Here is a 488,837-nt window from a genome sequence, read left to right on the forward strand (position 1 = left end):
CACTCTATTTCCAAATACTGTGACATTTTGAGGGACTGGGGCTTCAGGCTTCAACATACAGATTTGGGGGTGGACAGCTGCCTTTGGTTACTGAGCTGTCCCAGTGAGTGGATATCAGGAGATTGACCATGACCTAGTTTTCACAAGAGCAGATTATGGAGACTACAGCACAGTGAGGTTGACTCTGATCCCCAGAAAAATTATGGGGTGCATTCTTAGACACTGGCTTTGAGGTACTTTGGAAAAGAAGCCGCAATTCCCAGAAACAACACACCTTCACAGGATCATCCCAAAGCTCCCTCATTACCTTCTTTTTCAGTGAAATTCTCAAGTTAGTAGGCATTTGCTGAGCACCTACTATGTACCAAAGATTATGCTCCGTCACAAGTGACACTCTCATAAGGAAATCAGGCAGCTGAGCCAATAAGGGAATCCACAGTGCCAAAACTACGAAAAAGAAGGAAGCGCATGTCACCGAGATTACACTGAGTATGAATAATTAATTTTATCTAAGAGATTGCAGGGGAGGGGTTGGTCAATGGAAGCCTCCTAAAGAAGATAACTAGCCTGGGATTTGAAGGAAAAAAAAAACTATTCCAAGAGAGGAAAGGGCCTGGAGTTCCCCAGCAGCTGGCGGGGGTGGTGTGCAGGAAGGGGCCCCATCAGCCGGGGAGGAAGTATTTCCAAATGTGCAGATACGTTCAGAAAACCATCACATGCTTGTTTTCCTTCCTGGAATATAAAGTATAAGGAGGTGGTGTGGAAGGACAAAAGAGCAAAAGGGAAGTCAGAGGTCTTTGCTGTGCCGACAAGCCTGAACTTTCTCCCCTGGTCACGGGGAATGAGAGGATGTTCAGAAACGGAGAAAAGCCCAAAGCACATCTTAAGCCATGGTAGGGAAATGGTGACTGTATCCACTCATACAGAAAGGAAGAGTAAGAACACATAGAGATACTAGGACCTGGAAGTCCATGCCTGATGATTGCTCTGAGCTCTCTGGCCTCTGTTTCTCCCTGTGTGTTGGTTCCAATTCGTTTTCTTACCATCTCCCACCCCCTTGATCCCATTCCATGGGCTCCCATCACAAGCCCTGTCACTCAACAAGAAGCTGCTCACTCATCCATACAAATACCACGAGTGCCAGGGAACTGCCCTCACTATCCCGGTGGGTTACAGGCCATCCGCATGGCCAGAGTAGGGGGTGACTGATCACCTCCACTGGAACCAGGAATAGGAGTGGACAGGAAGGAGCAGCTGCAAGGCATGGATGGAGGATCCTGGCGCAGACCAACTGATGGACACTCACCCAGCAGTTACGTGTCTACAGCAGTTCTCCGGGCAACAAATTATAGAGAAATCAATAAGGCAGTGGCAATGAGAAAGGAGGTCAAAATTGACAGATATTTAAGAACAAGAATGAGCTGTACTTGGGAGCCAACTTTTTAAAGTACATGTAACAGGAAATAGAGGTAGAACTCAGGTTTCTGACTTGGGAGCTTCTGTGAATGGAGACATCACTAATTAAGGAATCAGGAATAAAGAAAGAGCAGGCTTGAGGGTGAGATAAAGAGTGCAGGTTTGGCATCTTAAACCTGAATTCATCCTCCAGTCTCCAGATGGAGATTCACAGGTCATTTAGGTCAGAAAGAGAGCTTGGACCAAAGCTAGCAGTGAGAGTCATAAGCCTGGTTGGGGTGACTGCAAGCCAGGAGGAAACAAGGTGGTGAAGGGTGAGGAGAAGAGCAAAGGCATCTTGAGGAATGAGGCTTCCATTCACCTTATTAATTCACGTGTTTTCATTAGGCATACATTTGGCTATAGTCCTGGGAATAGATTAGGACAATACCTAGGAAAGCCAAGACAGGAAAGTTTGCAGAAAACACCATTCATGAAGTGATAAAACATCAGCAAGATGCACCAGAAGCCCAAATCCTGGAGTGTGCCTTTGAGAAGCCACCCGCTGTCTTCTGGATCCTAACCTAATAGTCATTATCAAAATCACATGATCGTCTATTCTCCAGAGCCAAAATCAAAGAATTCTTGCTTATTTTCTAGGAGACGTTCAAAACTCTTGGACCAGAGCATCTGTTGTGGACAGAGGAGAAGCTGGACAAAAGTCCAAATATTTCAAGAGTTTGAGATCAATGGTCCAGCCACTTCGTTTTTGATACTGAGTATTGTTTTCTAAGGTGGGAACCAAGGCCTGGCTACACAGGGTTGTTTATTCTGAAATTCAGTTGGCTTTGAGGTGTCCCACCCATTTCCACTACTGCACTGTACAAAGACACCTCACTTTGTGCAGAGTGAATTTTGAACTCTTTTGCCTGGGATTTACCATGTCCCATAATACAGCAGCACACAGCCTCATTTTTCACCGTAACAATTCTGTCCCAACCTTGTCTATTTGTAGATAACAATGCACAATACATTTCCCCCATCTCAACATCCCCGAATGTCTCAACACATTACCAAAGCAGCTCAAAGTATAAAATTTTATCTAAATCTCATTCCCTCAAAAGTCTTAAATTTTACCATCTAAATCAGATGTGGGTGAGGCTCTGGGTACAATCCATCCAGGGGCAAAATTCCTTTCCATCTGTAGATCTGTTCAAGTAGAAAATAGGGCATCTGCTCCCAAAATACAATGGGGGTACAAACATAGGATACCAGTTATATACATTCAGTTCAAAAAAGAAGAAAATAGAAAAAAAATGAGTCACACATACCAAGCAATTTTAAGGTCCATCTGTGCAAACTGCATTAGGTATTAATGCCTGGGGATAATTCTTTGTGGCTCTTAACTCCACCCCCTGAGCTTGAGGCTAGGCCCTCAGGAATCAAGGCTCCATCCTCTGGGCTTGTAGCTCTGCCCTCTGATTAGCCTTCACTTTTCATATAAAGTAGCCTATGCTTGCAGCTGAGTAATTTTATCAGTGTGCTCCTTGCCAGGAGACTGTCGCAGAACCAACAGCCCTCTTTTGTTTTATACTGTGTCTCCCTTGTAATCCAAACTGTCAGTGTTTCTGCTGTATAAAACTCTCAGGAAGCTTATAGGTCTCCTGTGTATGTCATGAGGATTCACTCCATCAGACAAGAGCTCCTCCATAGGTTTATCCTAGGTATTCCTGTCTCTATTTTTGGCATTTGCCGAGATGGCTATGGTGCAATGCTCCCAAGCTTCCTAGGTATCCTCCAGTTTGATTTAGGGAATCTGTGAGCCACAACCTTAATCTCTTCCAGGAGACGGTTGTGTAACTGAATACTCTTAACTTTTGATTTTTTTTCAGAGCTATTAGGAAAAGGTTGCACAACCATGCCTTCAGCTTTTTCTCTAGAGCAGGCTTTCCTGACAGTGGATCTCTTAATTTTAGCATTTTCTGCTATCTGGATGGGTTATTTTTAAAATCAAGTCTTGTTTATTTAATTTAACATTTATTCCATCAGTCTGTCTTATTCCTCTTGCATTTTACTATAAGCAGCTGGAAGAAACCAGGCTGCACCTTCTCAAAACTTTGCTTATAAACTTCCTCTGCTGAATATCCAAGTTCATTTCTTATAAGTCTGCTTTCCACACAACTTCAGGACACAATTCCACCAAGCTTTCATCCACAATATAACAAGGGTCTCCTTTCCTCCAGGTTCCGATAACAAGATCCTCATTTCTTTCTAAGCCTTCACCAACAGCAGCTGTAACATCCATTTTTCTATTAAGTCTATTCATGATGATTTGGGTGTTCTCTAAGGCAATTTATGTTTTCTCCTATCATGTTCTTACTCTTTTCTGAGCCCTCATGGGCAGAGTCTTTTACAACCAGATTTATATGAGCAGTCTATCATGCTCCTCAAAGTTCTTTCAACCTCTGCCCATTGCCAATTTCTTTTTTCTTTCTTTCTCTTTTTTTTTTTTTTTTTTTTTTTTGAGACAGAGTTTCAGTCTTGTTACCCAGGCAGGAGTGCAATGGTGCGATCTCGGGTCACCGCAACCTCCACCTCCCGGGTTCAAGCAATTCTCCTGCCTTAGGCTCCCAAGTAGCTGGGATTACAGGCATGTGCCACCATGCCCGGCTAATTTTGTATTTTTAGTAGGGACGGGGTTTCTCCATGTTGGTCAGGCTGGTCTCAAACTCCTGACCTCAGATGATCCACCCGCCTCGGCCTCCCTAAGTGCTGGGATTACAGGCGTGAGCCACTATGCCCGGCCTCCATTGCCAATTTCAAAGCCCTTTATAGTTTTAAAAGCTATGTATAGTTTTTTACATCTGCATCTCATTCCTGCTATCAAAGTCTGTCTTAGTTTTATATGGCTACTGTAACAAATGACCACAAATTGAGTGGCTTAAAATGACACATTTATTATCTTACAGTTCTCAGAGACAAAGAGTTGGAAATTAGTTTTCATGAACTAAAATCAGGGTGTCAGCAGGGCTGGTTCCTTCTGGAGGCTCCATAAGAAAATGATTCCTGCCTTTTCCAGCTTCTAGAAGTCACCTGTATTCCTTGGTTGGTGGCCCCTTCCTCCATTTTCAAAGGCAGCAATCACCATCACTCTGGCCTTCTGCCAGTTATCACATCTCTTTTCCTGACTCTGACTCTCTCTCTTTCACTCTAAATCCCCTTATAATTGCACTTGACTCACCCAAGTAATCCAGGATACTTTCCCTATATCAAGGTCGGCTGATTAGCAAACTTAATTCTATCTGCAAACTGAATTTCTCTTTACCATGCAAGATAACATATTCTTGTCATCTGGAGATTAGGATAGAGACATGTTTGGAGAGCCATCATCTGTGATATGGTTTGGATCTGTGTCCCCATCAAACCTCATGTTGAATTGTGATCCCCAATGCTGGAGGTGGGACCTGGTGAGAGGTGATTTTTGTCATGGAGGTTGATCCTTCGTGAATAGTTTAGCACTATCCCCACGTTGTACTATCCTTGTGTTAGTGAGTTCTCATGAGATCTGGTCCTTTAACAGTGTGTGGCACCTCCTCCCTCACTCTCCCTTCCTCTTGCTCTGGCCATGTGAAGTGCTGGCTCTCGCTTCACCTTCCGCCATGACTGTAAGTTTCCTGAGGCCTAACCAGAAGCCAGCAGATGCCAGCATCATGCTTCCTGTATAGGCTGCAGAACCATGAGTCAAATAAACCTCTTTTCTTTATAAATTACCCAGCCTCGGGCATTTTTTATAGCAATGTGAGAACAGACTAATACATCCTGCCTACCTCAACCTCAAAGGTGAGTTTGAGCTGCCACCGTCGATTCTGAATAACTGGTTGGACAGAAGGGAAGATCACATGCAAAACAAACAGTTTTCATCTCAAAGTTTTAGTGTTCATTTTTTTAGAACTTGAGATAGTACATAGGTTCATAGCAAACAATTACTCGTTTAGAATTCCCTCTTCCGGCCCTTGGGAATCAGAGAGTTTAGAAGAATGAGAACTGTTTGGCATACTAGGGAGACATGTCTTTGAGTCCTCAAACATTGATATTTCCGTTTAAATACTATGTGACCATCTTGTGATTATGTAATTTTAAAAACCTACATACTCATTCTTTGACAGTCACCTAGCTGAGACTTCCTGCTGTACTAGTTCTGCAGGTGAGTTGGAGCTCCTTGTCAGCCCTGTGGACTTTATGGGAAAATAAAGTTCAAGGAATCTAGGCAAAGGTAAAGTTAGAAATTCAAGTGTATATATTCAAATTTGAAAACATTGATATATTCATAACTTTTCCTTAACTTATACAATTTTCAAACAATGTCTAATTTTCTTTTCTTAACCACAGAAAATAAAGCCAGCCTTCACAGTGAGGTAACCTACACTCTAGTGATAACAATATCTGCACCAAAACACTCAGCATTTGTTGAACACATGCAGGCTCTGGGCTAAGCTACCTGCATGCATTCTCTCATCTGGGGCAGATCAGAGATGTCTCTGAATGATAATGTTAAGTAAGAAAGAAGAGGCCCTATGAGAAACAGAAACTTATGAGAAACAGAAACGAGCATACTAGGTGCCTTGTGCCTTATGTGTTATCTTATTTAATGCTTTCAACAACACTTAAAATAATAACATTTTGTAGATGAATGTATAAGGTGAATGAAGGAAAGTAACTCTTCTAAGTTCCCACAGCAAGATAGTGGTGGAAAATTGTGTTATTAAACACGACTATTTTAGAGTCAGCTGATTACTAACTTTAATAGTTTTTTAAATTTAATTTTTTCTTTTTTTTGAGACAGAGTTTTGAAGATCCCAACGTCTTTTCTCTACACTCTGCTGTCTTCTAAGAAGTACAAGGCAAGTCCTTCGGAAAACCCACGAGCAAGACACCACTGCATGGCATAACTGGAGAGAGATTTATAGGAGGAAAGGATAGAATTGGTAGGGGGAGAGTCAGAGAAAGGACATTCATGCTAAGCTAACAGAGGAGTGAGGACAACAGCATGGCTGGAGAGAGCTTGAGACGTATCAGGGAAAACAAGGAGTTTGTTCAGCTGGACACAGACACAGGGAGAAAGTAACGGAGCAGCAGCCTGGGTTTGTCATCGGGTTCCAATCTAGGGGACCCTGAGTGGAAGCCTATGAAATGCGGCCACTTTTAATAGGCAAAGGGGAGCTGCTAAAAATACATGAGCAAGGAGCCGATATCATCACAGCTGCACTACGGAAAGATTCTCCTGACTGCAGGGCATAGGTCACAGGAGAAGGAGAAACTGGGTGTGTGGGATCAATGCAAAGGAGGCTGCTTGGGTCTCCGTGAACGGTGATGAGGGTCTGAATTATAGGGATGGGGATGAGAAGAGAAAAGAGCAGCCAGACGCCCAGCAGGTGAGGGGCTGCAGGACTGCAGGACAAGGCTTGGTAGGCTGTGACAGCTGCTGGAAGGTGGGAAACGTGAGAGGGAGCGCCTGAGAATGTCTGACCAAGCAGGGGTGGGGGAGGGAGGTTGCGGGGCTTCCCCTGGGGAAGCAGGACGAAGCTGGTGCCCCACTGCAGGAACTGAGAGGCCCCAGAGGAAAAGGGAAGTGAGGGCCTGGATCTGAGGGAAAGATCAGGCCTGCAGATACCAAATCATGCATCCTGCATACAACGCAGAGCTGAGCACAATGGAGAGGGGACACTGGTGAGGGAAGGGGGAGGACCTGGCAGACTCTTTGATGAAGCCTGGGTTCGGAGGGCTAGAGGGACAGCAGAGCCAATAAAAGGCCTGGGAGAAGGAGCTGTGGGTCAGGAGGGGAGGGAAGCTAGTGCCTGGATGTTGTGCTCAGTCCCAAGTAGGGTGCTGAGTGCACCCACAACGCTCCACGCTACAGACTCCAGCATCCACCCTACGACGGACAGATCCCTGCAGGTGGGAAAACAGAGGCTCAAGGCCCTCATGAGATTCCGTGGTCCATGCACATGGATCCCACAGCATGGATGCCTATGTCAGTGGCCCATGCCGGCCCCCCTCTTCTGACTCCTATTATGCCATGTCCCTCTCTATGTCTGCACCCCACTTAATCGTTTTTTTTTAAATTGTGGTAGAACATGTAACATGAGATCTACCCCTCTTAATAGATTTTTAAGTGTACAATATAGTGTCGTCATCTATAGACACAATGTTTACAACAGGTATCTAGAACGTACTTGTCTGGCTTAACTGAATTTTTTTTTTTTTTTTTTTTTGAGACGGAGTTCCACTCTTGTTGCCCAGGCTGGAGTGCAGTGGCGCGATCTCGGCTCACTGCAACCTCTGCCTTCCGGCTTCAAGTGATTCTCCTGACTCAGCCTCCCGAGTAGCAAACTGAAATTTTATACTCATGGATTAGCAACTCCCCTCTTCCCCCTCCCCCAGGCCCCAGCAACCACTATTCTTTTCTTCTAGGAGTTTGACTATTTTAGATAACTTATAGAAGTGAGTCTGTGCCATGTTTTTCCTTATGTACCTGGCTTATTTCACTTAGCATTATGTCCTTCAGTTTCATTCATCATTCATGTTGTCACATAAGGGAAGAGTTTCCTTCTTCTTTAAGGCTGAATAATATTCCCGGGTGTGTGTGTGTGTGTGTGTGTGTGTGTGTGTGTGTGTGTGTTTGCAGAGTGCTAACATCTTTTCAAGATCATAATTCCAGTCCTTTTGAGTAAATGCCCAGAAGTGAGATTGCTGGATTTGCTGGTGGTTCTATTTATAATTTTTTTAGAAACCTCCATACTGTCTTCTGCAGGAGCTCCACCATTTTGCATTCCCACCAACAGATTACAAGGGCTCCATTTTTTTTCACATCTTCACCAACATTCATTTGCTTTTTTTTAATATAAAATAATCTTAGTAGGTATGAGATGGCATCTCATTGTGATTGATTTGCATTTTCTTGATGATTAGTGATGTTGGGCATCTTGTTGTACACCCACTGACATTTTTATGTCTTCTTTGGAGAAATGCATATTTAAGTCCTGAGATCATTTTTAAAATTGGGTTGTTAGTTTACTTTCAAGTTGCAAGAGTTCCTTACAAATTTTGGAAATTAACCTCTTATCAGATATGTGGTTTGTAAATATTTTCTACCATTCTACAGATTGTCGTTCACTCTATTTATTGTTTATTTTGCTATGCAGAAGCTTTGTAATTTGATGTGGCCCCACTTAGCTGTGCTTGCTTTTGTTGAGTACAGTTTTGGTGTCATATCCATGAAATTATCACCAAAGACAATGTCATGAAGCTTTCCCTCATGTTTTCTTCTAGGAGTTATACAGTTTTAAGTCTTATGTATACTGAGATTTACTCTTGTCTTTATAACACTGCAGAGCCTTTGAGCCCTAAATAAGGGCACCATTAGCTATTGTGTTACACATGCAGGATCACAGCAGTTACAGAGACTCCTAGTGGAGCACACGCAATGCCTGGAACATGGGTTTGTGTTGAATGAATGCTGAGTTCCCTCCTCATTAGCTTTCCTGCTATGACAAGGCAGGGACTACACTGGGATAAGTTTCTCTTTCCCAATGACGCATGCCTGGGAAAAGCAGGCACCAACACCTCACATGGCAGTAATCTATGGCTTTCAACACTGTCCAGCACCAAGACAAACTGAGATGAGCTGGAAACATGTAGCTCAAAATGAAGTGAATGAGGGTAAAAGAGCTGAGTCCTCAGTTCTCCCTCACTTCCTGCAATGGCACTGATGCCAGAGCTAAGGGGTACATTTTCTTATCTGTTGATATGGTTGGCTGTGTCCCCACCCAAATCTCATCTTGAATTCCCATGTAAGTCTCACGAGATCTCATGGTTTTATAAAGAGGAGTTCCCCTGCACAAGTTCTCTCTCTTTGCCTTCTGCCATCCATGTAAAATGCGACTTGCTTCTCCTTGCCTTTCACCATGATTGTGAGGCATTCCCAACCACGTGGAACTGTCAGTCTATTAAACTTCTTTCTTTTGTAAATTGCCCAGTCTCGAGTGTATCTTCATCAGCAGCGTGAAAACAGACTTATACATCAGTGTTGTCCCTCTCCATGTCTGTGAAATCCCACTAGGAGGTGAAGCTCAGATACACTTGTCTCCCCCAGGTTTCCAACTCTTCCTTCATACACTATTCCTTTTCTAAGTCTGCCTTCTGTTTCTTTCTCTATCATTTTCCCCTTCATGTCAAGAATAAAAGATGTCTACCAAGAAAACTCAATATTTTCCAAATAGTGGAAATCTTACAGAAGTATGATTTCTGATCATGATGCCAAAACACTGTAAATTAAGACCTCCAAAGAGTAAAGCCAACTAGAAATCTTAAAAACAGTATGCTAAATAGGTCCTATGTTAAAGAGGAAATTTCATGTGAACACTACATATCACCACCTATGAGGTACGGCAACTTAATAATTCAAGGAACAGTTATGGTTTTATTGGAAAATGATAGAAATTAAAAATTAATGAACTAAGCATTCAACTCAAGAAGTCTGAAGTTCTTAGGCAAGGTAGTATGAGGAAAAAAGAAAATAATAAATAAAAAAGGAAGTCTACAGCAGTCAGCCACTAAAGCAATCCTAAAGAAAATAGAAGAAAAGAATGAAGATAATTGGAAAAAAGTTAAAAAAAAATAGAAACACCTCAAAAGTTAGCAGATTTATAAATAAAATCGAGAGCCAATTCTTTGCAAACAACTCTAAAATACATGAATGTCTAACAAGTATGATACATATATATGTCGCATTAAGAGTGATAAAGGCACCATCCTTTCTGGCAATATGGAGGACTGTGGTGTAGTTCCACTATATGCTATACAAAAATAAAAAAGAAAGAAAGAGAAATACTGGATAAAAGAGAACAAAAAATTGTTTCTTTTTCGTTTTAAATACATAGCAGCCTCAAAATAAGGAGAAATCACCAGATGGCAGAAATGAAGAGGGAATTCAACGCTGATCCTGCAATAGCCAATGAGAGCATTGGACACAGGTCCCAGTTTGGAACTGAAGCGCAGGGACTAAACCTGAGCTGGAACAAGACGTGCAGCCAGTGACAGTGCAGGGCAGGGAACTGGAATTGAGATTCCTATGCAGCGTTGGAACCCTCAAGAGCCACTCTGCCAGGGAAAACGGGATGAGAAGTTCTCTGTCCACTGTCCCTGAGGAGCAGCGAGGAAGTGGCATTGAGCCAGTGCTGTCTGGTCCTCAGAGAAGTCAAAACTCATGCCTGTGTATCATATGGTTGTGGGATCCAAATGTGCACCATGTACATGACACAGAAACATAGAATAAACATAGTGAAATCCAGGAGGAGATTTTAAGTTTAATTAACATTAAATAAAATTTAAAAATCCAATCCTAGAGAAGCGTTAACCACATTTCAAGTGCTCAGAAGCCACATGTGGCCGGTGTGTCACATGTTGGACAGTACAGGTGCAGAATGTCATGAAAGCAGAAATTTCCAAGGTCTTCATCGATGCCATAAAACAGGGGGATGAATAAAAGATTTAAATATTGAAACAAAAGAAATAAAAGTATAGTTGTTTCCATGTAACAGCTACCCAAAGAATCCAAGTCAATCCACTTAATAAGTATAAGAAATGAATGGCAGAGTTCAGTGTGGGAGGATGATACAAATAGATATACAAAGATAAAGATATATATTTAAGGAATTACTACTTGCAGAAGGTGACTAAATGAAGCAGCCACACATAACAGCAACCTCACATGTAAAGTACATAAAGAATAACCTGTGACTGTCTTACAAGAGAGAGAAAGGGAAAAACTTGCTAAACCATAGTATATGGTGTCAATGCCCAGAAATGATAACTGTTTAATTTTTTACAGGTTCTGACTTAATTAAAGATATTTTTAGTATCGAAGATCTCATACTTTAAAAAAAAAAGAAGAACCTGAATGACAATATGCCAGGCATGTGAAGGAAACCACAGGCTCTCTTGAGAGACACAAAAGAAGTTCTCAAGAATTGGTGAGAAATTTACTCCTCCTTGGGAAGACTTCAGAACCACAGTGATAAGAAGAGATATCTGTAATCCCAGCACTTTGGGAAGCCAAGGTGGGTGGATCACAAGGTCAGGAGTTCAAGACTAGCCTGGCCAACATGGTGAAACCTCGTCTCTACTAAAAATACAAAAATTAACCCGGCACAGTGGCACACACCTGTAATCTCAGCTACTCGGGAGGCTGAGGCAGGAGAATTGCTTGAACCCAGGAGGCAGAGGTTGCAGTGAGCCGAGATCATGCCACCGCACTTCAGCCTGGGCAACTGAGCAAGACTCCATCTCGAAAAAAAAAAAAAAAAAAAGATGCCCTTAGCTGAGAACTTAAGGAGAGGCATCTTTTACTGAGAATCTAGTGTGTAGTCGGTGCTTTCCATGAATCAGCTTATTTAATTCCCATTCCTCTGTGAAGGTCCAGTAATAGCCCCCAATCCACAGATGCAAACACCAAGGCCTGAGATGAGATGGCTAAGCAATGAGAGAACTGCATAGTGAGAGGCAGGGCCGGGTGTGAACCAAAGCTGCAAGGCACATCATCAGAGAAAGCGCAGGCTATTCACCGAGTGGTGTTGGGATAACGACCACTCATGCAGGGAAGGCACAGTTAATCCTCTACCTCACTTCACAGACAAGATGCTATCTGCACTAAAGATTCATAGATTTTCACAGATGATGAATGTTGATACAGTCCCGAGCATGCAGTATTTCAGCCCCGCTTGACGGCATCGGAACGGTCCTTGAGCCTGGAATGCTTCCTTATCCCAAGGTAAAGGCTCCTGGAAGGCCGGGCTGGACTTGCCACCTTGTGTGGCACTATCTTTCCCTGTTTTGAGCACTAGGGGTGCGGCTTTGCTCTGCATGAGTGTGTGTGTCATGGCACAACCTAAACAACACTCCCTACTCCCTATACTTAGTCTGTGCCCTGCAAGGAGAGGAGAGAGGAGTCCTGCTGCTGCAGCACAGAGAGGTGCATTCACTGCCTCGGCTTCCAGGAGGGACTCCTGGCCTGGGGGAACCACCACTGAAGCTGACCTCCCCCATCCCTTCTCCAACTGAGCGAGGCGTTGCTCCAGCTCGTGCCTGCCTGTGTGTGCTTTCCTTGGCTACTTCAATACCAAGATGCAGGGGACCCGGCTGCTTGGACCTCTGCTCATGATAACAGGCAACAGATGTCACTTGCTTGACAATGAAAGTACTAGAAAAAAATAGGAAGATACCTTGTTTTAGCAATCTTAGAGCCTAGAAGGTCTTCTGAAGCTAGACACATGCCAGAAGTCATAAGGAAAGTGGAAAAACCGAGTACTTAAAAATGCAAAATTCGGCCGGGTGTGGTGGCTCACGCCTGCAATCCCAGCGCTTTGGAAGGCTGAGGTGGGCGAATCACCTGAGGTCAGGAGATTGAGACCAGCCTGGCCAACATGGCGAAACCCCATCTCTACGAAAAATACGAAAAAAAAAAAAAATTAGCTGGGCATGGTGGCGGGCGCCTATAATCCCAGCTACTCGGGAGGCTGAGGCAGGAGAATCACTAGGACCCTGGGGGTGGAGGTTGCAATGAGCTGAGATCGCGCCACTGCACTCCAGCTGGGCGATAGAGTAAGACTCAATCTCAAAAAAAAAAAAAAAGGAAGAAAAACAAACAAACAAAAGCAAAATTCGACTTGCAGAAGACCTATGAACAGACTTGAAAGATGGGTGCAGGCAGAGTTGCTTGTGTGTGTTTGGGGGTCAGGAGTTTATTGTGAGATTTAGACACCTCATGGCTGGAGGGAAGCTGGGAGGGGGGCAGAGGAGGGAGAGGAGAGAGGTGGAGGGTCAGGGGAGCCCCTACCAACCCGTCTGAGCAGCCATGCACCCCCAGCACCCCCAGGCTGCCACAGGAAGTCTCAGAGCAAGACTGTGTTGCTCTGCCAAGCCAGAGACGGGGATGCCAGGGATGAGGCGTGGAGGAGAGTGAGGCCCCACCGCAATCTCACCCTGTGTGCCCTCCTGTCTCAGAAACACGGCCTTCAGAGAGCAGCGACTGCTGCTTCCTGCCACCTCCCACATCTCAGGCCAGCGCCTCTTTGCCTCATTCATATCATACAAGGACAGATTTGGGGAAATAGAATTCCAACTTAACCAAGTTGACAAATGGCAGGCTGGAGGCAAAATATTTGCATGTCTTAAAAAGCAAAGAAGTACACGATTAAAGCAGTAACAAAGATGGCATTTTTGCCCACAAGATTGACATAAAATTTAAAGATTGAGGACATTTGTGTTGCTGATGCTGTGAGGAAATTGTAATTTTCGCATGCTCTTGGTGGAAGCGTAAACAGACACCAACATTTGAGAGGGGGAAGAGTGTGTCAGTTCCACCATGTTCCATGTGCACACCCTTTGTCAGAGCAAGGGCATTTCTGTCCTGGAAAGGGCAGCACACGTACGCACAGGCAGGATGACAGGACGGGCGAGGCAATTCATGTCAGCTATGATTGTAACGGCTGACAGCAACACTAACAATAGCAATAGCCTGCCTTTGTGCCATGAACCACGATGCAATGGTGTTCAAAAGGATGTGGATGAAATGACGTAAAGAGAGGCTTGTGAATATGATTAAATTAACAAAAGGAATTGTCAAGACAGATACATAGGTGGATAGGAGGGAGGAGAAGGAGGAAGAGGAGTGAGAGAGACAAGGGGCTGTGGCAGTGGGGAAGTGAAGGCCCCTGAGGGAAGCTGCAGATCAGAGAAAAAATGGTTTAGAATTTGATGGGAGAAGGGTCACATTTGGCTTAAATGTGAATTGGCTTGAATTTGTGAGAACGATTATGTATTTAATGTTATGTACCTAAATTTAATTTTTAAATTATGCATCTAATAAATAACTTAAAAATAACTAACTTTCAAAATAATTTAAAATTCGTTTATATTAGAGTAAAAGAATGAAGCAAAATGAACATGAAAGCAAATAAAAGAAGGTAGGAGGAGCTAAAAGGAAGAAGGGAGACTGAGCAAAGAGCGGGAGAGGAAAATATTTCTCTAAAACCAGGATACAAATGATGGCTTCCAAGCAAAAACCGAAACAACCTTTTCATATTTGGGGGCATCCTTCTGAGATGAGCCTCAACTTTCCCTACTTTACAAATGAGGAAAGTGAGAGGGAGAAAGTGTAAGAAATCTAAGACCAAAGAGAGTGCTATCTACACCTCAACCAAACAGAATTGTGGGGCACCTTTAAACAAGATCCTAAAAATGCTTAGATGTGTTTTATAGTTCCCCCTAAGTGAATTTCAACCTTCATCCTCCTCGTTCTCTGGAGCTATATGGCCACAGCTCCCCCGCCTCCCACAGGCCATAGCATCAACTCAAGGTGAAAATGTAGGTCGTTCCCTGGGCCCAGGATGCATCTTCTCTGAAAACGGGAGCCCCTCCCAGCACGTGTGTCTCCCTGAGCAGGGCCTGGTGCACGCTTTGATCTAAACCAATGTGACATTTCCCATGAGGAAGGGGAAACCTCATTCAGCTACAACTTGAACTATTTCTTTAGGGCAACCGAGTTATTGATGGCCCCATCTATCTTTTTTAAGAGCAGTGGAACTCTCAGGCACTTTGGAACTGTCCTGCCAGCCAGCAACTTTCCTGTACCCCCTAGATGCAGTAGCCCGGGAGGTGGTGACCCTATGCTGCGGGCTGAGCATCTTTGCTGTTAATAGTAATGATCTCGTCTATCTATTTTGAATGAGCCAGCTATGGGCCCTATGCAATATCTCATTTAACTCCTACAAACCTCCATTTGTTTATTCGCTGAATAAATATTTACTGAACACCTGTGATGTTCTAATTACCTGGATTAGAGCAGTGAACAAAACAGGGCTGTGCCCTCCAGGAGCTAACAGATTAGAGGGCAGTCCGACAAATCACAAGGCATTGGCCAGGCAGCGTTCACGTGTTACAAGGAAGTAAGAAGGGAGCTGATTTTATGTGTGGGGCTAGGGGCCATGTCCTAGGAGGAAGTCTGTCCAGACAAATGGATGATCAGAGTCAGTTGGTCAACAAAGCATAAAGGCAGAGGGAGAGCTGGGTTGCCAGGCATGGAAAAATCTAAGAACATAGGCTTAGCTTTGCAGTAAGAGACAACAAGGGGACGGAGAGAAGGAGAATGAGAACAGGGTGGAGCGCCACACCCATAAACTGCATTCAAGCAGTCCGCCATGACAGGGCTGAGTTCGAGGCAAGAGTGGTACCAGAGAGGAAGGTCCCAGGGTACCCTATGAAGATGTAACGAGAGCGTGGGGGACTTTTGGAGGGTTTAAGCAGAGGGAGGCAGGATCACATTCGCATTTTGGAAGGCTGCTCTGGCTGTAGTGCAGAGGGTGCGTTGGGAGGGTTCCTGTCTGGAGCAGCAGCTGAGAGCTGTTGCAGTCACCCAGGCCCATCACAGCAGGAGAGGGTTGCTGTGGGAATGGAGAGACCTGGATGCCTGCAAGAGACACTTCTAGTAACAGCACAATAAGGTGAAAGTTTGGATGTTCAATGTGGGGAAACAGAACAGTCAAGTAAAACACCCAGGTTTCTGGCTGAGGAAACTTGGTCGATGTTGCCCTATTCCCTGAGACAGAAATTCTAGGAGGAAAGACATGTTTAGGGAGCAGATAATTGATTTTTATTTTGAACACATTTGAGTTAGAGAAATCCATGGGACAACCAAATGTAGTCGTCTCATGGACAAGGGTGGCTTATTTGACCCATAGCTCAAGAGAAAGATCTAGGCTGTAAACATAGTTTGGGAGATTATCAGAACAGGTTATAATTGAAATGGCAGATGTGCCTTAGATGGTTCAAGAGTGTGTGCAAGTTGCAAAGAAGTCCTCGGACAGCACCCGAGGAGCTCTGAGGTTCAGCGTCCAGGGACAGGAGGATGAAGTGACAGACGCGTGGTGTGGGAGCAGCAGAGGTGTAGCACGGGCACGGAGCAGGCGTGGGCACCGAGGACCTGGGACAAGCCCATTTTAGGGGGAGTGTGGTGCATGATGGGAAAGGCTCCAGGGAAGGTAAGGACCAACAGGGGTGCACCGGAGTTAGCAGCTGTTTCATGGTAGGGCAAAATGGAACCCCAAGGACAGACAGCAGGGGACAGAGTGGGTGGAGAAGTGAAAGCCGTGGGTGGAAACAATGATCCCCAAGACTGGATGTAAAACATGGGGAATCAATTGTTCTGGGAAAGAACAAGCTCTGAGAGTGAAAAATTAAAGGGGAATGAGAAGAAAATCATTTGGGAAGGAGAAGGTTAGAAAATGGGGCATTTGCCGGGCATAGTGGCTCGTGCCTGCAATCCCAGCATTTTGGGAGGTCAAGGCAGGCAGACCACCTGAGGTCAGGAGTTCAAGACCTGCCTGGCCAACATGGCAAAACCCTATCTCTACTAAAAATACAAAAGAATAGCTGGGTGTGGTGGTGTGTGCCTGTAGTCTCAGCCACTCAGGAGGCTGAGGCACAAGAATCACTTGAACCCGGGAGGCAGAGGTTGTAGTGAGCCTAGATCACACCAGTGCACTCCAGCCTGGGTGACAGAGTGAGAGTCTGAAAAAAAAAAAAAGAAGGAGAAAGAAGGAGAAAGAAAGAAAGAAAGAAGAAAGAAAGAAAGAAAGAAAGAAAGAAGAAAGAGAGAGAGAGAAAGAAAGAAAGAAAGAAAGAAAGAAAGAAAGAGAGAGAGAGAGAAAGAAAGAAAGAAAGAGAAAAAGAAAGAGAAAAGAAAGGAAGAGAAAAGAAAGAAAGAGAAAGAAGGAAGGAAGGGAAGAAAAGAAGGGAGGGAGGGAGGGAAGGAAGAAAGGAAACAAATGGGGCATTAATTGAGGGCCACTGGGTGCCAGACTTGGGGGTACAGAGGGAAACCATGCACCAGGTTCCAAGGATTTCCATGATGAGGGGTATGGCCAGGTAAAAAGGGGAGGACAACCAGGAGAGGCAATGAAGGATACAAAGCAGGAAAGCACGCACCTCTTGCAAATCGAGGAACGAGAGAATGGGTTGCTAGTGAGAACAGGCATGGTGGGACCTTGCCTCAGTGCCCTTCATCCAATAATGCAGAACAAAACACCTCCTGAGAAGCACTTTGTGAGAAGTCTGCAGGAAGCTTGGCCTCATGGTGGAAGCAGGTTTCAGTTACGAGTCAAGCAGAGAGACTGAAGATGGGGTGTGCTTGTTTGCATATCAGGAACTTGGCTCCTGAGAGGTTGGTGGAGAGGTGTGTGGGGGGAGGGCATCGTGAGGCAGTGGGAAGCCCAGAGCAATGAGCCCTAGGGAGCATTCTGAATCCCCTTTTTGGGGGGCACAAGGATTTCCACAATGCCGTGGAGAAATCTCCATAGCTAGAGAATAAAACAATTACTTCCGGCCCTCAACACAAATGCCTTAAGTACAAACTTGCTTTGAGGACTTAGACTGTGTCATAAAATCACGTGAGAATTCCACATCCTGCTTGCATTAGATTCCTGTGGCTGCTGCAAAAAAAGAAAAATCCCACAAATTGGGTGTCTTAAGACAACGGAACTGGATTCTCTCGCAGTTCAGGAGGCAGCAGTCTGAGATCAAGGCGTCAGCAGGGTGGGTTCCTTCTGGTGGCTCTAGGGAAGAATCCATCCCCAGCTCTTGGTGGCTGCCGGCAGTCCTTGGTGTTTCTGTCAGACCCAGATAAGATCCACTCTGTCTAATGCAGGAGTTGGTCACAGCACTGGCATCGTAATGGCTGGGGGCACTGCTAGTGGGGAGCATTCCATGTGAACTTGCAAGACGAGCCTAATTAGGGAGTCGATTCACGGTGAGCTGCCAGGTGAAAGACACTCCTTGTATAGACACCACATGATTTCCAAGCTGTTCGCCGGAGACAGTACTTTGGCATTTCTCTGCCAGTTTCATTATTGCCCCAAGATGTGTCCTCTCCGGAGCACTGTGCTTTTTGGATGCAATTTTCTCATTGGTAAAATGGGAAAGTAGCATCTCACACTAACTTTGGGCCTCACTGTCAAGGATGTTAGTGCTTTAATCACTGGAATTTGGGTCATCACAAGGAGGCTTCAAAGCAAAGGCTTTGTGTCCTGAGAGATGGCAGACACTGGCATGTAGGAGGTAGCCCAGCTCACGCTGTTGAGAGCAGACATTTACTCAGCACACAACATTCTGGAAGCAGCTACCAAACCTGTGGGGGTGACCCAAGGGTCTCTGCAGAGAGAGAGCAGAAAGTGGGCTACTGGCTGGGACACAGCCTTCTTGTTTGACTAGCAATGCCACTGTTGCTTGTCAGCAACAGAATAAAACAAGACCCCCAAGTCTCCTAATTACTAGTAAGGGTGGTTTGGCTCCCCAGGCTGTCCTGCCATCACCCTAACTAGTGTCATAGCTTCCACTTCCTCCTCACCAATTCATCCTGCTTGCAGATGCCTGATTAATTATCTAAAAATGTACCTTTAGGCTGGGCACGGTGGCTCATGCCTGCAATCCCAGCACTTTGGGAGGCCGAGGGGGGCGGATCATGAGGTCAAGAGATCGAGACCATCCTGGCCAACATGGTGAAAACCCATCTCTACTAAAAATACAAAAATTAGCCGGGCGTGGTGGCATGCACCTGTAGTCCCAGCTACTTGGGAGGCTGAGGCAGAATTGCTTGAACCCGGAAGGCGGAGGTTGCAGTGAGCCAAGATTGCGCCACTGCACTCCAGCCTGGTGACAAGCGAGACTCTGTCTCAAAAATAATAATAATGGTAATAATAATAATAAATAAATAAAAATGTACCTTTAGACCAAGTCATTCATCCACTCAAAAATCATCAGCATCTTGACATGGTGTTCACAACTCTATAAGCCAACGACAAACTAATGTTTCAACTGTATCTCTATAATGCCAAGAATCTTTTGCTGCAGCCAACTCTCCAATGCAGGGGGTCCAGTACGGCTACAGCTGTGCAGGTTTCACACTACACATGTGGGATTGCAGTTCACATGTGGTAGACTGTGCAAGGTACCCACTGGCAAGTACTCACTATCCACTCTCCTCCCGCCAACCTCAAGCATGTCTTATGCCTTCCTTGATCCATGCTTTTGTTATTATTACATTGTTTATTGTTTTGTTGTTCTGGGATATGTTTTAATTTACAGAGGAAAAGTGTAATATAGGAAATTCCTCCATACGTTCTTACCTAGAATTAAACAATATTTATCATATTTAATATCTATAATATTTGTTTTGATTTTTTTTTTGAGATGGATTCTCACTCTGTCACCCAGGCTGGTGTGCAGTGGCACAATCTTGGCTCACTGTAACCTCCGTTTCCCTGGTTCAAGCAATTCTCCTGCCTCAGCCTCCTGAGTAGCTGGGATAACAGGCGTGCACCACCACATCCAGCTAATTTTTGTATTTTTAGTAGAGATGGGTTTTCACCATGTTGTCCAGGCTGGTCTCAAACTCCTGACCTCAAATGATCCACCTGCCTTGGTCTCCCAAAGTGCTGGGATTACAGGCGTGAGCCACCGCACCTGGCATGTTTTGGATTTCTAATAGAGCAATTAAAATATTACAGACGGAGCGGAAGTCCATTTCTTTTTCTTTTCTTTCTTTTTTTTTTTTTTTTTTTTTTTTTTTTTGAGACGGAGTCTCTCTCTGTCGCCCAGGCTGGAGTGCAGTGGCACAATCTCAGCTCACTGCAAGCTCTGCCTCCCGGGTTCACGCCATTCTCCTGCCTCAGCCTCCCGAGTAGCTGGGACTGCAGGTGCCCGCCACCACCCCCAGCTAATTTGTTTTTTTGTATTTTTAGTGGAGACAGGGTTTCACTGTGTTAGCCAGGATGGTGAAGTCCATTTCTTACCTATCTTTACCTCCATTCTTTTGCTCTCTCCTCCTCCAGAGTTGCCTCTGTTGTGAATTTGGCAAGCATTTTTCCAACCAACTTTTTAATCTTTCAAATATACACCTCATGCACAAAATTGGATCAGTCAAGAATCATTTGCACACAGCAAAAAACTCTCTGGCTAGTTTAAACAGAAGAATAAATGCATTAGGGCATTATGTCGTTCCCACTAGACTAGAGAAACATGCTGGGAGGGCATTCAGCCAGGAACAAGACCCCACATCACACCACCAGCTGCTCTGGTGAAAGAGCGAGGTTCCAGCTGGGTGCAGTGGCTCACTCCTGTGGTCTCAGCACTTTAGGAGGCTGAGGCAGATGGATCACTTGAAGCCAGGAGTTCAAGACCAGCCTGGCCAATATGGAAAAACCCCATCTCTACTAAAAATACAAAAATTGACCAGGCGTGGTGGCACATGCCTGTACTCCCAGCTACTCGGGAGGCTGAGGTAGGAGGGTCACTTGAACCCGGGAGGTGGAGGTTGCAGTGAGCGAGATCATGCCACTGCACTCCAGCCTGGGCGACAGAGCAAGACTCCATCTCAAAAAAAAAAAATAAATAAATAAAAGGTGAGGCTCCACTGCAGCCACAGCTGAACCCTGCCACTGGCTAGACCTTCTGAATGCTGCCCCGGAACCTGGACCCACGTGTAGGCACCCACCACAGCCAGCGGCACGATGCAGGCCAGCATCCCTGAGTCATCAGCTGCTGAGGAAGCCTCTGTGGCAGGTGGACCCAACAATCTAACTGACCAAACCAAGGGCTGGCTCCAAGCCTGACCAGAATGTACTGGAAGGAAGAGCTATGGTTTCAGGATTGTTTCATTTTATAAATTCTTTTTTTTTCTACTTTTCTTTTTATTATTATACTTTAAGTTTTAGGGCACATGTGCACAATGGGCAGGTTAGTTACATATGTATACATGTGCCATGCTGGTGAGCTGCACCCACTAACTCGTCATCTAGCATTAGGTATATCTCCCAATGCTATCCCTCCCCCCTCCCCCCACCCCACAACAGTCCCCAGAGTGTGATGTTCCCCTTCCTGTGTCCATGTGTTCTCATTGTTCAATTCCCACCTATGGGTGAGAATATGCGGTGTTTGGTTTTTTGCTCTTGCGATAGTTTACTGAGAATGATGATTTCCAGTTTCATCCATGTCCCTACAAAGGACATGAACTCATCCTTTTTTATGGCTGCATAGTATTCCATGGTGTATATGTGCCACATTTTCTTAATCCAGTCTATCATTGTTGGACATTTGGGTTGGTTCCAAGTTTTTGCTATTGCGAATAGTGCTGCAATAAACATACGTGTGCATGTGTCTTTATAGCAGCATGATTTATAGTCCTTTGGGTATATACCCAGTAATGGGATGGCTGGGTCAAATGGTATTTCTAGTTCTAGATACCTGAGGAATCGCCACACTGACTTCCAGAATGGTTGAACTAGTTTACAGTCCCACACCACACCTATTCCAAAATTGACCACATAGTTGGAAGTAAAGCTCTCCTCAGCAAATGTAAAAGAACAGAAATTATAACAAACTATCTCTCAGACCACAGTGCAATCAAACTAGAACTCAGGATTAAGAAACTCACTGAAAACCGCCCAACTACATGGAAACTGAACAACCTGCTCCTGAATGACTACTGGGTACATAACGAAATGAAGGCAGAAATAAAGACGTTCTTTGAAACCAACGAGAACAAAGACACAACATACCAGAATCTCTGGGACACATTCAAAGCGGTGTGTAGAGGGAAATTTATAGCACTAAATGCCCACAACAGAAAGCAGGAAAGATCCAAAATTGACGCCCTAACATCACAATTAAAAGAACTAGAAAAGCAAGAGCAAACACATTCAAAAGCTAGCAGAAGGCAAGAAATAACTAAAATCAGAGCAGAACTGAAGGAAATAGAGACACAAAAAACCCTTCAAAAAGTAATGAATCCAGGAGCTGGTTTTTTGAAAGGATCAACAAAATTGATAGACCGCTAGCAAGACTAATATAGAAAAAAAGAGAGAAGAATCAAATAGACGCAATAAAAAATGATAAAGGGGATATCATCACCGATCCCACAGAAATACAAACTACCATCAGAGAATACTACAAACACCTCTACACAAATAAACTAGAAAATCTAGAAGAAATGGATAAATTCCTCGAACATACACTCTCCCAAGACTAAACCAGGAAGAATTTGAATCTCTGAATAGATCATTTTATAAATTCTATTAAAACAAAGAAGAGCAGGTAGAAAGGATGCGTGATGCCCTATGGGCAAATTATAGTAACACAGTTGCTCGTTCCAAGTACATATGCTCTCAAATCAGAGTGAATTGTAACTAATGAAATGCACTAGTTCAGCACCTAATTTTCTGAAGCATAGACACACCATGTTGAGGCGTATGCAACTGTTATTTTTAATGTGAGGCCAGAGTTATTCCTGACATTTTTACCTTTGTTGGACTTCTTGAAACACCATAGCCTCGTGCCAACCAACATCAAGGATTTTTGACTTCTGGCTCTTCCTCCTTCCAGACGTTCTAGGATTCCAAATCTTAGTTACTTTACACCCTCTAGGAGCACACAGATTTCTGAATAAACAAATGTCTGTATAGAATGAATATGAAATTAATCTATCATACCAGATATAATGGTAATCAATGACCTAATGAAACCTGATCTTTGAAATGGTGTCAATCAACCAGACACTTGAGAGTTGGCCACTCGTTTCTAGCTTGCTAATTGGTAAATAGGTGTTTTTGTTTTTGTTTGAGACGGAGTCGCCCAGGCTGGAGTGCGGTGGCTGGATCTCGGCTCACTGCAAGCTCCGCCTCCTGGATTCACGCCATTCTCCTGCCTCAGCCCCCCAAGTAGCTAGAACTACAGGCTCCTACCACCACGCCCAGCTAATTTTGTTTTTGTATTTTTAGTAGAGATGGGGTTTCACAGTGTTAGCCAGGATGGTCTCCATCTCCTGACCTCGTGATCCGCCCGCCTTGGCCTCCCAAAGTGCTGGGATTACAGGCGTCAGCCACCACAGCCAGCCAAATGTGTGTTTTATACATGTCAGAGAGGGAAGCAATCACAGGGAGTAGCCCTCTCCTTACCTACATTCTGGGAAATGGTGGAAAGCCAGGGGAGGCTTTTGAGGGGAGGCGTGTTGCAATGTGCTCGGGACTTAGCCAAATCTGAGTAGAGAGGCACATTCAGTGAGAGCTCCAACCTGTCAGAAATGGCCATCTGTGTTTGCAAAAGGTTCTTCAGATGCTCGAATAATGAGGGAAGTAACCCATGCATGCTCCACTCACTGGGGTGGGGTTTGTTTATTGTTGTTTCTCAACAACAATAAACCACGTGACAGGTGTGAGGATCCTGCAGCATTTATTTCCGCCTGTAGTTCCTTCCCTTTCTAGTGCCTAGCTCCTCAGCTCTGCAAAACTTCTGGCTGGGAGGATTTTCAAAGCCACAGCCTTTTCCCAGCAGAGAAGTCACTCCATGCTCAGACCATGTTAGAAAACAAAACAGCACTGGCCAGAAGTCACCCAGATAGAAACGGTGCCCCCAGAGAGCCTTGAGGTCACACTAATGAAGTGTCAGCCTTAGAGGATATATATGCATGTTCCTCCTGCCTTCTTCTTTCTAATGAAGCTGGCATCCAGACCTCAAAGCCTCAGGACACGTCCTTCCTATCTTATCTTTATGGCCGTGGTAAAATATACATAACATAAAATTTACCATCTTAACCATTTTTAAGTGCACAGTTCATTGGCATTGAGTTCATTCACTTTGTTGTATCAACCATCATCACCTTTCACCTCCAGAACTTTGCATCTTCCCAAACTGTACTCTGTCTTCATTAAACACTAACTCCCCATGTTCCTCCTCCGCAGCCTCTGGAAGCCACCATTCTACTTTTTGTCTTTATGAATCAGACTATTCTAGGGACCTCATAGAAGTGGACTCATTCAGCATTTGTCCTTTCCCTTCTGGCACACTTCACAGAGCATACTGTCTTCAAGGTTCATCCATGTTATGCCCTGTGTCAGGAAGTCTTCCTTTTCATGGCTGAATAATATTCCATTGCATATAATACATTTGTTTATGCCTTTATCCATTCCTATTTATTTTTGTGTCAACAAGAAAGTCCAAAGAAAACAAAAAAATAAATAAAATGAGATAATTTGATCACACATACATAAGAAGAAAAAAATGGGATTGTTCTGCCCTATTTCATACCATCCTTGAGCATTCATGGAAGAGTAAGTCCCCGGCACTGACTCACACATCTCCATTCCATCTGCCTGTGGCTAATGCCAAGAGCATCATAGTAAAAACAAACAAACAAAAATTACCTTTTGTTTCCTGATACTCTGGGAATTAAATAACACATGAAAGTCTGTTCTCCACTAATAGGTGAGTGCAGAACAGCCCATCAGCTCCAGCTTTCCCTGTGATGGCTGTCTGAGAAGTGGTAATTGATTAGAGACTTGATAGGGAAGAAGAGACAGAGCTTTAAATCATGGGGCTTTTCTTAGGACAAATGTACCTTAATAGAGACTTTTGGCAGTGGAGCAAAAGGACATGGGTTACCTCCAGGACTGAGGTCCCCACAGGAAGGCAGAAAATGAAGGTGATAGAGAAACTCAGTGAAGGGCTGGGTGCAGTGCCTCACTCCTGTAATCCCAGCACTTTGGGAGGCCGAGGCAGGAGGATCACTTAAGCCCAGGAGTTCCAAACCAACCTGGGCAACATGGCGAAACCCCGTCTCTACTAAAAAAATATAAAAATTAGCCGGGCATGGTGGTGCATGCCTGTAGTCCCAGCTACTCGGGAGGCTGAGGTGGGAGAATCACCTGAGCCCAGGAAGTTGAGGCTGCAGTGAGCTATGATCACACCACTGCACTCCAGCCTGGGCAATAGGGCGAGACCCTGTCTCAAAAAAAAAAAAAGAAACTAAATGATCTCTGAGGAGCATGCGGGGAGAAGGGATGTGGACTAAAGGGTGTGCTCCACTTCTTGCTCTGGAACTTTGAAAGATGAGCAGGCCTGGCACTTGAGGCACAAACGAATTTTCACCCAGAAAATCTAAGAATCCATAAGGAAATAGAGCAACCCAGTTCACTAAGTTTTAAAAAAATGCATATCACAATAAAATATAAATATATTGGATGTATCTATAACGGATTCAATTATCAACTCATACACATAATTTTCTTATCTGTAAGGTAGGAAGAGTTGATAGATTTAAAATCTTTGGAATTGTAGGGATGCATTTGAGAATTTCATGCCAAGCTCCTGCTCTTGCAAAGACCCTCCTTCAGGTCTTCACACAGCCAGTCCCTTCCTGAGGCTCAGCTTCAGCTTCAAGGTCGCCCCTCAGAGGGCACCTCATGGCCGGCCCAGGATCTCTACCCCCCTCCCCCGCACCACCCGCATTCTGTTATATGCAATACAGTGTCCTGATCATTTCCTGATATTTTCTTGTATATTTGGTTATTTATCTAACTTCTCCCCCCAGAATATGAGCCTCATGAGCTCAAGGAGCTTCAAAGGAGCCTGCCCACCTTTATCACTTACCCCCCAGCACATGGAACAATGCACTCAGTAGGCACTCAGTGAATATTGAACAGTTAAGGAATTTTCCTGAAGGGCCGCGTATCCAAAGCAGATGGATGATTTCTTGATTTCTTTCTTTCTTTTTTTTTTCCTTTCTTTGAGGCAGTCTCACTCTGTCGCCAAGCTGGAGTGCAGTGGTGCAATCTCACCTCACTGCAACCTCTGCTTCCTGGGTTCAAGCGATTCTCCTGCCTCAGCCTCCCAAGTAGCTGGGACTACAGGCATGCGCCACCACCCCCAGCTAATTTTTGTATTTTTAGTAGAGACGGGGTTTCACCATGTTGGCCAGGATGGTCTCGATCTCTTGACCTCATGATCCACCCTCCTCGGCCTCCCAAAGTGCTAGGATTGTAGGAGTGAGCCACCGCGCCAGGCCCAGACGGGTGATTTCTTCAGTGACTTCCTTGGCAATGCTTTCTGTAACGAGGCGGAGTGTGCAGTGGACTTGAGTGTCAGTCTCCATGTACTGCCTCTCAGCAATGCCCACATCCTTCTGAACATGCTCTGTGATAAGCCACGGAATTGTTCTCAGTATTTCTCTCCTTCAAAGTGCGAGGCGAAGCTTTCCCAGTAGAGGGCGCTGGAGGGACACGCAGGAGAACAAGGCCGTCTGTTACTTCCAGCCGGACATAGGTGTGAGGACCACAGTGGCTCTGATATCTCAGCCTGGTGACATCCTGGCCTCAGCCCTCTCGACAGGGAAACCAAGCACCTGCGCAGCCCCCTGTGCTCTGCAGGGCCACAAGCCCCCCAACACCGCAGGGCCTGTGCTCATGAAGGTGCCCCGGTGGCTCCAGACCCGCCTTGTCGTGGCCAAGCCGGGGCACCTCCTGCCTCCCCTGGCTGACCACACCCTCTCCAGAAGGTCTGGAGACATTCCCAGCCCCTCCTTCCTTGGGCATCTCCCTGAGCCCTAGGACAGTGGTCCCCAGCCTTTTTGGCACCAAGGACCAATTTTGTGGAAGGCAATTTTTCCACAGACCCAGGGTTGGGGAGATGGTTTCAGGATGGTTCAAGCACCTTACGTTTATTGTGCACTTTATTTTTATTAAATAAAAATACATTGTAATATATAATGAAATATTTATTGTAATTGTAATATACGTTGTAATATAAAATGAAATAGTTATACAACTCACCATCATATAGAACCAGTGGGAGCCCTGAGCTTGTTTTCCTGCAAGTAGATGGTCCCATCTGGGGGAGATGGGAGACAGTAACAGATCATCAGGCATTAGATTCTCGTAAGGAGCGTGCAACCTAGATCCCTCGCATGCCCAGGTCACAATAGGGTTCTCACTCCTGTGAGATTTTAATGCCGCTGATCTGACAGGAAGTGGAGCTCTGGCAGTAATGCGAATGATGGGGAGCGGCTGTGAATACAGATGAAGCTTCGCTTGCTCACCTGCAGCTCACCTGCCGCTGTGCAGCCCAGTTCCTAACAGGCCACAGACTGATGCTGGTCCATGGCCAGGGGGTTGGGGACCACTGCCCTAGGGTACCCTATTGCATTTCCTTATGTCTTGTAGTTATTCTTTTATTGTGGTTAGTAGTTCTTTATATGAAACTTCCCCTGTTTTACCGACCCTTTGACCTCTCTCTCCTCACTGAGTTCTAACTGCTGCAACACGACCACTGTCTCCTTCTAACCACTGCAGCCCTGCCCTGAAGCATGTCAGCTGGAGAGAGAAAATTAGGGGACTGGTTTTCAGGACAAACGTTAATCAGCTAAACTTGCCAGTGTCTCTTTCTGTAAAATATGGTGGGGAAGGTGAAGATAACCTGCATGTAAAGATGAACTAGCAGCACTAGTTGCCAACCCTTATGGAGGGATGACCACCTACCAGACCCTCTTCTAAGCACCTCACCATATTAACTAATTTAATCCATGAAACAGTTAAGCCAAGTAGGTTACTAGTCTCAGCTCCGTCTTACAGATGATGAAACGAAGATGCAGAGAGATTGTGTAGTAAGGCCAAGGCCACCCAGACTACAGCAGAACTCGGACTGGAACCCAAGCTGGCTGAGTCAAGAACCCAAGCTCTTTATCCTTCACATAACAATTTAAACAAGTGCACACAAAACTGGAGACACCTTCTTTTAAAACTACCTTAAAATTAAGAGATATGCGTTAAACACATCAACCTGATTGCCAACGGAAAAGGGGAGAATGGGAGTGGGAGATGAGGGCAAAAAGAAATGACAAATTAATGAACGAATAAACAAAAATAAGAATGGGGACTTGCAAACGTGTGCATAGCTGTGATGCAGGGAGTGACGAGTGCAGCTAAGCCAGCCTCTGTGTGGGGCAGGTGGACAGGTGCATGGGGTTCCTAATGGCAGTGACAATGACAGTGTCCTCTGCATCAGAAGGACACAGGGACACAAAACCCCGATCAGATGTGGCAGGAAGGATTCTGGCCCTGATGAAGAGTCACTGAACCTGCTTGAGAACAACTCTCTGCTGGCTCCGTAGATTTACAAAAACAGAACTGCAAGAAGGTAAGCTCTATAAGGGCAGGGCATTTTGTTCAGTGTCTAGAACACAGCCTCAGATGCTCAATTTTTGCTGAATAAATGTGCAAATGGATGGACTAGGGGTCAGTGTCTCCCTGGGAGGTCACAGGCTACGTGAAAAAGCTGAGAGCTTGTAGCCAGGAGCATTCTCTAAACCCAGAGTGGAGGCAGAGGTCGAAATGGATGAAGGCAAAATACAATCCAGCCAACCGTCTACAGCAAGTCTCCTGCTTTTTTTCCGATTTAGAATGTAAAACTTTTAAAGAGCACATGTATTATCAATCATATTTTTACATTAAATCTGGGGATAAGCCCCCATTGGGTGTCCAAATAAGCTCTTTCCCACTTATCTTTTTACCCCTTGGAGGGGGCAGGGTACCTGAATTTTAATACTAAATTAAAGCAAGGAACTGATTTTAAATGTTAACAAGAAATTAGCATAAATCAAGCAAAGATGTTATCTTAGAAATAGTTCTGTTTGCTTTTCACTCTAGTCAGAAATAGGTCTTAGAACCTGCCCGGCATCTGGTTGCTAGAGCAAGCACTAAATTGATATGTGCCCCCACAAGGATGCCCTTAATAAAATTTTTAGAGAGACATTTAAAAGTTGAGCACACAGGAGTACTAAAATTGCCATCCACAATCCAAGCACATGACACGTTTTCTAAAGCTAGTGCTTCTTCTAGCACTAATTTTGTCTGTGTGACTTAACCAAGAAAAACTCCACACTCTCCCTTCTTTCTCTCCTATTTTCAGTTACGCCAGAAAAGATCAACTTGCAGCATGCCAGAAGGTCTTCCCTAGCTTTTCCAAGCAGCAGTTTGAATCTTATATAGAACATTCCATAACCACGGAACATTTGGTTCGCGACGCCAATTTCTTGAGGATGAGGAGAAACACAACTGCCTCTGCCAAGGTACCACCCTCTAGAGTCAGTAAGCCAATACTTACCACTTCATTTTAAAACCCATGCAGTGCTCACAGATGTGATTATATAATTACGATCAAATGGCAACCTGTGTGTGAGTCCTGAATCACTTGTCCTGGAATGGATAGGGCTATTTATAATCACAGCGAGGCTGGGGAACAGAGTAACTGCGGACAAAGGCAACTAATTTCTAGCCCAGAGGCTGAGGCCGAAAGGAAGCCTCATGATGGGGCGGCTGCCAGTTGTGAGCAGAACAGTTCACACCGGCCAGTGGCCACCGGTGAGTGACCTCGCAGAGCTGCAGCTTGAGAGCAATGGACAAGCCTTCCCAGGGAATTGTGAGGGAGCGGCTCTTAGCAATAAACCACCAGCTAGCCCTGGCACAGAGAGGTGAGGCTGAAAAGAGCCCTAAGGCATCTTTTCTTGTATTCACTTGCTGGGTTCAGTATTTTGGCTCCTTACAAAAGCACAGATTCCAAACGAGGAGTTTTGGAGGGGGCAGAGGCTCAGTGATAGGAATAAAATAGTTATTTTCATATTCACAGAGCTGAGTTTTATTTCCAAGGAGGGAAAATTGGGAACTAAAGCAGGCAAGCAGTTTATTCCCCAGAAGGATTACTGCAAGGACTTACCTGCATTCAGTGGCCAGTTGAGCACGCGGGCCAAGCTGGGCTACAGTAAAGCAACGTCAGCAGAGGCGTCTATCATATAGAATGCATTGGACAATGGTTTCCATTACAATTAACAGAGTTAATTACTCTAGAATTTCTGCTTTAAAGATCTCTGACTTTCGGCCAGGCGTGGTGGCTCACACCTGTAATCCCAGCACTTTGGGAGGCCGAGGCGGACTGATCACCTGAGGTCGAGAGTTTGAGACCAGCCTGACTAACATGGAGAAACCCCGTCTCTACAAAAATACAAAATTAGCCAGGTGTGGTGGTGCATGCCTGTAATCCCAGCTACTCAGAAGGCTAAGGCAGGAGAATTGCTTGAACCCAGGAGGCGGAGGTTGCAGTAAGCCGAGATCACGCCATTGCACTCCAGCCTGGGTAAGAAGAGCAAAACTCCGTCTCAAAAAAAAAAATCTCTGACTTTCTGACTCCACGGAATGGAGCTAATATTTGAAAGACAGATGTTGGAGAAGAATTATCTTAGCAGACATGAGGAAAGACCTGACTCTCCTGTCAACGTAATGAGCTCATAAATACCTCCACCCCTTCACCGTGTGTCAAGAGAATGAGACGGCTCCTTCCAGACCCTGTGCCCAACTAATATTGACACTCCAGATCCCTTCCTCGCCTTTTTTTTTTTTTTTGGTTATGATATTCAGCTTTTTTTTTTAACCTTTTATTTTTTTTAATTGACAAATAATAACTGTACATGTTCATGGGGGTACATAGTGATGTTTCTGGTTTTTTGGGTTTTTTTTTTGAGACAGAATCTCACTCTGTCGCCCAGGCTGGAGTGTAGTGACGCGATCTTGTCTCACTGCAGTCTCCGCCTCCCAGGTTCAAGTGATTCTCCTGCCTCAGCCTCCTGAGTAGCTGAGATTACAGGCACCCACCACCATGCCCGGCTAATTTTTGTATTTTTAGTAGAGACAGGGTTTCACCACATTGGCCAGGCTGGTCTTGAACTCCTGACCTCAAGTGATCTGCCTGCCTTGGCCTCCCAAAGTGCTGGGATTACAGGCGTGAGCCACCACACCCGGCATGATATTTCAGTATGTAAAAGGTACAGTGATCAGATCAGGGTAATTAGCGTAACCATCATCTCAAATATGTATCATTTATTTGTGTTGGGAACATTCAATGTCTTCCTTCTAGCTATTTGAAACTGTATTATTGTGAACTAGAGTCATCCTACAGTCCTGTAGAATACTAGAAAGTATTCCTCTCCTCTAGCTGTAATTTTGTAACCTTCCACAAATCTCTCCCTCCCCCTCCCTTCCCCCTACCCTTCTCAGCCTCTAGCATCCTCTGTCCTACTTTTTACTTCTATGAGATCAACTGCTTTTTTGCTTAAAGGGTTCTCATTTCATTCCATATATAACTAGCCAAAAATCATTTCAAAGAATTGTTAGCTAATTATCACTAGGCCATTAATATTGAGCAACCCCAATTTCCTTGGGATTTATAAGGCACTATAAATTAGTTTCCTGTGGCTGCTGTAACAAATTGACACAAACTTAGTGGCTTCGAATAACAGAATGTGTCCTCTTACAGTACGGAAACTCAGAAGTGTAAAATCAAGGTGTTGGCAAGGCTGCACTGCTTCTGGAGGTTTTACAGAGGGATCCATTCCTTGTCTTTCTGGGGCCTGGGGGCTCTGCACTCCTTGGCTCCTGCTCCCTTCCTGCATCTTCCAAGTGCATCCCTGCAACCTCTGGTTCCATCCTTACAGCTCCTTTTTCTGCTGGTGTCACTATTGTCTGCCGTTTCTAAGGAGGTTGTGATCACACGGAGCCAACCCAAATCATCCAGAATCACCTTCCCCATCTCAAGATCCTTAATTTATCATATCTGCAAAGTCCCTTTTGCCATAGAAGGTAACATCCCCACAGGTTCTGGGGACTAAAATGTCGGCATCTTGGGGGACCCATTCTTGAAACTGCCACAGGCATCTACCGTGAACCTGTGTCTACTGTGGAGAGCTGAGGATACACAGACTAAAACCCCACCTTCTGTCTCCCGTGTTCTCCCCTCAACATCCAGAAGAACCAAGTGGAGTAACTGGTGCCAGGCTAGCCCTCCTACCATCAACAATGGAAAATGGGAAAATTATGTGAAACAACTGCTTGAAGATGTAAGACATCAGACATGGCAGTACTGTGAGCTGTTGGAGAGAAAAATAAGATAAGCACTATGATTTACCCTGTTTTCTGACTTAAAGTACTTTCCGTATCATAGCATAGGGAAGGCAAGCCCATGCCTGTTTTCATTTTGCCTGGGATGTCCCCATCCCCCACCCCTCCTTCCCCGGGTCCTCCATCTTCTGCTCCTCCTTCCAGGGTTGGAGTTTGCCACTTTCTTTCCCTGTAAAAGACTTTCACGACTGGGTGCGGTGGCTCACTCCTGTAATCCCAGTACTTTGGGAGGCCGAGGTGGGCAGATCAGGAGGTCAGGAGTTCGAGACCAGCCTGGCCAACATGGCGAAACTCCATCTCTACTAAAAATACAAAAAATTAGCCGGGCATGGTGGCGTGTGCCTATAATCCCAGCTACTTGAGAGGCTGAGGCAGGAGAATTGCTAGAACCCAGGAGGCAGAGGTTGCGGTGAGCAGAGATCGTGCCACTGCGCTCCAGCCTGGGCGACAGAGCAAGACTCCATCTCAAAAAAAATAAAAAAAATAAAAAAATAAAAAAACTTTCTTCATCCACTGCGTAGCAGTGCATAGTAGTGCATAGTAATCCTGCTGAGCAGAGAAGACAAAGCTCAGAGTTTGGTTGCTAAGACTATGGGAGTGGGTGGCACAGAGTACATAAAGCATGGTTGGAGGAGCTTCATGGAGGAGCTGCAGAAACTTATACAGGGGTCTCCTTGAGTCTCTGAATGAATCGTAAGTTGGGGATATATAGGATGAGATTTCACAAGGCCAGGCAAAGCTTTTAGCAATAAACCACCAGCTATCCTTGGCACAGGGAGGTGAGGCTGAAAAGAGCTACGTAGAGATTCCAGAACTTGCAAAGAGCCAAGTGACGTAGGAGTACCAACTCGCCAGAATTCATAGGTCTGAGGAATACCCTAGGAGCTCAATTGAGGCCTCAGAAATGCCATGCCTCAGAAACTGTGGTTCTCTAGCCTCATAGTAAAAGCTACTTTATACTCACCCTAACATGCTTAAAAATAAGACTGAAAGAATCATGCTGAACTACATACAAGGAAATTAGCTACTTGCCAGAACAAAACTCAGGCCAAGTGTGGTGGCTCATACCTGTAATCCCAACACTTTGGGATGCTGAGACAGGTGAATTTCTTGAGTTCAGGAGTTCAAGGCCAGCCTGGGCAACATGGCAGGACCCCATCTCTACAAAAATATATATAAAAATTAGCCAGGTGTGGTGGCATGTGCCTATAGTCCCAGCCACTTGGGAGGCTGAGGCAGGAGGATCATTTGAGGTGGGGTGTTCAAGGCTTCAGTGAGCTGTGTTCACACCACTGCACTTCACCCTGGGTGACAGAATGAGACCCTATCTCAAAACAAAACAAAACAACAAAAAAAAAACACACACACAAAAAAACAAAACAACAACAACAACAAAAACCTCAATGCTCTTCAAGGAAGACAATATAATCCAGACACTTTACAAGCCAGCATTCACAATGTCCAGCATAAAATAAAAACTTACTAGACATGCAGACAGACAGGATAATTGACCTGATACCTGGAGGAAAATGTCATTAGAAAAAGACCCAGACACAATAAGAAGTATAAAATTATCACACCAGAATCTTGAAGCAGCTATTAGAAATATGATCATAGACTTACAGGAAAACACAAGCATAATGATGAAATATAGGGGATCTCAATCAAGATACGGGATCTATAAAGAAGAGTGGAAATTCTAGAGTAGAAAAACAAAACATCTGAAATAAAATATTCACTGGTTGAGTCTAACAGCAATATTTACACTATAGAAGAAAAGATCATTGAACTTGAAGACTGGGAAACAGAAACTATCCAAACTTAAAAACAGAGAGGAAAAAGGGGAGAAAAATGAACAGGGCCTCAGCAACTGTGAGACCAAATGGAGTGGTCCAGTAGACAAGCAAATGGAGTCCCAGAAGAAGAGGAAAGAGAGATTAGAGCAAAAAAAATTTTTTTAAATAATGGCCAAAATATTTTCAGATTTGATAAAAGATAGAAACCCACTATCTCAGTTCATTTGGGCTGCTATAACAAAATATTATCAACTGAGTGGCTTCAATGCAACAGAAATTTATTTTGCACAATTCTGGAGGCAGAGAAGTCCGAGATCAAGGCATCAGTATCTGGGATTATAAGGACTCTAATCCCATTCATGGGGGCTCTGCTCTCACGATCTAACCACTTCCCAGAGGTACCACCTAATACCATCATATTGGTAATTAAGTTTTCAACGTAATAATTTTGGGGAGGACACAAACATTAGCACCCACAAACCCTCAGGCAGAATATCACCAAAAAACCCACACTGAGATGTATCATAATCACACTTCTGAGAACTAGTGATGAAGGTCATCTTAAAAGCATCCAGAAAAAAAGAGACGTTACACACTGGAGAACAGTGATAAGAACGTTCTTTTTATCCTAATCAAACCAAAAAGAAGGTCATATGTCAGTGCAATGAAACATCTTTAAATAACACAAAGAATAAAACAAATGGACAACTTAGAATTTTACATTCAGCAAAAAAAGCTTTCAAAAATAGATATGCAAAAGGGGCATTTTCAGACCCCCTCCTCCCCCCAAAAAAGTCAGAGAACATTTCATCAGCACACCTGAACAACCAGAGTAAAGGAAGTTTTACACACAGAATGAAATGATACTGGGTGGAAACTCAGAAAGGTATAGAGGAACAAAGAATTCCAGAAATGGCAAAAATGAGTTCAAAATGAGGGTAGGTATAAAAGAATTTCTTTTTCTGTGATGCCTTTAAAAGTTAATGGGCTGTTAAAAGCAAAAATAACAATTGTGGGGTTTATAACATTTTGTAGAAGTAAAATGTATGCCATAAATAGCAGAAGGGACAGTGGAGGGATGGAATTATACTGCCATATGGTTATTACATTATACACATACATTATACACAAAATTATATAATATACTTGAAGGCAGAATATAAGTTTAGAGTGTCTACAGTCATCCTCAATATCCATAGGGGATTGGATCCAAGACCCTCTGCAGATACTGAAATCCAAGGATGCTCAAATCCCTTATATAATGTGGCGTAGTTGGCATGTGAGGTTTGCATACAGCCTCACACATCCTCCTGTATGCATTGCATCATCTCTAGATTACTTATGATACCTAATACAATGTAAATGTAAATAGTCATTATACTGAATTTCGAAGTGTGTATTATATTGTATTAATGTTTTAACTATTTATGATCTGTGGTTGGTTGAATCTGTGCATGTGGAACCTGTGGTTACGGGGGGCCCACTGCATTGTAAACCCTGAGCCATCACCACAAGGAAAAGTGAAACAGTCTGGAGGGAAAGAGAGAGGAGGAAATCAACAACTACAGCAAAGTGTTACTCTCAATGTCAACAGCACAGACAGGCACAGGGTGTGGTGAACACAGCGAGGTCAGCCAGCTTTTGCAGACCTTGGTATTAATGAAGTATTTCCAGAGAAGGTACCAGACCCAGGGAATGGGACCTGGAGGAGAAAGCCTCAGGGGGCAGCTCCAAGAAGAAGGAAAAGCATGTGTGACAGAACCAGGCTGTGAGGGAGCCAGCCTTCTACAGGAAGAAGACCCCTCTGAGCCTACTGTGAAATCACCAGCCCACCAGCAGGAGCAAAGAGTATAGGGAAAAAACACCCAAGTGAAAGTATTTGCATATTTCAACAGAGAATGTGTGTGTGCACGTGTGTGTGTGTGTGTGTTTGCACAAGCACATTTCACTTCTTGGTCAAGACATTCCACTTCATGGAGTTAAATCTCTTATCGCCACTCTTTCCAATCCCTGGCCCCCAGAATTACTGATTCTTAATTACAAAGATAAGCTGACAAAGTCCTTACATTAAAGAGGGCTTGCTACAGAAACACACCCCTGGGCCTAGGAAGGTTCAGTAATCTACCCCAGTCAAACAGGTGGTGGGAGATGGAGCTGAGATTAGGACTCAAAGGGCTGGACTCCAGGGTCTGCACTGTTAGACTCTGTGCTCTCCTTCCCCAGTCATAAACACGGAGGAGACTTCTGCTCCTCCTTCTGGGCTTGGAGTGTGTCCCTTTCCCTGGAAGAGACTTTCTTCATCCATGGCTTTGTCCCCGTGAGTTGGCTGCCTTGGTTGCAGCATTGGCAACAAAGTCTCTTCCAGGGAAAGGGGCACACTCCAAGCCTGGAAGGAGGAGCAGAAGTCAGAGGACCCAGGGAAGGAGGGGTTTAGGGAAAGGGGATATCCCAAGCAAAATGAACAGCGGTTGCACTGACACAGTGGTGTGAACGCACCTGGCTCCTTCAGGATGATATATGGGGGAATGGATACCTGAAGCCAGGAGAGAGAGGATGTTGGATGGAATGAATAATGAACAAGGAAAACTGTTCTGAGAGGTCACAGATTAAAATAAACCTAGAATGTGTTGGCCACCTCTTCTCAGAAGTGGATAATGAACAAAACTCTTCTTCAATCGGTTAAGCCAAAGGCAAAAGCCTGGGACATGCAAACGCCCCTCCTTTTATGCAGCTAATTATACCCGGAGTCCAGGTGAGACTCGATGAGTTAATGAGGATCCACTCAAAGTCTATCACGGTCCAGAGACAGAGCTAGACCCAGACATGTCCCCTGTCCTCACCAAGCTCGTAGGCTAAAGGAACACAGACAAAGCAAGCAAGCAAGCAAGTATAATGCGGCCTGGTAAGTGCCAGATCGGGATGGTTCCCTTTTCCAGGCTTGATTCCGCAGAGGCAAACCTGGACACAAGGAGTTGAGCACAGCAGTTAATTTGGGATGTGAGCCAAGAAACACTCATGGAGGAGCAGGGAAATGAGACAGAGAAAGGAAGGAACCCATGCACAGTGCACAGTGGGCACCTGGGCCCAACCCCACTGGGGACGTCTAGGAGGCTGCATACGTGGTACATGCCCCCAGGCTGTACTGGCAAGCAGGGAGGAGCTGGGTGTTTAGCCACTACCTCCCATCCACCGCTGAGGAAGGGCTGTTCTTGACACACAAATTTGCTGACATTTAGTGAGCCCCTGTTCTAACATGCAATCCTGTGGCAGGAGGAGGTGGCCCTGGGGAAGAAAATCAGGGGCAAGGGTCAATGCAGCCATCAGGCAATATGGGGGTTCAGGAGGCTTCCTGGATGTGCTGGTGCTTAAGCTAAGAGCCAGTTGCAAAGCTGGAGTCAGTTGGGCAAGGAGAATGAAGGAGTAGCGTATCCCTGGTAGGAACGGCACTAACCATATTCACCAAAACTGCTTATGTGTGTATTTTGTTCCCCGCGGGGAGTAAATTCCAATGATTAGGTCTTATTCATCTTTTTATAAACCTTCCTCAAGTGTTTGTTCCCTTTGGGCTGGGCCAGAAAAATCTAAGATAAAGAAGTGTGGGGCTAGGTACGGTGGCTCAAGCCTATAATCCCAGCACTTTGGGAGGCTGAGGCAGGTGGATCACCTGAAGTCAGGACTTTGAGACCAGCCTGATCAAGAACATGGTGAAAACCCATCTCTACTAAAAAAAAAATACAAAAATTAGCCAGGCATGGTGGTAGATGCCTGTAATCCCAGCTACTCGAGAGGCTGAGGCAGAAGAATTGCTTGAACCCAGAAGGCAGATGTTGCAGTGAGCTGAGATCTCACCACTGCACTCCAGCCTGTACAGAGCTAGATTCCATCTCAAAATAATAATAATAATAATAAAACAAAGAAATGTAGGACAAGATGTAAAGGCAACAACTGGTCTACCACCTGTCTAGCTTCAGGAAGAGATGGCCACCAAAAAAGAATGATCAAGATGAAACTCTTACCACCACAAAGAAAGTGTAAAAATTGCTGGGGGGTTACACAACTTTGAGTGGAAGAGGCCATGCAATTTGTTTTGAAAAAAAAAAGTACTATTATTTTACAAAACCAAATATATTGTTTAATTAAAATGTATAGAATGCATAACATTCTATAAGTGGAATCACATTATACATGCCAAATTTAAAAAAAAAATATCCACAATATGCTGTGGGAGCTATTTATACTCATAAACATAGCTCTAGAACGTTCTAGAATATCATATTGTATCAGATTTCTATGCATTCTTTTTAGCCTATCTATACCTTATGGTCTTTAAAGAAGGCTAATGCAAGTAAATACCTGCTTTCTTTTTTCTTCACTTCCTTGAATGTTTCTTGCGTTTTCTTTGAAATAAGAAGCCATTTTCCTCGAGCATTTATTCACACCATAGCCTATGCAACAATGCAAGACACCATGGTTTTGTGGGTCCAGGCCATTCCTTTATTTGGGGGGCCTTTGATGTCCCAGAGCAAGTTCTCACCAGAGCTGACCTCATTGTTTGGACACAGGATCCTGCCAGACCTACCTTATACTGACATCTGCTGGTCATCTCGAGGTCATCTTCAGTAATAGTTAAAATGGAGAAAGACTTTGAGTTGTTTCCCAGAGTATGCTGAAATTTTTCCCTCAGTTTTCAAGGCTTTAACCAAGACATGCAACAATTTTTCTGGGCAGCTATGTCTGTAATAGAATACATATCTGTTGGGTCTTGTTTTTCTCCATCTTATGTCATCTATTGCTGCTACTTGCAATTGGTTAGACCAGCTATCCTCACTCAACACTATCCCGGGAGCATTTGTGATGGAAAAAAAAAATGGGAAACTTACATAAACTGTTCCCCATTTTTTTGTTTGTTTTCACAAATTATCCTCAGATCCTGAGCTTAGGTCTTCCACAGAATGAATATAAGGGGGATGGGAGGACAGGGAGCATGGAGAAGCGACTTTGAGAAGAGCTTGTGTCCAATGCCAGCTCCTCACTCTCCATAACACTGTGTCACAGTGGCTCCAGCCACTCGTAAGAGCCAGTCCCATCACAGGAATTTCAGTGGCAGAAAACTAAAATGGTTATCCATCATTCTGGAAAATAGCTTAAAACTGAAAGGCAACCTTCCAGAACCCGAGTTCCTACAAAAAGAAACTCCTCCTAGAGAGTGAGCTTCTACTCCCCTTCCATCCGTGCCTGCCACTCCCCACTGGTGCACCCCTGCCCTTGCCCCTCACATGACACTGTGGTCCCAGAAAGCAATTAGACTCCCAGGTCCCGTGGAACTGGGTTCAAATCCCCTCTCCAAGCCTCATTTGTGTGAACATGAGTTAGTAATAAAACTTTTCTAAGACTCTCTTTCCTCAACTGTAAAATACATAAATTACGATAACAACACGGAATGGAAATGTGGTCGTGAGGACTGAGATGGAATCACTTTCCCCCTCAGCCTCGCAGCAGATGTCCAGCCTCTGCTCTCTCCCTTTTTTGGCTTAGTTTCCAAGTTTTATTCAAGAACTCATACAAAATATTCCGGATAAATGATGTCTAATCCTCATCTTCCTCCTCTTCTTTTTTTTTTTTGGTTAATTTGGAAGTAACATAATTTGTAAGTCTCTGTGCTGTTAGTAACGAGACACAATCAAACACAGAGATTGTTGCTCAAATATTTTTTGGTGAGATATTGCAAATACCATTTGGAAAAAAAGCACCTCCTCCTTCCTGCCTCGTTGGCCTGCTCCCTGTGAGAGCCTGGATCTTAAAAGCAATCTCCACCTTCTCCCACACCTGCAGTCAAGATGTTCCCCACTATGGCACTGAAGCCACTCTCAGCAAGCCCATCTGTGACCTATTGATGATTTTTACGTCCTCTTCTGGCTTGCCTTCTGAGGATTTCATCGCACCCACTTCCCTAGTTTTCCTTCTGCTCCACTCCAGGTCAGACCCCTTTACTAGATCTTCCTCCTCAACCCCTTTCAGAAGGGGCAGCTCAGAGGTCACCCTTAGATGCCCATCTTTGACTTTCCCCTAGTTGAGGTCCCACAGCTGTATTACCTCTATGCTGATGATGCCTATACCAGTAGTTCAGCCCTACCTCTCCCTGAGCTCCAGGCTCATATATCCAACTATTTCCAGGACATCTCTTTTGGATGCTGTGCGGGACATTTTTACACACCACCTCACATCCTCTCAGCCCACCCTTTTGCTCCAGCTGTTGCTGTGGTAACCAGCTGCACACAGGAGGGGCTGATTCCACCTGCAGCCTGAGGCCACGCACACCTCTCGGTTCTCCCCCAGGACAGCTTGGCTGCTGTAACTGTGGCACCTGCAGGAGCCCACTCAGTCAGTCACAGGGGGAGCCATCGTACACCTGGAAGAGTAAGAGAGTTGACACGCCCAGGCAGCCCTTGGTAGGGAGTGGAAACTGGTGGTGATCCTGTCCCCTCCCACTTCCCAGCAAGACCCAGCCCAGATGTCCACAGCAGGGATCAGCTCCAGAACATACTCAGCGTTGGGCTTCCCTCCTCGGTCTCACTTCTTCCCAGTCCCTGAGATCGCTTTCCCACACAAATAATATGCAGCTCTGCTCTTCTCAAAGGATCTGCTTGTGGGGGGAATCCAAACTAAGGCCCCTCAAACATAACAGAAAATGTTACTCTTCCAGCTTCGTTTCTCCCCTGCCCCATCTTCACATCTCAACAAATGGAACTGATAGCAGTGGTAGCCTGTCTGGAGCAGCCACTGGGAAGACGGCTGCAGTGGCGGAGGTATAGCCAGGGTTGCACACTCTGCAGGGCTGGTGGGAGCCAGGAACAGGCGGGAGCCCAGCCACAGCTCCAGACCCAGGCATCCCAGTGCTCTTGGAGGCCCGGGAAGTCCCTGCCCCTGCAGGCTCAGAAGTGCTTGTTCTGCTCCAGCCATCTGGCCGTTCCCCTCTACGGGTGCCTGTTCCAGTGAGGAGCAAAGTTGTGGCAGAGCCTGGGTGCTGTCACAACCCAGCTGGGTGTGTGCATGCTCAGGGTGGTGCTGACCTGCCAGCCCCATGCAGCTTCATTCCTTTCAGAACTTTGAGCATCAACAAGCATTGGAGGGAGGTGAGGGGGGGATGAGGGCACCTTGGCGTAGGCCTGCAGGCACCCCTCAGCATGAACAGCCTGGGGGCCGTGGATGGTATGTTGATGGCAGAAAGGAGAGAGGTTCCTGGGTAGAATGGGGTGGCCCCTGGTAAAACCCCACCTTTAAGCCAGGGACACCCTAAAGCCTGGGGGGCTGGGCTGCCAGTTCTGGGTGGAGTCTGCAGCTCTGAGTGAGAAGTTATGGTGTTTTTTCCAGGCCTGCCCATGGCCACTCATGGACCAATCAGCACGTACTTCCTCCCTTCTGAGCCCATAAAAACCCCTGGACTTACCCAGACTCACATAGATGTCGAGACTACCAGCTGCAGAAAGGAGCTACCCATTTTGGGTCTCCTCGACTCATTTGAATGACCTCCCTGTGAAAAGGAGCTATCCACTTTGGGTCTCCTGAGAGCTTGTTCTGTCACTCAGTGAAGCTCCTCTCCACCTTGCTCACCCTCCAGTTGTCTGCATGCCTCATTCTTTCTGCACACTGGACAAGAACTCAAGACCCACTGAATGGCAGGACAGAAAGAGCTGTAATTCAAACAGGGCTGAAACACCTGCCCCTGCTCACCACTGTGCGTGATGAGAAGGAGAAAAGAGCTGTGGCCCTTCGGGGAGCCCAGATCTAGGAGCTCCCCAAGCCAGGGCTGTGACACCCTCTTTGGGGATCTGCAGTTCCTGGTGTCTCCAAGCTTCCAGGTGCCACTGTGTTCCCCTCGTCCAGTTGTGGGTGCCCACAGCAGAAGCCACATGCAGTACATCTGGTCCAGCCACAGCTTCGCACAGAGCTAGCACCTGTGCTGGCACCTGGAGCTGCCTGCCCCACTGTAGCAGCTGGCATGCCTGGCCATGCACAGTGGCTGGATGCCCCCACCACACACCCCTTGCTGCTCCACACCTGGCTGACCCGTGGTAGGTGTGGGATCTGGGCTGATAGCGTGAGCCAAGCACAGGCTGCCGGGCTGAGTGGGTGGGACAAGCCCACTGGGTGCAAGCAATACTCAGGCAGAAAGTGCCACCGACCACAGAGGTTTCCAGCTGGCGAAGTGACAGCCCAAGGATCCCGTGACAGAACCACATCTGCCCCATGTCTCATGTCAATCTTAACTCCTCATGCTTTACCTTGTCCTGCAGGGTCCATCTATCAGCAAGATCTACCAGCTCTGGCTTCAAAATAGTCCCCAGATCTGTCCACCTTTCTCCGTTCTTCTTTCTCCGTCAGGATAACATAGTCCAAGCCACGACCATAGCAACAGACTCCTAACTTGTTCCCCCCTCTTCCATTCTCAGCCCCAACAATCCTTCCTCCACCAGGCAGCCAGAGTGGCCTGTTAGTCTTGGAGAGGTAAACAGTAGCATATCTTTGCCCCACTCAGTGCCCTCCAACGGTGAGCCATCGAAAGCCTGCTCAGCTCTGAGACTGTTGCACCCTCTCATGGAAAGTTCAACAAGAGTGAGCACAGGTTGGACATGTTGAGTTTACTGTTTATTTTATGACATACTTCCAAAACCCTCTTAAAGAGAATATCCCGAATATATTGTGCTGCAGAAAACATGCAGCTTCATTCCCTGCCTTTACTCACTTTTTTACAGTGTTTTCTGTTTCTGCTATATATTATTACTCTCTGGTCTTTTTATCAATAATCACTTACACAGAATATGGGCTGGGAGGATTTCTCAAAGGGAGGTCCTGACCATCTGCAGAGCGGATGTAGTTTGGATGTGTGTCCCCTCTAAATCTCATGCTGATTGTAATCTCCAGTGTTGGAGGTGGGGCCTGGTGGGAGGTAGGAGGTGTTTGGGCCATGGAGACGGATCCCTCCTGGCTTGGTGACGTCCATGTGACAGTGAGTGAGTGCTTGTGAGATCTGGTTGAGATCTTGCTTGCCCTCTGTCTCTCACCATGTGACACGCCTACTCCCACTTCACCTTCTACCATGAGTAAAAGCTCCCTGAGGCCTCCCCAGAAGCTGAGCAGATGCCGGCACCATGTCTGTACAGTCCGCAGAACCACGAGCCAATTAAATCTCTTTTCTTCATAAATTGCCCAGTCTTAGGTATTCCTTTATAGCAATGCAAGAACAGCCTAACACAAGGTCCAATGCTGTCCCCTGCACCACATCCTTCCCGAGTCCCCTACTACCTCCACTGCCCCTTTGAGGGCTACACGGCTGCATTTGGCATCTGCACATGGGATCCCCTGCATAAGAAGGAGCTGCCACTCATCTGAACAGCACAAACAGGCCACGGCAGGATTCCTCACATCTTCTGAACCTTCACACTGCCTTAGCGGCAGTGGCTCTCCAAGGCACCCGCTCATGGAAAGGGGCCCTGTGTGATCCTCAAGCACCCGGGGTCACCCAGTCCTTTCTCCTCAGTTTATGGGTACACCAGCCTGTCTGAAGCCCAGACAGTCCACAGGCATCCAGAGCTTAGCAGGTCACTACTCAAACTCGTCATGATGATGCCCATTCTGTAAATGAGAAAATGGAGGGAGAGGATAAAGAACTGGCCTAAGGTCTCAACCGTTGTTCATTGTTGAGTGCAAGACTGAATGCCATAGCCCTTGACACCACAGCTGCTTTCTCCTGCTCTGTGCTAGGAGGCCACAGCTGTCCATACCCCAGGACACTGACCTACACCAGTGCATGTGACCACCGCCACATGAGATACTGCCTGCCTCAGGAGTCACTGTGCTTCAGAGGACACCTACACTTGCACACACCACAAAAGCTCACACATGCATTCACAACACACGCAACACACATGCACACACAACACATGCACTCACAACACACATGCAACACAATACACACACGTGCACAACACACATGCACACTTCTGCACACACCACACATCATACATGCACATACACAACACAACCATGACCCCAATACACAGCACATATGCACACATGCGCATACATACATGCACTCAGCACATACACATACACACACGGCCCCCACAGAGGTTTTGTGCTTATGCTTATGACCCAGAGACTATTCAAGTGCATGTGGGGTCCATGCAATTTCTCCTGGCCACCTGCCCTCCCTCCCGCTCCCACGGCTTCCTCTCTACTCTCTGGAAAGCAGCTGTGGTGTCAAGGGCTATAGCATTCAGTCCTGCACTCAACAGTGAACAACGGTTGAGACCTTAGGCCAGTTCTTTATCCTCTCCCTACATTTTCTCATTTACAGAATGGGCATCATCATGATGAGCCTGCAATAAAAAATTCACGCGATGTTGCTGAGACCCTCAGTGCACTTCCACACGGGCGCGCTTGCTCCTTCAACGATTGCCGCCTCTGTAGCGCATCAGATCCCACTTCACAGGGCAGGTCTCAGGAGATGGGTGCTGCGGGCACCCCGGGTTGGAGCCAGTTTCCCAAGGCAGAGTGCTCCTGGGCTACTGCTTGACTGATGAGCACAAACCCCGGGACAGGAGGGAGGGACAGGGGCAGAGCGAGGCTGCAGAGAGGCCGATTGTCAGTGTGGACTCTGCAACAGCCTGTGCGATCCCAGGACAGCACCCTGGAAGGCTTATAAACCTCTCAGGAGCATCCCTTGGGGAGTACACCCCCCTTACCCCACCCAGTCCTCAAAGAAGGCCACACTGCATGGGAGTGGCTCTGAAGAGGGCCCTGTGTGGTGACAGCAGGGAAGCCCTGGGTGGGAGGCAAGAGGGGCAGGCGTGAGCAGGTGGCGCACTGTCGGGTGCACACGTGCGAAGCTGGTCAGATTCACCCCAAAAGAACACAAGGTACAGAAGTGCCTCGAGGACCTGAACTGGGGCAGAAGAGGCTCTGCTACACCCTTGTTTCCAAATCAAATCATCATCCCTGCGGAGCCCTCTGGCTGTCCGTCCTTTGTTTTCTTTCTTCTCTTGACTCCTGTTACCTCCGCATTTCTCAACTCTTATGGGGAAAGTTTGGACTTTTGAGGATACTGTTAGCCCAAAAAGCATCCTTTCATTCTGCCAGAGAAATTGACCATGCTCAGCATGCTGGGTTCCATCTGCAGAGCCACTCACGCTCCCGGCCTGGTTCCACGCCCAGCAGTGTCGCTGCTGCCGCCATGTATTCTGTTGCTATCGTTCCTGTAGTTGTCAGCACTGTGTTGTGTTGCTGTTTGTGGTGGTGGTGGTGGTGGTGTTTGAGTCCTGGGATCACTGCAAACCCCAGAATTCTTCAGATCCAGAGCTTGCTAGAATTTGGAACAACTGAGTCTGCCATATCCCCTTGTTCCCACAGTATCTAGCATGTGCCTGACACATTGTGAATGAGGATTCATTGAGCAATGTCCCTGGGGGATAAATATCATTAAATTGGAAGCAAATAAAAAATGGTAGCAGACATCCAACTCACCTATTTATGGGTGACTCCCAGGCATGGAACTGGAAAGCCCCAAATTCCCATGGCATGCAGAGTATGCACCATGAGGAACTGGACAGAGCAGGAAGTTTAATGTGTTGGATGCTGCCCAGCAGGCTGCATCCTGCTTGGTGTGGGTGAGTGACACTTGCCACTGGAACTTTTCTTGACCCAGAATTCTTCAAACATTCCATTGTGGGAATGGCTGCTTTTGATTTCCCTTATGGCTTCAGCCTGGATTAAACCCGGGTGGGGGTTGTTATCTGCACAGGGAGCCAAGAGTGTGGGGCCACAGGCAGAGGCTGTGCAAGGAATTGGAAGTTCCTTGGCCATCATCTGTCGGTTGTGGCTTGCATGGATGGGCTGGCCAGGATGTGGCCCCCCTTGTGCCACAGCTCCCCACCCTCTGCCAAAGAAAGTCAGGTTCACAGAGGCATTTTTTTGGTCTTGTTTCATTTATTGCTGAATTCCTGGGCCCTAGACCAGTGTCTGGCTAGCGCATGTTGAATAAGTCATTCAATCAATCAATCAGTCAACTGGAGACTTAGATGAGCTAAGAATTAAGCAGACCAAAATTTTTGGCTGCCTACTTAATATTGCAGAATTAATCAAAACTGGTTTTTACTGTGTTCATTTTGGACACCTCTATGTAATCTCTCTCTGTCTCTCTCTCTTTCTCTCTCTACCCTCCGCCACCCCTCTCACAAAAACAAAAACACTACCCATTCACTCCTTGAATTATAGGAGGATATGGGAATTGGGATGAAAAATTCCCCAATACTTATAAATTCCTTCCTGTTCTAGTACCACCATCTCCAAACATCTCATTGGGGGCAAAAAAAATAAAATTTAAAATTGTGTCTGCATATGAAACCTCTCAAAACCGAAAAGAGAAAACAAGGATTTTTCCCTCTCTCTATTTTGAAATTGGCTTAAAAAGGAGTTTGAGAAAATCTTGTCCATCTGCTGCCCAGCCTTCACTCTGCTGAGCATTGCTCAGTCAGGGTTACATGAAGCTGAAGAAATAATGGAAAGGCACAGAAAACCTCATCCCAACCCACACCGCTAAGCATTTTCCAAAACAGCACTCTTGCCAAATGGGCTTTTGGCTTCATCCACTCGAACAACTTTCTTGCTCACTGCTAAGAGGAGGCGTTTTGGCAGGGAAAGGAATGCATGGTGCGAGTCTGACATTCCATTCCAGTGGAGACACAGGGTAAGAGACAGGTGACGCTACCTAGTGTCCTCTGTGCAGAGCGTTCCTCCTGCCACACACTCATCCTCCTGTCAGCCAGTTCCAGCAGGCAGCTGCCTCTCTGCCCCACACTGCCCCTAGCAGCTGCTTGCTGATGGATTCATTTCACGGATTGTGTGTTTAGGGCATGCGGTCCGCCAGGCACTGTGGTAAGTGCTTGATGTATATGAACTCTATACAACCTACAAGGTCGGTATTACTGTTCTGCCTGTTTTACAGATGAGGAGGCTGAGGTCCAAGTCAGGGACCTTGCCCAAGGCCACACGGCTGGGAGATGTCAGAGCCAGGATCCCTCCTGGGGCCTTTTGGTTCCAGCTGTGGGCTTCCCCCGCACATGGTGCTCTCCCTCCTGTGGCCGCACCTGCCCGTATCTCGCCCCTCCAGAGCCCAGGTGGCCACAGAGCTGATCTGACCAACCCTCCTCCTGAACAGGAGTTGGAAGATGGTCTCCAGAACCCACCCCAGCCCACCTGGGGCCTTCCAGAACCCATTCCCTTCCATTTGCCATTTAAACTGGAGGGCAAGGGCTCTCAGAGGAGATGCTTCTGGCTACTTGAGACCAATACACATGCATCAAAGAGCCAGTACGTGCCAGGCTCCACCATGGTAAGTGTTCTCAGCATGCTGGAAAACCTTGGACAATTCCTTCCCTGTCTCTTGCTTCAGTCCGAGGACCGTTGAAAGACTAAGCTGGGGCTGGGAGCCACGGAGGATTTTCTGAGCACACTGGAAAGCCCGAAGGTCGGCCCAGGGTCTCATGGGGAATATTCAAGAAGGTTCAGGGTCCCATGTACCCAGTTTTACCGCTGTTGGTTACCACTAACATTTGCTTTGTGGGCCATTTCAATATTTATTTGGTTATAAATGCCCACATAAGTAGCTCTCGGCCCCAGGGCACCATGACCTTTGAAGCACTTGGTGCTCGGTGTTGGAAAGCAAACCAGAGAAGATGGTCAGTGACGTCTTCATGTGGAGAAAAGAGAAGGGGAGGATGCATCTGAGGCACTTCTGGAAAGAAAGCAGGACGGGAAAAAGAGAGCTCCACGTCTTGAATATAATCAGGGACTCGGGACTCCGCAGCATGACCTCTACAGGTGACCTCACCTGGGAAAGAAAGGACGTGGCTTGAATCAGTTGTTTGCAACCCTGTCTCTCCCCCATAAAACTTCTCCATCCAAAGAAATCTTACTCAGAAGACTGTCTCAGACCTGCCTGTGGGAGGATTCTCTCGCTAGCCAGAAAGTATAGGACCAATGCCCGCTGGAGATTTTACCATTTGTTTTCTCCCTCTCACCTGTGCCCAGACACCCATAGGGTGACCGACCTCTGCCCTACGGGGATCCTGGCAGTCCCAGCAGCCCAGAAACCCCCATCCAGGTGCCAGGGTCAGAGGCGCAGGAATGTGTCACAGACTCCTGGCATGACAACAAGTGTCGTGGCCGAGACAATGGCCAGGCTGCCTCTGCTATGAGGCAGTGCGTGTTCTTGCATCATTATGTGTTCCCCCAGAACAGAAACGAGGGGCTGGGGCTGGCCCTCAGACACAATTCTCCTATTTACTTCCTGGGGCAGCCATAACAAAGCACCACAAGCTGGGGGTGCTTAAATGACAGGAAGGTACTCTCTCAGCTGGGGATCCAGCATCTAGATGTGGGCAGAGCTGCTCCTCCTGAGGCTCCTCCTAACTCTGGTGGTTGCTGGTGATCAAAGGGCCTCACTGAGTTCCCTCAGGGGTGGAAGGTGCTCCTCAACAGGCAGCAGGACCTGCCTCCCAGGGCTCCCCAACTCTCCTTAGCAGGAAGAGGCATCATGAAAGTGGGCTCCCATAAGTGGCCCAAGTGCCAAGCCCTGGGCGCCATGCTTGTGCAGGACAGTGCATTTCCTCTTGTTGATCTGTGAGGGAAGGATGACACGCCCAGTGTACAGAGGAGGAAACTGAGGTCCCAAGAAGCCGAGAAATGTTACTCAAAGTCCCACAGTTAGACAGGATTGCTCAAGGCTTATTTGACTTCCAAGTCCTTGTTCTTCCTACAGCACCAACCTGCCATTTATAATATGATGCTGAATGCATTTCCTCCTCTAGAGGTTGATCAAAACTAAATCAGGAAATCAGTGGTGCCTACAGAAACCAGTGTTTATGATTCACATCTTTCAAGGCAGGAATGGGAAGCAAATGCTTCTGGGGGATCGCGATGACATGGAGGTGAATTCCTCCAGCAAATGTGATTGTGGAGTTACCGCGTGGTGAGATAAGTAGGGGAGGGCATCTGGGTTAAAAATAGACATTAAAAAATGCTCCCGAACACAGTTTGGAGATTGAAGGTGTACAGGAAACTGGGACACTGATCAAGCCCCAGTGGGACAGACTATTCCGAAGGAAGCCCGGAGGAGAACCATGACTCCACCTGCCCCCTTCTGCTGGAGGAGTAGAGGCGTCCTGGCAGCTTCACTCGCTCAGGCAGGATGGAGGTGACATAAATGTTTCCTGCACCAAAGCATTCAGAGCTAGGTTAGGAAAGTACAGACAAGAAGAAAGGACAGCAGTCACAAAACTGGCCTTTCTAGTTCTTCCTTAGATCTCATAGTGAGCTCAGTAGCAACTGGGGTAAAGTAGGTGCTCCTACTTCAGCAAGGACGAATCATAAGATGACCCCATCCCATCACCGAGTCCCCTCATTTTCCACCTTTCTCTCACTGGCTCCCCAATCCCAAGTGTACCTCTGCTCCAACATCCACCCCTCCTCACTTCCACCTTTAGCGCCTACCTGAGTGGATCTCGCTGGGCCTGTGAACCCCTCAGCCACAGGTGCTGTTTCTCCAGGGCCCTCCATGGGGTCCTGGGCTTTCCAGGGCTCCTCATGCCCTAAGCCTACTGAGGACAAGCCTCCAGGAGCTAACTGCACACAGTGCTCCCACACTCTGGATAGACAAGGTGTTGTGGTCTCTGTCTAGTACCACAGGTCATGAGGCTGAGACAGTTTCATCAAGTTCAAAGACAGGCACTGATGATTTGCTTCTGTTACCCTGTGAGATTTAAATGACAGAATCATGTGGCTACTCTCATTTTTTCCCTTCCCTTCCCTTTCCTTTCCTTTTCTTTCCTTTCATTTCCTTTCTGACACAGGGATTTGCTGTGTCACCCAGGCTGGAGTACAGCAGTACCTTCTCTGCTTATTGAAGCCTTGATCTCCTAGGCTCAGGTGATCCTCCCACCACAGCCCCCCAGGCAGCTGGGATTACAAGTACGTACCATCACACCTGGCTAAGTTTTTGTATTTTTCATAGAGCCAGGGCCTCACTATGTTGTCCAGTACGGTCTCGAACTCCTGGACTCAAGCAATCCTCTCACCTCAGCCTCACAAATTGCTGGGATTACAAGCGTGAGCCACTGTGCCCAGCTTTTTTCTTTTCTTTTTTTTCTTTTTTTTTTTTGGACAGAGTCTCATTCTGTTGCTCAGGCTGAGTGCATTGGTGTAATCATGGCTCACTGTAGCCTTGACCTCCGGGCTCAAGTGACCCTCCTGCCTCAGCCTTCTGAGTAGATGGGATTACAGGTGTGTGCCACCATGCCTGGCTTTTTAAATTATTCTTATTATTTGTATAGGTCTTGAACTCCTGGGCTCAAGCAATCTACCCACCTCAGCCTCCCAAAGTGCTGGGATTACAGGTGTGAACCACCATGCCCAGCCCTCATTCTCATTTATTCTGAGAACGTGAGAAATTGTCCAGGAAGCCCTCCCTTCCTACTCATTAGGTGAGGTCACATTCTGCCACCTGCCAGACCCACTCAGCTCTGTGCGCAGTGCCACGCCAGGCCCACTGGAGCTGCCCAAGACTGTGGTCAGCCTCTCTGCTCCCATGGAAGCAACTGGAGAGAAGAGTGAGAAATATGAGTCAAAAAGTTGTGTGGCGACGTGGGGTGGGGGATCCTTTCCTGCAGGACATGAGAAAAATGGATGGTGAATGGCAGAGTTTGAGGAGGACCATATGTAGGCACTTGTCTTTCTGTATCTATGTCAAAAAAGCATAATTTTAAGAAAGAAATTGAGTTCTGTCATTTTAAAAGTCGGAAACTTTAATCAAACTCTACCTCTGCTATCTACCAGGTATTTGCAACTCTGAACAAATTATTTTGCTTATATAAGCCTTTATTTCCTCAACCTGTAAACTTGAGATAATAAGTCTTGTTTCCCTCACCTCAAAAGGTTGCTGGATGAGCCTATTATATTGGGAATTAAATGTAGGTTTGGTTTTTTCTGGCCAAGTATAAAGCACTGTAAAAATGCAGGGTATTTACTCTTGCCCTATGGTAAAGAGAAAATTAAAGTAATTGGTGCTATTATATTCTACTCCTAGCTTTTGTGAAAGATTTAGTGTAGATTATATAAACTCTTAAAAAGCTTTATTGTATGTTGATCAACAAAAACGTCTGTTTGAAAGACGTGATGCCTGAAAAAGTAATATGTTTATTAAACCTAATAAATGCATCTGTATAAAAGCATCCAGATTCTACCATTTTCAAGGGACTGTTGCAAAGATCCAAGGGCACCGTGAGGCTGCAAACCTCCTTGAACTCTGAAAAGCAATTCACGTATTAGTTGTGGCTGATATTATGATGAGTGCAAGCTGCAGGCAGCAGCGTGGCCAGCCCTGAGTCCACCAGAGGGAGACGAATCACACCACTGGAGGCTCAGGGGAGACATCAGCTGTGAGGGGGCAGCAGGATGATTGCCATGAAAGGGAGGACAATGGAAGAGAAGGGAGGAGATGGACATGGGGTTGGGAGAGCCACAGGGACAGAGAGCATGGAGAGCCCCAAGCAGAGAGTGGCAGAGGGGCACTCAGAGACACCCTCACCGCCCCTGGTGGATACCGTTTAGCTCCCTCAAAAGACGAGGAGCGCTTGAGCAGGGAAGGGGAGCCCCCAGAAGCATCCAGCCCAGCACTGGTCGGGAACTGGAACCAGCCGCTGAGGCTCCCGTTCTACCCCAGGGCACTGACAAGTCACGAGGCTGCAAATCCTAGGTATTTACCCACCTCACTTCCTGGTCTTTAAGATTGCAGCTGCCAAAACCTTGTCATCGTCCTACGATTGTTTTCAGGGGTTTCAGCTCGACTACTTTAATGCAATGACAGTGTCACATTTATATCCTGGAACCCATCCAGATGCTCTGGAGGCCAGAACACCCTGCCAGGAGAGGATAATGAAGCAGATGACACCTAAGAGGGTTGCAGGCCCAGCTGACAACCCCCTACCCCAGCCTGAGTTGGCAACCTTTGGACATAGTCCTCAGCTTGGGGGCAGAAGAGGCTGCTGGGGCCCCCTGAGGTGCTGTTGTCTTCTGAAAGCTTCCTCATTCTGGTTGTGCTGAGCAGGGAGGTCAAAGCCTCTTACTCCAAAAAGTCAGCAGATCATTAGTCTAATTAGCATAATAAAGCTGGCATTTTCGCTTGGCTCTGAGCCTGGAGTTAAGTAGCTTACAGTTGTGCAGGGTGTGGACTGCACAACCCAACGGTTCTCATTCCCATGGACTTGCTAGACATGGCACCCCCCAGAGGCTGTTCAGTGTCCAGCTTGTTTAACCCTGAGCAGGGTCTGGAAGTTAGGGACCTACAGGCTATGGTGGTGTAGGGAGGAAAATGGGCTTACCTGCTAGTGAAGACTGCGGGAGGTCAGTGTTTAGGGAGGAAAGAAAATCAACAGGAAATGTGGAATACGCGTTTCTTCCACTCTGTTCTCCAGGATTTTCATTCCTTGGCCAGTTGCTTCCGGGAATTTATTCCCTTGTCTGGAAATACCATCTCTCTGTTGTTCCTTGAAAACAAAGAACAGAAACATAAGAGAAATCCTTTCATTACCTGGTACAGGGCTACCCATGGACACAATGAGGGGCCTGTAGGAGCAAACAATGGGGGATTCATTGACCCCACTGAAAGAAATACGCACAAGCAGGCGAACCAACCCACATCTTTTTTGTTGTTGTTGTTTATTTGTTTGTTTTGCTTTCACAATATTCTAACCGGGAAAAAAGCAAGTTTGATTCACAGGAGGAAAAAGCGGTTGGAGACTTATGCAAACTGTTGTGATATTTGCACCCATATTCTAAAAAGGAACCCCGTGCATGCCGACCCCTGCCCACACAAGCAAGGGGGTCTGGAGAAAGTGAGCATTTGCCATGAAAGCGGCAAGGAGGGTTTCTAAGATGCGACCTGCTTGCAAACCAGCCCAAGCTTCACTGCAATGTTCTTTTCAACTGTTTCCACCATTCTGAAGGTGGATGGCAGATGAGACCCTGGCCAGTCTCTGCAGCCGTGGAGACAAAAACTACAGGCTCAAGAACAAGGACTGGTGCTCAGTGAGAACTGCCCAACTCTCCCCAGCTCCCCCAAACCCGCTTTGTCCATTAAACAATCGGGAAACGGAGAAAAATATTTGCAGACACAATGTGGTCTGAGGTTGATACATTCTTATCTAGAGTAGATTCATCTTGGATAAACAGACACTGTTCATTTTCCTAAGACACAGGGCATTTCGTGCAGGTTCAGTGACAGAGCGGCTGGCTGTTTCTGCAAGTGGGGGTGCGTGGAGAGGGAGATGCAGAACAGTCGCGTCCCCACTTCTGCAAGCTAACTGGTTGTGCTTCTCGAAAAGGCTACCATCCCCGGGAGACACTGCAGCTTCCCCTGTGAAAAGGAACCTCACTATCCCAAAATGGCACCAAATGCTCAAAGACAGTGTAGGTGGGTCAGGGCAGCCCCACCCTGCCGCTGCTGCGGAGCGGAACGAGCTTCCTCTTCCTTCTAAGATTCAACAACTACTCATTGAGCATTTAACCAGTTTCTGCCACTTGCCAGTTGTGCCTCAGTTTCCTCATCTGTAAACAAGGGTGACAATTGTTAGATCTGCCATGCATGATGTTGCGAAGATTCAATGAGCTGATACTGTAGCTGCTTAGAAGAAGCCCCGGTCAACACAGGGCTGTGGTGAAGATTCAATGAACTGATACTGTAGCTGCTTAGAAGAAGCCAGGTCAACATGGGGCTGTCACGGAGATTCAATGAGCTGATACTGTAGCTGCTTAGAGGAAGCCCAGGTCAACATGGGGCTGTGGTGAAGATTCAATGAGCTGATACTGTAACGGCTTAGAAGAAGCCAGGTCAACATGGGGCTGTCATGGAGACTCAATAAGCTGATACTGTAGCTGCTTAGAAGAAGTCCAGCTCAACATGGGGCACATGCGCTGTCAGCCTCTATGACCACTTGCGGCATCCAAAGGCCCTGTGCCACAAGGTCAGAGCATGGGATGTCATGGGACAGAATTCCAAGCATTAATCTGTGAGTCTCCTTTGCCCTCCATATGCTTTCCTTCATAGCATCCCAGGGGCTCCTCTTAGGAGGAAATGAGAAGCAAAGGCTGCAGATGCTCACATCGAGTGTTCTTGGAAAGGCTGTTGACCTGAGCGCCAGGGAGATAATTCCAGATGCGGGCACCATTGGGGTTGGTTTTCTCCTCCCTCCTGGTGGGGATGGAGGGCACAGGATGCAGGTGAGGTGAGGACCGGGAGGACAGGGAGTTGTTTGAGAAAAACCTGCCAGGGTTGATGAGCCCTCCCTCAGTCAAGTAGTCTTGGGGAAACTGAGTCAGTGTCCAGGGGTTCTGCTTGTGGCTGGCTTCATGGGACCACCAACCAAAAGCAGCCAGCCATAGTCTGTGTCTCAGAAAATGTCCAGCCCCTCTGGCCATTCCACATGGAAGCCCCATCCAATGGTACTGGAGAGTCACCAGTCCTCCAGAGCACAGGTCGAGGCAGGGGGACTTGACGAGCAGTCTAGGACAGCCGGGGACCAGCCATATGCCTCAGGGGCAGCAGCGTGACACAGCACCTGTCCTGAAGGTGCTTGGGGCAGGACCAAGTGAAAGCCTGCGTGAGCACAGGGGGGCTGGTGTGAGAGCAGATGCAATGCGGTTTATGGCTAACGAGCCATCAAGAGATACTGATGTGTATGGGTGTGCTGTGTATGTGTCTGTATGTGGTAGTATGTGATGTGTTTGTGTGGTATGTAGTATGTATTGTGTGTGTGTAGCATTGCATGCGCAATGTGTGTGCCGCGTGTGGTGTGCAATGTGTGTGCCATATGTGTGGCGTGTGTGATGTGTGTGTGCTATGTGTGTGGTGTATAGCGTGTGTGTCCTGTGTGCTGTTTGCTTGTGTGATGTGTGGTATGTAGTGTTGTGTGGTGAGGGAGTATATATGATGTCTGTGTGGTGTGCAATGTGTGTGTCTGGGTGTGTGATATGTGGTGTGGTGGGGGAGTATATATGATGTGTGTGTGGTGTGCGATGTGTGTGTCTGAGTGTGTGATGTGTGGTGTGTAGTGTGGTGTGGTAAGGGAGTGTATATGATGTGTGTGCGGTATGCAATGTGTGTGTCTGAGTATGTGATGTCTGGTGTGTAGTGTTGTGTGGTGAGGGAGTGTATATGATGTGTGTGTGGTGTGTGATGTATGTGTCTGGGTGTGTGATGTGAGGTGTGTAGTGTGGTGTGGCGAGACAGTGTGTAAGTGTGATGTGTGCTTGTGTGTGTGGAGGTTGAGTGTCTCCATGTGTGTGTGTGTGATGGGGGAGAATGGGGTCTCTGAGCTTGGGGTGGTCAGGGAAACCTTCCTGTGTGCACCAGGACCTGGTGAGGCTTCTCCAGCAGGAGGAGAAATGGAACCCGATATGAGCAGCTGTTGGGGAAAAAAGCCCAAGATCACTTTCAACAATGCAGTTGTGGAGCACAGGTCAAGGCTTGGAAGAATGGAGGATGCCACTACCTGAGTAACTAAGGAATGTTTCCTCATTTGTGGGGTGGTCACGGTGAAAGTACCTTTGGGTTGTTGTGGGTTAGGAGAACCTAACTGCTGCAGCTGTCACATCTGCTACCCAGAAAGGGCTCTGAAGAGTTGCTACTGAAGCCCCTGATGATACTGTTCATCCATCATACCCTGCAACGTCGTTATTTTAATATTGTAAGCTATTAATGCAGTAAAATACTTTATTCAAGTATTGAAATCATCTAAGCTTCCTATTCCCTAGAGATGCATGAATAACAGAGCTCTGATGCTTATTTAAGTTTGTATAGGATTTTACATTTTGCAAAATATTCTCAAATACAAAATCATCTCATATCAGTTACCTTCCCCCACCACTGCCAATTAGTCTCTGGCTAGTGATGTAACCCTTATGTACCCCAGATTCCTCATCTGTTAAAATCAGGTTGATGGGAGGATTAAATGACTTAGTAAAGGTAAAGCGTTGGCATTTGTATACAGTAAGTGCTCAATAAATGTTAGCCAGCAACAATAAGTGTTGCTTCTCCGGGTAAGTTCTCTGCTTTACCTGAGATGCTTGGTCCTGGGGTTCCAGAGTCAGTCACCCTCATTGATAGAAGACAGACATGAAAGTGGGCCTGAGAACATGCAAAGGACATAAAAAGGAAGAAAGGAGAGAGAAAGTGAGAGAGGGAAAGAGTGAGAGAAAGAGAGGGAGAGAGAAGGGAGAGAGAGAGAGATTGAGATTGAAGGCCAGTGAGGTCATGTGCAGAAAAGATAGCCAAGATCACCAAACCACGGATGGCCCCATATACATGCAATTTCCATTTTCCTCTTCTGTTTTCTTTCCCAGCAGAATTTGCAAGCATATGGAAGTCAAGACCTAAGCCCAGTATCTTCCTGTGTTGTCTCTGGCTGGAGGGACAATAGAAGATCATTTAACCTGAATGTCCACATTGAGATCTGTTCATACTAACAGCACTTTCAGAATTGTATATATTAACAGCCCCATTTTTTATAGATATGGTAGCACAAAATATTAAATATGGAAAGTGGGTGTATTAGTCTGTTCTCATGCTGCTATAAGGACATACCTGAGACTGGGTAATTTATAAAGGAAGGAAGTTTAATTGACTCACAGTTATGCAGGACTAGGGAGGCCTCAGGAAACTTAGAAGGGGAAGCTAACACTTCCTTCTTCACATGGCGGCAGCAAGGAGAAGAATGGGTGCTCAGAGAAGGGGGAAGTCCCTGATAAAACCATCAGCTCTCATGAGAACTCACTCACAAGAGTGAGAACAGGATGGGGGAAACTGCCCCCATGATTCAGTTTTCTCTACCTGGTCCTTCCCAGGACACATGGGGATTATGGGAACTATAATTCAAGATGAAATTTTGGGTGGGGACACAGCCAAACCTTATCAGTAGGCATAGGAAGAAATAAGTGGACTTAAAAGAATTATGCCTTAAAAAAACAAAATACCCTGTAAATCAACTGGGTTTACATGAACAAATAAAAGAGGAGTTACACAAAATCCTATGTATTTAGTGACAAAAGACAATGAAAAAATTGTGTTTTCAGTCTTCTGTCCCAGATCAGAAGTTTGAGGGCCTGCTCATTTGAAAATGACTTTTTAAAACCCATGAAGTTATTTTTAATGGAAGTCTTACTTATTAAAGATTCTTGTTGCTATCTGCAGATCCCAAACAAGATTCTTTGGCGTCCTCAGCTTGCTCTTCTCCCTTTCCTTGGTAGACTTTTCTCTTTGTCTGTACTTCAAGTGCCTCCTGCCAAGTAGAAAATGAAGAGTCAGTCCGTGTGCTGGGCTCAGAGCCCTGCCGTTTTAGTGGCTTCATGGATGGCTTGGCACAACTAGGGAGCAATGGTGTCTCCCACACCTGAGATGGACCCTGTTGGACTCAGAGTGGCCAGCAGGATGTGGGTTGACCCCAGTAGCACATTAAGCTCAGCCCAGAGTGGCAGGAACTGAGGCGGCCAGGAGAATGTGCAAGGGCCACCCAGACTGTAGGACAAGCTAGGAATCCAGTAAAGAAGAGGGCCCTGGCAGTTCCTTTGGAATCCCTGTGATTCCTTCTTTCATTCATGGCTTCATTCATTCAACAAATATGTATTGAGCACTTGTGACATGCCACCTTCTGTTTTGGGTATTCAGGATACATCAGTCAACAGAATAGGCAAAGATTGATTGCTACCCTCGTGGAGCTTATGTGCTGGGGAGGGAGGTATGCAGGGAGACAGGGCACAGTGAGATGGTGAAAGTCCACAGCAAACACAATGAGCCATCCATTTGTGTGGTCTGTTATAAAATGATTAGAGCTGTGGAAGGACAGAAGAAAGGAAAGAGGAAGAGAGGGAGGGAGGAAGGGAGGGAGGGACAAATGGAGAGAAGGAAGGAAAGAAAGACAGGGAGGGAAGAAAGGAAAGAGAAAGAAAAAGAAAGAGAGAGAGAAAAGAAAAGAAAGAGAAAGAAAGGAAGGAAGGAAGAGAAAAGGAAAGGAAAGAAAGAAAAGAGGGAGGGGGAAAGGAAGAGAAGAAGGAAGGGAAAGAAAGGAAAGGAAAAAAGAAAGGAAGGCAGGCAAACAGGCAGGTAGAAAGAAGGAAGAAAAAAAGGAAAGAGGAAAATGAAAACCATAGGGAGTCAGGGAGTGCCTGGGCCAAGGCAGGGAGGAAGGGGCCTGGCTGTGACTGGAAATGGGAGGTGCCCTCTGGGCAAGGACTTGAGGAATTGTAGGAGTGTTCGTCCTGGAGCCATCCAGCAGGTAGCCTTCCAGGTAGAAGTAAGGGGCTGCAAGGAGGCCTTAAGGGTACAGCCCACCTGATCATTCCCCAGAGTCGCAATGAGGCTGGAGGCCTGAGGGGCTGGAGCAGAACAGATTGCAGTGGGAGAGCAAGGGGGCTTATGGACCACAGAGGGCCTCAAGGACCACTGTAAGATGCAGTCCCATGGGAACCATTGCAGGCTTTTAAACAGAGGAGGGACACTCTGTGCCATATTTTAACAAGATCACTGGGGCCGCTGGGCAGAGAACAGACCATGGGGACAAGGGTGGAGGCCAGAGACCTGCTGGAGGCTGTGGCAGGTGAGGGAGGATGGGAGCTGGGGCCAGGTGGCTGTGGAGAGGTGAGAAGCGGTTGGTCAGTTTCTGGTAAAGGTCGAAGGTAGATCCAGCATGACTCCTGACGGCTGGATGTGTGGTGTGAGAAAAAGAAGAGTCAAGGGTGTCTCCAAACTGTGGTCTGAACAGCAAGAGGGACAGATGGGACCTGTGGCTGAGGTGAGGAGGATGGCAGGTAGGGAAGAGAGGGGATGACAGAGCAGAAATTCCATGTGGATGCTGTAGAATCTGAGATGGATGTGAGGAAAGCCCAGTGGACTATCAAAGAGGCAGAGGGTATAAGAGTAGTGGGCATTCAGGAGAGGTCTGAGCTGGAACTAAAACAGATGAGATATTTTGAGTCATGATTGAAATGTGGGTGAGATCCCCAGAGATCAACAATGGACGGGGCGCAGGAAAGAACCAGGGACTGCACCCTGGCATCTCCAGCACTAAGAAGTGGAGGAGAAGAGGAGGAACCCACAAAAGAACCTGCGAAGGAGGGACTCAGAGGAAAGAGAAAAACCAAGAGAAAGACATTGCAGAAATCAAGAGAATGGAGTTAGAGTGGTCAGCACTGCATCAAATATTGCCAAGGGTTCAGGTCAGATGGGGACTGGGGTTTGAAGATGATTCCAAGTTTTATTCAAGAACTAATATAAAATACTCCATTCTGGAGTTTGCAGCCAAAGATTTTTTTTTTTTTTTTTTGAGACAGTCTTGCTCTGTCGCCCAGGCTGGAGCGCAGTGGTACAATCTCGGCTCACTATAACCTCCGCCTCCTGGGTTCAAGTGATTCTCCTGCCTCAGCCTCCCAAGTAGCTGGGACTATAGGCACGTGCCACCATGCACAGCTAATTTTTGTATTTTTAGTAGAGACAGAATTTCACCATGTTGGCCAGGATGGTCTTGGTATCTTGACCTCGTGATCCTCTGCCTCAGCCCCTCAAAGTGCTGGGATTACAGGCCTGAGTCACCGTGTCCAGCCCAAAGTCCTTCCTTGGGTTATGGAAGCTTATTCCCAGCTTGGTTTCCATCAAGTTCAATGTCCAATGAGGTGGCAGCTGAGACTTGAGGATATGACGTGTTTACCTTTGAACTTTGCGTACAAAATACCCCAGCTGAAGGTCCCTCACAGAGAGTTTGGAAAATAAAAACACTACGACCATCACATTCCCAAGCAGAAGGAAAGACAAATTCATGAGCAAATCACCACATTCATAAACAGAAAGCCACCAGCCTTCAAGAAGAGATAAGGCAAGGCTGTTCTCATTTCATGGGACGTTGTTACTGTTCTACTGTTCATCTCTATAAAGTATAGATACATGAAAGTATTTTTTTTCAAACGCAAATAAAAGTTCTTCTCTTAAATGAAAATAACCTAAAAACAGCAATAAAGCCTAAAAGAAATGTGCTGCCCTCAAATTCTTCCTGACGTTATACCACGGATCTGATTCTCCAGGGCTGGAATCCAGTGTTTCCACCCAGGAGGGGCAAGTTCCTTCACTTCCCTGGGTGTTGATGGTCTCACTTATAGGTTGGGGATAGCACCCACAATCCACAGTTCCTTAAGAATTTTTTGAGACTGAGTGATTTGTGGCTGGTAAACAGTAATGAGGATGATAGTGATTACCTAGCTTTAAACAGATTTCCCAAGGAGATAAGTTTCTACCAAGGTTCTTTGCCTTGTCAGAAAGCTCCAAAGGCTGAATGGCGGGCGTCCCAGCTCCCAGATCCCCATCCTGATAAAACCCTGGTGTGCCCACCCCGAGTTTCCCAAGTGACTCCAAAGAGAATGTTACCCAGAGGAGAGCAACTGGCTCCCAGATCTGTAGGAGAACTTTTGACATTTTCTCATCATCATGCAAGGGACTGAGGCTCTTTGCAGGATATGGATGGCTCAAGGGAACTAATAGGAACAGTGGCGTGTGGTTCCAATCCCACGTCTGCAGTTTAAAAACAAATGGCTGCAATTGCATTGTGTACACAGGCCTACATCCTCCTCTCTGCTCCGGGGAGAAGAATAAAGGTGTGACTTTCTTTGTTAAGTGCTTTCTTCCCTACCCTGGAATCAGCCTCCACCCACCTGAAAGGGAGGGAAGAGGAGGAGCCCCAACCTTCCAGAAGAAAAAGCAAACAAATTCCACCCTCCAAACCCAACCCAACCCAACCCAACGCTAGGAAGCCAGGTTCCATTTGTGTGGCTTAGCACAGAGGGACACCACCCCAGCTTCCGGTTTAAGTTTATGTAAAAAGAGTTTAAAAATATGTCTGAACCTATATTATCCCATCACCATCAGGAATAGTAATTAGTATTAATTAAAATAATACCCAGTGACTAGGGCTTAAAACGTACCAGCTTTATGTGAGGTGATTGACATGTATTCCTACCTAATTTCACAAATATTTGATGAACTGGGCCCTATCTCCCATTTAACAGAGGAGGAAGCCAAGGTGTGAAGAGTGGATATGGTGTGCTGGGGAGCACACAGCTGGTGGATCCTGAGTAACAATGCAGTCCTTGGGGTGACCTCCCTTCCCCCTCCCTGTTAAGCTCTCTCCCACTCTCCACCCCCAACCTCTGCTCTCATCACACGCCAGCCCCACCCACACCCCGGCCAGACTCTTTTTCTTTTTTCCTTCCCTTTTCCCTCTCATTCTTACCCTACTCCTCCAACTCAAAGAGTTAGTTGACGGCTGGATGTGGTGGCTCACGCCTGTAATCCCAGCACTTTGGGAAGTCAAGGCGGGTGGACTGCCTAAGCTCTGGAGTTTGAGACCAGCCTGGACAACATGGTGAAACCCTGTCTCTACTAAAAAAAAAAAAAAAAAAAAAAAAATTGGCTGAGCGCGGATGTGGGCACCTGTAATTCCAGCTACTTAGGAGGCTGAGGCAGGAGAATCGCTTAAACCCGGGAGGCGGAATTTGCAGTGAGCCGAGATCATGTCACTGCACTCCAGACTGGGTGACAAAGTGAAACTCCATCTTAAAAAAGAAAAAAAATAAAAATAAAATTAAAGTATAGCACGTACAATTATATACAGCATGTAATACTTGGTAATAATAATAAACAACTATTTTACTGATTTATCAATTTGCTATACTTCTAATCATTATTTTAGAGGGTACTCCTTCCAATTATAAAAATAAGTTAACTGTAAACAGCCTCATGCAGGTCCTCCAGGAGGTATCCAGAAGCAGGCGTTGTTATCACAGGAGACATTATCGCCCCTGAAGACCTTCCAGTGGGACAAGATGTGTAGGCAGAAGACCGTGACACTGAGAATCCTGACCCCATGTAGGCCTAGGCTAATGTGTGTATGTGTCTTGGTTTTTAATGAAACAGTTTACAAAGTAAATAAACAAAATAAAAAATTTTTTAAATGGAGAAAAGTTTATAGAATTAGGATGTAAAGAAAATATTTCTGTACAGCTGTATAATGTGTTTGTATTTTAAGTTATGATTATAAAAGTCAAAAAGTTAAAAATAATAAAGTGTATAAAGTACAAGTTATAGTCAGCTAAAATTAATTTATTATTGAAGGAAGAAAAAATTTTTTTTTGAAGGAAGAAAAATTTTTAAATAAATTTAGTGTAACCTGAGTGTGTAGTGCTTATAATGTCTACAGTAGTGGACGGTAAAGTCCCTGGCCTTCACATTCACACACAACTTAGTCACTCTCCCAGAGCAACATCCAGTCCTGCAAGCTCCATCCACAGTAAGTGCCCTACACGGGTGTCCCATTTTTTACCTTCTATAGTGTATTTTTACTCTATCTTTTCTATGTTTAGATATGTTTAGATACACAAGTATTTACCATTATTTTGCAATTGTCTACAGTATTCAGTACAATCACATGTTTTACAGATTTGTAGTGTAGCAGCAGCAGTCCATACCATATGGCCTAGGTGCGTAGTAGGCTATGACATCTAGGCATGTGTGAGTATATTGCATGTTGTTCACACAATGATGAAATCTCCTGATGACATATTTCTTAGAGTGTATTCCATTATTAAGCAATGCCTGACTGTACTTTTTTTCTGGTCATGTTATCCACAATTGTTCAGATTCATTCGTTTCACTTATATGACTGTTTCTCAGATACTTCACCTTCTTTTTCTTGAATTCCTCCTTCTGATTCATTTTGTCCATTGGGTTGATGTATTTTGTGAGTAAAAATACAGTGATGGCACATGGAAGGTAAACCATACTTTTTCTGCTTCCTCCCACAAGACAGATAGTTGGGCTGGATATAGAATTCTGGAGTGTGTCACTTTCCCTGGGATCTGTTGCTCTAGTGTTTGCTACCATCTAGTCTTCCAGAGAGTCTCATGCCAGCCGGACACACATTTAAACAATTTCTCTTTATCTTTTGAATTCTTAAGTGTCTTTTAAAATAACCCCCCAAGCATTTGGCAAACATTGTTGATCTGATGTCTTCAGCTCAAGGAAAACTTCTTGTTCCTTTGATCTTTGTTTTACCTCCACCATTTCTGTTCTCTTTTCTTGGACTCCTGTGACATGGAAGGAAAAGTCTCCTGGATCTCTTTTTGTTCCTTTCTTCATTTCCATCTCTTTGCTTTTTTGTTCAGAGGCTGTGATAATGCCTTAAATTACACTAAACCGATACTTCACGACATCAGATTTTAGCTTAGTCCCTTCTGCCATTTACTACGTCCACTCAGCTTTTCTTTTACTCTCAAAAATTATACTTTTATCTCCAGTGATTATTTTTTAGCTCCTATTGCTCTTTTATTTTTTTTAAGTAAAAGCTCTTATTTCCTTGATAGAATAGCTTCTAAAATCTACCTGAGAGGGGGAAATGTAGAATGATTTCTTAGGTTCTCCAGGGCCCTCTCAGCTCAGTGGCCCTCCCTCAGCTGCGGATCCCATGTGCTGGGGTCTTTTTACCATCTACACATATTGATATGTGCCAGCTAAGGTGGATGAATTTGGGCAGCTAGTGTGGGCTCTCTCTGTCAGTAGTTTAATAGGAGTCTTTGGGAGACAGTGAAGGGAATGGAATTGTGGGCAAGGGTAGCGGGCACACTCCCCTTTGGGTGTGGTGCAGAGGTAGGATGGAGGCAGGCGGGATAAAGGCTGAGCTCCAATGCGGGTAGGATGGAGGCAGGCAGGATAAAGGCTGAGCTCCAATGTGCCGGGTGGCAGCTGGCACTTGAGCCAGCTAAGTGGCTGTGGAAGGTCAATCTGCAGGCCAAGGCTGGATAGTCACCTTCTGTGGGGGACACTGTGGTGGAATTATTGAGGTTCTCTAATTAATTCTCCCACAACTGCCCCAGGTTTACCTTTCCTGACCCCCAACCCCACTTCTGGCCTCTGCACTGGTGAGATCTTAGGGCTTTCTCTGAGAGGGCGCTGGAAAGTCCAGAGAAGCACATGCAAAGCCGAGCCTAAGAGCATTTCACGGCTGCCGGGGGTCTCTTCTCCCACCTTTTACATCACAGCATCAGCATCGTAAGGTGAACTGCAGCACCGCCCTCTTCTCTTGGGGTTCCTGTTGTCGGCTAAGGGCCCTGCCAGGCCAGATGCCCCGAAGCACTTGATCTCATTAAACTGATCGAATTTAAACAGGACCAGCCAGGGGTTCCGAAACTCTGCTGAGCACAAGAATCTCCCGGGGAGGGTGTGAACATGCAGATGCCCAGCTGCGCCCTGCAGTCTGACTTGCATTTTCTCTTGCCCTTTCTTCCTTATTTTCCCCCTTCCCTCCCTCCTTCACTGTTTTACTTTTTTCCTCTGATCAACTCATAAATCTGCCCAAAGGACAATCTCCAAATGGTCCCTGTGAAAACAGACACTTTTGCAGGCTCTAGCTTCCATTGGTCTTCCTCCAGATTTTTACCAGGGAAGGGGAGAGATGAAGACTTTCAGAAAATGACCACATAAATACAATACATTCTTGAAACACTTGTGTTGCCAAAGGAGTCAGTCTGCTGTGGCCAGCAACCCACTTCAGATTTTGCCACTCCAGGATTCCTCATTCCTGCTTGCGTTGGCATTAATACCAATTAGTCACGATGATCTGAAAGCCCCCGCGAATTCCAGAAGGATGCTGCATGTTCTAAAGACAATTCCATTCCCTCACCTAGGCTTCACCACTGCACAATTCATCCACGTTACCCAAAACCACTGGTACCCCCCAAAAGTACAGAGGGGATACTTTAATATATATAGAAATATATATTACATATATATATATATATATATATATATATATATATATATATAAAATTAAACACTCAAAGAACTACATACCTAAAAAGGTGAAATTTGCTTTATGTAAACCATGTCTCAATAAACGTAATATAAAAGAAAGAAAAGGGGCTGGGCGCTGTGGCTCATGCCTGTAATCCTAGCACTTTGGGAGGCCAAGGCGGGCAGACCATGAGGTCAGGAGATCGAGACCATCCTGGCTAACACGGTGAAACCCCGTCTCTACCAAAAATACAACAAATTAGCCGGGCATGGTGGCAGGCACCTGTAGTCCCAGCTACTCAGGAGGCTGAGGCAGGAGAATGGCGTGAATCTGGGAGCGGAGGTTGCAGTGAGCCGAGATCGCGCCACTGCACTCCAGCCTGGGAGACACAGCGAGACTGCCTCTCAAAAAAAAAAAAAGAAAGAAAGAAAAGAAATGGACAGTGTTCTTGGTGCGCTGGGAAAGGTGGAACAGTGCAGTTACAGAGTGGGAAACAGAGGGCATTCAGACCAAGCCCAAGAAATAAGGAGGTCAGGCAGTCGACATAGGCACCCCAAAAGTCACAGATACACATAGCCAAGGGGGTCACAGGCTTAAAACCCTAGATGACACTCTCAGGAAAGGAAAACCAGTGTCTGCTGAGCGACTGCTATGTTCCAAGTGTTGCCCAGTTTCACCAGCTCTAATGATACTAGGATACATGCCTCGACCAAAAGAACCATCCTTTCATGTACTACTAAAAGCATGCTACCATTAAACCATGATACTTTATTATTATTATTTAGGATTTCTGTTTTGTATGTATGAAGAAGGCTGGGCCCTATTTAGACATTCTTATATAAACATTATATATAGGTGAAATCAATTGTTAAATCATTCCTAACATTTTCCACACTCAGGCTAACTCTTCTGAATCACATTTGGACTTGGAGTCATCAATATCCATGTTTTTCCATGCGCTGTCATCTTCTTTGCCATTAAGATGTCAGGTGGTAGAGAATTTCATAAGAGTAGCATATGAGTTTCCTATACACTGCAGTCACAAATTATCACAACTTTTGTGGCTTAAAACAAAGCAAACCTTGTCTTCTACTTCTCCGGGTCAGAGGTCTGCCACAGGCCTCACTGGGCTGTCAAGGGGTCACAGGATTGCTTTGCTTTCTGGAGTCCACTTCCTTGCTGTTGCCAGTTTCTCCAGCAGCCTGTGTTCCCTGGCTCATGGCCTCTACCGCTGCTACAAAGCCAGCAACGTTGCATCTCTCTGACCCACCATTCTTCCACAGTCATGGCACCCTCTGAGCACAGCTGGAAAGGTTCTCTGATTTTAAGGATGCACTTGATTAGCTTGGGCTAGCATCTGGATTAACCAAAATAACCTCCCCATCTCAAAGATCTTCCTTGAATCACATCTTCACAGTTCTTTTTGCCATGTAAGGCAACTGATTTCTTGGTTCTGGGGATTAGGGCAAAGACATCCTTGGGGGACACTGTCCTCCTCACTACAAGCAGTTTCCTATGGTCTCCAGAACACCCCCAGCCCCTGACACCTTCCTGAAAATGTTTATGCTGGGGCTCTCTTGACACTGTCAGAAGCTGTCAACAGGAAGGTGTTAGACACCTTCTCCAATGATCCTTAGTCATTTGGTAACTAAAATGTCAGGAGAGTGGTTTCCCATCATGACACCAGGAATTACAACAATATGCCTACCCTCACCATGCCATGGCTGTGGCATGGAGAACATAAGACGCTACAGTGGCGTCTGCATCCTGGCTTTGGAGTGGTTAAACTAGGAACAAACAGAACTGAGAGACTGTAGAATATGATTTCATCCTCAGGAAGCCCACTACAGTGAGTCAACTGAGACTTACTGACACACAACTTCAGGAGGGGCCATTCATGTTGAGTCTATGAGAATATGCCCTCGGAGGTGGCCGGTAGACATGGAAATAAGGAAACCAGAGCTCAGGGGGCAGAAAATTGCCTGGAACATGCCAACGGTCTAAGCAGAATCAGAAGTTGATCCCAGGTCTTGAGGCTCAGAGCCTCTGAGCCTTCCATGGAGTATCTCCACGCTCATTAATACAGGAGGGCTGATGGTAAACAGACATTTGGAAACCTCTATCATTTTAGCCACCCACCTCTCTAGGTAGAACCTCGCCTAGCTGGGACCTTGCTGATGTAATATCATAGTAATGGGCCTTATTTATCCAACTGATATGCTCCTGAAAGCATGCACGGCTTTCTGTAAATGGGAATCCATTTTAAATACATGAGGAAAAATTGTTCTTTAAAGGAAGTCCGAGGTGAATCCCTACTTCCCTCTGGTCCCAAAGGTACCTAATTAGTCATTTGAAGAAGGCGACATGGGTTAGGTAAAAGAATATTTAGGCTTCTGAAGCTGACTGGGTTCAAATCCGGGATCGTCATTTCCTCACTGTGATGTCAGACGAGTCATCAACTCTCTCCCTCCGCGTCGTCCTCTGTGATGCAGGTGCATGTGCCTACCTGGGAGTGTTGGAGGATAAGAGTCCCAGGACATGGTGGGAGCTCAGCGTTCCTGTCCCTCAATTTCTTTTTATAAGGAAAATTATCATCCCTACCATCCCTGCCTCCCACTGCTTGAGGAGCAAAATGAGGCAGGATTTGTGATATTGCTCTGAAAATTGAACAGCACCAGCACCAGGCAAACAGGAGAGATTATGATGCAGATGGCTGTGTGTTGAGTGCTCCCATCACATGAGAGTCCTATGATGCTTCTTCCCTGTGCTGCGAGGGCTTCATCTCCTAAGCACTAAATGCTAAATTCCCCCTCCCACGCCCATCGCCACTGTCCTCACGGATCCTCGCAGCAGCTTCCCAATCGGTCTCCCTGTCTCCAGCCTCACCACCCCCAACTCTCCTCCACCTAGAAGCTAGAGTGGTGTTCCCAAAAAGGAAACATATTTACAGTCAGTCTGTCTCCTGCCAAATTGTAATTTCTGATGGAAGGGGCTTTCTGGGTGTTATTCGCCCATGTGAGCCCGCCTCTAGCGTGGAGCTTGGCACAGGGAGGGTTCAGCATATGTCTGTTAAGTGCCCGGTTATGGATGCAGCCTGTAGGGTTCCACTGGCCTATTGCACTTTCTGTGTCCTGCCAGGATGCGGGTGGCATTCTGGAGGCCTCTCCAGCTGGGGCAGTCCATGAGCTCCAGAAAGTTCACATCAAAGGGGTGGCCCTGGCTCCATGAGGAAGAGTACAGGCTCTGAAATCAGACCCAGGGTTCTGAATACCATTCCCACCTCTCACCAATCAACTATCAATTCTGTGCCTCAGTTTCTCGTCTGTAAAATGAGAATGATAATAATGCCTGCTAATAGGGTCATTTTTGTATTAAATAACTGAGAATATTGCCTGAAATCCTTGCCAACCCACATTATTTTGAAACAAGTCTCATTTCATCCATAAATATGGCAGCATGTGTCTCCACTAGATAAGAGCTCTCACACACACAATACCACTATCACACCTAAAGTATTAACAATAATTCCATAATATCATCCAACCAGTGTTCAAATTTCTCTAATTGTCTCATAAACAATTTTGTCATTTTGTTCAAATCAGGACTGAATAAGGTCCATCTATTGCAAGAGACTGATAGGGGTACTGGGATTCTTTTGATCTATAGCAGGGGTTGGCAGACTTTCACTGAAAAGGGTTAGACAGCAAGTATTTTGGTCTTTGTGGGCCCTTCTGTCTTTGTTGCTATGACTTAAACGAATGGCTATGGCTGTGTTTCAATAAAACTTTATTTATAAAAACAGGCAGTTGGCCAGATTTGGTCCCAAGAAGGCAGATTGCTAACCTGTGATGTACAGGCTTGTTCAGATTCAGGGTTTTTTTGTTTTGTTTTGTTTGGCGATAACATGTCATAGATGGGTAGCATTGCGGATTTCCATCCGAAGGCTTAGAATGTCAGGGTGTTTCTCTTTCCCTCTCCCTCTAATATTATCAGCCATGTACATTCGGTGTCCAGATTCATTAACTCATTAAGGGAAGTAAAATGGCAACATTCTAATTCTATCGTCCCTTCATTTATTAGCTGCAATACTTTTACAAAGAGAAACTCGCCTTTATCTACTATTTGCTTATACTGACGTATAGTTTGTACAGGAAAGTTAAGATAATACATGCTTGATCCCTTTCCTTTCTTTACCAGCTTTTAAAAATAATGAGTTGGGCTTCTTAGCATTCTTCAAAGATAATCAATGTACTTTTAAAAAGAACATTATGAGCAAATAGATTTCAACATAATTGAAGTGTTTTGAGGCATTGCAGTTACTGCCTTTAATGATGTTTAAATTGTCTCCGTTTTGCCCCAGCTTATGACAAGACCTCAGAAGTCTTTGATAACATCCTTGCTTTCTGGTGTGATGAGATATTCTAGGGTTATCTTATTCAGTTTATAAAATCAGCCTTCTCCAAAAAGCCCTGGTTCTCTCTGGAGGGAAGTGATATTTAGTAACCCTAATATGATACTAAGGATACTTATTGTTTCCAGAACTTTTCAGTAGATATATCAAAGGATCATTTTTTTAAAGGCCTCAGAAATACAGAATTCAGAATACTGAAATTTCTGAATCAGTTCAGGACCACAGCTGGCGCCTCTATGGGTAAGGTAAGTATGTGGGAGGTAAGATCCCCCATGATCAAAGCTGTTTGCGTCCCTCGGCCCAGCCCGATCAAACTTCTGGATGCCATCAAAGAGATCTGCCTAACCTAAAGATCATTGTTCTTTAAAAGAAAAACAAGTTCATTAATCATGTGAGGAGGCTTGGGGCCAGGATATAAAGTTAATGACAAGGGACTCCCTTCTATTAAAAGGACTATGTGCAAACAGGCATGCCTGGAGGAAGCCAAGGACCACGATAAAGGAAAACAAACACCTTATGATTCATCTAACATAGGCCCGGTTACAATCGCAGGTGTAAAAGGAACTGGGAGCTGGCAGTGAGAGACAACAAACATCAGTGGAACATGGGATGGTGACTCTTTCTGGCTGAGCGCCACACGTTCCTACCAGGAATCTTCTATTAGTCATTTGGGCTGGAGAGTGAGATCCTTCCTCGCTCTCCACCGTCCAGGGTCATGTTTAATGGTGATGTTTGTTCTTTCCAAGGAGAGAAGGCCCATCTAATTGCAGGGCTTTTGTTTTCCTGAATGGACTCAGGAAGGCCATGGCTGAAAACGAGGGTGCTGAGAGGCTGTAAGGAGAAGGGAAGGAGTTGGAGGCTCTGGTGGAGTGAGGAAGAGCAGGGCAGTATCCCATGTCCTCTGATGTTAGGGGTGAGGTCAGGAGGGTGGGTCTCACCTTCTCCTTTCTCTGCCCTGCATCGGTCACCATGGTTTAAAAATCAATGCTATTCCATGAGAGGGCTGCCACTTATCATTTCAGTTCCAACACCTGGAAAGTAAAATTATTGTCTCCCAAATCCACCCAGCACCATAGGCTTGAATAGGGATCATATGCTCTAAGACCATTCATGAAAACAGAGACAACCAAGGAGACAGTCACCCAATGCTGTCCCTTCAGCTTGCATTATTTTCTGACAAGACAGCTCTGCCATCCATGGAAGCCTGTGTGCTCCTCCATCCCTGGATCTTTATGCATCCTTTTCCCCACAAACCCAAACCATCCCTCTTAAAATGAAAAGCTTAGGAATACTCACCCTAGACTGAGTCACGCGTTTCTTGTACAAACTTTAATTAGACTTGATTTTTTAAAAATTTCCCTTGTGGCTTTTAATTATTAGACAGAGCAAATGTCTCTAGTATTAAACTTATATGTCACATAGCCTCTTTATCAATGGCCCTAATACATTTCATGTGCTTTTCAGAAAGATTATATTCTTCCCAGAGCTGTCTGAATGTCTTTTTGAACCCCTCAAGACTGGACACCAAGGAGTATAAATAATCATTTTAAAAAAAATCACATTCCCTCCACAACCTTGAATCTGAAACGTGAATATATGAATAGAAGGGCTCTGGAATAACTATGCAGATTTATGGAGAATATCAACTTAAGTTATATCACGGGATCCAGCTATGCCTTTCTTCATGGAGTTGGGGATTTGTTAAAGTTGAGATATAGTTTGGGGGAAGTGTGATTTATGGTTAAAGTCATCTGAAAATCAATACATTTGAAGATCTCTGACATAAAGGTCCCTTGCAGAGCTAGACGTGATTCTAAAATTGGGAACACAGGAATAAAAATCAAATCTTGAGTAGAAGTAGCTGAAAATTGCAGTGATTCGGGGAAGCTTGGCTTCTAACTCCCCACTGTTTGAAGATGGGCTTGTTTGTTTTTTAAAACAGCCAACATAATTCAGCTGGAGGAGGTACAAAGAATTTTCTATTCCTTGTTTCTGTAGAAATCGATGGACTTTAGCTTGTCTAATTGTCCCCCCTGCCTTTAGTATCTAAAATAAAATAACCCTCGTTGCTTGCATTACTCAACGCATTTCTGCGTCTTGGCGTCTATGGCTAAACGAGTATTAATTAGACAGTCCGCAGAGAGCTGGCTGGGGATAGAAGGGGAGGTGGGGGAGAAGGGCAGGGATCACAGCAGGGTGGACTCGTGGCCCTGATTTGGGATCCTGACAGCAACTTACTAGGTGGCCTGAGGGCTGGGTGCCAGGGGAGGCAGCGGGTTCCAGTAGCATCTGACCTGCATTAGGGACAGGGGCGCGGCGGAGGGGGCGAAGGGGGCGGGGGTGGGGGGAAGGTGGCTGGGGTGAAGCCCAGCTTCGCAGCTAGCTGTGGGCAACAGAGGGAGTAAGGGGGGGCAATGAGGCTGGGGCCAGGCGCCAGCAGCAGCCACGCCCCCCACCTCCCCCGATTTTTAGGGAAAATTCTCCAAAGCTCTCGCATCCTCCTCTGCCTCCTTCCACCCTCCACCCTCCCAGCCTCCACTGAGACCTCTTTAAAACCACCCAGGGGCCGCCGGGGGATGAGGCCGGGGAACGGGCTGGACTGAGGGCGGGGGCTCGGGGGCAGCGGACGGGAAACGCCTCGAAAGCAGCCAGACCCGGCGACTGAAATGAGGCGGAGGAGCTTGGCGAGGGGAGGCGCAGGCTCGGAAAGGCGCGCGAGGCTCCAGGCTCCTTCCCGATCCACCGCTCTCCTCGCTGACCTCCGAGTCACCCCCGGAAGCTCCCGCCACTGCCGGGCGAATAGACCCCCGCGGACCCCCAAGCGCGCGGGGCCGGGGCCCTAGTTCAGGCCCTCGCTGCCCCTTTAAGGGTTCTCGAAACTTTCCCCCCGGTATCAGATGAGCCTCGTCACATCCGTTGGCCGTGGCCGCTGGGGCGCTTTCCGAGGAAATTCGGGACTCGAGTTTCCCGGGGAAGAGGCGCGGCCTGAGCCCGGCGAGGGTGGGGAGGGCAGGCGCAGGTGGACCCCGGCGCCCCCCGAGCCCCGCTGTGACCTTGGCCGCGGGGGAGGGGCTGGGCCGCTGCGGGGCAGTCGCGGCCGCCAGAGGGGGCAGCGGAGAAGAACTTGCCCAACTTGGCGGCGCGGGCTGGGGCGGCTCTGCGCCTCCGCGCCCGCCTCCCCGGCCTCCGCCTTCTCCCCTCCCGCGAGCCTCCTCCCCTCCCGCGAGCCTCCTCCCCTGGGCCCTCCTCCCGTCCTCCCCGCCGCCGCCGGTCCCGGTGCGCGCCCATCCCTGCCCGCAGCCCCGCGCGCCGGCCGAGTCGCTGAGCCGCGGCTGCCGGACGGGACGGGACCGGCTAGGCTGGGCGCGCCCCCCGGGCCCCGCCGTGGGCATGGGCGCACTGGCCCGGGCGCTGCTGCTGCCTCTGCTGGCCCAGTGGCTCCTGCGCGCCGCCCCGGAGCTGGCCCCCGCGCCCTTCACGCTGCCCCTCCGGGTGGCCGCGGCCACGAACCGCGTAGTTGCGCCCACCCCGGGACCCGGGACCCCTGCCGAGCGCCACGCCGACGGCTTGGCGCTCGCCCTGGAGCCTGCCCTGGCGTCCCCCGCGGGCGCCGCCAACTTCTTGGCCATGGTAGACAACCTGCAGGGGGACTCTGGCCGCGGCTACTACCTGGAGATGCTGATCGGGACCCCCCCGCAGAAGGTAGGGACCCCCGGCTGCTGCCGCGGGCTTTTCGGGCTCGTTGGAGGGAGGGGGCTGTCCAGAGACGCCTCCACGCGGCTTAGCGTCGCCCCCAAAGCAGCAGCTGTCCCCGCACAGAAGAGCGGGGAACGCAGAGGGGCTCGGGTGGGCCGGGGAGCGGGGGCGCTCGCTCTTGAGTCGCGGAGGACGGCAGCCCCCGCCCGGGGCGCACTGAGGGGTGTGCGCGAGTGTTTCAGAACTTGTGAGCTCCCCCTCCGCGGGGCTGGGCGGGAGAGGAGACCTGGAACTTGCCGCCTCCAATAACGTGATTTCCTTCTTGCGGGCGACACCTACTTCCAGCGGGAGACGGAGCGGTGGGCCTTGGGCGACGGGCTATTATGGGGAAAATCACCTCGTGTTCATACCCTCCCTCCCCCCCGCCCCCCCCCCACCCCACCACCATGCTGTCTCATTGCTAAAGAGGCTCGTGGCCGGCTTCCAAAGGCGCAGTACCCTTTAAAAAGGATTTATGCATGAGCTCAGCTAAAAGCAACCCGGTTAAGAAGTGGCTCGCTTGCTGCTCTGAGGAAGGAGCAGCGTCTCCCCTGCGCCCGCTTTCCTTTCTCGGAGTTGGTTTGTCAGCTGTGTCCTCGCTCATCCGGCGGCCCTGCCCCTCTGCACGGAGCGATGCATCTACACGCGGGTGTGCAGAGTGTGAAAAGCATTCCAGCTACCGGGAAAAAAACAGGGGCTGAGTGAGGTGTCCGGGGACCAAGTGGTATCCCGATTACAACACAAAAATAAAATCAAACAGCTTTCCTTTTCTCTTACTCTGATGTTCATTTACTAACACTTTTTGTAGCAAGAAACAAATGTTCCCAAGCACAGTGATCTGAAAAAAAAAAAAAAAAAATCCCAATTGATCTGCCCCCTCCTACTTTCAAACTGTCTAATCCAAGTGGGATTTGAAGTCCTTTGCTCAATTGAATGCACTATTTGAAGATAGTTTATTTTTATTTTTAACATTGTCATTTGGGTTTTGATTCAGCTATGATTCCCCCATAAATAGAACATACTCATGACTTTTGTATAATTCTCATTAAATTATTCAAGACTTTAAGAGGAAAGACATGCCATGCTAATTCTTTTAAAAAAGGAAACTGCCGAATAACTTCTGTAGTTGTTTAATTAGTTTAGGGGGAAAAAAAAACCTTCAAAAGCGTATATTCAAACTTTGATTCTAGTTGCCTTTCGTCTAAGTCATGGGAAGCCACGTGAGTGATCTTTGCCATCTCCAGGAGTGGATGGTTAGAGGGAGGGAATAGGAATCCCCATCAGCTGAGGGAGCTTAACTTGGCTGTAAGATGTGGTCTTGGTGCAGCCAACACGTGGGAACATGTGCCTGGTGCTGAGAACCTTGGAAATATGACAAGATATTGAGGAAGAACCTCTTCTGTGACCTGCAGAGAATCTTTTGGAACAGGCCTTGAATGAATCCCCATTGGACATGTGTGCTTTGATGCGAGGGAATTCTCTCTACTAAAAGTAAATGTGGGTGGTCTGAGGGCTATGATAAAAGAAGCCCTGAAACCCTCCCTCCAGAGCAAAGGGGAAAGGGAGAAGCCTGAAGAAGGACTAAAAAATACTTAACTTTGGCAATCAAAAAAAAAAAGCTTTTATAAATAATAACTTGCCTGTTAATTAATTCAATGACCTTTATTTTAAAATGATGAGGTTTAATTAATTTAATTAACAGAAATGTATTGAGTACCTAGGCTCCTGTCTTTACCGTAGCCAAGGCAGTAGTTGGTTCAAGATTACTTCTCAACCATTAGCATGTTTCCAGGGAGCGCTGCTTCTACAGAGACAGATTTAATTTTTACATGTGATGGGGAATGAAATATCCTGTACCTCCCTCCTGGCTTGATTTAGCGATAAGCTGCTTTATAACCAAATCTTTCCAAATGCCTACTGTAAAGTCAGGCTTTCCTGACTACTGCATTAGGATTCACTACCTGCCTGTGTTGCCCTGAAATGTCTCTGACCACCAGCAGGGTGTCAGCAGCCGGCTAGAGGGGGCAGCAGTGAGGTGACTTCTGAACCTGGAGTGAGCTTTCCTGCTCTATTAATGGCCAGGAGTCATGCATTTATTCTCTGCTGATTCTCTGAAGCCTAAAATAAAAATTGCTTAGGTGGAGAGAAAAATGGAATTGTAAATTCAAGCAATAAATAACCAAGAATTTTTCAAGAATTAAGTAATAGTCATAGACAATGTCTGAAAGCTCAGTACGTGACAAGCACTGCGCTCTGTGCTTTAGGTGTGCTTTCCCAGGAATCCCCACCCACCACCCACCACCCCTCGGGGGTCTTATACGCATTTGGGGGTGGGAAAACTGAAGCTCGGAGAGACTGAATGACTTTCCAGGGCAACAGGGCAAGAAAGAGGGAGGGCCAAAAATGGAAGCCAGGGAGCTGAACTTCAGAAGCCAAGTTCTGAACCACCAGACAGATAACGACTTCCTTCCCTTCATGCCTCCTGATCTCTTTGGTTTTGGCCTCAAACTACCCTTTCTAGCCAGAGAACCCTGAACGTACACCCCAAGGTGTTAGGGACTTATTGTATGACTGCAACTGGACCCTCCGGAACTCCGTGCTGTTCCCCCATCTCCTCTTTCCTTCAGCACTGCTGAATGAGCAACAGAATGAAGGGCTGGATCCAGGTGTGCACGGGAGAGGCCTTGAGAGGAGAGGTTCAACAGGAACCAGAGCCCTCCAGCTCCCCTTCTTTTATGGGAAAGTCAACTGTTGGAAGTGTGCTTGTTCCCCGAAGGCTTTAATCAGGAACTAGAGGTCCATTGTTTAAAGCCCAGTGACTCTGTGAGGAGTCACAGGCATGTGCCCGGAAGCCCGCCTGAGAGCTGCAAGGCGTGTGTGCTGGCAGGCAGGGCCACGTTGGCATGGAGATGACTGCCAGGTTTGCGGCTGATCCCATTATGTGGGTTCTTTCGAACTGTAGAACTTTTGAACAGTTCTTTCAACCAGCACCTGCTTGAACCGTGCAATTTGGTCTTATTAATAATAACACTCTTCTAAAGTAATTATAATTACAGCAATTTCTATTATGAAAAAAGAGACTTTCATGTTAACACAATAACTCCAGCTGAAGACAGGAGAAGGTGTGCAGCCATATACCTTGTAGTAGCTTCAAAAAAAGCCTTTGGGATTCTTTTTCTGAAAGATTTTCTGTCATCTCCACTAACATAGGTAAAGCAGACAGCAAAACTATTCTCATACCTGAACACTTGAATGTAAAGGGCCACCTAATTATTTTGGCGAATCCTATTTTAATCATGGTGCATTCACTTGATTATCAGCCTCTTAGTACACAATTATTTGGAAGACTTGTATTGAAAATATGGATCCAGCATATGCAATAAGAGTTTGTGTTCTTCAGAAGAAGCCATCCAGGCTCCCCAAATGAAGCTGACTGTAGGTGAGGCTGAAAACAAGAAGGCAATCCCAGCAAGAAGAAATCTGATGGAGCCACTTGAAATGGTAAACTATTAAAGACAATGAGAAAAAACAATTACTGAGGTTGAAAGAACAAGAAAGTCAAAGCCAGTTTGCCACCAGCTCCTTCGAGTGAGAAGTGGCAGCTTCTGGGCTTTAGAGAAAGAATTCATCAAAGACTGTATTACAGAGGACTGGGAAAGGTGAGCCAAGAAATCAGCTTGAAACAACAAGGAGGGACAGGAGTCTGAGAAATAGTTTATAAGATCAAGAGCTGACCTTGATTTCTTGCTGATGGAGTGTTGGACACTCAAAGGGCACGTGAAGCCCTGTGCGTGGCTCACCTCATTGTATCCTTGCAACGTCCTGGAAAATGTGCACAACAATGTGACTTAATTTTCAGACAGGGTAACCGAGGCTTGGAGAGGCAGAGTAGTTTGTCCAGGGCCACACTAGTGAAGGCAAAGCAGGGTGGAGCTGTCAATCTGGGTCAGCCCAGCTCAGTCTTTGCACGTCACTGCCGTTCCTCCTTAGGTGCAGTGTTTTAGTTACAGTAACTTTTTAAGAAGAACCATCTTCATGCTTCTGGAGATGATGTGGTTTGACAGGAAGCATCCTGATGTGATTACAGGTCCTGAGCACTGTAGTGTCACACCTGTGACCAGGAGCAAGTGTGTAACCTCCCTCATCTTCCCTTTCCTCAGCTGTGGAGAATCAAATTTCTGCATTAATGTCCTGGTCTCAAAACAATAGAAACTTGTTCTCATAATTCTGCAGGCCAGAGTTCAAAAAGCAAGGCGACAGCAGAAACACTGTCCCTCCGGAGGCTCTGGGGGAGGATCCTTCCTTCCCTCTTCTTAGTGTCTGATGGCTGCTGGCATTTCTTGACCCTTGGCCGCATGACTCCAATCTCTCCCCTCCATGTAAGTTTCTGTGGCCAAATTCCTCTCTTCTTATAAGGAGACCAGTCATTAGATTAGGGCCTGCCCTCCTCTAACCTGACCTCATCTTTACTTCATCACATCTGCATAGACCCACTTTCTGAATAAGGTTAAGTTCACAGGTACCGGAGTTACGTCTTCAGCATATCTTTTGGGGAACATGATTTAATCCACAACAAGTTCATTCTAAGTTTTTCATTCTATGGATTTTTTTTCTTTGATTCTACCTCACCTTTTAATTGTTAATAATTTCAATTTGGGATTCAAGTGTAATTGTTATCACAGGCAATACACAAATGACGATTTTAGTGCTGTATTGATATGAAGCCTGCGGCAAGAGAGTGCCCTGGGGCTTAGGGTGGGAGAAGGAAGAGAGGAGTGTTTCTGCTTCCCTTCTGTACTTCTGTATTGTTTTTCCTGCTGGAGAGTAACTGCTTGAAAATTTAAAATGTCAGGCGGGGCGCGGTGGCTCATGCCTGTAATCCCAGCACTTTGGGAGGCTGAGGCGGGCGGGTCACCTGAGGTCAGGAGTTTGACCTGACCCAGCCTGGTCAACATGGTGAAACCCCATCTCTACTAAAAATATGAAAATTAGCCAGGCATGGTGGCTTATGTCTGTAGTCCCAGCTACTCAGGAGGCTGAGGCAGGAGAATTGCTTGAACCTGGGAGGCAAAGGTTGCAGTGAGCCGAGATCGTGTCACTGCACTCCAGCCTGGGCAACAGAACGAGACTCTGTCTCGAAAAAAAGAATTTAAAATGTCCCATGTCATGTTGCACTAATTCTAGAATTGCTGAAATTAATGTATAATATGAGAGAAATCCAATGTGTACAAGATTAGATCAATGATATTTAAATACCTATGAGTAATAAACACTTATGTTGGGATGGATGTAGAAAGCTTCAGTATTTCATGTTTTAAAGACATTATAAGGCAACCCCCTTATCAATCAGGATATATTTAATATGAAACAGGTGCTTCCCCCCATACTTCCCGCCATACTCATCCCTGATCTCCTTGTGTGATCTCCTTGTTGTAGGTAAGTTGGCTTCACCTCCCCTTGCCTGCCCATTTTTCCTTTTTCCTCCTGGAATGATCCCAAAATGATAAGGATAGCTGTTGTGATCAGTGGCCTTTTTTTTTTTTTTTTTTTTTTTTTAAACAGTCTCGCTCTGTTGCCAGGCTGGAGTACAGTGGCCTGATCTTGGCTCACTGCAACCTCCACCTCCCAGGTTCAAGCGATTCTTCTGCCTCAGCCTCCTGAGTAGCTGCGACTACAGGTGTGTGCCACGACAACCAGCTAATTTTTGTGCTTTTAGTAGAGACGGGGTTTCACCATGTTGTCCAGGATGGTCTTGATCTCTTGACCTAGTGATCTGCCCACCTCGGCCTCCCAAAGTGCTAGGATTACAGGCGTGAGCCACCGCGCGGCCAAGTGGCTATTCTTTTGTGGTGGTGGTACGTAGCTGCATTGCTCCCAGGGGTGGAGAGGGAGGAATTTAAAGGTGGTGTTTCTCTCCTTCTCCCTAGTATCTGACAGCATGCCTTGGGATTTATGTAACATCTCATTCATAGACTAGAGCAGGTCAAGCATTGGCCCCTGAATTCAGGGTCTACCTGTGCTGGAGAAGAGGTGGGGGGTTAGTGGGCACTGACTCTTGCCCCAACCCCACACTGGGTACAGCAGGAACGGGGTGGTGGTCCTCCTTGCTGGTGAGTGAGGTCCCTCTCCAGGTGACCTGAGGCTCCTATGACTGACTGTGAGCCTCTGCCTGTCCTTGAGTCCCTTGCTGTGTGTCATGGATCCCTCCTCTGGGTCACCCTGTTTGCCCAGCCTTGGTGAGACACTGGGGTTCATTGTATGTTAAGGTAACAGATACTACCCGGACAATAGGGCATACCTGTGAGGCAGGTGGGCAGCCTGGCACCCCTTCTGTAATTTCCCTGGGTATAAACATGTTTCTGGTGGAACCTGAGGAAGAGAGTGTCACCTCTTCTGGGTGACTTTCCTGGCCTGGCTCCCCTTCATCCTCTCTTGGCCTAGATGTACTAATTTGATATTTGACTATTGCTACTCAATACAAAAAAAAGTGGTCACTTTTTTGCTCTTAGAATTCTCAAAAGAAGAGAGAATACTCTGGGAGTGCTGACATTAACCACATAAAGGAAATGAAATGAGTGTGTTTGTTTTGTGCTAATGCTTGCTGTCCAGCCCAGGCCCCGGGTGGGATGTTTTCAGATTTTTATTATATGGCAATCATATACCTGCACCTAGAAATATACAACCTCGGCGCTGCCATTGCAGGAAGACAAAGAGACTGTCTAGAGAGTAACGTGGCGATGCCCTGGGCAGCTCCATCATTCCAGGGTACCATAAAGGGAAGTGGGAATGCACACTCCATCTGTTTCACGCTAGGCTGAAAGTGGCAGGGGGAGAATTTACACCTGGCCTGCAAAAGGCAGCCTTGTGTTCCCACTTCAGAGCCCCAACTTCTCCAAAGCCAGTGCTTGGGAAATGGCCTTGTTGGCAGCAGGCAGGAGACTGGTGCAGTGTGCCAGCTGTGCAAACCCCCACCAGACTGGTGCAGTGTGCCAGCTGTGCAAACCCCCACCAGCAGCACCCCCACCAGCAGCCAAAGAAAACAATTTCTAAAGCAGCCCCCAGGATTTCATGCCACGGGGGTGGTGAGGGGTAGGAGGAGGTGGAAAGCATTGAATCAGAAAGTCTTCCAGGTACCAGCAATGCCAGGGTTAATATGGTCTGGCTTGCTTTTCAGGTGAGCACCTGTAGCTGGCAGGAAAGTGGCTTCTTGGTGGAGGTGGGCATGAATTCCAGAAGCCTTGGAGAGACATCCAGAGCCCTTCCCACTACATCGTGCTGCCTCCTGGGGAAATTCCTAAGCTTTTTTTGAATCAGAAAAGCCACTGACAAGCAGACAGAATTGTGTGGCTTGCGCAGTGATTGGAGAGCTAGGTGCTTTGGGTACTAGTCCCAGAGCTGCTACTTGTCGAATGTTGGGTATTGGAGAGAAGTCATTTGAGCTGTCTGAGCCTCTGTTTCCTCATCTGTAAATCAGGGAATTTGAACAAGTGACCTCAGATTCCTTCTAGAAGCTCTAACAGTCAATGATATCATCTATTTCATTTGAGAGAATCTCCATAGCTCTAATTTTTTGCCCCCAGACCAATCTGCTTCAGCTTTGTGTGGGTGCAACACCTGGGGTCCTGTTAAAATGCAGAATCGGATTCAGTGACCGAGAGCAGAGCTGAGGGTGGCTGCTGCCAGCTCACAGGTCACACTTGGAGTCGTTGCTTCTTTCCCCAAACCAGCTGCCGATGGTTCCTGGAAAGAGCAGGAATACCTTGCAGAAGGGCCTAGAAATAGAGATTCCCATATGCAGTCCAGACTTATTGGGTGAGCCTGTCTGCACTAGGACCTGAGAATCTGCATTTTATTATATCCCTTGAGTCCCCTTTAAGCAGCCACGCTGGCCCCAGCCATTGGACTCTATTTGGAGGCCACTGCAGAGGCCAGATGCCCCTCTGCTCGGCGGTTTCCTGTGCAGAAAGGCTGTGTTCTTTCTTCTTCCTAAATACTCTTCCTAGGTTAAGTGTTTCCTTCTCTTTGCCCATCTAGAAAATCTCCACCTCAAGCAGGTCGTGTTCCAAAAACTCCTCGTGTTGGGCAAGTGGAAAACACGCAGTTTTTTCTAGGGGTCTCATTCTGAGGCGGTGCTGCTGAAAATCTTGGTGCTGAACGTGTGTTTTTGAGATTTCCAGTCTATCACAGGGCCACAAGGTGTAAATATCAAGAAAAATGAATTACTAGAAAGGCAAAGTGAAAAAGACATACAAAATACAAGTGTCATTCTTTTTATTCTTAGTTTGGACAGATAGTCCATTCTTCTACACTGGTCCCACGGTTTCTGAAGCTTCCTGTAATGATCAGTGGTTACCTTGTTGCCCAAGTAACTGCAAATCCCTCCTCTACAAAGTGTGCTTGCTCCAAGGCAGTGCAAACTAGAAGTTGTTACAAATGGTTCCAGTAACAAATTTGTTTGGCGGCCTTTTCCCATGAATGAGACAGTGGTTATTTTTGCTAAAGCAGAAAGGAAATGTGATACTATTGGGCTGTGTTTTGCCCTCTGGAGTAATCCTGCTTGGGGAAAATGGAGGCTTGTTCCAGAATGCAGAAATCCCTGTTAAATTAGGCAGTCTTGGGCTGGAGGACGTGTGCCTGCCTCCCCAGTGCCTCACAACTCACATCTCTAAAGGCCACTCAGGTGGGACACCATCAAGACATTGAAAATCGACAGAAGGAAGGCAGGAAGGGGAGAGGATCGAACCTGTCAAAATAGATATTCAGAAAATCTGTGCTCTAAAATAAGGCAGCCCTTCCCTCACAGCACACTTATTCCTAATTTCAACAGGACTCCTAGTCTTGCCCCACAGCGTCACAGCCTACAGCAAATTAGAAACTGGGGTGGGGGGCGGATATTATTCCACCAGTAATACCCTTGGGACGGGGCACACAAGATGTTTGCCCTCCTACCTCTCTGTCACCTTCCCAAGAAAGGGTCAAGATGAAACAGTGTGCGTTTATGGTATTGCGAGAGTTAAGTGAGCTGCGGTGTATTAGAACCTTAGCCTCGCGCAGCGTCAGCCGTGTGGTAAGTGTTCCATAAATCTTCGTTTAGAAAAAGTGGCAAATTCCAGGCTGCTAGTAAACAAAGGAGGGAAGACAGACAAAACGGAACAGCAACAACAGAAAACCCAAGAACTAGATGCCCAACAATCTGGGTCTGTATCTTGAAGGAATGTGCATCCTGTCCTCTGACTGCAAACCCAGGCCTTCTGTGGCCCCACGATGCTGCCTCCTAGCCCTCCTAAGGTGGGAATGGAGCTTTACCCCTTGGTGGCAAACAGACCTGGCTCCATGGATCTCAACCTGGGGTGATTGTGTCCCCACCCCAGGGGACATCTGGCATCCTCTGGGGACATTTTGAGTTCTCACAACTTAGAGGGTGCTACTGGCGTCCTGTGGGTGGAGACTGGAAGTGCTGCTCGGCATTCTTTGCCGTACAGGGCAGCCCCCACAACAAAGAACGATCTGGTCCAAAATGGCAACCATGCCAAGATTGAGAAATCCTGGTTACTCGACACAGCAGGTCGGCTGGCCTAGGAGTTGCTGCCCAGAGAGGCAAAGGGAGAATGTCCAGTGGAAACAGCTGCCCTGAGCATACAGGGCACGCTGACACCTGCTGATTCCCCCATCCTTAAGGTCCTGTATTGTTCCTAACACCACGTGGATCTTCTTGCCAGATGCATTAAAGTGTGAGAAGAGTTAAAAATCACTTATAACTGGAGTGACTGGGGGTTAAAGAGGAGAAAAAATTTGAACCTGACTCAAAGGATGAGCATGTTTTTCTTTCTTTCTTCGGCACATTGGCTGGGTGTGGCGGCTCCATGCCTATTATCCCAGCACTTTGGAAGGCCGAGGTGGGAGGATTGCTTGAGGTTAGGAGTTCAAGATCAGCCTAGGCAACATAGCAAGTCCCTATCTATATAATTTTTTTTTTAAATTAGCCAAGCTTGGTGGTGCATGCCTGTAGTCCCAGCTACTCAGGAGGCTGAGGCAGGAGGATCACTTGAGCTCAGGAGTTCAAGGCTGCAATGAATTACGATTGTGCCACTGCACTCCAGCATGTGCAACAGAGCAAGACCTTGCCTCAAAACATATTAAGCACCTACTGCATGTCAGGGCCTTGGTCTAAGCCCTGGTATGCAACAGTCAACTAGACAGAGAGAGTCTTGGCTTTTACAGAACCTCCCCTTATAAGGAAGACAGATTGTCAAGGAAGTAAACAGACTTTTAGAGGAGTGCTGTGAGACAGTGCCATGTGGGAAGGGGTATTGGTGAAAGAATCCTGCTTTATAAGGGCGGTTATGGAAGACCTCTCTGAGGAGGTGCAATTTGAGATGAGATTGGCTTGAGGAGGACTGAGCCTTCAGAAGTTAGGGAAAGCGTGTCCCAGGCTGCAGCCAGGGAGGTGAAGACTTGAGGGTGTCAGGGTGAGGAGTGAGGGTGTCAGGGTGACTGAGGGTGCCAGGGTGAGGAGTGAGGGTGTCAGGGTGAGGAGTGAGGGTGTCCAGGGTGAGGAGTGAGGGTGTCAGGGTGAGGAGTGAGGGTGTCCAGGTTGAGTGAGGGTGTCCAGGATGAGGAGTGAGGGTGTCCAGGGTGAGGAGTGAGGGAGTCCAGGGTGAGGAGTGAGGGAGTCCAGGGTGAGGATTGAGGGTGTCAGGGTGAGTGAGAGTGTCCAGGGTGAGGAGTGAGGGTATCCAGGGTGAGTGAGGGTGTCCAGGGTGAGGAGTGAGGGTATCCAGGGTGAGTGAGGGTGTCCAGGGTGAGTGAGGGTGTCAGGGTGAGTGAACGTGTCCAGGGTGAGTGAGGGTGTCCAGGGTGCAGAGTGAGGTGTCCAGGGTGAGGAGTGACGGTGTCTGGGGTGAGTGAGGGTGTCCAGGGTGAGGAGTGAGGGTGTCAGGGTGAGTGAGGGTGTCCAGGGTGAGTGCACATGTGTGGTGAGGAGGTGTTTGCAGTGCTTCAGGCGCAGCAACTCTTTCATCTAGTTTAAAATTGTGCTCTGAGGTTAGATTTTAGTAGAACAAAGGCCTTACAAAGAATGTGAAAACATTGTGCTTCCCTGCTTACAGGCAATTAAAAAGGAGAATCAAGCTGAGGGTGCCTGGTGTGGGGTGGGGTGGAGAAGACCACAGAGACTATTGTGTGTTTTATTCAACAGTGTCCTGGGCTGCTTTCTCCAGAAATGTCCCTGACACATGGATGTAAGTGTGGCTAGTTTACTGGGAGATGATCCCAGTGATGCAGGACAGGCGAGCCCTAAGATTGAAGCATAGCCCGGGAGGGTTCTTAGCTTTGCCCAGGAAGGAACTCAAGGGCAAGCCAGTGGTGTTAGCAACTTTTATTGAAGCGGCCGGCTGTGCACAGCAGCAGCAGAGGCGCTGCTCCTTGCAAAGCAGGGCTGCCCTACAGGCTGTGCGCCCACAGTAGCAGCTCAGAGGCAGTTCTGCAGTGGTATTTGTATCCACTTTTAATTATATGCAAATGAAGGGGCAGTTTATGCAGACATTTCCAGGGTGAGGGTGGTAACTTCTGGGTGCTGCCAGAGCCATGGTGAACTGACTTGACACAGGTCGGTGTGTCCTATGGAAACTAGCATCTGCCCTGGACCTATTTTAGCTAGTGCTCAGTTTGGTCTGAGTGCCTGAGCCCCACTTCCAGAGTTGAGTCCCACCTCCTACCTCATTCCCCCTTCAGAGATTAGATACTCCTCCTTAATCTTAAGGGGGCTGCAGAAGGGCGGAGATCTGTTTTCCGTAACTACTTCCTGCTGAGTTTATGGACGTAGGCCCTGCCTGGCACTGGAGGAGTAAAAATCTCTGGATACCTGATCTAAGGAGCCCAGAGGCAGGACGATTTCATTCTCCGTGTCAGTGGACAGGATGGGCTGGAAGCCTTGTGCCAGCATTGTCTCTGGAACTGTGGTAATCTAGAATACACAAACTTTACTAAGAGGTTAAAGAAGCAAGGACCAAACATTTGTAACAAGACAGTTGTCAAAGGTCCTAGAAGAGGTGAAAAACAGGTGAGACTTGGGAAGGCACTTTTGATGGTTGACCAGATATAGTTGGGGGCAGTGCCCTGGTTATATCTATGTAACTAGGTAGCTTGCTCATAGATCTTTTGAATGTTAACCTCAACCTGTCCAGAGTTAATATATGTGCAGCAGGTTTTATTAATAACTGCACAAGACCCCACCTTGTTCAGCTAGTAAATAATCCAATGCTAGTCTGTTATCAACAACTACATTTTCCAGAGTCTGGGGAACTCTTGAATTCTCTTTAATGCCTGATCTCCGTTGGTGGCTAAGGATTCTAGGATTTGAGCCAAGTTCTTTAGCGTTAACTCATGGTAGGCAAAGCCACCCCAGGGTGCTGCTAGTCCTATTGCCACCCTGATTCCTGCCAGAATTAGTTTTATTGCTTACTTATTTCTGATATTCTTGGGTCCTAGGCGTTATAGATTGTGACCCCTGGAGGGGTAAGAGTGGCCAACGTTCATTCATGTCAGTTCCAAGTTTTTTAGATACAAGGGAAAGCTATTCCTTAAAGAAGAGGTGACTCCTTAGGGAGTTGGAGTGGTTACAGGGTGTGACTTCTTCCCATTCATAGTCACAAACAAAAATGAACCCAACTAGGGCACCAAGAGAAGCCCTGCGGGGTGCGATGTTTATACTTCATTGCCAGGTTGGGTCTATAGAGATATTTTCCACCTGTTCTCATGGTGGTGGTTGAACAATCTTTGTTTTCTAGAAGAAGGTAGTACTGTCACCTTCCCAGATCAGGCAGTTGTTTTTCCTTTGTATGTTCCCATCCGGGAGAAGGTACCATATATGGTCTTTTCACTCACAAATGGAATCTCATTTACCTCCCCGTGGTCTTGGAAACTTGGCAACTAGAGTTGGACCAGAGCATCGCAGGGAAGCTTCCACTTTTGTGTCATTAATGCAAGAGTGGATGCAAATGTTAGAGTTATGAGTGCACTGGAGATATAGATGCCCAACTTCCCAGATTCCGATAATAGTGGTCAGGGCAGGGGGACAGCAGGGTCCAGGGGGGATCCACTAAGTGGGGAAGAGTTCCACTTCACAATAGGGGTTTGGGTATTTTGGGGTGCTATGGTTAGTTAGGAGGTCTGGGGACATGGTCCTGAGATTTTCCAGATAGGTCGGAAGATGAAACTGTCTATCCTGGGGGTGTTGATGACAAATCTGGCAGCCATAAAGATGATTCTATGATGCTATAATTTTTGAAATATTTACTGTAGAATTTTGTCCACCCTCCCTGTCCACATACACACTAGCTTAGGTTAATTAGAAGAGCAAACAGAATTAACAGTGGCATCATGGTATCTGGTTGGGTCTTAGAGTAGCTTCTATACCCAACAAGCCCACAGGAGATGTTTCCCAGGAGGAGGTGGCTGGTTAAAGCCATAGAAAGGAAGTACTACAGTCAGGAAGAAGAGCAAGATCAATGCTCCTATTCCCATCTACAGCATTACATTACCTCTTCTGGCTGAGTGTTGATTATTTTAAATAGGTAGCAGAGGTCTTCCAAAGCTTTACTGATATTGGTTGTGGTTGTAGTGCCCTTCCTTTGTGCCTGTGACTCATAAGAAACAGGTTTAGTCCTGGATCTGTGTGCCCAAGTAGGTGTTCCCTGAAGTTTAACAGCAGTGGGGGTACTTAACAATACCTGATAAGGCCCCTTCCATTTCATTGTAATTGATTCTTGGGGTATCCCTGTCTTTACCCTGTCTTTAAGGTTTTAGCAAGACTAAGTCTCCTGGTTGAACCGGGGAGCTATTTTTTCCTTTGTGGGGAAGGACAGTATTTTATTTTTATATTGGAGGGCCTTTTGAACCTGTCCTAAATTCTAAAGGGGAGGGGGGAAGGTTCATATAGGTAATTACTACAAGCCAAGACCACAGCAGCTCAACACATAAAATCCATAGACAAATCAGTTTTACAACCCCATTTCCTGGCTTCTAGTTCTTGGCTTCCATACTGCTCAAAAGGAGTTCAAGGGCCAATGAGTGCCCGCCCACCTCCACACTCATGCACTGTGCAGATGACTTACACAGACCATCTACAACATAGCTGAATTTCCTGACATGTTCTATACTACCTCTTTCTTAAAGTTATTTTACTCTAGGATAGGGAATTTACTATACAGGATTCCTCCACATATAAAATTACTCTTTCTTTATATCCTTCCTTGCAAAACAAACAAAAAATACATTTTCTATTCATAATATTCTTTACATCTCTCTTTTCTACTCACTGGTTCACTCATGTTTTGAACCTCCCATTTAGTAACTTCCGGATTAGACAAAAAATTTTTTCTCAATAAAGAATACATTTCTTTAGCACATTTTATGGAAACCTAGGAAGGAAGAAGTCATGAACTTCACACTAGACATTGTCATTCTATAACTGAGAACCATTCTACCATTTTATGATTTTAAACCACACATTAAGCATATCCCATTTACGTGTATTTAATTATTTCACTTTTAACTTTATCTAGATCACCGAGAACCAAGGTACCATGCAAAGCTGGTCACCATTTAAAGCCATTTTAACCATTTTAAAGCCTATGAACATCAGTGACTTACCTAGGTAAAAATCCTAAAGTTAAATTTTAGAAGATACAAGATTCTCTTCAAACTAATAAGCTTTCAGTAGTCTTATTTGTTGAATGTATGAGTGTTCTTTTATCTATAAGCCAGTTTGACAGCACGCTAGATGTAACACACATCACAATACATGTACATATACCCAAAAACATATTAAATAAAATGACCTATACAAGACAACTGGATTCAAGTTATTTACAGAACTGGGACCCATCTACCTGGCCAAATTTTGTTTGCCCCGATAGGTATGGAAAACAGGAAAAGGCAGGACAGGGAATCCCATAGCATCAACTAAAAAGGGGAGGAAGCAAACTGCATTGCTCAAAAGGAGATTCTGGAGTCCCCACGCCACTGGAGAGCACACTCAGTGGTGGAAATACCAAAGAAAAATGTTCAGGCGGCTGCTTATCTGCCACTGTGGAAAGCTGTCCTCTGGGACAGTAAACTTACTTGAGCTAAGCAGCTCACTGGGGCTAGTAGGAGAAGGTTAGCTCTAGTATTGATGGAAGCTTTTTGTTGTTATTGTTCTCTCTCACCAGAGCAGTTAGGACATTTGCATTGCCAGGGGCCCTTTTGCGTATAGTAGGCGCAGTGATTCTGGCCCAGGGGTCAGCAAGTCAGGCATCAAGTCTTGTCTAGGCATCCCAGATGCTAATTTTGTAACATTTTCTCAAGATGAGTAATCCTGAGGGGCAAGGAGGCTTAAAGTCACTGTTAACAATTGTACTTTTTGGCTATTTCTTTTTACTCCCCTCTTTTGCCCTGTCCCTGTTGTTGTAAACTTTAAAGGCTATGTTTAAGCGTCGTTTCATAGGACTTGAAGGTCCCATTGCTGCTTTTTGTAGATTCCTCCTAATGTCAGGAGAAGATTGAATGAGAAAATGTATACCCAGGAGAGCTTGCCCTTCTGGGGTGTCTGGGCCTGCATTAGTATATTTCCTGAGTGCTTCAACTAAAAGACCCTGAAACAGAGCGGGATTTTCATCTTTTCCCCGAGTTACTTCTTTAACCTTGTCATAATTGACTGGCTTAACCACACACTTTTTCCTCTACTTTTTTTTCCCCACAGCACAGCAAGCGGATGACAATATTTGTAAATCGTGGCAATTTGAAGAACATAGTCAACGTAACAAACTCTTGTATAAGCTTTTCTGGTTTATCTGAAAACTGGCCAATTCTTTCCTTTTATAAGGTCTAATTAGACATGGAAAGTGGCATATGTACTCTTTGAGTGTTCCCTCATTTCCATCAACTACTTTCCACAGTGGACACAGGCTTGACCTTAGGGGCTGATATGGAGCCCCACTCCTGGTGTACTGGTTGGGCTCATTTTCTTGGGCAGCAGAGGGTATAGGCTAGGGCTAGTTGGATAAGGGGGAAAGGTGCCTGATGATATTGGGGTGGAATCTCATTAGGGAATTGGCGAGAACCCCCACTCAGGACTGGGGGACTGAAGAGACTCTGGGGAGGCTTATGAACTTTCTATGGGGAGCAGCTAGGTGGGGATCCCTTATGCATGGCATTCTAATGCCTGGAAGTAACGTGATCCAGTATAGAGCCATAAAAGCCTGTACATAAGGGATCTCTTCCCATTTTCCTTCTCTTTTACAAAATAAGCCTAATCGTAAAATATCACTATAGTATATAGAACCATGTTTAGGCCAGATATATTCGTCATCTAACTTGTATTTAACCCAAATGGTGTTGCAATACAAAATGAGTTTCTTTTTCTTTAAGCCAAATTTGAATTTGCTCCAATAGCTTAAAAGACACCCTAGCGGCGAGTCCCTTGGGATACTCCTTGTTGTCCCCATGCCTATATTAAGGATCTCTCTACAGAGGGTTTTATTAGCCCAAGTTTAGCAAAAGCCTAGTTACTCTTCCCTCTTAAATTCCCGTGTTCTTTAAAGGTGTAAATATAGATAGCAAGGTGTTATAAAAATGGATTATGAGCTACGAATGGGCAGTCGAATGTGGAGCCTAAATTCCATAGAGATCTAGAGTTGGGTGGAGAGGGGGCTAAACAAATGGAGGAAGGGAAAGGGGTAAACAGCGTTGCCCAAGGGGAGACCTCAGAGGCTCTGACTTGCTGAAGAACCTACCCAGTAGTGGAGATACTGAAAAAAATATTGGGCTGGCCACTTGTCTACCACTGTAGGTGGCTGACTGCCAGGCCAGGAGCCTGGGAGCTCCCAATTCCTTTGACCAAGAGCAGCTTAGGCAAGGGAGTTATAAGACAGTACACAGGAAGGAGCTTGCAATTGGCTATTAGGAAAATAATACTCCTAACTTCAGGGTGGAAAAAGACAAGACCAATATTCGCCTAGCGAAAGGGGTATAACCCACAATCCTAGAGGAAATGTCAGTGCTAAAAACCCCAGAGCATCTGGAGGGTGGCCTATAATACCGATGCTGAGAACCCAAAATGCCTGCGTTTCAGCCAACAAGGATGCCCTCGCCAAAGCAGCTGTGCACAGCAGTGCCAAAAACCCTGGGGTACCCAGTGGGCGGCCAACCCCGTGAACCCAAGACCAGGTTACAGAACATAGAACAACGTGACAACGTGACTCTGGTATCCCAGAGTCAACACAACAGGGGACCTCTCACAACCAAGTGTCCTGCCTTAAACAATTGCCCAAATACAATTAACAGAAAGTCGAAAGCAAACATAAGACTCCAAACAAGACATACATGTTAGGACTGAAAATGAAACCAAAGTGGAGCAATAAAATGGAGTCAGAGGAGAAAGAACCAGGTGAAGGGGTGGCAAGAATGTGCTTCAAGGCACCTAAACCGTGGGGAACTGACCGCTTAGCCAAAGGCTTTTATTTCCTAGCTTACCTGATATTACTGGGGGAGGGTGCAAAGGGGACTCTCACCCATCCACAGAAGACAAAATGGCACCAGCCAGTCTTCCACGTGGGACCCGGGTGCAGGTCTCTCTAGGTTCCCCAGCTTGGGGGTGCTCAGCTTCTGTGTCGGGGGCTGGCTCGTTAGAGCAGTGGGTCCCACACGAGGCAGCTGTACTATGGACACTTGGCTGTCCACTCAGTTTCACCACCTGCCAGGGAAAGATGATGGCTGTGAAAAGAGGCACTGGTTAGGGTTAGAGCTCGGTAGTGTTAGCAGCTCTTTATTGGTACTTCCTCAGTGTTACAGATCTTACATCCTCAATCACAGACTGCTTCACCGTCTCTTGCTGTCTTGCCAACTGCTGTCTCTTGTCTCTCACCAATTGCTGCCTCTCTGTCTCTGCTGTCTTGCCTCTCTGCCAATTGCCACCATCTCCGCTGTCCTTGTCCCTTTGCTGGTTGCCAGATGATGCAGGACAGGCAAGCCCCAAGACTGGGGCTTAGCCTGGGAGAGTTCTTGGATTTGCCCAAAGATTCAAGGGTGAGCTGGTGGTGTTAGGCAGCAGCTTTCATGGAAGCAGCTGTGCACAGCAGCGCCAGAGATGCCGCTCCTTGCAGATCAGGGCTGCTCCATAGGCTGTGTGCCCTGAGTAGCAGCTCAGAGGCAGTTCTGCAGTCATATTTATACCTACCTTTAACTATATGCAAATTAATGGGCGGTGTATGCAGATACTTCTAGGATGAGGGTGGTAACCTTAGGGCCATTGGGTCATTGCCATGGAAAGGGGTGGTAACTTCTGGGTGTTGCCATGGAAACGGTAAACCGACATGGCATGCTGGTGGGTGTGTCCTATGGAAAACTGCATCTGCCCTGACCTGTTTTAGCTAGTGCTCAGTTTGGTCCTATGTCCAAGCCTTGCCTCTGGAATCAAGTCCCGCCTCCTGCCTCACCAGGAGTCGCAGGTAAGAGTGTGTGTCATGGAGGAGGTTATAAATGTGGGCCACTGAGACCCACTCCCCACTGGGGAACTCTGAGAGGTGACATCAGATAGATTCAGCTGTGCTGACTAGGGGGCAAGGCAGCTGGGCCTTATCACTCCCTCCTGCCAACCGTGGGTGGAGGGCAGCTCACAGGGGGTTCACTCTTCAGCGTTTCTGGCTCAATAGCTGGCCAAAGAAGCCATCTGCAGAGAGTCACAGGTGCTTGCATTAGAGGCTGTAGAGTCAAGTGCCCAGGAAGGGTGTGGCTGGCAGTTTGCTGTGGCTACTGTGTGCCTAGAACAACCACTGTGTGCTAGAACCATGGCTGGCACAAGTTAGGATGATATTTGAGGAATGAAAGATCGAATATGTTCTACCACTGCACGTATTTGAGAGCATTATTTTGGCCCAGGAATCACAAAACAGAGTTTTAAAACTGTTCTTTAAAATCCTAACCTGCTAGCAGGCTCTAGACTCTAACTCATGAAAGCCTCTGTGAGTTTGGAGTGTGCCTGTCATTGCTGTGTAGTTCCTTGAACTTTTATTGGAAGGTGAAGATGTGATGTGTAGATACTGAGCAAGAGAAAATGGTTGGGGGGCAAAGGGTGATCGTGTTTGAGGTTATAAACAACCACAAAACCGCCTTTGAGAGTTGAGTGCTCTGAACGTTAAGAGCTTGCAAACCCTTTAGAATGGCTGGGCTTTGTATGGTTGACTGGCAGCACAACAAAGTTGCAAGCAAGTGTTAAATTCCTGACCCACTACCACTTCCATGTAATCCATCAGGAAGTTTACCAAAGTATAGCTCCCACAGCTTTTGTATATATAAGAATTTACTACGTAGTAGTTCCTTTATATTCTGTATAACGTCAGTTCTTAAGTACACACACATTTTAAAAGTACGTAATATTGTTATCATCCTTCCATTAGTCAATATACGTACATTTTGGTTTAACCCTGTAGTCCAGGGGCAACTTCTATGATCCCTCCTTCTTGCTTTTTGCACCCAAATAGGAGAGAAGGCAGTGTCATTCAGAATGGTCGGGCTGCAGGCACCTGTGGGCCGTGTTTATAGAGAGTGGAATCACTCTGTGCCCAGCAGAACCCACGTCTTCCCCTCCATGTCAGAGCTGGTGCTTCACTTGGGGCCTGCTCATCTCTGTATCCATGGACATATGCCTCATTGCCTGGGTTTATGAATCATGAGGCTAAGTAGAGAATTGAAAACAACTCCCAATATTTGTGTTCAGGCCTAGGGAGAGGCAGGGTGTTCCATGGTTGGCAGGCCTATGCAAACCACCCCAGAGTCCAAGGAAGCTGAGAGGCCGAAGAAGAGGCTGCCAAATCCAGTTTCTCAGAAAGAAATATTTAATAGGGACTTATGAATGGAAGTCATGCCTGTGTCTAGAGTGGTGGCAAGACGAGATGGTGGATTCCTACCCATCACCCCCCCAGACCCAGGGCTTACATACCATAGGGAAGGAATGTCTAGGGCAGTCGAAAAGGCAAGAATCCTATGTGAATCTGCCTAAGGGCAGGATTGCCTGAGCTAAGGGCAGGATTTACCAATAAGTACTTTCTCTTACATAAGGAACAATAGATAAGAGAAACCTTAGAAGCCTTCCAGGAACTGGGGTCAATCAGAAGTCAACATGGTGGTGGGAATCCAAGGATGGAGTTGCTTTAGCCTCTCCACAGGGTCCTGCTCAACTTCAACCTTAAGCCTCATGTTCCAAGCCAGTGTCAACAGGATTCTTCCTGGGGCCACTGGGTTTTAGCACAGCCAATGGCACATTGGTTACCGTGGTTCCTTAGCCCTGTAATTGCATCAGAGGCCTGCCCAGAAGACTGATTGGAGGCCAGCAGTCTCGCTCCTGTGGCCAGGCAGCATCTTCTTGTGTCCCTCGAGAGTTTTGAAGGTATTTTCACATTATCTTCCCGATGCTGTTGATAAGTCTGATGCAATTGTAATTCCTGATTCACTGTATATGAACTGTTTTCTTTCCCTCCAGAAACATGTGAAGTATTCTTGACCTGGTATTTGGAAATTTCTTGTTGATGTGTCTTAGTCTGGATCTTTAAAAAAAAAAAAAATGCTGGGCACTTGGTGAATCTTTTCAGTCTAGAAACTCATAACGTTCATGTCTGAGAAATTGTCTAGTAATTGCCTGTTCTCTCTTCTTGGACCTCCCATTATTCAGAAGTTGCACCTTCTAGTCTGGTCTCTCTGCTTCCCTTGTCTGTCTTTTTGGTTCTTCTCTCCATTTTCATTTCTGCCACCCACATTTTAGTTTTCAGGATCACTTTCTTTTTCTCTGAATGCTTCTGTTTTTGTTTGTTTTTCACCTTATTCCTGTTTCAAAGTTGCACATCTTCTTATATTTCTCTGAGAAAATTATGATTTTGCTTAACACTTGATTTCTGCTTCCTGCTTTTTATCTGTCTCCTCCAAGTTCCTTGTTTCAGTGTGTTTGTCATGGTCTTTGTGTCTCATGCTAGAGGCTTTCCTCACTATCTCATGATTATTGGCTGTCTGTTCATATTTAAAAGAGAAGCATTCAAATTTGATTGGAAGTTAAGGACTGTATGGAGACAAGGTATAGAAAATATTTTCATTGTTTTATTAGTCAGGGTTCTGTAGGGGAACAGAATAGGAGATAGATATAGATAATAGAGATAGAGACATAGACATATAGATAAAGGGGAGTTTATTAAGTATTAACTTACACAATCACAAGATCCCACAGTAGGCTGTCTGCAAGTTTGAGGGGCAAGGAGAGCCAGTCTGAGTCTCAAAACTGAAGAATTTGGAGTCCAGTGTTCAAGGGCAGGAAGCGTCCAGTACGGGAGAAAGATGTAGGCTGGGAAGCTAGGCCAGTCTCTCCTTTTCACATTTTTCTTCTGCTTTATATTCACTGGCAGCTGATTAGATGGTGCCCTCCAGATTAAGGGTGGGTCTGCCTTCCCCAGCCCACTGCCTCAAACGTTAATCTCTTTTGACAACACCCTCACAGACACACCCAGGATCAATACTTTGTATCCTTCAATCCAATCAAGTTGACACTCAGTATGAACCATCACAAGTCCACCCCTCGTCAACTTGAACCCATACACATCTGAGATCATACATAATCTTCAAATAAAGACAATAATAAGGTCATAATTATGCCTAACATATTACAACTATTCTTTGTACAACCTGAAACACACCAGTCTCCAACCCAAATACTATTACATAAAGTTAACAATACTTAAATGCTGATTTGAAGTCAGTAAATCTTATGTCACATGCTAAAGGAAAAAGGAAATAAAATCAAGATATTTTCTTAGTACAAGTATAAACATGCACAAACATGTTTTTAACAAAACAAGGAAAAAATACTCATGACAATTACAGTCCTCGTTTCTGCAGCTGGTCACGTGGTTGTAGCCGGTATTGATGACTGCCTTCTTCTACTACCCATTCTGTATTCCCTTTGCCTTCAGCAAACACCTTGGCAGGTTGTGATTTTTTTTTCCTGGTGGAGTGACCCAAACCTTCATTCCTGAAGGGTCTGGGCCATTTCTAGTCCTGCCTGGATTGGGCTGTTGTAGTTTCCCATTGATCTTAATCACAGGGCATGGTAATACTAAGAGATGCCCTAATGGATCTCCTGTATTCCATGAGTACTCTTCCTTACCTCCATTGTGGAGTAGTAGACTGATTTCATCTTGATAGTCTGGGTCAATCACCCCGGCCAACTGTAACTCCCATCTTAGCCTGTTGACTTAAAGGTAGGAGGAGCCCAAAGTGTCCAGGTGGCAATCTGAACTTACAGTTTAATGGGATTGTTGTTGTGTCTCCTGGTGGCAGTGTTCCTCCCTCTGGAACTAAGACCTCTAGACCAACAGAACTTAATGTCATGGGAACAGGCAGCAAAAATTTTGCTACTTAATCACTAGGGGTGATGGTGAGTGATGCCACTTCCACTTCCAACCCTTGATTCCTGGACCCGTGAATCCTGGCTATGGGAGAAACAGTACCATATATGGGACGCTGATTCAGAGCATACACGGCCTTCTGGAGAACTTTGTCCCAGGCATGCAAAGTATTGTCACCTAGTTGGCATTGTAATTGTGACTTTAAAAGGCCATTCCAACATTCTGTCAATCCAGCTGCTTCAGGATGATGGGGAGAACATGGTGAGACCAGTGCATTCCATGAGAATGAGCCCACTGTCACACTTCTTTAGCCATAAAGTGAGTGTCTTGGTCAGAGGCAATGCTGTGTGGAATACCATGACGGTGGATAATGTATTCCGTGAACCCACGGATGGTAGTCTTGGCAGAAGCATTGTGTGCAGGATAGGCAAACCCATATCCAGAGTAAGTGTCTATTCCAGTGGGAACAAACCTCTGCCCTTTCCATGATGGAAGAGTTCCAATATAATCAACCTGCTACCAGGTAGCTGGCTGATCACCCCTAGAAATGGTGCCATATTGAGGACTCGGTGTTGGTCTCTGTTGCTGGCAAACTGGGCACTCAGCAGTGGCCATAGCCAGGTCAGCCTTGGTGAGTGGAAGTCCATGTTGCTGAGCCCATGTGTAACCTCCATCCCTGCTACCATGGCCACTTTGTTCATGGACCCACTGGGTGATGACGGGGGTGGCTGGGGAAAGAGGCTGAGTGGTGTCCACAGAAAGGGTCATCCTATTCACTTGATTATTAAAATTCTCCTCTGGTGAGGTCCCCCGTTGGTGAGCACTCACATGGGATACAAATATCTTCACAATTTTTGACCACTCAGAGAGGTCCATCCACATCCCTCTTCCCCAAATTTCTTTGTCACCAATTTTCCAATCATGCTTCTTCCAATTCCCTGATGATCCAGCCAAACCATTGGCTACGGCCCATGAATCAGTGTATAATCACACAGCTGGCCATTTCTCCTTCCATGCAAAGTGCACAACCAGGTGCACTGCTCGAAGTTCTGCCCACTGGGAAGATTTCCCTTCACTGCTGTCCTTCATGGATGCCCTAGAAAGGGGCTGTAGTGCTGCAGCTGTCCACTTTCGGGTGGTGCCTGCATATCATGCAGAACCATCTGTGAACCAAGTCCTAGTCTTCTCTTCCTCTGTCAGCTGATCATAGGGAACTCCCCACGAAGCCATCAGTGCAGGCTAAGGGAGAGAAGGCAGGGTGGCAGGAGTGGAGACCAGGGCATTTGAACCACTTCCTCATGTAACTTACTTGTGCCTTCAGGATCTGCTCGAGCCCAATCACGTATATACCACTTCCATTTGATGATGGAATGCTGCTGTGCATGACCCACTTTATGGCTAGATGGGTCAGAAAGTACCCAGTTCATGATAGTTCAGGTCGCATGGTGACTTGAAACATTCAGTTTCCACCAAAGCCCAGTAACAGGCCAAGAGCTCTCTCTCAGAAGGAGAGTAGTTATCTGAAGAAGATGGCAGGGCCTTGCTCCAATATTCTAGAGGCCTCCACTGTGATTCACCTATGGAGGCCTGCCAACAGCTCCAATCAGCATCCCTATCTGCCACTGACACCTCAAGCACCATTGGATCTGCTGGGTCGTATGGCCCAAGTGGCCAAGCAGCTTGCACAGCAGCCTGGACCTGTTGCAGAGCCTTCTCCTGTTCTGGACTCCACTCAAAATTGGCAGCCTTTCGGCTCACTCGATAAATGGGCTGGAGTAACACACCCAAATGAGGAATGTGTTCCCTCCGAAATCCAGATAGGCATTGTGCTCTTTCTTGGTTGTAGGAGGGACTAAATGCAGCAACTTATCCTTCACCTTAGAAGGAATATCTTGACAAGCCCCACACCACTGGACCCCTAGAAATTTTACTGAGGTAGAAGGTCCCTGAATTTTAGTCATATTTATTTCCCATCTCCTGGCACATAAATGTCTCACCAATAAGTCCAGTGTGTTTGCTACTTCTTGCTCACTGGATCCAATCAGCATAATGTCATCAAACTAATGGACCAGTGTGATATCTCGTGGAAACGAAAAGCGATCAAGGTCTCTCCAAATAAGATTATGACATAAAGCCGGAGAGTTTACTGTCCTACCCCTGAGGTAGGACAGTAAAGGTGTATTGCCGGCCTTGCCAGCGGAAGGCAAATTGCTTCTGGTGGGCCTTATGGACAGGAATGGGGAAAAAGTCATTTGCCAAGTCAATGGCTGCATACCAGGTACCAGGAGGTGTGTTAATTTGCTCAAGCAATGAAACCACATCTGGTACAGCAGCTGCAATTGGAGTCACCACTTGGTTAAGCTTACAGTAACCCACTGTCATTCTCCAAGATCCGTCTGTCTTCTGCACAGGCCAGATGGGAGAGTTGAATGGGGATGTGGTGGGAATCACCACCCCTGCATCCTTCAAGTCCTTGATGGTGGCACTAATCTCCACAATCCCTTCAGGGATGTGATACTGTTTTTGATTTACTATTTTTCTAGGTAGAGGCAGCTCTAATGGCTTCCATTTGGCCTTTCTCACCATAATAGTCCACACCCTACCAGTCAGGGAGCCAGTGTGGGGGTTCTGCCTGCTACTAAGCATATCTATGCCAATTATGCATTCTGGCACTGGGAAAATGACCACAGGATGAGTCCGAGGACCCACTGGACCCACTGTAAGTTGGACCTGAGCTAAAACTCCTTTAAGTACCTGACTTCCGTAAGCCTCTACTTTACTGGAGGACCACAGTGACATTTTGGGTCCTCTGGAATTAACGTCAGCTCAGAGCCAGTGTCCAGTAGTCCCTGAAATGTCTGATCATCTCCCTTTCCCCAGTGCACAGTTACCCTGATAAAAGGCCAGAGGTCTCTTTGGGGAAGGATGGGAGAAAGATTCACTGCATACATTGTCGGTAATGTAGTGGGGTCCTTCCTCAAGGGGACCCGACCTCCCCTTCATTCAAGGGGTTCTGGGTCTGTAAACTAGCTCAAGTCTGGAAATTGATTGAAGAGCCATGATTCTCTGTTTTTATAATTCAAATTAGTGTTTTGGCCATTTGACCTAGAAGTTTTCTGCTTGTATAAATTAAGTAGGAATGCAGTGGGCTTCCTATCAATTTCACTTCTAGGAACACCATGATTAATTAACCAATGCCGGAGCTCTACACGAGCCAGACTGTTCTGATTGCTGCTTTGCCTCTGCTGTCCATTAGGGTAGCTGTGCCCACCTGACCTTATCATATCTAGTTTTTGAAACATGGCAGGGAAAATGATTCCACGTAACCTGACCATATCAGCTGGGTGACTGAATAAAACACCTTCTCAGCTCGCTTTCCTCTGGCCTGAAGCTTTTTGCTGTAGCTGCTTTTGCAACAAAGGACACAGTTGTAGGCAGTGGATCCTAAATGGAGGTTTCCTGGGGGACTTTAGGGAAAGCTTATATTTTCCTGATAAAACTGTCAAGTGTGGCCAAGATAATACTTCCCCGTTTTCTGACTTTAATGAAAATACAAGGCCCTCAACAGAGATAGCTGACTTCTGACTTTGGGAGAGAGGTCAGGGAACAGCAGTGATGCTGTCGCTGATGTTTTTGAGCTATTGGTCTGATATCACTAGAGGCTTCCTTTACATATTTGAGCCATCCTAAATCTATAATTTTCTGTTTACTTGTAGCCAAAAATATTCTAAATGTTTCACCCTCATACTTTTTGAGAAAAAAAAATAGCTTAATAATAATAAAGTACCTTAAGGCAATTTGCCATTCTTTTCCTTTCTTCAAAATCAGCAAAGCATGGCAGGACACATCTGAAAGTCTGTTTACTGTTGTTTTTGTTGATGTTATTGGCAGGCAGGGCACTTATTTCCAGCAGGGAAGAAGCGGACCCAGTTAAAGGGATCTAGACTCTGGTCGTCAGGAACGGGTCAAGGCCTTCACCATGAGAAGAGCACCAAAGGGAGTTAATATGGGGTTGACCAGAGGTAGGCAAAGGAAGGCCTGTGGGCCAAATCTGGCCAGCTACCTGTTTTTATAAATAAAGTTTTATTGGAACACAACCATGCTGGGGTTTGTTTCATATTTCCTGAGGCTGTTTTCACACTGCAATGGCAGAGGTGAGTGGTTGACACAGATGCCGTCTCACCAAAGCCTATGATATTTACTGTCTGGCCCTATACAGAAAAAGCTTGCTGACCTCTGGGTTAGACTGTCAGGTGGTAGAGACTAAGGAGGGAGTGATAAGTCCCTGTTGGCCACCTGAGGTTTTGTCTGTGTCAGGAAGCTGCAGATGGGAGATGTCCAGGCAGTGGCTCAGAAGAACCCATGGAGGACCCATTAGGGGAAGGGTTGGTATGTGGACACCAGCCACGCCCAGGGTGAACCAGCTGTGCAGTCAAATACAGAACTTCCCGTCCCTTACACCTCCATTCTCTGTGTTTCAATTTTAGTGAAGTCAGCCACACCCAGAGTGAACCAACCGTGCAGTCAAATACAAAACTTCCTGCCCCTCACACCTCCATTCTCCCTGTTTCAATCCTGGTGAGGTCAGAGGCACAGTCATGAGCAAGGTGGGGAAACAGCAGTAAATCCAACCACAACACCTCTCCTCCCCGACTATAGACCGCCAAGCCTAAAGCAGGCCCGTCACGTTGGATGCCAGATAGAAACTTTGATATGAGATAGGACTGGACTCAAAATGCCTAAAATCAAATGTATGACCACAAAGCTTTTCGAAAAATGTAGACTTTGTCCAAGATAGCATTCAAGGGTTGAGAAGTATAACTTACATGGCTTGTTAGAAAGCAGTTGTATGGCAAGAGAGGGTTCTATTAAAATGTTATTCCATCATATAATTTCTATGGAGAGGAATTTGGAAATGGCTAGCAAAATTACATACATTTATCCTTTGACTCAGAAATCCACTTCTGGGCTGGGCACAGTGGCTCATGCCTGTAATCCCAGTACTTTGGGTGGCTGAGGCAGGCAGATCACTTGAGGTCAGGAGTTTGAGACCAGCCTGGCCAACATGGTGAAACCCCGTCTTTACTAAAAAAAATAAAAATAAAAATAAAAATTAGCCAGGCATGGTGGTCCATGCCTGTAGTCCCAGCTGCTTGGGAGGCTGAGGCATGAGAATTGCTTGAACCTGGGAGGCAGAGGTTTCAGTGAGCCGAGATTGCACCAATGCACTCCAGCCTGGGTGACAGAATGAGACTCTATCTCAAAACAAAAAACAAAACCAAAAAAAAAAAAAGAGAGAGAGAGAGAAATCCAATTCTGGAAGTCTATACAAACATTACACTGGGGAAAAATATGAAAAGCAATTCACAAGGCTATTCACCGTGGCACGACTGTCATAGCAAATGATTAGAAATAACCCACGTGTGCCTCAAAAGGGGACTGGTTGATTAAACTATGGTAAATCTACACCATCGAACATGATATAAATGATTGAGAATATCTTTAGATACTGCAAGTGAGAATAGCAAGGTAGAGAAAAGAGGATAGATGTGTACCACTGTTCACCTAAGAAGGTAGCATATGGCACATGGAGGTGTCTTTCCCAAGAAACTTCCCAGGACAAAGGTCTCCAAAGTTAGAGGATGCAGGAAGAAATTAGAATGTCTGAATTTGTTTTGCCTAAAGCAATAAAGAATTTGGCTTTGGTAAGTTGTGATAAACACAGGTAACCTCGTTTGGTTCACCTGCCGGGTGTCCTGGTCTTCGTTGACGGTGACACACTGCAGAGGTCTGGGGTCTAGGGATCGCTGATTCTGCAGCTCAGTGAGCACAACTGGTGCTTCCTCGAATGTTCTTTTGCTTGCACCCTGCTGGTGGCTTCGGTTTCCAGGATTTTGTATGGCATCAGTCTGGTTTGTCTTTTATTTTATTTTATCTTATTTTTTGAGACAGGGTCTCACTCTGTCACTCAGGCTGAGTGCCATGGCACAGTTACTGCTCACCGCAGGTTCAGCCTCTCAGACCCAAGGCATCCTCCCACCTCAGCCTCCCGAGTAGCTGGGACCACAGGTGCATGCCACCACACCCAACTCGTTTTTAGTTTTTTGTAGGGATGGGGTCTCACTATGTTGCCCAGGCTGGTCTCAAACTTCAGAGCTTAAGGATCCTCCCACCTTCGCCTCCCGAAGTGCTGTGATTACAGGGATGAGTCACTGCACCCAGCCAGCCAGGTTTTTTTTGTTTTTTTTTTTTTTTAAAGAAATACAGTCTCTAAAGATGAGTTACATGATTTTATTTCTCAGAAAGTCACAGTTCCAGATTTGCTGACATTTATGGTGTTAGCAAGTGACTGGCAGTGGTATGGTACTTAGTAGATATTGAAAAAAATAAACACAAAACAGGTCCCTTTAAGATGATATTTTAATGCTAAGTGAGAAGCGTAACATCTCCTGCTGTGGAGAGGTCTTCTGAGGATGATAGCTGTACATGTTTACATCATTAGTTGATTTCTACTACCAAAATGGAGTAAGTTGGCTACCTATAAAACACTTTTGAACCCTTAACTTGGAGACAGAATTTCCTACCTATGTAAAAATCTTCCAAATAATTTTGCTTGTGTTAAAAAAAAAAAATGGAAATAAGCCGTACCTTCCGGTTAGTTTGCTAGTTACTGATTGACATTAGGAAATATGCAAGTTGACTATTCCTAATCTCCATTTTACAAATGAGGAAACTGAAGCACAGATCAGCTATATGGCTGAGGTAACATCATTCATGAGGGCAGAGCCAGGATTTGAAAGCAGGTTGGCTGGTCCCCCACTGTGTGCCCTGAACCAGTGTACTAAGCTGCCTCTTGTGTGTTTTATAAATTTCAAAATGTATGTGATGTACAAAGGGAGGATATGCATAAGGGGTAGATATATACACACATAGAAGTTAAATACTCAAAAATATTTATTTTTATTTTTATTTTTGAGACAGAGTCTTACTCTGTGGCCCAGGCTGGAGTGCAGTGGTGCAATCTCGGCTCACTGCAGCCTCTGCCTCCTGGGTTCAAGCAATTCTCGTGCCTCAGCCCCCCAAGTAGCTGGAAATACAGGCACGCCCCACCACACCCAGCTGATGTTTGTATTTTTAGTAGAGGAGGGTTTTGTCATGTTGGCCAGGCTGGTCTTGAGCTCTTGGCCTCAAGTGATCTGCCCACCTCGGCCTCTCAAAGTGCTGGGATTACAGGTGTAAACCACTGTGCCCAGCCCCCAAAATATATATTTTTTGATGGGCTAGTTTATCCCCAAATTTTCAAAGTCACTTGTCACTGAGAATTCTGAAGCCTTGCGGGGAATGATGGGCCTCGTCTGATTCAAGAGAAATTGCCTGTTTCTGAGTTGAGTCGTAGTGTATCTGGGTACTCAGGCTAGATCCTAGAATATCACAGATGCTCAGGAGCGATGCATTCACCTGTCTGTTCCTGCCAGGGCTTTCCAGCTGCCTTCTTTAATAAGCTCCTCTACCAAAGCAGTTCCAGATAGAATTGAACAATCTTTTTAAAGCATAAATATCAGCTTCCAACAGGGGTCTCCATGCAGTCTCTACTCTACGGGTGGCGTATTTGACTCCTCTTTCCAGCTGGCTGGTGTGAACACACCCACTCGAGTTTCAGCACCACTGCCCTTTTTTTTGTTTTGTTTTGTTTTTTGTTTTTAATTTTAGTATGAGTACTGCTAGCAAAAACAGACTGCTTCTGGAGCTTCAACCGAATAACCATCACCCTTCTAGGCAACTTGGGTGATGTGTTGGTGGATCTCTGTACGCTTTTTATTTATTTATTTATTTATTTATTTATTTATTTATTATACTTTAAGTTCTAGGGTACATGTGTACAATGTGCAGGTTTGTTACATATGTATACATGTGACATGCTGGTGTGCTGCACCCATTAACTCGTCATTTACATTAGGTATATCTCCTAAAGCTATCCCTCCCCCCTCCCCCCACCCCACGACAGGCCCCCATGTGTGATGTTCCCCTTCCTGTGTCCAAGTGTTCTCATTGCTCACTTCCCACCTATGAGTGAGAACGTGCGGTGTTTGGTTTTCTGTCCTTGCGACAGTTTGCTCAGAATGATGGTTCACCGCCTTCTTTTTTAACAGGAACCCTCTCAGAGGTCAAGGTGCTGCCCAGCGTCTGCTCCTCTTTCCCCTTTCCTCCTTGTGGTGCCGGGGAGGAGCTGGCTGCCGGAGTCCCTTCCTCATCTTCCTCCACCTGCGCCTTCCTACCCTCCCTCCCTGCCTCCTTCTGGAGGGAGCCCCAGGGAGGAGGGGAAGGCTGGCGAGGAGGAAGAACTGAGCTCTGCTGGCAGCTGCTCGGGGGTCTGCAAGATGCTGAGGATGCTGCAGGGGGTGGCAGTGGGGCTCTGCCCAGCACCTGGACGGAAGTGTCTTGTCTGGGTGCCCCGGGGAAAGTAGTACCACCCAGTGTCCAAGGAGTGGTTGGTTGCCCAAGGAGTAGGGCATTTTCCTGAGACAGCTTCCTTCTGTCCTGTGCTAGGGAGGCGAGCTTCCTAGAGTGGTTCAGGCTTCCTTTTCTTAATTCAGCTCAGAAGGGCAAGAGAAAAGCCAGTGCATGGATCCCACTCACGCTTCCTACTTGTTCTAGCCGGGCTTCGATTCCCTCCGCACTTCTAGCTTCTGAAAGCAGAGCCTCTCCCAGCCCCAGCTCTCACTGGCAGGCAAGGTGGTGTGTGCCCTGCCCCTCAGGCCAGGGGCGGGGATGGCTGCCGTTGTTGTAGGTCCCTTGTGCCCCGCTCACACCTCCAAAAATAGCCCTTCCATCATAACCTCTTCTTCCCACCTATGAGTGAGAACATGCGGTGTTTGGTTTTTTGTCCTTGCGACAGTTTGCTGAGAATGATGGTTTCCAGTTTTATCCATGTCCCTACAAAGGACATGAACAATGAGAACACATGGGCACAGGAAGGGGAACATCACACACCAGGGCCTGTTGTGGGGTGGGGGGAGGGGGGAGGAATAGCATTAGGAGATATAACTAATGTCAAATGATGAGTTGATGGGTGCAGCACACCAACATGGCACATGTATACATATGTAACAAACCTGCACATTGTGCACATGTACCCTAAAACTTCAAGTATAATTAAAAAAAAAAACAAAAAAAAAACCCAAAACCTCTTCTTGGGAGCTCTGGAGTAGAATTCTCTTTCTGGCTGGACTCTGATAAATACAGCTGGTGACCATTATTTCAGAATGAAATTTCGTTTAGTTTATGAGTCTGTCCAAATATTTCGATCATTTAAATTCAGATGTTAGTTTACCTCGGTTTGTGGAGAATGGACTGGGCTGTAGAAACTTAGAAGCCAAGCGAATGTGGACTCCGCTGTCTTCATTGCTGTCTTGTTACTATGGATGTCGGATTAGGTGCACCCGTGAGGTCTTGGATTGTAACCCCATGTTCTGCAGGTCTCAGGACCTCTTCCCTGCACTGTGCTAGCCCGGCCCCCTGTGATGGACTGAATTGTGTCCCTCAAATTTATACGTTGAAGTCCAAACCTCCAGTACTTCAAAATATGACTATCTTTGGAGATGGGGCCTTAAAAGAGGTCATGAAGTTAAAATGTGGCCATGAGGGTGGGCCCTGATCCAGTCTGACAAGTGTCCTTATATAGGACATGCAGAGAGACACCAGGGATGTGCGCAGAGGGACCGCCATGTGAAGAAGCAGCAAGAGGAGCAAGAGGACGGCCATCTGCAAGCCAAGGGGGAAGCCACCTGCCCACACCTTGATCTGAGACTTCCGGCCTCCACAACCGTGAGAAGATACGTGTCCGTTGTTTAAGCTGCCCAGTCTGCGGTGCTTTGTTCTGGCAGCCTGCACTGACTCACAAACCCACTTCTGACCTAGGCCCTGACTGGGTTCAAGCATACACAGCCTGGCCAGCTCAGCCACTGTCCGCATTCACAGCCTCCTGCAGCTTCCACTGCTCAGGCATCCTGATCCTAGCCTTCTTAGTTGGCCATTGCTCACCAGACCATTTTATATGGGCAGGAATGAGGAGACAAGGAGGCCCTCAGGGACACAGTTGCCCCTCTGCTGTCTTACCCTACCTGTCTTATCCTCTGGACCATGCAAAATGTTTATCTTACGCAGTCTTTTGTTCTTTGGTAAATGCATATAACAGACACATACTTAGTATCCATGATGTCCCAGCAGCCCCGCAGCTCTGATCGTAGTAGAGGTGGTTTAAAGAGAAATGCATTAAGTAGAGTTGAGTTTGTTTTTCACAAATCAAGACACATCCCACTTGGGGCAAAGTCGTGACATTCAGGTGAACCTGAAAGTTATAGCTTCTTTTATAGCCAGTTATCCAAGGGCTGAAGCCATCGAGCTGCCTGCCTTCTGAGCACTTGAAACAAAAAGGATTGGAATGTTTGGTACAAAACCCAGCACTTAAAACCTATGAGGCTTTCAGCTGTGACTCTTACTGTCTCGCCTCCATCTGGGAAGTTCATTGATCTTCAAAACCTGGCAGGCTCCTCAGGGGAGAGAAGGTTTAAGATGGAGCAGCCAGCTCAAATCCCTATTAGGTCCAAGAGCCAAGAGGCGCAACGCACAGCTAGTTGGGAACATATGAACACCCTCCCAAAAAGCTGCAAGACTGTTGTGCGTGTAAATCTAAGTGAGGAAATTATGTGGTGAAATGGGTTTTTTCAAAGTTTGCACTTAGGCCCTTTTCCGAAGAAAATCTGTGTTGACAGTGGAGGGAGATAATGTTTGAGTTAATTGATGAGGGTTTTAAGCAGTAATCAATATTTCCCAAACTAGCAAACCCAGCATGTTTTAGGGTCATTTTCAATGATTAAAATTAAAATTTGGTTGTTTCAAAACTTTGGTTGAATGCTAACCACTGGAGGCCTGGTGTTGGATGAACAGAGCATACTGGGATGCTAAAAAATATTAAGTGCAAATCCCATCTTTGTCTGAAATTGGTTTTTGTATAATTCCTGTTTTAGGAAATTGTGAAATCATGTAAGACAGTTTTCACTATAAATTATTTTCAAAAGTCTTTGTGCTAAATGATCAGGCATGACCGTAGTGAGCTGTTTGTTATTTGTTATGGTTAATGCTTAGTTGCCATGTGCGGAAACTGACGGTTAGATGTTTGATTAGGGGATTGTTGAAGGTGGTGTGAGGGCTGGATATTGACCCCAGATGAGTTTTTGAGATGCTACCATGATGAGGAAGGAGCAGGAAATCATATCACACGACCAATGCTTGGAGGATTTCGAGGGGGTATGCAGCCCACCCACCTCCACCCCAGAGGGATGCCATGGGTCCTAGGCAGGAAACATTCTACACTCAACAAGCTGCCAGCCAGGTGGAAGAGGGCATTATTGCAGAGGACAGGCTTGAGTCTGCTGGAAAGCAGTAGGGGATGGGAAGTATTCAGCCAACTGGACGTTTCCTGGGGACAGGCACCAAGTCCCTTTCACTAGCTGTTTATTTCTGGATAGGCCATCGCTCCTGGCACTGGTCAGACCCTCAACAAATGCTATGGAATTAAACTGGAAAAGGGAGAACGTGGTGAAAAATATGCCCTAACATTGTAACAAGTCATAAGGTAATGCACTTCCCATCACTGAAAAACCCAGCAGAAACACTGTCACCTCTGCATGCTGATAGACAGCAGTGCGGTCACTGAGAGACGGGACCAATCGGTGCTCCCCAGACCTGGCTGATCAGCAGTTACATGGGGACCTGGTTAAACATATGGATTCCAGGCACCATTCTCTGGGCTGGAGATGTATATATTTTTTAAGTGTCTGAGGTGATTCCAGTGATCAGGCAGGACAAAATGATGACCCCCCAAGATTTTCATGTTTCTTCATAAAATCTAGTGCAGTGACTGAGTCTGGTTATTGTTTTGGTGGAGAAGTTACTGTAATCCACATGTGACTGCAAACGTTTGGCAAATCGATATTTCATGGACACGTGATACTTGTCTGGTCCTGTCCTAGGCACTGAGCATCCAGTAGGTGCAACAGTCACCAAAAATCCTGCCTTCTTGGAGCTTACTCTTTCATGAAAGGGACAGGCAGGACAACATGTTGTAGGCATGGTGATAGAGACTATGAAAGGATGGTGACAGATGCTATGAAGAACATTACCACACGGGCAAAGGAATATCAGCGGTAGGGAAGTGTCACAAGTTCATAATTATCATGGCCAGGGAAGGCATCTTCAATGAGGGAGCTCTGGAGCAGAGACCTGAAAAAGGAGGGGTGGGAGAGCAAGGTGCTTGGGGAAGGGTGTCCAGGCAGAAGGAAGAGCCAGTACGACGGCCTTGAGGAGGAGCTGTGCTTGTGTGCTGGAGGAACCCAAGGCGGCCTGTGGTGGAGCCTGGTAGGTGAGCTGTGGGGAGGAAGGCTTGAGGAAGGTGGGGGAGTGCTATTGTTGAGAGTTGCCTGGCTGCGAGGGTGAATGAGGAGTGTGGTTTTGGAAACGCCAAATGGAGATGCCATTCCTAATACCCATGGGGAGAGCACCTGCAGCAGCTGATCATGCCTCTGGGCCCAGAGACACCTGAATTTTGAGAGTGTGCTACACAGAGGTAGCATTCATGTGCTCCCATGGACTGAGCCTGGGGAGAGGAGGTGAGGTCCCAGCACAGGCGCTGGGACACCCCAAAACTTAGAGGTGGGGAAGGTGAGGAAGGGTCAGTAAAGGGCCCCAAGGAGGAGGAGCCTGGTGAGGCAAGATACCTGAAGACGGGGATGGGTCAGGGAGGAAAGGAGTTTTGAAAGACGTCAAACCCCTCAGCAGGTCAGCCGTGGCTGGAGAGGACATTGCTACAGAGAGAAGAGCTGTTTTTGGGGGGTGGTGGCCCCAAGCGAGAAAGGGAGGAGAGGACCTGGAGCCTGTGAGCTCACTCAGCTATTTCAAGGGGATTTACTGTGGAGGAGAACAGAGAGATAGGGCTGTGGTTGGAGGACAATGTGGGGTGAAGCCCAGGCTGGAGTGCAGTGGTGCAGTCTTGGCTCACTGTAGCCTCCGCCTCCCGGGTTCAAGCAATTCTCCTGCTTCAGCCTCCCGAGTAGCTGGAATTACAGGCACTCACCATCATGCCCGGCTAATTTTTGTTTTTGTTTTTGTTTTGTTTTTTGTTTTTTTAGTAGAGACAGGGTTTCAACATGTTGGCCAGGCTAGCCTTGAACTCCTGACCTCAGGTGATCTGGCCACCTCGGCCCCCCAAAATGCAGGGATTACAGGCATGAGCCACTGCGCCCGGCCAAGAGTTGGCATTTTCTTTCTCAAGATGGGAGATATGATGTCCCATGTATAATAAGCGGGAGTGATCCTGGGAGAGGGGGAAAAACTGATGATGCAGAAGAAAGGGAATTAGGGGCATGCTGTCCTGAGTGGGCACTGAGTGGGGTGGTCCAGTGCCCACGGAGAGGGGCTGGAGCTAGGACCATGGGTGGTACCTGTCTCCACTGCTGCTCCAGCAAACATATTTAACACTCACGTTCAAGGGCTGTCACACGTATGTTGAAGACTTTGCCAAGGTTAATATGTTGCAATTTTTTTCTCCAAGTCTTCTTCATTTTTCCTGTCTCTAGAATGTTCTGAAAGATTTCTTTATGACTTTTCTATACCATAATTAAAGCAAACGTCTGTATTTTGCTGGCCATAGAAGCCAAAGAGGGATGCATCTGTCATTTCTCTTCTGGGTTAGCATTCTTTCAAAATATCTGGACACCATAAAAATGTAGAGGTCAGTCAATAGAGATTTAATGCTTTCTTGTGAGAAATTCCCTTGGAAGGGCTTTAAGAAAGTCTTTTTAGAAGAGAATAATATCTTTGATCACTATATGCCTATTAAAATACTTTTTTTTTCTTGTGGGTTTACCATGGAAAAAAACATCAAAGCCTTATATGAGCCACATAGAAATAGCCTGTTTCTTAAATGGCTGGCCTGAAATTAGCGAAGGGTAGCAAATTGAACACAATGGTTTTTCTGTGTTGCGCATTCAGTTTGGGCTGATCAGATCCCATGCAAAAAGATTACTGTAAAACGAAGATGAAATTTTAGATTTTAAGAAGATTTCATTGTAAAGCTAGGTCACAGCATTCCACATTCAGGTGAGTACTAGGATTTGTAGATTATCAGTCATTATCATTAACATACTCACATACAATTGTCATTGTTGCTAAGAAGTGTTTGCACCTTTTCAACACTTAGAAATTAAGTCACATTTTCTGCTTTCAAAGCCCTTAACCTTAATCAATATTTTATAATGTGTTTTCATAGATGAGATACATTTGAGTTACCCCAGTTATAAGATGGTTACTCCTTGCAATTATTCTAGATATGAAGATTCATTTGGCTAAAATGTGGTAAAATTGCAAGGCCATTCAGCAGGTCAGTTTTAAATACAATATGATTATTATTCCGTCATCTTTGTGCGTGATTGAAAATAACAGATTGTGTGGTTGGCAATTCGCTTCCCCATTAGAAAATTTACCTTCCTACTTCTGTTGTGTCTTACATAGTATAATTATTCTGTTGCCTTGAAAAATATTATAATAAACAGAAGGGCTAATTTTTTTAAGCGTGTTGGGTGGCCGAGGAGAAATGAAATTTTGAGTGGAAAACCTCACATGAATTGTCTGTAGTTGCTTGTACTTCATCCCTCACCAGTGCAAAAGCCAATTCCACAGGAATTGAAAACTGTTATGAAAGAGAAGCCTGGTCTTCCGTCTTAACATCGGGTCATGAATTCAATGGGGAACACTGTATCTTCTTCATCTCTATGACTCAGGCACATAGTAGCTGCTCACTTAATATTTATTAGAAATAAATATTTACTGAAAAAATGAATCTCCCCCAAAGAACTGAAAGCAGGGTCTTGAAGAGATAGTCACACACCTGTGTTCACAGCAGCATCATTCACAATAGCAAAAGGTGGAAACAACACAAGTGTCTGTGGACAGTTGAATGGATAAACAAAATTCTGGTCTATACTTATGTTTTAGTTTGGGCTGCCCTAACAAAGTACCCTAGACTGAGTGGCTTATAAATAATGTCAATGTATTTCTCTTAGTTCTGGAGACTGGAAACCCAAGGTCCAGGTGCCAGCATGGTCAGGGTCCAACGAGGGCCACCTTCTGGGCTGCAGACTGCCTGCTCTTCATTGCATCTTCAGATGGCAGAAAGAGGGTGAGAGCTCCTCCGTCCTTTTTATAAGGGCACTAATCCCATCCATGAGGCTCCATCCTCATGACCTAATCACCTCCCAAAGGCCCTGCCTCCTAATAGCACCACCTTGGGGATTAGGATTGCAACAAAAGGCAGGGGATACAAACAATCAGGTCATAACAGCATATAATGGAATATTATTCAGCCTTAAAAAGGAAGACGGTTCTGGCACATGCTATAACATGGATGAACCTTGAAGACCTTATGCTATGTGATAGAAGACTGTTACAAAAGGACAAGCACTGGATGATTCCATTTATGTGAGGTTCCTGGAGAAGGCAAATTCATAGAGACAGAAACATTAAGGGTGGTGTCCGCAGGAATGGAGAGTGAGGAGTTGTTTAATGGGTAACGGGTTTCAGTTTTGTAAAATGAAGTGAGTTCCTCAGGTGGGTGATGATGATGGTTACACAACAATGTGAATGTACTTAACGCCATTGAACTTCACCTTTAGAAAGAACTAAGATGGTAAATTTTAAGTTATGTGTATTTACCACATTTTAGAAAAAATGAATGTTAATATCTAGAATAATTGCAAGGAGTAATCATCTTATAAATTGCAGTAACTTAAAAGTCTTGCCTGATGCTGCAGCAGGCGTATATGCCTTATCTCTTTCTTTTTTTATGTTTATTTAAAATTGTGACAAAATTTGAATGTTGGTAACTAGGGTAAAGTTAACGATGTTCTTTTTCTGTAAGTTCAGGTTTGGAGTGGGTCTTCAATTGCTGTCATCAACTCTTGAGCAAAAGAGAACATTTAGTGAAACTCCAGAAACATCTTGAGAACTAAGACATTACACCTTTGATAAGAATTTATTCACACTTCTTTAGAAAATGTGCAGGAAGAACTAATTTGTAGGTAAAATGACATGTCCTAAAATTTTGGGAAATGCATAATGGGTTCTTAGGGGTTCTTTCGGAGTGGCTTTAGTTGTCGCTTGGGAAAGGAAGAAGCTAATTAGCCCTGTTAATAGAAATGTTATTCTACTTATCCCCCTCCCCAACTATCATCAAAGTATGAAGGTCAGAGCTCTTTTGTCCTTTTTAATAGTTTGTTTTCTTAAAAGTGGTTGAGTGTGAATTTTCTCTTGCATGGGAAAAGGATCATTGTTTTCACTGGCATCAGTGAATGCGCTCACACATGACTGTTTAAATATGTCTTCATTCGTTAGTCAGTAGGATCGCATCCTGCTGGAAGACAGATTGTGTAACCTCAGAGGCTTCCAGGGAAACTCCAGTCCCAGGGAGAGAGTGGGACAGTGGCATGCTCTATAGAGAAAGCACTCCTTGTTCTCTCTCTCTGCCTCCCCAACCCCGCCCCACTGATCTCCCTCCTGGTGCAGGAGGGACTGTTGGAGCAGAAGAAAACATCCAGCTCACCTGTCACTGAATAGCCCCTGTTGCAAAGGAACACAGGCTCTCTGGCCTCCAGCCCACATCTGCGGAAGCTTGGTTGGAGTGAGGCTGCTTACGGCTGCTCCCCTTTCAGTCCATGTTTGGTTTCTGCATCCAAGAGGCAGAGTGAGAATCAGACCCTGGTCGGGGGTGATCCCTGAAGGCAACGCAGTCATATGCAGTCTCTTGGCAAGCAGCCAGTGCTCTCAGCTGGGACACCCTGTCTTCAGGCATGCTGCTCTGTGGCCCCGCTTACAATGGTGACGTTGCCTGATTCTGGCCCTGGTTCTGCCTATCACTGGCCAGACAGCCCTAAACCAAGCTCATACCGCTAGGGCCTTAGGAAGGGAGAGGAATGCAGGCAAAAGTCGTCTCCCATACACAGCCACCTAAGGAGGAACAGAGCCTTAGGATGTTAAGTGGAACAAACCAAGTCACGACCCACATGTAAGAATGTGACCAAGAGCGAGAAAACCCACAGACACACCTTTCTAAGGGTGGTGGCCTACAGGATTAGTTTCTCTTTCTCTTCCAAGTGACTGCTCTCCCCACACCTTGGCCTCCACCAGAGGGGAATGTGGGCAGTGCACGCAGGACCGCACGGTGTCTTCTGCAGGGGTGAAAACAGTATTTGAAGCCCCTGTGACTGCAGGTGCCTGCACCTTCTGGGGGTGGGAGAGGGCATGAAATCCTATCAGCAGGAAAGTCCATCCTTGCTGCTCTGCTCCACTCGCCCAAGCCGGGCTGGGAAGAGAGGAGAGAGGACTTCAGAGGTACCCAGGCTATTCCCAGGGGGAGGCCTGTGTGGTCCCCGTTTGTTCGGAGATGATAAGGAGTCCATTCGAGGGAGGAGCTGCCTTCTGAACATGGGAGTGGCTGACACTACCTCTGAGGGTTTCAGTGCCTCTCCCGTGTCCAGAATTCTTCTGATTCTGATGCAGGGGGCAGGATGGCAGGGGTACAGGGTAAGGGTATGAGGGCTCAGGGGCTGCTGAGGATGGGGGTGTTTGTTTTGTTTTAGTTCCTGCCACCCCACCCTGCCCTCTGCTCCCCATCTCTGCCTGGGTCACCCATCACTGAAAGATGTCAGTTGCACACCAAGGTGGCTACCAGAGGGAGAAAAACAGCCCCTAGGGGTAGGGAAGGTGGGAGTTCCGTGGAGGCAGCACCTGGATCAGGAGAGCTGGGCAGCCAGGGGCAGAACAACCACCTGCCAGGGTGGGATTAAAAAGCAGGCATCCTCACCATAGCCTAGGATACCTTTGGATTGGAGCATTCCCAGCTGGAACGTTGCCCTCTTGCAGCCACGTACAGGTGGTGCTGACACTCAGGCCGCTCCCAAACGTTCTGTCGTGCGGTTATGTCCACCCTGGGTTGCAGCCCATGTGCACCCTGGGAGGACTGCTGAACACACCGCCAGGCCATGGAGATTGTGCACACCACTGCCGGTCTGTGTCCAGACTAGCAGCAATAAGGATTCTGATTCTGATTAAAGCCCCTGTGACTGCAGGTGCCTGCGCCTTCTGGGGGTGGGAGAGGGCGTGAAATCCTATCAGCAGGAAAGTCCATCCTTGCTGCTTCCCTCCACTCGCCCGAGCCGGGCTGGGAAGAGAGGGAACAGAGGTGCCCAGGCTGTTCCCAGGGGGAGGCCTGTGTGGTCCCCGTTTGTTCGGAGATGATAAGGAGTCCATCTGAGGGAGGAGCTGCCTTCTGGACATGGGAGTGTGGCTGACACTACCTCTGCGGGTTTCAGTGCAGAGATAAGGAATGCCAGTCTGGTGGATAATTTGATGCGTGCCTTTTTCTGCAGAGTGATGTATTTGAGAAACAGCCCTGTAACGAGAAAAAGCCGCACTACCCCTCTTTAAGTTCAAACACCACTGTGCCAGGTGCTTTTATAGAGGCAGGACAAGGCACGATGCTCAGAGCAACACTCTTTATTAACCCAGGGTACAGACAAGGGGGCTGAGGCTCAGAGAGGGTGGCAACCCTCAGATTCTGCAGCGAACAAGAGGTTGAGCTGGGGTTAGAATCTCGGTCCAGCACACCCTGAAGTCACTATCCTTTCCTGCATGGAGAAGACACAGGTGTATCCTGGGACCATGGCTAGGAAATGAATGTGAAACTCGCATCCTGTGAATGTTATGAAAGGACATAGTTCCCAATATGTTTAAGGGCGTTGGCTATGGGTTTGGGATGAAACCTCTCCCCGTTGTAGAAATGTGTCCTTTCTACTCTTCATAAGGGATGTGTGTTATTTGGAAAGTTTCAAAACTCAGTCAGGGAGGTCCCCCTTCCCCCTAACCAACCTATCACCCCAGGAACGAGGTTTCAGCTGCAGAGGTAGTGACAGCTCCCAGGTCCAGAAGAATTAGGATTTGGGGACTTGGATTTGAGTGATCTCTTAGGTTCTTAAAACGGGCCTCCTACACCCTAAATACTGCTCCCTCAACTTCAACCTCCACAGTTGGTATCAACCTGCTGTCAACTAAAAGTAAGCTCCTAAGCCCCCCACCAACTGAACAGACCCTTCTTTTTGCCAAGGAGACCCCCCAAAAAAACCTTAAAAACTTAGTTCTCAGCCATGATGGGACAGGAGATCAGACACACCTTGTTACACTTTCTCCCTTTTATGGTTTAGGCACAACGGCTGACCAGTACTAATGTTAAAATAGAGAATAGAACAGACTGTTTGTGGCAACAAGATACCAACTTATAAGCAGCAACCTCAGGTCACGCCAGGCAAGGGTTGAGCCGCGTACTCTACACTTAGAGAACGGATTCTGTTCTCATGGCACAGCGTCTTCTTTTTCTCCAGCAGCTAAAACACTCACCGGCCCGGAGATCAGCCAGATTCAAATGACTGCAGCTCATCCGCCCACAGACGCAGACTGACCCCGTTCCACAGCCATGACTGCAGCTCGGATTGGGCAGGAGACTGACTTCAGGAACCTCCTCCAGATAAGAGACCCCTGACAGTGGACTGGCTCTGGTTGCTTTACAGAGGCTGCTCACTTGAGTGCCTTCAAGTCCTGAAAAGACCTTTTTGACATTTAGGGCCTAACTGTGATACACTTAAATGTTAAGACTCCAGCCCAGAGTGAACACAGGAGGCATGTCACATGGATGTTCAATATGCGTGCATCAGGACCACCTTCATGAATATTCATAGTTCCTCCTGTAAACTGCTGAATATGTATGTTTAGCCAACCCATTCAGCGTAAAGCTCCTTCCCCAACCCCTCCTCCTTCAAAGTGCCTGTCTCTGTTCTTGCACAAAGGCACACTTCCCAGACTGCAGGATGGCCGCCTTGCACCTTTATAAGAAGGTATTCTTTTCACCTTCCCAAATGTATAAATATTGTGTTGATTTTTTTTTTAAGTGAACACTGCTAAATGCTAAGCATTTGGTGGAAAACCACCACATTCCAGAATCAGGCAGCCAAGCCCATCCCCATTCCCCCCTCCCCATCCCTCTCCCCCCTTCACTGCCACCGTCCACTTGGCAGCTGTGGTTTTCCCAAGAGGAGCCCAGGTATCCATGTGTCTCTCAACATGTGTCTTTCTAGTAGGAGCCTGTACAGCAATAGTGAAATGGCTCACACTCTCACACATGCACACACAGCCAGAATAAATTGTATAATCAAGCTCCTCTTAGCTAAGTTCTGTAACATCTGTTTGTGTTAAGTGGTGCTCTTTGAAAATGATTCCCCCCTCCCTTTATAAAAACAACCTTAATTTTAGATTGTGGAGAAATGGCGCATGACAATTATTTTTGCTTTCTTCAACAAGATGTGTTTAAGTAAATGAGATTCATTTCTAGAACTGAAGCGCTGAAAGAGCCTGATTAACAGAATCAGTGCCTACAATCATATGTAATAACTGTGGGCAAACAGCCCCGCGTGGCTGGGCTGCAGAGGCCACTGCTGCTGTGGGTTCGGCTTGCCGGCAGACTTCAGCAGATGGGCTGCTAATATAATTAGGAATCGTTGTGTTAAATGAGCCATTATTTAAATTATCTGCTAATTTTCCTATCTATTAACCTGCTGAAATAGAGAGAGTAATATCTGAGAAATCTCAGGCTGCTAATCACTAACTAGATGAATCGCCCAGTTTTTCCCTTTAATGCAACATTTTACCTTATTGCAGCAATTAGCAAATGGCTTTCTGTAGGGTTATTGCCCAGTGCATCAACCAGAGATTAAGAAGGGACAGTGGGAGACGTCCACAGTCTGTTTAGGTTTCATCCAGGTGGCAGATTGGTGGCTAGACCATGGCTTCTAGCCGAGGAGGCTCTTAGCTTTCTCGACCACTGTTTTCTTGTTTATTTCATAGTCTCTGCATTAAAGGATATTTGGCCTTCAGAAAGCTTCTCTTAGTCCATTTGGGCTGCTATAACAAAATACCTTAGACTGGGTGGCTTATTGATGGCAGACATGTATTTCTTACAGTTTTGGGAGCTGGAAGTCCAAGACCCAGGCACTGGCAGATTGAGGTCTAGTGAGGGCTTTGTGCTTCATAGAGTCAGTGCCTTCTCTCTGTCTCCTTACATGGCAAAAGGGATGAGCGAGCGCTCTCACGTACTTTTGTAAGGGCACTAATCCTATCTCTTAGGGCCCCACACTCATGATCTAATTGCCTCCCAAAGGCCTTGCCTCCTAATATCAGTACGTTGGGAATAAGGGTTCATCATACAAAGTTAGGGGTCAGGGCACAGACATTCAGAGCACAGCAGAGCATAAGGTGAGGACTGTGTGAGTATAACTTCTCTCACTCTCCCTACCCTGAGACACTGGTAGGGGGCAGGAAAGTGAGGTAGGCGGGAGGAGGAGGTCAATACAGGGTGCACTCAGAGTGGGCTATTGCAGTGCACATCTGGGGCTCAACCCCACCAAGGACTTCTGGGGGATGACACAGAGACCACTCCAAACTGTTTGCCTGGGGAGTAAGGGAGCAACGGTTTGGACCCACCAGCTGTTTATTTTTGGTCAAGGGCTGCTCCCAGGAGCATTCACTCCCTGGTACGTCAGACCTGACTTGGACACTAGATAATCTCACTCCTGAGGTTACAGAAGCTGAAGTGAGTGCCCAAGGAATATGGGTAGGCCACCAGCAATCTCTGCTGTCTTCTCGCTTCTAGCTTTGCTTATACTTGGACATTTAAGAGACAAGTTTGTGGTTATTTATATAGCAGCTGGGAAGTTGACTAAGTTTAGCCTACCCTTGCCATGTCTAGAAAATCTAAATTAATTCTTTGCACACATGATTTAGGAGTTTGGCCTGTTGAACTTTCTCCGGCTACTTCCAACTTCTTGGCAGGTTTGTTGACCTAATTGGCATTCTCTCTGCTCCCAGGTGGGGGCTCATGGACATGCTTCCCCATCTGAAGGAACAAGTGATTAGTGAATTCCTATTAGTTGCAGGCACTGTGGGGACCATCAAAAAGAGACTAAGAAGAAGAGCTTTGTCCTTAAGGAATTTACAAGCTCATTGAGAGGAAAGAAAGGAAACCGGGAAACATTAGAGGACAATAAAAGACACGAGACAACCCTAGACACCAAAAATCAGGGCATGAGCTGTCAGAGAGGAGTAAATCAGAGCTGCAGCTGGGAGGCCTTCTGGGGAACGCAGGACTTAGCATGGGTCTCAAAGGCAACAGCCTTTGTACGGTTTATCGTTTACTCTCAGCCAGCAGGCAGAAGGGGTGAGAGGTGGTTTCTACTTGCATCAAAACAAAATAAGGAATATCAAACCCCACAAATCATGCTGTTGAAAAAAATGAGTAAGCTGGCTGGGCACGGTGGCTCACGCCTGTAATCGCAGCACTTTGGGAGGCCAAGGCGGGCGGATCACCAGGTCAGGAGTTTGAGACCAGCCTGAACAACATGGTGAAACCCCGTCTCTACTAAAATACAAAAAAATTAGCCAGGCTTGGTGGTGGGTGCCTGTAGTCCCAGCTACTCAGAAAGCTGAGGCAGGAGAGTCGCTTGAACCCGGGAGGTAGAGGTTGCAGTGAGCCAAGATCGCGCCACTGCATGCCAGCCTGGGTGACAGAGCGATACTCCGTCTCAAAAAAAAAAAGAGTAAGCTTTGTCTGGGCAGGGCCCGGCATGGGGAGAAAGTTTTGACTGTTTCCAAGAACAGTTCTAAAGGATTCTTCCTGAAAAATCCTTTAGAATCAAATTGCTCCAGAATCAGCCATTTTCCTTGTCCAGAGGTTTTAGTGCCATGGGATGCTGTGGACTGTGTGTCCCTGGTCACCAGGAGGCAAACTCAGTTTACTCAGTTTTCACACCTTGCTGGCTAAAATTGCACGTGGAACCGGCGCTAGTGTTTATTTGCTCACTCACCGTGAGCCAGCACCATGAGGAGCACGTGTCACAGCATTTACTTCTCACAAGCACCCCATGAGAATGGTCATCACCCCCTTTCCTAGAAGAGGGAGGGTGCAGAGAGATCTGGGGAGAGGAACCCACCTCTTCCAGGTGCCAGGCACTGGTACATGAATGGTGGAGGGAGATTGGACCCCAAGCCCTGCGTGCATTCAGTCATTCTGCTCAGTGAAGTGTGGACAGAATTTGTTTGATGGGAGGGTAGAATTGTTCTCAAAGGGCTTGTGACACAGGAGGAAGACGTCCACGTTCAGGACATGTCTAGTTCCTACCCATCCGTGATGTGTGCATAATGGTCATCCCTCTTTTATAATTATTTTGTAAAATCTGATGATGCGGTTTTGGGCAGGGCTGCTGGAACTGGGGCATATTGTCAAGGAAGTCTATGCCAAAGACGAACAGTTTTCATCGTGGGGGCATAGAATTTTCACACATCTTCTGGAATAGATCATCTAAACTCTTTTACTCTCAGATTTTCTGTATAATTGGTAGGTGCTCAAGAGATTTGCTTTAGAAATGAACAAGCCACCTTCCTTTTGCCTGGAATGTGCATTTCTGCCACTTGCCCTTCACTGCATGAACGTCTCTCTAACCTTGACTTTCATTTATTCATTCAACAACTGTTTAGTGAGCACCTACTAGGCTCCCAGGCACTGTCTGAGGTACTGGTGACAAAGAGATGAGCCACATGTGGCCCTACTGTCAGCTGTCATGGAGGGCGCACTGTGCTGGGGACATTATCTGGAGAAGACAGGCTCCTGTGTGACGGTGATGCACCCAGGACAGGGGCACAGAAGCCTTGGGAACACCATGTAAAGTTAGAGGAAGAGGTATGGGGGGAGGGCAGAGATCAGAAGGAAGGACTGTGGGGGGCAAACCAGGAGGGCGCATTTCCAAAGCTTCACTGAGGCCTGGTCACTTGCGGCCAGCACTGCCTGCAGGCTGGACAGGTCAGGGGAGAGCTCAGAGATGACCGTGGGCCTGGAGCACGGGAGGTCACTGGTGAGCTTGGCCGGCCATGGAGAGCTGAGGCAGAAGCTCCATCTCTGCAGGTGGAGGAGAGAAAGAGAGAAAGGAATTGAGACGGGAGGTGGCCCACTGCTGGATGCTTGACCGCAAAGGGGGAAGGAACAGTAGCTGGAGGGAGTGTGTTTTGGGTTTTGCCATTTTTAGGAAGGCGAGAAGAAATTAGCCACTGAGTTCCTGCAGTTCCACCTCCTTAGGTCTCTGGCAGCTTGGATCACAGATGGTTTTCAAGGGCAGGTCCTGGTGGACAGGCCATTCTCCCTACTAGATGCTGCACTCTGCAGGGGCCAGGACACAGGCACCATCATCTTTGCTGCTCTCACCCCATGCCCCAGGTTCAGCACAGCAAAGACCCACATCTGCCCTGCAAAGGCCCTCGAGGCCGCTGATGTTGGCGGCAGGGTTGGAGTAGTTAAAAGCCAGTGATTTTCAAGGTAGAAGACTCCATCCAGCTTCTGCTGGAAAACCGGTTTTTGTTAGTTGTGATTGTGTTCTGGAAAAATGGAATGTGACTTCTATGGGAGGCTCCCTAGTATCAGGAAGGAAGCAGGGAACAGGGGCGGGGACGTCGGGACCTCCATGGGCTGTTTCACATCTCCAAGGCGTTTCTGTTTTCCTCAGATGTAAAGTGGGGATCTGTCTATCGTATGAGCTTTTGAGTCATTTTAAGTTATGCTTTGCTTGGAAGTTAAGAACATTCCCTGAATTTGAGAATATATATTTTCAATGACCTTTTATGTAGCTGGAGGGACATGGCCCAGGGCTAGGCTGGTGTGTGTGTGTGTGAATACATGCATACATGCACGTGAGGTTGAACCCAAAGAGGCAGGAAATAATTTTGGAAATTCCTAGAATAAAGGAAGGGGCAGATTAAATTGCTAGCATGTGGCATGAGGTGAGGAACCTGGAAGGAGCCCACAGCCGGGGTGTTTGAGTTTTCCGTTGTTTGAGAGCGCGTCGTGTGAAATTTATAGAGCAGGTGGCATTACTATTTTTATCTCTGTGGTTGAGGCTACTTGTGAAAGTGGGTGATGGTCCTGGCTAGAATTCAACACGAGAAAGGTCCATTTCCAGTGTCACCACACAGAAAATGGTGGTGGCTCCTGCGGGCCGCTCAGACACATGATGTGATGTACAGCCCAGAGCGTTTACTGTGCCCTGGAGACTCAGCCCTTGCCTGACTCTGTGGCTGCCTTATTTATTTGGGGCCATTTCTCTCAGATCATATGCTCCAGGAACGACCATCGTGGTGACTGGCTTTGCCAAGCTGTGACTCTGAGTTGAACCTTCTTGAAAACTAGCTTTTGCTGGAACTGCCACGGAAGATAAGGTTGTGCTGAATGCCTGGGCAATGAGAAGAAATCACCTGTGTAAAAGAATGCAGTCCACACTTTGGTCTGACTTTCTCTGCATTTGTGTTCCCTGCCTCTGCGGAGGAGTGACACCCCCTGAGAGGCAGGACCGGGTCTGGGCGTGTGAGAACGAGCTCCGGTCATGAGGCAATGCAGAGGCTGCGGTGGAGCTTCAGAGGGAGGGAAGCAGGGTGAAGCGTCTCTGGAGAGAGTCCCCCTGTCACTGGGGCTGCTGTGTGGAGGGCAAGTCTTGTTCCTGCCTTGGCCCTGTCTAGTTACGCAGTCGCAGTCAGCGCGGACGTGCGTTGCCAGCCTGACCGGCCGGGTGTGGGATCTCCTGAGCTACTGAGTGCAGAGTTGCCAGCGAGACCCAGAAATGGTTGTGAAACAGCTTCCACGATGGACAGTGGGCACAGGGAGGAAGGCTGGTCTTGTTCAGAAATCTGTAGCTGTTCTTTTTTTGTTTTTTTTTCTCTGAGATGGAGTCTCGCTCTGTCACCCAGGCTGGAGCGCAGTGGTGCGATCTTGGCTTACTGCAACTTCTGCCTCTTGGGTTCAAGCAATTCTCCTGCCTCAGTCTCCTGAGTAGCTGGGATTACAGGTGTGTGCCACCACGCCAGGCTAATTTTTGTATTTTTAGTAGAGACGGGGTTTCACCATGTTGGTCAGGCTGGTCTTGAACTCTGACCTCGTGATCTGCCCGCCTCGGCCTCCCAAAGTGCCGGGATTACAGGCGTGAGCCACTGCGCCCGGCCCAATCTAGAGCTGTTCTTATCTGTGACTTTCAATGGCCAAGAAAACGTATTTCCTACTGTTGTGCAATTAGTTATTTTTTTAGGGCGATTGATGTTTCTTGCCTAACATCCACACTGTCCTCTTCTCAAGCCCTAGTATTCTCTGATTTGCCTTGTAAAGGAATTTTTGTGTGTTTGTTTTCTGTCTCTCCTTTACCTCTTTACCCCCCTCCTTTCCCTCTTTACCCCGTTTTAGCCAAGCAACTTCCAAATTCATCTTGCCTCCAGAAAGCATTTAAATCCCCAACACAGAGACAGTGGTGAACACTCAGGGCCCTGTGCCTTCCCTGTGGCAGCTCATGGCAGCTTTGGCGAGGTATCTGCTGGTTGAGCCTCGGTGCTTTCCAGCCTGGGTGCTGGACACGTTGTACTTTGGAGCCCCCTCCCAGTGATGGTTTAGGTCCCGGCCCTTGCTCTTTTCACATCAGCCATAGAAGTGGCTTTTGCTCTTGTGATAATCCTAAGCTGGATGCAAAGAAGGTGTCACAGAGCCAGCTCGGCAGGCAGCAAGGAGGCCTGGAGGCCGGCAAGCCTTGAAGATGGACGGAGCAAGTAAAGGCGGCGGCCAGCAGCAAGTGAGTGGGAGGCCTGGGGACACGCCTCCATGACACAGCCTGAGGGCTGCCAGCCCCTACCAGAAACTGGGAGAGACAAGAAGGGCCCTCCCCTGGAGCTTCTGTGGGAAGCGCAGCCCCGCCCACACCTAGATTTTGGACTTCTGACCTCCAGAACTGCCAGAAAATAAATGTATATTATCTCATGCCAACCAGTTTGTGGCTGTTTGTTAAGGCAGCCATAAGAAATTAATGTAAAAAGTGAGTCCCGTTTTCCAGGAAACTTGAATCAGACCAACCAATGTTAAGATATGTCAGTAAAACTACAGAACGATGGTTCTAATATAAACAATACAACTATAGAACTTTGTGGCTATGGAAAGAATTCTTCAGTAACCAAGGAGAAAAAGTCACGTGTAATGAGGAAAAATAAGACATGCTTTAGATTTCTCCACAAATACTCACTGTTGAAATACACTGGAGAAACATATATATAAAGTGTTAAGAAAAAAAATATGACCCAAATGCACAAAACCCAGGCAGATCATTCTTCAAGTGTAAAGGCCATGGATAGGTGCTCGCAAGCATGAAAGCCCTTGGGGAAGATGGTGTCCAACTTTGGGTGGGGCCCGTGGGAGGCTGAACAAAACCTAGCCATTGGGGAGCTGGGTGAAGTCAGAGACAGGAGGACTGGTAGGAAGGAGAGAACCTCTTTCCTTATAGAATGACTAAGCAACTGTGGGAAATATGGGTATCAAAAACAAATCTTGAAAATATATAAACAACAGTGTAACCTATGGAGAGGTTGGTGGGACTCAGATTCCTGGTGACATAGGTACATTCACCACCTCATCTTCCTTAATGGAAGGAAATTCTGACAGATGATAAATAAAAAATATTGGCAGGTAGGTAAAAAAGAAAGATGTTCATGCATTATGTAAAATTACAAAAAGGCATATCATGAAAGTAAAAATAATGTTATAATCCAGCACTTCTTCCCATCACTCCCTATCCTGGAGCACCCCCTGTCCCTTCCAAACATCTTGACTTTTTTTTTTTTGTGACAGAGTCTCGCTCTGTCACCAGGCTGGAGTGCAGTGGTGTGATCTCAGCTCACTGCAACCTCCGCCTCCCGGGTTCAAGCGATTTTCCTGCCTCAGCCTCCCGAGTAGCTGGGACTACAGGTGTGCGCCACCACACCCGGCTAATTTTTGTATTTTTAGTAGAGACGGGGTTTCACTGTGTTAGCCAGGATGGTCTGGATCTCCTAACCTCATGATCTGCCTGCCTCGGCCTCCCAAAGTGCTGGGATTACAGGCGTGAGCCACCGCGCCCAGCCAATTCTTGATTTTTTTAGAAGTGTGCAGAGTGGGGATCCCAAAAATATCATTCTAAGTTGCTAAATCAAGAGAAGAGGTTAAGATATATCACATAAAATTGTAAAGAAAATGACTAGAATAATTTAAAAATAGATGTAAAGCTTGCAGTTCACCAGAACAATTATTAAACACCAGAAATCTGTATAGTAAAGATGAAAAGAATAAAAGAAGAAACATTATAGCAGACAGTGTCACATAGGAAGAGATAGGATGAGGAAAAATGTGTATAATTGGATGCAAATTGATAAATTCATCTCTTAAAATAATTCAGTTTGGGGGAATGTTTAAAAATGGTGCAGGGATTCTGATATGCCTGCCCCCTTTGAGAATCAGGTTGTGGTGAGTTACTGATAACTTAGTGTTTATTATTTAAGAGCAGAAAAAGAGAGAACCCTGTCCTTCAGGAATATCTGGTTCAACCAGACTGACCTAGGGACGGATCTCCTTCACTTACTTTGACCTGTTACTGACTATTTGATACATGCAAGAATTACTCAGCCTCCAACAATTTCTCTCCTGTGAAATCCATGTAAATGCAGATTTGCTTGGTGTCCTCTAAGTGGAAAAACCACACACTGATTTCCCTCTGCTCTCACACCACAACGATCAACACAGAAGACTTCCGGGACCAAATGTGCGGGGATTTCTCCTCACCAACAAACAATCGATCGGTTCTGCGACAGACACCAGCTGCGTATCCTCTAATTTAGTTCAGTTCCTACACTGTCTGCCTGGGGATGGCGTGGGACCCCAGAGTGAGGGCCCAGTCCCCCAAGACTGCCCCCAGCTTCCATGCCAGTTGCGAGCTCCGGGTCATTGCCTGTGCTTCTGATCGATCGGCTACAAATGGAAGATTTCCAGGATCCTATCCTTGGTTTGATTAATTTGCTAGATTTACTCACAGAACTCAGGAAGACATGTACACTGGTTTATTATAAAGGGCGTTACAGAAGATACAGATGAAGAGATGTGTAGGTTGAGGTATAGGGGGACAGGTACAGAACTTCCGTGCCCCCCCTGTACACGCCACCCTCCGGGAACCTCAGCTGTCTGGAAATTTAATGAACCCTGTTCTTTTGGGGTTTTGTGGAAGCTTCGTTATGTAGACATGATTGATTAAGCCATTGGCCATTGGTGATCAGCTTAACCTTCAGCTCCTCCCCACTCCCCAAGGTTGGGGGTGGGGCTGAAAGTCCCAGTCCTCTAATCCCGCCTTGCTCTTTCTGGTGACCAGCCCCCATCCCGAAGCTACCTAGGGGCTGCCAGCCATCAGTCAACTCACAGCATACAAAAACACATCACTTTGGAGATTCCAGAGATTTTAGGAGTTGTATGCCAGGAAATGGGGATGAAATCACATACGTATTTCACAATCTTTCATGCCCTTTTGTACGTTTATGAGAAATTAGGATTAAATCTAACCCAAACTGTGGCTTTGAAACTTGGGGCTGTTGAGCATCTAATATTTGGATGAAGAACCAGATAATAAATTATTATATATAATACATTATATATATGTAAATATATTTTTATATATGTGAGATTACATTCTATCTGAAATCAACCCAAACACCTCTGTAAAGGAGCAAGCTCTTACACATTTTCTAGGAGCTGTGTATTTGTAAATCGAAATTAAGAATAGAGCATTCATTTACTAAAACGAAGAGGTTTAAAGTAACATTTATAGTCTCATTATTTAGAGTGCCTTTGCTGGCCAGGTGTGGTGACTCATGCCTGTAATCCCAGCACTTTGGGAGGCTGAGGCGGGTGGATCACTTGAAGTCAGGAGTTCAAGACCAGCCTGGGCAACACAGTGAGACCCCATCTCAAAAAAAAAGTATATTAAAAAAAAAAAAAAAAAACAGTAGAGTGCCTTTGCCATTGTTTTAGATTCACTTCAAACCTTCATCCCCCAAATCTGTTTCCCTACCATTCCTACAAAGTTTTTGTGAACATGATCTTCATTGGTCGGGAGGGAATTCTCTGAAGTCACAAAGTAGCTTTTCGTTTGAGAAAACACAGGGGTGTGACCACAGGTTACAGCACTGCCCCTGGCAGATGCCCAGGACTGTCGTTCATTCCTCTCCACTATTTCCATGGCCTCCTGCAGGGGAAGGGGCAATGGCACTTAGTACATTAGGGAAGTAGGAGTCTGACAGTTTCTGCCAACAGCTCGAAAACTGTGTGTGCAGAACCTACACACAGCTGGTTTGTGTGCACAGACTGCATTATTCTTGCTTATTATTTTGGAATCTGTTATCTTTGTACCAAGGGCAAAACGAGTGTCTTTGATTTTACCTTTGCAAATAATTTTGTTGTCGATTCCACAAATGTGTGAGTGTCGGCCGGGCGCGGTGGCTCACGCCTGTAATCCCAGCACTTTGGGAGGCCGCAGAGGGTGGATCACGAGGTCAGGAGATCGAGACCATCCTGGCTAACACGGTGAAACCCCGTCTCTACTAAAAAAATACAAAAAAATTAGCTGGGCGTGGTGGCGGGAGCCTGTAGTCCCAGCTACTCGGGAGGCTGAGGCAGGAGAATGGCGTGAGCCCAGGAGGAGGAGCTTGCAGTGAGCTGAGATAGAGCCACTGCACTCCAGCCTGGGTGACTGAGCGAGACTCTGTCTCAAAAAAAAAAAAAAAAAAAAAAAAGTGTCAGTGTCTACTGTGTGCCTGGCCCTGTTACAGGCATGCACGGCAGACAGAGCAGCAAACAGCAAAAATCCCTGTCAGAGGGAGGCTTCACGCTGGTGGGGCGGAGGCAGCAGGAGCTGTCGGGACCCCGTGAATGGCATGATTGCGCACGGGGCCCAGGCAGTGGCTGAGTTGGTTACAAGAATGCGCTCGGAGTCTGACTCTGGGTTCCAGCCTCAGCTCTGCCACTTACCCTTGTAGAGTTGAGCAAGTCAGACTCTCTGCACCTCAGTGTTTGCATCTGTGACGTGGAGTGAGGACTGTGCTGCCCTCAGAGCTCTGTTATGAGGTTGAAATAAGCTAATGGATATAGGAAGCACGTACAGCAGTGCCCAGCCCACTGCAGGCGGTGTTCAGTGTCTGCTGTCACTGTTATGTGAAAGGTGTGGTGTTATGGGAGGGAAAGGGATGCACAGGCCGGCAGGAGACTGGGAACAGCAGTTCTCCCAAAGGGCCAGCCAGGGTCAGCTTCGTGGAGAAGGTGGCGTTGAAGGAAGCCTGGAAGGGAGCGATGGGCCGTGCCACATGGACCTGGACCTGGGTATCCTGGGGAAGAGCCCCCACCCCAGCAAGGTGGCCAGGGGAAAGGCCCTGCCCCTGGGGGATGTCTGGGGCTTTCACGGAGTGGCCTGGTGGTCAGCGTGGCTGGGAGGAGTGATGTCAGGGCATGGCGAGTGACTCAGCAGGCCATGTGAGGACTTCGCCAGTTACTCTGGGTGACGTGAGAGCCATGGGAGGTGGAGGGCTGACTCCCTCTGACTTAACTGTAATAGGACTGTGGTGGCTGCTGGTTGGAAGTAGGCCTAGGAAGGAAGCAGGGACACCAGTGAGGACGAGGAGGGGATGACAGTGGTGTGGACCCCCACAGACTCCTTGGAGGAGGTGAGGGGTGGGCCGGTGTGGGCCAGAACCTGAAGGTGGAGCCCTCGGGACCTCCTGGTGGCTGGATGTGGGCCATGAGGGGAAGGAAGCCCTAGGGATCACCTCCGGCATGGCCTGGCCTGACCTGATGGAGCTGCTGTCGACCGAGATGGTCAAGTCCACCAGGAGAGCAGGGGTGGGGGCAGCTGGAGCTCAATTCGGGACACGCCAGGCGTGAGATGATGTCCCATCTCAAGATGTTTCCTGGACCTGCTGTAACTAAGTACACAAACTGAGAGCTGAAAACAACAGGAATGGGCCAGGTGCAGTGGCTCATGCCTGTAATCCCAGCACTTTAGGAGGCCAAGACGAGAGGATCACTTGAGCCCGGGAGTTCAAGACCAGCCTGGGCAACATAGTGAGACCCCATCTCTACAAAAAATAAAAATAAATTAGCCAGGCATGGTGGTGCACGCCTGTGGTCCCAGCTACTTTGGAGGCTGAGGTGAGAGGATCCCTTGAGCCCAGGAGTTTGAGGCTACAGCAAGTGATGATTGTGCTGCTGTACTCCAGCCTGGGTGACAGAGTGAGACACTGTCAAAAAAAAAAAAAACCCCAGGAATGTATTCTTTCACAGTTCTAGAGGCAAGAAGTCTGAAATCAAGGTGTTGGTGGGGCCATGCATCCTCTGAGACTCCAGGTGGAGCCGTCCTTTCCTCTTCCAGCCCCTGGCCATGGTTGTCAGTCCTTTGGCATTCTTGTGACTCCGTCACTCCCATCCCTGTCTCTGCTGTTACTTGGCACCCCCCGTGTGTCTGCTTTCCGTGCATTTTCGTCTCCCTGGAAGGACGCCTGTGATACTGGATTAGAGCTCACCTCTGTGGTCCTCACCTTCACTTGATTATCTCTGTAAAGACCTTTTTTCCAAATAAGGGCACATTCACAGGTGCAGGGGTTAGGAACTTCAGCATCTCTTTTTGGAAAACACATCTCAACCCATAAAAGATGACTATTAGCCAGCCAGGGAAAGGTGTTGAATAGGTAGAGCCCAGAGTGCATGCGCAGCCCGGGGCCGAGAGGTACACTTGGGGTTCGTCAACATGCGGATGGCATTTAAAGCCTTGAGACTCAGTGGGGACCCCAAGGGTGTGAGTGGATGGATCCCAGAAGTGATTCCTGAGCTGAGCCCCGGGAAAGTTCAGCAGGGTGGGGAGATGAGAAGCACCTGTCCGTGAGACTAAAGTGAGGAGTCAGAGAAGGAGGAAATCAGGAAAGTGTGGGGCCCCGGGATCCAGAGTGAAGAATATTTCCAGGAAGAGGGAGCGAGACTGAGTCAGATCCTGCTGATGGGTCAGCTCAGAGACAAACACTGGTCCCAGCTAAACTGAGGTCCTTGGCAAAATTATTTTATAATTGTTGGTAAGATAATCCTAGGCAAAAACTTGCCTATTTTGATTTTTTTTTTTTTTTTTTTTTTTGAGATGGAGTATCGTTCTGTCACCCAGGCTGGAATGCAGTGGTGCGATCTCGGCTCACTGCAACCTCTGCCTCCTGGGTTCAAGCAATTCTCCTGCCTCAGCCTCCCAAGTAGCTGGGACTGCAGGCGTGTGCCACCACGTCCGGCTAATTTTTTGTATTTTTAGTAGAGATGGGGTTTCACCGTGTTAGCCAGGATCCACTCACCTCGGCCTCCCAAAGTGCTGGGATTACAGGCGTGAGCCACTGTGCCCATCCGATTTTGATTTCTTTAGTCTATAGCTTTTTAAACCTGTTTTTCAACCTTTTGGGCTATATCTACGTGGTCTGTGTTTATTTCTAAAAGAAGTGTTCATTCTGTAAACAACTGGGCATGTGTCTGGACTTGGGATAGATGCTGGGCATAAAATGATAAGTAACATACACACCTGCCCTGAGACATCGTTCACTGGGGAAGATGAGTGAAACAGTGGGATACAGGGCAACAGCCCAATAGCATTGGTCCCTAGGGGACTGCAGATTAAAACCACAGTGAAATACCGTTCCACACCCGTTAGCATGGTTCACATTGAAAAGACCAACACCACCAAATTTGGGGGAGGATACAGAGCACATAAACCAAATGGCCCATGGACCCATTGCTCATGGGAATATAACTTGGTGGACCCACATAGCAGACGTGTTCAGCAATTTTCTTTAAAACAGTAAAAATGTATCTAGTCGGCTGGGTGCGGTGGCTCACGCCTGTAATCCCAGCACCTTGGGAGGCCGAGGCGGGCAGATCACGACTTCAGGAGATCAAGACCATCCTGGCTAACACGGTGAAACCCCGTCTCTACTAAAATTACAAAAAACTATCCGGGCTCGGTGGCGGGCACCTGTAGTCCTAGCTACTGAGGAGGCTGAGGCAGGAGAATGACGTGAACCTGGGAGGCAGAGTTTGCACTGAGCCGAGATCGTGCCACTGCACTCCAGCCTGAACGATAGAGCGAGACTCCATCTCAAAAAAAAAAAAAAAATATCTAGTCTATGATCCAAAAAGTTTCACTCCTAGGTATTTACCCAAGAGAAATGAGAATATATGTCTGCAAAAAGACCTGTACAGTGTGTCCATAGCTGTCTTATTCATAGTAGCCTCAAAATGGACACAACTCAAGGGCCCGTCGAAAGCAGAGGCAAATCATGGTGTGTCCCTGCATCGTGAAGAGAAACAAAGGGCTGATGCAACATGAGGACGTCTCAAAGACAAGTTGCACTTAAGAAGCTATGCTAAGAAAACAAACACACAGAAGCCTACATCATTACATGTATAGAATGTTCAAGAACTGATGAAACCAGTCCGTGGTCACAAAAGCCAGAAAGTGGTTGCTTCTGGGGACCAGAAGGGAAAGGGGCATAAAGGAACCTTTTGAGGTGAATAGAAGTTTCTGCATCTTGGTTTGGCACACATGCCAAAACTCACCAGGTGAGCATTTAAGATCTTGCGTTTTTATTATATGCAAATTATATCTCAAATAACCTAAAAAACAATGCTTGTGACAGGTGTGCCCAGGTGCCATGCATGGAGGTGAGGGGCCACCACATGCCAGGAGGAGGCTGGGAGGCATCCTGGGGAGGGGAGGTCACGTTGGATCGGGGTTTCCAGGCGAGATTTGGAAAAGCAAGGGGAGGGTGAGCCCAGTGGAGGGCTAAACCTGGCCGAAAGCCCAGAGATAAGAAAGAGCTCAGCCTTGGTTTCAAGCACCAACGGCCTAAAAAGGAAACCCAGTTATTTAACAGAATCCATTCTCTTTTAAGGCTCAGTGTGTATCTGAGACAGGACCATTTCCCCTCTCCAGTGCAAGCTTCTTCATGGACTTTGTTCAGATTTCAATTTTATAATAGCTTTTTCTATTCTCCTCGTCAGTATACTTTTTTTTTGTTCCAACTGATAAATTATTCTTGCTACTTAGTTTTAAAAACATTATTCAAGAGTATTGCCTTATTAAAATAACTTGATGCTTTCTATTTTTTTTTTCTCCTTAAAACATAAAAGCTACAGATTCTCGTTGACACTGGAAGCAGTAACTTTGCCGTGGCAGGAACCCCGCACTCCTACATAGACACGTACTTTGACACAGAGAGGTAAGCGCTGGCCCCTTGGCTGGTGTGCTGGGCCGGGGCACTGCATGATCAACATGCTTCAAAATGCACCAGAGCATGACAGCCAGAAAGCTGTTTCATTTTAAGGGGGATACCAATATGTATGTGTATGTATACACACATGTGGACATGTGTATGCATATGTACATGTTCATTCCATCCACAAATCCACAGCAGGAGTCTCCTCATGGCCTTCACGCATTTACATGAGATTCATTTTCTAAAAATCCAAGTCAAACACAACTCCTTTAGTTATCCCAAGTCGCAGGGAGCTTGTGGCCCTTTGGTGTTTATTGCAGCAGCTTTAGTTCTGCAGTGGAGGTGGGCTGGAGCAGGGGACGAGGTCTTGGGAGTCTGTGAGGCCACTCTGGCCGAGGGTGTGGGTTTGCTTCCTCAGCTGAAGGGATACATGGAAACCCACCTTTGCATAGTTCAGTAGGGGTTACGGTGTGGTTCATGGAAGCCATTTCTGTGGGTTGGTTTGCAACACTCATTTGGAAGAGTGAGTTTTGTGAGCACAAAGTATTAAGGGCCAAGACTGGGGCTGCACATGAGCAATTATGGGGTGGAGTTGAGAAAAAAAAGTGTAGCCTGATGGAGGTCTCTGGAATAGAACAAGCCTTGCCCATGCAGGCTTCCGAGCAGCCCTGGGTGGGGTTGTGGGGAGGCCCCCAGCGGCTTGTGGCAGCCTTCAGCTCTGCAGGAGCCCGTGGGGTCTAGAGTCACCGCCCTCTGTGAACTGGAAGCTGCTCTAATGCTGTGCACGTTTTGATGTCACAACTATTTTTACGATTCTGAAATTTAAATTCAACAGACAGCCAGGTAAATTTAAATTCAACGGACAGAACAGGTAAATTTAAATTCAACGGACAGAACAGGTAAGCTGACATGCTGGTTTGTTTTTTAGGGTCATGAACCTTCTAGAGGCTCGGAACTGTCACATTAGGTTTCCCTACTGTAAATTCTTTTCCTGACTTCCCTTTCTCGCTTTCCTTATCCTCAGTGTTTTGTTCCGGGAAATAAAGGCCAGCTCTAGTTGGGGACAAAAGGAGGGGGAAAGAATAACTGAAGTCTTCTGAAAATGCCAGGCAATTTAATAAAGCCAGATGATTTGCTGTGTATGAAAGAAAGCATAGAGGAAACCCTGTATATCTATGCTACCTACACCACATCCTGGGCTCCACTTTGGTGCCATAAATGATGGGGCCTCCTGCACGTATGGCTGCAGGTGCTTGCTGGGGAGAGGGCTGTGGTGGCCAGTGCTCTATGAGGCTTCAGAAAAATATGGCTGGCCCCTCCCTCAAGGAACCTATAGCTTGGTTTATGGCTTCATGTGTTGGTAAGCTTTCTTCATTGATATTCCCGGATACAACTCCTGCCTATGATCACTATGTGCCCAGCTGTTGCTATAACCACAAACGTGTGTAGAAGTCGTGGTGGTGTTTCTCTCTGTGTGTGCAGCAGAGGTTTGGTTTACGATGGCTTATGCTGCCCCGTCCCACTCAGATCTGTGATTCATCCAAGTCCTCAGTCCCCAAACAGCCCTCACCTCCAACTGTTCACTCTGGACTGCTCATCATGGAACAGGACTTGGAGTTGGTCCAAACCCCTCATTTTGATTCCTGCGGCACAGGAGTTCAGAGAGACAGGGGACTTGCCCAAGTTCAAGCTTTGAGGCCAGCAGTCCCCAAACCTTCAGCCAACACCTGCTTTTTATAACAAGTGCTTTGTCATTCCCTGAAGTAAATGCAAAGGTCATATGACTTATCTACATACACAGCTCAAAGTGCCCTGACGTCATATGGGGGGAATACAAGGGAAGTAATGTATAACCGGCTAATCAGTACCTCAGTACGTGAACACTCTGGCTCCGTGGTGCTGGTAGACCACGCAGTAGGCAGATGCTGGAGGTGAGTTAACATCACCATGGACATGTACACCCAGTGTAGACTGATCAAGGCAAGCTGACTTACACTCACACACCCCAAGCAGCTCAGCTTGCTGTCTTAGACTGTTGTGCTGCTATAAGAGAATACCCAAGGCTGGGGAGTTTATAAAGAAAAGAGGTTTATTTGGCTCATGGTTCTGCAGGCTGTACAAGAAGCATGGTGCCAGGCTCTCAGGCTGCTTCCAGTCATGGTGGAAGGTGAAGCAGAGCCAGTGTGCAGAGATCACATGGGAGAGAGGAAGCAAGGGTAGGGGAAGGACGTGCCAGACTTTTTTTCAACAATCGATCAGCCCTCCCTGGAGCTAACAGAGTGAGATCTCAGTCATTATTATGGGCAAGGCACAAAGCCATTCTTGAGAGATCCGACCTCACTACGCAAACACTTTCCACCAGGCCCCACTTCCTACACTGGGGATCAAATTTCAACATGAGAATTGGAGGGGACAGATATCCAAACTCTATCAGTTGCTGATGTGATTTTCCAGAATGGACAAGAATCTTAGGAAAGTTCCAAGAAAAACAGAAAGAGAATCAGCTTCCCTGGATTTCCATAGTAGCGAATATGCAATGTATACTAAACCTGTGTAGAAAAGATGGTATGCATATGTGAATGGGAGGTGCATTCTGTGCTCATATGATCCAGCAGATTTCACCCATGTTGATGCCCAGAGCGACTTTGGAAAGTGGTGTGGGATGGGAACAATACTTCATTTTGCATGACTGCCCTTCACATTCCAGGATAACCAGCATGCTTATCAAACACACCCCCAAAGTTTCCAAAACTTCCCCTAGGGGACAGGACCTTCCCCATTGAGAACCGCTTATCTGAATAGTCCCTGATAGTCCCAGCCCTGTGTTGTTTCCACTGCTGGGCTCTAGTCTGTACGACACGTTTTCCACGTTTCCCCCTCACTGGGGCTCAGCACACAGGGGCAGAACCAACACACGTGGAGCTTGCATTTCCTCGTTTAGCAATTCTTTCCCACTTAGAATAGGTTTTTCTCTCATCATCTGTAGATGCAAGATACAACAGAAAGAAGCAGTAAAGCACAGTAAAGTCAAGGTTAGGGTGATGTGGATGGTGACTTTCCAGATTTAAAGGGAACCATGCAAGTCAAGCCCTGTGGATGGCTACTTTTTTCATGGCAGATAAATAGCAGTTCTGTGGCAGCCGCTCATCGCCAGAGTCCATCAAGGTCAAAGTATGCTTCTCAATCCACACATCCTTTCGCTATGCAGAGGCAATTGTTGAAACCTTCAAGGGTAAATAATACTCTGCATTATCAAGACTATGTGCAATATTTCATCAACCGTAGACAACCCACCGCATCTTTCTCAGCTCCCTTCAACTGTGTTCAGTGTTTGGTTGAGCTGTGGTTCTCTTTCAGGCTACCGTGGGACACATCTCTCTTACTTACCTGCTAGCCCTGTTTTGCATTCAAGTGGCAGATGGTTCCTGTTTTCCATCCTTTGGGCTTCTCTAGTCCATATGCATTTGATGAATATGAAAACTGGGATCATCCAGAACTCATTTGATGACTAAGCCTTCCCTCCTGCTAATCTCACAAGATAATTCAGGATTTCTTGCCACCATTCTGACCACTCAAGGTTCTGATCTGTTTCTTCTTTTGTGGGTAAATAAAAAGAGAAAGAACACACCAGTGTCTGGGGAAAGCCCCTCAATGGTTGGTTTCACCCCATTGCCACTTCCACCATTCAAATTCAGTGTACCTTCCTTATTTGCGAGTACTGCAGAGACTGACTTATTACATATAACACATCACGCACCTTTTGGGTGTCTACCCTGGTACCGCCTTTCTTTTCAAGAGACCATTCTTCAACAGAACTGTAAGGTTTCTTCTTGGCTGAATCAGATGTGACGCATCCCACTTCTGCGTTTGAGGCGAGTTCTATTCCTTCAGCTGCATCCCTGCTACCATGCTTGCTTTGCAGATTAAATTCTTAGATTGATATTAACTTGTTTCCTTTTATCTGCTTTTTACATGCTTTATTATGGTTGATATGCTTTATGATTGAAAGATATGAATATTTTCTTTCAATGTCAATTATGTATAATTAATTTGTCTAATGCTTTCGTGTAACTTTAGAGCTGGCCTAAGTTATACTTTCAACCATTGTATTTGATGGGAGCCAAGAGACTGTCCTTTTGCCTTCTCAATTTTTGACAAAGGTTTCTTTTCTGAGCTGCAGCTCTCTGCCCTGTGATGTGTCTGTATTTGCTTGTGCTTCTGATCTCTCTTAGTTATAATAAGGTTCTGGTTGGGTTTGTCCGCCTCTGATTCACGTCCTCAGTCTTTGGATATTCAGGTCTAATGCTTCCTGAAACATGTTACAGTAATTGGAGATTTGGCGTGGGGTTCTTTGACAAGATCTCTTTGATTTATGGAATGAGATGTCAGGCTACCATTAGTCATTTGTGAGCTCGTCTTTATCAGAATCCATCTTTTCATGGTGGTGAATGTTCCAATGAGTTACTATAGAGCAAAAAAAGAAAAAAAGAAAAGAAAAGATCATGTATTTTTTAAATGTACATCTTTTTTAGCCAATAAAATCTCACCTCCAGCTAGTTGGCTTGAAGAGAGATCCAGTATACTCATCCCTTGACCCTCCACGAATCTATTCAGGAGATTAAGTATATTTCCATTAAAATGTCTCCTTACTTCTGTACTATATCCGGGTTGAAGCTCACAGAGCAAGAGACCAATTTATTTTCCTCAACTAATGTTTGTAAGGGACTTCTTTAAGGAGGCTAAACTGGATACAGATCAAATGGCTTTCCATTCAATGAGGACAGATATTTTTACCTGATTATTGAGATCATTTCTCAAGCATGTCCATCATTTGCCTAGTAGAAGGGGACTTGCTGTTTTGGAGCCTGTGAGCATTTAACGTTATTGAGGATGTTGATGAACCGCCAGGCTGGGCAGGCTGAGCTGACCCTGAACCTCAGGGGGTCTCATGCATTCAGGTCTGGTGACTTCGAGAATCACAGAAGATTAAGAGGGGCATCCGGTCACCTGGGCCAGGACAGTAAGCCCACGGGTAGATTTCAGACCCTGAGAGCCCCAGGGAAGTCCTGAGCAGAATTCTTTAGGAGACTCAGCATTCCCTGGGTCGAATGGCTTAGGAGAACCAGAGCTGACCCAAGGATTGAACTCTAGAATTCTGCACATCCACCTTCTCTTTTCGTGTTCTCTGCAACCAACAGCAGGTTTCTTTTGAAATAATAAAACGTTCTGTAGCTCTTTTCCCCTCAGTTCAATTGATTTCACTTTTTAATCCTGCATTCCCTGAGCACTCTTATCAGAGGCAGAACATCTTCTGAATTTGGTTCAAAGTGTTTTTATTACTGTGAGCAGGCTTTTTCCTGGCCACCCACATCCCTGATTGATTGCTGTTTCTGAGCACCCAGAATGGACATTGCCAAGGAGAAGCCCATCCAGGTTTCTTGCTCCATGTATTTAATTATTGTGCAGAGCAATTGAGAGCCAAAGCATTTTAGTCGCAAGAGGTGGGACGTTAGAAAATGAAGATGAAGGCATGTTTTTCATTTAAAGTGCTGGAAACTCTACGCTAATAATAACCCCTAGAGTCACTTATGAATGATTCTTCTCTGGGGTTTTACTCAGAGGTTTAGTTCAAGGAACCCAGAGAATATGAATATGAACTGAGAATTACCTTTTTTTTTTTTTTTTTAACATTATCTAGGACTGTGCTTTCTACAAGGCTAGCCACAAGTCACATGTGGCTATTTAAATTTAAATGAATGTTAAATAGAAGTTCGGTCTTTCAGTTGCACTATAATCGCATTTCAAGTGTTCATTAGTCACAAGCGGCCAGCGTATTGGGCAGGATATTTCTGTCGTCACAGGAGGTTCTGTTGGACAGCGCTGGTGCAGGGCAGAGAGGAACTCTGCCGTTTAGACACCGGTTGCACAAGAGCTTGAAGCGTCACCACCTCGCCTTGACCTCCTTAGCTGAGACACCCCACACACACTTGCTCCTTTCATGGGGTGGTTGGACTTTAGAATGAGACAGCTTTAGATTCAGTAAGAGTAGCTCTATAGGAGCATTTTCCAGAAAACAAACAAACAAACAAAAACATCCTGATGATATGCTTTGGGTGCAAATCTCATGTTGAAATGTGATTCCCAGTGTTGGACCTGGGGCCTCAGTGGAGGCATTTGGGTCATGGGGACAGATCCCTCATGAATGGCTTGTTGCTCTCATCAAGGTGATGAGTGAGTTCTTGCTCCGTTAGTTCACATGAGAGCTGGTTGTTTAAAGGAGCCAGGCACCTCCTCCTCTCTCTCTTGCCCCAGCTCTCACCATGTAATGTACTGTGTCCCCCTTCGCCCTCCACCTTGAGTGGAAGCTTCCTGAGGCCTCACCAGAAGCAGATGCCAGCAACATGCTTCATGCACAGCCTACAGAACCATGAGCCAAAATCATACCTCTTTTCCTTATGAATTATTCACCCTTGGGTATTCCTTTATAGCAATGCAAACATGGCCTAACAGACTTGAATTTTTTTTTTTTTTTTTTGAGACAGAGTCTCGCTCTGTTGCCCAGGCTGGAGTGCAGTGGCACGATATCGGCTCACTGCAAGCTCCACCTCCCGGGTTCATGCCATTCTCCTGCCTCAGCCTCCCGAGTAGCTGGGACTACAGGCGCCCGCCACCACACTTGGCTAATTTTTTGTATTTTCAGTAGAGACGGGGTTTCACCGTGTTAGCCAGGATAGTCTCGATCTCCTGACCTCATGATCCACCTGCCTCGCCTCCCAAAGTGCTGGGATTACCAGACTTGAATTTTCTAATAATAACTCATAGCCTGAAAAAAGGCAGCAAATGATTAATTATAATAATAGCAGCTATTTTGTGGCATATCTCCTGTGTTCCAAGCTTTTGTTCTACATGCTTTACAATATTAACTCTTTTAATCTGCATAATTAACTTCACGAGGGATGGTATTATATTATCACCATTTTTTAGTTGAGGAAACCGAGGCATAGAGAAATAAATAACTTGGCCCTGGGTCACACAGCTAATAAGGGATTGAACTCATATTTGAACCCAGGCAGTATAACTCCAGCTGCCTCTGCTGTCTCTGGAAATGACACCAAAATATCCAGAGTGCTCCCTCTGTAAGGAGACCAGCAACCTGAGCAGGAAACTAGAGAAGACATGCTAAATAGATATGCAGGCTGGTTCAGGTTCTTACTAACACTACAAATTCTACAGAGTTTTCTATAGCCTGGACAGAGTGAAACTAAACTTTTCAAAAGGAAGTCATAGCATTTTAGACTGTTTAGGAAAGATACAATTACTCTACCAGGGCTGGGCAAGGTGGCTCACGCCTGTAATCCCAGCACTTTGGGAGGCTGAAGCAGGTGGATCACCTGAGTTCAGGAGTTTGAGACCAGCCTGACCAACATAGTGAAACCCCATCTCTACTAAAAATACAAAAATTAGCTGGGCATGGTGGCATGCGCCTGTAATCCCAGCTATTAGGGAGGCTGAGGCAGCAGAATCGCTTGAACCCAGGAGGCGGAGGTTGCAGTGAGCTGAGATGGCAGCATTGCACTCCAGCCTTGGTGACATAGCGAGACTCCATCTCAGCAACAACAAACGATTACTCTACCAGACCAGGTAGTATGGTTTGGCTGTGACCCCACTCAAATCTCATCTTGAATTGTAGCTCCCATAATTACCATGTATTGTGGGAGGGACCCAGTGGGAGATAATTGAATCAAGGGGGCGGTTTTTCCCCATACACTGTCTTCGTGGCAGTGAATAAGTTTTACGAGATCTGATGGTTTTATAAGGGGAAATCCCTTTCACTGGCTTTCATTTCTCTCTTCCCTTCCCCATGTAAGACATGCCTTTCACCTTCCACCATGATTGTGAGGCCTCCCCAGCCACGTAGAATTGTGAGCCCATTAAACTTCTTTCTCTTTATAAATTACCCAGTCTTAGGTATGCCTTTATCACAGTGTAAAAACAGACTAATACACCAGGAGTTGGCAAACTCTAGCCCATGAGCCAAATCTGACCTGCTGCCTGTTTTAGTAAATAAAGTTCTATCAGAACACAGCCATGCAGCTATGCAAGTTTACTTACACATTGTCTGTGGCTGCTTCCACATTACGTTTGAGAGCTGAGTAGTTATCACAGAGATCCCATGGCCTACAAACCTAAAACGTCTATTATTTGTTTCTTTATGGAAAGAAATTGCCAACCTCTGTTCTAGATCCTATTCTCCAAGCATTTCAAGATAATTAGTCTTTGTATATTTCTGAACTTGAGGAATGAACCCAAATTGTCAAAATGGACTGAATAATTCAGTATTTTTATTGCTATTCAACATAAGCGTGTTCATCTCCTCCCATGTGGCAGGCACATCTGAATTTATATTGGCACTAACACTTGGCATTCCGCCAATCTTCAAATACCCCATTTCAAAGACCTGACTGCATGTTACCTGGGTAATTTCTGGTGGATCCCTTAGTGCTCTAAGGACCCTCTGTGGTCACTTTTCTGTTTTTGTACCTGCCCATTGTCGGGAGATCTGCGCACAGAAAACATTCACTGAATGCCTCTCTTACTTTATGATCACGGTGGAGTGAACCAAGATAGTAGGCAAATATTAAAAGCCAACCATCTTTATATTCTGTACCCCATTATGAAGTTAGAATCAGCTGTTTCCCCCAAATCCGTTTGCCAGACCTTCGTAAAATAACATATTTCTCCTGATTATAAAAATAATGCATGCAAACATGGAGGGACCTAACCACAAGAATAGGAGTCCTCCCACCTCCAATCCTGCCACCCCAGCTGGCCACTGTTAATATTTGAGTGTAATAAATAGTTTTGAAGGAGAGTCTGTCTCATTGACGTATTTTTCTTTTAACTTTTTCTCTGCATCATTTAAAATTTCTTAGAAAAAGAAACATTTTTCCCTTGGCACATAATAGCGCATCATATGGATATGCTGTAATTTACTGAACTGTTTCCTTGTTACTGAGCATTTGGATGGTTTCCAGCTGTTTGCTGTTATACATAAAACATCACGACCATCCTGGCACATGAACCTCTGTCTGCTTCCTGGTGTCTCCTTAGGGTCAGATTCTCAGAAGTGCAGTTACTGAATTAAAGATAGTTAACATTTTTGATGCTTATGAGATATACCAAGAATGAGTTAATGAATAAAAGGCCAGATAGGGTGGCTCATGCCTGTAATCCCAGCATTTTGGGAGGCTAAGGTAGGAGGATTACTTGAGCCCAGGAGTTTGAGACTAGCTCGGGCAATATAATGAGACCCTGTCTCGGCAAAAAAAGAAAGAAAAATATTAGTTGGGCTTGATGGTGTGCACCTGTAGTCCCAGTTACTCAGTAGGCAGAGGTGGGAGGATCTCCTGAGCCCAGGAGTTCAAGCTACTGTGAGCCATGATTGCGCTATGGCACTCCAGCCTGGATGACAGAGCAAGACCTTTTCTTTAAAAGAAATAATAAATGAATGAATGAATGAATGAATGAACAAATGATCATGTCATCTCCAAACTTCTTTACTGACCTTAAGCAAGACTGCACTAGTTCATGTAATCCCACAACAAAGACTTATTAACACGTGTTAATGTTCACAGACTGATTATTAAAACAGAGTGAAATCAAGCCTGCAGGTGAGCAGGATCGCTTTAGTATGATCTACTGGGTGATTTGATATTTAGCTTAGAATTGTGATTATTTTCTTAGGAGGAGCATGGTTTGAGTTCATAGACATTTGCCTAGAGATGTTTCTTAGGTTCCTTCCTATATTCCAGCAGTTTTCAAACTCAAATGGGCATAGGAATGACCTTATAGGGTGGGACTCCCCAGGGCCATGACACCTGCTGTCCTCTCTCCACAGTGCTCTACCCCTAGAGAGCCCCAGGTCTCACTGTCTTCATTCAGGTCTCATGCAAACATGGTTGGATCCAAGAGTTCTCTCCAACCACTGGGTCACTTGAGGTCCCCTTGCCTGCTTTGTTCCCTGGGTGGCTCTCGTCCCGTAACCACCATTCCCGCATTCATTATCTCTCCTCACTGCAGCATAAACTGAGGGGGCAGGACTTTCGTCTGATCTTGTGAATGTCGTTCTGCGTCAGTAGCTCTTACCTCCAGGGCCACGTGAGTGTCAGGCTCTCGGTCATGTCACAGTGATTCATGTTCTGGCATGCCATTAGCGTCACTGCCCATATTTTGGTGAGAGTATAATCACCTTTGGGGCATTGGGGGAGAACCTTGAGAAGGACCTGTGACATGAAGGACCTGGGCTTCAGCAGGTAGGGCTTGGTCATTATTTGTCACATGAGTTGTATGTGTGAACCTGAACTCCAGCTGCTGCGGGCACAGGCTGGTGGAGCCTCCCTCTGGGATGCCGGCACCTACCCGTGTCACACAGCAGCAGCACAGCAGCCCTGCAAAGCCGGAGGGCCAGGCAGGTGCCAGATTGGGTTGTGTCCTTCAAAGGGTCGTGTCCTACGGTGGCCAAACAAAGCACCTGACTTATAGGGTTTAACTTGGGTATAGTGAAAAATTAAACTCCAGCCACATGTTTACACCAGTGCGTCCCTTCCACATGACATGGAAAACACTGTTACCAAAACATTAGCGATTATGTTTTTGGGGGAAGCTGTCACTTTGTTAACATTGATGCTGTTCATGATAAAGAATGGCTTACAGGCTTACAGTAGACTTTCTGTGTTTAGGATAGCTGCCTTGGACACGGCAACCTTATCTTCATGGTTCGGGAACATGGATACATAAGAGAATGCAAGGGGCTTAGCCGGGCGCAGTGGCTCACGCCTGTAATCCTAGCACTTTGGGAGGCCGAGGCAGGCAGATCACAAGGTCAAGAGATCGAGACCATCCTGGCCAACATGGTGAAACCCCGTCTCTACTAAAATTACAAAAATTAGCTGGGCGTGGTGATGTGTGCCTGTATTCCCAGCTACTCAGGAGGCTGAGGCAGGAGAATCGCTTGAACCCGGGAGGCGGAGGTTGCAGTGAGCCAAGATCCCGCCACTGCACTCCAGCCTGGGTGACAGAGCAAGACTCCGTCTCAAAAATAAATAAATAAAAATAAAATAAAATAAAATGAATACAATATGCTTTTCTTTTCTTTCTCCAGGTCTAGCACATACCGCTCCAAGGGCTTTGACGTCACAGTGAAGTACACACAAGGAAGCTGGACGGGCTTCGTTGGGGAAGACCTCGTCACCATCCCCAAAGGCTTCAATACTTCTTTTCTTGTCAACATTGCCACTATTTTTGAATCAGAGAATTTCTTTTTGCCTGGGATTAAATGGAATGGAATACTTGGCCTAGCTTATGCCACACTTGCCAAGGTAAGGCTAATCCATGGATTTAAGGAAATCAAATAACAGGATGAGATTCTGAAAATCAGTCATTAAAGGGCTGACACATGAGTCTTGGGCTGTTCTTGGAGACAGTGAGAACCACGTGGTGGAAACAGACCAGCATTCACACAATTATATTTCCAAGCATTTTTTAAATTGAAGGTAAACAGCATGATTCTTGGAACCTTCCTGTAAGACAGGCAATAGCATTAACTTTTTGTTTTATTTTCGTTTTATAGTTTAAAATGTTAACAGAATTTGAATCATGTAGATTGTGGTGTGTGTTTAGGAGTTTTTACTAAGGTGGGATTAAAAGAAAACACATTTATTAAATTCATACGTTTGCGTGAAGATGGAGCCTGCAGACGGCCCTGGAATGCAGGCAGGGGGTGGTGCCCTCCGCCAGGCTGGGACGTGGCCTGTTTTCCTGGCTCTGCAGGGGACACCTCCGAGGAGACACCCAGCATGGGAATATGGGCAGCCTGAAGGCATGCCCTGGGGAGAGCCAGCCCTTCCCAGTGGTGGTGAGCCCCAGAGGAATTGTGGAACCCTGCTCTTGCCATCACCAGAGCCTCCCCACATGGGGAAAGACAGAATTGGATGTTCACCAAATATTTGTACTTGGGGCCTACCCAAAGGAAATATGTCTGTATGCAGGAGGAGGGAGGCAGGCAGGGGAATTTCCACCTGGAGGCATTGCCAAAGGCAGGCGGGAGTAGACGCTAGGGGTGTGTGCAGGGCTCCTGGAGTCCACATGGGTTTGTATGTTTATTGCGGCATTATTCACAATAGCAAAGACTTGGAACCAACCCAAATGTCCAACAATGATAGACTGGATTAAGAAAATGTGGCACCTATACACCATGGAATACTATGCAGCCATAAAAAATGATGAGTTCATGTCCTTTGTAGGGACATGGATGAAATTGGAAATCATCATTCTCAGTAAACTATCACAAGAACAACAAACCAAACACCGCATATTCTCACTCATAGGTGGGAATTGAACAATGAGATCACATGGACACAGGAAGGGGAATATCACACTCTGGGGACTGTGGTGGGGTGGGGGGAGGGGGGAGGGATAGCCTTGGGAGATATACCTAATGCTAGATGACGAGTTAGTGGGCGCAGCGCACCAGCATGGCACATGTATACATATGTAACTAACCTGCACAATGTGCACATGTACCCTAAAACTTAAAGTATAATTAAAAAAAAAAAAAAAAAAAAAAAAAGAACTGCAGAAGGAGACCAGCTCTCCTGGCCCTGTACCTGGGTACCACGCCCTGGCCTCACCTTGCTCAGCGTTAGGCTTGGAACCAGAGCTATGTGTGGAAGGGAACAGAAGTGATTGCTGGAGCAATAGGCCCCCACTGTCCCATGAGGATAATCTTCCCATCGTGGAAGAACATTTGTTCCAGCTCAAGTTTATGAGCAGATGGGGGTGGGGTGGGGAGGGCAAGAGGAAGTTTACAGCCCTTGGCCCCTCCAAGGAGACAGAATCACAATTACTGAGAGCCTATTAGGCCCTAGGCTGAGAAGATACAAGATAAGATGTGGGTCACTCAGTGCTCAGGACTCCCCTGTGAGGCATACTTTGTAAGGTCATATTCTCCCCATTTTCTTTTTCTTTTTACTTTTTTATTTTTTTGAGAGAGAGTCTCACTCTATTTCCCAGGCTGGAGTGCAGCAGTGTAATCTCAGCTCACTGCAACCTCTAGCTCCCGGGTTCAAGTGATTCTCGCACCTCAGCCTCCCAAGTAGCTGGGACCACAGGCACATGCCACAACGCCTGGCTAAGTTTTGTAGTTTTGGTAGAGATGAGGTTTCACTATGTTGGCCAGGCTGGTCTCAAACTCCTGAGCTCAAGTGATCCATTCACATCAGCCTCTCAAAGTGTTGGGATTGTGGCATGAGCCACCGTGCCTGGCCTTATTCCCCCCATTTTCAAGATGTGGGGATTGAGGATCAGTGAGCTGTTGCCCCTTTGAAATCAGGCATGGAGCTTCTCACTGTCTGCAGAGCCAGGGCTGGCTCATGAACCTTTTGTCCTCTGTATCATAGATAATTGCAGACGCATGAAAACTTCCGTTCCTAAATACATTTTCAAAATGCTTTATCTGTATGTGACTGGAAATGAAAGATGTATATGACTGGTTTTATGCAAATTGTTCCGAAGATGATAGAGTAAACCTAAATTGCCTGGAATTAATAATATGTAAAGATTCTGTGAGAACAGACCCCTTCGGGGTTTGCTCAGACCTCCTGACTCTCCGTGCGACATTTTATCTTTTCATTTATGAAATTCCAAGATTACTGACAATTGGCTTCCCATTTCCAGGGTTTGAGGAGACAGCAGTAGGACTCATAGGAAGCAGAATGTGGCTGGGAACAGGGCCTGCAGGGTGAGCTGGGCAGACTGCCCACAGGGGTCTCTGAGACAGGTGGGCTGAGCGCTCTGCAGTGGTCAGGTTGTGTGGTGGCCCCTGGTCCATTCCAGGGGCTTCCTGTCAAGGCTGTGTCAGGAACACCTACTGGGCTTCTAACACTATAGCTGCCTGGGCCCCACTGCTGCTGAATCAGGTTCTCTCAGGGTTGGTTGTGGGCACCTGGATGCTTTTAATCCCTAGAGGGATCCCGAGGCACAGCCCTAGTGAAGGACTTGACAGAATGATTGCAGCTCCTTCGCTGTGTGCGTGTGCCAGGTACTGCTCCAAGTGCTTTACAGGTATTGGCCCATTTAAGCCCCAGAGCGGCTCCAGGCAGCTGCCCTTATCCCTGTTTCACAGGGAAGGAAGCAAAGGAACAAGTCACTCGGCTGGCAAGTGGCAGAGCCTGTCTCCCATCGTGTTTGCTTTGCTTTACCGCCTCTCAAGAAGGTGGGTAGAACACCAGCTGGGGGCACCCCCAGGCCCACCCTATAATCCCAAGAGGTGATTTTGTCTCACTGGTTGACCCAAACGCCCACAAGTGTTCTGACAGAGATTGCATATGGAAATCGTGCTAGATTCTGCCTCGGAATTCTGCAGAAGCTGAGATGAAACAAGTAGGAGGTCAAACACAAATGGACTACACCAATGGGAAGATCTGTATCTATTCCATGGTGGAGTTCCCCTCTCACTCCCTCTGGAATCACAGTTTTAGTTCTCACGGATAGTAAATAATCATTCCTGTGAATGACCATGGGCACCCAGGGGATGCCTATAGCGTCTGTGCTACTATAGTTAATTACATTTTCATCAAAAACTAACAACTCATGGTCACCAACTCCAGTGTCTCCCAGTTGTCAAAGCCAAAATCTAAACTCAGGTCTATCACTGACTTCCTACATGACCACCGGCACCCCTGGCACACCGGCACCTCACAGCTGTTTACGGACCTTCCCGCTTCCCTTTGAGTCTCTCTGGAGAAATGAGGGCATCCTCTGTATGTCTTGCTGGATGTGAGGGAGACACAGAGCACACGAGGGCTTCTGAAATCTGGCCTTGGGGGAATAAGAAGCCTTTTATGCTTCTGGAGTATAGATTTGTGCCTTTCCTGCTTCTTTCCTGCCAGAGTTCATCTGGCAGAGCTAAGCCTCACCCCAGGCTCTGGGGTCCGGGGGATACTGTCCTCCCAGGTCAGCCACCTCTCATTTGCATGGTGGACAGCTGCGGCTGACAGGCAAACAAAGATGTCTGCGGCCATGGCAGCTCCTAGAGAAACTCTTCTCTCCTTACTCTCAAATGCCTAAGATTAGGATCCACCACCTGCCACGGTAACCTACTTCCACGGCTTCTCACACCCCCTCACAAGGCAGTCATGATGATAGATGTGACTGCGTCGAATGGCTTCCAGAAATATGATCTTATTTGTACAACAGAGCCGTGCCCAAAGGAAGAATGCCAACCAGTGGGAAGCTCTGCTGGGGCTTTCTGAATTCCTAGACCCAATCACAAGCTGGTGTACTGTTGAACCATGAAAAAATTGAGTATAAACACCAGGAATGTCTGTGGCGCGTGGCGTCTACACTGGGTGACCCATGTCTACACTGTGAGTCCTAAGCGGGTGCCCCTCTCTGTCGCCCTCCCGCAGCCATCAAGTTCTCTGGAGACCTTCTTCGACTCCCTGGTGACACAAGCAAACATCCCCAACGTTTTCTCCATGCAGATGTGTGGAGCCGGCTTGCCCGTTGCTGGATCTGGGACCAACGGAGGTAGTCTTGTGGGTATCTTTTAGTCTTAAAGGGGCGAAAAATCACAGATGGATGGGCTGTTTTTTTCTGTTTTATTAAACACCTGAGCAGAAATATTAGGCATGTAGGTGTGCGTAGGTACTGTAAAACTTTCATCCTCCTTGTAGTAGATCTTTTTAGAAATGGCTAAAATTAGGCAATCCTTTATGTCATCCTGCCATCTGGAAGGATGATTCTCATCGCTTCTCCGAATTCCATTAAAACTTTTCTTTACCGCCCTTGGAAGGGCACTGCTTTCTGTGGGTGGGGGAGGGACAAGTGAGGAGCGGTGGGGGGCGTGGTGAGTGGACCTGACTGTGGGTAGGGGGCCAAAGGAGAGTTCATAAATTTGGCAGGGAAACAGGGGCCCTTGTAGATCCTTTCTCTCTCTCTCTCTCTCAACACACACAGGCACACACGCACCACAGCACAAGTGTTTGCTGCTGAAACAGAATCAAGGCCGTCAGCACTACGGAGGTGCTGGAGCCTGAGCTTCCCTCCAGGGGCCGGCACCCAGACGTCAAAAGTAGTAGGGGACAGGAAGAATGCACTAGAAGGGGGTGCTGCCAGTCCCTTTGCTGTCTGACTATGAGAGGCAGGATCTGCACCCCGGTCCTCAGCTACTTTCATTTGCTACCATTTCCAGGCAGAGGACAGCATAGGATTTATGAGGAAATGTTTTATGATTTTGCACAATGAAGCTTTGATCAGGGAAGTGCTTGATCTTCTGTTCTCTGACCTCCAAGGAACTAAATAATTGTCAGTCAGTGTGGTTAACTGTTTTATTGCATTTCTTTGAAGGAAAAATCTCAATATTGTAAAGCTAAACTTGTATGTACTTTCTTTGGATAAGAGAAACCTCCAAAGCATCTTGATTAGATGAGGGCCTAATACCATCTGACCTTTGCAGACGTGGACCCATAAAATTCCTTGTTTTATTTTATTTTATTTTATTTCATTTATTATTATTTTTTTTAGATGGAGTCTCGCTCTGTCGCCCAGGCTGGAGTGCAGTGACGCGATCTCAGCTCACTGCAGCCTCCGCCTCCCTGTTCAAGCGATTCTCCTGCCTCAGCCTCCTGAGAAGCTGGGACTACAGGTGCGCGCCACCTTGCCCGGCTAATTTTTGTATTTTTAGTAGAGATGGGGTTTCACCATGCTAGCCAGGCCGTTCTCGAACTCCTGACTTCATGATCCGCCCACCTCAGCCTCCCAAAGTGCTGGGATTACAAGCGTGAGCCACCGCGCCTGGCTCCTTGTTTATTTTTTAAGCATTGATATTTGTTTCATGACATTGTCACGAAGTAGAAGCCCTGATTGCAGTGAAGTTTCTCTTTACAAGTGCATGCTTCTCTGTGTAACCTGTTGATATGTCTGTGTATTTTTTCTCTTATACCTGTAAATATTTCCTGTCCCAGGTCTTGGGTGGAATTGAACCAAGTTTGTATAAAGGAGACATCTGGTATACCCCTATTAAGGAAGAGTGGTACTACCAGATAGAAATTCTGAAATTGGAAATTGGAGGCCAAAGCCTTAATCTGGACTGCAGAGAGGTATTTATGCTATGGTCTCTGTTGTGTCTTTCTGTGTATGTCTGGGTCCCTTAAATATGCCAGCTGGAACCCGTAGATGCCAATAGAAGGTACATTACCTCGTAAGATAAAGGCTCATTACATGAAAAGATGCAGGGCCTTGCTGTACAGTAAGTTGAAATCAATTAATTGTCCTCCCTCCCCACCCCAAATATTGCATCCTCCCAACCACTTATCTTCATAGGGCAAAATTACCATTAAATGGTGAGTGAAGAGGACTATCTGAGCTACACCTTTCACCATTCATTCATCTTGGATTGATGGTCCCTAAGCTCAGTTTAAGAGGTTGAAATAAACAGATTTTTAATCAGTGTAGGACAGAGAAGGACGAAAATTAAGCAAAATGAAACCGAAAAGATCATCAGCTTTTATCCTCCATTCACAGCTAGCCTGGCCCCCAGAGTACCCAATTCTCCCTAAAAAACGGTCATGCTGTATAGATGTGTGTGGCTTGGTAGTGCTAAAGTGGCCACATACAGAGCTCTGACACCAAACCTCAGGACCATGTTCATGCCTTCTCACTGAGTTCTGGCTTGTTCGTGACACATTATGACATTATGATTATGATGACTTGTGAGAGCCTCAGTCTTCTATAGCACTTTTAGAATGCTTTATAAAAACCATGGGGATGTCATTATATTCTAACCTGTTAGCACTTCTGTTCGTATTACCCATCACATCCCAACATCAATTCTCATATATGCAGGTACCTCTTGTCACGCGCGTCCATGTAAGGAGACCACAAAACAGGCTTTGTTTGAGCAACAAGGTTTTTATTTCACCTGGGTGCAGGTGGGCTGAGTCTGAAAAGAGAGTCAGTGAAGGGAGACAGGGGTGGGTCCACTTTATAAGATTTGGGTAGGTAGTGGAAAATTACAATCAAAGGGGGTTGTTCTCTGGCTGGCCAGGGTGGGGGTCACAAGGTGCTCAGTGGGAGAGCCTTTGAGCCAGGATGAGCCAGAAGGAATTTCACAAGGTAATGTCATCAGTTAAGGCAGGGACTGGCCATTTTCACTTCTTTTGTGGTGGAATGTCATCAGTTAAGGCAGGAACCGGCCATTTTCACTTCTTTTGTGATTCTTCACTTGCTTCAGGCCATCTGGACGTATAGGTGCAGGTCACAGTCACAGGGGATAAGATGGCAATGGCATAGCTTGGGCTCAGAGGCCTGACACCTCTGAGAAACTAAAGATTATAAAAATGATGGTCGCTTCTATTGCAAATCTGTGTTTATTGTCAAGAGGCACTTATTTGTCAATTAAGAACCCAGTGGTAGAATCGAATGTCCGAATGTAAAACAAAATACAAAACCTCTGTGTGTGTGTGTGTGTGAGTGTGTGTGTATGTGTGTGTGTGTGTATTAGAGAGGAAAAGCCTGTATTTGGAGGTGTGATTCTTAGATTCTAGGTTCTTTCCTGCCCACCCCATATGCACCCACCCCACAAAAGAACAAACAACAAATCCCAGGACATCTTAGCGCAACATTTCAGTTTGCATATTTTACATATTTACTTTTCTTACATATTAAAAAACTGAAAATTTTATGAACACGCTAAGTTAGATTTTAAATTAAGTTTGTTTTTACACTGAAAATAATTTAATATTTGTGAAGAATACTAATACATTGGTATATTTCATTTTCTTAAAATTCTGAACCCCTCTTCCCTTATTTCCTTTTGACCCGATTGGTGTATTGGTCATGTGACTCATGGATTTGCCTTAAGGCAGGAGGATCAGGTCACCCAGGACTCATTCCATCCCTGGGTAGACTTGCCTATGCAGCTGTGCCCGTAGTGGTTGGGGTGGCTCATCTGGTGTTGGCCACTGGTGTCCATTCTCCTCCCTCTGCCACATGAAGAACATTGCAGGTGAGGACAGGGCTGGCAGCGCCTGTGTGTGTCTCAGTCTATGATGCACTGTGGCCCTGGTTCTGTTCCCAGTGCAAATATGGGATGTCTGTTGAAAAATTGTCCATCCTTCTCTTCGTTAGTGAGGTCATAGAGAATTGATTTGTGTACAGTTTGTACAAATGGCTTTTAATATATTTCAGCCTCAAAAGACAAATAGGTCTTCCCTCTGCCCTGGGGCAGGAGTGCAGGTCCTCAATGAAGGAACTTGGGCACCTCTGAGTAAGGAAAGAGCTGTGCCTTGGGAGGGCTATTGATTTGCTAATTTGGGCCGTGTCCCCTCCCTTTCCTGGGTCCATTTCCTTGTCTCTGAAGTGAGCGTGTTGGGTTGGAAGACCCCTGGTTCCCCAGTTCTGAGAACATGAATGAACTACACAGTCCATGATGACTGGTGTGGCTGCCTGGATTTGTGTGTAACAGACAGATGGTGATGGCGGCTAGAGCCACGTGGGGCGGGGAGCGCCACTGTCACTCACGCACCTTTCCCTTTCTCTCCCGGTTCAAGTATAACGCAGACAAGGCCATCGTGGACAGTGGCACCACGCTGCTGCGCCTGCCCCAGAAGGTGTTTGATGCGGTGGTGGAAGCTGTGGCCCGCGCATCTCTGGTGAGTCCTCGGGACACTCACGGGTCCCCGAGTTGCTGAGTTACAGTCACCTGCTGAGGAGCAGCACTGCGTGTTCTGAGCATCTCTGAACTATTGCGCCATGTATTTCCAATTTTCATATTGTGTATTTGTATATTTTATATGTAATAGTATAGGTGTAATATGTAAATATATTTTATATGTATTTAAAATCTTTATATTTTGAAGGGTTTTGTTTCAACTATTACTTGTTAATTTCACAGTCCCTTTCTTTGATGTTAGCAAATAGTACCTTCATGAACCTCAGAGGACTTGGATCTGAATGTGCAATGCCCTCTAGTATTTCAAATAATAGTTCAGTTGGTATAGTATTTTTTTAATCTGCAAAAAACAATACTTGCTAATATAGCTATGTTAGAGTAAACAATAAATCGAGAATAAATTTATAGCCTTTGAAACAAAACAAACCAAAAATTTTACTCCTTTTTGGCTTTCATCCCTGCACTGGTATCTTAACTTCTGTTTGTATAAAAGAATACCATTTTTTCACAGAAGACAAAGAACAATCAGCCAATCTAATAATTATTTTATGGCCATGCTCTGAAATACAATTAAAATTATGATTGTGGACAATATGCCTTTTCGGGACCTGGCTGATGGTATTTCTGGTGTGACCCCAACTTTCCAGTCAGTTCAGGGCAATAAACATTGGATACAGGACAGCTTTGGGGATGAAATAGAATTAAATTTAGTGTAGTTTTTGCCACTTTTAGCTGGATGCCTGGCGAGGGGTTTTGTGCCCTCTGAGAGCCTCCGTCTTCTCAACTGAGGGGTGGTTGTGAGTTTTGGGTCAAATGCTTGGTGTTTAGTAGATGCTTGGAGCTTCCATGAAACATGCAACCACGGCGTTGCTGCTATTTGTTCAGATGCGAGAGGAACATGACTTTTGGCTGCCTGAGTGTTCTCATAGCATCTGGGCCTTCCTTGTGAGATCGTCAGAAAGTGTTTCCTGCACAAAGCCTGTACTGCGGCCCTGGCGTGGGGCTGATTGTCCCGCTACTCTGCTGTGATGGCTGAATTCAAAGAGTGGCCGATAGGAGCACGTATGGTGGGTGCCTTGTTAACAGCTCATAGCAGAAACGTGACAAGCGGGAGAGGGCTTTGGGTTGTCCTGAACTTCAAACACCTGTAACTGCTGCGGGAAGAGCGGCACGTGGATGAAACGGACACAGAGGGGGAATAGGCAGGAAAGGACGCGGGCTCTTTTCGAAGCAGCAGGTCTCAAGGCGGCCAGCCACTGGCGCAGCTGCAGCTGAAGCCACGGCAGAGTCTCCATCCTTCCCACTATCTGCTGAATCAGAGAAAGTGGCAGGCAACATTTTTAGTGCCTTAAATTTAGAACGCTTGCTCAAAATCAGACCCTACTTAAAATAAGGAGCGATACCCTCATTTCTTAAATAGTAAAAATGCCCTCAGCAGAATTAACGGGAGTATCTTCCAACTTCATATCCTGAATGGAAAAGTCTGTCCACCATCCCGAGGACGTGTTTGAAGCGCAGTGTGAAAATCCAGCACGTCGTGGACCGGCCAGACCCCTGTGCCGTGAGAGGCGGGGCGGCGGGGCCGTGGGGCGCTCGCACTCCCGAGCTCATCGTGGCATGCGCTGAGCCGAAAACCACGAGGTAGAGGGAATGAGATCACAACATTTGTTTGCGTTGTCTAAAATTATCCTCTGATTTCATTCGGTGCCTGCGTCAGGAGGGAGAAACATGGGAAGGTTGTTTGTCTTGGGCAGGGAAAGCATCACAAGGGCGCGTTGTGTGTCTGGCTTACCGTCTCTGGACCAAAGCTGTGTTTGTTTTTCTTATCTACCAGTTCCAGTAAGCCAAACCTCTTGGCGTGGGTTTCCTTCTGGTTAAGGGGAGGGCTGGCTTCAGAGAGTGAAAGACAATAAAAACGTGGAGCTCTGTCCCCTGGCATGGATTGTTCAGATGGGATTCTAGAAATTAAGGGTTTGGAGTTCTGTATTTAGAAATGAACCTGGAGCGGGGAGTGTTGTACAAGGTGCAGCCCATGCAGAGGCACCGAGACCTGGGCTCGTTCCGACCCTGCCGCAGTGCCCGCTTGGCTCAGGCCCAGCGCCTCTCTACGGAGGAAATCCAGACGCAAAATAATACCCGCTTGAAAATGGCTTCTAACTTTAACACTCTGTGATCTGAGGGTCGAAACTGGCTCCCAAGGACACGTGGCTTCACCCCCAGGGAGGCTGCCAGACTTTTGGTTAAGGACCATGGCTCTGGGGACAGTAAGTCCCACATCCGAATCTGAGGTGAGCTCCCCAGGCCAGTCACTTGGCCCCTTGGAACCTCCTTGTCCACCTGCCGTTGGAGCTGGTCATGGCACTATCATCTGAGCTCTGTACCCCGTGTCCCGCTGCAGACCTGGCCACCGAAACTCTTCCCCGAATCCAGCAAAATGACCATCCCACCTCTTCTGAGCATGTCTGAGAAGGGGCTCTCCCTGTGATGCACATCTTCAGTAGACTTCGCTTTTTCACAAAGCAAAGATGCATTAATGCCAGCATTAGAAATTTCACAAATCAATCACAAATGGTCTGAGTGGAGAACATGGGATGGATGAACCAACCACAGGGTGCTTTCTCCCCAGCTGCACGCCCTGGTGAGGAGGGCAGGTGTCTGCAGTGCGCGTGGTTACGTGGCACGTACCACCCCTGATATTCAGTGCGTGGACATCGGCAGATGCATACAGGGGCACCCGCATGTTTTTTCAGTTGTGGTCTTGGCAGCGTTCTGTCCCATTTTCCTGTCTTCTGTTCTAACTATCCTTTTGGTTTCTATAAGACTCTTCTCCCTCCTCCTTGGACTCTCCCTGTCCCTGTGCCCCTCCTCGTGGAGCCTCTTCTTCTGGCCTGAGCCACCTGTTCTTGCTGCACACCCTCCTACGTGATCCCATCCTTAGCCTCATCGATACCTCCTGCTCACCTGTCAGTGCCTCTGGAGTGTGTGTCTAGCCCAGGCCCATCCCCTGGAACTCAGGGGACTCAGGACTAGTGGGCATGTACACTTGGCCTCAGGGGACTCAGGATTAGTGAGCCCCACATGTACACTTGGCCTCAGTGGACTCAGGACTAGTGAGCCCCACATGTACACTTGGCCTCAGGGGACTCAGGATTAGTGAGCCCCCACATGTACACTTGGCCTCAGGGGACTCAGGATTAGTGAGCCCCACATGTACACTTGGCCTCAGGGGACTCAGGACTAGTGAGCCCCACATGTACACTTGGCCTCAGGGGACTCAGAACTAGTGAGCCCCACATGTACACTTGGCTTCAGGGGACTCAGGATTAGTGAGCCCCACATGTACACTTGGACACGTGAACCACATCGATGTGCTGCAGAGCTCAGCCCTCTGCAGATGAAATGTGGTCATGGCATTCCTTCACAGTGGCACCCCTCGTTCCCTCCCCACCTCATCTCCCATTCTTGTCTGTCTTCAGCACCTGCCATGTCCAGCCGGCAGATTCCACCGCAGCATCTTCTGCAGCACCCCCGACCACACACCTCCCCAGCGCCTGCTTGGCCCTCCAGCCCAGCTCCCGCCTTTCTTCCTTGGGGAAGCTCCCTGGACAGACACCCCCTCCTCCCAGCCATGGCTTTTTCCTGCTCTGCCCCACGCGGGACCCTGCCCTGGATGTGCTACAATAGACACATCAGATACAGTCCTTCCTCAGCAGCCGGCAGACCCAGGGTGGACTGCTCGGGGCCTGCCTGTGAGGTCACACAGGTGTCGTTAACTTGCCATCTCAGCAACTAGTGAATATGGGCAGATGCTACCTTCCTTCCGGTTCCCTGGTGAGAGGTACTGGTGGATGTCCTGTGTTGCCGGCCACCTTTTGTCCCTGGATGCCATTTATTTTTTTCCACAAATATTTCCCAGGTCTCTTCTGTGTGCAAGGTATTAGGGCTGCAGCGGGGGCCAGGCCACAGATCTCTGTCCTGAGAAGACTTGGATTCTAGTGCAGGAGACTGAAGTGTATCACACCAATCAGTGTAAATTGTTAACTGCCACAAGGAGAAAGGCCAGGAAGGAGTGGGGCATGGTGGTGTTCTAGTGTTACAAGAAGAAGCCAGGGAGGGCTTCCTGGATGAAGTGGCATCTGACCTGGGATCTGGAGGAGGAGAAAAATGTCCCAAAAGAGCAGAGAGCCCACCCTAGGCTCTGCACCAGGAGGCAACTTGCTGGGCTTATGGAATTCAGAGGGCAAGTGATAAGCAGAAAGTCCTTGGGGGCCACAATTAGGATTTCTGTCTTCTAAAGGGCCTCTGCCCTCTGCTGTGTGACCTTGGGCAAGTTACTTCACCTCTAGTGCTTTGGTTGCCTCATCTGTAAAGTGGTGAGGATAATGCTATCACACTGGTTGAGAATTGAAGTAATTATTGCTGCAAAGGGCTTATAAGGGTGTCTAATACTAGTACTAGTAGGTACTTCATGTGTCTTGACAATTTTAATCATTATTATTTTGTCATCACCGTCACTCTTCCAGGGGACTAATGTCCCTGCTGTTCTGTCCAAATTAAACATTGTTTATCCCTGTGGGCATCTGGCGAGGTGGCTAGGAAAGCCTGGAGCTGTTTCCTGTTGACGTGCCAGACTAGTCATGGTTTCTGATGTGATCTTGTTTTGTCTAGATTCCAGAATTCTCTGATGGTTTCTGGACTGGGTCCCAGCTGGCGTGCTGGACGAATTCGGAAACACCTTGGTCTTACTTCCCTAAAATCTCCATCTACCTGAGAGACGAGAACTCCAGCAGGTCATTCCGTATCACAATCCTGCCTCAGGTATGAACTTGGATTTGTGCTTTGCTCTTTTTATCATGCAAAAGAGAAAGCACTCCATGCATGACACGTGTATTAGATGTCACACCTGCATTAGATCTCTATCACCACAATAATGCTGCAAAAGACAGCCACACATATTACTGCTCCTGAGTCCAGGCAGGGCGGTGTCCCTTGGCCGGGCTCACTCACGTGTCTCTACTCAGCTGGTGGTTGGCTGGGTCCCGGTTGGCCTCCACCCAGGCTGGTGTAGGATGGTCTCACTCACATATCTGGTGGCGAGGTGGATGGAGGAACAGAGCCATGCGTTTCTCTCCATTCAGTGTCTGAGTCACATGTGGTAACAGGGACCTGGGAGAGAGAAAAGAACCACACAGGGGCTCCTGAAGTGTCAGCCCAGAACTAGCCACTATCTCTTCCATGATGCTGCCCAAACAAGCCCAAGGCTAGCCCAGATTCCGAGGATGAGGGAAAAGATGCCCCTCGCACTGGGAGGAGCCATGGAGCCGCATTGCCAAGGGTGTGGCTACAAGGAAAAGGGAAGACCTGGAGACATTTTTGTCACACCTACCACATCACCCTTATACATTTTTCCTGTTTACGTATAAAGAATAAAAGTGGGCTGGGTGCGGTGGCTCACGCCTGTAATCCCAGCACTTTGGGAGGCCAAGGCAGGCAAATCACCTGAGGTCAGGAGTTTGAGACCAGCCTGGCCAACATGGCAAAACCCCGTCTCTGCTAAAAATACAAAAATTAGCCGGGCGTGATGGTGCATGCCTGTAATCCCAGCTACCCCGGAGGCTGAGGCAGGAGAATTGCTTGAACCTGGGAGGCGGAGGTTGCAGTGAGCCGAGATCACACCACTGCACTGCAGCCTGGCGACAGAGTGAGACTCTGTCTCAGAAAAAAAACAAAAAACAAAAAAGAAAAGAAAAAGAAAGAAAAAGAAAAACTAGATTGCCCAAGGTGAAGACATCATTTTTTTCCTATACTCCCAGTACCCACTGACTCCCTCTTTATCCTACACGTCTAATGAAATGGACCACGTCTGTCTTCCTCAGTCCCATTTCTCACCTCTTCCTCCTCCCCTCCGTTACTGAGCCCTTGCGCGTGTGGCTCTCACCAGCACTTCTGTAACCTGCAGAGTGCTGCTGTGCTCCTGAGCCCCCACCCTCTCTTCTTTTTGAAACTGTTGTCAGATCAGTCTTCCTAAACCACCACTTTCACCCGAGCCTCCCCTGCTATGAGTAAGCAGTGCGTCCCCATGATTTAAATGCTCAGGGCTCGCTCCTGGCATCGCTGTCCATGGCCTCCCACCAGACCCCTCCTAGTTCCTCAGTGTTTTCACTGAACCCCAACCCTCTGCTGGGTGGCCACTGACCCTCAAGGCCTCTTGCCTGCAACTGTCTCCTAACCTTTGTTCCACCAACCCCCCTGCCTGAAATGCCCTCCCTTCCTTACTCCGCCCATATATCCAGATTCTTCCCATCCTTTAAGACTCAACTCAAACAACCCAGCTTTTGTTGAAACCATGCCGAGCAGAATAACCCATTTGTGAGGTTGCACCTCCCACTCAGCACGCATATTTTCTGGTCTGCTCATCTGGCATGGAATCTTATCTTTAGGGTACGTTTTATGCTGTTGCCTTTTTCATTTGACTTCTGTTTTCTTAACTTCTATTTCGTTTTCAATTAATTATAAATTCCTTGAAGGTGAGAGCTGTGGGGGTAAAAGATTGTCCTTCCTTCCCCAACGCCACCAGGCCGTGGAGGGAAAGTACATCAGAACTGTTTGTGGAATGGACACATCAATATGTCTTTGTTGCAATTGATGAATTTGAGATAAAGGGAATTGGACTGCAGGGACAAGGAAGGAGGCGTAATTTCAGGAGAAAAAAAGTAAATGGTACTACTGCCTTTTCCCATTTTCATCTTTACGTTGTGGGGATGTGCTTTCCAGAAAAGGAGAGATCTTGGGGAAAGGATTGAAAGCTCCAGGAGAAATTCAGGCCGACAGGAGATACCACGCTCTCAGGAGAGGCTTGAGTAACACGCTCAGCACTGCCCTTCCCTCACACCGTAACTTTGAGCAAAGCATTTAGCCCTGCCTGTGTCTCTTTAACTATAAAGGAGAAACAATAATACCTACCAAAGACATTTTCAGAAGAATGCAGTATCCTTGGATGAATGGCACTGCACTGAATGATATTACAATGCTATGTTTTCAGCATCTTTAAATCATCTTTAAAATCATGTGCTCTTGGCCGGGCGCAGTGGCTCATGCCTGTAATCCCAGCACTTTGGGAGGCTGAGGAGGGTGAATCACGAGGTCAGGAGTTCGAGACCAGCCTGGACAACACAGTGAAACCCAGTCTCTACTAAAAATATAAAAATATTAGCTGGGCTTGGTGGCGGGCACCTGTAATCCCAGCTACCTGGGAGGCTAAGGCAGGAGAGTCGCTTGAACCTGGGAGGCAGAGGTTGCAGTGAGCTGAGATCGTGGCACTGCACTCCAGCCTGGACGACAGTGTGAGACTCCATCTCAAAAAAAAAAAAAAAAAATCACGTGCTCTTGATGATTACATTTTGGCTAGTAGAGCGGCAAAATGTGGACATTATTTCATCAGTGTGGTGTGTAATAATGTCAAAACCCAGCTTGAGGACCCAGGTGTGCACTGCTGAATAAATGTCAGGCACCAAGGACTCGTAAGAAGCAGGAGGAGAAGGCAGGCATTAGGGGGAAACCTCAGTCCAGGTGGGTCACAGCCGGGAAGGCTTGCTTGGCTTCCTCAATAGCTTTTAGGACCCAGCACTGGGCAAGCTCAGGAGCAGAATGAGAGGGGTTTGGGAGCATTTCATCTCATTTGCACATCTCTGCATAAGAATTCATTATTGCTTTCACTTATAATGGTAGATATTTTTTGGTTGTCTTTGACATGTTCAGATTTTTTATTTTTAAAAATCCACTTTGCCTGCTGTTTTCCTGATTTCTTACTCAGCATCACATTCCACTTGCTTTCCATTCCCTTTCTGGGAGGGGACTCCAGTAGGAAGCTGGGAAAGATCACCTGGTGAGACCCCACACGCTCCATGTTTCCCAGCAGAAAGGCTCTGCCCAGCAGCCTTTCTAACACCAGGGGAAACCGCCAGGGTTCTTGTCCTCAGAGTTTTAGGATGGGGCCCTACCTGGGACCTCTCAAACATGAGCCCTAATAAGTGGGCAAACGATTGCTCCTGCAGAAAAGAGTCAATTCGAAAGCAATTACTTTAAACTTTGTCTATACCCAACACTATTTTCCAAAAGCCCATGGGCTGAATCCTATGTGGCCTGTTAAAAAACAGCAGCTGGCAGCCCACAGGGGAGCTCTAAGGTTTCTTCACAGCTTCTACTTTATCCCTACTTGACCTGCTCTTCAGTGTGGTCACATGGCAGCCCCTCCCTGCTGGTCTCCTCTCAGTCTTTTCTGCTCCCTCCAAAATCACCCCTCACAGTCCCTCAAACCCCCTACAGCCAGAAGGCCCAGGACTCTGTGTATTCGTGTGTCTGCCTGTTTCATCCAAGTCTTTCTTCCTGTCTCTGCCCTTTAAGGCTAATCATTACTCACAGGAAGGTTCGTTTTCTTACTCATTTTGCACTCTTGCTTTTCTCCAAACAGGGGCATTTTGTCATACTCAGCTGCTGTACTCTCTAATTGCCTGCATTTGAATTATTTGCTATCCAAAAGCCAAGAAATTGTTACTGCTGGTAGGATATTGATTTGCTCACTGATTGTGTTCAGGTTTGACCCATTTCCCCACATACTCTTGGCTCCAGGGATATCAATGGCCGACTCATCTTCATTTAACACTGCACAGCACCTGTGGGAACTGGCCCTCCTGAATAGCAGAACTGCTGACCCACAGATGCTGTCTTCTCTCTGATGTTGATTACTTCTTCCTCTTTTCACTGAGGAAATTGTCCTGCCTCCGTCAGGCTGCCTACTTTTAAAACTCTGTCTGCCCGAGGGGCGCATGATGAGCTCTGGGCCAGCTAGGAGCCATTGCAGTGGATCCCAAGAGACGAGGACAGTGAGGACTTGGCCTGAGTTGGGCGAGGGAGTGATTTGATTCCGCTTCGGTTTCACAGGAAGGCTCACAAGGGTCTGGTTACAGTCTCCATGCAGGCTAAGAGAGAAAAGGACTGGCCCAGCACTATAGGGCCTGAGTAACTGGGTGAATCATGAATTTACTGAGACAGAGAACTGTGGGAGAGGTCTGATTTGGGGGGAACAGCCAGCATTCAGGTTTTACAGGTTACACGGGAAATGCCGATTGAGAGGTGGGCAGGCAGGCGGACACAAGCATGTGGCAATGGTGGCCCAGGTCTGGGCTGGAGAGGAGGAGTTGGGAGTCTCAGGCTAGATCACGGGGTGACCTAGGGCCATGGGGTGGGGCCAGATGGGTCACCCAAGGAGGGAAGATTGAGAGGAGGCCAGAGCCTGAGAGTGCTCCGATGCTTGCAGGGGAGGAAGATGAAGGAAATCCAATACAGTGCCTGAGAAGGAGCAGCCAGGGAGTTAGGGAGAAGAATGCAGCCCTCTTAGAGTCCAAGTGAAGAAAGCGTCCACACGGACGAAGTGATTAGTGGTCAGCAGTACCCATAGAGGGTGTCTGTGGGGGCACTTCCCGCCCTATGGTTACTGCCTGGTTCCCCCTAGATTGGAAGCCTCGAGGGAGCAGGGACTGTGTGTCATTCACCGTTGTAGTGCTGGTGCAGAGAGCAGCACCTGAGCCATGTGAAGTCCTCAGCAGATAACTGCTGGGCAGATAGCCAGATGGACATGAGGACTAAACTCTGACTTTTTTTTTAATTCTCTTGCCCAAAATTCCTACCTAAGGGGCCTGGGGAGTCCGCTCTACACACCATAAAGTTTCACCAGAAGGGTTTTATTTAACCTTGTATAACATGGCCTGCTTTCCAGCCTAGCTCTGGCATAACATCACATAACAAATAAGGAAAGAAATCAAAATATTTTAACCCCAAATATATTTCCTTTTCATATTTTGAAATTGCCCTGCAGAGTTGTCTCTTGTGAGAAAAATCTACATTGTATAGAGAATCCCCTTTTCCCTTTTTTTATTCTTTCCAGATCTAGAAGATAATCGACTAAGAGTCAGGCAACCTTTTTTTTTTGTTTGTTTGTTTTGTTTTTTTTTGTTTAATACATATATACTTTAAGTTCTGGGGTACATGTGCAGAATGTGCAGGTTTGTTACATAGTTATACAGGTGGCATGGTGATTTGTTGCGCCCATCAACCCGTCACCTGCATTAGGTATTTCTCCTAATGTTATCCCTCCCCTAGCCCTCTACCCCCTGACAGGTCCTGGTGTGTGATGTTCCTCTCCGTATGTCCATGTGTTCTTATTGTTCAACTCCCACTTATGAGTGAGAACATGTGGTGTTTGGTTTTCTGTTCTTGTGATAGTTTGCTGAGAATGATGGTTTTCAGCTTTATCCATGTCCCTGCAAAGGACATAAACTCATCCTTTTTTATGGCTGCATAGTATTCCATGGTATATATGAAGGCACCCTTTTAAATTCTGTAAGACACATTTCACAACCTCTTTTCTTCACAGCCTGCTAACTAAAAGCTTCCTCTGCACAATAAAACTTTGGTCTCTTAATCCAAACATTTCCTTTCCATTGATCCCAGGTTAGATAAACTTAACCAATTATCAACCAGAAAATTTTTAATTTACCTCTAGCCTGGAAGCCCCACTTTGACTTGTCCTGCCTTTCTGAACCAAACCAATGGACATCTTAAAAGTATTTGATTGATGTCTCATGTCTCTCAAAATTGTATAAAACCAGGCTGTGCCCTAACCACCTTGGGCACATGTTCTCCGGACCTCCTGAGGCTGTCTCATGGGCCATGGTCACTCATACTTGGCTCAGAATAAATCTCTTCAAAATATTTTACAGAGTTTGACTCTTTTCATCAGCAAACAGTTGGACAGACGTCTTCTGGGTGTGTGCACCTGTGTGTAACTCCAGGTGGTGCATGTGGGTCACCTGTGCTGTCACTGATCAATAATATTGATCACCATGCTTTTGATCTTCTCTCCTCCTGGATGGCAGGGTGAGATCATCTTTCTTCTCCCGTGACTCCCCCCAGCGCCTGGGAGGGTCCTGAGCATGCGTGTGACCTCAGCAATTTTGTGATACTGCCTGATTTGTGCTTTTTCTTGTTTGTTTGCTCTCTCCTCTCCGACAAACAGCTTTACATTCAGCCCATGATGGGGGCCGGCCTGAATTATGAATGTTACCGATTCGGCATTTCCCCATCCACAAATGCGCTGGTGATCGGTGCCACGGTGATGGAGGGCTTCTACGTCATCTTCGACAGAGCCCAGAAGAGGGTGGGCTTCGCAGCGAGCCCCTGTGCAGGTGAGCGATTCTGGCATCGAACAGGGATCCCCGACAAGAGTCCTTTATGTAAATGTGCTGACTTGGAAGCAATTCTTGATGGCAACTCAATTACCATTGAATTGTTTCACTCATTCCTATCACCAGTGATCAAAATCTTCTCAATAAAATGGGTCATGGGGTTGCTGAGAGAATTAAATGACATCATCCATGTGAAACTTCAGTGCTTGGCACATGGGAAATGCTTACTGAGTGTGAGTCCTGATAGTCACTAGGAGTAAAAATATGCCGTGAAACCTTGGAGTTGAATTGCAATTTTTCGACAGTTTAAGCAAAATGAGTAAGGAAGAAATTTCACACATAAGCCGTGTACATTTATTTGTCCATAAAGCTGTCCTCATTTTGAAATAGGAAATGAACACCTATCGTTGCGATTTCTTGAAATCCTAATATAATGAGACCAAGGAGCCCCTGTTTCTCGTGGGATTCCTTTGAAAGATGTGTGAGGGCAGCCCGCAGCATGACTCTGCAGTCTAGCTGGAGGGTTGGCAGGTCTTCAGAGAAACCAGGATAGCATGAGAAAGTCAAGAGGATAGATAAACCCCATAAGCTTGAAAATGTCTTCAGACTTCACGGTTTGCTTGAAACGGAGTGCTCACACCACACACGGCTTAATGGGAGGATTAGGTATTTCTGACTGAGAGTCCAAGCCTGCAAGGCAGAGGCAAATCACAGAAGTGGGCATGAGATTGAATTGCCGGAGACAAGTGGAGGAAGAGCCTGAATCAGAAAAGTGGTCAGGAGAACGGCAGCCTTTCAAAACAAGATGTCAAGAGACTGAAAAAAAAATGGTACATTGGGTTTGAAGTCAGGAGCAGAATGGAATTCCAAAGTTGTGCTGGTGATATGTGAAAGGAGAGAAAAATTAAGTGTGAGGTCAAAAAAGAATCGATGACAATGAGGTAGAATAGAACAAAATTTGGGAATCGATAGGGAAATACAAGATCACCATGTGGTTGAAGGAAAGGGGGTTTTGTAGGAATTTGATGGATATGAGACGCTGTTGGAGGACAGGTGAGATTGCTGGGCCATCCTGGAAGCCTCAACTCAGACCTTCACTCTGATCTCAACCCAGGTGAAGAGCTGCCAGGATGAGGTACACAGGCAAAATGCCAAGTGATCACAGCTGAATTATTCCAGGAGGGAGAGATTTCAGTTACTATTTTTTAATACCTAAAACATGGTCTTAAAACAGGACTCCTGGTAAATAAAGCAGATAAAGGATGCTTCATTAGCTGACTTTAGCAGAGTGGCCTTTCAGAAAAGTAAAGTAACAATTTAGAGAACAGAAATATTAAAAGGAAAGATTGCAGTGGACTATTAGGCCAATTCATATTCTGTATAAATAAAATCATCCAACCCAGTGTATGTATATGACACATCATGACATGTCTTCATAAATATCTGTGCCGACGTATTTCGCTTTGCATTTGTGAGCAGACTTGGAACCCTTCCCATTGTCATGTTTTTTATCTTTGCTATGTGTAAATGTTTACCTTATGTATGTGCAATAACTCTTTTAGCCTGTTCAGTTATCATTGAGTGAGACCTTTCTCTGTGGCAGCAGGTGGGACTGAAATATCACTGAATTTCCTAACTGTGACTGTTTTACTTCTTTTTAACCAAGAGAATCTAAGAACTTAGGCAATTTTGTCCACAATTTCTGTTCTCTCATTAAATATCATTAAAGTAGAGGCTACTATGGCAACAGCTGTTAGAGGGTCCACTTAATACTGCAGAATCTAATAACCATTTGTTTTCTCAGTGAATTACTGTTGGAAATGGTGTAATATTAGGCGTCTCTAGGCAGGGCAACTTTTTTTTCCCTGAATTTCACTGTGAGTTATTTGCTAGATGCTCTTATATACAGCTTTTGTTCCTTTTTTAAAAATGTACTTGAGCTTTTGGTATTTAAATGTTAGATTTTACCAGCCATGGGAAAATACACTGATATATGTCCCCTCTTCCATGTGGATTGTTTCGCCATTAAAGTAATTACTTTCCTCAGGGCTGCAATTAACGGCCCAGACAGTGCTCGATAGAACCCTAATAAATGGAATAGCTATGCTGCCTTTCTTTTTTTTTTTTAAGTATTTATTTTTCATTATAAAATGTTTAAGTAACAAAAAAACCTTAAGTTACAGAAAATCATATACTATGTGTGCATTTATGGACTATCTAGATTTAATATTTTGTCATATTTTCTTTAAAAATTTGTCTTAGAAATAAAAAACCAAGTATAGCTAAAGTTTCACCCCACCCCCTCCCCCAGCACTACTCATTATCCTGAGATTAGTGTATATTCTTATCTGAATTACTATACATTTATAATTTTACTAGATGGGCATGTGCACCTTCTATTAATTATCTATTGCTATGTAACAACTTACCCCCAAATGTCACAACTCTCTATCACCTTCTGCAGTTTCTTTCTTTCTTTTGTTTTCTTTTTTTTCTTTTTTTATTTTATTTTTTATTTTTAGACAGGGTCTTGCTCTGTCACTCAGGCTAGAGTAGAGTGCAGTGGCATGATCAGGGCTCACTTTAGCCCAACCTCCCTGGTTCAGGTGATCCTCTGACCTCAACCTCCTGAGTAGCTGGGACTACAGGTGTGCACCACTGCCCTAGATAATTTTTTGTATTTTCTCTAGAGGGGGTTTTGCCATGTTGCCCAGGCTGGTCTCCACCTCCCAGGCTCAAGTGATTGACCCCCCGGCCCCGCCGTGGCCTCCCAAAGTGCTAGGTTTACAAGCATATGCCACCACACCCAGCCTGTCTTTGTTTTGTTTTGTTTTTAAAAGACAGGGTCTCACTCTCTTACCAGGCTTGAGTGCAGTGGCATGATGTTGGCTCAGTGCAGCCTTCACCTCCCAGGCTCAAGCAATCCTCCCACCTCAGCCTCCCAAGTACCTGGGACTATAGCATGTGTCACCATGCCCAGAAAATTTTTGGTATTTTGTGTAGAGATGGGGTTTTGCTGCGTTGCCCAGGCTGGTCTTGAACCCCTGGGCTCAAGCGATCCTCCCACCTTGGTGTTCCAAAGTGCTGGGATTACAGGCTTGAGCCACCATGTCTGGCCATCTTGTGGAGTTTCTTAGGGCCAGGAGTTGATGAGGCACTTAGCCGGGTGTCTCTGGCCCACCATTGCTCATGAGGCTGCAGCTGTCTGAAGTCCATTGTAGGAGCTGGTTCCAAGCTCACTGTTGTGGTGGCAGGAGCCCTGCTTCCCTCACCATTTGGACCTCACTCCAGGACTGCCTGATGTCCTCTGGTCAGCCCTGAACATGTGATCCGAGAGAGCATGACGGGGCACCCAGGATAGAAACCCCAGGTTTTCATCACCTAATCTTGGAAGCAGCATGTTCTCACTGCTGCCCCACTCCGTTGGTCGCACAGAATGACCCTGATATGATGTGGGAGGGGACGACGCAGGTAAATGCCAGGAGTCATCCGCAGTCATCTTGGAAACATCCTACCGTATACTTATCACAAAACCTAGGTTGGTTGATTTGTTTGTTTGGTTTATTTTTTTTTATTTTTAAATTTATAGGAATGCTGTGGTAGTGTGTATCCTTTGTCAACTCGACTTTATTGTTTGACATTACATTTTATAGATTTTCCATATTGATATGAGTCCTAGGTTATTTGTTTTGACTGCATACTATCTCACTTTATGAATGTACCCAGATTACCCATTTTTATCTTAATTAACATTTGGATTATTTCTGTATTGGCAATTATAAACCGTACTGCAGTGAACGTCTTTGTGTAGATGAATGAGATCACCTAGGAATGGAATTTCTAAATGATTTATTATGCAACTCTTCAGTGTTATTGGCTACAGTCAAATTTGTCTTTAAAGTAGCTGAAACATCAGCATTATATGAGAATTTCCATTCCCTAAAAGCATGACTGTATTTGTTTTGTCTTTGTGTTTTGCTAATCCATGTATGTGCAATAGTGTCACATTTTAGTTGATTACTTTCAAGATCATACAACTTTGGATATGTTTTTGGGATGTTTGAGCTTCTTCTCTGAGGGTGAATTTTTCTACTAATATAGTGTGCACATTTTTCTACCCATACTTTTTACTGATAGACATGAGTTCCTTATATTTCTGAGGTATTAGTTTTTCTGAGTTATACTATCTAGTCTCCCTGACTTTTTACTTTGTTTTGGTGCCTTATATTTATATATATCTTTAATTTAGTGAAATCAAATTTACCAGTATTTCTCTCATGAACTATGCCCTGTGCCTTATTTAAGAAATACTTCTTTAATCCAAGAAAATAGGGATTTTTTTCTTCTAAAGATACTGTATACTTTTTTCTTATTTTCTTCCAAAATGTGAATTAGGAAATTAATTTATATAAGGACGTTCCATTTTCTCAGCATCCTTATTGAATATATAATGTTTTCCCCTCTGATTTTTCCAATTTTTTTATTTAAAAAATTTATATACAGAAAAGACTAAAAATAATACCATGCTGTTCTGCATGTCAACCATCTAGATTTAGTAACTTTTAACATTTTGCCATATACCAGTATGTGTATATAGGTGAGTATGTAGTTTTTGCTGAGCCATTTGCAAATAAGTTGCAGATATCATGACTTTCACCCCTAAATATTTCATTATGCATTCTAAAAGTAAGGACATTCTCCTATATAACCACAATACCATAATCACACCTAAAAAATTAATAATATTTGCTAAATATCATGACTATGTAGACCACATGCATATTTCCCCAGGTGTCCCCAGAATGTTTTCATTAGCTGTTTTGCTTTTTATTTTGTTTTGGAAGGCCAGTTCTCTTGTAGAATGTATCATATTCAGTTTTATCTATTCCCTAATGATATACCGCATTGATTTTGCATCATATTTCCTTGAACTTAAGTCTAGAGGCTTAATTAGACTTGAGTTAAATGTTTTTTTGCAAGGTATCTAATGAATTTTAATAGCATCTTTGTCATGTACCAAGTCCCCATTTATGCCTGAGCCTACTTCTGAGCATTCTGTTCCATTCCACTGGTCAAGTTGTCTATCCCTCGGCTAAGCTATATAGTTTTATTTATTTTTTTTTAGTTATAGGACAATATCTGGCAGGGACTTGACCCTTCTTATTCTTCCTCAGAGTTCTCTTGGCTACTTTTGCCCTTTTATTCAACTTGTCGAGATCCCTGAAAAACCCTGTTGGGATTTCTATTAGAACTGCATTGAACTTACAGAATTAACTTGAGAAGAAACCAAATCTTTACCATATCAAGTTTCCCCTATGAATGTACCAGATCTTTTCATTTATTTAGGTCTTCTTTTATGTCCTACTCCAGTATTTTGTAATTTTGTCCAAAAAGATTCACACATAGACTTATTCCTATGTACCTCTTAGTTCTTACCACAAATGAGATTATTTTACATTGCATTTCTTGTGAGTTGTTGGGAATATGGGTATGCAATTTTTATATATTATATATTAATCTTCTATCCAGCCACATTGCTAAGTTCTCCTTTCTAGAAATGGTTTTTAGAGTCGTTTGAATTTTCTATCAAAACAGCCATATAATCTGCAAATCATATATTTTAAATCACTTGTAGTTGTTATATCTTTTATTTATATTTTTTGTGATGCCCTCTGAGACAATATTGAATACAAATGGTGATAATGGACTTTTTTGTCTTTTTTCTTACTTTAAAGAAAATATTTCTCATTTCGTACCATGGAGCATTATGCATAGGATAGGTTTGTGGAATTTCCTTCTCAGTCCTAAATTTAGGGATTTCCAGTTTCTGAAAAGTATTCAGTATGAATGGAAAAGCTTTTTGACAATTTCCACATTAAACATATGCCTACTCTATAATCAACATTCAACATTAAGCATATGCCTACTCTAGAATCCAGCAGTTGTCACTCTTAGGTGTATGCAAAGGAGAAATGAGTATGTAAGTGTGCTGAGACTTAACCAGAAGGTTCATAACAGCTTTACACATAAAATAACTTAAGTAATACATACTTTAGTAGTTACATAAATACATAAAACCATCACTTTTATCAAAATAGAAACATCCCAAAAGTCAACCAAAGGAAAACAGATGAACAATTGTTGACTTGCCATTCAGTGGAACACTGCCAGCAATTTTCTTTCTGCTGAAGAGTGTGCTTTTGGATGTCTTTTATAAAAGACTGTGAAAGGTAAATTTTATTTTGCCTCAATTCCGAATCACAATTTAGCTATACATGGAATTCTAGATTGCCTGTGTTCCCTTAGTGTTTTGAAGATTCAGTTTCATTGTCCTCTGGCTGTGATGATTGCTGAAGAAAAGACCCTAGTTGGTCTTAACTGTTGTACCTTTAAGGGTAATCTGTTGCTTCTCCTTAGTTACCGGTAAGACTGCTTTTATTTTAAATTTCCAGTGTTCTGAATAGTGTTCTGAAGTTTCACCATGATGTGTCTAGGTATAGGGTATTTTCCCATCGTGCTATACCCTTTACACTCTCTGAATCTGACAACTCATGACTTTTGTCATCAATCTTAGAGAATTCCTAGCTGTTAACTCTTCCACTATTGCCTCATGCACATTCTTTCTAGTCTCTTCTTCTGGATCTCTCATTTCAAGTAATGAGATTTCTCATTATTTATTTCAGGTCCCTTGACCCTTCATTTATGTTTTCCTTTCTATCTTTGCTGCATTCTGTGTAATTTCTTCAGATACATTTTATATTGGCCTAATTCTCTGTTCAGCTATGTTCAATCTACTATTTAACATATTCATTGAGTCTTTTAAAATACTTTTACTTTTTATTATTTTTATTGTTTTTGGATTCTTTAATTGTCTTTGGTTTGGGGGTCTTTTTTTTTTCTTTTGAGTTTTTCATTTCGATGACTATATTTTTCATTTCTAGAAATTGTATCTCATACTTTTCCAAATATACCATAGCCGGGCACAGTGGCTCATACCTGTAATCCCAGAACTTTAGGAGGCCAAGGCAGGAGGATCGCTTGAGTCCAGAAGTTCAAGACCAGCCTGGGCAACTGTGTTAGTTCATTCCCATGCTGCTATAAAGACATACTGGGACTGGGTAATTGATTAAGAAAAGAGGTTTAATTGGCTCATGGTTCTGCAGGTTATACAGACTTCTGCTTCTCGGGAGGCCTCAGGAAACTTACAATTGTGGTAGAAGAAGAAAGGGAAGCAGGCACAGTCTTCACGTGGCCAGAGCAAGGGAGAGAGAGAGAGAGGGGAAGGTGCTCCACACTTTCAGACAACCATATCTTGTGAGAACTCTATCATGAGACAATACTGGGGGGTGGTAGTAAACCATTAGAAACCACCCCCATGATCCAGTCACCTCCCACCAGGCCCCATCTCCAACACTTGGGATCCCAATTCAACATGAGATTTGGATGGGGACACAGTGCCAAACCATATCAACAACAAAGTAATACCCTGTCCACAAAAAATCAAAAGGTTAGCCAAGCATGGTGGAGCATACCTATGGTTCCAGCTACACAAGAGGCTGAGGCAGGAAGATCACTTGAGGCCAGGAGGTCAAGGCTGCAGAGAGCCATGATCATGTCACTGCACTCCAGCCTGGGAGACAGAGCAAGACTCTGACTCTAAATAAATAAATAAATATGCCAGTTAACTTTTCTATAGTGTTGTGTAAAATTTTATTGTGACTTGGATTTTCTTTATCTTCTTTTTAGTTTTTATTTAATTTAAAAGGCTAGGTAATATTTAGAAGGTACGATATAGCACATAGTCCCACTCCCTCAGAGGTAATCATACTAATGCCTAAAGTCCTTCCTTTTTTTTTTTTTTCAAGCCTCATAGTTTATTATATGGGTGCACCTAATTTATTTAACCAGTTCATTATTGATAGGCATTTAGGTTGTTTTAAGTCTTTTGTTGTTACAAATAACACTGCAGTGAACATCATTTATATATATCATTTGCATATATGAAAGTATACATCTAGGTTAAATTATTAGAATTGCTGAGTTAAAAGGTATACATATTTGTAATTTTAATGAATATCACTTCGTTACCTTCCATAGAGCTTATATTCATCGATACCTGGCCATACCATCTCTTGTAATGTAGATGATAACCTACTTGGAAATTTTGGTCATCTGACAGGTGAAAAATGATGATCTCGGTGTAGTTTTAATTTGTGTCACTTTCTATGAGTGAGATTGAGTTTCTTTTCAATGACTAAGGTCACTGTTTGTCCTTTTCTATGAACTACCCACTCATATCTTTGCCCATTGTTTTCTGTTGGATTCTTTTTTTGTATTAATTTGTAGGAACTCTTTATGTAATGGAGTAATTAACCATATGCTTGGAGGAAAAAGAACCTATAATTTCTGTCTCAATTGTACATTTTTAAAACTTTGCTTATGACATGTTTTAGTGTAAAAAATGTTTACTTTGTATATTTAAATAGTTTGATATTTTGCTTTAAGGGTCTTGGGACTACTGTTACCTTTTAAATGGCTTTCCTCACTAAAAGTGTTTTGTGACTTATTCAAGTACTTTCATGTTTGATTTAACTTGGCATAGAATGTGTGGATTAAACTTCTTTCCTCTAGGATAACTACCCCCATTGTTATAACATTTATCAAATAACTTACTTTTTTTTACTTTAAATCCTAAAATTACTGCATACCAAATTCTAGTAAATATTTGGGAGATGTATATCTGTTTCTGGATTTTCTGTACTATTCCATTGATATATCTTATAGTATTAGTTCCTTTTCATTATTCTTTTTTCAGAATTTCCAACTCTTCTTTCTTAATTTTTCTTTTCTTTTATGAACTTTTGAGCCAGCTTGTTTAGTTTTAAAAAAATTGTACTTTAATGGGTTTTTAGTCACTTTAAACACAGCTATGGTATAATCTTGTGCACGTTGTTCTATTTTTCCATCACCGATGGGGAGTTCATCTTGTTTTTGTGTCTGCTGGCTGCTCTCTCATAGTAGACTTTTTTCTCGTTTGCTTTGCAATTTTTTGTTGTGAGCTTATATTTAGAGGGAGCACATTTTTTCTTCCAAGAGAGTGCAGTGTGCCTTGGGCTGTAAAGTGTTGCTGTAAAGCAATTTTGCATATGTTTCTGCTGAGTGTCCGCAGACCATGAGAATCTTGGGATTTGCATACCAGGTTGTGCGAATTTAGATGCCAGCCACGTTTGAGGTGGAGGTTTAGGGGCTCCATTTCTCATGGGAGAGTTTCTTGCCCTCCTCCCCCAACCTCTTAGCCCCTGAGCTGAGCCAGGCTTCTGTTGGCAGAATTTCCCGGCTCCTTTCACCAATGGGCAAGGTTTGCACAGGCATCTTGACCCCAGTGCCTACTTCCTTGGTGCCCAGGGTCAAGTCTCTCACCCCTCCTGGTCGTGGGAACCCCAGCCTTAGGGCCCATTTCTGGTTGAGGAATGTCTCTTACTTCTGGACTCAGCTATAGAGTTAAAAAGTTATATTTTATCCTCATTCCTCTTTGTTGCAGCAGGAAGAGGTTCTACCTTCACACCAGTCACTGTTTGAGGACCCCACATCTTTGGAAGCTGCCCTTCTCTCACAGTGTTTGTGTGTGTGTGTGTGTGTGTGTGTGTGTGTGTGTTCATGGTCATTTGTGTTTGTCCGATGACACTTAGCCTAAGGGTTGGGGTGGGGGGAGCAGTGAGTGGGAGCTCCTTGATTAGAATCTCCTGGGACACTTTTTCAAAATACACCTGGTCAACATCCTCACGCCCTTTTCCAGCGAAGGCACAGCAGGATGGCGGTGGGTGGGAAGGTGATGGGTATTTTGGAAAAAGTTCCCCAGATGCTTCTCTTATGCTTCCCCTGCCTCTCCTCAGCCCACTCCCACCCCTGCTGAGAATCATTACTGCAGTCAGATTGGCTGGAGGTCAGGGTGTGTTATGGCTCGGGCCAGCGTCTCATATCTGACATGGATACTAGGGACTGGAGCACTTTCAACCACCTCTGTGTTGCTGGGCCAAGTGTCCTACGGCTACGAAAATAATAGAGTGTTAAAATTGACAACTCTCTGTTATTTTAGTGTATCCAAAGCTTATGAAATACCACCCATCTCTTTTTATAGATTGAGACATTTAGCACCCAAGAGCTGTATAGATCTCAGCTTGTACAACTTGAGGCACATGATGGATTATGGCAGCCATTTGACTGTGAATTTTTCTTGCTGCAGGTTGAAAGTGGATCATCTGGTACATGCTCATGTTTAAAAATAGCAGAGTTAGCTGTTAAGAGAAGAGTTTCAGAGATACTCCTCTGCCATCTACTTAGACTACAATCAAAAGATACCAAAGCCAGGGGACCCCAAAGGTGTAGATCAGGCTGCTCTGTTTCCTCATTTTACAGAAGAGAACACTGAGGGCCCCAGATTTTCCGTAGCTTTCACATGGTTGCAGAAAAAAAATCTGGCTCTGGGTCCAGAACCCCTATCCTGAAACTCCAGAATGTTTTTCTAAGTAAACCATGCCTACTCAGAAAGCATCTCAGTACCAGATAATCAGTGTGGCGGGACAGTTCTCATTATTTTGTATGCTATAGGGAAAAAGACCTGACCATTATAATTTTTATCCTTGGTAAAATTACAGATCTTCCACAGGCACTCATTATCAACCAGATCCTGACCTTTCAGAGAAAATACACAATTAAAATTGTAACTCGAGACATTGATGAAAGAGTTAAAAGTAACAGTTTAGTAACAGCGGACACTTACGTAGCACCGATCTTAGCCCAGGACTGTACTAAGTGCTTAACATCTATTAACTTGATTGTTCTTACAAGACTGACTGGTAGGGGCTGTTATTACCTTCATTTTATAGATGACAAAACTGGGGGGCAAAGAAGTTAAGTAACTTGGCCCAGATCACACAGCTTGTATGTGGGAGCTAGGATTGGAACCCCAGAAGTCTGGCCCCAGGTTCATGCTCTCACCCACTGCATACAATGGCCTCTCATAAATCAATCCAGTATAAAACATTAGAATCTGCTTTAAAACCATAGAATTAGTAGCGTAAGTAATAAATGCAGAGACCATGCAGTGAATGGCATTCCTGGAAAAAGCCCCCAGAAGGAATTTTAAATCAGCTTTCGTCTAATCTTGAGCAGCTAGTTAGCAAATATGAGAATACAGTTGTTCCCAGATAATGCTTTATGTCTGACCATCTTAAACTGGCGCTGTTTTTCAAAAACTTAAAAACAAAATCCATGACTCTTTTAATTATAAAAGTGATACATGTCTACTTGGGAGGCTGAGGTGGTGGGAGGATGGCTTGAGTTTGAGGCTGCAGTATGCTACTATCATGCCTATAAATAGCCGCTGCATTCCAGCTTGGGCAACATACCCAGGCCCTATCTCAAAAAAATAAAAAGTAATACATCTACATTGAAGAAAATTAATTTTATTGGGTTTTTTTGCATTTTTATTATACACAGCACACACAGCACATATGAAAAAATGGGTATGAACTCAGGCATTCAACTGGAAGAACAGTACTAAATCAATGTCCATGTAGTCAGCGTGACTGAGGTTGGTTTGTTTTTTCTTTTTTCTTCTCTTCTCTTCTCTTTTCTTTTTTTTTGAGACGGAGCTTTGCTCTTTTTGCCCAGGCTTGATTGCAATGGCGTGATCTCAGTTTACTGCAATCTCTGCCTCCCGGGTTCAAGGGATTCTCCTGCCTCAGCCTCCCAAGTAGCTGGGATTACAGGCGTGTGCCACCACGCCTGGCTAATTTTGTATTTTTAGTAGAGATGGGGTTTCTCCATGTTGGTCAAGCTGGTCTTCAACTCCTGACCTCAGGTTATCTACCTGCCTCGGCCTCCCAAAGTGCTGGGATTACAGGCATGAGCCACCGAGCCTGGCCTCGGTTTTTCTTTTCTAATCTCAATGAGATTATAACAGATGTGCTATTCTTTGACATGCTTTGACTATCTTATTCTTTTGACTTTTTGAAACAGCTTTGTTGGGATATAATTGGTGTAAAATAAACAGTTCATGTTGAAAGGATACAGTTTGATAAGTGTTATATGTGTGCGCACCTTGAAACCATCACCACAAACAAGGTAGTGATCATATGCACTGAGCTGTTTTCCCTGCCTCCCAGGTCCTGTGGACCCCATGCCATTCCCAGGAAACCACTGACGTGCCTTCTGTCACTGTAGACTAGTTTGTATTTGTTAGAATTTTATATAAATGAAATCATACAGTATGTATTCCATTTTGTCTGACTGCTTTCACACAATAAAATTATTTTGAGGTTCATCTATAATGTTTCATGTTCAAAAGTTCATTTTTATTGCAGATCAATTAGGCATTATAGTTTCTTTATCCCCATACACCTGTTGATGAACTTTTGGATTGTTGCCAAGTTTTGGGTTTTTTGGCAATTATAAATAAAGCTGCTATCAACAATAGCATGCAAGTCCTTGGACATATATTTTGTTTTTTATTTCTCCTGGATAAACACCTAGGAGTAGAATCGTTGAGTTACATAACATGTATGTTTTACTACTTAAAAAGCTGCCAAACTCATTTTCAAAGTTGGCTTTATCATGTCACATTCCTGCCAACAGTGTATGAAAGTTCCAGTTGTTAAACATCCTCACCAACATTTGGTATGGTCAGTATTTTCATTTTAATAGGTATTAATATTTAGCGGTCTCATCGTGGCTTTAATTTGCATTTCCCTAATGACTAATAATCCTGAATATCTTTTCATGTACTTTTTTGCCATTCATGCATCTTTTTAAATGAAATGTCTTTTCAAATGTTCTTGCCCATTTTTGTATAGGGTTGTTTGTTTTCTCATTGAGTCCTCAGAGTTATTTATATATGAAGAATACAAGTCCTTTATCAGAAATTTGGCTTTCAAATATTTTTGCCAAGTCTTTTTAGTCTGTTAATATTTTCTATTAAAGAGGAGCAGTTCTTACTTAATTTTGATAAAATCCATTTTTTTTCCTTTTACAAATTGTGCTTTTGGGTACTATAGCTAAGAAATTTTTCGCCTAACCCCAGGACACAAAGATTTTATATATATATAATGGAGATGGGGTCTTGCTCTGTCACCAGACTAGAGTACAGTAGCGTGAGCATAGTTCATTGCAGCCTCCATCTCCTGGCCTCAAGTGATCCTCCTACCACCGTCGCCTAAAGTGCTGGGATTATAGGCATGAGCCACCACCACACCTGGCCACAAATGTGTTATTTAGTTTCCAAATAATTAGGGATTTTTCCAGAAGCTTTCTGTTATTCTAATATAACCTCAGTGTGGGCAGGGAATATAGTTTTTATGAATTGAATCTTTTGAAATTTATTGAAACTTATTTCATTGTCCAGAATATAGTCTATCACAGTAAATATTTCTTGTGCTCTTGAAAACAATGTATATTCTGCTATTATGGGTGGATTAGTTTATAATAGTTAGATCAAGTTAGTTAATAGTGTTGTTTAGGTATTCTATATCATAACTTATTTTCTGTCTACTTGCTCTATTATTGAGAAACGGATATTGGAATCTCTGACTATATTTGTGGATTTGTCTATTTCTCTTTGCATTTTCATCAATCTTGTTTTATGTATTTTGAAACACTGTTATTAGGTAAAAAAACATTAGGATTTTTATGTCCTATTTATGAAGGAAACAGTTTATCATTATGAAACTACTATATTTACTTCTAGTAATTTTTTTGATCTGTATCTATTCTGTCTAATAATATAGCCACTCTGGATTTCTTTTGATAAGCATTAATATGATAGTTTTTTTCCATCTGTTTAGTTTTAACATTTTGAGTCTTAACATTAAAAGTGAGTTTCCTGTAGGGAGAATATACTTGGATCTTGCTTTTTATCTAATTTAGCAGTCTCTGTTTTTTAGTTGTGATGTTTAGGCCAGAGATCCACAAACAACAGTCTATAGGCTGAATCCAGCATGTGGCTTGTTTCTGTATGGCCTGTGAGGTAAGAATAGTTTTTACATTTTTAAAGGGTTGAAAAAATCAGAAAGAAGCTAACCTAAAAAGCTTAACATATTTACTATCTGGCCCTTTACGGAAAAAGTTTGCCAAATGCTGGTTTAGACTATTTATATTTAATGTATGATTGATATGTCTGTGTTTAACCAGTAACACAACAAAGAAAACTATTTTTCTTTTTGTCTCATTTGTTACATTTTTTCCCTTTTTTCCTTTTTTGCTGCCTTCTTTTGGATTATTTTCTATTTCTTTATATCTCCTTGGCTAGTTTATTAGCTATAACTCTATATCGTGAAATTTTAGTGGTTGCTTTAGAATATGTAGTGTAAATTTTTTAACTGACCACAGTCTACCACTTCATATAGTCTAAGAGCCTTCCAACAATAGACTTCCATTTCTTGCCTTCGGTCCTTTGTGCTATTGTCATCCATTTTACCTATGCCTATATTATAAGCCACCCAGCACATTGTTATAATTTTTGATTTAATTGATTATCTTTGTAAATATTTAAAATTAAAAGTAAAGATTTTATAACTACTATATACTTCCCGCTTCTGGTGTTCATCATTCTTTTGTGTAGATTCAAGTTTCCTTCTGATGTCCTTTTTCTTCTGCTTGAAGAACTTTCTGTAGTGAAAATCTGTGATGTGTTCTCTCAGCTTGTGTATGACTGAAAATATTTTTATTTCTTCTTCATTTTTAAGATATTTTTGCTGGGTATAGAGTTCTCGGTTGACAGGGCTTCTTCTACCCCCAGTACTTTAAAGATGTTACTCTATTGTCTTCTAGTTTGCATTGCTTCCAACATGAAATCATCTGTAATCCTTATTATTATTCATTTGTACATAATATTTCTTTTTTCTCTCTCCTTGCTTTTAGGAAATTTTCTCTTTATCACTGGTTTTCAGCAGTGCGCTATTATAATCTATGTCATGTTTCTTGTGTTTGGGGTCCTTTGGGCTTCTTGGGTCTGTGGGTTTATAGTTTCATAAAATTTGGAAAATTTTTGGTTTTTTCAAATATTTTTTGCCTCACAATCCCTTCTTCCTTTTGAGTACTCTGATTACATGATTTAGCAGCTTGATATTGTCCACAGTTTACTGATGTTCTCTCTCTCTCTTTTTTTTCAGTTTTTTCTCTGTGCTTCATTTCTATTGTTTTGGTTTTTTTTAAATTCATTAGTCTGTTTTTCTGCAGTGTATAATCTGCTCTTACAACCATCCCGTATATTTTTCATCTCACATATTATAATTTTTATCACTAAAAATTTGATTTAGATCTTTAATGTCTTCCGTGTCTCTATTTAACATGTTTAACATTTTCTCTGGCATCCTGAGTAGAATACAGTTATAATAAATATCTTGATATCCTGCCTGCTAATTCTATCATCTGTGCCATTTCTTACTAAGTTCCAATTGATTGATTTTGCTCCCTATTATGAACTGTGTTTTCCTGCTTCTTTGCATAATTAGTGCTGTAGAATCAATGTTTATGTCCTGCCAAAATTCTTATGTTGAAACCTATCGGGGGAACCTGCCCCCGATAATTCAACATTATTTCACGTAGGTTCTTTTCTATTTCCTTAAGTGTCAGCCGGTCTGAGAAATAAAGGGAAAGAGTACAAAAGAGAGAAATTTTAAAGCTGGGTGTCCAGGGAAGACATCACATGTCGGCAGGTTCGTGATGCCCCCTGAGCTGCAAAACCAGCAAGTTTTTATTAGTGATTTTCAAAGGGGAGGGAGTGTACGAATAGGGTGTGGGTCACAGAGATCACATACTTCACAAGGTAATAAAATATTACAAGGCAAATGGAGGCAGGGCAAGATCACAGGACCAGGGCGAAATCAAAATTGCTAATGAAGCTTTGGGCACGCATTGTCATTGATAACATCTTATCAGGAGACAGGGTTTGAGAGCAGACAACTGGTCTGACCAAAATTTATTAGGCGGAAATTTCCTTGTCCTGATAGGCCTGGGAGCGCTATGGGAGACCGGGGCTTATTTCATCCCTTATCGGCAACCGTAAAAGACAGACATTGCCAGAGCAGCCATTTCAGGGACCTACCCCTAGGAACACATTCTTTTTCTCAGGGCTGTTCCTGCTGAGAAAAATAATTCAGCGATATTTCTCCTATTTGCTTTTGAAAGAAGAGAAATATGGCTCTGTTCCGCCCGGCTCTCAGGCAGCCAGACCTAATGGTTATCTCCTTTGTTCCCTGAACATTGCTGTTAGCCTGTTCTTTTCTCAAGGTGCCCAGATTTCATATTGTTTAAACAATTTGTGCAGTTAACACAATCATCACAGGGTCCTGAGGTGGCATACATTCTCAGCTTAGGAAGATGATGGGATTAAGAGATTAAAGTAAAGACAGCATAGGAAATCACAAGAGTATTGATTGGGGAAGTGATAAATGTCCATGAAATCTTCACAATTTATGTTCAGAGATTGCAGTAAAGACAGGCGTAAGAAATTATAAAAGTACTAATTTAAGGAACTAATAAATGTCTGAAATCTTCACAATTTATGTTCTTCTGCCATGGCTTTGGCCAGTCCCTCCGTTCGGGGTCCCTGACTTCCCGCAACAGAAACCTAATCTCCAAGGTGATGATATTTGGAGTTGGGGCCTTTGGAAGGTGATTAGGTCACGAGGGCAGAGCTTTTCTTTGTAAATGGAATTACTGCCCATTATTAAAGACAGTCCAAGAGAGCTCCCTTGTCTCTTCCACCATGTAAAGACACAGCAAGAAGATCATTATCTACAAACCAGGAAATGGGAGTATAGATTGACTGCAGGGTGCATCCCTCTGTTCTCGGTGTTGGCAGGCTCTTGTTCATTGCCTTTCTTTTTCAGTGCACTTAGGAAAGCCATATTATGACAGAATCCACATTAGCAAGAAAATGCAGTCACTTTGCAAAGTAATCAAGCCTGTTTTCCTCTGATTTTAAAACCATTCTTTTCAGGTCATTATCGCATTGTTATTTTGACTTTTTCTTTCCTCAGTCAAAAAGGGTATTATTTGGCAGCTCTGAAGATCTTGAGGCTTTAGTTACAGAAAAATCAAATTCTTAGCAGTGTTATTTTCTGGTGCCAAAATATTCATTTCTGTGATTAAATATAGGAAAAATGGGTAATGAGGCCTATTTCTTTTCCGTATTGCAAGTAAAGCTTAAGATCCCATATTCCTGAAAGGGGCAGAGAAGCCTAGTGTAGGCAAAGGAAGTCTACAGATAATCCACAAACCGGCTTTAAGAAATCATCTCAACTTCCTTCTTGGTTTGAAGTTATTCAAGAGTCTCTAGCAGAAGTCACCGGGTGAATTTTAACTGTTTCTCTTTGTCACCAGTGATGTCATGAATTAGGTGTTGCATTCACTTACTGCTCCTGGCTGTTGATGAGACCTAGGATAAGAGTGGGGCAGGGAGGGTCTCTCAAGCCAGCCTGACCCCCGGAGGTCTCACAACCCACTAAGACTATGAGTCAGGTTGATATGAGGTCCCTATCTGTTGTAGAATCCATGGTAGGGAGTGAACTCAGGTTGACTCCACTGGGGAAAATTCCCCATGACGTAGGCAGGTCCAGCTGAGCTTTCTGCGGTAAATTCTCCTTCTCTTTCTCCTCTTTTTTCATCTCCACTGAGGAAGCACAACCCACACAGCTGTCATGACCAGGTGCTGACCTGCACTCTCACCTGTGTAGTACCGCAGTGTCGCTGGCATTCCATGAAGCACAGGGTGCTTCCATATGTGCCCTGCTGCAGTTCCCCTCCACACCTAGGCTCGGTACCCACACACCTTAAAACATGCCGTCGTTCCAGTTTGCAGGGACTGGACCCCCAAAGGCACGCTGAGCCGTGACCCCACTCAGTGCTTCCTGAGCTGTCTAAGCCACTGGGACCTCAGTGGACTTTAACTGTGGTTTAATAAACCAAGGGGTTCTGTCTGTGTCCAATGTGAGAGGTGGACCGCTCATTTCACAGCTGTGGATTTTCCCTTTCTGTCTCCCCAGAAATTGCAGGTGCTGCAGTGTCTGAAATTTCCGGGCCTTTCTCAACAGAGGATGTAGCCAGCAACTGTGTCCCCGCTCAGTCTTTGAGCGAGCCCATTTTGTGGATTGTGTCCTATGCGCTCATGAGCGTCTGTGGAGCCATCCTCCTTGTCTTAATCGTCCTGCTGCTGCTGCCGTTCCGGTGTCAGCGTCGCCCCCGTGACCCTGAGGTCGTCAATGATGAGTCCTCTCTGGTCAGACATCGCTGGAAATGAATAGCCAGGCCTGACCTCAAGCAACCATGAACTCAGCTATTAAGAAAATCACATTTCCAGGGCAGCAGCCGGGATCGATGGTGGCGCTTTCTCCTGTGCCCACCCGTCTTCAATCTCTGTTCTGCTCCCAGATGCCTTCTAGATTCACTGTCTTTTGATTCTTGATTTTCAAGCTTTCAAATCCTCCCTACTTCCAAGAAAAATAATTAAAAAAAAAACTTCATTCTAAACCAAAACAGAGTGGATTGGGCTGCAGGCTCTATGGGGTTCGTTATGCCAAAGTGTCTACATGTGCCACCAACATAAAACAAAACCAAGCCTTGGCTCGTTCTCTTCTCTCTTCAATCTCTGGAAAAATAAGTACATATAGTTGATAACCCCTCTTAGCTTACAGGAAGCTTTTTGTATTAATTGCCTTTGAGGTTATTTTCCGCCAGACCTCAACCTGGGTCAAAGTGGTACAGGAAGGCTTGCAGTATGATGGCAGGAGAATCAGCCTGGGGCCTGGGGATGTAACCAAGCTGTACCCTTGAGACCTGGAACCAGAGCCACAGGCCCCTTTTGTGGGTTTCTCTGTGCTCTGAATGGGAGCCAGAATTCACTAGGAGGTCATCAACCGATGGTCCTCACAAGCCTCTTCTGAAGATGGAAGGCCTTTTGCCCGTTGAGGTAGAGGGGAAGGAAATCTCCTCTTTTGTACCCAATACTTATGTTGTATTGTTGGTGCGAAAGTAAAAACACTACCTCTTTTGAGACTTTGCCCAGGGTCCTGTGCCTGGATGGGGGTGCAGGCAGCCTTGACCACGGCTGTTCCCCTCACCCAAAAGAATTATCATCCCAACAGCCAAGACCCAACAGGTGCTGAACTGTGCATCAACCAGGAAGAGTTCTATCCCCAAGCTGGCCACTATCACATATGCTTACTCTTGCTTAAAATTAATAAATCATGTTTTGATGAGAAAAAACTATTCTATTTCACTAGCTTAGTTGTCTCTTTTTCCAAATCTTCTCTGGAAGTAGGTTGGCTATTACCCTGTTGGGAAACAGGGAAATGGCCTGATGCCCCTATTTCTGACCAGCTGTCAGGGAAGGAAGATGCAAGATGTGCAGAAGACACAAGGTAACGTCTACTTATCCCCGTGCTTCGAAACCGTGTGTTTCCCTTTGCAGAACTGGTTAGCCTCAAGCATACCCATCCAATCAGCTTAAATTGTTCAGCAGTTGACCTCTGTGCTTCTTCCTTTGGGGGTGTTTAATCTTTGGTAACAGTTGTGCAGTGGTAGCCTTATTTCGGGGGGCAGTCCCTACTTTCTGTCACTTATCGAGGCCTTTGCCAAAGAAAAGTGGAAGCCGTTTCCTTGACATAGCCTTATATGACCTGATGTCATTAGGAGAAGAGTTAAAAGACAGTATCCCCTCTCTCCTGCTTGTGTGCCAAGTTCAGTGTTCCCTTTGCATTTTTTTGGGGTGGGTTGGCTATATTACAGAATTCCACCAAAAGTGCTAAGTGTCCCCTCCTGCAGAAGTATCGTTTGTATTCACAGTAGGCTACGTGTGGATGTTTCAGCCATCTGCTCTGCTCCCTGGGTCCCCGGGTCACCACCATACTGAGAAATATAGGACTCTGCCAAAGAGACGTGGAGGCCACGTCGGCTTGTCATGGTGTCCTGGAAGACTCTCCAGCAGCCAGAAGAACCTTCTGTGCTGTTTTCACTAGAGAAGATTTGAGTTGCAGCCTCTTGGAAAGAACATGACGGCACGGAACGGGAGGAGGGGGCTCTTGTATCAGGGCCCGTTGTCACATCCGCTCTCAGCTTGTTGAAAACTCATAATCTCAGAATGCATTTCACACGGAGAGATGTCTGGAAGTCCAATTCTCATCCCATTGGCTTTTTCCGTGGTTGCTGTTTTGTGGGCCGCTTTGCACAGGAGTGAAGCCAACACCCCTAGATTGTGCCTTCACCCTTGCTGTGAAAAATTCAAAGCCCTGAAATAAGAGGAGGGAATCGCAGACATGCCCTGATTAGTTTTCCTGCTTATTTCTTCATACAGGCATCTTCTGTTCCGTTGTATTGTGTTAGGTTTCAGAGGCGGGGAGCTTCCTCCTGCAGCAGATGAACAGGCATAGTTCTTAAAATACAGGAAAGTAACAAGTGAGGTTTCCAGGTAGAGTAGGTGAATGAAGTTTGCCGTCATGCTCTGTATTTCATATCAGATTTCTTTATCTTTTCATATCGCATGTCATTGGATGTGACATTTTGATGAAAATACTGAAACTACAAAAGCATAACTTCGCAACAAGAATGAGATAGACAATTGAATGTGGGACATTTTTCTGGCATGTCTTGCTGCTGAGAATCGGACTTCCAGTCAAAACCCTGTTAGTGACACCCACCTCCTCCAGTTATGCAAATTGATGCTTAGCTTGGCAAGCTTTCAAGGAGGTTTGCTTGGAACAGGAAAGGAATTAACAACCCTTTGAGGGTGTCATTTTTACCTTGTAATACACTGTGGAAAATTCTGGAAGACGGTCCTTGCCTGAAAAGGTGCAACTTAGCATTAGGTTGTTATCAGAAACCTTGTCAAGTCTGATGGGAAATGAATAGATGCTGCTTTATTTCCTTGATAACTTCTTTGGAAGTCTGAAATAAATCCTGCCTTCAGTAACTGAAACCATTTATTAAAAATAGCAAGAAACAAGATGGGGACCAATTCTATTTTTATTCTTGGGAATTTGAAAGAGCCACAAGTGATTGGTGTCCGATCTCCCAGCATATACTGTACACTATTTTGTATTTCTCCTGAACCAAAACCAAGTACTTAGCACTCAAGAAACAGATGCCCTGTGTGTGACCGAGGGGAGTGTTTTTCCACAACAGGTTCCACTTCTGAACACTTGGAAGGACCTTGCCTGATTCATGGTGAAACACAGAGGTTTTGGTTGGAGATAAATTTGGGGTCAGTTACTGTTCAAAATTGTGAAAGTAGTTCCCAGGAAGACAGCATTAGTGACTCCGCAGTGCTTTGGGTAATAGATTTTGAAAAGCAATTGTGAGTTGGGGATTCCATCATTTCATTTAAGAGGTGAAGAGGGATTTAATTATTTAATACGCCGGGTGCAAACTTGTTAAATTCCTCTTTCCCTGTCCCTGCTTGGTGGAGCTGCCACGTGTGGTTCAGTTCTAAGTTCTGGACTAGTGCCACTCGATATCATTGGGAATAAATCGTTGTTCAACAGTCTGTTCCACAAACAACAGTAATTGAATTTCACAGACTTTATCCTGATTAGTGGAAATCAAATAATGGAGTGGAATCCCCATGTGTTTTCTCTTGCACAAACTTATTAGACTTGATTAGAAAACTGTTTGGAGGAAAAACTTGCCAGTAAGTTTTTTGGTTGTTGTTTTGTTTTTTTTGAAAAACGACGCAACACCATAAAGTGTAAAATTAGGGGTTCTGGCCAAGAGAGGTACTAGATTTTTTTAATGCCGAGAAAAGTCCATGCCACAGAAGTTATTGTGTATGTCTCTAGGGAGCTTTAAGAATTTCACGTTTGAACTTTACAGCTGTTTACCAATTAAATGGCAAGCTGGAAAAATACATTTTGAGAGGGGTAGAAAGAATAAGAATATAATTAAAAGTATGCTAACAAAATAAGCAGTACATATTTTTTTAGAAAATGCAGTTTAGGCCAGGCACGGTAGCTCGTGCCTGTAATCCCAGCACTTTGGGAGGCCGAGGCAGGTGGATCACCTGAGGTCAGGAGTTTGAGACCAGCCTGGACAACATGGTGAAACCCCGTCTCTACTAAAAATACAAAAAATTAGCCAACGATGGTGATGCCTGTCTGTAATCCCAGCTACTCTGGAGGCTGAGGCAGGAGAATCGCTTGAACCGGGGAGGCAGAGGTTGTAGTGAGCCAAGATTGCGCCACTGCACTCCAGCCTGGGCAACAGAGCAAGACTCCGTCTCAAAAAAGGAAAGAAAATGCAGTTTCATTCCAGCCATCCTTAGATTTCTTTTCCCCTTAAAGTGGCTGAATCCATTGGAGATGTGATTTATTTTGCAGATCCACCAATTCCAAACTTCAGGAATATTCAAGCGGGAGTCATGTGTAAGTGACAGCTTTGACAAAGAGAGACTGTGGCTGGGTGGCCCGGGTGTTGCCCACGCGGAGCAAGGATTGGTTCATTCAACGGATGGAGAGTACAGGATGGCTGGGACCTGGGAAGTTCCAGAATCTGAAAAGAGGGCAGGGCAAGAAGGAGCCAGAAGAGAGGTCCCACCCCTCAGTTGGCAGTGGGGCACGGAGGTCCGCATCAGCCAAGAACGTCCCCAGGATGCCGTGGGCACCTCATTTCACCCCACGTTTTTGGCACAGTCTACTTTTTAGGTATTTTGTAAAGGAACTTCTCAGGATTGATTATTTGCCAGAGGAACAATTAGGCCAAGAGAAACTTGCTTGACAGCCATGTGTAAAACACGTCTGTCCTAATCAAACTAGAGATGCCTCAAGGCCCACGCAGGACACAGGCAGGTTCAAGGTCATGCACCTGGAAATTTGTAGGGGAGGGTCAAGCAACTGAGGCCAAAGGGGGCCGGTAAAGTGGCTTCTGGGGTCTGAGCATCTGGAAGGCTCCTGGCAGCAGTTACCTGACAGTGTCGTTGAGGGGCACGGCAGCTGGGCCCTCACCGTTTCCGCCAGCTCTGCTGAGCCAGCCCAGCCCATGCATTCCGAACATCCGACAGCTTCTTTCTCCAGAATGTCTTCTGTCAGAGACTTCCAGGAAAGGAGCTCCCTCCTGTCTCACTGCTGTCAGCGTGGGAGCCCTGCTCCCCAGGCTCCACGTCCCCGGAAGGTCCATCTTGTCCTGGAGCACACCCAGCCCCATTCAGGGTCAGTGCAGGAGGGAACAGGGAATCTGCATTTCAGTAAGCTCCCCAGGTGAGGCTGCAGAGCAGAAACCACGGCTTTCAGACGTGAGCAGGCTCCCTGGGCTCTTGGTGTCACCCTGTTAGCCACATCTGCGGAATGTGGAAGGCAGAACATAGCCACGCTGCTTAGTGCTGCCAGCGAACCTCAGGTTGCATCAGTGGCTGGAATCTATCACAGCTGTTGGGGATACGTAACTCCCAGCAATAAATCCAGTATTTTCTTCCCTGCCCTGAGCTTCCTCTGGGTTTCTTATCAGCAGCTATTACACACAGATGTCCAGTGCTTCTAAACTAAATTGTACTGTGTAACTTTTACATCACACTTGTGTGCTTAAAAAGCACACCGTGGGTAGTGACTGGGCCAAGAGACATCACAAAGCTTCCTGATAAATTTGAATCCAGCCACGGCAAGAGCGACGTGCGGGTACCTGGTCCCTGATGCTTGGGTGCCCCGTTGAGCCTCGGGTACTTCTTGGACACTATTGTGAGAGCAGCCATCCTGGTGTCTCTGCCAGCATCTTGGGGAACGCTGTGATGGTAAAATATCTGTCTCTCCTCTGGGAATCAGGGCAGCCCTGAGAAGTGAGCAGTTCCCTTTACAGATGGATAATTGTTTGTGTAAGACCAACCAGATAAAGTCCAAACTGTGTAGAACACACGTGTGCCTCACACATAGCCATCTGAGTAAAATATTTTTTCCAATGTAGATTTATAATTAGAAATGACAGATTTATAATATAGACTTCAGTAAGTTGGGCACAGCTGTCACTTTCGTGGTATCAATAAAAGGCTAGAAACCTTGGGTGTCCTTGGCAACCTAGCCTTTGACATTGATGTTTTTCCATAGGATTTTCTTCATTTGGGTTGGAATAAAAATGCATTTTTATTCACAAGGCACAGACAGATAAGAATATCATAAGCAGGGAAGTGTCTCCAAAGGTCAGGACATATGTTTTTCTGTTGAGTGCTATATGTGGAGGTCATTGCAAGTTCCCTGATATGAGTATGGTTTCGCTTGCTACATTGTGCCTATTAAAGTAAAATTTTACACAAGCCTCGCATTTCTAAGATTAGTGTTCCTGAATGAAATGTTAAGAAAACATTAAAAGATTATCTCTTTTTAAGATGGAGGAAAAAAAGTGAACAAAGCTAATTAATCTATCATGAAAATTGCACAAAATAACATTTCTTAACAAATTTAATACAATTTTGTGTTCTTTGTTGCTAGTGGTATAAAACGAGATTTTTTTCCCTCATTTTTCTCATTGTAGATGTCATCTCTCACATTTATATCAGTGAGGTTTGAAATTCTGTGTAGCAGTTACTCAGCACATATGAGAGGGCAGCGAATGAATGAGATTTGTCATGTGCTAATAAAAGCTGAATTTTTGTAATCTAAAATGATGTATTTTCTACTATTGCTGTTAATTTGCATTGTTAAAAATTCTTAAAGTTTAATATGTTATGTTCAGTCATTGAAAGCGACCACTCATTTTTTTCTTAAAGTTGATGCCTTTTCTGCTGTGCTAGAGTCAGTATTTTGCTTCTGGCAGGAGAGCTGCAAACTGTGTATCCTCAAACAGATGCAAAAAGTAGTGCTTTGCAAAACGTTTGTTTTCTGTTTATCTCAGATTAACATCCTTTAATACAAGTTTCTTAAGTGTAACTTGTATTTCTGAAAATGCTTAAAATTATTTTATATTTCCCTTTGGGAATTTTTCTCTATTTCCAGCACGCTGATTTGATTTAAAAATGTAATAAGACCAAGAGTTGGAGTAAAGGGATATTCATTCCATGTTAAAAGTGGCTTCATAGCTACTGACAAATGTCTGAACTATTGTCGTGCCCTTCAAAACTGGAGTTTTCTAAAATAATCTTATTTTTATACTTGTATGTTCCAGCAATTTAAGATATATACCATTGAAAGGGAAATAAAACATTTTTGTTTATTTGAATAAATAATACTCCCAACCTGTTGCTTTTGGAATGTTTTGTAAATACTTCTCTTGGGTCACATGTCTGGCGGTCCATTACGTCCACTCCTTCATTGTGGGTTCCTGGAAAATGTCAAGGATAAAATGGAGTGGAAGGGAGGGTTCAGGCTCAATCATTAAGATGCAAAACATGCTGAAGGTGGGGAGGGTAAAGTGCTTTAGAGTCTGGAAACCCTACAGGTGGAAAGAAAACACCTGCAGAGAAGAAACTCAGTAAGCACATTTCAGCGGTCTTAAGGATGGGACAGATGGCTTAGCTTGGTCCTGGGGACTGAGGGTGACCAGGTTGGCAATGCCTGTGCGGTCACTCCCATGATCACCCTGCAGGGAGATGGCATTCTACCATTTCACAGACGAGAAACCATCTCTGAGTCACCTGCCCAGAAAAACACAGCTAAAAAGTGGAGAGGAACCCAGCTCTGTTCCCCTCCAACAGCCCAGCTCTTTCTCTGCACTACACTCTGGTCCATCCGCCATCCTGAACCACACTCTCAGAGCCTAATGCATCACTTGTGCCAGAAGAATCCAGTCTAGTGGTCAGTCTCTAGAGAAGGGTGTGCACCAATATGGGCACAGCAGAAGCTCTTAGTGAATGAAATGAAGATCATCCATGAGCCATGATCTAGCTGCTATGCCAATCCTTTAAATATACGCTGCTTTCAATGACTAGACACTTTTTGTCTGACAATATCCAAATGAGGAGAAAAGAAGGAATCTCCAACCATTAGGAGGTAAAGTGATAGTTACTGGAGAAACAGAGTAGAGTATCTGCTTTCTAGTAAGAAGGAGATGATTTATCCTATTTCGCCATCCCTAAGCTGGAGGGGACATAACGGATGGGATTTTCACGAGTCTGTCACTAGGTGGTGGTGTTGTAAAGCGTTGTGGTATACATAACGTTTGTGCCTCTTTCCCCATTCCGTGTAGCTTTCACAAAGCAGCTTTTTATCAAGTATGGGTATGTAAGTAGACTACATCCCAGAGCTTTTTCATTCTGTGCTTTATAGAATCTGAAAAATAGGCCAGCTAGAGGGGTACTCAATCTTAGAGGCAACCGCCAAATACACATTTCCAGCCCTGGCCTCTACCTGGGTTTTTAGACTTGTATCTCCAAGTTCCTTCTGGACGTGTCTGCTTGGCCATCACTGGGAAGGAAACTGAGGCACAGAGGTGCTATAAAGTCTCCAGGTTCTTCTGGAAATGACAGCCAGATTCAAAACACCAGTGTGTCTGGTTACCAGGCACAAGCTCAATCATTATGCCATTGCCTTTTTAAGGTTAAAGATTTAAAATTACATATGCTAAAATCAAAATGCTACGAGGAAAAAATATTGGGGAAAATATTTGTAACAAATATAAGGGCAGAAGCTGACATTTATCGAACAGCAAATTCTGGCCACGCATCCTGCCATTTCATTCTCAGAACAACCCACAACGAGGTGCACGTGGTACTAAAAACATTTTAAAACCCAAGGTCTGAAGACGGAGCTGCTCCCAAGGACAGGCTCAGGGAAATCAGGAGGTCCAGGGAGGGGAGAATCTCACCCCACAGGATGAGATGCCACAGGCCAAAGGCTTAAGAGTCATCTCAGTAAAAAATGTAAAAACAAAAAGACCTACTGTCTTCAGCATACACAGATTGTACGAAATAAGCCAAGTGTATTATTTTCTGTATTTGATGCTGTGATAGCTGGAGCCCTGTTGACCCTGAAAGGACTGCCTCTCTCAGGGTTGGCTAATTCTAAGAGAAAGTCAACGACTCCCCTGGCAGCCTGCCTTTTAGATGGAAACCCCCGATCCAGAGCGCACACCCATCCACCTCCTCTCTGGAGCTCTCACACTCAGGCCATATCCACCTGCCCTCATCACCCCAGAGCCAGGTACCAGACAACTAGGCACAATTTCCCTGCCCAAAGCCACTGAAATTATTCTAACTAGCCAAAGCTAAGCCTGCTTACCCTGCCTCTTCCCTTCTTTCCTACAGAAACCACAGTAAAGCCTCCTGTTCCGTCTTGCCCCATCCTTCGGCCTCCTGACTACCCCTGTGCTTTGCTGCGTGGCCCTCAGTGGCAGCTGTGCCTTCTGTTTTTAGGCATCTATGAATACAAAGAGCTTCTTTCTTTATGACAGTCTTTTGTGTGTCTGTGTGCCTTATTACACCTCATTAAAACAAATCCCAGATACCCTTCAAACACCAAGAATAGAAGAGTGTTAGAGTCCAGTAGAAAAACATGCAAGGGCTGTCAACCAACAGCTGGCCAAAGTGGGAATACAAATGGCCGAGAAACTGAGAAGTGTTCAATCTTATTAATGTATGCATAATATGTAAGTAATTACAGATAGAATGAACAAAGCTTTTAATTATTAATAGATGTCCAAGAGGTCACCCATCTTCTGCTTTGCTGATGGAAAGTGTAAATCAAAACAATCATTTCAAAGAGCCCTAAAAAATAGCCAAGTCATCTTTACATCAATACTTTCTTTAGAAATCTCTCCTAAAGAGATAGAAATATGGACAAAATGGGATAGGGTATAGAGCAAAAAAAGCAATTTGCTGAATATGCCAATATTTCATTGATTTTTAAAGGGAAATATCATATATGGATGTGAGAGTATAGAATTTAAGAGTGTAGTAAGTACATGAAATTCACACTAATCTATTACCCTCAAATTAGGACTCATACATAAAGGAGATGGCTTAAGGATGTTTAAATTAATTTTATTTTGTATTCAAGTAATACGTTGTAATGGTTTATTTTATGTGTCAACTTGAATGAGGCATAGGGTGCCAGGATATTTGGTCAATTATTATTCTAGATGTGTATATTAACTCAGGCCACCATAACAAATGCTATAGGCTGGGTGGCTTAAAAAAACAGAATTTTATTTTCTCTAATGTCCTTGAGGCTGGAAAGTCCAACATCAAGATTCAGTAGGCTCCTGGTGAGGGATCTCTTCCAGGCTTGCAGGCAGCTGCCTTCTTCCTGTGTCCCCACATAGCCTTTCCTTGGTGTGTGAACATGGAGATCTCTCTGTTGCTCTTTCTTTTCTCATAGGGTTGCCAATCATATTGGATTAGGATCTCATCCTTATGACCTCATTTAACCTTAATTACTTCCTAAATGCCCTATCTCTTATGCAGTGACATTGGGGTGAGGGCTAGGATTTTTGGGGGCACACAATTCAGCTCATAGCAGTGTGTCTGTGAGGGTATTTTTGGATGAGATTAACATTTAAACTGGTAGAATGAGTAAAGAAGATTGCCTTAAGGCAGGTGGGCCTCATCCAATCACTTGAAAGCCTAAATAGAATTTAAAACACCTGATCATTTTACAAGCCCAAACTCCTCCTGCTTGATTGCTTTCACCTGGGACATGAGCCTTCTACCTTCAGACTCAGACTGAAACTCCAGCTCTTCTTGGGTCTGTAGCCTGCCAGCTTTTGGACTGTAACTTACACCATTTGTTCTCCTGGGTCTCCAGCTTACAAACTGCAGATCTTTGGATTTCTTAGCCTCCATAATCATGTAAGCCAATTCTTTTTAGTCAATCTCTCTAGAGAATGATATAGATAGATAGATAGATAGATAGATAGATAAATAAATGATAGATAGATATTCTGTTTCATCTTATATATGTTCTGTTTCTGTTTCTCTGGAGAACCCTAACTAATGCATACAGTTAGTCATTATTAAACATTAAATAGTTTCAAGAAGCTTATCACGAGGTGTCTACTGCCTCACTTCTCCCCACCTCAAGGTCCTACTGTGTAGTGGTAGTTCCTCCTCCACCAAATCTTCTGTTTGCCTTGATGGTTGCTTGCATATTTCCAAATTGTATATTCATGCTCTGTTTGTTATCTGGTCAGCCAATAGCCTTGATTCCATTGATTTAGTAATTGGCAATCTGAGCATTTTCTAAATTCCTACATAGATTGGGCCCATTGCCAGACTCTCCTGATCCCATCTATGTGTCTGTTTTTGCATCTGTGCCTGCAGTTTTTGTTACTATTGTTTATTAATGTGATCTTTAATGTGTAGCTGGCCAGTCTCCCCCAGTTAATCATCTTACGTGATATTATCACAAATGTGTTCATCTAGATATCCTTTAGAAATACTGAACAACTTTCTTTAAATTCTCCTTTTGAGATTTGTTTTGGAGTTTCACTAAATTTATAAATGAATTTAGAGAAAATTTACTTCTTCACAATACTGAGCCTTCTAATTCAAAAGAAAGGTATACTTCCATGTTTAAGTCATTATATGTCCCTCGGTAGAGTTTATTTTATGTAGCTCCATGCCTATTTCTTGATACCTTAATTCTCAAGGATGTGGGATGTCCTGTTGTCATGAATGGGGGGCCTCTTTACCTATTAGGCACATACTAGCTGTGTGACCTTAGCAAATTACTTAACCTCTTTCTGCTTCAATTTCTCAGCTGCGATATGGGACGAGCAGTAGTACTACATCACAGTGTTGGTATACTAATTAGCTGAGCTAATTTTGTAAAGTACTTGGTATAGTGTTTGTCACAGACGCACTGCATGTGATGGTTAATTTAAAAAAAAATAGATTAAAATTTGCAAATTCTTTTTCCAGTTTGTTGTATCTTTTGACTTTGCCTGTGTTTGGTTTTTTGTTTTGGCCTTTGAAAAAAAGTGCATACATATATACATTCAAATATGCTAAACATGTTTTAATAAGGATAATGGATTTGGGTCCACTGGAAAGGGCTTCCCAACTCCAAGTTTCTAAAGAAACCCTTTCCTGTTTTCTTTTAGAATATTTATGATTTGATTTTTAACACTTTAATCTGTTTGGAATGTATGCTCAGGCAAGATGTGAGGTATGATTTTACCCAGTTGTTGAATGGTTTGCCCTGTTGTTCCAACATTATTCTTTAAATAATTCATCCTTTCCATTGGTTTGACATGAAACTTTATCACACACTTAATCGTTGTGTGTGTTTGGGCTTCTTTTTTGACTTTATTTTTCCACTTACACTTCTCTTCCTCTTGTCTGTCCAAGCACTTGCCAGCACTAGGCTGTATTATAGTTTAAAAATTAATACTAGCCATCATGGCTGCTTCATTCACATTACCCTTCTATTTCAAAATTTCCATGGATATTTTTATTTTTTCATATGAGCATTTAAATCAGCTGTTATACACTCCCCTAACAAATATTTATTGTAATTTTATTGGGATCACATACGTTTATAATTTAACTTAGGGAGACTTGACACCTTTCTGATGTTGAATTATCCTGTCTAAGAAGGGGAAGTGTGTTTCCATTTGTTAGTTTTTCCCTTTTTGTTCCTTAAGAGCATTTTAAAGTTTCCTTGATTGCTATCTTGCCAATTTCTTATTAAATGTATTTGTAGGTATTGATCTTTTTGGTTGTTAATGCAAATGAGGCCTTTTCTTCCACTAAATCTCCTAACTGGTTGTTGTTTGTGAATACGAAAACTGGTGATTTCTATGTATTAATTCTTACTGTGTTTCATAGTAAATTATTTTGTTTGAGATTTTTCAGGTATTTTGGAGTGTCCAGGTATACAATTGTATCATATGCAAATACCCATAGTATTTCTTCATTCTTTCTAATTTTAGACCTCTGTTTTCTTTCTCCTATCTAATTACATTGTCCGGTACCTGTAGCATAGTGTTTAATAGTAATGGGCATTTTAAAAATTTTGTTCCTAGCTTTTTAAACTGGTACTAGTGGCTGAGAGATATATAACTTATTATGTTGAGGAAATAGCCATTTATTTCTATTTGATTGAGAATTTTATTAAAAGTTTTACAATTTTATTAGATGTCTTTCATCATCTATGGAAGACATCTGATTTATTGAATAGATTTAAGAACATGTTGAATTATATTACTAGACATCCTAATATTGAATCATGTGCATTTCTAGAATAACTTCTGTTTGGTCATGATATCTTTTAATGTGCTTAAGATTATGCTTTATTTAGCATTTTTCTAACTGTAATTGCAAATTTAGTTGGTCTGTAGTTTTCTTTTTCTGTCAGTGTTGTATGTCAAGTGTCACTGTTTGCTTCATAGAAATAATTTGGATGTTTTTCCTTTTTTCTAGGCTCTAGATATGGCATTATGTACTCTTTAAAAATGTGGTAGAATTCCCTTCAGACACTCTCTGGTCCTGGTGTTATTTTGAGAGGCAGTGCCTTGATGAGTTTCTCTGTCTTCTACGGAAATAATCTGTTCAGATTTTTTATCTCTACTGTATCAGTTTTGATAAATTATATTTTCTTATAAAATTATTCATCTAAGTTTCCAAATTAAGCAGAACAGTGTTATGATTTTTTAAATTTCTCCTGCTTTTATAGTTGTTTTCCCTGATTTCCTATATTGTATGTTTTTATGCACACACACACTCTCTCTCTCTCTCAAATTCTTAGCTCATGACTTATCTATTTTATTAAGAATTTTTTTCCTAAAGGTTTAATTCATTAGTTCTACTATTTAATGCTCTTATTACTTTGTTTTTGTTTTTATTACTTTTGCCTTGTTTAGTTTTGATTGATAATTCACTTGTTTTCATTCTGTTACACTGGCATAAGCATTTATGGCAATAAATATTCCTCTACGCACTGATGTAATTGTTTTTCAAATATTCTGATATGTCTTTATTTTCTAAAAAGTCTACATTTCTTCTGTTTATTTTCTCTTTCACCAAAGAGGAGTTTAAGAGACATTTTTGAAATTTTTTAGTGGAAGGTGCTTTTTGTTTTCTGGTAATTTCCACTCGAGTTGCCCTGTGATTATAAGTGTGGTCTATAACAGTGGTCTCCAACCTTTTTGGCACCGGGGACCGGTTTAGTGGAAGACAGTTTTTCCACGGGTGGGAGGTGGGGGATAGTTTTGAGAAGAAACTGTTCCACCTCCGATCATCAGGCATTAGTTAAGATACTCATAAGGAGCCTGTAATCTAGATCCCTCGCCTGCGCGGTTCACAACAGGATTGCTCTCCTATGAGAATCTAATGCCGCCTCCGCTGATCTGGCAGGAGGCGGAGCTCAGGCGGTAATGTTCCCTCGCTCACCTCCTGCTGTTAGGAACTAGGCTGCTCACCTCCTTCTGTGCAGCCTGGTTCCTAATAGACCACAGACCGGTACCAGTCCACGGCCCGGGGTTGGGGAAACAGGTCCAGGATGTGGAACTTGAGATTTTCTTTATGGCTCAGCACAGACCAGTTTGCATGTTCTATGGGTGCTTGAAAAGAAGGTGCATTCTTTCCTTCGTGGTAGATAATTTGAACTATATCCATTGATGCTATTCTATTATGCTGTGTAGCTTTGCCATATCTTTACTCTTTAATGTGATCTGTCCTGGACTGAGAGAACTGACGCCTACTACCAATGTGTTTTTATCTGTTTCTGTTGCACTCAGCTAATCTCTGTGTTATAAACATTGCTGCTGTATTGCTTTGTCCGTACGTATTATGTGTTATAGACCTAGGAATCTCTCCTTTAAAAAATAAGGCAAAGTGCTTCGCTTTGAAACATTTAATGCCTTTGGTGTGAATTACTCCTTGACTGGAATGAAGTCTCCAGACCTCGCTCTGTGGTTGTTTGCAGTGGCATCCTAGGAAGTACCCATCCCTTTATTTCTTTTCCTATTAATTCCCTCTTTCACCATGGAATGATGGACCAGCTATTCACAGGAGGCTCCACAAGCGCAGAGGGTGTGGGCGGCCTTCCAGTTTCCACCCAACCTTCCAGGCGTGTCTTCCAATAGTCCCCGTGTCTCTGCGGCCAGGGAGACAGTCTGTCTTCTGGGAACCGGAGCATGTGCGTGTACGGTTGCAGAGCCTAACTCTTCTGACTCAGTGTCCATGAACCCCACTGCCCTGCAGCCCCGCTTGCCTGCTTTTCCATTCCCACTGTGAGAAGGAGGGATACGGCTTTGACGTTTCGTGCTGAGCTCCTCACTAGGGAATGTTTTTGGTGCCTTCTGAGGCTGGGCGCTGCCGAACCCTCTGACCACTAGCACCCCCGTCTCCTCGTCCCCTCGTCCCCTCCCCACGCTCTCCGCCCCGCCCCAGGGTTGCAGCTCCTGCACATTCTTTGCCCTCTGCGCCTCCCTCTGCCCCCGAGTTTCACTGGAAATGCAGCCTTTGGGGATCTGTGGTTCGTTTTGTTTTGTTTCATTTTTCTTGTTGTTCTTCTGGGATTTCCAGGAGAAGGGAGCAGTTGCTAACTTATATGTGATGTTTACACTGGAAGTTTTTATTGGATATATTTTGCCCTTCAGTACTCATTGTATGTTTTTTGTATCATTTTAAGGTTTTTTTCTACAGGAATGTTTTAGTTTGGTTATTTAAATGTTTTTAACTTTTTATTGAAACTTGGATAATGATTTATTACAGAAATGCTCGCAGCTGTGTTATTCAAGGTGGAAAAAAATTGAGGTGATCTAAGTGTCCAACAGTAAAGAAATCGAGTAATTGTTACACACCCATAGGGTGGATTATTCAGTAGCCATTAAAAATAGACTTTAACCATTTTAAGGTCAGGAAATAATATTATTATTAAAAGAAAAAATATAAACTGTCTATGCAGTGTGATGCACAATTTTGAATGCACACTTCCCACACACACACACACACAGAGAAAAGAAAAAAGACCAAAGACCAGAAATAAATGTACCAACAAGTCAAAGAAGTGAGGTTAACAAAATTACAAGTAATCTAAAATATTCTTGGAAAAAGTCTGTATTTCCTAAAAATATATCATTTTTCCAATCAAAATATAAATCAGCCTATTATCATCTTCCTGGCCCCACATTTGATCTCGTTCCTGTTCCACTCCCTGTCTTGGTGGATGGTGCCCCGGCCCCCATAGCCTGGGATGGAAGCCTGAGTCATTCCTGCCTCCTCCGTTCCCTTCACTCCCCATACCTGACTGGTCATGAATCCTTTTGGTTCTGCCCCCTAAACAGCTCCAATCTTTGCACCTTCACTGGGATTGTTCTAATGATCTGTCTTCTGATCTTGAGTTAGTTATTTTCTTATTTATCTCCCAGCCTTTATCCTCTCCCACCTTGATACCACTTCTCCATGGATTGTGCCAGTACCAGCCTAAACACTTCCCATGGCTCCCTGCAGCCTACAGGAGAAAATGCAAATTCAACCAGTCAAGGCCAGCCCCAGTCTGACTCGAATCTACCTCTCCCGCCACACACCTGCTGCACTCCAGTCTCTAGGGACTCTGAATTCTAGCATTGAACCTAGAGTCAAGAATGACCATCAAATTCTGTCAGCACTGGCCACACAACAGACTCTGAGCAACCAGCACAAATCCTGGCCATGCCAGCTGCCATGGGCGGCCAAATCTTCCCTGCCTAGAACTTAATAGATGCTCAACAGACATGGCTTGAACACATGAGGAATGGAGGGAGGTGATTCAGTCTGATGCCCCTTTTCAGACAGAACGAGTGTTAAGCCATGCTAGGAAAATGATGATGTCTCAACTTAGAGTTGTTAAAGAGTAGAAACCCCAGATTCCGCATGGCTGATACACAGCAGGCGAGCCCTAAAATTGGGGCTTAGCCCAGGAGGGTTCTTGGCTTCGCCCAGCAAAGAACTCAAGGGTGAGCTGATGGTGTTAGGCAGCAGCTTTTATTGAAGTGGCTGTGTGCACAGCAGCAGCAGAGGTACTGCTGTTTGCAGAGCAGGGCTACCCTGTAGGCAGTGTGCCTAGAGTAGCAGCCCAGAGGCAGTTCTGTGGTCACGTTTATACCCACTTTTAATTATATGCAAATTAAAATGTGGATTATGCAAAAATTTCTAAAAATAGTGTGGTAACTTCCTGGTCATTGGGTCATGGCCATGGAAAGGGGCGGCAACATTCAGGTGTTTCCCTGGCAATGGTAAACTGACATGGCACTGGTGGGCAGGTCTTACGGAGAGGGGCTTTTGCCTCTTTCCTGTTTCAGCTAGTCCTTAATCTAGTCCTTCATCTTGGTTTGGTGTCCAAGCTCTACAGAGTCAAGTCCCACCTCCTACTGAGAGATGAAGCCAGCTGGGCTTCTGGGTCATGTAGGGAACTTGGAGAAGGGAACTTGGAGAACTTTTCTGTCTAGCTAAAGGATTGTAAATGCACCAATCAGCGCTCTGTGTCTAGCTAATCAGTATTCCGTAAAAACGGACCAATCAGTACTCTGTAAAATGGACCAATCAGTTCGCTGTAAAATGGACCAATCAGCTCGCTGTAAAATGGACCAATTTGCAGGATGTGGGTGGGGCCAAATAAGGGAATGAAAGCCTGCCACCCCAGCCAGCAGCGGCAACCAGCTGGGGTCCTCTTCCAGTCTGTGGAAGTTTTGTTGTTTCACTCTTTGCAATAAATCTTGCTGCTGCTCACTCTTTGGGTCTGCACCACCTTTATGAGGTGTAACACTCACAGTGAAGGTCTGCAGCTACACTCCTGAAGCCAGCGAGACCACGAACCCACAGGAAGGAAGAAACTCCAGACATATCTGAACATCTGAAGGAACAAACTCCGGACACACCATCTTTAAGAACTGTAACACTCACTGCGAGGGTCACAGATTCATTCTTGAAGTTAGCAAGACCAAGAACCCACAGGAAGGAACCAATTCCGGACACACTACTTCACAGCAACCATTGCAATACCACTTAATGTTTTGATTGAGCAGTGTCAGGTCAGGGCATGCTCCTGTGTTATCTCCATACTTGTCCTTGCACTTTTGCTTTTCCCTTTAATCCTTTCAGCAACCTCACTGGGTAGCTAGAACAGACAGTATCATGTGTTATAGAAAACAGAGGCTCTATCGCTCAGTGCTTTGCTGGGTGCCTTTCCAGTCAGGATGTCCAAATTGGTCAACTGACTTGTACGAATCTTATTACTTATTAAATCCTTGGGAATTTCAGAGGCATATACTTATTTCAGTTGTAAGATTATTTCTTTATTCTGTATTCACCAACCTTGTGCACTGTCGCTTCATTTCCTTGGCCCATGTTTTATATGATTCAAGTTTGAGTTACCATCTTCCTTCTGTGAACTTTTATGCATTAAGGGCATCCCTTCTTTCATTGGTCAGCTGACCTGTGTGTAGGTAAGGAGGAAACATTCAAATAGAAATTTGCATCCTTGGCCCTGAACACTAAACTACCCGCTGAAACAAGAGCCACATTCTCTCCTATGAATCACTAAATCAATGCCTTGTTTATGGATTTCATTTTCATTCACTCAAAACTTAGGGCATCAATAAACGGAGGAAAAAGACGATAAAATACTGAAATGAGTGAAAGTCAGGAAACTTAAATCGCAGTCTTGTTGACGTAGGAGGGAGAGAAGGGGCTAGAACAATGGTCTACAACTTCTCTCTTTGTTCTTGCTCATGGGCACTTTCCTCTATTGGCCCTGAACTCTCTCTTGCCTTCAAGTCTCACTAGATTTTCCTTGCACAGAATTATCTAGGTCAGGGCTTCTCAGAGTTGAATGTGTATGTGAGTCACATGGGGATTTTCTTAAAATGCATATTCTGATTCTGTAGGTCTGGGGTGGGCCTTCCTGACGAGTTCTGGGGCAATGCTGCTGGTCCATGGCTACCCTTACCAAGATCTAGGTTACAATTCCTCCCCTAGCCCCACCTTCACTAAACTCTCTCCCTGGTTACTGCCGCTCATCCTTCAGGCCCCAGCCAGGCCTCACCTCCCCCTGGAAGCCCTCCTGGTCCTCCTGAGGTGGGATAAAAATCCCCACCCTAATGATATTGATTAGTTTGGCCTATATCTGAACCTGCCGTTGAACACTGTTCCACCAGGGTCCTGCACCATGCCTGGCTCCTGAAAGATACTCAGTGACTCTTCCAAATCCAAATCGAATGAATGAATGATTGCCTGTATGTTTTGCTCTGTGCTTTCTACAGTCTCATTAAAACATTTTCAGTCCCCATACAGTAAAAATGTGAAATGTGCTTGTGTGTGTGTGTGTGTTTGGGCATGCATGTGTGTGAAGATCCATTTCTATACCATGCACTCAGCAAAGACACACTGATTTCATTCTTGCAGAGCTGCTGCTATCCTCCCCATCAATCCTCCTGTGCCTTCCAGCCCCTCCCCTGCACTCCCACTCTCCACCCTTCCACCTGCACTTAGCAGGAAAGAGCTCCAGGAGGAGGAAGAGCATGTCTCCATTTGTCCCCTCCCCCTGTGCACAGGTGGCCTCAGGTGACTCCTCTCCTGATTCCTAACATGTGCAGCCTTCCTTCAGTTATCAGAAGGCATTTGTTTCTCTCATTTTCTGAAACCAGCTCCAGTGGTGAGTCCCAGGCTTGCTCTTCCTAAGGCTTCTGTGGAGCAGCCATCTACCAGATACAGGAGGGGGCCACTCTGACAATTCCTTCCCTGTAAGATGGGAATACTAACACCCACCTTACCAAGATAGCCCAGGTGTGCATGGCTCAGATAATAGTTTTGCTTACCTTCCTGTCCCAGCATGTAGCACATTGCCTGGCAGATATCAGGTACTCAACAAATATTCTTTCACTGAATATATCGTTGAAGGAAGAAATGAAAGCATTTGGTAAGCTGAACTCTTAGAAGAAATCAGAGGTATTAATACAGACAGTTTTAATGTCTTTGAAAGAGAAGAGAATGAATCCAATCAATAGAACTGCCTCCCAGGTGTAGGAAAATTGAGGTATTCCTCTTGGTTCTTTACTAGGGAAACCACAAGTAGCTTTGTAAAAATGCAGTGACTCAAGTTGTCAGAGGGAGAGGAAGAAGGAAGAGGTGGTTCCTCCCATCGTCATTAAAATAAACCTGGTTCTTTACCTATTTGCTCACTCGTTTATTCTGTTAGTCCCCAAATATTTGTGGGGTGCCAGTGTACTCCAAACCCTGTCCTCGGCCCTGGGGATTCAGTTGGGAAGCAAAGGCCCTGTCCTCATGGAACATGAGTCTAGCAGAGAAGGGGGGTCACACTCCAGGTAATAAACAGGTTAACAAGTGAATGTCTAAAATAATGCCAGGTGCCATAGGTGCTATGGAGGAGGGAAAAAAGGCAGAGAAAGAGGAGAGTGATGGGAGGGGGGGTGCTAATTTAGAGAAATACCCCCATGGCCAACATCCCATCCCATCCCACCCATTATTATGGTCCCTTTCCACAGCGTCCCTCACAGCCTGCTCTTTTGTGACTTTTCCCATCTTGGAGGCTAACCTTGGTAGTGACAGCCCAGCAGCCATCATCTGCACAAACATTTGGGGGAGGTTGGAGGAAACTCCAGGAACTGGCCTTTCAAAAGCCAGAGTAGCATGCCAACAGGCAGGCCTGCCCTCTGCCCCACCAGCCCTGCGGTGGGTGTGGTGACAGGCTGTGCCCTGCAGGCTGGGACTCGCTTCTGGGTCCCCTTCTCACTCACGCTTCTGTGGCAGCCCTTGCCCCACCAAGAGGCAACCCTTGTTCATATACCAGGAAGCAAGGGTCTGGCAGGAATGCCATTTGGGAGGTGTCTAGAAGGGCAAAGTACTTGAGAAGTGCATTTTCTCAGTAACAGCAGCCAGCTCACTCACCCCACTCCCTGATTAGGACATCATTAAGGTTTCCTTTCATTCTGCCCTCCTTACCTCCACCCATTCTACCCAACAAGGCCCACCTCGGGAACACCTTCATCTTCTCACCTGCCTGCCCTGCCAGTCACTTGGCCTGAGCAAGCTCTGCTTCTGTGAGCCAAACCACCATCTCCATCTTCCTGTCAGGAGATTGAAGTGACCTTTCCAGGGTCCTTTTCACCTTGACATTCTATGACTCTGGTCTCATATTTTTTAAGATTCAGATGGTCAATTGCTCTTTTAATAAACTAACCCTGTAAATAAGTATTTCCAGGAAGAAAAAAATGCCTGTGACCTGGCAGTCCTTCTCAAGCTTTGCACACACATCACAGGGGATCTTGATAAAATGAGGATTCCAAAGTGGGGGGGCATTCTTCTGTTCTAACAACCTCCCCAGTGGTGCTGGTCTGGGGACTATACCTTGAGTTTCAGGAGTCAGTATAGCCTCTTTCCTCCATCCTTTATTGTTAAACTCAGTGGTTCTCAACCAGGGCAATTTTCCCTCCTAGGGAGACACTGTCAGTGGTCACAGCTGGGGCATTGCCCCTGACCATCTAGTGAACAGAGATCAGGGATCTGCTCAACCTCCTACCATGCACAGGAGAGACCCCCCACAGCAAAGACTCATCCAGCCCAAAATAGTGCTCAGGCTGAGGAACCCTACATACTAACTCAGCAGGTCTAATTCTGTCTATACATTAGAGTCCCTAGAGTTCTTTTAAAAATATATAAATTCCCAGGGCCCCTCCTGGACAATGATGTTAGAATCTCTGGGGGTGGCACCTTTGTTCTGTATTCTTTAGATGTTCCCTATGATTCCAATGTGCAAACCCAGCTGAGACCCAACGGCCTCAACCAACATTGACTCCAATGGAGGAAACTGTGGGCTGTATAACAGGGTTGGTGTGTGGGAACTTTGTATGTCCCATACAACTGCAGAGCATGCATTCTGTTAACAGCAGCTGCCATGGTGTGGAGCAGCCTGAGGACAAACAGCTGAGTGGTCTGCTCAGTCAGGACCTGGGGAATCTGAGGCCTTTCCCAAGTGTGCTTGGTGGTTCTGACTGGGCCCTGATGCAAAGGACAGGGCCAAGGCCCTCATGTGTCCCCCTTTCCAAGAGACCCACTCTACCCTAAGTTTATCACTATTGGCTTCAGGTAGCATGGAGACTACAGGACATTTTTTTCATTTTATCTTTATTAAAACTATGAAGGTGGACAGTTAATCATCATCTTAATCATCTGATCATACAGGTGAGAAAAATCAGAGTCAGAAAAAATAGGTGAACTAGCCAGAAAAGTAGCAAAGCTGACATCAGAACCAGAATTTACAAATTCAAAGCAAATAGGCCACAGCCATTGTAGAAAACAGTATAGAGGTGTCTCAAAACTTGACAAGTAGAACTACCATATGATTTCTGGCAATCCCACTACTGGATATACATCCACAGGAAAAGAAACCAGTATGCTAAAGAGCTGCGCTCCCATGTCCACTGCAGCACAGTCACAGTAGCCAAGATTTGGAATCAACCTAAGTGTTCATCGACAGACGAATGGATAAGAAAATGTAGTATATATACACAATGGAATACTAGTCAGCCTTATCAAAAGGAAATCCTGAACCTAGAGGTCATTATGGCAAGTGAAATAAGCCAGGTACAGAAGGACACGCTCCACCTGATCTCACTGATATGTGGAATCTAAAAATCTTAAACTCATGGAAGCAGAGAGCAGAACAGTGCTTACTAGAGGCTGGGCATAGAGTTGGGGAGATGTTGGTCAATGGATACAAAATTTCAGTTAGGAGGATGAAAATAATAAGTATGTGAGGTCACACATATGATAATTAGCTCAATTTAGCCATTTCACAATGTATGCATGTTTCAAAACATTGTGTTGTATACCACAAACATACAATTTTTATTCATCAATAATACCTTAACTAAAGAGCTGCTGCACAGCAAAATAAACTATCAACAATAAACAGAGAACCTACAGAATGGGATAAAAAAACTCACAAACTGCATTTGACAAAGGTCTAATATTCAAAATCTATAAAAACTTAAATAATTGAACAAGCAAAAAACAAACAATTCCATCAAAAAATGGGCAAAAGACATGAACAGACACCTCTCTAAAGAAAACATACAAGTGGCCAACAAACATATGAAAAGTGCTCCATATCACTAATAATAAAAAATGCAAATCAAAACCACAGTGAGGTACCATCTCACACCAGTCAGAATGGCTATTATTAAAAAGTAAAAAATCAAAACAAAACAATAGATGCTCTCTTGGCTGCAGAGAAAAGGGAATGCTTATACACTGTTGGTAGGAATTTAAATTAGCTTAGACATTGTAGAAAGCAGTTTGGAGATTTCTCTAAAACTTAAAACAGAGCTACCATTCAACCCAGCAATCTCACTACTGTGTATATATGCAAAAGAGAACAAATCCTTCTACCAAAAAGACATATGTATTCGCATGTTCATTGCAGCCCTATTCACAATAGCAAAAACATAGAATTGACGTATGTGCCCATCACTGTTGGATTGGATAAAGAAAATGTTGTACATCTAGACCATGGAATACTACATAGCCATAAAAAAGAATGAAATAATGTCCTTTGTAGCAACATGGATGCAGCTGGAGGCCATTATCCTAAGCAAATTAATGCAGGAACAGAAACCAAATATTGCATATTCTCTCATGTGTAGGAGCAAAACACTGGGTACTCATGGACATAAAGATGGTAACAACAGACCCAGGGGACTACTAGAGTGGGGAGGGAAGGCAGGGGGAAACGGTTAAAAAACGAATTGTTTGGTACTATGCTCAGTACCTGAGTGGTGGAATCATTCATACCTCAAGCCTCAGCATCACACAATATACCTATGTAACAAGCTTGCACATGTACCAGCTGATCCTAAAGTAAAGGTTGAAAAAAAAACTTGATTGAAAACTGGCACAAGATAGGGATGCCCTCTCTCACCAATCCTATTCAACATAGTGTTGGAAGTTCTGGCCAGGGCAATCAGGCAGGAGAAAGAAATAAAGGGTATTCAATTAGGAAAAGAGGAAGTCAAATTGTCCCTGTTTGCAGATGACATGATTGTATATTTAGAAAACCCCATCGTCTCAGCCCAAAATCTCCTTAAGCTGATAAGCAACTTCAGCAAAGTCCCAGGATACAAAATCAATGTGCAAAAATCACAAGCATTCTTATACACCAATAACAGACAAACAGAGAGCCAAATCATGAGTGAACTCCCATTCACAATTGCTTCAAAGAGAATAAAATACCTAGGAATCCAACTTAAAAGGGATGTGAAGGACCTCTTCAAGGCGAACTACAAACCACTGCTCAACAAAATAAAAGAGGACACAAACAAATGGAAGAACATTCCATGCTCATGGATAGGAAGAATCAATATCATGAAAATGGCCATACTGCCCAAGGTAATTTACAGATTCAATGCCATCCCCATCAAGCTACCAATGACTTTCTTCACAGAATTGGAAAAAACTACTTTAAAGTTCATATGGAACCAAAAAAGAGCCCGCATTGCCAAGAAAATCCTAAGCCAAAAGAACAAAGCTGGAGGCATCATGCTACCTGACTTCAAACTATACTACAAGGCTACAGTAACCAAAACAGCATGGTACTGGTACCAAAACAGAGATATAGACCAATGGAATAGAACAGAGTCCTCAGAAATAATACCACACATCTACAACCATCTGATCTTTGACAAACCTGACAAAAACAAGAAATGGGGAAAGGTTTCCCTATTTAATAAATGGTGCTGGGAAAACTGGCTAGCCATATGTAGAAAGCTGAAACTGGATCCCTTCCTTACACCTTATACAAAAATTAATTCAAGATAGATTAAAGACTCACATGTTAGACCTAAAACCATAAAAACCCTAGAAGAAAACATAGGCAACACCATTCAGGACATAGGCATGGGCAAGGACTTCATGTCTAAAACACCAAAAGCAATGGCAACAAAAGCCCAAATTGACAAACGGGATCTAATTAAACTAAAGAGCTTCTGCACAGCAAAAGAAACTACTGTCAGAGTGAACAGGCAGCCTACAGAATGGGAGAAAATTTTTGCAATCTACTCATCTGACAAAGGGCTAATATCCAGAATCTACAATGAACTCAAACAAACTTACAAGAAAAAAACAAACAACCCCATCAAAAAGTGGGCAAAGGATATGAACAGACACTTCTCAAAAGAAGACATTTATGCAGCCAACAGACACATGAAATGCTCATCATCACTGGCCATCAGAGAAATGCAAATCAAAAGCACAATGAGATACCATCTCACACCAGTTAGAATGGCAATCATTAAAAAGTCAGGAAACAACAGGTGCTGCAGAGGATGTGGAGAAATAGGAACGCTTTTACACTGTTGGTGGGACTGTAAACTAGTTAAACCATTGTGGAAGACAGTGTGGCGATTCCTCAAGGATCTAAAACTAGAAATACCATTTGACCCAGCCATCCTATTACTGGGTATATACCCAAAGGATTATAAATCATGCTGCTATAAAGACACATGCACACGTTGTTTATTGTGGCACTATTCACAATAGCAAAGACTTGGAACCAACCCAAATGTCCATCAATGATAGACTGGATTAAGAAAATGTGGTACATATACACCATGGAATACTATGCAGCTATAAAAAAGGATGAGTTCATGTCCTTTGTAGGGACACGGATGAAGCTGCAAACCATCATTCTCAGCAAACTATCGCAATGACAAAAAACCAAACATCGCATGTTCTCACTCATAGGTGGGAATTGAACAATGAGAACACTTGGACACAGGAAGGGGAACATCACACACCAGGGCCTGTCATGCGGTGGGGGGAGGGGGGAGGGATAGCATTAGGAGATATATCTAATGTTAAATGATGAGTTAATGGGTGCAGCACACCAACATGGCACATGTATACATATGTAACAAACCTGCACACTGTGCACATGTACCCTAGAACTTGAAGTATAATTAAAAAAAAGAAAAAAAACTTGAAATCTTCTTTTGTTTCCTCTTTAGAAAGATGGCAGACATTTTTATTGAGTGGATTTTAGAAATTTTCTTGTCCTCTTTTAAAAAAGTGTGCGTGTGTGTGTATGTGTGTGAGCACTCTACTGCTCCTTGCTTGGCTTCAGAAAGAAAAAGGAAGCTTTTGGCTCCCTTCTAAAAGGGGTATTTCCATTGAAAGAACAAAATAAGCCAAGTTCATTGGCACAATTGTTGTAAGGTGATGCAACCAAAGAGTTTTGGATTTGCATTACTAATTGGGTATGCGGTATTGTGTTCTGCAAACAAGATGGAGAACAAACTATGAGAAGGGAACAAGTTTAGTGTTTTTATTTCTCTCAGAAAACTGCTTTTCTCCAGCCAAATCCTGTGCTGATTAAATACCCATATAATTTACCTGTCAATGTTGATGGCCAGGATGATTGGAGGTTTGGCTTCAACCACTCTTTTGGATTCTTGTGATCTAAACTCCAATTACAATTATTGGTTGGAGCCAAGAGCATTGTTATATGTGACAAATGTTCAAAAAATGTTAGCTTATTATTACTCACAGTTGAGTACAGTTTGAGGTCCTTGAAGATCAGATCTTCAAAAACAGAACATTGATATATAACACATAGGTATGGAAGCATCCACTCGAGTAGCCATTGCAGCAAGTCATTTCACTTGAGATTCTGTTCCCTCACTTCGAAACAAGGGCTTGAGGAGCAGACAGCATATAGGGGCTCCTTCCAGCACGTGAAAGTTATGTTGTTCTAGATTTCGATTATCACGGTAATGGAGGAAAAAAAATGCCCCAAAGGAGTTGACCTAAGGGAAACCTAGACATTCTGCCAGCTCTGCATTTTAGCAGGCATTTATTGAACACATACGTGCATACCTGGGAAATATTCCTGATATCCTGAGATATCCAGGAGATATGCCTGATATGGAGTATTTGTATCATATATTTGTTGGTCATTTGTATGTCGTCCTTAGAGAAGTGTCTGTTCATGTCTTTTGCCCATTTTTTTAAATGGAGTTTAAATTTCAGACTGCTGCAGTAAAGCAAATAACATAAACAAAAAAGTTGTTTATGTTATATTTACACTCTACTGTAGTTTATTGAATGTGCAATAGCATTATATCTGGAAAAGTAATGTACATACCTTAATTTTAAAATATTGCTGAAAAATGCTAACAATCAAGTGTCTTCAGCCAATCATCATTATTCTGCTGCTGGAAGGTCTTGCCTCAATGTGGATGGCTGCTGACTAATCAGGTTGTTGAAGGTTGTGGTGGATTTGACAATTTCTAAAAACAGATAACAATAATGTTTGACTCTTCCTTTCAGAAAAATATTTCTCTGCAGCATGCAATGTTGTTTGATAGCATTTGGCCCCCAGTGCAAATTCTTTCAAAACTGGAGACAATCCCCTCAAACCCTGCCACTGCCATATCAACTAAGTTTATATAGTATTCTCAATCCTTTGTTGTCATTTCAACAATGTTCACAGCATCTTCACAAGGAGTAAATTCCATCTAAGAAACTATTTCCTCTGCACATCCATAAGAAATAACTCCTTGTCTGTTCAAATTTTCTCATGAGGTTGTAGCAATTCAGTCACATCTTCAGCCTCCATTTCTAATCCTAGTTCTCTTGCTGTTTCCACCACATCTGCTGTAACTTCCTACACTGGGGCCGTAAACCCCTCAAAGTCATCCATAAGGATTGGAATGAACTTCTCCCAAATTCCTCTTAATGTTGATATTTTAACCACCTTTCATGAATCATGGATGTTCTTAATGGCATCTTGAATGGTGAATCCTTTTCAGAAGATTTTCAATTGACTTTTCCCAAGATCCATCAGAGGAATCACTCTCTATGGCAAGTATGGCCTTATGAGATGTATTTCTTAAACTATGAGACCTGGAACAACCAATCAGAGCTCACCTCCTTGGCCAATCAGGGCTCAGTTGTATTAACCAATCAGAGCTCAGCTATATTGACCAATCAGGGTTCAGCTCTGTCAACCAATCAGAACTAAATAAGTTTCAAGCCTTCATTTGCATAAACAGACCTGATTGGCAACTTGGGAAGGCACTTTTGCTATAAAACCTGGGCCTTCCCTCTGTTCTCTGGAGTGCATCTTAATTTTTACACGTGTGGTGCTGTCTCCCCAGTTTGCAAATTTTTCACTGGAATAAAGTGTCTTTTCTCCAAATTTTTTTTTTCAGAGAACTTGTTCACACAGGGTTGTCACAAACCTTCAGTTTGTAAAAACTACATCTGTAAAGCACAATAAATGGAAGACAAATAAAAAAAGCTATGCCAGTATTTAATTCCTGAGTGTGGATGCAGAGAAATAAACACATATCCTCATTTCCAGGAACCTACAGGCCAACAGGTGCAGCTGGCACCCAAAGGAGTCCTCAAGCCCAGTTTGCAAGGAGTACATGAAAGTACTGTGGGGGTGATGGATGGCAGGCAACGCCAGAAGCGTTTTCACAGAAACGTGGAAATTCATTTCACAGGACCTCAGGACACACCCTCAGACCCCATGTAATGTTCCCAGGATCCCAGCAGGAAAGACCCGGGAGCTGCGCGCCAGGGACCAGAACAGCGAGGAGAAGTCACCAGACCAGACCTCACGTGTGTGTGTGTGTGTGTGTGTGTGTGTGTGGCAGGGGGGGGGTTGTCACAGCCGGAAAGGGTAGATGGACACGAGGGGGGAACACACGGCAGGGGAGGGGCGCAGCAGAAAAGAGGAGATAGACACGAGGGGGGCACACCACAGGGGAGGGGCGCAGCGGGAAAGGGGAGATGGGCACAAGGTGGGGACACACCGCAGGGGAAGGGCGCGGTGGGAAAGGGGAGATGCACCCAACGGCCACACCCAGGGTCTGAAGGCTGGAGAGGCAGGCCATGTAGACCAGATCTGCTTCCTGGGGTCTACTGGCGGAAACTTCCTCATAGACTGGATTCGCGACTGCGCTGTTCCCGTGATCCACTGCGCCTGCGCGGGCGCCTGGCTGGGCTCGGCGGGCATGGCTGGGGCACCCTGGCGCCATCTTTTTCCACCGTGCGAAGGCAGGAGCCCGAGACTGGGTGAGAGGACGCGGGGCTGGCGTGGGGAGGGGAAGGATGGACGGGGCAGGACGCTGCCGCCTGCATCTGGGACCCTGAGCAGCCCGAGGGAGTCGCCCCCGAAGGGCCCCAGGTTGCCTGCACCGGCGGTTTCCCACGTGCCCAGGCACCTCCCGTTGCGGCTGCGCGTGCAGTCGCAGACAGCCCCCAACTCCCGTCTAATTCTCAGCCCCTAGGAGACCCGAGCCTGGCACCCATCTGCACTCATCCCCAGACAGGGGATGGGGCTGCCTGGGCATGGACCCCAGGCTCTGGCCCAAGGCCTCCTGGCTTGCCCCGGCCTGCAGGCAGCGGGTGGGCACTCAGGAGCCCCCGACCCCACACGGGCGACCAGGGACTGCATTCCCAGCAGAGGATTCCAGAACCTACTTCAGGGGGAGGGTGACGCCTGGGGATGGGATCCTCCTGCTTGTCCCTGAAAACATTGGGAGCCATGGAGGCTTTCATCTGGTGCCAGTAGGAACGTTCCCTGGGGGCAGCTGAAAGGCATCTGGAAAGAAGTGACCGTGGGTAGGGAGACCAGCTAGGTGGATGCTATGGTCAACCAGCAAAGGCAGGGGCTGCTGGAGTGAAGGAGGAGAATTTGAGATCCAAGAAGGAAGTGGGATCAAAACAAGGAAGCACACAGTTCCAGGGAGAGATTGGAACTGAAGGGATGACGTGTGGAACCTTGTGACCTCCGCAACACGTTTTCCTCCTTTATTTGACCACGTATATTTTCATTGCTCCAACAATGCAGAAAGGAAATGTGTACAAAATCATGAGTTTCCAGGCTTGAACCTCTTCATCTCCTGGAACCACACTCCAGGTGGGTAGAGGTCTGCAGGCTGAATGAGAGGGGAGCGACGTTTTCAAGCACTTTACAGGGAGATAGAAAAGAAAGTGGGGTTGGTGCGGGTTCCATGCAGAGGTATAGGCGATATGCCCTTGGCTTGAGGAGTGAGGACATGGGGATCAGTAAAGGGTAAGGAGCAGTCCCATGCCAGCCCAAACTACCAACACGTGGCCACTCAGTCTCACTTAGGAATCCCATGGATTTCAGAAATACGTTCTATTTTCTTCTGTTTAGCAGTCTTGGACTGTCATATACATATACTGCTATGAGTTTTTGTTTTGTTTTGCCTTCTTTCTCAAAGGATTTGTGCTTAAGAAAAAAAAACCTGTTTTCCTTGGAATACAGGCATATTTGGAGATATTGCAGATTTGGTTCTAGACCACTGCAATAAAGCCAATATCACAATGAAGTGTGTCATACAAACATTCTGGTTTCCCAATGCACATAAAAGTAATGTCTACATTACTCCATTAAGTGTGAAATAGTATGTCTAAAATACAATGTGCATACCTTAATTTTAAAATACTTTATTGCTAAAAGTGCCAACGTTCATCTGAGACTTCAAAGAATCATAATCTTTTTGCTGGTGGAGGGCCTTGCCTCAGTGTGGATGGCTGCTGACTGATCAGGACGGTGGTTGCTGAAGATTAGAGCGGCTGTGGCAATTTCTTAAAAGAAGACAACAATGAAGTTTGCCACATCAATTGACAAAAGGTTTCTCTGTAGCATGCAATGTTGTTTGATAGTATTTGACCCATAGTGTAAATTCTTTCAAAATTGAAGTCAGTCCTCTCAAACTCTGCCACTACTCTATCAACGAAGTTTATGTAGTATTCTCAAATCTTTGTTGTCATTTCAACAATGTTTACAGCATCTTCACCAAGAGTAGATTCCATCTCAAGAAACCACCCATTTCACTCAATCATAAGAAGCAATTCCTCATCGGTTCAAATTTTCTCATGAGATTGCAGCAATTCAGTCACATCTTTAGGCTCCATTCTTAATGCTAGTTCTCTTATTATTTCCATCATATTTGCTGTAACTGAAGTTACACTGAAGTCTTGAAGTCATCAAAGTTATCCATGAGGGTTGGAATCAATTTCTTCCAAACTCCTTTTAATGTTTTATTTTGACCTCCTCCCATGAATCACAAATGTTCTTAATGGCGTCTTCAATGCAGAATCCCTTCCAGAAGGTTTTCAATTGACTTTGCCCAGATCCATCAGAGGAATCACTCTTTATGGTGGCTGTATTCCTACAAATGTATTCCTTAAAATATAAGACTTGAAAGTCAAAATTACTCTTTGATCCAAGGGCTGCAGAATGGATGTTGTGTTAGCAGATACAGAAACGACATTGATTTCCTTATATGTCTCCATCAGAGCTCTTGGGTGACCAGGTGATTGTATTAATAAATGAACTAATGTTTTCAAAGGAATTTTTTTTCGAAGCAGTAGATCTCAACAGTGGGCTGAAATATTCAGTAAACAATGCTGTAAACAGACGGGCTGTCATCTAGGCTTTGTTTTTCCATTTCTGGACCACAGACAGTAGATGTAGCATACTTCTTTTGTAATTTTTATAGATTTGGGGGTATAAGTGCAATTGTGTTACCTGGATGTTATATTGCTTAGTGGGGAAGTCTGGGATTTTAGTGCATTCATCATCTGAATAGTGTACATTGTATGCAATAGGTAGTATTTCATCCCTCACCCCTTCCTCCTTCCCATTTGACATGCTTCTTAAGGGCCTTAGGCATTTTGGAAAAGTAAATGAGCATTGGTGTCACCTTAAAGTCAGCCCTAACAAAAGAGTTAGCCTGTCTCTGAAGCTTCGAACCAGTCATGGACTTTTCCTCTCTAACTCTGAAAGTCCCAGATGGCACCTTCCAATATAAGGCTGTTTGTCTACATTGAAAATTTGTTAGTGTAGCCGCCTTTATCAATGATCTTAGCTAGATCTTCTGGAAGACATTCTGTAGCTTCTGCATCAGCACTTGCTGCCTTACCTTTCACTTTTGTGTTACGGAGATGGCTTCTTTTCTTCAACCTCATGAACCAACCTCTCCCAGCTCCCAACTTTTCTTCTGCAGCTTCCACACCTCTCAGCCTTCACAGAATTGAAGAAAGTTAGGACCCTGCTCTGGATTAGGCTTTGGCTTGAGGAAATATCATGGTTTACCCAGAGCAATAAAACTTTCTCCATATCAGTAACAGGGCTATTTCACTTTCTTATCATTTCTGTTTTCACTGGGGTGGCACTTATCATATCCTTTAAAAACTTTCCTTTGCATTTATAACTTAGCTAACTGTTTGGCACAAGAGGCCTGGCTTATGGCCTCTATTGGCTTTTAATATGCCTTCCTCACTAAGCTTAATCATTTCTAGCTTTTGATTTAAAGAGAAATATGTGTGACTGTTTCACTTGAATGATTAGAGGCCATTGTAATGTTATTAATTGGTCTAATTCAATATTGTTGTATCTCAGGGAACAGGCTCAAGGAGAGGGAGAGAGATGGGGAATAGCTGGTTAATGGAGCAGCCAAAGCACACACACATATATGGATGAAGTTCACTGTCTTCTGTGGACACTGTTCATGGCACCCCCAAAATAGTCACAATAGTAACATCAAAGATGTCTGATCACAGATCCCCATACCATATATGATAATGCTGAAAAAGTTTGAAGTATTGCCAGAATTACCAAAATGCGCCACAGAGACAGGAAGTAAGCACATGCTGTTGGAAACAAATGGCAGCAGTAGACTTACTGGAGGCAGGGTTGCTAGGAACCCTCAATTTGTAAAAGATGCAGTATCTGCATATGAAGTGAAGCACAATAAAGTGAGGTGTGCCTGTATTTCAAGATGTGTGTCATATAGTTCTTTTTTATACATAATCCCTTACATAACTTGTTTCTAAATCAACACTGAAATTCAGCCAGTTTTTCTCTTGATGTCTTATGACAGTGAGAGATAAAATAACCCATTAACATAACAACCGTAGTGACCACTTATGGGATGCCTCATTTGCATCCAGGATTATTCAAGGTACCTTCTCTCCATTTTCTCACTTAATCCCCACAACCACCCTATGAGATGAGTGTCACTGCCCCTGTTGTGTAGATGAAGAAGCCAGGCTCAGAGAGGTTAAATGGCATGCCCCAAACCACCCAGCCATGAGGGCAGAAGTAGAGGTTCTGGGTAGTGCTCACCCAACTTCCATGCTCTTCCTCCAAACAATCTGTGCAGCTGCCGTCAGCAGAAATGGCTTTAACAAGAGTGAAAAGCAGTAGCAAAGGCAACGAGTTTGGGTGCCAGTCTTTTGATTGTTGGTTTTTGTTTTTCTTTTCTTTTTTTTTTTTTTTTTTTTTGAGACAGAGTTTCACTCTTGTTGCCCAGGCTGGAGTGCAGTGGTGTGATCTTGGCTCACCACAACCTGTGCCTCCTGGGTTCAAGCGATCCTCCTGCCCCAGCCTCCAGAGTAGCTGGGATTACAGGCATGCACCCCTACACCCGACTAATTTTGTATTTTTAGTAGAGACAGGGTTTCGCCATGCTGGTCAGGCTAGTCTCGAACTCCTGACCTTAGGTGATCCGCCTGCCTCGGTTTTTCACACATTTTGCAGTCCAGGCGAGGTGCAAATAAACAGTGAAATGGTCATCAGGTCCCAGGAGTAGGGTTGGGACAAGTAGGAAGAGAAGTGGTGGCAGGGTCACACAGACTCTGGGAGGTCAGCAGAAGCATGTGGATCTTCCCTTGCCCTTGACCTGGTGACCTCCCACTTTAGATTCATCTTCACAAAAGGAGGTATGGGATGTGTTACTGGGACCAAGAAGACTCTGATGCAGGGTCTCAACTTAAGAGACCGAGGCTCTAGCTGAGTGGCCTTGGGCTACACACAGACTTTGTGCACTTCAGTTGCCTAATGGGTAAAAGACAGGGTGGCCAGGGATTTCCACACTGCTCAAGTGAGCACACAGCATCATCCGCCTTCAGGACTAGCTAGTTAGATGATCCTGTAAACTGTAGTACTGATTTATATTCTACTTTTGGTCAAAATCTCTTTTCCAACTGGAGTCTCCTTTTCTGACAAATGGACCATAATAGCTTCAGCCTCCCCTTGGAGCTGTTTTCTTACTTCTGTGTCACTCAAGTTCATGAGAGTTGGGTGCCTTTCCTTCCCACAGTGGGTCACCCATGTGCCAGGGTCTCTTCCTTGCTAGGCTTGAGTTCTGCTTCCGCTTCTTCCTGTCCTCCCATGCTGGCCACGAGCATCATGATGATGCAGAAAACCCATAAGGGACACGTGGAACTGTAGGATATACACATCCCCAGTCACAGTTGCAGATCAAACCATCTAAAACTTTGGATTCTTCCCAAAACCTGCAGTGTATGTTTCAGGGTGCATTGCTGCAGCTAAGAGTGTGAACCCACACCTTTCCAAATGAGAGCCATGGATTTTCTGTACAGACACATTTGGCACATTCAGGAGACTCACAGGGGAAACAGTTTGCAGCAGCTTTACCGGCAGAACCAACAAGACCAGTTTAAAAGCTTAGACGCATTGATCTGAATATTTGATGGCTGTCCTTCCTGAGGGCAATAGTCATGCCCCAGTGCCAGATACCATCACGCTTGGGAACTGGACATTTGCATTACCACCTGGTCCACCCAGGTTGTTTCCCAGAACAAAAGGGGAGCAACCCAAAATGGTGACTTTCCCTCTTTCAGGAGAGCTCAGTTTACCTTTGCCTGCCTCTTCTGGTCCCATTCAGACTCAGAAATTTTTATGTAGGCTAAGCTTTCTGCCAAGCCAGAGTTCACAGGTCTCTGGGTTTCTCATCCTCCCAGCCTGGTGCTGCAGGGAAGTGACTGACAGAGCTATGATTCAGGAAGGAGGGTGGGAGTTTCTACCCAAAGGCAGCCTTGCTCAGCCTCAACATCTTCCTTGTCTCTTGGTTCTCTTGCTCCAGGAGAAGCCTGCGGTCTCTCCACTGTCCTGCCAGTCATCACCCTGGCTCTCCATGGCTATGTTCACAATGAGCCTCACCCCACCCCGGCCCCGCATCACCAGTTCCTCTTGGTGGCACCACGTGACCATACACACTCTTTTGGCCACACAGGAGCCTGTGGGGTCACTGTCTGTCCTCTGCTCATTTGTGGGTTTTCCACTCTTGGTGCTCCCATCTGCAGCTCAGTCCTCCCTAGGAACCCCGTGAGCTACTGCCTCATTTTCTGGATCTTTGCACTAGAATGTGAGTGGCACAAGTTCCATATCTGTGTCACTTTTGTGCACTGATGCATCTCTGAAGTTTACACATTGCCTGAGATCTAGTAGGTGCTTCATCCACATCTGGCTGATTGAACTGAATTGAACTAGGACCTGTACTTCCACTAAGGTGCTCTGTCTGGGTTTCTGGCCCTTCCAAAATGAGCACACCCTTCTCCCAGGTTGGAAGAGCTCTGAAGAGTCAGCCCTGCACCATCCTCTGGTACTCCCAGGGTGCATGCTGGGACACAGAGAGCCTCTTGCTTTCCACGTAGTTGGTCAGCTGGCCCTGATTCTGGATAACATCACCCCTGGCTCAGCAAGCCTGGCTGCTCCCAGCCCTGTAGGGTGAAGGGCAGCTGCATAAGTAATGACAAGTGTAAGTGTCTGCTGGCATGTTTCATGTGTTATCCCATTTAATCTTAACAGTTCCTAAAAGGATATTTTTTCCCCATTTCACGTATTTTTTTAAAAATCTGAGTTTAAAAAGTATTAAATAAGTTGTTCCAAATCTGTTAGTTTGGTGAGGAACCTTGATTGACACCAAGTCTGACTCTAAACCTAGGTTATCTGTCCCTTTCGTTTCCAATGGATCTTCTCAGTGTTTCAGCCAGGCAGTCTAAAGCAGTGGTTCTCAAACATTTTGCTCTCAGGACCCCTTTATACACTTAAAAGTGACGGAGGAGCCCCAGGAGCTTTTGTTTCTGAAGGTTCTGGCTATTGATATTTACTGCATTCGAAGTTGAAAGTGAGGAGCAACATGACAAAACCCTGTCTCTACAAAAAAAAAAAAAAAATATATATATATATATATATATATATATATATATATATATATATATGTATATATACAAAAGTTAGTTGGGTGTGGTGGCACACACCTGTGATTCCAGCTACTCAGGAGGCTGAGGTGGGAGGATCGCATTGAACCTGGAAGGTTGAGGCTGCAGTGAGCTATGATCATGTCACCTCACTCCATCCTGGGTGACAGAGTGAGACCCTGTATTAAAAAAAAAATTAAAAATGACAAATTTTTAATATATTAATTCACTTAGAAATAAAAACAATACAACCATTGCCTGTTAACATAAACATAAATAGTTTTATGAAGAACAGTTTTATTTTCCAAAACAAAATATCTAGTGAGAAGAATGACATTGTCTTACATTTTTGCAAATCTCTTTAATGTCCTTAGCAGAAGACAGCTGGATTCTCAGGGCTCCTTTTGCATTCAGTCTGTTGAAATATGTTGTTTTCGTTGTAGGTGTGGAGAAAACTAGTTTCACACAGATACATAGTTGGAACAGTGAGGAGTACCTTAATACCCTTTTCAGATAATTGTGTGTATTAGTCCATTTTCACACTGCTGATAAAGACATACCTGAGACTGGGCAATTTACAAAAGAAAGAGGTTTATTGGACTTACAGTCCACATGACTGGGGAAGCCTCACAATCATGGTGGAAGGCAAGGAGGAGCAAGTCACGTCTCATGTAGATGGCAGCAGGCAAAGAAAGCTCTTGTGCAGAGAAACTCCTATTTTTAAACCCATCAGATCTCATGAGACCCATTCACTATCATGAGAACCGCACAGGAAAGACCCGCCCCCATGATTCAATCATCTTTCACTAGACCCCTCCCACAACATGTGGGAATTATGGGAGCTACAAGGTGAGATTTGTGTGGGGACACAGAGCCAAACCATGTCATTGTGGATATTATTATTTGATACTGTACCAAAACTTGATGCGTGGTAGTTTACACTGTCATGTTAAAATTAATTGCTCTATCTGGCACTTTGAATGAATCTTTCCCCCTCTAATGATTGTATATATGTATATAATTTTGTATAATGATTATTATACATCCATCATTTAAAAGTGCTGGTTCACTGAGTCACACAGACCTTCCCAGTGCACAGTTGAAAGCTCCACTGTAGAATTCTGAGAGGATGAGAACAAAAAGTGCAGCTGTTGTCTTTGTATTAAGTTTTGACCTTACAAACTCACTCCAGGGTCTCATGGATCCTAGGAGTTCCTGAGTCGCACCTTGAGACCTGCTGGGCTGTAGTATAAATTGAATGATCACTGAATGCAAAGCCCTATGAGAGGATACAAAAGAAATAAAACATTAAGCCAAATATCTTAACATTTAAAAAGAAAAGCATGTACAATTCAGTATGTGAGTCTGAAGAAAGGCAAATGAAGACCTGAACATGTAAGTTATGAAGCAGAAAAAGCCATTCTGGGTCTCACTGTGTGTGTGAGAGTGTGTGTGTGTGTGTGTGTGTGTGTGTGTATGATGTCTGCATCTAACTGTGCTACATCTACATTGTGATGACTCAATGTCCCCAAGCCACAGAGGCACATTGTGCCAGCCTCTCAGGAGCTGAGGGGTGGCTGGAGAGTTTGGAATGACCAGAGGCCTGTGTTGTCCAGTGGGAATGGGGCAGAGAAGAAGCAAGGCTTAGGGGAGGCCTTCAAGGAAGGGCAGGGCAGAGTGTAGCGAGTGGGGAAGTGCAGACCCCACATTGTTGGGACCACAGATTGTTCATCCTAGTCCTTCTGAAGGAGGTGGGAACATCCTGAAGTACGCTCAGCTAATCAGAGCTGAAAGCAGGCTTCTCGAGGCCACTCTAGGCCTGAAATGGCACTTGACCATGCTGACCAGACAGAGCTATGAATGTACCTTCAAAGGTCCAATCCCCTGATTGGCTCTGTCATCTTGAACCATTTGTTTTTTCTTTTTTAGATAACATGTTTTATTGAAGTGTAATTTATATGCAGTAAAATACACAAATCCTTGATATATATAACCCTATAACCTTTTTTATAGGATTCTTGTATATTCACCAAGATAAATACAAAGAACTTTCTGTTGCTCTGGAAAGTTTCCCTTGCTCCATCTTACTCAACACCACCCTGCGTCTGCACTCAGGGGAAACCACTGTTCTGACTTCTGTCACCACAGATGAATTTGATCCATTCTTGAACCTCATCATACAGTATGTATGCATGTCGCATTTGATCCATTCTTGAACCTCATCATACAGTATGTATGCATGTCGCATTTGATCCATTCTTGAACCTCATCATACAGTATGTATGCATGTCGCATTTGATCCATTCTTGAACCTCATCATACAGTATGTATGCATGTCGCATTTGATCCATTCTTGAACCTCATCATACAGTATGTATGCATGTCGCATTTGATCCATTCTTGAACCTCATCATACAGTATGTATGCATGTCGCATTTGATCCATTCTTGAACCTCATCATACAGTATGTATGCATGTCGCATTTGAGAGTCATCATGTTGTTGCCTTTGTCAGTGGGGCATTTTTGTTGTTGTTGTTGTTGTTTTGCTGAGTTGTATTCCACATGAATATACCAAAATTTGTTCCTCCATTTTCCTGTAGATGGAATGTTGGGTTGTATATGGTTTGCTGCTATAATCACATGTGGATACTGTGGACAGAGGGTATGCAGTTTTTTCTCTAGGATCTAGCTGCCATGGATGAATTGCATCCACCCCCACCAAAACAAAAACAAAAACAAAAACATTCATAGGTTGAAGCCCTAATCTTTCAATTAGATGGCTTTGGGGTGGTTGGAGATAGGGCCTTTGGGAGGTAATTAGGCTCAGATGAGGTCATGAAGGTGGGCCCTCATAATAGGATTAGTGCCCTTCTAAGAAGAAACACCAGAGCCCTCACTTCTTCTCTCTGTTTCTCCACCATGTGAGGACACAGTGAGAAGACAGTGATCAGTCTGCAAGCCAGGGAAAGACACTCACCAGGAACTGAATCAGCCAGTACCTTGACCTTAGACTTTCCAGACTCCAGAACTGTGAGAAATAAATGTGTGCTGTTTAAGTCCCCAGAGTATAGTGTTCGTTACAGCAAACAGACTAAGTCTTGCCTAAGGAGACTAAGGCACCATGGCAGGTGCCCCATACATATTTGTTAATTTGATTTTATTTGATCTGTGTCTATTTCAAAGGTAATGTCAACATCAAATGACAATCTAGAGGGAAAAATGTACAATGAAAATATTTTTAAAAACAGTAGTTCTTGCTATTGATGATGTTTTATTTTAAAAGGAATATGTAATTAAAGTAATTTAAGGAAATATGATGCACAACAGTCCACTGGGCAAGGGACTTAAGTGGACATTTCTCCAAAGATGATATACAAATAGCCAACAAGAGCGTGAAAAGATACTCAACACTACTAGCAATTAGGACAATGCAAACCAAAACCACAATCAGATATCACTTCATACCCATTAGGAAGGCTACTATTAAAAAAAAAAAAAGAGAGAGATAACAACATGCGTTGGTGAGGATGTAGAGAAACTGGATGCCCTGTGCACTGAGTGGGATTATAAAATTGTGCAGCTATGGAAAACAGTATGGTGATTCCTCAAAAAATTAAGAATAGAATTATCGTATGATCCAGCAATTCCACTTCTCAGTATGTATCCAAAAGAATTGAAAGCAGGATCCAGAAGAGATATTTGCACACCCATGTTCATAGCAGTATTATTCACAGTAATTAAGAGGCAGAAGAAACCCAAGTGTCCGCGGATGGATGAATGAATAAACAAAATGTGGTACATATGTCCAATGGAATTTTATTCAGCCTTAAAAAGAAAAGAAATTTTGACACATGCTACAGCATGGATGAACTTGGAGGACATGATACTAAGTGAAATAAACCAGTCACAAAAAGACAAATAGTGTATGATTGCGCTTATATGAAGTATCTAGAGTGCTCAACTTCATAGAAAAAGCAGAATGGTGGTTTCCAGGGGCTGGGGGCAAGGGTAAATGGTGAGTTGTGCAATGAGTACAGAATTTTAGTTTTGCAAGATGAAAAAGTTCTGGAGATCAGTAATGTGAATTTATTTAACTCTATTGGACTTTACACTTCAAGATGGCTAAGGTGGTAATTTTAGGTTGTGCATTTTTTAGCCACATTTTTTAAAAATTGAAAACAAACCCAGAGATAAAAGCCTTACCTCTGAAGTCAGGTGAGCTAAAGATGAAGGTAAGATTGGCGGTCAGTTCATTGGTTTAAGGGAGTCGTTCCAACTAGCTGGAGAGTGGCTTCTTAGTATTCTTGCACAGCAGGTCCGAGTGGCATCCAGACTCAAACGGGCCGTGCTCAGGCCCAACGCTGGCATGATTCTTGAGTCATTAGGAAGGATTCCTTACTGTGGAGACCCCTGTCTTCTGGTCCCTCTGGTTTGGGGAGACTGCAGGTGGGGGTGAACTGGAGGAATAAAGCCACATTGTCCACAGGACATGTGTCCCTAGAACTTCCCAGGAGCAAAGACAATGGTGGAGGGAGACTCAGGGCCAAGCCCACCAGGGTGACCCACAGGGTGGATAATGTCCCTGGGAAGGCAGGGCACCTTGGGCTTCTTGAGAGAGCAGAGGCCGGAGCAGAGTAGAACTACCAAGAACCAGCCGGACCCTGGGGCGGGGACTGGGTCTTTCGCAGACCCTGCTTCCCTGGAGCTCTCTTCTGCAAAAGTGACCAACTGGGCTCGGAGTTTTAACTTGCCCTTGTTACCTGAGGCCACTGTGACTATCATGGGTCAAAAGTGCTATAAAAACCTGATGTGTGTTTGGAATGAAGGTGTACCCGTGGATGGGGAGAGAGGAGCTATTCCTGTTTGGGGATCCTGATGTCTTCACACATCTGCCTGACCCCCACTCCTGAAGCTCCTTGGTCATCATATCATATAAAGGAGGACCTGCAGACCCATGCCGTGGCCAGAGGGGCTGGGCATGGCCCTCGCTTCACTTTCCCAGAATGAATTCATCATCCTGGCAGTAAAAGAGAAAACAAGAGGTGGGGCGCCTGCTAGGCTGGGCTGGGCTGGCAACAGCGAGCCTGTAGCGACTGTTCTGGAGGAAGCAAAGAAGACCGATGGCCTCAGACAGTGGACATGGACGGCGAACTTGGACTGGGCTGGGCCTCTGCTTTGTCATTTGAAAGGCTTGGGTCATGCTTCCCTTTCCTCTTGGGAGACATTAACTGGGAGCCTAGGGAGCCAAAGTATCAAGTGGCGTCGTTTCCTCCCTTCAGAGCCAACCTTGCTGGGCTTCTCCGGTCAGATCAGCCCTGGCCCGGGGTCAGCCCGGCGGGGAACGGGTCCACCCTCCGCCAGCGACCTCAGAGCTCCCGGGCACAGCCCGGGGCACAGCCCCGCGCACCTGCCCCGCCCACGCCCGCCCCGCGCACCTGCCGGGTCCGCACCTGCCATTTGCCCGACTGGCCGCGCACCCAGCTGGCCCGCCCCTGCCCGACACGACCGCTGCCCGCCCCTTGCCTTCCTGACCCAGGGGCTCCGCTGGCTGCGGTCGCCTGGGAGCTGCCGCCAGGGCCAGGAGGGGAGCGGCACCTGGAAGATGCGCCCATTGGCTGGTGGTGAGTGCGCCCCCGCCTCGGGGCGAGGGTAGGGGCGGGGAAGGAGGACCCCAGGGGAAGCGTCGCTCCCCAACCCTGCCTGGGACCCGCCACGCTTAGCAAAAGCGGGAGGGCTGGTTCTTGGCGCCGAGGCTGGTCTTAGACCTGGGATCAGGAATGCGGGAAGCGATTCCAGAGGGGGCGAACAGCGGGGGTTTCCAGCAGGGTTCCCCGACCCTGTTTCCCCGCGCTCGCCAGGCCTGTTCCCGCCGCCCCAGCCGGGGTGCATGGGATTAGGGAGGAACCTGGAATGTAACACTGTAACATTTTACTTGGAAAGTAGATTGGTGGGGAGCGCAGGCACAGCCCCGCACCCCCACCCCCCACCCGGGCTCTCCACGCTTCTCCTTCCGGGGAAGGGTACGCGCCTGCCCCTGCCCCTGACCTTGCACGCCAGGGAGGGGCTGGCCGCTGCCAGTTGGTAAGGCTGTTTTTATTTTTTCCATTTTTCAAACGACTTGACACTGTGGACGATTTGGAAAAATAGGAAAAAGGAAAGGAGAAACCCATTATTTTGACCAGTCATCGCGTTTCTTGCAGTCTGTCTTAGCTGCGCCTCTGTCCTCTGTCACTTTCCTGTCACAGACCATCTCGGGTCCTGGTGTCCACTGCCCTGGCCTCTGTCACACATGCCCTTTCTAATTGGTTTTGCGGGTCTCCTCCTATAATCTGAAGAACATGGATTCCTCCTGGAGCGACGTAGCCTGGCTGTGTAAAATGGCAGGTTCAGAAGTGGGAAGTTCTCTGGGCCTCTTCGGTAGATCACTTCCTGGTCCTGGATCCCAGGTCCTCTGTAGTGAGGGTGTTGGACTGAACCATCGCCATTCCTGCCAGCACCAGCATTCTGGCTGTGATCACACTCCAGCAAGTTCTAAATGCTCTCTTTTCTGCACCATTCCCAAATGTAGGAAAGCCGCATTTTAAGATTTTTGCCTCGTGTAAAATATTCATATTTTCCTTAAAAACTATAAATGACACTGTTTTCGATAACTTGTGTGGATTGTAGGAGAGATATGTATCTCCTCCCTTAGGGCACCGACTTTCATTATAGCTATTCTGGAAAAGTGTTTTCTATTATTTCTGTATTGTATAATTATTATTTCCTGGTGACTTATGGACAATACTGAATATGATTACATTGCTTTCCCTCAGCCAGGACTTTTTCACATCCGGACCTCATGATTCACTCATGAGCTGTGGGGTCCTTTCGTAGGAAGCTTCGAGATGACACCAGGTTTGTATTTATCCAGGTGTATTTGATTGTGGAGAAGCTGCCCAGGGAACTCAGAGATGCCTCACTTTTGATTTTATGAGCTAAAGATCAGGAGACATTATTGGAGTGGGCCTTGCCCTGGACGCTTCTGTCCAGTGCTGGGTTTGTTTCAGGCAGACGTTCCCAGGAGGGACATTCAGACTGAATGGGAGGAGCAAGTTGAGCTGCCGCCATGCCTTCGCCTGCAGGGCCTGGTAGTGGGTATCGTAATACCTTGAAGTGGGCGTTGGCCTGTGGACCGTCAAGGCCGGTTACGCTGCACTCCTGCTGTGGTGTTTCAGAGTGGCCCTTCCTAGCCCTTCTGCCAAAAAGGCTCAGTGCACAGGACAGTGATGACAGTGGACACTGAGGCCAGCAGAGCCTGGGATCCCAAAGGCAGTGAGTCCCAAAATACTGACCATCCACCCTCATCTCTCCTGGCCTCTCAAGTACAAAAGGTGTGGGTGTGGCCTTCATGGTGAGGTGATCTGAATACATATTGGTAAGACAGCAGTGAAAACAGCTTCCCTGTCCTCGTTCAGGTTGAAGGAAATCCCGTCAATAGACCTGGGTCCTAGGGCCTGAGATTGCCCTTTTTAGGTGGCCCTTGGACTGGAGGGAGGGAGAGAGCCCTAAAATCCTCCTACCTGTAACCCAGTGTCATATCCATTTGGTTTCAGTATTACTTTCTTTCTGGCACCTTTTAAATGTTTATTGTTTACAGACAGGGTCTTGCTCTGTAGCCCAGACTGAAATGCAGTGGTATGATCATAGCTCACTGCAGCCTTGAACTTCTAGGTTCACGAAATCCTCCTGCCTCAGCCTCCTGAGTAGCTGAGAGTGCAGGCACATGCCACCATGCCCAGCTAATTTTTTTAAACTTTTTGTAGAGATGGTTGCCTATGTTGCCTAGGCTGGTCTTGAACTCCTGGCCTCAAGTTGAACTCCCGGGTTCCTTAGCTTTCCAAAATGCTGAGGTAACAGGTGTAAGCCACTGCACCCAGCTTCTGGCTCTTAAGTGAAGCAGCCAGGACCCTCCTGAGACCCCTGTGGATCTGAGAGTGGGGATTGGCTGGGACATGTGTACATGTACCCACACACATGCACACAGAGGCAGACACGCTAGAGGTGAGTCTCTTAGGAGAAAGTTCACTAGCTTTCCCCCTGTGCTAAGAACGGCCTTTGCTCTAACACTCATCCTGTCTGCTGGGCAGCAAGCACAGTGGAGGAGATTTCCGTGAGCTGATGATGACTTTATTACCTTACAGGGAAAGGCAGGATCCTGGTTTCAAAATCTCAGAAGTGTTCCTGGACTCTGTGCTTCCTCCCCCACCTCTGAAGCTGCTGGGTCTCCTCCCATCGGGGCAGGCCCACTGGGGCTCCGCGAGTCATCTTAGTGGAAGCCCTGGGCTCCTAAGCTTTCTTCTTCCCAAGTGTGTCCCAGCTTCAGCGCTGATTCTTCCCTACTGCCTGGTGTCTGAGCCTCTGTCTTGACAGGCTGCCTCGGCTCCTGCCCATCCTGCTTTCATCCCCAGGACTGAGCTCTGATTGCTGGTGTCCAACCCACAGAGAGGCTGTGCCACAGCTCGCCCGGTGCTATGTTGGGGCTGAATTGTGCCTTCCCCCTGCCAACCCCCCAACCCCATTTACATGTTGTAGTCCTAACCCCTGCCCAGTACCTCAGAATGTGACTGGATCTGGAGATAGGGTCGTTAAAGAGCTATTTCAGATATAGTGAGGTCATCAGGGTGAGCCCTGATCCAATCTGACTGGTGTCCTTATAAGAAGAGGAGATGAGGACACCCACAGAGGCCCTGTGAGGACACAGGGAGAAGATGCCATCCACAAGCCAAGGAGAGAGGCTCAGAGGAAACTTGATCTTGGACTTCCAGCCTCCAGAATCTTGAGAAAATAAATTTCAATTTCAATTTTTTTTTAAGAGATGATGTCTCGCTGTCATCCAGGCTGGAGTGCAATATTGCAATCGTAGCTCACTGCAACCTCAAAGTTCTGGGCTCAGGCAATCCTCCTGCCTCAGCCTCCTGTGTAATTGGGACTACAGGTCTGTGCCACCACACCTGACTATTCTTTTTAAAATTTTTTGTAGACATGAGGTCTCATTATGTTGCCCAGGCTGGTCTCAAACTCCTGAGATCAAGCCATCCCTCCACCTTGGCCTCCCAAAGTGCTGGGATTACAGGCGTGAGCCAACGAGCCCAGCCGAAATTTCTATTGTTGAAGCCACCCAGTTGGTGTTAATTTGTTACAGCAGCCTGAGGAAATGATGCTGCCTGCCTGGATTTTGTCTGTCACCTCCTGGCTACTATGTCCTGCCCTCCCTCTAGCGGCTGGGATACTTCCATGACTTTGTGCTAGACCTGAGCACAGGCTGCTGGTTCAGCTCATCACCCATCTTCTGATGATGTCCCGATCCCAGTGCTGGCGGCTGGATCTGCCTCCCACCCAGGAGGTGGTTCAGACTCTAGATCATGGCTTCTCCCAGCCAGCTGCATGCTGCACTCCAGATTGTCCCCAGCCTAGAGGTCATTGGATGCATCCCTCACCCAAAGCACAGATACTCTCTAGTCTTCCTGGGAGTCCTGAAAAGTGTCCCGGAAGAGAGCTCCCTGCCGCATCAGGACCCGCCATGGGCTACCCTTCTTCTTGTGAGGACACTTGGCTTATTTATTCTCCGTTTTCTTCTCTGTCGTGTCCACATGTTTGTTTTTGTTCAGCTGGGGCCACCGTTACCTATTCCTTCATGTAGCTGCTTGTTACACATTCAAAAGGTAAATAATGTTCCTTTTCAGCCTTCTCCAAGCTAAACAGCAGCTTGTTGCTCAGGATCTCAGGTGTGGCGTGTTGTCTAGAAGAGCCCCTGAACATTGTCTGGTTAGCCAGTTTCCTTCTCCAAATACAACACTTGGATGAAACAGTCCAGCTACGACCCACATGCACAGAATACAGGGCACGGCCTTTTCCTTTGAACGTGTTCTGCTGCTGTCTTAGCCCACTCTGCACTCTGTTCATCCAACAGAATTTTCTGGAAAATCAGCGACCCACGCGGTGTCACAGGCATGCTGGGTGGCCCTGGAGGGAAGCATCTGTGGTGTCTGTGTGGGCGCTGTGGCTGGGCTGTGTAGGGGAGAGCACCCTCTAGGCAGAGATCACTCCTGCAGAGGAGTGAGCCCGGGAGTGCAGCGCCCGCAGGTGGCTGAGCACAACCGTTGGCGCAGCTGCGGGAGAGGGGCCTGCAAGCCTGCACCTGTCTCATTTTGTTTTCTGTGTCTGGTTTATCTGCTTTGAGATGACCTTCCAGTCCTGAAAACTGCACTGATCACACTGCCTTGGGCCTCTCCCCAGAGGAAACCACCTGTGCTTACTAGTCTAACAATCTTAGCAGTTTGGAAATTCGAAATTTAAAAATGGTGTTGAAATATGCACTCAAAAAAGCAAAACAAAACCAAACCCCAAGGCTAACCAGAAACATCGCGTTCTATCCCCATGGCTCCCTCTGCTGAAGCGCTGGGCCTCCAAGCAATAGCACACGCTGCCTTGGCGCAGCATAGCCGGTGCATGGGTCGGGGACAGCTGCGCTCCTGAGAAAGGAAGGATGATCTCTAGGTGCTGGAAGTCAAGCTGAGGTCCAGAACTGCACCCCGGGTGGGGCCCATTGTCAGGCCCTTCAGACTTGACATTCCCTTCTCTTCCTTTCCTTTTTCCTCCTTTCCTCATTTCCCCTTCACTTCCTTCCTTCTTTCCTCCCTGTCTCTCTCCCTCCTTCCCTCCTTCTCTTACTTCTTAGGACTGTCCCTATTAGCACATATTTAAATGCACTGGGCACATACCCCAGTACCCATCCTACTCAGGGCCTGTGGTTATCCCTGCATCGTAGCAATCTGGGTAAGCAAACTGCTGAATAAGTTCTGATCTATGCTATATTTAGGGAGCAAACTCTAAAAGCCCTGGCCATGGGTTGCCAATGAAAAGACAGAGAGCCACCCCCCAGGCCTCTGGTGACCCAGGAGGAGATCAATGCCTTTTCCTTGGAAATCGTGCCACTCATGTCAAACAAGAGAAGTAAGATATTGTTGCCAATCAACCAGAAAGATATCTCCACGGACTTTCTGTCACTGGGAACCTTGACTGGCCCAGCAGGCACATCCGGGATGATAGAACAGGTTTGGGGACTTTTTCCCAGTATTACGGGGCCAGGCCTTGATCCAGCAGGAATACGTTGCATGCTTGCTGGGCATCGGCTACTATTCCCAGTGCTGGTGATATGGAAATCAACAAAACAGACAGAGCTTTACCCCTGAAGGTTTCAATGTAATTGCAGGAGCGTGCTCAAATCCAGTTGTGTCTCACAAAGGGAATGAGGCGCTTTTGTTTTTTCAGGTTCACGTTGGGCATGCTGGCTCACAAGGTGCTTGATTAGCTGCTTTGACATAAACGTTCAAGGACGTTTGTTGGTTAAGTTAAGACCTAAACCAACAGCAAATACAACTTGCCCTGGAAAGCATTCCTGTCTTGTTTGTATTCTCTGATACTGTCTACTTCAAAGGTCCTGACACCGCCTCCCACCCTGGGAGCCTCCTCCCAGGAGCACAGTGCCTATAGCGCAGTCCCCTGACACTGGGCCGGGATGAAAAGCCACAGGGGGGATGGGGAGGGCCAAGGGCCAGGGCCGCCACCAAGTCGTTCACAGCAGCTGCTTGGTGTCCTCTCTGCAGGCCTGCTCAAGGTGGTGTTCGTGGTCTTCGCCTCCTTGTGTGCCTGGTATTCGGGGTACCTGCTCGCAGAGCTCATTCCAGATGCACCCCTGTCCAGTGCTGCCTATAGCATCCGCAGCATCGGGGAGAGGCCTGTCCTCAAAGGTGAGTGCCGTGCTTGGGGCAGACGGCTGCCTTCATGGCTTGTGTGCAGAGGGAGGAGTGGTGGTTTCTGTCCCAGCTGGAGGCTGGGGGGCCCTGACGGCTTTATATCAGGAAGGAGGAGGAGAGAAGCATTTTGCAGTTACTCATTTAGGTCCCACGCCATTCCAAGGCACGTGCCGCTGCTGACCCCATGTGAGACTAGAACAGTGTGGCTTCTGGTTACCAGCACAAACCTGCAGCCAGACCTTGAACTGTGCTCTTTCCGCCCAGATCTTGGCTTCCTCCCCTGGGAAGCACAGGAGGGTCCAGGTTCTGAGATCCCGAATCATTTTAAGGTTTCTGTCGGACTGAAGAGCTGTTGGAAAATCTTCTGTAAAGTCTTGGGAAGCAAAAGCTAGTAATTGAGTAGATGTGAAAGAAAGGGCAGACATTGTATGTCGGTGAACACACGGCCTCAACCATCAGCTTAGGAAAGGCCCAGCTCTCTGTAGGGCGGCTGCTTTCTGTCCTTCCCCACAATCAAGGTGGGTTTTCTGAGAGCCTGCTGTGTGCTGGGCATGTCCAGGAGCTAAGGAGAGACGGAGGACAAGCCCACGAGGTCCCTGCCCCTTTGGCACTGATACCCTAGTGAGGGGAGGTGACAGCTTAACGCATGAACAAATGAGATTCGAGAGAGGATGGGTGGGGAAAGCCTCTGAGAAGGAGGTGACAATTGAGAAGCATCTCAGTGAAGCAAGGGAGTGGGCCATGCTGGGTTCTGAGGGCTGTGTGCCAGTTTGGGAGCATCATGACTTAGTCTACCCAGATTACTGTAAGAGAACACCATAGACTGGGGGCCTTATAAACAACGCATTTATTTCTGACAGTGTTGGAGGCTGGGAAGTTCAAGATCAAGGTACCCGCAGATTTCATGTCTGGTGGAGACCTGCATTCTGCTTCATGGATGGCTCCTTCTGGCAAACGAGGTCTCTGAAGCTCCTTTTATAAGGGCACTACTCCCATTCCTGAAGGCTTCATCTGCCAAAGGCCCCACCTCCTAACACCAGCACTCTGGGGATTAGGTTCCAACATATGAATTTCAGGGGGACACATTCAGTCCACAGCACATGAGTTGCAAACTGGGGGCCCAGAGACAGACCTGTCAGAGACAAGATTTGTCTAAAAGCAAAACACATAAAATATGGACAAGTATTTCAAAATCAAGAGATCTCCCATAAAACTCCATGTTAGAGCATCTCTTGAAACAGTAGAAGCTCTGATACCCCAGGCCCTCATTCCTGCAAGGCCATGATCAGCCACAGCTGGGCAGGCTGTGGTTACACAAGGGCGAGAGTATGGCCAGGACCAAAGGGATTCATCCAGTGGCCAGTAAAGTCACAGGAACAGGGAAGAAACAAGGAAAACGAGGTCCTTGTGCTTTATACATAGATTATCTGTAAGTCACACTGATCACTATGTTCTTTACTTCCTGGTTTCAATCTTATTTTACAATACACATTCTGGGACAGACTGAATTATCGCCGAAGGAAATGCCTACTGTGAAAGTCCATTTATTTATTAATTCAGCAGGTATATTTAGTAACAGCATCCCTCTCTGGGCCGTGGTCTGAGTGCACGTGTTTTAAGGTTCATCCTTTACTTCTAAGAACCTCAGAGTCTACTAGAGAAGAACTTAAAAGCCAAATCATAATGTTAGGAAACTGAACAAAGAAAATTAATGTGCAGCGTATGTTGAACAAAAATATGCATTTGGGGCCTGGCGCAGTGGCTCACACCTATAATCGCAGCACTTTGGGAGGCCGAGGCGGGCACATCACCTGAGGTCAAGAGTTCCAGACCAGCTTGGCCAACGTGGTGAAACCCTGTCTCTACTAAAAATACAAAAATTAGCTGGACATGGTTGCAGGTGCCTGTAATCCCAGCTACTCGGGAGGCTGAGGCAGGAGAATAGCTTGAACCCAGTAGGTGGAGGTTGCAGTCAGCCAAGATTGTGCCACTGCATTCCAGCCTGAGTGGCAGAGACTCCTTCTCAAAAACAAAAACAAAAAGAAAACAAAACAAAAAACATATATATGCATTTGGAATACAACTCCAATTGGGAAGGGGTGAAAGAAGCATTTGGGTGCCAAATGCACACCCAGCCATACTACCTTCACTGTACTCAGAGGCACCTAATAAATCATGAGCATTGATTAGCAGAGAAACACTCTTTGATGGCTTCTGGTCTTTGGTTTTTGCGGACTGGACTTTTAATCTCCTATAGAACAATGAGGTAGTTGAAATGGTCAAAATGCCATATGCAAACAGCCACCTTCTTTGTTTGCCTGGTCTATATTGTCAGGATCTTATTTCATGACTCAATATTTCTAGTGACTTTGCATGGATCTCCTACCCTCTGGAATAATCTTCCTCATTTATAGGAGTTAAAATGAGATCATAGTTCCCAAATCAGGAAGTATTTTTAAAAGACAGATTCCTGGACCCCACTCTGGGAAATTCAAAGCTCCCTAGGTCCAGGGTGGAAGCCAAGAACCTGTATTTATTTTAATTTGTTTTAAAACTTGGCTTCATACAGAGCCAAATTTGATCATCCTGGAACTAAACGGTCACTATGGTTTCTTTTAAATCTAAGGTTCTTTGTGATTTGTATCTAAATTTCATAAAACCTCCTCTCCACCCTTCCAAGTCCCAGTCTACATATTCCTGTGGTTACAGCATATCTGGGGAAAGCCACCAGGAGAGTCCGGACGCAAGGCTGTGCGAGCTCTATAGCTGGGTTCTCATTGCTGTCGCTACTTTCAGAGCTGGGTGAAGCAGCTATTGTATTATAAACCAGGAGCTGCTCGTGAGGATGAGGAACCAGGTGGATTTTCCTCAGCAAGAGAATAATTTCTCAGACTGAAACTGATAGCAGAAGGCTGACTGCATCCTAGGGAATGGTGTTGCTGCTGGAGGCTTTCAGTCTTAAACAAACCAGCTTTTCATGAGGCATAAGAAACAGGAGACTAAATAGAAGGTCCGCCGTTCTCCCTGGCTAGGACACTGGCTTCTACGTAAGCCACATGAACTTTACCTTTTGATTGTTTGGGGGAAGGAATTTCAGGAAAAGCACTGAAGACCTAGATGTGGTTCTCCAGGCAGGGTTTGGAAAGAGCTGTGTTTTCCCAGGAGCTGTGTCCACCCTCCAATCCCACACTGAGTTAGGAACATGGTCTTCTTTCTTCATTCACGTGGTGACACATTGTGCTTCTGGGAAACGGATGGGGGACTCAGAAAGCTACTGACTCTTTTTTTAAATGACACATGGGTTCCCTGCCCACTCCCAGGCCCTGTGAGGAAACACAAATGCCCATCTGTGTGTCACCCATAGTCACTAAAGCCACATACTCCCTGGAGGATATGAGGCACATCAAACACCTCCCTTCTGGAAAGCCCTCCTGCGCATGTCCACACGAAACAGGACTCTCACTTTGCAGAGCGCCAGGGGCTGCAAGTCTAGAAGCTGGGGAGGAGGCCATGCTCATGGCTGACGGGCTGCCAGGCCCTGGCGTGGGGACCTGCTCGTTCTGCTGCCGATCCCGTAGGGGAAGTCCCTGGGGAGAGCATCCCTATGGGACCCCCACAATGGCCCCGCTGGAGACGCCAGCACCAGCCCTTTGGGTGAGTGTCCTGGGTCCAAGGGTGGGAGTGCTGGGCAGGCCTGTGTAGTAGGCCTGTGTACCCTGAGCCCCAGCCCCTGAGGCAGGAGGAGGAACAGGAACAAGTTAGGCTAGAACCCAGCCCACTGTTCTGCACCTGGGGCCCTTTTCACCCAAGCTCCTCGTTTCCCTTCACCTAAGTTTAGCAGCTGCTGCCTCTGCCTTGGGAACCTGTCATGGGATTGAGGCCAGGCCTGGTGCCCTTTGATCATTGCAAAGGCTCCCAGTGCCTGTTGGTGCCAGAGCCACGGAAAGCCAGAAAACAAAGAATGAGGATGTCAGGTGGGAGGAAGGCCCGGGTGCCCTGTGGCCCTTCAGCCTCCCAGGGTGCTCTTAAAAGAAATATTTAATGCATCTGAAATAAACTTTACCTGGAAAACATTTACTGCTAGTTTTAGAATGAAAAATGTATTTTTAGGTCAAAACTGTTATTCGATATGTTTGCAGTCACAGCCCTTAGCTAAATCACAAACCACGGATTCTTTTATAAATCTTTCCACCATTTCTGGAAAGAAGTACTCCTTGGCTTTGTTATTCTCTCCTCCCTTATTAATTAAAGGTTTAACTTTGAATTTAGGCTTAACTTCTCTGTGCTTCCTGTATTGCTTTTGAGGCTTATTGACCAGAACGTGTGACTTGCACAGGAGCCAGAATCATCCCAAAGGTTAGTAGAGGTTGGAGAAATATGAGGACCAGATATTTATACCAGTTTAGTTGCAAAGAGACCCTGCCTTATTCACCTTGCATTCCCATTTCCATTTGTCTTAAGATATTTTTTAATTTCCTTTTGATTTCTTCTCTGACCCATTGGTTGTTCGGGAACATGTTGTTAAATGTCTGCATATTTGTAGATTTCCTGAAATTACTCTTGTGATTAATTTCTAGTTTCATACCCTCATGGTGGGGATCTTCTCTTTGCCTCGTTTGTGGAGTCTTCAGACCATTTGCTCACTTGTAATAGTTCAGCTGGCTTTACCACAAAGTAAAACTACCTTTTCTATCTTCCCTTGCTACCTCTTGTGCTAAGCTGCTGCCATACTGTTGTCCTAATGACCACACCCTCCAGGATGCAGAGGTGGTTTTATCTTTTAGGAGCCATCAGGGCCGTGGATGTGGCATGCCATCCACCTCTGTGAGTAAGTGCACCACACCTGTCAGCATGCACAGTGGGTCCGTATAGAGGCGCGAGTCCTCTTCACCCTCCAGCTGAGAGGATTCTGTATCTAGTTTACTCCGTGCAGCATCCTGATGATGACAAGAGGAGCTGGAAGTGTTTCTGAGACACAATTCATAAGTTTCTGACAGCAGGGCCTGGTTAAACGAACCATGGAGCTGTCTTGCTGAGAACAGCACTGCCCACGGGAAAGTGGACAGGTCTGTGCGCTTGTGAAGGGAACAGGTCACGTACACTAAAGGGGAGCGCGGGCTCCAGGGAGGATTCCTGAGTATTCCCATTCATGTATTCTCTCTGAATTGAGTACCCATACACAGGGTGTCTGCAAAGTTGGAAACCAGGACACACCTACTTTTAAACTGTTAGTTACATTTTCAAATGCTATATTCAACGTGTTTTCAGGCGAATACCTAGGTAATGAGTATAATTATTAAATTGAAAAAAGGTACTAAAGACAGAGTGTCCAAAAATCTAGAAACACTGGAAAAAATAGTCCATTTATAGCACGTTTTCATATGAGCAATTGGACGTTTGCTTTAAATTTAGGTATCTGGAGACTGACCAAAAAAAAAAACATTAAGTTAATTATTTGAAAAGTTTCACCACTTTGGCCAGGCTGGTCTCAAACTCCTGACCTCAGGAGATCCATCCGCCTTAGCCTTCCAAAGTGCTGGAATTACAGGCATGAGCCACTGCGCCCGGCTGAGAATTTTTAAAAAGGGAGAAGAAACTGTAGGCTATTTGAGTGTTAACTGCTAAGAAGAATAAATTAAAACAGGGAGTGGGGCTAGGTGGTATTGGGGTGAGCTGGAGTGTTGAGATGAGACGGGGCAGTCAAGGAGGAAGGTCTGAAGGAGGGGAGCCAGCCTGCAGGGTTGGTGTGAGCACTCCCAGGAGAGCTCTGTGTTTTCACCTACTGGGGACGGAGGACTGTGGTCACCAAAAAAACCCAGACCACGTCCAGCTCGGCCCTGGCAGCTTGCTCTGATGTCGCAGCACTTCTGTGTGCCCAGTTTTCTCCAGCAGGCCCTTCCAGCACCAGTGCTGTTCACCCTGGTCATGATAGCTTTTATCTTTAATTAATTCGTTGACAGCATGTGTTGATATACGTATACGTTGTGGAATGGCTGAATCAAGCCACTTAACATGCATCACCTCACATATTTAGCATTTTTATGCGATGAAAACACTTAAAATCTACTCTCATGGTGATTTTCGTGTATACAATACAGTAGTTCCCCCCACTTATCTGTGGTTTTGCTTTCTCTGATTTCACTTACCCTTGGCCATTCACAGTCCAAATATACTAAATGGAAAACTCCAGAAAAAAGCAATTTATATGTTTTAAATTGTGTGTCATTTTGATTAGTGTGATGTAATCTCACACCTTCTCGCCTTGTCCTGCCTCATCCCACGGGGGACGTGAATCCTCCCTTTGTCCAGCATCTCTGTGCTGCACGCACTCCCTGCCTATTAGTCACTTAGGAGCCAGCCTGGTCATCAGATTGACTGTCACAGTATCTGTGTTCAAGTCACCTTTATTTTACTGAATAATGGCTCCACAGAGCAAGAGTAGAGGTGCTGGCAACTTGGATACGCCAAAGAGAAGCCGGAAAGTGTTTTCTTTCTTTTTCCTTTTTTTTTTTTTTGAGATGAAGTCATGCTCTGTCATCCAAACTGGAATGCAGTCACACCATCTTGGCTCACTGCAATCTCCGCCTCCTGGGTTCAAGCGATTCTCCTGCCTCAGCCTCCCAAGTAGCTGGGATTACAGGTGCTCACCACCTCACCTGGCTAATTTTTGTATTTTTAGCAGAGACGGTGTTTTGCCATGTTGGCCAGGCTGGTCTCGAACTCCTGACCTCAGGTGATCCGCCCACCTCAGCCTCCCAAACTGCTGGGATTACAGGCATGAGCCACCATGCCCAGCTAGAAAGTGCTTTCTTTAAGTGAAAAGGTGAAAGCTCTTGATTTCATAAGGAAAGAAAAAAATCATTTGCTGAATTTGCTAAGAACTCCAGTAAATACAGTAAGATATTTTGAGAGAGACCACATTCACATAACTTTATTAGAGTTAGTTGTTGTTAATTTCTTACTCCAACTAATTTATAAATTAAACTATATTGTTAATTGTTGTTAATCTCTTACTCTGCCTAATTTGTAAACTAACCTTTATCATAGTTATGTCTGTATAGGAAAAAAAAAAAAAAAAACATAATACAGGTACAGCATCCCAAATCTGAAAACACACAATCTGAAATGCTTCAAAATCCAAAACTTTTTGAGCAGCGACATGACACTCCAAGGAAATATTCATCAGAGCGTTTTGGATTTTGGATTTTCAGGTTGGGGGATGTTCAACTGGTAAGTATAATGCAAACATTCCAAGATCCAACAAAAATTTGTAACACTGCTGGTCCCAAGCATTTTGGATAAGGTATACCCAACTGGTATATATAGGGTTCTGTACTATTTGTGGCTTCATGCATCCACTCGGCATCTTGGAATGTACCCCTTGTGAATAACAGGAGGACCACTGTATATTGTTATTAACTGTAGTCACCATGATGTGCAATGGATCTCTTGAACTTATTCCTCCTGTGTAGCTGAAACTTTGTACATTTTGACCAACATCTTCCCAAACCCCTGAACCTCTGGCCACTGGTAAGTACCATTCTCCTCTCACCATCCTGCTCTTTGCTTCTATGAGTTCAACTTGTTTACATTCCACATGTGGGTGAGAACACGTGGTAGTTGTCTTTCTGTGGGTGCGTTATTTCTGTTAGCATACTGTCCTCCATGTTCATCTACGTTGTCACAAATGACAAGATTTCCTTCTCTTTTAGGCTGAATAGTATTCTATTGTGCACTCTGTTATACCACATTTTCCTTATTCATTCATTCATCGATGGGCACATAGATTGATTCTGTATTTGGCTATTGTGAATAATGCTGCAGTGAACCTGGGAGTGCAGATCTCTCTTTGACATACTGATTTCATATCCTTTGGATATATGCTCAGATGTGAGATTGCTTTATCATATATTCTACTTTCAATTATTTGAGGAATCTCCATACTGTTTTTCCATAATGGTTATACTAACCTACATTCCACCAATAGCATATAGGGTTTTCTTTGCTCCACATCTTCACCAACACTCATTATCTTTCCTGTTATTAGTAATAGCCATTCTAACAGGTGTGAGCTGATATCTCCTCATGCGTTTGCATTGCCCTGATTATTAGTAATATTGAACATGTTTTCATATACGTTTTAGTTATTTGTATGTCTTCTTTGGAAAAATCTTTATTCAAGTTCTTTATCCATTTTTCAATCATGTTTTTTATTTGTTTTCTTGTTATTGGTTCTTTGGGTTCCTTGTATGTTTTGGATATTAATCACTTATCAGATTTACACTTTGCAAATATTTTCTCCCATTTTGTAGGTTGTCTCTTCACTCCGCTGATTGTTTCCTCTGCTGTGCAGAAGCTTTTTGGCTTGATGTAATTCCCTTTGCCTGTTTTTGCTTGTGTTGCCTGTGCTTTTAGGGCATATTCCCCAAATCATTGCCCAAACCAACATCATGGAGCTTTTCCCTTATATTTTATCTAGTAATTTCATGGTTTCAGGTTTTATGGTTAAGTCATTAATTTATTTTGAGTTGACTTTTTATGTGGTGTGAGATGAGGATCTAATTTCATTCTTCTGCATATGGATATCCAGTTTTCCCAATACCATTTATTGAAGAGACTGTCCTTTCTCCATCAACTTGAGTTGATGTTATGAAGTTAACTGTGAGCTTTTCATATGTGGTCTTTATTGTGTTAAGGAACATTCCTTTATCATGAAAGGATTTCAATTTTGTCAAATTCTTTTCTTGCTTCTGTTTTCTGTCTAAACCATATGACATTATCATACAGTTTTTGTCCTTCATTCTGTTGATGTGGTAATCACATTATTGATTTGTGTATGTTGAATCATACTTGCATCTGTCCTTGCAAGGACAGATCCCACTTGGTCATGGCAATTTCGTTTGGATATTTGGCCCTGCCCAAATCTCATTTGGAATTGTAATTCCCAGTGCTGGAGGTGGAGCCTGGAGGGAGGTATTTGGATGATGAGGGTGCATGCCTCATGGCTTGGTGCTGCCTTCACGATAGTGAGTTCTTGTGAGATCTGGTCATTTAAAAGTGTGTGGCATCTCCCCCTGCCGCTCTATCTCACTTGCTCCTGTTTTCACCATGTGACATGCCTGCTCCCCTTCACCTTCCACCATGATTGTGATTGTAAGCTTCCTGAGGCCTCCCTAGAAGTTAAGCAGATGCCAGTACCAAGCTTTCTTTAAAGCCTGCAGGACCATGAGCCAATTAAACCTCTTTATAAATTACTCAATCTTAGATATTTCTTTATAGCAATGCAAGAATGGACTAATACACATGGTGAATGATTTTTTTAATAGCTTGTTGAATTCAGTTTGCTAGTATTAATATTTTGTTGAGGAATTTGGCATCTACGTTCATCCGGGATATTGACCTACACTTTTATTTTCTTGTAGTGCCCTTGTCTGGCTTTGGTATCAGGGTAATGCTGGCCTCATAAAGTGAGTTTGGAAGCATTCCCTCCTCTTCAATTTTTTGGAAGAGTTTGAAATTGATTGGTATTAGTTCTTTAATTGGTTGGTAAAATTCAGCCATGAAGCCATCTGGTCCTGGGATTTTTTTTGATGAGAGACTTTTTATTACTGACTTCGTCTCCTCACATTTATTGGTCTGTTCCTTTTTTCGGTGTATAATTGTCCACAATAGTCTCTTACGATACTTCAGTGTGTCTGTGGTATCAGCGGTGATATCTGCTCTTTCATTACTGATTTTATTTGAGTCTTCTCTTTCTTTTTTTCTCAGTCTAGCTAAGAGTTTGTCAATTTTATCTCTTTTCAAAAAACCAAGTCTGTTTTTTTGGCCTTTTCTATTGTTTTTCTAGTCTCCATTTCATATACTTCTATTATGATTGTTGTCATTTTTTTCATTCTGCTAACTTTGGGCTTAGTTTGTTCTTCATTTTCTATTTTCTTGATGTATAATCTTAGGTTGTTTATGTGAGACCTTTTTTTAATGTACGCATTTATTACCATAAACTCCTCTGTTAGAACTGTTTTGCTGTATGTCGTAAGTTTTGATATGTTGTGTTTCTGGTTTTTTTTTTTTTGTCTCAAGATAGTTTTTAATCTCCCTTTTAATTTCTTCTTTGATCCATTAGCCGTTCAGAAGCCAGTGTTGTTTGATTTCTACATATTTTTGAATTTTCTGAAATTACTTTTTGATATGGCTTGAATCTGTGTCCTCACCAAATCTCATGTTGAATTGTAATCCTCAATGCTGGAGATGGGGCCTGGTGAAATGTGATTGGATCATGGGAGTGGATTTCTTATGAATGGTTTAGCACCATCTTCTTGGTGCTTTTCTCATGATAATGAGTGAGTTCTCATGAGATCTTGTTGTTCAAAAATGTGTGGTACCTCCCTCTTCTCTCTCTTGTTTCTGCTCTGGCCATGTGATATGCCTGCTACCCCTTTGGCTTCTGCCATGATTGTAAGTTTCCTGGGGCCTCCCCAGAAGCTGAGAAGATGCCAGCATTATACTTCTTGTACAGCCTGTGGAATCGTGAGACAATTAAAACCCTTTTCTTTCTAAATTACCCAGTCTCAGATATTTCTTTCTGGCAGTGCAAGAATGGACTAATACAGAACATTGGTACATAGGAGTGGAGCATTGCTATAAAGATATATGAAAATAAGGAAGCAGCTTTGGAACTGGGTAACAGGCAGAGGTTGGAGAGTTTGGAGGCTCAGAAGACAAGAAGATGAGGGAAAGTTTGGAACTTCCTAGAGACTAGTTGAATGTTTGTGACCAAAATGCTGATAATGAGATGGATGGTGAAGGCCAGGTTGATGAAGTCTCAGATGGAAATGAGGAACTTATTGGGAAATGGAGCAAAGGTCACTTTTATTATACCTTAGCAAAGAGCTTGGCTGCATTGTGCCCCTGACCTAGGGATCTGTGGAACTCTGACCTTGACAGTGATCATTTAGGGTATCTGATGGAATAAATTTCTAAGCAGCAAAGCATTTAAGATATGGCCTGGCTGCTTCTAATAACCTGCGCTTATAAGTGTGAGCAAAGAAATGACCTAAAGTTGGAAATTATATTTAAAGGGGAAGCAGAGCATAAAAGTTTGGAAAATGTGCAGCCTGGCCATGTGGTAGAAAAGAAAAGCCTGTTTTCACAGGAGGAATTCAAGCAGGCTGCAGAAATTTGCATAAGTAAAAAGAAGCCAAGTGCTATTAGCCAAGACAATGGGAAAAAGTCTCCAAAGGCATTTCAAAGACCTTTGCAGCTGCCCCTCTTGTCACACAGGCCCAGAGGGTTAAGAATACAGAATGGTTTCATGGGTCAGCCCCAGGGCCCCACTAACCTGTTCAGCTTCTAGACACTGTTCCCTGCATCTCAGCAGCTCTAGTTTCAGCCATGGCTCAAAGGGGCCCAGGTATAGCTCAAGCTGCTGCTTCAGAGGGTGCAGGCCATAAGCCTGGGGGGTATTCACATGATATTAAGCCTGCAGGTGCACAGAATGCAAGAGTTAATGCTTGGGAGGCTCCACCTAGATTTCAGAGACTATATGGGAAATCCTGAGTGCTCAAGCAGAAGCTGCTGCTGGGGCAGAACCTCTACTAGAACAGTGCAAAGGGGAAATGTGGGGTTTGAGCCTTCACACTAGTCCCCACTGGAGCACTGCCTAGTGGAGCTGTGGGAAGAGGGCCACCATCCTCCAGACCCCAGAGGGGCAGATCCTGGCAGCTTGCACCCTCAGCATGGAAAAGCCACAGAAACTTAATGCCAGTTTGTGAGAACAGCCTCAGGGACTGAGCCTTGCAAAGCCACTGGGGTGGAACCAGCTGCCCAAGGCCTTGAGAGTCCACCCCTCACACCAGTGTATGCTGGATGTGAGACATGGAGTCAAAGGAGATTGTTTTGGAGCTTTTAAGATTTGATAACTGCCCTGCTGGGTTTTGGACTCGTGTGGGGCCTGTAGCCTCTTTCTTTTGGCTGATTTTTTGCCTTTTAAAGTGGAAATATTTTACCCACTGCTTGTACCTCCATTGTGTCTTGGAAGTAAATAACTTCTTTTTGATTTTACAGGCTTGTAGGTGGAAGAGATTTGCCTTGTCCCAGATGAGACTTGGGACTTTGGACTTTTGAGTTAATGCTGGAGTGATTTTGGACTTTGGGGGACTATTGGGAAAGCATCATTGTATTTTGCAATGTGAGAAGGACAAGATATTTGGGGGACCAGGGGCAAAATGATGTGATTTGCATTTGTGTCCCCAGCAAAATCTCATGTCAAATTTTGCTCCCTGTTGTTGGAGGTGGGGCATGGTGGGAGGTGTTTGGATCACGGGAGTGGATTCCTCACGAGTGGTTTAGCACCATCCCCCTGAGGCAGTGCTCATAACAGTGAATTTTCATGAGACGTGGTTGTTTAAAAGTGTGTGGCGCCTCCTTCCCACCCTCACTCTCTATTGCTCCTGCTCTGGCCATGCTCCCGCTTTGCCTTCCACCATGATTGTAAGTTTCCTGAGGCCTCCCCAGAAGCTCAGCAGATGCTAGCACCATGCTTCCTTTACAGCCTGCAGAACCATGAGCCAATTAAATCTCTTTTCTTTATAAATGACCCAGTCTCAGGTATTTCTTTATAGCAATGGGATAGCGGCCTAATATACTTCTATTATTGATTTCTAGTTTCATACCATGGTAGTAGGAAAAGATACTTGATGCAATTTCAGTCTTCTTACATTTATTAAGTTTTGTTTTGTGACCTAACACATGGTCTGTCCTGGAAGACATTCCATGTGTGCTTGAGAAGAATGGATATTTTGTTGCTGCTGGATGGAATGCTCTGTATGTCTATTAGATGCTTTTGGTGTAAAGAGCAATTCAAGTCTCCTCTACCCAGTGTTGATGTCCCACCAGTATTTATATGTTGAAACCTCATTACTCATCTGTCAGTATTAAGAGGTAGGGCCTTTTGGAAAGTAAGACATGAAGACTTATGAATGGGATTAGAGCCTCTACGAATGGTATTAGCACCCGTATAAAAGAGATTGAAGGAGGCATGTTTGCCCGTTTCCACCATGTCAGGACACAGCAACAAGGTGCAATCTATGAGAAATGGGCCCTCATCAGACACTGTATCTGCTAGCACCCTGACCTTGGATTTCCCAGCCTCTAGAAGTTTAAGAAATAGGCCAGGCATGGGGGCTCACATCTGTAATCCCAGCACTTTGGGAGGCCGAGGTGGGTGGATCACCTGAGGTCAAGAGTTCAAGACCAGCTTGGCCCACATGGCAAAACCCCATCTCTACTAAAAATACAAAAATTAGCCAGATGTGGTGGTGCATGCCTATAGTCCCAGCTACTTGGGAGGGTGAGGCAGGAGAATCGCTTGAACCTGAGAGGCGGAGGTTGCAGTGAGCTGAGATCACACCACTACACTCCAGCCTGGGTGACAGAGTGAGACTCCATCTGAAAAGAAACAAGAAGTTTAAGAAATAAATTTGTGTTATTTACAAATTGCCTAGCCTAAGGTATTTTTTTAAAACAGCCTGAACAGACTAAGACAAAATTTAATTTTTAAAAAATTTTCTGCCTCGCTTACCTGTCTATTGTTGAAAGTGGGGTATTGACATTCACTACTATTATTGTATTACAGTTTATCTCTGCCTTCAGATCTCTTAATTTTTGCATTTAGGTGCTCTGATGTTTGGTGCATACATACACACACACAATTGTTATGTCTTCTTGATGAATTCACTCCTTTATTATCATATAATTACCATCTTTGTCTTTTTTAAAAGTTTGACTTGAAGTCTATTTAAACTGATGTAAATATAGCTATCCCTGCTCTCTTTTGGTTTCCATTTGCATGGAGTGTTTTTTCCATCCTTTCGCTTTCAACCTATACATTTTTTAAATCTGTCGAGCTCATCTGTGTCTTTTGATTACAGAATTTAATTCATTTACATTTGTGGTAATTATTGATAGATAAGGCTTTACTACTTCCATTTTGTTCATTGTTTCCTGGTTGTTTTGTAGGTCCTTCTTTCCTTTGATTCTTTACTTGTGATATTTTATGTATAATCTACCATTTTGCTGACTATACTTCTTAGTTTAAGGTGCTAAGAGTACAGTAATTCATAAAATAGAGCCAAGTCTCTACTCAAACTTAAGGTGAGAGAGTGAGAGAGTGCTTTCTGAATTCCTTTCTGCAGACTTAGGATTTAAATCTGAAGTGAGCACAGCACTGTGGGTTCTATGGGTGATGATAGACAACTACTCGGGGATCTGAGTGGGATCAGTAGTGATGCAGTGAAAGATGTGTGGGGGCTGTGGGGGCATGGGAGCCTCAGGGGTGTTCAGGGCCAGGTGGGCTCCTCGCATTCCAGCCTCAGGTCCCTCAATCCTCCCAAATTGCTGACCCCTGTGAAATAAGGATGCTGATGCTAGGAGAGATATCTCCAGGATCTGACATCATAGCGTCCTGGGCAAAAAGCTCAGTTCCTCACACTCAAGTGAAAGGAGAGTGGGTCAGCTGTGGTGGTCAGGTGTATGTGGTATAGAGTGTATGTGTGACTGTGTGTGATATGGTATGTGTTGGGGGAGGGGATGTGTGTGGGAGTGGTGTGGTGCGTGTGTGTACATGTATGGTGTGTGTGTCTATATGGTATGGTGTGCATGCGTGTGTGGTGAGTACATGGTGTGTGTGTGAGATGTGCAGTATGTTGTATGTTGTGTGTGAATGTGTGCTGTATATGGTGTGTGTGTGTGTGATACATCATGTGGTGTGTGTGCATGAATGTGTGGTGTGGGTGTCAGTGTGTTGAGCATGTGGTGTGTTGTATGATATGTATGGTGTGTATGTTTATAGTGTATGTGGCATGTTGTGTGATGTGTGTGTGTTTAGGGTGTCTAAGGCTGTGTAGATGCAGAAGCTTTATAGATGCTCCACAGATGGCTGTCTTTGCTCACCAGCTCTCTTAGACCCCTGTAATCTTTCTTTTATTGTATTGCAAATTACATTGCCCACCAAGAATGTCACAATGGGCAGCCATGGGCAGTGATTCCCAGCCCTTATGAAATTGTTACGCCTACTCAGTACCCCTCTCCTTCTTTGCTTATTTGTCACTTTAAAATGAAATCAGATTCAGTGAGCTTTGTGTCTTTAGGGGAATTCTCAGTGAAGTCTGGAAACCCTTCCCCCTCAGGTTTTCCGACCGCTGCTTGGAGTTTCTGGTATGAAGTGCTGGTGTTCTCCGCCAAGCAGCAGGTGCATCTGTAAATTACTGTGGGATGTTAATGGCTATATACTTTCTTATTCATTACAGCTCCAGTCCCCAAAAGGCAAAAATGTGACCACTGGACTCCCTGCCCATCTGACACCTATGCCTACAGGTTACTCAGCGGAGGTGGCAGAAGCAAGTACGCCAAAATCTGCTTTGAGGATAACCTGTAAGTACCAGCGTTTAGAAGGAAAATAAAGCGATCCTACTGATTCTTGCCCCTTCCCTGAGGCTGACCAAGCAGCAGTTCTGCCCACAGGAGAGAACCATATGTCGTTGGTCTCAGGCAAAAGGCTGAGAGCATCCAAGTGGAAATGAGAAAGCTCCGCTGTATTCACCAGGGAAGGAGCTGATTGTCTCTAATGGCTGTATGTGTCTTGTGTTTAATGGTTTTACGGTTTCGTTTGACTGCAGTTGTACTTAGGATTTAAATCTGAAGTGAGCACAGCCCTGTGGGTTCTACGGGTGATGATAGACAAGTACTCTGGGATCTGAGTAGGGATCAGTATTGATGCAGTGAAAGGTGTGTGGGGCACGTGGGGGCATGAGAGCCTCAGGGGTGTTCGGGGCCAGATGGGCTCTGAACAAAGTTAGACTACTTTAAAAAGCGAAGTTAGACTACTTTACTTTGAATATGTGGCAAAGTCCTTCAAAGTCATGGGAACATGAAAACTCAGCCGATAGTTTCTTCGTTTTATTTTATGATCCTCACCTTCCTGGATTAAAGCAGGTGTTGTTTCTGTTTGCAGTCCATACTTTACACTTCTTCAATATTTTGGGAAAATCCATATAAGATTGATATTATTTCTTCTTTAAATATTTGGTGTGATTTCCCAACAAAGTCGTCCTGGCCTGGAGGGTTTTGTTTTGAGGTTTTTAACTGCAAATTTAATTGATGTAATAAGTACAGCACTACTTAAGTTATCTGTTTCTTCTTGAGTGGGCCCCATTTTTATTTTTTTATTATTTATTTATTTTGTTTTAGTGCTTCCTTGATTTACAGCATAGCTAAACTCAGCCGAGTCTTTCTTTGTTCAGACTGAAATCAGCCATTTCTCTAAAGAGAGAGTTCCTTAATGGGATGTGGTATTTAGAAACCAAGATCTAGACACTCATGGGCCCTTGATAGGGTTCCTCCTAAGCACTTTTAGTGGACAGAACCAAGCAATGCATTTGTTTCTAAATCATGAATTTACGTTAGCATTTACAATTCAAATTCAACAGTGCAGGAGTCTTACCCCCTTAAGTTCTTCGATTTTACATTTTAACTCTTCCCTTACACTGAGAATCTTGGTTCCTAGTACTATTAACCTTCGCCTTCAAATTACAATACCAAGACTACTAACAATACAACTACTGAGTGAAGTTAAAAAATGTTGTTTGCAGTTCCTCATAGATTTAAAAATATTTTATTAAGGTTATAAAGAGTCAGATGTCTATATTAATCAAGGCTCTCCAGAGAGACAGAGCCAATGGCAGTGGGAGGTAAGAAGAGAAAGGAAAGAGTGGATTTATTTATTAGAGAAATTGGCTCATGCAATTATGGAGGCCAAGAGGTCCCACGACAGGCCATCTGCAAGCTGGAGACCTTGAGATGCTGGTAACATGGCTGAGCCCAAGTACTAAAGCCTCAGAACCAGAGAGGCAGATGGTGTAATTCTCAGTTTGAGAATCAATAGGAGATGGGAGGTCTGCTGGTATCAGTCTTGGAGTCTAAAGGCGGGGGAGCCTGAAGTTCTCATGTTCAAGGTAGGAGAAGTAGAAGGGTGTCCCAGTTCCAGCAGAAAGAGAGAGAGAGGCAAAAGGGGACTGAAGTTGTCTTTTTTTTTTTTTTTTTTTTGAGACAGAGTCTCACTCTGTCACCAGGCTGGAGTGCAGTGGCGCCATCTCGGCTCACTGCAACCTCCGCCTTCCAGGTTCAAGCGCTTCTCCTGCCTCAGCCTCCTGAGTAGCTGAGGCTACAGGCGCACACCACCATGCCCAGCTAATTTTTGTATTTTTAGTAGAGACAGGGTTTCACCATGTTGGCCAGGATGGTCTCGATCTCTTGACCTCATGATCTGCCTGCCTCAGGCTCCCAAAGTGCTGGGATTACAGGCATGAGCCACCACACCCAGCCAAAGTTGTCCTTTTATAAGGAACCCATTCACTCCTGTGATAACAGCATTAATCCATTCAGGAGGGCAGAGTCCTCATGGCCTAATCACCTCCTAAATGTCCCACCTCTTAATGCTATTTCCACATGAGTTTGAGAGGTAACAAACATTCAACTCATAGCAATGACCAAAGTCATATGAAATAATTACTTTCCCTGTAGTTATTTTACATTGAATTAATTTCCATTTGCTTTCAATGCTAGGTTTGTTTTTCTTTGGGTTTCATTTAATTTTTGAATATATATTTATTTGGTTCAGAAATCAACATTATGTTTGAATATTACATGTCCCAAAAAAGGAGGCTCAGAGAAATCTTCCCTGTATTCTCCACCTTTTCTCCCCACCTCTTGTTCCCATCTCCATTAATTTTTTAATTAGTTTTTGATTTATTCTTCCAGTATTTCTTAATGGCAAAAAATAAGCTATATATATATATAAAATTAATACATACCTATGTATATTTTTATATACAGGTATATATATGCATGTATACATGTGAATATATGTATATGTGTGTATGAATATGTGTGCATATGTGTATATACACATTATACACGTATACACTCATATGTACACACACATTTATATCCTTTCTTACATAAAAGGTGGTAAACTCTATACACAGTTATGACCTTGGCTTTCTTCACTTAACAGTTAATAGAGATTACTCCATATCAGTACATCAGGCTTTTCCTCATTTCTTTTATTGATATGTGGTATTCCATAGCACGGATGTGTCATAGTTTATTCAACTAGTTCTGCACTGATAGGCATTTCTGATGTTTGATATCTTTTGGTATTACCAGTAATGCTGCAATAAATAACCTTATGAATATATCATTTTGTAATAAATTATGATAAGGCGAGCAGTTGTGTAACCACCATCCTGGCTAAGAAATAGACTATCACTAGCACCCCATAAGCCCTCTGTGTACCCCTTCTGAAATGCAGCTTCCTCTTTCCTTCCTGCCCAATGGTAACCTGGATTTTTTTTGGTGGTGATTTATTTCCTCACTTTTCTTGGTAGTTTTACTGCCTAAGCATGCATTGCAAAATACTGTTATTTAATTCAACACTTGTTTAATGTTGTCTGTTTTGGACTTTGTATAAGTGGAATCATAAACCAAATACTCTTTTGTGTCTGAGATTTATCCTTCACGTTGGATGTAGCTGTTGTTCTTAGATGTTCATTGCTGTATGATACTGCATTGCATGAATATGTTACAGTTATCCATTCTATTGTTGAATGACATTTGAGTCATTCCCAGTTTGGGGTTATTATGAACAGTGCTGTTTATGTCTCTTGGTGCACATGCACATACATTTTTGTTGAGTGTTTTTTTGAAGAAGGATTCTCACAACTAGCCTCAAATTCAGTGATACTCTAGAAAAATTCCTAAGACCCAATAACAGGTTACACTTATAGGTAAGTTTTCTTACAGCAAAAGACACAGAGCAAACCCTCCTGCATGTTCTGCTGATGGTGAATTCTTCCAGTTTATGTTTCTCTGAAATATCTTTACTTCACCTTCATACCTGAAAAATAGTGTGGTCTGCTGATAGTGAATCTTTCCAGTTTACGTTTCTCTGAAATATCTTTATTTCATCTTTGTTCCTGAAAAATACTTTTGTAGGCTGTGTTAGCCATTACTTTCTTTCAGCACATTCAAGGTACTATTCCACTGTCTTCTAGGTTCTATATTTTCCTTTTGAGAAGTCAGCTGACAGTCTTATTGTCGCTGCTGTGAAAGTAACTGCCCATTGCCCTCGTCCCCGTCACCTTAGAGATTCCTTGTCTGGTTTTCAACATTTGTACTCCAATGTGTCTTTTGTTGTTTTATCTTCTTTGGAGTTTTTTTGAGTTTCTTAAATTGGTAGGTATTGAAGTCTTTCATCAAATTTAACAAATTCTCTGCTCTTGTATCTTCTGCCCATTCACTTTCTCCTCTTCTTCTGAGATTCTTAATGAAACATATATTAGACCTTATCACTACTATAGTCTCTAGAGCCTATAGTCTATTTTGTATTTTCCATTTGTTTACCTCTCTGCTCTTTATCATGGACAGAGTTGTTTTCCATTCACTAATTCTCTCACCCACTGTACCTAATCTGCTGTCAAACCCATTCAATCACTACTGATTTTAGGTTACTATATTATCTTAGTTTTAGAAATTCATTCTGGTTCTTTTTAAAATCAGCATGTCAGTTTTGGTACTTTTCAGTTCTGAAATTTTTAATTTTATCAACCATGTTTTTGAATACATTATAGTTAAAGTCTGAGTTGGATAACTCTAGCATTTAGAGTGCCTGTGAGTCTGTCACTATTATCTACTGTTTTCTGCTGGTTCCATTGTCTCTTGTGTGCGTTGGCCTTTTTCCTCACGTGTCAGGTTTCATTTGATCCTGCACCTGTTTTTTAAAAAAATTGAGGCATGGGATGATATCTTCTTCTGAGGAATTATCTTTGCTTCTCCCAGGGACCTGGAACCTTTAGCAGAACAGGATGACCTGAATAAGTGTTAAAGATTTTCTGGGCCACCTAGTTGACTAAAAACTAGGCTGAAGTTTATACAAGCTCTGATTTTTTTCTGGTTTGCTCTCACTTTCAGGATTCAACCCTTTGTGACCCCAGGCCAAATAAGATGTGGGAGATTTAACATGGCCCTGACCCTGGCTTCCAACTTCTGTTCCCTTGGCTCACATGGTTGTCAGAAGGGCTGTTCACTTCCTTACACACCTTTTCTGGAATCAGCAAATTCTCCTTGGTTAAAAGTAGCTTTTAAACGCTGGACTTACCAACCTGAAATTTAGTCTTCTCCCAGATCTTGGCCTGGGAAATTCTTAACTACCTTATTTGGTCTCTAACGTATACAACCAGATCTTTAACAACAACAGCAACAACAAAACTTGCCTCATGTTTTCTGCTTTTCTCCATGAGAAAGTCGGTTTAGATTAGCCGATTTTCTATTATCAGAAATCTCTTTCTGCTTCAAGTTATTATGGAATAGTCTCTAAACCTGTCAAAAAGCACTAAGCCTAGAAAACTCATAGGGGAGTTTAGGTAAAGGTGTCAAAACAAAATATTAAAGTTCCGTGTTCGCTATTCCAAAGCATGGAAAAAGGAGGAAGCCTTCCAAATTATTTTCATAAAGCTAACATGTCATTGATTCTGACACTTGACAATGGGAACATGCACATATACAACATGCACACACACAATTTCTGTGATCTTCAGCAATAATTACCATCTCCAGGTAAGTCATTTAGTTTTCCTGATTTTAGGGCACAATCCTCTTGAATTTGGCATTTCATATTCTACAATTTAAAGGTTAAAAATTAAGTGACATACTCAGGCATGGTGGCTCATGTCTATAATCCCAGCACTTTGGGAGGCTGAGGCGGGCAGATCACTGGAGCCCAAGAGTTCAAGACCGCCCTGAGCAGTATGGCAAAACTCCGTCTCTACAAAAAAATTTTTAAAATTAGCCTGTTGTAGTGGTGCACGCTTGTACTTCCAGCTACTTGGGAGGCTGAGATGGAAGGATTGCTTGAGCCCGAGAGGCAGAGGTTGCAGTGAGCCACGATTGCACAACTGCACTCCAGCCTGGGTGACAGAGTGAGACCCTGTCTCAATAAATAAATAGATAATAAATTAACAATAAAGTGCATCTGTGAAGAGCCTGAGCTAAATAAATGTTAGTTTTTCTTCCCCCTAGCCATTTGTCTAAATTATAAGATTGAATGCAGTGTCCAGGTCCCCTGAGAGTCCAGGTCCCCTGAGGGACTGAGTCTGTAGACACTGAGAATAGATGTGTGTGGATGAACATGGGGGTGGCGGTCTCGGGAGCTGCACCAAGGCGAATGCAGACTTTCAAGGAAAAGGTGGGGGACAGCAGATGAGACTGACATTTGGTCAGGCGAAGACTTCGCGGAGCGGGGAGAGTCGCACGCCTCTTGGTACTTGACTAATGCTTAGCTCCATTTCAGACTTATGGGAGAACAGCTGGGAAATGTTGCCAGAGGAATAAACATTGCCATTGTCAACTGTAAGTTACTAAACATTTTCTTTAAACTTCTCTAAAAGCTCTCTGGTCAGATTTTCAAAGGTACCTTGGGTTTTCGAGACTTTTGCGCGTGATTTAGTCTAGGTTTGTATTTTAATGCATTTTAAGATTATATACTCAATTATTTTTACAAGTCTCACTTCACAGATTATTTGTGGTTCTAACAACAAATAAACAACTGAAAACCAAATATAGACTTTATTTTAAAAAAAGAAAAAAACAGAGGGATAGGCCAAAGTTAGGGTTAACACCAGAAGGGCCGCCAAGGGGGTGCAGCCTGTGGTCCTGGACTGAGCCTCTCATTTGCTCCCAGAGTCCCAGTGTCTGCTCAGGGGCTGACACCATAGACCATCTCATCCTTCTGTGTGATAAAAGCCACTGCAACCTCGTGGGAAACAAAACTTGGCCTTTCTCTTAGGTCTGGAATAAAGCTCTCTCACAGTTGCCTTTGAGGGGCCCAGAGGAGAAGGAAAGGGTTTCCCACAACGTCCCTGTGAGTGAGTGGGCCGCATAGCCCCGAGACGTGAGGGCTGTGGAAGTGAAGATAAAATGCTCCCAATCTGACAGCCCTGAAGGAGGCTGTAAAGTAGGAAGTGGGCAGGCTGAGGGGGCTCTGGTGTTTCTGTGGGATGAGGCGGGTGGGCCTGGCTGAGGGGGCTCTGGTGTTTCTGTGGGAAGAGGCGGGTGGGCCTGGCTGAGGGGGCTCTGGTGTTTCTGTGGGATGAGGCGGGTGGGCCTGGCTGAGGGGGCTCTGGTGTTTCTGTGGGATGAGGCGGGTGGGCCTGGCTGAGGGGGCTCTGGTGTTTCTGTGGGATGAGGCGGGTGGGCCTGAGTGAGGGGTCTCTGGTGTTTCTGTGAGATGAGTTGGGTGGGGGAGGTATTAGTGTTCCATCAGGTGTAACCCAAAGCAAACTGGAAGAAAGTTCTAGCACAGCTTCCAGCACTTTCCTTTGACCTGGTTTTGGGGACTCTCCTCAAGGGGCCCGCCCTGTCTCTGCAGGCTGGGTCATTACATCAGTGGTGTTTGCTGGAGATAGACAGGGAAGAAATATTTCCTTCCCCAGGCCCTGGTGCCACAAGTGCGCCCTAGTTCTGTGAACTTTCTTTTAAAATACCATTTCTTTTATTTTCAGATGTAACTGGGAATGTGACAGCAACACGATGTTTTGATATGTATGAAGGTGGTAAGAAAATTTTTTCTGTTAAAATTCAAATGAATTTTAAACAGAAAATTAAGATTAAAAAGCACAAAGAAAAATGTCAACCATTTTTATTTTGTCTACTAGAAAAACGCCAGCAGCTCTCCTGAGTAATCTAGAGTGGTCTTATGTAGATCCTCTTAAACTCTAATTGAATTCATAGAACATTTGAAGGCATCATCTAGAAATGTCTTTTCTTCTGTTAGTTTTCCTCAGTCTTTCTCTTTTTAGCTCTCATGATATAATAAGAAAGAGAAAAAGCCTTTTTTTTAAAAAAAAAAAAAAGCCAAATACATTATATGTAAAATAAAGCCACCAGCATCCAGCCCTAAATATCATCATCCTTTGAAAGCTGTCACGATTACTCCTGGTGACTCACAGTGCTCTGCTGGGCTCAGGGCAAGCATTCCCGGAACCCACGGGTGCCCAGTCTTTCTCGATGGTCTCTCCTTTCTAGGCACTGACTCTTGACTGCAGTTGTTGGCCAGGATATACTATCCCCTCTTATTTTTATATATCAATGAGACTTTCAAAAACAAGTTTTTATAAAGATAGTGAAGACGAAGAATAGAAAACGCCTGCACCCACCCAATAAGAAGGACACAGTTGTACTCTGCAGTTAACCTAAGCAGAACAGTAAATAATGAGCCGCAGCGGTGAGTAACAGGGTTTGAGGTTTACCTTTATTTTATAAGGCATAGATAAGTCTCTTGGCACAGACTTGCCCACGGTCCACATGTCTCGTATTTGAGTTCTGTGGGAGTCTCTCTCCTGCACACGTCGGTGTGTTTGCAAGGCCACTCTGCTCAGTGGTCGTGGTGTGGGTGTGGGTGTGGCCCTTTATCAGTGACTACAGAGAACACTCCACCTGTGCCACACAGGCTGCTGCTTGTTAAGAGTTTGGTGATCTCATTTCTAAGGAGGGTTTTTTTTTTCTACCAGGGGCTCCACTTCTCTTGTTTGTTGGTCAAAAAAGCTCCTTATCTTGACCCCCTTTCACTACTGCCCTGAACACCTATTGCAAGTGTTAGGTTCTTTTCCTTCTACGCTGTGCCACTCACCTCAGATAGTCCCTATGGTACCCCAGTGAATGTTCACACGTCCAGAGCTAGCACACCATCTGCAGGGTTGAGCAGCGAGCGCTGGGACCCCCAAGGATTCAGAATGGACACAGAATGCAGGTGCAGGAGGAAGCCCAGCACCCAAGGCAGAGCCTCAGTGAACAGCAAAGACCCTAAAACTGACTTGCATCCCCCAATAGATAACTCTGGACCGATGACAAAGTTTATTCAGAGTGCTGCTCCAAAATCCCTGCTCTTCATGGTGACCTATGACGACGGAAGCACAAGGTGAGTGGGTGTAGGTCTGTCACAGCGGTGGGCAAGAGAAGCCAGCTGGGGCAGAGGCTGCCAGGGTCTCTCAGTGACATCCTCTGGGGACAAGCAGAAAGTCCAGGAGCAAAGTACTTCTCTAAGGAAAAAGAATGAAAGATCATGACAAAATAGATGGCATTTCTTTAAAAAAAAATTAAATCACTAACCACAGAAGTACTAGAACCTAAATCAAAGGAGTATTTCAAGGAATCAAGACAAAGCCACTGTTGACCATAATTAGGACAGACAAACTAACCTCCGGACAGAAAGCCTAAACCCAGGGTGGCATTAATAGTTACAGCAATGTGAAAGGAAATTGAGATAATTTCCCTATAGAAAGAGGAAAAGAGGCTGGGCGCAGTGGCTCACACCTGTAATCCTAGCACTTGGGAGACCGAGGCAGGCGGATCACGAGGTCAAGGGTTCGAGACCATCCTGGCCAACATGGTGAAACCTTGTCTCTACTAAAAATTAAAAAATTAGCCAGGCATGGTGGCATGCACCTGTAGTCCCAGCTACTCAGGAGGCTGAGGCAGGAGAATCGCTTGAACCCAGGAGGCGGAAGTTGCAGTGAGCCAAGATTGCACCACTGCACTCCAGCCCGGTGACAGAGCGAGACTGTCTCAAAAAAAAAAAAAAAAAAAAGAGGAAAAGAATAAAGAAATACACACATACACATTCAATACTGTACTAGAAGTGGATGTAGCTCAGTGCCTCTCAGAGTGTGTCCTACTAAGTAAACCAAACCTGTGTCTTTGCTGCAGAATGTCTAAGAACCTTCAAAGTGCTTATTTGTGTGGTGAATTTCCCAGACAGGGCTACTGACCACAGCATTTCCCAAATTTATCAGATTCCTTTTTTCATGGAGCATCTTACCAAACTGAAGTTCCTTGGCACATACTTTGAAAAATTCTGACTTAACTCACTTAGAACAATCTAAACTTAACTGTTTACTTTCCTGTCTACCCTCCTGTCACTTCCTCTAAATCTTAATGTTTGCAGTGGCAGTATTGTTTTACATTTCTTTTTCCTTTTTGATGTGGACTTTTCTGATTATGAAAAGGGGGCAGTTTTGGCATTTGCTTTCATCTTTCAGCAACTTCTCTCCACCTTATTTTGTGGTCACTAAACAAGGGGCAGAGCAATAGCCGAAAATTGTATTGGCTGAGTGTGAGCCTGAGATTGAACCCCAAAGCACAAGGGCTTTCCAGAATTGAGAAGTAGAATTCTGTGCCCCAAACTGGGGCCTAAAATGGCTCTGGATGTCCAATGGTTAACTAGAAATGTGACATTCTCAAGAAGCATGTGTGCCTCTTAGCTGCCACTGTGTGTCATGCACTGCAGCAGGAGATGAATGTGTTTAGAAACCTCCATCCAAGGATGCACAGCGTAACACATCCAGAGCAGAGTTCCTCTCCTCTCCACGTCTCCCTGAGATGCTCACATGCTTTTCCCTTTGTCCTGCAGACTGAATAACGATGCCAAGAATGCCATAGAAGCACTTGGAAGTAAAGAAATCAGGAACATGAAATTCAGGTCTAGCTGGGTATTTATTGCAGCAAAAGGCTTGGAACTCCCTTCCGAAATTCAGAGAGAAAAGGTGAGTGGTTTTAAAATGTCCCTTCCCACCAATGGTGAGTATAGTAAATGCTGTGCCTTGAAAACGTTCCTGGTGGGTTATAACTCCGTCTCCAAACATAAGAGTTGTGTCAGCTGTTTCCATGAGATCAGCATTAGATCCGGACAGAAGTTTCAAACTTCTCCAATCTCTTTCAAAGTAGAAAATTCTGAATGGGCTGTTGGTATTGGTTTTTCACCATGCTGCAGCCAACATGGTCTGTCCTGGGCCTCTCCTTCCTTGGGCAGGAGGTTTACCTCCCCAAGCTCCTGCTATGGGGAAAGTAAGAGAGCTCACCTCTTAGGATGGCTGAGAGCATGAACAGACATGGTGAATGCAAAACACTCAAAACAGGCTGGACACCAAATCAACACTGCACAAATCTGGCTTCCATTGCTGCTGCTGCTGCTGTACTAACTGGGCACGTGATTGATTCTAAGTCCCTCCCTTTATGGCCTTTATTTATCAAAGAGAAGTAAAGAGCAAAAGAATGGCGTTCTCACTTATTAACCACTAAGTCTCCTGTGAAAATTCCAACTGAGGGTTTGCAAAATGTGTGGGAGTAACAAGCTGAGCATCCGATGACAATCACAACATCCTGGAGAATTTCAGAGGGTTCTGCTCTCCAGGAAAAGATGCTGCAGTAACCGGTGCTGCAGTAACCGGTGCAGAAGAGGAGGAAATTGTGCTGCATGACCAAGGCGCGAGACTTCCCCACTATACCTTCTGAGGATAAGGGCCTCCTTTCCACTTAGCCAGAAATTCCCAGAAAGCAGAGATTTCTACATCTCCAGGGTGTGCAATAGGCCGCTTCTGATTTCAGGCTCTGACATTTGGTCCCAGTCTGCCTCCTTGTGCTGTGGATACGGGTCTGGGAAGAAAGACAAGCAACAGAAGCAGCTCGGCATCTTCTTGTTGCCATGACCACCTGAGGTAGAGGAGAAGGGGGCTGGATAAGGTGCGACTTCAGCGCAGGCCACACAACCAGACAACTTGGAACTGGTTCCCAGGAAACCCTAGACCTTCTGTGACCCCCTCTAGTCTCATGTTCCGGAGGCCCGGAAACCATGGTTATTTTAGCATGCATCTACACAAGCATGCTTTCCCCTTGTGACTTCATGTTCCTCTAGAGCCAGGAAGCCAGCCCTGCAGAACGTGTAGGGAATGTTTCCCGGGGCCCTGGCCTCGACCCCTCCTTGCTTATGACTGTGCCTGGGCACTTGCATGCACAGTGAGCCCTCATGGGTCTGCCCTAACCGAGAGGCACTCCCTGAGCTCTGATTGGTGGGGCTCCTTGGGCCCCACCACTGCCTGGACCCACACTGAGGGCAAGCTGAACCAGCCACACAATAGTGAAGCCGGGGCTTACGGTCCTGTGTTAGTTTTGCGAGGGGACGTCGTGTGATCTTAAACAAGTCACGTCACCTCTCTGGGCTCCAGCTTTCCTGCCTCCTCCAGGGCCAGCAGCTGTGCTGCAGTGTGCACCCCATTCTCCCCGGGATTTCCTCAGGCTGACCCTGGGGAGCGAATACTGGGTCCCCATCTCTCCGATCCCTTGTGTGATCCATGCCACAGGCTGTCGTCTTGAGAATGTCCAGGCTTTATCCAGCTGGCTGTGTGGTCTTGGAAAGTTATCTAACCCTCTGTGCTCAGAATCATCACCTGTGAGAGGTGAATAAAGATAGTTCCTGCCACAGAAGGGCTCCTGAACATGAAAGAAGAGAAACACATGGATCTCAGAGTGGAGTCCTGTAACCCAGAACAGCTGGGCCTTCCTGGAGCTCCCCGGGTCCTGCCCCACCAGCCCACCCCAAACCCAGATCCCTCCGCACAGCTTCTGCAATCAATGTCTCTCCCAACTTGGGTCTCCCCAAAAACCAGTGATGTCCAGGCTGTGCGCAGGACAACTGAACCAGCTTCTCAGAGGGTGGGGCCTGGCCTGGAGATTCTGATGCACGGGGAAGGGAGCCTCCTTGCGTGGATCTCCAGGAGAAAATGGAGGCCCTGGTTTCACATACACACCCACACTTCCCCTTAACAGCGTCCTCCGACTTCTCTGCTCCTTCCCCGGCTCTTACCCTGTTTTCCTCCTCCTCTTTCCTTCCTTCCCAGTTCCACAGTCTCTTCAGCATCTCCAGGGGCCTTGTCCCACCTTATCTAACCACCCCAGCTTATTTAACTAGCAAGGGCGGCGGTGAGCAGGTACTCCTGGCAGCCCGGGCGTTGTGCCACACAGGGACCCCCCCATGCACACGAGCGTCTGTGGTTATTATTACTACCAATGGTGCGGTTCTCCAGCTGATTTATGAGAGTGTCCAGACTGTACCAGAAAGGCTGGCATGTGAGGCTGAAATCCTTTTTAACTCAAATGTTAACATCTCATCAAACAGGTTCTTCATTAATGTTTAAGTCGTAGAAAACAAAAACCTCATTGGAATTGCACAGAGGAAGTTGTAGTCCTTCCTTATGATTTCCTTCATATGAAAGAGTTTCTGGAGCAGGAGAAATCAAGAAAAAGACTGGACGTCAAAGCCAGGGCTGAGTTTAGAGAATTGGAATGTGTTTGGAAATGGTGGCTCCAAGTGAATTTCAGGAAAATGCCTGTTTTGCCCACCTGTGTCAGCTAAAAGTTATCCAAGTTACTACAGGAGTATAAAGACGAGACCTAAACACAGCAAGCAGTCAGTGCTGGAGAGTTACTAGAGGTTCTGTGGTTTGGGGGCGCTAAAGGATGTTTGCTCAAATGTTGGTGAGGTCTGGACTGGTAGCCAGGGCTTCAAGACAGGTCTTACCGAGACCTTGAGAGAAGTGCCACTGGAGGAATCATTTGTGTCTGTGTTACTTTGGCTATTCAGACTTGCAGGTGGTGTATTTCCCTAAGGGTGGTGTACCCATGTTGGGAGGGCCTCCTGAGTCCTCAGGGGTCTCCCCAGCCCCATGTTCACTCCCACTCCACCTGCTATTCCAGGAGTCAGCTTTCTAGGCACAGCGCCTGGGCCACTCTCATGCAGAGCCTTTAATGACCCCACTACCTGCTGAATTGAATTTTAAAGTATAAGGAACTTCAAAGATTATTCCATCCAACCTCTTGGTTTTATAGGAGGAAGGAAACTGAGAAATAAATAAGGACAGGAGTCTTGGAAGTGAGGGTAACCTGGTTCAGATCTGGACTTGGCCACCCCGACTGCATGACCTGAGTTTGGCACTTCATAGGCCTGCGCCTCTTCTGCACCCTGAACTGTGGGTAGCGGAGCCTGCCTTGCTCCCTGTGTGTGTGACAAGCATGATGCAGCAGGAGGAGCCATCATTCTCATCGCCTCCAGCATGGTCTGAGTCTTGTCTCTGGTGATCCTAACTGGAGCACAGACCCTTGTCTTCAGCCCCACTCAGCCCCTCCCATGCTTTGTGTGCTCAACACTCCAGCAAAGCCTCATGAGTGGCTGCTCTTACCATACCCTGCAGCGCTTTGCCACTATGCTGGCTCTGTTCAGGTCTCGTCTTTATATTCCTGCTGTAACTTTCCACATGTGGACCTCTGCACATGCCTCCCTCCATGCAGGGGGTGCCTTCACAAAGCCTTAAAGATCCACCTCAAGGCTGTTTCTTCTGAGAAGCCTCTCTGGCCCTGCCACTGCTGCCCGTAATGCCCATGGCATTTTGTACCTTCCCTGAGAAAGAAAGGGAAGGGAATGGAAGGAAGGAAAAAGGGAAGGGAGGGGAGGGGAGGGAAGGGAAGGTGCATTATCACATTAGAAAGGAAGAAGTACTTAGGCCAGGCGCAGTGGCTCACCCCTGTAATTGCAGCACTTTGGGAGGTCAAGGCAGGCGGATCACGAGGTCAGAAGTTCAAGACCAGCCTGGCCAACATGGTGAAATCCCGTCTCTACTAAAAATACAACAAATTAGCCAGGCATGGTGGCGGGCGCCTGTAATCCCAGCTACTCAGGAGGCTGAGGCAGGAGAATCGCTTGAAACCAGAAGGCAGAGGTTGCAGTGAGCCAAGATAATGCCACTGCACTCCAGGCTGGGCAACATTAGCGAAACTCCATCTCAAAAATAAATAAATAAATAAATAAATAAATAAAGGAAGAAGTAAAACTATTTCTGTTTGCAGGTGACATGATTTTATGTATACTAGGCTGGTGCAAAAGTAATTGCACCAACTTAATGGAAATCCTAAGAGGTCCACTAAAAAACTATTTGAACTTATACCAAGTTTAGCGAAGTTGCAGGATACAAAAATCAATGGAAAAACTCAATTATACTTCTCTTTACTTGCAATGAACAACCTGAAGATGAAATTCAGAAAGCAATTGTATTTATAACAGTATCAAAAAGAATAAAATTCCTAGGAATAAAGTTAACGTAGGAGATGCAAGACTAATACACTGAAAACAATAAAACATGTTGAAAGAAATTGAGGACTTAAAAAAAGATATTCCATGTTCATGGGTCAGAAATTTTAATATTGTTAAGATGTCAATACTTTCTTAATTGATCTACAGATTTAACACAATTCCTACTAGAATCCAAGTTGATATATTTTGTAGAAATTGACAAGTTCATCCTAAAATTCATATGGAAATTCAAGAGACTCAAATAACAAAAACAGTCTTGAAAAAGAACAAAGTTGCAGGGCTCACATGTTCCAATTTCAAAACATAACACAAAGCTGCTGTGATTGAGATACTGTCACTCTGGCATAAAGATGGGCATACAGAGAAATGAAATAGAATTGAGACTCCAGCAGATGTGCATGTTCTCACATTTTTGATCAATTGACTTTAGGCAACAGTGCCAAGATTATTTAATGGGGAATGAATAGTCTCTTCAACAAATGGTATTGGGAAAGCTGGATATTCACATGGAAAAGAATAGACTTGGACCCTACCTCATACCATATACAAAAATTAAGTAACAATAAATCAAATACGTAAATGTAATGGCTAACACTATTAAACTCTTAGAGGAAAACAGAGGCATAAATTTTTGTGACTTTGGTTTAAGCAATGGTTTCTTAGATATGACACCACTAACAACAAAAGAAAAGTAAGTTGCCCTTCAGCAAATTAAAACTTTTGTCCTTCCAGCAAAAGAAACTATCGAGTAAACAGACAACCTTTAGAATGGGAGAAAATTTTTGCAAAGTACGCATCTAACAAAAGTCTAATATCCAGCATCTAAAGGAACTTAAACAAATTTACAAGAAAAAATATCCCATTAAAAAGACAAAGGACATGAACAGACATTTATCAAAAGAAGACATCCATGTGGCCAACAAGCATATGAAAAAAAGCTCAACATCACTGATCCTTAGAGAAATGCACATCAAAACCATGATGAGATGCCATCTCACACCAGTCAGAATGGCTATTATTAAAAAGTCAAAAAATAACAGATGCTGGCAAGGTTGCAGAGAAAAAGGAATGCTTTTACACTGCTGGTGGAAGTGTAAATTAGTTCAACCTTTGTTGAAGACATGTGGCAATTCCTCAGAGACCTAAAGACAGAAATACTATTTGACCAGCAATCCCATTACTGGGAATATTCCTAACAAATTATATTTGTTATAAGTAAAATTTAATATTCAAAAAGCAAAGGAATAGAAATTGTTATATTATAAAGACACGTACTCACATATGTTCATTACAAAACTGTTCACAATAGCAAAGACATGGAGTCAACCCAAATGCCCATCAATGATAGACTGAATAAAGAAAGTGTGACACATATTCATCATGAAATAATATGCAGCCATAAAAAAGAATGAGATAATGTTCTTTGCAGGGACATGTATGGAGCTGGAGGCCATTATCCTTAGCAAACTAATGCAGGAACAGAAAATCAAGTGTCACACATTCCTACTGATAAGTAGGAGCTAAATGATGAGAATACATGGTCACATAGAGGGGAACAACACACAATAGAGGGGCCTATTGGAGGCTGGAAGGTGGGAGGAGAAAGAGAATCAGGAAAAATAACTAATGGATACTAGGCTTAATACCTGGGTGATGAAATAATCTGTACAACAAACCCCTATGATGCATGTTTACCTATGGAACAAACCTGCACATCCTGCACGTGTACCCCGAACTTAAAAGTTAAAAAAAAACTTTTGTGCTTCAAATGATACCTTATAGAAAGTGAAAGATAAACCACAGAATGGGAGAAAATATTTGCAAATAAAGGACCTGAATCTAGAATACATAAAGAACTCTTACAACTCAATAATAAAAAGACAAATAACCCAATTTAAAAATGGACAAAGTTGTGAATAGATTTTGCTTCAAAGAAGATATACAAATGGTCAATAAGCACATGAAAAGAAGCTCAACATCATTCATTTTCAGAAAAATACAAATCAAAACCATAATGAGATATCCCCTAACACTTACTAGGTTGGCTATGATTTTTAAAAAGACATAAGAAGAAGTGCTGGTGAGAATATGGAGAAATTAGAACCCTCATGCACTAGTGGAGGAAATGTAAAATGGTACAGCTACTTTGGGAAACATTCTGGCAGTTCCTCAAAAAGTTAAACATACAGTGGCCCTATGACCCAACAGTTCCTCTTGTAGGTATATACCCAAGAGAATGAAAACATAGGTCCACACAAAAACTTGTGCACAAATGTGCATAGCAACATTATTTATAATAGCCAAAAAATGGAATCAACCCAAATGTTTGATTAATGGGTAAGAAATGTATATATAAAATATGGCTTAGCCATACAATGGAATATATTCAAATACGTAAAGAAATAAAATTCTGATACATGCTACAATATGGATGAACCTTGAAAACAGGCTAAGTGAAACAAACAAACAAACAAACAAACACAAAAGGTCACATATTATGTGATTCCATTTATATGAAATTTCCAGAATGAGAAAATCCACAGAGTCAGAAAGGAGATTCGTGTCTGCCTAGGGTTGGGGGAAAGGAGATTCGTGGCTGCTAATGGGCACATGGCTTCTTGTTTGGGTGATGAAAATGTTTTAAAATTGACCATGGTGATGGTTGCACAGGTCTGTGACCATGCTAAAACCATTGAATTGTACACTTTACATTGGTGGATTTTACTATGTGAATTATATCCCAGTAAAGCTGTTATATAAAAAGGGATATATTACTGGAATTCCAAGGTTATTAACAAAATGCACCTTACTTTAAGCATCAAGTTAAGGTGCTCTATTATCTGTGAAAGAGTTGAAGATATAGAGGACTAAACCCACTTCGGGATGAATACATATTTGCTGAGGAAGGAGCTATACAAGGACTCTGGGAAAAAAATACATACACACACACACACACACACACACACACACACACACACACACACATAGTTTTACTCCCAGAGTTGAAAACTAAACATTAGAGCTACACTGTCCAATATGGTAGCTACTAGCTAAATTTACATTTTATACTTAAATTTATTAAAATTAAATAGAATTCAAATTTTGGTTTATCGGTTGCCCTATTCATATTTCAAGTACAGATGCTCTTCAGCTTACATCCCAATAAAAGCATCGTATTTGAAAATATTGTAAATTGAAAATTTACATGTAGCATACCTAACCTACCAAAGATGATAGTTTAGCATAGCATACCTTAAACATGCTCAGAACACTTACAGTTGACTGCAGTTGGGCAAAATCACCTAACACAAAGCCTATTTTACAATAAAGTATGGAGTGTCTCATGGAATTTATTGAACACTGTACTGAAAGTGAAACAGAATGGTTGTGTGGGTCCTTGGAGTATAGTTTCTACTGAATGCATTACCTCCTTTGCACCATTGTAAAGTTAAACCACCATGAGTTGGGGACCATCTGTACTCCATAAGCAAGTGTGGCTAGGGGCTACTCCACTGGACAGGTAGATTATAGAACATGTCCATCATTGCATAAAGTTCTAGAGCTGTATTAACACCTGCTTCAAATATTATTAAGAAACACGGTATAAATATATGGGTAGAAGAAAGAAGACATAGTGTTCAATAGATCATTAGAGCAACTATAGTTAAAAATCATCTATTGTCCATTTCAAAATAAAGGAGAATAATTTGAATGTTCCTCTCACAAAGAAAAAGTAATTTAAGGTGATGGATATCCCAGTGACCCTGATTTGATCTTTACACATGATATGGACATATCACATTATCACATATACTCCAAAAATATGTACATCTATTATATATTAATTTAAAAATTATTATTAAGAAATGTATTGGAAATCAAACACCCAGCTTTGGTTGGAGCAAATCCAAATCTAGGAAGTGGTTGTGTCGGCTCACAACTGATACTGATTAAATACTTGTTTATTAGATTAATGAATAAATAAAACTCTTCTTTTCTCTACACAGATCAACCACTCTGATGCTAAGAACAACAGATATTCTGGCTGGCCTGCAGAGATCCAGATAGAAGGCTGCATACCCAAAGAACGAAGCTGACACTGCAGGGTCCTGAGTAAATGTGTTCTGTATAAACAAATGCAGCTGGAATCGCTCAAGAATCTTATTTTTCTAAATCCAACAGCCCATATTTGATGAGTATTTTGGGTTTGTTGTAAACCAATGAACATTTGCTAGTTGTATCAAATCTTGGTACGCAGTATTTTTATACCAGTATTTTATGTAGTGAAGATGTCAATTAGCAGGAAACTAAAATGAATGGAAATTCTTAAAGGGAATGATGTGATTCAAGCTGGAAAGAGGGTTGGGAGAAACAGCTTGTCCAGGTGGAGCTATGTTATGATCAGATCGAAGTGTGACCCCTGTGTGGTCCAGACAGCCCTGCAGAGAGAAAACCTTTATTCCATTATCACCAAGCACCTCCTAGTTTCCGACAGTCATCTCCTTCTGCTGGGAGAATTAGCAGCAGTTCAGGGGGCTTATGTTATGTCCTTGTTCAACTCAACTTGAGCTCTTGAACTCCTCCTGTGGGCCTGTGAATGTATTCATTCATTCCACAACTCTGGGTGCCTCCCACGTCTGGCACCGGGGGTACAGTACACATTCCCTGCCTTCATGCCAGGCTGCTGAGCGGGGTGGGGAGGGAGGCGCTGCTCTCAGGAGGGCAACTGAACACCTCACTCTCTAGAAGATGCAGCAGTAGATCCAAGAGTCCAGGATGTTCCACACGTGCTGGAACGGTGGGTCAGATGACACATGTGATTCGGGGCTAAGAAAATAAGAGTCACTGGGGCCAGCAGTCACTGCCAACTGTCCATTCTCACCTCTTTCCCGGGCCTGGCCCCAGAAGAGCTAGGAGACTTTGGTGCTGGGTTAATATTCCTTCTCTGAGCCTCTATATCTCATCTGTAAGATAAAAGAGTTGGGATAGATGAATGGTTGCCAAGCATTTTTGTTGGCAGGACTCCTTTTAAAACATGGTGCTACATGGCACCCCGAATTCCAGCATTCTCACAGTAACACACTGCCCCAATTCTCAGTGGCTTACGACAGCATTGATTTCTTGTTTGTGTTAATGTGGCCACAGGCCAGCCACGGCTGAGCCCTAGGTGTGAAAAGCCAGGCTGAAGGGGTGTCCCCTGTCAGGCATGAAAGCCAGAGAGGGAACAGAAATCCAGCCTCCAAGCCCCACCAAGCTCCTGGCCTGATGTGTCAGCCCCAGCTGCTCACATCCCATGGCTCCAAACATGGGAGGCACCAGGTCAGCGAGGCCAGAGTATGTCAACCCCTTCCTCAGGGGCCCCAGCAAACCATGGACTGCATGGCTGTGGGCTGCGTGACAGCCCTTGTCCAAAGAAGGGGGTGGCCACTGTGAGTGGAGATACAATGACCTGATGACTGCTGAGAGCCAAGCAGTGCTCTGGCCCAGGGAGGAGCATCACCCAGCCTGCAAGCCCTGCCCTGGGCAGAGGCCCCTCAGGGAGCCTGGTTGTCTGCAAGGAAGGCTGCAAACCACTGGATGGGGTCATGGCTCAGATCCCAGTAGGGGCTGAACTGTATCCCCCAAAATTCATCTGCTGAAGTCCTAACCCCCAGAATGCAACCTTATTTGAAAACAGGTTAACTGCAGATGCGGTCAGTAAGGATCAAGAGGTCCTAGAGTAGTGTGGGCCCCCACCCATCAGGACTGGTGTCCCTATAAAAAGGAGAAATTTGGAAACACCCACCCAGAGACTGGGATGATGCATCTGTGTGCCAAGCAACACCCCAAATCACCAGCAAACCACGGGAAGCTGGACAGAGGCCTGGAACAGGGTCTGCCCTAGAGACTTCCGAGGGAGCACAGCCCTCCTGACACCTCGATGTGGTACTTCTGGCCTCCAGAGCTGTGAGACCAGAGACCTCTGCTGTTTAAGCTACTCAGGTGTGGTTCTTTGTGATGGCAACCCCACAAAACTAATATAGGCCCTTGTAAGTGCTAAGTTCTTAGGTAGGCATAGACGTTTCTGTGTATCAAAAAAGGAGGGCAGTACATTTTTATTCTGGCTGAAATTGCTATGTTTTTGTAGCTTCGTTGATCTTAGTTCACTGTCATGGAATAGGCCGCAGGGGAGCTTCTGGCCAGGCATCGCCCGGGGATCCGGCTTTGGGCTGTGAAGTTCTTGTGATGACGGCCCCTCCTACCCAGTGATGGCCCCTTGGCCCTCTGCTGCCCCTGCAGCTCACTGCTGCGTCCGCACCCGGGGCACAGGACTGTGAATTGCCATTCATTTCCACTTCCTGTTGATGTTTCCCTACAATGTGGTCTTTAGTGTGGAGATTGTCATTCCATCTCTGAAGGCACTGGGCACTGCCAGCCCCCAGCCCAGTCCCCCACCGGTGGGCACCACGCAAGGGGGCTTGCCACATCAGAGTCACATTTCCTACGCATTGTGGACCCTGCTGGTTACCCCTCACACCCGCCCCGTGACAGGGTCATGATGATTTAACCTAGTGGGGCTGGTGAGGCACAGAGAGGCTAAGGACCAAACAGCCAGTCTGGGTGCAGTGGCTCACAACCAAATTCCCAGCACTTTGGGAAGCCAAGGTGGGCAGATCACTTGAGGTCAGGAGTTCATGACCATCCTGGCCAACATGGTAAAACCCCATCCCTACTAAAAATACAAAACAAATTAGCTGGGCATGGTGGCACATGCCTATAATCCCAGCTACTTGGGAGGCTAAGGTGGGAGGATTGCTTGAACCTGGGAGGCCGAGGTTGCAGTAAGCAGAAATCTCACCACTGTACTCCAGCCTGGGCAACAGAGCGAGACTCCATCTCAAGCAAACAAAAAAGAAACAAAGAGCCAGGTCACACGGACAATGACAGGGTGGAGTTCCACTCCAAGGTGCACCCGCTGCTCCTGTGCTCTGCTGGGAGGGACACACCCCAGGTAAGAACCCTGCTTGTCTACAGCACTTCACCATTGCCTTTGTCCTGTTAATTCAGGAAAGCATTTGCTTGATCTTTCCTTCTGTGATTGGAGAGGCCATGGGAGAGTGGATGCATGCTGGCTCTGGATGGCTCCAGGTGCTGCAGGTGCTTCCAGGTGGCCAGGAACTTCATCAGCACACAGAGGCGCTGGCGCTTTCCATAGAGTCAGCGTGCCAGGGCAGGAGGCGGGCACTGGGGCTTCTGGACTTCGCCTCTTTACCAAGCTGCACACTGTAACGCTCCCTGATGTGGAGCTGAGGGAAGAGCTCCGCCCAGCGGCTGTGACCGAGGCCTGAGCAGCAGCATCTTTTCTGGCCCCGGCCCCTGTGCTTGGATGCTGCGTGGGACATTCATTCACCCTCAGGGCTTTAGTGCTCAGAACGCAAGAACCCTGTCCTTGAAGTTTGCATGCGCAGGCACCTCTGGTCCTTCCCAGGGCTGCTGGTGAGGGGCGTGCAGGAGGGGGATGCTGCCTTGACAGAGGGTGGAGGGTCCCCTGAGCTGGCCCGAGCTGCTCGTGTCCCTCTGTCCGGCTTCTCTGAGGCCTTTCTTTGTGCCTTCCTTGAAGCAGTAGGCCGGCCCAGGCCCTGTTGTGAAAGACATTCCTAGTGAAACCGAATGTCACATCACGCTGCCAAGTCTGAGATTCACATTCCTCCCCTCACTCCTCAGCCTCTGTCCGCCCGGGCTCTTGGGAAGAGAAGTGGTTCAGGGATAGGTGATCCTGACGATGATCTCCTGGTGTTAATATTTCTAATGCCAAGGTTTTGAAAAACATGTTAAGTTTCTAAATATCTTCCGTAAAGTTAAGCCTGCACTCAAGGGAAGTCACTACAATGACTTAGCCAAGAGGAGCTCAGGAGTTTTTTTAAACGTATAGTGTTGATGTCTGGGAGAGGATCACGGGTGGATAGGAGAGCTGAGAGCCTGCTTCCTCCCTCCCAGCCATCACTGCCAGTCCTTGAGAGGCTTGGTCCCCTCCCCGGTGTCTGGAGGGCTCCTCCTGGAGGTTCCCAGACCTCTTGGCTCTGGTGATGGGAATGCCTGGCCCTCCTTGACTTTGGTCACAGAGCAGGAAGCCTTAGGGAGCATGCGGTTGTGCACCTTCACTTTTGCAGGTGAAAAGTAACTGAGGACCAGAAAGATGACATGCAGCTGGCTCAGGGCTGAGTTCCGGAGCCTGGGGTTTGTCCTGGGGCCTCCTTATCTCCAATGGGAAGAAAACCGTCTTGGTTTTGCGGCGGGGACCTCAGGCACGGGTGCTTGGAGAAAGCTGTTGACCCTCCTTCTTTGGGTTTTCCGCACCTAATGAGGGGAGAGGTGACATTTGTCAGGTGCGGCTCAGGCATGAAGCTAAGCAGGACAGCTCAGAGCGTCCAGATCATGTACCTGAGAGCATGTCCTCGGCTGTAACAGGAGTGCATCTGTGAGGCCCGATACACGAACCACACGTGGCTATTCATTCAAATTACATGGAGTTCGAAGTCCAGTTCCTTGGTCGCAGTAGTCACATTTCAGAGCCACACAGGTGGTACTGGATGGCACTGTCAGGGCAGAACCTTCCAGTGACTGAGCCACTCTGAGCTGCCCCCATGCCAGCCTCCCCTGGAATCTGTTAGCAATGCTGATTCTCAGGCCCAGCCCAGACCTGACAGATCAGACTCTCTGGCGGGGGTGGGGGGACAGCCGCCCCGTCTCCACAGCTCTCCCAGGATTCGGATGCAGCTGGAGTTTGGGGACCACTCTGTGAGTCATCTGGAGAGCACGCTGATAACTCAGTTTCATTTCTGTGGCCAGATCAAGTAGTTTCATTTCTCTCCCTGTTTGTTGATGACGGAGCAGGGGAGGGAGTGGTTCATATGCCACATAAAAGTGAAGTGGAGGAAAGGGAAGAGATGATTTCTCCATCCTGAACGTGCAGCGGTAAGAGCGGGGCCGGTGCAGGGAGGGCTGCTTTGTGTCTGATGCACAGCAGATGCGTGTTTAAAAAATATTTCCTGAGTAACGTGACATCTGCTTGGTGAATGTGGCTTGTGCTGGGAGGCAGGAGCCACAAAGATAAGATTCTGGTGTGAGGAGCAGAAAGGGCCCATGTTGCCACCAGCCCACAGTAGCCTTGTGCACAGACAAAGAGGCTCTGGAGGGGAAGTGGCTGGCCCTGGGGACAGGGTGGCCTCCATCCTGATCTGGCCAAAAGTCGGGTGGACGCAAAGGGGTGGTTTTTAGGACAGCTTTGCTCAGCGTCCTACAAAGTCTGGGGGTTGAGTAAGGAGCTTTGTGCCCGAAAAGTCGTCTCGGAGGGTTTCAAGTGTTCCTTCTTTTGTGGTATTTGTGATGCTCTGACGTAACCTTAGTGACGGTGATATGCTGGGAAATTGGCTCTCATGGGGCGGGGCAGGGCAGAGGGTGGTGCCTGATTTCTAGCCTTTGCCGATTCTCTTCCGTTCTCATGGTGTGAATGCTCCCACCGTGGCCAGTTCCCAGCCAGTAGGGGCCAACTCCAGCACTCTGGACCACTGCACCCTGGATCGCCTGCACTCTGGGGGCTGAAGTCCATTTTATAATTGATATAGAGCGGAAAGGAGACATGGTGGTATTGATGACGCAGTTTTTTTTTCTTTTTTTTTTTTTTTTTTTTTTTTTTGAGAGAAGTTCTCGTTCTGTTCCCCAGGCTGGAGTGCAGTGGCGTGATCATGGCTCACTGCAGTCTCAAGCTCCCGGGCTCAAGGGATCCTCCCACCTCAGCCTCCCAAGTAGCTGGGACTACAGGTGTGCACCACCACACCTGGTTAATTTTATTTCTTTTTGTAGAGACAGGGGCTCTCTATGTTGCCCAGGCTGGTCTCAAACTCACTGGCTCAAGAAGTCCTTACGCCTCAACCTCCCAAAGCACTGGGATTACAGGCGTAAGCCACCCCATTCGGCTTTGATGACACCTTTTGAACACTGTTCTTTCTCATTTTGTGTTTAGAATGTTGTCTCTAGCTGTTTAAAAAGATCAGGATTCCAAGCTATCTTTCCTCGCACCCTCTCCTCCGTTTACTCTGCTCTACTTCCCAGCCCCGCGCCAACCCCTGAAGCACTTTTGACTCCCTTCGGATGTACAATTTTTTTTTCTTTTTCTTTTTTGAGACAGGGTCTTCCTGCTCTGTTTCCCAGGCTGGAGTGCAATGGTACCATCATAGCTCACTGCAGCCTTAAACTTCCGGGCTCAAGTGATCCTCCTGCCTCGGCCTCCCAATGCATTGGGATTACAGGTGTGAGTCCCTGCGTCTGGCCAGGATGTATGTGAGCTTTATTTAGGTTTAGCCCCTGCCCTAGAATGCAAGCTCCCCCAGAGATCTTTGTCTGCCTGACTCGATATGTATCTCAAGGACTTAGTGCTCAATATATATCTTTGAGTGGGTGAAAAACAAGCGGTCTTAAAAAGAAAGGAGGTGAGCCCGGGGAGATAAGGTCGCATTCAGTGCCAGTGCTTGGTCAGCCATGACCCTGCACCATGCGAGTGACATTGGGACTGGAGCAAAGGGACACAGCAGAGTGGCCCCTGGTGCCCAGGACCCGGCAGAGCTCTCGGACTGGTTGCAAGCCAGCAATAGTGGCTATGCCCGTGTGGGAGACGCAGCTTGCCTTAGACTTCAGCGGGAACCACCATGTCCGGCACAGCCATTTCCATCCTTCCCAGGGGTGCTTACGTGATCCTGGCAGTCTCAGTCAAACTTCCAAACTCAGCAGGGAATGTGTGTGCTTGTCCTCCAATCTCAACACCCTGGGATGCAGTGTCAGGTGCAGGTCAGAGACAGCAGTGGAGACCCGATTCCCAGCCCTGGGCTGGGGCCCCCACAAGGCCTCCAGCATCTCCCCATGGCCCAGTTTCCTCATCTGCAGGACAGGCTCTCTTGAGAATTTGGGGGGATGATAGACCCAAAAGCATTCTGGAGCCAGAGGCTTCTGCCTTCGTCGGGGGCATCAGGGAGTGTCAGTCATGAATTCACCATGACTTCTGACCACCTCTGCCTGGACTCCCTCACCTCAGTGCTGCCTAAGCTGGGTAACCACCAGCTTCCTGGGCCTTCACCCCGCAGGGCCTTCCTCTCCAGTGATGCGCCTGGAAAGAGGGATTTCTCTTTGCAAAGGTCTCTGGAATTGCCAAGTTATGGCTTTAAGCATATGTAGGGAAACTCCCTCCCCTTTGCACTTTTGGAGTTTTTTTCCAGCCCTCAATAGAAATCAATACAGTGACCAGGCTGCCCTTTTCACCACACTCTCAGGCTCCTGAGGACCCTGGTGGAAGATGGACTAAGCACATCCTGGGCATCGGGGACAGGCACCGGCTCCTCAAGCGTGGACAGGGACAGGGATGGGGCGGGGCAGCGCTGCAGGAGGTGGGGCCTGGGCTGATTTTCTTGCTGTACTACTTTCAGTCACTACGTACCTGTTATGGGTTGAACTAGGCTCCCTGTATTAGTCAGAGTTCTCTAGAGGGACAGAACTAATGGAATATAAAAAAATAAATATATACATATATATGGAAGTTTACTAAGTATGAATTTACAGGATCACAAGGTCCACAATAAGCAATCTGCAGCCTGAGGAGCAAGGGGAGCCAGTGTGAGTCCCAAAACCTGAAGAACTTGGAGTCCAATGTTCGAGGGCAGGAAGCATCCAGCACAGGAGAAAGCTGTAGGCTGGGAGGCTAAACCAGTCTCTCTTTTCACATTTTTCAGCCTGCTTTATATTCTAGCTTTGCTGACAGCTGATTAGATGGTGCCCACCTAGACTGAAGGTGGATCTGCCTTTCCAAGCCACTGACTCAAATGTTAATCTCCTTTGGCAACACCTCACAGACACACCCAGGATCAGTACTTTGCATCCTTCAACCCAATCAAGTTGACACTCAGTATTAACCATCACACCCCTCAAATGTATATGTTCAAATCCTAACCTCAGAACCTCTGAATGTGACCTTAGTTGGAAATAGGGTCTTTGCAGATGTAATTAAAGACGAGGTTGTTTTCCAGTAGGGTGGGCCCTAATCCAATATGACTGGTATCCTTATAAAACAGGAAAATTTGTTTGTTTGTTTGTTTGTTTGTTTGTTTAACTTCTATTTTAGGTTCAGGGGTCCATGTGCAGGTTTGTTACATGGGTAGATTGTGTCATGGGAGTTTAGTGCACACATTATTTCATCACTCGGGTAATAAGCGTAGTAGCCAATGGATAGCTTTTTGCTCCTCTCCTTCCTCCCACCCTCTACCCTTGAGTAGGCTCAGGTGTCTCTTGTTCTCTTCTTTGTGGCCATGTGTGTTTAATGTTTAGCTCCCACTAATAATTGAGAACATGTGGTATTTGGTTTTCTGTTACTAGATTAGTTTGCTTAGGATTATGGCCTCCAGTTCCATCCATGTTCCTGCAAAGGACATGATCTCATTCTTTTTGATGGTTGCATAGTATTCCATAGTGTATATGTACCACGCTTTTTTATCCAGTCTACCATTGATGGCCATTTAGGTTGATTCTATGTCTTTGCTATTGTAACGGTGCTGCCATGAACATTCGTCTGCATGTGTCTTTGCGGTAGAATGATTTCTATTCCTTTGGGTACATACGCTGTAATGGGATTGCTGGGTCGAATGGTAATCCTGTTTAAGTTCTTTGAGGAGTCACCAGACTGCTTTCCACATGGCTGAACTAATTCGCACTCCCACCAGCAGTGCAGAAGTGTTCCCCAAAAGGGGACATTTGGACACAGACACGCAGAAGCCCACTCCTGCCTCCTCACTCAGCCTGGATTTGTCTCAGTCGCCCTCGCTTGCCTCTCACACGTGTGCACCCTCACACTGCTTCAGCATCTGCCGGTCCTCCGGCCTTTGCTCTTAGAGCAGAGATTCTCAACCTTTCTCCATTTGGGCTTCCCTGAGTGGTTCCGTAGTTCATTTATGGTGCCCGCCACCCAAAATAAATTCCTGGCAGTTCTATTTACTAATTAGGTAGGTCCAAACAACTCAGTAATAGTAGGCTGGGTGGTGTCCAACAGCTGCCTTCGTGTATCACTGGGAAATCTTAAAGATCCCACAGTGGCCTGTGAGTTTGCTGAAATACCCCAGGTGCACAGTTTGGGGAACATAGTCTTATAGATTTGATGAATTCCCTTTTTGCACCTGTATATCACTCACGGGGCTGATCTATGACTGGTGTGCTAGTCCATTTGTGTCACGATAGAGGTAAACCTGAGACTGAGTAACTTACAAAGAAAAGAGGTTTAGCCGGGCACAGTGGCTCACGCCTGTAATCCCAACACTTTGGGAGGCCAAGTCGGGTGGATCACCTGAGGTCAGGAGTTGGAGACCAGCCTGACCAACATGGAGAAACCTCATCTCTACTAAAAATACAAGATTAGCTGGGCGTGGTGGTGCATGCTTGTAATCCCAGCTACTAGGGCAGGCAGAGGTCCTTCTCAGATGCTTTGGGTCCTGCCATTGAAAGGGAAGAAGAGAAGTCCCTTCCCTGGGAGAGCCTCAGTGATCCCTGCACAAGACCAGCCGTCTTCCTCCGCCCCATATTGTTCAGCCCTGGCACCCTGTGTTGTGCGTGGAGTCCCTTGTTTTCCTCTATCTTATCAGGAACCAGTTCTAGGTTCCTAACCTGGTCTGACCCCGGCACCCTGTCCTGTTACACAAGAAACCCGGATGCTGATATATATATGTCCCAACATTGCCCTTCCAGAGCCTCTCCAGCTGTGACTCACTGTTGACATGGCAACCCCCACCCCCTGGACTCCTCGCTCAACCCACAAAGACTATCTCTTGCGTACTCTGCTCTGAGGTGTTTTAAAAAGCGCCACCATAAACCTGTAACACAAGAATGAAACCCAGCAAGAATCAGGGGACAGGAACCAAGGAACATGACATCACGTGAGAACTAAGGGCCGCTCTGATTGACCATAGCATTTGGCTCTCAGCCTCCCACGGCCAAGGCTAAGGGAGGATAGGACAATTGTCTCTCTCACTCTTGAACAAGAGGGAGCTCCTGGATTCACCGGGAGAGTAAATTTGACTAGCTTGGACTTCTGCAAGGTAATTTGTTGTGACTGCATATTAAGGAGACTAATCTTAACATAATCTTAACATAATTTCTTTATATTAAGGAGATTAAATAAATCCATGGATATGTTCTTGAGTGAAATTTTTTTTTTTTTAAAGCAGAGACCTTTTCCACGGGATCACATTTTCTTTTGACACTCCTGGGAGGCAGGCAGGACCATGTTAAGTGGCTGTTTTTCAGTGAATGATTCTACGGGGAAACCTGAATAAGATGGTAATGTTATAGGAAAGTGTCTGATGCAGAACCCGGCAATGGCTAAAACTGGAAGATGCAAAGCAGCCTGCTAGTGTGGGAGCTGCAATAAACCAAATCCCTTTTTTTTCTCAGTCAGAAGGAGGGACTTTCCAAGCTTGATCCTCTAAGAAAAAAGGATCCCCTCCTATTTTCTTACCGATTTTCAATTCATCCAGAATGCATGCTTCTTAGTCTTCAGACTCCTGGCCTGGTCACCGCTTGAAAATATTTGGCAGCCCCCTGGTTTAACAGCAGCCTCGAAGTTGACAGCAACTCCAAATCCTGCGGCTCAGCAGTACAGAGCCAGCTGGCCTCACCTCTCCTCTGGGTCCACTGCATCTTATCAAGGCCTTGCTGTCCTTCCTTGGATCCGTCACCCCCGACCTGGCCCTCAGTAGCTCCCTCCTGGATTCTGACCTCACCCTGTTCCTCATCTTTGTCTTAACTCTTAACTTGGCTGTCTGCTGCACCCTGACAGCCACCTTGTCTTCTCTTTTCTCCTCTTCTCTCACCAGCTGTCTTCTTGGTTTTTCAGTTCCCCTCTCTCAAGACCTGCACTTTCTCTTCAAGTCAAGGTCCACAGCTCCCATGCTCTGCATTTATACTGGGCTGCGGAAGCTCCCACGTGGGGACCAAGCCCTGGAGAGGAACCCACAGTGCAGCGGCTCCTGAAAGCAGAGGCCTGCACCCCTAAGCCTCTTAAGCCCCCCACTTTCATTCCCTCCTGCCTCTGTGCATAGCCCAAGTCCCACCTGTCCATGTGTCACCCGGCTCTTCCGTGTCGTCTCCGTGAGCCTGCAGGGGCACCCAGCCAGCCGACAGGCTCCCGAGACAGTCCACTCACACAGACACACTGTAGCCATTTCTGAAGATTGTGCAGGGGAGACAGATGGTTCACCAGGCACACACCAGACAACCCGAAACCTACATTCCTTACTCAACAGGCCCGTGTCAGAAAATCCTCCCTAAACTGCAATGGGGAGGGGGACTGAGGGAATTCTCATCCCCTACATGTCACCCCACGGCTCACTCCTGCCTCCGACCTTCACACATGTTCACCCCTGCAACTTTTCACCCCTTTATTTTGCAGAGCAATCTGTGCCCAGCTCCTGTCCTCTCAAACTTAATCAGCTCATGATACGCTTAGCAAGACCTGCCCTTCATGAAAATGAGGGTGAGGGTGAGGGTGGCGACAGTTTTAAATATGTTTTAAAAGGAACATGAAATGAAGAATATTGGGCTTCACAAAAGGAACCCTCCTTTCCCTTGTTCTTTCTTCCCATGGAGAGGAAGAAGTTGAGGCTGAGTTATCACCTCCCATCAGCACTCGGTTTTGTTCCTGGACCCCTGACTTCGTCACCAAGGGCAGCTGGCTCCAGCTCTCAGCCTTTGAAGGATATTGTGGCTAGGGGTTCAGAGTCCCAGGCTCCCTCCCAGACAGATGGGTGGAGTGAGGCCACCTGAGATCTCACTTGCTAGGGTGGGTGCCACCAGGCCCACCGAGCTGCTGGGTCCTGGCCAAGCCCTCCTGTACCCCCTGAGAAAGTCTCCGTAGGGCTAGGAGCTGTTTGTGCCAACTTTAGATGGACTCATCTCTCAGTGATCCCATAAAATTGCTGCCTAGCCCTTCTGGTTTCAAGGATTTCACATCAGAAAACGTTTTACGAACCCAGGGCTAGTTCTGAAAACAGGAAGTGCTTTCAGCCCCCATGGGAGGAGGGGGGTGCAGGAGGCCTGTGGACCTGGACCTCTGGGAGCCAGGCTGGAGAACAGGAGCTGAAGGCTGAGCGGCGGCGGGGCCATTCACACAACCATGGTCTTTCCTCCCAGTGAGGAGGGACCCCAGGTGGGGCTGCTGAGCTCAGGAGCCGCTGGCTCTGCTGGAAGATCCGCCCCTCTGAGGCTGCGCGGGGAGGATGCAAGACTGGGCAAGAGCTCATTAGGAAACGCTGAGACAGAGGGTCCTAGTGAAGATTCCACTGCAGAGAGGGCAGTCCAGGTCATCACAGGGTGACATCTGGGGATGAGGCTGGCCGGGGCACGGGGCAGGTTTTTGAGCCCGGCAGTGTAAGCAGTCTCTGTCCCAAGGGAGGAAAGCCGCTGAGAGCTGCTGGGCCAGCAGGTGGGAGTGCTGGGCTGGCCTCAGGGTTTCTGGAAGGGGTATTCCCGAGAAGTGAGGTGCTGCTCTGGGACTCTGGTGCCCCTGGGGCCTTCCTGCAGGGCGCTCTCAGCAGCCACCTTCGGTAGAAGCCAGGGCCACCCTGCATGGGGGATGATGCCGCATCCAGCACAGAGCCTTGCGATCAGTCACTCTCCTCCCTCCACAATAGCGGGGACCTCCCTGCCCGCCGCACCCCTGCCCCCCGCCCCCGCCCCCGCTCCCGCCCCGCCGTGGCTGTGCAGCAAGCAGGGGACAGTCCCATCAGCAAAGTCGGGGAACTTCCAGGAAGCCCGCGTCCCCCTCAGCCTGCCTTTAGCCAGAAAAGATTCCAAGCTCTGCTCTCTACTTTGGAAAGCCAGTGTTTGCATGTGGAGATTGTTTTGCTAGACTCGACGAGGGTAGCAAAGCAACAGGAAGTGTTCCCCAGAGCTCCGCCCACGACTTGCGTGGCCCAAAGCTGGATGGTCGTCCGTCCCACCATGGCGGGTGGGTAAAGGTTCTTTTCCTGGGCTGTGTCATTCCACCCAGAGCAAGGGATAAGCCTGTGATAGCCGTAAATCCGGAACCACTACCAAGGTGAAAGACCTTCAAGTTAATTGTTGGAACCTGCGGCTCTAACACTTCCAGCAAAGCTACTTCTGTGAAAGCTGTGACGAGCAGAGGAAATGGGACAGGAGAGGAGCTGAATCCTGAGATTGTATCGCTAGGAGCCCCCAAAGTACGATGACGGTCCTCGGGCCAGCATGGGGGTGCATTGGCACCATGTAAGGAAAGGGGCCCTCCCGTGGCACCGTTGGAGTGGGGCGGTGTGGGGTTGTTCGGAGAGAAAAGTTTCCCATGAGCTCTGTTTCAGCAAACGGCGATGACCACTTCCGTGGCAACTAAACAGTCTTGCCTTCCTGCACGTGGACATTTTTCTTCATGCATATTTCTCTTGCAAATGGTTCTATTGTTTGTATAACAGTATTTCATGAGCGGAGAAGAGTTGGAAGCAAAAATCTGTTCATGAGAAATGTAAGTATGTGGTAACATTGCCTTCAGTGAAATTGAGAGCAGATCTAAAGGGATGTGAAAAGCATCAGGGTGCTCATATAGGAGGCAGGATCATTTCCCCCAGACCGCGGCCATGCGGGTTGTGTTTTATGGTAGGAGTGATTATGGCAGCCTATGTGTGTCTGGGCATAAGAATACTTATTCTATGGATCTTAAGGTAATTATGTGTTGGAATTATGTGTTGGAAAATGTATGGCGTGGAATTCAGTAGGGGAATGCTCACGATTTGTGTGGTTCCTGGAGTTGGAAATGGGTGGCAGATCCAGCAAGAGGCAAGATTTCCAAATGGACTGCTGAGTCATTCTTAGGGTGGGCTAGGAGAAAATGTGTTTTGGTCTGAAGGAGGGAGGAAGAAGACAAAAACAAGTAAATTAGAAAACGTGGTTGCAGGATTGAAATCTGATCCTGAAAAAGAGAGAATAGCCATGAGTATAATGTTTAAAAATACACACAAAGAAATCCACTGTGGTGGGAGTCACAAGAAGTTCAATCATTATCTGGTCTCGTCATCTCGAGTGAAGCTGTCCACTCCCAAAGCCGACTGCTTGGTCCATAGCTCTTAGTTTTTGCATCTGGAGGCTTTTGTGGTTAGTGTTGGTTTGAGGTCATTTGAGCTGATCCATTGGTCTGGGTTTGTTGCCTGTTTCTACTGACTCTTGAGTACTTGGGTCAACACCTTGGATCTTGACTGCCCTGGCATTTGCTAGGAGGACCTGAAATGGCTCCTTCCAAAGAGGTCTGAAAAGTTTTTGCCTTGAGGTCTCTTCCAGCGGACCCACACCAGGCTGGAGGTCAGAAAAGTCTGGCCGGCATTTCCTCTGGCTGGCATTTCCTTTGGGCACGAGACTTGGTGTGTGAGGCTAATCCTTGACAATGCTTAACTGCGTACATGAAATGGAGCAGAGCCAGGCCTTGCTGGAGTTACTCCTGGTCATGTACAGCATCTGGTTATGATCTCATGGGGTGCTGGACTAAGTGAGCACTCAGAGACGGTCACGCCAATAGCCTATTATATCCTCGACCTAGGAGTTAAGGAGTAATCTTCTGCTTACTCCTTAAGCAGCTCCTTAAGGAGCTGAGGCAGATAAATTGGGTGTGGCAAGCGGGGTGTCTGCCAGGCCCAGGAGCCCCGGCTGTCACCAGTGCATGATGTGACTTTGGGTGAGCCACATCTTCTGCTTACAGATAGAGGCCAAGACCGCACGGCCAATAAAGCTGGTGGCAAAACTCAAAGCCCAGAGAGATGGAGGGTTTTTTATAGTTAGGGAATTTCAGCTTCAGTGTGTGATTGATTTTGTATTTTGCGAACACCGAGGGTGATTCAGACAGTGAAGTGTCTGTGTTAGAAGAAGGACCCTCCAGGACAGTAAGTCTATAATCTTTTGATAGGAAGATAGGTATTGTCCATGCTGAGAATAGAAAGTCTAGCAAGAGGTAGACTTGCTATCATGAACCCATGGCTCTGAATCCTGTCTCACCTTTACAGTCTTGCCTGGGTTATATTGGTTGCAGATGAGATAGGACTCTACCACTTCCTGGGCCAATTCCAGAAAATTTCCTGACCAATATGCATTGCATGTAAAACTTAATTTACCTTTTCCATGATGCAAACAATTATGGAGTAATTTAGCTAGGAAGGCTCATGGCACTCAAGGACAGGTGTTCTGAGATGACCAGATTCCATCTTTATTAAGAAACTATTTTTGAGATTGCCAATATTACTTGTCAGAAGTTTGCATCGATTATTATGAGTCAATTATAAATGGATCCAATTTTCTTTCTGAAAGTTTGGTGGATAGATGTCAGTTACTATTTTAGAACTCTTAATATAGTATTTAAAGCTATTTTTTTTTAACATGAAGTCAGTAAGGACATCGCCCTTGACTTCTGGCATGGCTTCTCAACTAAAAGCTTCTACTTTAGTATCTCATACCTCCTTTGGATATTGGGTAGCTTCTAATAAGTTACTGATCCCTTACTCATTTTTGATGTGAACAATCACAGATATCATAAATCCTCTGTGCTTCCGTAGCATCCCCAAATCATAAGCAGCTCCAAATGCCCATCTTATCTATTCTTGGTATAAATGCTTACTGTTTTATCTCTTAAAATAATGTGACTTGAAGTCAGGACTACAGCTTAGCCACTGGGAAATAGCTCACATGAAGAGATAGAACATTTTGATGGGTGCATGGCAGTTTCCTACGCAGGAAATGCTTTCGCCATTTTTATTGTTTTTTCCTCCACAGCCTTTATTAAGCTCCTACTGTATGCCAGGTACTTTGGGCTGCAGGTACAGCTGTGAAAAAAAACAGGTAAAAATCCCTGCCCCCCTGGGGCCTTATTGCAGCTGGGGAGACAGGAAACAGGCAGAATCCATCAGGAAAGATATCGTGCAGATGGTGGGAATGCAGCTTTTGACTGTTGCCTCCCCCATCAGATCCTTAGCACCAAAAAAGGTGGCAGTGTCTCCCGGCTGGGTGTCCAGAGCCTGGCACACAGCAGGCACTCAATGAATGTTTACAGAGTGGATGAAGACTCACATTGACTCAGGAACTGCAGCTCAGAGAGAGCAAGGAACCCAACCAGGGGAGCCATGGAGCTGAGGCAGATAAATTGGGTGTGGCAAGGGGGGTGTCTGCCAGGCCCAGGAGCCCCGGCTGTCACCAATGCATGATGTGACTTTGGGTGAGCCACACCCTCTCTGTGCCTTGTTGGGAGTAGGCACTGGAGAGCAGGGGTGGGAGCGGTCATTAGGATGAGGTGTCCTGGAAGCCCACCCCTGCCAGGGCCCTCCAGGCTGCAGGCAGTCTCCAGCCCGAGGCCCTTTGGAGTTGTGTGGCTCCCCCTCCAGCTGCTCTGTCCACAGATCTTCCTGCTCTCCCCAACTCCCCTCTGCCCTTCAGCCCCACAGCCAGCCATTAGCTGACTTGTTGACCATGACTTCAAAGCATCCAGAATCCAGTCGGCTCTCACCACCCTCTTTGCCATTGTTTCCAAAAGGGTGTTGCCCCTGGGTTTGTCTTTTGGAGCCCCCCAGGAGAAGGGAGGACTTCAAAGACAGAAAGAGAGCTAGGCACCAAACCTCAAGCAGGCCTTGCTTTCCCAGACTCTCAAACTTAAAAAAAAAAAAAAAAAAAAAGCCAGACAGAGACAGGCAGGTGTCCTCCCAGCCGGGCCTCGATGGCTGTACTGCACCCCCCTCCTAAACAGCAGGCGGGAACCAGCCCTGGGACAGGCTCCACACACTCACTGAGCACCGCCTCCTGCACAGCGCAGTCCCTGCTCTCAGCCTGAGCAGGCGCAGCAGCCCTGCCCTCCCAAGAAAGGGGATGGTGAGAAGCCTAGTGTCCCCTCCACAGAGACCAGCGCCACACATGACAGCCACACATGACAGTGTTGGTACCAGCACTCAGTCTTTGAGCCACAAGTGCTTATAAGATGTAAGTAATAGTACGGAACCCTCCCACATCCTCAGGAGGAACGGTCAGCCCCATTTTCTAGATGTGAAAACTGACACCCAGAGAGATTTCAGCACATGCTCTGGGTCCCCGGGTCCCATGCACAGCCCTTGTGCTGGACGGCCCCAACCCTACTTTCTAATTCTTTATCCTAAACCCGGACTGTGGGCCTCATCTTAGGGAGATGGTGCTGCCACCTGCCTCTGGAGGACACTCTGCCTTGGCCTAGTCCTGCCCTGCCCCTCGCCGAGTGGAGCCTCCACAGAGGCTTGTGCATGGCTTTGGGATCCCGGGCGGCAGGAGTAGGGTCTGGGCTGGTGAGCAGGGACGGGGAAGGCCCCGACAGCAGACCCCATGAGGATGACTGGGCTCCATCCTACGTGGACCTTCTAACGAGCCACATGGAAGCATGTCCATCTGAGAGGTGGGAGAAGGAGGAAGTTGTCCCCAGTTGTCCCACCTCAGGATGGGAGGTTGCCCCAGGGGCTAGCTTCCCACTTCTCCAGGCTGCCATGCTGAAAGCCGGCAGGTGTCGCAGGTAGCAGATGTGGCAGGTTGCTCGAGGGAGAAACTCTGGACGCATGAGATTCAGTTGTACAGAGCCTGAGTCCTGTGGCCTGGCCCAACTGTCCCAAAGCCCCAGCACTCTGGCTGTGTGTAAACCTTACCTCTTCTTCATGCCCTTCCTGGTCCATGGCTGTGTCCTTTATTGTACCTGGTCTCCTTATCTTCAAGGGTGCCCATCACACCACTCTCCAGCTCAGAACCCTCCAAAGGCCTCCCTCACACCCACACACAATGCAAGACCTCTGCCCACATCTTGCAAGCCTTTTTCCTCCCTCTTTTTCACCAGTCACACTGACCATCTTCCTATTCCCTGAGCTCATTCCGACCTCAGGACCTTTGCACATGCATTTCCTCTGCGGGAGAGGCTGGTCCCCACTTCCTCCAAGCCTTGCTCCTCTGCCCATTCCCAGGCACACCCTCCAGTGGGCACCCAAGTTACCCTCACCCCAGAATCTCAAGCCCACCACCTGTCTTTCTCCAGACACTCCCTTGTCACCTGGAGCCTGGTTGGTTGGTATATTTGTTTTGGCATTTCCCTGCTAGGATGGTGTGCCAGGAGTGAGGGCTTGGTCTGACTTGATCACCACAATAACCACGTGGTGGAAAGTGCCTGGCACATTCAGAGTCGTACCCTTGTATGAGTCTGCTCAGGCTGCCATGGCAAAAGACCACAGACTGGGTGGCTTAGACAACACACATTGGTTCTCTCACAGCCCTGGAGGCTGGAAGTCCCAGATCAAGGTGTCGGCAGAGCTGGTTCCTTCTGGAGGCCCCAGGGGGAATCTGTGCTCTCCTCCCAGCTCCTGGTGGCTGTGGCAGAGGCCTTGGCATTCCCTGGCCTGGGCTGCAGCACTGCAGTCTCTGCCTCTGTCTTCACAGGCCCTTCTCCCTGTGTGTCTCCAGGTCCCAAATCTCCCTCTGCCTGTCTCTGATAAGGACACCTGTGATGAGATTTAGGGCCCATTCTAAATCCAGGATGATCTCATCTCAAAATCTTCACCTTAATTATATCTGCAAAGAGTCTTTTTCCAAAAAAAAAGTCATGTTCCCAGGTTCCAGGTGAACATAAATTTTGGGGGGACTGTGGGGACACCATTCAGCCTCCTAGATCCACATTACTACTAGAGGAAAGGGGGATACAGTGTGATCCAGAGTGTGGGGGGCTCCTGCCCGGAGCACAGGCCCAGCTCTGAGTCCTGGCTTAGGCGTCATTGGCCCTCCCGGATGTCAGTTTCTTGACCCTGAAAATCCAGATAAGGGCCAAATGCATAGGCTTGTTGTGAAGCTTAAATGTATGTCTCAGCATGGTGCTGCCCTCATCTGAGTGCAGGCCACAGCCTGAGAACTGGGGCCCAACACCTGCTTCTCCCACACTCCCCTGGTGCCTGGCCAAGCCCGGGTGTGAGGCCAGGTCTGGCTTCCAGCAGGCCCAGGAGGTGCTGCCTGTCATCTCTGCACACCTAATGGTTCTCCTGCCTGGTGCTGAGCCACAGAGACCTGATGCCATAGATGACACAGACCATCAGAAGTGACAAAGGAGACTGGGTGTGGTGGCTCACGACTGTATTCCCAGCACTTTGGGATGCTGAGGCGGACGGATTGCTTGAGCTCAGGAGTTTGAGACCAGCCTGAGCAACATGGCAAAAAACCCATCTCTATAAAAAATACACACACACAAAAAAAACTAGCTGGGCATGGTGGTGCATGCCTCTAGTCCCAACTACTCGGTAAGCTGAGGCAGGGGGACTGCTTGAGTCCAGGGAGGTTGAGGCTGCAGTGAGTCCTGATTGCACCACTACACTCCCCCACTGGGTGACAGAGTGAGACCCTGTCTCAACAACAACAACAACAACTACAAGTAGCAAAGGAACATTGAGACTCTACTGGGAATGTGGAGTCCACTGCCCCCCGTTCCCCAAGCCCGGGCCGGTAGAAATCCACTTGTGCTCTGTGGCTGCCAAGAGCCCCTCCTGCAGACAGGGGCCCTGCACTGGACCCCTGGTCTCTGCATCTGTGTGTAGGGGGTAGGTTGTAGGGTGGGGTGAGGAGGGGTTGGCAAAAGTGCCAACTCAGGGAGGACTTCTGGTGACCTGTGGGCCGCTCTCCCTCTTGTGTCTTTGCAGAGCTTGTCAGGAAGATCGGAGGTGCCAAGTAGCAGAGAAAGCATCCCCCAGCTCTGACAGGGAGACAGCACATGTCTAAGGCCCACAAGCCTTGGCCCTACCGGAGGAGAAGTCAATTTTCTTCTCGAAAATACCTGAAAAAAGAAATGAATTCCTTCCAGCAACAGCCACCGCCATTCGGCACAGTGCCACCACAAATGATGTTTCCTCCAAACTGGCAGGGGGCAGAGAAGGACGCTGCTTTCCTCGCCAAGGACTTCAACTTTCTCACTTTGAACAATCAGCCACCACCAGGAAACAGGAGCCAACCAAGGGCAATGGTAAGCCCGGTGGAGGGACGTTCAGAAAGGGTGCATTCTGGCTGCCGGTGCAGAGGGCTGTCATGTAAGCCCACCACAATAATAGAACCAGCCAGTCTGCTCCTCCAGCACAGCTGATGTCTCCAGCTCTCCTGGTCATGCCCAACAAGTACCAGGAACATACATAGACTCTCCTGCAGCAACGGGCTGCTGCGACGTGGGTCTGGGGCTTCTGTGTGCGGGGGTCCCCTTCCTGGAGCTTTTCTTTCAGCCTCCCCTGCAGCCATCACATTGCCAGCCCACCCACTTGCCACCCTCCCCAGCTCTGCAGCTCCCCAACCCAGAACCTCTCCTCCCTCTGGCTGGAGTCTCTGCCTCTTGGAACTTCTTCCTGGCTCAGTGCTCCCAGCCCCTCCCCAGGAGGCACACCCTGCACACCTGCAGCCAAATCCTCCCAGCATCTGCCCCTGTGAGGCCTCAATAGGAACAGAACAGAAGGGCCCCTGAAAGCAGCAGCACCCCTCCATCCACCTTCTCACCTCCTGTCTGCAACCCAACCTAACATCATAGCCGCACAAACTCTGCCACACATCTCCATGACACCAGGGACCCTATCAGGGGTCAAGGCAGTGGCATCTGTTCTGCCTTCTCCAGGGGCCCGAGAACAACCTGTACAGCCAGTACGAGCAGAAGGTGCGCCCCTGCATTGACCTCATCGACTCCCTGCGGGCTCTGGGTGTGGAGCAGGACCTGGCCCTGCCAGCCATCGCCGTCATCGGGGACCAGAGCTCGGGCAAGAGCTCTGTGCTGGAGGCACTGTCAGGAGTCGCGCTTCCCAGAGGCAGCGGTAAGTTCAACGGACCACCTTCCCTCCGCAGCAAGCAGCGCCACCTGTAAGCCACAAAGCTTCCCCAGGCACCAAGAGGTTTTAGAGACAGGCTGCTGGGTGAGAGAGCTGGGAAAGACAGGACGCTGGGAGAGAGGCCGCTGAGAGAGACAGGCCACTGGGAGAGACAGGCCGCTGGGAGACAGGCCTCTGGGAGACAGGCTGCTGGGAGAGACACGTTGCTGGGAGAGACAGGTCACTGGGAGAGACAGACCATTGGGAGAGACAGGCTGCTGGGAGGGACAGGCCATTGGGAGACAGGCTGCTGGGAGAGACAGATCACTGGGAGAGACAGGCCGCTGGGAGAGACAGGCCACTGGGAGGGCCCTAGGAGGGCAGCTTCTCAGGCCTGGTGGCAGGGGGCTGGATTCCCCATACATGTTTAAATAGCTTTCACTGCCCGTGTGTCAGTCAGGTGCAGGGACCTTGCCACCTCTTCCTAGTGGTCTTTGTAAGAATGTAGAAGCATTTCTTTGATAAGTTGATAAGTTTTAGGTGACAGGCGAAGCCTTCTTAAAGAATTGTCTCAATGTTTTGAAAACCTCTTATTTAGGATCATGATATGAGACACCTTTTCCTTGAACAAAAACTTTTAAAAGTCTGTTTAGAGTGAAGAAGCTGTTGTACATTCATAATTTAATAAAATAATTATAAAGGAAAATGATAAAGGCGGTACCCTCAGAGTGGGTACTGGAGAGTGTTTAGAAAGGAGTTTTTAGGTAAGCAGGGCATAGGGAAGCCAGCAAGAAGGGGGTGGGACAGGAAGGGGAGCAGCTTCCAGAACCCAAGAAGGAGCAGCATGCAGGGGCCCTGGCAGGTGCAGCGGCAGCAGAGAGCGCCCAGCTCCTTCTCCTCCCTGGCTCCCCTCTCCTGCCACTGCTGCTTACTTCTCAACCCAACCAGAATGCTGGGGTGGCCGGGAGGCATCTGATGGTTTCTCCAAGGTTGCCCAGAGCAAGGTGGGGCTGCTGGAGGGCTGCCCGGACCCTGCACAGCCCCCTGCAACAACCGCAAAGCCACAGTGAGCCTGGGAGAGTGCCCCTCCCCTGGCCTCCCTGCTGCCACCTGCAGCCTGGTCCTTTACCCAGCGTGTCCCGTAAGATGGCCATCAGCCTGGGCACAAGGCAGGAGAGAGTAAGGGTGTGGGATGGCCAGTCCTTCTCCGTGCTCTGGGTTCAGCATTTGGGGCAGTGAGACTACGGGGTGGAGAGTCTGAATGCCAGAGGGCAGGCACGGGACCCTGGGCGAGTCCCATAGTTGGAAGACGGGACAATACCTCCCTATAGGGCACGGGACAAAGGTCGCGGGTTCTCAGGGCTTCACGGCAGGAGCGTGAGGGCCCCCACCCCAAGGAACTCAGCACCGCTCCCACCTTTCCTGGGTTCAGTAGCATCGGAGGATCCTGCCTCAAAGGGCACTATCAGGATTCCCCTTGCTCCTCCTTCGGGATGTCCGGCTTCTCCTCCAGGCTTTCACCACCTTCTTCCCACTCCTTGAGAGGGGTTCCATGGCCCCTGGATGGGTCTCACTGCTCCACATTCCCGCCATCCCCCACCCCCCACACTAACCAGGGCTGCCCACCGGGACAATTACAGGGCCTGGGGCAGACACCTGACATGCTGACTCCAGCTGCAGAAAGACGGGGAGCCTGGACATGTACCGGAGCCCCAGCATCTGCCTCCATCACTTCCAGGGCAGTGTGGTGGGGGCTATGGCTGTGGTGAGGACTGTGGCTATAGCCACTTGCTCATGTCCATCGGAGCTCAGGGTGCTTACTCCGGCAGCGAACACTTCCCAAGGATAGCAGCACCTCCCAGGGCCCTGTGCCCCTTTGCATCTGCTCAGTCCAGACCCCCTCACCTACTACCAGGCCCCAGGGAGAGCCAGAAAGTGCAGACGAGGCCTTTGGGGACAGCAGGGCAGGTTCTGGGAGCGAAGGGCCCAGTGCCACTTCTTTAAAAGGAAACTGAGGATATTTGGGGAACCTCTCGCTCAGGAATCGTAACCAGGTGTCCGCTGGTGCTGAAACTGAAAAAGCAGCCCTGTGAGGCATGGGCCGGAAGGATCAGCTACCGGAACACCGAGCTAGAGCTTCAGGACCCTGGCCAGGTGGAGAAAGAGATACACAAAGGTGGGCCCACGTCATTCTGAGGTTCGGATCTGGCAGCCGCTCCTCTCACTTCCTCGGTTCCTTCTCCTCTTCCTCAAGTCACCCCCACAGTGACCACTCAGCTCCTAGCCCCATGTGCTCCCACATGGGGCTGAACCCATTGCTGTCACCTCCACCATCCCTCCAGGTCCTTGTCCAGGTCCCCTCTCATCGAGTCATCCCATGCCGAGGACCCTCTGGTGGCTTCCCTTAGCAGCCTGCAGCCCACGTGGCTGGCCTTACCTGTCCTCTCCCGCTCCCCGCCAGCCCAGGCTTTCTCTACTCCACAGGGTACTCGCCCTCTCTTCCTTCCAGGTTTCTCCCCTTCACCTGCCCAATCCCTACTCGATCTTTGGATCTCAGGTCACCTGCGCCCCCTTTGGAAATGCTGCTGCAGGACCCCTGGTCCCACCCCAGGTGTCACAACCATGGCTTGTCTTCCTGAAGTTCAGCTCTAACCCTGGCCAGCCACCTTGTGGCCACCTTTCCTCCCAGCACCCCCTCCAAATGCAGACCCCTCTCACCCAGCTGTGGAACAAGTTTCCCAATGCTTGTTCTTGGCCATGGCTGATCAGAAAAGGCTCAGTTGCTCCTGGAGTCCACACCCTTCTCCCCCGAGGGGCCCTAGTGGTTACGTCCCTTGGAGTGCACAGCCCTGCCTGCCCCAGGCACTGGAGCCTCTCAACCTCCCTAAAGGCTTCTCCCCTATCCTGCCTGCACAGCCTGTCCTGGACTCAGCCAGGATAGATGGAAAAACAATCCTGAATGTACTAAGACTCCCTGCAGGGAGGAACTAAGTCCAAGGAAGGCCTTTTGCATTACTGGATAGCAAACTCAGTGTCTGAGCGGGGGCCCTTTAGACGACCCTGTGGGCTCAGCCCTTTCCCACAGAACCCCTGTCTGCCTGGATCAAATGGCTTTCTGGAGGAATCCCTTCCCAAATAGAGAGGTCTTCACTCCAATTTCCGTGTTCACCCCTCTAAAACAGAAGCTGCTGGATACCCTCAATTAGCAAGTTTCCTAACTTCAAATTGCAAAAGGTCTGCACCCCAGCTGTGCCCACCACAGCTACTGTGGTGCTCCCAGGACATCTTGCAATGTTCGTTGACATCTGTCTGGAGTCTCACCAGCTGTGAGCTCTGTGGGGCAGGGCCAGGAGAGCTGTCTCTAGCAGACCAACAGCACACCATATGTGCAGGCTTGGTCAAAGTTTTGGGTAAGAATGAATAGTGAGGGCCAGGCGCGGTGGCTCAAGCCTGTAATCCCAGCACTTTGGGAGGCCGAGGCAGGCGGATCACGAGGTTAGGAGATCAAGACCATCCTGGCTAACATGGTGAAACCCCGTCTCTTCTAAAAATACAAAAAATTAGCCGGGCGCAGTGGCAGGCACCTGTAGTCCCAGCTACTTAGGAGGCTGAGGCAGGAGAATGGCATGAACCCGAAAGGCAGAGCTTTCAGTGAGCCGAGATCGTGCCACTGCACTCCAGCCTGGGCGACAGAGCGAGACTCTGTCTCAAAAAAAAAAAAAAAAAAAAAAAGAATGAATAGCGAGCAAACCCAAGACAAGACATCTTTAGAATAGCATCTTGGAACCCCCTCCACTGCTGGTGGGAATGTAAGTTGGTGCAACCACTTTGGAAAACCATCTGGCAATCTTCACTAAAGCAGTTGGCAGGAGGCCATACTTCCTTACCTTGTGGACTTCTCCATAGCTACTTAGTGTCCCTGTGACATGGCAGCCAGCTTCCCCTAGGGCTAGTCATCCAAAAGGAATCAAGGAGGAAGCCATGATGCATTTAGGAACTAGTCACACACCATCACCTCCACTGCATGTATTCATTAGAAACAAGCCCCTATGTCCAGCCAATAGACTGGGTGCTTTTGGAGGGAGGAATGTTGAAGGATTTGTGGACATATTTTAAAACCACCACAGCACTCACTGGAAAATGCTAAAAAGCAGGAAGAAAGAGAACAGAACCCATCCGCAGTCCCATAGCTAACATACCAGAATCTTTTCTTCTCGTCTTTTGGAAAGTGTAGGTCTGTGCACCTACATATTAAACAGCCATCTTGGTGGCTTCTGAGATCCCTCTGCAGGCTTCTCTGAAATGTTTTCTAAACACCAGGGACCTACTGAAGCTCTCATACCCTGGAAAGGAGCAGTCATTACCTTCAGGAACTGCTTCCTCACAGGGATCATTAATGAGGGCTCTGGGTTTCTCCCCTCCTGGCCTCCATAGCCCAGAACGTCATGGCCGGGAATGGCCGGGGCATCAGCCATGAGCTCATCAGCCTGGAGATCACCTCCCCTGAGGTTCCAGACCTGACCATCATTGACCTTCCCGGCATCACCAGGGTGGCTGTGGACAACCAGCCCCGAGACATCGGACTGCAGGTGAGCCCTTCTGGAATTTGGGATTGGGCTCTGCTGAAGTGGGGGAAGGGTCAGAGGTCCCCAGGGTCCTGGTGTACCTCCTGGAGCCTTTACACTGAGGGATGAGGATGGAGTCTCAGGTAAGACCTGCCCAGGTGGGGGCCTCATGCCCAGGTTCTGACTTGGGCTTGACAAGTCACAGAAAAAAGAGAGTTGGACTCCAGGGGACTGGCAGGCATTTGGGATAGTGTACGCCCTGCCCAGTCATTCAGGACTGTGAACCCGGTGTGATCAGTTGTGATCAGTTGTGCTGATAGTCAAAAGCGGGCAGAAATTTGGATTTTTACATGAAATCTGTCCATTTTGGCAATATTTTAAAAAATGAATGTTACATAAGTCATAACATGGACTGTGGTCCTGGTCTGGGCAGGAGAGGCACAGGGGTGAGGGAGGGCGACCGGGCAATAAGGACACACATCAGCCAACAGCAGGGCTGTGGCTTCTCTGCCAACAACCTACCCATCTAAACATGAGGCCAGGCACGGTGGCGCATGCCTGTAATCCCAACACTTTGGGAGGCCAAGGCAGGAGGATCACTTGAGGCCAGAAGTTCTAGACCAGCACGGGCAACATAGTGAGACCCTGTCTCTGCAAAATATAAACAAAATTAGCCGGGTGCAGTGGTACATGCCTGGGGTTCCAGCTACTTGGGAGGCTGAGGTGCTAGGACCACCCAAGCCCAGGAGGTCAAGGCTGCAGTGAGCCATGGTTGTGCCACTGCACTCCAGCCTGAGTGACAGAGAGAGACTCTGTCTCAAAAATAAATAAATAAATAAACCTGAGGTTGCCTGAAAACATAGTCCTCGCTCAGGTGCCTGAATCAAATGTGGTCCAGGAAAACTTGTGCATACCCTGTTTGGGTTAGGCCAGTCCCCGGACCAGCCCTGTCATGCTTTGGCAAGCCAGCTCATGTGGAAATGAAGGAGACAGAGTCGATGCCAGGGCAGGGGAAGGCTGGGGAGATGAGGCCCTCCTTTGCTAGAACTGAGGCCACTTTCCTGGCTTCTTCCATTTTGTGGGAGACAGTGGCAGTGTTGACAACCCAACCACAACCAAATTAAGGGGTGGCAGCCCTAAGAGCCTCCTGGGTGGGGTCTTCACTAGCTCTGCTGTTTGGGGCAAAATCTTGGTTAGTGATCTTCCTCAACATCCAAATCGCCATTCTCTGTCTCTCTAAGAGCAGGGAAATTAGCTCGTATCACTTGCTGAGTTAAGTGATGAATTCCATATTTCTTAGCCCTCCTAGGAGGGTGGCTGATTCATCCATCAAGTTATGGGATTTCCTAGAGACTGCAAAAGATCCTTGGGTGGTGATATGGTTTGGTTCTGTGTCCCCACCCAAATCTCATCTCAAATTGTAATCCCCACGTGTCAAGGGAGGGACCAGGTGGGAGGTGATAGGATCATGGGGGTGTTTTCTCCCATGCCGTTCTCGTGATTGAGGGAGTTCTCATGAGAGCTGGTGGCTTTAAAGTGTGGCACTTTCTTGTTCTCGCACACATTCCCTCCTGCCGCCTTGTGAAGAAGGTGCCTGCACCCCCTTGGCCCTCCCCCATGATTGTAAGTTTCCTGAGGTCTCCTAGCCATGCTTCCTGTTAAGCCCGTGGAACTGCGAGTCAGTTAAACCTCTTTCCTTTATAATTACCCAGTCTCAGGTAGTGTTCTTTATAGCTGTGTGAGAACGGACTAATACAGGTGGGATCAGAACATGCAGCTTCCTCCTGCCACTTCATCCTCTCCTCTATGGAGGATACACATGATTTGGTCTGAGACAGTTTGATCTCAAACAGTTTCATCAAAAGCAAGTTGGTTGAGACGGCAAAATTTTTCCGTTGTTGTAAATATTGGGGGAAATAAGTGTGCGGTCTCTCTAAGCTTTTCATTTATGTTTCAGATTTCTAAAGGGCTTTGTTTCTCTACATTCTTTTACTTCTAATTATCAGCTCATAATTACAGCCACGTGCCCTATGGGACTGGTTAATCCCTAACAGTGAGTTATGATGCACGTTGTACAGTGTGCTCAGTTACCAAGCCTTGACCTGGTGACCAAAAAGAATTCTATCTGAAAGGGTGGCAGTATACGAAAACACTGCCAAGTGAACAAGTGTTTTATAAAAATTAATTAGGTTCCAGCTACTTGGGAGGCTGAGGCTTGAACCTGGGAGGCAGAGGTTGCAGTGAGCCAAGATCGTGCCACTGGACTCCAGCCTGGGCCACAGAGTGAGATTCTGTCTCAAAAAAAAAAAAAAAGAATTAAAAAACTAATTAGGAATAAAATGCCCTACCTTAAGTTTCTTTTGTTTCTTTAATTCTTGCTTAAATCATTACAAAGGGATTTTGTTATTGAAATTGTCAAGATAGAACAGGAAGAATAAATGTTATTTTATGCCCCATCCCTGTTAACATGGAGTATATAAACCTGCAAGTGGCCTTCTGTGAGTGTGAGTGTGAGTGTGTGTCTCCTTACCTGTCTCACTGTCTTATCATCCATGTGTTTACTGGAGTAGCACTTCTAATTTCTTTCAAGAATTTTTCCTTTGTATTCAACACTTAGCTAACGGGTTGGCACAAGCAGCTTAGCTTTTGGCCTTTACATGCCTTTCTCACTAAACTCAATCATTTCTAGCTTTTAATTTAAAGTAAGAAACATGCAACTTTTCCTTTTAGTTGAAGGAAGGCCACTGATGGTTTGGCTGTGTCCCCACCCAAATCTCATCTTGAATTGTAGCTCCCATAATCCCCACGTGTCGTGGGAGGGACCTGGTGGGAGGTAATTGAATCATGTGGGCAGGTCTTTCCCGTGCTGTTCTCTTACTAGTGAATATGTCTCATGAGATCTAATGGTTTTATGAAGGGCAGTTCCCCTGCACACGCTCTCTTGACTGCTGCTATGTAAGATGTGCCTTTGCTCCTCCCTTCCATCATGCTTCTGAGGCCTCCCCAGCCATGTGGAACTGTGAGTCCATTAGACCTCTTTTTCTGTACAAATTTCGCTGTCTCTGGTATGTCTTTATGAGCAGTGTGAGAACAGACTAATGCAGCCACTCTATTTAGAGGCCACTATAGAGCTATTAATTGGCCTAATTTTAATATTGTGGTGCCTCAGGGAATAGAGAGAGGGAGAGAGGCTGGGGAGCCGTCATAACACAGGCAACATTTATTAAGTTATCTATCTTATATGGGCCTGCTCCATAGCACCCCAAAACAATTATAATAAAAACATCCAAAATTGATAATCACACATCACCATAACAGATAGAATAATAATGAAAAAGTTGGAAATAGCACAAAAATTACCAGACACAGAGGCAGAAAGTGAATATATGCTGTTGCGAAAAGTGGCACCAATAGGCTTGGTCAACTCAGAGCTGCCACAAACCTTTGATTTGTTAAAAAAAATACAAATAAAGATAAGGGCTGGGCACAGTGGCTCACACCTGTAATCCCAGCACTTTGAGAGGCCGAGGCGGGTAGATCACCTGAGGTCAGGAGTTTGTGCCTGTAATCCCAGGAGGCTGAGGCAGGAGAATCACTCGAACCCGGGAGGCGGAGCTTGCAGTGAGCTGAGATCACGCCACTGCACTACAGCCTGGGCAACAGAGTAATACTCCATCTCAAAAAAAAAAAAAAAAAAAAAAAAAAAAAACAAATCTGCAAAGCACAATAAAGCGAAGCACAATAAAAGGAGGTTTGCCCGTGCACACTCTCTCCACATCTGAGCCTTCTCAGGTATAAGTGCTGCCTTCAAGAGAGAAAAAAATTTATGTTTTCTTAGAGCAAACTGCATGAGAGAACAGGGTCACAGGAGTTTAGAGGAGCAATGAAAACTGTCATTGTGGCTGTGAGAGGCTGGGAGTGTGAAAGAGTAGGGAGTAAGAACTGTTATGGCAGAGGGAAAATTCGGATCAAGACCAGTCTGGGAATCCATCCCGAAACATCTCCTTCTCCATCACCTTCCCACCCTCCTTGGCCCCCTGTAGTCTGTCCTAGACCTCTCTCCTGCAGATCGGGGCCTCCAGGTCCCACAGGCTCCCTGGAGCCCCAGGGTCCTGCCCTACCCAACCTGGCTGAGGCCTCCAGGTGGCCTGTCTGAGCACCAGGAAGCCATTGCTGGGAATTCCTCGATTCTTTGACATTGTCCTCCACGTTCCTGGGCTTGTGAAGGAACATCCTCCTCCATGTTCCTGGAACTTCAGCCTTTGCTTGGCTCAGGAGCCTGAACTCCCCAGGATGTCCAGGAGTGTCCGAAGGAGAGAATACAGTCACAGGTTCTTAGTTTCTGTTTCTGGTTGGGCCAGTAAAGCCCCTTCCTCATCCCACTTTTCCACTTACTACTAAAGACAGAAACCAAAAACCATGGCTTCAGGCTGCTAAAAACCTAAAACAAAACAGAACAACAACAACAACAAAATAAGGCAGGTTGGACAAGCTTAGTCATAGAGTCAAAGCTTCCTGCACGCAATCGTGTGCCTTTCTGGAGTCCCACCACGCTTTCCCTTCGTATTTTTGTGTCTCTTCTCAGATTCTTCATTGTCTTTGATTTCCAAAGGCACTGCCAAGGTCAGACTGCTGGTCATGTGCACCCTGTGTTCCTCCCCTCCCGGTCTTCCTGAGAAGTCATGGAAATCTTAGCTCCTCCAGCAAGAACACATGTGTCTTTCATTTGAAAGATTCATGCCTCTCCTCCATGTGAAAGCCGATTAATGCTCATAAGGAAGGGGGTGGGCTCTATTCTTGGCCGATTTGTCTCCCCAGACTGTCCCTGTGAAAGGTCTTTCTGTATTCACGGCCTCATTGTACGACTCCACTTTCCCGGCAACAAGTGCTTGGCAGTGTTCACCCACCAAATGTGTTAGTTTTCAACTGCAATTGATCACTTTCTCCTTCTTGAAAGTCTTCTTCGCTGGCATCTGGGCACATTGACCCTGGTTCTTTCTCTCCCTCCTGTTGGTCTCTCCTTAAGTGAATTGTTCCTCACTTCCCTGACCTCCAAATGTTGCAATGCCCTAGAGATCCATTCTTCCCATTGAAAACTCTCCCTGCTATGTCCCTGAACTACAGCCCAGTCTCATGACTGTAAATACCACTTCAGCGATTCCTAAATCATTATTTCAAGCCCAGCTCTCTCCCCTGAAATCCAGGCTCCTATCTCCAGCTGCCGATTCACCAGTGCCCTTTGAGCATCTAATCGGTACACAAACTCAGTGGGTCCAAGCAACACCCGATCTTCCCCCCAGTATCTGCTGGCCCCATAGACATCCCCGTCTCAGACAGTGGCACCTCCACCCTCCCAGTGGCTCAGGCCATGACCACTGGGGTCAGCCCTCCCTTTTCTCCTCCTCTCACACGACACGTCCAGTCCACCTACAAAGCCTGCTGGCTCTGCTTCAAATAACACACCCAGGCCCACGTCTCCTCCCACTTCCACCAGCACCCTCACCTAAGCTGCTGCTATCCTGAACCTGGGTTACCGCCTCTGCTGGCCTCCTGCTGGGTTTCTCTGCCTCTGCCCTTCCCGGCAGCACCCATCCCAAGAATGTTTCCCACACAGCTCTTGTGTTTTAAGGCACAAGTCAGATGCTATCATCCTTAAAGTTCCCCAGCGGCTCCCATGTCAATCAGTGTAAAATTCCAAGGTCCCATGTGATCCAATCCCCCTACTTCATGGACCACATTTCCTGTCACTGCGCCTTGGCCCCTCGCTCCACCCTACCACATCCGGGTTCTGCGGCCCTTGGTCCCTCTGGCTCACTTTTGCCTGGACTCTTGCGTGTGCATGCACGCTTCCCACTGCCCGGTGCTCTGCCCGCATGGCTCTCCGCAGAGGGCATCCTTCATTCCTCGCGGGTTTCTGCTGCAAGGCTGCCCTACCTGGGCTGCCTTGCCTGACATACTGTTCCCCGTGCCTGGCTCTTTCAATTCCACTTGCCCTCCCTGATATGTCTCCATTGTGTTTATTGCCTGTCTCCCCTCCTGGGCTGTAAGGCTCTGGGGGCGTATGCTCAATGCCGAGTCTCTGAACCCCAGGATGGGCCCCACACCTGGTGGGCACTGCTAATGTTTGCTGCATGCACATAACGTGCTCTTTATGGTCACCCCCTCTCCAGGCAAACTGTTCCGGGGAGCATTTTCACTCTCTGATATCCTACATGAATGCACATGAGTGAGTGTGCATTAAATACGGTGATTCCCAGCCCAGAGCTTTTGTACCCCCAGGGGACACTGGCAATGTCAGGACATCTTTTTGCTTGTCATAACTCAGGTAAGGGGTAGGGTTTGCTAGTGGTTTGGATGCTACCGGTATCCAGTGGGTAAAGGCCACAGAGTCTGCTGGACAGCTTACAATGCCTAGGATGGCCACCATGGCAGAGTCATCCTTCTGAATTGTCAACAGTGCTGGAAGGAGAGCTGGAGAACCCTGGGCTGTGTGGTCTGTTTGCCTGCAGACATCAGCAGGACAGCCCCATGGGTGTAGCAAAGGGAATAAGCACACAAGCAAGAAGAGAGTTTTCAACTAAAGGACGATCAACGTTAAAACTTGTTCAGAAGTATAGCATCTATTATTCAATGATTAGTAAAGCAGAAAATAAAGTCAAAAAAAAAAAAACTTGTTCAGAAAGGTTGCTTAAGGCCAGGTGCTGTGGCTCATGCCTGTAATCCCAGCACTTTGGGAGGCCGAGGTGAGCAGATTACTTGCGGCCAGGAGTTCAAGACCAACCTGGGCAAGGTAGCAAGACCCTGTCTCTACAAAAATAAAAAATTAAAAAATTAACCAGGCATGGTGGTGCATGCCTGTGGTCCCAGCTACTCGGGAGGCTGAAGTGGGAAAAACACTTGAGTCCAGGAGTTTAAGATTGGGGTGAGCCGTGATTGTACCACTGCACTCCAGCCTGGGCAGCAGAGCAAGACCATGTCTCAGTAAGTACATACATACATACATACATACGTACATACATACATACATACATAAAAATTAAGATTGCTTATAACTTTAGCCAGTTAAGTTTTCTCCTGGCCGAGGCTTCATTGGGCCTGTTTGTATTTGATGATTTTATTTGACTCCAGTGCTCAATTTCTTCTGTGTTGTCAGCTCGGGCTAATGGGACACAGAATGGCTCATTTTTGGCTGTGCAGTTTTCTGTCTTCTGTGCACAACTTAAAATAATTATATGGGGCACTGTCTGAGCACAACTATATGTAAATTGTGCCAAAATATAAGGAACTATGTCCCAAGGTGCCAGCTTTTTCCTTGTCTGTTTGTGTTGTTGTTGAGAAAAATAATATTAAAAGTTGGCATTTTAAGGCATATGTTGCCTACATCTCCATTTTGCCTACACAGTCTAATAAATTTTATTAGATTTCTCTTATTTGATTGAACTAGACCCCTTCCAAGAACAAATCGCAGGTAAAAAGTCACTAATATTAGAAAGAAACACGTGGAGATATTCTCCATGGGAAGCATCTGAGGTCCCTGCCTCTGGGGAACTGTGTGGGGAGCAGGCATTGCTCGCTGAGCACCTGCTGCCTGGGCTCCGTGCTGGACTCTGCATGGGGACACCAGGACAGAGAAGATGTCACCGCTGGCCGCAAAGGCATCTCTGGACTTCTGAGTCAGATACAACATACGCACAAGTCACTCTAATAGAAGGCAGGATCTCCAAGGCATCTCGGGTGAGATCTAGAGGGGAGGGAGGGGTTGTACTTGGTTGCAGGAATCAGGGGGTCTTCAGGAAAGAAGACATGCCAGCCGTGGGCTTTGAAGGACAAGTGGGAGGTCATCAGAGACCAGGGCAGGGCCGCCGGGGCAGGCATTCCCAGGACGGGGCTCGGCCTAGCAAAGCCCAGAGTCACACTGTGGGACAATGTTGCCTTTGCGCCATCATGCCTGCCTGCCTGGCCGTGCTGCTGAGTGACCAGAAGTGAGACGTGTGCTCTTTCTTTGTGCGATTCTTTGGCATCAGATCAAGGCTCTCATCAAGAAGTACATCCAGAGGCAGCAGACGATCAACTTGGTGGTGGTTCCCTGTAACGTGGACATTGCCACCACGGAGGCGCTGAGCATGGCCCATGAGGTGGACCCGGAAGGGGACAGGACCATCGGTAAGAGGAAAGAACCAAGTGGCCGGGTGCGGTGGCTCAAGCCTGTAATCCCAGCACTTTGGGAGGCCAAGACGGGCGGATCACGAGGTCAGGAGATTGAGAACATCCTGGCTAATCCGGTGAAACCTCGTCTCCACTAAAAATACAAAAAAATTAGTCGGGCATGGTGGCTGGTGCCTGTAGTCCCAGCTACTTGGGAGGCTGAGGCAGGAGAATGGCGTGAACCCGGGAGGCGGAGCTTGCAGTGAGCCGAGATCATGCCACTGCACTCCAGCTTGGGCGACAGAGCAAGACTCCATCTCAAAAAAAAAAAAAAGAACCAAGCTTCCAGGGCATCCAGGGCATGGGAAGGGAGGGAGGGATGCCGCACTTCTTTGGAAGATCCTGGAACGTATCATATGCCAGTGTGTCCTGCGCTGAATACAAGTGCTATTGTTCTTGTTCCTTAGGAATGGCTTATTGAGGACTGAAGTAGGTAATATCAACTGCCCAGTAGATGGACCTGAGCATGTCAACAAAGTTAACACTGAAGAAAAGAAAGGAAAGAAAAAAAGTTTTCTAAAAAAAAGGATCTATTTGAATATTAACATCTCCAAGGAAACTTAGTACTACTTTTTAATAGTCAGTTTTCTGGTCCTCTCATCGCCATAAACTCAGATAATCAACAGTTATCAATAAATATTAGCTTTTTTTTTTTTTTTGAGACAGAGTTTCACTCTATCCCCCAGACTGAAGTGCAGTGGCATGATCTAGGCTCACTGTAACCTCTGCCTCCTGGATTCAATTCTCCTGCCTCAGCCTCCCAAGTAGCTGAGACTACATGCACATGCCATCACGCCTGGCTAATTTTGTATTTTCAGTAGAGACGGGGTTTCACTGTGTTGGCCAGGCAGGTGTCAAACTCCCAATCTCAGGTGATCCACCCGCCTCAGCCTCCCAAAGTGCTGGGATTACAGGTGTGAACCACAGCTCCCAGCCAGCTATTATTATTATAAATTCAGTCAATCAATAGTCATGGGATATACATGTTCTGCTCTTAGTATAGCCCAAAACAATATTGTAAAATAAATGCACATTTTCTTTTTCTTTTTTTTTTTTTTAACTTGGGATATTTTATTTTATTGTTAACTTTTGTTTTAGGTTCAGGGGTACATGTGCAGGATGTGCAGGTTTGTTACATAGGTAAACTTGTATCATGGGGGTTTGTTGTACAGATGATTTCATCACCCAGGTATCAAGCCTAGTACCTATTATTTATTTTTTCTGATCCTCTCCCTCCTCCACCTTCTGACAGATCCTAGTGTCTGTTATTCCCCTCTACGTGTTCATGTGTTCTCATCCTTTAGCTCCCACTTATAAGTGAGAACATGTGGCATTTGGTTTTCTGTTCCTGGGTTAGTTTACTAAGGATAATGGCCTCCAGATCCATCCCACAGAAATGCAAATTTTCTATGCATTCTAGGTCAAGTATAGAAATAGAGAAAAGTGTGCTAGGCTTAAGAGAAACAGACCCATGTTCATAGCAGCATTATCCACAATAGCCCAAAGGTGGGAGCAGCCCAGGTGTTTACAGATGGTTGGATGGATAAATAAAACGTGGCATATACGTAAAACAATATTATTTAGCCTCAAAAAGGAGGGAAATTCTGAAGCACACAACAACATGAGTGAACTTCAACGACATTATGCTAAGTGAAATTCCAGTAAGAAAAGGACTAACACTGGGTGATTCTACCTTATTTGAGGTCCCTAGGGTAGTCGGACTCATACAGACAAAGTAGAATGGTGGTTGCCCAAGACTGGAGGGTGGGGAAGTGGGAAATTGTTGTTCAATGGGTGAAGAGCTTTAGTTTGGGAAGATGAAAAAGTTCTGGAGATGGACGGTGGTGATGGTTACACAACAATGTAAATGTACTTAATTACGCGAACTATAAACTGGCTAAAATAGGAAAATTCACTTTACGTACACTTTATTACCATTTTTGTAAAGAAATTTTTTTTAAAAAAACAAGGTAGCTAAAGACAGAGCAGGGGGGAGCATCCTATTTTTATGAGTTGAATTATTCCCTTGCAGACTTGAGTTACGTGTATTTTACAATTCTTTTAAAAAGGAAATTGAGGCCGGGCATGTTGACTCATGCCTGCAATCCCAGCACTTTGGGGGGCCAAGGCGGGCGGATCACCTGAGGTCAGGAGTTCGAGACCACCCTGGCCAACACGGTGAAACCCCATCTCTACTAAAAATACAAAAAATTAGCCGGGTGTGGTGGCACAGGCCTGTAATCCCAGCTACTTGGGAGGCTGAGGCACGAGAATCGCTTGAACCTGAGACGAAGTTTGCAGTGAGCCGAGATTGCACCACTGCACTCCAGCCTGGTGACAGAGTGAGATTCTGTCTCAAAAAAGCAAAAAAAAAAAAAAAAAAAAAGAAAGAAAGAAAAGAAAAAAAAAAGAAAATTGAATGACTACACAATACTTCCAAAGGATGAGAATAGAGCAAATTTGATTATAATATAACAGTGGCTTAGAGAATATCAAGTTTCAAAAAGAACAGTGGGTCGATATTTTCAGGCCCTCACTAAGCTGGTTCCCCACCTGTCCATTGCTATGGATGTTATCTACTCCCTTGGCTTCAGCCGAGCTCCTGTGCCCTCTTAAGACAGAGACTGCTCCTGTCGAGGTCACCCACACCCTCTGCACTGAGGAGCACATGGTCACGTCTCTGTCCTTGCCTCTCCTTTCTCAGCAGCAGTCACCCCAGTTGCCCACTCCCTCCTTCCTGAACCTCCCTCCTTCCTGAAACTCCCTCCTTCCTCCACCATTCTCTCTCTCTCGGGTCGCTTCCGTCACTGGCCAGCTGGAAGTCACATTCTTAGACTCCTTGTCTCCATGCCTCTTCAATTCTCAGGCCTCTAAGTATGGAAAACTTGGTTCTGGGCTCTCCTTCTATCAACGCATCATCACATTAAGTGATCTTATCCGGCTGTGGTTTGTAATCCCATCTACATGCCAGTGACTCCCAAATCTGTATCTCTAACCCTGACCTTGCTTAACTGGACAACTCCGTTTGGCTGTCTGGCCAATGTCTCCAGTTAAACGTGACCAGAACAGAACTCTTGGTTTCGTACTCCATCCTGATTCACCTCCTCTCCAAGGCTTCCCCACCTCATTCACAGAACCCATCCGCCCACCCAGTTCTAAAGCCAAATCAAAGAGTCCCACTTGAGTCCTCCCTCCCCTTGCCTCCAAGTCTAATGTATCTGAAGTCCTGGTGACTCTGCCTCCAAAACGGGTGCCAAATCCATCCACTGCTCTCCATCCCCACTGTCACTGCCTAGACCAAGCCACCATGGTCTCCTGCCTGGTCTGCTCAAACATTCTCCTGCTGTTCGAGCACTCACCTTGCCCATGGCAGTGCCCTCTCCACTGGCCTCCAGACATGTCAATCGGGTCATGCCCCTCTCTGTTTACATTCTCTCCTGCTGCCATCTCACATGCATATAAACCCCGGACTCCTTTATCTAGAAAGCAGAGCCCCAGGTGACCTGGCCCTGCCTGCCTCTCTGATCTCAGTTCCACCGCTCTCTGCCTTGCTCATGACCCTCCAATACGGCTCTGCCATCCCTGCTCCCTCTCAACCAGGGTCTGGAGTGCTCCTTCTCCCTCCCCACTAGGCTGACTCCTCCCTTCCTTCAGATGTCAGTCCAAATGTTGCCTTCTGAGAGCGGACCTCCCTGTCCACCCAACTTGAGACTACATCACGCACCGCTGCCCACGGTCATTTGCCAGCACGTCACTTTATGTTAATTCTCTGCATAGCCCTTATCAATATCCATTCTTCTTTATTTCTCGTATATTACTAGATTAATTTATCTGGAAAGAGAGGTTCAAGAATAGTAGACCAGATAGCCAGACTTACCCACAAATTAAAACGAAGGACAAAATAGCGGAAGATAAGGCCAGGCACGGTGGCTCATGCCTGTAATCCCAACACTTTGGGAGGCTGAGGTGGGTGGATCATGAGGTCGGGAGTTTGAGACCAGCCTGGCCAACATGGTGAAACCTCATCTCTACTAAAAATACAAAAATTAGCTGGGCGTGGTAGCACATGCCTGTAGTCCCCGCTACTCAGGAGGCTGAGGCAGGAGAATCGCTTGAACCGGGGAGGCGGAGGTTGAAGTGAGCCACTGCACTCCAGCCTGGGCAACAGAGCGAGACTCCATCTCAAAAAAGAAAGAGAGAGAGAGAGAGAGAGAAAGGAAGGAAGGAAGCAAGGAAAGAAGGAAGGAAGGAAGGAAGGAAAGAAGGAAGAAAGAAAAGTGCTTTTCAACATACACAAACAAGAAATGCAGTGGCAATTTGACACTCAAGCAACATAAACAAAAAAGAGCACTTGGAATTCAAAGTTTTCAATCCAGTGCAAGCAGGAAGGAGTGGGGACAGAGGAGGGGGAGAGGAAAGTGGGAAGGAGGAGATCAGAGGAGGTGCCCACAAGAGGGAGCGGAGTGAGTCTGTTCAGGAGACACTAGAGAGGGACTCCCCTCAGTAGGGAACAAGGCATTTCTTGGAAACATGGTGCATGGAGCCAGTCCATTCTAACCATGCATGCTGCCTTAGTGCTGGGCACCCAGTAGGCATCCACGAAATATTTGTTAAGTCAACTATCCAGGACACTGAATGAACTGAGTGAGAGGGTGAGATAGCGAGCCAATAGAAATGCAAAGAAGAGGGGCAATGAGGGAATGAGGATGGAATGAGGCACTGGAGGATCAAGACTGCAGAAGACCTTGTTGGCCAAAAAAGGAGCCCATAGTCCAGTAGGAGTCAAACCTGTTTGAGGGGATCACTGACCTTTCCATTTCCCTTCTTTAACCATCTCACAGGTATCCTGACCAAACCAGATCTAATGGACAGGGGCACTGAGAAAAGCGTCATGAATGTGGTGCGGAACCTCACGTACCCCCTCAAGAAGGGCTACATGATTGTGAAGTGCCGGGGCCAGCAGGAGATCACAAACAGGCTGAGCTTGGCAGAGGCAACCAAGAAAGAAATTACATTCTTTCAAACACATCCATATTTCAGGTGAGACTCTTCAGGAAAGCTCTGGAATTAGACTCCATGAAAGCCAGCCCATCTGCAAGAGTTGGCCCAGATCATGACCAAAGTGTATGCACAAATTACACAAGGTAGTATAACCTAGCCTCACCTGATTTTTGTGCTAGATTTCTTGGCTTATTTAGACAAATTATTGTTTCTTAGATTCCAATGATGGTGCTGATTAAAAACTGGAATGTGTCATGACATAAAGCGTAGAACTCTTTGGTTTCCCAAAATGTTTTCACTTCCTTTCTGATTTGAGTCCTTATATTAAGAGATACATAAGGCAGGTGAAGTTTCTCCCATTTCCATGGATAAGAATAATGAGGTCAAACAAATAGTGAATGGGAACAGGACTGAACACAGAGCACCTAACTTCCAGAAACCCGTGTGTACCACCGTAAACGGCACACAGGAAAACCTGCTCGATGGAACTCTCCGTGTTTTTAGAGCCTCCAGTGCCCACAGTCATTTGCCAGAATATCACTTGTTTTTATTAAATAGAAACTTAATAATAACTGGCTTTATTAAATAGAAATTATCCTATAGAGACTCTGTAGTTTGTAGGACGCTGGGATTGTTCCCATTGAATGGAGCACTTTTCCCCTTCATTCTGGAACTTGTTGTTCCTGAATGATCCAGGAGCACAGAGGTCACTCCTGCTTGAAGGAGAGCTAATGGGAAAACTGAATTTGGGCCGAGTAGGTCTACGGCTTGCTGACTATGTGATCTTACAATATGGGCCACCTTCTCGGAATTTTGCCTTTCCCATCTTCTCCAGGGGATCCTACTACTGCCTCACAAGATTGTGGTTAGGATTACGTAACACGACATACACAAAGGTCTTGAGCGCCAACAGCCAGCACTCAGTAAACACCACCCGGTTCCTTCTTTCTTCCTCTCTGCTCCTGCTCTGAGTGGATGAAACATACTGTTTCCAATAGCACTGGAGGACATGAGGAGAAGAAAACTCTCCTCCTTGAGCTGGGAGAAGATTTCAAAATAATCAGGCCCATGGTTCTCCATGCTGAGTGAGCAGCAGACTCTCTGGAGAGTTCCTTAAAATTGTGCTAGCTCTGTCCTGCTCTGCCCTGAGGCCGGGGGAGGTGCCCAAGACTTCCTGCTTCTAACAGGTTCCTCCTGGTTGAGGCTAATGTTGCCAGTCCAGGGACCTCCCTTTGCAAACCGCTTCTCAAGGTCTTTGGGAAATCTGAAATCCTTGCATGCCTGCTTGCTGGGAGCCGTCCCTTGCAGTAAGAGGCACTGGCAGTGCTGGGGAATAATCCTGTGTGCTTCATCCTAAATTCCTGCTATTGGCAAACATGCTGCAGCCACGCTGCCTGCTGTGTGGCTGCAGCAAGCAAATGCAGCAAGCTGCTTAACCTTTCTGTGTCTCAGCCTTTCTTGCTCTAAAGTGGGTTGTTAAATGACTAAATGTGTTAATATTTATAAAGCCCTTAGATTGGTGCCTGGCACTTAGTAAGCACCATATATACTTTTGTGATGAGAAATAAAATACTAATCTGGGCAACTCACTTAATCTCCATGAGGCTGGGTTTGTTTTCCTGTAGCTAAGATGACCTACCTCATGAGTTTGTGGGGATGATAGAAAGGGAGGAGGGAAGGAAGCTTCCTGGCCCACAGTTGCCTGGGTGCAGGCTGGTGGCAAGTGTCTTTCTTATGCACCACTTGGCTTTTCTGATGGCACGTGTTGCCCCGGGGAGCTGGGCTCACCTACCACGCACAAAGTCCGGTACTAGCAAGATGGTACACAAGTCCTTCCTGAATGCATGAATGTCTGTCTCATTTCAGAGTTCTCCTGGAGGAGGGGTCAGCCACGGTTCCCCGACTGGCAGAAAGACTTACCACTGAACTCATCATGCATATCCAAGTGAGCCACGTGGGTTGGGTGACAAGTCATCAATACAGCATGCCCAAGTCACTCTCTTGGTCTGGAGTTGGCTAAGATGCCCCACTGATCTGTCCAAACAAGCAAACAAGTACCCTCTGAACACTGTCTCACTCACTGTCACAGGCTCACTGGAAGAACTTCCAAATTGGGGAAGCAACAAGTACATAGTATTAAAACAAATGTTTGAATTGGTCAACAGGGGGGAAAAAGAAGAGAAGGAAACAGTTTAGCAATATAAAAAGGAGTGACCACTGAGAGAGCAAGTTTTCTTTTTTCAATATGTTGTTAATACTTCCTGGTATAAAAAATTTTTCTTGCCAGGCATGGTGGCTCATGCCTGTAATCCCAGCACTTTGGGAGGCTAAAGCCAGTGGATCACCTGAGGTCAAGAATTCGAGACCAGCCTGACCAACATGGAGAAATTCCATCTCTACTAAAAATACAAAATTAGCTGGGCATGGTGGCACATGCCTGTAATCCCAGCTACTGGGGAGGCTGAGGCAGGAGAATCGCTTGAACCCGGAAGGTGGAGGTTGTGGTGAGCCAAGATCGTGCCATTGCACTCCAGCCTGGGCAACAACAGCAAAATTCCATCTAAAAAAAAAAAATTTCTTCTAGCCTCAAACTTCTAAGAAATAATTGGTTTGTAAGAAATAAGTCCATTTTTATGGATTCTCAAAAGCAGACAACTACAGACAAGGGCCTCATGACATCATCGATTATAGAAAAACTTTGGTTTGGCGGTTATTGAGAAATCGAATATTTTTAGTGCTTGCCTAAACCTTCACAAATGAGGCCAAGCAACATGGGAAGATTTAAATGTACCCTTAGAGCAAAGATGATTCCAGATCCTAGGACTTGGCCCATGCTAAATTGTATATCAGACAAAAGCAATGACTTACTTGAGCCAGGAAGCACATACTCAAAGAAAATTTGGTTTGAAGGAGCCAGTGGTTCTCCAACTTTAAGGCACACAAGAATTACCTGGAAAGTTTGTTACAATTAGATTCCACCAGTCAAGGTGGCCTACACATGTAATCCCAGCACTTTGGGAGGCTGGGGCAGGTGGGTCAAAAATTCCAGATCTTCCTGGATGCTTTAAAGGGCTCCTACTCATATACCAAAGAAATCAGTTGGCCAATCTCTTAAGCCGCAGTTTGATTGTTTGCAATTGTTTTGTTTAGAAATCGCTCCCGTTGTTAGAAGGACAAATAAGGGAGAGCCACCAGAAGGCGACCGAGGAGCTGCGGCGTTGCGGGGCTGACATCCCCAGCCAGGAGGCCGACAAGATGTTCTTTCTAATTGAGGTGAGGATTTCCGCAGGACTCCACGTGACACTGCATCCTTCCCTGGTGGCCCTGCAGCTGCCCTTCCCCTTCTTCACCCATGAGATGAGGTGGGCGGGTGGACATCTCCTTGCAACGCCGGTCCCAGTTCTTTCATATGATTTCCGCAAAGACTATTGACTTTATATCATTTTCAGAAAATCAAGATGTTTAATCAGGACATCGAAAAGTTAGTAGAAGGAGAAGAAGTTGTAAGGGAGAATGAGACCCGTTTATACAACAAAATCAGAGAGGATTTTAAAAACTGGGTAGGCATACTTGCAACTAATACCCAAAAAGGTAAGTTCTGGGCAGGGCTCCCTGCAAAACAGGGTGGTATTTACCCAGACCAGAGGCTATGTCCAGCACATGATAAGTGTGCCAAGAGTGGAACACGTCCATCCAAGACCGTGGAACCCTTGGTAATCAGCAACTGTCTCTCAACGAACAAAACCCAGAAATATGGGGCATCGACCTCAGCAACTCAACACAGGGCAATTCCACTGCCTCTGATGTCCTCGTGTCTTGATTTTGTTTTGTTTTGTTGAGACAGGGTCTCCCTCTGTTGCCTAGGCTGGAGTGTAGTGGCGCAATCATGACTCACTGCAGCCTCAACCTCCCAGGCTCAAGTGATCCTCCCACCTCAGCCTCCTGAGTAGTTGGGACCACAGGCATGAACCACCATACCCAGATAATTTTTGTACTTTTTTGTAGAGATAGGTTTTCACCACCATTGCTCAGGCTGCTCTTGAACTCCTAGGCTAAAGCAATCCACCTGCCTCAGCCTCCCAAAGTGCTGGGATTATAGATGTGAGCCACTGTGCCTGGCCTTGCTTCTTGGTTTTGAGGCTAAATGGCATTCCATGCCCACCTGAGGAATTCGCAGAGCAGCCCAGGGTACCTCAGGGCTGCTATCCTGAGTGCCTGGAGGGAAGCCTGTGCCCAAAGCAGGGGTCCAGATGACTCTGGGGGCCAGCCCCACATGAAGGCTCTCCAGCCACTGTTGAATTGAGTGCACAGCTGCCAGCTGGCCATGGTGCCTGTTGTGGACACACCAGGCACGGAGCCTTCATTAGTAGCAGCTAAACATCAGCTTGGTAGAAAAAGTGACCTGGGATACTTATTTATTTTGGTGGCATTGAGACAGAGCTCAGCATGGGTGCCAGGGGACCAGGGGAGGGGGGAATCCACATGAAATCGTTTACCATCTCCCCCTCTGGAAGGTCTGGGGTGTGATGATCTGGTTTTAGCAATAAGTAAAGACTAGATGAAGTAGCAGTTTTTTAACTGCTAAAATGTGCCCAGATCACCCAAACAATTCCACTCATCCCAATCCCCCTTCTCTTTGCCCCTAATTCAAGATCAGAGAGATTCTTGGTTTGACAAGAGCCTGCTGGCTTCACCTGGCAAAGTTCTGATTCCCATGTGCTCCAGCCCAGGTTCCAGTAGGGCATGTGTGTGTGTATGTGTGTGTCCATTTTCACACAGCTATAAAAAACTACCTGAGACTGGGTAATTTATAAAGAAAGGAGGTTTAATGGACTCACAGTTCCACATGGCTAGGGAGACCTCAGAAAACTTAACAATCATAGCAGAAAGCAAAGGAGAAGCAAGCACCTTCTTTCCAAGGTGGCAGGAGAAAGAGCAAGGAAGAGCTGCCAAACACTTTATTTATTTATTTATTTTGAGACGGAGTTTCACTCTTGTTGCCCAGGCTGGAGAGCAGTGGTGTGATCTCGGCTCACTGCAACCTCAGCCTCCCAGGTTCAAGCAATTCTCCTGCCTCAGTCTTCCAAGTAGCTGGGATTACAGTTGTGTGCCACCACACCCAGCTGATTTTTGTACTTTTAGTAGAGATGGGGTTTTGCCACGTTGACCAGGCTGGTCTCGAACTCCTGACCTCAGGTGATCTGCCCTCCTCTGCCTCCCAAAATGCTGGGATTACAGGCATGAGCCACTGCTCCCAGCCCCTAAACACTTTTAAACTATCAGATCCTGTGAGAACTCACTTACCATCATGAGAGCAGCATGAGAAAAACCACCCCCATGACCTAATCACCTCCCACCAGGTTGCTCTCTTGACACATGGGGATTACAATTTGAGATGAGATTTGGATGGGGACACAGAGCCAAACACAATTTGAGATGAGATTTGGTTGGGGACACAGAGCCAAACACAATTTGAGATGAGATTTGGTTGGGGACACAGAGCCAAACCATCTCATTGTGTGTGTGCTGTTGTGTTTTTGTTCTGGCACTTGGAGAAAACAGCACTGTTTACCTCCGTGGAAAGATCCCTCCAACGGTAAACTGTGGCTGTATGCTTGGGAGGTAAGGGGTACAAGATTAAGTTTCCATATTCATTTAACTGATCAGATTTTTGTGTTTAGTTTTGTTTTTGTTTTTCAGAGACAGGCTCTTGCCGTCACCCAGGCTGGAGCACAGTGGTGTGATCATTCCCAGATAGCTGGGACTAAAGGCACATACCACCATGCCTGGCTCATCTTTTTTTTATTTTTGTAGAGACAGGATCTTGTTATGTTGCCCAGGCTGGTCTCGGACTCCTGGCCTCAAGTGATCCTCCCACCTTGACCTCCCAAAGTGATGATATTACAGGTGTGAGCCACCACACCTAGTTTCTAATCAGGTTTTTTTTTTTTTCCTACCAGTTAGAAACAATAGCTTCTCTCTTGGGGTGATGACTTTCAATTGAAACACATTTTCATAGAATAAGATTTTTTTCCCCCAAAAGTCAGTATTTCTTAAACTCCTGTTATTAGACCATGAATATTTTTCTCATTGTGAACAAAACTCCACTTTGCAACATTGCCTCTGCGTACAGTGGGGAGCAAGACTTTATAAAACTGTTGCTAGCTTTACGACGTCTGCAGAATTAGCAGAATTCACCATGGAGGTCTGTTTGATGTTGCAGTTAAAAATATTATCCACGAAGAAGTTGAAAAATATGAAAAGCAGTATCGAGGCAAGGAGCTTCTGGGATTTGTCAACTACAAGACATTTGAGATCATCGTGCATCAGTACATCCAGCAGCTGGTGGAGCCCGCCCTTAGCATGCTCCAGAAAGCCATGGGTGAGGACTTTCAAGCAGGACTCCCAAACCATCACTCTCATACCTTCCATAGACCCCAGTGCCTTGGAGGGAGAGATTGGAATGGAGTTACCAAACCAGCCTGCAGACACGCTCACTGGTGTGCTAGATTGCTACTCTGTGTGGTCTGTGAGCCAGCAGCACTGGCAAGGCCTGAGAGCTGGTCAGAGCTACCGATTCTGCCCTTCTGCCTGAGAACTCGTACTGAGGTTTCCAGGAGATGGGGAAGCACACTGAGTGCCATAGGCGTTCCATCGCTGTCCTTCAAACACGTGGAGGAGGCGGGGAAGATGGTTTCTCTTGTCTTTGGGGGGCAGGCAGAGGGTGCACATGCACTTCATCTGTATCACACGCAGCCACCAACACAGCCGCGTAAGGCAGCGGTCCCCAGTCTTTATGGCACCAGAGACTGCTTTCATGGAAGACAATTTTTCCACAGACCAGTGAGGGGTAAGAAGGATGGCTCCAGGATGAGTCAACTGCATTGCATTTATTGTGCCCTTTATTTCTATTATTATTACATTGTAATATATAATGAAATAATTACACAGCTCACCAAAATATAGAATCCTCATTATGGTGGGAGCCCTCAGCTTGTCTTCCTGCAACTAGACTGTCCCATCTAGCGGTGATGGGAGACAGTGACAGATCGTCAGGCATTAGATTCTCATAAGGAACACGCAACCTAGATCCCTCGCACGTGCAGCTCACAACAGGGTTTGTGCTCCTGTGAGAATCTAGTGCCACCGCAGATCTGAAAAGAGGTGGGGCTCAGGCAGCAGTGCTCACTAGCTCACTGCACACCTCCTGCCGGACACGGACTGGAACTGGTCCAGCCTGGGAGTTGGGGACCCCTGATGTAAGGAATAGTCAGAGGCTAACATGCACACAGGCACGGGAAATGGACAGGACCTGCCCAGGCTGCATGAGGGCTGGATTGTGTGGCCCTGGAATGATGTCCCACCCTCTCCTATCGCGGTTTGCAGGTCTAGGGAACTCAGTCTCCTGGAATGGGTCAGTGTATCATCAGTCATCCTCCCTGTGTCTTTAACCAGTTTTATTTCTGCTTGCATTTTACTGATGTTTTCTTCTTCTTCTCCTTTTTGCTTTTTTTGGTCAGAAATTATCCAGCAAGCTTTCATTAACGTGGCCAAAAAACATTTTGGCGAATTTTTCAACCTTAACCAAACTGTTCAGGTAAGCACCCAGAGTTCACTTGCTAGTCACCTGGACCACTGGCTGTTTAACCTTGAGAGAAGTTGGATATTCACTGTCATTTGGAACCATGAGGCCAGGGATGTAATGGCAGGCTGGCGAGGCTGGCAGGGCTGGCGGGGCTGGTGGAGCTGGTGACTCCAGGAGCACCTGCCTGCCTGGCTTCTGCTCAGGAGGCGGCTTCACTCCCCAGGAGAAATGAAATGCGGCCCGTGCCCTGCCATCTGTTCTGCACGACCTTACGCAGGATGTGGGGCTCCACCGAGGACTGGCTGGTAGGCTGAATCTTTTTCAAGCATAAAGCACAGCATTGTTTACTAGTCCTACTCCCAAATTTGTATGTTTGACTCAAAGATGTTGCCGTAGCTCTGTGGGTTTCTACTTAGCAACTCTTCCCCCGAGTTACCTTCAGCAAAGGCAAGAGAGGGCATGTGGCACTTGGGCTGTAGATAAAATTCCTCTTCTGCCCAGGCCTGGGCTGGTGGATTGAAATCTCATTCCATAGTGCAGGCAAGCAAGAAGGACAATTTTCGTCATTTTTCCGTCATATAAATTAATTTCTTCTTTCACCCTTTTTGCCTGTTAGTGAAAATTAAATCCCAGTTCTGACTCCCGCCCACTTTCTCAGGGGCTGTGTCTGAGTCCCGGGTGCCTGCTCATGGGGTGGGTGACCTGCCTGGTCCCCAGTCACCAAGATGTCCATTGTCCTTCCCGGGCCTTGGTCCCCTTGGTCCCTGAGCTCCTGCCCAGCCCCGCCGGGACACAGGAAGCACTCGGCTGCAGGCCCAACTGCTCTGGGCCATGGGAACTCTGGCATCCACCAAGGGCCTTCACCTCTTTTGTGCTGCCCTTGGATAGACACAGCCTTGCAGCAGCTCCCGGCTCCTCACCAGGGACTGCGGGGCTCTCCAAGGCCATGACCTGCACACTGCCCTCAGCCACAACAGAGCCTGGGGGGCTCGCTGCCTCCTGTGTCACAAATCTTGAGGAGTGCGGCACAGGCCACTTCTGCTCCCAGAGGGTCTACTGTCCTTTGTTGTGTAGACCGAAAGTGACTGAGGCAGATCTGCCTCGATCCGAGATTTATTTTGCCCAGGTCGAGGATGTACGTGGGAAAAAGAAATACAAGTTCCAGTGCTATCTGTGACCTGTGCTTTTCCTAAGAGGGTTTAGGGGAACTTCAGTATTTAAAAAGGAAAGAGCGAGCAGGTGGGGAAGAAAGAAGGAAGGAGGGTAGGCAATGAGGCAATGAGGCAGAGGTCACCCTCGTGTAAGGCTCTGACCAGCACTCAGTGAATCTATGTGTTAAATGTGAAAAGAAAGGCGTGGAGAGAAAGTCAATCATGCATTCATCTCGCGCTCAGTAAATCTACATTTTACATCGGATAAAGTGCACATGTGAAATCACAGCTTCTGTTTGGGAACAAAAGAAAGGCAGTTAACTTTCCCTTTAGTATAGTAAGTTTGGGGTCCCAAGAATCTATTTTTCTTTCACAGTTGTCACATATACTCAAAAAAAAAAAAAAAAAAGAAAAAGAAAAAAAAAAGAGAAAGAACAAACAAACCAGCACCTGTGAAACTTCACCTCTGAAACTCACTCTCTCACTCTCAAGCCACTGCTTCTGCCTTCAGTTTTAAAAAGTCTATTTGAAGCTCAAAAGCCTAGGCCAGGTGTGGTGGCTCACGCCTGTAATCCTAGCACTTTGGGAGGCCGAGGCGGGCAGATCCCTTAAGGTCAGGAGTTCGAGACCAGCCTGGCCAACCCGGTGAAACCCTTGTCTCTACTAAAAATACAAAAATTAGCCAGAAATCACTTGAACCTGGGAGGCGGAGGTTGCAGTCAGTCGAGATTGTGCCACTGCACTGCAGCCTGGGTAACAAAGAGAGACTCCATCTCAAAAAGAAAAAAAAAAAAGAAAAAGAAACTCAAAGCCAGGACATGACAGTCTTAGTTCAAGCTTCTATCACAAAGTCCCACAGACTGGATGTGTCTTATTAACAATAAAAATTTGTTTCTCATGGTTCTGGAGGCTGGGAGCCTGAGATCAGTGTGTCGGCATGGTCAGGTGGCAGTGAGGGCTCTCTTTCAGGTTGCGGATGGCCACCACCTTCTTGTGTATCCTCACACGGTGGAAAGAGCGCTCTCTGGGGTTGCTTTATAAGGGCCTCAGTCACATTCATGAGGCTCTACCCTCATGACTAATTGCCTCCCACTTCCCAATACCATTACCTTCCTACTTTGGTTTCAACATGTAAATTGGGGGGCAGGGGACACAAATGTTCAGTCCATGGCAGTGACCCTGTGACCCCCCTTCTCTGCTACATCACCTCTTTCTTTCCTTTTTTTTTTTTTTTTTTTTTGAGATGGAGTCTCACTCTGTCACCCAGGCTGAAGTGCAATGGCGCCATCTCGGCTCACTGCAACATCTGCCTCCTAGGTTCAAGTGATTCTCCTGCCTCAGCCTCCCAAGTAGCTGGGATTACAAGCACCTGCCACCACACCTGGCTAATTTGTGTATTTTTAGTGAGATGGGGGTTCGTCATGTTGGCCAAGCTGGTCTCAAACTCCTGACCTCAGGTGACCCACCTGCCTCAGCCTCCCAAAGTGCTGGGATTACAGGAATGAGCCATCGCACCCGGCCTTTTTGAGACGGAGTTTCGCTCTTGTCGTCCAGACTGGAGTGCAATGGCATGATAGCTCACTGCAACCTCTGCCTCCCAGGTTCAAGCCATTCTCCTGCCTCAGCCTCCCAAGTAGCTGGGATTGCAGGCGTGTGCCACCACGCCCAGCTAATTTTGTATTTTTAGTAGAGATGAGGTTTCACGATGTTGGCCAGGTTGGTCTCGAGCTCCTGACCTCAAGTGATCCACCCTCCTTGGCCTCCCAAAGTGCTGGGATTATAGGCATGAGCCACCATGCCCAGCCAACCTCTTTCTTCCTTGACTGCATGGGTGATGTAGGAGTCCTGGGATTCCTGGGAAACAGGTATATCACACTATTATCCCAGTGTTCGTCAGCACTGGAACCATTCTAGCAGAAGTAGCACCCCAGGAATGACTGACACCGTCCCAACAGCATGGACTAAGCCTGTTCCTGTTGAAGGAGCAGAAAGCTGGTGGTGTAGGAGGGACTGGGGATGGCCAGAGAGGAAGAAAGGGCAGGAGAGAAGGTATGTCGCAAGTGGGGAGTGAGGAAACCGGGTTCATAAGGACAGAAAGGGCGAAGTGGGACTTTCTAAAAATCATCATTTCAAGTCTCAGGACTTCTTTGACTATGGATTCGTTTTATTTCTGAGTTCAACATAATAGTACTTCCAAATTTGTTTAAGCCAACAGGAAAGAAGAAAAAGAAGTAATGTGTTTGTCTTTTTTATCTAACCAGAGCACGATTGAAGACATAAAAGTGAAACACACAGCAAAGGCAGAAAACATGATCCAACTTCAGTTCAGAATGGAGCAGATGGTTTTTTGTCAAGATCAGATTTACAGTGTTGTTCTGAAGAAAGTCCGAGAAGAGATTTTTAACCCTCTGGGGACGCCTTCACAGAATATGAAGTTGAACTCTCATTTTCCCAGTAATGAGTCTTCGGTTTCCTCCTTTACTGAAATAGGCATCCACCTGAATGCCTACTTCTTGGTGAGTTCCCGGCGGGGCAGGAGCCGTGCTCTCTGAAATTTGCAGAGCTGAGTAGGGGCTATGCTAACCTAGAGAGGCTTTGCTGAGGGAAGGAGGGAGGGACCACTACAATGTATTAAGCCCTTCTGTATTATGATAAACTACTTATATATTTTCTCATTTATAATTTTACATGAACCCTATGAAGGCACTTTTAATTAATTTGCCCACAATCAATTTTTAAAGTGGTAGAGCGTGTACTCAAAATTAATTCTGACCCCAAAATTCCTTATATTTCTTATGCGGTCCATGAATTACAAAATTACTATGATCAGAATACAGCAAAATACAACAAACGTCAACGATTGTGACTATAAACTAGCTTTCCTTGGTGTTCAGAAGGCACTAACATGCCACACTTGCCAGCCCCACAAGATAGGAATGAAATTTCCTTTCCCTAGATTTTGTGACCCAGTGAACTTTTTGGCCTCTGACTGTCTATCCAATATGCAAGTATCACTGTTCCCAGGAAGAAAAAATAGCTTTTAAACTGCAAAGACACCCACCTCCCGAAGCCCTTTCTCAATCAGAATAGAGTGGTTTCCCAGCCATGGGCACCTGGCTGCCAGGCATACTGGCTATGCCTATGAAGAAGGAATGAGGGGAGGATTCGAAACGGCCCTGGTGCATACCCAGAAGGGAGCCAGGGGAGTCCTGGGCTGGGGGAGTTTCTCCAGCAGGGAGGAGCTGTGGGGATGCCCAGAGGTGATATGGGCTTGCTAGCCTACCAGGGGGCTTCTTAGTGCTAGAGGGGATGCCTGGAAGTAAAGAGGGGTCAGCGCAAATAGAACCTTCACGGGGCTTGATGCTGACCACCGGAGTGGAGGTGGGCGAGACCACCAGGGCTTCGCCAGGCAACCATGTGCGCATCCAGGAACTCCATGCCTTCTCTCTGCAACCACAGGCCTTGGGCTGAGACCACTCCAGCAAACCCTTCTTTCTCCCTCTTCCAGGAAACCAGCAAACGTCTCGCCAACCAGATCCCATTTATAATTCAGTATTTTATGCTCCGAGAGAATGGTGACTCCTTGCAGAAAGCCATGATGCAGATACTACAGGAAAAAAATCGCTATTCCTGGCTGCTTCAAGAGCAGAGTGAGACCGCTACCAAGAGAAGAATCCTTAAGGAGAGAATTTACCGGCTCACTCAGGCGCGACACGCACTCTGTCAATTCTCCAGCAAAGAGATCCACTGAAGGGCGGCGATGCCTGTGGTTGTTTTCTTGTGCGTACTCATTCATTCTAAGGGGAGTCGGTGCAGGATGCCGCTTCTGCTTTGGGGCCAAACTCTTCTGTCACTATCAGTGTCCATCTCTACTGTACTCCCTCAGCATCAGAGCATGCATCAGGGGTCCACACAGGCTCAGCTCTCTCCACCACCCAGCTCTTCCCTGACCTTCACGAAGGGATGGCTCTCCAGTCCTTGGGTCCCGTAGCACACAGTTACAGTGTCCTAAGATACTGCTATCATTCTTCGCTAATTTGTATTTGTATTCCCTTCCCCCTACAAGATTATGAGACCCCAGAGGGGGAAGGTCTGGGTCAAATTCTTCTTTTGTATGTCCAGTCTCCTGCACAGCACCTGCAGCATTGTAACTGCTTAATAAATGACATCTCACTGAACGAATGAGTGCTGTGTAAGTGATGGAGATACCTGAGGCTATTGCTCAAGCCCAGGCCTTGGACATTTAGTGACTGTTAGCCGGTCCCTTTCAGATCCAGTGGCCATGCCCCCTGCTTCCCATGGTTCACTGTCATTGTGTTTCCCAGCCTCTCCACTCCCCCGCCAGAAAGGAGCCTGAGTGATTCTCTTTTCTTCTTGTTTCCCTGATTATGATGAGCTTCCATTGTTCTGTTAAGTCTTGAAGAGGAATTTAATAAAGCAAAGAAACTTTTTAAAAACGTAGCCAGGTTCAGTGACTCATACCTGTAATCCCAGTGACTCTGGAGACTGAAGCAGAAGGATCACTTGAGCCCAGGAGTTCAAGACCAGACTGGGCAACACAGGGAGACCCTGTCTCTAAAAAAATTTGTTTGTAAGTAGCCAGACATGGTGGTGCACACCTGTAGTCCCAGCCACTCAGGTGGCTGGAGCAGGAGGATCCCTTGAGCCCAGGATTTTGAGGCTGCAGTGAGCCATGACTGCACCATGTACTACAGCCTGGGTGACAGAGTGAGAGTGAGACTCTGTCTCTGAATACACACACACACACACACACACATACACAGAGAGAGAGAGAGAGAACTTCACACCAGTGATCATCATTATGGGTAATTTTCTTTTCTTCTTCATGTTTTCCTGTATGTTTCAAATGATGAACATATAGATTCCTTAATAAAAAGGCAATAGAATAAATATCATTGCTGATTTGTTTTAAAACCCAAGTTTGAGATGGAAAGAGTGCCTCAAAAACATTCAGCTTTGTTCAGGGGTACAGACGAGAAAGATTACGTGAATTTCTTTCTTCATTTGCTGTAAAAGATGTTGGAAAAGAAAGTTCAAGTCAAAAATCACAGCTTGACCAGCATCCCCAAGAGCTCTCTTGCAGAGGTCTCTTTGATTTGTGTTCAAATGCTAGTGTATTAGTCTGCTATAGCTGCCATAACAAATATCACATGCTGGGTGGCTTAAGCTACAGAAATTTATTTCCTCCCACCTCCAGAGGCTGGAAGTGTCTGAGATCAAAGTGTTGCTAGTTTGGTTTCTCCTGAGGTTTCTCTCCTTGGCTTGCAGACTGCCACCTTCTCACCAGGCCTATGCTTGGCCTCTCTCTTTTCTCTTACAAGGATCCCAGTCCTCTTGAATCAGGTCCCCACCCTTAGGGCTTCATTTAAGCTTGATCACCTCTTTAAAGACCCTACCTCCAAATGCAGTCACATTGGGAGTTAAGGCATCAGCATATGAATTTGAGGGTGGGGGCATAATTTGTTCCATTACAGCAAGTAAGAAAATAGACATGTGCATTCTGAACACAAAACTCGAGCAATGACCAAAAACTTGGAAAAAGGTATCTCTAATTCAAAAGGCAGCAGATCTGGCCTGAAGCAAACCAGATGATCATGGAAAGGCTGACATTGATCGATTGCTTGCAATCCTCCAAACGTGGAATTTGGGAATATGTTCCAGTTATCTATTGTTGTGTAACAATCACCCCAAAACTTAATGGCTTAAAACAGCAGATGTATTCTTTCTCTGGATTCTGTGGGAAGTCTGTGTTGTTCCTCTGTGTGTCTCACCTGGGCTCACCCATGCGTCACAGTCACACAGAAGCTAGACAAGGCTGGGAGGTCCAAGGGAGCCTCACTCTTCAAACTACATTTCCATAAGGAACACTTGGGTTTCATTAGCACTGATTTCCAAAAGTAAGAATGTCAACCTAAAAGGAAGAAGCTGGCTATTTTTTTTTTTTCAGAGGGAAAATGGTGGGTAAGAAGCAGGACTAATGTGCAGTTTCCACTTGGATGGATAGAACAGCATGTGGAGACTCACATTGTGAGCTTTTTCTCCAAGAACCACCACAGGAACATACCAGGAAAACCAAAAGAATTCACAGACCCTTTGAACAAAGTGGCTTGTCACTGCAAACACTGTGAGACAGCCAAAAAACTGTGAGCACCCGAAATGTAAGAGGGGAAAGCATCTCCAAACACACATCCTCACTGGGGAACCCAAAAATCCAGATCAGAGGGGAAGGATTTAACAGTATCTAGAGCTGAAATAAATTTAGAGAGCCGAGTGAAATATAAAAGTAGTAGAAGCAGTGGGAAGAGCCCTGCAGGCACTCCTGGTCCCCAGGGAAACCCAGGGAAGCCATTTCTGACTTTAATCTCACAGGGGTCCCTGGGGAGGGCAGCCAGTGGAAGTGGGGAAGGGCCACAGGGAGGAGACTTCCAGCTGAACTTTGTAATAATGCTGACTGATCGTGAGTTTTCCTGGACAGCATCCAGGGCAGGGAGAAGGGGAAATGGGAAGTGCAGGTAGGAGCACAGAAGCCATGACGGGGAGGGGAGGGGCATGGCCTGAAAGCCCTGCTTGCTTTCTCAATAGGGAGGCTTGTAACCTGCGGCAAGATCTCAGTCCTGTGCACTACAGGCATGGATATAAAATCGGCTCTGTTGGATGTTGGGGGAGCATGGTGGGAGTGAGACTGGCCTTCTTGGCTGCATGGAAGCTGGATGAGACCTGTCACTGCCAGCTTTCCCTCACCTTCCTGGTGTCCTGTATGACACAGCAGAAGCAGACATAATCCCCCTGGGAATGTATCTCCATAAGCCTGAGAAGCACACCCCATCACTCACAGCAGCCATAACAAGCTCTGCCCAAGGAGAATCTGAGCTCAGACATGCCTAACCCTGCCCCACCTGATGGTCTTTCTCTACCTGCCCTGGTATTCAAAGACAAAAGACATAATCTCGTGGGAGCTCTACGGCCCCACCCATCACTTAAGAAACAGAAATACTTACCCAGGCAACCTTAGGGCAAGCTTGTATCCTCCCTATACTGTGGCAGCTATTGCCCTCTTTGTAGCGCCACCTCTTGGCTGGAGGCCAACCCACTCAAGCCATTACAGCAACTCATAACAGAACAACCCTGCCCCTAGAGAAAAAGAAAACAACAGCTAATTCCACTGCCTGTAATATCCTGGCTAGCCAGAGGTCCTGAATCTGTCCACATGACAACTTCACTGCTAGCATAACCAGCATTTGAGAAAACCAGCACACTAAACAAAATTACAAGCAAGGACACTCACAGAGCCCACTTCACTCCCCTGCTACCTCCACCAGGGCAGGTGCTGGTATCTGTGGCTGAGAGACCTAAAGACGTATCACATCACAGGGCTTTTTTCACACTCTCAGTACCAGCTCAGAGCCTGGTAGCTCCACTAGGTGGCTAGACCTTGAAGAGCAGTAACAATCACTGCTGTCCAGCTCTCAGGAAGTCCCATTCCTAGGAGAAGGGGGAGAGCGCCACATCAAAGGATCACCCTGTGGGACAAAAGAATCTAAACAGCAGCCCTTGAGTCCCAGATCTTTCCTCTGACATAGTCTGCCCAAATGAGAAGGAACCAGAAAAACAATTCTGGTAATATGACAAAACAAGGTTCTTTAACACCCTCAAAAGATCACACCAGCTTACCAGCAATGGATCCAAACCAAGAATAAATCTCTGAATTCCTAGAAAAAGAATTTAGAAGGTTGATTATTAAGCTACTCAAGGAGGCACGAGAAAGGTAAATACTAACTAAAAGAAATTTACAAAATAATACAGAATATGAATGAAAAAATCTCCAGAGAACTAGATAACATAAATAAAAAACAATCACAACTTCTGAAAATTGAAGACACACTTAAAGAGAAATGGAAAACACACTGGAAAAAGTTTCAACAATTGATTGAAACAAGCAGAAGAAAGAACTTCAGAGCTCAGACACAAGGCTTTCAAATTAACCCAATCTGACAAAGACAAAGAAAAAAATAATTGTAATGAACAAAGCCTCAGAGAAGTTTGGGATTATGTTAAACAACCAAACTTAAGAATAATTGGTGTTCCTGAGTAAGAAGAAAAATATAAAAGTTTGAAAAACTTATTTGAGGAAATAATTGAGAAACAATTACCTGATGTTGCTAAAGATCTAGACATCCAACTACAAGAAGCTCTAAGAACACCTGGGAAATTCACTGCAAATAGATCATCACCTGGGCACATAGTCGCCAGGTTATCTAAAGTTAAGACAATGGAAAGAATCTTAAGAGGCATAAGGCAAAAGCATTAGGGTGAAAGAAAAACCTATCACATTAACAGCAGATTTCTCAGCAGAAACACTACAAGCTAGAAAGGAATGGGGTCCTATCTTTAGCCTCCTTAAACAAAATAATTATCAGCCAAGAATTTTGTATCCAGCAAAACTAAGCTTCATAAATGAAGGAGAAATAGTCTTTTTCAGACAGACAAATGCTGAGAGAATTCACCATTACCAAGCCGGCACTACAAGAACTACTAAAAGGAATTCTAAATCTCGAAACAAAACATGGAAATACACCAAAATAGAACCTCCTTAAATTATAAATCTCACATGGTCTATAAAACAGCAACACAATGGAAAAAAAAAACAACGTATTCAGACAACTAGCATAATAAATAGAATAGTACCTCACATCTCAACACTAACGTTGAATGTAAACGGCCTAAATGCTTCATTTAAAAGATACAGAATTGCAGAATGGATAAGAATTCACCAACCAAGTATCTACTGTCTTCAAGAGAAACATCAAATGCATAAAAACGCACAAAACTTAAGGTAAAGGGGTGGAAAAAGATATTCCATGCAAATAGACACCAAAAGCAAGCAGGAGTAGCTATTCTTATATCAGACAAAACAGATTTTAAAGCAACAACAGTTTAAAAAAAAAAGACAAAAGAGGGACATTATATAATGATAAAAGGACTAGTCCAACAGGAAAATATCACAATCCTAAATACATATGCACCTAACACTGGAGCTCCCAAATTTATAAAACAATTACGACTAGACCTAAGAAACAAGATAGACAGCAACACAATAATAGTGGGGGATTTCAATACTCCACTGACAGCACTAGACAGGTCATCAAGACAGAAAGTCAACAAAGAAACAATGGACTTAAACTATACCCTAGAACAAATGGACTTAACAAATATGTACAGAATATTCTAACCAACAATATACATTATATTCATCAGCACATGCAACATTCTCCAAGGTAGACCGTATGATAGTCACAAAACAAGTCTCAATAAATTTAAGAAAATTGGAATTATATCATGCGCTCTCTCGGACCACAGTGGAATAAAATTGGAAATCAACTCCAAAAGGAACTCTCAAAACCACGCAAACACATGGAAATTAAATAATCTGCTCCTGAATGATTGTTGGATCAAGCATGAAATCAAGATGGTAATTAAAAAATTCTTTGAACTGAATGATAATAATAGTGACACAACCTGTCAAAACCTCTGGGATACAGCAAAACTGGTGCTAAGATGAAAGACCATAGCATTAAATACCTACATCAAAAATAGACAAGCACAAATGGACAATCTTAAGTCACACCTTAAGGAACTAGAGAAACAAGAACAAAACAAACCCAAACCCAGAAGAAGAAAAGAAATAAAGATCAGAGCAGAACTAAATGAAATTGAAACAAAAAAATACAAAAGATAAATGAAACAAAAAGCTTGTTCTTTGAAAAGATAAATGTTGATAGACCATTAGCAAGATTAACCAAGAAAAGAAGAGAGAGTATCCAAATAAGCTCAATCAGAAATGAAATAGGAGATAATACAACCAATAGCACAGAAATACAAAAGATCATTCAAGGATACTACGAACACTTTTATCCACACAAACGAGAAAATTTAGAGGAGATGGATAAATTACTGGAAATATACAACCCTCCTAGATTAAACCAGGAAGAAATAGAAACTCTGAACAGACTAATAACAAGGAGCAAGATTGAAATCTTGGCAATTTAAAAACTTGAAACTATTCTAAAAGATAGAGAAAGAGGGAATCCTCCCTAAATCATTCTATGAAGCCAGTATCACCCTAATACCAAAACCAGGAAAGGACATAACAAAAAAAGAAAACTATAGACCAATATCTCTGATGAAATACGTAAAAATCCTCAACAAAATACTAGGTAACCAAATCCAACAGCATATCGAAAAGAATCCACCATGGTCAAGTGGGTTTTATACCATGGATCCAGGGATGTTTTAACATATGCAAGTCAATAAATGTGATACACCACATAAACAGAATTAAAAACAAAAATCACATAAGCATCTCAATAGATGCAGAAAAAACATTTGACAAAATCCAGCATCCCTTTATGATTAAAACCCTCAGCAAAATCAGCATAGAAAGGACATACCTTAAGGTAATAAAAGCTATCCATGACAAACCCACAGCCAACATTATACTGAACGTGGAAAAGTTGAAAGCATTCCCCCTGAGAACTGGAGCAAGATAAGGATGCCCACTTTCACCACTTGTATCTATTCAACATCGTACTGGGAGTCCTAGCCAGAGCAATCAGACAAGAGAAAGAAATAAAAGGCATCCACATCAGTAAAGAGTAAGTCAAATTATCACTGTTCACCAATGATATGATTATATACCTAGAAAACCTTAAAATACTTGTCCAAAAAGCTCTTAGATCTGATAAATGAATTCAGTAAAGTTTCAGGATACAAAATCAATGTACACAAATCAATAGCACTTCTATACACCAACAGTGACCAAGCTGAGAGCTGAGAGTGAAATCAAGAACTCAACCCCTTTCACAATAGCTGCAAAAAAAAATGAACAAACAAACTTAGGAATATACTTAACCAAGGAAGTGAAAGACCTCTATAAGGAAAACTACAAAATCCTGCTGAAAGAAATCATAGATGTCACAAACAAATGGAAACATATCCCATGCACATGGATGGATAGAATCAATATTGTGAATATGACCACAATGCCAAAAGCAATCTACAAATTCAGTGCAATTCCCATGAAAATACAACCATCATTCTTCACAGAACTAGAAAAAACATTCTTAACATTCATATGGAACCAAAAAAGGAGCCCGCATAGCCAAAGCAAAACTAAGCAAAAAGAATAAACCTGGAGGCATCATATTACCCAACTTCAAACTATACTACAAGGCTATAGTCCCCAAAACAGCATGATACTGATATAAAAATAGGCACATAGACCAATGGAACAGAATACATAACCCAGAAATAAAGCCAAATACTTATAGCTGACTGAACTTTGACAAAGCAAACAAAAGCATAAAGTGGGGAAAGGACACCCTATTCAACACATGGTGCTGGGATAATTGGCAAGCTACATGTAGAAGAATGAAACTGGATCCTCATATCTTGCCTTATACAAAAGTCAACTCAAGATGGATCAAAGACTTAAATCTAGGACCTAAAACCATAAAAATTCTAGAAGATAACATTGGAAAAACCCTTGTAGACATTGGCTTAGGCAAAGAGTTCATGACCAAGAACCCAAAAGCAAATGCAACAAAAATGAAGACAAATGGATCGGACTTAATTAAGCTGAAAAGCTTCTACACAGCAAAAGAAATAATTAGCAGAGTAAATAGACAACATACAGAGTGGGAGAAAATTTTGCAAACTATGCAGCCAACGAAGGGCTAATATCCAGAATCTACAAGGAACTCAAACAAATCAGCAAGAAGAAAACAAATACTCCCTCACAAAGTGGGCTAAGGATGTGAATAGACAATTCTCAAAAGAAGATATACAAATGGCCAACATATAAAAAAAAATCAACATCACTAATTATTAGGAAAATGCAAATCAAAACCACAATGGGATACCACCTTACTCCTGCAAGAAGGGCCACAATCAAGAAATCAAAAAATAATAGATGTTGGCATTAATGTGGTGAAAGGGATCACTTTTACACTGCTGGCAGGAATGTAAACTAGTACAACCAATGGAAAACAGTAGAGTTTCCTTAAATAACTGAAAGTAGATCTACCATTTGATCCAACAATCCCACTAGTGGGTATTTAGCCAGTGGAAAATAAGTCATTATATGAAAAAGACACTTGCACACACATGTTTATAGCAGCACAATTCCCCAAGTGCCCACCAATCAACAAGTGGACAAAATGTTATATATATATGTGTATATATATGTATATATATATAATGTGATATATATGTATATATATGTATATATATATAATGTGATATATATGTATATATATAATGTGATATATATGTATATATAATAATGTGATATATATGTGTATATATAATGTGATATATATGTATATATATATAATGTGATATATATGTATATATATATAATGTGATATATATGTGTGTGTGTATATATATAATGTGATATATATATGTGAATACTACTACTACTACTACTACTACTACTAATACTCAGCCATAAAAAGGAATGAAATAATGGCATTCACAGCAACCTGGATGGAGTTGGAGACCATTATTCTAAGTGAAGTAACTCGGGAATAAAAACCAAACATTGTATATTCTCACTCATAAGTGAGATTATACAAGCTATGAGGATGCAAAGTCATAAGAATGATACAATAAACATTGGGAACTCAGGGGGAAGGGTGAGGGTGGGGTGAGGGATAAAAGACTAGACATCGGGTACAGTATACACTGCTTGGGTGATGGGTGCACCAAAATCCCAGAAATCACGATTAAAGAACTTGTCAATGTAACCAAACACCACCTGTTCCTCAAAAACTATTGAAATAAAAAATAAATACATAAAAGAAGTTGAGGTTAAATTAATCTAAGTAGGGAGTGCATTTGGGCCAAGCTTGAGGATTGCAACGTTGGAGCACAGATTTAAGTTGCCCTGAATCTACACTCTGATAAGTGGCATTTATAAGTGGATTTTTAAAGGCAAAAGGGGGAGACAGGGAGAGGGCTGATACAAAGCTGTTTGTCAGGAATTCTTATTGGTTTACAGAAATAACATTGATAAGTGCTTATTAGTCCATTTTCATGCTGCTGATAAAGACATACCTCAGACTGGGCAATTTACAAAAGAAAGAGGTTTATTGGACCTATAGTTCCACATGGCTGAGGAGGCCTCACAATCATGGTGGAAGGCAAGGAGGAGCAAGTCACATCTTACATGGATGACAGCAGGAAAAAAGAGAGAGCTTGTGCAGAGAAACTCCCTTTTTTAAAACCATCAGATCTTGTGAGACCCGTTCAGGATCATGAGAACAGCACAGGAAAGACCCACCCCCAAGATTCAATCATCTCCCACCGGGTCTCTCCCACAACATGAGTGAATTATGGGAGCTACAGGATGAGATTTGGGTGAGGACACAGAGCCAAACCATATCAGAGTGATTGACTATACATTGTTAAGCTACAGGGTGTGGATTACAGCGTCCAGTGTGGCATTATTAGGTTAATCCATAGCTATTAATACCTGTGGCAATAGTAAGAGGTTTCAAGAGATGAACACACAGCTGAAAGTGGGGAGTAGGGAGTGGTTGCTGTCTTATTTTAATGTCTCTCTGGGCCTGATAATTTTAAAAGCCTTGCATTCTTCGGATACAAGTTCCTTTCTTTTTTTCAAGAACAACAGAGAAAGGCTGCCTGGCTACCTTTACCTGCAGCACCTCTGATAGTGGCTGCTTGGCAGCTGGTTAGGTAAACCCAATTTCTACTGGATAAACTTCATGGACATTCACCCATGTTAGTACTGGGGAATGCTCTGAAATAGCAAACTTGTCCATACAGCTCCCTTGCTGCTCAGAGGGTCTGGAGAGGAACAGCAGAGGCCCAGCCCCAAATACTTCTTGTACCGGCTTCTATTATGAGAGGTGATGGCACCTTTAGGCACTTATATTTCAGGTAGAAGGAGCAGGAATAAAGAAGAGAGGGCCACAATCTGAAATATCAGTTCTGGATCTCCCTGGGGGCAAGACACTGGCCCTTAGCTGAGCTATTCTGTCATCACTGTGAGCCCTCATGCTCGACCTCACCGGAGCACCCCTCGATCATGTGCTGAATGCCTAGCACGCGCCTGGCACTGTGGGGTACAGAAATCTAGAGCACAGAGCTGAGTTTTCAGGGCTTAGCTGTCCTCACATCTGTGACACAAACAAGGATCAAGGAAAGTTTTGTTTTTGTTATTTTTATTTTTTTTTAAGTTGGGGCCTTACTCTGTAGCCCAAGCTAGAGTGCAGTGGTGCAAACATAGCTCATTGCACCCTCGAACTCCTGGGCTCAAGTCATCCTCCCACCTTGGCCTCCAGAGTAGCTGGAAGCCCAGCTCAAGGAAAGCATTAACATGTTCTACTTTTCACCATAACTCCTGTGTATTGGGAAATGGAAAATGAGCTTTTGAAGTGGCCTATTCGCTTCCTCCATGAGTACTTCCTGAACACTTTCCTCTTGGCCACTGCTCCCAAGACCCCCTCAAAGTCTCTCTCCTGGACTTCCAGCTTCTGGAATGAGCCCCAAGAGTGGCACTTAGCTCCAGCTCCTAGTAGCTCACTCCTTCCTTGCTCACCTGTGCCCCCCACCTGTCTCCTTAGGGGCAGTGGCTTTGTCTTACTCATTTGCATATCACAAATGTCCAGCATAGAAGCCAGCATGGGGCCCAGTAAGTGTTTGTGGAGAAAGAAAGGGAAGAGGTGAAGAAGGGAGGAGACGGAGGGAGAAAAGGAGGGCAAGAGAGGGGATGTCATGTCATGTCATGTCATGTCATGTCAGTTCTCCCTTCCTAGATCTGGACAAGGGAAAGAAAAGCAAGCAAGCCTGACCGCCTCAGTGCAGACCCTCTAAGATGCAAGCCTTCCCCAGGTAAGACAGTTCCGCAGGGTGCTTCTGTGGGCTGGCTTTCTGAGCAGCCATCTCAAAGTATGCGAAAGAAATAGATTTTGGGCCGGGCACGGTGGCTCATGCCTGTAATCCCAGCACTTTAGGAGGCCGAGGCGTGTGGATCACCTGAAGTCAGGAGTTCAAGACCAGCCTGGCCAACATGGTGAGACCTTGTATCTACTAAAAATACAAAAACTAGCCGGGCTTGGTGGCGCATGCCTGTAGTCCCAGCTACTCAGGAGGCTGAGGCAGGAGAATCGCTTGAACCCAGGAGGTAAATGTTGCAGTAAGCCGAGATTGCCCCACTGCACTCCAGCCTGGATGACAAGAGTGAGACTCCATCTCAAAAAAAAAAAAAAAAAAAGATTTTAGGGGTAAAATATTTTGCTTTCCTTCAGTGGCTGGGCCACCTGTACACAATGCCTGAACCCAGGTCCTGCAGCCCCCAGCTTGGCTCTCCAAAGCTCACCAGTATCAAAGGATTTCAGCTTCTGCTCCTCTCCGCAGGGCTCTCTGGTGGGCCCCAGACAGAGATGAAGGAAAAGTCTGGCCTTGACCTTGAGGACCAAAAGCGACCACGTCAGACGCCAGCAGTCTCGTGCCCAGTTGCCAAGGGATCACCTGAGGAAGGCCCTTAAAATACAGGTGGTAATGCAGGGGTCTTGGGATGGCCCCGGACCGTTCATTTCTAATAATTTCCCAGGTGAAGCCAATGCTGCTGTTCCAGGAACCACCCTTTGAGAAGCACGGGTCTATACCACACGCACAGAAGAGGAAACGAAACGAGGCAAAGGAAACCAGTCCCTTTACTCGCGCCCAGGCAGGACAAAGCGGGCAAGGGTGGGGGCGGGGGCGCGGGCGCGGGCGCGGGCAGGCGGACGGACTTGCAGGAAATGCAGCCGGGAGGATGGGCAGGTTGTGGGATGCTCCGCCGTTCCGCGACCACCCGCCTCCCCGGCCCAGCAGAACCGGGTCCAGGCTGGGGGAGGTGCTAGCGGTGTATGTGAGTAACACTGCCCCCTCGTCGTGGCACCGCCCCCTTCTTCCCTGCCCCCTTCCCCGCCCCCTGGATTCTGAAGTCTGAAGTCATGCAATTTGACTTTTCCTTTCTGGAAACCAGCGAGCAGAAATGAAACCGAAACTGAATTGTCCGGGAAATTCGCGGTGGGGGCGGAGAGCGCAGGGAGAAGTAAGCCCAGTGCAGGATCCTGAGGCCCGTGTTTGCAGGACCAGGGCCGGCCTTCCGATTCCCCATTCATTCCAGAAGCACCGAACCACGCTGTGCCCGGATCCCAAGTGCAGCGGCACCCAGCGTGGGCCTGGGGTTGCCGGTTGACCCGGTCCTCAGCCTGGTAGCAGAGGCCAGGCCAGTGCCACAAGGTCAGGCTCCACTGGGCCCTGCCCGCCCAGGAGCCTGTGGTGTCAGGCACCTGAAGGGGTGGGTTGCCCCTCCACACCTGTGGGTGTTTCTCGTTAGGTGGAAGGAGAGACTTGGAAAAGAAAAAGACACAGAGACAAAGTATAGAGAAAGAAATAAGGGGACCCAGGGAACCAGCGTTCAGCATATGGAGGATCCCGCCAGCCTCTGAGTTCCCTTAGTATTTATTGATCATTTGTGGGTGTTTCTCCGAGAGGGGGATGTGTCAGGGTCACAAGACAATAGTGGGGAGAGAGTCAGCAGACAAACACGTGAACAAAGGTCTTTGCATCATAGACAGGGTAAAGAATCAAGTGCTGTGCTTTTAGATATGCATACACATAAACGTCTCAATGCTTTACAAAGCAGTATTGCTGCCTGCATGTCCCACCTCCAGCCTTAAAGTGGTTTTTCCCTATCTCAGTAGATGGAACGTACAATCGGGTTTTATACCGAGACATTCCATTGCCCAGGGACGGGCAGGAGACAGATGCCTTCCTCTTGTCTCAACTGCAAGAGGCATGCCTTCCTCTTATATTAATCCTCCTCAGCACAGACCCTTTATGGGTGTCGGACTGGGGGACGGTCAGGTCTTTCCCTTCCCACGAGGCCGTATTTCAGACTATCACATGGGGAGAAACCTTGGACAATACCTGGCTTTCCTAGGCAGAGGTCCCTGCGGCCTTCCGCAGTGTTTGTGTCCCTGGGTACTTGAGATTAGGGCGTGGTGATGACTCTTAAGGAGCATGCTGCCTTCAAGCATCTGTTTAACAAAGCACATCTTGCACCGCCCTTAATCCATTTAACCCTGAGTGGACACAGCACATGTTTCAGAGAGCATGGGGTTGGGGGTAAGGTTATAGATTAACAGCATCCCAAGGCAGAAGAATTTTTCTTAGTACAGAACAAAATGGAGTCTCCTATGTCTACTTCTTTCTACACAGACACAGTAACAATCTGATCTCTCTTGCTTTTCCCCACAGGCACCTAAGTCCACCTGGGCCTGGAGCAGGACAGGTTGCAAAAGAAAATATCTCGGGACCCCCAAACTCCTTATGCTAAGGGAAACATCGAGCCTGGGAACTGAGCCATCAACGCTGCCATTCTTTTTCCCAAACAGAACCCTGTTGTCAGAGGTACACCCAGAGCAACTCCACACCGGGTGCATGCCACAGCAACTCCATCTTAAATAGGAGCTGGTAAAACGAGGCTGATACCTACTGGGCTGCATTCCCAGACGGGTAAGGCATTCTAAGTCACAGGGTGAGATAGGAGGTCAGCACAAGGTCATAAAGGTCATAAAGACCTTGCTCATAAAACAGGTTGCAATAAAGAAGCTGGTTAAAACTCACCACAACCAAGATGGCCACGAGAGTGACCTGTGGTTGTCCTCATTTTTACACTCCCACCAGCGCATGACAGTTTACAAATGCCATGGCAATGTCAGGAAGTTACCCTACATGTATGTCTAAAACGGGGAGGCATGAATAATCCACCCCGTGTTTAGCATATCATCAAGAATAACCACAAAAATGGGCAACCAGCAGCCCTCAGGGTTGCTCTGTGGAGTAGCCATTCTCTTACTCCTTCACTTCAGGCAGGGGAGATGAATTTCCCTTTGAGCCTGTGGACAGAGGGCAGCCTGGCAGAGGGACAGGCATCAACAAAGCCTCTGAGTGTGACCTGGGTCCTGAGTTCAGGGATGGCAATGGGGTAACTGAGACTGGATCAGAAGTTGCCTGGAAGAAGAGAGGGCCATTATCAGAGTATAAGAGTGTGAAACTTATCTGGTAGGAAAAAAAAAAGAGTAACTGCTGTTCGTTTAATAGAGCACACATCCTCTGCAATTCAGGTGGGAGGTTGTGAGCTTCTTAAGTACAGAAGCTGCCTCTTGATTTCAGCATAGCGAGGAGGTGCTGAAGAGCGCAGGTTTGGAGAATGATCACCTGGATTGGAACCATAGCTCTACCAATATGGAACCCAGCTCCTTAGGCCTCGGTCTTCTCATGGAGAACATGGTGTGATAATCCTACTCCTCTGGGAGGGTGGCTGTTAAGGTGAGTGATTGCACACGAGTCCCTCTAGCTGATGTTACCGAGCGGTCCTTGTTTTTAGAGCTCCCAAGAGGGTGGCGGGCCACTTCCAAGATGGCGGCAAGCCTCTTGTTCTCTGACCTGGGGTTCTTGGCCTCACAGATTCCAAGGAATGGAATCTTGGGGCATGTGGTGAGTGTTCTCATTAGGACGAACCCAGGCACTTAGACATGCGGGAACAATGGCGAGCCTTTAGCCCGAATGGGAGCGGCAATGGGTGCCTCGCTGGATCAGGAGCACAGCGGACACACTGCCGGATCCAGAGGGGTGGACATCAGTGGTGGGTCTGTGATGGCGGCAAACAACAGCAGACAGCAAATGGCAGTGGTGGATGGCAAGCGAAAGCTCAGCTCCAGCCATAACAAACACGGACCAGAAGAGTGTGCAGTTGCAAGATTTAACAGAGTGAAAACAGACGTCCCATACAAAGGGAGGGAACCCAAAGGGGGTTGCCATTGCTGGGTCGAATGCCTGGGTTTCTGTCTCAATCACTGTCCCTCCCCCTGTGCTCTCAGGCAATAGATGATTGGCTATTTCTTTACTTCCTGTTTTTGCCTAATTAGTATTTTAGTGAGCTCTCTTTACTACCTGATTGGTCGGGTGTGAGCTAAGTTGCAAGCCCTGTGTTTAAAGGTGGATGTGGTCACCTTCCCAGCTAGGCTTAGGGATTCTTAGTCGGCCTGGGACATCCAGCTCGTCCCGTCTCTCACTGACACCTAACACATCCTACATGCTCAGTAGACAGGAGCTATTATTGTATGACTGACTGCTGAATTACACCCCAAAACAACCACCTATACTCCCCAAGGCCCTGCCATATCATATGCATATTAGAGGCAATGAAGCACCAAAATCTAAGGCCAGGGAAGGACTGCGGTGGACAAGGGAAGTGCCTAGGGCGTTAAAACTTAAGGAGGCATTGCACCAACTGGGAGTGAGCTGTGTGTGCTGTGTTTCCTGGGCAGGGCGCCTCACTGCCCTTCCGAGTCCTGCCCTGGCTGAGGTTGTGCCTCTATCTGGTTATCAGTTGCCTGCAGCTCTTTCTGATTTTGTTCGTGAACAAGGGCCCTTAGGGAAGCCTCCCGCTGTTGGAAACAGCAGCAGCATCACCCAGAGTGAAGTCTCTGTTCACATGAGTGCCAGCTCTGCTCACACCTACCCTGCGTTCCCAAGGCACTGTTCCTGCTTCAGAAAGCATCAGCCCAGCCTGCTCACAGTCCCCCAGGATGTGCTGTTGCCTGGGTTCTTGACTAGGAAGTAAAAGGCCCAGAGGGGTTGAGTGTGTGTGTGTGTGTGTGTGTGTGTGTGTGTGTGTTAAAGTGAGGTCATTGCTAATTCCTGGGAGAACTTGTGTTCCCCTTGGATGAACCCCTTGGATGAAGAACCCCTTGGATGGGGTTGCCCAGCCCTAGGAGTGGATCCTGCAAAGCAAAATAGATTTCAGCACAGGGAGCTGGCTGGGGGGCTCCTCCCCCTCTTGTAGGTGCAGCAGTATTGAATTTGATTCCATCCAGGTTTCCCCTGACCCCAGGACCTAAAGCTGGGGCAGGTTCTGGGCCTTGAGGTTGGTTGGGGGTGACCCTTCCTAATCATGGAAGTCTTTAGCGGGGGCTTGTAAGGGACTGTGAGCTGAGCTAAGGAGAATGGAGGTGGGGTGCCAACCGCTCCCAAAGGGAAATGCCATCTCCCACTCACAGCCAGTTAGCCGAGAATGGGAGCTCCCAAAGGGAGGACCACCCATGGGTCTGCTTGACTCAGCCCTCCCCAACCCCTTTCACCTTTGCAGTAAAACTCTAGCCAAGGAAGACAAAGAGACCTTTGGAGACCAAAACAGAACTTTTAATTCGGGCCAACAGCAGGCTCATGCCCAAAATGGCTGCCAACCCCAACAAAGAAAGCAGCTAGCTTATATGTCGTTTGAGATGGGAAAAACAAGGTAGGATACAGGTTTCAGACAAAGACAGTAAATTACTTAACCCGTGACAATTCTGAGGAAACTGGCAATTCAGTTATATTGACTAGTCATCCTCCAAGCTGGACTAGGGTTGGAGGCTGGGGTCCCGAGGCAGGTGATAAGCTTTTGAGATAAGCTTGCATCTGCAACTTGTTACAATGCTGGGAGGGGCTGCTTAAAATTTTAGCCTATGTGTTACTTCTAAATAGCTTATACTAAATGTTAACTGTTTTCATGTGCGTCCATGTGAAGAGACCACCAAACAGGCTTTGTGTGAGCAACATGGCTGTGTATTTCACCTGGGTGCAGGCGGGCTGAGTCCGAAAAGAGAGTCAGCGAAGGGAGATAGGGGTGGGGCCGTTTTATAGGATTTGGGAAGGTAATGGAAAATTACAGTCAAAGGGGGTTGTTCTCTGGTGGGCAGGGGTGAATCTCACAAAGTACATTCTCAAGGGTGGGGAGAATTACAAATAACCTTCTTAAGGGTGGGGAAGATTACAAAGTACATTGATCAGTTAGGGTGGGGCAGGAACAAATCACAATGGTGGAATGTCATCAGTTAAGGCTGTTTTTACTTCTTTTGTGGATCTTCAGTTACTTTAGGCCATCTGGATGTATACCTGCAAGTCACAGGGGATGCGATGGCCTGGCCTGGGATGCGATGGCCTGGCCTGACAACTATTACCTATGTTATGTTTATTATTTTAAGCTTTATTATTACTATTTTATTTATTTTATTTTATTTTCCTTCCACACACCCGTTTCCACCCTGGAGAGGCCAGATGAGCCAGACTCCAGGGAGGCCTAGAAGTGGGCAAGGGGAAACGGGAAAGGAGGAAGATGGTATGGGTGTGCCTGGTTAGGGGTGGGAGTGCTGGACGGAGTTCGGGACAAGAGGGGCTCTGCAGCCATTGGCACACAATGCCTGGGAGTCCCTGCTGGTGCTGGGATCATCCCAGTGAGCCCTGGGAGGGAACTGAAGACCCCCAATTACCAATGCATCTGTTTTCAAAACCGACGGGGGGAAGGACATGCCTAGGTTCAAGGATACGTGCAGGCTTGGATGACTCCGGGCCATTAGGGAGCCTCCGGAGCACCTTGATCCTCAGACGGGCCTGATGAAACGAGCATCTGATTCAGCAGGCCTGGGTTCGGGCCCGAGAACCTGCGTCTCCCGCGAGTTCCCGCGAGGCAAGTGCTGCAGGTGCGGGGCCAGGAGCTAGGTTTCGTTTCTGCGCCCGGAGCCGCCCTCAGCACAGGGTCTGTGAGTTTCATTTCTTCGCGGCGCGGGGCGGGGCTGGGCGCGGGGTGAAAGAGGCGAAGCGAGAGCGGAGGCCGCACTCCAGCACTGCGCAGGGACCGGTGAGTGTCGCTTCTGGGGGCAGCGCCCAGTAACCGCGCTAGGAGCGCGGAGAAGGGCATTGGGAGAGCGGCGTTCGTGGCGGAGACTAGCGCTCCGGAGCACGGGCACGACGGGGGCACCTTCTCGGCTGCTAGTAACTAACAATAATAATAATCATAATCATAGCAAGGGCGCTGATGGGCGGGCTCGGAGCACGCCTGATTCTGGTTCCCACCAGGCTGCCCAGGCTCCTGATGACGCATCAGAAACATCCCCCTAACCCGCGGCCTTCCTGCAGGAGAGGTTGGGAAGGGGTGGGGGACGGGGCTCGGGGGAGGTCTCCGAGGGACTCTAGTAAGCGGGGAAGGGCGCCGGGAAAGTTTCAGATCCACGGCTGCGCGGGCCACGAGCCCACCCGAACGCCGACCACTGCTTTCCGTCGACTTCTATTTCCTGGGAACGCGCGAAAGCAAACCCAAGTCAGACTGCGGAGGTCGCTGGGGAGGGAAGGTTCAAGGAGTTCTCGCCGATCCTGCTGAATAAAGGGGGTTCCGAGCTGGGCCGAGATGGGGCATGCGCGGGAAGACCCCTGCCCGCTGTTCCCCCCCACCGCCCCAGTGGATGCCATGCCTGGGGCCTCCCCGGCGCGTGGGGCTGACGCACCCTCGGGGTCCATCGTAGTTGGCCGGGATCGTGGAGTGGGTGCGGTGGACGAAGGGAGGCAGGACAGTCCCGGGGGTGGCAGAAGGAGCCCGGGCACAGCTGAGACCTGCGCTCCCATCCCACCAACACTCACAGCAGGTGCTGCCGAGCTGGGCAATTGGGATGGCCCAAGTTATTTGGTTAAATTTTAAATCACGTTTGTTACTGGGAAGTAGAGTCCAGTGATGCTAACCGCGCCTCTACCTCCACCACCGGTGTCAGTCCCAAAGGGCTCCTAAAATGGCTGTGTCATCTTTCAGCCTTGGACCGCAGTTGCCGGCCAGGAATCCCAGTGTCACGGTGGACACGCCTCCCTCGCGCCCTTGCCGCCCACCTGCTCACCCAGCTCAGGGGCTTTGGTAGGTAGCAGTGCATTTGGTCTAAAGGGCAAGATGTTCTCTCTTTTATTCATAACAAATTTAAATACCAGCAGGGTTTGGGGGGAAAAACGCTTTCAGAAGAAAAGGTGAATGTCAGTCCTGCAAGAGTTAGTTTTAAAACTAGACTGAATTGGCACATGTATACCTATGTAACAAACCTGCACGTTCTGCACATGTACCCCAGAACTTAAAAGCTTATAAAAAAAGAAAAAACTAGACTGGATTATGTTGGGAAAGTGTAGCCTCTTCCATCTTAGGCATTTCCTAGAACGTAGGCAGTAGGTGGTCCTTATTAGGAGTTTTGGGAGAGGAAGGGGGCTGAATCCTACCTCCCATCCCTGCTCCTCTATGGGGTCTGAGCTGAGGAAGCTTCACCACAAGGAGAGAACCCCCTGACAACCCTGGATGCCACCTTTACCCTCACTGCAGGAATTCTGTGGCCACACTGCGAGGAGATCGGTTCTGGGTCGGAGGCTACAGGAAGACTCCCACTCCCTGAAATCTGGAGTGAAGAACGCCGCCATCCAGCCACCATTCCAAGGTAAGGCAGAAATGAAGTGGGCCGTTGGGTTCTTTCTTTTCTTTCTTTCTTTTTTTTGAGACAAGGTCTCACTCTGTCGCCCAGGCTGGAGTGCAGTGGCGCCATCTCAGCTCACTGCAACCCCCGCCTCCCAGGTTCAAGCGATTCTGGTGCCTCAGTCTCCTGAGTAGCTGGGATTACAGGCACACATCACCACACCTGGCTAATTTGTATGTGTTTAGTAGAGACAGCATTTCACCATATTGGCCAGGCTGGTTTCAAACTCCTGGCCTCAAATGATCCACCCGCCTTGGCTTCCCAAAGTACTGGGATTACAGGCACGAGCCACTGCACCCAGTCAGGTTCATTTTAGTTGTTATGTTAACCAGGTTTCCTGCACCTGTGCGCTAACTTTCACTTTCCCAAAAGGTTTCAGGGTGACCCAGCAGGCAATGAGTGATTCTCAAATTCAGGATTTATTGTGAGAGATTCACACACACAATTGAGCAGACATTCACAGTACAATGATTAAAGGGAGTGATAGGGTAAGGACCCACAGTGGAGGCTCTGGAGGCCAGCCCACTGACAGCCACTCCAGGGAGTCCAGAAGTCCCGCTCTAGTGCTGGGTGGTGGAGGGAAATCTGTTCCTCCAGGGACCTCGTCCTCGGCTGCCCAGCTGCCAAAGTCAGGAATAAGCTTTCAGAAATCTCACTGCCAAGATTCCGAAAACGCTTCAGACATTGCTAGTCCCTTGTCGCTTTTGCGATCCTCCACAGGTGTGCGTGCCACTGGGTCCTTATTCACTGGGGTCTCTGGTGGCATTGGGCCACAGCAAGTGTTCCCTCATCCCCTTAGTCTACCACACACATGCTTACCACTTTGAAGAAAAACCCCTTTACTATGAGCGAAAGTGAGAAACACGTATGTTTATTGTTTCTAAAGAAAGAAACTTAATATGGGCTTAATGCTACCTAGTGAGTGCCTCCATTTTGAGACATTAGGGTCACAAGTCATTATTATATATCATGGGCACAAACCTGCCCTGGGCAGGGACGGAAGGAAGCCCCTGCACAGGGGCAGTTGCTCAGGATGTGAGAAGAGCCTGGTGCATAACCCCATCCATGCCCACCTAACATCTCAGGCTCTGACCAGTGGGGCTGTGCAGTAGCGAGTGGATGGAGGGCTGGAACCCTGCAGCCTCCTCTCCAAACACAGGGTGCAGCCAAGACATTTTAGGAGCAATTTGGGATGGAGAGCTAGGAGTCGCCACCTCTTGGCTCTTCCAAGGCCGGAACTGGTGCCTGCACTCAGTTCAGTTTGAAGACTGCAGCTGGATGCCAAGTTCCATGGAGGAGTAAGAAACCGGTTTGAACTCCCGAGATTGCCCTGCCCCTGAAATCCAAACTGATGTTCCGAATGATCAGGGAAAGGTACAAACGTTTATGGTTTACAGACAAAACCCATAAGGTTTAGCTTTCAGAGAATCTCATTTTATGAAGCAAATTAGGGAAGGGAATCTACTCACCAAGTCCTGTTTCAGCTGATTGAGTGGAACCTGTGGTCATGTGGTACAAGTCCTGGTCTCAATGATGCTCCTTATCTGGCTGCAGAAAGGCCAACTGAGGCAACCATAGCCCAGAAGACTGGTACTCCTGAGAGGCAGATGAAGTGGTGGTCTTTGATATCGAGCCTGGGATGCCCTGGGCACATGAGGTATTTCCAAAGGCATGGGAGTTTTAGGGAATAAATTCCCAGATTGTCAGACTCCATAAGTACCGTTTACAATGGATTACCTTTTATAACCATCCCAATCCTACCTGACAAAAGAGGTGGGCAGATTACGAGGTCAGGAAATTGAGACCATCCTGGCTAACACTGTGAGACCCCATCTCTACTAAATAAATACAAAAAATTAGCCGGGTCTGGTGGCGTGCACCTGTAGTCCCAGCTACTTGGGAGCCTGAGGCAGGATAATCGCTTGAACCCGGGAGGTGGAGGTTGCAGTGAGCCAAGATTGCGCCACTGCTCTCCAGCCTGGTGACAAAGCGAGACTGTCTCAAAAAAAAAAAAAAAAAGAAAGAAATACATCCCTTTCTTCCCTTCCAAATCGAGCAAGGATGCCTGCCCTGGAAGTGTATAAACCCGGGGAAGGGAGACAGAAAAGGATAGTTTTAAGTATTGGTGTTGGGGACGTGTTCTTTAGCCAAGGCAGCATGAACCCATGGCAGCACTTCCCAACCTTCCTGACATGGGCGTTTCTGTGAACTCCAGTGTGATGGAGAAATGGCATTGGCTCAGGTGTGCAGCTAGATATGTTACAGAGCAGGGTGACAGGCAGGGGTGATGAGTTTTGTTTTAACAACCTGTCCCTTCAACCCTCATGGTACTGACAAAGATCACATGGCTCTCGGGGGAGATTCCTGCGAGGGGAAGCAAGGAGAGCATCCTTACATATTATTGATCCAGGCAGCAGATTTGCAGCAAAGCTCTGTGCTTTATTCATCTGTTAAAATAGTTAAAATAGTCAAAACATAGGAAAAGGATTCTGGGAAGTCAGAATCGGCTTCAGAGCACACCCCTCCTGCACTTGCCCGGTTCTCAGACTTGGGAATGGGACTGGGTGGGTGGGTACTCTCGGGTGTTCCGCGGGTTTGGGTCTTACTTGTACACTTTGCTTGATTTCAAGGAGGTGCAGGAGAACAGCTCTGTGATACCATTTAACTTGTTGACATTACTTTTATTTGAAGGAACGTATATTAGAGGTAAGTTGGTGCATGCTATTTTCTGTAACATTTATTTTGAGTCATAGGAGAAAGATTTTCAGTTACTTTTATCCAAGATTATTAGACACTGTAAAATTTCATATTTAGGCACTTGTCCTACAACATTTTAAAAATGAATTTCAAATACATACGTGTGTATTTGTAATGCAGACAAGTATAAGGCAGTCAGTTACATGCTTTCAAGAGTAAAATGAATGACATTTCATTTCCCCCATTTGTGGGAGTAAAAGAATGACAATATGAAATTGATGATCAAAAGAAAGAGCATAAAAGATTTAGAGCTCACGTGTTTTTTAAACTAAAGGTTTGGGTATCAAATTACCGTAATATTTGGATTCTCTTGGCTACATTGGAAACAGTTCTATAACAATTTTATTTTTAAATGTAAAGTTTTTGTTTGTTGTTGTTTTTAAGACGGGGTCTCGCTCTGTCGCCCAGGCTGGAGTGCAGTGGTGCGATCTCGGCTCACTGCAACCTTCACCTCCCAGGTTCAAGTGATTCTCCTGCCTCAGCCTCCCAAGTAGCTGGGACTACAAACACACACCACCACTTCCAGCTAATTTTTGTATATTTAGTAGAGATGGGGTTTCACTATGTTGGCCAAGCTCGCTTCGAACTCCTGACCTCAGGTGATCCACTCACCTTGGTCTCCCAAAGTGCTGGGTGGGATACAGGCGTGAGCTACTGTGCCCAGCCTTTAAATGTAAACTTTTTAATTGTATTACAACTGCATCAGAAGTTGTATACTTTGCAACTATTCAAATTTATACTGAAAACGTTTTTGAAGTTCAACCTAAAATTATGACAGGAGATAGTTTTAGAAAATATTTTGGGGAACAGAGGCATATTCTATTTTTTTTTTTTGAGACAGAGTCTTGCTCTGTTGCCCAGACTGGGGTGCAGTGGCGTGATCTCAGCTGACTGCATCCTCTGCCTGCCAGGTTCAAGCAATTCTTTGCCTCAGCCTCCTGAGTAGTTGGGATTACAGGTGCCCGCCACCATGCCTGGCTAATTTTTTTGTATTTTTAGTAGAGACAAGTTTTACCATCTTGGCCAGGGTGGTATTGAACTCCTGACCTCATGATCTACCTGCCTCAGCCTCCCAAAGTGCTGAGATTACAGGCGTGAGCCCCGGGGCCCGGCCTGGAGGGATATTCTTGAAGCGCCTTGAGCAGGGAGGCAGCGTTTGTCTTTATCTGACCTTGGCTTCTTTGGGTCACTCTGTTTCTCTTTCCGTGAATAAAAAGCCAGTGAGCACACACTGTGTCCCAGGCACTCTTCTACGCTCTGGGGACATCACCATGAACAACTAGTCAGAGTCCCCACCTCCAGGGGCCTTCCGTTCTGGTGGTGGGTTTGGTTCCATGGTTGAATGCACCCAGCTGCTTATCTGTTCAATAGGCATCTGCTTTATTTTAAGCTTACTTTGCAAAGAAGGAAGATGGTTGTTTCCGAAGTGGACATCGCAAAAGCTGATCCAGCTGCTGCATCCCACCCTCTATTACTGAATGGAGATGCTACTGTGGCCCAGAAAAATCCAGGCTCGGTAAGTTGCTCTCTGAAAGTCGCTATCCATGTGACATGAGCCATGCCCATTCGAGGCTGCCCTTTTCTACAGCGGTGCTACTGCTGCCCAGATATGCCTGCTCTCTCGCCTCTCCTGTGCCAGGACGCAGATCCTGACCCTCTACTTGCCAGCTGACAACCATGTATAGACTCGTTGCCTTAGCTCACCGTGGGTGGAGGTGCTGCTGGGGTTGGGGACACTGGCTGAGCTGTCGATGGGTTCAGCTCATCTATACTAGAAGGAACTGGCCCAGGCCCTGGGTTCAAGGAGCACTAGGTTTGTTTTTCCTGCCCACATCATGATTCAGTCTCAAGCTACAAACCCTGGGGCATCATTAAGATATTATCTTTGTAGGGAAGCCACGTGGTGAATTTTTTGCCCAGAATCAAGACATATTTTTGGTGGGAACCAATCATGGCCCCTGGAATCAGTCCAACCTCAGTTGGTCCCGACGCTGACACTCTCAGCTGTGTGATTGTGGGTAGTTATTCCTCCTGTTATAAGCCTGGTTTTCCATATCTAAAATGAGAATAATGGTCTTTGCTTTATATGGCTGAGAGCAAAGTGCAGGGAGTGTCCAGGTACTCAGAGTGCTCAGTTTCTTATTACCGTGGATCACTGGTCTGTTTCAGGCTGGCTCTGTTTTCCTAGGCAATGTTAAACAATTTTTCAAACAATATTCAAAAAACATTGAAGCGTTTAGAAAAATACAGAGGACCACCACCTTTCCACCACCCTGATACCACCGTTTACATTTTTCTGCATTTCCGTCCCTGGTGCGTCTCTTGTCTGGCTGTAAGAGATGTAATTATGTCAGGGTATGGGGCAGGAGGAACTCTCACCCACTCATACTTGCGTGCTTTGGAAGCAGCTTGGCCTTTTCCAGTCAAGGAGAACAGAGTGTGTCTCGTGATCTGGCAGTTCCACTTCTGGGGATAGACTGTGGTTCTCAAAGTGTGGCCCCCAGCCCAGCCCATTAGCATCACCTGGGAAGTTGACTGAAATGCAAATGACCAGCCCCTCCTCCCACTCTTAGACCTGGTGAATTGGACACTCTGGGGCAGGGCCCACCCCCTGTGCTTTACCAGGCTCTCCAGGTGATTCTGCTGTGTGCTGGAGTTTGAGGACCATGTGTAAACCCTTGCACATCCCCCTGGGAGCCACATGCATAGCAGCACTGTTTATAACAGCAAAACTCAGACCCTGTCTACGTGCCTGTCATGGTGGAATGGATACTGGGAGTGTGGTATGTTCATGTAGCAGAATTCTATACAGTAGTAAAGAGGAATGAACTAGAGTTCCAGGTATCAAAATGGCTGCATCAAATGAACAACGTTGAACCAAAGAATCAAGTTACAGGAAATATACAAAATGATTCCACTTACGTAAAATTCCCCAACAGGCAGCAATAGGCAATATACCATTGTGGGAAAAACATATAGGTGGCAAAACTATAAAGAAAAGCAAGGATGTGATGATTGCAAGCCTCAGGATAGAGGGACCCTCTGGAGGTGAAGGAGTTGACCCAGGGAGGTGTGTGCAATGTCCTAAGTACTGGGAGTGTTTGTGTTCTTAACCCAAGTGGTTGGTACATGCATATTTGCTTTATTATGTTTGACACACTTTTGTAAATAGATAGTATAAATAAATGAAAACAAACAAAAAGTTATAAGGTGAACTAAGACCGAGGCTACCAACTGTATTCATGCATTTGGTAAGGCTGTGGTTCTTTCTCAGTCAGGGCCCATTTTGCTCCCTGGAACTTGTGGCCAGGTCTAGAGACATCTTGGTTGTCACAACTCAGGGTGAATAGTGAATAGAGGCCAGGTATTTGGCTAAACCTCCTACAATGTGTAGGGTAGCCCCTGCAACAAACAATCTTCTAACCCCAAATATGAATAGCTTCTTGTCCTGTTATAAAGAAGCTATTCTAGTAAAAACGTCTGTCTATGATGAAGCATGCACAAAAATAGTCATTAGAAAGAGGTAAAAGACAAAATGATTTTCTCATATTTTCTTCCTGAACCTCAATCAGCCCACTTTAGGAAAATTGCACCCAGCTGCTGGTAGGTAGGCAGGACCGAGTGTGAAGTCTGCTGCTTTCTCTGTTTTTATGCAAGTACTTCACTATTTTGATTACTTTAGTTTTATAGTAATTATGGAAATTAGGTAATGCTAGTCCTCTGACTTTGTTCTTCTTTTTCAAAGTCATTTTGACTAAGAATATTTAGATCATTTCTATTTAATGTGACTGGTAATATAATTAGATTTGAGAATATCATCTTGCTATTTGTTTTCTATTTGTCCCGTCTGTTCTTCGTTCCCCCTTTCGTCTTTTTCTGCCTTCTCTTGGATTATTTTTTATGATTCCATCATGTCTCCTTTGTTGTCTTATTAAGTATAACTCTTGGTGTTTTTAGTATATATCTTTAACTTAATAAGTCAACCTTCAAGTGATAGTCTGTCACTTCATGTATAGTGCGAGAACCTTAGAATAGTGTATTTCCATCTCTCTGCTCTGAGCCTTCATACTATTTCTATCATGCATCTTTTACATACATCATAAACCCCACAATACATTGTTATTATTGATGTTCAAACATTCAATTATCTTTTAAATAAAGATAGCAAAGGAATACAAAAAAGTGTAGTAGTTACCCCTTCTAGTATAGACTCCTTTGTATAGATCCAGATTTCCATTCAGTATCATTTTCCTTCTACCTAAAGAACTTCTTTAACATTTCCTGTAGTGCAGGTCTGCTGGTAATGAATTAGTTAAGCTTTTGAATGGCTAAAAAAGTCTTTGTTTTGCCTTCATTTTTAAAAGTTATTTTTGCTGGGTATAGAATTCTAGATTGATGGTGTTTTTCAGTACTTTAAAAATACTGCTTCACTGTCTTCTCGCTTGTTATTGCTTCTGATAAGATTGACAGCAGATTTCTCATTTGTGTCCCTCTGCTCACACTGTATCATTCTCTGGCTGCTCCTAACATTTTCTCTTTATTACTGGTTTTGAGCAATTTGACCCTCTTATGGCTTGATGATGTTTATGTTTGCTGTGCTTAATGTCTGTTGAGTTTCTGGGATCTTTGGGTTTATGGTTTTCATTAAGTTTGAGGGAATTGTATGTATTATTTCTTCAAATATTTTTTTCTGTCTCTCTTCCATTCTCTTTTGGGGATTCCAGTAACCTGTGTATTAGACTTATTGAAGTTGGCCGTCTTTAATGGAGTGTATTGGTTCATTCTCACACTGCTATAAAGAACTGCCTGAAACTAGGTAATTTATAAAGAAAAGAGGTTTAATTGACTCACAGTCCACATGGCTGGGGAGGCCTCAGGAAACTTACAATCATGGAGGAAGGCATCTCTTCACAAGGTGGCAGGAGAGAGAATGACTGAAGGAGGAACTTGCCAAACACTTATAAAACCATCAGACCTCATGAAAACTCACTATCATGAGAACAGCATGGGGGAAACCTCCCCCACAATCCAATTACCTCCACCTGGTCTCTCCCTTGACACGTAGGGATTATGGGGATTACAATTCGAGATGAGATTTGGGTAGGGACACAGAACCAAACCATATCATGAGCATGATTTGCAGGCCATGAAGAATTCTCCATTTTTGTTTCCTCCAGGTGGCTGAGAACAACCTGTGCAGCCAGTATGAGGAGAAGGTGCGCCCCTGCATCGACCTCATTGACTCCCTGCGGGCTCTAGGTGTGGAGCAGGACCTGGCCCTGCCAGCCATCGCCGTCATCGGGGACCAGAGCTCGGGCAAGAGCTCCGTGTTGGAGGCACTGTCAGGAGTTGCCCTTCCCAGAGGCAGCGGTAAGAACTTACATTCTGTGTTAGTCTGCTCAGGCTGCCATAACAAAATACCACAGACAGGGTGGCTTATACAACAAAAGTTTATTTTCTCACAGTTCTGGAGACTGGAAGTCCAAAATCAGGGTTTAGCTTCTCCTGAGGCCTTTCTCCATGGCTTGCAGATGGCCACCTCCTCACCGCTCCCCCATGCGGCCTTCCTTCCACACACAAGCATCTCTGCTGTCTCTTCCCCTTCTTCATAAGGGCACCAGTCATATTGGATTGGGGCCTACCCTAATGACCTCATTTAACCTTAATTGCCTCTTTAAAGGCCTTATCTTCAAATACAGTCCCATTAGGGGTTAGGGCTTCAACATAGGAATTTGGAGGGAACACCATTTCATAACGCTATCTCATTGCACATTTTTTTCACATAAGTCATATGTAATCTACAGTTTGAGGAGAATCTGAATAAACACATTTGGGTCCCCCAGTTCAGAACTATATCAGTGAGGTCTCAAAGAGTTCAGGCCTGGGACGGGTCTTGCAATACAGATCAGGTGTGGTAGGAAGAATATGGAAGGAGTTTACAGTAGGAGGACTGTTGTAAGGTGGCCTGGTAGCAGCAGGATGCTTTCCTAATGGGGGTAGAGTGTGTATGCTGGGGGGATAATGGAAGATGTTCGGATGAGTTTCGGGGGATTCCCAATGTGGTCTGCCACCTGAGCTGATGGCAGAACACTGGGATGAGGCAGGAAGCCAAAAGTGGTGGCTTTCAAGCGTTAGTAAGCAAAAACTCACCTGGGTTACATACTCAGAATGCATGTTCTTGAGGTCACCCAGACACAGTGCGATGTCCCCGCATATCAGAGGGTAAGACCAGAAAGTTTCCAGTTTTAAATGTCTCCCCATATGATTGTATAAAAGTTTGAGAACCATGGGCCTAAGGCGCTATGTAGGTCTTTTAAGAGCAAAGTGGAGCACTGATGTGGGCGTGGCCTCCTAGGGATCGTGACCAGATGCCCGCTGGTGCTGAAACTGAAGAAACTTGTGAACGAAGATAAGTGGAGAGGCAAGGTCAGTTACCAGGACTACGAGATTGAGATTTCGGATGCTTCAGAGGTAGAAAAGGAAATTAATAAAGGTGAGTACCCCCTGTTTGGATGCCTGGTCAAGCCTTCTGACATGCATGGGGTCTGTTTGTAACTGTTCATACTCCCACCTCCCTGGGCCTGTGCTGTCAGGACACCTTTCTCCTGCACATCAGGCCACGGTTCCTTCTACTTCTTTTACCTCATTATGACCAGCACGCTTGGATATCAGCATCTGATAGCAATCATTTATTTCTGGCCAGGCACAGTGGCTTGTGCCTGTAATCCCAGCTCTTTGGGAGGCTGACACGGGGGGATTGCTTGAGCCTAGGAGTTCAAGACCAGCCAGGGCAACATAGTGAGACCCCGTCTCTTAAAAAAAAAAAATTAAAATAGCTGGGCAGGGTGGCATGCACCTGTGGTCCCAGCTATTCAGGAGGCTGAGGTGGGAGAGTTGCTTGAGCCTGGGAAGTCAAGGCTGCAGTGAGCCGTGATCTTGCTACGGCACTCTAGCCTGACAACAGAGTGAGACCCTGTCTCAAAAACACATGTATTGCTTATTATGTAAGTATCTAGAATAATGTGAATTTTAAAATGTCCCCACATATGGATGATCTGTCCCTTATTCAAGGGCTTCCCTACTTAGATCTGGCAGGAAGAGGAGCCAGATATGGGGGTGAGGGAGCTCCTCCCCCTGTTCCTTTGTACAAGGAACTCCACATTGTGGACAGGATCGTCACTGAACCCCACTCAGAACCAGCACCCTTTTCTAAGAAAGAGGAGTGACTGTGTTTGCATAATCCCAGCTTAGGCTAATTCATGGCAGGCCTCCATAAATGCAAACCACAAGGATCAATTTGAAGTGTCTGCAAGGGGAAATGACACCAGCAGTGTAGACAGGGTAGAGTAGCTGACAAAGAACAGCCTCTGTGAGATGCATGGATAACATCTTCCTATCGACCTTCATGTTTTTCTGGCATGTCACATGTTTAAGTTTCATTCACACTGGGAAGGTACTGAAGAGACATGAACTAATGCCCAGCAGTAGGAAGGGACGGGTTTAGCATTTGTAAAGATGGAGCATTAATCACATTTGTTGACTGTTTAAAGAAAGATAAATAATGTTATTGACAAACCGTGATTTTGAATTAGTTGGGATTAGGTTGGCTGCTTGCAGCAGAAAACTCAAAATAACTGTGTGCCTTAGCCCTTGCTGTATAACAAACCCATCTTAAAACTAATGGCTTGACCACTTTTATTTCTCATGATTTGATGGACCAGCTGGGCAGTTCTTCTCTGGGCTAGCTGGGCTGGGGCTGATGGTCCAGGATGGCCCTTGGCTGGAGTGACCGGGCCTTCTGTCTGTGTGGTCTCTCACCCTCCAGAAGGCTAAGCTGGACTTATCAATGTGGGTGGAGGGGTTCCCAGCAGCAAGAGAGGGCAAGACCCGACATCTAACACCTTTCGGTCTCTCCTGACGTGGCACTGTGTAACATCCCCTTAGCCAGAGAAAGTCACGTGGCCAAGCCCAATTTCAAGGGACCGATTTTCTCTCTCTCCATGGAAGTGACGAAGGCACCCTGTAAAGTAGCGTGCATACAGGGATGGAAGGGAATGTGGATGCCATTGTGCCAGCAAGTTGCTGAGACAGCGGTCTAAACAATGTAGAGGCTTTCTGTCCCTCTCATATAAGTCTGAAGGCGGGCAGACCAGAGCTGATTGGGGATTCCAATGTCAGGAACCAAGATTTATTCTTCTCCCATTTCTTCATTGGGTGTGGCCTCTGTTTCCAAGGCCCCCCCGTGACTTAGTCAGCAAGTCCGCTTTGAAGCCAGCTGGACCATGGCAAGGGGCATATCTCTGCCTTTGTAAGCACACTTTCTGGAAGTTGCACATAACATTTTCACATGGCCCATTGGCCAGAACCCGATCTCATGACCACATGGCAGGTACATGGATATTGGGGGAACAATTAGTGGACCATAACCACTGATATTTCCTAAGTTCTAAATTGATATCAAACATCCCAAAAAGGCATTCTAGATTTAGAAAAGAGTAAAGTGGTGTTAGCCAACAATTTGATGAAACAAATTCATATCCTAAAATTCATTAAGGAGGAAGGAGCAAAATAAAATCTCTTAATGGGATGTTAACAGCCAGTGCTTATCTTAGCTAAAATAAGCACATTTCCCCATATAATTTTCCAGTTTATATTTTAGGCATTTCCATATATTTTTATTTGTTTTTATTTTGCTTGGTTGCTAATTTCCTACTGACATCAATGAGAAGGATTTAGGAATGCTACCAGGAAGAACTTCTTGCCTCCGCCCAGCTTTGGACTGGTCTAAGTGGGTGTCACTCATGGTGACGTTCTCACAAGGTCTCTCTACACACAGTGCTGGCCAACAGCAGGGAAAATACTGAGTTATCCTTTGAGATCTCTTTTATCCCAATCACAGAAAATTGAATCTGCTCCAAATATGCTTTTATCCATGACTCGCAGAGAGGAGAAGATGCTTTCAGAGTATTCACCATCATGAGATCCGTTTATCCTAAGCTCTGTTTGGGTTTGATTTTCCCTGTCTCTTTTCTAGCCCAGAATGCCATCGCCGGGGAAGGAATGGGAATCAGTCATGAGCTAATCACCCTGGAGATCAGCTCCCGAGATGTCCCGGATCTGACTCTAATAGACCTTCCTGGCATAACCAGAGTGGCTGTGGGCAATCAGCCTGCTGACATTGGGTATAAGGTCAGACTTCAGACCCATTCTGACCTTGGCCGTGGCGTGGGGATGGGGGAGTGGAGGGGTGGGAGGAGAAAGAGGGTACTGTATTAGAGTAACCGTGAGTCCAGAGCTGAGTTTTGGAGTTAGTATTTGGAGGTGTGAGTGGGGAATTTAGAGAGCCCGTTGGTCACAGTCTGTTCTGTCAAGTTGAATGGAAGCTTCTTTGGAGAAAGTGAGGCCAGTGGGCACAGTTGGAAATGTGTTCTGTGTATTTGTTTTATGTTTTATGCAATGACTTGTTTTTGGTTATATACATTTTGCAGCATATCTAAAGTGCTGTGTATTAGGAAGGGGTCTTATGTGGGAAGAGAGCATTAAAAATAAGTATAATGGGCCACACACAGTGGCTCAGTCCTATAATCCCAGCACTTTGGGAGGCTGAGGCAGGAGGATTCCTTGAGCCCAAGAGTTTGACAGAAACCTGAGCAACATAGTGAGACCCCCTTCTCTATAAAAGAAAGGTTAAAAAATTAGCCAGGTATGGTGGCGTGCACCTGTCAGCTACTAGGAGGATTGCTTGAACCAGGGAGGCTGTGATGAGCCGTGATTGTGCCACTGCACTCCAGCCTGGGCAACAGAGCAAGAATCTGTCTCAAAACAAAAAACAAAACAAAACAAGCAAGAAAGAAATAGGTATAATGATATTTTAGTATCAGTGAATCTCACTTTACAGATTAAAGATTTAGGGGTGAAGTGGGGTTTTTTGGCCACCATTTTTCATTGTGACCATCAGATCTGAGGTCTTAGGGGTTAATTATCTGAAACTTCATGGTTTTCCCTGAGCCTATAGCTCTGCTTCTGCCACAGATAATTTATTTTCTCATAATTCCAGCTTGGTACCTCCAGGGTTGTGTTTGTGGGTTCATTTCTCCAAAGTTACTTCTTTTGGGGGAAATACCCCTGGGACTCTTAGGGCCTAAAGCAAGTGCAAGGTCAGGACTTGTCTCACCTCTCACTTGCCTTTGCCATACTCACGAGTCACCTCCTCTCATTTCCTTACAGATCAAGACACTCATCAAGAAGTACATCCAGAGGCAGGAGACAATCAGCCTGGTGGTGGTCCCCAGTAATGTGGACATCGCCACCACAGAGGCTCTCAGCATGGCCCAGGAGGTGGACCCCGAGGGAGACAGGACCATCGGTGAGAGTGGGGGAGCCCCACTGTGCTCAGTGAGAATGGGGGAGCCCGCCTGTGCTCGGTGAGAATGGGGGAGCCCACCTGTGCTCGGTGAGAATGGGGGAGCCCGCCTGTGCTCGGTGAGAATGGGGGAGCCCGCCTGTGCTCGGTGGTCTGCCAGTGGGCAAGCGTCCCTCCAGTCTCCATGGGCTTTGCTCAGTGGGGACCTGCCTCCACTAAGACCTGCTAAGGGAGCAGGTTTGGTGCCCACCAAGGCCAAGTGAAATGAGCTGCTTTTGACTCTCACTGGCTAGGTTGCCTTGTAAGCCTTATCTACTTGCTCAGAAAGGCACAGTGGGCTCGGAAGCAGGTCAAACTCAGGAGGCACATGGTACTCATTAAGAATGCATTTGAGATGGGATGTCCATAACTCAAGGGATAAACAAAACGTGGCGTGTTCTACAGTGGACCCGGGTGAAGGAGCTTGGGGAGAGCCACATGCTGTTCTGGGAGGCATCCCTGCCTTCACGCGGCTTGTCGTGGAGTTCTTTTCTGGAGCGGGGCTCCACTGCCCCCATGGTTCTGCAGGGGCTATGGCCTGTCCTCAAGCAAGGATGGGAGGAAACCCTGGGAGGCCGGGGGCGTGAGCAGTTGTTCGTTCACCTCTGCCTCGTGACTGAGCACGTTCTCTCCCCAAATACATCTGGCTCGCAGGAATCTTGACGAAGCCTGATCTGGTGGACAAAGGAACTGAAGACAAGGTTGTGGACGTGGTGCGGAACCTCGTGTTCCACCTGAAGAAGGGTTACATGATTGTCAAGTGCCGGGGCCAGCAGGAGATCCAGGACCAGCTGAGCCTGTCCGAAGCCCTGCAGAGAGAGAAGATCTTCTTTGAGAACCACCCATATTTCAGGTGCGCTTGCCTGGGTTTCATCATGGATCAGTCCAAGCCCAGGATGTCAGGCCTTCCAGGGGACAGTGGCAGCCGTCCCACAGATGTGTGGAGTGTGTGTGTGTGTGTGTGCGTGTGTGTGTGTGCGCGTGTGTGTGTGACTATGCTTGTTCCCCAACAAGGACTATGGAATTCACCTAGAAGAATAGGAAGGGGATTACAAAATACTGCCAAGAAAAAAAAAACTAAAAACCAATCAAAATAGGGAGAGAACAATGTACAATAATTTACGTAGCATGGTGCTGGAACCATATTTTATAAAAACATAAATAGAAGAGAATAGGAAAAAAGTAGAAAGCCCAGAAATAGACCTAGATATATATATTTGACACATGATAAATGCAGCATTTCAAATCAAATAGTGGACTATATCAGCTTGAGTATCTATTAGTGGTGTTAGGATAATTAATATTTGGGAAAAAACTAAAATACTGCCCTTACTTATCTCATTATACCAAAATAGTTAAAGTTTAAAGTTAAATATTAAGAGGAAGCAATAAGCATCTCAGAAGAAAGGTAGGTGAATAGTTTATAAGATTTTTCTATCCCTCCTACCAAAAGTGACATTTTTTAAAAGGAAAAGACTGACAAATTGGTAAGATTTAAAATGATGAGACTATGTAGAGTTGTAAACATTCTTACATTCAGTTCTCCCAGAAGCCTACAGAGAGCCATTACTCAGAATTCCAGGAATATCAAATGGAAACTTACATCCTGTTCTGCACATTCACAATTGCCAGAAGATGAGATGATTCAGTGTCCATTGATGGATGGATGCAGAAAGCAATGTGGTCTGTACAAAAACATGGAATACTTTCAGCCTTAGAAAGGAAAGACATTCTGACACATGCTACAACATGGATGAAGCTTGGGAACATTCTACTAAGTGAAAGAACCCAGTCGTAAGAGGACGGATACTGTCTGATTCCACTTAGCTGAGGTCCCTGGAGTAGTCAGATTCATAGAGACAGAAAGAATGATGGGCACCAGGGGCTGGGAGAGAGAGAATGGGCAGGTAGTGTTTAATGGGGCCATTGTTTCAGTTTGGGAATATGAAAAGTTCTGAAGACAGACAGTGGTGATGGTTGCATAATAGTGTGAATGTACTTAATGCCACTCAAGTGTACTCTTAAAGATGGTTAAATGGTCAATTTTATATGTAGTTTACCACAATTTAGAAAAATTGACAGAGAAACTGAAGCTTAGGTATGAGTATACTCACAAAAAGGCACAGAAACTCATGCTTCACTGCTGCCTTTATCCTAAAATGTCCTATAAAATGTGGGAAACCCTGTAATAACTCACTCTGTGAGCACAAATTTGGATCGAGTGAGAAGATACTTGACTTCCTTCCTCCAGGCAGCCCATGGTTTAAGTTTTTATCTTGGACAAGATATCTTGTGTCTCTTCTCCTCAGTGTTCTGCTACCCATTTATCTCAATATGCTTCAATGTATTTGTATGAAGATATGTCTGTATCCATTATGATCACCTACACATATTACACATAGAAGGGGGTATGTGTTATAAAAACATATCTATACATGTCTGTGTATTTTTGTGATGACCAAGTCTATAGTCAGACACCATGATACACATTTATTATATCAGCTGGAAGAGCTCATTCCATATCATTGTGGAAATATCCTAGATTGCTAAAATTCAGTCATAATCCTATTCAATCCAGTTCTGAGTATTTGTTGGGTACCAACTGCAAGACATTCCATCCAGTTGTAAGCAACTGAAATTTGCCTTGACTTTCCCCAACAGCAAAAAGGCAGACATGCGTGTTCTGGCTACATCAAGGTGGAAATCGGTCCTGTGTTCTCTTCTAGGGATCTGCTGGAGGAAGGAAAGGCCACGGTTCCCTGCCTGGCAGAAAAACTTACCAGCGAGCTCATCACACATATCTGTGTAAGCACGGGCAGAGCTGTGGGTTCTCTAAAAAGAATACTACGACCGCAGAGCTGAACCTTGCTGGCTTCTTAAACATCACTGTACACACAGATCTTCTGAGGATCTTGTTAAGATGCAGTTTCAGATTCTGTGGGTCTGGAGTGGGGCCTAGAATTCTGCATTTCCAGCAAGCCCCCAGACAATGTGGATATTCCTTTTCAGGGGACCACAGTCAGGGGGAATGCTGATAGACTATATCTACTGGGCCAAAATAAAAATTAAAATCTTATGCACAAGCTACTAACTCTTCCTTTCTCATTGACAACCACTATTATAATGTCTTAGTCATTCTAATGAACATATTTTTTAACTTCTAAAAGCTTTGTAAAAGCTCTCTGTGGTTCTTTTTAAAAGTCTGCCTGAATATAGTGTCTTCCTTTTTCAAATTTTCTTTTCTTTTCTTTTCTTTCTTTTTTTTTTTTTTTTTTTTTTTTTTGAGACAGAGTCTCACTCTGTTGCCCAGGCTGGAGTGCAGTGGTGTGATCTCAGCTCACTGCAACCTCTGCCTCCTGGGTTCAAGCAATTCTCCTACCTCAGCCTCCTGAGTAGCTGGGATTACAGGTGCCCACCACCATGCCTGGCTAATTTTTGTATTTTTAGTAGAGACAGGGTTTCACCATGTTGACCAGACTGGCCTTTTTCAAATTTTCAACTCAGCACCAGAGTGCAAGGTCTTCCACGTGGTCCCCAGGAATGCGGGTGCATAACAGGGTTGTTTCCAGCCGACCATGATGAGTGCAGAGCTCTCTGGGGTCCCACTGTATGCAGAAAGAGGATGCTTCCTTATTAGATTCCCCACCTCGAGCAAGCCCATGGGGATTGATTTTTTGCCTCTGCACCAAGTCAGGTTCATAAGTTCCCGTTCGAATTTTCTTACCTAGACAGATGCCCTTGTGGCTGAGCCGGGCTTCATTGCTGCCTTCTCCTTGAGCCCCTGCCTGGCCACTGTTACTGGGGCTGGCCTCTGACTACCCCTCACTAACTTGTGAGTCCACCGATACATTTAAAGGTGCAGCTTTCACATGTCAGCTGGCATTTTTAGATGTTTGCCGTGGAAGGGTGAGCCAGCATATGGCGTCAACCGTATTGTTAAAAACATAAGTCTCTGATCACTTTTTATTGATTGCAAGCAACATAAAAGTTGTTGAATCTCAAATTGCTCCAAATGCCACTTTTTCAGAACCTACTAGACAAGTGGATCTCTCCAGTCTCCCTCCAGAGAGTTTACCTAATATGACCACAGAGGAACTGCTCCCGGGTCACTCTGCCGGGGCCTAGGACCCATGCACAGTGGGTGCCACAGTGCTGCTCATGAGGCTGCTGTCGCAGGAGTGGGGAAGGGGGAAGACCTGGGCAGAAAACAGTGCCCCCAGTGTGTGCCCCCCTGCACCTCCCCCGGGTCTGGAAAAGCTTCCTTTTAGAGGAAGCCAGGAAGTCAAATGGCCCACACAACTCCTCTGCAGAGGGAGGCCCGGGACCTCCTTTTCATTCTCTGTTCATCTTTACACATTTCCATTATTTTCTCTCCATTTTCCTCAGAAATCTCTGCCCCTGTTAGAAAATCAAATCAAGGAGACTCACCAGAGAATAACAGAGGAGCTACAAAAGTATGGTGTCGACATACCGGAAGACGAAAATGAAAAAATGTTCTTCCTGATAGATGTGAGTGTTGCCAGCTGCATGGAGCTGGAGAAGCACATGTCATGGTCAAAAAAGGGACCCTGGGCCTTATGCACTTCCTTCTTCACTCCCCCAAGGCTGATCCAAAGACATCTGGCCCGTAGCACTCAAAGGGTGGACAGGGCTGAGGGAGGCAGGGCAGGGAGTGCAGATGTGGGGGTGGAGTCAGCAGCGAGGGATGCTCAGGCTGCGTTGTGCCTACTCTGTCACGAGCATCACCCAGATCCCTAAGGCAGTAAGGGGTGGGATAGGATTTTCTAGTGCCAAAACCTCTTCTTTCCCCTGATCCACAGTGTCCCATAAGAAAGCAAAGAATGACTCCCCACCCTCCACATAGGCACGGCCTCCAAATGACCTTGACACTTGGATTTGAAGTCTATCCACTTATACTGATGTTTTTCTTCTTGACAGAAAGTTAATGCCTTTAATCAGGACATCACTGCTCTCATGCAAGGAGAGGAAACTGTAGGGGAGGAAGACATTCGGCTGTTTACCAGACTCCGACACGAGTTCCACAAATGGAGTACAATAATTGAAAACAATTTTCAAGAAGGTGAGTGTCTTAGTCCCTTCTTTTGGGCTGCTACAACCGAATACCTGAGACTGGGTCATTTATAAACAGTAGAAACTTATTGCTCATTGTTCTGGAGGTGAGAAATCTATTCTTAAGGAATCAGGAAATTTGGTGTCTGGTGAGAGCTTGTTCTCTGCTTCAAAGATGGCACCTTCTAGCTGTGTCCTCTCATGGGATAAGGGACGAACAAGCTTCCTCGGACCTCTTTTTTACAGGGGTACCACAGGCATACCTCAGAGATATTGTGGGTTCAGTTCCAGACAAAAAGAATATTGCAATAATGCAAGTCATATAAACTTCTTGGTTCCTGGTGCATAAACAGTTCATTTATGCCCTACTGCAGTCTATTAAGTATGTAATAGCATTAGGCCTAAAAAATATGTATGTACCTTAGTTTAAAACACCTTATTGCTAAAAAATTGCTGGTACAGAAACAAAAAGTGAGCATGTGCTACTGGAAAAAAATGGTGCTGATTTGCTTGACATGGGATTGCCACAGACTTTCAATTTGTAAAAAATACGGTATCAGTGAAGTGCAATAAAACAAGATATGCCTGGAATGCCATTATGCGGGCAGAGTGCTCATAACCCAATCCTTCCTAAAGGTCTCCTCTGTTGATACCATCACACTGGGGATTAAGTTTCAACATAGGAATTTTTAGGGGACACCAACATGTAGACCATAGCAATGAGTCAATACCGTGGTAAACCTGATACGTTGGCTTAAGACAGAGAAGAGTGGGGCAGTTGGGGAGGATGGTCAGGATAAGGAGCTAGTGACAACTAAAGCCATGTTTGCTCTCTTCTATATCACTGAACCCAAATGACCATCCACTGATGAATTGATAAACCAACTGGCTTGTGTCTGTGTGTAGCGGTTGGCTTTGGCTGTCATAACAAAGTACCACAGACTTGGGGGGGCTTAAACAGTAGAAATTTATTTTCTTACAGTTCTGGAGGCTGGAAGTCCAAGATCAAGATGTTGGTGGAGCTGGTTCCTTCTAAGGCCTCTCTCCTTGCCTTGCAGATGGCCTCTTCTCATTGGGTCCTCATGTGGTTGTCCCTCAGTGTGTGTGTCCTCATCTCCTCCCACAAGGACACTAGGCAGATGGGATGAGGGCCCACCCTAGTGACCTGATTTCAATTTAATTACCTCTTTGCCTGTCTCCAAACACAGTCAGATTCTGAGTTTCTGAGGGTTAGGACTTCAACATTGGAGTTTGAAGAGGTCACAACTCAAGCTCAGCCCGTAACACCAAGTCCTGGAATATTTCCAGCCACAGACAGGCACAGAGTGCTGGTCCACAGCACCCCATGGATGAACCTTGAAAATGTCATGCTGAGTGAAAGAAGCCAGCCACAAAGGCCACACGGTCTATGATTCCATTGATAGAAAATGGCTAGAACAGGCAAACCCAGGCAGGCAGAAAGCAGAATAGTGGCTGCCAGGGGCTGGGGAGGGAAAAGTGGGAAGTTATCACTGATGGGTGATGGATGTGGGGTTTGGGAGTTATGTCTGGGGATGGTCGCACAACTTTGTGAATATACTAAAATTCACTCACCCATACACTTTTTTTTTTCTTTTTCTTTGGAGACAGGGTCTCACTCTGTTGCCCAGGCTGGGGTGCAGTGGCTCAGTCTCGGCTCACTGCACCCTCTGCCTCCCAGATTCAAGCGATTCTCCTGCTTCAGCCTCCACCTCCCTAGTAGCTGGGATTATAGGCACCTGTCTAATTTTTGTATTTTTAGTAGAGATGGGGTTTCACCATGTTGGCCAGGCTGGTCTCGACCTCCTGACCTCAGGTGATCACTGGCCTCAGCCTCCCAGAGTGTTGGGATTACGGGCGTGAGCCACTGTGCCTGGCCTGAACCATATATTTTTAACAGAGTGAATGTTATACTATGTAAATGACATCTCAATTAGAAAAATCCTTATGGGAAAATATTTCCTGACTAAAAAAAGTGTTCTAGATTACCACTCAAAAAGGAACTCAAACCCTCTGAACTTCTGATGGGGCTAACTCTCTCTAGTGTGGATTGTTGGGAGTACAAATCATTCCAAAAGTTTAAAGAAAAATGCAGCATCTTACACAGTGAACAGTGCTACTGTATCACATTCATACAAGTTGATGTGCCTGGTTTACTCTGTTATCCCATTTGACTTGTAAACACTTTCTACACATGGCAATACTTTCGACACATGAATATGTGATGTATTGTTAATTCCAGAAAGTGTTCATGCTCATTTCTAATGGGCATGCAGTTGAGGGCAAGGAGTGTATTATGGTACAATTTCTTTGGTAAAACTAAAATTGGATTCACAAAACTTCATACTCGAGTACGTTTTTAAGAAGGGGTCTTGGCCGGGCACGGTGGCTCACGCCTGTAATCCCAGCACTTTGGGAGGCCGAGGCAGGTGGATCATGAGGTCAGGAAATTGAGACCATCCTGGCTAACACGGTGAAACCCCGTCTCTACTAAAAATACAAAAAAATTAGCCGGGCGTGGTGGCGGGTACCTGTAGTCCCAGCTACTTGGGAGGCTGAGGCAGAAGAATGGCGTGAACCCGGGAGGCAGAGCTTGCAGTGAGCTGAGATCACGCCACTGCACTCCAGCCTGGGTGACAGAGCGAGACTCTGTCACAAACAAACAAATGAAAAAAAAGGGTCTTACTCGAAGTTTCTGCGTATGTGGGTTCCTGGCATCGTACCTGGCTCTGCACTCCCCTTCCTGAGATGACTAAGGAAAATTATCTTCAGATCTGGTTTTGTGTGTGTGTGTGTGTGTGTGTGTGTGTGTGTGTGTGTGTGTGTGTGTAATCCCTGGATATTTTTAGTTTACCAGTTAGATTTGATTTGATACCACTTTTTCTTGCCATTTATATTTTCAGAAAATTTAGAATGGTATTGTGTTTAGAAAAATGTGCAAGATTATTTTTGTAAAATAATTTAGAGGGTTTTTTTTCCTGCTATAGGCCATAAAATTTTGAGTAGAAAAATCCAGAAATTTGAAAATCAGTATCGTGGTAGAGAGCTGCCAGGCTTTGTGAATTACAGGACATTTGAGACAATCGTGAAACAGCAAATCAAGGCACTGGAAGAGCCGGCTGTGGATATGCTACACACCGTGACGGGTGAGTGCTCAGTTTCACCTCTGAGCATTGATTTCTAAAGAAAGGAAAGGTTCGAACCAAAGCCAGCACCAAACTTCAGCACTTTCCTCCTGGGGTGCATCCCACACCAACGAGCAAACCTCTCATTCTCCAGATGCCAAGTTGGTATTCAACAATTCAATTCAATTCTGACACTAACTACCCTCAGTCAGTGTGGACCCCATAGCTTAAGGGCTCAGTTCCACAACACTGGCCCCAACTACAAATGCCGGTCACAAGTCCCAGACCTCCTATTCTTCTGATGGACTGTTTATAAATCAAGGTTCTTGCGACCCATTCCTCAGGTCAACCAAGAACTCTGGAACACACTTCACTGACATTTACTGGTCTATTAGAAAGGATTTGATAAGGGGCACAAATGAAGCTGTTGGAGAGGCACATAGTAGGGGCCTGAACACAGAAGCTTCTGTCCCCACGGGGTTGGGGGCACCATCCTCATGGCACAGAGATGTGGTCATCAACCAGGGAGCTCTTGGAACCTCACCGCGGAGAAGGTTTTATGGAGGCCTCATCATGAAGGCATGATGGAGGATTGACTCAATCTCCAGGCCCTCCCTCCTCTGTGGAGCTGGAAGTTCTAAGTTTCTAGCCAAGGCTTGGTCTTTCTAGTGCCCGGCCCCAATCCTGAAGCTATGTAGGGGCCCACCAGGCATCATCTCTTCAAAACACGAGATACTCCTAAGGCTGGACATTCCAAGAGATGTAGGGGCTCTATGTTAGGAAATGGGGACAAAGACAAAATATTTATATTTTTCCTATCACACCACACCTCCCCCCTGCTCCACTGCTATGCTGGCTTCACACTCAAAATCGGCTGTTTATTTGAAATCTCCGAGGAGTAAAGCCAATGGTTCCATAACTGCACGTGTAGATGTGTTTGGAACCTTTTGGAGTGCTGTAGGAATCTAGGTGTGTCACGGATAGGTAGGAAACTAGATCCTACTGTGGATCCACTCCCTTCTTGAAATGCTTTGCTTTCTTGGTTTTCCAGGTATTAAATCTCTATTCTTCATCCTCTCCTTGACTGACAGTATCCTTACTCACACTTCAGCTGCCTCATCTTAGCAGTAATTAATAATCACTCATGGATCCATGAACTAAGGAGCTGGAGATAGCCTCAGAACAGCTCATTCAGAGGTGTATTTCCAGTAAAATTGACCTTTTAGCCCTGATAATCATATACCAAAACCTGCAATCATGTTGTTTTGGTCCATTGTAGACTCTTAACTCATTCCAGAGGAAAGTTTATAATACTTAGAGCCTTATAGTCATAAAAATCAACATAGATATACCTATTTCTTTTTCAGAAATGTATGACATGGAGATCAATAAGAGGTTTTCAATCATAAAGATACTATACCTTGTATTACAATAAAATTCTGTGAGGAAGTAGAATAGAAATGAGTTTCAAAAATAAAAGATAAATAATATAAATTTTTTAATCTAAGAGCTTGTTCTTGTATTTTTTTCAAATGGATAATGTAGACACTCAAATTCCATTGATATATTTAAGAGTGATTTGACTTATATTAAGAGTTGTATTATAAAATATTAATATTTATAATTTAAAAGAAATTACATTCTTTGCAGCTATTTAGGATAAAAAGTTTAAATATCAAATAAATGTATGCCAGGGGTCATTTGCTTTTAAGATTCTTCCAGCAAATTATTAAGCAAAAAGAGCATGCCTTGCTTTTTCATGGTAAAGAGAAGAAGGGAGCGGGGAGAGGGGAAACTTTACTTCATACCATTTGATCCTCATATTTTTTTGCATCTTAAGAAGAGAACAAATGATCCTACCAATATTGAACTATTTTTCTCTCTTTGATTAGATATGGTCCGGCTTGCTTTCACAGATGTTTCGATAAAAAATTTTGAAGAGTTTTTTAACCTCCACAGAACCGCCAAGGTAAAACCAACCATGTGTTGTTTAAAAAAAAAAAAGAAAAGAAATTAAGCTTGACACTAGAAAATAGATTTCTTGGATGAGGATTATTTCAACTTTATTGTATACTTTTAGAACAGCAAATAACATCACTCACTAGTGCTTCTTCTGATGTTACCGGTGATGTCTGGTTAAAAGCAATAAAGGAGGGAGTGCTTAAACGCACAGAACAAGAGATCCACAGTTAGCGGAGAAGATTATCACATCTAAGGGCAATGGCTCCAAATCCAGAAACTCACTGAGGAAACTACATATAAAAATAGAATATTTCTGGCCCGAGTGGGCATGATGAGCCTGTAATCCCAGCACTTTGGGAGGCTGAGGCCGGTAGATGACTTAAAGCCAGGAGTTTGAGACCAGCCTGGCCCACATGGCAAAACCCCATCTCTACTAAAAATACAAAAAAGTAGCTGGACGTGGTGGTGCATGCCTGTAATCCCAGCTACTTGGGAGGCTGACACTTTAGAATTGATTGAGCCCAGGAGGTGGAAGTTGCAGTGAGCCAACATTGCATCACTGCACTCTAGCCTAGGCGATGGAGCGAGACCCCGTCTCAAAAAAAAAAAAAAAAACAAACAAAAAAACTTTCCATCCAGAGTGAGGAAAGAGCCTACAGGAAATGAGCCTGGGGGACAGACTGGGCCAAGAGACCAGACTTAGCCACTCTTAGAAATAGGTGTCCCCGGCACAGATGAGGAGCCTGGCCCCATGATTCACCAGCTGGAGGCCTTGGGATGTGCCACTTCCAGCCTGTGCCCCTGACTCCTCATTCATAAAAGAAGACTGATAAGGCCTTCCTCAGAAGGTTGAGATGGACGTGGAGTAAGATGTTTAGGATGCACCTGCCACTGTGCACTGTGCCTCTCCTCAAGGCCTGGAGGGTCCAGGGGTGAAGTTTCTCCTCCTCAGGTTTTGGCAACCAGTTTCTCTAAACCCCGGGAACATAAAACATAATTTTCTGACTTAAACATGGCTTTCCTGCTCATCCCTGTGGATTATCTGATGGATATGACAATCCTCGCCATCAGATATAGAAGCCCCTAAAAGAGAAAGGAAAGAAGCTGAGTTACGGGGCCTGAAAGCAAGCCTGTGCAGGTCCCCAGGCCCCGGGATGGGGGTCCGGCCCATCTGTGGCTCAAGCCTCCTGGGAAGCTCTGACCCTCAGCCAGGGCTAGAAACCTGCCTTAGATACACCAGGGCGCGGCCCAGAGGGCTGTTCCAGGAAACGTGCTGTTTCACTCACGTTGGGTAACCTGGTATTTACGGACTTCTTACCTACTTTCCTGTGACTCAGGAATTTGTGTCTTGAGGGAAACTGTATTTATTTATTTTTTACTGTAGTCCAAAATTGAAGACATTAGAGCAGAACAAGAGAGAGAAGGTGAGAAGCTGATCCGCCTCCACTTCCAGATGGAACAGATTGTCTACTGCCAGGACCAGGTATACAGGGGTGCATTGCAGAAGGTCAGAGAGAAGGAGCTGGAAGAAGAAAAGAAGAAGAAATCCTGGGATTTTGGGGCTTTCCAGTCCAGCTCGGCAACAGACTCTTCCATGGAGGAGATCTTTCAGCACCTGATGGCCTATCACCAGGTACGTCTTCGCGTGGTTCAGGATGCCAGCTTCCATTCTTTCCTTTTCTTCTGAACGCCTCTCTCTTTAGTCTTGCTCTCTCTGTAGGTGACGTTGGTCAGCTCTGTCGTTTACCTCCTTGTTAGCCTCCTGTATTAGTCCATTTTCATGCTGCTGATAAAGACATACCTGAGACTGGGCAATTTACAAAAGAAAGAGGTTTAACGGACTTACAGTTCCACATGGCTGGGGAGGCCTTCTACCATCACGGCAGAAGGCAATGGGCACTTCTTACCTGGCGGCGGTGGCAAGAGAGAGAATGAGAGCCAAGTGAAAGGGGTTTCCCCTTATCAAACCATCAGATCTCATGAGAGTTACTCACTACCATGAGAACAGTATTGGAGAAACTGCCCCCATGATTCAGTTATCTCCCCCTGAGTCCCTCCCACAACAGGTGGGAATTATGGGAGTACAATTCAAGATGAGATTTGGGTGGGGACACAGAGCCAAACCATATCGCCTTCGTAGAAGCAGCTCAACCTCAGACAGAGAGATGGTGGCTTAGAGCCAGTGACATCTGGTTTTGATGGCTGTCTAGCTCTGGCCAAGTTACTTAACCTCTCTGAGCCTCAGCTTTCTTTGTAAAATGGTGTCTCCTCATAGATTCTAGTGCATATTCCAGGAGACGAGTGTGGATGATGATAATGGATTGCTAATGGAAAAACCAAACTCTGTTAAAATATTTGAAAGAGGTTTATTCTGAGCCAAATATGAGGGACCATGGCTCTGGGAACAGTCTCAGGAGGTCCTGAGGAAGTGTGCCTGAGGCTGTCAGGATGCAGTTTGATTTTATACATTTCAGAGAGGCAGGAATTGTAGGTAAAATCATAAATCAATACATGGGAGGTGTACTTGCCCTCCCTAAAGAGGCAGGACACCTTGAAGGAGGGGGAGCTTACCGGTCATAGGTGGGTTCAGAGATTTTCTGGTTGACGATTGCTTGAAAGAGTTAAACTTTGTCTACAAACTTGACATCAATAGAAAGAAATGCCTGAGTTAAGGCAGTGTTAGAGGCCAAAGGTATGTAGATGAAGACTCTGGGTAGCAGCCTTCAGAGAGAATAAATGGTAAATGTTTCTTTTCAGGCCTTAGAGGCAGCAGGCTCTCAGTTAATCTCTCCTAGATTCAGGGAAGGCCTAGAAGGGGAGAGGTCTGACTGCATTAATGGAGATTCTCTACAGGTGCAAATTCCCCCCCCACAAAACATGGCAGGGCCATTTCAATCTGTTGGTCCTGTTACAGCCGTTTCAAAATATGTCCACAAAATATATTTTTAGGTAAAATATTTGTATTTCCTTTAGGGTCTGCAATCTGTCTTGTGATGCTATACCAGAGTCGGGTTGGAAAGTAAGCCATTTTATACTGAGTTCATGGAAACTCATCCAAGGAGATTTCATGGTTTGTGGGGTGTGTGTGACTTAACCCCTGCCTCACATGACTTTATAATATGGTATCTTACTACTCCAGAGTCTTTTTGGCCAACCTTATGATCTCAATTTCAACCTAAACTCCAAAAGGGCCTGGCTTCTCTTCCTGTTACGGCCAGGAATTCAGATTTTCAGGTTTCTCTGGGGTCCACTTGGCCAAGAGGGGGTCTGTTGAGTTGGCTGGAAGGCATAGGATTTTATTTCTGGTTTACAACAATTTCCTTAGTGCAGCATTGGAATGCAATGGTAGCAGACTAAATGGAAGCTATCGCGTAGACACATGCTTTGGTTGATACTGCACGATTCAGTTAACCTGAAGTACAATCTAATTCATCCTAGGGAAGGAGGCAGTGAACACAGACACAACTCAGGTAGAGCCCTTGGGATGTGTAAACACCTGAGGAGGTAAAGCAAATTGTAATCTCTCGGTTTATCAGATGTCCCCATTGCCTTACTATTTGGATGCTTTAAAGCAGGGCCTCTCAAACTCCACCCAGCACAGAGGCCTCCTGGGATCTTGTGGAAATGCAGATGCTGATTGCAGGTCAGGATGAAGCTGAGATTCTGCCTTTCTTTTTTTTTTTTTTTTGAAACCGAGTCTCACTCCATTACCCAGGCTGGAGTGCAGTGGCACAATCTCAGCTCACTGCAACCTCTACATCCTGGGTTCAAGCAATTCACCTGCCTCAGCCTCCCAAGTAGCTGGGATTACAGGCTTACCTTGCCACCATGCCTAGCTATTTTTTCTATTTTTAGTAGAGATGGACTTTTACCATGTTGGCCAGGCTGGTCTTGAACTCCTGACCTCAAGTGATCTGCCTGCCTCGGCCTCCCAAAGTGCTGGGATTACAGGCGTGAGCCACCATGCCTGGCCTCTGCATTTCTAACGGGCTCTCAGGGGTCACCATACTACTGGATAGAGGCCACACTTGGAGGAGCAAGGCTCTAAACCGAGGGTCAACATCCATTCCTCCAGACACTGGGAGCTGCATGCACGTGAGTGAAGCCAGTTAAGGGGAAGACAGGCATGCACATCAGCTTCTCCTGCAGCCAAGCTCACACCTGTCCGCTGCTTCCACTGCCTCCTAGAATGAACAGTTACCTTGAGAGTAGGTGAGGCATATACATGCACAGAATCCAAACAATAGGATGAGTGACAATGGCAGAGGAGTCTCCGAGCCAAGCAGCTCCCTGGACAGAAGCAGCCCTTCTCCGGGTTCATTTCTGTCCTCCGAGGCTGACTCATGCACTCAAAAGCTCCCATGCATATACATTTTATAATGGTTTTTACACAAAGGTTAGCAGAGGAGTGGACGTGCTGCTCTGTACCCTGCCTCTTTTGCTGTACCTGGGAGATTGTTCTGCCTCAGTTCTGATGGGGCTGCCTTGTTCTTTTCAATGGCTGCTGAGTATCCCATTTTATGGATGTGGTATATTGAGCCAGCTCCCTTTAAGCGAACAGTTTGTTTGCAGTCTTTTGCTAATGCAGGTGTGTTGCTGTGAATAGGTTTGTTTGTATATCATGTATCTGGAAGCATCAATTCCTAGAAATGAGATTCCTGGTATATTAGGATTGTGCAGGGAAACAGAACCACAGATATATGTATGTAAAGAAGTATATTTCAGCCAGGCATGGTGGCTCATGCCTGTAATCCCGGCACTCTGGAAGGCTGAGGTGGGTGGATCTCTTGAGGCCAGGAGTTTGAGACCAGCCTGGCCAACATGGCGAAACCCGGTCTCTACTAAAAATACAAAAAAATTAGCTGTGCATGGTGGCCCATGCCTATAGTCCCAGCTACTTGGGAAGCTGAGATATGAGAATTGCTCGAACCTGGGAGGCAGAGGTTGCAGTGAGCCAAGATCACACCACTGCACTCCAGCCTGGGTGACAGAGCGAGACTCCATCTCAAAACAAACAAACAAACAAAAAACAAAACAAAACAAAAAACAGAAGGAAAGAAAGAAATATATGTATATTTCAAGGAATTGGCTTCTGCCATTTTGGGAGCTGGCAAGTCCAAAATCCCAGGGCAGGCCAGCAGGAAGAGCAGGCCAGAAATTGCAGCAGGAGCTAAGGCTGAGTCCACAGGCGGAATTTCTTCTTTTTAGGGAAACCTCATTTTTCTTCTTAAGACCCTCAACTGATTGGATGAGGCCCATCCACATCATTGAGAATGGTCTCCTTCACTTAAAGTCAGTGGGTTACACATGTTACCCACATCTACAGAATACCTCCGCAGCAATACCTAGATTCGTGTTTGATGGAATCACTGGGGACTCGAGCCTAGCCAAGCTAACACATGAAACACACCATCACAGCTGGGGAAAGGATGGCTTATTTTAGACTGATAAAGATGACCCAGAGAAGGCCTGCTCCATCCACACTGGCCGCTTTAGTCTGCACTAAAGTTGTTGGTTTTTTTTGTTTGTTTGGTTTTTTTTTGGTGACAGAGTCTCACTCTGTCGCCCAGGCTGGAGTGCAGTGGCGCAGTCTCAGCTCACTGCAACCTCTGCATCCTGAGATCAAGCGATTCTCCTGCCTCAGCCTCCTGAGTAGCTGGGACTACAGGCACGTGCCACCACACTCGGCTAATTTTTGTTTTTTCAGTAGAGACGGGGTTTCACCATATTGGCCAGGCTGGTCTTGAACGCCTGACCATGTGATCCATCCGCCTCAGTCTACCAAAGTGCTGGGTTTACAGGCGTGAGCCACCACGCCCGGCCTTGTTGGGGTTTTTTGACAGCCTAATAGGTGAAAATGACATCTCATTACAATCTTAATTGGCATTCTCTTATGACAACAAGCTGGTACATCTTTTTGTGTGTTGAGGGTTATTTCTATTTCTTGCTCAGCAAACAGTTCATCCAGGAAGAGCTTCTTGGTGAGATAGTAGACCTCTGCGATTTCTGTTGCAGACGATCTACATTTTGTCATTTGCTTTGTCATTTTTGTCTATGGTGGTTTTAGACTATGCGTAAGTTTTCTAGAGCAGAAACTCAAGTTGGATTTGGGCCTCAGTGGTTATTGCCATACTTTAAAAGGACTTTGTCTCCCTGAGATGATAAATGAGGTGGACAATATTTTCTTTAAGTAATTTCTTATTTTAACTGTTACATGATACCTTTGGCCCATTTGGAGTTCTTTGATGTCAAGAATGAGGCAGGATCCAGATGGCAGCAGAGGTCCCAGTCCCATCCTGGAAGGGTCGTCTAGTTCCCACTGGTACTCCACACGCCCACTCAGGCACTCACTTCCCCTCTGCGTTGGGTCTTGTCTGCAAGACTCTCTTATGTTTTACCATCTAGTGCAGCCAGCACCCCCACATCACCCTCACTTTTTCTTTCTTTAAATTGTGCAGAAATATTCATCATGTCTATTTTGCCATCTTAACCATTTGGGGGTACATAGTTCAGTGGCATTAAGTACATTCATATTGTGCCAGCATCACCAGCAGCCATCTCCAGGACCCTATCACCTTCCCACACTGAAACTCTGTCCCCATTAAACACATTCCCCATTCCCCGCCCCTGAATCCCTGACAGCTACCATCCTACTGTCTGTCTCTGTGAATTCAACTAACCTAAGTACCTCATAGGAGTTGTGACTGGCTTGTTTCATGCAGTATGATGTCCTCATCCAGGTGGTAGCAAGTGTCAGAGTTTCACGCCTATTTATTTATTATTATGAGACAGAGTCTTGCTCTGTCGCCCAGCCTGGAGTACAATGGCGCGATCCCAGCTCACTGCAGCCTCCCCCTGCCTGGGTTCAAACAATTCTCCTGCCTCAGCCTCCCATGGTGTGCCGCCACACCTGGCTATTTTTTGTATTTTTAGTAGAGACGCGGTTTCACCACGTTGACCAGGCTGGTCTGGAAATGCAGTTTTTGCACTGTCTGCCTGCTTACCTTTATAGAGCATATTTTGCCCTCTTCCATCAGAATTACCCATTTAATGGTCAGGAAAAGCTGCTGGGAATATGACTCATAGCTGGGACATTCTCTGCACTGTGCATAGTTCCTCTCTGCCACCACCATGGAGGAGATTGATGGGTTTGAAACCCAGGGGAAGGTCATTGCCCTGCGAGGGTCTCCCTCATTGAGAATCTGGATCCCCTCATGTGCACATGGTGAGGTCAGAGTCCCCTCCTCACAGTGTCCCCTCCACCCTCCCGTGAACTGTTCTTTCCTTCCAGGAGGCCAGCAAGCGCATCTCCAGCCACATCCCTTTGATCATCCAGTTCTTCATGCTCCAGACGTACGGCCAGCAGCTTCAGAAGGCCATGCTGCAGCTCCTGCAGGACAAGGACACCTACAGCTGGCTCCTGAAGGAGCGGAGCGACACCAGCGACAAGCGGAAGTTCCTGAAGGAGCGGCTTGCACGGCTGACGCAGGCTCGGCGCCGGCTTGCCCAGTTCCCCGGTTAACCACACTCTGTCCAGCCCCGTAGACGTGCACGCACACTGTCTGCCCCCGTTCCCGGGTAGCCACTGGACTGACGACTTGAGTGCTCAGTAGTCAGACTGGATAGTCCGTCTCTGCTTATCCGTTAGCCGTGGTGATTTAGCAGGAAGCTGTGAGAGCAGTTTGGTTTCTAGCATGAAGACAGAGCCCCACCCTCAGATGCACATGAGCTGGCGGGATTGAAGGATGCTGTCTTCGTACTGGGAAAGGGATTTTCAGCCCTCAGAATCGCTCCACCTTGCAGCTCTCCCCTTCTCTGTATTCCTAGAAACTGACACATGCTGAACATCACAGCTTATTTCCTCATTTTTATAATGTCCCTTCACAAACCCAGTGTTTTAGGAGCATGAGTGCCGTGTGTGTGCGTCCTGTCGGAGCCCTGTCTCCTCTCTCTGTAATAAACTCATTTCTAGCAGACACTGCTCTGCCATGTTTTGTATTTTGGCGAGAAGCCTGAAACTAGCAGGTAGGGTGCAGTGGAGCAGTGGACGTAAAGCTGCCCTCTGTGGCGGGGCCAGGTAGGAGCAAGCAAAAGAACAGGGTCTGATGATTTCCTAGAGACTGGAGGGAAATGGGGGAACACACTTTAAAAAATGAAACAATATGAAGCCAACGGTGCTAACTTAATAATGTGCATTGATCAAATGTCCAATTTGTTGAGTCACTGGGCACCTGGCATGGAGTTGAAAAGCACAAGGCCCAGTCAGGAAGCGGTTGCCAGGCCAGGTGCGATGGCTCACGCTGTAATCCCTTCACTTTGGGAGGCCGAGGCGGGTGGATCACCTGAGGTCAGGAGTTCGGGACCAGCCTGACCAATATGGTGAAACCCTGTCTCTACTAAAAATACAAAAATTAGCTGGGTGTGGTGGCGTGTGCCTATAGTCCCAGCTACTCAGGAGGCTGAGACATGAGAATTGCTTAAACCCGGGAGGTGGAGGTTGCAGTGAGCCCAGATCGTGCCACTGCACTCCAGCCTGGGCTACAGAGCAAGACTCCATCTCAGGGAAAAAAAAAGGTTTCCCAGTGGGACTTTACCTGCAGAGGCTGTGGCTGGGGGAGCGGTCTGGGAAGCAGAGAAGGCGGAACACTAACCTTGGAGGAGAACCTGACTGAAGTTCTCTGGTCTAGCCTGGTTGGGGGAGACTCGAGCCACACTCCTACGCCCTGACTCTGAGAACCATGGCTCCCAATCAGTGCTGCTGCTGGGCCTCCTCACCATGAGGCCAGGGCAGGCTCAAGGGCAGGAAATCGAACAGTGGACTAGATGGATGGGGCAGGAGAGGACCGGACACTCTGTCCCTTAAGGGGAGAGTTGAAGGATCAGGATTGCCCCAGCCTAGGAAAGAGAAGGCCAAAAGGCAACAAGAGAGATGAAGTGTGAGCACCAAGGTGTGACATCCTCTGGGGAGGTATATTCTAGATGATCAGTGTGGGGAATGGGGGTACTTTCTACAGAGGGGCCCCCGGATGGCATGGCTTCCTCAAGAGCTGTGAGGTCCCAGGCAGTGGGGGCATCAGGCCAAGCTGCACAGCTGCTTGTCAGGTTGGGGGTGGGGGCTGGACCAGCAACACCATCCTCTCCCCTCTGGACCACGCCCCCCCATCCCAGATCTCTTCTGACTCTTGGGACTGTGTAATTTTCAATTCTTCGGGAAGTTTGAGAATACATTTATAAGAGAGGATGTCCGGAGAGCAGTGGACATTTCACAAGCCCAGGTCAGCAGCTGCCGCTGGGCAGCAACTTTATGGTTCCCCCAGGTGCTGAAGTGCACCTGCAGGTTGACTTGATCTACTGTTAACAGAGGGTGATCAGTTTGACTCATGCTTAAGGGAGAGACGACACCAACACACACACAGAGGTTTGCAAGAGTAAGGCAGGGTGGATCCAAACATTCTTAATTCAATACTAGGCACGCGTTCTCGCAGTGGACATGGCCCAGGTCCTCTGGCTGTGTTGGTGCATCAGACAGCTCGGCCCTTCCATGAGGCAGGTGCCCTCTCGTGGCAGGCCTGGGAAACTTCTCCACTACAAGACGTCCCTTCCTTCCACCACCACCCAAATCAGTCTTCCACTTGCCTTAAGTTTCTGCTGCACGGGAAACAGAGTCAGAGGTGTCAAAGTGTTGCACAGGATTCTATTTTGCTGTTGTTAGAATTTTGCTAGTGATAACCAGAGAGGATGGAGGAAGAAAGTTGACAGTATGTGTCCCAGAGAACAGCAATTTCAATTTCCCCAGCAGAGTGAACCTGCTGGGGATGCCCCAAGGTGCCCGCAAGGATGTTCCTTTCAGCCAAAATGAACATGTGTGGTGATCCCCCAGGCCTGTCCTAACTAGTCATCCAGAGCCGAGAGGGGAGTGGCCCCAGCGGCCAGAACTGGGAGAGAGCCCTGGAGACCACTTTGTGTGACTCCTTCCTGCACTTAGAGGGGCCCTGAGTTCAGGCAAGCAATGGAACTGCCCCTCCCTACCCACCCCTCCATTCCCAGCCATGACGGGCAGCGCTGGCATCACACCCTGCTCTCCGGCTTCCGTGGCCTGCCCTGTAAGTGAGGCAGGAAAATCGAGTCTGGAGGCAGGAATGTAAGGCTGATTCACACTTCAACTCTAACAGGGACTATCCCCTCCACAGGGAGTATGCCGAGTAAATGACTTTGTAACTTTACTTTATCCTCTTCATTTACATAGGGCCCCCAAAGTAACCAATGGAAACCTCTAGAGGGTATTTAAACCCCCCAAAAACTGTAATGGGGCCATTGAGCCCCTAGGCTCGGGCCGCTCCCACCCTGTGGTGTGTACTTTCATTTTCAATACATCTTTGCTTTTGTTGCTTCATTCTTTTCTTGCTTTGTTTGTGTGTTCTGCCTAATTCTTTGTTCAAGACACCAAGAACCTGGACACTCACCACCAGTAACATAAGCACTGGCTCAATGGTCCATTGACCTGTGCAGAACAGACAGGATTATAATGATGTCTGCTCAGGGACCTTCACTCCAGGCACATCTGGGGCTCAGGGGACCCCATAGGATGGGGCTGAGTTAGGAGCAGAGCAATGACAGGGCCAGGAGTGTATTGAACAAACCAAAGTAGAAAGCCCCAGTTTTCTGGAACCCAGGGTCTGTCATGCTGCAGGTGCTTAATAAATGCTGTGGTGCCATCCATGTGAGATGTGACTTGCTCCTCCTTGCCTTCCACCGTGATTGTGAGGCCTCCCCAGCCATGTGAGACTGCAAGTCCAATAAACCTCTTTCTTTTGTAAATTGCCCAGTCTTGGGTATGTCTTTATCAGCAGCGCAGAAATGGACTAATACAGTAAATTGGTACCAGTAGAGTGGGGCACTGCTGTAAAGATACCTGAAAATGTGGAAGCAACTTTGGAACTGGGTAACAGGCAGAGGCTGGAACAGTCTGGAGGGCTCAGAAGAAAACAGGAAAACGTGGGCAAGTTTAGAACTCCCTAGAGACTTGTTGAATGTCTTTTTTTTTTTTTTAATTAGATAGAGTCTCTTTCTGTTGCTTAGGCTGGAGTGCACTGGCACAATCTCAGCTCACTGGAACCTCCACTTCCCTGGTTCAAGCAATTCTCCTGCCTCAGCCTCCTGAGTAGCTTACAGTAGATCATGGGCACCTACCATCATGCCTGGCTACTTTTTGTATTTTTGTAGAGATGGGGTTTCACCATGTTGGCCAGGCTGGTCTTGAACTTTTGACATCAGGTGATCTGCCTGCCTTGGCCTCCCAAAATGCTGGGAGTACAGGGGTGAGCCACCACGCCCAGCCTTTTGAATGGCTTTGACAAAAATGCTGATAATGATATGGACAATGAAATTCAGGCTGAGGTGCTCTCAGATAAGAGATGAGGAACTTGTTGGTAACCGGAGCAAAGGTTACTCTTGTTATGTTTTAGCAAAGAGACTGGTGGCATTTTGCTCCTGCCTTAGAGATTTGTGGAACTTTGAACTTGAGAGAGATGATTTAGGGTATTTGGTGTAAGAAATTTCTAAGCAGCAAATCATTCAAGTAGAGACTTGGGTGCTGTTAAAGGCATTCAGTTTCAAAAGGGAAACAGCATAAAAGTTTGGAAAAGTTGCAGCCTGACAATGCAATAGAAAAGAAAATCCCATTTTCTGAGTAGAAATTCAAGTCAGCTGCAGAAATTTGCATAAGTAATGAGGAGCTGAATGTTAATCCCCAAGACAATGGAGAAAGTGTCTCCAGGGCATGTCAGAGGTTTTCACAGAAGCCCCTCCCATAACAGGCCCAGAGGCCTAGGAAGAAAAAGTGGTTTCATGGGCCAGGCCCAGGGTCCTTGTGCTGTATGCAGCCTAGAGACTTGATGCCCTGCATCCTAGCCACTCCAGCCATGGCTGAAAGGGGCCAAAATAGAGCTTGGGCTGTGGCTTCAGAGGTTGCAAGCCTTAAGCCTTGGCAGCTTCCATGTGATGTTGAGCCTGCCAGTGCACAGAAGTCAAGGATTGAGATTTGGGAACTTCTGCCTAGATTTCAGAAGATGTATGGAAACGCATAGATGCCCAGGCAGAAGTTTGCTGCAGGGTGGGGCCCTTATGGAGAACCTCTGCTAGGGCAGTGCAGAAGGGAAATGTGGGGTTGGAGCCCCTACACAGTCCCTACTGGGGCACTGCCTAGTGGAGCTGTGAGAAGAGGGCCACCATTCTCCAGACCCCAGAATGGTAGATCCACCAACAGCTTGCACCATGTGCCTGGAAAAGCTGCAGACCCTCAACACCAGCCCATGATGCAGCCAGGAAGGAAGCTATACCTTGCGAAGTCACAGAGGTGGAGCTGCCCCAGACCATGGGAACCCACCTCTTGCATCAGTGTGACCTGGATATGACAGATGGAGTCAAAGGAGGTCATTTTGGTGCTTTAAGATTTGACTGCCCTGCTGGATTTTGGACTTTTAAGGGGCCTGCAGCCCCTTTATTTTGGCCAATTTCTCCCATTTGGAATGGCTGTATTCACCCAATGCCTGTACCCCCGTTGTATCTAGGAAGTAATTAACTTGCTCTTGATTTCACAGGCTCATAGGTGGAAGCAACTTGCCTTGTGTTGGATGAGACTTTGGACTGTAGACTTTTGACTTAATGCTGAAATGAGTTAAGATTTTGGGGGACTGTTGGGAAGACCTGATTGGTTTTGAAATGTAAAGATACGAGATTTGGGGGGTGCAGGGGCAGAATGATATGGTTTGGCTCTGTGTCCCCACCCAAATCTCATCTTGTAGCTCCCATAATTCCCATGTGTTGTGGGAGGGACCTGATAGGAGATAATTGAATCATGGGGGTGGGTCTTTCCTGTGCTGTTTTTGTGATAGTGAATGGGTCTCACAAGATCTGATGGTTTAAAAAATGGGAGTTTCTGTGCACAAACTCTCTCCCTGCCTGCTGCCATCCATGTAAGATGTGATTTGCTCTTCCTTGCTTTCTGCCATGATTGTGAGGCCTCCCCAGCCATGTGGAATTGTAAATCCAATAAACTTCTTTCTTTTGTAAATTGCAGTCTTGGGTATGTCTTTATTAGGAGCATGGAAACAGACTAATAGAATAATAAGAAGGAGTCATTTGAGGGACCTCTCCAACAGGACAGGCTGCAGGAACTGAGGGCACCAACCACAGGAGCACCAAGTCTGGCCTTGCCTCACCTTTGGTCCTCTGACCAGCAGCCTCAACATCACCCCCTTATAAGGAAATGGAGGCTGGTCCTACTCACCAGGCAGAACTTCAAAGATGCAGTAGTTACTTTGAAAAAAAAATTGCATAATTTATTTGCATGATATTCATTTTCACAATTGAACTTTACAGTTTAAAAAAGATACAAAAAAAGACAAACAGTTGTTCACATAAATAAGAAGGGGCAATAAAGAAGGAAGACGTTTTCACCATTACAACACCTTTTAGGATGTGTCTTGGGGAGCAAGCACCTTACAGTGCCAACTGTTTCCAAGGTCCCTGGGAATGCTGCTCTCTACAGAGGCATGTGCACAGACAGATCCTGCAAATGGGATTGCATGACTTTCCATTTCAAGGTTAAGTCCTAGCTGTAGAATCATTCATTTCATTCTTGCAAACCAGCCTGCTTGGCCAGGAGGCAGAACCATGGTAGAGTAGTGCTCATGGTTATGGCACTTGGCAATGCAAAAGGGACCCTTCCCCTGGTTGGAAACCCACAGCATTGGAAGGGACCACAGAGAGTCCAAAACAAAACACATCTTTCTCTTCTTCGCCGCCACCATGGGCACTTTGCTTCAGCACATTCATTTATAGAACGTTAAGTCAGGAGCCAGTCATTTTGTCAAAGCAGCTGAAATAGGCCACCACTCTTACTTGGCAAAGATGATACAGTTTCAAAGAGTTAAATGAAGGTGGACTACTTGGAGACATCAAAAGCTAAGTTTCCAGGAGCACTGAGGTAGCAATGTGTAGAAACATAACATGGAAACAGTGTACCTTAAACTGAGCATCCTTGATTTCCCCCATGGACCTCAATTTCCAGTGACTAGCAGGCCTGAAGAGGCCAACATGGTGCCAGACTTGGCGCCCTGCCAGGACCAAGGGGCATGTGCACTCTCCAGGGTGCTAGGAGCAGGGTCAGGGAGGATGAGGAGGAAGGCTGAGTCTCCCTCCCAGGAGCCCCACCCAATGTGCAGGTGGAGACCTGCACCAGGAGTGCTCAGGGCAAGTTCCTTTTCAATTGCTTCCCTCGCACCAAGGGCACTGTCTATATTCTCACCCCATAAGAACAAAAATGTTTCTGTTCCCCTTACAAGTGACTACCACGTCACCACCCATGAAGGGCTGGTCCCTTTATTTCTGGCCACCATCCAGGGCTGCTAAGGCTCTAAGAACCCATCAGCAAAATCCCCTTGTGGAGAGGTAGGCTGGGGACACTACCAAGTGGCCCCAGAGGGCAGCCGCTGCAGGTGCCACCTGGCTGTCTCCCTTTCCATGTCTCTCCTTTTTCATCTCAAGTCATCCAGCAGCTGAGAGGTGACAGCTCCATGCTCATCCAAAATTGGCCCCTGGAAAGGACTCAGCAGGAAGATCTCAATGGGGCAGCCTCCACCCCTCTCCTCCACACTTGACCGCCAGTGCCCACAACCAGCCGGCCATCACCCCTTGCGGACAAGGGGTTAGGGAGAGCAGGCTGGGCAGGGGAGCCACTGCAGCCTGCACAGAATGGCAGAGAGTGCCAAAGCCAGACAAGTTCACTGTTTAATAAAAATGAAGTGACCTCTGAATCATCTCTAAGAGTAAATCATGCACGGGGAAGCAAAACCAGCCCCATTGTTTTCTTGTAAAACGACGTCAAGGACGAAGACCATGTGGATTAGCCGTCTGCCTGTTCAAATAGGAAAAAAAAAAGTGTGTTATTTTCTTAAGACAAACAAAGGTGGAAAATAATTTTTTCCTCTAGGTTCGCATGAAGCACTTAGAAACCAAATAAGCAAGCTTAATAGCACAAAGGGATCATTCTTCTCTCCAACGTGTTGGTCAGAGTCAGGCTGAGCATGGCGGGGCAGGAGCTCCGGAAGGAGCGGGCAGCGGATGTGGAGGCCGGCACAACAGGCATCTCTTCAGCAGAGTCTGGGCCTCCCCCGGCTGCTCTCCTGCCACGCAGCCCTTCCCTCCCTGCACAGCCATGCGGACCCACCTGCAGCCGCCAAACACACCTGGATCATTTCCTAGCTCCATCCTGGTGCGAGTCCGCCCCTCAGCCTGGCTGACCATCCCAGCCCTGCCAGCTTCCCTCCTGCCCTGCCTCCTCCTCCTGGGGTCATCTGTTTCTAGCACTGGGCCCTGGGCCAGGTGACGCCCCCTGGGCCCCATGGTCATGGGAAGGCCCTGAGTCCCGCGTGTCATTTGAAGGAGACACAGGTCGGGCCTCAGCGGGAAAGGCCCCCTGGTTCTGCTCCTCCTTCAACAGACTGGGCATCTGGGAGATTTGGGAGAAGACAGAATAGACTGCTTTCTTCCACTAGTAGCCCAGCCCCAGAAAGCACAGAAATCTGAGAAAACTATACGTCTGAGGTCCTGGAGATGAGAAGATCTGGTTCTCACCCCCTATCTGGACAATGCCCAAAGCCAGGGCTCTGCTAAGCAGAGACATCCATGAGGCTCACATGGAACCCCTGAGACCTTCCCTCGTGCTTGAGTCTGGGGCATCAGAGAACCCTGGCTGCTCCTGCCCTTCCTAACCTTGGGGGCTGCCCAGGAGCCACTCGATGGCCCCAGAAAAGGATGGGCACAGCCGGCTCTTCCCTCTGCTCTCTATAAATCAAAAGTTTCATGTGAGGCCGGGCACCGTGGTTCACACTTGTAATCCCAGCACTGTGGGAGGCTGAGGTGGGTGAATCACCTGAGGTCAGGGCTTCGAGACCAGCCTGGCCAACATGGAGAAACCCCATCTCTACTAAAAATACAAAAAGTAGCTGGGCGTGGTGGCGCATGCCTGTAGTCCCAGCTACTTGGGAGGCTGAGGCAGGAGAATCACTTGAACCCAGGAGGCAAAGGTTGCAGTGAGTCGAGATTGTGCCACTGCACTCCAGCCTGGGCGACACAGTGAGACTCCATCTCAAAAAAAAAAAAAAAAAGTTTGATGTGAGGTGGCCTGGGTGGAACAGCTGAGTCAGCTGAGCCAGAACGAAGTGTGGTTGGCAGAGCACCAAGGAATTTCACACAAGCTGAGCCCCAGCGCTTTTCATCCAAACACCAGGGGAAATATGCAAGTGAAGCCAGTGAGAGGCAATGGGCAATGGGTGGACACTGGGGGGATGGGGCTGTGGCTGGAGGAAGCAGAGTTTGCTTCATGCTGACCAGTGGTCACCAGTCAGCTTCCAGCAGCAGAACCACGCCTAACAGATGTCTGGCTTTGGCTCGAGGAATCGGAGAACACAGTCAGAAGGAGGACAGGATAGTTACCCTCATTTGTCGATAAATCCAGTCCGTGAATACCATCACATTCCCGTACACTCCTGGTCTGTAAGCTTTGGCACAGCCAGAACCCCAGCTTGTATCCCCTATCAGCCACCAGATATTGTTCTTCGAAGTGACCAGAGGCCCTCCACTGTCACCCTGTGGGACACAGCAAGGTACAGAGAGCAGAAAATCAAGTCACAATCTGCCGCACACCACTGACCAGGCCTAGAGGAGTTGGGGGGCGGGGGTCGCAGTGTGAGTTACGAGTGACTGTGTGGGCTTCGAATCTCCACCATCAAGGGGTGATGGTAACAGAGATGTAACCCCCAAAGAGATAGCCCCCATCCTGAATTTTAATCTGTTCAAGCTAAAAGTTACTAAATAAATTGCCGTTCATAATTTAAAATAGTCTAAATACTTGTTTCTGTTCCACTGGCACTTTTACCAAATACCGGTTTTTCAGAGGGTGTGTGTGATTTGTTGACTGTACTTCCTTCTGCCACCAGAAGCGTTCGCACTGTTTGTGGCCGTCACTTCCCATGACTGCCCCGAGCTGGCTCCGTGTCACTGAGGAGGCTCTGCTGACCCCAAGAATGCCCTCTCTCTCATGGGGGGTTCAGTAGGATCTGGTAAGGACCAAAGGTAGAATAAAAATGTTGAATTACCTGGCAAGAATCGACGTTCCCCTGCAGGAAGCCGGCACAGATCATGGCTGGTGTGATCAGGTTGTCATAGACATATCTGCTGTTGCATCTCTGTGTCTCAATGAGAAGCACCTTGGCAGCGTTCAGCACTTCTGAGGTCTTCCCTAAGGACAGGGAGACTTGTTGAGCTCCCAGTGTTGCCTGCAGCTCTCGCAGGGAGAGCACACTTCCCTCCCTGAGACCTCCACACGCACTACACAGATGGTCACAGCCCTATTTTCCAGCCCTGCCCCGGTCAGCTCATCCCAGCACCAACCCCTCTCCTGGGAAACCTGGATTCTCCTTACAACTGGCGGTGCCTGTGCTGAATGCAGCTCTGGAGTTCAGCTTCAGGGAAAGAAATTCCCAGCTCTGAAACTATAGGGCTCTATCAGTGCCATGGAATCCCCCTCTTATTCACCCAACGGCTTGGTTCTGCTGAACCAATTTCCCACTCCTCACTGAACCCCACCCAGGACACACAGGCGCCTGTTTCCCCTCTGGCATGCACACACTCTTCTGGAGCACACGTGACCCTCCCTAGGCCGCCTGCTTCTCGGCTCCCCTGCACATTAGAGCTTCTCAAGACACGGCCTGCACTTGCCACCTCTGCATTTCCCACTCTCGCTTTGCTGCCTCCCCTCGGGCATCTTCTGGGCACCGTGGGCTTAGTGTGCAAAACCAGAACCCTCCGTCACACCTTCTCCCACCCCAAATTCTCACCAACCAATATTTCCTGGCTTGAAAAATGGCACCACCCGCCACCCTGGGGCTTCAGCCACAGAGTGGAAAGCCATCGTCCCTGACTTCTCACTCTCTCTCCCACAGACATGCAACCCATCAGTAAGTCTGGTGGCTCTAGCCCTAGTGTACCCTCATCTCTTCACATCCACGCCCGCACTCTGCTATGAGCTGGCTTCCTGTCTCAAGGAACCACAGCAATGGACTTGTCACCATCATCCTCGTCTCCATCCATTCATCCCCACTCCCCACGCAGCTGCCAGATCATGGCACTCCCCGGCTCACGATCTCCCCACCTCAAGCAGATGAGAAGCTGGTGTCTTCACCATAATCCACAAGGACCTATGCAATCTGGCCCCAGCCCACCTCCTTGGCCCCTTGACCACACCTGAAGATACATGCACTAGCCTTTTTGATGTGTACACATTTTTGCCATTTGAGTCTCAGCTCAAATGCCACCTCTTCCGAGAAGCCTTTCCTGACCACCCCTTCAAAATAGCCGGGACCTTGTGATCCCCACCCTCAGATGTTTGGAAGTACCTCGCTCAGTTGTTTGTCTCCCATCTGTCTGACCACACCTGCCCCGTCCCCACCACCGACATCCAGAAGAGAGGTAAAGCTCCTGACAGCAGAGACATTTGTCTTACTCTGTTCACTTCTGCATTCCCAGCACCTGAGTAGCACCCAGCCTGTACTAGGTGCAGGTGCGCACAAATATTTGTCGATATTCCCTTCATCTTGGATTCCATGAGGTCTTTTGCCCAGCCTGTGGCTCTACTGTAGTAAGTTTCTGCTGATGAGGAGCCAGGATGCCCCCCACTACCTTCCCTGACGCTCCCCAGAAATCACCCAACCTTTGTACTTTTCCCCTTGTTTGAAAGGATTTGTTGTCTGTATGGCCTAGACGCTTTTGAGAAGGATATAAACAATATGTAAAATGAACCTTTGTGCCTGCCACTAAGCACTTCCAACCCTCCATAAAAATGAAGCAGCCAGGCTCCCTTCATTTGAAAGACTGTCAGAGAGAAATGCAGATTGCAAAGGAAGTGGGTGGAGAGAGCCTCTCTCTGTGGTTATCAGGGCAGAGGACAGGCTTAGATGTGGCCACCATGGGTCCAGGATGCCCGTCCTCACCAAGCCCCCTGTCACTCAGCCACGCAGGCCTTGGTGGGATCTCCAGGGCAGCTCTAAACTCACAATGAGTGCAACACAGGAGATCCTGCACCTCTAAACTCGTATGGCCCAGATACTTCAAAAGCCATTCCACATGCTGCTCTGTGTGATCACGATAAGAACACAGTGTATTAGGTAGGCTGGGCAGGATTTCTCCCACTTAGCAGATGGAGAAACTGAGGCACAAGGACTGGGGGAATCAACCAAAGTCATCCAGTCATTGAGTAGTAGAACTGGGATTAAAACCTGGACCTCCCACTTCCGAACCCAATGCTCCATCTGTGGGCCCTGCAGTCCTGTGTGCCCAGGAGCAGCCTCACCTTTCTCCTCGGTGGCCCCCCACCCGGAAATCCAGCAGAGCTGTTCTGGCTGCAGCATCATGCCTGGGTTGGGCAGACACACTGGTTTCACTAGGTCTGTTTCAAGAAGAGAAAACACAGTGAGCCAGGCGGGTATCACCTATGTCTCCACCTGGCCTTCCCACATGCAGGCTGCTGGGCCTGGCACCCTGGCCACCCTGCCCAGAGGACCCTGCATCCCAACAAGTCCCACATTCTCACTTTCTCCCCCTGCCAGACCTCTCCTTCTGGCAGGCAAGACGTTATGCTACTTATAAGTAGAATTATTTGCTAGCTCTGCTTATAAGAGGAATTATTTGCTAGCTCTGCTTCCAAAATTACATATCTCCAGGTGATCAAGACGGGAAAGACACACAGGAGGCAACAGCCAAAAAGCCGATGGAGTCAATGGAGTCAGCTTTCGCCCCAGAGGCACCACGCCATTGCTCAGGCATTCGCTCTTCTATATGTGAACCATTTCCCAATGTGAATACAGACATGCTGTAGGGAGGGCTGAGGTTTTGCTTCTTCTGTATCCACATGGGGCTAGAACATTCCAGACCCTTGGATGGACCAGAGTGGGACCGAATAAGAGGCTAAGAGAAAGCATGTTTGTCCTGAATTAAGCAACTTGGTTTTAGAATGTATCTTTAAAAATCAAGGATCTTTACACATTTTAGGCCAGTAGTTCTCAACTGGAAGTGACTTTGCCTCAAAGCGGATGTTTGGCAATGTCAGCAGGCAACACTGGTTGTCACAGCTTGGTAGCTACTGGCCTCCAGTGGGTAGAGGCTGGGGACGCTGTTAAACATCCTACAAGGCACAAGAGAGCCCTACAACAGAGAACCACCCAGATGTCAAGGGTGCTGCAGTGGGAAAGCCCTGTTCTAGCCTTTTCCATGCCTGGCTTGAATCACCACCACTCAGTACAGTACAGAACAGATGTGGTGGCTGCTGCCTCCCCCAAAATGCGGCAGGTGCTCTTAGCCTCTGTGAGCCTCTCCCATTGGCCACCCGCTGCACGCTACCCTCGCTCAACGCAAATGCCTCCCTTCCATTTGGCATAGCACAAGTGTCATTTCCAATCAACATCTCTTTAAGATTCTGCCAACCTGCTTGCCAAGCCTGAGCCACACGTACCGTTGAAAGTCAGAGGCTTCTGCAGCTTCATCAGCGCAATGTCATTGTTCTTGGTCTTGGAGTCATAATTTGGATGAGAAATCACTTTTTCTACTTGGTATCCGGCTCCATAGAACATGAAAGATTGTCTCAAAATCCCCGCAAATGCCGTCCAATGCCATGGATTGTTAAGAGGTCTGGGAGAGAAGAAGGACTCAGTATCTCAGAGCCATAAACACAGAGCTCTCAGTGGATGAACTTCCAACGTCAGAAGCTGGAGGCAAGACACCCAGAGGCAGGATGGTTCACCAAAAACCACACAGGGAGATAGTGGAAGAGGTGCTCGGTCTCCCCTTCTCCCCCACACTCCCCCAACCCCGACTCCCTGCCTCAGCCCCCCACATCATCCTTCTTTCTGGCTCTTGCATCACCTTCAAGGAATCTGCAGCACCCACAATGGGCCGACATCCCTCCCTGGGGTTTCAAGGCCATTTCTAGCAGGACTGGCCCTTATTTTCCTTTGTACGCCAAAGCATTTCCTGGCACATGGTAGGTGCTTAATAAATGGATACTAATGAACAGACTTGTCCGATATCAATCAAACCATTTCCTTTATCCAAGAGTTTCCCTCTTAAGAGAATCCCAGCTCCTAGTGGGCCCAGAGCACCCAGTGGTGTGAAGAGGGGGAGAGAAGGGAGCACCCTTGGGTAACAGCCCTTGAGAGAAACCCAGTTCCTAGAGGGCCCAGAGCACCTGGGGGTGTGAAGAGGGGGAGAGAAGGGAGCACCCTTGGGTAACAGCCCTTGCTTCCTTGACCTTCATAACAGCCCGAGAGGAGAAGGGCATGCCCATCTTATAGTTGTACATGCCATGGATCAGAGACGTTGAGTGAATCGTCTAAGGGCACGCAGCAAGAGAGGGCTGGGCCAACAGTCAAACCCAGTTCAGCCTCTCTCTAAGGCAGAAAAATACATCCGCCAAGTGAGGCCTCCTCCAAAGCAGCATGTGACCAAAAGCACTATGTGTTTAAGGAAAAGGGGAGGGGGTGGTAGCGTCCATAAATGCTAATACTGTCACGGCTAGCCTCACCCCTACCTAACCCTCTGCATGAGCAATGCTGTGGCCAAGAACGCTTAACCCCAGGGACCTTCCAGCAGGGCAGCCTGAAGCCTGTCTGAGTGTGCCCTCTCCTGGGACTAGCGTCCCGGAGACAGGATACCTCAGGGGGCAGGGGCTTTGCTCAAGGGCAGGACAGAGCTCAGAGGACAGTGGCTGGAAGGAACGCTGGTCACGGCGACATCGTGGAGAATGTTCCACCTGCACCCTGTGCCCTGCGTGCAGGGGACACTCAGTGCATACAGCCATGCACTGCCTGGCATGAGCGCACTTGATGTCTCACAGCCCTAGGAAGCAGGTGCAATACTCTCCCCATTTAAACACAAGGATGCCGGGGCTGCAAGGGTTGAGACCTGCTCAAGGTCACAGGGTGGCTGTAGGCCAGCCCTGAGCCCCCACCCGGCCCGCGCCGCCCCTGGCATACTTTTCCACGCAGTGGGCGGCTGTCACGATCCACTCGGGGGTGATGATGGAGCCTCCGCACACGTGGACGTTCTGGACGTGCAGGCTGACCTGCCAGGGCCAGGCCCCCGGGAGCGCGCTCTCGCCGCCCACAATCCTGCTCTGGCGGCTTGAGTTCAAGTTGACCCCGCAGGCTGAGGATGACAAACAGGAGGCCAGTGGGGTGAGACCAGCAGAAGCCGCCCAGCCACCCAGCGCCCGCCCCTCCCAAGGGTCTCCCAGGCTGCAAGGACAGGGCAGGGGCACCACTGCTGGGGATGGACTTAGGGGGCTCCTGGGGGTCTCCTCTTGGGGAAGGGAGGATGCCCCTCCAGCCCACCCAGACCCAGGAAGCACCACTTCCCTGAACACTCCTGTGATCCCATGGGGTCTCCCGGGACCCAGGTGGGGGTGTTCTGGATAACAAGGCCCTGGGGACTCCTTGAGTCTTGGAGGGACTGACACCACTCAGGGACCCCAGATTCTCACACAAAGAAAAGGAAGATGGGAGGGGCAGGGCTGGAAGTGAGTGAGGGGGTGAGGAGACGAGGAGGTGAGTGAGAAGGTGAAGGGGTGAGTGAGGGAGTGAGTGAGGAGTGAGGAGGTGAGGGGGTGAGTGGGTAATTGAAAGGATGAGGGAGTAATTGAGGGGGTGAGGGGGTAATTGAGGGGGTGAGGGGATAAGTGAGGAGGTGAGGGGGTGAGTGAGGAGGTGAGAGGGGTGAGGGGGTGAGTGGGGGGTGAGGGGGTGAGTGTGGGGTGAGGGGGTGAGTGGGGGGTGAGGGGGTGAGTGGGGGGTGAGGAGGTAAGTGAGGAAGTAAGGGGGTGAGTGAGGGGGTGAGTGAAAAGGTGAGGGGGTGATTGACGAGGTGGGGGGGTGATTGACGAAGTGAGGGGGTAAGTGAGGGGATGAGCAAGGAGGTGAAAGGGTGAGTGAGGGGGTGAGGGCATGAGTGAGGAGGTGAGGGGGTGAGTGAGGAGGTGAGGGGGTGAGTGAGGAGGTGAGGGGGTGAGTGAGGGGGTGAGGGGGTGAGGGAGTGAGTGAGGGGGTGGGTGAGGAGGTGAGGGGGTGAGTGAGGAGGTGAGGGGGTGAGTGAGGGGGTGAGGGGGTGAGGGAGTGAGTGAGGGGGTGGGTGAGGAGGTGAGGGGGTGAGTGAGGAGGTGAGGGGGTGAGTGAGGAGGTGAGGGGGTGAGTGAGGAGGTGAGGGGATGAGTGAGGGGGTGAGGGGGTGAGGGGTGAGTGAGGGGGCGAGGGGGTGAGTGAGGGGGCGAGGGGGTGAGGGGTGAGTGAGGGGGTGAGGGGGTGAGGGGTGAGTGAGGGGGCGAGGGGGTGAGTGAGGAGGTGAGCGGGTGAGTGAGGAGGTGAGGGGGTGAGTGAGGAGATGAGGGGGTGAGTGAGGGGGTGAGGGGGTGAGTGAGGGGGTGAGGGAGTGAGTGAGGGGGTGGGTGAGGGGTGGGTGAGGTGGTGAGTGAGGGGGTGAAGGGGTGAGTGAGGGGGTGAGTGAGGGGGTGAAGGGGTGAGTGAGGGGGTGAGGGGGTGGGTGAGGGGTGGGTGAGGGGGTGAGTGAGGGGGTGAGGGGGTGAGTGAGGGGATGAGGGAGTGAGTGAGGGGGTGGGTGAGGGGTGGGTGAGGTGGTGAGTGAGGGGGTGAGGGGTGAGTGAGGGGGGTGAGGGGTAAGGAGGTGAGGGGGTGGGTGAGGGGTGGGTGAGGTGGTGGGTGAGGGGGTGAAGGGGTGAGTGAGGGGGTGAGTGAGGGGATGAGGGAGTAATTCAGAGGGTGAAGGGGTGAGTGAGGGAGTGAAGGCATGATTGAGGGGGTGAAGGGGTGAGTGAGGGGGTGACTGAGGGGTGAAGGTGTGAGTGAGGAGGTGAGTGAGGGGGTGAAGGCATGAGTGAGGGGGTGAATGGGTGAGAGAGGGGGTGAGTGAGGGGTGAAGGGATGAGTGAGGGGGTAAGTAAGGGGTTGAGGGGGTGAGGGGGTGAGTGAGGAGGTGAAGGTGTGAGTGAGGGCGTGAGGGGGTGAGGGAGTGAGGGATTAGTGAGGGGGTGAGGGGTTGAGTGAGGAGGTGAGCAGGTGGGTGAGTGGATGAAGGGGTGAGTGAGGGGGTGCAGGGGTGAGTGAGGGGGTGAGGGGTGAATGAGGGGTTGAGTAGGGGGTGAGTGAGGAGGTGAGGTGGTGAGTGAGGGGGTGAAGGGTGAGTGAGGGGGTGAGGAGGTGAGTGAGGAGGTGACGGGGTGGGGTGAGGGAGGGATGAGGGGGAGAGTGAGGAGGTGAGGAGGTGAGTGAGGGTTGAGGGAGTGAGGAGGTGAGTGAGGGTTGAGGGAGTGAGGGGGTGAGTGAGGGGGCGAGGGGGTGGGTGGTGAATGAGAGGTTGAGGGGGTGAGTAGGGGGTGAGTGAGGGGGTGAGGGGTGAGTGAGGTCTGCTGCCTTCCCTGCTTCCTGTGTGTGAGTGTCTTCTCCACCAGGAGATGAGTGCATGGGCAGAGGGCAGGGCGGGTGCCACGCACCCTTGGGGCTGTGCTGGACCCCCACTCAGGACCTAAAGAAGACCTGAGCCAGCCCTGCCGGGATGGGACGGTGTCAGCTCCTTCCACCTCTTCAAATGAAAAGCTGAGCTCAGGACCACGGCCCCACGACAGCACTGGGCCATCCCAGAGGAGAGGGACGGTGGCTTCCACATTTGCAAACAGTTTGGAAACTGTAAGCACTCTAAACACAGAGATGGGGACACCCAAGTCTAAGCCACCGTCCAAAATTCAGGAGAGAAGAGGCAAGAGCACTGTTGTTCTCTGGTCTTGTCCCTCCTCCCGGGTCCCACTGGCTGATGAGCACCTGGTGGCCACACGGTGGTGCTGGACCACAGCCCCGCAGATGCTCCAAGTCCACGTTAGGTGGCTGCCAGGGCTCACTAACGCCACCCCCCTTTGCTTTCTGGAGAAAGAGACCTGCCGGGCCTCCAGCTCATGGGTGGCATAAAGTGTAGGGCTTTGTCAGCTTCTTGAGCGTGCCTGATCTCAGGGGGTGTCCCTTGGACCCAAGGCTGAAGGTGTCTACAGGCCATGGAAATCTAAACCAGGAGCTCCTTGGAAAGAGCGAGACGCCGCTGGGCACATTCCAACCCGTGACCCCACCTTCTTCCCTCCCACGCCCCCAGAGACACAGGGAGTACTGTTCTGAAAGTAGAGAGCTTTTCCTAGTTAGAAGTATCAAAAGGGGGACTCCAGATGAACTTACCTATACAGCGTAAAGAAACCACTGCTTTTGAAGAACAGGCATCACTGCAAAAAGAACAGGGGAAATTCTGGTCACGATAGTGCGGAGTCACCTGCCTCTCACATGCTTAGAAATCAGTCATTTCTTCCGATGTTCCCTCTCCTGTCTTCTGAGACATAGAAGGGTCTGCTAGTTACAACTCCAATAAGGTAAGTAAATCCATATAGGGACAGTGGCAAAGACCAGACACTGAGCCAAGGTACGCGGCTCACATCCCCACAGTGTGACCTTGGGCAAGTTACTTAACCTCTCTTAAAATTGTACCAGCTCCTAGGACGGTTGTGAGGGTAAGTATACAATAATGCTAGTTTTGTTTTTCCTCTTGGAATTTAAAATCATCTTCTAATTTTTAAGGAAGCCATTTGGAAACCTCTGGGCTCCTATAACTGCTTTAAATTTGTAGTGTTGAAAGCAATATAACCAATAGTTTCCCTAGGATTAGAAGAAACGTAAGAGTTACTCATTTGGGAGTCAAACATCCCAGGTTATGGATGAAGAGGAAGTAACTGATGCATTTTGTCCTGCAGTGAATTTCCCAGGCTATGCTGAGAAGGGAAGACGCGGCCCCTGGCATGCAGAGCTGGCCCGCCCTGATAGCTGGGCCGTGTGCTCTGCGGAACCTGAATTATTTCACTGAGCGTCAATATCGGACTAGGCCCCTCCATGCCTGAGATGGGGCAAGACACAAGGAGCCTCCTCCGAAATGATGTCTGAACAGACAGAACAGGAACCTTGTGCTCACAACCACAAAATCACGATCTGATGTCTCCTCCTGTCCTGGCTAACTTGAGCGACGGACGTTTCTTTACCAATCACAGCTTTAGCCTAGCCTCATTCCAACCTCCTCCTAGAAAAAAAATAATAAAGCAGCCTCACAGAATTACCCCTGCTTCCTGACAGCATCCAATCCAGAGCAAATCTCTGCTTCCTCCAACCACCCCCAAACCACCTTGCAGGAGCCCAGGCCCTACAATAATAGGTCCTTCCTGACACCTTCTTACTAAGGCACACCCCCCGGGTTCTCAGTGACTACAGGTGCATTCCAGGTGGACTCTGGCTCTGGGGCACTGACACGGCCAAGTGAAGACATGTCCCCTTTAAGAGAAGACATTTCCTAAGAATCCTAAGGTCGGTAGGGATAGCCCTGTGTGGTCACAGCGCCAGGGCACATGTGGTTATTCACAGAAGCCCGACAGAAAACAAGCCAAGAACTCAGGCATCAAAGGGCAACTGCTGCACAGAAAGAGGAAAAGAAGTGCGCCTCCCCCCACCACCACCACCGAGATAGAATAGAGCCTACCAGACAATGGCCTTCTCTTCTTTCTTCCAAGCCCTCCAGCCTCCTTGTGAGTTCCCAAGGCTCTTGCCAAGGGACGGCAGCACCTCCTCCCCTCCCCCCGTCCCTGCCCGGCTGGACTTGGCTCCCTGATTCCGTGTGTAACCCAGAAAGACAAAGAACCACTCAGCATTTACAAAGTGCCCAGGCAGCTGTGTTTAGCTTCTCCACAGGGACAAACCGCAGCCCTGCTGTTTTGATGGGTGCACCTGGCCGTGCACAGCCCTCCCCACTGGGCTTGCCCTGCCACATTCCCCAGGACAGCAGGCTGCAGTGGAAGTCAGGCCCCCAGACCCCTCCACCAGCGGCCTCCAGGAATGCAAACCTGCCCCAGGCTCCCACTCAGAGGAAAGGTGGCGCGGGGTGATTAGTTCATCCTCCCCCGAAATGCAGCACCTGGCACCTGGCAGGCAGGGAGGTGATGCCTAGACACCAGGCATAAGCCCTGGGGACCTGGGAGGCAAGGAGAGCTCATGGGCAAAGGACACTGTGTATCTTTCACATCAGAAAACACATAACAGCAACAATCATAGCAAGTCTGCAAACATCCTAAATATGTGCAAAGCAAAAGGAAGAGCCTAAGTCCATCCCCTCTTCTGCCCTCCCAGCCAGGTCAGCCACTCATCATGTGACCTGTGGCTTGTACCCACTTCTACCCCCTGGAAACACCACAACTCATTCCCAGGCCGCCAGAATGCTGCCCATCCCTCACAGAGCACCCTCTGGCACTGCTGTCCCGGGGTTGGGGCTAACGGGACCAGCCAGCCCAGCTGCCTGGAATGGAGCAGGACTTCCCTTGCTCAAGCCAGTGAAGTCCCTGGCAAACTGGAATGAGCCGGTCACCCTGGCTGGGACACTGAGACATTATCTTGGATTCCTAGAACCACGCCCTGACAAAATAGGTACACCTCTAAATGTCTGAAGAGGAAAGAAAACTAAATAGAGTTGAATGTCGATGTTGCAAGTGTGAGCCGCTACCAACAAGGGCAGACGGTAGAGGCTGAAAATGAAATAGCAGAGAAACCTCAGCCACTTCCTATGAATAAACCAAGGGCTGCTTAGAGTAACCAGGCCTGGTCAGACTCTAATCTCCTCCCAATGCAAAACCCATCCAGACCGAGTATTGCAGCTCAGAGAAATCAGACTCAGGACAACGATTCCCCATGGTGTCTCCTAGTTGATTTCATTCCAAAATTTTTCAAGAAGAAATTGCTGCATACCTGTGGTACAGTTTTTTATAGATATCGACATTGCCGGCACTTGTGTTCAGTTTCATAAAGCTGGTGGATCCGCTGTCATCCACTATTCCTTGGCTAGAGTAAAAATTATTCCTAAAAAAGAAAACCTTATTTGTGATAATGGTTAAGGCATAAGCAAACACAAATCCTATACTATGTCATAATACCGCTCATACGACATTCAGAATAAGAGGGAAAAACCTTAGCATTTAGGAAAAAAAATCACACGTTCTAACCAAGTGCTAGAATATTGTAACGATTTTTCGATTCAATAACCCTAAAGTGTCAGACAAAATTCCTTCATTGGTCGTGTTTCTTATCCAGGTTAGGATCAAGAAACTATGAGAAGGACATAGGATTGTATAATCATACACACATTTAATCTAATAAAAGGTACAGATGTTAACATGGCCCCAGTTATCAATTCCACCAGGTTCCTGGACTGTGATGGGGGGGCTTTGCTGTGTAATTCACCCCTGCTGTTTAGGGATGTCACAGTGACTAGCTAAGATGCCAACTTTCTCACCGAGTGGTAATTCATTCTGAAAACTGGCATATTGAATACCCTAAAGTTGCATAGAAATCACCTGGGGACCCTCCCATGGAAAACAAAGTGGCAGTAGCATCCTACCACCCTCTCCCCCGATGCCTGAGGGCTGCCGCATCTCCCCAGGCAGTGCTGGTAAATGGTAACCACCGCCCCACCCCCGTTAGGAATCACTGTCAGGCGACACACACCCTGTTAAGCCTTCCCACCTTCCCTCAGAGCTACGAGCAGGAATGACATTTTTTAAGTATCAGTCTGATTGATTGATTCTCTCCCCAGCTCAAAAGGCTTCCATGGCTCCCGAATGAAGTGAAACTGGCACAGGATTTGTCTCTGCTGCTCTCCCCAGCCCAACCCTCCTCGCCAGCTGTTCTGGTCCAACCTCTACCCAGGGAGGTGAATGGACCCTGGCTGAGAGGCACCTTGGAAAAAGAGGCACCTAACGCCCTCAGCCTACCCCTCTGACCAGATGACCACAGCACTGGGCACTCCCGAGCAACCAGGAGTCTATAGAGGCCAAGGAGGAGGCAGGGCAAGGTGGCAGTGAGCCAAGGTCTGTGTGCTGGGCACAGCCCTAGCAGGACAAATTCCACCTGCTGGTTATAGGGCTCAGCTTTTGGAAGGTGACAATTGTCCCCAGCACTCATGTGCCGGTGCTTTCACAGGGAGGCAGAGAGAGGGTCTTCTCGTGTTTCTGCTGTCTGTTACTGTCACTCGGCGGGTGCTGCCCCATACTCACTTATAGCCCATGTCCCTGCAGGCCGCCCGCCCGTAGTTCTCGTTCCAGTCGTCTTGGCACACAGGGTGCCAGGACTTCCTCTGAGATGAGTACACCTGAAGGATGAAGTTTGGTCCGTAGAGGCGAACTGCACGAGAGGGAGGATTATCCATGAGTTTCTTTCTTTTTTTTTCTTTTTTTTGAGACGGAGTCTCGCTCTGTCACCTAGGCTGAAGTGCAGTGGTCTGATCTCCACTCACTGCAGCCTCCGCCTCCCAGGTTCAAGTGATTCTCCTGCCTCAGCCTCCCGAGTAGCTGGGATTACAGGCGTCCACCACCCCGTCCAGTTAATTTTTCTGTTTTATTAGAGATGGGGTTTCACCATGTTGGCCAGGCTGGTCTTGAACTCCTGACCTCAGGTGATCCCCCTGCCTCGGTCTCCCAAAGTGTTGGAATTACAGGCGTGAGCCATTGCACCTGGCCTTGTCCCAACTTGTATCGTCCTAGCTGCTACCCAAGCCCCGCGCTCTCCACGGCTCCGGAGGTGGCAGCACAGTTCACTCTTCTCAAGGCACTGACCGCACACAAAGGGAGGCCACAAATCTATTCTTTTTCTGCTAAAAAGTGCTCTCTACACAAGAGAATTGAAAACAGGCATTGGGTCCAAAACTTGTACAAATGTTCACTGCAACCCTCTTAAAACAGCTGAAAGGCGAAAACACTCCAAACGCCCACCAACGGCTGGGTGAGCAGAATAGGATATGTCCAAGATACACAATGGAATACGATTCAGCCAGAAGAGGGAATGAAATTCAGACACAGGCTGCAACCTGGATGAGTGCTGAAGACCTTATGCTCAGTGAAAGGAGCCGGACATACTGCATGAGCCGACTCACATGGAATGCCACTTATATTGTGTGAGCCCACGTATTGCATGATCCCGCTCACATGGAATGCCTAGAGTAGGAAATCTATAGACACTAAGTAGATTAGTGGTTGCTTATGAGTAGGAGGGACGGGCTGGGAGGAGGGATATGGGGTGATAGTTCAAGGGCTTGGGGTTTCTTTATGAGCTGATGAAAATATGCTAAAATTGACTGTGGTGATAGTTGCACATATTCGTGAATATATAAAAGCCAGTGAATTATATATTTAAATTTTATGGTACATACATTACATATCAATAAGCTGTTTTATATAAAAAATTATATCTCAATAAGCTATTTCATATATATGTTTTATATATAAAAGCACTGAATTATATACTTGAATTTTATGGTACATAAATTAGATCTCAATAAGCTGTTTTTAAAAATATATAAGATAAGCCAGGCATGGTAGCTCACGCCTGTAATACCAGCACTTTGGGAGGCCAAGGCGGGCAGATCACCTGAGGTCAGGCGTTTGAGATCAGCCTGGCCAACATGGAGAAACCGATCTCTACTAAAATGCAAAAATTAGCCAAGTGTGGTGGCACGCATCTGTAATCCCACCTACTTGGGAGGCTGAGGCAGGGGAATTGCTTGAACCCAGGAGGTAAAGGTTGCAGTGAGCTGAGATCACACCACTCCACTCCAGCCTGGGTGACAGAGCAAAACTCCGTCTCAATAAATAAATAAATAAATAATAAGATAAAAGGTTTTTTTTTTTAAAGTGCTCTTTAAGAGAGCACTTTGAGCAACAAATTGTCCAGGAGACTCTAAATCAACATTCTGCTGAAATGATCTCAGCTCTTTTATTTAAAGAAACAAAACATTACAAACACCGTTGAAGTCGCTCCCTATTCCCAATCTCTTCTCTCCCTCCCTAGAGGTAACCACCATCCAGAGTTTTGGGGACTTTTTGCTGGGCAGGATAATACATGGGGTGGGCGTATTCACAGAACAGAATCCCATGCAGCTTAAGGGTTAAGCAGAGCATCATGAACAGGAAGAAGCTTGAAAACAGCGCTGTGGGAAAGAGAGCAAGTGATAAATGATGCGTTCAAGTATCACGTTATTCATGCAAAGCTGAAAGCATGGAAACAATGCTGTGTGGTTTGGGAGAAATACACATGGGCTTAAAGTATAAAGTGAGGACCTGGCTATGCTCTAGCCTCTCTTCTTACTTCCTACGAGTGGCCCTGACTCACTGGACAGTCTGGTACCTGTGGGCTTGTTCCCCCATGAAATGACTTGGGTCTGATTATTGTCTAATGCCTCTGTGGTGAGTGATTCCACATCCTATCTGTGAGTCGGTCACAGGTTACATGAATGGATAAACATTGTGCTACATCTGGACAACGGAATATTATTTGGTGCTAAAAAGAAATGAGCTATCAAGCCATGAAAAGGCATGGAGGAAACTTGAATGCATATTACTAAGTAAAGGAAGCCAACAAAGTGAAGGAAGGTGTATGTGGTGAAGGCTACATACTCCATGATTCCAACGCTACAACATCCTGAAAAGACCAAAACTTCGGAGGCACTAAGAAGATCAGATAGCTGGGGTGAGTGGGGAGAGAGAAACAGGTGCAGCAAAAGAGGTTTTAAGGCAGGAGAACTACTCTGGACGATACTATCATTGTGGCTGTACAGCATTATGCATTTGTCAAATCCCACAGAACTGTACAAGAGAAAGGGTGAAGTCCAGGACTTCAGTTCATCATAATGTATGCATCAGGTTCATCGGTGTTAATGAACGCACAGCACTGATGTGGGATGTTCATAACAGGGCAACTGTGTGCTGGGGAGGAGTACAAGGAGCTCGCTGCCCTGTCTGTTTCATTTTCTGTAAACCTAAAACCGCTCTAAAATATAAAGTCTGTTCACTTTTTTAAAAGTAACTGAAATGAATACACTTCTTCTTCTTCTTCTTTTTTTTTCTTGTTCCCAGGCTGGAGTGCAATGGCATGATCTCAGCTCACCGCAACCTCCACCTCCTGGGTTCAAGAGATTCTCCTGACTCAGCCTCATGAGTAGCTGGGATTACAGGCATGCACCACCACGCCGGCTAATTTTGTATTTTTAGTAGAGACGGGGTTTCTCCATGTTGGTCAGGCTGGTCTCGAACTCCTGACCTCAGGCGATCCCCACCCCCTCCGCCCCCCACCTCGGCCTCCCAAAGTGCGGGGATTACAGGCGTGAGCCAGCACACCCGGCTCAAAATACACTTCTATGATTAAAAACAAAACTGCCACTGTGGCTCAAAGGGAGACACTTCATTCTTGGCTTGTGGGTAATTTTAGGGATTTTCTTTCCCTTCCAGCTATCTGCACCCGGAAGAGACGGCAGCTGATAAGCCAGAGAGCTGGAAAAGGTCTCAAGCTAGTCCTTTTTTTTTTTTTTTTAAATATTAGGATTTTTTTTCTCAGCTTTGTCAAAGTATAGTTGACAAATAAAAATTTTACATGTAGGCCTGGTGCTGTGGTTCATGCCTGTAATCTCAGCACTTTGGAAGGGCAAGGCGGGAGGATCACTTGAGCCCAGAGTTCGAGACCAACCCCATCTCCACCAAAAAATATAAATATATATGCATTAGCCTGGCATGATGGTACATGCCTGTGGCCCCAGCTTTTCAGGAGGCTGAGGGGGAAGGATGGATTGAGCCCAGGAGGTCGAGGCTGCAATGAGCCATGACTGAGCCACTGCACTCCAGACTGGGTGACAGAAGGAGACCTTGTCTCAAAAAAACCCAATTGTACATGTTTAATGTGTACAGCGTGATGACTGGATATCCGCTGTGAAATGCTCACCATAATAAAGCTAGTTAACATGTCCACCACGTCACATAATTACCATTTTCTTTTCTCTTTTCTGTGGTGAGAATACTTAAAATCTGCCCTTTTAGCAAATTCCAGGTATAGAGTACAGCATTGATAACTAGAGTGAACAATTTAGTTTCTTTTCTGAGATTCTGAGAAAGACTCACAGAAAGGATAGCAACGGAAGTAGAAAGTGAATTAGTGTTAAAATATGCGCACACACACCCTTGGGAAGAAAGCGCTACACACATTTTTGAATGTTTTCCATGGGACGGGTCATATTCTTCAGCATCCTAAGGTGTTCATTTCAGCAAAAACAATTTCTACTCTACGAAATGGACAAATTAAAAGTGCACCCTATGCCTGTTCTGGTCTAAGAGAGAATACATGCACAGCGTTATGTTTGTCTGTTTCCTTTTATATGAATAATCAATATGGAAACTGGATAAAACCAAACTGAAGCCGGTCTAGGTCTGTCAGGTTACAGATCCACACGCCCTCTGACCTAGCAGTTCTACTCCTGGAAGCGTTTCCTACTGATATGCTCACACACTTGGAGCAGTGTGTGTTACAGCAAAAGGATGGAGAAAACCTTAAGGTCCACCAAGAAGAGACAGGGGCAATAATGGTGCGTCCATGCAAAGGACCAACTGTGCCATGGTGGGAAAAAACAGGGGGCTCATTTCCCTAAGGAATGCTGTCCAGGATGGTATCCAGTGCAGGAGAGTCAACTGGCTAGGAACCACTGGGAAATAGGGTCATGGTAACGCAGAAATACCTGTGCTTCTTTATGCAAAAACTCTCTGGAAAGAGAAGCAACTCAGATGAGTTGCCCCAAGAAATGTGATTGGCTGGTAAACAGGTGGGCATGTATGGGAGTGATGCGTGTGTGTGTGTGTGTGTGTGTGTGTGTGTGTGTGTCTGGGGTGTATGGGGGGATGCGGGGTAGGTAAGTAAGCAGAGCAAGGAAGAAGAGATTTTTCACAGCATACCCTTTTGTACTTCCTTGATTTTGACCTAATAATACTTTAATAGTGTACAACTATTAAAGTATTTAAATAAATACGACTTAAATATTAAGAAGAGAGCAACTCTTCAGGTAACATAAGGACTTTGTTGGTGTTTATTCACCCACATGTGCACATAGGAGAACATCAAAAGCCATTCCAGGCCAGGCGTGGTAGTTCACGCCTGTAATCCCAGCAGTCTGGGAGGCTGAGGCAGGAGAATTGCTTGAGGTCAGGAGTTCGAGACCAGTCTGGACAACATTGATGAAACCCATTTTCTACAAAAAATACAAAAATTAGCCAGGTGTGGTGGCGAGCACCTGTAGTCCCAGCCACTTGGGGGGCTGAGGCTGGGGGATCGCTTAACCCCAGGACATCGAAGTTGCAGTGAGCCATGGTCATGCCTCTGCACTCCAGCCTGGGCAACAGAGTGAAACCCTGTCTCCAGGAAAAAAAAAAAAAAAATAGAAAGAAAAGAAAAAGCCATTCCACGTGCTATCTTAACCTCACGCTACTCAATCTCAAAAACTCCCACTTTATTTTAGAAACCAAATAAAGCAAAAGAACTATGTTTAATCAGCAAATGCATCATTTTCAAGTGCAAACCTTTTTCTGGGAAGCAAGACTGTGCTGGAGGAAAGGTATCAAGAACACGGAACACTTGGGCCTGCTCAAGGCCGGCACGAGGGCCGAGCTCCACGGGCCAGTGCTCCTCACCAGGAAATTCCACAGCCAGGACTGACAGCGAGGGCTTAACAGGAAACCAGTCCCCACCAAGGATGGCCCTTAGGAGAGGGGGGATTACTTTGGCATGGAAAAATCTTTGGCTAGAATTCTCGGCCAGCTCTGAGGCTTGTGGTTTCTACAGAAAACTCCAGGAGGTTAGGACTGCACTTGAGGGAGGGGAGGAGAACTACCTAAGAGATTTCTGGTAAGTCCTCTGACTCTACAATTCTGAAATTTCTATTTCTAGAAAAAACAAATGGTTCTAGTGTAAACATGTCAGAGTGTGCTTAGCTGGAACTAAGATATGAGAGCACACACCACCACCAACGCTGATCCACAAGCCTGGAATACATGGCTGTGCTTGGGAAATAACTTTTTTTTGTTTTTTGAGATGGAGTCTGGCTCTGTCGCCCAGGCTGGAGTGCAGTGGCGCAATCTCGGCTCACTGCAACCCCCTCCTCCCAGGTTCAAGTGATTCTCCTGCCTCAGCCTCCCGAGTAGCTGGGACTATAGGCCCGCACCACCACGTCTGGCTAATTTTTGTATTTTTAGTAGAGACGGGGTTTCACCATGTTGGCCAGGCTGGTCTGGAATTCCTGACCTCGTGATCCGCCCACCTCGGCCTCCCAAAGTGCTGGGATTACAGGCATGAGCCACTGCGTCCGGCCAGGAAATAAGTTTTAAAGGAAGAGGAAGAAAAGTAAAAGGCAGCTCTTAAAGAGAAACGAGCCAGCTCCCTGCCATCTGCAGAGCCCCATTCCGTACGCAGCTGGCAGGAGGGGGATGATTAGCACAACCCTCATACTCAGGATCGTTTCCCTGTTCGAGTCACTAACTACCCTTGAAATCACCCTCAAAAATTCATGAAAAATACAAATAAAAATGCAAATGAAAACCACAATGAGGTATCATCTCATACCTCTTCAAATGGCTACTATCAGAAAGATGGAAAATAACAGGAGTTGGTGAGGTTGTAGAAGAGAAATGGAGACTTTGCACCGTGGGGGTGGGAGTGGAAGTTGCTACAGCCATTATGGAAAACAGTATGGAGTTTCCTCAAAAGGTGAGAAACAGAACTGCCATGTGATCCAGCAATCTCACTGCTGGGTTTATATCCAAAGGAAAGGAAATCCGTGTGTTGAAGAGGGACCTGCACGCCCACGCTCACTGCGGCATTTTTCACAACAGCCAAGACATGACATCAACCTAAGAGTCCATCAGTGAATGAAGGGATAAAGAAAATGTGGTGTATATGCACAAGGCAATACTATTCAGCCACAAGAAAGAAGGAAATCCTGTCATTTCCAACAACATAGATGAAGCTGGAGGACATTACGCTAAGTGAACAAGCCAGACACAGAGACAGAAACACTGCATGAGGCCACTTACATGTGGAATGTATAAACATCAAACTCACAGAAGCAGAGAGTAGAAAGGCAGCTATCAGAGGCTGGGGGCGGGGGGTGACAACACTGGGGAGATGTTGGTCAGAGGTCACAAAATCTTAGTTAGACAGGAGGAATAAGTTCGAGCAATCTATTGTACATCATAGTGACTGCAGTTAATAAACTATATGTTGCATATTTGAAAATCACTACAAGAGTAGGTTTTATGTGTTCTTAATAAGACACGTATATGAGGTAAGGCCCATGTTCTAGCTTGACTTAGCCATGCCACAGGCATACACGTATCCAAACATCATGTGGTATGCCATAAATAGGAGCAATGCTTCCTAGTTCATTAAAATGAATAAATAGATAAACCACAGAAAATAAAATGAAACAGATGAGCCCACCCTGTGACAACAGATAGATCTTTAAAGGCAGCTTGTTTTGAAAATAACATAGTGCATCTCCAATTTTGTTTTTAATTAATTAATTTATTTTTTGAGCCAGCTCTGTCTCCCAGGCTGGAATGCAGTGGCGTGATCTCAGCTCACTGCAACCTCCGCCTCCCAGGTTCAAGTGATTCTCCTGCCTCAGCCTCCTGAATAGCTGGAATTACAGGCACCCGCCACCGCGCTTGGCTAATTTTTGTATTTTTAGTGGAGATAAGGTTTCACCATATTGGTCAGGCTGGTCTCAAACTCCTGACCTCAGGTGATCCATCTGCCTCGGCCTCCCAAAGTGCTGGGATTACAGGCATGAGCCACCGTTCCTAGCCTGCATCTCCAACTTTATAAACAGTTTGCTCATCTTAACTGACTTCCTGTGGCAGTTCAGAGCACGTGTGGTTCCAATGACACAGTCCTCGGTGGCCCTGTCATCTCCCACCTGCTGGGTGAGGTTGGGCCGGAAACACAACCTCTCTGAGCCCCAGGGCTCAGCCTGGAGCAGGGATTCAATGACATCATGTGTCAGCGTACTGGACGCACGCCAGGCCCAGTCACCCAAAGGCCCCTGGACCCGGCTGCTGTCTCCAAGGTGAGCAGAGGAGTCCCTTCCCAAGGTCAAGGCTGACTCACCACACCGATTCTCGTCCTCCCCGCCGGGGCAGTGTGACACGCCATCACACCAGTTAGAGGGGTTGATGCAGGTACCTGAGGAGTCGCACTCTATCCCAGAGTTGGAGCACTTGCTGCCCACTTGCAGAGAAAACAGAAGAGAGGTGCCCTTCAGGCTGAGAAACGCAATGAGCCTCATGGAGTGAGGAACACCGTGGCATTACTGTAGCTCGCTGCAGCCTCCAACTCCTGGCCCCACTGTGTTTTGTTTTGTTTTGTTTTTGAGATGAAGTCTCATTCTGTCACCCAGGCTGGAGTGCAGGGGCACAATCTTGGCTCACTGCAACCTCCAACTCCTGGGTTCAAGTGATCCTCCTGCCCCAGCCTCCTAAGTAGCTGGGATTACAGGTGCACGCCACCACGCCTGACTAATTTTTGTATTTTTAGTAGAGATGGAGTTTCAACATGTTGGCCAGGCTTGTGGTCTCAAACTCCTGACCTCAGGTGGTCCACCTGCCTTGGCCTCTTAAAGTGCTGGGATAACAGGCGTGAGCCACCTCACCCAGCCAATCCCCCACTTTAATAAGGAGGAGAAGTGTCCTTGCCACCAGCAAGTATAAGTGGAATTAGCACTGGGGCACCTTACTTCCGTGGGGGCAATGGGAAGGACCCTCTCAGTGTTTGGGTTTGGACGGCACTCACACGTCCTCTCTGCCACACAGGTAACTTGAAGGATCCACAATGGCACATGGGTCTGCACCACCCCAGGCTGATGGGAAGGCTCAGGCTGCAGTTGCAGGAGGTGGGACATGGAGGGGTGGGCCTGGTCCCCAACAGCCACTGCTGTGCAGTGAGATACAGGTAACTGGGTGTGGCCCCAAGGTAGAAGAACCTGTGCTCACAGTGCTGGGTGGCACCAAGCACCCCAAAGCACTGGGTACATTCTAAATGCTTTCCCCATGATGTGTCAATCTCATAGCTAAACAAGAGAAGGGAAGAGAGACAGCCTCGTTATGTAAGAGAGGAACCTCACGGAGGGCCTCCAGAGGTCTCAATAGCCCAGAGAGCAGGGTCTGGCTCAGAGCACTGGGGACTGCAGGAGCACATGGTGGGATCGAGGCTCCCTGCACTTACTGAACTTCCAGAGTAGGCCAGCGGCCAGCGCAGCTCCCACGAGGAAGGTCCCCAGGGTCAAGGTGATGCACAGTGCTTTCTTAGTCTCTGGAAGAAGGAGGAGAGTGCAACGTTCAGACCAGAGTTGTTTAGAAGTCATGCTCTCAAATGTTATCTATTATTTTTATAGTACACCACATTAAGAAATAATTATTTCATATACACTTAAAAATGTGACTTTTAATTTTAAGAAATATCATGGACGATCCTACTTCTTCCATAACACTAAACCTTATGCAATTTGGAGACCAACAGGAGGAAGCTGTGATCTTCAGCAAAGTACACCGAGGTTAGGCTCTTTTAAAAAGTATGGTATGCTTCGCTGGGCGCAGTGGCTCATGCAGGTAATCCTAACACTTTGAGAGGCTGAGGTGGGTGGATCACTTGAGGTCAAGAGTTCAAGACCAGCCTGGCCAACATGGTGAAACCTCGTCTCTACTAAAAATACAAAAATTAGCTGGGCGTGGTGGCAGGTGCCTGTAATCCTAGCTACTTGGGAGGCTGAGGCAGGAGAATCACTTGAACCCAGGAGGCAGAGGTTGCAGTGAGCCGAGATCACACCACTGCACTCCAGCCTGGGCGACAGAGCAAAAACTCTGTCAAAAAAAAAAAAAAAGATAGTATGCTAAAAGAGGGTCTTAAAATAGGCAGATGATTAATGTAAAAAAAAAAAAAGAACTAAGACCTCATCTTGGTAATTACAAGCATAAGCAAAATAATAATACTGTCCTAAAAACTATCATCACTCTGTTAGTGGTACTCAAAGCAGAATAAATTGTCTTACCCAAGGCTATTTAGCGAATGGATGCTACTGTCCCATTCGGACATCCACCAAAGCTACATGTGGCTATTTAATTAATGTCCCATGGAATTAAGTAAAATGATGTAAATTCAAGTGCTCAGTCATCATATGTGGCTGGTGGCTACCATGTCAGACAGTGCAGCTGTAGAACCTTCCCATGGTGTCCCTAAGTCCTGCTGGACAGCGCCAGTGCAGGCCTTTTGGTCCAAGTGCAGAAATACCAAACTCAGAGGAAAGGCACATTTCAGAAAAAAAACGAATTTGGAAAAGGTCACTGATTTTTCTCTAGTGAGACATAGCATTATTGGTCAGAGGGTAAGCCAAAAGTCACACAGAGTTCAGAAGACAGCTACAGGTGCCAGAGAGGCATGGCAGAGTCAGACGCTGGGCTCAGCCAGCTCATGGGCCAGGAGGGAGGGCATCCATCCCCATCACCCCAGTGATGCCCAGCAGCCCCAGGTCCAGGAGCTCCCAGGAGCTTTCCCTGAAGAAAGGTGCAGAGGTGGAGGAGAGGGGAGGAGAAGGCATTTGAACAGACCCTCCCAGGCTGGAGAGGTGGTGTGGCAGCCTGGAACTCCCCACCTGGCCACACCTGTGCCTCCGGAGGTCTGCCAGGGCGATAAGCTCAGAGCTGACCCATCTGCTGAGGGCTCGATGCCATACCTCTCTCTTTGTGACAACATTCTGATAATTCTACCATCACTCTCAAACTGTTACAGGCTTAAGAATTACCTGGGGAATGTGGTGGTTCCCATCACCAGAGATTCTGTTTCAGTTGGGGGTCGGGCATGAATCTGCATTGCATTTTTTTTTTTTTTTTTTTTTTTTGAGACAGGGTCTTGCTTGTTGCCCGGGCTGGAATGCAGTGGCACAATCATGGCTCACTGCAGCCTCCACCTCCTGAGCTCAAGCCATCTTTCCACTTCAACCTCTCAAGTAGCTGGGACCACAGATGTGCACCACCATGCCTGGCCCATTTTTGGTAGATGAGGTTTCACCATGTTTCCCAGGCTGGTCTCGAACTCCTGGGCCCAAGTGATCCACTCGCCTCAGCCTCTCAAAGTGCTGGGATTACAGGTGTGAGCCACTGCACCCGACCTGAATCTGAATTTCTAACAGGCTCACAGATGAGGCCAGCACCACTGGTCTGAGGGCCATGCCCAGGCACACGATGTTCTCATAACTCGGCTGCAATGATTATATATGATGGAGGCAAGCTGGGGCCAAGGTAGTTCATGAGAGAAATTCCAGATGCCCTCTCTGGCCCATTACCAAGGACACTTTCCTCCGTCTATGGCTTCCCGAGTGCCATTTTATCCAAGATAAAATAACTGGTCTGCTGAGATGAGGGCTATTCAGTTAGGTATCCTGAACCTCACACTGAGCATGTGCCAATCTGTACAGTTCTCACCAGGAGAGTGTGTAAAGCGGGAAGCCCTCAAGTTTACTTTGCTGGACAGGCATCTGTAGTCAGCGCGTGGTCAGTACAGACACCACTGGGTCTTGGCTTGTCACGGCTGCTGTTGCACAGTTTAATTACAACTCACTGGCCCGGCACAGTGGCTCATACCACCCATGCACTTTGGGAGTGGATCTCAGCACTTTGGGAGGCCAAGGCAGGAGGATCACCTGATGTCAGGAGTTCGAGACCAGCCTGGCCAGCATGGCAAAACCCCGTCTCTACTAAAAATACAAAAATTAGCCAGAAGCAGTAGTGCACCTGTAGTCCTAGCTACTCAGGAGGCTGAGGCAGGAGAATCGCTTGAACCTGAGAGGCAGAGGTTGCAGTGAGCTGAGATCGTGCCACTGCACTCCAGCCTGGGTGACAGAGCGAGACTTTGTCTCAAAAAACAAACAAACAAACAAACAACAAAAAAAACCCACGCACACAAAACCCACTATCCATTTCCCTCAATCATGACCAACTTAAGGTTGTCAACTCAGCCTCATGGTTTCTCACGTTTAGCTGCTTGTTTCACACGCACATTTGGAGGACTATGGACCTTCGATTCTCCAAAGCCTAAGGTTTAAGCTGTGTGTTCGCTCCTACTCAATCATCAACCTTCTACGGCTGTTGCTAAAGCAAATAAATACATTAAGTCTAGAAAAATTCCTTATACTCCTGATGGGTGCTTCTGAATTGGTGCTACTCAATAACTGGGAGAAGAGTTTCAAAGCCAAACATTACACTTTCAAAATGTATACATTTCTATATATTAGATGCCAACAGTGTTTTCTTAAAAATAGTACCAGGGTAAGTTCAATTAAATTACTAAATTATTTCTGAGTTTATAAATTTTATAATGCAAAAATCATACATGTAGGTTCATATTCTTCCCTTATAAAAGCAACTGATAAGGGACTGATATATCCCTGTCCAACTCTGTCATCATCTAGTCTTTCCCAGGAAACGTGGAAATGTGTCCATCATGTGGGCCAGGGGTTCGTCTGCCTTCCTGGGTTTAGCCATCACTGGTGGGAACACCACCGTCTGGAGATGCTGACTTCAGGAGAGGGCCTTCACTGCCATTTCTTAGGGGGGTAGCTCACACAGACAGTTCCTTATCCCCTTCACCCTGGCTTCCTTCCATCCCCACGGTGGACAAAGATCAGGAGTTCCCAACCTCCACACTAAGCGATATTTTACCTGGAGGATTCTTTGCTGTCGGGGGGCTGTCTTGTGCCTTGCGGGAGGTTGAGCAGCATCCCCGGTGCCTACCTAGGAGCAGCACCCCCTCCCCACTTGTAACCACCCACACTGTCTCCAGACACCGCCAATTGTCTCTGGGGGTCCAAATTGTCCTGACTGAGAACCACTGGCCTTGACCTACCCAACCACCCCCAGAAGAACATCAGTGCAAACACAAGTATCTGCTTGGTGGGGAGCATCGGAAGAAGGGAAAGAGAGAATGAGAGAAGGGAGAGAAAGGAATTAAGGCTCATGAAGGGGTAGAAAACTCAGAGACAGGAGGTGGCTGGAGAGGAACAGGGTGGAAGAGCCATTTGTGAAGGGTGAGGGGGTGAGAGGAGGGGTAGAAACGCAGGAGCGGCAGCACTTGTCCTGAGTGGGGGAGAGGTGGGGACAGACAGGGCTTCACAGAGCACTGGCATTAATCACGTTGATGACTGATTATGTGATGTGGACACATGGAAATTCACATTCTGACGAATCTCTAACTGTACAAGTTGTAGAGACAGGATGCACATTTCACAAAATAAAATAAAAGCACTATCAATTAAAAGATCAATGTAAAAGATCTTTGGCGTAGCCACTGCTGTGCGGGTTCCACCTGGACAATTCTTAGCACTGAAACTAGCCTGAATTAACAGCTGGGAGGCAGTGCAAGAGGGGCGGACTGGAAAGACATGAGACCAAACGAAATGGCAAAGAAAGGAGATGAATGGTAGGGTGAGGAAGAGGAGGGACTGAAGTGACAGCAAATAAAATTTAACCTCCAGTCCTCCCACGCTCGCTCTGGCCTGCTCCGGCCACCCGCAGGACCCTGAAGCCCAATGAGACAGCTCAGATACTTCTGTGTGACAACCGCACCAGCCAGGTCATCTACTAAACACAAAGTAACAGAGAGCATCTTAAACATGACCTGTCATATCCAGGGGACTGTATGACAAAGGTAAGATAGTTGATTTCTGCTCTTGGAAGCTTACCATTTATTCAAGAGCAGCCACCAATAAACCACACAGCCAAGAAACCCAGAGAAGGTGATCTCGAAGCCTACGCTGAGTAGAACAGGCAAAGCTGTACAGGAGAGTTAACGGAAGAGGGAGGTATCTGCAGGCCCTGGGCAAGAGGCTAGGCCTGGCAGCGACAGCTTTGACCCAGCAGGAAGAGAGTGGAAAGGCATGAAGACAGGCTGGCTCCGGAAGACGGAGGAGAAGGGTCAGACCAGGAGAGGTGGCGACAGTGGTGTTGGGAGCAGAGAGCCCACTGGGGAGGTAGACCCGGGACCCCGGGTTTATTACAGGAAATAAACACAAAGAGAATCCTACTTGAGGTGCACACTGTCCCGGATGGGGATTTGGGCTGCGTGCAGACGACGGGGTTGGAAGCCTGCGTCAGGACCCTCGGGGCGTACTGGGGCACGGGGGACGGGTAGTACTGAGCCGGATGCACCTCGTAGACAGTGGGGACCACAGTGGGCTGTGCGGGATAGGGGTTTTCCGGTTGGTATCCATGGTTTTCATAGTAAGGTCCAATAGCTGGTGGTGACCCCTAAACAGTTGAAAAGAAGATGAATAATATAAAACTCTTATTTGCACTAAAGGGTTACATACAAACTATCACATCATACCACAGCTATACCAATGATCTTTTAAATTGATAATGTTTTTATTTTATTTTGTGAAATATGCATCCTGTCTATACAACTTGTACAGTTAGAGATTAATAAGAAAGTGACAAGATATTAAAAAGGTACTACAAGGCTGGGTGCGGTGGCTCATGCCTGTAATCCCAGCACTTTGGGAGGCCGAGGCGGGCGGATCATGAGGTCAGGAGATCGAGACCATCGTGGCCAACATGGTGGATCCCTGTCTCTACTAAAAATACAAAAATTAGCTGGGTATGATGGTGGGCGCCTATAATCCCAGGTACTCGGGAGGCTGAGGCAGGAGAATGGCTTGAACCTGGGAGGCAGAGATTGCAGTGAGCTGAGATCTCACCACTGTACTCCAGCCTGGCGACAGAGCAAGACTATGTCTCAAAAAAAAAAAAAAAAGTAATAGAAAAGAAGAGGTACTACAGATTCTCCCTAGGTGTCTACAACTATGTCAAACATTGAACTTATTTAGAATAAAAACTAACCAGAACTTTCAATTACCAAAGTTTTTTGTTTTGGTTTGGTTTTACTATTCATTCTTTTTTTCTTACATGTCTATTTATTAAACAGGAGTTCCTTCATGACAATTTAATACAATATTTATTCACGATTACAGTTGAGAAAATTATTTCCCTCTACATACAAAAATACAGATTTGGCTGGGCGCAGTGGGTCACTCCTGTAATCCCAGCACTTTGGGTGGCTAAAGCAGGTGGATCACCTGAGGTCAGGAGTTTGAGACCAGCCTGGCCAACATGGTGAAACCCCATCTGTACTAAAAATACAAAAAATTAGCCGGATATGGTGGTGCACGCCTATAGTTCCAGCTGCTTGGGAGGCCGAGGCGGGAGAATTGCTTGAACCCGGGAGGCGGAAGTTGCAGTGAATGGAGATCACGTCACTACACTCCAGCCTGGGCGACAAGAGCGAAACTCCCGTCTCAAAAAAAAAAAAAAAACCACTATGAAAACAGTCAAGACAAGTACCATGAAAAATGGGTCCTTCAAAAGAAAGAAAGAGGGAAAATTGAGGTCATTGTGAGACTTTGTCTGCTGTTGGGGAGAAATCAATGGCAGCAAAGCTCTGGGGCCCCTGACCCACTCAAGACGTACAGACTCAAACTCGAGAACCACACAAGCCAGGGCAAACCCACCCCAGGGCTTCTGCATCTGCTGAAAAGCCAAGCATGCAAACCCAAGTTTGCCCAATGGGCTATGTATTCTTTAAAATTAAAAAAAAAAAAAAGTGGCAGACATTGGGATTTAGTAAAATATAGTAATAATTTTAAAAAGTTGTGTAGAGGTTTGGAGTTAGAATCCATTAAGCCAAAATCCTGTACTTTTAGTTCCTCCAGTCTTTTCCTTGAATATTGATATACAAAACTGTAAACTAGCAATATCATAATTATAATGAGAAGAATAATAGCTAACATTGGAGAACTCAGCTGCCGCCAGGCTCCTGTACTCATAATCTCCTTGAGCGCTCACCATAATCCCTCCCGCTGCCAGCGAGACTGGCACAGGTATGAATTAATACAAACATTTTGCAGAGAAAAAAACTGAGTGAAGAAATGTTCCTAAAGGAGCATAGTCTCTGTGTTATCCTGCAAATACCTCTTCTACATCCTCTTCTCTCATATAAGGAATGTATCGTCATTCACTCACCATCTGCTATTAATGGAAATTTGAGTGGTTCACAACATGGGCTGTTAGCAGCTCTGCTGCAATAAACATTCTGACACATTACATGCATTTTTGTGCAGAGGGTAGAAAGGTGTAGCTAAATCCCTTTAAATGAAATTTCTGGGTCAGAGTGTGGCCATACATAAATGTGAAAGGAACTGCCTAGAAGTAGCATTTTATTCTCAGCTCCATCCTTCAGCTGGTGCCTATCTTCTTAGAATGCCCACCTCCCCTTCCTCAGCCTACTTAAAAATTGCCTTCCCGAGACCTACCCTGTCAAGACTCGCCCCAAACAGGCCACTCTGGGCCCCACCAGCCCACATCTTCCCCTTCTTTCAGCTCTCCCCGGTTACCTGTTGGCTGGGCCACTCTGGGAGGCCACGTTTTCCTCTTATCTGTATCTAAGGGCCCCCATGCAAAACTTTTTCCTATTCATTAATTTCTGCCTCTTGTCTCTCTCTCCTTTTTTTTTTTTTTTTTTTTTTTTTTTTGAGACAGTGTTTCCCTCTCGTTGCCCAGGCTGGAGTGCAGTGGTGCGATCTTGGCTCACCGCAACCTCTGCCTCCCAGGTTCAAGTGATTCGTCTGCCTCAGCCGCCCGAGTAGCTGGGATTACAGGCATGCACCACCACACCCGGCTAATTTTTGTATTTTTAGTAGAGACGGGGTTTCTCCATATTTGTCAGGCTGGTCTCGAACTCCCAACCTCAGGTGATCTGCCTGCCTCGGCCTCCCAAAGGGCTGGATGACAGGCATGAGCCACCACGCCCAGCCTGCCCCTTGTCTCTTATTGACCTCAGAGAATGACAGCAAGTTTGTACTCAATGGACAGGTGTTCTGAGCAGAGGCAGCATAGCTCTTAGAACTTTAAATGAGGCCTCCAGGGAAGTTGATTACAATGGAATGAGCCAAACAAGGCCCGCAGAGTTCACCTCCACTTAATAACTCACTAATGCTGTCCTTCAAAAGTCCGAAGATTACAGCTCTGAACCAGAGCAGCACACAGAGGGAAAACACAAGGTAATCTCTCATCTAAATGAGGGAGTCAGAGGCTGCAATCTCAGCCATCTAAGAACTTGCCATCCACTAGCAAGCAGGTTTGTCCCTGAAAATTCCTGAGCAGTGGACTTGAAATTAAACACAGACCCAGTAAAAAATGAATATCAGTAACAAATAAAGGGGAAAACAAGGTCTATTTTCCAGATATAGAATCTAGGAAGTGTTTAAAACTCTTTACTAAATGCACTTATTTTAGGTATAAGGCAAACGGGCCAGTTACAATGGGGAGCAGAGATTAGCCACATTTGTCTCCAAAGGGAGTGGGCTCCAGGGAGAGGGAAGGCCCGCCCATGCCTCATGCAGTTATGACTTTTCCTAGTCCTTCAGTTGGGCATCGATGGGATCCCACGTGGGTCTCTTCCCTGGAACATACCCCTGTTATCGCCATCCTGCCTCATCTGTCCCCACTCCTTGTCCCTGCCCCCTGCCCTGCAAAGCAGGAAGGGATGAGGTCAAGGTGAGAATGCATATCACCCACGTGTACCCAACAGCCATGGCTCTTGCGACTCACCTGGGCAGCTGTGTGGCTGCGCACCTGACTCACTCTTTCTAGAGGGTGCCTTGAACAGCATCAGCGTGGCCCGGCGTTCCCTACAAATAGCCCTTGCAATTGCTGACCCCAAACAATGTTGGGAATAACAGAAGGGACAAGGGAACAAAGAAAAGGCCAGGAAGGTAATAATTAACCACTTACTGAGTTCAAAGCCATCTTGCTGTTATCAACAGCATCGAGTAATGATAGGTATCTGGAATGTTCAATATGACCTAGAAGAAAGAATTACAGGACTGTAATATTTCCATACCAGTTAGTTTTTAGAAGATAAATCTGGAAAGAACTAGAAGAATCTCTAGATGAAGGTTACCTACAACAAAGACCAGTGTTGCCTGCTGACCTTTGGCCTGCATCTTCACCACTGCTTCCCCACATCCCTCCATATTTAAGGACTTTGGGACCCACTTGTGCCTTAGAGGTTACAGCAGAAGCACTCTCCTCTGGGATCAGAGTGGGTAGGAGGATGGGGTGCAATTGTAAGTGCAGCGGCCAGGACAGCCTGACCAGAAAGAAGAAGGAACACACTCAGTGACTCAAACATCCATCGGGAAGGGCTCTCAGGGGACTGCCTGGGGCTCAAGGCCACCCACAACTCCAGTGCCACTAAGCCCAGGCATCCTGCTGGACTTAACCCAGTTCTCACCAGGAAGCTGTGATATCCCCTATACAGAACATCTACTCAAGGGAGACTGTATGGCATAAAACACTGAAGAAACACGACAAGGTAACTAAACCCATCAATGTCAGCAGAGATTAAGGACAAGATGGGCCCAGGAGGGAAAGACCTGGGCCAGTTCCTGGCAACACAGCTCCCTGGAAGTGTCGATGTGTGAGTTACTGAACCTTGTTGAAATCTCAGGGTCCTCATGGGAAAACGGACAAAGCAATCACCACAGTTGTGTTAAGCTGAGGGTTGTGGGAGAGTGGGGAAAGAGTGCCTCACAGTACTAGGAACTGAGGAAGAGCAGGTGCAATCAGACCGTCTTTCCCCGAGAACGTCCACAGGCACTGCCAGTAGCCACCCACTGCCCAGCGGGTGGTTCAGGGCTCAGCACCAAATACAGCTCACAGTTGACTTTTTAAAGCAGGCCATGTGGGCCCTCTCAATTTTTAATAGATACATACGCTTAAAATAATCCATAAAACATGTCCACAGTCACTCCATTTACTACCCCAAACCCAAAAAAGAAAGAAATTCAGAGCCAACCATTTTGACCACTGCTAAGATTAGCAGTAATGAAAAGAAAGCTGTGGGCCATTTTGCTTGTTGTCCTTTGTGAACAGTTAACAATAATAGCTAGAGATGCCGTCAACACGAAATGCTGTATAGTAAAGCCGCATTCTGACATCACTCTCCATGGACAAAGATTCTTCGCTTGATCAAACTTATATCAAGCTCCTGAACCTTCTAGGCCATCTGTGCATTTCCTTGTAAAATCCAGTTTTAGCAAAAAACCTTGCTCAGTCAGTTTAGCCAGAACCTCCCACCCTCGGTATCTGATCACTCTGGATATCTGATCGGGTTCCTCAGCCTCCACCGTGCCACAGGTGATGTCTGATCACCCAGCCTGTCTTCAGCAAGAATCCTGTTTGGTTGGTTTAGCCAGAATCCCCCTTACCCTTGATGTTTTCTCTTTGTGATTTTTCCACCCACCAACCCCACCCTGATCCTTGGTTATAAATTAACTCCCACTTGCCCATACTGTACTCAAGCGGATCCCAGTCTCTTCTTCCCACTGCAAAATCTGCTGGCTGTGGTCCCTGTACCTGCCTCCGTGGTCCTGAATAAAGTTCGCTTCACCATTTTAACAAGTCTCATTGGACGATTTTTTTTTCTTTAACATGCACCTTCCTGAGCAAATAAAGGGCTTTTTTCCACCCCTTCCCGCTTGGCTTTAAATGACCAAAGAATATTTTAAGAAACGGGGTTCAAGATTATCCGTCCACAAGACCATGTTCCCAATGAGGGAACAAGAACCTGGAGGAGGCTCTGGGCTTCGGACCTGGCCAGACCAGTGTCCACTGTCTGTGACATGGCCACAGAAGAATATTTCCCAGTTGCTGGCACAAAGCAGGTGCTCAAACAGCAGCAGGCAGCACTGGGCAGCGGTTCAGCCCCTGACCTCTGAGACTAGACTCTAGATCCAAACTCAGGCTCAGCCACTCACTCTCCATGACCTGGAGGAAGCTATTGAAGGTTCTGTGCCTCAGTTTCCCCATCTGCAAATGCAGATAATAGTAACACCTACCTCCAGGGCATTCCATGAGTTAATACTAATGAAGTGCTTCATGCTTAGCATAAAATGAGTGCTATATAACTTTCCATTAAATAAGAGGAATTATAAAGCTGATAAACATTTAACAACCTGCTGAAGGAAAAGAGGGCTGTCTTGATTCGCAGGTTTGCCTTCGGTAAGTATTCCCAGGCTACCAACATGAAGCCCACCACGGAGCCAAGTAGAGTGGGGCCGGCTTCAGTACACCATCGCTTTCCTGTGTCCTAAGCAGAACTGGTTGCTGAATCATTAAACTATAAAACCCCAACAGCCTGCCATGAATGAAAATGAGTATATGGCTTTTTAGTCTCGAGAAACCTCACCCAACAGGTTACAACAAACATGCACCAATCATTTATTTACTCTTCAATTACAGATAAAAATACAAGAACCAGGTCATGTTGTAGCTTTGGGACTTTTTCTAGGATTAAAACTAAAGTTCACACCTTCCTGGGTATAAGGAAAGGAAAGTGACTAATGTACAGGTGGGAAGGATCACCATTTAAAATGTATCAAAAACGTTTAAGCCTTTTAGCCACATCTTAACAGACCTTGCCTATGTCTGCTTTGTGAAGAGAGAGGATCCTCAGGCTTGACAACACAATAAATCCCGCATTCTTGTCTCATAAGCAGGACAGAACTCAGTACCATCCTAAGATTGCTTTCAAAGAGTCCTGCCTAACCAAACACATCCTCATGCCTCTGGTTTCTCGGCTGTCCTATCTCCCCAGTTACAGGTTTGGTTGAAGTTTCAGGAAGTGAAAATTCGATCCCATTGGCAGCTCTCCCAGCTCAGAAGCCCTCTGAAAGGAGTGAAGAATCAATACTCAAAACCCACACTTGCTATTCATTCACGATCCCTAACAAGGAAGCCAGGGAAGGAAGGAACACCGGGAGCCACCACCATTAATTGTCAAATAAAAGCCATGGGACCCAGAGGCAGTCACAGGATAATCCTATCTCTTCCAGCAATCAGAACATGATAAACAAAAATATTCCGTGTGCCCAAGTCAGTTACCATGGACTTTGGAATGGAAGACCAGAGTGATGCTGCCAGTAACATTCTCCAGCTGGGCCGGGCACGGCGGCTCCTGCCTATAATTCCAGCACTTTGGGAGGCCAAGGCGGGCAGATCACCTGAGGTCAGGAGTTCAAGACCAGCCTGGCCAACATAGTGAAACCCCATCTCTACTAAAAATACAAAAATTAGCTGGGTATGATGGTGGGTGCCTGTAATCCCAGCTACTTGGGAGGCTGAGGCAGGAGAATCACTTGAACCTGGGAGGCAGAGGTTGCAGTCAGCCAAGATTAGGCCACTGCACTCCAGCCTGGGTGACAGAGAGAGACTCTGTCTCAAAAAAAAAAAAAAAAAAAAAAAAAAAAGAAACAACAACAACATTCTCCAATTGAAAATAAAACAAGGGGGGGAATGTCCCGCTCTGACATTAGATCTGCAAGGGGAAGCACTGCTGTCCCGAAAAGACCAGGAAATCACATTCAGTCCTGTTCATCTTCAAAACAGGCATTTCCTCATTCACACAAGCTTGTACATCGCATTAACTCATTTCTGAAAGGAGCAAGACGTAAAGTAGATGGCGAGAGACAATGCTGTTTAGCGAATGCTTGCTCCTGTCATTTAAAGGACCGGGATGATGGCTCTCAATTCTGGAAAGCCAGCCACCATGAGCACTTGGGGAAATTTTCCTTTAAGTGTGAAAGAGCAACAGTGGGTGGCACTCAGGCTCCATTCCTGGCTGGCAGGGAGCTCTTCCTTCAATACAGACAGTGTCACCCACTTGAATCTCACAATGGCACACAGCTGTCCTCGCACTGTTTTGGTCCATCCTGGACTGAGAGCTGAGTCAGCCCATGAGTCACCTGCCTGGCCACCATGCAGCAGGACGATGCTGTGGCATCGTATCCGCATCCCATGACATGATGAAGTTACTGCCAAAACAAGAATCTTTTCTCCTAGTTTCTCTCCTCTGGAGATCTCAGGACACGTTTACTGGAGACTTACTTTCCAAACAACCAAGCCAACGCGAATGAAGTTAGGCTTGTAGACACTGACTCCCACCCAAGATCCAGGGGTATTCTCTGCAATGAAGTCTCCACTGACCTCACCGTGCACCATTGTGCACACACCTTCTCCTTCTCGAAGCCCCCACCTGTGACTGGTACGGTTCGAGTTGCTGGAGGTGTGAGAGGGAACAGACAGCCTCAGACTCAGTGCCCCTTCTTCAAAATCCAGACAGCACCACCACCACCATCCACGGACACATCCCAGCCAATGACCAAATCATCAAAAAGAGCCCTTTATGCCAAAATAACCGCACTAATATCACATTATACAACGAGATGTTCTATCCTCCTAAGGATAGAATGCATGACTAAATGAGTTAGCCAACAGTGGATTTCAGTGGCTGTTCAGCAGAAACTTGTTTATGTATAATCAGGTAAATTGCATACACAATGATTGGCACAAGAGTTCTACTGAGAGAGAAAGGTTGAGCGAGAAACAGAAAGATCACCTTAGGAGAGGTATTGCCTGCATCATCCAAGTTTCTTTTCCTGTGAATGACTCATTGTCCCAAAGAGATTACAAACTTTTTAGGGCAGATATCAGGTCTGGTTCTCTCTCTTTCTGTTTGTTTTTTAAATCTCACTTTGTAGCTTACAAAGACAGTATTTAAATGTTTTTATGGAGTTCTTACCACCTGTACCCCAAAAACTATTGGGGAAAAATTAATAAGCATGTTTGGCAAAGTTGAGGGATACAAGATCAATATAAAAATCTATGTGTTTTTATATACCAACAACAGACGATCGGAAATGTAAATTTGAAATACAATGCAATTTGCAGGAAAAAATATATATTTTTTGAGTTCCAAAGGCCAAATGAGTAAGATGAAATTTAGCAGAGGGCGATAAGATGCCCACACCCAGACAACACCAGCAGCCCAAGTCAGGACAGTGGGTGACCTCCCAGGAGTCCAGGTGCCTCAAGCTGAGTGCAACCTGGCATGACAGGCAGGCAGGCGGCAGAGGCCCTCAGGTCACTCCAGGCGGAGACTTCAACACCACACACAAGCCACTGGCTGAGGCTTAAAGAACTTGTCCAAGTCAATCTGTAAAATGGGGATGATACAGAAATAGGGTTGTTGCAGGGATTAAGTGAGAAAGCAAGGCCGTAGCTCAGTGCCCAACCCATGGTGAGCACTCAATAATAACATAATGATGGCAGATAAGGTTTATCTTCCAACACGTAAGAGCCGGCTATGTGGAAAAGGAATTCAGTTTATTCTGCATACATCCAAAGGACAATACCAGAATCATGATCAGAATTTCCAGAAGAGCAGGCTTGGATTCTATCTGGGGAAATCAAGGTTCCAACAATTAGAAAGTTCACATATGGCCTGGAGCTACCTTAGAATGTACCGAATTCCTCAAACCTAAAAATGTATGTTTCAAGACTGGAGGATCATTTCTCCAACATATTCCAGAACAGAATTAGGCTTGAGCATCAAGACCAGACATAGTGATCTTTCATATTACTCCCAACTCCTTATAAATGCATCATCACCAGTGAACTTGAAAATGTCAGCAAATTCTCTGTTATCAGTATCTTGCACAAAGAACTCCAAGCCCATCGTCCCTAGAAAGCATGGTCTCCCATGACCCCTGGGCTATACTGCAGTGGGGTCAGGCTGAGTGCCCCGCCAGGACAGCCCCTTGGAAAGCAATGGCCTTAAAGGGAATTTGACACTGCATTGTGCACCTCGTACAAACAAGCAATAATAAAAAGCCTCAGCTTAGTTCCATCTGCCAAGTCAGACCTCGCTTGAAAATATTTTTCTAACAAATCCAATTGTCACAACCTCTCATTCTGAGTCCCACTTGACAGCCCCGATTTTTCCACCTAGTCTGCCCTTGAGTGAACTTCCAGACTTCTGCTGCCACAACCACAAGCCAAGGTGCCCTTCAAACACTTCCTGCTTTCTTACCACAACTCTGTGCCCTAAACTCCTCCTGCCCTCCTGCCATGGATGCCCAATGGCTCAGCGCCATCCACACATAGATGTCAGAGCCCTCACCTCCCTCTCCCAGACTCACCTCCAGGAGGATGAAAAGCCTGTCTTCGAGTTTCCTGCCCTCTCAAACTTCACTCTGTTTACAACAAAAGTAACCACCCACACCCCTGCCAGAAAACCAGCCTCGACTCCCAACCAGCGCATTTCCACTCATTCAGTTCCTCTCTCCTGACCATTGCTCAGCAACCAGGAATAACCAAGTCCCAGATCAGGCTCTGCCTCCTCCTGGAGCCCAGCCTCTGTTCTAGGTCATGCTGAAGAGCTGCCTGTGTGCTCAACCAAGCTGCTACCCTGTCACAGATCCCCCTTTTGCTCCTCCTTGGGTGTCCACAGGCTCGGTGGGGCCAAGGTGGTCAATGGCCATGGGGACATCATAAGCCCCCTTCTTCACACCCAGGCCCATACCCCTGGTGCTTGCAAGTCAGGGCTTCCCAAATCACCCTTAGGGCCAGGAGGGGCCCCACAAAGGCTGACTCCATACAGGCCTCAGCTCTCAGGTACATAATGCTCCTGCACCCCAATCCTGAGGCCACGCAGTGCATCCCATATTGGAGGATCCCCTGGCAGGTGTCCTGGAAAGTAAGGAGGGGCGGGGAAGAGTAGCAAAGGCCTGGTGACTGTGGGATGAGGGACACTCAGGGAGTGCAGAGCAGGAGGGACCAGAGAGCAGAAATGCACCTGGGCCTTCAATGCTCCTGGGCTCTCTGGTTCCCCACAGGGAGCTCTCCCTGCCCTCACTCTCCCCACTAGCAAGGCCACTTTCCAAGTCTTCAGCAACCAAAACTGAACAAGCACTCCATTGACCATTCACCTTTCCTTTCTACCTCAATGTCCAAGGCTTAGATCTGATCAGTGCTCCCCAAACCCAGAATTTTCAAGAGGGCTTAGAAAAATAAATAAATAAATAAGATGCCTGGGCCCCATTCTCAGAGTCTGATGTAATAATTGGGACCAAGGCAATGATCCCATATTATTACGAAGATCCCCTAGGGAATCTTGCCGCAGATTCAGGTGGAAAAGGGTAAGAGTTATCAGCCAGACTTTTGGTTTACATTTCCTGGTAGGGGGACAACACACTCGGATGATGATGATCGTGGTGGTGGTGGTTACTGGCATAAGGTACTGCACGCATCTACCTTTTCACCTACAGGACATTTGCACCAGCGTCTTGTCACTCAATGCCCCCATGGCCTAGGAGGTCAGCCCTCCGCAGGCCCCCTTTCAGAGTTCCAGGCACTCTGGCCATGTCATACTGCTAGAGGGAGCAGCACGGAGCCCAGGTAGGGCTGTGGGCAGGGGCTGGGCTCTTTCAGGTCGGGGAGAACCAGAGCCTGGCCCAGGAACAAGCCCTTTTCAATCAGGATTCCGGGCGCCTTGTTTCCAGCTTCCTTCCCTCCTTTCCTCCACTTGCTGGTAACATTCCAACATCCTGGAGGGAGAACCCAGGGAAGGATCAAAAGGAATCCGTACTGTGCCGATTGTCACTAAAGCCCCTTCTAAGCATCCTGTGTCTCCAACTCAGAGCCCGACACTGGAAGCACTGACCTATGGAGCCAGACAGGCCATGTTTATCCCCAGTTCTGCCCCTTACAGGTTACAAGATCTTGGACAAGCTTCCCAACCTCTCTTCCCCAGTTTCCTTACAATTGAGTTAAGTACATTATAAAGGGTTTGCAATGATGCCTGGCTGAAAAAAGTGCCACATCAATGTCTGTGGTTATTATTATAATGCCAGTGCAGCCAAATATACTCCTACAATTAAGGTGACTTGAGTTCAAGATAGAGTGGCCAACGGTGCCAGGCAGGCCAGCACCTAGCAACCTGGGAGGCCCTGCCTGAGGCTCCAGCAACAGCACAAGCTTGTTGTTAGAAGGTTGTCCTTGGCTGGTGGGAATAAGGGAAGCTGCTGGGGACCAAACAAATGTCCAAGCAGAGAACAAAAGCCCAGCCAGCTCACCAGCTGATAATTAAAAATAACCAGAGGCCGAGGTGTAGATGGCCATCTCCAGGCAGAGGTCTCAGCCCGTAGGTTGCACCCCGAACTCTCCAGCCTAGTGTGTCCTTACCCGAGGGTGTTGCTAGGTTTCATTCTAACCTCACCTGTCCAGTAGTTCTGTAGCGGAGCAGGGCAGGTCCTACTTCTTCAAAAGCACTCAGTAAAGGTGGGGAAGTCCTGAGCAACCTCCAGTGACTTTCTGGGGGAGCTCCCGGTTACCTAGCCCACCAGGTCCTCCCTTCACAGCAGCAGCTCAGGAGCCAGGACTGACTTAGCTACTTGCGTCCCCAAGGCCCTTTGCGCTGGTAAACTCTCCCTGCCACACTCCCAACCCCCATCCTTCCTTCAGGGGAGGCTGGCTGCATCCCCACTTCCTGGAGTACCTTCCCAGATCTCCTGGGACAGGTCAACAAACTTAGTCTCACTTTAGGTTTTCCAAATGCCTTGTAACTGGGCTGCGTAGCCTTTGTAATTTTCCATGATTCGGGAGGTTCTCGCGGCTGGGAGCTCCGTGAGGTCAGGCATTGCCTTGGGCGCGATGCGCTCATCTTTCCCGCGGGACCACTGCACAGGTTCGCACGGAGGGAAGGGCTGCGCAGCCTCGAAGGCGAGCCCTGGGTGCTCCCTGCCCACAGGGCTCACCTCGGGCCGCCGTGCTATCCTTTCCTTCCCAAACAAGCCACCAGGATTCCTCGTGATTAGGGCTGCCACCAGGGCGTTCTGAACAGGATTCAGGGCCACCGCGCTGTGCTCTACGGCGGAGCGGGCGAAGGCCCTCCTCTGCCACAAGCGCTCAGGGCTCTCGGCGCACAAACTTTCTGGACATGGGGCAGTTTTTCAGCTGGACCCGTGCTCGAGCAGAGCGCCCACTGCCAGACTGGAGCACTTGACCACTCAGGGTGCCACTGTGCCGAGCCGGGCAGGACAGGATGAGGTGGACCGAAGCGCCCAGGTGCCCCGCCTTCCCCCCAACCCGGCACGGAGCGCAAGCGGAGGAGCCAGACCGGCTCCTCCCGGGCGGGTTCCTGCCGGTGCCGGGTGTCCAGGAGGCCCCGGCCCTGATCGCCGCCAGCGGGTCGCCGCAACGGGGCCTGAGTCGCGAGCAGTCCCTCCCCGAGACTGACTGGCCGTTCGCACCTCGCCCGGGGGCCCTCCAGCAGCCTGGCCCAGCGGTCCCCGCCGCGCCGGCCGTATCGTTCCCGGCATCTCAGCGAGTTTCCAGTTTCTCCCTACCTCAGTAGGGAACCAAGAAGCAGAAGGAGTTCAGGTAACACTGCGGGACTGCAGAGATTTCCCCCAAACAAAGAAGCCAACCGACAGCACTCCCAGTCCTCCTCCCCAAAGAGAAAAGGCGCACCGGTGCTCCCAGGCGGGGGCCGTGGAGGGCAGGCGGACTAGGAGCCAGCTTTGGGGACCCCGGGGGACTCTCTTCCACCAACTGGCTAGGGACTCGCAGGACCACCTGCCCCAACCTCGCGATGCCAAGCCAACAGGGGCGGCGAGGGCTCTCGGCCGTGCGCAAGGGGTCCCAGGCGCCCAGCACTCTCCCAGCACCCCGGGAGGCGCCCTGCCCGGCTGGCCCCAGCGCTCGACCCTCGGGCGCACTCACCTGCCGCGCCGCGCTCCTCACACCCGCTTTCACCTCCGGGCGGGGCAGGGGGCATCGGCGGGTCCCAGGCGCCCAGGTTCCCCTCCCCAGCCCGGACCCCGAGCCGGGACCCTGGTACCGGCGCCGCTCACCTGCCGCGCTCCAGGCGGCGCTCCCCGCCCCTCGCCCTCCGCCTCCGCCTCCGCCTCCTGCTTAGCTCGCGCCTACTCGGCCCGGCCCGCCCTGGCTCTCGCTTTAATCTCAGGAGGCGGTGTCCCAGGGTCCAGGGCGACACCCCCAAGCGGGTCGCGGGTCACCCTGGGCGGGCGGGGGCGGGGGCGGCGGGAGGAGGCGTTTCCCAAGGGAAGTCCGGGACGGGTTCCCTGCCTGGCTCAACCCCGGCTGCGGAGGGACCCATAAGGGACTCTGGGGCGCTTCCCGGGCCCGGCCACAGCGGCCAACCTGCCCCTCTCCGGTCCGCGGCGCAGCGCTGCCCGAGGGCTCGAGTTTGGGTTAAGGAAGGGGATTCTGGGGAGCGCTCCTGGAGTCCTGGGTGAGCCCCCGGAGCTGCTACCTCACGAGCTCCTGTAGGCGGCCGGCCCCGTCTTGGCCTCCGGGGAACCCACTGTAGCCTCTGGGCAAGGACCCAGGGTAGGCCTTGGGGACTGCTGGCCCAAGCACGAGTGGCGGGGACACAGCGCCGGACGCCCAAGACCCTCCCCAGTCCGCCTAGGCTGGCATTTCTTGGCCCCCACCAGCGTCCGGTGGAAAGTGCTCCCCCGGATGGTCCCAGGTCTCTCGGCACCACCGGCCAGGGCGGGAGTGAGGAAGTGGTGGGACACACCTCAGCCAGGAAGACGTGGCTGTTCCCGGGCACTTGAGAGGTTCTTTCTAATGTTTGCAATTGTGGGGGCTCAGAATTCACCAGAATTTAATAGGACCGTAGACCAGAATTCATCACCCCAAGTAGGACTGGAGGAGACCAGAATCTGCTACCCCAACATAGTCCTCTTTGGCACATTGATGATTTGGAACTGGTTATGTTGAGGAACTGCAGACACCAGAGTACCTCTGAGAAAATGCCCTTTTGTAAAGGAAATTTGCACCTATAAAGGAAATGTTTGTTAGTCAGCAGATCTGTACCAGGAAGAGAGCTGTTCCCGGACAACTTTTATCACCTGGGAAACTTTTATCTGCCTCACACGGCAACCTGCGTTCACCAGACACCTCCTCTCCTCACGCTCCCCTCACTCCTCCACCGCTCCCCAGAAGCCTCAAACCCCCATTTCTTTCTGTCACTCAGAGTGACAGATAAGCCTCAATCATCGGGCTGCTGCACCTTTTTTTTTTCGTGTGTTTTTTTTTCCCCCAGAAGGGGTCTCACTCTGTTGCCCAGGTTGGAGTGCAGTGGCTCAATCATGGCTCATGGCAGCTTCAACCTCCCAGGGCACAAGTAATCCTCCCACCTCAGCCTCCCGAGTAGCTGGGACTAGAGGCGTGTGCCACCACGCCCAGCTAATTTAATTTTTTGTAGAGATGGGGGTCTCCCTATGTTGCCCAGACTGGTCTCCAATCTGGGCTCAAGCGATCCACCTGCCTTGGCCTCCCAAAGTGCTGGGATTACAGGTGTGAGCCCTCGCACTGGACCCCTCACTCACCTGGCCTGTTCTTTAAGTCTCATATTCTTGTGGGATTCCCATCTGTGAGTACATACATTAAAACAGCTTTTCTCCTGTTCATCTATTTGATGCCAATTTAATTTGTAGACTAGCTGAACGAACTAGAAGGGTAGAGGGGAAGCATGTTTTCTCCTCCCCTGCATAATATACAAATCAACATGATTTGCTTTAAAATGAGGTGGAAGCAGAAAAAAGCCCCATTCAGTCCCATCCCAGGCTGCCTTGGCTCACTGCTCCCTTCCTGGGAAGCTCTCCCGGAAGCCTCCTGTGGGGCAGGACTTTCCTAGTAAACCCTTCCCTCTCACTCCCTCCTTTGGCACCTTTTGTGGTCTGCTGGTGGCACCCACAACAGGGATTGTCCCCAATATGCCCCAGCCCTCCCCATCCCCCACACTGCCCTGCGCTCTGCCCCAGTGGGAAACCCTCAAAGACCCTCTCCAGCACATAGGGCAGGTGCAGTTGTCTTTCAGCGGCAACTCACTTATTTCTGTCTTGACAGTGTGTTTGGTGCCTACTAATTCCACCCAGAAACCAGGGAGTAAGTGCTGCCGCAGACTCAGGCCTCTTGGAGTGGTTGTTCATTCACCATTTATTTTTCCTTTTATATTAATAATCAGGGTTCTCCAGAGAAACAGAAACAATAGGAGAAATACAAATATATACACACATATACATATGCACACACATGTATATACACACATCTATATTTCTATATATTATTTATAAATATTATAAATATCTTATATATTATAAATACATATAAATATATACATAAACATGTATTTTATATGCATAATATAATACAGATATGATATATATTATACACAGCTTATATGTAATAAATATTATTTATAATATATATAAAGATTTACTATAAGAAATTGACTCATACAATTATGGAGGGTGAGAAGCTCTACAATCTGCCATCTACAGACTGGAGACCCAGGAAAGCTGGTGTTGTAGCTTTCAAAGTCCTGAGAGCCAGAGAACTAGAGAGCAGATGGAACAGATTCCAGTCCAGGTCTGAAGGCCTGAGAACCAGGAGTGCTGAGGGCAGGAGAGGATCAAAGTCCAGCTCACACAGTCAGGCAGAGAGCAAATTCAACCTTCCTCCCCTTTTCTGTTCTATTCAGGCTCTCAACCGATTGCCCAAATTGAAGGCAATCAGCATTACACAGTCTTTTCAAACATTAATCTCTTCCAAAAACACCCTCACACGCAGACACCCAGAAATAATGTTTAACCAGTTACCTGGGCATCCCATGACCAAGTCAGCTTGACACATAAAATTAACCATGGCTGGATGCAGTGGCTCCCACCTGTAATCCCACCATTTAGAAGGCTGAAGTGGGAGGATCTCTTGAGCCCAGGAGTTTGAGACTAGCCTGGACACCATAGCAAGATCCTGCCTCTACAAAAAGTTTATTAAAAATTAGCCAAGTGTGGTGGTGCGCACCCGTAGCCCAAGGTACTTGGGAGGCTAAAGTGAGAGGATCAGTTGAGCCCAGGAGTTTGAGGCTGCAGTGAGCTTTGATTGTGCCACTGTACTCCAGCTTGTATGACAGAATGTGACCTTAGTTTTATCTAAGCATGAATATATATGCCACCATAAGTTGACCCCTTGTCGACTTCACACCTACACATCTCCTTACACCATACTTTATCTCTAAAGACAATAGCAAAGTAATAATTTTGCCTAATGTGATAAAACTCTTCTGCATACAACCAAAAAATGCACTAAGCCCTTCCCCAGAAGTGGATGTAAAATTCTCCAGTGTTTACACTTCTCCTTGGTATTCCATAACTTAAATACCATAATGTAAAATTAACAATACTTAATACAATGATATAAAGTCAATATGCCTTAAGTTATGTAATAAAGGAATATGAGAGAAAAGACAACAGAGATATATACTGTATATACAAATATGTGCACAAATGTATTTAGAAAAAAATAATGAGAAAATACTCGTGACAATCTAATGCTTTATAACAGGTTGCATGGGCAATAGCTGGTGTTTGTAACTGTCTTCTTCCACTACCCACTCTGCGTTCCCTCTGCCTTCGGGAAGCATGACAGCTGGTCATGGTTCTTAACCTGATGGAGTGATACAAACCTTCATTCCTCAAGGGTCTGGGCCATTAATAGCCCTGCCTGGATTGTGTTGTAGTTTTCCATTGACCTTAATCACAAGCATGGTAAAACTAAAAGATGCCCTAAGGAATCGTTGTATTCCAGACACACTCTTCCTTACCTTCCTGGTGGAGTAGAAGTAGTCTATAGCTTCTCCTTGGTAGTCCAGATGGGTCTCCCCAGCCAATGCATAACTCTCTCTTTGCCTTTTGATTCAGAGGCATGTGGAGCTCAGCGTGGCCAGGTGGCAGTCGTAAATTCTAGTTTAATTGAATCATTGTTGTGTCTCCTGGTGGCAGCATTCCTCCCTCCGGAACTAAGACCTCTAGGTCAGCAGAGCGTAAAGTCACAGAAACAGCAAGCGAAAATTTTGCTAGTGGGCCACTTGGAGTAATAGTGCGTGGTGCCACTCCCATTTCCACCCCTTGATTCCTGGACCAGTGAATCCTGGCTATGGGAGAAACAGCACCGCATATTGGATGCTGATTTGGAGCATACACAGCTTTCTGGAGAACCTTGCCCCAGCCTGCAGAGCATTGTCCCCTAGCCAGCACTGTAACTGCATCTTCAAAAGGCGATTCCACTATTCTATCAAGTCAGCTGCTTCATGGGGGTGGGGAATATGGGAAGATCAGTCGATTCCATGAGCATAAGCCCATTGCCATGCTTCTTTGAGAAGTCAGTTCCTTGGTCAAAAGCAATGCTATGTGGAATACCATGATGGTGGATGAGGCATTCTGTGAGTTCCACCAGAAGCGCTGTGTGCAGGGAAGACAAATCTGTATCCAGACTGCCTATTCCAGTAAGGACAAAATGCTGCCCCTTCCATACTGAAGGTGGTCCAATGTAATCCACCTGACACCAGGTTGCTGCCTGATCATCTGGGGAACCGTGCCATATCAGAGCCTTGGTGCTGGTCTCTGCTGCTGGCAGATGGGCACTCAGTTGTGGCTGTAGCCAGTTTGGCCTTGTTCAGTAGGAGTCCATGTTGCTGAGCCCATGCATAATCTCCATCCCTGCCACCGAGGCCACTTTGTCCATGAGCCCATTGGGTGATGACAGGAGTGGCTGGGGAAAGGCTGACTGGTATCTACAGAATGGGTCATCTCATCCACTTGATTTTTTTGTTTGTTTTTGGAGACGGAGTCTCACTCTGTCACCCAGGCTGGAGTGCAGTGGCACAATCTCGGCTCACTGCAACCTCCGCCTCCCAGGTTCAAGTGATTCTCCTGTCTCAGCCTCCTGAGTAGCTGGGATTACGGGCACCTGCTGCCATGCTCAGCTAATTTTTTGTATTATAGTAGAGACGGGGTTTCACTGTGTTGCCAAGGCTGGTCTCGAACTTCTGAGCTCAGGCAATCCACCCCGGCCCCACTTTATGACTAAAGTCTTCTCCTGGCCGGGTGCAGTGGCTCACACCTGTAATCCCAGCACTTTGGGAGTCCAAGGTCGGTGGATCACAAGGTCAGGAGTTCAAGACCAGCCTGACTGACATGGTGAAACCCCGTCTCTACTAAAAATACAAAAATTAGCCAGGCATGGTGGCACGTGCCTATAATCCCAGTTACTCGGGAGGCTGAGCCGGAAGAATCACTTGAACCTGCGAGGTGGAGGTTGCAGTGAGCTGAGATCATGCCATTGCACTCCAGCCTGGGCGATAGAGCAAGACTCCATCTCAAAAAAAAAAAAAAAGTCCTCTCCTGCTGAGGTCATCCTTTGGTGGCCATTCACATGGGACAGAAATATCCTCACATCCTTTGCCCACTCAGAGAAGTCTGTCTACATACCTCTGTCCCAAATTTACCACCAATTTTCCTATCATGTTTCTTCCAAGTCCCTGACTATCCAGCCACAACATTGATTACAGCCCATGAATCCATATATAATTGCATGTCTGGCCATTTCTCCTTCGAAGCAAAGTGCACAAGCAGGTGCACTGCCCTACGTTCTTCCCACTGGGAAGATTTCCCTTCACCACAATCCTACTGGGGTGTCCCAGAAAAGGGCTGTGGTGCTGCAGCTGGGTACTTCTGGGTGGTGCCAGCACATGGTGCTGAACCGTCTGTAAACCAGGCCTGGGTCTTCTCTTTCTCTGTCACCTGATCATAGGGAACTTCCCATGTGGCCATGGGTGCAGGCAGGGGGGCAGAGAAGGCAGTGTAGCAGGAGTGGAGACCATGAACATTGGGTCACTTCTTTATGTAATCTACTTAAGCTTTCAGGACCTGATCAGGCCTGACCACATATAGACACTTCCATTTGACGATGGAGTGCTGCTGTGCATCCTCAGCTTTATGACGTGGTGGGGCAGGTAACATCCAGTCCACGACGGGAGCTCAGGTCACATGGTAACTTGTTGGCCCATGGTCAAGTCTTCCATCTCTACTAAGGCCTGGTAGCTGGCTAAGAGCTATTTCTCAAAAGGAAAGTATTTATCTGTGGAGGATGGCAAGGCTTTGCTTCAAATCCTCAGGGCCTGTGCTACAATTCACCTCCAGGGCCTGCAAACAGCTCCATATCACATCTCTCTCTGTCACTGAAACTTCAGGCACCATTGGATCTGCTGGGTCCTATGGCCCAGGTGTCAGAGCAGCTTGCACAGCAGCCTGGCGTGTTGTAAAGCCTTTTCCTGTTCTGGGGCCCACTCAAAACTAGCATCTTTTCAGGTCACTCAGTAAGTGGCCCAGAGTAACACATCCAACTGTGTTGCCTCCAAAATCCAAAGACGCCCTCTAAGCATTGTGCCTCTGTTTTGGTTGTAGGAGGGGCCGGATGCAGCAACTTATCCTTCACCTTAGAAAAGGCAACTCAATAGGCCCCACACCACTGGACCCCTAGAAATTTCACTAAGGTAGAAGGCCCCTGAAATTTTTCAGATTTATTTCCCACCCTCTGACATGCAAACATCTTACCAATAAATCTAGAGTAGTTGCTACTTCTCACTCACTAGGGCCAATCACCATAATGTCATCAGGGTAATACACCATTCAATACCTTGTGGAAAAGAAATGCAATGAAGTTCCCTGCAAACAAAATCATGGCATAGGACTGGAGAGATGATAGACCCTTGAGGTAGGACAGCGAAGGCGTATTGCCAGCCTTGCCAGCTGAAAGCCAACTGCTTCTGGTGGGTCTCATGGACAGGAAAATGGTGTTTGCCAGGTGAACAGCTGCATGCCAGGTACCAGTAGATGTGTTCATTGGCTCAAACTGATACAGCAGCTGCCATTGGAGTCACCAGCTGGTTAAGCCTACAATAATCCACTGTCATTTTCCAAGATCCATCTGTCTTCTGCACAGGCCAAACAGGAGGGTTGAATGGGGATGTGGTGGGAATCACCACACTTGTGTCTTTCAGGTTCTTGATGGTGGCACTAATCTCTGCAATCCCTGCAGGGATGCAATATTGTTTTAGATTTACTATTTTCCTAGGTAGAGGCAGTTCTGGTGACTTCCACTTGGTGTTTCCAGCTATGATGGCCCTCATTCCATGAGTCGAGGACCCAAATGGGGATTCTGCCAGCTGCTGTGGATATCTATTCCAATTATGCATCTGGAACAAGGAAATAACCATAGGATGGGTTTGAGAACCAATGGACCCACTGTAAGCTGGACATGGGCTAAAACTCCTTTCATCACCTGTCCTCCATAAGCCCCTACTCTGATTGAAGGGCCACACAGACATTTTTAGTCTCCTGGAATCAATGCCAGTTTAGACGCAGTGTCCAGTCATCTCCAAAAGGTCTGATTCTTACCTTTCCCACAATGCACAGTCACTCTGGTAAAAGGCCAGAGGTCCCTTTCCTTTGGGAAAGGATGGGAGAAAGGCTAACAGGATCCATTTTCAATAGTGTCCTGGGATCCTTCCTCAAGGGGACCCAGTCTTCCCTTCACTCAAAGGGTTCTGGGTTGTAAACTGGCTCAAGCCTGGGAATTGATTGAGGGGCATGAGTCTCCGTTTTGATGATTCAGGTTAGGCCTGCTCACTTGCCCTAGAACTTGTCTGCTCATACAAATCAAGTAAGGGTTTAGTAGGCTTCCCATCTAGTTCATGTCTCAAGACACCATGAATAGTTCATGCCATAGATCCACATGAGTCGGACTATTCTGATTTTTGTTTTATACCCACTGTCCATTAGAGTAACCATGCCCACCTTGCCTTTGGCAGTTGAGTGCTTCCACTTGGCCCCTGCTACCTTGGGATCCATCTACTCTTATTGCACTGAGGTTTCCCAATTTAGTGATTGCATTTCTCACGTAAAGTCTGGCCTAGACCAAAGAGTAATCACAGAGCTCTTTACGATGCTGAGGCTCCTCTTACAAACTTATTTATCAAAGTACTGGTGAAAAGTAAGATACACTGGCCCCTCCCACAGTGGGTAAGCAGGTGTTAAATAACAAATCCACCCTCACATTTCAATCTTCCTAAGTATTTGAATCCTTTTCTCTATGTTAAACCAAGGCAAGTCCAGCATTTCCAGTTCGCTGGCTGTGGGTCACCTTTTGATCCATGTTTCAGCCAACCGACCAAACTGTTAGAGCCCTCTCTAACTCCCTGAGCTGCAACATTCACTGCAGAGTCCTTGCTTAACAAGCCCATTTCAATGAATTTGGTTTGATCCAAAGTTGTGTTCCTTCCACCATTATCCATACCTTTAATATCCATTTCCACACATGTTCCCTGGATTCCTGTTTGTATAAATTAGAAAACTCAAGTAGTTCTTTTGGAATGCAGCACATTTCTTTATGGGTCACACTTTGGACCTCACCTTTAGGAGCCTGTTATAACTTGAGTTTAGTTACAGGTCTAGAGCAAAGGGTGGTAGGATGGGTCCTCAGGGGAATCAGGATTGTTTAAAATTACCTGGCAGAATTGCAGAGAAAAAAACTAAAGAGGACTTCTAGAAGTAAAAAGCTGAAAGTTTTCGATAGCTGAAGATGGAATCAGTGACATGGAATATAGACCAGAAGAAATTATTCAAAATTCACCTAGGAAGACAAAGTTGTTTTTTTTTTTAATATGAGAAAAACTAAGTGGTATAGAAAATAGAGTAAAAAAATCTAAAATGTGTCTGATTAGTTTTTTGGAAAGTGATCATTGAGATAATAGGGCAGAATCAATATTTAAAATAATAAATAGTCAGGAATTTTCCAAAATTGATAAAAGTCAGAAAGTCTGAGATTATTGAAGCACAACAAATCCCAAGCAGAAAAAAAGAGGAACCTGTAGAAACACATCCTAGTGAAATTTCAGAATCCCTGAAGTGAAGAGAAGACCTAAAAAGCATTATGGGCCTGGCGTGATGGTGAACACCTGTAATCCCAGCTACTCAGGAGGCTGAGGCACAAGAATCACTTGAACCCAGGAGGCGGAGGCTACAATGAGCTGAGATCATGCCACTGCACTCCATCCTGGGCAACACGGCGATACTCCATCTTAAAATAAATAAATAAATAGAAATAAAAAGCATTATAAAACAAAAGACAACATCCAGATTGAAGCTAGAATATAGTGGAATAAAATATTTAAAGTCTTCAGGAAAAGTGGCTGTCAACATAGAATTTTGTTTGGTTGTTTGAGACAGAGTCTCGCTCTGTCACCCAGGCTCAAGTGCAGTGGCTTGATCTCAGCTCACTGCAGCCTCTGCCTCCTCGGTTCAAGGCATTCTCCTGCCTCAGCCTGCTTAGTAGCTGAGATTACAGGTGCCTGCCACCACGCCCGGCTTATTTTTGTATTTTTAGTGGAGACAGGGTTTCACCATATTGGCCAGGCTGGTCTCGAACTCCTGACCTCCATGATCTGCCCACCTCAGCCTCCCAAATGTTTGGATTACAGGCGTGAGCCACCACACCAGGCTACATAGAATTTTATATCCTGCAAAATATCCTTTGAGAGAGGGAAAATACATTTATAGGCAAAACAAAACAGTGTTGACCACAACAAAAAAACTTCTAAAGGATATTGCTCAGGAAGCAGGAAAATAATCCCAGGAGAAAGTCTGACATGCAAGAGAAAATGGTGAACCAATAAAATCCTGACAATGTGGGTAAATCTAAGCTAATATTTACAGCATAGAGAAACTCCAGTAGTAATATTTAACTTGTAAAAGAGCAACAACAAAAACAACACAAAGATGGAACTGAAGTATTGGAAAACCATACCATGAAAGCCAGTAGTGCGATGAACACAATTAAAGTGAACACAATTAAAGCCTTTTAATCATTGTATTCTTCTGGTGGAAAAAAGACTATATATATATATACATACATATATATATATATATACACACACACACATATATATATATATAATATGATTAGCATCCATACCCAAATAATTAAAAAATGGGATGAGAGGAGCGAGAAGGAGATGACTTAATGAAACCAAGCAAAATAAAGCAAAGAAGAATGCCTAAATCTGCAACTGCTCTGCCTTCCCCTGGATCTTCCATCAGCGCGTCTGATTCCAGGGCCAGGTGTGTATGTTCAAGATGATGAGCCCATGCCCCAGCCCCAACTTGACCCTCTTGTCACTGTTATAGGCAATGGTCTGGCCTTGTGGGCTCCAGCTCATGCTCATTGGTTCCAGCTTGTCCTTGTTCTTCCTCATTTTATAACCTCCTTCCCTTCCCAAATGCCATCAGATGCAAAGATAAGAGCCATTGAGAGACCTCTTAGTCAGATCCCACAGTTTGACCCAAAAGGCCAAATCCTCTAAGCAATCCCTTTTAAACACACACACACACACACACACACACACACAAACACGCACACACCACATCATTATAGCAAGTGGAACACAAAACCAAATGAGTGCTCAGCATGGAGGAACCTTGAGGACACTATGCTCAGTGAAATATGCCAGTTACAAAAAGACAAGTACTGTATGATTCCACTGATATGAGGTCCCTAGAGAAGTCCAAAGTAGTCATAAAGACGCAAAGTAGAATGGCAGGTGCCAGGGGCTAAGGGGCGAAGGTGAAGGGTTGGGAGTTAGTGTTTAATGGGTAGAGAATTTCAGTTTGGGAAGATGAGAACATTCTGAAAATAGATGGCGGTGAAAATAGATGATTGCATGACAGTGTGAATGTACTTAATGCCACTCACTGAAAAATGGTAAAATCATAAATTTTATGTTATGTATATTTTACCAAAATTTTAGAAATGAGTTACCATTTTATACACACCAAACTGGCAAAAATTAAAATTGCGCAATATTAGGTATGGCCAAAATTGGGGATCTGCTGGGGGCAGAGGGAATGAGATGAGCATATAAATTGATACAACCACTTTGAAAACCTTTTCAGCATCATGCTGTAATGTTGAAGATGTGAAAATCTTTCACCCGGAAATCCCGCTGCTAAGTATGCACCCTAAAGAAACTCTTGCAACACACCAAAAACCTTCACATGTTCAGAGAAGCACTATTTCTACTGCAAAACCTGGAGAAAAAGAAAACAAATACTGATAGGAAATTCTGTCAGTTCCTACTGACAAGAGGAAAGATAAATGTGCAGTGGTGTGTGCATGTGACACAATGCCCTCCAACAATGAAAGATGGTGAACTACCATTGTATCCATCACGGATAACTCTCAGAAGCAAAGTACTAGGCAAGAAAACCAGTTGCAGATCTCATTTGCATAAAGCTCATAAACAACCAAAGCTAAATTATGTATAGTTAGAAATATATGCCTAGATACTAAATCTGTGAAAAAGGGAAAGAAATTAATAAACATAAAATTCAGTAGGGTGATTTCCCCTAGTGGGAATGAATGGAGATTCAATGGGCGTGGGGGTACAAACTGGGGAACTGGGCAAAATAGTATTGGCAATAATCTGTTTCTTAACAGACATTTGACCAGGCATGGTGGCTCACGCCTGTAATCGCAGCACTTTGAGAGGCCAAGGCCGGTAGATTGCCTGAGGTCAGGAGTTCAAGACCAGCCAGGCCAACATAGTGAAACCCCGTTTCTACTAAAAATACAAAAAATTAGCTGGGCATGGTGATGGGTGCCTGTAATCCCAGCTACTTGGAAGGCTGAGGCCGGAGAATCGCTTGAACCCAGGAGGTGGGAGATTGCAGTGAGCCGAGATCACATCATTGCACTCCCACCTGGGCAACAAGAGTGAAACTCTGCCTCAAAAAAAAAAAAAGTGACATTTGATTCATCATTAATGGATTTTAAAATGTGTGTACCTGAAAAGGAATAATGCAGCTATTCATGATGTCAGCAATAAAACAATATTTGTCCCAGTGTTTGTCCCAGTGTCTGTACTTTAGTTTTGATGTGAACCAGCTCTAAGATTCCCACAAGTACTCGTAGTCAGAAGGCAAGACAGAGAATTCACGAGTTCCTTGTAAAGACAGGGTGTGTAGAATGCTATAGATGGAATGATCAGCACTTTTAAGAGCCAGGTGAAGCAAATCTCTGGTGTGCTGAGGACCTTTGGCCATGTCCTCAAGGGATGAATGAGATCCCTTGTTTAGAAAAACATAAAGACTGTCTTAGTCTGTTTCGTGCTGCTGTTACAGAATACCACAGACTGGGTAACTTATTAACAATAGAAGTTTATTAGGCTCATGGTTCTAGAGGCTGGGAAGTCCAAGACGAGGGGCTGCATCTGGCGAGGGTCTCCTTGCTGCATCATAACATGGCAGAAGGCATCACGAGGCGAGACAGCAAGAGCTGGAACACATAGCCTCAAACCCTCAAGCCCTCTAATCATCATTAATCCATTCCTAAGAGTTAAGCCTCATGACCTAAACACCTCCCATTAGGCCCCATCTCCCAATATTGTTCCATCAGGGATTACGTTTCCAACACATGCTTTTAGGGGGACACATTCATATCATAGCAAAGACTTTCATGGCTCTCTTCATACAACCACCAAGCTTTCAGCAAATTCTTCAGATGAATTCCAGATGCCAGTTGTTCAAACAAGGAAAAGGTTGTTTAATATTTGTTGTTTTTCATGGTTGAACCAAGTTATAAGGCTCAGCCCCAAGGCTCACTGTGTATGCTATAAAAACAATTACCTTTTACTGAATATTTGCTTTGCCAGTCACCACACTCGAGTTTACATTACCTCAGTGCAAGATGGACACACTGATTTCCCCTTTTTACAGCTGAGAATGCTGGGGTTCAGAGAGGGCACTTGACTTGGCTGCACCACACAGCCCCTAGGAGATGGGCAGCTGAGTTGGAATCAGGAGCTGGGGTTCCTGGGGTCAGGATTTGGGAAGGGAACCCTGTTTGTGGGGCTGTTCTGCTCCCATTCTGTCCCCAGGGGCCCCAAGTCCTGCAGGCTCTCTTAGCTCCAGAACCCAGAGGGAGGCAGTTGCAGGGGGAAGGGTGTTTGGAAGAGCATGGGGAGTGCAGCAGCAGCTGAGGGTGAGACACCTGGTCTGCTTCGTCTCCTGCTTCCCTGTCTGTAGGCCTCCTTCTCCTCCCACCTCACTGCTGTCAACTCCACGGGGAATCCCCTGTGTCTAGGATGGGTCACCAGCTGCTGAGAAGTCCTCTCACTGGGTAGGCAGGTCTTCTGGAGGTGGCTCTGGGGCCTCTGTCATAACTCTAACAGGTCCGAACACAGGCCATTCACAATGATGGGGAGACACAGGATCATTGCAATAAGAACTTCCCCCGTGAAAAAGGTGGGGAGGAGGCTTATATGTCACTCTGGGTGACAGAAAGGAATGGGGGTTTGAGGCCTCTGGGGAGCCCATTCTGGTCTCCTCCAGTCCTATTAAATCCTAGTGAATTTGGCCTCCTCCAGTCCTGTTAAATCCTGGCGAATTCTGAGCCCCCTACAATTGCAAACATTGAAAAGAGCCTCTGAAGTACCTGGGAAAAACCACGTCTTCCAGGCAGAGGTGTGGCCCACCACTTCCTCACCCCTGCCCTAGTTAGTGGTGCAGGGAGACATACGCCCCACAACAGAGTGCACTGTCCTCTGCCTTGCTGTGTGAAAAACTTTTTTTATCATCCAGGACCAACATTTTCATTACATTGTTGAATGTCAACATTTTTAGACAACAAATGGCCACCTGGTGAAGTGCAGATGCTAATCAGATATGAGTACCTGCCGTACCCTTTAAAGCTTTTAAGACATGCAGCACTAGCTCCAACAATAAGAGTTTATGATTAAACAAACTTCATTAAAGGTCAGCTTCCAGAATTACATTTCAAGCTCACATCCTGGGCTTTTTGAAAAAGCACCATTTTGAATGAAAGGCTGTATATGTCAAAGATGGGTGAAGTGTCACAAGGCTTTTTTAAAAAGGGCCTACAAGATAAGATCAGTGCCCCAAATCCTTCCCAGAAAGGCAGCACCTGCTTTCCATGGTTGAAAAAGTTATTCAAAGACCCTTGTTAAAGATGGAAAGGTGGACTACTCAGGACCATCGCAATAGGTCCAGGCACCATGGCAATGGGACTTTCTGGGGTGGGAGAGATTGGGCTCCACTCTAACTACAGCCCAGGCAAGTGGGGACTGATAGCCCAGGAGCAGAGTGGGGTCCGTGGATAGAAAATCACTAAGGGGAAACATCAGGGGTGAGGGGGATTCTGGCTAAACTGCCCTTGCTGAGAACAGGCTGAGGTGATCAAACATCATCCGAGGGATGGTGGAGGGTGAGGAACCCCATCAGATATCGAGGGTGGAGTTCTCATCAAACTGACTTAACAGGGTTCTTTGCTGGAGCTGGATTTTAGAAGGAAGTGCACATATGGGCCCTAAGAAAAGCTCAGGAGCTTGACTAAAGTTCCATCAAGCAGAGAATCTTTTTTTTTTAATTTTCATTTTTATTTTAAGTTCTGGGGTACCTGTGCAGGATGTGAAGATTTGTTACATAGGTAAATGTGTCATGGTGGTTTGCCGCACCTGTCAATCTACCACCTAGGTATTAAGCCCAGCATGCATTAGCTATTTATCCTGATGCTCTCCCTCCCCACATCCCACCTCACAACAGGCCCCAGTGTGTGTTGTTCCTCTCCCTGTGTCCATGTGTTCTCATTGTCCAGCTCCCACTTATAAGTGAGAACATGCAGTATTTGGTTTTCTCTTCCTGCATCAGTTTGCTAAGGATAATGGCTTCCAGCTCCATCTATGTCCCTGCAAAGGACATGATCTTGTTCCTTTTTATGGCTGCATAGTATTCCATGGTGTATATGTGTCACATTTTCTTTATCCAGTCTGTCATTGATGGGCATTTGGGTTGATTCCATGTCTTTGCTATTGTGAATAGTGCTGCAATGAACGTACACGTGCATGTATCTTTGTTATAGAATGACTGATATTCCTTTGGGTTTATACCCAGTAATGGGATTGCTGGGTTAAATCAAGCAGAGCATCTTTGTCATCATCTCGTCCCTTGGGAGTTCTCCACGGCCTGGGAGTTCCCTGCACTAGGAAGGGATGAGGAAAGGCAGCCAGGGGCTCCAGTGTGGGGCAGAGGGAGCTTGGAGGAGCCGCTTCTCCCTCCCCAGGACAGGAGCCCTGGTACCTGGCTCTGCCTGTGGCATGGGGCAGGGCAGTCCCATAGCAGTGGGGAGGGGATGGCCAGGGTGGAGGCCAAGGGAGGGCAGGCACCAGCAATCTGAACACCCTCTGTTATCCACCTCGGCTGGGGCCCATTTTGAAGAGGGTGTGCAAGATTTCATCTGCAAAATGGAGGCTGCTGCTTTCAAAGGTTTGAAAGTCCCTGCTGTTTGAGGAGAAGGCAGGGATAGATGAGACCCTGGAGGCATCGCAGACTCATCCAAAGAGCTTAGTTTGACCTCAGGGCAAGGGCATCCTGCAAGGGTTCAAGAGGGGAGTGACTTCCTTCCTCAATGTATGGATGTTGAATGTGCACCTCTGATTTCTCCTGCCCCCTCCCATCTTCTGCCCACCCCAGCCAGGTCCAGAGTAGGAAGGGGCACATGCCTGTGTTCTGGGGGATAAGACGTCAGTGTGGTTGGAAGCCCAGGAAACTAGTTTTAAAGCTTCATTTGCATAGAAAATAATCTACCTCTCCTATATTTTTAACATTTTACTAAAATTTGTTTCTAAATGAGTAGTACAGTTTTTATTATGTGTTTCAGAACACATTACCTACTGTCTGTCAAGAGAAAATAAAGTATATCTGTTGCCAAATGCAATTTTATTTCCAGAAAGGTGGCTCTGATAGAATGGACCTCACTGAAGCCCTCCCCTAAGGCTAGGACTTTGCCCTCCTCCACTCCCACCCAACAAAGAGGAGTCTCTTCAGGGGTGAAGATAATCAGGATCATATTTTTTTTCATTGCTTTGAAAAGGAGAAAAGTGAGAAACATTATTCCACTTAGAATAAGTTTTTGAAGACCTAAAATTCAAGGTTTTGTTCACAAGTCTTTTTTTTTTTTTTTTTTTTTTTTTTTTTTTTTGAGACGGAGTCTTGCTCTGTTGCACAGGCTGGAGTGCAGTGGCGCGATCTCAGCTCACTGCAAGCTCCGCCTCCCAGGCTCAAGCCATTCTCCTGCCTCAGCCTCCCGAGTAGCTGGGACTACAGGCGCCTGCCACCACGCCAGGCTAATTTTTTGTATTTTTAGTATAGACGGGGTTTCACCGTGTTAGCCAGGATGGTCTCAATCTCCTTGTGATCCGGCCGCCTCGGCCTCCCAAAGTGCTGGGATTACAGGCGTGAGCCATTGCGCCCGGCCGTTCACAAGTCTTTATAATCATAAAATAAGCTTTTTGATCCTTGTACATTTCTTTTTTCCAGCTAAAATACATGCAAGTAACTTTTTAAAAATAGGTTAAGCCGGCTGGGCGTGGTGGCTCACGCCTGTAATCCCAGCACTTTGGGAGGCCGAGGCAGGAGGATCACGAGGTCAGGAGATCGAGACCATCCTGGCTAACATGGTGAAACCCCATCTCTACTAAAAATACAAAAAAATTAGCCCGGTGTGGTGGCGGGCGCCTGTAGTCCCAGCTACTCGGGAGGCTGAGGCAGGAGAATGGCTTGAACCTGGGAGGCGGAGCTTGCAGTGAGCCGAGATTGTGCCACTGCACTCCAGCCTGGGGAACAGAGCAAGACTCCGTCTCAAAAAAAAATAATAATAATAAGTTAAGCCAACCGGGCAATCTCGGATGCTCCCACGGTGCTCACGCTTAAACGCCTTTGAGGCTCTGGGTCACTCTGGGGCTACCAAAGCCTTGACGGCCAGGCACTGCTTCTGCTGCTGCACTTACCCAGCCCCTGCCCCTTCCATCTCCTCCCAGTCCCAAAACCCCGCTGCCCAGTCAGAGAGTCCACTTAGGGAACTGCACCTGTTTTCTGTTTGTTTTGTTTTTTCCTGAAAATGGCTGGCCCAAAGGAAGGCTCATAAAACCCTTGAATCTCTGTGTTTGCAGAGAAACAAATATGAAGTGTAGCTAAAGAGGGACTGAGCAAAGGGTCCGTGAAACACGCAGATCCATAGGGATGGGGGCGACAAGCTTCCGTGCTGAACAGGAGCGACCCTGGGGTGGCTGCCCGTCGCAGATGGCTAGGTCACTCCTCTTTCATTTCTTCAGGGACAAAGAAGCACTACACTGTGAGCCTGCTGTTATCACTCCCAACATCTGGTCAGGAAGCAAACCAACTGATCAAGGAGCAACATAGTTCATCCTACTTGAGCACCTCTACTTCCAGATTTTGGGATATGTAACATGCTGAGAACAAGTTAATTATCTATGCACATATATGTGTATGTGTGTATGCATGTGTATACACATACGTGTACAAACAGGCATATATACAGTATGTATACATAAATATAAATATAGTTAAATATATATTTATATTTATAAATATATAGTTAAAGATTCAAATACACAAGTGCCCATTTTTCCCATTGGTTTTTGGAAACTGTAGCTGCTTTAGCCAATCTGTCCTTTAAGAAACAAGAACTTCGGCCAGGTGCAGTGGCTCAGGCCTGTAATCCTAACACTTATGGGGGGCCAAAGTGGGTTGATCACTTGAGGTCAGGAGCTTGAGACCAGCCTGGCCAACATGGTGACACCCTGTCTACTAAAAATACAAAAATTAGCCAAGCATGGTGGTACACACCTGTAATCCCAGCTACTCGGGAGGCTGAGGGAGGAGAATCCTTAAACCTTGCAGGCAGAGGTTGCAGTGAGCAGAGATTGCGCCACTGCACTCCAGCCTGGGTGACAGAGTGAGACTCTGTCTCAAAAAAAAAAAAAACAAAACCAGAAATGAAAGCTTAAACCACCTGTGCCTCACACCGCAAACAGCTCCCTGTGTAATTAAGGAGAGACTTTGCTCTTCCACCGTTTCCATTCACGTGACTGGCAAAGTCGTTCCAGGAGACTCCAGCCCCAGTAAATGGAATGGGGCAAATTTCTCATGGAAACCTCCAGAAAGACCCATCAGCTCTTCAATGGAAAGCAGCAACTTTGTGCTCTAAGATTCTTTGAATCTCTCACTTAAACCCCTTGCCTGGCTGTTTCCACCAAGCTTGGGCTGGTGCAACATGGTCCACACTCACTCCTCATCAACCCCTCGACCCCTCGACCCCTCGACAGGGAATGTTCCACTTTATCCCAACTCCAATCTTCAGGGGGTTCCAACCTTGCCCTCCTGCCTCCCAGGCACTGCGTGGCTTCCGTTATCACCGTGACTAATAAGCTCATTTTGTGTTGGTGTGTTAGGGATCTGGAGAGCCTATATCTGCCAATAACCAATGTCATATGTAAATATACAGTGATAAACTACTCAATAAAACTAACAAAGAAAATAAAACTGGCTATGTTCCTGGTTGTAAAAGTCTTCCAATCATGGGAACAAAATGTCTGCTGTAAAATAGTAAAGAATTCTACTATAAAAAGAAAGCGGGGCGTGGGGAAGGTACTTCCTTCTTTACCTACTCTGTCCTTCAAAAATCACCTGCAACCCCTTAGGCTAATGGCAGTTTGAAAATTGTTTTAATATCTGAGATCCTAAAAAAATGGTCAAGAATTTCAAGATTCCTGCACAAGTTTGAGTTAGAGCTTTTAGATGATGAGGTCGTCACAGGTGACAGGAGGTCACAGGCGACAGGAGGTCACAGGCATGTGTGTAGTGATTATGCTCGCCTCCTGGGTGTCACCCAGCCCCGTGTGTGAGATGCACGTGGAAGGCGAAAGCACCTGTGCTCAGCGCCTGTGAGCTGGCTCAGCCAGGCCTTTAACTGCTCGCTGGAACACTGATTCCTGGTCACCCCAGGCAGCACACTGGGAGGGACTGGAGCTTACCCCCAGGGTGGACTGTAGGTGCTGGGGTAGGGGTGAGGATACCCACCTGCCCAAAGGATAAGGAAGATGCACCAAATCATGCAGGGTGGAGCGTATCAGCTCCAGGGACCCCTTAGGTCAGAGCACAGATTTGCCTTTCACGGTACCTGTAACTACTTCTGTAATCTCATACACAGATTGCTCAGCTTCCCTGAGAATTAGTTGCTTTATCCATAAAATAGGCATAATAACGTATTGCTGGGTCATGAAGAATTAAATTAACCAATGAATAGAGAGAGACTTGTGGACTACAAAGAGCTGGGCAAATACAAGGTATATTTTCCAAGAAGTAGATAATTCAGGTAACTTGCAAAGCAGCCTAGGGCTGGACTGGGCTGGACAGAGACACCCATACCTAGGGTTGCCATGTGTAGTTGTTCAGGTTGTATACGGTACAAACGTAGGGATGACTTTCACATTTGTAGTCATGAAGGATATGTATATTTAACATGACATTTTCCTGCGGATGCCTTAAAATGTCTTATGGAAAGGATGATGTATTCATATTCATAAGAAAACGTTGAACAAACTCATGGTGAGGTTATCTGTCCATGCCCTATTTTGTAAGATGAAAGAAATTAAACCTTAAGGCTGAACTCTCTTCTACGTGGGTTGCAACACTGAATCACAGTTTTGTATCTTAATTGTTCTTTGACTTACATATACAGCTGGAGGGCAGAAATAAAAGCATCAGCTTTTAAAAATGCATCAATCAACTTTAGATTGATCCAGAACAAAGCTGTCAGTTGATTGTAGTGGGCCAAACCAGGTACGATGTGTCTTACTAGAAACACAGAAGTTTACAAACATTTGAACTGACATCTTAAAACTAGGAGACTTCACATAAAATTCAGCTTTCCAGCTTCTCTTTAAAACATGGAAGACCTGGCTCACTGGGCCACCTTTTAGAGGAGCAGGAAGGAGCTCCTCAGCCCTGCGGGCATCTGAGTGGCAGCCCTGCAGGCAACTGAAATTCCACTGTCCTAAGCTGTTCCAGGAGGCGCTGGGGTCCGGTCAACCCCCGAAGCCCAGCAGCGAGCTCCAGAGACCCCGTCTCCCCACAGAATGGAGGTCAGAAGCTGCCGCCAAGCACATGAAACATCTTGGCTTCCCTCTGTGCACTCTCTCCGCTTCCTAACTTCCCTAGCTTAGAAACAATGAGGAAAACGCTGGGCGCAGTGGCTCACGCCTGTAATCCCAGCACTTTGGGAGGCCGAGGTTGGTGGATCACCTGAGATCAGGAGTTCGAGACCAGCCTGGCCAACATGGTGAAACCCCATCTCTACTAAAAATACAAAAATTATCTGGTTGTGGTGGTGGGCGCTTGTAATCCCAGCTGCTCGGGAGGCTGAGGCAGGAGAATCACTTGAACCCGGGAGGCAGAAGTTGCAGTGAGCCGAGATCATACCATTGCACTCCAGCCTGGGTGATGGAGAGAGACTCTGTCTCAAAAAAAAAGAAAAAGAAAAAGAAAAGAAACAATGAGGAAAACGATGGAGGCCCCACACCTGCACCCCCTGCATCTGCTCTGCAGGATGGCTGCACACATTTACTGCCCACCTGTGCTGGGAAGTTCAAAGAGAGCAGAACATGCAGCTTCCTGAAGCTTGTGTCCCAGCAGGGAAGGCACAAACTAACACATAATGAATGTGCAGTGCCAGTGCCAAAAAAAAAAAAAAATGTAAAGCCAGGATAAGAGGCCAGCCTGACCATCGAAGGGGCTCCATCTCCGGCAGGAGTCTGGGAGGGTGTCCATACGCAGGAGAAGCAGCAGGTGCCTCTGCTGGGGGAGGAGCCTTCATGAGGGCAGTGAGAGTGCATTATGGAAGGCCCTGAACACTGCAGGAAGGATTCAGAATTGTATTCTGGATGGCTGGGACCAGAGAAATCACATACCCTGGTTAACACTTCAGAAGAAACAGTCTGCTCTTTGCTGTGTTACATTTTTTTTTTAGTAGAGATGGGGTTTCACCATGTTGGCCAGGCTGGTCTTGAACACCTGACCTTAAGTGATCCGCCCACCTTGGCCTTCCAAAGTGCTGGGATTACAGGCGTGAGCCACCGCACCCGGCCTATCTGCTGTGTTACAAACGACGTGCCAGGAGCAGTGCCAAGGAGGGGAGATCCTAGAAGAAGGCTTGTACAATAGTGCTCAAGACATCCTAGAGCGGGGAGTGGGAATGGAGGACTAGCAAATGGAATGTGGGGACTGAGGGGAACTGGGCAGTCAGAGGTGACCCCAGGGATTTTAGTCTGAACAGCTGAAGGAATGGAGCCGCCACTGACGGAGATGGGGAAAGCGGATGTGCAAGATGACATCAAGAACTTGGCCTTGGACACGTTCAACTTGAGGTGCTAATTAAACTGGGAAGAGCAGGTGGTGGCAGGCAGTTGGAGTTGAGGGGATGGAGATGTGAACTTGGGGGGCGCCAGCAGGGAAGTGCTACTTGGAGCCGGGGCCCAGAGGAGCTCCCCAGGGAGGGAGGGTCAGCCGGTGGACAGAGCTCTGGGGCTGCCTGTGAGAGGCAGAATGGGGGGATTCCAGGAAAGATATGAATGAGCAAGAAGCTGTGAAAACAATTTCTGTCCACCTGAAAAATGTACACGGCACAGACGTGGAAGGAAAGGAATGAGGATGATATTAAAGTATTAAAATCCCACGTACTTGAGACAGTAACGATAAATAAAAATAAACCCAGTGTTGCCAGGGATGTGAGAAATAAAAGCATTATTTTGTTGCCAGAGGGGCACTGAAAATAGATTTAATGTAGTCGAGAGCAGGCACCAACTATGCGGCAGGAGTTACGAAACTCTGTCCCCAGAAATATTCTCTAAGTGGGGAGGTGGCAAGTTCAAAAAGAAACAAATGATAACAGCCTTCTCAAAGCTCTGAAAGCAGCGCTCTCACACTGGGCAAAGGCGGACCTCACCTCAATGCCCTGTAGCAGGGGACCCCTAAGCACGCAGAGGCTGGGTCTCACTCAGCAGGTGGGTGTCTCAGTCCGCAGGTGCAGCGGAGCCAGTGGCCTTTGGTCCTACAGCTCAGCAGAACTCTGACTCCCAGCTCCCATGCCACCCAGGTGGCCAAGGAAAAGCTGGAAAGATGCACGGGTCACTCTCTCCAGCTCCCACCTCCTTCTCCTGAGAAATAAAATCCACAGCCAGCTCCAGTCTGCCTGAGGGAGAGAAAAGGGAAAAACAAAAGAAAAATACATAAATTAATATCCAAAAATAACTGGGCACATACAAAACCACTACTAATGTCACAGCATAGGACCAGACAGGATCATAGGCCATGATCTTGCCTATAGCATGAGATTAAGCAAAATAATAGAATTAATAATAATAATAAAGTATTTGTTGTTCTAGATGAAGTGACTGACAAGGCTGTTGCCCCAAAAGTTGAAAGTAATGACATAATTACTTTCTGACAATAAAACTGCAAAGGCAGCTCACACAGGATCAGAGCATAGGTATTCAAGGTCATGTTTAAAAGATAAAAATAGCTTAATGCCAGTGAGATCTTATCTTCATGAATCAAAAGTACGGCATACAACTAAACATACAAACAAAAACAGAAGAATGTGCCACTAACGAGCAGGGTTGGCTGGCCACAGGAGTTTACAAAATGCCATCACGGGGATCAGTGCTAGTCGGGCCTGCTGTCAGTGAGGGAAAGGGGACCCAGATGGGAAGCAGGGGTCTCCTGGCCAGGGAGGCTGTGATTAGAGACAGAAGCACCTCATATAAGGGACAGAATGCTCAAGGTTCTGGTCAGAACAATCACATGTGTGTGTGTATGCGTGTGCGTGTGTGTGTGTGTATGTGTGTGTGTTGGGGGTGTATAGGTAATATCTCCAGTGATTCTCAAATGTCATTCCATATAAGAGTTATTGAGAAAGCCAGACTTTTTAAAAAAAAATGCAAATTTCCAGGCCTTACCTCCAACGGGGCAGGTGTTCTTGGGGGTTGAGGTGAAGCTAAGGTCGGTGGTCCAGACCCCACTTGCTCCCCTCCCAGTGGTCTCTGGGCTTGGGGACCGTGAGACTGTCCTCTTTTTGCCTCTGGTGGGCTGAGAAGTCAGATCTCAGCCTGGAAGAGTGAGAAGCAGCTCTGCATTGTGACTTCTAGGGGGCATCCCCTGTTGTCTATGACAGCCTTACCTAGGGGGTGGGCCCAGGCCACCCCTCCCTACACACCCAGCCCTAGGTGCCTCTGCCTGAAGGTCACCCGCTGTGAGATGGTCTGTGAGCCCCCTGTACCCTCTTCTTTTGCTTCCATTGTTGATAAATACATAAAAACACAGCCATGTGTCAACAAAAAAAGTGAAACGCTATAAAATATTTGAAGAATTTTATTCTGAGCCAAATCTGAGTGACCATGGCCCATGACACAGCCCTCAGGAGGTCCTGAGAACATATGTCCAAGGTGGTTGGGGTGCAGTCTGGTTTTATACATTTTAGGGAGGCATGAGACATCAATCAAATGCATTTAAGAAATACATTGGTTTGGTCTAGAAAGGCAGGACAACTCAAAATTGGGGGGGTGGGGGATGGGTGGAGTGTGCTTCCAGGCTATAGGTGAATTTACACTTCTTTTTTTTTTTTTGAGACGGAGTTTTGCTCTTGTTGCCCAGGCTGGAGTGCAATGGCATGATCTCAGCTCACGGCAACCTCCACCTCCCAGGGTCAAGCGATTCTCCTGCCTCAGCCTCCCATGTAGCTGGGATTACAGGCATGCACCACCACGCCGGGCTAATTTTGTGTTTTTAGTAGAGATGGGGTTTCTCCATGTTGGTCAGGCTGGTCTCAAACTCCTGACCTCAGGTGATCCGCCCACCTTGGCCTCCAAAAGTGCTGAGATTACAGGTGTGAGCCACTGCGCCTGGCCAAATTAAACATTTTCTGGTTGACAACTGGTTGTGTTTGTCTAAAGACCTGGGATCCATAGAAAGGAAATGCTCAGGTTAAGATAAAAGACTGTGGAGACCAGGGTTCTTCCAAAGTCTCACAGTGGCTGCCCTTAGAGACAATCAATGACAAATGCTTCCTGTTCAGACCTTTAAAAGGTGCTAGGCTCTTAATCTTTTCAGGATTGTGAGGGCCTGGAAGAAACAAGATCTAGCTGTGTTAATAGAGATTCTTTACAGACGCAAATTTTTTCCCACAAGGGACATCTTTGCAGGGCATTTCAAAATATGGCCAAGAAACACGTTTCAGGGTAAAATACTTTGATTTTCTTATTTGTCACATAATGTTATGCCAGAGTCAGATTGGAAAGTCAGTCACGATATATAGGGTTAAATAAAACCCATCTGACGAAAATTTATGGTTTGTAGGAAATGACTTCCCAGACCCCTTAGATAGGAATTTGGGCAAGATAAAAAATCAGAGTTTAGTCCTTAGTTCACCAAAGATGAAGAGTTTATAATTTAATGGTACATTTCCTTTCTTAAGTCATCTGAGTTAGATTGGCTGTAAAAATAACCTTACACCACTGGCTATTGGCTCCTTCTCTTCTTAGACCTGGACACAGTGCCCGATGTCCAAGGCTGAAAAGGTTTAGAAACAGGACTTTAAGGTAAGACAGGGATTCCAGTGACAGCTACTGAGTCCGCTGAAATGCAGGGAGGGGTCCTGGGCTTCTCAGAACCCCACCTAGATTTGGAAGGAACCTCTCTGAGGGGTGCACATCCATGGACAAACTCCCGGGGCGCCTGGGGACTGACTTCCCCCAGACACATCTGTCTTTCTCTCCTGCTGTTGCTAGGAAGCTGTAGGCATCCCGGAGTCTAGGCCCTGCCACTCTTAATCCAGAGGTGAAAAATAAAGAGGGTGTCCATGCTGCCACCGGGGAAGAAAGTCTTGGTCATTTCCTCAGTATCTTCTCTACCATCAGGGAAAAAATATCACCTCTTTCATTAGGAAAGACCCTGGAATCTGCCTCTGCTTCTAAACATTACGGTTTATTTTATTTTATTTTATTTTTGCATAGTGCATGCACCCAGAGCTTACTGTCTTCCTGGATTTCTGTTTTGTTTTGTTTTTGTTTTTTTTGTTTTTGAGACAGAGTCTCACTCTGTCGGCCAGGCTACCGTGTAATGGCACTATCTCAGCTCGCTACAGCCTTCATCTCCCGGGCTCAAGCAATTCTCCTGCCTCAGCCTCCTGAATAGCTGGAATTACAGGTGTGTGCCACCATGTCCGGCTAATGTTTGTATTTTTAGTGGAGATGGGGTTTCGCCATGTTGACCAGGCTGGTCTCGAACTCCTAACTCAGGTGATCCACCCAGCTCGGTCTCCCACAGTGCTGGGATTACAGGCAGGAGCCACTGCACTTGGCCCTTCCTGGATTTCTTGTATTACTTTTAATAATAATAATTTAAAAAAACACAGGAAAAGAAACGATGTATTCCAGCCCTGTCCTTTGCTTCATGGCTGTTACACTGACACTGTGATTGTAAGCTTGAATTTCGGGTCGTAGGCAATTTTCTGACAAAGCCCCCCACTTCTCCCTCAGCCACTGCCCCTGCACCGCCCTCAGCATGAAGCTTAAAAGGGAGAGAATATAGATCCCACCCCAAGGGCAAAGAGTCAACGGGTCCACATCCACAAGTCCTGAGCACTCTTGCATTTATTTCACAAGTCAGTGAAAGCCAATGGGATGTCCCTTTCCGATGCTGCATGGGAGCAATGAGAAGCAGCCAGAGAGGCATCACCTGACCAGGCGGCTGGCTGGCATAGGGGGGTGGCTGTGGCCAGCTGGAGGGGGCTGCTGGGCATGGTGGGGGTGAGGGGCAGAGGACAGCACCTGAAGGATGCTTGGAGAAGGGATGGGGAGCAGAATCCATCAGGGCGCTCCCAGCTCAGTAGCAGGGACTGTGCTGGCTGCTGGGGTATAAGGTAGTAGGAGAGCAGGGAGAAATGCAGTCAGTGACCAGGAGGATTTCTGGTAATCAACGCCACAGTTCTTTACTTGGGAGACAGTTTTGTTGGGGATAAAAGCTCCTGGAGTCCAGACACTATAACCCCCTTGACACCTCTTGATTCCAGGAATTCACTCTGTGCTTGGGACGATTATGTGCTCTATAAAGAGGGACTGGCTGACCAGTGTGTTCTGCTCAAGTTGGTTACAACATTGATTTTGACATCAGACAAGTGGTCTTAACCCTTAGAACCGTCATTCCTGAGATGTGTAGTCTAGAAAAGTTGCTTAAATTCCCTAAGCCTCAGTTACCTCATCCATGAGATGGGACAAAGACTGTGTATGCTGTAGGTTGATTGAAAAGACGAAAGCCACGAGGTACCTAAGGCACCAGCATGGTGCTCACTGGATTCTGAGGAAGCACAGCCTCTCCTTGTCATACTTGGGCAGCATCTGACAATGGTCAAAATTCTTTCACGTGTGTTTTTCAGACCCCAGGTCAACCCCAAGATAAAGAGACAAAGAAAAAGTGTTTCTACTTTTAGAGAATACCCGTGATGATAGCTTGATGTAAAACCAAGGGGTGGGAGAGAATGGAACCAGCTGGAGGAATTAAAATGCCAAGGGCCAGGACTTAGGAAAGAAGCCTGTGGCTCGATCCTGAGCATTTCTGTCTGTTTTTTTTCCCTAAACCTTTGTGTTTTTTTAGAGACAGAGTCTTGCTCTGTCCACCCAGGCTAGATGCAGTGGAGCGATCATAGCTCACTGCAGCCTCGAACTCCTGGGCTTAAGTGATCCTCCCACCTCAGCCTCCTGAGTAGCTGGGACTATGGGCACGCACCACCACACCCAGCTAGGTTTTTTAAAATTATTTTTTGTAGAGACAGGGTCTTGCTATGTTCCTCAGGCTGTTCTTGAACTCCTGGGCTCAAACAATCCTCCTGCCTCAGCTTCCCAAAGTGCTGGGATTACAGGTGTGAGCCACTGCACCCAGCCCTGTTTCTAAATTTTAAACTCATTGGCCAGACACGGTGGCTCACGCCTATAATCCCAGCACTTTGGGAGGCCAAGGTGGGTGGATCACTTGAGGTCAGAAGATCAAGAAAAGCCTGGCCAACATGGTAAAACCCTGTCTCTACTAAAAATTCAAAAATTAGCCAGACGTGGTGGAGTATGCCTGTAATTCCAGCTACTCAGGAGGCTGAGGCAGGAGAATCACTTGAGCCCAGGTTGCAGAGGTTGCAGTGAGCCGAGATCATGCCATCGCACTCCAGCCTGGGCGACAGAGACTCTCTCAAAAATAAATAAATAAATAAATGTTTTAAACTCATAATTTCACCCATGGCATCGATGATGGAGACATGAAGCTGGACCCCCACCCAGCCATAGCTTGATCTGTATATGGAAAATGCCTTCCCTGTCCTGAAATTCAATAAAGAGAAAATGACAGAAGAACCACATGCACTACTGTTTTTACAAATCCTAGAGTCATGTAACTTCCTTAAGAAAGACATTATTAGCTGAGTACCATTTTATCGGGAGGAGCTGGGAGTGTGAGTGGATTTCATGGTGCCACATCAGCTCTGGTTTTGTGGCAATCGATAAAAGACACCCAGAGCAGCAGGAGCAAAGCCATAGAAGGGAGAGTTTATGGTCAATATTTTTGATATGTAGAACCTGTGATACCTACTGTAAAAAGTAATTACAATAAATATTCTAATTTAAAATTTTCATCATTCATAATAGAACTGTAATCAAATAGGTTTGATTTTAAGTGATGTGTCATAGGTCCAGTATTTTGATAAATACTTCCTGAATATTCTCTCATTCCATCCTTGGAATAACACTGGGAGGAGGGGTTAGTAGCCCTGTTTTCCAGAGGAAGCACAGGGTCTGAGCTTGTTGTTCAATGTTGCCTGGTATTTGGGAGCTGGGCTGGATTTGGAGAGGAGAGGGGGACGGGGCTGTGTCTACCTTCAGTATAGTCAGGCTGGACACTGTGTAGCCAGGGACGGTGCAGTCAAGATGGGTAGGGATGCGGAGAAGTCACCAGCCAGGACAGTGCCACCCTGAGTGGGTGCCAGCAGACTTGTGCCTGGGCATGAACCCTAGGGGCGATCCATCTGCACCCAGACAACCCAGCATGGTGGTGGGGGAGGTTTCCCAAAACTCCAGCTTTATTTTTGGGTCCAGAAGGAAGCACTGGCCAGGGGTAAGGTTGTTGGAAGAGCATTCCCTGTTCCACGTGGGAGTTGGGTTGGTAGCCAGGGGCAAGCTGAGAAGCTGGGAGAGCTGGCAGGAACAGCGAGGAAGTGGCAGGACAGAGACGGAAGTGAGTCCTGACCTGTCCTCTGCCCATGCCTGCATGCTGTGCATCCACTGCCCTGGGAGTCGAGGTGATGGCCCCGTACTGGCCCCAGGATCCGCTTCTGTCATTCTACCAGCTGGGATTGCAATGATTTGTCCACTTGTTGAACGATTCAGCGTTTTTTTTTTCTGCTACTTTTCTCACTACCTGCATCTGAAAATACTTCTCTTCCCTGGTCAGCCTGCGGTCACCCCGGGGGATTGGCTTGCTGGTTTTTCCAGTTGGACCAGATGCACCCATCGGAGCTGCATCAGCCTCTGGGCCTGGAGGAGAGAATGTTTCCTTAGGCACATCTTGGCTGCCACCAGAAATGTCAGCCTCGCCGGGCGTTATATGGACTCATGTGCACATCCAGGCAGGGTCCAGAGCCCAGGATGTTTGCATTCAGGCTCCAGGCCCCCAGTTTCCAGCGAGATGGCTGTCTGCCAGCCACCGAGCCCTCGGCCTCAGCCTCACCTCTGTAACGTGGGGATTTGGTGATCTGCCCAACCAGTGGCCACGTGAAATAATAGATCTGAGAATGCTTTGAAGAGAGAAGGAAGCACCAAAGTAGTCCACAGCTGGCTGGGTGGGCCGGGGTTTCTCTGGTCTCGGCTCATTCCGGCTCATTCTCTGTGTCAACACTGGCAAGACGCACCCACTCTGCACAAACTCTGGGCGCTCAGTGCTGCTGGAGGGAGGATGCGGCATATTTGCAAGAAGCCTACAAGGGGCCCATGCTAGTTTTGTAGAGGATGAAGTTTATACAATGTGGGGGAACTTCCCTAAGGAATAGTATACAAAATTATAAATACAAGAGCAGATCCAAAGCAGATTATATTGGTTTAAAATGAGAAATGAAAATATAATGGATTACAAATTCTAAAAAGCTAACAGTATCATAATATCACAAATCCACAAAAATAATATAATTTTATTAATTTTATAATTCCTTTTAAATTACAGCTTTGAGGTGCATACTCTTTGCTTACTTCTTAGGACAATAACTATAAAAATAGCATTCCTGCTGAGCACTTGGAAGGATACTTCAGCCTTCTCTTGACATGGTAGCTTCTGGCTCTGGAATTCTAAAACCCCCTTCTCTACTCCGTTTCCCGAAAACTTAAAGTGCTGGGCACCATGGGGCATACTGTACCTCTACGGTGGGGAGACACCTGGCCCTGCACTTTGCCACCCAGCAGTCACTGTGTGTGTTACGTGTATTCCTGGAAGCCATTCCCACGGCTCAGAGTTAACCACAAATTACCTGCACATGACTGCTGACAACATAAGAACTACTCACTGGTCCCAACTTTGGTGCACCTCCCACTCCCTTAGCACTGCTCCAGTATGCCTGACCACTGCACTACGGCCAGGACACCCAGAGAGGAGAGAGAGCATGAACAGAAACAGACAGCGATCCTCAGGATTGCCACGAAAATAGCTTACTCTTGCAATGTTCGCAAAATGCCACAGCCATGCAGCTTTCTCCCAGGACTTCTAGGCTCCAGCTTTCCAGGAAATCTCCCATTTGAGCTCAACAGGAAAGTTCTGGAACCAACCTAGCTTCTCTGTAGTGCTTGGGAGGTCTGAACCCACTGTTCTCAAGCCAGTGAGACCCGGGCGGGCCCTTTACCTGGACTTCTCCAACCTGGACCCCTGCAAACCCGTCTGTCTCTGCTTCTGCAGGTGAAGCGGGAGGAGGAGACCAAGGCCAGCGCAGCCCACCCGCCCTGCACCAGTGCACGGTCCCCACCCTTTCTCTTCCTTTCCGTGTCTTTACTTGTCAGCCACCTCATTTGATTAGTTCAGAAGAGGCACAGGTAGCTCATTGCCTTTCTCTCCTTATTAGTGAAGAGATAGCACTTGGTGTTTCTAGTCCAGGAAGCATGGAGGAGCCATCCCCGAGCAGACAGGGGTAAATTGGTGGTGAAATGATCACTGGGGTTCAGACAAGTTAGATCTGATATGAATTCTGGATCCCCAAAGGGAGACACCAAGGAGGCAACTGAATATCCGAGTCTGGAGTTGCAGAGAGGCCCGGGCTGGGGGCAGGAACACAGGAGTCTTTCCCATGTGGGTATCAAGACAATCTTTAATGCCGTAATGCTGGCTGGGATCTCCCAGGAAATGAAGCTGGAGACAAGAGCCCCATGCAGTTCCCTGGGGCACAGCAGAAAGCTCTAAGGAGGGACAGGAGGAAAACAAGGTGAAGGAGGTGCTTGGGCTAAATTGTGGCCCCCAAAATCCATATGTTGAAGTCCTAACCCCCGTACCTCAGAATGTGACCTTATTTGGAAACAGGGTCTTTGTGGAGGTGATTGAGTTCGAATGACGGCATTAGGGTGGGCCTGGTCCGATCTGACTATGTCCTGTAAGACGAGGAGATGAGGACACAGATGCACACAGAGGGATGACCCTGTGAGGACACAGGGAGGAGATGCCATCTGCAAGCCGAGGAGAGAGGATTCAGAGGAACCAGCCCTGCCAATAACTTCATCTTGGATTTTCAGCCTCCAGGACTTTGAACCAATAAATGTACGTTGAAGCTCCCCACCTGTGGGATTTGTTATTGCCGCTCCATACAGGTGGGGGCCTGGGAACCTGGACTCATACAGGTCGGGGCCTGGGAACTTGGGAAAATCGTGCATCGCAGAGTGGGGCCCAGGAGGCCACTGCTGCTGGGGGTCAAGTGAGAGTAAGGCTGGGAATGTCCCTCCTTCCCCATGAGCGTTCTGAATTGTTTTCTGATAATAACGGAACAGATATGTTTGGAAATAGTTTAAAATCTGGTACTGTGACTGGTGCTTCACATATTTGTTTGTCTCAAAACACACAGATAGGTAATCTATATAAAGAGAAAACAAGAAGACACAGACTGGAAAACAGATCTGGTTGTTACCAAGGCATTTAGCATGCAATTTCTCATTTGCTGTGGACACGACGAGAAGAGAATTCCTCACTCGGTTTTCTGTCTGCCACCTTGCTAGCGATCAGCCCACTGGGAACATTTTATTAACCCCTTATTAAACTTTTATTAGTTTTACTTCCATTGCCTAGATAATCACTGTCCAATGAACACAATGCAAGCTAGAAAAAAAAACAAACTACTGAAAATCCAGATGGACACCTTTTGTGGGGGCAGAAATGGAACAGAAACGCTTAGCAGCAGCAGCGAGGGACATTGCAGCCACCAGCTGAAGAAGGGCTCCTGCCCCAGGGGTCCGGCGTGGTTTGGGTCTAGGGGTCATGGGGCCAAGAGGGCATCCAGAGAGACAAGGAGTCAGGGTCAGAATCAGACTCTGGGAGTGCAGGTTGAAATGAGACTGCTGCAGACCTCCCTCCTGAAATGTTTGTAGCAAACTGGTCCCCAGCAGGCCTGGGGACAAGAAGGTGTCTCAGCAGGATGGGAAAAACTGAGATGCTGGGCCAGGGACACTCCGCTGACTTCTAGGCAGGGGTTGCAAATGTCACGGTGAGACCTGGTCCTGGACGGAGACCAGCAGGCAGGAGGAGGCAGTCACGGAAATCCACAGAGAGAAAAGAAATTGCATAAGGAGATGGCACTCCTCAAATGGGGTGGGGCACCACAACTCCAGAACAAATGCCAATGCAGGGCACAGATGAGAAAAGCCATCATTAGAATATGCATCTTAGCTGGGTGTGGTGGCACGCACCTGTAGTCCCAGCTACTCGGGAGGCTGAGGCAGGAGAATCGCTTGAACCCAGGAGGCAGAGGTTGCAGTGAGCCGAGATCGCGCCACTTCACTCCCGCCTGGCAACGAGTGAGACTCCATCTCAATAAATAAATAAGTAAATAATTGAGATGGGTTCTCACTATATTGCCTAGGCTGGATCCCAACCCCTTGGCTCAAGGGATCCTCCTGCCTCAATACAAATACCAATTTTTGTATTTGTAGTAGAGACAGGGTTTCACCATGTTGGCCAGGATGGTCTCCATCTCTTGACCTCGTGATCTGCCCACCTTGGCCTCCCAAAGTGCTGGGATTACAGGCTTGAGCCACTGCACCTGGCCAATTTGTTATTTTTTTATAGAAATGAGGTCTCACTATGTTGCCCAGGCTAGTCTCAAACCCTTAGGCTCAAGCAGTCCTCACACTTCAGCCTCCCAAAGTGCAGGGATTACAGGCATGAGCCACCATGCTTGACTTCAATTAAAAAAAAATAGGCATTCTTTCCAGGAAAATTAATTTTACAGAAAATCTGACATAGACTTTAAAATAGGTATGTGAAGTCCGCTCACAGAGATAACTTCAATTTCTCTGTTTGGATTTCATGATGCCCCGGAGTATCTTTTATGCATAGGAAAGACGATTTGCAATGACTTTTTAAAAAAATATATTTGATGTTTCAACAGCTACAAATTTTAAAACATGGTTTTTCCTTAGGCTTTCATGTTTAATTCCTCTTGTTCTACTTAGAAATCTGGAGAATTTTGATAATTACTCAGAAAAGGGGCTTTACAATTTTTGTTTATTAAATGTTCTCAAATGTTTTGAATTGCATTTATCATTTTTAAATATTTTTAGTTTCATTTTAAGTACTTCAGTTGTCTAACAAAACTTTTTCAAGTACATGTGTAATTTTAATAGCATTCATTTATAAATGTGGTTATTTGTAAGCTGTCTTAAATAGTTTAGTATTGTTTCAAGAAACAGAAGAGGTCTGTTTTCAGCTTGATAGCAAAGATCTAAATTAATGCCTCAAAAACACACTAGGTTGCAATCACAAGTCCAATTTGCTATATTCTCAAGTAATCCAAACTGTCTGAAATATTACAAACATTTTAAACCCCTAATTTACACAGGTTATTCCTTAACTTAATTTTTTAAGTGTTGGTTCTCTTGTTTTTTCATTGTCTTTGTTGGGGATTTGATAAAATTCACCCTTTTTGGGGCCTGCAGCTTGTACAATTTCGGGGCTCTCTTTAAGAGAAAGAACACACATTCATGACTATGAAGCGAGCTCCAGGGACTCCAAAGGGGCACACGCTGTTAAAGGGCCTGAAGCTTCAACTTCATTGATTTCATGGTAAATTCAACTACAATTTCTATGTTTCTTCAAAGACTTTCCCGGGGTTAAAAATCACTTACCTATCAAGTAAAACAATTTCATATTCAAAGCAAGCGGTGGTGATCCACCCAGGCCACGTTGTCACTGTCCTCACAGTCCATCAGTGAGGGCTCTCACTCTGTCTGTGACACCCAAGGGGCCTCCAAGTGCTAACCACCTGAAACAAACCGAGGTCTGATGAGGGATGCTGCAGTGATTCTTCAGAACATTATGGACGGTGGGGAAATCCCAAGACCACCAGAGGGAGCAGATGGATTCAGGAACAAACGTTAGCAGTCAGCGAACTTGGATCACCAGAAGCAGACACCGGAAAGAGGAAGAGCTTCAAAGCACTGAGCAAAAAAACCCACCCAGTGGAATCTTATACCCAGCAATAGTTGATTCAAGAGTGGAGTGGAAATAAAAGTATTTTCAGATAATAAAAAATTAGTCGTTTTCCCACTTACTGTCTCCCATTAAAGGGATATTAATATAAGTCGTTGAGTAAGAAGCAAATTGAAACTAGGAAGGGCTGATCGCAGTGGCTCAGGCCTGTAATCCCAGCACTCTGGGTGGCCGAGGTAGGCAGATCACCTGAGATCAGGAGTTCGAGACCAGCCTGGCCAACATGGCGAAACCCTGTCTCTACTAAAAATACAAAATTAGCTGGGCGTTGTGGTGCATGCCCGTAATCCCAGCTACTCAGGAGGCTGAGGCAGGAGAATCGCTTGAACCTCAGAGGTGGAGGTTGCAGTGAGTGGAGATCACGCCACTGCACTCCAGCCCAGGCGAGAGAGCAAGACTTCGTCTCAAAAAAAAAAAAAAAAAAAAAAAAGAGAGAGAAAGAAAGAAAGCTAGGAAAAGACCAGTGATTGAAGAAATGAAGGTAAACATAGAAATGGATAAAATAATGGGAAATTAAATTTCCTCTTGGCAGAAAGAGTGGTAGGCAGAAAAATGGCCCCCAAAAGACACCCAGGTCCTAAATCCCAAAACCTGTGAGTATGTTCCCTTACTTAGCAAAAAGCACTTTGCAAATGTGATTAAGGTTAAGAATTTTGAGACAGGAGACTATTCTGGGGTTTTCAGGTGAGTCTAACATAATCAGAAATTAACCTTTCCAGGGTCAGGAGAAGAGAGGTGTGACTACGGAAGAATGGTCAGAGACACACGATGCGGCTGGCTTTGAGGAAAGAGGATGGGGCAGCCTGTAGAAGATGGAAAAGACAAGGAAACAGAGTCCCCTTTGGAATCTCTGGAAAGAAACGTAACCCCATTGGCATCTTGGTTTGGGCCCAGCAAGACCCATGTCAGACTTCTGGCCTGCAACACTACAAGATAATAAGTCTGTATTGTTTAGCTCACTCCATCTGTAGTAATTTATTGCAGAAGCAATAGGAAAAACAAAACTAATACATCCACTCACCCGCCCAATCCCCACCCCCCACGCACACCTATTTAGTGTGTTAAGAATGGTTAAACCCAAGCGGCAGGGGACAGTAGCAGTAGGAGTCCGCAGAGGCATGGCTAAGAGTGGTTAAACCTAAGCGGCAGGGGACAGCAGCAGTAGGAGTCCGCAGAGGCATGGCTAAGAGTGTCAGAGTGTCTCCTTGAGAAGGAGAATAGAAATGCTGATTTTCTTAATCTTTTCTCTTTTTTTTTTTTTTTTTTTTTTTTTGAGATGGAGTTTCGCTTTTGTTGCCCAGGCCGGAGTGCAGTGGCGCAATCTTGGCCCACTGCAACCTTCACCTCCCAGGTTCAAGCGATTCTCCTGCCTCAGCCTCCCGAGTAGCTGGGATTACAGGTGTGTGCCACCATGCCTGGCTAATTTTTGTATTTTTAGTAGAGATGGGGTTCACCATGTTGGCCAGGCTGGTCTCAAACTCCTGACCTCAGCTGATCTGCCCGCCTTGGCCTCCCAAAGTGCCAGGATTACAGGCGTGAGCCACCATACCCAGCCAGATTTTCTTAATAGTTTAAAGAAAATTTGTGGTGACTTAAGCATATTAAAGAAGGACCATCTCAAAAGGAATTGAAACTTATAAAGCTCCAAAGCAGGAGAAGGGAGAAAAGGGAATGCAAAAATTTTATTACTTCAACAGAAAGTAGAAGAGGAGAGAAAAAGGGAATGAAGAAAAAATTCAGTCAGAAATCAAAAGGTGAACTAGAGGAATCCCAAATATATTAGCAACCACAAAAAAATGTAAATCACATACAAAAGATGGGAATGATCAGATTGAATAGAAAAACAAAATCCAGCCATATGCTGTTTAAAAGATGTAAGCCCAGGTAATGTGTTTGTGAACAATAACCTAAAGAAATATGCTGTAGTCATATGAAAATTAGACAAATAAAATTCCAGGGCTCAGAATATGCTGCCCCAGAATAGGACACCCTGGCACACTGAGTATTTTAAGGTGAAGGAAACTGAGAATCTCGCAGAAGCAGGGAGTTCGCTCTCTGAGCTTCCTCCTTCCTTCTCTCCTGGAATAGGTCATAAGACCCTCATCCCAGAGGAGTCCTCCTCTACCCGGAAGAAAGGAAGGAAGACACAGAGATGCCAAGAAGAATCTGAACAAACAGGTCTGGCTAAGCTCCCTTAACCTTCATTAAACGTATGTAAAAACTTCATAAACCTTCACTGTATTACCATTAGATCAAAGCCCGTTTGTCCACTGTCATACTTTTCCACAACTGTTTATAGAAATACACAGTTTCAGCCAGGCATGGTGCCTCACACTTGTAGTCCCAGCACTTTGGGAGGATGAGGCAGGAGGATTGCTTGAGCCCCGGAGTTTGAAACTAGCCTGGGCGATATAGTGAAATCCTGTCTCTACAGGAAAAAAAAAAAAAAAAAAAAGCTGGGTGTGCTGGTGCATGCCTGTGGTCCTAGCTACTGGGCAAGCTGAGGTGGATCACTTGAGCCCCAGCATTTGAGGCTGAGGCTGCAGTGGGCTATGATGGCACCAATGCACTCCAGCCTGAGCGACAGTGCAAGACATCGTCTCTAAACAAAACAAAACAAAAAATACACCATTTCCCTGCTTCTGTGGGTCTTTATTTCTGAAGGCTCTCGTGTGACATAAACCTGACACTAAATAATTTTGTATGCTTTTCTCTTCTTACATCTGTCTTTCGTTATAGGGGTTTGGGCCGTGAACCTAGCGATGGGTGAGAAAAATATATTACTTTTTCTCCCCTATTAGATTTTAAAGGAAAAGGCATAAGCAGGGATAAAGAACTCCATATAAGAATAAAATGGCAATCTACGATCTTTTAAAGGATACATGTAACATATATTAAAATTGATTACATAACATGTTACAAAGTATGTAAGTACTTTGTAAGGAAACAATTAATAGAGTTCCCTATACAAGCTAGTAAATGTAATAGAAACCTACAAAACAATAAAGAGAATCAATCAAACTGGTTCTTAAAATGAACAAAAAGCATAAAATAGATAATTTCCCATCAAGACTGACCAAAGAAACAAGAGGAAAGGCACAAACTACGTAAGAATAATAGGGAAGATAAAAAGAGAGATTAAACATTTTAACAAAATATATACATGACTTTATATTTGTACATTTTAAAACTTGCACAAAATGTGTACACTTCTAAAAAAAAAACCAAATCGCCAGAATTAACTCAAGAAGAAAGTAAAAGCCTGAGTAAATCAATGCAACCACTAAAGAAATTGAATCTGCATCAAATACCTCCTTACAGCCTAAAAAGATACTAAGCCCAAATTTACAGAATTTTTTTTCTTTTATCAAGAATTCAAAGAACGCTTATCTTATGCAAACAGTTACATAGACTAGAAAAGAAAGTTGAAGCATTTTGGGTCTGAACACCAAAACCAAATGAAAGCAGTGTAAGTTAGATACTAATTTCAATTATGAACTTAGATGCAAATATTTTATTTACATACATAAATAAAATATCAGCAAACTAGATCCAGCAGTATATATTTAAAAAACTTAAGACCAAGTAGGATTTATCATAGCAATGCAAAAGTCTATTAATTTTATAAACTATCTTTACAGATGCTCTCTATTGCCAGTTCTAGTCAATATTGTGCTAGATTCTAGCAAGCAAGCAAGCAAGCAAGCAAGAAAGAAAAGAAACTGGAGGGAAGGAAGAAAGGGAGGCAGGGAGGAAGGGAAAGGAGGGAAGGAAGGAAGGAAGGGAAAGAAAGAAAGAGAAGGAAGAAAGGAGAGAGAGAGGGAGGGAGGGAAAAAAGAAAGAAGGAAAGAAAGAGAGAGAGAGAAAAAGAAAGAAAGAGGAAAGAAAGAAAGAAAAGGGAAAGAAAGGAAAGAAAAGAAAGAAAAAAGAAAGAAAGGGAAAGAAAGGAAAGGAAAGAAAAAAGAAAGAAAGAGAAAAACTGGAGGAGAGGAAGGAAGGGAGGGAGGGAGGGAGGGAAAGGAGGGAAGGAAGGGAAAGAAAGAAGGAAGGAAGGAGAGAGAGAGGGAAAGAAAAGGAAAGGAAAGAAAGAAGAAAAAGAAAAAGAAAGAAAGGAAGGAAGGAAAAGAAAGGAAAGGAAAGGAAAGGAAAGGAAAGGAGGAAGGAAGGGTTAAATCAAGTTTAGCCTCAAGCTGCTCCTTACGTATTTTAAGTTCAGCCCAAAGGTTTCTCTGTACCTGGTGACTATAACCTAAATGGAGTTGTAAGCAGACCATAGCCTACTCTAGTGCCAGTCACTGAGTTTTGGCCGATCAAAGGTGGCCAACTGTTCGAACCATGTTCAAATAAGGCAAATGCCGAGCTGTAACCAAGGTGGCTATTTCTGTACCTCGCTTCTGTTTTCTGTATGTCACTTTCCTTTTCCTGTCCTTAAATTGTCTTCCACCACTTGGCTGTGCCGGAGTCTCCGAGCCTACTCTGGCTTGGGAGGCTGCCCCATTTGCAAGCTCAATTAAACTTTGCTCAATTAAACTCTGTTAACTTTAGTGGCTAAGGTTTTTTTTTTTTAGAAGAAAGGAAAGGAGGAAGGAATTAGAAAGGAATACGAAAAGCTGTCATTATATGCAGTAGATATAACTGGCTACTAGAAAATGCAAGAGAATGTACAACTACTAGCACTAACAAGAGAGTCTAGCAAGGTTTTGGATACACAACCAGCATATAAAAATTAGCAGCAGGTGTTTACACCCCACAATGTAATCCAAAAAAGGATTCCATATAATTGCAGCAAAAATTATTTGATCCCTAAATCTAACAAAAAATCTGCAAGAGAAAACTTAAAGCTGATTTAAATAAAAACATACCACGCTAATAAACAGAAAGACTCAATATCATAATGATGTCAATTCTGTTCTTTCCAAATGAATCTGCAAATGCAATGCCATTTTGAGCAAAGTTTCTAAGGGCTTTCCAAGTGTCTTGCCAAGCTGATTATAAAATTCATATGAAAATTAGAAGTCCAAGAGTTTTAAAGAGGGAAAATTCATCTTCCTAGGTATCATAATTCATCATAAATACATAAATTAAAACAGTATGGAACTGTTCAGAGAACAACAGACAGACCAATGGCATAAAACAGAAATCCAAGAAACAGACTTTCAATTGGTGGCAAATTGGTCCTGAGGCCAGGTAGCGTGACAAAACAGTGGGGGAATATTTGGTAAATGCTACTGAGGCCCAGCTTTGTGAGGCAGGGGGTTTTGAGAGTGGGGAATACCAAACTGGCCTGAGGCAGAGGAAAGCTGACTTGCTTTCTACCTGGCCCCCATCCCCAACACTCCCGAGCCTGGGGACCACTTCTATTCTAGAGCGACAGATTTGCTCTATAAAAACAGTTGCAGTTAGAACTGGGCCATGCTGGGAGGCTGCTGGCAGGGAGGCTGGCAAGAACTCAGGGCTGGGTAGAGGCTCTTGGGGGTGCACAGACAGGAGACACCTGTCTCCTTTTCTGGGGTGCCAGGAGTCCTGGCCGGTGATGGACAGGAATAAGCAGAGGCCCTGAGAGTGGCAGCTGACTTATTTTGGCATGGGTGCACAGTTGCTGAGCTGTTTCCTCTGTGGGTGGCCCAGCTCCCAACCTGAGACCTATCTGAGCATCCATTGTAGCCTAGGTTCTGCTCTTACCTAAGGAATCCTTACAGCCTTCAAGGTTTGTGGAATCTCTATTTTATAGAAAGCAGCAAAGGTGCTCAAAGAGGCTAAGTAACTGGCTTTTTTTTTTTTTTAATGGAGTCTTGTTCTGTCACCCAGGCTGGAGTGCAAGGGCACGATCTGGCCTCACTACAACCTCCACTTCCCCGGTTCAAAGGGATTCTCCCACCTCAGCCTCCCAAGTAGCTGGGACTACAGGTGCGCACCATTATGCCCAGCTAATTTTTATATTTTTTGTAGAGCCAGAATTTTGCCGTGTTGGCCGGGCTGGTCTCGAACTTCTAGCCTCAAGTGATCCACCCGCCTTGGTCTCGCTAATGCTGGGATTACAGGTGTGATTCAACATGCCTGGCCCCACATGCTTTTTAAAGCAGCTTGGCTGGGATTTGAATGCATGAGTTTCTGACAACACAGGTCAAGAAACATCTCCCACCATACCCTCTTTAAGAGGCCACCAGCACTTCTGTTAGAAGTTGCAGCAGAGAAAGGATCCTTTAGGCACATCTCCCAGATCCTTGCGAAGAGGGGCAAAGGGAACTTGGAGGAGGCCAAGCTCCTGGGAGAAGAACTGTATCTAAATGCAGATGTCCTATTGTTGCCGTCAGAGAAGACACACCCGAAGCTGAGACAGGGCTCTCCCAGAAGTGAAGGAAGATTTCTTAGTAAAAGTTTGCAGGTGGGGCTGGAAAGATAGGCTTCTGAAATAGGGGGCTTCTAACATCCTTGGGTGAGCCCCTAAAGCAGGTGGGGGCGGGGAGAGGGTACTTGCAGTGAGTGAGGATAGTTTTAAGGTAATCAATAGTTAGATCTTCATTTTACAAATGGGCCTCCCAACCCAAAGCACCCTGCCAGAGAGGCATCTGAGGACACAGCCCCCCTCCACTTCCACCTCCTGACCTCACCCAGCTCCCCCTCCCCAAAAGCGGGAGGAGGTGATTGGGGTGTGGAGACAGCAAGCACCCCATGACTAGGTATTGATCCTGCAAACCAGAAAGTTTCCAGTTCTTGGCTTTAAGCAGGGCAGATGAAAGCCCTACATTCGTTGCCCCCTGAGAGACCATTAAAATCACATTGATCGTTACTGACCATAGGACCCACGAATCCTCCCCATCCCATAAGGCAGGCATTGCCAGATGACAGATGGGGAAACTGAGGCACAGGAGGCTGTAATAGCCTGCCTGAGGTTGCACACCTAGTAAATGATGGAGCAGGGCTGGGAACTTAAAAGTGTGGCTTTCATCGTGAATTCTGGGGTGTAACCTGGGAGGACTTCACAGAGTGAGTAGGATGACTGCAAAGTCCCCGTGTTCCCATCCACTTGTCCAAGGCAAGCTTGTTTCCTCAGCACTTACACTGATACATCAGAGAACAGAGGCCAAATTGGTGCTGAGCTGTCTCATTCACGCACGGATGCATAAACAAAATGGGAACCTCAGAACAGCCTGTGGACTGGATTTCTGCCCCTGCCATGCACGGATGCTCAGCCTGTCAACTGGATTTCTACCCCTGCACGTCGGTAAGTAGCTGGCTGTGCTCAGGCTGTGCCCAGCTGGCACCCAGCCCCATGGAGCTCGGGGAGTGTCTCCAAAGGGGGAAGGGAATATTGGAATTTATGGTCAATTTGAAGGGTGGCCTGAGGCAGGACATTCACTGCCTGGCAGGTGAAGGCGGACATAATTAGAACTTGGCTAGGGCCTTCAGAGGATTGGTGGGAAAAGTCAGAAGAGGATTTTGAAGCGAGGTGTTTGGAAGAATCTTAGCGTTGTCCATTGATATCTTCCACTGCAGTGTTGACGGGTCTTTCAGGGAGTTACTGTAATCAAACCATTTGTCAGGACGCAGGTGCCTGGAATGGTCAAGAAATATGACAAGGACAACAGGATGGTGAAGTCCTCTCAGACTGGGAGCTGCGTCTGTCCATGTCTGTGTCTGTGTGTGTCTGTGTCTGTTCACGTCTGTGTCTGTGTGTGTCCATGTCTGTGTCTGTGTCTGTGTCTGTGTGTGTCCGTGTCTGTGTCTGTGTCTGGGTGTGTTTGTGTGGAGGGGTATGAGTTCTCAAATCCTGCCACCTCATGAACAGATCCTTTTCTGGTAGATGCTATTAAACACAGAAGTTACAATTGTAACAATATCTATGCTATACTTATTGTTGTCACCAGCCGTGCATTAATCATTGAGATGATAACTCCAATTCAGGAGTTATCAGGGCCCTATGCCTCAGATAGTTTTAAATTTGCATTTTCTTCTAGGGGAGTATGACAAGTTAATCCAAAAAAGACATAAATAAATGTTGTTAAATAAATTTGGACTTAGGAGAAACTTTACTGGATAAGATATTCAAACAGAAAGAAAGGGACTATTGCAATGGGGAAGAGGGACTATTACAATAGGGACAGGGGACTATTGCAGTGGGGGAGGAGGACCTACTGCAATGGGCGAGAGAGCTGCTGCAATGGGGGAGGAGGACCATTGCAATGGGGAAGGGAGATTATTACAATCGGGACAGGGGGACTATTTCAATAGGGACAGGAGGACTATTGCAATGGGGAAGGGAGATTATTACAATAGGGACAGGGGGACTATTTCAATAGGGACAGGAGGACTATTGCAATGGGGAAGGGAGATTATTACAATAGGGACAGGGGGACTATTTCAATAGGGACAGGAGGACTATTGCAATGGGGGACAGGGATCATTACAGTAGAGACAGAGGTACTATTTCAATGGGGAAGGAGGACTATTGCAATGGAGGAGGAGGACCTATTGCAATGGGGGATGGGGATTATTACAATAGGGACAAGGGAACTATTTCAATGGGAGAGGAGAACTATTTCAACAGAGAAGGAGGACCTATTGCAATGGGGAAGGACGACCTGTTGCAATGGGGGAGGAGGACTATTGCAATGGGGAAGGAGGACTATTGCAAATGCGAAGGGGGATTATTACAATAGGGACAGGGGGACTATTTCAATGGGGGAGGAGGACTATTTCCTTTTTTTTTTTTTTTTTTTTTTTTTTTTGAGACGGAGCCTTGCTCTGTTGCCCAGGCTGGACTGCAGTGGCACGATCTCGGCTCACTGCAAGGTCCGCCTCCTGGGTTCAAGCCATAATCCTGCCTCAGCATCCCAAGTAGCTGGGACTACAGGCACCCACCAGCATGCCCGGCTAATTTTGTTTTGTATTTTTAGTAGAGACGGGGTTTCGCCGTGTTAGCCAGGATGGTCTCCATCTCTGCACCTCGTAATCTGCCCACCTCGGCCTCCCAAAGTGCTGGGATTACAGGCCTGAACTACCGCACCCGGCCCAGGAGGACTATTTCAATGGAGGAGGAGGACTTACTGCAAACCGGGAGGGAAGCCATTGCAATGGGGTAGGATATTGTTACAAAGCGGGAAGGAAACTATTGTAATTGGGAATTACAATTGGGAATTGGAAGCAGTTATTCTCCAACCATGAGACCTGCAAGTATCTGAAGAGGTAGGCACTCCTCTCTTTTGTAGAGAGGAGTAAACAAAACTAGGAAGAGCAGAGTCTGGGGCAGTGACATGGATGGGAGGCACATGGTCAAAGAAGGTTTGACCTGAGGCCGGCCTCTTCTCAGAAGGGGCTGCCTGCAGGCGCAGGCTGAGGGCAGTCCAAGTTTAGGAGCCCAGGGAAGGAAAGAAGCTTAACCAAAGTTTGGTTAATGAGGATTTTGTTCTGATTGATCAGTGGGCAGAGCAACTCAGCCAATCACTGATGGCCAAAGAATAGAAACCTGGAAGGCCTCACACTGGCCTTGTCCTAGGTCAACATGGACCATCGGTGACTTGCATCTACATCACATGGGAAGGTCATTCCTTGCAGTAAACCATTTTCTGGAACACAAAAGGGTAAGAGGATTTCCTAACCTCCAGATAAAGTTCAACGTTGTCAATATTTAATGTATTACATTTAGATAAAATCAGTAGAGGCCATAGAATAGAAATGCAAATTCACGGAGAAAAGCATTCCCATAAAATTTCTGTCAGAGAGCTGGTTTTCACGCTTTTTAAACGACTAGCGGCTGACGTCAGATTGCTGTGCTAGTTAGATTCCATTGGATACATTTTAAAGATGATGTGAATTTTGTTTAAAATGTCAATATTCAAATTACGCTGATTCCCTACTTGACTAATTAAATGTATGATAGAAGTGTTTAGATATCAGCTTTAAAAGTACAAAAGGGCCGTGGTCTTTCAAAACACTTTAGAAATTCTATAAGTAAAGATCTAAAGACTGCTGCCCCAGGAGTGGGTGGGAGTGTGTCTTCAAGGTGATTCTCAAAGGCTGCCTTAGCCATGGGTGGTTGCATGTGATCCCATCAGCAGCCCAGTCCAAGTAGAACTGGAGGACAAGACGTGCCCCTCAGCCTAGTGGTCAGCCCTCTGGCCTGGAGGCTGCAGGTGACTCCTGTGGACTGACAGGCTTAGTAATGGAAGTGCTTACTGCTCAGGTCCCAATCCCTGGGGGACCCAGGCCTCAGGATTTTCACCTCCCAGGTGACTCCCAGGTAACTCCCAGATGAGACAGGTTGAAAGCCTCCACTGGTAAAAAGGCCCAGTGCACCAATAAGCAAAGGGTTTTTCCTTCTTTGTTTTTGTTTTTAACGTTTATTTTAGGTTCAGGGATACATGTATAGGCTTGTTACATGGGTAAATTGCATGTCACAGGGGTTTGGTGTGCAGATTATTTCACCACCCAGGTAATAGGCATAGTACCCAATAGTTTTTCTGTCCTCATCCTCCTCCTTTCCTCCACCCTCAAGTAGACTCTAGTGTCTGTTGTTCTCTTCTTTTTGTCTGTGTATACTCAATGTTTAGCTCCCACTTATAAGTGAGAACACACGGTATTTGCTTTTCTGTTCCTGTGTTAGTTCTCGTAGGATTATGGCCTCCAGGTCCATCCATGTTGCTGCAAAGGACACAACCTCGTCCTTTTTTATGGTTGCGTAATGTTCCATGGTGTATATGCACAACATTTTCTTTATCCAATCTACCGTTAATGGACATTTAGCTTGATTAACAGACACTGTTCAAAAGAAAACATACACGTGGCCAACAAGCATATGAAAATGTTCAACATCACTAATTATTAGATAAATGCAAATCAAAACCACAGTGAGATACCATCTCACACTAGTCAGAATGGCTATTATTAAAAAGTCAAAAAAAAATAACAGATGCTGGCAAGGTTGTAGAGAAAAGGGAACGTAAATTAGTTCAGCCATTGTGGAAAGCAGTTTGGCAATTTCTCAAAGAACTTAAAGCAGAATTACCGTTCGACCCAGCAATCCTATTATTGGGCATATACCCAAAGGAATATTCATTGTTCTACTGTAAAGACGCATGCATGGTGTGTTCATCACAGCACAATTCACAGAAGTGAATTTTTTTTTTTTGCTTTGTATTTGCCACACTGTAGCTGATCGACCTGAGAAACAAAAGAGTACTGCTACTAAAGGAACCCAAGCTCTGAGTTGTCTCAAGTTTCCTCTTTTCCTGTTTTTCTCAGGTAGAGTTTCTCTCCTTTAGCTCATTCTGTCCTGAGAGAAACACCACTCCCGGATGTTGACCCATCTATAGCAGGAATTCTCCAAGTGTGGCCCCTCCCCGGCCAGGCACGGGTCTGGGAGGAAGCCGGCAAGAAGAACCAGCCTGCTTTGGGTTTTCACCTGGAAAAGAGGCAGAGCCATGTTGATTTTAGTTTGTGTAAAGCAATGAGCTATTTGCCTATAGCCTATGAAATAAATTATTAAAGATTACAGGCCGGGTGCGGTGGCTCACGCCTGTAATCCCAGCACTTTGGGAGGCCGAGGCGGGCAGATCACGAGGTCAAGCGATCGAGACCACCCTGCCCAACATGGTGAAACCCCGTCTCTACTAAAAATACAAAAAAAAAAAATTAGCTGGGTGTGGTGTCTCGCGCCCATAGTCCCAGCTACTTGGGAGGCTGAGGCAGGAGAATGGCGTGAACCCAGGAGGCGGAGCTTGCAGTGAGCAGAGATCATGCCACTGCAAATCCAGCCTGGCGACAGAAGGAAACTCTGTCTTAAAGAAAAAAAAAAAAAAGATCACTACTAATGCTATGTATTCCCTAGCTAAAATGAGCAGCCTGCTACTTTACAAAAAATTCCAAAGTGGCCCCGACGGTGCCCCGAGCGCTTCCCGCTTCTCCCTTGTTCATGAAGCTGCCTCATATCCCGGGAACTAGGCCACACTGGCCATTAAAGACACCGTCCTATGAGAAAATCCATAGACAATTTAACAATGTGGATTAGTCCGATCTTTACTTAAAATATAAAATGTGTTAATTTCATGACACACATTAGAAAGGTCAGAGGTTGTGTGTATATAAATTCCAATTTGCCACATTGTTTTTTTCCCCAAGCTCTCATTTGATGAAGCCATTTCATTCTAACTCTCCTTGCCTCTATGACATGCAGTCTTCTTGTCACAGACGTGCCTTTTGAGCTAATCTTTTCCAAGAGAACATTATAAGGTCTTCAGTTTCCCCTAATTTCTTTGAGCTCTGCTGACTTCAAGATACTGTTGCTGGAAACTTTATCCCTAGCTATAAGTACTATTTATACAACATTAGAACATTGTTTCTTTTTCATTCCTTTTGTAAGAGAATTTTTTTTTTTTTTTTTTTTTTTTTTTCTTTTTTTGAGACGGAGTCTCGCTCTGTCGCCCAGGCCGGACTGCGGACTGCAGTGGCGCAATCTCGGCTCACTGCAAGCTCCGCTTCCCGGGTTCACGCCATTCTCCTGCCTCAGCCTTCCGAGTAGCTGGGACTACAGGCGCCCGCCACCGCGCCCGGCTAATTTTTTGTATTTTTAGTAGAGACGGGGTTTCACCTTGTTAGCCAGGATGGTCTCGATCTCCTGACCTCATGATCCACCCGCCTCGGCCTCCCAAAGTGCTGGGATTACAGGCGTGAGCCACCGCGCCCGGCCTGTAAGAGAATTTACACAACATAGACAACCTATTGCTCTTAATGTGGTCTTTACATGGCTTTTTTTTTTTTATATATATGGAGTCTCACTCTGTCACCCAGGCTGGAGTGCAGTGGCGTGATCTCGGCTCACTGCAACCTCCAACAAGGCTTATTTTTAACACCCTACACCTCTGAATATGAGGTCATACCTCCTGGAATAATTCAATCAGTGTTAAATATCTTTTCTTCTTTATCTACTGTTAGTGATTCACCCCCTTGGCTACTCTGGACGTCCCCAGCAAGCACAGATTGAGGTCAATCCAGGCTACTGTGCCTCCTGGAAAAAGAAACTGGCCTTTTGTAGAAAAGCTATTGATGTTATGTTTCACAATAAAAACATGAGTTTAAAAAGCAAGTATAAGAATGCCTTATAAAAGACTTCATGAGAATTTAAGTGGAAAGCAACCTACTAATCTCTTAGAAGGTTATTTTTTGAGGGGGAAGAATATTTAGGAACATATTCAGTGATTGTGATTGCTGAAGATTTTCAATTTGTGGTATCATTAGTGTTGTTTTGAGTTGGCTGTGGTTTTCCATTGCTGCTTCATGCTTTCTGCTTATAAATTACTCTTAATATCAGTCTTAGTATTATCAATTTGATTTTACTCTTGAGTTAACAAATTGTTAATCAATTTGTGTTGTTTGGTTAACTCAGGAGTAATATGTTAATAGAACTGTCTAGGATTTTCCTGTAACTAAGCCTGGAGCCTTGTACCATTGGAGGTCACATGTGCTACCTGAACTTTCTCTGCCAGATAAACATAGTGGATGCAGCCTAATCCCTACAGGCCTTATTCAGGCATTAACAATCTGCTGCCTGTAAATCTGCACACATGAAAATATAGGCAAAATTTTCTCACAGTAAGTATATTAAAACTATCATATTATTTGTAACTGTATAGAGTGTTGTTCATAATTCAAGTAATATATATAAGTCGATATTCTCTTCTAATTGAAGCATAAATAAGTCATTCATAAACATTTCTAGGGCAAGTTGAATATTTCCTTGTCTCCATTTTGTTGTTATCACAAAATTCTTTTTCTGATGCAGCATGAACATGGGTAGATACTGGCAGACCTCTAGGTCTTTTGCTCTAATTTAGTTCACTGTGATCAAGGAAGATTCTGAATTAGTTGATCTCTAAATTCTATCTAGTTTTGATTTCTAGGCACTCAGGAGAGGTATGCAGTGGGGTGTGTGCAACTGTGCACTCTCATGCACACAAGCTCACCCACTCAAGTTACATGTATACATATGCAGGAAGGCACAAGTACATACATGTACACATAGACACACACTTTCACACAGGCACCCCTGTCATCCTTTGTTTTCTTTTCAGCAATTCCATTCTCCAGTTCAAGATTCACCCAGCAAGAGTGAGGACACTTCAGTCTCTACTGATGGTAGAAAGGGAGGAAGAGAGAAGGAAAGGGAGTGAAGAATCATTGAAAGTTTCATGTGTTCCATTAAATAATCATATTTTTGTAGTCATATAGACTGATCTGAAATGGTTCTCTCATTTCTCATTTCTTTTCTCTCATTTCTCTTCTCAGGAAATAAAAATGACTTAATAACGAAGCCTGAAATAAGCTGTCTGAGAGGCTTTACGTGGTGGTTCATGTCTGTAATCCCAGCACTTTGGGAGGCTGAGGCAGGTAGATCATTTGAGGTCAGGAGTTTGAAACCAGTTTCACCAACATGGTGAAACCCTGTCCTACTAAAAATACAAAAATTAGCTGGGTGTGGTGGCACGTGCCTGTAGTCTCAGGTACTTGGGAGGTTGAGGTGGGAGAATTGCTTGAACCCAGGAGATGGAGGTTGCAGTGAGCCAAGATCGTGCCACTGCACTCCAGCCTGGGCGACGGGAGTGAGACTCCATCTCAAAACAAACAAACGAACAAATAAAAAACAAAAAATACTGCCTGAGAGCCACGTTGCACAGAAAGGTTGACCCTCAGTTGGCATCTGACCCATTCAGAGCAATCCCCCAGCCCTCACAATGGTCAGACTTTGACTCATGGACAAAGCAGGTTGGGAGGAGCTGGTCACAGAGCTGTGCCTAAACCAGGCCAGCCGCCTCCCCACTTGGTGTGAATGACACACCATCTCATTCAATCTTTCAAGCAGTGTTCTGTCTTTTAGTTCTGGCTCAGGTAAGGGAACTGAGGGCGTTTTGGGTCTGGATAATTGTCTTGGGTCTGGAGACCGACGAAGGTTTTTAGGGGCCATTACTTTCAAATAACAAATGCCTTCTGAACTGTAAATTTCTGTAGACTGCCAAGCAGCACAGCAAAGGGGAATGCACAGCAATCATCCAAATACACTCTCAGGTTCACCACTTCATCCTCTGTCCTCCCAAACTTAGCAGAAATGGCAAGGTCTCCCTAGAGGATGGTTCTCAGCTCTAGAGAATCTAAGCCAACCATTGAAATTCCAGCTTCCTTGAGAGTAAGTGGTCAGAGCCCCCAGGTCTAAGCCAATCAACACAAGGCATTTCCACGGTAGCCAGGAATCGGCTCAGAAATGGACAGGAGACCAATTAAAGCCAATGAAACAGCGGGGAGGTTGGCTGGAAGCTGCTGGAAAAAAAATCCCTTGCTCTGTAAAGGGAAGACGTCTTTCTCTGTCACTAAATGTTACCATGTGTATACACTATGACTGCTGTGGCCATCTGTCAACCAAAAACTTTTAGGATGAAGCTTAGAGACATAAAAATACCTTGATATTTGGTGACCTTTTAAACTAATCAAAGTCCCAGTAAATGGTACATTGAAATTGGGAAAATTTAGGGAAAGTTTAATAAAGTGACTGTTTTAAAAGGTGTAGAATGGATAAGGGAAGTACTTGCTTGAAGTTAGTGAATGTGGGAGGAGGTGTCCCCATCCTGTTCTCCACCACCAAGTTCTGAAAGGGGAGTTGGGAGGTACCTTCCCAGAACCTGAAGACCGAGAGCCTCATGGATAGGCCTTCTGGGAGGAGGCTGCACCAGCCTGGTGGTGGGGGTGCCTACAGGAAGACAGCTAGGGAAATAAATACCCAAACTCACTTTGCTTTCTACTGTGATCACCTGCTGATGCTCCCCATTTGCTGAATTCAAATGGAAGTCTGTAAGGTCAGCTTGCTGGGACAGAGAGGGCTGCGGAGGCAACCTGGAAGGACAAGTGCAAGCTAGGCACACAGCCTCTTAGAGCAATCGGACACTGCTGGATTTGCAGTTGCATGAGGCTGTTAATTGCTTTATTTTAAAGACACTTTGAATTGCCATTTCTGCTTATTGCACTCAAAAGTATCTTAACAATCATAGAGAAAATATTCTACATACAAAGCCATACTAAAAAATAAAAAATGTTATGGGTTAGGAAGGGAATGGATATACACAGAAGGGGCAGGCAGAACCCACAGATGTAGAAATGGGCAGAGCCACCAGGATCCCAGCTCCTGAATGGGAAGGGGCATCTGTGGTGTGTGCTTCAGGAGCCTAGAGTCAGCCTCTTTAGGAAACAAAGAGAGGAGCGGGACTTTGCTCCCAGGAGTAAAAGGCCAGGTTGCTTTGATAAGGACTGCTTGTCTGACCTTGGAAGAGGATGAAGTTCGAGGTGGAGTTAAACGCAGGCCTACCAGCCACAACAGAGAGGTGAGAGAAGAAGGAGAGCTAAACAAACCAAGCGATGGGAGCTTGCAAAAGAGTGTTTCAAAGCCGGGGGAAAAATACATGGCTTGAAAAAATTTACAATAAATGCGACAAATTGGAGAATGCTTCTGAGGAAATCTAAATGATAGACCAATCATCAGAGGATTTATTTAACTGTGTGTGATGTTCAAAGAGACGAAAGAAGGGACGACCACAGGAAAAAACAAAAATAGGGTGCTGTGAACAGCTTGAGCAGCTATCAACATGAAGACATGGATTAGATAAATGAAGGATTGGAGATTCTGAAAATAAAAAACTATAAATATTGAAATAAACAATAAACAAGTAAATGCAGTTAAAGCGAGAAACAGCAGATTGTACTAAGGAATTAATGCTAACAGGACAGAGAGACAAAGAAGTAAAAACATATGAAAGAGACAAAATAATATGGAAAATAATATAAGACACTCCAACATGCATCTAATAGACGTTCCAGAAGTAGAGAATACAGGAAATGGTGGAGGACATATGCGAATTATAATACCTGACAATTTTCCAAAATTGAAGATAGACATGATTTTCCAAATAGAAAGATAACATTGGGAAACAAGGAGAATAAATAAAGATAAATTCATAGTCAGATGCAGTGCATTAAAAACGCAGGATATCAAGGAAAAAGAGAAAATCTAAAGGCTACTAGAGCAAAAAAGATTTAAAAAAAAACCTACACAAAGCTAGGAAGATTAGGCTAAGAGCTGACATCTCAACATTAAGAATGGAAGGTGGCTACTCAGGAGGCTGAGGCAGGAGGATGGCTTGAGCCCCAGGAGTTCAAGTCCAGCCTGGGCAACACAGTGAGACTGTGTCTTAAAAAAAGTAAATAAATAAATAAGTAAATAAATAAATAAATAGAGGAAGGTGGTGAATGAAAATATTCAAAAGTCAGAGGAAAATGACTTTCAATCTAGAATTCTGTAAACCACCAAATTTTTATTAAGATTGAATTCAAAATAAAGACTTCAGACTGAAAAAGACTTAAGAGTTTACCAGACAGACTTTTGATGAAAACTATAAATAAGTAGTTCTCAACCTTGCGTGCCCATTAAAACCACCAGGACATTAAAAAATTCCAATATCCAGACCAAACCTAGATGCAGGAGGTGTTGCTTTTTGATCTTCCCAGGTGATTCCAGTGTTCAGCCAGGGTTGACATCACTGCTTCACCTAATTACTCCAGAAGAAGAAAACTTATTCAGAAGAGGTTACCAAGAGCACCAAAATCAGTCAACTGCCAGTTAACAATGAACTATTATTTGGGGATGGGATCCTCTGTGTGACAGTTTCATTGCTTGGTGTGAGGGTTTTTGAACAATTTGAATTTCATTTGTCTTTTTCTCTCCCAAGTGAGTTTTTCCTGTTCATTTTTCAAGTAACTTATATTTGTTTTGGGGGGAAGGGCCGGTTGGTGGCCTAATGTTATTCACATCAATGGACTGTAATCTCGCTGCACATTAGAAGCTAGTCCCTGTGGTTCCACTTTAATCTGTAAGCAATGAGGCTCACCTACAGGAGTTGTCAAATCTCTCCAGGGGCAGCCAAGTTTGAGAACCACCGAATTAGTTCTCTGGGTCAAGGACACCAGAAGAAATGAAGAGGAGAAGGGAGCATTGAGTCTACTGAGCAGTTGTGGAGACCCCTTAGAAAGAACAGCACTGAGTTCTTTAGAAGGTACAGAACTGGCTCATTTTCACAACTATCTTAGGTAAAGAATCAGTGCATTAAACAAATTACTGTTTTCTGAACAAATTGGCAATATCAAGAGTGTGTTGGTAATTTAGAAAATTGCTTATTTTTATTTCTTCTTGGCCTATTTCTACTATTCACATCTGGAACAGCCAGCTCATTCGAGGGTGTTGGTGGTTCAGAAATCTAATCTCAGCCAAGCTTTTTCTGGGGGGAATTTGGATGAGTCAGTTTATCGTTTGGTGCGGTTACTTCCTTAACTATGGTGGGGAAATCCAACTAATCTTATACGTATGTGTGTTTTACAACGATTTGATACCACGCTCTGGGCAAGGCACTGGGTGGTTATTGGACGATAAGGTGATTGTATGGGGCTTCCTTGAAAGCCTAGTGACCTTCATTCAAGCATTTCATTTTAGTTCATTTCAACAAGCATTACCTGGAGCGTCTGTTACACAGATGTCCTGAAGCCCAGGATGAGTAAGACACCATCCCTGCCCCGAAAATTGAAATCTGTCATAAATAATTATTCTTGGAACAGGAGTTGCCAATGTGAATGCCTAGGGAACAAGACGGTGATGCTGTAAGTCCAGAAGGCAGTGAACAGGAAAAGGGTTATTTATGTGAGCACAAAAAGCAAGGCGCTCATTAACCCAGCTGTCTAAACAAGGGCATCTCCAAGTCGACTTCCGTGAGACCTTATCACTAAAATAAAAGCTGGCGAACTTTGGAGGAATTAAAGCACTCCCTTCTAGAATCAAACTGCTGCCCAGCCTCTCAGGGTTTTCCACACTTTCATATGCGTGAAAACCCCCGGCACGCTTGGTGTAAAATGCTGATTCCCTGGTCCTACCTGCGCAGACGCTGCATCAGTGGGTCTGAGGCAGGGCCCGGGCATCTGCATTTTAAATCAGCTCCCAGGAAAATTGTTGCAGGGGTGGGTCACACTTTGTTAAACCTTGTGGGTGTGGGCACTTCTCCCTGCAGCTCCTTCCTCTAACAGCCGGGTGTGTCCTCTGGGTCCCTTCTGGCCGACCTCCTCTGGGCAAAAGTCACTTCTCTACTGACCTGAAATCTGCCACACAGCTCAGTAATGGCTCTGATAAACAGGGACATCTCATTTATTGTTTCTTTCCTGGAACACTTTATGGTCATCAGTGAGCTGTCACCATGAGGGCTCATCCAGTCTCAAGGCAGAGAGCCTCCCCGGCAGTCAGCAGTGGCTCAGGGGCCCAGGTAGCAGTGTCCTGCTGGCAGGGTCAGGTGACTAGTCCCCTGCAGAGTCTCTAGGTAGGTGGGCTTTAGAGATCCTCTGGTTTGATTCTCTCATTTTACATGTGGAGAAACTGAGAAACCGAGGCTTTAGAAAGGCCATGTGCTTCCCTAGGTCCCAGCACTGAGGCAGAACCGGGCTCCACTAGGGCTTCCTGCTCCCTTCCTCTCTGCTCCAACCTGCTCCAGCCCCTTTATCCTCGCTTTACCAGATTCTGCCATGTTTGGGGATATTTGAGGAGTGCCACATTTTGCAGGATTCTCCATCAGCACAGAGTGCCTGTCGTGTGTCGACTCCCAAGGCCAGCACACCTGCACCATTGGATGTGCCTGAAGCCTGCCTCTATGGCCCTAGAGCAGTGTGGAGGGGACCCCAGCTTTCTCCCCACCTGGGGCAGGATCACTTGCCTGACTTGCAGGGGGATGGACGGCTGGTGCGCACTCTGTTGCGCTCTCTCTCTCTCTCTCTCACACACACACACACAGACACACACACACACACACACACACACACACACACACACCCTCACAGATTAAGAGCACCATTGGATTGGTCTGCTCAGGCCAAGATCACAGTCAGAGGAGAGAAAGAAGCATGACCCATGATAGCATCACCATCAACCATGAGGCATCATCACTGCCCCCAAAATAACACAGACAAGGGAGGGCCAGGGACTCAGCTTTGGGGTCACCACCATGGGGGCCAGAATGAGCCTTCATCACCCGGGTTTGCAAGGTGTGGGCCAGAGGAGCACTAGCAGGCAAAGGCTGCAGTAGGACCGCCCAGGGAGCAGTGGCTTGAGCCGCCCAGACACAGAGACACGTGGCAGGCAGCATGTTGAATTTTAACCAGAATTTAATGTAGGCAGTTTTAACTTTTGCCTTAAAAGTAAGAAAATAAACTAAAAAAAAAAATGAAAACAAAACAAACTACCACTCTACAGAATAGGAGAAGCGCCACACGGGCCTTCGGGCTCCACAAATGTGGCCTGGCCCGGCTCCTCCAGCCTCCCGGAGGGGGACAGCTGGCAGGCAGATCCTGGCCTGGAAGGTTCTGGAGGCAGCTCTCCTAAAGGAGTCATCTGTTCTGCCATTGAGTGGCCGTGTAATGCTCCCCAGCCCTGCGGTCACCCGGGGAAATCCCCTAGCAGGGAGCTGCGGCTGCTGTTCCCCTTCGGCCTGGAAGTTTGTCCAGGTTGGGGCAGCAATGGGGTGAATGGCCTGGAACCTGAATGTCCGAGGGCCTCGCCCAGCTGTACTTCCTCCTCTCACGTGGCCTCTCTGAGGAGTGAATTATGAAGTCATCCTCACTGCGGCCCTCCACCACTCCAGCTCCTAAAGGGCTGGCTTGGTCAAGCTGCCTCGGAGGGTCACCAGCCTTGGGATACGACACCTGCAGGCGGTGGGCGCTGCCCTGGAGCCACGCCATTCCATCTGCTCCGACTCTGTCTCACACTGTCTCCTTCCTCCCCTTCCTGGCCAAACTTCTCAAAATAGCATCTGCTGCTTAAAGCTTCTCACCACCTCCTCATCTGTAGTGCCCTGTAGCCTGGAGTCCACCTAGAACTCTACAACCAGTGCTCTAAGAAGGCCCATGCCCTCCCGTTTTCACCCACTGGCCCTGGTGTTGTTCTCACCCTCAGATTTTGGCAACACATGCCCCTTCTTCAGATGGGCACCTTCTTTTGCCTTCTCTCCCACCGGGACACTCATTCCCCCTCCGTGCCCCCAAGTACACACACCTGAGAAGTTTCCAGTTCTTTGCTCCGCATCTCTTCCCCTTTGGCACTCTGCGTGCTGCTGTCTGCCCCTTCTGAGGTGTCCAGATGAGCGATGCTCCATCTACCCTCTCTCCTAAGCTCCATCCAACAGCCTTGGGACCAGGAAGTTGGTCCTGCTGGGTCATTTGCAGAGTTGCTGGGGCACCTCAGAGAGAAACAAGATGGCGCAGGGGGCCATCAGCAGTGCACAGCCAAGTCTTCAGGTGACAGTGCTGAACAGGGGTCTCAGGGGAGCTGGAAGAAAAGTCTGTCCTTTAGGCCACTTGGCACAGCTCCAACCAGAGGTGACCCGCCTCCCACCTCCTGTTCTTCATCCTCCCCTTTGCTTCTTGACCTGCCTGAAGAAGACCCCTGGGTCTGGACAGCTGGGCCTCTGGCTGCCCCAGCAGGAAGCTCATGGTCCTGGAGTCCTGGGAGTCCAGGCTGGAAGATGTTTATCCTCCAGGTGTCAAGCACCCTGGGTGTGTCCAGATGGTGGAGGAGGAACTGGCTCTTGAAAGAAGATGTCCTTCCCATCTCTTCCCTCCCCAGCAATTTCTACTGAGTTCTAGGTGGACACCAGATGGCAAGAGGCAGAGTGCAGGGGGACGGTGAGAAGCTGCAGGTAGCGGATGTGATTTCGAGAAGTTTGACGGAAATGTAGGAAGGAGACCCTACGAGGACTGGAGGGACCCATGAGTATGAGAAGGGGGCACGGAGAGATTGAAGGGGACGGGTCCTGAAAGAGCCCGGAGGACAGAGAGTCCGGCAAGTCCCAGGCGCTGCCCTCACAATCCGATTGAGAGCCATGGAGGGGCTGCAGCAGCGGCTCAGGGTTGTGTTTAAAATTAGCTGGCAGAGTTCACTGCTGGGCATTGGGATGTCCTGCAAATGGCTCAACACGCAGGACGCAGAGGCTTTTTCACAGAATTGTTTGGAGCCATGTGCCTCTCTCTCTCCTGAAATGAAAGATTTGGGAAAGGTGACAATGCTGAATTTTCTTCTTCCTCTCTAGATATTCTTTCTGCTACATTTGATGGAGCTTCCAGGAAAAAGTAGATAGTAACTAAAACTCTCTTTGATTTCAGACTTGATACATATTTTCAGCTTGAGAATCCTTATTTCTCTGTTTAGTAAAAGGTGGCTGGGTTCAGTGGCTCATGCCTATAATCCCAGCACTTTGGGAGGCCGAGGAGGGCAGACTGCCTGAGCTCAGGAGTTTGAGACCGGCCTGGCCAATGTCATGAAACCTAATCTCTATTAAAAATACAAAAATTAGCCGGGCATCGTGCCAGGCGCCTGTAATCCCAGCTACTTGGGAGGCTGAGGCAGGAGAATCACTTGAACCCAGGAGGTGGAGGTTTTGGTGAGCTGAGATGGTACCACTGCACCCCAGCCTGGGCAACAGAGTGAGACTCTGTCTCAAAAAAATAAAATAACATAAAATAAAAGTAATAAAGAAAACATGTAAAAATGTGCGCTTGGGTGTACCTGGGAATGGTTCACGTTTGCCCTTTCGAAGGCAGCAAGGCAGAGAGAAAGGCACGTGGAGTTTGCAGTCAGATGGACCAGACTGGGTTTGAACTAGGGGTCTGGTCGTTACCCACAGGTGACCCCATTGCCTTCATCTCTCTGAGTCTCAGTTTCTTCCTGAACACCGTTAATCATTTCAGGCCTGGCATGGTGGCTCATGCCTGTATTCCCAGCACTTTGGGAGGCCGTGGCAGAAAGATCACTTGAGCCCAGAAGTTCAAGACCAGTCTGGGCAATATGGTGAAACCCCAACTCTACAAAAATATACAAAAAAGTTAGCTGGGCATGGTGGTGCATCAGTAGTCCCAGCTACTCAGGAGGCTGAGGTGGGAGAATCGCCTGAGCCAGGGGAGGTCGAGGCTGCAGTGAGCCTTGATCCCACCACTGCACTCCAGCCTGGGCGACAGAGTGAGACCCTCTCTCAAAATAATAATAACAATTAATTGTTCCAACAGTGCAGGAAATGCCTAGAATCGCACTCGCCCCACATGTTAACACCTTCCTGCATTCCCGCTGCATTTAGCAGACGGTTCAGTTTCTGTGGTGACCAGTGAGGCTTGTGAGTCACTTGTTCCGGAAAACTAGAGCAAAACGTTGCTCTCATATGCCTGGTTGTTTCCTTGTTGCTAAATCTTTTTTTTTGTTTGTTTTTCGTTTTTTTTTACAGCTTTCTTCTCAACCGACATCTGGAAGCCATTCAGTGCTGCATACACTTCCTGCAGGCTGCCCCTCTGTTCTCTCGCCCTTCTCATCTCACGTGATTGATCACCTGACAAGCTACCTGGATTTCCTAGTGCCCCAGAGTTGCCCTCAATCAACACACAACACGTTCCCATGTGGAATCTTCACCAAGTGTTCATTTCTTCCATTACAGGAAATAGTATTCTCTCCCTGTCCCCAAAACTTTGCAGTAAAGACCCCTGACAATCTAGTTCAAATGTCAGTCATGACACTGCTAGCTTTCTTTTTACAAGACTGTGTGAGTCCCCCTGCAAAAAAGTCAAACTGAATTTTATCACATGATATCTACTATAGTCCTTCAAGCAATTGTCACTGCATCTTTTCAGTTATGGTTACCAAAGGTTGTGTTTAAAATTAGCTCGCAGAATTTACTGCTGGGTGTGGGGATGGCCTACAAATGACCCAAATGACCAAGATTCAGTGTTGTTCAAATTGTGTATGTTCTGGAAAGGAGTCACTTTGTCTACTTGAACTTTAGAAGTTATTTACTAATGTTGCAGTGTGATACAATTGATCGTAATCTAGGCTGGGCACCGTGGCTCACGCCTGTAATCCCAGCACTTTGCGAGGCCGACATGGGAGGATTGCCTGAGCTCAAGAGTTTGAGATCACCCTGGGAAACGTGGGGAAACACCGTCTCTACTAAAATACAAGAAAAAAAAAAATAGCTGGGTGTGGTGGTGCTTGCCTGTAGACCCGGCTCCTCTGGAGGCTGAGGCATGAGAATCACTTGAGCCCGGGAGCCGAGATCGTGCCACTGCACTTCAGCTTAGGCTACAGGGTCTCAGACTCCAACTCAAAAAACAAACAAACAAACAAAAAAAACAGCACTCTGGGAGGCTGAGATGGGTGGATCACCTGAGGTCAGGAGTTCGAGACCAGCCTGACCAATATGGAGAAACCCGGCTCTATCAAAAAAAAAAAAATACAAAATACAAAATTAGCTGGGCATGGTGGCACATACCTGTAATCCCAGCTACTCGGGAGGCTGAGGCAGGAGAATTGCTTGAACCTGGGAGGCGGAGGTTGCAGTGAGCCAAGATCGTGCCATTGCACTCCAGCCTGGCCAACAAGAGCAAAACTCCGTCTCAAAAAAAAAAAAAAATCTAACGGGAAAATCTCAATTTCAGATTGATTTTTAGATTGAAAGAGGGAAGACAGCACGATGGGGGGAAATTGGATGAACTCTGGCATCTGAGCAAGTCTCCTTCTTGTTAAAACCCAACAGTGGTTTGGAATGGGATAAACCCTCTGCCTTGAGCACGTGCCTGGGCTCACCCAGCTCGCCTCTCGCAGTGCCTCCTGCCTGGGGAACCTGGCACACCTGTTCCTTTTACCTGGATGCTCTTTCCCCCTCTTTGCCTGGTTAATCCTGCTGAATCCCCCTCAACTCTGGCCTCAAAGCTCTCCTTCCTTGATGAGGTTTTCCCTGACCTCTCTGATGAGCTCACATCCCAGAGTTCATGCTTTTATAGCACCGCACATCCCTACAGTTGCTCTGGGGGATGAGCTGATGTCTGCCTGGTACCTCTAGGAGCCTGTCTCAGTGCCTGCTCTGTCCACCTGCTCCAGCCCAGGTGAGCCAGGCGTGGGCTGTGCCAAGTGAAGGCCTTGCCATCCTCAGCACTTTGCAAGTTTATCACAGTGAGTTTACATAACTAGCCTGCAGAGGAGGCACCACCGCCAGCTCATTTTATGGGATGAGGAAATTGAGGCTTAAGGAGATTAAATATATTGTCCAAAGGCCAACAGATGATGAAGGATAGGTTTATCATCAAGCTAAATATTTTTCAATATTTCCTTAAATCAGATCTGGCTTCGACTGAGTTATCCAGACAATTGTCCCAGACTTGGCTTCCCTAGGGGCACCTCGAACCCTAATTTGTAATCCAGAGGGCAAAGGGGCCACAGAGTCTTTCAAGGTGGCTCCTGGAGATGAGGAGCCCAAGAGCTGACTTCCTGTTTCCTCCTCAGTCACCTGGGTGGGATTGGTTGGGGGAGTTGGAGAACAGCAATCAGGTCCCCCCCACCACCAGGAAGCCTTGCAGAGGGTAGGGCAATGGGGGACCCCGTCCCACTCAGAGGGAAAGCATGGTCTGCGTCCTGCCACAGGAAGGCAGCAGCTGAAGGCCAGGAAAGGGGAGGGAGTTTCCTTTGCTTCTCCAGCAAAACAGAATGGATGGATGGATGGATGGGTGGGTGGATGGATGAATGGATGGATGGATGGATGGATGGATGGATGGATGGATGGATGGGTGGGTAGATGGATGGATGGGTGGATGGGTGGATGGATGGATGGATGGATGGATGGATGGATGGGTGGATGGGTGGGTGGGTGGATGGAAGGATGGATGGATGGATGGGTGAATGGATGGATGGATTCCATCTATTCTTGTAAGGATTGTAAGCCTTGCCAGTCATGGCTTGGATGCCACTTTTAGAGACTAGTTTCCATCTTCACTGGGGCTGTCTCATGAGTTACTACAATCCTTGTCAGTCTTTCATGCTTGAGTGACAGTGAGTGTCAGCTCACCCCTGTCCTGAAAGCTAAGACTTTCACATAGAAAGAAGGGTCCCTAGCGACTGAGGGTTTAAAGTGCCAGGAGGAAGTGGAAGGGCCCTGCAGACAATCTGTGTCCAGGGTCCAAACTTTTCTCTGTCAGCCCTGCCCCATTTGCAAGCCCCAGAGCAGCAACCTGGAAGAGCAGAGCCATAAAGAGCGGGGCTCCTAGAAGGGAGCGAGCCTGGCTTCAGGATCAACTTTTCTGCTGGGGCAGATGGCGGCATGCAACCGAGGTCCTAGGGCACGGATGTAAGCATGTATGAGAGGTCCTCCTGGGGACCTGGAGGGGCTTCGTGAGTGTCTGGGATCTGCCCTCCTCTGAGGTCTCTTCCTGGAGGGAGAATAACACACCTGCACTTTGTCACCCAAGGCCAGTCCGCTTCCGTCACCCTTGCCCCCAAGTCCCGCTTCCTCATGACGGAGTACCAAAAGCATGGGCCACTCGTGCCTTCAGCAATTGTTTATGTGCCAGGCACTGTCTGGGCAGCAGGATGTCGCTGCGAGCCCTCTCCCAACACCTGCCGCGCATGTACTGTGCCCGCGACTTCGCCGCGGCTCAGTGGGTGGGTCCAGTCCTTCCAGCCCTCGCCATCCTCCCCACCACAGATTCTGCCTCCTGGCACCTTTGCCTTGCCCAGCAGGCTGTGAGGCTTCGCATAGACGCTGCCACCCACCCGCATCCTCCTAATGTGACTGTAGATTGCCTCAAGCAAAGCTTTAAGAGCACACATCCACATTCGTTCTTGGACCTAATCTTTGCTCAATTGGTCTGGATTTGGGATATGAACTCTTTGGTTTTGAACACCCTGGGACCACAAGCCAGTTGTAAATGCTCATGACAGCCAGAAAGGCCTGGAACAGGAGGAACATAAAAAACAAGAAGGAGAGCAGAGGGTGGGCTGTCCCAGAGGAAGAGAAGTGACAGGAGGCTGGCACCTCCTCCAGACGAGGGCTGGACAGGGTGCTGCACAGATTGTCCAGGTATGGAGCAGAACCAAAACCTAACAAAGGCCAGGAGGGACCAGAGCCGTTTGGGAAAAGTGGAAGCAGTTTGGCGTCGCTGGTATTTTCTGGGTGTCTCGAGATGAGATGCAAGCTGATATTATATTAGACGCATTTGAATTGTAGCTTAGAGTGTCAGACTATTTTACAATGCTTTAAAATTCTAGCTTTGTTTCACAACGTTCCTATAAAGCAGACAGGGAGCACTGTTTTCATTTTATGGACTGAGCCAAGCACACGGCCGACTCGCTCCCGGTCAGGTAGAGTTAGAGAATGAGCAGAGATGCAAACTCTGCAGCTGCTGCTTCCCAGTGTTGGCAAAGTCCACAGGATGGGTCCTTCCAGGCTGGGGCCTTGGGCTTGTCACCGCCTCCTTTCCAGACCCCACCCTCGGGCCCCCTAGGATGCAAGGGGGAATGAGCAGAGGGGCCCAAGGAAATGGGGGACCCAGCTAAACAAGAGGAGCTGACAGAGCTGCTGGGAGTGGGAAAGGAAAAATCTCAGCCTTTGCCCAGGAAGCATCCGAGGCACCCAGACTGCAGGACATCTTCCAGTCACTCTCAATGGCCACCCACCCCTCAGGTGCACCCCCTGCCACTCATATGAAGCTGGAACACACAGATATCCATATCCAAAAAAATGAGCCTCCCCTCCCTTATACCAGATACAAAATTTAATTCAAGTGAATTATTGACTTAAACGTAATAATGAAAACTATAAACTCCTACATTTGGGCAGGCAAAGATTTTTTAGGCAGCACACAGAAAGCACCAGATTCTATCAAATAAAAATTATTAAGAAAATTAGGCTGGGTGTGGTGGCTCATGTCTGTAATCCCAGCACTTTGGGAAGCCAAGGCAGGAAGATTGCTTGAAGCCAGGAGTTTGAGACCCGCCTGGGCAAGATGGCAAGATCCTGTCTCTACAAAAAAATTTTTTCATTAGCCAGGCACTCCTGTAGTCTCCGTTACTTGGGAGACTGAGTCAGGAGGATCACTTGAGCTCAGGAGTTTGAGGCTGCATTGAGCTGTGATCACGCCACTGTACTCTAGCCTGGGCAACAGAGAGAGATCCTGCCTCTAAAAAAAAGAAGAAAGCAGCCAGGTGCAGTGGCTCATGCCTGTAATCCCAGCACTTTGGGAGGCTGAGGTGGACAGATCACCTGAGGTCAGGAGTTCAAGACCAGCCTGGCCAACATAGCGAAACCCCATCTCTACCAAAAATACAAAAACTTAGCCGAGTATGGTAGCAGGCACCTGTAATCCCAGCTACTTGGGAGGCTGAGGCAGGCGAATTGCTTGAACCTGGGATGCGGAGGCTGCAGTGAGCCAAGACTGTGCCACTGCACTCCAGCCTGGGCAACAAGAGCGAAACTCCATCTCAAAAAAAAAAAAAAAAAAAAGCAAGAAGAAGACAGGTAACGAGAAAATTAACAGGCAACAGAGAGACTGGGGAGAAAATATGTGCAATACATATAGCTGACAAAAGAATTGTATCCAAAATATGTAAAACACTGGTACAACTTGAAAATAACATGAAATAACATAAAATTTAGAAACACAAATGACCCAATGAAACTATGGGCCACAGGCCGATATTCCACATAAGAAGATACACAAATGGTCAATATGTGAAAAAATGGCCTTGGAAGAGTAACTTAGTCTTCCCAAGCCTCAGTTTTCATATCTGCAAAGTGAAGATAAAAATAACCACACCAGGCCAGGCGCAGTGGCTCATGCCTGTAATCCCAGCACTTTGGGAGGCCGAGGCAGGTGGATCACCTGAGGTTGGGAGTTTGAGACCAGCCTGACCAATATGGAGAAACCCCGTCTCTACTAAAAATACAAAATTAACCAGGCATGGTGGCGCATGCCTGTAATCCCAGCTACTCAGGAGGCTGAGGCAGGAGAATCACTTGAACCCAGGAGGCGGAGGTTGCCGTGAGCCAAGATCATGCCATTGCACTCCAGCCTGGGCAACAAGAGCGAAACTCCATCTCAACAAAAAAAATAAAATAACCACACTGTTCACCTCACAGTCTTTAAAAATTGTGGTAATAAACACACAACATAAAATGTACCATCTTAATCATTTTTAGACCCACAGTTTAATAGTGTTAACTCTATTCATATCGTTGTGCTCTCTAGAACTTTTTCATTTTGCAGAACTGAAACTACATTATACATGGACTCCTCATTCCCCCTCTTCCCGGCGCTGACACCCACCATATTCTACTTTCTGTTTCTGTGGGTTTGGCTACTTTAGACTCCTCATAGAAGTAGAATCATAATAGTATTTGTCCTCCTGTGACTGGGTTATTTCACTTAGCATCATGCACTCAAGTTTCGTCCGTGCTGTCACATGGGACAGGATTTCCTTCTTTTTTTAAGACCGATTAACATTCTCTTGCATGTGTATGTCACGTTTTGTCTATTTATTTATCAGTCCATAGACACCTGGGTTGCTTCCACATCTTACTATTGTGAGTAATGATGTGATGAACACAGATGTGCAAATATCTCTTCAAGACCCTGATTTCAATTCTTCTGGGTCCCAGAAGTAGGATTGCTGGATCATATGGTAACTCTATTTTTAAGTTTTGAAGGAACCTCCATACTCTTTTTCACAGTAGCTGGACCATTTTACATTCGCAAGAGTGCACAAGGGTTCTAATTTCTCCACATCCTCACCAACATTCATTATTTTCTATTATCGTTGTTTTGGTAGTAGCCATCCCAATGGGTGTGAGGTAATATCTCATTGTGGTTTTGATTTGCATTTCACTTGAGAAGCGATGTTAAGTATATTTTCATATGCTTCTTGGCCATTTGTATATGTTCTTTGAAGAAATGTCTATTCAAGTGCTTTGCTCATTTTTAAATCAGGTTATTTGGGGCTTTTTGTTGTGGCTGAGTTGTAGCAATTCTTTATATATTCTGTATATTACCCACTTGTTGCATATGTGATTTGCAAATATTTTCTCCCATTGCATAGGTTACCTTTTCATTCTGTTGATTTTACCTCATAAGATTTTTTAAATGGCTGTATTGAGGTATTGTCAGCTTACAATAAACTGTGCACATTAGAAGCACACAGTTTTGTAAGTTTTGACACAGGCATGTTTTGATATAAAGGTTCTTTTGATGGCAGGATGCAACCCAGTGCAACTCAGATAGATGAAAGCAGCAGTCTTTGCTACTTCCAAATGAGAGAAAGCTGTTAGGCAGGGCCACATAGAGGGTTGCCTGGGGACAGGGTAACAGCAAGCTGGAGCTGTGGGGGCAGTTTCTGTATTACCAGCAAGGTGGGAGTAGATGGTGTTGAAAGAAAACCTTCAGACAAATTAAACTTAGCAGAGTTATATAAGCAAAGAACAATTCATGAATTGGGCAGCACTCAGATCCAGAAGGGGTTCAGGGAACTCTGCCCAGCAGTGTGAGCAGCAAGATTCTACAGGCTGAGCTTTTATAGGCTGAACATGGAAGCAAAGTAGGGAAATCCCCTGATTGGCTACAGCTAGGCATCTGCCTTATGTGGGCATGGTGTCAGGAGTTGGCTGCCTATGATTGGCTGAGCCTCAGCTGTGGTACTCCTAAGTTAGGTTTCAATTTGTTTACATAGTAAGTTAGGTTGCAATACATTATGCAAGAACTGTAAGTACAGAAACAGCTTCAGGTAGTGGTCTCCTACTTATTTAATTTCACACTAGGTTTTGGGTATTCCTTGTGGATTGGCTAATTTGAACAGTTCTGCAGACTCTAAGGCACAGGGGCTCTCCCTAGTTGTCTGGTACCTGGCTCTGGGGTGATTAGCACAGGTATATAGCAGCCCCTGAATGTGATTGTGTAATCAGCTGCTTACGAAGGGGAACTGACTGGCCTCTGGCCAGGGCCTCAAAACTGGGGCAAGACAGCACTTTTACAAATATAAACATATATGTTATATGAAATATATATCAATGTATTCATGTGTAAAACTCTCACTATAGTCAAGATAACGAGCATATCCACACCCCCAGAAGTTCCTTGTGCCCCTTTGCCATGGCCCCCTGTCTGCTCACACCTTCTCATCCTTCATCCACTTCCTGTCACTGCAGGTGAGTTTGCATTCCCTATCATCTTGTACAAATGAAACCAGACAGTAGGTGCTCTCTTTCTGCCTGGCTCCTTTCACTCACCATAATGACTTTGAGACTTGTGCATGTCATCTCCTGCATCAGGCATTCTTTTTTTTTTTTTCATTTCTGAGTAGATTTCACTGAATGGAGATACCACATTTTTTTATCCACTTGTTTAAGAACATTGTAGTTTGCCTACAAGAGTTTGCATGAGGCCAGGCCCAGTGGTTCACACCTGTAATCCCAGCACTTTGGGAGGCTGAGGTGGGTAGATCACGAGGTCAGGAGTTCGAGACCAGCCTGGCCAATATGATGAAACCCCGTCTCTACTAAAAATACAAAAATTAGCTGAGCATGGTGGTACATGCCTGTAATCCCAGCTATTCAGGAGGCTGACACAGGAGAATCGCTTGAACCCGGGAAGCGGAGGTTGCAGTGAGCTGAGATCACACCATTGCACTCTAGCCTGGGTGACGAGAGCAAAATTCCGTGTCAAAAAAAAGAAAGAAAGAAAAAAAAAAGACTTTGCACAGACACGTGCTTTCATTTCTCTTGGATAGATACCCGGGAGTGGCATGGCTGGATCATATGGTTAGTGTATGTTTATTTTTATATGGTACAGACTCTAGATATGAAGTATGTTTTCATTTTAAAGTTATTATACAGCAATATCGAATTTGGAGGGTGAATATTAACAGCTATATAGATTCATGTAACTGCCACCCCATTCAGGATATAGAACATTCCTATCACTCCAAAACTCCCTCATTCTACCCCCTGATAGTCACATCTTTCCATATCCCCAAACTCTGGCAGCCACTGATTTGTTCTCCATCACTATCTTTTTGTCTTTTTGAGAATTTCTTTTTAAATTTTTTTCACCACTGATCAGAAGGCAGAGAGTTTTATTTAAAGGTGTGTGCCAGTAATCCCAGCTACTCAGGAGGCTGAGGCAGGAGAATCGCTTGAACCCGGGAGGCAGAGGTTGCAGTGATCCAAGATTGCACCACTGCACTCCAGCCCTGGTGACAGAGCAACACTCCATCTCAAAAATAAAAAAAATAAAAATAAAATAAAGGGAATTGGGCAGCATGTAGCATTTAACAGACTTCTTTCACTAATCCTCTGATATTAAACCTGGTTGTTGAGTGCACCAATAGTTTGTTCCTTTTTATTGCTGGGTAGTATTTCACGGTATGAATGGACCACAGATTGTTTATCTATCACCTGTTGGAGGACATTTGGGTTGGTTCCAGTTTTTAGCAATTGTGAATAGGGCTGCTATAATAAACTTTCATTTCAGGCTTTTGTGTGAACAGAAGTTTTTAGGTTTATGAAGTAAATTTCAGGAGTGAGGTTGCTGGATCATATAGGATGTGTGTTTAACTTTTTTTTAATAGACTTTATTTTTTGGAACAGATTTAGGTTGACAGCAAAATTGAGCAGAAAGTACACAGATTTCCTATATGGTCCCTCCCCCTCTCCTCCCCGACATGCACGGCCTCCCCACTATCGATGTTCTGTGGCAGAGCACACATTGTTACCATCTATGGCCTACATTTATACGTCATAATCATCCAAAGTCCATAGTTTAGGGTTCACACTTGCTATTTGTATTTTATGAGTTTTGACAAATGGATCATGACATGTCCACCCTGATACCTTTATACAGAATTGTTTCACTGCCCTAAAACTCCTCTGTGCTTCACTGATTCATCCCTCCCTCCCCACTAACTCTTGGCAACCACTGAGATTTTTACTGTCTCTGTAGTTTTGCCTTTCCCAGAACATCATGTAGTTGGAATCATACAGTATACAGCCTTTCAGACTGCCTTCTTTCACTGAGTAATAGGCATTTAAGTTTCTTCCGTGTCTTTTTATGGCTTGATAGCTCATTTCTTTTTAGTGGTGAATAATATTTCATTGTATGGATGTACCACAGTTTATTTATTCATTTACCACTGAAGGGCATCCTAATTGCTTTCAAGTTTTCGTAATTAGGAATGAAGCTGCTATAAATGTCTGCATGCAGGGTTTTGTGTGATCATAATTTTGTTTTTATTTTTGAGATGGAGTTTCGCTCTTGTTGCCCAGGCTGGAGTGCAATGGCATGATCTTGGCTCACTGCAACCTTCACCTCCTGGGTTCCAGTGATTCTCCTGCCTCCAGAGTAGCAGGGATTACAGGCGCCCACCACCACACACAGCTAATTTTTGTATTTTTAGAAGGAGTGACACCATATTGGTCAGGCTGGCCTTGAATTCCTGACCTCAAGTGATCCACCCACCTCAGCCTCCCAAAGTGCTGGGATTACAGGTGTGAGACACCACACCCAGCTGATCATAAATTTTTAGCTCATGCAGGTAAATACCATGATTGTTGGATTGTATGGTAAGAGTATGTTTAGTTTTACAAGAAATTGCCAATTTTTTTTTCCAAATTGGTTGTAGCATTTTGCATCCCACCAGCAATTGATGAGAGTCCTCACCAGTGTTTGCTGGTGTTGGCGTTTCAAATTTTGGGTACTTGAATACTTTTGTAATAATATCTCATTTTGTCATAATGTTTGACTTTTTAAGGAACTGTGAAACTGTCTTCCAGAGTGGCTGTACCATAAGCAATGCCTGAGAGCTGCAGTGGCTCCACATCCTTGCCAACATTTTGTGTGGCTACTCTTTTTAAATTTTAGTAACAAAGTTTCTGTCCATTTGACCCAGCAATCCCATTACTGGGTATATACTCAAAAGAATATAAATCATTCTACCATAAACATACATGCACATGTATATCCATTGCAACACTATTCACAATAGCAAAGACATGGAATCAACCTAAATGTCCATCAATGATAGAGTGGATAAAGAAACTGTGGTACATATGCACCAGGCAATACTATGCAGCCATAAAAAAAGAGCAAGATTGTATCCTTTGCAGGAACATGGATGGAGGCCATTATCCTTAACCAATTAATGCAGGAACAGAAAGCCAAATGCTTCCCATTCTCACTTATAAGTGGGAGTTAAATGATGAAAACATGGGGACACATACAGGGGAATAACAGACATTGGGACCTACCTGAGGGTGGAGGGTGGGAGAAGGTTAGATTAGAAAGAATAGCTATTGAGTACTAAGCTTTTGTACCTGGGTGACTAAATAATCTGTACAATAAACCCTGTGCCATGAGTTACCTATATAAAAAACCTGCACATGTACCTCTGAACCTAAAATTAAAGTTAAAAAAAAAAGAAACACAGGTTCTTATCAGCTTTTTAATGCTTACATAATAAATAGAGCACAGGCATGTTTCACTGAGTCCTCTGCTTGGGTCTCAGCCAAGCTCTAATCCAGGTGTCTGGCTGGCTAAGTTTGCATTGAGCTTTAACCAGAGAAAAGATCCACTTCCAAGCTCACTCATCTTATGGGCAAGATTCAGTTCTTTGCAGTTGTTGGACTGAAGGCTTCAATTTCCTGTTGTTCAGAGACCACCTCAGCTCCTAGAGGTGCCCTTAGTTCCTGCCACGTGGGTTATCCAACATGACCACGTGCCTTCTCAAAACCAGCAAAGCAGAGAGAGAGAGAGTCCAACAAAACTGATGTTAAATTTTACATTATTGTAATCATGGACATCTGGCCACCTTTGCGGTAGTCAGTTGGTTAGATGCATGTCACAGATCCTTCCCACACTCATGGGGAAGGAATTGAACAAGGTCATGAACTCCAGGATGGGGGCGGCTTACTGAGGCCATTTGAAGAGTCTGTCCACCACAAATATAAAGCTGGGAAAGGCTATAATATACCAGCGAAACCAAAACAAATAAATAGAATTTTAACATGTAAAGGACAAAGAAATTATTCTGGGAATAGAGGAAATTGTCAAAAAATTATTATGAATTTGTACATTCTTAAAACCAAAACAGCATGATGTAAAAGAAAAGCAATCAAAAATAAGAAAGCACATATGAAAAATGTTAATCCAATAGTTGAACTATTTTAATAATCAATCATAAATAAAGACAGGAAAACTTCCAAGACAGTAGAGACTCATCATGTTTCTAATTTTTTTCATCAACATATTCAATAAAAAATAAATAGAGTGTATGCAGGACTTCAAAGTTATGATGGTAAATTCTACAAGAAATGAGGAGTGATTAATTATCTTTGAGGAATTGGGTGGGAGTGAGAGAAGGATAAGCTGTTTTATGATATCTTTTAATAGTAGATACAGTTCTTAAATATATGATTATATTGCTTTAACTTTAAAAAAAAATAGACAATGACAGTGCCAGGACTTTAACTTCAAGAATGAAAAACAAATCTAAGAGAACCATAGAATGGCATTACCTTGACAAATATAACCTGTTCTATATTTTGGCTCCCTGTCCTATGGATTCAGATCCCTGGCTTTTCAATGAATGCATCTGTAGTAGTAGACTCACATTAATCAATGTAACAGAGACTGATGTATAAACCGTAACACTAACTTACAATTTATAGTGAAGTACACAATCACCAGAGACCATTTTTCTTCATAGAGAGCCTAGGAATCCAAACTATAATCAGAGAATTGCAATGGTAGATCTGGGCTCACAACAAGGGAGTCAGCTGGATAAATGGGATATATGGAATCTTTTGATGGAAGAGTCTTGTTTAGGGTATGGGAATATTTATCGTCCTTGCCCCTAGACTAAGTTTCTATAGGCCCAGCCAATCTTTGTCTCTGTGACCCTCCTTTTACTCTGCTTACTTGGCTGATAAAATTGGCCCTTCATTTACACACCTAATTGATTAAGACATGACATCATTCAGGTCGTTGTCAAGTTAAGCTTTCCTGGGCACTACTCTGTGTCATTAAGAAAGGTTTGCACATCTTTGCCCTGATCAGCTACTTCTGTATTGTAAGGTTTAACTCTCAGGGAACAATCGTAGTTTGACTATTTTCAAGTGGTTAAGAAATCATTCCACTATTTTCCCAAAGTACCAAAATAGATATTAATAGAATATTGGCTAAGATAACCCTGTTTCCAATATTAATTGATTAGTCTATTTTAAAATAACTCTGTTTAGAACTACTTTAAGTTATCTTTAATTAAAAACAGAGGCTTTTACTCTCTACTTATTTGATAGTGATTAATGAGCACTTTAAAAGTGCTTCATCTTCCTAAGAATTAAGCTCAGAAAAAACTCTAAACTCCCCATAAAATAAAGAGAAGAAATAAATTATTTTCTCAGCTGCTATCTCCTCAAATATTGCTTCTGTCCATTTTCTTTCTTCTCTCATCCTGAAACTCTGGTCCTTTCGCCATGTATTTCAAGTCTAATATTCTCTCTTGTCTTTCTCATCTTTAGTCTCTGCTTGCTTAAATCTGGCTATTTTCTTGTGGTCTATCTTCCAGTTTAATAATTCTCTCTTCAGCTGTTTCCATTCTGTTGTAAAACATGCTCCTTGCATTTTTAATTTGTTATTGTATTTTTCAGTTCTAGAATTTCTTTTTTTCCCCCAAAGCTGCTCTAACTTCCACAGATGAATATGTTTGGTATTCTATTAATATTTTAAATCTTGTTTTTCATATCCTTGAACACCATAAACACAATTATTTTGGAGACTGTGTCTGATAATTATTTTATTTAGGGTGCTTGTGTGCCAGATCTTTCTGCTAGTTCTAAGTTAGGTTGTCACGTCTCCTGTGCTTCTGGCAATCTTTGATAAAATGCCAAACAAGTATTTAAGAGATTGCTTAGAAACAATTTGAGACTTGATAGGATGTTGCTTTCTCCAGAGATTATTTTCTTTTATTTCAGCCAGGTGCCTGGAGATACCATCAATCTGGGATTACCTTAATACAATTTCAGTGGTGATATTTTTTAGGGCCACTCAGGTGTCTTGAAGCTGAGACAAGTATATGGGAGAACAGGTTTACCTTTAGTTCCTCCTTACTCCTCACTCAAAAGAGTTGGGATCCCAACTCAGTTTCAGGGTTTTATGAAGGCCTTAATCTTGGCAGAACTTGGACTCCTGCACTTGACTTCCTGCCTCATGAGGGAGCCAAAAGTGTTGCTCGGCTTCCCAGCCTCCTCTTCCTGAAAAAGCAGAAACCCCCAGACACAGCCAGCACCCGATGCCAGCTGCACTTCTCTAGATTTCTTTCTTTTCCTAGATCTTCATCCAGACAGTGTTACCACCTTGTTACAGCTCCAATTCCTTTAAACACTTTTAAAAGACATTTTATTCAGCTTTAGAGTTGTTTTCATTTGGATTATTGATCCAAATTATCTAGTCAGTCCAAATAACTAGAGGTGGAAATCACTTAAAACTCTGATGAATAAAGATGAGTGATGTGTCCTTTTTCCATGAATACATTTCTCCAAGCCTCAGTTTTAAAATGTTCCATACTTTAAATATTTACACTTCAGTTTACAATCTATAACCACCCACTTTAATAAACTCAAAGTCCAAAGTGTTAATTAGGACTCACACCACAGCAGTTTTTTTTTCCTTGCCATTCATTCAACATTCTTGCCCATAACCTGAACATCCTCAAACAAGAAATGGGGTTCATTCCTAACAAGAAAAACACTTAGATGGATAAACAGTTGTGTCTATTCAGATGGGACACAGCTCAGAGTTTTAAGAGAGGGTTTGTAATATGAACACACTCATGCACAGCTCTGCTGTTAGATGTGGGTTGTGTAGGATCATGAGGAGGTCTTTGGCTTTTAGCATGGCACAGTTAGTCTTTACCAGATGTGGGGAGTGGGGAAGAGAGGGCTTGAAGTGGATGTATCTGATGGTAAGAGATGGTCACAGGCCATGCCTCTCCCTAATCTCCCTCCTCTCTGCTTACAGAAAACCCATGCCTGCTCCATGAACCCAGCTTTTCTTCACCAGCCATTGGCAGCATGAATCCATGGCATGCAAAGCTAAAGGGGGTCAAAGGTTGGAACTGAGATCTGGGGTGGGGTACAATAAAAGGGCTTGGCTGCCAGAGTAAATGCTCTTCTGAAGTGGCGAACAGCCATATTAGGAGGCGGTCTGTTTCTGTGATGTCAGGAGAATAGCTTTAGCAGCTGTGATTGTGCGGTCAGACAAAGCTAGGAGAGATTCCTGTATTCAACGGCATTTCATTTTACAATCTATAAGGTGTGGGGCCCTAAAAGGGAAAATATAAAAATGTGGGATTGCCATTCAATTCAAGGGTCTTTAGGACTCATGCTAAAGCAAAGCCCAATCTAGTGAAAGAAGCACAGAGCAGGTGGAGAGCTCAGACTTCCACAAGAAGACAGAGGAATCAATCAAGTCTCTTTCCTGAGGACTTTGGCTGACGACTTGCCCTTTGCTTAACTTTTGGGGTCCATGACATGGTGCCTCCATGAAGAGGTTTAGAAGAAGGCCAGCACAGCCAGCAGCTGGAGGAGGGACAGGGGGGATTTTGGGGAGTCTTCGAGCCAGATACTGAGAGGGAGAAAGAGAATTTGGATTTTAAGTAGTTTTTCTGTGTGCTATGGAATAGCTTGTTCTGTTTTATGAGAATGTATAAAGACATACAGAGCTTCTTCCTTTCTTCCTGTTTACTTTTAGTCATCTGCCAGTGTTTTCTGAATACCAAACCTTGTGAAGATGAGCGTTGGGAAAGGAGTAGGAAGGTCCCAATTTGGAATTTTGACATCCTAAAAGCCTTGGGTGCCGCAGAATGAGTAAGCTGGAGGGTACTGTGTAAAGACCTCGGCTACTGCAGCAGAGAAACAGATCAAAAAAGTCAAGACCGGCGAGAGGAAAGTGATTGAAAGGCCATCACTGAAAGAGGTGACAAGCTTGGATTTGGCAGGGCAGGAGGGATGCAGAGAGGGACGGATGTGAGAGTCCACAGGAAGAAGCCTTCTGATTGAAAGGGTGCTTGGCTGTGGATGTGAGGGACAGAAAGGGGTCGAGGCTGTCACTGAGATCCTCAGCTTCAGCAAGGGGATGCATGGTGCCTTAATTTACTGTAAGAACATGGAAGAGGCACAGGTTTAGGGGGCGATATGGAGCCCCATTGTGGAAATGCAGGGTCTGAGGAGTGCCTGGCCTTCTGCTGGCGCTGCCCAGGAGAGCACTGGAGGAGCAGACGTGGCCTCCGGGAGATGCTGAGCCAGGGCTGAGGACATGAGATGCGCAGGGAGGGCAGACACTCCCACCAGGTCAGAGGAGAGACAGGGAGGCCAGCCCTGCCAAAGCCAGGCCTCAGTTTATTTGTAGAGTGAGAGCTTGAATTTCAGGATCACAAAAGGTTTTTTCCAAGAGCCAAAAGGACTTAGTTTCTAACTGTTCTCCTCCCTCCTTTTTGTGGCTGACAATGAACAACCTAATCCCCTTCCTTTCTGAATAATTCTCCCTGCCCAGTGACTCACCCAGGTGCAGATGAGACACAGAGCTCATGGTTGCCTCCTGTGAAGTGCAGGAAGGATGGAGCAGACAGACCCAAAAGCACTGGCCTCCCAGATGAATCAGGAGGGATGTGCAGGCTGGGTGACGTCTGCCCCGGAACCAGGAAAGTGCGGCTGCTTCCTCCACACCCCGCCCGCCGCCCAGGACCCAGGGCCCTTCTGAAAAGTGAGCATTGTGTTGTTCTTTAGACTTATTTTATATGAAAGCACATCACGCTCTAAGAAGAGTCACCCAGGCTTTCTGTTCTCAGGTGGAGCCTCCCTACACCCTACGCACACGGCGGCTGTTCCCCACGACACAGCGGGGGGCAAATGACCACCAGGAGCCAGGGAGTCCCAGGGAAAGGACGCAGATGGCTCGTGTCCTGGAATTTCATGGGAGCCATTTGAAATCATCAGCAAATGACGCCCGAGTCTATAAGGGACCTCAGCGCAGGGGCTGGATGAGACAGGGTGGGCAGCCACAAAACAGGGTGGTGAAGGCCCGAGGCCAGGAGGGCTGGGTTAGCACTCGGCCACCAGAGGGAAGCAAGCAAGCTCCCTCCCTCTCTCTCTTTCTCTCTGTCTATGTGTCTTTCTCTCTCCCTCTCTGTCTCTCTCCATCTCTCTCTCCACCCACACCTCCTGAGGATTGTTGGGTTTTCCCATGGACTAGGGTTAGACAGCCAGCGAGTCTGAACGGAAGGCGCCAGGTGTGGCAGTGGGGAAGTGAGGTGGGGCCTGGAACACAAGGGCAAGGGCCTCTGGGAGGACCGCGCAGGCTCGGCACACTGAGCGGACTGACTGCAGACCCTCCTCCCACACCAGGGGGACCACCTCTCTGTGCAAAGATGTCCTCACTTGATATTCTCAATTCTTTGAGGTCAAGGTTTTATTAACACTCCCTGAAAAGTGGGAGAGCTTAGTGATAAGACTGTATCATTTTTGCAAGACACAAAGCAAGCACAGCTGGATGGCATGTGCCAGCTCCCTCACCATGCTGAGCACTTTTACTCACATCTCACCCCTGCAGACAGATGCCAGTGTCCTCACTCACCCACTGGGGCAGACATTATTAGTTGCCAATGCAAGACCCATTTCCTCACGTCCTAACTAATAGAACCCCAACTGTGTCCAGGCAGGTGACGTGCCCAGCTAAAAATACTCACCTTTTCAGACTCCCTTGAAGTTAGTAGCGGCCACGTGATACTTCCAACAAATAAGACATACACAGAGATCTGCTGGGGCTTCTGTGAAAACTTTTACTTCCCTGAAACGGGTACCACCTTCCTTCTCCCATTCTTTCTTCCTCCTTGAAGCACAGAAGCAATGCCTGGAGCTGCAGCGGCCATTTTGTGATTGTGAAGCAATGACCTGAGGAATGAAGGCCAACATCAAGGATGGCAAAACAGAGAGAGGAAAAGAGCAATTGTCCCCTGATGGCATGGCTGGGCCACTGCCCCAACCCTGTGAGGCCATGTGACTCCTTATTACATGAGCACAGGCTAGTCGGGGTTTGTGCTATCTGCAGGTGAATGCTTGGAGATTGTACAAAAGTTTATACTGGAGGCTTTGGAATTCAATAGAAGTAGACCTGGGTTAAAGTCAGGAGGATATTTTGGCTGTCATTGGTATTGTTATTGCCGATAAGGACCCACAAGGCCACCACTAATGGGGCCTCCAGACCAGAGCCGTGCTGGGAGTTTTCCCTTGTCCCTAGAGCCTACGCTTGTGGCCACATTCCTGATCATGAATGTGACATGATCATGGAGTTCTGTGGGGTTTGCTGATGAGTTGGGCACCGTGGAGGCAGAATCTCGGCTTCTCTGGACCCCAGCTGTTGTTTATTTGTTTGATGTCCTTTTGTTTTTACTAAACATTAGGATGTCTTCCGGGTCTAAACTTCTCTACTCCCAGCTCAGGGTGGCACGATGGCCATTAGATGGAGTTGGAATGAGGAGGAAGATATATCCCACTGGAAAACTTTTTCTGACTCTGATAACATGACCTTGTATCATTGGGGTTGTGGGGAGGACTTCCACATACATAGAACACTATTTTGATCAGAGAAGTGTTTTATTTTTCTTCCTGTTTTACAAGAATGCACACTCAGTATAACTGGTATTTGTATGAACTCAGTCACCCTGAACCCAAATATTGACATTCCAGGTGAATTAGTCCTGCACTCGGGTCTGTTGGCTCACCTCAGGTGCCAGCATGTACTCGGGAAAGAGTGCCAGGCCCAGGTGAAGAGGGCCTGGGGCTCCTGAGGACGGCTGCCCAAAGCCCATGACCCTGCTCGGCGGGGCCCCAGATAAATTACTGGCGATTCTGTCCGTGGCCCTCCCTCTGCCAGCACTCAGCCTCAGGCCAGTCCTAGTGCTGCATTCCAGCTGATGGAACAGCAGGACACACGGCCACTGCTCTGCTGGACAGCCTTGGCTGCTCTCGTGTTCCTGCTGTGGGGCAGGAGGCAGGGCAGAGAGACTGAGGTTTGCAACTCTAACGACAGAGAACCAGATTGACTGTGTTTCGCCCCCAGATCTAGCTCAGCCCTGCTGGGTTTTCCACTCCGAGGAGGTCAGCGCCAAAGTGTTAATTTTGTATCTCTGGCTAGAGGCACAGTGCCTGCATGCAGTAGGCGCTCAGAGTTTGTTTCATTGAGAATTTTTGTACTATTTGAAATACCGACATACTTTTGTCTTTGAAGAAAAGGGTCCTTTATGTTATTTAAATGCAAACAGATACCTGGTGAGGCTAAAATCTTTCAGGCACTTGGTTTAAAACGCTTCAGGCTTTTAAACCATTCACATCACATGGTGTTTGGTGTTCACCGTGGGCACATTTTAGGCAGAGTTTGATACACACAACACACACATGCCACACACACCACACACATATACACACACATCACACATATACACACACACCACATACCACACACACCACACATATACACACACACCACACACCACACATACACACACACACCACATACTACACACACCACACA

The 488,837-nt window shown here is 46.4% G+C and overlaps 5 protein-coding genes, 5 long non-coding RNA genes and 2 other non-coding genes across 59 annotated transcripts, besides 104 other annotated features; 7 read left to right on the forward strand and 5 right to left on the reverse strand.

The window, feature by feature from the left end:
* Nucleotides 6,951–7,451: an enhancer, noted in NCBI's record as "H3K4me1 hESC enhancer chr21:42474333-42474833 (GRCh37/hg19 assembly coordinates)". NCBI's record gives its function as "activates a minimal SCP1, AML or CMV promoter by ChIP-STARR-seq in naive H9 embryonic stem cells {active_cell/tissue: H9 hESC(naive)}" and the evidence as "EXISTENCE:reporter gene assay evidence [ECO:0000049][PMID:30033119]".
* Nucleotides 45,692–45,888: a silencer, noted in NCBI's record as "fragment chr21:42513074-42513270 (GRCh37/hg19 assembly coordinates)". NCBI's record gives its function as "represses an EF-1alpha promoter that drives an FKBP-Casp9 reporter gene in an ReSE screen in K562 erythroleukemia cells {active_cell/tissue: K562}" and the evidence as "EXISTENCE:reporter gene assay evidence [ECO:0000049][PMID:32094911]".
* LINC00323 (long intergenic non-protein coding RNA 323) lies at nt 46,045–52,609 on the reverse strand. Its single transcript, NR_024100.1, has 2 exons — nt 52,507–52,609; nt 46,045–47,960 (listed from the first exon to the last, which is right to left on the reverse strand). It is a non-coding gene; the product is annotated as a long intergenic non-protein coding RNA 323 (long non-coding RNA).
* Nucleotides 51,939–52,523: an enhancer, noted in NCBI's record as "NANOG-H3K4me1 hESC enhancer chr21:42519321-42519905 (GRCh37/hg19 assembly coordinates)". NCBI's record gives its function as "activates a minimal SCP1, AML or CMV promoter by ChIP-STARR-seq in naive H9 embryonic stem cells {active_cell/tissue: H9 hESC(naive)}" and the evidence as "EXISTENCE:reporter gene assay evidence [ECO:0000049][PMID:30033119]".
* On the forward strand, nt 72,102–72,174 carry MIR3197 (microRNA 3197). Its single transcript, NR_036167.1, has one exon. It is a non-coding gene; the product is annotated as a microRNA 3197 (primary transcript).
* Nucleotides 72,264–72,713: a silencer, noted in NCBI's record as "silent region_13329". NCBI's record gives its function as "represses an Ori minimal core promoter by ATAC-STARR-seq in GM12878 lymphoblastoid cells {active_cell/tissue: GM12878}" and the evidence as "EXISTENCE:reporter gene assay evidence [ECO:0000049][PMID:35858748]".
* BACE2 (beta-secretase 2) lies at nt 72,705–187,075 on the forward strand. 4 transcript variants are annotated; one of them, XM_017028314.2, is made up of 10 exons: nt 91,566–91,641; nt 115,068–115,577; nt 130,811–130,899; nt 142,058–142,274; nt 146,364–146,492; nt 147,921–148,055; nt 150,507–150,608; nt 155,297–155,446; nt 161,703–161,871; nt 179,916–187,075. In XM_017028314.2, exons 2-10 carry the CDS (start codon nt 115,551–115,553, stop codon nt 180,167–180,169), a joined length of 1,272 nt encoding a protein of 423 aa, XP_016883803.1. In that variant the 5' UTR covers nt 91,566–91,641; nt 115,068–115,550; the 3' UTR covers nt 180,170–187,075. The 4 variants fall into 4 exon arrangements, with proteins under 4 accessions (NP_036237.2, NP_620477.1, NP_620476.1 ...); NM_012105.5 differs by lacking the exons at nt 91,566–91,641; nt 115,068–115,577 and adding an exon at nt 72,705–73,120; NM_138992.3 differs by lacking the exons at nt 91,566–91,641; nt 115,068–115,577; nt 161,703–161,871 and adding an exon at nt 72,705–73,120.
* Nucleotides 79,776–89,784, reverse strand: PLAC4 (placenta enriched 4). Its single transcript, NR_148920.1, has one exon. It is a non-coding gene; the product is annotated as a placenta enriched 4 (long non-coding RNA).
* Nucleotides 84,260–85,069: an enhancer, noted in NCBI's record as "H3K27ac-H3K4me1 hESC enhancer chr21:42551642-42552451 (GRCh37/hg19 assembly coordinates)". NCBI's record gives its function as "activates a minimal SCP1, AML or CMV promoter by ChIP-STARR-seq in naive H9 embryonic stem cells {active_cell/tissue: H9 hESC(naive)}" and the evidence as "EXISTENCE:reporter gene assay evidence [ECO:0000049][PMID:30033119]".
* Nucleotides 104,976–105,476: an enhancer, noted in NCBI's record as "H3K4me1 hESC enhancer chr21:42572358-42572858 (GRCh37/hg19 assembly coordinates)". NCBI's record gives its function as "activates a minimal SCP1, AML or CMV promoter by ChIP-STARR-seq in primed H9 embryonic stem cells {active_cell/tissue: H9 hESC(primed)}" and the evidence as "EXISTENCE:reporter gene assay evidence [ECO:0000049][PMID:30033119]".
* Nucleotides 105,477–105,977: an enhancer, noted in NCBI's record as "H3K4me1 hESC enhancer chr21:42572859-42573359 (GRCh37/hg19 assembly coordinates)". NCBI's record gives its function as "activates a minimal SCP1, AML or CMV promoter by ChIP-STARR-seq in naive H9 embryonic stem cells {active_cell/tissue: H9 hESC(naive)}" and the evidence as "EXISTENCE:reporter gene assay evidence [ECO:0000049][PMID:30033119]".
* Nucleotides 127,179–127,678: an enhancer, noted in NCBI's record as "H3K4me1 hESC enhancer chr21:42594561-42595060 (GRCh37/hg19 assembly coordinates)". NCBI's record gives its function as "activates a minimal SCP1, AML or CMV promoter by ChIP-STARR-seq in primed H9 embryonic stem cells {active_cell/tissue: H9 hESC(primed)}" and the evidence as "EXISTENCE:reporter gene assay evidence [ECO:0000049][PMID:30033119]".
* Nucleotides 144,691–144,835: a silencer, noted in NCBI's record as "fragment chr21:42612073-42612217 (GRCh37/hg19 assembly coordinates)". NCBI's record gives its function as "represses an EF-1alpha promoter that drives an FKBP-Casp9 reporter gene in an ReSE screen in HepG2 liver carcinoma cells {active_cell/tissue: HepG2}" and the evidence as "EXISTENCE:reporter gene assay evidence [ECO:0000049][PMID:32094911]".
* Nucleotides 148,870–149,375: an enhancer, noted in NCBI's record as "NANOG hESC enhancer chr21:42616252-42616757 (GRCh37/hg19 assembly coordinates)". NCBI's record gives its function as "activates a minimal SCP1, AML or CMV promoter by ChIP-STARR-seq in primed H9 embryonic stem cells {active_cell/tissue: H9 hESC(primed)}" and the evidence as "EXISTENCE:reporter gene assay evidence [ECO:0000049][PMID:30033119]".
* Nucleotides 179,118–180,317: an enhancer, noted in NCBI's record as "CDK7 strongly-dependent group 2 enhancer chr21:42646500-42647699 (GRCh37/hg19 assembly coordinates)". NCBI's record gives its function as "activates an origin of replication core promoter dependent on BRD2, BRD4, P300/CBP, MED14 and CDK7 cofactors, with strong dependence on CDK7, by STARR-seq in HCT116 cells {active_cell/tissue: HCT116}" and the evidence as "EXISTENCE:reporter gene assay evidence [ECO:0000049][PMID:35650434]".
* Nucleotides 184,381–184,936: an enhancer, noted in NCBI's record as "H3K4me1 hESC enhancer chr21:42651763-42652318 (GRCh37/hg19 assembly coordinates)". NCBI's record gives its function as "activates a minimal SCP1, AML or CMV promoter by ChIP-STARR-seq in naive H9 embryonic stem cells {active_cell/tissue: H9 hESC(naive)}" and the evidence as "EXISTENCE:reporter gene assay evidence [ECO:0000049][PMID:30033119]".
* Nucleotides 184,937–185,491: an enhancer, noted in NCBI's record as "H3K4me1 hESC enhancer chr21:42652319-42652873 (GRCh37/hg19 assembly coordinates)". NCBI's record gives its function as "activates a minimal SCP1, AML or CMV promoter by ChIP-STARR-seq in naive H9 embryonic stem cells {active_cell/tissue: H9 hESC(naive)}" and the evidence as "EXISTENCE:reporter gene assay evidence [ECO:0000049][PMID:30033119]".
* Nucleotides 194,482–194,982: an enhancer, noted in NCBI's record as "H3K4me1 hESC enhancer chr21:42661864-42662364 (GRCh37/hg19 assembly coordinates)". NCBI's record gives its function as "activates a minimal SCP1, AML or CMV promoter by ChIP-STARR-seq in naive H9 embryonic stem cells {active_cell/tissue: H9 hESC(naive)}" and the evidence as "EXISTENCE:reporter gene assay evidence [ECO:0000049][PMID:30033119]".
* FAM3B (FAM3 metabolism regulating signaling molecule B) lies at nt 208,787–262,272 on the forward strand. 5 transcript variants are annotated; one of them, XM_011529649.3, is made up of 8 exons: nt 208,787–208,855; nt 227,468–227,611; nt 242,923–243,046; nt 249,021–249,079; nt 250,231–250,281; nt 251,558–251,645; nt 253,137–253,269; nt 261,653–262,272. In XM_011529649.3, exons 1-8 carry the CDS (start codon nt 208,795–208,797, stop codon nt 261,740–261,742), a joined length of 750 nt encoding a protein of 249 aa, XP_011527951.1. In that variant the 5' UTR covers nt 208,787–208,794; the 3' UTR covers nt 261,743–262,272. The 5 variants fall into 5 exon arrangements, 4 of the variants coding, with proteins under 4 accessions (XP_011527951.1, NP_478066.3, NP_996847.1 ...); NM_058186.4 differs by lacking the exon at nt 208,787–208,855 and adding an exon at nt 221,346–221,443; XM_011529648.3 differs by lacking the exon at nt 208,787–208,855 and adding an exon at nt 225,367–225,400.
* Nucleotides 262,790–263,089: an enhancer, noted in NCBI's record as "active region_18470". NCBI's record gives its function as "activates an Ori minimal core promoter by ATAC-STARR-seq in GM12878 lymphoblastoid cells {active_cell/tissue: GM12878}" and the evidence as "EXISTENCE:reporter gene assay evidence [ECO:0000049][PMID:35858748]".
* Nucleotides 263,911–264,714: an enhancer, noted in NCBI's record as "OCT4-NANOG-H3K4me1 hESC enhancer chr21:42731293-42732096 (GRCh37/hg19 assembly coordinates)". NCBI's record gives its function as "activates a minimal SCP1, AML or CMV promoter by ChIP-STARR-seq in naive H9 embryonic stem cells {active_cell/tissue: H9 hESC(naive)}" and the evidence as "EXISTENCE:reporter gene assay evidence [ECO:0000049][PMID:30033119]".
* Nucleotides 265,997–266,256: an enhancer, noted in NCBI's record as "active region_18471". NCBI's record gives its function as "activates an Ori minimal core promoter by ATAC-STARR-seq in GM12878 lymphoblastoid cells {active_cell/tissue: GM12878}" and the evidence as "EXISTENCE:reporter gene assay evidence [ECO:0000049][PMID:35858748]".
* Nucleotides 266,277–267,116: an enhancer, noted in NCBI's record as "active region_18472". NCBI's record gives its function as "activates an Ori minimal core promoter by ATAC-STARR-seq in GM12878 lymphoblastoid cells {active_cell/tissue: GM12878}" and the evidence as "EXISTENCE:reporter gene assay evidence [ECO:0000049][PMID:35858748]".
* MX2 (MX dynamin like GTPase 2) lies at nt 266,572–313,938 on the forward strand. 11 transcript variants are annotated; one of them, XM_047440779.1, is made up of 15 exons: nt 274,614–275,190; nt 277,479–277,544; nt 281,381–281,700; nt 282,334–282,526; nt 284,562–284,696; nt 286,955–287,109; nt 295,110–295,248; nt 300,132–300,330; nt 302,158–302,236; nt 303,442–303,564; nt 303,741–303,882; nt 306,515–306,673; nt 307,812–307,888; nt 311,289–311,543; nt 312,536–313,938. In XM_047440779.1, exons 3-15 carry the CDS (start codon nt 281,452–281,454, stop codon nt 312,776–312,778), a joined length of 2,148 nt encoding a protein of 715 aa, XP_047296735.1. In that variant the 5' UTR covers nt 274,614–275,190; nt 277,479–277,544; nt 281,381–281,451; the 3' UTR covers nt 312,779–313,938. The 11 variants fall into 11 exon arrangements, with proteins under 11 accessions (NP_002454.1, XP_011527875.1, XP_024307848.1 ...); NM_002463.2 differs by lacking the exons at nt 274,614–275,190; nt 277,479–277,544 and adding an exon at nt 266,572–266,600; XM_024452080.2 differs by lacking the exons at nt 274,614–275,190; nt 277,479–277,544 and adding an exon at nt 267,562–267,934.
* Nucleotides 269,106–269,155: a silencer, noted in NCBI's record as "silent region_13330". NCBI's record gives its function as "represses an Ori minimal core promoter by ATAC-STARR-seq in GM12878 lymphoblastoid cells {active_cell/tissue: GM12878}" and the evidence as "EXISTENCE:reporter gene assay evidence [ECO:0000049][PMID:35858748]".
* Nucleotides 272,080–272,179: an enhancer, noted in NCBI's record as "active region_18473". NCBI's record gives its function as "activates an Ori minimal core promoter by ATAC-STARR-seq in GM12878 lymphoblastoid cells {active_cell/tissue: GM12878}" and the evidence as "EXISTENCE:reporter gene assay evidence [ECO:0000049][PMID:35858748]".
* Nucleotides 272,231–272,732: an enhancer, noted in NCBI's record as "H3K4me1 hESC enhancer chr21:42739613-42740114 (GRCh37/hg19 assembly coordinates)". NCBI's record gives its function as "activates a minimal SCP1, AML or CMV promoter by ChIP-STARR-seq in naive H9 embryonic stem cells {active_cell/tissue: H9 hESC(naive)}" and the evidence as "EXISTENCE:reporter gene assay evidence [ECO:0000049][PMID:30033119]".
* Nucleotides 272,900–272,949: an enhancer, noted in NCBI's record as "active region_18474". NCBI's record gives its function as "activates an Ori minimal core promoter by ATAC-STARR-seq in GM12878 lymphoblastoid cells {active_cell/tissue: GM12878}" and the evidence as "EXISTENCE:reporter gene assay evidence [ECO:0000049][PMID:35858748]".
* Nucleotides 273,332–274,020: an enhancer, noted in NCBI's record as "H3K4me1 hESC enhancer chr21:42740714-42741402 (GRCh37/hg19 assembly coordinates)". NCBI's record gives its function as "activates a minimal SCP1, AML or CMV promoter by ChIP-STARR-seq in primed H9 embryonic stem cells {active_cell/tissue: H9 hESC(primed)}" and the evidence as "EXISTENCE:reporter gene assay evidence [ECO:0000049][PMID:30033119]".
* Nucleotides 273,420–273,469: a silencer, noted in NCBI's record as "silent region_13331". NCBI's record gives its function as "represses an Ori minimal core promoter by ATAC-STARR-seq in GM12878 lymphoblastoid cells {active_cell/tissue: GM12878}" and the evidence as "EXISTENCE:reporter gene assay evidence [ECO:0000049][PMID:35858748]".
* Nucleotides 273,730–273,789: an enhancer, noted in NCBI's record as "active region_18475". NCBI's record gives its function as "activates an Ori minimal core promoter by ATAC-STARR-seq in GM12878 lymphoblastoid cells {active_cell/tissue: GM12878}" and the evidence as "EXISTENCE:reporter gene assay evidence [ECO:0000049][PMID:35858748]".
* Nucleotides 274,021–274,707: an enhancer, noted in NCBI's record as "H3K4me1 hESC enhancer chr21:42741403-42742089 (GRCh37/hg19 assembly coordinates)". NCBI's record gives its function as "activates a minimal SCP1, AML or CMV promoter by ChIP-STARR-seq in primed H9 embryonic stem cells {active_cell/tissue: H9 hESC(primed)}" and the evidence as "EXISTENCE:reporter gene assay evidence [ECO:0000049][PMID:30033119]".
* Nucleotides 274,021–274,869: a biological region, named in NCBI's record as "H3K4me1 hESC enhancer GRCh37_chr21:42741403-42742089".
* Nucleotides 274,582–274,726: an enhancer, noted in NCBI's record as "145 bp 21:42742036 sequence used in MPRA reporter constructs". NCBI's record gives its function as "activates a minimal TATA-containing promoter with rs398206 allelic activity by MPRAs in C283T melanocytes and UACC903 melanoma cells {active_cell/tissue: C283T | UACC903}" and the evidence as "EXISTENCE:reporter gene assay evidence [ECO:0000049][PMID:36423637]".
* Nucleotide 274,654: a transcriptional cis regulatory region, noted in NCBI's record as "rs398206 or 21:42742036 MPRA-significant variant associated with a GWAS melanoma risk locus at 21q22.3". NCBI's record gives its function as "allelic transcriptional activity by MPRAs in C283T melanocytes and UACC903 melanoma cells {active_cell/tissue: C283T | UACC903}" and the evidence as "EXISTENCE:reporter gene assay evidence [ECO:0000049][PMID:36423637]".
* Nucleotides 274,660–274,869: an enhancer, noted in NCBI's record as "active region_18476". NCBI's record gives its function as "activates an Ori minimal core promoter by ATAC-STARR-seq in GM12878 lymphoblastoid cells {active_cell/tissue: GM12878}" and the evidence as "EXISTENCE:reporter gene assay evidence [ECO:0000049][PMID:35858748]".
* Nucleotides 277,960–278,104: an enhancer, noted in NCBI's record as "145 bp 21:42745414 sequence used in MPRA reporter constructs". NCBI's record gives its function as "activates a minimal TATA-containing promoter with rs416981 allelic activity by MPRAs in C283T melanocytes {active_cell/tissue: C283T}" and the evidence as "EXISTENCE:reporter gene assay evidence [ECO:0000049][PMID:36423637]".
* Nucleotide 278,032: a transcriptional cis regulatory region, noted in NCBI's record as "rs416981 or 21:42745414 MPRA-significant variant associated with a GWAS melanoma risk locus at 21q22.3". NCBI's record gives its function as "allelic transcriptional activity by MPRAs in C283T melanocytes {active_cell/tissue: C283T}" and the evidence as "EXISTENCE:reporter gene assay evidence [ECO:0000049][PMID:36423637]".
* Nucleotides 279,114–279,258: an enhancer, noted in NCBI's record as "145 bp 21:42746568 sequence used in MPRA reporter constructs". NCBI's record gives its function as "activates a minimal TATA-containing promoter with rs376364 allelic activity by MPRAs in C283T melanocytes {active_cell/tissue: C283T}" and the evidence as "EXISTENCE:reporter gene assay evidence [ECO:0000049][PMID:36423637]".
* Nucleotides 279,114–279,276: a biological region, named in NCBI's record as "melanoma risk locus-associated MPRA allelic enhancers 21:42746568 and 21:42746578".
* Nucleotides 279,132–279,276: an enhancer, noted in NCBI's record as "145 bp 21:42746578 sequence used in MPRA reporter constructs". NCBI's record gives its function as "activates a minimal TATA-containing promoter with 21:42746578 allelic activity by MPRAs in C283T melanocytes and UACC903 melanoma cells {active_cell/tissue: C283T | UACC903}" and the evidence as "EXISTENCE:reporter gene assay evidence [ECO:0000049][PMID:36423637]".
* Nucleotide 279,186: a transcriptional cis regulatory region, noted in NCBI's record as "rs376364 or 21:42746568 MPRA-significant variant associated with a GWAS melanoma risk locus at 21q22.3". NCBI's record gives its function as "allelic transcriptional activity by MPRAs in C283T melanocytes {active_cell/tissue: C283T}" and the evidence as "EXISTENCE:reporter gene assay evidence [ECO:0000049][PMID:36423637]".
* Nucleotide 279,196: a transcriptional cis regulatory region, noted in NCBI's record as "21:42746578 MPRA-significant variant associated with a GWAS melanoma risk locus at 21q22.3". NCBI's record gives its function as "allelic transcriptional activity by MPRAs in C283T melanocytes and UACC903 melanoma cells {active_cell/tissue: C283T | UACC903}" and the evidence as "EXISTENCE:reporter gene assay evidence [ECO:0000049][PMID:36423637]".
* Nucleotides 283,115–283,616: an enhancer, noted in NCBI's record as "H3K4me1 hESC enhancer chr21:42750497-42750998 (GRCh37/hg19 assembly coordinates)". NCBI's record gives its function as "activates a minimal SCP1, AML or CMV promoter by ChIP-STARR-seq in naive H9 embryonic stem cells {active_cell/tissue: H9 hESC(naive)}" and the evidence as "EXISTENCE:reporter gene assay evidence [ECO:0000049][PMID:30033119]".
* Nucleotides 283,617–284,116: an enhancer, noted in NCBI's record as "H3K4me1 hESC enhancer chr21:42750999-42751498 (GRCh37/hg19 assembly coordinates)". NCBI's record gives its function as "activates a minimal SCP1, AML or CMV promoter by ChIP-STARR-seq in primed H9 embryonic stem cells {active_cell/tissue: H9 hESC(primed)}" and the evidence as "EXISTENCE:reporter gene assay evidence [ECO:0000049][PMID:30033119]".
* Nucleotides 324,789–325,068: a silencer, noted in NCBI's record as "silent region_13332". NCBI's record gives its function as "represses an Ori minimal core promoter by ATAC-STARR-seq in GM12878 lymphoblastoid cells {active_cell/tissue: GM12878}" and the evidence as "EXISTENCE:reporter gene assay evidence [ECO:0000049][PMID:35858748]".
* On the forward strand, nt 325,103–363,759 carry MX1 (MX dynamin like GTPase 1). 27 transcript variants are annotated; one of them, XM_011529568.3, is made up of 20 exons: nt 325,103–325,362; nt 326,383–326,416; nt 326,520–326,640; nt 327,301–327,456; nt 331,751–331,849; nt 332,300–332,411; nt 335,078–335,153; nt 336,595–336,720; nt 340,382–340,574; nt 341,560–341,697; nt 344,239–344,393; nt 345,432–345,570; nt 346,261–346,459; nt 348,333–348,411; nt 349,993–350,115; nt 350,545–350,686; nt 353,682–353,840; nt 355,712–355,788; nt 357,166–357,414; nt 363,073–363,759. In XM_011529568.3, exons 8-20 carry the CDS (start codon nt 336,616–336,618, stop codon nt 363,301–363,303), a joined length of 1,989 nt encoding a protein of 662 aa, XP_011527870.1. In that variant the 5' UTR covers nt 325,103–325,362; nt 326,383–326,416; nt 326,520–326,640; nt 327,301–327,456; nt 331,751–331,849; nt 332,300–332,411; nt 335,078–335,153; nt 336,595–336,615; the 3' UTR covers nt 363,304–363,759. The 27 variants fall into 27 exon arrangements, with proteins under 27 accessions (XP_011527870.1, XP_016883838.1, NP_001138397.1 ...); XM_047440767.1 differs by having other exon boundaries at nt 325,180–325,420; XM_017028349.3 differs by having other exon boundaries at nt 326,383–326,640; nt 336,576–336,720.
* Nucleotides 330,451–330,890: an enhancer, noted in NCBI's record as "active region_18477". NCBI's record gives its function as "activates an Ori minimal core promoter by ATAC-STARR-seq in GM12878 lymphoblastoid cells {active_cell/tissue: GM12878}" and the evidence as "EXISTENCE:reporter gene assay evidence [ECO:0000049][PMID:35858748]".
* Nucleotides 336,815–336,874: an enhancer, noted in NCBI's record as "active region_18478". NCBI's record gives its function as "activates an Ori minimal core promoter by ATAC-STARR-seq in GM12878 lymphoblastoid cells {active_cell/tissue: GM12878}" and the evidence as "EXISTENCE:reporter gene assay evidence [ECO:0000049][PMID:35858748]".
* Nucleotides 336,885–336,964: an enhancer, noted in NCBI's record as "active region_18479". NCBI's record gives its function as "activates an Ori minimal core promoter by ATAC-STARR-seq in GM12878 lymphoblastoid cells {active_cell/tissue: GM12878}" and the evidence as "EXISTENCE:reporter gene assay evidence [ECO:0000049][PMID:35858748]".
* Nucleotides 356,740–357,939: an enhancer, noted in NCBI's record as "CDK7 strongly-dependent group 2 enhancer chr21:42824122-42825321 (GRCh37/hg19 assembly coordinates)". NCBI's record gives its function as "activates an origin of replication core promoter dependent on BRD2, BRD4, P300/CBP, MED14 and CDK7 cofactors, with strong dependence on CDK7, by STARR-seq in HCT116 cells {active_cell/tissue: HCT116}" and the evidence as "EXISTENCE:reporter gene assay evidence [ECO:0000049][PMID:35650434]".
* Nucleotides 362,735–363,236: an enhancer, noted in NCBI's record as "H3K4me1 hESC enhancer chr21:42830117-42830618 (GRCh37/hg19 assembly coordinates)". NCBI's record gives its function as "activates a minimal SCP1, AML or CMV promoter by ChIP-STARR-seq in naive H9 embryonic stem cells {active_cell/tissue: H9 hESC(naive)}" and the evidence as "EXISTENCE:reporter gene assay evidence [ECO:0000049][PMID:30033119]".
* Nucleotides 364,429–364,518: an enhancer, noted in NCBI's record as "active region_18480". NCBI's record gives its function as "activates an Ori minimal core promoter by ATAC-STARR-seq in GM12878 lymphoblastoid cells {active_cell/tissue: GM12878}" and the evidence as "EXISTENCE:reporter gene assay evidence [ECO:0000049][PMID:35858748]".
* Nucleotides 365,059–365,258: an enhancer, noted in NCBI's record as "active region_18481". NCBI's record gives its function as "activates an Ori minimal core promoter by ATAC-STARR-seq in GM12878 lymphoblastoid cells {active_cell/tissue: GM12878}" and the evidence as "EXISTENCE:reporter gene assay evidence [ECO:0000049][PMID:35858748]".
* Nucleotides 368,850–412,703, reverse strand: TMPRSS2 (transmembrane serine protease 2). Of its 3 annotated transcripts, none has more exons than NM_005656.4 (14): nt 412,626–412,703; nt 402,664–402,734; nt 398,901–399,123; nt 394,052–394,138; nt 392,939–393,058; nt 385,021–385,147; nt 383,717–383,827; nt 381,122–381,165; nt 377,870–378,041; nt 376,351–376,526; nt 375,193–375,288; nt 372,941–373,083; nt 372,279–372,431; nt 368,850–370,698 (listed from the first exon to the last, which is right to left on the reverse strand). In NM_005656.4, the coding sequence occupies exons 2-14, from the start codon at nt 402,676–402,678 to the stop codon at nt 370,687–370,689; spliced, it is 1,479 nt and encodes a 492-aa protein (NP_005647.3). In that variant the 5' UTR covers nt 402,679–402,734; nt 412,626–412,703; the 3' UTR covers nt 368,850–370,686. The 3 variants fall into 3 exon arrangements, with proteins under 3 accessions (NP_005647.3, NP_001369649.1, NP_001128571.1); NM_001382720.1 differs by having other exon boundaries at nt 369,096–370,694; NM_001135099.1 differs by lacking the exon at nt 412,626–412,703 and adding an exon at nt 412,495–412,610 and having other exon boundaries at nt 369,096–370,698.
* Nucleotides 384,272–384,772: an enhancer, noted in NCBI's record as "H3K4me1 hESC enhancer chr21:42851654-42852154 (GRCh37/hg19 assembly coordinates)". NCBI's record gives its function as "activates a minimal SCP1, AML or CMV promoter by ChIP-STARR-seq in naive H9 embryonic stem cells {active_cell/tissue: H9 hESC(naive)}" and the evidence as "EXISTENCE:reporter gene assay evidence [ECO:0000049][PMID:30033119]".
* Nucleotides 384,773–385,273: an enhancer, noted in NCBI's record as "H3K4me1 hESC enhancer chr21:42852155-42852655 (GRCh37/hg19 assembly coordinates)". NCBI's record gives its function as "activates a minimal SCP1, AML or CMV promoter by ChIP-STARR-seq in naive H9 embryonic stem cells {active_cell/tissue: H9 hESC(naive)}" and the evidence as "EXISTENCE:reporter gene assay evidence [ECO:0000049][PMID:30033119]".
* Nucleotides 389,813–411,555: a mitotic recombination region, noted in NCBI's record as "TMPRSS2 recombination sub-region, recombines with the ERG recombination sub-region. This represents the genomic range from 26 different TMPRSS2 genomic breakpoints.". NCBI's record gives the evidence for it as "EXISTENCE:nucleotide sequencing assay evidence [ECO:0000219][PMID:23447416]".
* Nucleotides 398,618–398,619: a mitotic recombination region, noted in NCBI's record as "case 16 TMPRSS2 recombination sub-region, recombines with the case 16 ERG recombination sub-region". NCBI's record gives the evidence for it as "EXISTENCE:nucleotide sequencing assay evidence [ECO:0000219][PMID:20601956, PMID:19363497]".
* Nucleotides 400,512–400,513: a mitotic recombination region, noted in NCBI's record as "case 31 TMPRSS2 recombination sub-region, recombines with the case 31 ERG recombination sub-region". NCBI's record gives the evidence for it as "EXISTENCE:nucleotide sequencing assay evidence [ECO:0000219][PMID:19363497]".
* Nucleotides 402,726–402,727: a mitotic recombination region, noted in NCBI's record as "case 28 TMPRSS2 recombination region, recombines with the case 28 ERG recombination sub-region". NCBI's record gives the evidence for it as "EXISTENCE:nucleotide sequencing assay evidence [ECO:0000219][PMID:20601956]".
* Nucleotides 405,519–405,520: a mitotic recombination region, noted in NCBI's record as "LuCap93 TMPRSS2 recombination sub-region recombines with the LuCap93 ERG recombination sub-region". NCBI's record gives the evidence for it as "EXISTENCE:nucleotide sequencing assay evidence [ECO:0000219][PMID:20601956, PMID:19156837]".
* Nucleotides 405,985–405,986: a mitotic recombination region, noted in NCBI's record as "case 24 TMPRSS2 recombination sub-region, recombines with the case 24 ERG recombination sub-region". NCBI's record gives the evidence for it as "EXISTENCE:nucleotide sequencing assay evidence [ECO:0000219][PMID:20601956]".
* Nucleotides 406,444–406,532: a protein binding site, noted in NCBI's record as "region showing enrichment for dihydrotestosterone-dependent DNA topoisomerase II beta binding, near the case 24 TMPRSS2 recombination sub-region". NCBI's record gives the evidence for it as "EXISTENCE:chromatin immunoprecipitation evidence [ECO:0000226][PMID:20601956]".
* Nucleotides 406,525–406,526: a mitotic recombination region, noted in NCBI's record as "case 3 TMPRSS2 recombination sub-region, recombines with the case 3 ERG recombination sub-region". NCBI's record gives the evidence for it as "EXISTENCE:nucleotide sequencing assay evidence [ECO:0000219][PMID:20601956, PMID:19363497]".
* Nucleotides 408,519–408,520: a mitotic recombination region, noted in NCBI's record as "case 17 TMPRSS2 recombination sub-region, recombines with the case 17 ERG recombination sub-region". NCBI's record gives the evidence for it as "EXISTENCE:nucleotide sequencing assay evidence [ECO:0000219][PMID:20601956, PMID:19363497]".
* Nucleotides 410,114–410,115: a mitotic recombination region, noted in NCBI's record as "case 30 TMPRSS2 recombination sub-region, recombines with the case 30 ERG recombination sub-region". NCBI's record gives the evidence for it as "EXISTENCE:nucleotide sequencing assay evidence [ECO:0000219][PMID:20601956]".
* Nucleotides 410,127–410,285: a protein binding site, noted in NCBI's record as "region showing enrichment for dihydrotestosterone-dependent DNA topoisomerase II beta binding, near the case 30 TMPRSS2 recombination sub-region". NCBI's record gives the evidence for it as "EXISTENCE:chromatin immunoprecipitation evidence [ECO:0000226][PMID:20601956]".
* Nucleotides 411,800–413,193: a promoter, noted in NCBI's record as "-1112 to +282 fragment used in the pGL3-TMPRSS2-Wild reporter construct". NCBI's record gives its function as "drives TMPRSS2 gene expression in transfected A549 lung adenocarcinoma cells {active_cell/tissue: A549}" and the evidence as "EXISTENCE:reporter gene assay evidence [ECO:0000049][PMID:32376987]".
* Nucleotides 411,800–413,680: a biological region, named in NCBI's record as "TMPRSS2 promoter region". NCBI's record gives its function as "regulatory_interactions: LOC117134608 | TMPRSS2".
* Nucleotides 412,673–413,680: an enhancer, noted in NCBI's record as "fragment N used in the reporter construct". NCBI's record gives its function as "activates an SV40 promoter by reporter gene assays in LNCaP prostate cancer cells {active_cell/tissue: LNCaP}" and the evidence as "EXISTENCE:reporter gene assay evidence [ECO:0000049][PMID:17679089]".
* Nucleotides 412,791–412,825: a protein binding site, noted in NCBI's record as "guanine-rich tract TMPRSS2-G/-C probe". NCBI's record gives its function as "binds EGR1 in Calu-3 lung cancer cells {active_cell/tissue: Calu-3}" and the evidence as "EXISTENCE:protein binding evidence [ECO:0000024][PMID:32376987]".
* Nucleotides 412,791–412,825: a protein binding site, noted in NCBI's record as "guanine-rich tract TMPRSS2-G/-C probe". NCBI's record gives its function as "binds Sp1 in Calu-3 lung cancer cells {active_cell/tissue: Calu-3}" and the evidence as "EXISTENCE:protein binding evidence [ECO:0000024][PMID:32376987]".
* Nucleotides 412,791–412,825: a sequence secondary structure, noted in NCBI's record as "guanine-rich tract TMPRSS2-G oligo that forms a G-quadruplex in the presence of potassium ions". NCBI's record gives its function as "represses TMPRSS2 promoter activity in the presence of stabilizing benzoselenoxanthene analogs in transfected A549 lung adenocarcinoma cells {active_cell/tissue: A549(+benzoselenoxanthene analogs)}" and the evidence as "EXISTENCE:electrophoretic mobility shift assay evidence [ECO:0000096][PMID:32376987]" and "EXISTENCE:spectrophotometry evidence [ECO:0001126][PMID:32376987]".
* Nucleotides 412,795–412,821: a transcriptional cis regulatory region, noted in NCBI's record as "range of guanine-rich tract bases mutated in the pGL3-TMPRSS2-Mut reporter construct". NCBI's record gives its function as "positively regulates the TMPRSS2 promoter and necessary for repression by G-quadruplex-stabilizing compounds in transfected A549 lung adenocarcinoma cells {active_cell/tissue: A549}" and the evidence as "EXISTENCE:site-directed mutagenesis evidence [ECO:0005528][PMID:32376987]".
* Nucleotides 414,961–415,054: a silencer, noted in NCBI's record as "NBS1 sequence used in the reporter construct". NCBI's record gives its function as "represses activity of a thymidine kinase promoter in transfected HEK293 cells {active_cell/tissue: HEK293}" and the evidence as "EXISTENCE:reporter gene assay evidence [ECO:0000049][PMID:24418414]".
* Nucleotides 414,992–414,997: a transcriptional cis regulatory region, noted in NCBI's record as "core NKX3.1 binding region of the NBS1 element that results in loss of repression when mutated". NCBI's record gives its function as "necessary for NKX3.1-mediated repressive activity of the NBS1 element in transfected HEK293 cells {active_cell/tissue: HEK293}" and the evidence as "EXISTENCE:site-directed mutagenesis evidence [ECO:0005528][PMID:24418414]".
* Nucleotides 415,968–416,027: a silencer, noted in NCBI's record as "NBS2 sequence used in the reporter construct". NCBI's record gives its function as "represses activity of a thymidine kinase promoter in transfected HEK293 cells {active_cell/tissue: HEK293}" and the evidence as "EXISTENCE:reporter gene assay evidence [ECO:0000049][PMID:24418414]".
* Nucleotides 423,318–423,391: a silencer, noted in NCBI's record as "NBS4 sequence used in the reporter construct". NCBI's record gives its function as "represses activity of a thymidine kinase promoter in transfected HEK293 cells {active_cell/tissue: HEK293}" and the evidence as "EXISTENCE:reporter gene assay evidence [ECO:0000049][PMID:24418414]".
* Nucleotides 423,377–423,382: a transcriptional cis regulatory region, noted in NCBI's record as "core NKX3.1 binding region of the NBS4 element that results in loss of repression when mutated". NCBI's record gives its function as "necessary for NKX3.1-mediated repressive activity of the NBS4 element in transfected HEK293 cells {active_cell/tissue: HEK293}" and the evidence as "EXISTENCE:site-directed mutagenesis evidence [ECO:0005528][PMID:24418414]".
* Nucleotides 423,622–426,961: an enhancer, noted in NCBI's record as "E1 fragment used in the pGL3-Promoter-E1 construct". NCBI's record gives its function as "dihydrotestosterone (DHT)-responsive activation of an SV40 promoter in transfected LNCaP and VCaP prostate cancer cells {active_cell/tissue: LNCaP | VCaP}" and the evidence as "EXISTENCE:reporter gene assay evidence [ECO:0000049][PMID:31405024]".
* Nucleotides 424,032–426,908: a transcriptional cis regulatory region, noted in NCBI's record as "range of sgRNAs used for CRISPR/Cas-mediated deletion of the E1 enhancer". NCBI's record gives its function as "positively regulates transcription of TMPRSS2 and PCSEAT in LNCaP prostate cancer cells {active_cell/tissue: LNCaP}" and the evidence as "EXISTENCE:deletion mutation evidence [ECO:0005510][PMID:31405024]".
* Nucleotides 425,617–426,636: an enhancer, noted in NCBI's record as "fragment A used in the reporter construct". NCBI's record gives its function as "dihydrotestosterone (DHT)-responsive activation of an SV40 promoter in transfected LNCaP prostate cancer cells {active_cell/tissue: LNCaP}" and the evidence as "EXISTENCE:reporter gene assay evidence [ECO:0000049][PMID:17679089]".
* Nucleotides 425,672–425,851: an enhancer, noted in NCBI's record as "active region_18482". NCBI's record gives its function as "activates an Ori minimal core promoter by ATAC-STARR-seq in GM12878 lymphoblastoid cells {active_cell/tissue: GM12878}" and the evidence as "EXISTENCE:reporter gene assay evidence [ECO:0000049][PMID:35858748]".
* Nucleotides 425,912–426,559: an enhancer, noted in NCBI's record as "B39 fragment used in the reporter construct". NCBI's record gives its function as "dihydrotestosterone (DHT)-responsive activation of an SV40 promoter in transfected LNCaP prostate cancer cells {active_cell/tissue: LNCaP}" and the evidence as "EXISTENCE:reporter gene assay evidence [ECO:0000049][PMID:17679089]".
* Nucleotides 426,041–426,458: an enhancer, noted in NCBI's record as "-13 kb ARBS fragment used in the pGL3 promoter construct and deleted in the delta-13-kbARBS-TMPRSS2-Luc-BAC construct". NCBI's record gives its function as "androgen-responsive activation of a minimal E1A TATA-box promoter in transiently transfected LNCaP and VCaP prostate cancer cells, and a TMPRSS2 promoter in stably transfected LNCaP cells {active_cell/tissue: LNCaP(+R1881 androgen) | VCaP(+R1881 androgen)}" and the evidence as "EXISTENCE:reporter gene assay evidence [ECO:0000049][PMID:24109594]".
* Nucleotides 426,223–426,327: a transcriptional cis regulatory region, noted in NCBI's record as "ARE region deleted in the B39 Mt construct". NCBI's record gives its function as "necessary for androgen-responsive activity of the B39 enhancer in transfected LNCaP prostate cancer cells {active_cell/tissue: LNCaP(+DHT)}" and the evidence as "EXISTENCE:reporter gene assay evidence [ECO:0000049][PMID:17679089]".
* Nucleotides 426,268–426,274: a transcriptional cis regulatory region, noted in NCBI's record as "GATA region deleted in the B39 GATA Mt-Luc construct". NCBI's record gives its function as "important for androgen-responsive activity of the B39 enhancer in transfected LNCaP prostate cancer cells {active_cell/tissue: LNCaP(+DHT)}" and the evidence as "EXISTENCE:reporter gene assay evidence [ECO:0000049][PMID:17679089]".
* Nucleotides 426,329–426,376: a protein binding site, noted in NCBI's record as "FP probe". NCBI's record gives its function as "binds multiple GATA sites in VCaP prostate cancer cells and contributes to androgen-responsive activity of the -13 kb ARBS enhancer in LNCaP and VCaP cells {active_cell/tissue: VCaP}" and the evidence as "EXISTENCE:protein binding evidence [ECO:0000024][PMID:24109594]".
* Nucleotides 426,329–426,376: a protein binding site, noted in NCBI's record as "FP probe". NCBI's record gives its function as "binds Oct1 in VCaP prostate cancer cells {active_cell/tissue: VCaP}" and the evidence as "EXISTENCE:protein binding evidence [ECO:0000024][PMID:24109594]".
* Nucleotides 426,346–426,360: a transcriptional cis regulatory region, noted in NCBI's record as "Oct region deleted in the B39 Oct Mt-Luc construct". NCBI's record gives its function as "important for androgen-responsive activity of the B39 enhancer in transfected LNCaP prostate cancer cells {active_cell/tissue: LNCaP(+DHT)}" and the evidence as "EXISTENCE:reporter gene assay evidence [ECO:0000049][PMID:17679089]".
* Nucleotide 426,349: a transcriptional cis regulatory region, noted in NCBI's record as "single base mutated in the GATA2 A mut construct". NCBI's record gives its function as "important for androgen-responsive activity of the -13 kb ARBS enhancer in transiently transfected LNCaP and VCaP prostate cancer cells {active_cell/tissue: LNCaP(+R1881 androgen) | VCaP(+R1881 androgen)}" and the evidence as "EXISTENCE:site-directed mutagenesis evidence [ECO:0005528][PMID:24109594]".
* Nucleotide 426,358: a transcriptional cis regulatory region, noted in NCBI's record as "single base mutated in the GATA2 B mut construct". NCBI's record gives its function as "important for androgen-responsive activity of the -13 kb ARBS enhancer in transiently transfected LNCaP and VCaP prostate cancer cells {active_cell/tissue: LNCaP(+R1881 androgen) | VCaP(+R1881 androgen)}" and the evidence as "EXISTENCE:site-directed mutagenesis evidence [ECO:0005528][PMID:24109594]".
* Nucleotides 426,362–426,384: a transcriptional cis regulatory region, noted in NCBI's record as "TM-ARE2 sequence that was quadrupled in the pGL3 reporter construct". NCBI's record gives its function as "androgen-responsive activation of reporter gene expression when four copies are used in transiently transfected LNCaP and VCaP prostate cancer cells {active_cell/tissue: LNCaP(+R1881 androgen) | VCaP(+R1881 androgen)}" and the evidence as "EXISTENCE:reporter gene assay evidence [ECO:0000049][PMID:24109594]".
* Nucleotides 426,362–426,384: a protein binding site, noted in NCBI's record as "TM-ARE2 probe". NCBI's record gives its function as "binds AR in VCaP prostate cancer cells and necessary for androgen-responsive activity of the -13 kb ARBS enhancer in LNCaP and VCaP cells {active_cell/tissue: VCaP}" and the evidence as "EXISTENCE:protein binding evidence [ECO:0000024][PMID:24109594]".
* Nucleotides 426,370–426,376: a transcriptional cis regulatory region, noted in NCBI's record as "range of TM-ARE2 bases mutated in the TM-ARE2 mut construct". NCBI's record gives its function as "necessary for androgen-responsive activity of the -13 kb ARBS enhancer in transiently transfected LNCaP and VCaP prostate cancer cells {active_cell/tissue: LNCaP(+R1881 androgen) | VCaP(+R1881 androgen)}" and the evidence as "EXISTENCE:site-directed mutagenesis evidence [ECO:0005528][PMID:24109594]".
* Nucleotide 426,376: a transcriptional cis regulatory region, noted in NCBI's record as "single nucleotide polymorphism with presence of the variant A allele in the rs8134378 pGL3 and TMPRSS2-Luc-BAC rs8134378 reporter constructs". NCBI's record gives its function as "major G allele necessary for androgen-responsive activity of the -13 kb ARBS enhancer in transiently transfected VCaP cells, and in stably transfected LNCaP cells {active_cell/tissue: LNCaP(+R1881 androgen) | VCaP(+R1881 androgen)}" and the evidence as "EXISTENCE:reporter gene assay evidence [ECO:0000049][PMID:24109594]".
* Nucleotides 429,968–431,970: an enhancer, noted in NCBI's record as "E2 fragment used in the pGL3-Promoter-E2 construct". NCBI's record gives its function as "activates an SV40 promoter in transfected LNCaP and VCaP prostate cancer cells {active_cell/tissue: LNCaP | VCaP}" and the evidence as "EXISTENCE:reporter gene assay evidence [ECO:0000049][PMID:31405024]".
* Nucleotides 430,530–431,958: a transcriptional cis regulatory region, noted in NCBI's record as "range of sgRNAs used for CRISPR/Cas-mediated deletion of the E2 enhancer". NCBI's record gives its function as "positively regulates transcription of TMPRSS2 and PCSEAT in LNCaP prostate cancer cells {active_cell/tissue: LNCaP}" and the evidence as "EXISTENCE:deletion mutation evidence [ECO:0005510][PMID:31405024]".
* Nucleotides 430,838–431,329: an enhancer, noted in NCBI's record as "-17 kb ARBS fragment used in the pGL3 promoter construct". NCBI's record gives its function as "activates a minimal E1A TATA-box promoter in a non-androgen-dependent manner in transiently transfected LNCaP and VCaP prostate cancer cells {active_cell/tissue: LNCaP | VCaP}" and the evidence as "EXISTENCE:reporter gene assay evidence [ECO:0000049][PMID:24109594]".
* Nucleotides 433,667–436,040: an enhancer, noted in NCBI's record as "E3 fragment used in the pGL3-Promoter-E3 construct". NCBI's record gives its function as "activates an SV40 promoter in transfected LNCaP and VCaP prostate cancer cells {active_cell/tissue: LNCaP | VCaP}" and the evidence as "EXISTENCE:reporter gene assay evidence [ECO:0000049][PMID:31405024]".
* On the reverse strand, nt 434,336–435,663 carry LOC124905021 (uncharacterized). The gene is made up of 2 exons (XR_007067870.1): nt 435,530–435,663; nt 434,336–434,763 (listed from the first exon to the last, which is right to left on the reverse strand). It is a non-coding gene; the product is annotated as an uncharacterized LOC124905021 (long non-coding RNA).
* Nucleotides 440,489–441,500: an enhancer, noted in NCBI's record as "E4 fragment used in the pGL3-Promoter-E4 construct". NCBI's record gives its function as "activates an SV40 promoter in transfected LNCaP and VCaP prostate cancer cells {active_cell/tissue: LNCaP | VCaP}" and the evidence as "EXISTENCE:reporter gene assay evidence [ECO:0000049][PMID:31405024]".
* Nucleotides 441,211–441,372: a silencer, noted in NCBI's record as "fragment chr21:42908593-42908754 (GRCh37/hg19 assembly coordinates)". NCBI's record gives its function as "represses an EF-1alpha promoter that drives an FKBP-Casp9 reporter gene in an ReSE screen in phorbol 12-myristate 13-acetate-treated (for megakaryocytic differentiation) K562 erythroleukemia cells {active_cell/tissue: K562(+PMA)}" and the evidence as "EXISTENCE:reporter gene assay evidence [ECO:0000049][PMID:32094911]".
* Nucleotides 443,751–443,871, forward strand: LOC124900472 (small nucleolar RNA SNORA32). Its single transcript, XR_007067945.1, has one exon. It is a non-coding gene; the product is annotated as a small nucleolar RNA SNORA32 (small nucleolar RNA).
* Nucleotides 450,751–450,929: a silencer, noted in NCBI's record as "fragment chr21:42918133-42918311 (GRCh37/hg19 assembly coordinates)". NCBI's record gives its function as "represses an EF-1alpha promoter that drives an FKBP-Casp9 reporter gene in an ReSE screen in K562 erythroleukemia cells {active_cell/tissue: K562}" and the evidence as "EXISTENCE:reporter gene assay evidence [ECO:0000049][PMID:32094911]".
* Nucleotides 457,349–485,889, reverse strand: LOC105372809 (uncharacterized). 3 transcript variants are annotated; one of them, XR_937738.1, is made up of 5 exons: nt 485,810–485,885; nt 467,452–468,428; nt 464,877–464,997; nt 463,842–463,918; nt 457,349–457,737 (listed from the first exon to the last, which is right to left on the reverse strand). It is a non-coding gene; the product is annotated as an uncharacterized LOC105372809 (long non-coding RNA). The 3 variants fall into 3 exon arrangements; XR_937739.1 differs by lacking the exon at nt 457,349–457,737 and having other exon boundaries at nt 463,665–463,918; nt 467,452–467,724; nt 485,810–485,889; XR_007067871.1 differs by lacking the exon at nt 457,349–457,737 and having other exon boundaries at nt 463,665–463,918.
* Nucleotides 463,697–464,896: an enhancer, noted in NCBI's record as "BRD4-independent group 4 enhancer chr21:42931079-42932278 (GRCh37/hg19 assembly coordinates)". NCBI's record gives its function as "activates an origin of replication core promoter dependent on BRD2, P300/CBP, MED14 and CDK7 cofactors, and independent of BRD4, by STARR-seq in HCT116 cells {active_cell/tissue: HCT116}" and the evidence as "EXISTENCE:reporter gene assay evidence [ECO:0000049][PMID:35650434]".
* Nucleotides 466,632–467,132: an enhancer, noted in NCBI's record as "H3K27ac hESC enhancer chr21:42934014-42934514 (GRCh37/hg19 assembly coordinates)". NCBI's record gives its function as "activates a minimal SCP1, AML or CMV promoter by ChIP-STARR-seq in naive H9 embryonic stem cells {active_cell/tissue: H9 hESC(naive)}" and the evidence as "EXISTENCE:reporter gene assay evidence [ECO:0000049][PMID:30033119]".
* Nucleotides 467,133–467,633: an enhancer, noted in NCBI's record as "H3K27ac hESC enhancer chr21:42934515-42935015 (GRCh37/hg19 assembly coordinates)". NCBI's record gives its function as "activates a minimal SCP1, AML or CMV promoter by ChIP-STARR-seq in naive H9 embryonic stem cells {active_cell/tissue: H9 hESC(naive)}" and the evidence as "EXISTENCE:reporter gene assay evidence [ECO:0000049][PMID:30033119]".
* Nucleotides 473,126–473,699: an enhancer, noted in NCBI's record as "-60 kb ARBS fragment used in the pGL3 promoter construct". NCBI's record gives its function as "AR-responsive activation of a minimal E1A TATA-box promoter in transiently transfected VCaP prostate cancer cells, and non-AR-responsive activation in LNCaP cells {active_cell/tissue: LNCaP | VCaP(+R1881 androgen)}" and the evidence as "EXISTENCE:reporter gene assay evidence [ECO:0000049][PMID:24109594]".
* Nucleotides 473,476–473,498: a transcriptional cis regulatory region, noted in NCBI's record as "TM-ARE3 sequence that was quadrupled in the pGL3 reporter construct". NCBI's record gives its function as "androgen-responsive activation of reporter gene expression when four copies are used in transiently transfected VCaP prostate cancer cells {active_cell/tissue: VCaP(+R1881 androgen)}" and the evidence as "EXISTENCE:reporter gene assay evidence [ECO:0000049][PMID:24109594]".
* Nucleotides 473,476–473,498: a protein binding site, noted in NCBI's record as "TM-ARE3 probe". NCBI's record gives its function as "binds AR in VCaP prostate cancer cells {active_cell/tissue: VCaP}" and the evidence as "EXISTENCE:protein binding evidence [ECO:0000024][PMID:24109594]".
* Nucleotides 475,451–475,580: an enhancer, noted in NCBI's record as "active region_18483". NCBI's record gives its function as "activates an Ori minimal core promoter by ATAC-STARR-seq in GM12878 lymphoblastoid cells {active_cell/tissue: GM12878}" and the evidence as "EXISTENCE:reporter gene assay evidence [ECO:0000049][PMID:35858748]".
* Nucleotides 485,020–487,432, forward strand: PCSEAT (prostate cancer expressed EZH2 associated transcript). The gene has a single exon (NR_164474.1). It is a non-coding gene; the product is annotated as a prostate cancer expressed EZH2 associated transcript (long non-coding RNA).
* Nucleotides 485,577–486,776: an enhancer, noted in NCBI's record as "CDK7 strongly-dependent group 2 enhancer chr21:42952959-42954158 (GRCh37/hg19 assembly coordinates)". NCBI's record gives its function as "activates an origin of replication core promoter dependent on BRD2, BRD4, P300/CBP, MED14 and CDK7 cofactors, with strong dependence on CDK7, by STARR-seq in HCT116 cells {active_cell/tissue: HCT116}" and the evidence as "EXISTENCE:reporter gene assay evidence [ECO:0000049][PMID:35650434]".
* Nucleotides 487,433–488,837: the final 1,405 nt, after the last annotated feature.

This window comes from Homo sapiens, chromosome 21 (genome assembly GCF_000001405.40).
Source record: "Homo sapiens chromosome 21, GRCh38.p14 Primary Assembly".
Classification (NCBI taxonomy): Eukaryota; Metazoa; Chordata; class Mammalia; order Primates; family Hominidae; genus Homo; species Homo sapiens.

What these genes read in the sequence shown, in the direction of transcription:
- BACE2 (NM_012105.5), top strand. Translation starts at nt 72,809, where the DNA reads ATGGGCGCACTGGCCCGGGCGCTGCTGCTGCCTCTGCTGGCCCAGTGG. An exon ending in GTATCACAATCCTGCCTCAG is followed by an intron (nt 155,447 to 161,702) that starts GTATGAACTTGG and finishes TCCGACAAACAG; the next exon opens with CTTTACATTCAGCCCATGAT. An exon ending in CGCAGCGAGCCCCTGTGCAG is followed by an intron (nt 161,872 to 179,915) that starts GTGAGCGATTCT and finishes CTGTCTCCCCAG; the next exon opens with AAATTGCAGGTGCTGCAGTG.
- TMPRSS2 (NM_001135099.1), bottom strand. Translation starts at nt 412,549, where the DNA reads ATGCCCCCTGCCCCGCCCGGAGGTGAAAGCGGGTGTGAGGAGCGCGGC. An exon ending in GCAAGATGGCTTTGAACTCA is followed by an intron (nt 399,124 to 402,663) that starts GTAAGTGGTTAA and finishes TCAACTGTTTAG; the next exon opens with GGGTCACCACCAGCTATTGG. An exon ending in GGGGGCCACCGAGGAGAAAG is followed by an intron (nt 373,084 to 375,192) that starts GTGAGGCTGCTC and finishes CCCTGTCCTTAG; the next exon opens with GGAAGACCTCAGAAGTGCTG.
- MX2 (NM_002463.2), top strand. Translation starts at nt 281,452, where the DNA reads ATGTCTAAGGCCCACAAGCCTTGGCCCTACCGGAGGAGAAGTCAATTT. An exon ending in TGCAACTAATACCCAAAAAG is followed by an intron (nt 303,883 to 306,514) that starts GTAAGTTCTGGG and finishes TTGATGTTGCAG; the next exon opens with TTAAAAATATTATCCACGAA. An exon ending in ACCTGAATGCCTACTTCTTG is followed by an intron (nt 311,544 to 312,535) that starts GTGAGTTCCCGG and finishes TCCCTCTTCCAG; the next exon opens with GAAACCAGCAAACGTCTCGC.
- MX1 (XM_017028349.3), top strand. Translation starts at nt 336,616, where the DNA reads ATGGTTGTTTCCGAAGTGGACATCGCAAAAGCTGATCCAGCTGCTGCA. An exon ending in CTGCTGACATTGGGTATAAG is followed by an intron (nt 344,394 to 345,431) that starts GTCAGACTTCAG and finishes ATTTCCTTACAG; the next exon opens with ATCAAGACACTCATCAAGAA. An exon ending in AAATGTTCTTCCTGATAGAT is followed by an intron (nt 350,116 to 350,544) that starts GTGAGTGTTGCC and finishes TCTTCTTGACAG; the next exon opens with AAAGTTAATGCCTTTAATCA.
- FAM3B (XM_011529649.3), top strand. Translation starts at nt 208,795, where the DNA reads ATGGCTGGGGCACCCTGGCGCCATCTTTTTCCACCGTGCGAAGGCAGG. An exon ending in GGAGAGGCCTGTCCTCAAAG is followed by an intron (nt 227,612 to 242,922) that starts GTGAGTGCCGTG and finishes TATTCATTACAG; the next exon opens with CTCCAGTCCCCAAAAGGCAA. An exon ending in CCGAAATTCAGAGAGAAAAG is followed by an intron (nt 253,270 to 261,652) that starts GTGAGTGGTTTT and finishes TTCTCTACACAG; the next exon opens with ATCAACCACTCTGATGCTAA.